The sequence below is a fragment of the Gobio gobio genome (assembly GCF_949357685.1).
Source record: "Gobio gobio genome assembly, chromosome: 2".
Lineage (NCBI taxonomy): Eukaryota > Metazoa > Chordata > Actinopteri > Cypriniformes > Gobionidae > Gobio > Gobio gobio.
In genome coordinates this window covers 41112581-41673464 of record NC_137098.1, presented here as the reverse complement: position 1 = coordinate 41673464, position 560884 = coordinate 41112581, and the positions used below count along the sequence as shown (strand labels likewise).

The following is a 560884-nucleotide window of genomic DNA, read 5'->3' as shown; positions in this document are numbered from 1 at the left end:
CTGGTAAGATTCCTGAGAGAGATGATTTTCTTGAAAGCAAGCATAGAGAATGCTCCCTTCACTCTCACAGAGGTACGCAAGTTCACTGCCCACATGACCGATGCAAAAAATGCCTTGCTGAACTCAGATAGGAACAGAGCCACACACACACCAACACCATGGAACAGTGTGGATGCCTCAGGCTGCTCGACGTAGTTCAGGATTTCATACACTAGAATTGACTAGAAGACAGGCCAAATGTAAACATAACATTCAAAACTGATCCATGATGTGAGGCACAAAAAAGTAGCAGCACTGAATGCTTATGGTTAGATTTAAATTTCGGTAACACTTTACAATAAGGTTGTATTACTTAACATTAGTTAATGCATTGGTTAACATGAACTAACCATGAACAAAACCTCTGTTCAGCATTAGTTAATCTTTGTTAACGTTAGTTAATAAAAATACAGCTGTTCATGGTTTGTTCATGTTAGTTCACAGTGCATTAACTAATGTTAACAAGATTTGAATAATGCATTAGTAAATGTTGAAATTAACATTAACAAAGATAAATAAATGCTTTATTAGTGCAGTTCATTATTAGTTCATGTTAGCTAATGTAGTTAACTAATCTTAACTAATGAACCTTATTGTAAAGTGTTACCGATTTATTTTTTATTCAACTGAATGATACTGTGTTTTGCTAAGCCATTTTACATACCGGCCCAACAAATACGGCAAAAGTAAATAGGATTGAGGCCAAGAAGGACATGATTAATCTTGTCTTCTGAAAACGAAGGACCACAGCAGGAAGAGATGCCTTCTCTAGGCCAACACGGGCAACTTCCTCGTCCCACAGTCTCTGAAACCTGAACACAACAGAAATCGCAACCTGTTTTCATTTTTTGAAGATAGTTATTTTGCCCACAAACACATTCTCCCAGACTCATCCCGGATACAGAAAAAACATCTTAACCCTCAAACAACGACTTAACATGTATGTCCAATGGTTTTGTGTTCGCCAAGTGCTACACTGCAGCTACTTATCTTGCGAAACTCCCCAAACTAAGCTAAGATTTAAATGGAAACATTGTGAAGATTACCTCTCTCCATTGACTTGGGCTCCATCATGAGGTGAAATAGAAAGAAAGTCCATATCTAACCGATTCCTAAAGAGCCTCCACATCATGGGCGTCATCCATGCAAATGATGCGAAGGAGAAGAAACCAGCATCATCTAATGGGTGCGAGCTGTGCAAAGTTAGAAAATGTACATTTGGCATTACATGAAACAACTGAGCATTTCAGTCATTAGTAATCATGAAAACAAATATTCATTTGGTTTTGTCACTGTCTGATCCCTTGATGAAATGGATCACTCTCATTACTGAAATCAAAAATATATGCTTACAGTATGTTGAGAAACCTTACTGTGAGCCAAAACGGAACGGGATGAGGGTTTTCAAGCTTTCCTGGTACTTCTTCTTAGGAGGACGTTCTGGTTCCCTGTAATCTAGAACAGGAGGACCTTCAGGAAAGGCACCTATGACAGAAGATGATGCTGGTGTCCACATTGCACTGTCTCTTCTTTGTTTCTGCGCAATGAGAGAGATATGGAAAAACAAAGAGATAAATAGTAGACAATAGAAAATGAGGGTCGAAAAATAAGTGTTGTGACAGAAGAAAAGTAAACTTACAAAAGAAACTCCTTTCACATTCTGTTTCTCTGTGGAGGATGAGAAGTCCCTCATTTTTTCAGCAGTTCCTATAGTTTATTAATAAATATCTTGAGGAAACATGAAACATAACGTTTAAAATAAATAAATGAGTAAACAAATCAATAAAAATGAGTAGTGGTAATAATAATAATAGTAGTAAATGGTAATAATAGTGAGATGTTGATAGCAAGTACCTTACCGTTTACCAGTTGTCTTTGTGTCTGTACTGGTCAGTGTTGCTGTCAGGCTAACCGTGAAGCCTTAATACAGCAACTTAATAGCAGCAACGTGCTTTAAAGTCCTGACGTTGAGTTACATCACTATTTAACCAGGCTCAAAGGTTACCAAAAGCAGAGGTCTTAACACTCCTCCTCTGTCTCTCTCCCTGTCACCACCTGTTTGATGCTACAAATCTTTTTTTCAACCTGTGAAATAAACCAACTTTATAACAGCTGAGGAAACTGGTTCTGGGTGAGAAGGCAAAGGCACAGGTCGGTTCTTTCACCTCTGATACTAGTTGTCATGTAGATGTTATGTTACTGTTGAGTACTTAGTGTCAGTCACCATATTATGAGTTCACGTTTAAGTCAAAATGAGTTTGTTTCTACAGATTTTAACATTAAGTTGCCAGACTTTTATTTATTTCACTAACAAAAAGATAACTAGTGGCAAATAATTTTCCATGGCAATTATTTGATAACAGAAAAGCAGTCATTAGTTGCTGTAAAATATATTTATATAACAATCTTTCCAACTTATAGAACTGTAAAGTTTTTTTTTTATCAGTTAGAGACTTCTATAGTTAGAGACTTCTGTTTGTCTATATATTAACCATCATAACTCAGTGATGGTGCACCTGACCTCAGTAAAGGTCAATGTTGCTTTAAAGTCTTCTGACCTATGAACATGCATTTTTGATGAGTCAGTTTTGTTGTTATCACAGCTAGCAGTTTACTATCCTGTTAACAATGCCCATGTTCTATGTCGTTAAGTTACAATCGGGATTTACACATTGTAAATAAAACACTATCATTTCATAATTATGTTGGCTTGAGAAAGTAAACATACTGTTCTACTATTTAAACTTATTATTAGAGGTGCTGAAGCATCCCTATAGAGTGTTGCAGGAATAATGTCAAAACCCGGAAAACTAATTCGCCCCTGGTTCCCTCGAGATTTTCCCAAGGTTTTCTAATTGGGTTTTTCAGTGTATCAGTAAAATAAAGCCTGCGGTAAACATAACTTGGTGATATTTTGATGTTTCGTTCTACAACATAAATTACAAATACCGAAATACAGAAAACGCTAATTTTGAATTGAAGCATTTAAGTTTATTTTTCAAAACGTATGTTTCTTATAAGTAACTAGATAAGACAGTTTGAGGTGTGAGTGTGTGCAGTTCCCTTTCGAGAGTATTCTCGTATTGCGTAAGTTAGCTTACGCTTATGGGAAAACTCCTTTCTTCGAAAATATGAAGCCAAAAATGATCCTTATAATTTCATATGTCAAACGCAGTGCAGCTGCATAGCAGACCCAAGCAGAGCATACTAGCGAGCTGATTGGCTGTGCTGCGGCAACTGCACGAACCTATGGCAAGGTGGCTGAGGCGTGCGAATCAATCGGGTCGCTTCGCACCCAAGCACGTCAGCTCCCGCCAAAATGGGCATGGCTTATGGCTATAAAAGCCCATGTTATGCCATAGGATTCAGATTTAATCTCCTTCAGCGGATTTACCATTCACTGACCTCTGGATTGAGAAGTCGCCACCACCGTTGAAAAGGCCTTCAGCGTAACCAGCACCTGCTTTGCAGTCTGAGAATGCTGGGTTCCTGCCTTCGCTGGACTCCGCCTTCAGCCCGCTGTTCCGCTACATCATCCGGCGAGCCGCTGCAACACACACTCACTAAGGGCGGCTGCCCAGAGTGCGATGAGATGGCGCTGCCGAACCTGCGGGCTTGGCTCGCCACCTTCAACGAGAACCCTGCTCACTCCGCTCTCCCTATCGGGCCACGCAAAAAGAAGCACCGCGCGTAGAGAATGCTAGAGCAGATGAGCGAGCCCACGCCGGAATACTCCCCGTGTGTCTCGCTCTCTGATTCTCCTTCACCTGTCCTGTTCATCCAGGACGGCCAGCGCCCCTCTCAGTTAGCGGTCTGTACTGTTTCCTTTGGCGGACCAGAAGCGGAGGATGAGGATTACATTTTTTCACTTGGGGACTGGTCGGGCTCTATCGCTTACCCCGCAGCACCTTCTACCCACGCAAGTTCCAGTGGTGTCAGAGCCAGCATTGACTCTGAACTTATTCACCTGCTGACCAGGGCCGTCAGAGACCTCGGGCTTGAGTGGCCTCATCCCGTAATTTTGCTTATCTAGTAAATGCATCTTGATTTAAGAATTTTTTGATATTTTTACTGAAAACAAGACAAAATTACTACCTTTTTTGCAGTGTAATTGGAACCTTTTATAACTTTGTTCTAGACAGCTAGCATTAGCTAGCTATATTTATATGAGTAACTTTAGTTATATGGCTGAATTATGTTATGTTGCTACCTGTTTCAGTAGCGTCAGTATGCTAAATTACTTTTTATTACATAAAGGTGTCCTGACGTGACTGATAATACAAGCAATGTGCTTTACTATCATTATTGGGCAATTCAGTTCAGTGACGCTTACGCTATTCGTGTAATGTTAAAATCCTTTGAATAACATATTTCCACTTACCCTTCCTGTGATCAAGAGCATTTTCTTCATCTCCAGATGATACATTGGCATGAAATTTGGCATCATTATACCATCCTGAGGTGAAGTAGCGGTAGGCTTCAGTGCTTTTAAATGCCTTGAGAGATTCGCAGGTGTATGGAGAGTAGGGCTGGGCGATATATCGCATGACATTGTTAGGCGCATCTGTTCAGTAAAGCCGGTTCCTTGATTAGTAAATCGCCATCACCTGCTTTCAGATAGAGCGGTTTTTACTACACAGAGCCGTAGTTCACTGACAAGCTGAGCCATATCGCATTAATTATCACGGACGTATCGCCTGCGATAATTAATGCGATATGGCTCAGCTTGTCAGTGAACTACGGCTCTGTGTAGTAAATGCCGCTCTATTTGAAAGCAGGTGATGGCGATTTACTACTAATCAAGGAACCGGCTTTACTGACGAGATGCGCCTAACAATGTCATGCGATATATCGCCCAGCCCTAATTGAGAGGGATTGTGGACGAGGTAGATATAAATATCAGCAAACGTCAAATTTGGCAAGTTTTCAATAGACTTCAGTGGAGTCAGCAGTTCGTTTGGAAGTAAATAAGGATCTAATCCTAAAATATCTACTCGATGTCCAGACAGGCTGGACACAATAATTTAACATGACAATGATAAATTGGAATAGAAAAACTACCGAAAATACACAGACTCTACTGAATACCAACCTATTCTGCACTGAGCCAACGCAGATCTCGGCCAGCGACTCCCTCTCGTGACGTAATATGACGTGATGTTGAAAAAAAAAGCGCCTTTTCCAAGCGGCCAACGAAACGGCCACTTTATCTACTAAATTTGTGCTCTTATGTCTTTTTAAAACATTTTAAATCCTGCATTACCTTTTCATATGGTATTTTCATACAAGGTTATATATTAATCTAAAAAAAAAATGAACCTGCAATATGCCCTTTAAATACTGTTGCTTTTTGTTGGTGGTGAGGAGCGCTATTTTGGCGTGTGACATCTTTCCGATCACCAAAAGTCACGTGACTGAAACCCATGAATAGCCCAATCAGAGGCGCAGTTGATAACTCACAAGTCCTGGCTCCTCAGCCATCTAGAAATCTAGAATGTCTGGGTCTCAGGATCAACACTGCCAAGAGCATGCTGTCTCCCAGCCAGAATATTTATTTTCTGGGAACAGTAATAGACTCGATACCGATGAGAGCGTGGCTTACATCACAGCGCGCGCTCACCGCCCAGTGCCTAGCTGCGTCATTGAAAGCTGCCACTTACACTACTCTCAAACGTTTTTAGAGGATGTTAGGCCTCATGGCCTCAGCATCACCAGTACTCAAACTGGGTATACTGTACATGCGCTGGTTAAAACCTCACGCTCCGGCTCGCGCATGGCGGTCAGGCCACTAACGCATCAAAGTGAACCACAGCTGTATCAAAGCCCTGGCTCCTTGGAAAACAGCCGACTGGTTTCAGTCAGGTGTGAGTATGGGCACGGTCTCGAAATGGAAAGTGATCCAACCTAGGTTGGGGTGTCCTGCCGGCCTTTGGTCAATCTCAGAGAGACAGCTGCACATAAACTGTCTAGAGATGAAAGTGGTCAATCTGTCACTAAAAGCTTTCCCCCCATACATAAAGGATCACTACGTCCTGGTCAGAACGGACAACATGTCAGTGGTATCCTATATAAATCACCAGGGTGGGCTCAGGTCAAACAACCTGCACACCATGGCCAAACATCTCCTCATGGGCTTTTGAAACCTGCGCTTTCTAAGGGCATTTTGAACCAGGGTCCGGATATGCTATCCAGACACAACATTCCCCCAGGGGACTGGTCTCTTCACCCACAAACGGTTCAGCTAATTTGGAGTGTCTTCGGCAAAGCGGAGGTCGATCTCTTCGCCTCAGAAGACAATGCTCATTGCCCAACATTTTTCTCCAAGTACAGGGATGCACGGTCACCCAGCCGCCGCTGTATGCATTTCCTCCGATCGCGATGTTACCTCCGAGCAAGTGTGCAGTGCTTTTAATAGCCCCTCTATGGAAGAACCAACTTTGGTTCTCCGAGCTGATTCAGCAGCTAGAAACAGCCCCATGGCCGATACCGCTGAGCATAGGCGTAATTCTATGGGGGGACACGTCCCCCTCAATATTCAAAGAAGGACAATTTGTCCCCCCCCAATATTTGATCATACTGTATGATTATGCGGGCAATATCGATGTGATTGCAAATACGTCTTTCTTTCCAGCTCCGAAAATATAAAATCCCGGCAGATCTATTTCCCAAATCCATTCGACTGGCCTTACACTATACACTAACAAAACCTATTTCTCCTGAAATCCATGTCATGTTTTCCCTATACCTTTAGTAGCTTGTGCACCGTCAGTGAGTTAGGAAAAAACAAACAGAAGAAGAGTTAGGAGCGCGAAATCTGACAGACATTTGGCACATATGAATGGTAAATATCCTGTATTTGGCTGACATAATCCATTAGATAACAACCAGGTGAATTTCACTAGAATTTCGAATTGTAGAATTTGTGAATTTCGACTGTCATACTATACAGCTTGAATGAATGGGAGGGAGGGACTATTAACAAGCTAGCCGACAGCTAGCTAACCTTACTGTAGGCCAGGGCTCGACATTAATGCTTGTCCGGGACAAGTGGATTTTTTGAAGGGGCAAGTGAAAGAGAATTTTACTTGCCCGACGGACAAGTAGCCTGATAAAACGTCATTAACAAAATAACTATGGAATCACCCAAATGCAAGAATGATTCTGCATTCATTACTGTAAGTGGCGATTGACAGTGAATGATAATAATGTATAATGAACTGACAGTAACTAAGCCTCTCGAGGAGAAATCGAAACGTATGTGCACCGCTCACACAGAGAAACTCAGTTAACACACTGTCGTAAAAATGTAGAAATGTGGAGTTTATTTATATTTATAACATGATACCAAGAGTGCTGTTTTTCTGAATAACTTCACGACTGAAAAGGACACTGATTTCAAATGACAGCTCCATAAACAATTATTAACATTGTCACTTACATTTTGATGCAATATTGAGTGTTTTTGTTCTATTTCAGCAGCGAAAATAGTTCCAAAAGATCACAGCAGAACGAGTGTCAGAGCAACAACGTGTTAGTGAATGATTCAGCGTTTTGAATGAATCGATAGAATCAAAGATTCAATTAACTATTCGTAAACGACCGCCTCATTCTTGAATGAATCAGCATTTGAACAAATCGACTCAATGGGCCCTATTTTAACGATCTGAAACGCAAGTGTCAAAGCGCGAAGCGCAAGTAACTTTGTGGGCGGGTCTCGACGCTGTTGCTATTTTCCCGGCGGGATAAATGGCTCTTGCGCCCGGCGCAAATCGAAAATGGGTTGGTCTGAAGTAGCTTCATTATTCATAGGTGTGGTATGGGCGTAACGTGAATAAACCAATCAGAGCGTCATCCAACATTCCCTGTAAAAGCAGGTGCGCAAGTTCCATTATGGATTGCTATTATTATGGCGTATTTACCAGGCGCACGCCAGGAGCGGTTCACAGCCGAGGAGACTGATGTTCTTGTAAGAGCAGTGAAAGACAGAGAAGTTGTGTTGTATGGGGATGGGAGAAACCCACCCAAAATAGCGTCGGTTAAACAGGCGTGGGAGGAAATAGCCACAATTGTTTCATCAGCTGGCATCCCCAGGACGTCGCACCAGTGCCGCAAGCGCTACAATGACATCAGAAGACGGGGAAAGTCCAAGCTTGCCAGCATCAATCGGGCACGCCGTGTAACGGGAGGTGGATCTGCCTCTACTCAGGACCTGACGCCAGCAGAGGACATTGCTGCGTCCACCCTCACCGATTTTTTTTCCTGGTTCTTGACGGACAAACCAATTTGTTAGATGTCCTTATATACATATATGTCTTGCCAGAAGTTGCCACTATTGGGCAAACAGGTCTCCTTAATTATTAGACTACAATTAGCCTGAATAATTTTTAAGCTAGATTTATGCCTATTTTTTCACATCTTCGTGGCACACCACAATGATTTCCGTCATCTCATGTGTTAATATTTTTTAGTGTAACAATTTATGATTTGCAAAAATAACTGTTGCATCTGTGTAGATTACATGAGCAAAGTGTATGCGCGTTGTGCACGCTATACATTATGGTCAAGCATGCGCCCTTAAAATAGCATAATGAACAACGCGCAACGCGCCACTGACTTTAGACAAGGTTTTTTCTGGTCAGTGGCGCAATTGTTTAATGGAACAGCAAAATAGCACCAGGGATTGTTTGCGCCGGAACACGCCTCCTTTTTTGCACTGAACCGCCCAGGTAGCGCAAGTTCATTCACTAGTTTAGCGACGTGCTTCTGTGGAGGGAAAAGCGCGCTTTGCGCGGGTGCAAAATAGGAATGACACATGCGTCGGTGTACAAAGTCAATTGCGCTGGCTGCAAGATAGTGCCCAATGACTCACTCATTCAGACGGTCATCTGCTGCCACCTACTGGTGGTTTAGTTTCATCTTTCCAACATTTCTTATTTGTATATTCAAAAAATATTTAAAACAATCTCTGTACTGTATATAGGTTCCATAAACCTTCTTGAAGTTTATTACTTTGTGTTTGATTTATAAAGATGTGTCAAGAATTTAATTGTGATGCAAAAATATTCTACTGGCTTGAGCACTTCAGCGAGTTTATTATTAAACTGACAAGTTACTTGTACAAAAGTTAATTGTACAAAATAAACAGCATTTTCCCTCATTAGTACATAACTGTTTTACTATCATTGCTCAAGACTTGATATTAGAATATTATTATCCTGTAACAGTAATTTAATCAAAATGTTTATAGCCACTATATGTTTATAGAAGAATATAAGAGAGAGAGATCACTGGCCGCTTTGTTGTCAATTCAGGCTTGTAATTGATGCCGATGCTGTAATCATTACAGGGTGAGTATACGTTGGTTTGACGATCAGATGTAAGAAAATTCCTTGTTGTGTTACACAATTACAAATAGGGATGCACCGATCCACATTTTTTCACTTCTGATCCGATCCCGATACCTGAATTTGGATATCGGCCGATACCGATACTATTCCGATACCAGAGCTGTGTTTGCTTTAATATTATTATTATCATTATTGTTGATTTTATATGATGCTGACATAAACTCCGCTCAACAGGCAAGTATGATATGAACATAATAGTGACCCAAATTATCACGGTTATCAATTTATATTTGAAAATCAACAAACAAAAAATAAATCAAGCAGCTCTAAGCACTTTTTTAAGCTAGATTATGTGGGCTTTCCCTCCTTGTAATGGCCGTCGTCAATGGCAACGCATAATGCATAAATCTCTAATATTATATCTCTAATCTCTAATATTATCTCTGTAAATATATTCTCAAGCAATATTCTCATCAGTGTTCTATTGTTACAAGTATACAGGAGGCAGACACAGATGTTAACAGGTAAGAGTGTTTATTAGACCACAGTAGAGCAGATGTTGTGGAACAGGTGAGTTAACCGGTTGTTGGTAGATTTGAAGGTGATACGAGAGAGAGAGTTACTGTCTTTTGTTTTGTAGATGGACGGACGCTGGAGCCTGGAGATTACTTTAGAACTGAAGGACGGACAGGAACAAACCCACACAGCAGACAAGGAACACGGAAGGAGGGAGACACGCTGGAGACAGGTAAGTATCTGTAGAGGAGTCCTTGAGGTAAGCATAGCCAGTAGTATATGCGAACGAGACCGGACGTGGAGTGCTGTGTGGTTGTGAGTCTTATAGTGCTAGTGATGAGTGTGGTGATGAGGTGCAGGTGATGGTGATCAGTACTCTGGGGAAGGAGTGCGCTGTGATTGGTGGAGGGTGGAACCTGACGTGTCTGTGACAGTACCCCCCCTCCACGGCCCGCTCCAGAGGGCCGAGAACCCCGACGCCGTGGTGGACGTCCTCTACCCCGCGGAGCTGGCTTCTCAGGATGACTGTCGTGAAAGGTCTGGAGTAAACTGGGATCTAAAATGTCGTTCCTTGGGACCCAGGAGCGTTCCTCTGGACCATATCCTTCCCAATCCACTAAATATTCCAGCTGTCCACCACGACGTCGGGAGTTCAAGATCTCATTGACCTTGTAGGCCGTACCGTCCTCCAGGATGTGTGGAAGGGGGGGTTCGGCGGGAACTACGTCAGGTCCTGTGGGAGAAACAGAGGGGTGGTGAGCATTCAGCAGTGAAACATGGAAAGTGGGATGTATACGATACCCTTGTGGCAGACGGAGTTGATAGGTGACTGGATTGACCTGCTTGGTGATGGGGAATGGGCCAATGAACCTGGGACTCAGCTTTTTGCAAAGCAGACGCATTCTGATATCTCTGGTAGATAGCCACACCAGCTGACCAGGCTGGAAGACAGGGGTGTCAGAACGTCGGAGATCACCTACCATCCTGCGTCTGCGCAGGGCCCGTTGCAACTGATGGTGGGCTGAGTCCCAGACCCTCTCGCTCTCTCTGAACCAGTAGTCCACTGCAGGAACGTCGGAGGGTTCCCCATCCCAGGGGAACAGTGGAGGTTGAAAGCCGAGTACGCACTGGAACGGGGTGAGTCCTGTGGTCGACTGTCTCAGAGAGTTTTGGGCGTACTCGGCCCAACCCAGGAACTGGTTCCAAGAGTCCTGGTGGTCATGACAGAAGGTACGTAGGAAGCGGCCAATTTCCTGTACCTTCCTTTCCGTCTGCCCGTTTGACTGTGGATGATACCCCGACGTCAGGCTAACGGCCACACCTAGGAGTGAGAAGAACGATCTCCATACTCTGGATATGAACTGGGGACCTCGGTCTGATACAATGTCCTCTGGTACTCCGAAGTATCTAAAAACTTGGTTGAAGAGTGTCTCAGCTGTTTCCATGGCAGTAGGCAGACCTGGGAGTGGGATCAGACGACAAGATTTAGAGAAACGATCTACCACTACTAGAATGGTGGTATTACCGTCTGAGACCGGCAGGTCAGTGATGAAATCTACTCCTAGGTGTGACCATGGGTGTTCTGGAACGGGCAGAGGAAGGAGTTTACCAGCTGGAAGATGACGCGGAGACTTGGAAATGGCACACTCCCTACAGCCCTGCACGTACCTTTAGACATCCTTAGCCATCCCTGGCCACCAGAAGCGTTCTTTTAGCAACGAGAGGGTTTCATTGACCCCCGGGTGACCAGTACCAAGTGACGTGTGAGCCGAGTGAATGGTGGGAGTGCGTCGTGTCCGAGTGAGGTACAGCAAGCCAGGTGGACAGCCCGGCGGAGGGTTCGTGGAGGCATTGGAGGAGGGGATGGTTTCTTCGGACCAGGTAATAGGACTTACGATGAGGGAGCTTGGAATAATGGGTTCTGGTTCTTCGGTCTGTTCGTCAGGAGCATGCAGACGGGAGAGAGCATCAGCTTTAAGATTCTTGGTACCGGGACGATAGGAGATGGTGTAATTGAAACGGGAGAAAAACATAGCCCAACGGGCTTGTCTGGGGTTTAGTCTCTTGGCTGATCGAAGATACTCTAGGTTTTTGTGATCTGTTAGCACCAGGAACGCATGTTTGGCTCCCTCCAACCAATGCCTCCACTCTTCCAAGGCAAGCTTGACTGCAAGGAGTTCCCTGTCACCGATGGAGTAGTTGACTTCCGCCGGGCTGAGCTTGCGGGAGAAGAAGGCGCATGGATGGAGTCTACTGGGCGTCCCCTGCTACTGTGATAACACCACTCCCACTCCGGTTGTGGAAGCATCCACCTCCACGACGAAGGGCCTTTCCGGGTCTGGATGGACTAGTAGGGGAGCGGTGGTGAAGGCTTTCTTGAGTTGGCTGAAGGCGTTGGTGACTGCCGGGTTCCAGGACAGAGACTTGGGCTTATTGCGTAACATACTGGTGAGTGGATGAGTGATAGAGCTGTAACCTTTGATGAATCGTCTGTAGAAATTGGATAAACCTAGGAAGCGTTGGAGTTCTTTTATGGTAGTGGGTTCTGGCCAGGTTGTGATGGATTCCACCTTCCTCTCGTCCATCCGGATGCCACTGTGATCTATGTTGTATCCCAGGAAGGAAACAGATGCTTGGTGGAAAGAACACTTTTCAGCCTTGAGGAACAGATGGAACTGACGTAGACGGTTGAGGACCTCCGCAACGTGTTGGCGATGTTCGGCCTGGCTCCGGGAGTAGATGAGGATGTCGTCGATGTAGACTAGGACGAATCGATGGAGAAACTCCTGGAGCACCTCATGGATGAAATCCTGGAATACGGAGGGGGCGTTTACCAATCCATACGGCATGACGAGGTATTCATAGTGTCTAGTAGGGGTAATAAAGGCATTCTTCCACTCGTCCCCCTCACGTATCCGGATGAGGTTGTAGGCGCTGCGGAGGTCCAACTTGGTGAACACAGTGGCACCACGGAGATGTTCGAGGGCTGCTGGGACGAGAGGAAGGGGATACCGGAACTTAACAGTGATTTTGTTGAGGGAACGATAATCGATGCATGGCCGCAAGCCTCCGTCCTTTTTTGCCACAAAGAAGAAGCTGGATGCAGCAGGGGAAGTAGACACCCGAGGTTCCAATCCTTGCCGAAATGTAGTTATCAGCGCCTGTTCATTCCATCCGCTGACTGCTGCAAGCGTTCTGAATTGCTAAGCATAATCGTAAATAGACATGGATCCCTGTTTTAAATTATAGTTTCTCACCAGCTGAAGAATCTGTGATCGGTTTTCCAAACACTTGGAAAATAAAATAAAGTGGGAAATAACCGCTGCGTATGATTGCGTTACCGCACCCTGTTGTGACCAGATGGAATCGGCCCACATTAATGCTTTGCCGCTGAGCTGAGAGATTATGAAGGCGATCTTGGAAGTGTCGCTCGGGTACAAGTGCGGCTGCATCTCCAGGACCAGTGTGCATTGCAGCAGGAAGCCGCTGCAATTCTCCGCCGATCCTGAGCAGGGCGCCGGTTCGGCCATGGGACTTGCATACGGAGGTAGTGAAGGAGGGTTGTTGACAGATGGGTTAGTGTTCGCTGGTGCAGGTGAATGAACAGTAACTGGAGTGGGTTGTGGAGGAAATGTACACCGAAGCACATCTACCAATTACTGGAATGGATCCGGTTGGCTCATACCGGGTCTTCGGTATGGTCCGGTCTTCTGTTACAAGTATACAGGAGGCAGACACAGATGTTAACAGGTAAGAGTGTTTATTAGACCACAGTAGAGCAGATGTTGTGGAACAGGTGAGTTAACCCGTTGTTGGTAGATTTGAAGGTGATACGAGAGAGAGAGTTACTGTCTTTTGTTTTGTAGATGGACGGACGCTGGAGCCTGGAGATCACTGGAGAACTGAAGGACGGACAGGAACACACCCACACAGCAGACAAGGAACACGGAAGGAGGGAGACACGCTGGAGACAGGTAAGTATCTGTAGAGGAGTCCTTGAGGTAAGCATAGCCAGTAGTATATGCGAACGAGACCGGACGTGGAGTGCTGTGTGGTTGTGAGTCTTATAGTGCTGGTGATGAGTGTGGTGATGAGGTGCAGGTGATGGTGATCAGTACTCTGGGGAAGGAGTGCGCTGTGATTGGTGGAGGGTGGAACCTGACGTGTCTGTGACATCTATCAGCTATAACACATTTAAACATATTTTGTGTAAGAGCCCATACAGTATTCTAGTGAAATAAAGCATATATTTTCATATGATTTGACAGTTTATTTGATTAAATATCAAAAATCCAAAAAGGTGTGCATCATACCTAACACCTAGATGAACACTTTACAGTCAGTTTTATGACTAAGTCATTCTCTTCAAATGCCATTTAAGTTAGAAACGTGTATAGCCTACCAATGTTGTATGTAACTTTAGAGACGGTCCCTAGATTCGCGAACGTCAAGCCAACCTAATGCCAGTCATATCAGATGCGCTGTGGTTCTGCTGTGTTTTGTTTGAAACTATTTTCGGTGCTGAAATATAACAAAAACTGTCAATCACTGTATGATGAATGAATCTCCTGCGTGCATCGCACGTTTATCTCTGCTTTGAGTGTAGATTTCAGCGAGCGTGAGAGCGGCGCGAGCTCTGAACAAAACTCAGCTAATCTGAACGCCTCTGATTATTATATTCATAAACTCAATATAAACACGTGTGATTGGTTATAATGCGAAACACGATTATAACAGATGGCTTTTGAGGAGACCATAATAAGTTCAAAGTGGCTGGTGTGAGTGTTACACAGCCGAAAGACACGCAGATGGCGATTGTCAATGTCAAGCCCTGATTATTATCTCTTAAATGTCACCCTAGTCTTTTTTGCTTTTTTAAATGTTTGATTGCGTTCGTTGTGTTGTACGACGCGAGGGAGCTTCCACCTCTCTGAATTACGGTTTTGCAAACATTGTCTTGCTCTGCGGTGTTTCCAGTGTGAAGTATTTCCACACAGCTGTTGGCTAGCCACAATGCTGCTCAATGCTATCCTGCTGCAAACTGCGGAATGGATTTCCTGAGTGGGGCGTGTCTCATAACTCTGTGTCTCATTGAGCCGCACATCCGTTCAGTAAATCCATTCCATAGTTTGCAGCCAGGTAGCAGACAAGCCGGCGGAAATCACTTTTGGAAAGCGCAGACTTGGCTCATGGGTATCGGATTTCTCTGCAGGTTGGATCGGGAAAATCCGATACGTGAATTAAGCTGGTATCGATACCGATACTGGATCGGATCGGCCCCATCCCTAATTACAAACATTCAAACTCTGACTTTTATTTTATTTTTATTAAAAAAATGTGTGCATGCGCCACCACAAAAAGTCCCACAGCTGTCCCCCCCAATGTGTGATTGACAATTTCGCCCTTGCCGCTGAGGAGAGATCTCCTCATGCAGGCGAAGGGGACGATCTGGCATCCCCGTCCTGACTTGTAGGCCCTTCATGTGTGGCCCATCAACGGATACCCGGGAACCTCCCAGAAGGGGTGCTGAATACTATTTCTGAAGCTAGAACTGGGTTCCCATAAGCATAAGCTAACGCAATATGGTTACTAACGTAACCTCGGTTCCTTGAGAGAAGAGAAACCTCTATTTGTATTAACTGCATCCTATTCTAATAGCCTCTCGCCCTCCTGGTAGCCAATACTTGCGGCGCATCTCTGCGAAGACCCTCTCTGGGCCTGAATGGTGCAGCTGATAATCATACTCTTGGATGAGCAGCTGCGTGACTGGGTGTTTGGCATCCAGCACCACCGGGTGAACAGTTTCCGGTTCCAGCTGATTACTATGGCGCAGACGTCCACCAACACGGATGAGCTTGTCACTGTGGTCGAACTCTGGTGCAAGCTTGAGAAGTCTGCTGCTTTTGGCGACTGGTTTCCCTGACTGCAGCTGGGCATAGTCAATAGGAAAACTGTCTTGTTGGACCTGTTGTAGCAGAGCCAGCTGGGCTTGGCTGTAGCTTGTGACGTTGCCTGAGGCCGCCCCATGTAGAGTCTTTGTTGTGGCGGTCAGGAGGTCTCTGAAGGACGAGAACTGCTTAGCGTCCGGGAGATGACTTGGCGCGGTAGTGGTGAGGCCGCAGAAATGAGGTTTCTTGAGCTCTTCACCCTGCTCTGCCTCTTTCTGCATCTGAGGACTTTGTGGCCATTTGTCGGGGGCACAACACAAGAAGGTTGGCCCCTGCCCCCAGCGGCTGTCTGGTGTCAATGTGTCGAGAGGTTTGCCGCGTGTTATGTCGTCGGCAGGGTTCTGCGCAGAATCCACATACCGCCATGTATCGCCCTCAGTGAGATCCTGGATCTCTGCCACGCGTGTACCAACAAACACTTTGAATCGGCATGACTCCGACTGCAGCCACTGGAGCACGGTGGTAGAGTCCGACCAGAGCACCACCCGCTTGATGTGCAGTGTGAGTTCAGATTTGAGGATCTGAGCCATTTGTGCTCCGGTCAGAGCAGCACATAACTCCAGGCGTGGGATTGACTGCTGCCTTTTTGGAGCAACTCTGGATCTTGCAGTGACGAAAGCTACTTGGACGACTCCATGAGGATTTTCGGTTCGGAGGTATGCCACAGAGCCAAAGGCTCGCTCTGAGGCATCACAGAACACGTGGATCTCACGTTCACAGGTGGGAGAGTCTAACTCATGGCCAGTGTAACACCTCGGAAGTGCTATGCTCTGTAGATGAGGTAACTCGTCCTCCCACTCTCTCCATGCAGCTAGCAGGTGATCTGGCAGAGCAGGGTCGTCCCAGTCACGCTTTTTGTCCCACAGGTGTTGGATGACAACTTTGGCTCTGGTGGTGTAAGGTACTAGAAAGCCAAGGGGGTCATATTTGCTTGCCACCACTTTATAGATGGAGCGCATAGTGACGACTTCTTCAGTGGCTAAAGCCTCTCGACACTTGAAGGACAGAGTGTCCTCTCGACAGTCCCACTGCAGGCCCAGGGCTGATTCTTCTTGGCCTGGGTGACCTTGGGCGATCCACTTTTCAGCACTAGCTGATCTTGCCTCAGCAGGGAGGTGACGGATGGTGTCTGGATGTGTACTGGCCCACTGGCGTAGCTCAAAGCCTCCCTCGGCAAGGAGAGTCTGCAGCTTGTCAATGATGGGCTTGGCATCTTCAACTGTAGGCACGCTTTGTAGACAGTTATCCACGTAGAAATGTCTTAACACAGAGTCTCTCACTGCATCAGCTGGCTGAGTATGGTCGGTGACGTGTTTCTGTAGGGCATATGTAGCACAGCAGGGGCTACAGGTAGTGCCGAAGGGAAGCACCTTCCACTGGTAGACTGTAGGTTGTTCATCACGCTTGAGCTCCCTCCAGAGGAAGCGGAGGAGAGGCTCATCCTCTGGAAGGAGCCTGACCTGGTGAAACATCCCCCGTATGTCACTGCTGAAGGCCACACAATGTTCTCTGAATCGCAGGAGAACTGAAAGGAGTGATGGACCTAGGGTTGGACCAGGGAGCAGGAGTTTGTTCAAGTCAGCGGCGCTGTACTGGAAAGAGCAATTAAAAACCACTCTGTGCTTGCCATTGTGCTCGACAATGTGGTGAGGGATGTACCAGCTGCTTGAGGTGTTCTCTGTGCCAGGGGGTAGTTGTGCTACATAACCAGCCTGTTCAAGTCTCTGGATCTCTGCGTTATAAACTTGGGCCATCTCAGGGTTCTTCGCCAGCCGCCTTTCCGTGTTCCGAAGCTGAGGAAGTACTGCCTCCTTTGGTGCGCAGAGCTGGGGAAAGTTCTTCACGCGGAGGAGAGGAGTAGCATAGCGGTGGACACCATTAACCTGTACTCGCACCGTCTGTTTATCCAAGCATTCAATGGCCTCCTTGTCCTGCCGTGACCTCGTACTGGCCTTTTCGCTGCGCCATGGAAGGACGTCCAGCTGCCACAGCCTCTCAACATGCTGGTAGATGTCAGCCGGAGGTGCCCCAAAGGTGGTGAAAAGACAGCGTTGTTCGATTAGGTACTGCTTTAGATTATTGGTTGGACCTTGCAGCGTCCATCCGAGACGGGTGCGGACAGCAACCGGTGCACCAGGGGGACCAAAGATGACTGGCTCAACTGGAGTCACCAAATGAGGGTGGTCTGAGCCAATGAGCAGTAGTGGGACAATGTCCTTGAATGAAGGGATAGAAAGTTTCTTCAAATGTCTGTATTTACTCTGCAGTGCTTTGAAGGGATACGTGTGCTGGCCTAGCCCGAGCTTGGGTGCGGTAAAGGCTCCTTGGATGTTGTATACCATGGCTGGAGAACAGGCTGGAGAAATGCTAAATGAAACAGCCGCCCCATGAAGCGTCTGCAGCTCCTGTCTAACTGTACGCAGGGGCAAGTCCTCGGGCTGGCCTTCAAGTCCCAGTTGTTGGACAGCCGGTTGGAGGAGCAGGGTGCGCTCGGAGCCGTCGTCTAGCACAGCGTATGTCTCTAGAGTTTGGTCACCATGGCGGAGGATAACTTTACTGACCTTGAGAAGCACACGATGGCCCTGCGGTGGCTTGCCAATGTATAACACTTGGTCTGCACTTGGTATGGACAAAGGTTTGCTTTCACTAGACTTCACCTGGTCAGGCCTTCTCTCGCTGACATCGTGCAGAGCAAGCAGGTGTCTGCTGTTGCATGTTTTACAACACATCTTCAGATCACATTCAGCTGATCTGTGTTCTCGGCCGCATCGCCAACATCGGTTGTTGTCCTGAATCCAGTTACGTTTCTGGGTGGCGCTGAGCAGTTTGAAATTTGCGCAATTATTCAGAGTGTGCTTGTAGTTCTCACAGAATGGGCAGAACTTCTTTGCATCTAGAATGGTTGGAGGGGTGAATTTGGCCGACTCCCTAATCGATTTAGGTTCAGCCCCCAGCATGAGGACTGAGGCCTTAGGTGACGACTTGACAGTACTCCTGAGATCTTTGGGCTTAGATCCAGTGTCCTTTCTCAAGCGATACTGTGCTATATCCTCCTGGATCTGGAGCTCGTATTCCAACCAATCTGCCAGGTCCAGAAGAGTGGGGATAGGAATACGGAGCGGGTGGATGTAGCGCCTGAAACTGGACCTCAGGTCGTGCGGTAGCTTGCCCAGTAGACGGGTGACATGAGAACCACAGTCCAGCTCAACTTGCCCCTTTAAACCGAGCTGCTCCAACATGCTCACCAGTGATCTGACGTTCAGGGCGAACAACCTAAATGACTTGATGTCTCCACTCTGAATGTTGGGGCCGTCCATCAATTCAGCAATACGCTGAAGGGCGAGTTGGTGTGGTTGCCCGTACTGCTGGTTTAAAGCTGCCATAGTGTCAGTGAAGGGGTAGTCTGAATTGCTATAGGAATCTGCCACCAACAATGCTTCCTCCAGCTTCAGATGATCCACTAATATCTGGAACTTGAAACGTTCAGTGGCATCCCTTGGAAGGAGATTGTCTAGGGCAATACGGAGTCTTGCAAAGTCTCTTGGGTTAGGACGGTTGAAGTTTGGGATTGTAGGAGTGGGCCCTCTGTATGTTCTTTCCTGTCCACCAGGGGGAGTCACTGAGCGTCGGCGTCTGGGCTCGTGCCGAGGTGAAGGGGGTCTACGTCTCTCACGCTGGTCTGGAGAGTAGCTGTAACGGTGTGCAGGAGAGTAGTCACCTCGGCATGATGGTTCTCTGTATTCTCTGGAGGAATAACAAGAGTCTCTGTAGCTGGCGTAGCGCTCAGGTGAGCGGCGGTGGCTGCACTGCTCATAATTATAATGAGAACTGTAGCGCCCTTCTCTGGACTCATCGCTTCGTCGCGAGGCCTGGTGCTTGGTGCGTATTGGATCGGGAGAGCGCTTAGGTGAAGGAGAGTCATACCTGGTTGATTCCCTGTAGTCCTTTGTCTCTCTACTGTGGCCATGACGCCTGTCAGAGGACCGTTGTGGTGGTGTCTCCCTGTCCCGGAAGTAGACTGATTTATACTGGGTTGAAGCACCTCCATAATCCAGCCCTTCTCGGCAAAGTCTATCTCTGGCAGCTACAGTACGTAGCTCTGAACGGGACTTGCTGGGCTCCGCTCTGGCTTTGAGCTGTTCGTTCTGTAATTTTAATTCCTTCATTGATGCCAGAAGATCTTCCCTTTCTCGCTCTAGTAAGCGGCACTCCCTTCTCCACTCATCTGCAGAAGATTCCCCTTTATCAGTGACTGACCATCGCACTGGGCTGTGGTGCAGCTGACCTTCTGGGGTTGCAGAGCGTGAATCAGATCTACTGTGGTCCTCTTCGTCTAGCCGCTCTCTGGACGGTGACTCAGAAGGCTTCTTGGTTTGAGATCTGGTCGGGAGATCAGATAAGTCATAATCTTGCAAGTAGTTAGGGAGGGACCGCTGCCTCCTGCATCGAGCACTAGACTCTTTATCCGAGGTGGTAGACATCTTGCTCCGCTGCAGGCTCTGGCTCCGGCTCGAAGGACCACTTTTGTAGAAGAGGACTGGCTTCTTTGATTCAGAGAGTGTGAGGATCGTTAAGTAGAGCTCACAGCGGGTGATCGGTCAGAATCACGCAAGATTTTCTTCATTGGAAGTATTTATTGAATGCACAACTGCATGGCTGAATATGTACAGTGAGGAGTGGTTCTGAACAAATAAAGAAATAAAACAAACATAATTAGTTGGATGCAAATGAATGGTTCTCATGCAACAAACCTCTATTTGTATTAACTGCATCCTATTCTAATAATGTAGCAGAAATAAATACAATTATATTTTAACATGGCCAAAACTAACATTAAAGAATGAAAAGGGTTGTACTGTAGGTCTAAGCAGCTACAACTATAACAATGAGTAATTATGAACCATTCGCTATACAATGGCTCCATCTGCTGGTCATATAAATAACTGCATCAGGCCGCTCAGAGAGGTGTCACGTGACGACCAGCGTACATGCGGGAGGTGCGTGCCCTATAACAATTAACTAGATTGAAGGCGAATATCACCGCAAACTATGCGCAGAGGGTGCTTAACTGGTATTCTACAATGTGTAACCAAAGAATAATGCCCGAGTGGCAATCTATACATTGATAGAAAGAAGTATCACGATACGAGGACTAACCGGGCAGGAAAGCCTGAGCTTACAGTTAGCAACACTAAACAGACAAAACACTACCAATCTATCCTTAGCAATGACAGTAAAAGATCAACAAATAATGATTCTTACTTGTAAAGACGCACACAGAATAAAGCAGTTGTATCAAGGCGGGTTGCAAGTCCGTGCGGTTAGTTTAAACTACTGGCAAAGTCTCGGACAGAATGCTACCAGCGTGCAGCGATCCTGAGTCACTTGTGATTGGCTAATAGTCCAGGTGAAGCGAGGCGTCCTCTAGTAGGAGGGAGAGAGAGAGTCACAGTAAAGTGTCTGATGCTTAGCGGCCACAAGGGGGCCTTTTTTACACACGCAATACTGCCTTCAGATCAGGTGATGCACAAGCCTACAGTACATCCAGAGCTAACCTGAAGAGGGGCATCAAAAAGGCCAAGCACGGCTACAAGCTAAAGATAGAGGGTCACTTTTCCAACTCTGACCCTCGACGCATGTGGCAGGGCATCCAGGCCATCAGTGACTACAAACCCACCCACTCCACCCCCGCAGCCACTGATGTCAACTTCCTGAACGAGCTAAATTACTTTTATGCTCGTTTTGAAAGAGACAACAGAGAAACTGCCACCAAGCTCAAACCCTCAGCTGACCACCCACCAATCACACTCTCCTCTACAGATGTCTGCAAGGCACTGAGCCGGATCAGCGCACACAAGGCTGCTGGACCAGACAACATCCCTGGACGTGTGCTCAGGGCATGTGCGGAGCAGCTCGCTGGGGTTTTTACAGACATTTTCAACCTGTCTCTTGCCCAAGCAGCTGTACCGACATGCTTTAAACGCACTTCCATTGTGCCAGTGCCGAAAAGCTCTAGCCCGAGGTGCCCTAATGACTACCGCCCTGTAGCACTCACACCCATCGTTATGAAGTGCTTTGAGCGGCTGGTCCTGGAACACCTAAAAGACTCTCTACCATCCACATTGGACTCACACCAGTTTGCCTACCGCAGCAATAGGAGCACAGAGGATGCCGTTTCCATGGCACTGCACTCTGTGCTCACCCATCTGGACCATAAGAACACGTATGCACGCATGCTGTTTGTTGACTTCAGCTCAGCATTCAACACTGTCATCCCATCCAAGTTAATAGCCAAACTTGGAGACCTGGGCATCAACACTTCAATGTGTAACTGGATTTTGGACTTCCTAACTGACAGACCCCAGAATGTTCGTTCAGGATTCACCTGCTCCACATCCATCACTCTTAACACTGGTGTACCACAGGGCTGTGTGCTAAGTCCGTTTCTCTACTCCCTCTTCACCGCCGACTGCAAGCCTGTGTATGGATCTAATTCCATCGTCAAGTTTGCGGACGACACTACGGTGATTGGGCTCATCAGCAACAACGATGAGACTGCCTACAGGGAGGAGATCCAGCACCTGGCCACATGGTGCGCTGATAATAACCTGCTCCTCAACACCACCAAAACGAAGGAGCTCATCGTGGACTTCAGGAAAGAGTCAAGAGGCACACACGACACCATCCACATCAATGGAATGGCTGTTGAGCGTGTCTCCAGTTTCAAGTTCCTGGGGATCCACATCTCGGCGGACATGTCATGGACGACCAACACCTCCAGCCTGGTCAAGAAGGCTCACCAGCGCCTCTTCTTCCTGAGGACACTGAGGAAGAATCAGCTCTCCTGGGCTATCCTGGTGAACTTCTATCGCTGCGCAATAGAAAGCATTCTGACCAACTGTGTCGCAGTATGGTATGGGAGCTGCTCTGTTGCGGAGCGCAAGGCACTGCAGCGGGTGGTGAAAACTGCCCAGCGCATCACAGGGACTCCACTGCCTGCCATCGAGCACATCCAGAGGAAACGCTGTCTGCATCGAGCTCGCAGCATCCTCAAGGACTCCTCTCACCCAGCCCACAGACTGTTTTCTCTCCTGCCCTCCGGCAGGCGTTTCAGGATCCACCGGACCAGGACCAGCAGACTAAAGAACAGTTTTTTCCCCAGAGCTGTCTCTTTACTGAACTCAAACCCCCATTGATCCACTTCCCTCATAAACTGCTAACTCTCCTACCTCACATCTGCCTTCACTTTGTTATTTGCACTACCGACTGTTTATCACAGTAACAACTGTTTACATATGCATCTTGCACTGCCATATCTTAACTGTATTATGCTCATTTGCACTGCCGACTGTATTTATAGTACCAATGTTTACATTTGCATTTTGCACTGTACTTCTAACTGTAATATGCAACCACTTTCCACTGCACTTTACACTTTTTTTTTTTTCCGGATAGCTTTGTCCATAATTTATTGCACTACCCTAATCCACTGCTATTCCTCATATTAGCCTAACATATTATTGTATACCTCTATCTGTAAAATTCTGTTTATAGTAATAGCCATCTGTATATTGTATTCATAGTACATATTCACCTGTAAATTCTGTTTATAGTAATAGCCATCTGTATATTTATTCACTGTACATATTCACCTGTAAATTCAGTTCTGTTTATAGTAATAACGTCTCTCTATTTATACATATTTATACATATTCAGTACATATCCATGTCCTGCACTTAAGCAACCACTGTATATCCTGCACTTGCTGCTATTGCACTTCTGGTTAGACCTAAACTGCATTTCGTTGCCTTGTACTTGTACTTGTGTAATGACAATAAAGTTGAATCTAATCTAATCTAATCTAATCATAAACAACAAGCATCAAGTTTCTCTTGCCGTTCTCACTGTAACGAACATTTACAGCAGCCAGAGAAAAACTTATGTTAACAAGTCAAGGGTCAAGAGCCCAACTAAAGCAAACCCTAATCACCATAATGGTATCTTCAAACTACTTTTATTTTCAATAAAACATCAACATCTAAACCTCAATAATGCCTGGTTCAGACTACACGATTTTTTTGTCTGTTACGATAGTCACTGTGTCAGATTACGCGATTTTGACTCCTAAAATCTTGTCGTGTCCTGGACAAGAAACATGTTAGACTACACGTTGCTTCGCGACCAATCATCACTTGTTGTCTTTAACGACGCGCGTGATGTCATCGAGAAGGCGAAACTAGCGACTGACTTCCGGAAACAAACAAGACCGTAAACAATGTCTGAAGCGGCGTGTTTTGTACTGGCTGTCTTGTGTTTAGAAAAGCGCAAAAAAAGAAAGAAAACCCGACCATGGACACGTTCCTGGCTTGCTCGAAGAGGGCAGTATGGGTTGTCAATCCTCCAAGGAGAACTTGAGGTAAAATATCGTTCTTTTTATATTAAATATTTTGTTATTAGCCAGTAGTGAAAGCTCTCTCTCTCACACACACACACACACACACACAGTAACTCACTCTCTCTCTCTCTCTCACACACACACACACACACACACACACCCTCAATCACACAGTAACTCACTCGCTCTCTCACACACACCCTCACTCATGCGCACACAAAACACACTCACTCACTCACTCACTCACTCACTAACAAAATCTCTATCTCTCTCTCACACACACACAATTTTCTCTATAGCGAAGAAGAATATAATGAATGATTTGCTAGCTTAAAAGTTACAGCTAATTCCAGTACTCACCGGGCTGCTGAAGGGCTTCCGCTATCGTACGGCAGCTTTTTTTTTTGTAATCTGTCGTGGTTGTCCCTCGATGAAACATCGTACAGGCAAGAGTACTGTTGCCACATCTCCACGAACCTTTCCTCCATTTCATAACTCCACCTAGCCGCACCATCATCTCTCTTGCGTTTCGCCATGTTTGAAAGCTGTGTACGAAAAGCGTCTGTGCTCCGATTGGTCAGCGTCACCCATGTGACGGAACCCGTCGTGGGGACCTCAAAAAAAAATTCAACATGCTAGTCTTTCTGCTGTGACGTCGTGAACTATCGCAGACGCGGATTCGGTTGTCGTATACTATGACACACTATACGAGATGATACGATCAATTCTTGTGTCCCGACGTCCATTGTCGTTTACGAATCCCTACGACACCATACGTCAAACGGATTGTGCCAAATTCGGGCTAAAATCGTGTAGTCTGAACCAGGCATAAGAGCTTCTGTAGACGTCTGACAGAAATCAAGTAAATCTGGTTAGTAATGTGTGAAGCTGGTAATGCTGTTTGTGGAGTTGTTTAATCCTCCTCTGCTGAGATCTTCAGATATTTAATGTATTTTTAATAGTCAGTTGTAGTTCTTGTGTTTTTCTTTTTTCTCTTTTCTTCAGTGATTTTGCTCATTATCATCAGGTGTTATCACTAATGGTCAATTATCACTTAATTAATCTCTTAATTATCTCATTAACTTTAACACTGTTTCAGTGTTACTTTAACACTCTGTAGAGTGGGACCATATGTGCTCTGAGCAGTGTTAATTTAACACTGGGGATTTTACTGTGTATGACACTATAAGAGGCCACTCTCCCTGCACACCCTTGTCTGGTCTCGTCAATCTTACCTGGATTCCTTACCTGCTACTTACCTCGATCTCCATTAGTCTTCAGTTCCTATTCAGTGCTTCAGTGGTGAGTACCATTCAACTTCCTGCTCGTATTGCTTCTCTCACTAGAACTACGGTACATCTAATTCACTCTCATGTCTGCATTTCAGCCGAAGCCCTCATTGATTCCGGATCTGCGGGGAACTTCATCAGCCCTCAAACTCTCCAAAAACTGAATGTTCGTCACAAATGTTGCCAAGAGGATCTCCGTATCCACACCATCCAGGGAAAACCACTGGGCCGTAGTCACATCTGCCATTACTCCCCCACACTGACGCTCCACATTGGATGTCTGCATACTGAGGACATCACCTTCATGGTGCTGGAAGGTTCCACCGTGGACATCATCCTGGGACGCCCCTGGCTCACCCAACACCAACTTACCATCCAATGGAGTACTGGTGAGATTCTCAAATGGGGTGAAGAATGTTTGTTAAACTGTATACCTCCTCTCAAGAAACCTTCGGCGAGTCTTCATTCCTCTCCTCCTGACACAGAGGTCCTTCCACTCCTTTCCACTTCCATCGAAAGTCCTGAGACGACTCACCAAGTCGAGATTCCTCCTGAGTACTGAGCGTTCCAGGATGTGTTCAGTAAGCGGTTGACAACGCAGCTACCACCACATCGGCCATGGGACTGTGCCATCGACCGGCTGCCTGGGGCTACCCTGCCAAAGGGTAGGATCTACCCACTGTCCATCCCGGAACAGAAGGCCATGGAGGAGTACGTGCAAGAGGCACTTAAGCAATGCTTCATCCGCCCATCTACATCCCCTGCCACTTCGAGCTTCTTCTTCGTGGCCAAGAAGGACGGGGGCTTGAGGCTGTGCATTAATTATTGTCATCTAAACTCCCATACTGTAAAGTTTAGTTATCCCCTTCCTCTGGTCCCAGCAGCCCTGGAACAGCTGCGAGGAGCTCACATTTTCTCCAAGCTGGACCTGCGGAGTGCATACAACCTCATCCGCATCCGTCGCAGGGATGAGTGGAAGACGGCATTCATCACTCCTTCAGGTCATTATGAACATTGTTTCATGCCATACGGCCTGTCCAACTCACCTTCTGTGTTCCAGAACTACATGAATGAGGTGTTCCGGGAGTATCTCGATCGCTTTGTTGTTGTATTCATCGATGACATCCTCATCTTCTCCCGGAACCTGGCCGATCACTGCCAACACATCTCCCAGGTCCTACAAAAGCTTCGAAAACACCATCTGTACCTCAAGCTGGAGAAATGTGAGTTCCATATCCCCTCTGTGCAATTCCTAGGATATGTCATTGACCAACATAGCATCAAGATGGACCAGAGGAAGGTGGAAGCTATCAGAGACTGGCCCTTACCGTCGACTGTGAAGGAGCTCCAGCGTTTGGCCAACTTTTATTGTCGCTTCGGGCTCAACTAAAGTCTACTCAGTGCACCCCTCACTTCACTCCTCAGAGGTCGGCCCAAGTCCCTGTTCTGGACACCATCTGCCCGAGAAGCATTCCATCAGCTCCAAGAAGCCTTCCAAACCGCCCGATCCTTGTACATCCCAATCCAGATCTCCTATTCATAGTCGAAGTGGACGCCTCATCTACAGTAGTCGGGGTGGTATTGTCTCAGAGGCAGAGTGATCCTCCACGACTCCATCCATGTGCCTTCTTCTCCAAGAAGCTATCCCCGGCGGAGCCGAATTATGACATCGGGAACAGAGAGTTGATAGCCATCAAGCTCGCTCTGGAGGAGTGGAGGGAGACACTGGCTGGAGGGAGCAAATCATCAGTTTGAAGTCATCACGGATCATCGCAACCTTGAATGCCTACGTGAGGCCAAAAGACTGAATCCCTGTCAAGCCCGCTGGGCTCTATTCTTCACTCGATTCCATTTCACTGTATCCTACTGGCCCGGAAACCAAGAACTGCAAAGCCGACGCCTTATCCCGGCTGTTCCAACCCACTCCTGAAAGTTCCGATCCAGAACCAGTCCTCCCTTCATCCATGATTGTGAGTCCCATCCAGTGGTCCCTGAACCAACGCATTGCCCAAGACAACCACACCAAACCTGCTCCGCCAGGAGGTCCTGAGGGGCTTTTCTATGTTCCACCTGCCCACGTCAGCCCCCCATGGACTTAGCTCACATGTCTCCGGGCTCTGGACACCCTGGCGCAGCGTACGAACCTTCTCGCTCCTACAACAACAATATTGGTGGCCCTCCATGCCTCAGGATGTCTCCCGGCAGAGGTGGAAAGAGTATTAAAATATTCTACTCAAGTAAAAGTACTATTAGTTCAATGAAATTTTACTTAAGGACAAGTAAAATTACTGGTCTAAAAATCCTACTCAAGTAAAAGTAAAAAGTAGTTAATTTAAAATTTACTCAGAGTAAAAACTACTGAGTTACTTTTTTTAACAGTGGAGGTGGGTACTCTCCTGTGTATAAAACCAAACATTTATTTTGACGGGTTTTAGTGAAGACCTGTTTCAGAAACGGGACAGAACAAGATCATATATTTATATAGCAGTCTTTTGCGCTTTAATATTCACAGACCATGTCACGATTTTATTTATTGTACAACTGTACTTTAGTTTTATTCATTCATCCATCTTTTTGCGTGTTTTACGTGACATCTGTGTTATACTGTAAATTCAATTTTCATGACTGGATTACGGGATTCACTCTGCATCACAAAAATCATTGTCTTTATCTGCACAGAGGGATGATGTTTCCGAACAAATTTACAGAAACTGTGTTGCACATACTGTAGACTGCATTAAATCATTGATTATTGGACTTGCATTCAAATAGCCTTCGACGACAGTTTGTTAGTGTGTCTACAACCGATACATGTGACCATTATGCATGTACAGTATATCACTCCCAATTTATGAAATTATGTAACTATTGAATGAGTGAAAGAAAAGGCACCGTGCTTAGTATCTTTTCGTTTGTGTGTGTGTGTGTATAATCCAACGGATGAGTTGAATGAAATCTTTGTAGCATGGATCATGTTCTTATAGTAAGAAATTAGGTCTAAATTTACTAAATTTGACCACAGATAACCTAATTTTATGGGAGGGGTGGAGACACAGTCACCCCCGAACCAAGATGATCCCTAATTGGCTAGAACCCATCCAGGGGATGGGCAAATATTTGAGTATTAATCTTAGAACAAAGAATGAGAGTTTTGTTCTGTAGAGTTCTGCCCAGTTGAGAGCTGTTCGCAGTGCAGTTCCAGAATCCGCCCAAGGAGACGATAAGACGATTGTGGCAGACCAAGATCAGAGAAAATGGGTTAAACAATGATTTCATTCAGGCCATCTGAATACTCTCCTCTCACTTAACTTTCTTTTACTTAAGTTTTTTTTCTTTCTGTTAAGTCTTGTGTTCTGTTAAGTTTCGCCGCAAAGTTTCTCAATGAATCTACAACAGCACGCTTCAACTTCAAACAGCGCCCACGAGACTTCCATTCAGCCGCCAACACGCCACGTGATTGGTTTCCCAAGACGTCAATCAAAAGACACGACCAGACCTTCAGCGAATCAAAGACCTGGGAAAACCCCTCTCCAGCCAGGAAAAGGGAATCCCCATTCAGAGACAACACAAGACACAAACGCAAGTAATACCTCTATTCCGAGATTCCGAGCTGAACTGGTGCAAAGAGATCAAATTTAATAACGCCGCCTAAGAAACAATAGGAGGGTTAAATTAATGATCAATAGTTTCTTCAGGTCATGTGTTATAAATGCATATATTGCTACTGATGATTTCATAATTTCTCTCTCTTAAAACCCATCCTTTCCTCACTTTCTTCCTTTCTGCAACGCGTGTGAATGCATGTTTGTGTTAGATATTAGTTTTATGTGTTAGAGTTATCTAGTAATAAGAAGAGTGTTCTTGTGTTATGTGTTTACGAATTTAATGTCTTGAACTGCCGATATATGTTACCTGGCTGTTAAATAGTGTTCCACTATTGTTTGGATATTAATATCTGCTGCAGAGTTGATATTTACGGCCCGTTCAAATGACCGCTGGACGAGTCATTTGCTCGGCCGTAAAATAGACTCTCTTGAATTTCCCTATGAATTCATTAATTCATTAATTTGAGCTAAATAGACCTGTTTCCCTTTAACAGAGTCACCTTTAAGTTCTTAAATATTGGTGGATGAATAAGTTAAGGTGTTAAACATTAATTCTGAATTATCTATATGTAATTCAAGTCTCTTTCATTGAAATTCAATTCCCCGTTGAGTTATTATTTGATCTGATTCAACCCTTACATGTGTGTTCGTCGTAGTAGATCGTTTCTCCAAGGCCTGTAAACTGATTCCCCTCAAAGGCCTACCTACCACATTCGAGGCCACCGAGACCCTGTTCCAACATGTGTTTCGTCACTTCGGGATCCCCGAAGATCTCGTCTCAGACCCCGGACCACAGTTTATCTCCAGGGTATGACAGACTTTCTTCAAGCTCCTAGGAGTGTCGGTCAGTCTCTCATCCGGATACCACCCTCAGACCAACGGCCAAACTGAGCGGAAGGTCCAGGAGATCGGGAGATACCTAAGGGCATACTGCCACCAGAACCAGGACAGCTGGAGCCAATACCTCCCCTGGGCTGAATATGCCCAGAACTCCCTCCGTCAGACCACCACCGGGCTCACCCCTTTTCAATGTATCCTAGGTTATCAACCTACTCTCTTCCCCTGCTCGGGTGAGCCGTCAGAGGTTCCAGCTGTTCATCAATGGGTCCAACAGAGCAAGAGGGTGTGGGACTCCGCTCATGTCCATCTCCATCAGGCAGTCTGGATACACAAGACTCAAGCTGACACCCCGTAGAGGTCCCAATCCACAGTACCAGCCAGGACAGAAGGTATGGCTCTCGACTCGGGATATCCGTCTCCAGCTGCCCTGCCCCAAGCAGAGTCCCCGGTACATAGGTCCATTCACGATACAGAGGCAGCTCAATGAGGTCACCTACCGTCTCCACCTCCCAGCACAGTATCGCATCTCACCATCTTTCCACGTCTCCCTATTTAAAGGGTTAATTCACCCAAAAATGAAAATTCTGTCATTAATTACTCACCCTCATGTCGTTGGACACCCGTCAGACCTCCATTCATATTCGGAACACAAATGAAGATATTTTAGTTGAAAGCTGATGGCTGAGAAAGGCTTCAGATTGGCATTCAGTACATTGACACTTCCAAGATCCATGAAAGGCACTTAAAACGTTGTTACAAAGTCCATCTCACCACAGTGGCTCTACAATCATTTTACGATGCGACGACAATAGTTTTTGTGCGCAAAAAAAAATCAAAATAACACCTTTATCCAACTTGTTCTCGACTTCCATGTGTGCCTCCACGACGCATGCGCGAGAATATGACGTAGCGCTGGCGTTCGGGAATACATGAAATACACACTTAAGCCCCATTTTGGGCACTACGCCGAGACCTAAAGTACGATCAATGTAGAATCCAACAGCTTAGACACGTGCGTCTTCCTCTGCTCGTAAACAAATCGCTTCTGGGTCATATGTCCGAACGCCGGATCTGCGTCATATTCTCGCGCATGCGTCGTGGAGGCATACACGGAAGTCGAGAACAAGTTGGATAAAGGTGTTATTTCGATTTTTTTTTTGCGCACAAAAACTATTGTCGTCGCATCGTAAAATGATTGTAGAGCCACTGTGGTGAGATGGACTTTGTAACAACGTTTTAAGTGCCTTTCATGGATCTTGGAAGTGTCAATGTACTGAATGCCAATGGAGGCCTGTCCAACGACATGAGGGTGAGTAATTAATGACAGAATTTTCATTTTTGGGTGAACTAACCCTTTAAACCTCACACTGAACCCTTGTCTTCTCCCTCCAAAGATACTGGTGATGATGCGGTACATCCTCCTCCTGACATCATCGAAGAAAAGACCATCTACCGGGTGCAGGCGATCCTGGACTCATGACGAAGGGGTCCTAGGATAGAGTACTTCGTGGACTGGGAGGATTACGGTCCAGAGGAATGTTCCTGGGTCCATCGTAACGACAACCTTGATCCCGCACTCCTCACCCAGTTCCACGCAGAACATCTGGACCGCCCAGCTCCTCGGGGTTGAGGTAGACCCCGTCGTTGTCGCCCCATTCGGTCGTCAGGAGCCGTCCGTGGAGGAGGGGGTACTGTCACAGAGTCACAGCCTCTACCCACCAATGCACTGGCATCGTCACCAGATCTCCACGCTCCGCCCACTTGTTCACAATCCCCAGAGTACTGATCTCCTGCACCTCATCATCTATGACACTATAAGAGGCCACTCTCCCTGCACGCCCTTGTCTGGTCTCGTCAATCTTACCTGGATCCCTTACCTGCTACTTACCTCGATCTCCATTCGTCTTCAGTTCCTATTCCCCTTGTGTCTCCCATCATCTGACCTCCATCCAAGTATCATCCAGCCAAGAGACTGTTAAGTGCTAGTGCTTATCATACCTGCTTCCATTGTTTACCTGTGTTTGTGTCTCTGTTAAATAAATACCACCGTTATACTTATCTGTCCCTCTGCCTCTGTGTGTGTCCTGACAATGTTAATCGTGATGTTAGCAAGCATGCTAATTGTGTTAGCATTATGCTAACAACATGTTAATCATGGCTGCTTCTCATTAATAGCATTAATGGCATTTTAGTGTTAAGTGATTCATTTACACCAAAATAAAAGACATGTATGCCCTCATCTCCGAGAACATTATTTTTGTCTTACATTTCATAATGAACTCAGATATGCTCAGTGCCCACTCGTTTTCGGTCAGTTCTTTTTCGAAAGATGCGAATGATACACTTGATGACGTGGCAGCCGAGATATGGTAGCTTCATGCTAGCATTATGCTAATCATGTTAACATCTTGCTCAAACAACAACCATTTCCCTTTCAGAATATCATAGAGAAATAGGGCTAAGCTATTTTGACACAAGGCAGTGTAGGGGGCAGTGTAGTTGCACAAAGCAAAGCACACTATTACTATTACACGTTATTTTAATTTCTTTATTCCTCCGCAAAAACTTTGGCACATAACGTAGACTCATAAATAAGGTGTCAATTTGTGCAGCTCATTGAGGAGAAGTGTGCTATAACTTTTAAGTGAACGGGCGTAAAATGTTCGTACACTGGGCGAATAATCTGGCAAAAATCCCACTTAACACTGGACAGATGTAGAGTGTATTGAGAGGGGACCTCTATTAACTGCATTATGCATACCTTTTTACTAATGGTTAACTTATACTTTTATTACACAACAATAAAAAAAACCCACAAAAGAAACTATCTTTAATATTGCAAATAGTATGTAGATTCCTATGATTTCCACGATGCGGAAAACACGGATGGAATCACAGAATCCAGTTACAAATGGAACTTACTGTATAAAGCAGAATGTCACAGAATTTAGCAATTTTGGATGAATAAATCAAAAGTAGTGCTGTACACTGACTCAAATCTTGATTTGGACTAGTGTCTGTAAATATTGCTAATCTACTATTGAAATTTGAAGTCTGCATGTTCTGTGTCTCTGTATGAATGAGCGCCGCAGTTTCTTCTACAAGCACACGTGGCACTTGTGGTGTTTTCAGCGTCTGCCATCTCACTATATGAAGACATGAGCACATGAACGCTGGTTACGTATGTAGCCGTGGTTCTGTGAATTCCAGATGACTGCTAGAGACAGTGTTATATTAGTGGATAATCGCAGTGCCAGCCAGATACATATACAGAAACATATACCAATGAAGTCCCAGTGAGCTGAGCTGAGGGAATATAAGCCACTGCAGCTCAGCGCCCCACCTCAAAGTGCCTCTCGCATTCCGAGTGACAGGTTACACGGTTACATACGTAATCAGCGTTCTGTTTTATTCTTTCTGACTGCAAGAAACGGTGTTATATTAGTGGATGACCCAGAGTCACAACTTGAGGAAAGTAACTTACCAGAAAAGTATCACCATGTTGCTGCTGCACATATGTCTATAAGTGAAACACCCCTAAAAGTAGTCCATAAAGAGGAAACAGCCCTGGTGGAATGGCAAGTGATGGTCCCAGGCACAGGTTACTGAGCCTTCTTGTAGGCCAAATCAATAACCTCAAAAACCCATCGTGACAGCCTCTGCTTAGATAGAGTGGCACATTTCCTAATCCACCATAAAAAACAAATAACTGCTCTGATTGCCTTAAAGGGATAGTTCACCCTGAAATGAAAATAAAGCCATATTTTACTCACCCTGCTGTTGTTCTAAAGCCCTATGTCCTTCTATCTTTTTCGGACCTCAAAAGCTGAAATTTTAAAAATAGCTAGTCCTGCACGCGCTCCTTTCTATAATGGCAGTGGATAGCGAACAGGCTAAAACATTACAAAAATTATACAAAAGTATCACGTAATGATACAGTGTGACACGCGCCATATTTGGAAAGTGTTCAGGAGGCATCCTATAAGGTTTTGCGAGAAAGAAACCGTGTTATTCGGCCAAAACACTGAGCTCGGCCGTTACTCTAACAAGTCGCTAACAAGGAGTTGGTCCCAGAGGCCAGACCCGTAACTGTAGATTGCTGGATCTGGATGCCAAATACGACCGTCCAGCTGGGATAGCAGATCCATGAAAAGATGCTACTTCGTTTCGCCCACCAACAAGGTTAGGAGCATGGGAAACGTGATTTGGACAGTCACTGTGGTGATATCAGAAGTACCCTGTGTCTGCCCTGAGCAATCCTGTGAAGTGTCTCCCATAACGTAAAGTAATCAGAGGAAATGCATATAAGAGACAATCCGCCCAATCGTGTGACAGTGTGTCCTGCCCCAATGGACTGAACGATTCCATCTGGGCAAACCACAATGGGCAGGGAGTTATGTTTTCTGAAGCAAATAGATCTACTTCCACCATACTTAACTCCTGCCAAATGTCCTGAACTAAATCTTAGTAGAGCCTCCACTCGCCCGGATGTATCCAATTCCTGGACAGAGCATCAATTGTGCCGTCATGGTGAGAAGAGCACGCGCACACAATCAGCCACCGAACAGCTTGTAATTTTAAAGCGCAAAGCCACAATGTACAAAACGAGCAACTCCAAATAATGGTAAAATGCCACAATATCTAAACAACCATGGGCAACCACCCCTGGATAGAACCGTGAAGCAAGTTGCATGAATGCGAGAAATAGGAAATCCAGTACAAATTCACTCAAATGCAAAAATATATATGCAACCCCCCAGAACACCCTAGTAACTGCCTAGTAACCATCCAAAACACCCTAGAAACCACCTAGCAATGCCCTAGCAACCACTCAGAATACCATAGAAACTGCCTAGCAACCACAGTACCTTAGCAACCGTCTAACAACCACCTACCAAATCTATCTATCTACACTTAACAATTTTACAACTATTTTACACTTTCAGTAATCAACATTTGTATGGACAAACTTTTTTATCTATTTCCATTTCATGGTGACTTTTATTAACACATTCACAAGTTCTGGGTAATTTTGTGTAGCTGATTACCTTCATATTGAACTGGAGGAAAGGCAAATAAACACAACAAAGCACAACAGGGAGCATTGCCCAGATTGTATGGGAAACTGCAAAAATAAAAATAAAAAAATAAAAACTCGGTTCAAGTATTCAGACAATAAAGCTCTTGGCAAGTATAGTACACATACCTTGGTAATAAAAATCACCAACATTCACTCATGTGGATAAGTGATAGCATAGCCTTAGGCCTGCTATAATTTGTATACCAATGTTTTTTATAATTCATTCATTTGAATGATATATGTTTATCATGTTTTTTTTTTAATTAAACTGCTTTTTTATTACACTAGTACAACAAAAATGTTGCATGTTTGTTCATCACTGATTACCTTTTTCTTACGATTCGCCAACGAATCTTCCTGCGCATGCGTTCTCGGCTTCATGTCATTCGTGCAGCGGTTTTTTTCTCCAGTTCTTTCGAATCGAACTCTCCAATAGTGATTCAGAGAGCTCTTAAGTATTTAACTCGGTCGTTCAAAATTCTCCTTCAAATGCAAAATGTAAAGGTTGTTTCAGTTCCTTTTGCGAATACGTTCAAAAGATTCACTGATAGGACCGACCAATTCAAAATAAAATTTCATCCGAGTATCAAAGATCGAATGAACGTGACCAAATGAAAGTTATAAAAGAAAGTTGACTGAAACTTAAACTAAACCAAAAACCTACAAGTGCAAATTGGAATACATCTTTTCCAAAATGAGGAACTGTTACAAATTGGCAGTTGGCCTACATAAATGAAAAGAAAAAGACAGCATAAACTATAGGCTGACATCAAAGCATGTCCACAATAATCCCATATTTGCGTAACATCCTGTCTCCTTGACATCCTGCCTTTATCTGATCGTTTTGAGGCCTCCGTCGCTGCCTAAGTAAACCATTTCATAAATGTCTGGAGAAAAACAGTCTTTTGAATATTAAACATTAAATGTAAACATCAATATATAGCTAATGTACTTTTTTACTTCCAAAAAAGTATTTAAATGCTAATTATTAAACAAAAACAATAAATAAATCGTGGCAACAAATGTGTTTCTATTGCTTTAACTCATCAAAATAATTTAACCTATTTAAACGAGTTAAAATTACAGCTAATTTAATTATACTTCAAAGGTTAAGGCAGCAACTGAACTTATGTTTCTAAGCTCATTCATCGTGAACAAAAGAATGTTTTTGTGAAAGCAGGAAGAACAGACCACATGTTAAACAATGTTAAACAAAACAATGTTTTTGTTTTTTTAAAGCCAGGAACAGACCATATTTCAAAGAGAAAAAATGAAACAGAAAATACCTTGTGTGACTTAAAACTTCTCATTTTGCTGTGCAAAGAACACAGGAAAAGGGAATTTCCTCCTTTCTTTTTGTGGCTAACTCGTGATACAGTATGTTTGTCTCTTGATTCAAGTGCTTCAGATACACAAGCTTTGGAGTTTGCTCAGTGATGCATGTTTTTCCACAACAACAGCTCTGTGTCTACTGACTAAACCATGCGAAACTCTCACTGGCTCTTTCTGCTCTTCTTCAGTTGTGACTGCTATGACAGAACATGATAAAGTTAGTCTTAAAATAAAAACTGCCATGAGTTCTAGTGTCAAGAACTGTCATTCACCCCCTTTCCACTCCATATACTTTGATTAGTGCTCGAATAGCTTAAATGTTTCAGACAGCCAATATCAATCCAAAGACAGAACAGCTGAAAAGGCACAATTTCACGAATTAAAAGGAAGAAATTGCTAAAATAATTAAAACTGCTGTGCTGGACATGGTGTGTAAATGTAATACTACATCATGTAAATTCAAGTTCAATTTGTCATTTGCGCAGGGTACACTGGCATTGGAATTCTTATGACAAGGCTCCAGAAAACAAAGATAGTGCAGAACATACAGACAGACAACAATAACATACAGGCATTTATGAAATGAAGACGAAGCGATCTAGAAATAGAAAATAATATAATACTCTTTTGTATAATACTGTATATTAGTATAAGGCTCATTTAACAAATGGATTCAGACCGATGTAGCTGTATCGTTGAATTTAATTTTTGATTAACAAGACCAGAAAAGTTATAAATCTACAGATAAAAGCTGTGGTAATCTTTGTAGCAGCCAGAAGATGCAACCGTAAAAAGAAACATTTTTATACAATTTTACCTAAAATATACTACCGTGAACCTTTTTGTGGTTAAAAAATAAATAAAAAATAGTACAAAGATGCCCCAATGACAAGCTGTTGTACCCCCCTAAAGGTACAACGTTCACACCTTTTTACTTTGTGTGCACCCAGACAATCTAAAATACAAATGTTTCACAATCATCTGTCTGCATGTGATTAAATTGCAGTGTCCCACACACAGGAGTGTCTCTCTGTTTGAAACGTTCAGGGGAATTCAGGTCATGTCACCTGTCACCGGTCTTGTTCATTTTATGGAAGCTTACACATATATCATGCTTTTGTTGTAAGGACAGTGGGACAGAGCAGGTTGTTTGCGAATGTAAGATGTCCAATTTGTGTATTGTAGATTTTATAGTGGATCATAATTTGCACTGTATATATTTTAAATTGTTTTCTGTTTAGATTAATATCAAAATTGTGTTTCTAGAGAACACCAGTAGGCTATTAACATTCAGGATTGCTATATAGTACATTGGTTGTACTATTATTCAGCAATTAAACAGACCTTTTTTAAACAGTTACTTGATGTGGGGTGAATTCAGGGTGATTGGGACACTTTTTCCAAGTCATCTCAATGGCAAAAAGTGTCCCAATCACCCTGAAATCACCCTATAACTGATACATGTTGACAACAGTTTTATACAGCAAATAAAATCGAAGACATTAGCTTGATGTGACCACCTGAGGACGCTGTAAAACAATTTTTTTAAAGGCTCGATCCTTATTATTATTATTATTATTTTGGGCAGTTGTGGCCTACTATTTAGAGAGTTGGACTTGTAACCAAGGCCCCTAACCCCCAGATTGGCTCCCCACTGCTCCGTGTGTGTGTGTGTGTGTGTGTGTGTGTGTGTGTGTGTGTGTGTGTGTGTGTGTGTGTGTGTGTGTGTGTGTGTGTGTGTGTGTGTGTGTGTGTGTGTGTGTGTGTGTGTGTGTGTGTGTGTGTGTGTGTGTGTGTGTGTGTGTGTGTGTGTGTGTGTGTGTGTGTGTGTGTGTGTGTGTGTGTGTGTGTGTGTGTGTGTGTGTGTGTGTGTGTGTGTGTGTTCAATGCTCACTGCTGTGTTTGGATGGGAAAAATGCAGAACACAAATTCCGAGTATGGGCTACGTCACTTTCACTTTCACTTCCTTCTACACAAGTTGCAAGTGAGCGTATGTGCCTTAATATAAGTTTCTGATTTAGGTATCATGAGTTTGCATTTTATTATGTTTCACAGTAATACGTAAAGATTTGAAGTAACCATATTCCTCACAGATTATTATAAATAACGTCTGTGACATTATACAAGGCAGTGGCCTAGACTAGAGTGTTTATCTATACACTGGCGGAGAGCAGTACGTAGGTCTAAGAAACATAAGAAAAACGAACATCATAAACGTTAGCTTTATGGATTTTGCCCTGTGTCTATCATTCATAGTTAACTTATTACAACTAATGACACAACTCAGCGGTTCAAGGGTTCTTGTTTAATCGCCAGTCCTTCATTTTGCACACATTATCTCTTGAGTAGCCTGTTCCTCATCCTTCAACTATCACTGGATTCATCTTAATGGTAGGACTTTTCTTAAATATGAAAATAACTTTTACAGTTCTTTACTGATTTTTGTAAATGAGAGGGATTTTTGATCATGTTATTTTTATGTTTGTTATGTCTTAACAAAGAACCCGAGGCAAAATTTCTCCCCTCACCTTACCCCTATGGCAAAAACAAATATTTTCATGTTTATTTTTAATGTATTTCAACATATACAAAAATGGCAAAACTTGACAATATAATTTTTTTCTATATATTTTCAATACATTGCCCACATTTTATGCATTTATCTAGTGTATTTTAAGATTTGAAATATATTCTATTGCTCCTTAAAAGTATATTTTGGCATTTGAAAGATACACACACACACACACACACACACACACACACACACACACACACACACACACACACACACACATACATATTTCTTTATATTTTCCACATAAGGATAAAATGGTTGATATACTTTATCACAACAAATAGTTTTTTTGTTATACATTATAATGTAAAATGGCTACACAAATTCTGTTAAAATCGTTTGTGCATTGTTTTTCGTAGAGATATAATGGATCTGAAGGAGTACTTAAACAGGATTGGGTTTACTGGCCAATATGACAAAGCCAACCTGGACAGTTTGTTCGCCATCCACAAGCTGCATGTTATGAATATTCCATTTGAGAATCTCAGTGTCCATTGTGGGGAGAAGAACACTATGGATGTGCACATCATCTATGATAAAATAGTGAAGAGCAATCGGGGAGGCTGGTGTTGTGAAAACAACCTCTTGTTTTCATGGGTTCTGAAGGAGATGGGATACAAATTCACCATACTAGGCGCCAAAGTGTTTAACTCGCTGGAAAAGGAGTACCTCCCCACGGACTCTCATCTCATCAATCTGGTGGAGGTTGATGGGAAGCCGTACATTGCTGATGTGAGCTTTGGAGTGTCATACCAAATGTGGCATCCCTTAGAGTTAATCCCAGATAAAGACCAGCCACAGCCTCCGGGTGTGTTTCACCTCCTAATCGATGGGGAGAAGTGGGTTCTGGAGAAGACCGGAAGGAAGCAAGTGGTCCAAGACAAGGCCTTTGCTAATTCTAGCCTCATTGACAAAAGGCTCACCAAAACAATGTACTCCTTTACATTAACACCCTGTGATGCAGATCATTTCCTGGAGACATCAGAGTACCTGCAGACTAATCCAGACTCTCTGTTCATGCTCAAATCCATTTGCTCCCTTCAGACTCCCACAGGCTTCAGAGCTCTGATTGGTTGGACGTACAGTGAGGTCACATTCAAAGAGGACGCAGACTTGGTGGACATGAAGGAAATCCCAGATAGTGAAATAGAGGCTTTACTGAGGGAAAAGTTTAAACTGGTGTTCGTTAATAAATTCACACCTAAAAACAACAAAGCTAATTATTGCATTTAGCACTCAGCTTATCATCTAATACTTGAGTGTGTAGTGTTTTTGTTTTAATATTAAGATGAAAATTGTACCTTGTACTCTTTCTCTCTTTCATTACTTTGTCACTGGACGATTTGAAGCAATTGCATTTTCTCGGCATAATAATAGTTGTTGGATTTTTACTGGTCAGATGAAGTCAGACTAAGCATTGAGAAGGACACAAATAACAGTATTCAATAAACTCTGCTCACTTTTTACCATTACATTGTCTCCTGATTTCTGCTCTTCACTCCTGCATTCATCTGCCTTTCTCTTGGGCTGGTAAAAGAGTTTTAATACATGACACAATGTTAACTGTTTATATATCAGACCGCATCTGATATTTAATGATGGAGAGAGGTCTAGTAAAAAGACGGATGTGAGGCTTTGTGAGATAGCCAACAATTTTGCCTGTTTGAGGACAGTATATGGCCTATTTTTTTATAGTATTCAGGGACTAAATAAATGAAAAAAAAATACTAATAATTAATTCACGATGAATGAGCTTAGAAACATAAGTTCAGTTGCTGCCTTAACATTTGAAGTATAATTAAATTAGCTGTAATTTTAACTCGTTTAAATAGGTTAAATTATTTTGATGAGTTAAAGTAATGGAAAAACATTTGTTGCCATGATTTATTGATCATATCACTTTTTACAGATAATCTTATTATGCTTCCTTTAAGTAAGTTTAGGGTCATAAAGAACATATTTATAAACATACATTCAATTTAATTAATTAGGAGAAAAAAAAACAGGCATGGATTTTTTTATTATTTTATAATGTTTCCAGAGGTGTACTTATATTGTTAGTATGGTTTTTACATCAAAAAATGTCATAATTTAGAGCATTTTTTTCCTATACTGATATTAGCCCTCTGGTTGAATGCTCTGTTTCAAGGGGCGTGTCTGATGTGAGACTTCAGTGAAAACGCCCACTGTTTTGATTGGCTGACATCTTTGCATTTGAAATGAGTATTAGATTATTTGGCGGAGGGGGCGTGGTTTAGCGAGGCACCGTCTGACTCTGCAAGCACTGCAAGTCCAGAGAGAGATGGACTGGGCACTCGAGGAGAGCTGGAGAAAGATAGCTGAGAAAGTGTTATTGTCCCGAGTTGTTGAGAGCGCTGTGAGCGCAAGTTTATTTTGTTTGTATCTGAGAGTTCTGAATAAACATGAGTCAGAGTCACGCGACCCTGTCTTCTTCCACCATATTCTACGAACTTTGTAACATGTGGAACCCCTCTCGAATACTTTTACTAAGTTTTTTTTTACCATCACAGCCGTCGAGATGAACAAATCGTCAAAGTGTTGGCTATAGCATTATTTTTTAGATCTTTCCCCATCACATGAAAGGCTGCAGCGATGAGCATTGAGTACAGACAGTCTGTTGATCGCGTGAATGCAGTGATCTCGTCATTGCAACACTATTTCTCTCATAAAATGCTTTCACCACAATGAACAGCAAACACAATATCGACAGGAATACAGTAAGAGCTTTGTTGTACAGCATAACAGTGTAATTCGTTATAACGACAGTTTAGATAAGTGTGCAGATACACTCACGATGTGTGATTGACAGCTCCGAACATTATAAAGAGAGTGTTCTTTGATCGCTATCTGTAGTTTAATCATTTAAATAACGGATTTGTTTCATGCTACTAACAGAAACCATGTGAAGTTTATCGTTTTAGTCACTGGCTTGATTCACTGACGCATTACGCTTAGGGCATCAAGACGGCCAGCGGCAGGACTGACAGTATTAAACGATTTAGAAAGAAAGTCTGTGTGAACTTGAATGATTAGCTACACATCAGAAATCACTGATCACAGATCAGGCATTAATGAACTGTTTGTGGTGGTGCTGTCGAATCCATTTCGTAAAAGTCTTTTTGTAAAGCCTGTGCTGACATCACGACTGATAAACGGAAATCCATTTTCTCCAAATTCTCTGGGCGGGCAAAGCAGAGGAAGGGGAGGTAACCTTTCCCCGTATGACGGCATACAGGGAAGATTCCAGATCGGTGAGCTCTCATTTTCTCAAAGGCAGAGCAGGACACCCAGAACTCGGTTTACACCTATCAAGATTTCTAGTCACTTGGGGACCATATACAGGCTAGGGGAACTCATATAAATGTAAAAAAAAAAAAATCATACAATGAAAATGTCATGCCATGACAGCTTATTTGATATGTAGCCTAGTTAAAATTGGTTGAATCCTGTTTGTTTTCGTTTTCAATAAAGGGTTAAATGCTTCTAAAGGCTTCTTACTGAATGTACTTCTCTAGAAATTAAAATAATACTAATAAAAAACGAAACACCTAAGCATTTACAAATAACCATCTAAAAATAAATCTAACATATTTCTTTAAGATGACGCACTCCTCTCTAGTAGCCAATGAGAAGAGAGCTTCCGCGATTGGCTGGTGCCCGCTGACGGTAGTTGCGTGTGTCTGCAGGCCTGAACTGAGCGTCCACAGCACTGGTGGGAAAAAGCAATGAATTCATTAGAACAAGCCGAAGGTACTTTTTTTAAAGGAAGATTATCGGTTTTGTGCACTCATCTCCAAGTGTCATATTCATATATTTGCAGAGCGTCCAAGTGTTTGTTATGGCATGTTAGATGTATTATGTTGACAGTGGGCTGCTAGCATCTAAGCTAAGACTAGACCTTTCAGCCTATGCTTTCAGCAGTTAACTTACACCGAGACCGCTTCCTCAACAGGGAGTGCAGCTCTTCTGTCATTGTAAAGTAAAGTCCAGGTCTTGCCTTTAAACGTCGTGTTGGCCAGTCATGACACCACCATATCAGACACTGACTTAAAATTAATGCCAATTAGTGTACTTTTGTCACTAAATGTTGAAGCCATAAAGCTGTCTGTGCCTTGATATACCTGAGACAGCTGACATTTCTGTCCCTGTAAACAATGTAATTCTCATACTAGTGTATTTGCCTTTGTTTATGTTTAGCTCTTGTTTATTATGCATTTTTCAGAGTGGTGTGAAACTGCATACATTATAACAATACAAAGCCGGTAGAAAAACATTGGTGGTCGAATTCTATGTAAATAAAATTAAAAACCTTTAAACTGTGTTTGGGTTTTTTGCCCAGAGAGAAAACAGATGTAAAACTGATTACCTCACTGTCAGAACTGTGCTGATACAATTGTTTTCCTTATCCGCAGACTTGAAGGCTTTTGAGAGGAGACTGACAGAGTATGTGTCTTGTTTGCAGCCGGCTACAGGTCGTTGGCGCAGTAAGTCAGTCCAGCTTTCCTGGTCTATTCTTTGCTAAATCTGTCTCAAGCAGTTTAAAACCTGGACTATGTGCCTATGCTCTGAGCCAAGAAGTCACACTTATTGAGTGTTCATAACTCTTATATATGAGCTTATATAAGATTATATTATATACTGAGCTTATTGTGCAATACACTGCCTCATTTTAATTCATGAATTCTGTGTTCTTTTTGCAGTGATTTTAATCGTGGTGTCTGTGTGCACAGCCACAGGAGCCTGGAACTGGCTTATAGATCCCGACACTCAGAAAGTATGTGAAATGAATTAGGAGATGTTCCAGAGGAGGTCAGATTAGGATCTGATGTCACATTTTGTCCTCTCTTTCCACAGGTTTCTTTCTTCTCATCTTTATGGAATCATCCATTTTTCACTATCAGCTGTGTGACTCTCATTGGCCTTTTCTTTGCTGGAATACATAAACGAGTTGTGGCACCATCTATGTATCCTTCTCAATGCTGGAAATTTGCAGTGTTGTGCTCACCCATTCTATTGAGTATTAACAATCTCAAAACTGCTGATTGTCACTGACTACCAGATCTCTCCTTAACCACTTGTTGCAGTATTGCAGCACGCTGCCGGACGGTACTAGCAGAATATAACATGTCCTGTGATGATGTGAGTACTTGTGTCCTTTGAATTATTGCCCTTTGTGATCTCTCAATTTCACTGATTTAAGAATCCAAAACAACTTTTCTTGTGCATTCATTTGTATTTTTTCCCCCTCGTATGCTAGACGGGGAAACTTATCCTGAAACCACGGCCTCATATACAATAGTACCTTGGAAAAATGGGATTGGAGAGTATTTCATATCAACATTAATCATCAAGATTGCACATTGGTCTCAGTGCCAGGAGCTAATCCAAAGTGTGTGGGGGTCAACCTCCCAAATAGGACTCTAACTTCCCTCTGCAATTTTTGAAGAAGCAACGGGAGCTCAAAAGGAAACACCCATTTTGAAGAAAAACATTGTTTCTGCTATTTTTAAATAACATCCTTATTTTTCTGTTGGAAAATTTGAGTTTTATTTGATTGTGGATTTTGATATCCTCATTTGTAATGCCATGGTCTTATTTTAAATGCATACGGTGTATGTATTTTTAAGTAAATTGCTGAACACATAATAAATATTAAAGTGTAGATATATGTTCACCTTATTAAGCTGACTTTTACATATATAGGAAACATTTATGAAATGTTTATGCCTATGACATGATGCGCTGCTTTTTGTTGTTTTTAAAGTACTTTTATGCAACCAAAGGCTGCTCTAGTTTAACAAAAGAGTCACAGGCAAATGCATCTTAAGTGAGTGTCTTGGTTGGCTGAGATTTTATTTACTTTCACTCCAGAGTTAAAATCTACAAGAATATCTTTAAGTGAACTGTGTTGGCAATAATAAAAAATTGTTTGTACGGAGTTTGTTGCTATTTATTATTCATAACATTATTATTAATGTCACTGAAACTGAGAACTAGTTAGCATGAAAGCCAATGCGTCTGTCAGTCGACAGCTTATTAAACTTATTAGTGATTCGGAATCTTGAGTCGGAAGTTATTTTACTTATTTGGGCCATCACGTCTTCCTAATGTCATGCATGGTATATAGGCTATTACATAATTTAAAGAATTCTGCATTTATGTATATATATATATATATATATATATATATATATATATATATATATATATATATATATATATATATATATATATATAATTAGTTTTTTGTTTTAATTTCTCCCACATGAAAATATACTATAATATATTATAGTAAAAATTACTCTAGTAAATACTATAGTCTTTTTGAAGCATACTACGGTAAATATACTAGAGTAAATTGTAGTATACCTCAGTATGTACTATAGTTTAACAGTTGACTATAGTTAATACAACTGTATGCTGTAGTATAAATTAACAAAGTGTAGTGAATTCTATAATACAGTACAATATACTACAATTTACTGAAGTATATTTAGTATAGTATGGTTCAAAAACATATTTACTAGAGAAATATTAGGTTTTTTGTTGTTGTTGTTTTTTTTAATACAGCGTTTTAATAAGGTGCTATTTCGCACAATCAGCCGATCATCTCAGTCTTTCACTCACTATGAATTAATGAATCTTACAATCGGAGCCATTATGAATCGTTCATGTCGGTGAGTTGATTCGAGAAACGCCCGGACCGATTCATGTTGTGATCCTGTTGAAGTGATTCGTTGGAAAGATTCGTCCGACTCAAAAGAACGATTGGATTACGAATCGGACATCGTAAGAGCTCACGCGGCCACCGTACTTATTGTAAACATGGCGTCCGACGAAGATAGCGATGAGGATTTCGTTACTTACGGAACCCCCTTAGAGCCTCTGGAAGAAGGTATTATATATGTACAATGAAGCTGTCATTTGTTTGAACTTACAGGTTTTTGATACATAGGCGCTGTGAAGATTTAACGAAAACAGCTGTGCAGAAATGTCACACTTTCCTAGTTATCAATTCCACGTTGTTCGTTTATGTGTATTTCAGATGAACCCAGCAAAAAGCCAGTACCCTTGCACGAGCAGACGGTTAAAGATGAGAAGGGCCGGTACCAGAGATTTCACGGAGCATTCACTGGTGGCTTCTCCGCTGGTTACTTTAACACAGTGGGCACTAAAGAAGGTCAGTGCCAGCCCTGCTCAGTGCAGTGCGTTTGATTCAGTTAACAGTGTTTTGTCGTAGTTTAACTAATCTAATCGGTCCTTTAGGCTGGGCACCATCAACTTTTCTATCAAGTCGACAGCAAAAGGCAGAGCGACAGAATGCTAGACCAGAGGACTTTATGGATGAGGAGGTTAGTGTGTGAATCTCGGTTCTCGCACTGTGCATCGATACCTGTAAAGTTCTTGGTGTGTAATTTTGTATTTCTAATACAGAATATGTTTTGTTAAAGGATTTGGGTGAACATGGTATTGCCCCAAGAGAGATTGTCACTACAGATGATTTTGCATCGGAGAGGAAGGATCAGTTAAAAGACAAAGCACGAGCTGTCAGCTCTCTTGCTGCTCTGATACCTGGAGACACTGGTCTGCTGGAGGATCTTATCGCCCCTGCACGGTGTGCATCACTCTAACTAATATGGGCATAACTATAATGTAACTGAAAACTAAACTTATTACATGGCATTGTGTGATTGTCAGGTCGTCTATTGGTGTGGAGCTGCTGAGAAAAATGGGCTGGAAAGATGGCCAGGGAGTCGGACCAAGACTAAAGAGAAAGCAACCCAAGCAAATCACTGGTGATGAGAGAAGATGTCATAGATATTATGTTTTAGCTGAACTGAAGTGCCATTTTTAGGTTTCAGGTCTGGAAAGGATGATGTGCTGAGCACCATGTTAACGTTTTAAGAAGCTTAGCGTTGCTCTCTCATCTTTCAGATGCGGTTCGAGTTTATGGCTGTGCTTTGCCTTCCAAAGGATCAGAGGACTCTGAGGTGGATATTGTTTAATGTTTGGGGTTTTGATCAGATTAATTGGAAATTTCTAATGGCTACATCTGAATTTGCACACTCTCTGAGTAGGTGCTCTTTTTGAATAAGTACTTACTTCACGACCGTTACAAAATTATGTTCAATGTAGTATGATTGTAGTCTTCATCCTGTTGTCATAGTCATGTGACCTACCAGAGTCAGTTGCGTTGCTTCACTGCTATTCACAAATTTCTCCTGTGGGCTCATTGGACAGTAAAGTGTCCATCAGATATACACTTCAGAATCTCAGTCATCCAGGTACTTTTTGCCTACTGTTTTATGAATACTGTGAATTCCGACATCCTGTTAGTTTCACATACTGTTCTATATACGATGGATATAGTAGAGAAGTATGCATATTCGGATGCAGCCTATGTGATTATTAGGTGAAGAATAAACAGATTTTAGTCAGACTGAAAAAAAAAACATCTATTTTTTGTTTTGTTCAGGAGGATGATGATGAATTTGCTCCAGAGAATGTTACCTTTGCCCCCAAAGATGTGATCCCAGTGGACTTCACTCCTAAAGTGGACTCCCATGGTCTGGGTTACCGAGGGCTGAACCCTCTACAGGCCTTGGGTGGAGGATCAGGATCAGGACATATAAACCTCTTCACGCTTCACTCTGACAGAACAACCAGCTTATTTGGAGACAGAAAGTCAGGACAGCAACGCAGAGGAGGGATTGGAGGACAGGTAACGCCAAAGTGCTGATCAGTAGTGGCCTAGAAAACCAAATTTGAACCCTTCCATTAGAAACATGCTGACATCAGTGTATATGTGAGTAGGCTTTTGGAGTTGGTGCAATGGAGGAGGAAGATACTGATATTTATCATAAAGACTCCATGTCCAACTACGATACTGTGCTGGGAGGAGAAGAGCCAGGGGATGGACTCTACGGATGGACCGCTCCCCAGCAATACTCCAAGAAGAAGAATGGTTGGTGACAAGAAGTCCTTGGCTGTGTTCTCATAATGTCTTGATGCATTTACATTGCATCAGGACGTCAGAACTGTTTGCTATTTAAGTTTCTTTTGTAATGTGGCCATAGTGTTTCATGTGAAATTTTAGGCTTCGCAGGAAAGATGGCTCCTATATGATAAATGTATTTGTTTTTTGTTCCAGACTCAAAAAGACACATGGCCTATTTGGGCAAGATTCTGGAGGGGTTTACATTGGCCTCCGAAGTCACAGAAATTAAATCTGTAATGTACAGCATTAGGCATCAGTTCCTTTTATTACCTTATTTAATGTGCTGTTAAATTAGGCTCACCGGTTTTGTTTCTAGGTCTATCCTCCCCCTGATCTGCCCCGTGATTTTCGGCCTGTACATTACTTCCGTCCTGTGGTTGATCCATCCACCGTCAGCCCTATTGTTGCCCAGGCACTGCAGGCTTCACGTGGACACCTGTCACAGGATGCACCACAGCAGGGTCGTCACAACTTAGACTCTGGTCAGAGACGTGACATGCTGGGAGAAACGCCTCTACAGGGTAAGGATGACTCCGTGTATGTCTAGTGGTAGTATAAGAGTGATTTGAATCATAGTTTTGTGATTGCAGGTGGATTCAGATCAGGACTGTCACAATATCACATGTCATTATTGTGAATTATTTTGATCATCGTGTAATGAACATGATCACGATATCTATATAAACGTTGAAAACAATAATGCTATCAGTCAAATTTATCTTTACATTTATTTTGTTTTCTCTTTTTTGAACAAAGAATCACTCAAAAGCAAAAAAAAGTGTAGGGAGGTGGAGAGAGAGTTTGTAAGCGTAACTGTACAAATGCATGCTGACTGGGGTGAGGGTAGAGTGTCTTGCTTTCGTCTGCCATCTCCTCTGACATAATTTTGTGCAGCAGTAGCAGCTACATGTTGCACTGTCACCTTTTTTCCCCATTGTATAATTTGTGGCCATTGTACAGATATTTACTGACACTGGATTAATTACAGTATTATTGTATGTGTAGCATTAAAGGTGTCATGAACTGGCTTTTAAAAAAAATATATACTATTGTCTGAGGTCAACTTATGACGTTTGCGTGTTTTTTACATTCAAAAACATCATAATGAATAAGTAATAGGCTATTTTCTGCCTTGGTTTTGAGGCTCTCTAAAAAACGCTCAGTTTTGATTGGCGTGCCGCACTGAAGACTTGGAAGTAAACGCCCACGGCTAGGATTGGATATGATTTGCATATTTAATGAGCTTCAGCTCCCCTCAGTACATGTGGAAATTGTTTTGAAAGCGTCTGGGGAAACGCTCACAGGGCTTGCAAAATGCCTTTATCAAACAAACACAATGATTCATCTCTCATTCACCCGCGATTGATTGGAATGTTATTTTTGTATTACTTGGCTCGCCCGATCTGTGAATATAACCGCAAACCATACACACACACACGCGCAAGAAAGGAATGTTATTTCACTAATTAAGATAGCCGGTGATACATTTTGGTAGCCCGTCTGAAAAACACATAGCCCTGGGACATTGGGCTTTGCGAGCACTGGCGTTACAAGTCCGAGTCTGATCACGAATGAACCAATAACATCTTCTCCAGCCTGTGACAGTGTGCTAAGGTATGTAATAAATAGATATCAAACAATCTGTAACAATGCAATACTAACACATATATTAAAAAAAAACATGTTTTACTTACATAAGTGTGTTGCACCATTCCTGTCGGGTCCAATATAGAAGGCACAGCATTGTGTTTTAATCTCAATATGTCTGCAAATCCAGTCTCGACCTGTATCTTGTTTACAATCGATTTTGCGGTGAAATGAAGCGAACAAATGGGCAATGTCTTACGCACGTGAGCTGGGCATGTTTATTGTTCAGTAGCGCGATCCGTTTAGCTCCACGAGTCGGGGGGCGGGCTTGAGGCGGTGCTTCTGCATTCTATGACGTCAGTGGTTGACATATTCTGAGATCTCTCGTTTTCTGGGCCTGGTGTCCATAAAATTTTTCTTTGACTAACAAGGACTTGACTTTTCAGCTCTGAAACTTACAGGATATTCTTATATCACGATTAACTTTTATATATCAAAGGCTCAAGGGAAAGTTGATTTCTCAATTCATCACCCATTTAATATCCTGTAAGTTTCAGATCTCTTAATTTCCTCATTAGTCCAAAAACACTGTTTATTGAAACCAAACTCCAAAAACAACTTGTTTTGGATTTTGTCTCAGTATGGCGTGAATAATCACCTCTGCAGAAGATCAATGCCTACTTCTACATCATTGTCTTTCTAGCCCCGTCTACCAATTTCTGCATGTTCCAATTGTTCACGCCATTTTACTGCATTCGTTTTTTTTTTATTAGACACAGTTCGACACAGGCTTTTCAAAGTGACGAAAAATAAAAGCTGATGCAGTGCCGACTATATTGTATCCGACAGCAATGTCGCAACACAAGTGTGAGTGCAATTCCTTTGTCTGTTACAGATTATTTGATATGTACCCACTTTACTTTCACTAAACTGAAAAAAATAACAAAGAATATTAGAACGACAGTGCCACAAACAATGGTACATTCATTCATAATTAATTTACATGAAACGCTGTATAATACGCATGTTCACATAATACGCATGGTATCTCCTGGTCATAATAAAGCATAATACGCATAAAGGTTTCACAATTGGCAAATGTTTCAACTATGTAACGAGATAAACACCAGACTCTGGCTCAAACATGTATGGCGAACATCGGAAGTTTTCAAAAACAATTCCACACATGTAATGGTGAGGATGTCAAAATTATTTTAATGTGCAAAACTGTTACCCAATCATAGCTGTGGGCAAAAAATTTTATAGAAAATAACCCATTACTTGCTAACATAAATTAACCTTAAAGAAGATTAAAATATTTTTTTAAATGCAGTTCATTACCCCTTTAATACAATTTAAAACACCAAACTTCTATATAAAATGTTTATGTTCTGTAGGCCCCAGTTCTGTGTTTGAGTTACTTGATAGTAAGGACAGAGAGAGGCTGAATGAGATCCGCAGAGCGGGCGAGGGGCGCAATAAGCCAGCAGCAAACCTTTCATCAGCTGTGGATCGAGCTGCACTGGTGGCTTCAGCTAAAGCTGCTGCTCTGCAGGCCCTTTCCAGCCGTTTCCAGTCGAACGCTCCCCAGCCTGATCAGGCTTCCTCTGAGACCCAGATGGTTTTGAATGCTTGGTCTGGTCCCACTGCAGATACTAGCAAAACCTTTAAACCATTTGCAAGCAATCCTCAGAAACAGACCCGCTACGATCTGTACATCAACAACCTCAAACAGGGAAATAAAGGTGAATTTGAACATTTTATGTCTGGTCTGATTTATCCTGGATTTTCGTAATCTGTGTTTAGCTAAATACCTGATTTCCGTACTATTTGTAGATGCCCTGGACTCGAGTGTGGACGCCTCCATGACGGAGTGGGAGAGAGGGAGAGAAAAGGACGAATTTTTACGGGCTGCATTACTCTATAAGCCCAGCAACTCTTTTCTCTCCTCACGCTTCACACGTGGCAAACATGAGGATGACAAAGACAATGTTGAGGTTGCACGGGATCAAGAGGTTAGGAGCTCCACCTTCAGTTAATCTTCAGATAATCTTTGGCATAAATTCATGAAATTTGTTTGGTTAAAATGGAACTAAAAAGGTGCTTTTATTTCCAGTATTGTCCACTGTCCAACTTGTTTTATTATAATTCTATTTTTATATTCGCTCTCTTTAGAATGATGTGGATGACAAGCAGGCTGCTGTGAAGATGAAGATGTTTGGGAAACTGACCAGAGAAACATTTGAGTGGCATCCTGATAAACTATTGTGTAAAAGATTCAATGTTCCACACCCTTATCCAGGGTAAGACGCAGATCAAATCATATGCTGTATCTGAAGACATTCCTTTACTATTGGAGTAAATTAAGTACAAAATGTTCTTTAAAGGGTTACTTCAGCGATTTAGCATTAAGCTTTGTATCAGTAGAAACTTTGTAGTACAGTCAAATGATCGTGCATCCATATCCCCCTGAGATGAGAGATTTATGTATTTTATGTCTGGAAAAAGAAAAAGTGTTATCTTTAGCCTCTGGCCAAAAAAGCCTCCGATGCTATTTGCGTCATCTGAGGCTTTTTTGGCCAGAGGCTAAAGACTACAGCCAGTAGTAGGAGCTAGTTCTGCATGTTTTCAACTCGCCCATAGGGGTGGGATCTCACTCACAGAATGTAAGACACAGACAGCCACAGGGACACTGATAACGGAACGGTGTGGTGCAAAGCGAGTGTTCTCAATGAATTCCTATGAAAGTTAAGCTTCCGTAGGCATGAACTGAAAACACGCCAGACTGGACATGCGCCGTGAATGACTGAGGCTGTGAATGAATGCCGGTCAGCCCTGCTCATTTTAGTTACGGTTTAAAATTAGCACCAATTCGGGTCGGTTTGCTTGAATTGTGGGTTCACGAAAACACAACAACAAAATGGTACTATGACAAACTCACTTAAATAGATGCATTTCTCTTTGAACCCAAATCTTCCGCGATCATCTGATCTGTCAGCTCCTCACTCTCGGATGCATGAAATCTGACTCCTGCTGAGTATGTGCTGCGACTCACGTTCAGTTTTTAATTGCAGTGTCTGTTCTCTAACTGAACTAAAGGATTTTATTACTATAAAAATCTAAACGATGTTGGGGTGGTGCTGAGGTGAGAGATGTAACCGATAGGCATGGCTTGGGGGTGGCCTTGTAGGGCAGCGAAGCAAGTGCATTTTAGGAGTTGGTTTTTCATCCACATGAGACAAATACATTTTCTGTCTTTTCTCAGTCTAGAAGGCACCAACTTCTAAATAATTTCAAATTTCTACTACATAAATGACCCAATTTAAATACACATTCATCTTTCCAGCAGTGAAGTACCCCTTTAATACAAAAAAACACCTTTGAATTGCACTAATTGAAGAAAAAAACATTTACAATCATATTAAATTGCAGCCTCAAAAATGCAATTACTGTTAATGCAGTCTTTTTTAAATTATTATTAGTGCAATGCAATGCAAAAAAAAAAAAATTATATAATGTATTTTCCGCCAACCTTTAAGTTAATGGAATGATAAATATGTAATTTAAATGGGGAAAGGAAAATTAGGAAAGGTTTGTTTCATTTGTCTTTTGTCTGTTTTGCAGGTCTAGTGTAGTGGGAATGCCTAAAATAAAGAGAGATAAGTACTCAGTCTTTAACTTCCTGACCATAACGGATAGCAGCCAGGCCCCGAGTGCTCCCAAACCTCCCAGCTCCAGCACAACCCTTCCCTGTTTGACTCCAGAAGTCTCCAATAAGAGATCCAGGTGGGACGTACCAGGGAAGGCATCTGAACCTAAAGACCCACTCGGTGCATTCCTCAGTGAAACTCGCAGTGAGGTTTCAGCGGCCCAGCAAAGTGAAGCTGGGGTCAAGACCCAGACAGACTCTCCACATGCTTCTGTCACTCCAGAGGTACCAGTGGATGCTTGAGTATATTGCTAATAATAAATAAATAAATTCAGGAAGTTTTCACTTACAGAAAATGAACTTGAAGCTTAAGTATTTTTAAATTGGTATTATATACAGCAAAACCTGATCACATTTCTGTGCAGGTAAAAGTGGCACAGTCTGATGGGCAGCAGATTGAACAAAAGAATGAAGAGGAGGAGAAGGAAGAGGATGAAGAAGAGGTGAGGCCTCCAATGGATCTCTTTAAAGCCATCTTTGCCAGCTCGTCAGATGAGAAGAGCTCATCGTCATCTGAAGATAATAGTGAGGAAGAGGAACAGGAACAGGTGGCTCTTCCATCGTCTGAACCAATCCAAAGCAGTGCAGGGACAGTGAACCCACTCATCTCAGCTCAGATCACTCCTGTTCCCGACATCAGCAAAGTGACAGGTATAATCTAAATGAGCTTTATATGAGCAGTTCAATAAAAACCCCTTTCAATGATTCAGATGTCATTGTCATAATCCTTTATTGACTTTCTCTCCCCCTCAGATCTGAAGCATCTTACAGTCCAGAGCATGCCATCTGCTGAAACTGCAGCACAGAATACTCAGTCCTCTGATAATGCTCCTGCTAAATCACAAGAACTGGAGGAAGAGGAGTTTGGCCCCAGACTGCCACCTCCTGGTCAGTCACTGTAACCACCACTACCATCACCACCACCCTCAATTCATTGTATAAACAGTGTGACTGTGTTAAAGCAATAATAACAACTTATTTTATTCAATAATAATGATTTCTGCTCAATCTCACGAGACATAGTTTCTTTACAGTCATTTTAGATTTTTTTACTAGCCCGTCTTTTATACATCAAGTTTTTCATTGTTCCTCTCTTCTTTAGGGCCTGTGCAACCTGCACGCTCACCGCAGCTGAAGAAACAGAAGAAAAAAGAGAAAGAGAAACACAGAGCCAAGAAACACAAGAAAGAGAAAAAGGTACAGTTTTTCTGGAACAGATTTGTTCGGTCTGACTGACAGACTTCTTTGCAAAACTAGAAATTACATAGAGAAACAATCTTTTCTCAGAAGAAAAAGAACAAGAAACATAAGCATAAAGGGAAACAGAAGAAGAGGGTGGAGGAGTCCAACAGCAGCTCAGACGACACTGACTCCAACAGTGAAGATGAAAATAGAGTTGTGTCTACTAGTGAACTGCTTCAGAGGTCAGAGCTCATATTTTCAGTCATATAGCATTTTTATAATGCATCTTTTAAATGGTAATAGTATCTTGGTATACATATTTGTAATTTAACATGATTTCTCTCTCCCTGGCTTAGGTTAAAAAACATCAAGAACAAGAGATAGAAGAATTGAGAGTGAGGAAGTTGTTTTACGGAAACTTCACGATAATCCAGTGAATACTAGTTTGTGTGTGTGTGCGTGTGTGTGTGTGTGTGTGTGTGTGTGTGTGTGTGTGCGCGTGCGTGTGCATTTATTTACATAAGTGTACCAAATGGTAAATGTGTTATGATTGCAGATATTTTTAATAAAAATGATTTAAAAACTAAGCTGAGTTATTATAATAAAATGTCAACAAACACAGTGTGATTAAATTTACGTTATTGTACTGCAACAATAATTTGACCATATTCTGTTGTTTCAGATTCATGTCACTATAAAAGCAATTTACCTATCGTTAAGCCCCGCCCCCCTTAATTACTGTTGCTAACTTGGAAAAACAAACAGAGTTGCTAACTGTCTTACGATGACAGCTGTCAGCATAGATATGTATATACGTATACATATCTATGGCTGTCAGTGTGAAAACCTTATCCCAAGTTGTTTTTGGACAACGGTACAATGGATACGGGTCATGTGTTAGTGTTCTGTTAGGACATGCAGTAAAAACGACAAGGACAAGTCAGGCACAGGCAGGTCAGATATTGTGGGGGAAAAAATGTATAATAGTAATTTTTATAATAAATCCAAAAGCAAAACACCTGAAAAGAAATGGGTATGGAAATGGCAAATGAATGAGTGGTCGTCTGCTGACATCTACTGGTTACAGTGGTAATTTCATGTAAGTTTCATGTTCGTTCAGCAGCTGAGCTGACTCATTTACTACATTTATTATTAGCCAGAGTAAATGCATTTGTAGTTTTTGACGTAACTTTGAATTATAAAAGTGGCAAATTGATAGGTGTGCAGCTGGTTTTAAATAATATGTAGAAAACCAAAAAAGGAATGATTTAATATAGATAAACATATTTGTGATCTAGAGAAAATCAATGTAGATGTAATGAATACTAGCTGGATAGTTAAAATGCTTTTAAATGAAATAAGTATTCAGGGATTGACTTGATGGGTAACAGAACACTGTATTGTTCATGCTTATCCTAGTATACAAAACAATATTAAATATAATTCCCTCAGTGGGGGCTGAGGCCCGTAATATTGAAATCCTAGAATCGCCCCTGCGTGCTCGCACGTTTATATCCTCTCGTAATTTATAGATACGCAGTGTGTCCGTGCCTCTATACCGCAGTATATATCCTTCAAATGATAGCCAATCACACATCGGCGCCGTGGCTTAGTTGGTTAAAGCGCCTGTCTAGTAAACAGGAGATCCTGGGTTCGAATCCCAGCGGTGCCTTTTATACCACGCAGGCACAACTCTACTTTCAGTTACAAAACACTGTATAAAACAACAACATACCGGTATTCCATTAAACAATAAATTTTAAAAGGACAAATGCGACTGTAAATGTATGGCAAAACATTCTGACCGCATGTACGTTGTAGAGACAGAGCAAAATCGTGTTGTATTTTGAGACCAGTCTGTGCAGAAATATTTAAAATGGCTCTCATATGCTATGGTATTGTTCAGCATGTAAATAATAAAATGGTGCGCACGCCATGCGTTGCAACGATGCATCCCTCCGTCCACGAGAGTGCAGGCTTTCACTGCCACGGACCTCACAGCTGGTAAGTCTCCCACAGACAAACCATGAAAACAAACCAAGGCAAATTTCAGCAAAATAATGTCCGTGTACATGATTAGCCGACAGCAGAACGTCTTTCACCAGTGCCCCCAGTCGATAAGACGTCACATTTCAGTTGAACATTTTGTCGTTTAGATCAGCAGCATCTGATATTGATCTCAGACTGTGTTATTTTGCATGAGATGCGCTCCAGCAGTCTGCGATGGACAGGAGTCCACTGAGCTGCATTGCCGCGATTACTTCACCCTGCATCAGGGCTTATTACATAATTGGCCATTTGGCCACTATACAAGTAGTGGAACGATATTATTACTCGTCCATATATAATGAAAAGATAAGATATAGTGGTGAACATGTAAATGGCAAAGGTTTAGTGATCGCCTCAAGAAAAGCAATTCCTTGAGAATCAGTTTGCGTCCTGTGTGTCCCACTGAACCTCCAATCCCGTGTCTCCCCTGAAGGTCTCTCTGCTTTTCCCTCCATACAGCGCAATGAGCCGCTTGAAAAGAGGGAGATACGTCGCTTTTGATACTCGTGCGAGAAGTTAAATCCACCGTAAGCGTGAAACCGACATGAGATACGGTGTCAAATATATCTGGATTATGAAGAAATGACCTGAGCTGTGAACAACAAGAAGATGGTGATGACGGAGAGAGTCGGGGCGATTCGGCTTTACCTTATGAAATGGATTTGTCTGCGCTGGGCTTGGGTTTGCGTGGGTAAGTAGACTTTTTAGGGATTGTGATATTATCACATATATAGTTGTTATTTTGTTCTATATTGTATAGAACAAAAGAGTGAGGGACGGTATATTTACATCTGAATGTCTAATCACTTTTTATTACATTTGACCTTTTATCCCACATGTCAGAATAATATTAAATATTATTTCATATCTAAGACCTGATGCAGGTGATTATAGGTTGAAGTATGGGAATGGCACCGATGACAAAGAAAGGTTAAGCGGCGCGCGCAGGTTGTGCAGCATTCATACAGGGAAAATCCAGGAGGACATCATCGTTTGGCTGGTTGCCATGACAGTTATAAACACGGCGGTATCAGTCTCATCTCCTCGAAGACCGACTGGCAGATTGTGCATTTTTCTTATTATTGTGCTGTCTTTCATGAATAAAAAAAGCATATTAAGTTGTTTACGTGCCGTTCCACACACCTTATTGTAATTAAAACAACATATCGGTTAATTACCACTGAAAAAACAACTCTTTTAAAATGGTTTGCCTCTCTTCCATTCTGTTTGTTTGGTTCTAAAAGGGTTTGGGACACTTTTCAGCAGGTCAAACTGAGACACCCTAAACCTGCTGAGCACCAGCATCTCCTAGACTGGGAGAAGGCATTAAGAGATTGTTGTATAGAGAGAAAAAATCTTAAGAGAATAGATATATTATGATCAGATAATCTGATAACATGTCGATGACAAGTGCACAGTGACTTTTTCAACTTCTTCAGCATTCAGAGCATCAGTTTTGAGGATTGAGGATAAAAAGTCCACAACTAGACAGCATCACAAAGCTAAATCAACGTTCGCAGTCTGCCAAGTATTGGGGATCTGATCTCAATCTATTCTTAGACGGCACATAGGCTTGTTTAACAACGCAGGATCTGTTGAGGTGAGCTAACCGCTCAACAAACAACCACATATAGAAGAGAGAATACGTGAGAAAGACATCTGCTTTTACCCAAGAAGATCCTCTCATATCAGAGACAGAAGCACATGAAGAAAACGAATGCCTGTGTTTTATTGGAGGTGGTAAACAGTGAAGGGGTGGTGACAAAAGAGGGTTTGGTTGGGGGTGGGGGTGTGTTGATAGCACCTAGAGCTCTTCCTCTCACGCAGACAAACAAAGGGACCTTCTTCTCTCTTTCTTTATCATTCTCATCCACACACATACAAGTTTGTCCTTTTGACTATACAGATATTCCATGTCAAGGCATCCTCTCCTTACTACATGTGTGTATCACTGATATTTGGACATTTTCCTTTTAGAGGATGTTCTGTCTTATAAATAAAGACAATGAGGATGTTCATTTACTGTAATAGTTTGCAATAGTTCTGAAATAATAATAATAATAAAAAAAATCTCAATAACATCAAAGTGTTCTCCTTTGTGTGTAGGTGATTTTGTTAGAATTCCATTTCTTGGAGAGAAACAAAGGAGACAATTTCAGCAAATTTCCAGCAGCCAAAAGATACAGAAAGAATATGGGGATGTCTGAGTTCAGGTTATGTGTGCTCTTTGAATCTGGGGGTGTAAAAGTATGTCAGTGAGGTGATGATGAGCCTTGAGACTCAGAAATGATTTGTGCTTGTATTGCAGGGATTCCCCTGATCTCTTTCCTGTTCTCTCACACAAAGAACAGGGTGTTAGCATCTGCTCTTCCGCTTTGCCTAAGGCATTCAACCGCCCCTAGACATCATCATATTATATGTAGAGTAGAAACTGTTGTTGGGTGTATGAGAGATGGGCGTTTATCCTGCAGGTTAATTAATAAGTGTTGGGGACATGATACCGTTATATCACGTCATGTGCTGTTGTTTATATTCAAGAATCTCACTTCATGCCAAACGAGGAAATATAAGAGAATTTTAAAATTGTGATTTCCTTTTCTGATTAAAAGTCATGGAAATATTAGAGATTTTTTTTATGTTCAGCTCTAAATATTATTATTAATTTATATTTATATATATTAGGGGTGCTCCGATTGATCGGCAACCGATCATGATCGGTCGATAATCGCTTTGGGATGATTGATCGGCGGTCTCCAAAAAGGTCGATCTCATGAACCGATCGCATGCTAACGACACATAAACCCGCACCTGCCGTGAGAGCGAGGGCATGATATGCAGCGACACCGTCTCATTCTCTTTCCAGCGCGGGTAAAATAATTACATTGCTGAAGGTGAGGTACAATTCATATTTCTATATTAAATAACTTACGCAGTCATTTGAAAACTTTCTGTGAGACGTGAGTTAAACAGCGCGAGTGAATCACCGCGTGCGCGCGCTCTCTCTCTCTCCCTTTCAAAATGCTCAAATGGCTTCACATCATCGCATGTGCACTAAAATTGAGCTGCACAGTTGACACAGGATTTGCCACTTCAGGATTTGCACAATCGAGGCAGTGTCTCATCGTCACTAAAGTTTACCATTTGCATTTATTTTTAAGTCTTGCCAGTGTTCAAACCGCTCAGCACTCGCGCGCTCTCCAGACCGTGTACGCGTGCGCGCACACACACACACACACACGCCATCTCACAAAAAGCTTGCGAGTACAAATTGCGCTGAAACGGTCAGATACACACAAATGTCTGTACTAAATGACCGTCTTGACGAGTATGCACGTAAACCCCGTCGTGACTCGCGAGTGAACGTTTGTGCAACTGTAACCGTGTTCGCTCTTAAAGTGACAGCTGTCGAATAAACTGCTGCTGTCTCTGAGTTTCTCTTTGTCTTGTGTTGTTTGATGAACCTTTATGACACTCACTGCTCTTGAATGACTAACTTTTGCAACCTTAAGTGTAAGGATTAATCTAATTAAATTTATTCAGGGAAGACCAATATTAATTTACATTTGATTTCTTATTAAATGTCTTTAGTATTTCTTACCTCAATACTAATGTTAGACCTACCTGAAAATTTGTTTAAAAAAAAAAAAAATGCACTGCATGATCAAATATTTAGGTGAGATAATTATTTACATTTATTATATACATTTATTTGGGAAAGATGAACTACAGTAGCCTTAAGTTATCTCATTTTCTAAAATAAACACTTGGTGGTTCTCCTTAATTTAGAGTTAGTTTCATTTCTACAAATGGTGCAAACTCTGCAAGATTATAGATAAAAGATTCCCATTCCCCTGCCATTCTGTGATCGGCAGTGATCGGCAGATCATGATCTTGGTGATCGGTAATCGGTGATCGGCCCCAAAAATGCTGATCGGAGCATCTCTAATATATATTATATACAATATTTAAAAACCCAGTAATCACAAATGACTGAAAAAGTCTTGAATTATTTATATTTATTACTACTAGGCTACTAATAATAATAATAAATAAATACAAACATTAAAATGGTTTATATCCAGTAATCACAAATGTTTAAACCCATTAAGGGTGAGTTGAAGAACTTGAACCTGCCTTTGATGAGCATTTACTTCCTAAAGCTTCTTTCTTTACACGTCAAATTTATACACCCATAAATAAACAGTTCTGTAGTGTACTATCCTTTTTTCTTTAAAGAGAATTTACAGTGATAAAATGTCCAAAAGATGATGATGTTTAGAGAACGGTGAATAGCTATACACTCATTTGCACTTTCTGTTGCTTCTCAGACTATTTCTTCCTTGTCTCATTGTGTTTCTGTCCAGATGCGTAATCATTAGCACACACTTCCACACTAAATTGAGTATTGTGTGTCTCTCTCTGATCCTTTTTGAGTGAGTGGATCAAATTCTATATATATATCATATATACCTACCATGCACTCAGGAATCCTTAAAGGCTGATGTGATGTGTTGATGTCATCTCAATCACAGTGTGACAGCTGTGTTCACACACAAACAGTGCTCATGTCTTCTCTGTGTGTTCCTCAGCTGCCTGTGGCGGTAAGGTGGAGTTACACACTGAGAGGAGAGGAGTGATCTACAGCCCATCTTGGCCCCTCAACTACCCGGCCGGAGCGAATTGCAGCTGGAATATACAGGGAAGCCGTGGAGATGTGATCACAATAAGGTAGACGCACAAAAGCAGTCTCTCGCTGTGGTGATTATAGTCTTATTTATTTCTAACCTTGTGCATCCTCATGGGCATTTTTTTGTTGTTGTCTTTTTCAGTTTTTTTGTTTTTGTTTTTTTTTTAAATAATTTTGCTGAATTAATGCCAACTACATACATTTTGGTACAGGTTTGTATTTTTAATGGAATTTTACTATTTCACCCCAATTTCCTTGAAAAAAAATCACTTTTGCACTAGGGACACAAAATAGTTCCTCTTAGCATTGTTTGGTCCAAAATTTCCCCATTGAAACCCATTAAAACCGCAATTTTTAATCTCAGGGCCATTTAACTATAAATGTTGCAATCTTTATTAATATGCTTTCATTCTATTGGCAAGGCTTCAAAATATATATATTTTACCAGATGGTGCCTTTTTTCAGGTTTGGCCTATAAAGCAAATACTCACTTTATTCCTGTTTTCTGCTTCTGCATATTATAGAGCCAATTTGATCAATTATGCAGCTATAACTGTGTGGGTGTGTTAGAATGGATGTCAGAGTGTGGTGTGTATGTGTGTGACAAAAAAAACCTGCTGTGTGTACCAGTGGAGTTTTGCTGGCATCTAACGGGGAAAAGTTGGCACTGCGCCCAAACAAAATCTTACTAAAAGCTCATGTTTTGAGATATCAACCTCAAATGTGGAACACAGCCTTTTTAGATTTATTGCTTTGATTTTCTAATATTTAAAAATATTATTTACCTTATTGGACCCACTTTATATTAGGTGGCCTTAACTACTATGTACTTACATCAAAAAAATAAGTACTATGTACTTACTGTGTTCATATTGTATTGCAAAATACCTTTGCTGATATTGAGGTGGGATACTGGTAGGGTTAGGGACAGGTGAGGTGGTATGGGTAAGTTTAAGGGTAGGTTTAGGTGTAAGGGTACAATTGTAACTACATAAATTAATTACAGATGTAATTACATGAAGGTATTTTTAAAAATGTAAGTACAATGTAAAAACATGTATGTACACAATACATGCATTGTATCAAATGAGACTTCAACAATAATCTGCCAAGGGTCTTCTTTAAAATGAGACTTTAAGTCTGTGCTCCCAATATTAATTTTTTATGACAGTTTTTGACATGGACATTTTTGTCCTCAATGGACCTATGTGTAACTTTTTTTAAGGGTTTTTTTAAGGCACAAGGGTTAACATTATAGATTACAGGATTATAATGTCTGTTCAGCAGCTGTCCTGTTCATGGGATCTTGATATAGGAAATAATGTTCTGCGAATTTGCATTTCTCCTCATGACAACTTTCACACTGTTAGAGTCCCCAACAGTTTTACTAGTAGTACAGCTTTAATTGTTTGAATTTATGATATTTCCATTACCAATATAAGGTTTTTTCTTTTTTTCAAACTAACTGTCTTGTGCATTTCAGTGTTTATGAGCCTGTTTGCAAGTGTGCAGCATGTATATTGGTCTGTGCAGTCTTCCGTTTGAAAGCGCCTAGACTGCTGTACGACTAAAGCTGATGCAGGGATTTTATAATGTATTATTTCTCGCCTCTCATACCACTGCTGTGTGTGTGTGTGTGTGTGTGCGTGTGTGTGTGCGTGTGTGTGTGCGTGTGTGTGTGCGTGTGTGTTTGCGTGTGTGTTTGCGTGTGTGTGTGTGTGTGTGTGTGTGTGTGTGTGTGTGCGTATGTGTGTTTGTGGGCTTTCTCTCTGCTTTAATAAAATGATTTTATCTAAAGGCATTACATCATCTCCTGATTCTCCTCAGAGATCTGTTCTTAGAGGAAACCCTAAGGTGAAAAAGGATAATAGTTCTGATAAAGAGAATTTCAATTTCTTAATCCATACTTGCAAATTACTCATTGTCTATAAGCTGCAGTAGAGGTATTTATACTAAATTCGATTAAAAAGATTTCTCACATGGCCTCAGACGGAATGGCATATGGAAATCGGAACTAAGATGAGATGGAGAATTAAAATGAAGAATTTCTTTCACTGATCTAGTTGACTTTTGACAGTTGACTGCTGACATTTTCTCTAGTCACAGTGTAAAAAAAAGAAATGTATGTGTTAGAAAGCAAATTATTAATATTTGTAGTTATTTTTAAAGTAACTAATATTTTATTAGGGTTTTAATTTAAATGTAATTATTGCTGGAAAGGAAATGGTTGTTATTCAGCTATTTTGTTTATAATTCTCAACTATTCTCAGTCTATCAGAAGTCATGATTGCAATTTCGACATCTGTGTCAGCCAGACAAACAGTGTGTGTTAGCATATTGAAATCAGCAGTTTCCACAACAATGTTTTGAAAACACAGAAAACTCAACATTTAAGCTTGTGGGGCATAAAAACACCTATTTATGATCACCAAATATAAGACACTGGCTCTGCAGCACTAGTGAAGGGATGGTTCTGCTAACTGGCCAAAAACTCTCTGGCACTGGGCCCCAGGCGATCAGGTCATCCTTACTGCTGAGCCCTGTCTAAACTATTCAGAAGCTTTGCATAATGTGTATGTGCGTGTGCATTTGATTGACAGCCAGAGGAGATTTGAATGTCTGTATTTTAATGGCTATACAGACTACTGCTGGGATAACAGAACATCAGACCAGGCAGAGATTGGATTTCGATGATAGTGCAGTTCAATTATGTATATCATATAAATTTAAAAAAGATGAAACTGAATTACTCTTCTGCAGACTTATTGTATTACTGTGTGGCTTTTTTGTGTTACATTTAAATCTATTCTATAAGACCTGAGCATGTTTTTGTCTGATTTTTTGTCTGACTGTTTTGTCACTCAAATGCCCATGAAACATCTTCAGACTTTTGTAAAACAAACAGTAGAGGAGACTTTAAGTAGCTGGATTTTGAAAAAGTGTGCGGGAGAAACAGATAAGAAAGAGAACAGGGCAATAGATGTGTAATGTTGTCAAGTTATTGGCTGCAAAAGGCCCATTCTTTTGTAATGGTACTGGATGCTGATTTTATCTTTCAATTTTGTGTGTGTGTGTGTGTGTGTGTGTGTGTGTGTGCACGCACTGATAGCACTTCTGTACTCTGTCTAATGTGATAGTAGTTCCACTGCACATATTCTCTCTCTTTTGCTTATGATCTCTCTTTGGTATCTCTTTTTGATATCGCTGACATCATTAGGGTCATTTCTGTTATGTGGAAAATTAATATGAGTGTGTTTGTATCACAAGGGTAATCACAGGAAAAACTATGATTTCTAATTAAAAAAAATTTTTAAAGGAACACTCCACTATTTTTGTAAATACTCATTTTCCAACTCCCCTAGAGTTAAACAGTTGAGTTTAACCGTTTTCGAATCCATTCAGCCGATCTTCGGGTCTGGCGGTTGCACTTTTAGCGTAGCTTAGCATAGATCATTGAATATGATTAGACTGTTAGCATCTCGCTCAAAAATTACCAAAGAGTTTCGATATTTTTCCTATTTAAAACTTGACTATTCTGTAGTTATATTGTGTACTAAGATCGACGTAAAATGAAAAGTTGCGATTTTCTAGGCTGATATGGCTAGGAACTATACTCTCATTCCTGCGTAATAATCAAGGAACTTTGTGGCGTATCATGGGTGCAGAGGTGCAAAGATATTACACAGCGCCTGAAAATAGGCTAACTTCCGTCAACATAACCAACATGACAACCTGTTCAGCCATATCAGCCTAGAAAATCGCAACTTTTCATTTTCCGTCGGTCTTAGTACATGATGTAACTACAGAAGAGTCTACAGAACTACAGAAGAGTTTTAAATAGGACAAATATCGAAACTCTTTGGTCATTTTTTGAGCGTGATGCTAACAGTCTAATCAGATTCAATGATCTATGCTAAGCTAGCCTTTGCTAAAAGTGCTACTGCCAGACCCAGAGATCAACTGAATGGATTCGAAAACCGTAAAACTCAACTAAATGAGTCTATTTTCCAAAAAAGTGGAGTGTTCGTTTAAGTAAGCATGTTAATTGAATTGTGATTAGAGAAATATAAGAAACGTCGATAATATTTCTTGATAAATTTTGTTTTAGACATAAAGTTGACATAAATCTGATACATGTATATTTAATTTAGTAAAAAAAAATATAAATCATATGATTTTTTAAATAAATAATTTGACCATTTTTTAATAACTTATACAATATATTAAAACAAATGTGATGGAGACATGAAAACATGCTGCAAAGTAAGATTGACCCATTGTGAGAAAAGTGTATTTGTTTTGTTTTTATTCGAAGAGAAGAAAACAAAGCTCTGCTATGCATGGATACTGTAAAAGTTGTATTTTTAGAACTATAATTTGACATTTTCTGTAAATCTTTTTATCAACTCATTTATTGTGGCTCACACTTCTTTTGATGATATTGTTCTGTTGTACAGTGTAAGTGCTAATGACGCAGTAGAGGTTCCATTGCATGCATTAAGCACCATGTGTTTACTGTGTCCAGTTTTCACAGCTTTGATGTGGAGGACACGGGGGACTGCAGGGGGGACTGGCTGCTGCTCGGCCCCACATGGAAAGCTGAGTATCGGTTCTGTGGCTCAGTTCTTCCTCCTCCCTTCATCTCCTCCAGAGGACGAGTCTGGGTCTACTTCCACTCTCAGGCCAACAGCTCCGGACAGGCACAGGGCTTCAGACTGTCTTATATACGAGGTGAGTGAGCTAAGAGTGTGCATATTTAGTGTTTTTCTTCTTTGGAACATAAACATGGCATGGAAGAAAAAATAATAATTCTGCTTTTTTATTAATAACAAAGCTGTGTTATACAATAAAAGTAGTTAATGCAAATTGTGCCCTATATTTCACGTTTTTAAACATTGTAAAATGTTATTTTCTATCATTTTCACTACTGCCAGTACACACAAATTTCATTTATTGTTATGCACGTTGAAATCTGGTACCTCACAACATGTCATGTTATTGCGTGTCTCATGACCACTGTCATGCAACTAATGTTGCTACCCTATGTGTATGCATGTCTGCATTCAAAACTTGCCACATGTCAACAGTTTAAAAGTTTGGGGTCACTAAGATTTGCTCATGAATTAAAAAAAAAAAAATTATAGTAAAACAATAATATTGTGAAATATTATTACAGTATAAATAACTGTTTTCTGTTGTAATATATTTTAAATGTAATTTATTCCTGTGATAGCAAAGTTGAATTTTCAGCATCATTACTCCATTCTTCAGTGTCACATGATCCTTCAGAAATCAGAATATGCTGATTTGCTGCTCAAGAATGGCTTAATATTTTTTTTTGTATACCATGACATTTTTTCCAAATGTAATGTATTGTAAATATATGCAAATGTAATGTATAATGTAAGAGAATTTGTAATGTTACATTATATGTTTTTATTGCATATGCAGTAAGTAAATGCATCCTTGCTAAAAAAAATAAAATTAAAAAAATCTCTTTAATCAAACAAACACAAAATCAGCTGTGTGCATTATTTTTTTTTTTTAAACGGTTACTTCAAACCTTCAAACAGTGTTCAGAAGAAGTGGTGATGCCCAAATTATGCTTTTGGTGATATAGGGTTTAATACAAAATTATTATGGCATAATTTTATCATACTTTAGTCATTTTCTTTTGAGTTTGAAATATTTAATCAGATTTAGTTCTGTTCCTACATTAGAAAGCAGCTAAATCACATAGACTCTTGCCGAGGCATATAGATTTACTGTAAACGCAGATTGACCAGGCAAATGCAGGCTTAGCAGATCAATAGTGTGTGGCCATAGAGCTGTGATGAAGCGCTAATGCTTTGAAGCACTTGTCACATAATGTACTGTGAAAATTGATGTGCATATTTGGATAGCACTACTGTCAGTGTGGTTTAGATGGATCTCCACTGTTGATTGTTTAGTTAGATCTAATACGTAGCTAATGAAGATGAAGATGATAATGGGCTGTCATTACTAAACTCCACAGGGCATGTGTGCATGTCATTGAGTGTGTGTGTGTGGTGTGTGAAGGGCGAAATGCTGTGTTTGTGCATTTTCCTTAGAGGTGCAGTTCAATCAATAATACTGAACGGCTGTGTTTGTTAAGCTGTCACCAGGCAAACACAATCTGCAGAGTGGGTAGATTTGATTGGCTTATTTCAAGTGTCAGTGTTTACCTGAGCAAAAGACTCAATTCTCTTTTTCTCCCTGTCTGTTTTTTTCTTGTTAGGTCGACTGGGTCAGAGTAGTTGCGAGAACGATGAATACTTATGTGGAAACGGTAAGTGCGTTCCACGTTCCTGGCGCTGTAATGGATTAGATGAGTGTGGAGACAATACAGATGAAAGGATCTGTGCCGCCCCACCCACATCCGCCCGGGTGAGTCTGTGTCCGCCAGGCACCTTGCAGTGCTCTGATATCCAATCTACCCGCTGTCTGCCGGTATCTCTGCGCTGTAATGGAGCCCGGGACTGCCCTGACGGATCCGACGAGGCCCACTGCCCCGACACGTCCTGTGGAAAACACTTAGTCAACTTCTATGGGACGTTTGCCTCACCTGATTTTTTCCGTCCAAACAGGAGCAGCGGCACAGATCTTCACTGCACGTGGTTCCTGGACACACAAGTATGATGAGAACCTTAGTCATTCTCATTTTAGGTTGCCTTTCTGCCAAATTCGTCCTTATGTCCTCGATTCATTGCAAAATTGCTAATATTTTCCTTGTGTACAGGGGTAACTACTATATTTCTACTTTTCCATAAGCACCACCTACTGTGAGAGTGTTTTTGCATTTTCATTCAGCCCATCTGCTGTTTTTGTTCAGACCAGTAGCATACACATGCAGTTTATCATTTGTAAAACAATGTACTTTGTCAAAACATTTATTATTTGAACTGTACAGGTGTTTAAATCGTAGATTTAAGGTAATTACCATAGACATTGGTGTTGTTTCAAAACAAAATGTTCCTACCAAAACAACACGTAGTTCTATTCTAATATCAGAATTTGCCCGTCTGGAATTTGCAAGTATGATTAAATTAGTGCTGTCAGTTAAACGCGTTATTAACGACGTTAACGCAAACCTATTTTAACGGCGTCAATTTTTTTATCGCGAGATTAACGTTCTTTTTGGTCTAACAAACGTTGTAGTTTTTTCACATGCTGTTGCAACAACTAGTAACGTTAGAAAAACTACAACACCACTCCGGATGTAGCTAGACCGGAAACAAAACATCAGGCACGCTGCGGCTGCCCACACTCGTTTGGGCCATTAAAAGAGTAGACGTGGATGGCAAGCGTGAGACGCCGAAATGAGAAACGTATTATGCCATGGTTTAACTCAGGGGTCTTCAACTAAAAGTGCTTGTCTTGAGCGCTGCTTTCTGCTCTGATGGTGCTTTCACACCAGACGCGAATGAAGCGTTTTGCGCGAGTGATTTAAGTCAATGCAAAGACGCAAAAAGACATTCCGCGGCGCGGATTAAGCGGCGTGCATGTCGCGTCATTCGCGTCCGGTGTGAGCGCACCATCAGTCTCTTCTTCACTGCATGCTTGACCGCGCGTCTGGGTCTGAACGTAGTAACTGAGCATTGCAACGTTAACTGTTTCATTACGTCAAAAGGCTTCGCGGTCCGGATTCGGACCGGAGTCCACTAGTTGGCGACCCCTGGTTTAACTGCACTATAGGCGGAGTCCTAGTTTACCTTGCATGTGCACTTTGTAATTTTATTTTGTATCACCCTGTTTTGATCCCTTAGAAAGGGCTGTTGAAGGGGCTGTTTGTGCAACAAAGTATTTGTTTCACCCTTTTATTGATGGGCAGTGTTACATTGTGTGAGATTATTTGCTCCAAGTGAGAATGTTGGTGTGAAATCGAACACTAAAGTATGCCAATGTTGTTTTCAATAAAACAAACATTTGAACAAAGCAAGCCGATCCACTTTTCTATGCTGATAAGAGCATTAAAATAAGAAAAAATAATGGGACAAAAAGAAATCAAGGGACATTTAGAATAAATAAAAATGTGCGATTAATTGTGATTAATTGTGAGTTAACTATGACATTAATGCGATTAATCGCGATTAAATATTTTAATCGTTTGACAGCACTAGATTAAATCACTTCCTGTGTCCCTCTTGACTGTTTTGCTTCAGGACCCAAAGCCGCTGGTGCTGCAGGTGGACCTACAGCTGGGTGTGGGAGACTCTGTGCGTGTTTACGATGGTTTGGGAGAGCGCGCAGAACGTCTTCTGCAGAGTCTCTCTCACCATAATAACCACAGACGAGCTCTGCTGGAGTCTTCCCAGGGACAGATGAGCGTCTTCTACCACGCTAAACCACACAGCCCTGGACACGGATTCAATGCCACTTACCAGGTCTCTTATTCTCGGTGACGCTAATGACCATTTGTACGCTTTCTGTTGATCAATTATGCTCTCCATTGTTTTATTGACATTGTCTGTGTTGTTGGAATACTTTGCATCAGTACAGTGTAGAATCTGTATTGTCTTAGCCTCACAACACAGCACACAAATTCACAAAACTGGAAAGCACTTCCTGCATCTGAAAAGCTCTAATCCTATTGTTTGGCTGTATGGAACTTCTTGTTGTAAGGGCACACAGATGTTTTTGAATCACTCCGCCTAGAAAATAGTAGTTTTTACATTGTTTGATAGAAGTGCTTTTGAGGATGAAATAATCACTAGAATTGCCCAAGTTTGCCAAGTTAATGGCAACAAGTCTTTGAATGATGTTTAGTGTTTGTTTGTTTGAGGCACTTAGTAACAAGTTTGGGTAAATTTTTTAAGAAGTTAATACTTTTATTCAGCAAGGATGCATTACATCGATTTAAAGTGACAGTAAGGGCATTGACCATGTTACAAAAGATTTTGATTTCAAAATAATCAAGACAAACATATTCAGTAGTTTAAAAAGGTTTTGAAAGTTGAAGGTTTTAAGTTTTGTTCTTTTGAACTTTCTATTAATCTATGAATCCTTTGAATCCAATAAAATTGTATCCTGATTTACAGAAGAATATTAAAGGGTTAGTTGACCCAAAAATGAAAATAATGTCATTTATTCCTCACCCTCATGCCGTTCCACACCTGTAAGACCTCCGTTCATCTTCAGAACTCAAATGAAGATATTTGTGTTGAAATCGGATGGCACAGTGAGGCCTGCATAGGCAGCAATGAAATTCACACTCTCAAGATCCATTAATGTACTAAAAACATATTTAAATCAGTCCATGTGAGTACAGTGGTTTAATATTAATTTTATAAAGCGACAAGAATATTTTTAGTCTTCCAAAAAAACCTAAATAACGACTTGTATAGTGATAAACGATTTCAAAACACTGCTGCATGACGCTTCGGAGCGTATCGAATCAGTGAGTCGATTCAGTGGTTCGGAGTGCCAAAGTCACGTGATTTCAGCAGTTTGGCGGTTTGACACGCGATCCAAATCATGATTCGACTCGCTGATTCGATACGCTCCGAAGCTTCATGCAGCAGTGTTTTGGAATCGGTTATCACTATATAAGTCGTTATTTTGTTTTTTTTGGCGCACTAAAAATATTCTTGTCGCTTTATAATATTAATATTGAACCACTGTACTCACATGAACTGATTTAAATATGTTTTTAGTACATGAATGGATTCTTGAGAGTGAAAATTTCATTGCTGGCTATGCAGGCCTCACTGAGCCTTCGGATTTCAACAAAAATATCTTCATTTGTTTTCCGAAGATGAACGGAGGTCTTACAGGTGTGGAACGGCATGAGGGTGAGTAATAAATTACATTATTATCATTTTTGGGTGAACGAACCCTTTAAGCAGCACGTTTTTAACATTGGTAATAATACAAAATATTTCTTGAGCAGAAAATCAGCAAATTCTAGTGATTTCTGAAGGATCACGTGGCACTGAAGACTGGAGTAATAATGCTAAAAACCATCACAGGAATAAATGACTCTTTTTTTTTTTTTTTTTCTTCTGTAAAATCTAAGTTGTGTATTTTGAATGTTTGGGTAAATTTTGGCAGGATATTTGAGGTTTACATGATTACAGAAACAAAACAAAAACTGCATAAGTTAAATGTTTAAACCAAAGATGGCAATAGAGAGGCCAACTATATTTTTATATAATAATTTGTACTTATTACATTTTGTTTATGATTAGGATGGATACACTGTGACACTGATGGTGTTCTCTGCAGGTTAAGGGGTATTGCTTTCCAGGTGAGCATCCATGTGGCACAGACGAGGGCTGTTACTCTGAGCTGCAGCGCTGTGATGGCTACTGGCATTGTCCTGGGGGGCGAGATGAGGAGGACTGCCCGCTGTGCCAGCCAGGAGAGTATCCCTGTGAGGGTGGCAGCGGGGCGTGTTACTCAGCTTCTGAGAGGTGCAACAACCAGAAGAAATGCCCCGACGGCTCGGATGAGAAAAACTGCTTTGACTGCCAGCCTGGAAACTTCCACTGCGGAACCAACCTGTGCATCTTTGAGACGTGGCGGTGCGACGGGCAAGAGGACTGTCTCGATGGCAGTGATGAAAGAGACTGTCTGGCGTCTGTGCCCAGGAAGGTGATCACAGCGGCTCTGATTGGCAGCTTGGTCTGCGGTCTGCTTCTGGTCATTGCACTGGGTTGTGCCTTTAAACTCTATTCGCTCAGGACAAGAGAGTACAGGTGAGGGCGTTTCCATCTTCTTCATGTCTGCATTTAAACTCCAAGCAAAATAAATCAGGAAATGTATAGTGATTCCTGGATTTTTCTTTGTATTTTCCCAGGGTATATGTCTCTTCCTTATTTAAAAAAAATAATTATTGTTTATTTCACCAGTGTTTTTTCCAGTGTTTTTAATCCAAATCATGTAAGAAAATACTTTTTATTTTTGTTTATTTTCTTAACCCATTAGTAACTTTCTTTTTTAATAATTTTAAATACAATACTTTCGTAACAATGTAAAAGTCTTTACTGTCACTTTTTTTTTTACTTTAACTCCTAGCTGAATAATCATTCGAAAAATACAAAATAGATATCAGGATGTTAGTTATTTTAAATATACACTACCATATACACTGTAAATATTAATACTTTATAAATATTACTTTCTTTAAAAAATCTTACTGACCTCAAACTTTTGAATGGTAGTGTATATTTAAAAGAACTTGCATCTATTTTGTCTTTTTCTAATGATGTTTAAAAAAAAAACATTAAAAAACATTTTTATCCTTTCTTCCTTTTTTTAAAAGCGTTCTGTATTTTGTGCTAAATTTTGTCTCGTACTTAGACACACACAGAAACAGAAATGACTAAGTGCTTTAATCTTGAAACCTATTGTTGATCCCAATGAAAGAAAGAAAACATGAAATGAAGGATGACTCTCGTTTCACTTTAAACATAATTGGATCTCCAGTAACAGCCCATTTGTTGCTCTGGGGAGGATGCAGTTTTTCTCCAGTTAGCCTTGTAAAGACACAGCAGCACCCAAAATACCTGCACTTCATCAAACTGTCAAAGTACCGCTTGTTCTCAGCTACTGGAGATTCTCAAGAGATGTCCTCCTGTCTGCATGTGTTCAGTAGCTTCCCTTTGTAAAAAGCCACTGTTTTTTCTTACATTTTTAAATGGCATCAATCATAATATTTATAAAACAGACCTTTTGTATGTTTCTCTTCCTCATTAGAGCTTTTGAAACCCAGATGACCCGACTAGAGGCAGAGTTTGTTCAGAGGGAGGCTCCACCCTCCTATGGTCAACTGATAGCTCAAGGTCTCATACCTCCAGTGGATGACTTTCCAGTCTACAATCCCACGCAGGTGTGTGAATATGATATTGAATTTGAATTGAGGTAGTATACAGGATTGGAATCTAAATTTGAGTTTAAGGAAGTACAGTTTAAATGAACTGAAATTAACAGTAATTTTTAACTAGAAAAGGATGACAAAGTTTGAATAATGGATTGATAAAGTCTTGTCTGAAAGTTTGAAAAGTTTTGCAGATGTATGTGTTTGAAATGTTACCCTTTAGAAATTTGTATTTAATTTATTTCTTTATTTCCTGATTATATTGAAAACATTTTTAGACCTAAAATGAAAAAATGCTTAATTTCTCAAAATAACTCATAATAACATAATTGTAATTCATTAAATTCTACTTTCTTTAATTCAAATTCCAGTTCAACTTCCTGTAGGTTGTGCCAGTTCAGTTAAGATTCCCACAAAATCCACAAAGACACTAAGCAAACAAATATATGACAAACAATAATAAAAATGAGAAACAATTTCCTTGTTTTTCCCACTAAATAGCTTTTTTTTTATTATCTATTATCTGAGTCTTTCTCCTGCTCTCTTTCTGATAAAATAGTTCTCAACTGAAAAGCTATGACATTTATTAATAGACTGCATATTTTTAGCTCTACAAATTAACATCAGTCTTCAGATGAGATGTGTAAGAAATTAGATCTACACATACAAGAGCATTTAATAACAAAAACAAATGGCTTGAAATAAAACATCTGAAAATGTCTTGAGCTGTGGTAACCGTGGTAAGTTGAATTATTGAAAAATAATGCACATCCAAGGTGAATTACCACCTCTGGTGAGCATTTTTCAATTATTCAACGGCATGTCGTCAATTATTTCTTACTTAAAGTACGGGAGTTTGCATCATGTGATTAAAAAGGCAAACGCTGTCTCCATGGCAACTGTAGAGAGTCCAACTGAATGACTGACAGTTATTTGATAGAGTCCATTTTTTTCATTTTCTGTGTCTCTCTCAGGCGTCCGTTCTGCAGAATCTCCGTTCGGCTATGCGGAGGCAGATTCGCCGTCACTCCTCTCGTCGTTCTTCGTCACGGCGGCGGCTTGGTCGTCTGTGGAATCGCCTCTTCCATCGTGGCTCTCGGTTACGGGGTCAGATCCCTCTCCTCACGCCTCCGGGTCACACTCATACAACCGCGCACCCCGATCTGAGCCTCCACAGCTACAATACAGCAGACGATGGCGGGGAGGAGTCGCGCGAGAGTGCGGGGCAGACTCCGCTGCCCTGTTCGACGGTGGCGCTGGGATTAGCGCTGCAGGCTCACACTGAGGCCCTCTGCCTACCTGACAGAGAGTCTCCGGCCTCTCCTCTCTCTCTGCCCTCACCCTGCTCGCCCCGCTCCGCCTCTGACACCCTGGAGGACGAAGATGATGAAGATGACAGAAGTTCAGAGGGGATGAGAGCTAGATCCAAACACGGCATTTCCCCAAAACAGAAAGATGATGATAGTCCTGCTGGACCCTCTGATAGCCCCAAACGCAGCACAAGCCGGTCGAGATCCTCCAGACGGCTGGTGCAGGAACTGGCTGCAGAGCTCAGGGGAGTCTCTCTCCTACGCTATACCTCTGTGGGCATCTCTCCGCTTTCTTCCCCAGAGTCACCCATGTCCTCTAGTGGTCAGTCTGAGGAGCAGAGGAGCTTTCCTACATTCAGAAAACCACACATGGACGCACACACAGACTTGCTCACAAATGCTCACGGACACTCCAGGAAATCATCAGGAACGGAAGATGTTCCTGGTGACTGTGTCAGGCTTTGCAGACTCACAACTAGTGAGGAAGATGATGATGATATTTTGTTAGTGCACTGAGAAGCCTTTATCAACTTCCCTATTCTGATTTTGTGCCAATACAATGAGCCTTACCAGGTTCAACCAACAGCCTTCCATCCAGAGTAATAAAGTGCGTTTACATGCAGTTAAAATCAAGCTTTTTGCATAGTCGAGCTGCAGTCTTCCTCTGACTGTATATATGTCACAATTTGAATACAAATATTTGAAGGATTAAATACATGTTGAGCATCACCTGGACAAGCCAAATTACAGTCACGTCTGGGTCTGTTAGTCCGACTTTGCAAAAACCAGACTGGTACTATTTCAGTCAGGCTGAAGCATTTACATGAGATTTAAAAAAAAAAAAATTATTGCTTTAGTTAGATTGAAATTGACGTGCATGTAAACATACAGTACAGTTCAAAAGTTTGGGGTCAGTTTGGGTTATTTTTTATTTTTTAAGAAATGTATATTTTATTCAGCAAGAATGCATTACATTGATCAAAAGACTTTTACATTTTTACAAAAAAATGTCAATTTAAAATAAATGCTTTTCTAGAATTGAATGAAAAAAACTAAAATATTAAGCAGCACAATTGTTTTCAACATTAATAATAATAAGAAATGTTTCTTGAGCGGCAAATCATCATATTAGAATGATTTCTGAAGAATCATGTGACACTGAAGACTGGAGTAATGATGCTGAAAATTCAGCTTTGCCATCATAGGAATAAGTTACATTACAATAGAAAACGGTTATTAAAAATTGTGACGACATTTCACAATATTACTGATTTACTGTATTTTTGATAAAATGCATGTAGCCTTGGTGAGCAGAAGAGAAATTATGTTAAAAAAAAAAAACGTACCAACCCCGAACTTTTGAACGGTAGTGTACTTGCAAATTTGGAGCCTTGTAGTTGCAGAATGTTTGCCCTGTAAGAGTAGAACACAGGTGAGTCGATCTCAGACACTGCAGAGTTTTTTCTTGGGTCATACTGGATCAGATGATCTCACAGTTCAGCTCCAGCATTTAGTATGATTGTTCACATGCTAGAAATCACCAAAAAACATATAAATGTGGCTACAACACTACAGCACACATATGTGCATAAATACTATCTCTCGTGGAATATCATGTCAATAACACAGAACTTCATATGCCTGAATCTCTACTTCTCATCAATAACATTCTGCTATGACCTTCAGAAACTCTGAGAAGACTTCAGAAATCTCCTCTCACCTCCCCAACGCCTTATAAGAGATTCACCATGTCGCCTACAGAGGGTAACATTCCTGCGCTCATTTAATTTTTATATGAACCAGACAGTTGTTTCAGAATTTTGCTTTACACATTCAGATCTGAAAATGTTTTGATTGTGTTCTACATATATATATATACACACACTACCGTTCAAAAGTTTGTGGTCAGTAAGGTTTTTTTAATGATTTTGAAAGTCTTATGCTCACCATGGCTACTTTTATTTGATCAAAAACTATAAAAACAGTGATTTTTTTTATGCATCCTTGCTAAATAAAAGTATTCATTTATTTTACAAAAATATCATATTGACCCAAACTTTTGAAAGGCAGTGTAAGATTTTATAACCTCAGACTACTGGAGCTTTTTTAGTTATAATTTATAATCGGCTTTTTTGTATTTATGGTTTGTTTTGTTAGTCTGGCCACCATACTGTAATATAATGGCAGGTCAAACAATGACTTGAGTTAATGTTAAGAAGCTTTTTTCCCCCATGTAAAAGACAGTGAGTCTTTTCTTAAGGGAAGCAGAACTCAGGGATTGTATAATGGTTAATGAGAGAGAAGCAGTTAACATGGATTTCCTTTTTAACAGCGGTAGTCTGAAGTTCTGAAGCTATCAGGACATGACAGAGTCATGGGAAAATGACTCAATATCACATTTGTGTTTGAGCTCACACTGTCTTTGTTTTTCAATTTAATTTGCATTCATGCATTTGGCACTTGAAGGACTGATTTGCCAGTAAGATTACTTTGCTGCTTTTTCCATGAATGTATGTTCTGTGTTTTTTAAATGTAGTGCCACATACTCTGTGCAAGTCTTGCTGCTTTAGCACACTTGGTCCTGGTCCAAGCTTGGAAATGAGAACTAATCGAACTAAAAAGCTGATCCCATCTTTGAAGGGTCAGTCTGTTCCTTCGTTTCATTCTCCCTGCTGGCCGACTGCCTGTTATTTCACACCTGTCTCCATCCTCCATGCTCAGACTGCAGGATTTCTTGTCTTATCCCAGAGGTTCAAGAATGTGCCATTTCAGAGATTGACATATTTTATACAGTTGCAAATAATGTTTAATTACAATGTGAATCATTTGAATTCAGTGCCATTAGAGAAGTCCTGCATTGTCTGGGTTCAATTGAAACGGCTTTAAAAAAGTACTACTAAGATACTTTACTTGCTTGCAGTATCTGTGACTATTTCTTTGACATTTTCTAAATAGCGTCCTTCGTGTCCTGAATAATTCAAATAAAATTCAATCACTCAACAGATACAGCCACAGTAAAGTCTTCAGGGTTATTCGGCCAGCAGCTTGAAACCAAGACCAGTGGTTCTCAACCTTTTTGACTCTGAGGCAATCCATCTAACACAATATTTGAAGACCCTCATTTTTAATAACAAACAATCAGTGTTGAAATATTGAATTAATCAAGATTAATTTTGTGGTTCCACAAGTTTAAAGAACTATTTGAACTTGAATAAAAACAATAGTTATTGAGGAGGGAAAATAATAATTTTTAATTTGTGTGTGTGTTTAGCATTTTAATTAAGTTATTTTAATATAATGAACTTAAATATTTTTAAGTCAGCCCCCTTGGAAGTTTACTGTGGGCCCCTGGTTGAGAACCACTGCCCTGGACTGATTTCTCTCTTCTTTTTTTCATTGCAGTCTATGGTTGCCTTTAACATATTTTGTAAATATATTTAATATTTAATTTTTCCCTCCTTTCACACAGGTTGTGTATGTCTGGTAATGTTCAAGGTTGATACATGTTTGAAAAGGTTTTGATTGATTTCATTTCCTGGAAGGATGAAAACTACTTTGTGTTTACTTGTACCTTGAATTAAACGCACATTTCTCCATTAGATATTGAGACTAATTTATTATCTTGATAGAGTCATTCATAAAAAGTAATCTTCCCTGAAGAATGCAATTAGTCCTTTAGCATATATACCAGAGGCCATATTGCAGAAACTTCCTGTCAGAAGTCTTAGGAGCCATAGATACTTAAACTGATACTAAAGGCTGCACCCTCCGGAGGTCGCATTTGTCATACACTTACGTCATCAAAGATTTTAGGAAAGTAATCATCATAAAATTGACAAGTATTCCTTGTGCTGTGTAAATTCTTGTAATTTCTTTCTTTGCGATATAATGGAAACTTTTCTGAAATGACCCTCAATGACATGTAGCCGACAAATGCAACCTTTGTAGGGCGCAGCCTTCGAAATGAGACCGCAAAGCCTTCATGTCTTTACTCATTCACACACAGTGTAAAACAATTATTACTTGCAACCTTTTTTTTTTTTTTTATTAAATTTAATGTGCTAATATTGTTAATGATAAACAGCTTTTAACATTTTTTTTTTTTTACAAAACAAGTATATCAGCATACATATCTATAGTGCATTCAATGTGAAACATGTATACTTAATACATACGTTTCATACTTAACTAATGTCAGGAATGTGATCTCACAATGAATCCCTGATGTATTTGACATTTTAAGCAATATTTACATTAAGATTTCACTGTACTGTGCTTTTCATTGTGCCTTTGCCGCTGTGGGCAGTGAGAGCATGAACACTGCTGGTCTTGGCAGATATCACTGAGAGACACTGAGCTGGACCAATGGAAAGAGGCGAGCACTGGGGTATGATAGTGTGTCTAGAAAGATCTGAGGGCACTCAAGTGCAAAAGCCTCTAATCAACTCCTTCAGATCCAAAATCTGTTTGACAGATTTCAGTTTGGTGGTCAGTTTCAAATGGATCACTGCATCACTTTTGCATATATCTCAGTGGAATGCCAAAAATCCCAGCCAAAATAGACAAATGTCTTGGTTATCTAAAGGCATTAATGAGTTGAGGACTACATCTCCTTTTAGATAACAGTTGAAAGTGTCAGCCTAATAGGATTTTTTGAAATGTAAAGCACCTTTTATGTAAATAACATTATTAAAGAAGAATGAACTTGGAACATCTCATGGTTCCTATCAGCATAAGGCTAAGAGACTGGCAGTGCTAATGAGTGCTGGGGCAGAGCCTCTGTTAAACAGTGGCAGGAGATTGTTGCTTATATTTAGGAAGCATGGCAATACGTTTAGCGTGCAATATGAGCTAAAATAGGCAACTACATTAAAGTGCCTAGACTATTCTTGCATAGACAGTTGAGCGAAGCTAGGCGTTATTATGTTTTTTGCTTGAGGGAGTAAGTCATTAATAGGAGGACTAGAGGACAGGGCCTAATCCTCTTGAAAGTTCAGAGTTACAGATGGAGTTTAGATTTCAGAAGACTGGGTTAAGAGGTAAATAGGCTTCAACAAGTCCCCTTCGCTCACTTACAGGGGATTACTAATAGAAAGTCTACTTAAAGTAAAGATAAAAACCTCAAATACAGAGAGAGATCCTGTAAGGCACATGAGAATACACCAACAGTTCTCACAAAACGAACAACTCCCAGAGAAAACATGAAGACAACATAGGAATTCGCCTCCAACAGGACAGGAGGAGGGCGCGTTCAATTACAAGGTGGTGTCCGGACAAATGTATGCAAGAGGAGAACTGTTTCAACTACGAAATGCGATGTCTGAGTGAGAAAACATAAAACTTCTGTTTCTTCTGCTGTGATGGCTGAGTCTCAGAGGAGCTTCTGGGGAGCATCTTCTCACATACAGCATCAGACAAAGAAAACACTCAACAACGGATGGAAAACAGGTCTTTGCTATTCCAGTGCAAGATGTCCTGTGCTGACTCTCACAGCTCAGATTTTTCTGTCAGAGGCTGTATTTCAGAAGGGTCCTCCTGAGGGAAGACCACATAACACAACTTCTGCCCCAGATAGGTGACTTTCTCTGAAACACATGCACATTTACAGATGTCAGATGGTTTTTCATTGCAGAGTGCTAACAAAACAATGCAAAGACGTTTTGGCTGGTCTTACTTACCCACGGCACTGTAAACCCAGTATGGTTTGTTCTTCCACTGCACTCCAATGTAGTAGATGGGGACTCCAGTGAGCATGATCACCAGCCCCATACCACACACCACTGGCTCCGAGTACAGACTAAAACCCAGCAACACTGCCCAGAACACTAGATAGCTGCAAGGGACCAACAAGTTTACCTGCACAAAGTGAGAGAAGAGGGAGGTGAATAAAACCAAAACCCTGACCAGTCAATCGAACTGATGAGGTCTGTAGGTGGCAACTCAAGTACCTTGATGGGTCGGACTAGTTTGGGTTTCTTCCATCTGTAGTACAGCAGCCCAGCTATAGTGACTCCATATGAGAGGTAGTTTATAAAAGACACGTAGTTTATCAAGTTATGAGTGTCCCCGATACACAGGATCACTATGGTCGCTGTACACTATGGAGAACAAGAGAGAAAGACACTTAGGCCCTGTTTGCACCTGGTATAAGATCCATCTAATACAGCGATTCTCAACCTTTTTGACTTGAAGGCCCCATATATTGGCTATGATATTTTCTTCTGGCATTTTATGTTGTAATAACTTCTCAAACTCTTCTCACTTTTTAATTAACATAAACTGGGAATGTTGATTTATTATATTAATTAACCATGATTCATTTTGTGATTCAAATTTTTTAGTAATTCTCTAGTTCTTCAATAAAAAAACATCAGTTATTGAGAGGGAAAATATGAATCTCAGATTTTTAACTTAGAATTTTAATTAAGTTAGATTAAGTCATCCAGTGACCCCCCTTGGAAGTTTGCTGGGGCCCTCCTGGTTGAGAACCACTTGTCTAATGTTAATCAAAAAAGTTACGAAAAACACCAAGTCAGCACACTCTTGTTTCCAAAAGTACTTTTAAATTGTAATCTCACCATAGATTCAATGTTTTGTGACATATTTTAGTCCAACTGCTATATTAACTGAACTGTAAATGTGCTTCACATGGTCTGTGTCATTGAATGTTGATGTCAAGCAAATCCGTGAAGTTCTGTGAAGAAAATATATTCGTCTTTTCCAAATGTTTCGATTAGACCGTTATTGCGAAAGGGACACATAACCAGCCAAGTTTGCACCCTTGTTTAGTGCAGTGGTTGATTGACATGTGAGTAGGTGGTCCAGAACGCATCAGGAAAGATTGGCTAGTGTTTATACATATGCAATGTGATCACATGAGTTTTCTATTACCTCTCAATGTGGTTTGAGTGATCTGTTCACAAAACATTCTGGACCTCGTTTAGACCTGAATTGGATCAACCAAATCATGCGGGCTGAAAGCAGTGTTATGTTGCATGTGCTGTGTGTGTGAATAGCTCTTTCTCTCTCACACAAACAATCAGGGCAGGGATTGGTGTGCAGCTCTTAAGGTGGATCATAGCCAACAGGTAGGGCAGGTGACCCTCTCTGGCGCCTGAGAAACATAACCTGTGGAGGATGGGCAATGAAGCGATAAATACTCTGGTATCAGGGTTGCTGTATTAAGCCAGGGTAATAGTGCTTGTGTTTCTTTACCTAGAAGAGGTAAACAAGTATCCGTTAATCCCCCCAAAGGTGGAAAGAGCAACAGAGATGGGCATCACCCAGGAGAATATTCCTAGCAGCTTCTCTCCAAATGTCTGCAATACAACACACAAAAACAGATGCCGATTTGTCAAAGCACCTAATAGATAGCATGTTGTTTTTGCAGAATAAGGCAGAAGAGGTCAGAGAATCTCACCACAGCAACAGCATTCGACTCCAGCAGCTCTTGAGGGGACATGGAGGAGAAGTATGCAATGTTGGTGAGAGTATAGACGAGCGTCACCAGAGGGATGGAGATGTAGATCGCACGTGGAAGATTCCTAGACAGATACACCAGAAACCATAACACACCATACAATATATGCTGTATGAGAGCTGGGCTGATTTTCTGTAAGATTTATAAAAAGTGTGTACACAAAAAGTGAGGCAGAGCTACTGTATGTGCAAAAGTGAATAGAAGTAAAAAATCAGTGAAGATCAAGTATGAAAAAATTAATTATGAAAAAAAAAAATAATTGTAATAGGCCCTACACACACACACATTGTGTTTATATGTTTTATGGGGACACTGTAGACATATATTTTATACAGTACAATCTGTATCTTCTATCCCCCTAACCCTATACCTAAACCTACCCATCACAGAAAACTTTCTGCATTTTTACATTTTCAAAAAACATTACTTAGTATGATTTATAACCAAAAAATGTCCCCACAAAGACAAGAATTTTGGATATTGCTGTCTTTGTGGGGACATTTTGTCCCCGTTACGAAGGGTTCACCTGGGCCACACACACACACTATATTCACATACCTCTTAGAGAGCAGTTCTTCAGTGGATTTGGTTAATTATTTTTTGGTTAATTAATTAATTTGGCTATTTAATTCATTTTGCTTCTTTTTATTGACAGTCTTTTAATTTGTAGCCCAAACTATTTTTGAGAAAATGTGACAAGCCTTTGGCAACAGAAGTGCTGTTTCTGCCATCTGCTTGAAACACAGAAAGCATCTCAAATAGCCACAAATTAATCATTCTTTCGTTGACCTGTTTTGTGCATTTCCGACAACTTGAGCACTTTTGAGGTAGGTTTGGAATACGGTACTCGATGCTACGTGACATGAATAAATTATGCAGTTTATGGATACTTGTTTGTTTCACTGTTTGCTGCTTCTATTTTTACTGTTGCTGTATTTAATGTCACTTGGTGGTTGAAATTATTTGTCATTTGGTTATCTTTTACATAGGGTTAGGCGTACCGTCACTGTGGTTTGTGTATTAAAGGAGGTCTGCCTGTTTGTATGTTATGCAGTGCAGTTGTTGTTCTGATTGCATTTTGTTAATGAAAAACAAGAATATTTACTCGGCAGTAACTGTGTAACCATGTACATTTCCCCCTGGGGCCCTAGGTGATCGCCTGTTGGATGGCCCGACCCTGATTTTGACACAGTAAAGACCAATAAAGACTCACTTGCGAGGCTCAACCAGCTCTTCAGTCACATAGTTGAGGAAGTTCCAACCACTGTATGCAAATGAGGCCTGCAGGAAAGCCAGAGCAATCTGCCCCACTGACGGATCCTTTATGAACTCAAAAGCTGCCTGAGGCTCCAATGCATCATAGTGTCCTAGAGAGAGATATATAGAAAATATCTGATTAATTCACACTTAATCTGAATATGACAGACACTTTGTCCAAAGGGATTTGCATTGCATTTCAAAGTTCCAGGTTATGTATTTCCTGGGATTCAAACCCATGACCTCAGTGTCACTATAGCTATGCCCTTTTGTTTGAGCTACAGGAATAGGATACTCACCAAATGTCTGAGCCTCCAAAAAGCCTTTCTCTCTACTGTCAATCAAGTGTGAAACTGCACTGCTTAGATCTCTCATTTACTCAATTCTTTCTCTTGTCAGTTCAGGGAATGCCTCCAGACAAGCACGCTAAATAAAAATATAAATAAAAAAGTCTGACTGTAACGGTTCGCAGCCATAAACTGGTGCTTTATTGTAACATCACTCCGTTGTTTAAAAGTAAGTCAGAGAAAGTTCACATGGTTAAAGAACTTCTGCAACGGAGGCTTACATTTTGCATCAGTGCCACAATTATATGCTACAGTCTTAGCTTAGTTTGTTATGCTTATCTTGTCATGCATCTCTTAGCAACGAGGCACATGTTTCTGAGTTTAGTTCGTTCGGAATGACCTAAGAGTCTATAGTGTGTGATCCTCAGTCGTTTAGTGTATGATGCCTTGTGTTTTAAAATCTGTTCAGATTTTAAAAGTCGTGTAGTGTATTCCAGCCTTAAATTTCACTGGTTCAAGTTTTAGTAAGAGTGATTTAAGAACCAACCCATCATTGTGCCATTGAGCAAGGCACTTAACCTCAGGTTGCTTTAAGGGGGCTATCCCAGGAGTAAAATGTATTGTAAATCACTTTGAACAATAAAGTATCTTATAAGACCTACCATATCATAATACAAGACCTACCACTAGATGTCACTATTGAAAAAAAATGGTTCCTTCCAAAATCCACAGAATAATAAAAAATTATTTTAAAAAAACGAGGTGGAGTAAATAATGACAGATTCTTCATTTTTGGGAGAATTGGTCATCTAATGAAAAGCTTTAGAAGATATGGTTTTAGTAGATGGTTTCCTCTCTTTTTTTAAGACCAGCCCATTTTGTTTTGTGTTGTTTGGATTATTTCAGTGGCCTGCACCCACACAAGGTGAATCTTTTGCTTTTTATTCATTAGATAATAGGACTGTTAGGGCTGGCAGAAGCTGGCCTTCTTGTGATGGGGCCGCTTGATGATTCATGGCATTTAACTGTGGGAATTAGTCACAGGTGTGAGTTTTCATACTATTTTCCTTTCTGTCCTTTGCCTACTCTTTATTTCTCTCTTTTAACCTCTTAACTTCATCCTCTGCTTCAGTGGTTTACACACAAGCAAAATCCTGTTCCAGTTCAGGAAAGTGTTCGATTGATTGCTTATCTGTACAGTTTGGCCTAACAACTGAAAGTAAGGGAAAAATCAATAGAGTATAGAATTGTGATACCCTTAATGTTCAATAATTAACATCACTGTACATTTATAGACTTTAAGATGCTTTGGTAATTCGTTCTGCATCGATTTTAACAGCACAAAACCCCTCGTTTTTGAGAGAGAGAATAGCATATTTCATGAAAGACGACAGCTGGCATGAACATACGTGTAAAGTAACCTGATAGTTGCGCACACACCTTTGCAAATCTGGACCATTCCCACTACAATGATGAGAACAAGGGCCAGAAGTTTCCCCACAGTGAAAACATCCTGGATTCGTGTCCCCCAGCGCACACTGGAACAGTTCACCCACGTCAGGAACACTGCAAACACACACCGTGAACACAGTTATTCATTCCCATATTCCAAACTTGCAAACATTTTAGAAAATAACTTCCTTTAAATATTATGAAAAACATTAGCAATATATCCAAAAAATGAAAAACAAAAATGTAATATAATTTATAAAAAAAGACTGTCACACTCTTCGGATGTCTCATCAAAGAGCTGTTTCACGAGAAAAACTCGGTCATAAGTGTCATGGGGACAAACCAGGTTGTGATTCAGTAATGGAAGCAGTGTGGTTTGTTGGCAGAGCAGCACTAACTGGTCACATGGTCCATTTTTATTAGCTTAAAGAGGGGAAATAAAGATCAGATGTAACTTATTTTACGGCTGCAGGCAAAACACTGACCCATTCATGGCTAAGTGGTTCTCAACCAAGGGGCCAAGGCCCACTCAGCAAACTTCCAAGGAGGCCTCAAGATAACTTCATGACTTTTAAAAGAAAAAAATAATCATTGAAATCTGGTAAAAACAACTAAACATGATAGGTCTTATTTTCATTCACCACCTCAGCAACTTTATTTTTCTTTAAAGAACCATGGGTCCCATAGACTTTAAATACCTGCATATATGATGTAGGTAGAAATTGTGACTAAAATATATATATTTAAAAATTGTATTACTTATCCAGTAAATCATGTGACTGTAAAGTCAAGTAGCGTAAATTCGTTAATACTTATGGAATCCTTATGGAATTTAATTTACAGAAACTTGGAGTAGCTGGCCTTATAATACTGTTGTGGATAATGGGCTTCATTGGCAGCCACTTCTCTGACTGAAAGCAGTGTGAGTTAGTGCAGAGGAAAAAACAGAGTAAGATGGTTACCTATACCTTATAGATTTATTTGGTATCTATCTTTAGGCATCAAAATTGGGACAGATAAAAAAAGCTGACAGATAACGAAAAAGTAAAACTATACATTCACAAACGGAAGTACAAGCATTGTAGGCTACTGCTTGTCTGTACATCTGTGTTGAGGTTAGTGGCTTCTGTGTTCAGCCGCATTGTGTAATAGCTCCGGTGTAGATCCGGTACACAGAGGTCCGTCTCCAGGGCTTGACGGCACGGTATACCCAGGCATGCCGAGGGAGACACTGGGCAAAAGGGGAGACGGGTTACCCCCACTCATCCATCAATGGCCGGAATTACCCGCCCACACACGCAAACACATGCGGGGCATCTGTCAGACCCCCTTAGACAAACAGCTTCCGATGCACCACAACAAAACGGCCCTGAATTTTTGGCCAGAGTAAGCAGTCGACAAGAGCAGCTCACAGCCTGCAAACTAACAGCTAACCTGCTCAACTTCATCCACTCATGTAATCCTGAGTTCAATACACACCACCTGTAAACCTCCATGCCCTGACAGCACATTGAGAGTCACTGCAATTATTTCACAGGTATAATGTGCTTAAAATGATAATAATAGCAACATGATCAAAGCCACTAAATTCAAAACATAGTTACATTTATTAGTATTAATCTGATTTTAAAATACAAACACTTTAATTATTAATATTAATGCACATTAATACAGAATGTGTTGTTATCACATGTGTGCATTTAAGCAGTTTATAATATAGGTTCAGAAGAGTTACAGTGTTTGCCAAGGTTTTGTTTGCTCTTGTTTCAGATCTGACTCCAGCTCCTTCTGTTTTGTTTCACAGTGCAGGAGTGACTAAGAGTGGCCAAATGAAGTTAAATGAACACAAAGCTAATGAGAGGAGAATTCTAATGAAGTGCTAACAGCCTTTAAATCTGCCAAAATACAACCACTCACTCCAAACCCCTGAGCGGGACATCCCTCTGCAGCTAATTGACCGATAAAGCCAACAAAAGACGCACTAAATACACAAAAATGTGCAAAACACTACAACTCTCTGTGGTCAATTAAGGCCTAAAAAGAGTACTACATTTTCACGTTTGCTCTGTGTTATAGATGGCAGGCTTTTTAAAAAGTTTTATTTGAAGAAAGACATTCATCAATAAATTTGATCAATTAAACTTCTTCCAAGACTGTTTGAAAAAGTTGGCTACTTTGAAGCTAAATCACAATTGAATATTTTCATATGTCCATTTGTTTTATTTAATCTTTTTAACTGGTATTCTCTCTTTACTTTTATTTGCCAGGATTTATGCATTTATCAACAAATATACAGCCCTTTCATCAGAAGACATGAATCTGAGAAACAAGAATTGAGTCACATGATCTCTTTCGATCTCTGGAGCGTGTGGCCTTTACTTTTACACAAGAGAGAAGCTTCCAACACACTCATAAACCTATAAAAAAATACAAAGCATTAGTACAGTATATTACCTGTCACACAAGTTTGTGACACACATCTTTTATTTCAAGTGAAATGAGAGATAAAGTTGTTATTTTATGCTGCATTGTATTATGCAGATTAAGAAGAATCTCAGAAAAGGTTTGTGTCTCCAATACAGCAGAATGTGTGTGTGTGTGTGTGTGTGTGTGTGTGTGTGTGTGTGTGTGTGTGTGTGTGTGTGTGTGTGTGTGTGTGTGTGTGTGTGTGTGTGTGTGTGTGTGTGTGTGTGTGTGTGTGTGTGTGTGTGTGTGTGTGTGTGTGTGTGTGTGTGTGTGTGTGTGTGTGTGTGTGTGTGTGTGTGTGTGTGTGTGTGTGTGTGTGTGTGTGTGTTTCTCTGTTTGTAATCTGACTGCAGCAGACAGAGCTTGTGACATTCATTCAGAACATTCAGAAGGGGAGGGCAAATGTAACACATGCCGCAATATAGACAAATTCTCACACAGTGCAACTAAGAACATTCACTCACACATAAACAGGGGTTAATGCATGCATCAGTTTACCACTAAAAATATCCACTGCTGCATCAACACAGGTACAGACAGCTTGAAGCCAAAAAAGCCCCAAAACCTGTACCAGCACTTCAAGCTATGGGTAGTGCTTTTTCAGAACGTGTTCCTGAATTTGAATTAAATTAGAATTGCAGTAGAAGACAGGATGTGTGACTGTAATTAATATATGGGGCAATTACAGATACAGTAGACATTAGTAATCAATGCCACAGAAATTGTATTTGATACACAGTATATATAGCATTAAATTCAATCAAATATTCATTTCTTGGAGCATGGTGAAATATTTATGTCAATATTTATTTTATATAATTTATATATTTTTATATAATGTTTTATACATTTCCTGTGAGTGTGGCCAATTCAATTCAAATTCCATCTCATCGACTGAATGAGAGTCAGTTCTTTAACTCCGAATTTCGTCCAACCACACCACTGACTGACCAGTGGAGGTTCATGAACACGGGACAAGGAGGTAAAATTTGTGCATCCAATGCATTTTTACAGTGCAAGGGACATGTTTTGTGGGTATTTGTGTGGGAACTGTGTGTGTGTATAATGTGTGTAAATATCTGTGCGCAAAGATCTCGGGTGAAAGTGTGTGAAGACCTCAGGTGTTCTCCTGAGGTCTTTGAATGTCACAGCTTATATCAGGTTATTTGCTTGGTCTAAAGGTTAATGACAGACGATGGGAGGGAACGCGTTACAACTGTGCCCATCCTGAGCATGACTCACACACTCTAAATGGCTTATTAAAAAAATCATAATTCACTCCTCATTTGTCCGCTTTAACGATGTTTAGCGCCATTCACAAAGTCCCGCCTCCATGCTCTTGTCCATCAAAGAGCTTTGGGGTAGCCAGGACAACCGCAAGGTCCCCAAACAATACACAATACAGAGGACACGCCCACATGTTCCGCCGGCTCAAAGCCTGGCACCATTACGGAGGCTGACGCCACGCAGAGTGAGGGTCAGGTGCCCTTATACCATGACATCGATACCAACCCCACCCTGTGATCTGGACCCAAACAAATACGTCCCTTGAATATTGAATCGGAGCACAGTGATTTGGGATGCAGGTCTAGCATCCTTTGATAGGGTACATACATGAGGTATCTTCCTTAAATAGAGCCTTTGGCCCTTGTCACCCTGCTCTCTAGAGAATGTCTGATTCAAAGCTTTAGTTGGCTGTTCCTCGGACAGATTCTGGATTCTGCTGCCAAAAATAGGGATGGATGGCTCAACTCAGCCAGCACTGTCATTGGGACCACTGCCCTCACATTGACACACCCCCAGCACTCCTTCCTGAGAGCCCCTGTCCAGATCTGACAGGTCCAAACCAGCTGAGTCACGGGGCTCTTCTGAAACAAATACACACGCACGCATAGACATACATTTGATTGGTTCATCACCAGCAGCTCCAAAAATATCCTACCACGAACCCACCCAGGGTTAAGAACCAGGATCAAGATTAAAGCACTGTAAAGTGGACGCACAAGGGGAGAACGCAATTGAGATAGAAAGACAGAATGAAGGTCAAAACAACAGCTGTAGACTCATCATGATTGAATCTATTAGTCAGAATGAACTCTCTATGCACTAGGGATCAGAAGCATTTCCTCTGAGGAGGCAAGGGAAGCAGTGCCTCCTCAAAAAATGTAATGAGAAAATAATCTATATTACAAAAATTAAACAACACAAATATTACAAAATGTGACATTAAAAAGTGTATAGATCAGTAACACTGTTGAACAGCGACACCAGCAGGTAAAGGTACAGCAGGAGTCCGTGTCTCTCTTTCCTCCCCTGAGTCCATTGAGTTTTAACAGACCCCCTAAAGCGTGCGGTGGGTTTGACGGAGCTATGGGTTTGTGGAGGGTTGAGTAATCAGCTTGGTGAAATTAAAGGTAGTCGGTCACATGACAGCAGTACTAAATCAGAGCTGACCTGAGAATGTCATATAAAACCTCATTACTAATGGTGTGTGCTGTACTCACAGACGCAGGCGGTTGAGAGGACCCGGGTGGCGACGTATGGAGGCAGGCAGTTTGGGAAGACAGGCTGTAGCACATAGTTGGAGAAGGTGAGCGCAATCACAGCCAGAGTCGTTGGGTACATGATCAACACTGCGCTCCACAGCAACAAGAACCTGTGAAAACACATAAACAAACGAACATCTTTATCATCGCAGTATACAACAAACACAGAATTCTGAGCAGTGTTAGTGTTTTAACTGAGCAAGCAAGTAAACACATGTTAATCTCCCTGAGGAGAAGCTCCCTTGTGTGCTTCACACACAAACTGAGACGTCCATATTGAAGTTTATGCATTTGGCAGACACTTTCATCCAAAGCAACAAATGTTGGATCTGTTCATGCATTTTCCTGGGAATTAAACCTATGACCTTGGCATTATGGTCTACTGTTTGAACTATATGAATGCTGAGACTAACACTCAACAATAGACCTACCCCACCAGGCCCCCGAAGATCTCTGTCACGTATGAGTAGTCTCCACCTGATTTGGGGATGGTGACGCCCAGCTCGGCATAGCAAAGAGATCCCAGGGCACAGATCCCTCCACCAAGAACCCACACGATGAGTGAAAACCCCACACTGCCTGCATGATCTAGAACACCCTTTGGAGATATGAAGATCCCTGAGCCAATGATGTTGCCTGAGAAAACAAAAGAAACAGCAATGGGTTGTTTCGTCTTCATATATTGTTCCTATAATGTAAAATAAACTTTTGAGGTCTTCATAATGCTTGCATGATATTCTGTATTAGAAATAAATATAGACAAGCTGATTTGCACATTTGCACAGATTCGAATTGAATTGAATTATGCTGTCTACATCATGCCTTCCCATCACTTGCTTACTTGAAATACACCGCAGTCTTAACAAAATGATTGTTTGAATGAAAATCTTTGTTTTTTCCCAGTGCAAAGACAATGTGTCTTCGCAGCTGTCAAAACGCTACTGCACATTCCAGGCAAGCGGACACGATAAATAGGATCAACAATGTTAGAGTCAACATCAGTTGCGAAATCGAGATGAGAGTCCAGTATTCAGTTAAAGGTAAATGTTCTGCTCATTGCATATATATGTTACTAAAACCATCCATGTGCAGTGCCTGAATGATTATGCCTCAGGAAACTTAAACAAAAGACTTTCAATTATACAAGGCTCAGCCACAGCTATGGGCCGAAGCATTATGTAATCCTTTGGGTTCTCTCTTTGTCTGCGAGTGTTCACATAGAATTTGGTAGTACTGTCAGTGGATGTGATTGTTTGCTCCGAGCGCCTCAGACCTGTACACATGAGAAGGCATTGAAGTTGACGAGACCCCGCGCATCTCAAAAACACTCAGTCAAATGAGATTCAAAGTCTCTGAATGAAGTTCACAGGGTCACACTACACCACACTTGACTTTGACTGGTCATACAACAAGTATTAACTCCCCCTTGTGTTAGTTCCAAAATGTACCGAAAACATTGACAAAGGATATTAATCCATTTCTGTTTTAAAACTTGCGTAAATAAAAAGTGTTTCATGTCATTAAATTGTAGTCATGAAATCGGCCTTTGGTTACATCAGCCATTGACAAATGATCAACCACTAGCCTAGACTTTAATTAGTTAAGTTATGATGGTGGTGAATGAGGTTAGATTGTGTCCATTTTATTAAAAAAAGTATTAAAAAGAAGGAAATAAACTGAGTACTGCATGGGCAAAGAGTTGTGTAAAGTAACTGTGACAAAAAGTGTAAAGTAACTGATAAAACTTGCCATTGACCTTGAGTTATATCAGGAGGATATTCCAGCAGAGGAAAACGTTCCCATACTCAGGAGGTAAATGCCACCAGTTAAAATTCAGCAGTTATTTTGCCTTGAAATCCTTGAAGTTCTGCAATCCTATACTCTTCTTAAAGATGCTTGTCAGAATAATGTCAAACATTTAAAGTGGTGAAGGGCTGTGAACAAAATTGTCCCAGCCACACTACCCATAAAGCCACTAAACCATAAACATAACTGAAATTTATAGCTGCACCTGTATGCTGATGTTCAAATGGTACACCGAGCTGAAAACACTGAACCACTTTCACTTGATCTTATACAGCCATGCATTTTAGGGTAAAGGTCAAGGCCATAACGAAGAGTTAACATGAATTATATCTTAAACTTAGATTCACCCCCACCCCCACCCCCATCATTGTTTCTTGTTAAAAAAAAATCTCTAAAAAGAAAAAAAGAGACTAGTCATATGTTTTATAAACACATATGACATATACACCATTCTTTCTGTGCTGTAGTATTACAGTATCTCCTGCTAATTCACTAATACAAGCAGGAAAAAGTATGACAACAATACACTCTACAAAAAATCTATAAAAACAGGACACAATATACTGTATTAATTTGACGGAATTTTCTGTATTTATTTTTTACAGGTGTTTTTCTTTCATTGCGTTGTGTTTTAGGGTTAACTGAAATGCCCGTAAAATTACTGGATAATGTCAGGGTAATAAGCTGCCAGTACATTTTCTGTTATTTTACGGATTCATTTTTTACAGTGTAGTCTCCTTTATACCATATGCTTCAAGGAGGATAGCCAAATTTCACTGACATAACACATTACAAACTACAATAACAAAAGTACAAAGGCATAATGTCAACTTATCAAAGGCTTCCATTCGATGACCTTTACACAATAGCGTGTGCTGCTCTATCAGCTCACATTCCAAACGAATAGTTTACATTTTTTGTTAAAACACTGTAAAAAATATTTAATTATATATCCGCACTGGGGATTATTGATGGATGTGTCCAGCACACAAATGATAAAAAGAAAAGTTAAAAAAGGCTTTAGAGTAGTAGCCTATAAAATCGGTTTGAAGGATGCTTCAATTTGAGGATGCCAAAACATGCATTTTAAATCTGATTTATTTATTTTCCTTTCCAGAAATGATTCCATCTTATTCCCTGATGTATTGAATACAATAAACATTTAAATCATGTAATGTGTTTAATTCTACAGATAGCCTACAGTCCATGCATTACACTCAAACTTTAAACGTGCATTAAAGGGAGCACATCGATCTTCCTTACATAAAAAGTCTACACTTTCTAAACAAGTCTACCTATTTAATTCTATATATTACACTGCACTGCATATAGCAATGGACTCTTATATGGTTGGTTTGTTCAGCGCACGTGAAGGAAACAGTGTAGTGGGTCGCAGCCACGTAAGCGCGGAGTTGAGTTTCAGCCTGATTCTCTTCCTCAATGATGCAATCTGCGCTCTGATGAACAGAGTCTGATGGAGACTACTGTACGTAGCGGCATGGCACGAGACGTCTTCTCTACGGAAACCATGCAATGCTGCTTGTCTTCACGTGGACTGTTGTCCTTACAAACTAAGACACCCGTACGATATGAGTTTGGACATGAGTTGAGACATGGCTTTATAATACTTTATTTTTCATAAGAAACACTCGACATTTAGAACGAAGCGCATTTCAGACAGCAGATATGAAAGAGTGAGGACTAACGATTAAAAGATGAATAGAATAAAGAGAAGAAGACAGTGGGCAAATGACAGACAAAGAAACATGCTAAGGGAGAAAGTTCAAGCTGGTTAGAGCGCATGCTTTGGCATATTAATATGAGGAAACGTCTCACCTATAATTATGGCGCACGCGCTCAAGAGACCAATTTCTTTTTTAAGAGTCACTCTCTCCTTAGATCCACTTTGGTTTCCTCCGGAGTCTAACATCTTCTGTTGCTCCGTTTTCGCGCAGTTTCTACGGTTCGTTTCGGTTCCATCCATTTGTGCGGCTGTTCAAGAAAACGGCATCTGTATCCGCGCCCGGTCTCATATAGCGGGTTGATGCAGGGCGCTCACGCATGCGCAGACCTCCTGCTGCCTGCCTCAATAGAGATCAACAGGTTGTCTTGTGCGTTGGCACGCGCTTACCTGCGCAACGAAGTTGCAGATGGGTAGGCCTACTTGACACATAATATTTCTGTTCTTTTTTAGTTAACATCCACCATTTAAATTACATTCATGTCTTAATAAATCAATTTAAGATGTTCCTGCAGTGTGACAAATACATTTTTAAAAGTGCAAAATAGCCTATTCCATTTACACTCAGTATCAATAATTACAACGTGTACAATAGGTATATAACATTATACGTTATACAAAACATGCTATACATTATAGCATATCACACCACAAGACTGCTGAAACCTCTTGAAATTTCATGTCAACCACCATTGTGCTTTTGAATGTAGCCTATGTAGGCCTATTCATGCTCGTGCTTGTGTCATATTCTTTAACGCACTGTTCTATCATTAGATCAGGTAGTTGGAATGACTCCAGTAGTTGTAATACACACATTGTAAACCTAGACAGTGCCACCCACTCTTACTGCTCTGTGGGGGTTTGGTGTGGTAAGAGAGGTTTAATGGGTGTTACAAGTGATCGAGTGTGTTTCTGTGTTTTTGTTGAAGTGGTGTGATCTGGGACTTTTCTGTTACTGTAGCAAAACTTAGCATGGAGATATTATTGTCTTTAGACAGTTTAAAGGACATAAAAGTGCTCAAAAAGATCAAGTACTCGTTTAACTGGTTTGGATTATGACGTTTAGCTTGAAAATGATGCAAATGATGCAAATTGCAAAAGTCAACATATTAGGAAAGCCTAGCTTTATTTACCTTTTAGACGTTTGGAGTGAAATATTAAACAGAATTTATGTTTTTCGTGATCTTAAAAAACTGAAGATTTGGTTTGAAGGTTTGAATGTTTGAAATCTGGAAATATGGATTTGATAAGCAATGGCTGCTTGTAAAAAAGGCAAAATATAATATGTGTTTATTTGTATATTTGTTTTGTTGTTGTTGTTTTACATACACTACCTAATTTTTCTAAAATAATTTAAAAAATAAGTTGGTTTCTAAACTTTTGACTGGTAGTCTATATTCATCATATTATTTCAGGTGTGGGGTGTAGGGTGTCTGCATCTGTGGGGGTTTTCTACACTCTTATTCTGTGTAGGCCTTTTAATGACTCACTCCATCCCTCTCGCCCTCATTATGTTCACTGACACTTACTATGAGTGATCTCTCTATCTTAGTCTAAATATTAGTCAACATCAAAAACCCTTCACTTAGCCTTGCTATTTGCTATCACAATGTATTTCTTTGTGAGTGAGTAAAAAAACGAGAAAATCCAGACAGATCATGTTTATTGTGGATGCAGCCCTCTTGTGACCGATTGTGTAAGGTGATACAGACTGCTATGGGGGTACAATGACACCTGAACAACCAGTCATTCCCTTCAGATGGAGCTTGTAACTCTATCGTGGTTGTGACATGAACAGACAGTTAACAGAGAACAAAGATGAAAGCTTGTTAGCAATATCTCAAATGTGGAGTTTGCACAAGCATGCGCAAACACTATGCACAGTGAATGCGCTGTTCTCACACTAACCTCTTTTATATGCCTGCTTATATATTTTTTATAGTATATTGATAGTGTAATGACAAGAACAAGAAAATAATGCTGAGTACTCATTGTTCCTCATATGATAGCATGCAGATTATGTGCTGCTGTTAACTGAAACTTGTTTCATTAAATACTTACTGAATGTAGGGATTGTTTAGCAAATTTGGTTGATTGTAAACTTTGAATATTCCACAAATTGAGTGAATACTAATAGTCGAAGAAAAACAAGTCACTAAGAGGGACTTTTTGGCCCATAAAGCAAACAAATGCTTGGTTGAACATTAGGAAAAAGAAAACACAGGACACTACGTATGAGATGGAGAGTAGTCAGCCTGTAAACAAATACATCACAGCATGTGAGGACAGAAGTTCTGCCCCAGTCTAATGTGTACAGTGATCTTCGCTCTCTCCTTCAGTCTTAAAGGAACCTTTAGAGCCTATAGGGATTTACAGTTTTTCTCATTTGTTTACCCACAAATATTGGTACTTGAGACACAATGACCACCACATGTAACTCATGCACCAAACCCCTGAACCAATTCTGCTAAACTACAAGCACAATTCCTGCTTTACACTCAAATTGCAGTTCTAAAACACACAATTCTCTGCATTTGGCACAATTTTCATGTAGAAAATCCCTTGTTTTCACAAGGAACACACTGCCATTCAAATATGTACATTGACTCATCACATGGGCAAACACCTGTCACACAGTTTTACAATTAGCAAACAGAGCTTTAGCATAAAAGGGCAACAGGTGAGCTCTTCTGTTTTGGAGCAGTATTGTTTTTTTTTTTTACTGTAACTGTATACAGTAAATTATTCTGTTGTTTTGTATGCAGACCACTGTATGTGCAACTTTGTGTTGGTTGGGATGAACACTGTGTACATTGTTTTGTGGGAAAAATAAAATATATTTGTTACCGTGTATTTGTGTGTTCTGAGTATAAAAACAATATTCTCAAATATTTTACAACACACTTACTGTATGTACTGTCTGTAGTAAGTGTAACACTGAACCAAAAAATACCTAAATCATTATGGTGAATGGAGAAGAAGTGTAGTGTTTTTCATTGAGCACATCAGTGTTCAACTGGTTCTTATAAATGTCTATTCATATGATGGTTTGTGTGTGTCATTTGAAATCAAAATACCATTTTGAGAAGAAATAACATTGTTTTGAATATAGTGTTTCATTTTGCAGGAGAATTGAGGGTTTTTTATTTTTATTTATTTGTGTAGAGTTCTGAGAGTATGAGGCAATCTTTCAGAAAATGTGTGTAAACAATCTAGAAAAACTGTAAAATATCTTATATAATAATTAAATATAATAGGAAAAATATATATTACATCATATACATTTTACTCTGTAACTCACACAACTCTATAGTAGAAACTGTGAGAACCTAATAGTCTCACCATGTAGAGGAACAACCATTTGGACATACAGAGTGGAAACCTTTATTCCACTGTCATGGAAAATTTTATCAGGCGTCTAAACCAAATAGCTCTATCTCCAGATATGGTTCACTATGAGAGCCAATAGATGGGAAAAAAAGAGAGAAAAGAATGCATTTTTCCTTGGCTTTTCCCTCCGCACTACAGTCCTCTTGGCAGTTTGGAGTGAATATACACAGGCAGTTTAATGGTGTTGAGACACTTCCTGAACTCTAATAGTCTAGATTGCCAGTACAGAATGCATCTGTGTTTGTAAGACTGGTGGACCCAACGATTCTGTCATCAATCACTTTGTCTAATGTTCAATGTAACTGGTGTGGTCTTTCACACACAAACACTCTCACCCATACATGCTCACTTCCATACACACAGATACAAATGCACACACACATTAATTATACAATCACAACTTTCTAAGCCAACCCCCTTCATCCCCCATTCTCACAAACACAAACACACACACACGCACGCACGCACGCACGCACGCACGCACGCACGCACACACACACACACACACACACACACACACACACACACACACACACACACACACACACACACACACACACACACACACACACACACACACACACACACACACACACACACACACACACACACACTTTTGTTTAACAGACCAAAAAGAAATCCTTGAAATTTTACTCAGATCATGTCACTGCCTCGAATGGTCTGCCATTATGGATCACAAAACATAATTTGTCCAGTGAGCAACTAAAGTTCTTGGGGTGAGGTCTATGGCTGCATAGCAACTTAACTCTGCACCAGCCATGAGCGCTTCTCTGTTTCCACTGATCTGAGGTCAGTTAACATGACATTTCTCACTCTCAGCCCATTCAGAGCAGGAAAAGCACTGCCTCGCACTCAGCTTTGTGCCTAGCCGAATAGAGGAGAGAAATGAGCGGAAACCTGTTGTTGTAAAAGTCATTCAGGCTCAGAGGAGGAACTCCTCTCTTTAAAAGTAGTCCGGCCTCCTTTACAATAAGTTGACAGATAGTCACTCTCACTCACAGACACTTTTTGGCTGCTTATTTTTGTGCAAAAATTGTCATATTTGCTTCATTATGTTTTGTATTATCATATGTTGACGTTTTACTGCACATTAACATTTTAGTCATTTTTATTGGAAAGGCAAGCCTGGTAAGTGTTATTTTAATGGGAAATAATGGGAAATGTTCATTTGGATTTCTGAGTGCCTTTTTCTCTGTGATTCTTGAGTCTTTTGTACACTTTTTGCTCCATCTAGTGGTGTACTTTATTAGAATGGAAAAACATCTGACTCTCTGCAGGCCTGAAACTAGACTTTGTGGAATGTTCCATGTGATACACACGCACTAGACTCTGAAGCAGCAACAAAATAAATCTTCCAGGTTGAAACTACCAGTAGCATTACATTTTCATCATATTCAGAAATGTAATTCCTGAGGAGTGGAGAATGTAGGCAGTTAGAGATCATGGACATGGTGAAACCATTTTGCATGAGCCAGTCATGGCTGCCTCAATTATCACTATTTTGATAACGAATGGTTTTAAGTACAGCATGAACAAAATTTTTATAGTGCAAAATCTAGTTTATGCCTATTCAGTGTTTTATCAAGCATTCTTCTATTTTTTTTTGTTTTTATGGTTACATTTTTGTTGCATGAAATTTAAAAAGCATACAAAAGTGTGTTGGCAGGAAGAGTATTTTATTGATGTGGTACCTGATCAGCAGAAAGTGCTTTAGAGATCCATGATGACACATGTTAGCTTTTAAATTATATATATTTTTATTTATATATTATATTATATAAAGCGCTTTAGAAATAAAAGGTGACTATTTGTAAAAGAGGGCTAATTATACAGTAATTACAAAACTTACCCAAGCTCAAACCCTAACCAGAATCCTGAGTCTGTCCAGTCATTCAAATACTGTTCTTATCAAAGACAGAAATAATCTAAACTGTTTGTCAGTGTTACATTTAAGCTAATCTGACCACAATGATGTCATAAATTGTGCTTCTTTAGCTCATTCATATTTCTCCCATTATTTTCATTCTAGTGGACTGCCTCCGAGTTGAGGACATCGCTGAGGGAGGGGAAACTTCCAATGGAAACTTTTCTAGAAGAAACAAATCCAACCTATGAGATAACCTGTTTCATTGTCTGTCAAAGCACTGCTCAGTAAATATGAGTAAGTTTCATATGGGGCTGTTGCATGAGACCAGTTACAACAACTTGACCTCAAATCACTGGCCCCAGTGTCAACAGCATTAATCCAGTTGGCAAAGAGGGAAACATGGCTAACATGAACTCTCTCTCTCTCTCTCTCTCTCACTCTCTCTCTCTCTCTCTCTCTCTCTCTCTCTCTCTCTCTCTCTCTCTCTCTCTCTCTCTCTCTCTCTCTCTCTCTCTCTCTCTCTCTCTGTTTTTTTATTGAACAATATCAGTTTACAAACTCAAGTAGGGAACGATATGCATATGGAAATATACACAAATAACATTTTATTAAATCTCCATTTGTATAAAATTGAAGCATGTACAAAATCTCGTACATGACTTTATACAATTCACCAAGGGTTGATTAACTTTGGATAAATATTGCTGTTATATAGGATATTTACCCATAGTGTGTGGGTGTGTACAGGTTGATACATTCATGGGAACCAAATGTTCCCTCAAGGATAGTAAAATCTGGAATCGCCTTGTGGAGACCAGTCAGAGGTCCCCACGAGGCAAATGGATTAATAAACACTAAATTACATATTATTATTATTTTTAAAATAAACATGCAGTAAATTTTGTGTGATGTGTAGGCTTAGGGGTAGGGTTAGGGTATAGAATATACAGTAAAAACCTTTACGCTTATGGAGAGTCCCCACAAAGATAACTAAACCGAGTATGTGTGTGTTTGTGTGTGTGTGTGTGTGTGTGTGTGTGTGTGTGTGTGTGTGTGTGTGTGTGTGTGTGTGTGTGTGTGTGTGTGTGTGTGTGTGTGTGTGTGTGTGTGTGTGTGTGTGTGTGTGTGTGTGTGTGTGTGTGTGTGTGTGTGTGTGTGTGTGTGTGTGTGTGTGTGTGTGTGTGTGTGTGTGTGTGTGTGTGTGTGTGTGCGCATCAGTATGTTATGAGAGAATTTACTCATTCTCAAGGCTGAAAGGGCATGAACAAAAATAAACCTCAGACATTATTAAGTGGCTGTGGGATCTGAACAGAAAATCACAGACGGATTTGTAACAGCTAAGCACACCCTATAAAAAGTAATAATCCTAGGCTGAAGAGAAACTGATTTATAAGCTCTAAAGCATGTACAGAGAAATGTCCCCAATTCATTAGACAGTGTCTTTGTTTGTGTTAGAGAGTGTCTGGCACATTCCATAAACCTGCTCCAACGGCAGGTATATGATTTAGGCCAAACGTGACCACCACTTTTCCGTGAATTTAGAGAATCTCGACACTAGAGGGCGCTTTTACTCTTCAGCACTGTCAGTTTTATTCTAAATACAGAATCTGAATGAAAATTTTTGCCAAGTATGCTTTCACTCACACAGAAAAAAAAAACATATATAAACAGATAATAAAATAAAATAAGTTATTATATTTTATAATACACGTGCGTGTCTGTGATTGCTGACAGCTGATTGAGTTATCCTATATCCTTCATGGGATGCATTATGTTCGAACCATGATATATATTTTATATATTTTTAATTTTATTTATTTATTTTTAAATTTATTTTTAAATAGGTTTTTATTACATGAAATAGCTTCACTTATACAAATCAAAACACATTTTTTTAAAAAAGTATTTAGGGAGTAGGCCTACTTAAGGAAACGTTGCTATATGTCAACGCTGTACCACAATGGAAAATTGTCAGTAGTTTTTCTGTAAAATTATGAATTTGTCTTCTATTTAAATGCACAAAAAATAAGTATCCCTATCATTTAACCTTGGCTAATGGCTAACTCATCCTCCAACTCAGCACTCTTCTTATTGACCTTTCCGTAAATGTATTAATGTATTCATTTTATGAAAAGAATGCATAATTGTGTTATTTGTACATTAATACAACTATACTACAATAAACACTTCAAATAAATAAATAAATAACTGCAATCATATTATTGATGATATAGCTTACTACTATCTATTAAAATCCCAATTGGGAAATACATACTGCAATTCCACTGTGGTAGCGTTGCCACATGGAGACATTGATATTTCTCAATTTACAGTAAAACTAAAGTTGATTTGTAAATAAAATATCTAATTTACATTCCAAAGATGCTGCAAAAAAATCCCACTTGAGAAGAGATGTTTAGAAATGAGGTTATTAGAGCAATTTCTAGAAAAAATCAACAGGTGTATTCTGTGCGAGTGTGACAGTGAGAAAGAGAGTTTTGGAGGGACATTTAAATGTAATTTGACTTAAAAACAGCACATCGTTGGCTACTTTAAGGTCTGCCCTTTTAATTTCCATAGTGCAATATATTGTATATTTTCTGAATAACAAGGAAATTCATTAGTAGAAATTCATTCTTGCCATATACGGGATATAGCCTACTGAGTTGACAAAATAATGTAAAAACCAAACTCTTTACAGCACTGTTATATTTTGAAAACTATGACATGCATAGTTGTCGGCAGCTGGTACGGACTATCCGTCTAGTTAAACAGTCACCAATGTCTGAGCTAAATATAGCGTTGAAGCTGGGCGTTTATAAGCAAGTCGAATCGGGGCGTGGCAATTGCGCAGGTGAGACCCAACAGGCCCCGCCCACTGAGGGGCAGCTCCCCTGACGCGTGACGCATCCGGAGCGGGGCGGGACGGGGAAGTGCAGCGCAAATAGCGAATGCTGCTGAATGTGATTAGGAGAGTTTGGACAACAGTGGAGCATCAAGAGATATCTGAGATCTCCTTGGAGACACACACCCGTTGAGCCGCAGGAACTTCTTACGACTTCTGCTTTCTGAATTTCATCGAAGCCATCGGTTGAGAATTCAGAAATGACGGACACTCTTATTCCCAATGGTTGCAATACCAACGGACCGGTGGAGAATGGCTACTTCAAAAAGGTAACGTTAAGAGAGACTCGAAGTGTAATTTCTTTTTTTCTCGAAGGTTCCGGAGCTGACGTTAATTTCTTCGAGAACTTTTATTAGTCACGCCATTAGAAGTAGCATCACTACAGTTTAGCTAGTGCCGTTTTAAGAAGATACTTGACTTATTTTATGTTCTTTCATGAGTTGTAAAACGTGAAGGAAGGACCAGGCATTCAGCTTCCCTCCTTCGTAAGGTGTTTGTAATAGGATCTGTTGGAGATGAACTCACATCTGTGGGGCATGTGGACGTTGGCGAGCTCTGCTGCTGCCCAAACAAAACAATGCCAAGCGAAGACAGTTTAGACTCAGAAACAATTAACCCGGTATATAATTTCTTATTTGAAGCAATACTATCCAACTGATTTCTGTATTTTATTCGTTTGGTTTCTTAATTGCAATTTTTATGTCAATGTCCCTTACAAAAAAATACCATGCTAACACGATAATAAATAATGCTAACTAGAAACAAAGCAATTTAGTTCGTTATTTCATGTCCTGCCAAGTTTCTGCATTTTGAAGGCAATGAAAACAAACGTAGTGGATGTATCTCTGTAGGCTATGTGCTATTAAATATTATGTGCATAAAATGGGTTAGAATGTATTGGAGGTAGAAGTTAAAATCACTAACTTAAAAATGATAATAAACAAAAACTGGTATGAGGGAGGAACACATTTATTAATCTGAACGCATTACATTTATACTACAACATTACATTCAGAATCACTGCTCTTATTTAAAAAATACAATTTCTTCTGTGATGTGTATAATTTTATACTTGCTTTTAATGTCTAGCAAGAAATATTTTCGAAAACTAGAACTATTGCATTGCTGTTCAGCTGCGCTCTGTCTGACTCACCTGCAGTCACATATTACATACAGTTTTATTAGATTACTTTCATTTAGAGTCTCAAATTAGGAGCCACTGTCATAAATGTATTAACCTGACCAAAGACAATCCCATATTATATGTCACGATTTTGCTGAACTATGTGGTTATTATGGTGAATTATATTTAAGCAAGTTGTGTAAAGAGTCGTTTTTGGCATTGTCTTGACAACTTCTCTGAGTGTCTAATCATACCAATGCTTATGAATATCTTGAGTCTTCTTGTGTGTACATCTATATGTGTATATGGAAAGGTAACGTGTGACAGGTTTCCTCCATTTATCCTAGACTCTGGATTTTAGTTTTGGTAGTGTGAATGGCAGCTGAAGAGGTCTATTGTCTCTGTTGAACTCTCCTCTGTTTGAGAGAGTATCTATTGGGCTTTGTTGTTCAGGGCTTCTTATTGATATTAAAGTGGTTGATGCAAAAGTGGCCTGCATAGTGATTTGTTTCTACAGTTTCCCCTGGGATGTTTTTCTGAAGGCTCTTCCACACAAAATGGTTAGTGAAATAACTAAATGTATCACAGACTTTCACAGGTTTTCTGAGTTAATGTGGGCAGATATGGTTATGGGACTGCAAAGCTGATTGGATTTTAGAGGAAAGGCAGTTTTTGTTTGTTTAGTACATTTCCTGTGTCTCATTTTAATTTATTACATGAATTCTTTAAAAATGAGTGTGGTCGCCGTCTGCAGCGAGAAGGTTTTAGGCCTGTTACCAGGTGGGGGCTGGTTCAGACCGGTGATGTGGTTTTGGTCTATTTCCTCCTGAGCTGATCCTGCGTGGAGAAACTGAATTGCATATTCAGCATTTTTTTTTCTTCTTCATTTTTCCTCCTATTAGCGTTGCATCTGCCCAGTGACAGTACATAGCCAAACCACAAACATTAATGAAACACAGATGCTCCCATCTCATGTTCTGGCATAGGCAGGAGAAGCTGTTCATTGCTTTAGGATTAGTATAACATGGCTTCTGAACATCTCGCAGTATTACGGAGATTAAGTAAAGTGATCGAACTGCTATGAGTAAGACGGAACGAGTGTGTCTTAAACTAAAGTGCAAACATTCATCAGAATGGCATACACTCTCTGTTGCATAATTATTTAATGTTTACTGGAACCCAACTTTGCTACCCCAACGCAGAGACCAAACGGGTAGTTTATTTCGAGATGTCCAAAGCTGAGAATAGAAATTAACATTTGTTTCCGTACTGTAGTCTCTTATGTGTGTGGATACTCGCCATACAGTTGCATAATACTGAACACTTATACAACTCAGTTGAGGCCCTGTTTTTGGTCTCATTTGTGTTTTGGTTTGATTAAGACCTTGTTTCTGCTCTGTCTGCACTGTTAGTCCAGGGTAATTGCTGTGTGATATTTTGGAACGCAGTTGCACTGGCAGCTTTTTGGATCTGCTCCGCTAAACATTGCCCTGGGTCAGTATTCTAGAATGTGCAGAGGTCACGTCTGGTCCCTTTGACAACCACTATTGCTTGTTTTGAGAGACTGCCCATGTTTACACTGCAGCAGACTATGGTTTTCTTGTTTCAGGTTGCTACATTTACATTCAGTCAGGTTATTAACATTAACAATTGACATCCAAAATTTTAATTCAGTTGACTATAGCGTTCAACCTGTATTGTGTGAAGTGTGAACAAAACCTCACGGGGCAGCTAGTCTGTCATGTAATGCAATATGAGAGGCTCTCTGCACTGTTCGTATCTCACGTGTGTTGCGTTTTTTCATTCGGGGTTTTGGTAACTCCTAGAGACGGAGATATGAGCTGTGTGTTATCTGAAACTTTTAGATGTATTTACTGTCTCTCTTTCACCGGAGCTGTTCTCATCTGCACTTCTCAAAGCATTGTAACGCCACAGTCTGTTAATTAAGATTTGATAGATAAATCTCGATAGTAATCATTATTAAAAAATTGTCAAATAAGACTTTCAGGTAGTATGAAAGTCACCATCTATAACATTTACATGGGATTGACTTTGGTTATACAGAGGGTATTCAAGCTGCTACTATAACATAACAATTCAAGAGTCCCATGATTTTGTTGAAATTTTGTGAGCAAAAAAGGTCGATTGTCCATTCCTAATAGTATAGCAACGCATGAAACGCCACTCCACAGAGGTCATCTTCAAACCAAACAGCATTCCATGGCTACTTCATGTGACCATCTTGAACCCAATGTGAAATCTATGCAGGGAATTTTTTTCGCCCTCACTTGAAAATCCGGATCGCATGGATTCCTATTGAAATTACTGAATTTTGAATTTTGCCAACAATAAAAAATGTTTTACAATGTTTTTTTTAAAAGTGTAAAAATTTACACTTTTAGTTTGGTTGTTTATCCTAGACAGGGACTGACTGAATGTAGTCAGTAGCTGCCTTTTATACATTAAACTCGGTAGTTGTCGGATTGACAATCTACTGTTCACACAAGCAGCAGTCGCTATCAGTATTAATGAAGCAGTCAGTTTTTCATAACTTAATACATTAGGACTGGGTTGTAATGAAATAAAATTTAGATTACTTCACCCTTCAAAGATGGTGTTCTTTCCTCTGTGCTCAGTCACAGGCTAGCTAGTGTACATACTTTCAGAAGTAGACTGTTTTCACAGTATCCCATAGAATGTTTGTCAAGATAAGAGCAGTAAGCAGTTTGCTATTTTAAACATCTAGATTGATACCAGCCTCCTATAAATCAGACCTCCTCCCACAGCTATCAGATTTATGACAGATAGATACTCTCTCTATAGGCGTGTCTGGGTGATTGATCCTTACATCATGTACAGTGTACGCCACACCTTACTGACGTGACAAGGTTTATGCGTTGGCTGGCATGTACTTGTGTGTTTATCATTTATAGGAACAATGGAATGCAGTTGTTGTTTATAAGACTGTTAAATGTTAACGGTGTATAAAAACAGGCAATACATTCCTTTTATATTCGCTGTCAATAAGGAGCCCTCACCCCAAGAACCATGTAAACTGTTGTTAATCTCTTTCTCTCTATTTCTTTCTCTGACAGGGATGTAATCCATTTGCTCAGACGGGCCGCAGTAAACTACAGAATAAAAGAGCTGCTCTTAACCAGCAAATCATCAAACAGATGAGGATGAGAGCTGGAGCAGAGAACCTTCTCAAGTAAGTCAAGCACACTTATATGTGGACACAAACACAAGGGCAAGAGCTCATTTATCACCTTCACCTCGCATGTTAGTCTACGTGTGTGGATATGCAGACATCTTTTGTATAATAACCCAAAATAACCCAATAATGTTTAAGCGTATTGACGAAACAAGTTTATTTTTTAAAGAAATTTCTGTAGTCTTTCATTGACCATTTGGTTACGTTACAACATCTGTTTTGAAGTGTCTGGCTGTAGGCCGTAGAGCCTGGCTCTGTCTGGTAAATCACTCCCCTGTTTTGGAGGAATCCTTTGCTGTTTTTGTGGTGAGGTTTCAGTCAGAAGCCTTGCTGCTAACCGGTCGTCAAAGAATTTCTCTATTTGTGCAGGAGCCAGTGTGTGGAGCTCATCTGCACTAGAGGTCTTCACGGGTCCAAAAATTCATACCCGAACCCGAAGAGACCCGTAATGTGCTTAACGGAACCGACCCGGACCCGTCTATTATTTCAAAAGCTGGACCCGGACCCGTGAAGATCCGAGAAATGCCAAAAACGTAGTACCCGGAACCGACCTGGACCCGTCTATTATTTAAAAGCTGGAACCGAACCCGGCGTGAAGACACAGACCCGACTGGACCCGTTTGTCACATATTCCACAATAACTGATATTAACAAGTCAATAAACAAGTTATGAAAAATATAACTTTTTGTCTTACCTAGCCGTCGTCTCCCTTCCTTGTAACGTTACTTGTGATGCATTACATCCTTGCCAAAAAGTTAAATCCATGTTATTCCTCTCTTGTTATTCCAAGCATGCTTAATTCACTCATCATTTCAGCTTTAAAAGTCCACTTTATGTCACGGTGACGGATGACAAATGCGTCTTTGCAGATTTGCATTTCGACTCGAGTTAACTCGCATAATAACTTTGACTGTTTGCCTTTTTGAACTATAATAGCGATTGCTCGTTCGGTGGCCGCTGACGTCCGCATTATTTATTTGCTATAATCTCTGTGAGCAAGCCTGACCACCAAAACTTTAAGAAATAAGACGGTTCATTCATATTATTATTAAAGTCAATCACAGCGGAAGCTCGGGTTGCCATAGAAATGACACGCGCGTGATACTGCGCACATGCGCGGTGGCTGGAGCAACCTGAAATATGAGCTTTTTTACGCAATTTGAGCATCATAGAAAACATTTGTGACAGTTCAACTGAGATTTTGTTGCTGATTTTAAATATATTATTTAAATATAATTTCAAATCAAACTTCAACAGTGCGTCACACGTAGACAGCACTTACTTTTTTCTCATGTTTGTCCACAATATGCATGAAGGATGCCCGGACAGAAGAGGTGCCGTGGGTTTAACTTCTTTATATTCGTTGTTTTTTTAGCTTTTTTCACACATCACTCATGAAGGTAACCATTATTAGCTATTACCGTGCGCTTGCAGAGAGAGCGCGAGAGAGAGAGAGAGAGAGAGAGAGAGAGAGAGAGAGCGAGCGCGTGAGGCGAGCGAGCAAGAGAGAGAGAGATCGCTCGTGTTTTTCTTCTTTCTTTTTTTTAAACCTTATTTCCCGGCTCACACTTTTCTTATCCTAATTTTACAGTTGCAAGTTACAAAAAACACACAAGCAGTGCTGACTGACTCTGATCACGGGCAGGTGTTCTCCGAGGCCGGATCGACTCGGGTATTAGACGCAATGTTAAACAGACCCGGGACCCGTAGTAATAGATTGGGACCCGACCCGGACCCGGCTGATCATTTAAAATATAGACCCGAACCCGTACGGGTCCCGGGTCGGGTCCCGGGTCCACGGGTCTCGGGGGCTCCGTGAAGACCTCTAATCTGCACTCTCATCTGATCGTCAGGCGTGCCTTTAGCAATTTTTACCTTTAGATTTGTAGTTGATGATAGACACAGTAACATTGTGCCTTTGTTATAGCTAATGACTAAAGAGGCTGGGAATGCTATATGTCAGATTTTTCAGACCTGATATATACCAGTGGAGCCCAGAGCTAGGACATTGAAACCTGAAACCTTAAAGTGTATTGTTACAATGTCAATAAATGAACAATGTTAACTCGGCCTCTGTGTAACTTAGATCAAGAAATTAACTTTTATTTGTCAGCAAATGTCTGCTGGATGATGCGTTTGCTCCAGGACTTTCATGAAAACTACAGATTAGTCTGTATTTTTGTATCCTCGCCCTTGGACAGTCGGATCGACAGAGGGTTATTAACAAAATTGTATCGTACTAGATCTACTCTTTAAACCGCATTATGGTAAAAACTGAATACTATGGCAACAGCTTTCTTACCTGTACACAACAAAGTCTTGCTTTTGGGATGAACTGACAGAATGTGTTCGTATAGTCATCCAGTTTGAAATTTTGACTGCTAAAACAGTGGTTTTTCAGATTTTCCATCACCCTACTTTGCAGCCTATAGCTACTCTCTACAATGCGCTGGATCCTTCACTGGTAACTAAAAGTAACTCACTCCAGGAAAATATTTACTCTTTGAATTCTTTACTCTTAATTGAACGAAACAATTAAAAATAAGTATTTCCTACTAAAGCAAGGTGGTCTTTGACTCTGGTCAAGCATATCCATAGCAGACTAGTGGGAGTGGCCTTAGACGGCAACATGCAAGTGCATTTATGGGTGTTTTTGGCAAAAGGGAAATTTTCTCTTGTCAGGTAGCACCGATTTCAAAAATCTTTTCAACTTTATACTGTATTAGGCAGCCACGCTAGGGGTGAAGTACCCGTTTAATATCTTAAACTCAATTATAAACTTGCTTTGCTTAGATCAATTTATTTTGAAAAGTATGTTCTTTGCGATGCATTTACCATGGCAAGTCCTTTTTCGAACATTCTAGCAGCCAGCTGTCAACTATCAAATGCTGGCACTGATTTGAATGGTAACCGCTGGTCAGCCATGCGTACTATAGCTGAACCAGACAAGAGAGGAAAAAACTGCGTCTAACTAAAAAAATGCAAAGTATCATGCAAATATTTTTTTAGTGTCACCTTTCTGGCTTTCTGTAGCACGCTAATATGGCGCCAAGGAAGAACATTTTCATACAAAAGAACACATCAGTTCACAGAATGTTAATGCCTTTGGTGCTTGTAATGAATCATTGTGAATTAGAATTTTGAAACGATTGTTCAGTTTGTAACTAGTAACGTTTTTGAGTAGTAATTTAATTATTGTCTACTGGGCTGAAAACATAAACCAAAACAACTGTCATTTTAAATTAGCCTTTGTTAAAATGATTAATATAATATATATTTGTCCAAGTGAGTACATTCATTTTCTTCAATTGGTATGGCTTAATGACAAAATTGACGATGTGTCACTGTTGATCAGTGATAATTTTTTTTTGGCACACACTATTATGATGTGCAGTAAACAGAATGTCATTACCTTAAAATAACTCTCACACTGATTATTTAGTTACATAACTACTGTTTTTTTTTTTTTAAATGATTTTTGTTTTTGAAAAGTCTCCTATGCTCACCAAGGCTGCATTTTTTTTTGTTCAAAAAGTAATTCACAGGTTTCTATTTTAATATATGTTCAAATGTAATTTATTCCTGTTATGTCAAAGCTGGATTTTCAGCATCATTACTCCAGTCTTCAGTGTAACATTACTTGATCCTTATAATCAATGTTGAAACGGTGCTACCTAATATTTTTGAGGAAACCATAATACAATAAGGATTCTTTGATGAATAGAGAAAGTAACCGCATTTATTAGAACCAGAATTCTTTTGAAACGATGTGAAAGTCTTTACAGTCACTTTTGAATTTAATGCGTTTGCTGAATCAAATGTATTAATGTTTGAAAAATAACTGATCAAAAGTTTGAATGGTAATATGCATATTTTGGCCACAATTTTTGTCCTATTTTTTTCCCTTTCAGCTGCTGAAGTTTCAGTTTATCTGTGGTTTTGAAAAATGCTGTAACTGTTGATGTAAATTGTGTCAGGACACGGAAGCTCTGATTGTACTTTGGTTTGATTGTTGGACATAATTTGCCTGATTTAAATGGCCAGAAATATAAGACTGTCTATCAGATTGTTATCAGTTCTGTTCAAGGAAGCAAAACGAGAAACACTGACATCTTCTCAGCAAACACCCACGCTCATGCCTTTGCAGGCATTCAGAAAGGACAGATATTTGTGAAGTTTACAGAACTGCTGTTGCATCTTGTTGTGAAAATCACAGCTCATACATTACATTACCTCTCTCAAGAGCTCCCAATGCTTTTCCCTGTACGATGAGCTCAGCACACACTGTAACATTGGACAAACCGGTCGCCATGGGGATGTTAAGTGTGTCTGTTGTCTCTATGGTTTTGAAGGACACACCTGCTGGGTTGGTCCTTGGAACATAGCATTTGATTGGCACTGATGTCAAAGTAGCTTTAAATCATTTGATTGGCGCTGACGTCAAAATGGCTTTAAATCTTAAAAGAACAATAAAGTTTGGACAAGCTCTTTTGACTAAGAAATCATAAATGAGTCTCCTTTCTTTTACTCTAAAGGAGTTTGGTGCTTTTATTCCCAAAAAATCTAGTCAAATTCCCTCCAGTCAACAGGTGGTGGTTGTGACAGGTATACTAGTGAGGTGAGGTCATTGCAGTGCTGTGATGCAAACGGCCCTGAGGTCTTCTGTCAGCCTGTTTAACACGTCCATGCAGGCACGTACACAGACTTGCATAAATGCATGTCAGCAGAACCTGTTAAAATTAGGCTGTTTGAGAGGTGACGGTAGTGTGTCTCTCACACGTACATGCAAACGCTGCCTGAGGATCTCTCTGTCGATACTTCAGTGAAACACTCTAATTACTTCTGTGTTTAATGTGTGAGTCAGATCTAAAGAAGGCCTGGTATGTATTTTAATGATCTACATGAGTCAGTTTTATAGCCCTTCATTAGAGTCGGATGTCTGAATGTTTTTCTTTACCTGAGCTCATTAATATTGGGATGAGGTGTGGATTCTTTCTCAGTGTCTTTACCTTCCATTCGTAGCTGCTCTATCTTCAGAGGCGATCTGGAATGTTCTCTCATTCATGGGTCTCAGAGGTTTGTGGTTCATGGGAGAAAGGATACCCACATAATGGATCGATTGTAAGAAGTTATCTGCTTTTATTAACCTCCCTTCCCCCACATGCCTAGCATAATGTTTCTCTCTCCCCCTCTGTATTTCTCTATCTTTCTGATCTAAGCGGCTGTAATCCACATTCTTGTGTGTTTGTTTGAGTGAGCTCACATGCCCGACCGGTTTCATTGAGTGCTAATTTTGTGGCGTCCCGCCCTGCCAATGTGCCTTTGGGTTTGTGTACAGAATAATATATTGTATACACTTCATGAGGACTTTAAGATTTTTTTAGACCCCTTCCGCTGTTGAAACTGAACCACTGCATTATAATAGAAGATGTGAAAAGCAGAGAGAGGTTAATCTCCCACTCAGGTTGATGCCCGATTCCATCAGTGAGGGATATGGTGGGTATTATACAAGGACAAACAGGACTCATAAAAGTTATATTTACTCAAAAATTAAAGCACATCCTGATCCACATTATGTCACCCAATGAAATAAGAAATCATTTTACTACATGTGACTAGTGTAACAATTTAGTTTTTTTACTTATATTTTTTCACTTGCTCTGTTTTTCATCACCATCAAAAAATAATAATAGCAACAACACACAATAATAACATAATAAAAATCATCATTATGCGATTGCAATATATTTATATGCATTTTATGTATTATGTATTTTTTTTTCTTAGTTTTAATTCTAACCTTTATGTACTTGCCACTGATTTTTATCATGTTCCCTGAAGCACACAAAATGACAAAGGCTCCAGTCTTATCAGCCTCTCCCTTCTGTACTGCAGATGTTGAACTAGCAGGACATTTCAAACCAGAGACATTGTGAAATTGTGTGACTTATGCCATGTTGATAGTTACTGTAGATACAACCTCCACTTATCCTCTCTCTCTTTCTCTCTCTCTCTCTCAAGGGCGACATCCAATAATAAGGTTCGGGAGCAGGTGGTGCTGGAGTTGAGTTATGTCAACTCGGATCTACAGCTTCTTATGGAACAGCTGGAAGGACTCAACAGCTCTGTGGAAGTTTATCAGAACGTACAGTAAGTACACGCATATATCACTGATTAGGATGAAGAAAGATATAGTGACAACTCAAGGCAGATTAAGATCCATTCTAGAGACAGAATGTTACTACTCGCACATGTCCAGTTCATCTGACTCGCTGATGAATAACAGTAATGTAAGGGCTGTGTACAGAATGATAGAGCAGACTCCCTGCCGAACTTCCTGCTCCCTGCCCTTTATTATCACATGCTAAACAGAGTTATATTTCATGTTAACTAATGCATTAACTAATGTTAAGTAATGCAACCTTATTGTAAAGTGTTACCATCACGTTTTCTCTACTGATCTAGGAGGAAATTGTGGAATGCATTTAAATATGGTTTATGAGTGTTAAACAGAACTGAAAGAACTACATGGTTATTGGTAGATGAAAGCATAATTAAATTGGCCAAGGGATGTGTAGAATTTAGTGAATGATAGATGTTTGAATTTTGCGGATATCAGCAAAGCTTTTTTTGGAATTCTGTGGCTACAGATTCCATGTAAGCCTGCACATAAATTTCCTGCGATTTATGAAGGAATTTGCTCTTGCTACACAGCCATAAGGCCTTCCTATAAGAATTTTAAGAAAGTTCAAATTAAAAAAATCTCTCCATGTTAAAGCTACACTGTGTAACTTTTTTAGTTTATTCTTAGCTAAAAACACTTAGTTCTTTCAAAAATATATGTGCTCATTAATGTATATTTACTTCTTTCAAGTAATAAAGTATTCTCGTAAGTTTATAATATGCCATCAAAAATACATACGGTAATGGGTTCGAATGCGGGTCGCCATGTTGCCCCTCCATCTTGAAAGTACATCAGCCAAAGAGGGACATACCCGTGAATTCAAGCTTCACCTTTCGCGTTTTAACACTCGATGGCACCGTGGCGAATGTGGAAGAGGTCGAACTGGAAGCCATATTAATCTTGGACTAAATCGGCCACCGTAGGAGTTAAAACGAAATTGTAATTGAGAGGAAGAGAAACTAATATTCACTGGATGGTCATATACATTTTCACCGCTAGATGGGGGAAAATATCACACAGTGTAGCTTTAAAAAAATCTGTCTCATCAACTGAAGGACAACAATGCAAATTTTAGTAAATCAGATGTTGACCAAGTCATTGTTTGTAATCTAATTGCATCCACATAGCTTTTACACTAAAGCTAAGATGAATACTTTTTTGTGCTAATTTCAGTGTTTTTTTAGAAGTCACCATGAAATCAAATTTGAATGGAATATTGCAGTTTTATTATAAATGATTTAGTCATGCACATTTTTTTTTAAAGTTCATGTGCCTTCATAAAAAAACATCTTTACTAAAAACATTAACATCCTCTCCCCCTCTCATCGACATCTCTTCTCTGATAACTTGTGCACCGGCACAAGGGCGGGACAATAATCCAGTCATTCAAATGAGATTGCAGAAATTAACTAAGCACAACAATTCAACAATCCCATCAAATCCAGATGGGCAAAATCAAGTCCTGCTCATCTTTTTTTTTTCTTGTTTGAGAAGCCTTTTCGCTTGGATATACATTACACGAGGGAGAAAAAGACTATTGCAATTTCTGTTTCTTAAACTGAAGAAATTCCTGGAAAGTACGTGTTTTGAGCACCAGCAAATCTTAAAAAATTATATCCGTATACGGCGCAATATGCCTTGCAGTTTATGTCAAAGACGGATGAGCATGGCCTGCAGCACTTAAAGGGATAGTTGGGCGCCACTGCGGTCTGTGTGGGTCCTAGTGCCCCAGTATAGTGATGGGGACACTATATTGTAACAAGCACCGTCCTCCGGATGAGACGTTAAACCAAGGGTTTGACTCTCTGTGGTCATTAATAATCCCTGGATGTCTTTCGGAAAAAGAGTAAGGGTTTAAACCCGGCATCCTGGCCAAATTTGCCCATTGGCCTCTGTCCATCATGGCCTCCTAATCATCCTCATATACTGATTGGCTTCATCTCTCCTCTCCACCAATAAGCTGGTGTCTGGCGCAATATGGCTGCCATCGCATCATCCAGGTGGATGCTGCACATTGGTGGTGGTTGAGGAGATTCTAAGGGATTCCCCTTCTAAACGTAAATCGCTTTGAGTACCCAGAAAAGCGCTATATAAATGTAACGAATAATAATAATAATAATAATAATAATTATTATTATTATTAATTTGACTAGAAACACTGGAGACCAAACATTTTAATTTTTGAAGGGTCTCTTCAGCTGATGCTACCCAATGTTCCCTCCATTGCTATATACCCATATACTTAAGAAATAATCTAAACTTGGCTGATAAGACATGGGCTGTAGGTTCATTGGTCAATTGGGTACATCTTCTCGAGTTTCTTTACATGTATCAAATTCCCAATAGAAAGAGACTCCACTCCACACAACTGGGCAGACAGGTTTATGCAGAGTTGGTTTGACAGGCTGATGATTCTGGTGAATCCTCAAGCTCATCCTCCTTTCTCAAACACATGCCACATGCGTCCCCTCTCACGTGTCAGAAGAAGTTTTCTTTTTAATTTTGTGTTTCTGCTTCCTTTTGCATGGTATCACAATTTTAGAGTGTATGACAAATTCTCTTACTGCATCAAATTCTTTCAAAATCATCATGTGAAAAAAATGTCACGGCTTAGAATGGTCATAGCGTAAGATAGATGGCAATAGGGAGAGAAAAACATGTCATCTATATGCAAGGAGGTTTAAATGTTCTTTCTTTAGGCATACAAAGTAAACCCTGCAGCCAAAATGAAAGGCTTCATTAGTGGCACTGCAGTCATGCTTTTGTGACTGTCATACGGTGTATGTTTTGTTTATTTTGTAGGCTTTGAGTGTGTTTCCTTGGTTACGTTTGGATTCTTGTCCTCTTTAAATCCTCTCTAAGCCCTCTTTTGCCTCTCAGACCACTGTGAGTGAAAGTGTGTGTGTGCATGTATGCACCCTTGAGTGTCTTTGGCCTGCTTCACTCTCTGCACGAGAACAGCCGTTTTTCTCTGCTCTAAGAAAGTTAAGCCATATTTTCAGCTCAAACCCGGCTTAACTGAGCAGTGCTGGCCTAGTTCTTCATCAGCATTAGCTTCATAACATGTTGAGGCTTACAGTCTGAAGTTTGTTCCTCTAGGCCAAGCACTAATGAAAGCGTGTTTATCCCCTGTGCCTGAAGGGTTCATAGTAAACCAGAAAAACCTCCTGCAGACATCTGCACCTGATTCTGAACCCCTGACCTCCTACATCCATAATTATAACTCACTTTAAAGCTGTAAACATGAGAGACCTTTTTTCCTTCTTTTTGAAGTAAAAGTGTGGTATGTGTTAAAGGGATGGTTCGCTCAAAAAAAAAAAAGTGTCATCTACTCCCCCTTAATGTTGTTCCTTGTATGACATGCTTTCTTCTGTTGAACACAAAAGAAGGTATTTTGAAGAATGTTTTAACTGTTTTAGTCCATATAATTAAAGTCTTTGGTGTCCAAAACAACACCATTGTATGGACAAAAAAAACCCTCCCAAATAATACTATACTAAATATAATCTCTTGTCTTCATTTTCGTTCCCAGTTTAACCAAGGCACAGGTTTGTTGACCGAATGTATGTTTCTTATGATTTAAGAACTTTTTTTTTATTTGTTTTGTCGATGAATAAACCCTTTAGCTCTCTTGTGCTATGATCTGTCCTGTAACAGATGGGGTTGGCTCAAATTATGCTTCAATAAATCAGAATTCAACAATCTGAAGTTGTCTGCCGTTGGTTGAGAGAAGCCCAGCATAGGTAGCTTGGCTACCAGCTTACAGGGTGGCGACTTTGAAGAAACTAAAATTTCAGTTTGTTTGATTTTTGGTCCCTTAGTGATTCCAATACTTCCATTTCTGTTATTGCACACTTTTAATGAATTTACTATTACTTTGCAATGGTACTAATAGCAGTAATAAAGCAGTAGGTGTGTCAGTTTTAGACAGGCATTGCATTTGTGAGTATATTTGAGGTTGTGCTTTTTGACTTTGAAGGGCTGGTGCATACTGCATACAAGCCTGCATTCTCTCTCCAGAAGCTCCGGTTACTCTCTTCCTCCGCACTGCAAATGTGTTTCTTCAAATTTCTACAAACCTGCTTTTTTTGTCCTGTAAAACAAACAAAGCCTATATCACCTCCTGAGTGTGAGAAAAGGAATATTCCCATTGGTGCAGTGTTATCACCTGTGTTTCATGCACAGAAGACCGAACAGAACAAGGTCTTCCTGTAGCTGTACACAATGTGGCATTCTCTTTTGCACCTGGCTGCCAGCTTACTCTGTGTGTGTGTGTGTGTTTGTGTGTGTGTGTGTGTGTGTGTGTGTGTCCGTATAAGTACAGAACTGCATTCTTTCATTTCTTTCATGCCCTGCACCCCCCTCTATCCCTCTCTGTCTGTTTTTGAAACAAACTTTTCTTCTCATGGCCTGAAGAGCGTAGAGGAAAAAAACCTGTCTTCTGTTTTCTGTGTCACTGCAGTTCCCAGAATGTTCTCTGCACAGTGGTTTGCATTCTTTTAAGTTCTCATTACATAGTGCACTGAATAACATTTATATGTATATGTATATACTATATAGGTCCTCAAGTAATGTTCTGTTCCAGAATTTGAATGCCTGACTTAAACAAACTTCTTCTTCTCCTGCCTCTTGGTTACACTTTACAACAAGGTTCAATTTGTTAACCTTAGTTAATGCATTAAATAACAATGAACAATACTTATACAGCATTTATTAATCTTGATTATTTATATAAACATAATTGTTCATTGTTTTTACATAATACATTAATGAATGTAAATTTATACAACTCAAAATTTTAAAACCGTTTTAGCATACACTACCGTTTAAAAGTCGATGGGTTTATGTAAGAAAAATATCCATATTTAAAATTGTATAAAGTTAAATATCTAGCTTCCTCCAGACCGCCTTCTGTATTCGACTTACGCAGAAAGTTTAACGCCTCTCACAGTTCAAAATGCTTATACTACGTCCGATGTCATAGTTACGCAGTTGCGCTTTTTCTCTAAGTTGAATACAGAAGGTGGTCTGGAGGAAGCTAGATATTTTACTTTATAAAGTTTTAAAAATGGATATTTTTCTTACACAATCCCGTCGATTTGCTTCAGAAGACCTTGATTAACCCCCGAAGCTGTGTGTATTTTTTTAAATGGATGGCTACCATTCATTGCCATTATAAAGCTTGTAAGAGCCAGGATATTTTTTTATATAATATAATATAAAGAAGAACGTCATATACACCTAGGATGGCTTGAGGGTGAGTAAATCATGGGCTAATTTTCCTTTTTTTGGTGAACTATCCCTTTAAAATACAGTAGCAACAGTCATTTTGTGAAATAATATTATTTGGCTATAATTTTAAAACAGTTGTCTATTTTAATATATTTTTCTGAATAAAGTTCAAAAGAACAACATTTATCTTTTTCAAGAAATATTTAATAACATCATAAATGTCTTTGCAGTCTTGCTGAATTTTTTTCTGCTTTGTTGGGTTTTTTTATGCATAGAGAATTTATTTTACAGGCACATCTCCTTGAAGCACGAATTATATTTCCTCTGTCATTTCCTGCATCCAGCAATATTTCTCACAAACATTTCCCAGCACCACACTGGTGCTGCACTGTTATATGTCATCAAGATACAATCAGGATAGACCAGGGCTGCCTCTCATCAGTTCACACTCTCATGTGTTCTCTAGTCTGTCTTCACTCAGACTGCTTTGGGCTAATGCCCCACCAGTGCAAGCCCTGTAGTTAATGCAATGACAACTTGCATGTAAATTATATTGTGCTGAAGTTTACAAAGTTTGATCAGCACAAAATGTAGCAAACATACCCACTCCTACACATAAACCCCTGTCTTTGGTCACATTTTAATAGTCAATATTTTTCTATAATGCAAGTAGGTTAATGGGCTTGTGATGGTAAACCATCCTTTACTCGGGTATCAGCTGTTTTAGTCTTAGAGCTGATTGAAACTTTCAGAGAATTGTCGTAGTATTTGTAATGTGTGAAAGGGGTCACATAAACAAGTATGTCTCAGTTCTTAGTCACACACAGATTAGGAGGTCTGGCCATTTTGAGTCAGCCTTGAAGTCTTATTCTTTCTTACTGAAATACTGGAAGTATCCTCCTTTGGTTTTTCTAAATTTAATTTCTTCTCTCTTTTTATTAATTTTACAGAGAGACATCCAGCATCCCACTCATCCCTCTGGGACTGAAGGAGACAAAGGATGTCGATTTCTCTGTACCTCTCAAGGTCAGTTTCTTTCATATTGTTTACCTCAGTTATCAGGCGGCGAGTTAGGGGGCTTTCATGATTCTAAAAGCTTTTTTAAGTGAAAATAGAAAGTAGGTCACAGAATAATGAACAAGGAAGCCTCAATAATAAACAAAGACCCAATAAAACATTAGTTGCATTTTGAAAGTCTACAGTGATGTCTTATTATCTTATAAATAAGTGGGTGTTGAGATGTTTGTTGAGAGACAAGAATCAATCAGATGCTTCCAACCTGTAATTTAGCTGATCCGTAATGACATAGCCATGCAGGGGAATCTATGACACAGTGTCATTGTTACGTCTGTTTTCTTACTGCAGACAAGTTTAACAAGGAGAACAGGCCTGTGAATATGTGACCGTGTGGCCTTTTTCTTGTTTGCTTTGACATTATGAATGAATTGATGCTTTATTTGAACAGGACTTCATCCTGGAACACTACAGTGAAGATGGCTCAAACTTTCAGGATCAGATCGATGACCTGATGGACCAGAGACAGGTATTATACAACATCTGTGAAAGGTGCCAAGTTTAGGATAAAATAAATCTGTTTAGTAAAAACAGAGAGACAAGGCTAACCAATGAGACCAGTCTTATTAAAGGTCCTGAAGTAAATGTGTGTGTGTTTCAGGCCTGTCGGACCCCCAGTCGTAATCCTTCTGGTGTGGATTTGCTTGCCAACTACTTCAGTCAACTTTCCTTCTTGGAGACTCGGTTTTTCTCCCCTACACGCCAGCTTGGCATTTTCTTCACATGGTAGGTTGCATCTTGTTCACACCAGCAGTAATAGGCTTGTAATGAACTTATACACTACTGTATCTGCTGTAAACATAACTCATTCAGAGGAAACACACAACTGGTCTGACTGGGCTGTCAGGCTGCCTTTGTTGTTTCTATGTTTATACATCAGCTTTTTGTTTCATTTATGCCCTAGAGACAAAGGGAGATGACAGGATAAATAAAGAAAAGGTGCCATCTTAAAAAAAAAAAGCTGGAGAGAATTAATTGAACTGTTATAAAACATAAATTATGCAATTCCTACTAACACAGCATTGCATATGTAACCAAAAAAAAAAAAAAAAGCCTCACCTGTGGTTTTTTTGTCAACATGAGTTTTAACGCACATATTTTGTGCCTACGCAGGTATGACTCCTTTACCGGCATGCCTGTGTGCCAGCAGAACATCTCTCTGGAGAAAGCCAGCATGCTTTTCAATATGGCAGCACTCTACTCCCAGATTGGCACCCGTGTTGACAGACAGACACAAGCTGGACTCGAGGAAGCCATCGCTGCCTTCCAGAAATCTGCAGGTGAGAGGTTTTGAGCAGATGCACTTATTATATGCAGATACGTTTCCAAGTATCCAAAACTAGCCATGATTAACCGTGGATGAACTCCTGCCTCATGAGAACAGACATGTATTCAGGTTCTGGTTGTGTTTTAACTAGGAGGAGTGAACATGATGTAATTCTTCCCCCTCAACAGCAGATCTGTCACAGGCTCATGGGAACTCAGTGGCTTTTGTTGGTTTTTAACCTCCTTAAAATAACAGCAGCATAAAGAGAGATTTGGCTGGCTTTCTTAAGCTATCAAAACAGCCGACCCCTCTGCCTTTCATCACCTAGAATGTTTTGTATACCTCCACCGGAAAGAATGTCCAAATATGATCGCTCTCTCCTTTTGTTGTTGTTATTATGACAAAAATGGATTTACACACTGTCCTATAAGTCTTTTTTTTGTCTCTAAGATCTGTGTGTTTGCAAAAACATTAAATGAAGGAGATGACAATGCTATTTTACTTAAGCTATAATGTTGAGAAGCTTAAGAAATTATCTAGATTTTTCTGTTTAATTTACGCTTTGCTGTGGGCGGCAAATATAAGGAGACAAAGGCAAATATTGTATAGATATAATGTTGAATGTAATGTTGAATTCTGTCCGGTTTTGTTTCTGTATGTTCTGCTGTAGGTGTGCTGCACTTCCTGAAGGAGACATTTACACACACTCCCAGTTATGATATGAGTCCTGCAATGCTGAGCATGCTGATCCGGCTGATGCTAGCACAGGCGCAGGAGTGTATGTTTGAGCAGATCACTCTGCCAGGAATCCGAAATGAGTTCTTCAGCCTGCTCAAAATGGCCCAAGAGGCTGCCAAGGTACTTAAAAAAAAAAATCAAAGATATTACAGTTGAGAGATGCACAAATCTATCTGTAATATCAATCAATTATTGGCCAATAGAGTTTGTATTTATTTATTGGTCTTATGTGATATTTAATTATGCATGCTCACTTTCCCTATTTGTACTATTTTTATTAGCTTTGTTGTCATCGAACGGTCCCTTAAAGTAAATTTTTTGAAAACACTAATAATTTAATAACATTGCTAAATGTAATCTTTAGCAAATCTCAGAATTATCTCATTATATAATTATATAATTGAATAATCTCATTATATAATTGAATAATCTCATTATAATATATTGATGCCTAAATTCACTAGCTTTAAAATGATTCAAAGTAATTAATACTTTTATTTAGTAAAGATGCATTAAATGTATCAAAAGAGACATGTAAAGAGAGTAAAGACATGTACAGTATAAAGATTATTTATCTTATTTAGATTATATAACTTTCTGTTCATCAAAATAATCCTCAAATCCTTAATATTTAGTTTCGACAAAAATATTAAGCAGCACAAATATTTTCAACATTGATAATACGTGACACTGAAGACTGCTGAAAATTCAGCTTTGCCATCACAGGAATAAAATTACATTTTAATAAATAGTACAACAGAAAATAGTTATTTTATAACTTTTATAACTTATAATTACAGATTTTTGCCATGGTGTTCTTTCTGTTTTAATTCAACCTTGGAAGATCGGCATGAAGGGACATTTTTACATATAAATACATGACCTATTGATCCTATCACTATGCAGTTTTTTTTAAGCCTACAGTTACTCCTCTGTCCGGAGTGGTTGTGACATTTACCCCTCTCTCCTTTCTTTTCTCAGGTGGGAGAGACCTACAGTCAAGTTCACCAGTCCATGAGCCAGACGCCCATTAAGAACAACGTGCCTTTTTTCTGGACGACCATGTCCCATCTGAAGACCAATCACTACACCTCACTGGCCCATTACTTTGTCTCCACCGCTCTGCTTGACCACCAGTGTAAGTCAAGTAGCCAATCACAGCTCTTGGCCATCTCCCATTGGCTGACAGCCCATTGGAACCTTTAAAGGTTACCTTTGTGTCTCATTCATAGAAACTGTTTAATTTCCTTGTGAGAGCAGAGAAGGATTCAGGTATCGGTGCTTTAATGGACTTTATTCTGAGGAGCTTTTTTGAGGACGTAAAGAGGGAGGCAGATGAAAGCCAGAGACGGTTCAGTATCTCGGCTACTTTTGACAGTGTGCTGATAGACTGTGCCAGAACAAATGGGATTATGTAACATTCTCTTTGTTATTTAAACAGTCACTCCTCCATTCTCTCCCCCTGTCTTGTGTTTTTACGTCTCTATAACAGACAGTTTTGGCTATGAATGAGCTTATTTGGACCCAACCGACCGAGTAAATACACAATGGGATGTGTAAATGCCATAACATTTAACATAGCCTCAGTGGAATGAGATGAGATTTACAGGAATGTACATGTATCCTGTTTTATTGAACAAAACAATGCAATGTTTAAATATTGATGATACCTTTGTCTGCATGTATAGTGACGCCTACTGATGACGAGGACAAGCAAGAGAAGGCTCTGTCACAACTATATGATGCCATGCCAGAGGGACGTTCTCCTCTTGACATCCTGAAGAATAAGGACGACAGACGGAGAATAGGTGAGAGGCTCATACTTACCTGTGAGGTGTAAATGATTGGGATATTCCACTTTAGTACACTGAACTAATATTTTTTGTCTGTTTGCTCAGGTAAAGCTCATCTGCAGCGCTCCATCATGGGGCACGAAGAGGCCATCCGCACGCATTCTTGCTGTCGACACCTGCAAAAACTGGACATCCTGAGTGACATCCTGCAAGCTGGCCTCAAACGCTCTCTTACCAAGTTTGACCAAAATGACAAGGAAGACGAGTTTACAGACTACATGCTTGCACCAGATATTATCTGTAAGTCAGAGACCCCGTTTGCACCTGATATTAACACACACCCTGGGTGATCTGATCACAAGTGCTCAGTTTCAGAATGTTTAGTGACCACTCAGACCACATATGGACTTTGAGCATTCAAAATTTTTGCAAATACTGCAATGGTCGTAATATGACGTCACATTCTGCAGTGTATATGCAGTATAATTTCTTTCAAACTGTGCAATTTACTCCACTTTACTGCAGCACTGCAATCCTGCAGATTTTAGTTTGCGTTCTTTTAATTCAGCTAAGCGGTCACGCCATGTCGTATAAATCTTCTATTGGTCACACGTCTTAACAAATTTACAGGTCAGAGTGCTTAGCTTACGTTTCCGGTCTCTCACATTTGTATGCATATGAATGGAAATCAGTGTGTCCGCCCCTTTAGTTGGTAACCATATCACATTATAAACACTAATGCATCTGAAGGCATTTGTTTACACTTCCAGGTGTAAACAAATGTTTTGTCTTGCCTGATCACATGATTGGATTAATAGGGATTGATGTTATTTGCTCATTATGTAAACTTTGACAGTTCTGCTGTAGATTTTTAAATCTAAAATTTAACTTGTATGCAACCGGGAGGTTTTTATTTGGTTCATGAAGCATCACATTTTGAACTGTGTATAAGATTCTCAGAACAGGACCTGCATCTTACAGTAGGTAAGCAGAGTGGTAAGTTTAGTGTAAACATTCAGTAACATTTTTTTCCCCTCCTTCTCTGTTAGCTAAAACGGAAAAGAAAGCTGAGATGGAGATTCCAAGTACCACCAAGGTGAAAGTCACAGACCTATTCCATCGGCTGGTATGTGGGCTACTAATTTTACTCAAAAACAGTTTGAGCTCTTTTCACAGCACAGAAATGCTTGTGCAAATTTGCAACTTTTTTAGTACACAGAATAGTTTTGCTAATATTAAAGTATTCTGTGAGCATGTGTGCTGTTGAACAGACCCATGTTGATTGACCTGTACACACTGGCCAAACAGACCATAACCTCGCCAATCCAAGGTTTCAATTTCTTTTGTAAAACCAAAATACCATAACCAGTTGGGGATGACGCAGAGCTGTATTTTTTTATTTTTTTTGGGGGAATCTGTTTGGTCAGTCTGTAGAGAATGATACTCACAGTACTAATATGAATAACCCTGGTTTGAACATTAATTTCTGAGTGTTATTACATGTTCAGTCTATGACTCTATGAAACTTAAGTTCCATTTTAAAGTGATTTCTTTTTAACTTGGTTCCCCCTTAAACATTAGTTTTAAGTTTGTGTGATTGTCAAAATGTATGTCTCTGTGTAAAGAGTTTTGTTATAGATGGCTGCAGTGATTTGTAGGCCAATCCAGAAGTTAGCATCACTCTGATTCTCTCAACAAAATCCAGTTGGATTTTTACATTGTATTTTAGATTATTGCAGAAAATAAGCTCTGTGACCAACAAATGTTTCTGATTCTTAAACATTTATTCAAGATAATCTTCACAAATGAACACAACTTTTATGATGCCTAAATACAATCAGCAGAAGTAAAAAGCTAAAGGAACTACACTGTGTTCTCATGACTTCAACATCACCACAAAGCTTCTGAAAACCCTTTAAATCTTTATTTAAAGTCTACAAGTTGGAAAGTTTGAGTTAGAATAGTTTGCAGCCGTGCGAGTATAAACACAAGGCTGTAAAAGTGGACTAGCGAGTAGATGAGTTTTCCTGTTCATGCAATGATGTTTCATAATCCCCAACAACCTCTATAGTCCCATTTAGGTACTTGTTAGCAACCTCATTTTTCAAGACGCGTAAAAGCTTAGAAAAAAAATCACTAGGGGTGTATTAATGATGTATGTCATAGAATAAAACATTAAAATATTTTGAGCTTGTATTAACCACTGACCTTATTTCAGACATTTGAACAAAAGTTAATTTAAAAAACCCATTAGATTTTATTAACCATTTCTGTGTTTTCATTGGGTTTTTAATTAGGCTTTTTTCTTCATCATGACATCAGGATAATAAATCAAAGTGAATTTTAAGAATTAAAAACATGCTCATCATAGAATTCATAATTCATTAAATATTAACCAATGTATTCATGTATTTTCTCATTAATTAAAATATTTTTAAAAACTAGCGTAATTTCATTGACCCGTTTGAGTTTGATTTCTGTTAAACCTCAAGTCTGATCATTTTGACTCTAGAATCTTAAGAATTGTAAATCTGCTGTACAGAACTGGAACATTCGAGAACCACAGTGACGTATATATTCCGTTCCCTCTGGCTGCGGGGAGCAGGGTAATTCAGGTGAAGGAGGCAGAGTTTATGATGTGGTTAGTTTTATGGAAGCATATATTTGAGTTTTACCACCTTCAGATGTCTGAGTGACCTTCAGAGAGTTCAAAGAACCACTGCTGTGATCCTGTAACAGTTGCTATGGGCACTTTTAAATGAACCCTCTCTTGAAATTTCATTTCCGTAAAACATGGGGAGGTCAGTTTAACGTATAAGCTTTGCAAGTCCTTAATCAAGTCAAATGACCTTTCTTAGGAAGGGGTCAACCATATGCTGCACATGCCTTTAACCAGTGGTTAAACCAGTGGTTCTGGACCTTTTCTGACCATTTTGACTCTCTTTTCTTAGAAAGGCCCTCCTATCTAAGCTAATACAATATGTACCTCTAGTAGTTCTGTTGTAATAAAATCAAATAAGGTCAAAAATATTTATAACATGCATCTTTCTTTTAGTGTTTTTTAATCATTACAGTTAAGTTTTACAGTTTTTTGTGGACCCTCTGGTTGAACCACTGCCTTAAACGCTTCAACCTGACCATCACCTCAGATGGCGGTGCTCATGATGATATTAAATAAACTTTCTACACCATATGAGCTAACACATTCGCATATACTGTGTGAAGTCAGTGTGCCAGTAAGCCAAATGTTTGGATGGTGAGCAGGTTGGATTTACAGCCAAGGACAACCAGGGTGGCAGGCTAAATTTAAAAACACCCTGTGTGTCTTTGAATTAGGTGAGTTGCTATAGTGATTCTCTGTTGTATTTGTGTTGTGCAGGGTCCTTTGTCAGTGTTCTCAGCCAAGCAGAGATGGTCAGCTCCACGCACCGTCCGGCTGAGACTACAGGAAAGAGACCTCGGATTCACTCTGAAGGGTGATGCACCCGTTCAGATACAGTCACTCGATCCCCTTTGTCCTGCATCGGTGAGTGTTCACTCACAGACACAAACACAATAAGGGTGTTTTCACACTTGGTCCTTTTCAGAGGTCTGAACGTGGTTCACTTGATTTTTTTTTTGGCCCATATGTGAACACTCCTCAGTCCCCTTAAAAGTGAACCGAACCAAGACAATCTCGGGCAGTGGTCTGAGGTTCGCTTTTAGCTAATGGTACATGTTCACAATGTGTGCCCATTGTGAACATAAATCAGTCCAGGCTCACTTGATTTATTTGTTTAAATTATAATTTTTTTATTTCCATTCGCCAATTCCAATGTAGTTTGGTCATCAAATGCCTCCATGCCTCTGTAAGCGAGACGTGACTGCGTGCCTTGCCACTTTAAAAAAAATTATAAATATGATTTACGAGCGCACACACCTAAAGTGCATGCCCATATGGAAACCCAGCTGTCACAGCGGTAAATTCTCTTTATCTTCTTATTGTGTTTAAAGTGTCAAAAACACACAAGGATCACATAAACCGTTGGTTTTGTCTCAAGTGAATGTAAACATTTGGGAAAGAAATCGTGTATGTGTGTCAGTATATTGGATCTGTGCATTACTGTAGTTCTTAATGTGACAGCAGCCTAACATAATGATCAGAAGACTCTGTATACGTTTTATGCATACAGTGAAGAATATACCGTTTTATTTTTTCATTTGATTATTCCATATCTTATTTGAATGCTGCTTTTAGGTATACCACGTGTACCTGTAAAATTTAGAGCAGTTTATTTCATTTGAATTCTTCTTTTATTGTATTTGTCCTATTGTTTTTTTTTTTCTATGCTGATGTTATCATTGCCTTCTGCAACAACAAAAAACACGATTCAAGGAAAACTATTCAAAATATTTTTTTTTACAGAGGTGGATGTGTGATATAGTGATATAAGCTCATTCACCAACAATTGTAGCTGTGTCGTTTTACAAAATAATAATTAATTATAATCATAATCTTTACAAACCGATATCTTAGTTAGTGAGGCACATACAATGTAAGTGAACGGGATTAAATTTTGAAGGCCAGAGGGGTCAGCCATCAAACACTGAACTGGAGTAGATCCAAAAAGCAACAGTATGAACAGGTCTGAGACCACTTTCTAACTTAAGTGGGGAAAAAGTCCTCTTTCAGGGACAGGGATAGTGTGAACGTAAAGAAAACTGGGTCCTTTTTCACTTGGTTCACCTCTTGATCCACTTAAAGCAGTCTGAGTTTGGTTATTTTAAAGAGGACTCAAGTGTGAAAACACCCTAATGCTTTTTCACCTGCTATGCGGAACACAAAATATGTTTTGAAGAACCGTTTTTGTCTATATAATGACAGTCAATGGTGTTCAAAACAATAGTGGGACCTCACTGTCTAAAACTGTATGGACATAAAGATACTGAAACATTTGTGTTCCTTGTGTTGTAAACTTATCCCTCCCCCTCCATTTTATTGCAAATAAATATTTAATACTGTGTCGCCTTAATGAGATGAGCAAACAGAAACAGACAAGTCGTGACATTTATCATAAAAGAACTTCTTACGGTTTCAATGAATCGTCCTTTTATACATGTGAAATTGTGAATGTCCTTGAAGCTGAGGGTAGATTTAATCTTTGACCACAGCAATTGAATGAAAACAAAACGCACATATATCCACGCCCACTGCACCTGTTTTTGACCATATGCGTCTCGAGCTGTCTCAAGCAGCTGTGTGTCTCCCACAAATAACTCCCTTTTATTTTGTTGGTGCACATGAACGAGTCCTCTCAGAGCTCATCTCTATGGTAACAGCAGTGTGGTCGTGCCGATAAACTCATACCATAAATATCTGAAGTGTCAAAGCGCCACTCTTGCAGGACGTGATTTACTTCTCTGACCTTCTTTCTTTCTTTCTTTCTCTCTCCACTATCTCTTCATCACCAGGCTGAGGGACTGAGAGAGGGAGATTACATTGTTGCTGTGGGCGACACAGAGTGTAAATGGATGGGAGTGAGTGATGTAATGAAGCTTTTAAAGGATGTGGATGAGGAGGGCGTCGACATCAGAGTGGTCAGCATGATGGATAGCAGCAGCCAGCCAATGGTAATTGCTTTTTTTCTCAAGGTTTTCTTTGCCAACCATTATCTGATTGGTTGAGGAATTGTATTTAATAGTATTTATTTAGATGCACTAATATTAACAATATAGTTATGAATCTAAATACTTACACTACTGTTCAAAAGGGGTAAGTACGATTTTTTTTAAAAAGAGAGAGAATACATTTCTTCATCAAGGATGAATGACATTTATCACATGTGGCAGTAAAGACACTTGTAATATCACAAAATATTTCTTTCAAATAAATGCTATTTTATTCAGATCAAGGTTTGTTGGGGGTTTAATTGCTTCTCTCTTTCTCTATTTATCTCTGAAGCCCACCAAGAGTGCTACATACTGTGGTGGTCTGCCGAAGACCTACTCCATGATCTGCCTGGCATACGATGAGGATGATAAGAACCCGAAGTCTCGGAAGGTAGCAAAAAAACCATCATTCCTCAGCTGGGGTCTTAAGAACAAGAAGAGCAACAGCACGCTGAGTCTCCCTACCGCAGATTACAATGGACCCTGGAACAGACCTACCTATCCCAACTCATGTAATGAAAGCGCCCTCTACTAAACACACAAAACTGGATTTATACGTATGCTGATAGTGTAAAAGCACACTATATTACAAGGAGAGAATTTTAGAGAGATTTTAATAAATGACAGATGGAAAATAAAATGTACATTTTGCACAGAACTATAAACACAAGTGTAAGCTATACTTTTATTCCTTCATTAGTCTGGTTGTCTAGAAAATCGCACCAATAAATTAAAGGTGAAGGATTATGTGTTTTAACAAATCAGTAGATAAAAACACGACGTGTGTGCTGCTTGAAGTATTTGATTACTTTTTTATACTATTGTTTTATTATTGTTGTATTGAATGGCTAAATGGTGTTATGAAGGATTTTTTTTTCTTTTCTTTTTGGGAAAAATCCACATTAGTGGCATAGACAGGCATCCTATTCATATTAAAATGAGGGCTGGTAGATTGGCAGGTTTTTTTTGAGCCTGTAGCTTACAGACAGACCAACCACAGCCTTTCTGTGATGATCTTGCATCATCGAAACAATGTCAATCACTGTAGAAGAACAGAATGTAGGAGAGGATGGTGAATAGCTTTTGCCCATGGAATGTCTATTACAAACAGTAATATGATTTGGTGGAACTCAAGTATTTAAGTACTGAAGCGAAATACTATGATAGGACTCTATTGCCAAATTCAAGCAAGAAGGATGGAAAATATAGCAGTGAATAAAAATGCCGTTCTTTTTTTTTTAACCTTTGTTTCCATGTGTTTTACCTGGCACTTTTTCAGTGTTGGAATATTTCACTGTCTACAAAGTAGATTTTTATGCACATTTGATAATCAAATAATTTATATGCAAAATAAAGAGAAAAAATATCTATATAAAGTAAACATGTATTCATTTTAAGTATTGGAATTATTTAGGTTTTGTATCGTGAAACTGTAGCCTGAATCTTTTTTGGCAACATATCTTTCTGTTACTTGGTGTATGTTCTTCTGTTTATATGGTATAGCTCAAAAGGTACAGATGGCATGTGTTTTTTGTCTTTCTGACAATATTTATCTTTTCATTTATTTGTAAAAAACACTGCCTCTCAGAATCCTAGAAAGTCTTTAAAATGCCTTACAACAGTCTACACTGACAAAATCGTATTTTAACTGTGGGCCTCCGCTCCTTGCTTGTAAATACTTTATTGTTGTTAATGAATGTATCCTTACCATTTATGTCTCTGCTAGTGCCACATTTGGAATTATAATGACAAACACTGTCCTGAGAGGATGTTGATATTGTAAGTTGACATATTAATGATTCTTTGAACGTTAATGTTCATAGACCTTTTCTTTAGGGTTAGCCAGTATCTGCATCAAGGCCCTAAATTTTAGCTTGGTTACAAATGTTACCATTAGTTGCTCTTGTGTCTACAATTTATGTATATTACCAATGGGATACTTCTGAGGTAATGTCTGGACTATGAGGAAATCTATATTGTTGCCTACTTTTATGTTGTATATGTAAATCTTGATCTAAATAAAATGTGGGGTCAAAGCTGTGGCTGTTTTTATTGTGTAAGAGGTTACTGTGATTACTGACTTTGTAATCAGCCCAACCATGCCTATTCTGGTTAAAAGTAACAATTGTGTAATGAAGTGGAATACAGGTCGTGTGTTGACCGTTTGTTTCAGTTTTTCCCAAATTCATCCTTATTTTTCCAAATAGTGTTTTTTTTTTAAGAACAAAAACACAGTATGAATGGAGCAGGCTTTGTATATTATGACATGACTATGGGTTAGTCCACAACCAGTCATCTACTACCCACTTCTCCTTTGAGAATTGTAAAATATATATTTCAAAGCCTTGTGGCCCTCTGACTCACATGTGCAACTCAATTTAAAGGCATGGCAGAATGGAGTCATCTCGCCATTAGAAAATTAAAATGCAGTAATACCATAATAATATAATGATCGATTGACCTCTATTACTCTGTAGAACATATAACCTCAGTAAATAAAGAGAAAGAGGAAAAGCATCATTCATGTTGTGCTCTGTGCGCATGTGAATCTGGGCAGTGAAAATGGTGTGGTGGACTAATGGATTTTAAATCACTCACAGACTGGGGAATTTGATGGTGTGGCTTTGGTTAGGTTATTAGAGAGACTGCTTACCAACGCCAGCAGTGATGATGTCACAGTGGTTAAGTGCGTCTGTGTGTGTAAGAGAAAGATAGAGAAAATGTCTCTGCATCTTCTACAGCTGGAGAACATTAAAATCAGAAATACAGTGACTCAGGACTTACTCAACAATTGCTTTCATTCAAAAACTGGAGTTTTACTGGAATCATTTACATATCCCGAGTCTGCTTTTAACGGGAACACTTTCCACCAGAGTGATTTCTAACAGTATGACTCGCCCACTTTATCCTCTTCAGCAGTCTTGTAAAAAAAAAAGGGAGCATACATTTAAGCCACTTACAAATGGAGTCAAATTGATGCATACTTATTGAAATGAATACTAGTACAACAAAAATATTTGTAATGACAACTTAAATTCTTTTCTTTAAATGAAAACAACATGGAACTGTTTAACGCCATTACACAGACTTTATCTAGTGAATGTATTTGTGTCAATACTGTCATTTGAAGATTAGATAGTTAAGTATAGAATGTTTCACTCCAGCTGGGCTGACTCCACAGATATACAATAGGATTAAAAACGGTTAAACCTCTAGATGTGGCAGTAATACTGACCTCTTTACTGCTTTCAGTACATTTTCTGTGGATTTATGCTAAATAAATAGGCTAATACTAGTTAGCAGTATAGAATATGGATTGATTAAGTAAAAAGAAAGCATGGAAGAATTGTGGAACACACTTGTAGCATTTCATAATGTTAGCTACAACTTTGTAACATATTCTGCTGTTAGTTGATAAATGGTGTTCATTTTAGAGCTACGATTTTAGGTTATGCATATTTCACAAAATCCCCTGCAAATCTATAAGTGTTTAGGAAAGTGATGTAGTGGTGTTGTTGCCTTTAGTGTTTTTGGTGAAAATTACATTTAACTGTGGCCTTTAACTCCATTGCACCCTCAGAGAAAAGTATGTGTGGGGTTTAATTTTAGAAACTGTCAAATAATGTTGGGTCAGCTTTGATCTATAGACCTAAGCTGCACAACAAGAAGGTGAAAGATGACGTCTTTAAAAATAGTTCTTCATATTTTCAAATATACATTAATACTGTAATGTGGTGATTCTGAGGACACAACGCCTGGTTGAAAGTCAAAACAACATTTTATACATTAGCATTGCACAATAATGCAGACAACTATAAAGCATCTATTATTTTTTCTCAAACACCTTTCCTGTGCAGATGAGCCTTCACGTGCTCTCGGAATGATCGTAAATACGAGATTTCCTAGGTAAAAATTTCCCATTTCGAAACTTGCATGCGATGAGCTCGTAATTACGACTTCAGAAGTGGAAATTATCAAATTTCCGATAGCACGTGAAGGCAGCAAGAGACTTCACAGTTGAGAGGTCAAGACTTCCCTCTGCTGGAGAACTGCCGCACTCACACGTGGCACGACGCCGTTGCTAAGAGGATTAAAAAGCAACGCTGATTGGTTAAGCGAGCACGCTCAAACCAATAGGAAGAGTTGTTATATTTCAAGGTTTTTCATGGAAAGCGTCTAGTTACGTGAAGTTGAGTTGAATCCAGTAAGATTTCCATGAAAAAATAGTCGTTTATATAAAAAAATAACCTATAAAACTGTCAGTTATGAGCTATAAAACATAGCTTTGCCACGCCGATAGTTCTGGAAAGACCAGTACTGGCCGCGGTTTTCATAAATCTTAATGTCAAATCTCTCACCGAAGCGAGGAAGTTTGTTGAGGACCATGTCATCCAAATTCAACTTCAGCTTCAGGAGAAAAGAGAAGAGAGAATTTGTAAGTCTTCTATTGCTGAAATATAACTAACATAAGCTACATTTTGTGGTTAACTGTGGCTAAGGCCGTGTTACTAAGCAACCTATAAAAAGATACAGTCATTCAGAACTTCGTATTTATTTTCTTACCAATGGTAGGTTACTGGATTGCTTTAACGTGTATCCTGTAATGTAGTTGTGTAGTAACTTTTGTAATCTTGTTTGTTGTGGTTGTTTAGCGGAATATATCTCATGGCTTGATCCCTGCTGCCACCATTGCCCCCAGACCTGCTGTTCCCCGCACTCCTCCCCCACGAAGCCCCAACCCCTCTCCAGAGAGACCCAGGTATACCCACATACCATATCCCAATCCATTCATATCACTTTGGTCCCCCTCCATCATTTTACACATCTCTCAATGCATATATGTTCTTGAGGGTCCTTTAATTCACTCATCATTAGCCATAATCTTTTTATCGAACGTTATTTTTCCAATATCTTTACACTTTTTTTAATCTGTAAATGTTCTAATCTCTCTGATAATTGTCACAGGTCTGCCTTGGCAGCTGCCATTTTGTCTTCCTCCCTGACGGGCCGTACTGTTGCCATTCCTCCTCCACGCCAAAGATCTTACTCTGAGAGTGATTGTTCACGGGAAGACAGCCAAACTGGCTTTGAGCTCTGCGCTGCCACAGCACTTTATACCAGGTAATATAGTACATAATTTCATCGACCTAAATCAGGGATTCCTGAACTTTTTTTTGTCAGCAGATTTTGAGTTAATATTTGAACTTAACAACACATCTGCATGTTCATGGTTCTCTGATGTCAGAGCTCACATGGCATGCAGGTAAACAAATACTATAATTTTTTTAAAGTGTTTTATTTGGATTACTTTTATTTAAAGGGTTAGTTCACCCAAAAATGGAAATTCTGTCATTAATTACCCTCATGTCGCTCCAAACCCATAAGACCTTTGTTCATCTTCAGACACAAAATTAAGGTATTTTTGATGAAATCTGAGAGCTTTCTGAAACTCCATCAAGTGACAGAATGGATAAAAAACCTTGGGAGAAACCAGGCTCAGTTCTCCTCTGGCCAACGAACGAACAGTGTATGATTATGATTCAGGCAGCATTACAGGTCAGAAGTCAGATTGGATTGGAACATTCAGAATATTTATCCAGTTCCATCTGGTTGAAGATCGGTGTCCTCGTGGCGATGTGGAGACGGATTTGTTGAGGACCAGTGCCACTGGCTGTCGTGTCGATGAGGCCTTCACAGGGGAGAGTCTAGTTGACACAATCTTTGCTGACACTTTAGAGATGCGTTGTGGTCGTGTCTAGGTGCAGGTCCACCATCTGATCTGGATACGGCCCGGATCCTGCTGACTACAGTAAACCTCGGGATAAACAGAGAGACTAATATTAGCGTAGATGCCATTCTTCTTATGATGTAACAAGTACATCGGGTGATATAGGAAGTGTTCCCGGTTCCGGCTGACCTAGTTTATGCAGCCTAACAATCATTTAACTGATTTGAAAATCAAGTGAAATTGATAATGTTCTATGTGTATGCCAGGTTAAAGAGATGTGTTTTTAGTCTAGATTTAAACTGAGTGAGTCTGCTTCTCGAGCAGAGTGTGTCACACAAAGCTATGACTTCTGTGGTGCTTTATCCTCATTTTTCAAAAAGTCCTCAAGTTTGAAAGCGACTAGTATAGTTTTCTGTAATTTTTCCTATTGTGTTCCATGGAAGAAAGAATGTCACACACAGTGTTGAACGACATAAGGCTGAGTTTCATTTTTGGGGGAACTAATACTTTAAATGAGTCTGAAAGCACAATCATCAATAATATAAAGGAATGACTTCTAATCAGGATAACACAGCAGGCCACATTGATTGTAACTGTATAGACGTCATTGGTTCAGCAGGGGAAAAAGTAGTTTGCTTGCAGATTTAGTCTTTAATCTGATTGCACTCTTTGATAGGATGTGTAACAGGTTGCTTAATGGTTTAAGCAGCAATAGCTTGTCATCACATTTTATGCAATTTAAATATGTGGACTTTGATTTCTTAAGCAAGACACATGTAATAATGAATTTTCTTTCTCTCTTTAGGGACAGATGGTCTGATTCAATGAGAGAAAGACCCCCTGTGCCTTCCCCAAGACATACTGGTGACGATGAAGGGGATGACAGTGATGAGGTGGAGGGACTAGAGAGAGATGAAGATCATGTGTATCAGTCCCTTGAGAGGCAGAGCATAGCTGATGACCTAAATGTTGTTTATGCCGTGCCAATAAAACACAGGAAGGTACAGTCTTGTGTCTGTGTTTGTTTGATTGGTTCTGTATGTGGGGGGCTTTGTCCTGTTATGCATTTGATTAATTTACTAATATTCACCATGAGGTGGAGCTGTTGATTTATTCAAAGCCTGATCTAAATCAAAACCTAGTCTGAGATCATAAAGAGATATGAGTTAAAATCTTATTCAATATATATTTATATCGGATATATATTTATAGTTTGTGATGTTTAACCACTGTTTACAGCAGCATTTATATTGATGATAATATGCATATAATATTTATAAAGTTGACTGACTGAATTAATCTTTCTTTCAGGACGGGACCAATTCAGATGTTGATGAAGAGACAGAAGACTCTGCATTCGATATTGTGTCTCCCCTACAGACTGAAGGTTTGGAATAACAAAGATTGTTTTCATAAGAAAGTGTATAGTCTCTTATAGCAAGGCTTTGTTTATTTGATAAAAAGTACAAATTGGTATTATTGTGAAATATGTGAAATATGTATATATATACATCTTACTCTCATCACACTTCATTGACTTTGAAAGCGCTGGCTTGATGGCTATTATTAATAACATTTTGTATTTTAGAGGAAATTGGGGTTCAGGAAGGAGCAGCTCAAATGGTAAGAGAACCTCTCATCAGATCATCTATAATAAGAAGTTAATTCAGGGTTCAAAGCTAATTTTCTAAAGCTGTTGTAGGAATGTCAATTATGTTGAACCCTGGAGTGGTCTTTCTCTGGACTAAAGGTCATTCTGCCCCAGGGCTCAACAAATTCTCTAAAGACAGAGGGGAAAAATGAGACTGGCATAAAAGGAGAGGTTAAAGGAACCATTAGAAAGCTCAAGACAGAGGTTGTTATCAGTGAAAGAGTGTGAATGAAAATCAGGCAGGATGAGAGAGAGAGAGTAGGTAGGTGTTTAGACTTTGTGGGAAGGTGAACATAAGAGAGAGCTTATTAATAATCTCAGCTATTTCTGACACAAGAGGCTATCACAACCATTCTGATTCACTATTCAGTAAGTGGCTCTCTGATCTGACAGCTAATACATCCATGTATTCACATACACACACATACACCGCAATTAGGCCACGTGAACCTCTGCTTTGTTAATGTGCAAAATAGACACACGTACACACACGCACCCTGACCAGCCACTTTACTGTCTTATAACTCCATGTTGTCAGATCAGAATGCTACCATTCCTGTAGGTGCTTGCCTTGGAGACCTTTACAAGATCTCTAATCTCAACTCTTAATGTGGAAAATTGCTCATTAGTAGAGTTTAACTGCCTCTATTGAGCAAGCACACTGCACTTTTCACTATTAGATATACTCAGTCTGTGGTCTTTGATATTCTGCAGTAAGAACCCTTTAATCAGTAAGAACTTCCCTCTGTCTCCATAGCAGCCGTCATTGCTACGACAACCGAGATCGGTCTCTCGTGGGAGCATGGCATCTCCAGGTACTTCCCCTCTCTGCCATACATTATCCATCACAACAGCTGAACTCCACAGCAAACCCCTCCTCAGTAAATCATGTGCAATGTCACCTGTGCTCATTTCAAAATCGTTTTGTCAGTCCATGTGAAATGTGTCCCCTTTTAGGAATCCTCAAAGCTTTGAAAGAAAAGCACAATTTCAGGTTCATTTTGAGAGAGCAAATTAAGGACATTGTGAACATCTTAGTGATGTCAAATTTATTCAAGCACAGCTTTCAAGACTGGAGACAAATGAGGTGGTTACTGTGTGATACATTTGTGAGAGATAATAATAATAAAAAAGGTAGTAATGCCTCTGCCAATTTAACAAATGTCTTCTCATTCAGCTTCTCTCATGGGCTTATTGTTGTCAGCAATGAAATATGAGAGAGATAAGGCTAACTATAATGACTATGCGGACAGAGACTGGAATTACTTCGACATTTGTCTTGATATATTCCCTGCTTCTCCTCTTCCTCCACTGCATTAATTTTGTTTCTTTCTATTGTCCTTAGTGGTGACAGTAAAGAGTTTTTTTTTAAGCCACTCATAAAGAACTTGTTATTGCTGAAGGAAATTGCTATTAGTTATTTAGGAATCGTTTTAAATATACGTATACTTTATGATGTGTTGGAAACAGGATTATTAGCTGTAAAACACATTAACTGTGCATTACCTGCCAAATACAAGATATGCCAAATTTGGTCTTTTAGCAGTCAATTATTTTTGTTGTAAGCCAGTAATTGGAACTGTTCATTTTGACCAAAAAAGAACATACAATGCAACTGACGAACACTCTGAAGGTGTGTAGGATATACACTTTTGCATCATGTCTTTTGCATCAGTTTTCTTTGATCCGTTCGTGCTTTGACATTTGTTTCAACTGTAAAAAACGATTTACTCAGGTATTTTTAAAGAAGTACAATTTAACCGTGGAACTTTCTTGGTTCACTGTTAACCCACTTTTTTTTTTAGTTTCACTCGAGAGGTGGCAGATGAAAAGCATACCAGCATTAGTCTAGCCTAGAGGATTGCAGGAAGGATGGATTTACCCTCTGAAATAGAGCATGAAACAGCAGGTCTGGGCAGTTGCTGCAAAGTGATCAATGGACAACTGCCAAGCTTTTTATGCACCAGCACACAACGGCTCTGTGTCATCTTTAACAGCAACAGAGACTTCAGTGAGGGAAGAACTTTGCTGGAGGATGAGATGAGGATGACCTTGAGGTCTAATCTAGTGCTGAGATGTCCGAAACGCAGACAATATCTTGTCCGTGTTTGTGGTTTTAGAGACAGAAGGCACAGACAGATCAAGGAGAATTAAACTTTAGATTAGAAGGAGAGCAAGGATGATATAGCTCCATTAGGAGTCACAATAAAGAGTTTTTAGCTCAATATGCGATTTTAAGCCTTGTGAGAGCCAAGCAAAATGTTTGACATGATGTAATCTGGCATGTACTGCAGTCTTTCTTATAATTTGCATCTCCAATGAGATCTAAATTGTTGGTTTTAATATTGTACAGGATTGAGTCCCTGGTTAGTGAAGATTTTTTTTTTTTTTTGTCATTTACTCGTATCCCCTCATGTTGTTGACCTTGTGACTTTCCTTCATGGAAATGAAAAAGATTTTCATTTCTTTTATTCATGCAATTTCAGGATCAGAGTGAAACGGAACTGTCCGATTTGTAAATTAATCAGTTTAGTTCAGTATTGTGACACACTGTCCTGGTAACGTAATTATCATAATCAGGAGAGTCTGCGGATATCCGCGCACAATTTTTGTGACCACAACGACTTTGCGCATACAACAGCGCATGTGCGAGTGACTTCAATGAGGTATTTATATTGAAAACAAAATCCACTAGATGGTCTTTCCACCCACGCGGCCAAAGGAGTATACTTTGTAAAGCTCACGCACGCGGCCGTTTGTGAGACGGAGCAGAATGGGACAAATTAAGTACCAGCGTGAAATGGGAGTGACTTTCCTTTGGAAAAATAAATCAGTTTCCCCTCAATCGGGCACTGACACAGCGATACAGATCTTTGCCCAAGCTTTAAATACGCGCTACTGTGGTCTCTAGGTAGACCACAGTTCTGGCCGAGTTTGCAGAATCTGCCTGGGACAGCAGGTCCTTGCTTAGGGAATGTCCTTAACAGCAATGTCATGATGCTTGTGTACCATGTCTTCGCTGGCCAGCAAGAAGACACCAAAATCAGTGACAGACCGTTCTGCATACAGCAGAGTCCTGGGCTATACATGCGACAGGACATCCACCCCCAGCAGGGCTCTCCTGTCCATAATCAAGATAACAGTTGGTGGCGCGTTTTCTGCAGACGCAAGATTCAAAACAGTCCTGTCGAAAACCGACCCCAGATCTGCCCCACTATTAAAGGGTGCCCCATATCAAGATCGTCCGTGCCAACAAACAGAACCCCCGAGCTTCTCTGTATCAGGGTAGGCCACTCAACCAACAAACTTTGTAGCCGCTCTCCAATACAGATCAATGCAAAGGCCATCACTTCTACTTCCACTCACCACCTCTGGGGAGCCATGATCTACCCTGCTTGAAAAAATAATCGCCCGCATCCATCGAGATTTATCGCATTTATCGCCCGCATCCATCGAGACAGAATCATCCCCTCAACAATCAAAGTTTTGCTCAGACTCAGGGCAGCTAGAGGAACTTTGTCGTGAACACTAGGCCGACACTCTTCTGCCTCCACACGATCGTCCCAACTCTCCATGGCCTCCAAAGACGGCGATCACCACATCTGGATTAGCACGAAGACAGGAGTGAACTGGGTTAGGCCGCTGCCCTGCTGAGCACGCTCTACATGCCGCTTCAGTATGGAACGATTGAGCTGCTGGCAGTGCACACATGCTTTGGGGTTGGAGAGATACAGCCTAGCGTGAACAATTCCAAACACACTGGACTGGCTCATGAGTACACCATAAACACCCACATGCTATAGGACAGGGGCGAGAACTTATGTTCAGATATTTCTCATGGAAAAGTTTATTAGCCATTTGTTAGTTGTGCTAAACTCAAGCTAAAAACTTATTTTATGCCTTTGCCTTCAACAAGAGTCACCACTGTTAGTGTGACTGTGGTGTGTTTCAACATTTTGTTTGAGAAAAGCTTATTAGCCCTTCGTTAGCAAAGCTAAACTTGTGCTAAAAGCTTCCTGTCTCTGCCATAGTTTCGACAAGAATCACTACAATGGGCTTTTCTTCTTGCAAAAATGTGGTGTGATGGTGTTCTAGCAGCACGGTGAAGAGCTGAAGAACAAAGGGGAATGACGCATGCGTGGCCCCGCCCACGTCGTCATGCGTCATTGGCCTTTCAGGCATGAATAAAGGTGTTTTCAGCAGATTTCGCAAGAGCGCGATATCCCATAGTCATGTGTTGTACCAAGTAAACTGACTGAATGGGAACTATTCATTTAGATTCATTTACAGACTGATTATCATAAATTCTTTAATGAATGTGCCAATGAGAGCTAGATTGAATGTTACAATTTTAGTGAATAACAACTTAAATTTTGTGGTTATTATATGACTTTATAAGACTTGGGAAATTGTGATCAAACCCAGATGAATCACTTTTCTGATACGTTAGGGTGTTTTATCTTTGAAAGCGCTAGACCCCATTACTTTTAATTGTATATAAAATTATCTCAACATTCTTCAAAATTTCTTCATGAAAGAATGTACTGTATTGTTTCAGTGTGGCCACTTTTATGAGCCGTAAGAATGATGCGCCGTAATGGATTAGCGCTTGCCCTCCGACCTCAGTGCTATGTGATCGGCCTAAGGAAAAAACATTATCCCCTGGATCAGATAGGTAATGCAGGTCAAACACCTGTGTTTATGACATGCCAGCATCTGGCACTGTAAATAAATAGGTCAGAAATCAGTCATAGTGAAATCTACTAAATGAGATCTTCAGGTTATTTCTATGGTAACTATGCCATAAAGGGTTTATTCCTGAATGTGACCAGTGTTTACAATAATGTAAATACAAAAAAATAAAAATTTAAATAGTGTTTTCTTTAAAAGACAAGATTTAGTCTTCAAAAAGCCTTTTTTCAAAAGGTACATCTTGAAAAGGGTGGGGGGTCATCTTATAATCAGGGTCATCTTGTATTCGGAATAATACAGTAATACAGGTTTAGAGCAGGGTTAGATGAGGGTAATTTATTCATGTCTGAGTGAATTCCTTCAACAGAAAATGACCTTGTGATTGAGAAACTTGTCAACATCCGTAGGTCATTGAAAGTAGGTTTTGAAGTCCTCAGCAATGAGTGAGGATGTAAGAGGGTAAGCAGTGGATATCTGAAGGATGGAGAAAGATTTAAATGATTTGAATCTGTCTGTGAATGGGTGATAGGAAGGTGTGAGACTGAGGGTGTGAGTTTCAGAAGTAATCCGACAAATAAAGGGTATGAGAGCAAGCGTAAGGGAGTAGCAACTGATACAATATGAGGTTGGTTGCCAGTCGTGTGTTTTTTGGGAGACAAGTGGATATGAAAGATTAATGGTACAAGGAGATGTTGAAGTAAACTGGACTCGAGAACTGGAATGTTTTATAGCTATTGCTAAATAATAGAAGAACACCCTCTTTAGAAAAGGCTAAGGAGTTGGCTAAGATTGTTTTTAGCTTATTAAAGGGGATCTATTATGCCCCTTTTTCCAAGATGTAATATTAGTCTCAAGTGTCCCCAGAATGTGTCTGTGAAGTTTCAGCTCAAAATACCCTACAGATAATTTATTATGTTGAAAACGCACTGTTTTTGTGTGTCTCTTTAAATGCAAATTAGCTGCTTCTCCCGCCCCGTTTCCAGAATAGGGTGGAACTGGAACCTTTACATCTCTGCTTCAGATAACTATGCCAATAAGAAATCAGGAGAAGGAATATGAATTTCAAAGGAAAAAAATAAGTTGAGATTACTGTGCGTTTTTGTGTTCCCTGAAGAGAGCAGATGCATTGATACTTGAAACCACGATCAGCAATGCAGTGATTGGCTGGCGGCAACACAGCAACGTAATGACATCATATAAATCATAAAAAAAGACACCTGACAAAAAACTTGACGAATTTCTGGACCTTTATAAGGAAACAGCCAAGCAACCAAAACGTCATAAAAGTTATAATAGATAAATGAAATGTGCACTGTTAAAAAAACATGATTCCCATTTATTTATATTCACAATTTCTAGTATTTGTACAGCCTTTACATTTTTATTTAAATGTTGTAGCAATCCATTATCTTTGAAGGAGATTTGTCACGTGACAGCATTAAAGTTTCTTAAAGCTACACTGTGTAACTTTTTTAGTTTATTCTTAGCTAAAAACACTTAGTTCTTTCAAAAATATATGTGCTCATTAATGTATATTCACTTCTATCAAGTAATAAAGTATTCTCGTAAGTTTATAATATGCCATTGAAAATACATACGGTAGGGGTTCGAATGCAGGTCGCCATGTTGCCCCTCCATCTTGAAAGTACATTAGCCAAAGATGGACATATCTTTTCGCGTTTTAACACTCGATGGCACCGTGTCGAATGTGGACGAGGTCGAACTGGAAGCCATGTTAATCTTGGACTAAATCGGCCACCGTAGGAGTTAAAACGAAATCGGAATTGAGAAGAAACTAATATTCACTGGATGGTCATATACCTTGTCACCGCTATATGGGGGAAAATATCACACAGTGTAGCTTTAAGGGTCAAGATCAAGTTATCTTCATCTCCTGCACTGCATCAAGCCATTGCCATATTATCTGTAACAACTTAAATTAATGCACGGCTCAGAGGAACTGTACAGCATGTGTGTAAGACTCCAATAAAATCATAAACTAATTATTCCAACACGAATAAATCTCTCAATCAGTAAAACTGACTGTGTACTATTATAGACTACACAACATTATAATATTATTTTAAAATTCAGTTTTATATTATTATTATTATTTTTAATTATTATTGCCCCTGGTTCGGTAAGAAACTCTTGTAATAAAGTAGCAGTGGCTGGGACACATTTTAAGTATCAACGCTGCTTGCAATTATGCAATATAATCCTGTTTACATTTAAAGGGTTAGTTCACCCAAAAATGAAAATTCTGTCATTAATTCCTTACCCTCATGTCGTTGGACACCCGTCAGACCTCTGTTCATCTTCGGAACACAAATGAAGATATTTTAGTTGAAATCCGATGGCTCAGAAAGGCCTCCATTGGCACAATGCACTTTACACTCTCAAGACCCATAAAAGGTACTAAAGACGTTGTTACAAAGTCCATCTCACTAGTGGTTCTACAATAACTTTATGAAGCGACGAGAACAGTTTTTTTGCGCAAAAAAACCCTAAATAACGACTTATATAGTGATGACCGATTTCAAAACACTGCATCATGAAGCTTCGAAGCGTTATGAATCAGTGAGTCGATTCATGATTCGGAATCGCGTGTTAAACCTCCAAACTGCTGAAATCATGTGACTTTGGCGATCCAAACCGCTGAATCGACTCACTGATTCATAACGCTTCGAAGCTTCATGATGCTATGTTTTGAAATCTGTTAAAATATTAATTACGAAGCTTAAAATATTAATTACGACTAAATCCTACTACTACTACTACTACCTACGACTACATTTTGTGAGGATTAAAAGTTTGGGGGAAAAAAAATTTATGCACTTACTTTACGATGCAATCATTAATAATTAGATCAATTTGAAGTTGTTTAAATAAAGGAATGTTTCCAGCCCATAGGCAATTATTTGAAAATAACTGGTTTTAAAATAGCATGATTTAGTGCAATGATAGGATAGCATTATACTGTAGACAAAAATGGGCTGTTAATCATAATAAATATAATGCAAAATTAACATTTATTTTAAAAATAACATTTAAAGAAGTCTGATTATTCCTCTGGCAGCAACTTGAGCTGTGTGCTGCTTTTTAATCTCATGACTGGCAGCACCGGCAGTGCTGACAATAGCGTCTCTCAGATAATGTTAGGCTACACATTAAAGGGAAAGATGACATACATGGTAGGGTATCATCCAAGTCTAATTACACCGTTTTAAATATTTATATTTATTTTTTATATGAATATACTGAACTAAATTAGTTTAATTTACTTCTCAAAACTGGCCGTCTATTCACAATAATGCAGGCTGAAATTTGTTTATGCTACTAATCAGAGCTGGATGTGATGACACTCAGACTGTGATAAAGGCCTATAGGGCTTTTCACACAGCACTTAACCCCAGGTTATCATCATTCTAAACCCCACTTCTAACCCTGTGTAAAGAAGGAACATGTCACACTTATAATTTAATCCGAGGCTATGAAACCCTGCTCCGGAGCATGGTTAGAACCACTTTTGCGGTGCTAACTCTTCATTGTGGTGACAAGCGCGTGCAGTGTGAAACAAATCAGCGTTAGAATGTTATGGATAGATGCTTAGCAATACACAGCCAATTGCAAGCCTCTTATTCACGTGTTGTGTATAGTCACTGAAACACAGCATGTTGTAAAAACAGTAGGCTATGTTTCATAGACCATTTTATTCTTACCTTTTATAGTCCTAAAAGTCCAAGTATAAAGTCAGTATAAAATTGAGGTTATAGTTGGCAATGTATAATATGAGGATGCGCAATGCTAGAGCCTTTTAATAAGCAGGACAGGTCATGTGTTGTTCATCCAATCAATGACACTGACAATGCACATATGCAAATAAGAATGTTAACCCAGGGTTTTAGGAATGTACAGTGTGAAAAGGTAGTTTATTAACAAAGGATTAGTTGTTAACCCCGGGTAAATTATGAGCAATGTGAAACAAGATAACCCAGGATTCCATTCACCCAGGGTTTAGAATGACCCAGGGTTAACTATTGTGAAAAGTGTGAAAAGCCCTTATCTGTGAACAGGCTATTATATTTCTGTTCAGTAAATATATGAATATGCATGAGAATTCCTTGACCCAAAAATAAAAAATTGACACTACCGTCCAGACTGCCAGAGCATTTAATAGCAGCATTCAAGGAAGAAATGTATTCTTATTAAAGCTATTAAAGTAGCCTATTCAGTCAAGAGCAGTGAGTTATTTTTCTGTTTTTCTTCTATTGTTTGATTCATATTAACAGCATATTTAGCAGTAAGTACTGTATGTTACGCTGCTTTCAGTTTAATACACAAATATACGCATGCAATTTCTTTCCCTGCTGTTTATGTTCAGAGACATAAGCGACTGTGTTTATCTGAACTTTGTGTGTGTTTTACTTAACCTTGTGTGTATTTAACAGTTTAAGTGCAATAAGACATGAAAGAGAACTTAGTTTAATACACATGGGACACGCCATCTGACATCCAGCTTTCTGTGCGCACGCTTTGGATGTGTGCACTCAGAAAACCATATATCAGAAGTTTAGACTTTATATGGCTTTAAAACACATGCAGATATTAAACTTTCATGATGATGAAGAACTGCAATGTCACTCGAGTGTGACCGCAATAGAGATGATAATCAAAACCAAACAGATGTTTTAGTTTTTGGCAGAGTACAGGCTCAGCCCTCTTCATTTAAAGACATATGCACGAAAACACAAAAAACGGCATGTTTTTCCTTCCACTCAAAAATGGGCATTTACAACATGGTATAATAAATCTATAATAAATCTGTGGGGTATTTTGAGCTGAAACATCACAGAAACATCACAGAAACATTTTTGGGGACACCTGAGACTAAAAATACAAAAAGGGGCATAATAGATCCTCCTTTTTTTTCTTTCAAATAAATGCTGTTCTTTTGAACTTTATATTCATCAAAAATATGAATATTTTTACTGTTTGGAATATTTATAATAACAAGACATTTTTCTTGAGCACCAAATCAGCATATTATAATGATTTCTGAAGGATCATATGACACTGACGACTGGAGTAATGATGTTGAAAATTCAGCTTTGCCATCACAGGAAAAATAGTTATTTTAAATTGGACGGTCTTTACTGTATTTTTGATCAAATAAATGCATCCTTAGTGAGCATAAGTGACTTCTCTAAACTTAGCGATCCCAAACTTTTGAATGATAGTGTATATAGAATTAATTTTTTATTTAGATAATGGTCTGCCTACATTCACTGTAAGAACAACTCATTTACTCATTCACTTGTGATTACTCCCTTAATCACTCTCGAATTCTCTTGTACAATGACTAATTTATTTGCCCAATCAATTTATCACTCATTTATTAAAAGTTTTTTTTTTTCATATTGTTCTTATCAGAGCTTAATGATGACTGGAGCGCTCAGTCTCACAGATCACTGAATACTTCAAAAAGGAAGACCTCACGGATGAAGGCGAGTCCAGTGAGAGGGAAAGAGAGAGACATCAGTCCAGGTGAGGGGCTTGAACTCTACTCTTTGACATCTGACATTTCCTGCTCTTTTCTCCTTCTAATTAATCATTTTGCAGCTAAAATCTCCTTAATCATGGTAAAGTTACTGTAATGCATGGTCCAAATTGGCTAAATTGAATGTTTGATAAATGATTAAGGCCTGGTTTCACAGACAGGGCTTAGATTAAACCAGTATTAGGCCTTAGTTCAACTAGGACATTTAAGTAGTTTTTATAAACGTGCTTTAGAAAAAAACTTTACTGGTGCATCTTGGAACAAAACAATGACACAAACATATTTTAAGATATGTCAGTGCAAGTTGCTTTCAGTTGAAACAGCTCAAACATGCATTTTAGTATGGGACTAGGTTTAAAGGGATAGTTCACCCAAAAATGAAAATTAGCCCATGTTTTTCTCACCATCAAGCCATCCTAGGTGTATATGACTTCTTTCAGATGAATACAATCAGAGTGCTGTATGTAAGATTTTCACTTTACTAAAGCATAAAAATACCATAAAATGTTTGTAGATATTTAGGAAATATGCTAAATTCACCTACTTGTTTCTCAGAAAACAATGCTACTGTTTTTGTTTTGGTCTGTGCGAAACCACACGCTGCCAGTTTACCCAATAGTATTTCGACACCTCAGGTGGCCAGATGGCCGAAAACACAGTGTATTACTGCCATGGAAGCCAGCAAACAAAACGGGTCAGAGATCGCCGATTCTACCCGACCTAAAAAGCCTTGGCATCCATCTAAAAATCTCTATGAATGAGAGCATATTAAAACTCGGATAAATCAACTCATCAACTTGCACTGTGGCTTTCATTGTCAATTGCGCTCGCTCCTGTTGCGTGTGCTTAAGCTGGCAACTAGGGTTGGGTACCGAAATCCGGTTCCAATATGGCACCGGTACTTATATAACCGGTATGTACCGGACCGAATCAGAACGCAGATTTCGGTTCCTCATTTCGGTGCCAAAATTCAAACGTGCTTTCGCGCTTTGGCTGAGCCAGAGACAGACGCTCAGCGCTGGTCACATCACAACTCATGACAACTATTCAGTGTTTTCAACGACATCATGTTTATTTCAGGTTTCAGACATTTAAATGTTCATAAGTAGGCTACTAGCAAAAAACACACACTGATGTCTATGAAAGCGGCAATGACAATCCTTTCAGACGGTTATAATTTGACTAACGTTACGTGTTTTATTCACATCAGATAAATGCACATTATATAGTAACTATATAGTTTACTCTATTCTTCTTCCAGTTCACTGGTCACTTACTTTCATGTATTTCGTGAGACGAGAATGATCTCAAGTGTTGTAACGTTAAATCCGACAGATCCGATTCTGAGGCGCAAACTAACATGGCGCCGCCCATTGCGCTTCATAGATCAACTAACACACATTCACTCACACATTTGAACATCAGATAGTTCGTGACACAGTTAAGAAGTTTGTGAATATTTTGAATAAAAAGAAAAAACGAAATAAACCCGATACAGCTGAGCTGTCAGCGCCATTGCGGCTGCTGTGTCATGTGAGAAACATGACACGTCACCATGGAAACATTAAGGCGATGCGTTCAAAAATATTTAGCCAGAGAATATGATCATATTTCAAAATAAAGCTGAAGCTCGAAGCTGGTTTGTAGCAGAGCAAGAACACAGACGACTGCTGTTATTACTGTAACTGTTTAGAGTTATATTAGGCTTGTTGTAGTTGGGTGGCTTAGGTTTTACTGTGAATTTGTAAATATGTCAATTATAATTTGTAAATAAGTAAATTGTGTTTTGTATTTATTTATATTCATACATTTAAGTATACATTAAACTTTTAATAAATGGTTCAATTTAAATAATAAATAAATAAATAAAAAGCCATTTAATGTCATCCACCTCGTTTGGTGGCCTTTAAAAAAAAAAAAAGTATCGGTTCAGGCACCGTTTAGGCACCGGAACCGTTTTAAAAGTATCGGTTTGGCACCGGAATCGAAAAAAACCCAAACGATACCCAACCCTACTGGCAACCCACGTGAGCATTGAGTCTGAGGAAGAGGAGGCAGGAGAAAACAATCTCCAATATTTTGAATTTGGACTGCAGTACCTATTTCGACCACTAGCTGTCAATCCTACATACCGCACCTTTAAATAATGTTCTGGCTCTTCCAAGCTTTATAATGGCAGTGAATAGAGGATGATATTTTGAAGCCCAAAAAGTGCCTCAAAAAAAAAAAAAAGAAATAACTAGCTTCTGGCAGACAGCCTACGCAAGTTGACATGCACCAAAAGAGAAACCCTTGATGCGATGTAGGAGTAGTGTAAGCTTTGACGCCTCTCGCAGTTCAAACAAATAGGGCTGGGCAACATTCTCAAGCTCCTCTTCTTTTATATCGAAATCCTCTAACATTTCTCTTTCGAAATTCTAATTTTAATCTTCTAATTCGTGATCTGTGTTTTGTTTTGCTCTATTCTCTGCACTTCCGTGTTTGTAAATATGCCATTCGTCAGATCAGGGGTTACTCTTTCAGCGTAAATCGATGCGTACGGCCGTCTGTCGGAAGATAGTTTGGTACACAAACGCATCGCTTCACTTCTGAAGTCCTTTATTAACCCCCCCGGAGCCATGTGGATATCTTTTATAATGGATGGATGCACTTTTTTGGGCTTCAAAATATCATCCTCAACTGGCTGTCATTATAAAGCTTGGATGAGCCAGGACATTATTTAATATATCTCCAATTGTTTTCATCTGAAAGAAGAAAGTCACATACACCTAGGATGGCTTGAGGGTGAGTAAATCATGGGGTGATTTTCAGTTTTCGGTGAACTATCCCTTTAAGTCTTGAAACTGGGGGTAAATGTATTACTGGCTATTTCTTCTGACTATGAGTCTTTGAACCAGAATCATCCCGTTGGTTTTGCCGTGAGAAAAATTCCAGGTAAAGACTAGAGCACAAAAGACTAATGAAAGAAATAATGAACTAGATCTCATTAGATGTATAAATTATTTAATAATAATTTATTATTAAAGCTTGCCTGTTTCCAATTTATTGTTTATGCTGCTTATTTTCATGAAGATATAGGATCACACAGTGTGTATTTTATTCATTGCTAATGTGATTAGGCTGACATTAAGTTCAGCTAGACTAATTGAATGAATGTATTGAGTAATCTCAACAGACTATATAGCGCCAGACTCATGAATGTGATTTAGGATTAAACAGATGGTCATAAACATGTTGCACTATTTGCACATCAAGTGGAATTATTAGGCTATAGTCAGTCTTAGAAAGAAAATCTGAAAATCAGTCTCATCTTCACATAATCTTATCTTCTCTTTCTTTTTTCTTCTGTCACGTTTTCATTTCTTTGTCTATCCTGTCAATCTTCCCTCTGTCCTGTCTTTGCATTTTGTGCTGTTGTTGGTGGTGTGTTACATTTGTGCTGTGTTTTATTGTTTTACTGTGTCTTGCTTTATACTTTGCTTTTTGTCTGTCATATTCTCATGTAATGTATTTGCATTTCTGTTCTGTGGTTTCTATTTTGTGTTTGAATTTGCCGTGTTTTGCCCTGCCCTGTGTGCTGTGTGGCTGTGTGGTGCAGAGGCCAGTGAAGTGTTGCGCAGTACGCTAGAGGTGCAGCAAGCGCTTGTAAAGGAGCTGAGGGAACAGACTCAAATTCTGGCTCAGGAGAAGGAGACATTGGAGAAGAGATGTTTACAACAGAGTCAGCACATAGAGCATCTCCGGCAGGAGCTCTGCCACTCTCACACAGAGAGAGGAAACTCCACAGGTGCCTCCTCACTCGCTGCTACACATCCCACTGTGCTCACTGGGGCCCATCCATCATTAAAGGGATAGTTCTCCCAAAAATGAAAATTCTGTCATTTACTTTTTCTAGTTTCTCTCTTCTGTGGAACAAGAGGTGAAATTTAAGAATATTTCAGTTTAATGTTTAAAGTGAATGAGGACTGGGGCTAGAAACTTGCAGAACCCGACGCTAACAAAGAGCAGCGTGGGATGAGATTTGATAGTCGAGTGCGGTTGCGGGAGGTAAGACACTCATGTGTGTGCAGGTTGTGGGAGAATAAAATGATTCGAAGGACTCCTTCAAATTAGAAATATTGAAAAATAAAATATCGAAAAACAAATAAGTTATTATTCTTTTATTGCACAAAAGCAACAAGAACAACTGAAATAAAAATTAAAACAATTTACAGCCGCAAGCTTGAGTGCTCTAGAGAGCGTCAAAGGTTTCTATTTAAAACATGTTTTTGCAGTTATGAGCAATGTAGCCCATCCCAAATTAATTTAGGATCTCACCGATCAGAATGCTGGAGTTTTTGTTCAGTCAGTGCTGAATTCTGCACGCTTGAGAATCCTCTCATTATAACAAACGAAGTAGACACGATGTACTGTGTAGACCACTTCATTGATTATAACAGAACTTTGTGAGATAATGATTAACTGAAATAAGTGACAGCTTTTTTGTGATTATAAAGGGAACGCTCTTTGCGCTCTTACGCCATGCCAAATCATGAATACAGTAGCCTATGCTTGCTTTCCTTTTAATATTAAGGGTGATTTGTGAATGTAGATGCTTCAATAACAAATTATTTATCAGGAGTGTTTATGCTGGGATGTGTAGGTTGCTAGGCGACAGGTAACTTGAAACTATTTAATAGAAATGTCATATACTGAAAAAATCTATATAGTATTACCTGCGGGCTTTTGCGGGCGGGAGTGGGACAAAACTTAAATATTGCGGGTGGGAGTGGGAGAAGGTAACATATTTTTTGCGGGAGCGGAACAGAATCCCGCAGGACTGAAAAATCCATCCCACACAGGTCTCTAACTGGGGCTCTAAAATCACACAGTTTTTGTATGATCTCAGAAGACTTTGGATATAAAAGTCTTATGGACCATTTTAATGATGCTTTTATGAAATGTATACGGTGCTTTTGTGTCCTTTTTGAAGCTTGAAAGTTCCAGTCCCCATTCATTGTACAGTAAGAGTGACTTGCACAGTCTTCAAACATTCTTCAGGCCTTCAAAGTTCAAACATTCTTAAACATGCTGGTTTTGGAATAGCATGAGAAGTAAATTAAGACAGAATTAAATATTTTGTGTGAACTATCCCTTTGAGCAACCTACAGTGAATCTGAAATGCAAATGCAGATTGGCAATAATCTTCAACAAATGCCTACTTGAAGGTATTTTAAGCAACGTTTCAAATTGTACATTTTGTTGAGCTGTAAACTGAGCTGTAAAGAACCTTAAACAAGTCATTTTTAATGAGGGTTTGAACAAACATTGAAACTCTTGACAATGTCGAGATGCTATGATTGCTGCCCAATCATTGGCTGATTAGTTATTTGCATTAAACAGCAGATGTACAGGGGTAACACTTTACAATAAGGTTCATTAGTTAACATTAGTTAACTACATTAGTTAACATGAACTGATAAAGAACTGCACTTATAAAGCATTTATTTATCTTTGTTAATGTTAATTTCAACATTTACTAATGCATTATTAAAATCTTGTTAACATTAGTTAATGCACTGTGAACTAACATGAACAAACCATGAACAGCTGTATTTTTATTAACTAACGTTAACAAAGATGAACTAATGCTGAACAGAGGTGTTGTTCATGGTTAGTTAACTAATGCATTAACTAATGTTAAGTAATAGAACCTTATTGTAAAGTGTTACCTTTACAGGTGTACCTACAAGGGGTGTAGTTCGCGGGGGTGGGGTGGAGGGATTGTTAACCCCCCCCCCCCCCCCCCCCCAATTACATACATCGCTTTTGTAAGCGCTAAGTATCATTTCGAAGTGAACAGACCAATTATCTGCGCAATATGACTGAAGCCCGGTTTGTTTAATTGTGCATAAGTGGCACGAGAATCACCGTACACCCTTTTACCAAGTGTGATAAGATTTGCGTGAGCCGTCCCAATCGTGGCGTTGGTGATAAAATGTGCAACTCATTTAAAATATATTGAGAATTTACCACTTTAAAAAGCTATGGAGAAAGTCAAACGTGATCTAAAACATACTAAATAAACTAAAAAGATTGATTAAAAGTGGAGAAAACATAATCCTGCACCAACATATTAGAACAAATATGATTAGAAACAAGTAGAAACAAGTACTCATGACTACTTTTACTAGAATTGATCATGTTCTATTGTATTTATTGCTGTAAATTTTGACTAACTTGTTGTAGAATTTATAATAGATAATCTGTTAAGGCCCATTCACACCAAGGACGATAACTATAAAGATAAAAATAAAGAGATAGTTCTGAAAATCTTTCTCAACATTAAAGAATTGCAGAGTTCACACCACAGCTATAATGATAACGATATAGAGAAACTATATTGTTGGAATAATTTTCAGAACGATTTTACAGCCAGTCAGAATCCAACAAGCTCGAGCATTTAAAGCGGCAGACAAGCATGCACTTAGAATAAACAGAATGATATCGTCCGCTGGTGTGGCCGCTAATATAGTTATCTTTATAGTTCTCGTTCTTGGTGTGAACAGGCCTTTAAGGGAATAGATTTTTCATTAAAGATTTATATTAAAATTGTGGCATGTTGTTCATTGTAGGCTGCAATATTTCATAACAAATGAAAGAAAAAAGTTATAATTTTGCCGTAGCATGGTAAAGAGGAGCCATCAAACGTCTTACCTGTAATTATATCCTTATCGTAACAAATGCTATAGTTAACAACTACAAGAACTATGTTACTTTTTCATAAGGGCAAGTACATATATGAGAATATATAATGAGAATAATTTTAAGTCAAACTGATAAGGTTTTAGGTGCTTAAATAATATAAAATTCATATATCCTTGTTAATATAGTTAATTGTTAACTAAGCTATTACTTTATTGCAGTTATGTTATCAACCAGCTTTGCATGTGGATGATAACACAAAAGACCATTTTGCAAAAATAAATAACAAACAATGCACACTTCAACCCCCCCAATGTTCAAACCAAAACTACGCAATTGTGTACCTAAAAGTGGCAACTGAAAGTGTTTTTTGTTAATTTACTCACCCTCAGGCATAGAAATGTAAAGAAGATTTTTAGCTGAAACAGTGGTCCTTGGTGAATCGTATAATGCAAGTCAATGGCTAATGTCACTTTGAGAGTCAAAAAAACATATTCAAGCAAAACAAAATTAATACCCATGGATCATGACGATTCATTGAGGTATTATGAAGCAAAACGAACGGCCTGTGCAAGTAACTGAACATTATTTACAACATTATTACCTGTAATCCACAGCTTTGGCAAACGGTCCTGAGCGCGTTCACGACAGTCTGGAGCATGAGCTTTCTGTCGCATAATGACTTATGTGTGGGAGCAAACTAACACGTGAGCTGACGCTGTGTTTGTTTACAACAGAGAGGGAAGACGTCGTGTTGTATTGTTCATCCAAGTGGTACTTACTTGTGCTTATCCTGGATGCCACAACCTATATAAAAAATTAAGTTTACGTTCGCTTACGCAGTCTCACTTTGACATTTGACATGAAGATTGACATTTCACAGATTACCAACGTTTGAGCTCCTGCACATACGTCATTATTTGGCAGTGCTTATTTCTTGCACTGACTGATTGTTTTGCTTCATAAGACCTCAAAGAATGAGCCAAGGGTATTCATTTTGTTTTGGCTGTATATGTTTTTTTACTTTCAAAGTGACGGTAGCCATTGACTTGCATTATATGAATCACCAAGGACCACAGTTTTAGCTAAATATCATCTTTACTGTTCTACTGAAGAAAAAAAATCACCTACAAGTCCTGAGGGTGAGTAAATTAACAGCAATTTTTCCTTTTTGGGTAAACTAACCCTTTAAACTACAATAATTTTGTCTCTGGTTGATTTTTATTATTATTATTACATTTCATATTTTAACTTTAATCTCTTTACAACTTTTTAACATGGCTTCAACATTCATTTAGCCATTTCCCCCCCCGAAATGTCTTATATTTTATCATTCATTTTACCCTTGTCCCAGACCCAGTTAAAGTTAATTATTTATAACCCAGTTATAATTAATTATTAAAAATGAATTATAAAAGAATGTATTATTAATATGGCATCCCTAGGAAGGCCTTATTTGCCACTCTACCTGAGTGCAGCCTTTTTATGTTTATTGTAAAATTCATGTTTCTATTATGCAAGAGCTGCTTGTTTTCAGATTGAAGCTAGAGATTTAAGCATAGATTTGTAAAACTATTATAATCTAAAGGAGTGAAAATAAACATAAACCATTTGAATGTTTATTGTGTGAAAATTATTTAATCAACGTTCACACAACTGTCCTTCAGCTGTAGCATCATTCCCATCACAACCAACAATTTATCCCACGGTAATGTCTTTTACAAAAAATTGTCTACCTGGTTACCAAGGAGACAACAGTGTCAGTGAAGATAAGGTTTGTGAGACATTTGATGCGTGTAGAAAACAAATTAAAGTCAAGAGAAATATCACTTGTGAACATATGTGAAAAAAAGTTAAATATTATTGTGCGGTTTTAGGATGCCTAAAATTGTAGCTAATGAAATTAGCCTTAAAGCCCGGGACACATCAAGCTGATGATTGGCCGTCAGGAAACGTCGGGCCGTTTTTGAGCATCGTTTTTTTCAGTGTGTTCCACATCGTTGGCTGTAGTCGGACGCTGTCTGTGTTTTTTTGCCCTGATTGGTTGTTCAGCTTAGTGAATGAGGCAGTGCATGAGAATAATAGCGAAACAGCGAGCAAAGAAGTCAAAGCGGTACAGGACGCAAATACTAGTTGACAGTAGGCTGTAGTTCAAGTGCAGCTTTTTTGCCCCAACACAGTCGATGCGAGGCGACAACTCAGTCCGCTTTCAACAGCGCTAGTTCTGTGGCGTCGGTTTGGTGTGTCCCTACCCTAAGGCAAGAAAAATTAGTCTGCTGGTCTGTTCCAGAAATGTTTAAAATATAATTTCCAACATGAAATAAATGGCTATTTGAGACGTAAAAATGGCTATTTGAGACTTTCAACTCTGATCTAACTATGTGCAGTTGTGTGTGTGTATATGTGTGTGTGTAGGTGAGAGCTCTGAGTTGCTGAGTCTGAGGCAGCAAGCTCAGGAGCTGGTGGATGAGAATGATGGGCTGAAGATGACTGTCCACCGTCTCAACGTGGAGCTTAGCAGATACCAGGCTAGATTCCGACCGCTCAACAAGGATGAGGTAAAATAGCTCACTCTACACCACTTTCAGAGACATGTTTTAGAGACAGGTCTATAGGCTCAATGTTAAAACTACATGGTAGTGATTTTCACTAGCTTAGGAAATTTTATGAAAAAGTAATCCCTGAATAATCCCTCCCCTCAGCTATCAACCGTATCATTCTTCTGGTCATACATATTAATGTCTACTGTATGTAACGGTATATGGGGACTTGACATTTTCCCGTTTTGCGTGAGTTCTCAGAGATACTAGATGAGAAAAGAGGAGAAAGCTACTAATGCTACAAGTGCTTGCAAAAGAGTGTGCACTACTTTCACATACTATGGGTAGAAAAATGCCACACAGCCCTTAATTAAAATTCTGGAGAGACTCTGAAATGATAGATGTTTGAGTTCATGTACAGGACATTATATCTGCAGTCTTCGCTTGCCTGATCCTCTGTTTTGATGCGAGAGATGGGTGCTGTGTGATAACTGAAGTTAATTGCTACAAATCTGCATTGACTGATTTTGGAGTGGTGCTGGAAACTGTAACTGATGGAAAAAAGAGCTCTCAGAATTTCAGTAGTTTATCTGACACTGTCTTCTTTCAGTCTTGCAGAGTGTGATTAACTAATGCCACAGTAATGATATGCAGCTTTTCCTTTCATCTCCTACTTCCTGTTTAATGCAGAGATGATAGTTTGTGGGGTATTATAATTTCATAGGAGCACTACCAGCGAGAGTTTGAGATCCGATATGTGCGTGCGCATGGAATCAGAGATTGGTTCTGCTTTACCCTGGTGTGCAGCTTGTTTTAGCCATCTAAATGCATTTGTTATCTTCTAGCGCCTCTGAGATAGTGGGCAGCTGAGAAAATATCCACAGCTATAAATTACGTAGACCTTTATTTAACCATATCCCTTCTAACGAATACCTACTGGGCTTTGGTGTTTTAACGTGCAGGGATTTGCAAGTAGGAGCTATAATGCTGAAAAGAGCCCTGTAACTAGACAGCTGAGTTATCATAAGTTTTAATGAGCCTTTCTGCATTGAATAATAATTGGAAAGCACTCAGAGGAATTGCATAACTGAGCTTCTTTAACAAGCCTCAGAAGAGTTTGACAGCCAGAGAGCAGTGTGACCTCTTTGCCATCCATATTTGAAGGATCAAAGATCTCAGATTTGTCCTGCTGGTGTCATTTTATTAAGGAGGAAGGCTGAGATTGAGCTTATTTTATATTGATGAGGGCTGTCTGAACTTTGAGCCTGTCTGGCTCACCAGTTCACTGAGAGAATGACTCTCCTGATTGCTCAGATACTATAATATATTAATCTGATTTTCATTTATCTGTACACAGTACTCAGATGCCTGACATGCTCCTCATTTAAAGATGAGCTTAAGGCTAACAGTCCCTAACTGCAATGAATTTGAGATCTGCTGATCACAGAACTGGAGCTCTTTCTTAAATATTTAAATTCCCTTTTTCACATCGAAAGGTTTCTGTTAATAGTTTGAATATTAAAAAATGATCATATTGTTTATGTTCATTTAGCAAGATTGAACATTTTATTGTCCTTGACTGGTTTTAATTAGAGTACTGGTGTGTGTTTGGGCAGAAGTGAGTGACTGGGGAGAAAGGAGACAATCGGCAGGCTAAATATACTCTTGTCACTTTAGTTTCAGGTCAGTAGCCTGGATCTCACTCTCTTTCTGCTCTTTCTCTCCCGCTGCCTCTCTTTCCATCTCAGCAGGGTTGAAACTTAAGGAAATATCACATGAGCTTTAGTTAAGGGAGAAACTAGGCTCTGTCCACCAGCCTCTGCTTTTTACAGCACTGTTGATTGCTTCCCTTTCTAGCCTTAAGTGGATCAGTGTAACACTGAATGTGTCTGAACGCTCTGTTGAGGGAGCGGGCAGCAGGAATCGTGTATGGGAGGTCTGCTGGAGTGATTAGGACAGTGGCTGGAAACATTGCTGAAATGTGATTGAGTCATTAAGTCTGGGGACTGTCAGCAGTGTTACTTTTACTCTAATTAGAGTTAAAAAAGTACATTGCACACAGGATCACACAGCGCCTTACAAATAAAATCATTTTAGAATAAGTAGCTTTTAAAAAATCTTTCTAAAGTATGATTTTCCCCCCTATGAATTGAATGACCTATAATCAATTTTAAATAAATGTAATATAGGCTAATAGCTGCTTCTTGTTGATGTCTTTGTTCGCACATGGAATATGGATGTGGTTTATGCATGTGGCTTTTGTAACAGTATGTATCAGCACTTAGAATGTAGCCCACTGCTCTACTCATTATTCACACAATTATAGAACACAATAATCCAACTAAGCATTGTGATTGCAAAGCCACAGGAAGCCATTTAAAAATATCTTATTCTAAGTAAAAAAAAATGTTTCCTGAAAAACATGCATAGTACATAATACATATCTAATGAGGACTGCTGATTCATAAGGGCATGGTAACTTGTACATTTTATTTAACATGCAAAAATTCTAAAAAGACATTCTCGTTCGTAATACTAAACATTCATTTAAAGGTCCCATGGCATGGCATTTTTCTATTATTTTATAGTGTTTTCTGAGGTGTACTTATATTATTAGTATGATTTTTACATCATAAAATGTCATAATTTAGAAATAAAAGTCATTTTTTCTATACTGCTGTTTGCCCTGTGGCTGAATGCCCTGCTTCAAGAGGCGTGTCTGCTGTGAGACTTCAGTAAAAACGCCCACTGTTGTGATTGGCTGACATCTTTGCATTTTAAATGAGCGGAGGGGGCGTGGTTTAACGAGGCACGAGCAGGCACGAGTCTGCCAGAGAGACGGATGGACCTGTGTTCACTTCTCATCAGTTCTCTCAGCATGTCTCAGTTCAGGGTGAACTGTTGTAGTTACTAGCATATACTTCAGGTTATTAGTTTATTTCTAGTCGGAGGGGCTGTCACTCATGTCAGAAAGTTAGTAACTTTAGTAAATTATGGATCAGCGCTGACTCGAGACGCGAACCGTTTAGAACGATTCAGTCCGATTTGGTGAACTGGTTCGGTTCACTAAAAAGAACCGATTCAAAAGAATGATTCGTTTGCGAACCGGACATCACGGAGACTAAGCGATTGCTAACAAAGTTATTTATAGTAACTACTGAGTTATGAGAGCGCTGTCAGTCAGCGCGAGTTTATTGTGTTTGTATCTGAGAGTTCTGAATAAACACGAGTCCCAGTCACACCGAGTCCGTCTTCATCATTATTCTACCAACTTTGTAACACATGCAAAGTACCATTACAGCGAGATGAACGAGTTAGTAAGTGTTGAGTATAGCATTATTTCTAGATATAACGCGCATTGAGTAACGTTACACAGCGCAAACAAAGACACAACAGCTGTAATCGAATGTAATCCAGTTTATTGTGGGGAAAGCTGGCTAGCCTAGCCGGATACCCTCACGCTTACCCTCCTTCTGCTTAATCTCACGCCGCGTTTGGTGCCTCCGCTGTGGGCCAGATGCAGTACTGGGGGTCGGGGATGTTGGAGGCCGAGCTTCGGCGTGCGTGAAGTTTATCTCTAAAGATGTGACTGCTGATGTTAAACAGAAAAGACTGTATGCACATTTTAGAACAGATAGACGCGACAAGGACGTACAAAAACACTGACTCACAAGATAGAAAACACGAAAACACCGTTCTGTCTGGAGAGAGAGAAGCCGCTGCGTGTCCACAAATAATAAATAATAAGCTACACATAAGAAATCAATGATCACAGATCAGAAGGAACTGAAGAAAGACTTCTGTTTTCATTTGTACATCCAAACACTGAGAAACTGCCAGTGTTCACTCCTTCACAAGTAACGTTAATGATCTCGAGTGTTTGCATGGGCGTGCCAGATTCTCTGGGCGGAGGAAAGGGAGGAAACCGCTCCTGCTTGGACGTCAAACCAGGAGACTTCAGGATTGGCTCGTCTGGCCTGTCATTTTCTCAAAGGCAGAGAGAGACAGCCAGAACTCGGGTTTACACCGATCAACATTTCTATCCACTTGGGGACAATATTCAGGCTAGGGGAACTCATATTAATGTTGAAATACCTCATAAAATGAAAATTTCATGCCATGGGACCTTTAAAGCTGAAGTGTGTTATTTCTATACCAGTAGTTTCACCTAACAGAATTGCAAATACAGACAGGTTTCTACAACTACGATCTGACCAGTAAAATGTAATGTTATACACTATCATGGGATAAAAACTATACAGTATACCAGTATACAGTATACCAGTATTCCCAAAATCATCATTAGCCAACTGTGATTTCAAGTTGCATTACCAACAAAGTTAAATGATTCAGTGTTTCCTGAAACCCTAATTCTAACGGACATTTGCAAACAGCATCGCAAAGTTGTTTGATTAGAACTACAGCACACAGCTTGTGGTTAGAAGCATGTTTTATTGTTGGTGTGACTTGAGCAAATTACTTGAGCTTTGAGAATCACTTATTCTTGAGCAAATAAGCAAGCTAACATTCAGTACTTCATTCTACGTCATTTAGTTTGTGAAAAGAATTAAAGAGTTGCAAATGCGTTCTCGTACTCCGTGAGAACTGTTACGTAAGAGGGAACCCGTTCGATGGAATCAAACATCTGGAAATAAAGGAAAACAACGGAGAACAAAAACAGTGAAGTAGTCTTCAGATGCCTTGTTTGTTATTTACAGCAATAATTTTTATCACTTCACCAATGTGAAGTTGTTGAACAAAAGCTATTCAAATGACAACGGATATGCTGACAAAGTTACTGCAGTTTCGGGAAATAGTTGTGACTAGCTAGTTAATTTATCTTGTGCATCATACTATGGTTGTTCAGCAGTGAGTTACATTGTTGCATCATGCACCCAGGACATCTGCTTACAACTTGCCATCTTCCACTGTGTTGTAAATTGACTTAGGAGTCAGTACCAGTTAGGTTTTTGTATGTATGAGAGAGGTCAGAGAGGTCACTCACCTGTATCACACTTAGGATGGGTTGCACCATTAAGGATTAAATTAAGCAAAGTTTAGAGCTTATCGAGGATTTGTTGATCTGGGAATCTAATTTTCTCCGCTGTGATGGATTCACTATTTTAATTAAACAGCAACAATATTAGTGTTCCATTTCCTTCTTTATTGACCACCATAAGCTCTCTCTTTCTCTCTCTCTCTCTCTCTCTCTCTCTCTCTCTCTCTCTCTCTCTGACATAAGTAGCTCTTGCCGATAAAGGAAATAAACGTGTAAAATTTCAGCTGTCTTTATAAACTGCTACGTAGAGAGACTGTTAATGATCAAGAAGGGAATAAAAACATTGCGGCAGCATGTGTGGATTTCATAAGCCTAGGAATATATATTTTAGTATCAGTTAATGGAGTAATATGGCAGCATGTATAACAAAAAAATGATCTCTGCTCTTGACAGCGTCGCCCAGTAGCCACGGGCATGAGGAACGAAAGGCGCGGCATATTATTCTCTTCTTCTCTTTGTCCGACACCAAGGTGCACCGAGATGAGGGATAGATCCGCATCCTCGATAGCAGGCCTAAGATTGCAGGCCACTACGACGCTCACATTCTGCACTTTAATTTTTATTTGTAATAAGCACCTCTCTAAGACCTGATGACACACCCACTGTTTCTATCTTTGTCCAATCAGCCACATACAGTATTTTAATTATAGGTGCACTTTTTATTTTATTTAAACCTCCTCACCTGTAAATGTAAAGTTAATCCCTAATTGAGATATGGAGCAACAGGATTAAAATAAATATAATTAAATATCAATGAAATCCTCGATCAAAGTGATGGTTTAAATGTTAACCTGCTTATTTATTATAATAAGATAATCTTTGATTTAATCTAGATATAAATTGAATACTTATTGGTGCAACCCACTAGCCTAGAAATCTAGATGCACCCTAGCGGCTATGTGGATCTGGCTTGTCAGGCTAGCAACCCACCCTTAATCTGTAAAAAAAAATAATGAATGTCAGTAGACATCAGTCAAGGTCATCATAATATAAAAACAAAAGTGTATGTTTTGAAGGAAGAGAGAAGGTTGCAGACCATGTCACGCTCATAAAATATGTCTCTTAAACTCACAATGGCAGTTTGTCCTTAAGCAGCCTCTGAGCTTCATCAGCTGTGTGTGTGTGTGTGTGTGTGTGTGTGTGTGTGTGTGTGTGTGTGTGTGTGTGTGTGTGTGTGTGTGTGTGTGTGTGTGTGTTGTAAGGCCGCTGAATTCGCTCCAAGGATCGGTAGCGAACCACAGTGAAGGTCGCTGCACGTTCTGTGTCTCCAGCTGGGTAGAATGGATTTAAAACTAATATATCTTTAATCTGACTCCATTTATCATAATGTCGAATTAAGGATAGAATGCCAATTGGTTGTTTGGTCATTTATATTTCATAGTTATTCATACATTTAATCATTCCGTTTTAACCTTTTGTTGCAATTATATCGTTCCGTACTAGAGATAGTTAATAATTACAGAGTAATTCAGAAAGTATCAAAATGTAACAATTTTATTAACAGTCAGGTAAATGTATAATGCAAATTACATAATCAATTCAAAGATAATTCATACATAACATCAAATATTCCGAAATAGCTTAAAGAGTGAAAGATTTCCTGACTTTTTGAATATTACGTAACACAGAGCGTTTTCTGTGTTATGGGCCAACCTTTTTAATAGTATTGCACCCCGAACTCATTGCTGCATCGCTTTAAGTAACTCAGACCAGACCAAAAACTGTTTCAAATGGAAATACATGAAAACAAAGGGAATTTAAATTGAGTCGAATTCTCATTTGGCTTGATTGAAAGGAAGCCAAATGGCTCCAACAGCCACACCCACCATCATAAGTAAAATACCTCTAAGCTCTAAAAACTCTTATTAACAACTTGTATATTTCTGTGATTATGAGATTTTTGTACCATTCGCACTGAGACATTTCAAACGATACCAAACACATATGATACTGTATAGTGAAAATTGACATTAAATCCAATAGATTTTGGGTATATTTCAGTGATCTCCCAGGAGAGGGGATCAGGAGTTTGGGGGAAGTTTCAGGAACATGTAAATTAGAGCCATGCTCAGTTGATTCACTCAGTGTGACGTTGTCTCAGATGAGAGTATGAGTGGATTCAGATGTTAATACTTTTTCAGACAGTCTTTCTGAAAGTTACTCATCCAGACAATCTGGCCTGGTTCTTTATATTCTTACAGTGTGTGAGTGTGCGTGTGTGTGTGTGTGTGTGCGTGTGTGTGTGTGTGTGTATTTGTTTGTCTTTCTGTCCTGAGGGGGCCGTTGGCTCATGTCACTTGTGAGTTCTGAATTGCCCTCTTGTATCAACGTCCAAAAGAGGCTCATCTCCCATTGCTTTAAAGCATATATCCACACACCCGCTAAAACATGCTCCACACTGCTGTCAGACGCTATCCCGTCATGTCACAGATTTAATCCAATATTACTAATCTCAATGACTACACACTGTACTGTTTTTTACATTCCCTTTACTGGGAAAGAAACTAGAGGTACTGTTCACTCAGAATGTGTTTTTGTGTTCCACTCTTTACATGTTTTATACTATGTAAATATGCACTAGATTAACGTGTTTTGACCGTTTTGCATGTGGATTTTGCAGGGTCTCACTCATGACACAGCGTTCTAAATGTCCAAAAAAAAATTTTTTAAATGTGTTTCTCAAAAGATTGAGTATACTTTATTGAGTATTTTCCGCGCTCTGTTTTGTGCACAGTTCATCGTGCAATCCTTTTAAAGTATTCTCCTTTGGCCATGAGCGTTCAGGCGTACGTACTATCTAGTTTTCAAGCGCACAAGTCACTCGCACATGCGCTGTTGTATGCGCACTGTCCGCGTGGGCACAAAAATTGGGCTACATGCGACACTGCACGGATATTCAAAGTATACTTCGGGCTTAAACCTTAAGTTTTTTTTCCATTGCACTGCCTTGTGTCTGAAGGTTTTAAAAGCAAAAACCCATTCTGTGTGAAAGGCCCATAAGTCTGATGCATTCTTTTTTATTCTACAGATCAGCTTTCTGTCTTAGAACTGGCACTGGTCTGTAATTATGTTTCAGTGCAATTACAGTCATTTTAGTTCTTTTGTTACATCACAATATCTATAGGAATAAAGGAAGTGAGATAATGTATAGGCTCAAATGCAATTGTTTTCCTGTATTTCCCAGAATGCCCAGCTTAAAGGCCTGCCAGTGAAAGGACCTGCACCTCCTTGGCTGGTGCGTAAAAGTATTGTATTCTTGAGCTTTCATTGTGTATTTGTTTCATATAGTCTCACATTTCCATACTGTCTCTTCCTGTTATTATTTACCAAATACGGTGATAGCCAACTCTTATCAGAATATTTCACAGCTTGCTGTGGTTGTTGTTGTTGTTGTTGTTGTTATGAAAAGAGAAATGCAGAAAGGCATATTTTATTTTGTTTAATGCTATGGTTGTACTCTATATTGCCTTTAGCTGGATATGAAATATTTATCACCCCTACTTCTGGCCTATGAGGACCATCTGAATGCCAAAGACAAACTCCTTAAGTCCTGTGAGGTGAGTTTGTGTCTGTGTGTGTGTCTGTGTTAGAAGGGAAAGTTAAATTCAGTTCACTCTTATAACATATTTTGGTGTTTACATGCAAGAATTATTTTTTTTTTGGACAATCGAAAGTGTGTATTAAAGCTACACTGTGTAACTTTTTTAGTCTATTCTTAGCTAAAAACACTTAGTTCTTTCAAAAATATATGTGCTCATTAATGTATATTTACTTCTTTCAAGTAATAAAGTATTCTCGTAAGTTTATAATATGCCATGGAAAATACATAAGGTAATGGGAATTTTTTTTTTTTTTTTTTTTTTTTTAACATCAACAAAAAATAAATAAAAGACTCACAACATATACAACCAGGGGAAGTACAGACTTACAAAAATATATCAAATTGCTTACACACCTTCACAGTTTTTGTTGCCTTTTGATTAAGAGAGTACTTTATCGTGTTGAAATTTGCTTGACCTCAATGTTAAAAGCAATAAAAGATGTTTTGGAATGCGCAAACTTACATTTATGAATGTAAAATTTTGCCAAGAGAATAATGAGATTAATAATGAAAGTTTCATTAGGCCTAGACTTAGTTCTGTTGAGGTCATACAAGCCGAAAAGAACATCCTTCCAATACAACTTGAAATCTTTCTCAATTTTTTTTACAATAAAATTACAAATGTCAGACCAGAAACTCTGGACAAAAGGGCAGTGCCAAAACAAGTGGGTAACTGTTTCAATACTCATAGAGCAGAAAGTGCACCTTACATCAATGTCTTTTTTAAATTTTTTAACAATATGATCCTTAGATGGGTAGAACTTATGTATTATTTTAAACGATATTTCTCTAATTTTGTTGGTCAGTAAATATCGGTTGGGAGGTAATGGGATCTAACGGTGGTCGCCATGTTGCCCCTCCATCTTGAAAGTACATTAGCCAAAGAGGGACATACCCGTAAATTCAAGATTCGCCTTTCGCGTTTTAACCGGTTTTAATACTCGATGGCACTGTACAAAATTCTCTGCCTCGCGCACGTGCGCGTCAACTTGTTCAGACTTGTCTGGTGCATGTGCAGAGTTTTCATCTCAGCAGCGTCCAGTGACAGAGTTATACGGAGTTTTCCTGGCTTGTTTATTCCTCAAAAGTCTGTTTTTACTTGTGTGGTATTTCTGTGCGTTATTAACTCCGTAAGTAATAATAGTTATTGTCATTGTAGATGTGTTTCAGAGTGTCATCGCGTAATTCAGTTGATGTCACCTCAGAAGTATTTTTGTGTCAACATACAATAGCGTAATGTTCACCTATTTGAATAATCATTCAGTTATTTTGTTATCAACAATGTTTATTCGTTTATAGAAAATATTTGCTTGTAATGTATGTTGATGGAAATATGTATCAGGTCTGATCGGCATATTAACACTTGTTATACAGAGCGCACTGCAGTGCTAAAGCTGCACACACTTTGATAACCCGACACCGCTTGTTAACAGCAGCAGTGGCAGCTCCGCTCCTTTTAATGCAGCTGCATTTAGCGCCTATATATGGTACAATAAGCTCTGGTTTACGGTTACATTATACAAATGTAACTTATAAGTATAGTTATACAGTTCTTAACTGTGTATGTATATTTACCATCCTTATTTGTTCTCTCACAGAAACCACATTTTTGTACATATCCACGCAAACCTGTTTATGCCTTGCAATTGGATGACTGAATAAACATTACTATCACCAAAGTTCACTCTGGATTAGCTGCAGTTCTTTCTAGCCGAATAATTAGGCCAGTTGAGTTCCAACCATCCCACTGCGCACAGAATATCCCACAGGCACCGTGTCCAATGTGGACGAGGTCGAGCTGGAAGCCATGTTAATCTTGGACTAAATCGGGCACCGTAGGAGTTGAAACGAAATCGGAATTGAGAGGAACAGAAACGAAAATTCACCGGATGGTCATATACCTTTTCACCACTAGATGGGGGAAAATATCACACAGTGTAGCTTTAAATAACAATGCCATAATAATGCTTGCTTTGATCTGTGACTTGTTTTGGGAACCTAAAAAATCAGATACTGGAAAGGTAGAAAAGTATCACTTTATTGTAATGATTGATTTTTTTTTATGTAATGTGTGAAATCATCTGTTGACTACTGTACAGGGAGTGCAGAATTATTAGGCACGTTGATTTTCTGATCTTTTTTTTTTCCAGGCACATTTGACCAATTCCAAACCACAGTAATCCTAATAACTACTATTGATTTAGTATTTAATAATGTATTAGTGATATATAATTGTTCATGAAGGCTGGAAATGAAAATCACCTTATATTCAGGTGTGCAGAATTATTAGGCATGTTTTCTTTTACAGATAAATTGAGCCAAAAAAGAGATTTAACTCAGACTGAAAAGTCAAAAAGTATTAAATGCCCATGAGAAGGATGCAATACTAATGCAATACTAGACATTGCAGTTAAGGCATGACCATTGGACAGTGAAATGCTCGTTGGGTCAGCAGGATCTGACAAAAACAGGTGGTGAAGAAAAGACACCTGTTAACTGCAAAAGAATTAAGAATTAAGGTGAAGAATTAAGGGTGAAACCATCAGGAACCCTTTAGTCTCCAGCGCCACCATTTTCCAAAGCTGCAACCTACCTGGAGTCTCCAGAAGTGCAAGGTGTCAGGATCTCAGAGACTTCAGTTAGGTAAAGAATCCTAAAAAATGACCCCCACTAGATAAGAATCACAAGCTGAAGTGTTGTAAAATACATGAAGAAGGTTTTTTTATAGGCTTTATAGGTTTTATAGGTTGAGAATGACTCTTGAAGGACCAGCACCACATCCTCTAGTACCACTGTTTGAAGAATTCATCTTCCAGAATCTGGCAGTACGTTTTGGGAGTTCATTTTAGTCCATCCTGAAGTCCGTTTTGCAGAGATGGACTAAAAATGAACTCCCAAAACATACTGCCAGATTCTGGAAGATGAATTCTTCAAACAGTGGTACTAGAGGATGTGGTGCTGGTCCTTCAAGAGTCATTCTCAACCTATAAAACCTATAAAGCCTATAAAAAAACCTTCTTCATGTATTTTACAACACTTCAGCTTGTGATTCTTATCTAGTGGGGGTCATTTTTTAGGATTCTTTACCTAACTGAAGTCTCTGAGATCCTGACACCTTGCACTTCTGGAGACTCCAGGTAGGTTGCAGCTCTGGAAAATGGTGGCGCTGGAGACTAAAGGGTTCCTGATGGTTTCACCCTTAATTCTTAACCTTAATTCTTAATTCTTTTGCAGTTAACAGGTGTCTTTTCTTCACCACCTGTTTTTGTCAGATCCTGCTGACCCAACGAGCATTTCACTGTCCAATTGTCACGCCTTAACTGCAATGTCTAGTATTGCATTAGTATTGCATCCTTCTCATTGGCATTTAATACTTTTTGACTTTTCAGTCTGAGTTAAATCTCTTTTTTGGCTCAATTTATCTGTAAAAGAAAACATGCCTAATAATTCTGCACACCTGAATATAAGGTGATTTTCATTTCCAGCCTTCATGAACAATTATATATCACTTATACATTATTAAATACTAAATCAATAGTAGTTATTAGGATTACTGTGGTTTGGAATTGGTCAAATGTGCCTGGAAAAAAAATATGATCAGAAAATCAACGTGCCTAATAATTCTGCACTCCCTGTATATTGAGCGTTTTGTCAACTGCTGGTGTGTATTATATTAATATGCACAGATTACCAATGAGATATGCCACTGCTAGCCTGGTAGTCTTGTAATGATGAGATTTTTGACTAAATGAGAATAAGTTTTTAATGCAGGGAAACTGCCTCATTTATCATAGGATGTAATAATATCTTTTTAATAGTTTCTGTCTTTGACTCTGCTCTCTAACATTGCTTCTCTCTCTCTCTCTCTCTCTCTCTCTCTCTCTCTCTCTCTCTCTCTCTCTCTCTCTCTCACTCACACACACACGCACACGCACATGTTTCTTATTTTCACTTGATCTCTGTCTCTCTCTCTTTCTAACACACTTGCAGTGCAGCCAACACTCCCACCATGCTTACCTGCCCTGAATTTAAAGATCTTTCCATTCAGAGTCACGTTGTATGTTTAAACGGGAAATATTCAGATTTTGACTTCCTTCTCTCTCAGTAGTCAAGGGTTGATTTGATCACATTCATAGTTATATTTAAAGCTACACTGTGTAACTTTTTTAGTTTATTCTTAGCTAAAAACACTTAGTTCTTTCAAAAATATATGTGCTCATTAATGTATATTTACTTCTTTCAAGTAATAAAGTATTCTCGTAAGTTTATAATATGCCATTGAAAATACATACGGGTGAGGGGTTCGAATGAAGGTCGCCATGTTGCCCCTCCATCTTGAAAGTACATTAGCCAAAGAGGGACATACCCGTAAATTCAAGCTTTGCCTTTCGCGTTTTAACACTCGATGGCACCGTGTCGAATGTGGACGAGGTCGAACTGGAAGCCATGTTAATCTTGGACTAAATCGGCCACCGTAGGAGTTAAAACGAAATTGTAATTGAGAGGAAGAGAAACTATTATTCACTGGATGGTCATATACATTTTCACCGCTAGATGGGGGAAAATATCACACAGTGTAGCTTTAAGTATGTTTGAAGTCAAAGATTCACACAAATACAAGACCACAATACAAAATGTCCCAGATTCATCTGGAATTTTCTGAAAGATAGATTAAAGAGATTCATTCTTGTGTCAAGTTGTTATTTTGAGAGGTTGCTAAGCATCGGTTTGCTGAGAACTGAGGTGACTTCTTTTTTTTTTGCTTTGTGAACGTGTGCTGAAGTTTCAGATGATCTCTGGGTGAGATGAATGCATTTACAAATGCACCAGAGGATGTTCATGCATAGATACCAATAACCTTACTTAAAGTAGTTAAGCAGTTTTTTCCCCCCATGGCAAAATAAACAAGCCTACGTTTCTTCTTCTGACAGGTCGAACTACAGAGTCTCAGAGCACGTGCAGAGGAGGTAATTCAGGAAAACGAGAAACTTCATGGTCAGGTTAACAAAACCAGCACTGTCAGCAACAAAGAATGGTGAGTTTGTTTCTATGTAATGTAAAAGTGTGTGTTTGCATTTGTTTTTTGTGCCTAGGAATGAAGTAACAATGGACTTGTGCTGACAAAAGAGAATTTTATTTCAAAGAAATTAGGGGGAGAGAGGAAAGGTAAAAGGAAAAAAAAATGTCCAGGGGATTGCAATAATCCTCAGGTTGATAACAAAAACTGGGCATCTTGTCCTTGAGGCATGCCTCACTCTACTAGCCATGCTTTTATCACAGGACTGATAGTGCCCCATGGTCCTGTTTGATTATGGCTGACAGTCATGGGGCTGAAGTTATGAGAATAAGAGTGAGGATGTGTCAACACAGAGTCAGGATATATGTAATTTATAGGGTTGAAAACTAAGAAAAAATGATCTGATACTCCGTTAAAGGTCCCATGGCATGAAATTTTCATTTTATGAGGTTTTTCAACATTAATATGAGTTCCCCTAGCCTGAATATTGTCCCCAAGTGGATAGAAATGTTGATCGGTGTAAACCCGAGTTCTGGCTGTCTTTCTCTGCCTTTGAGAAAATGACAGGCCAGACGAGCCAATCCTGAAGTCTCCTGGTTTGACGTCCAAGCAGGAACGGTTACCTCCCTTTCCTCCGCCCAGAGAATCTGGCACGCCCTTGCAAACGCTCGCGAGATCATGGGTTGTGAACGAGTGAATGCTGGCAGTTTCTCAGTGTTTGGATGTACAAATGAAAATAGAAGTCTTTTTTCAGTTCCTTCTGATCTGTGATCAGTTTATTATTCGTGCACACAATGCGGCTTCTCTCTCTCCAGACAGAACGGTGTTTTCGTGTTTTCTATCTTGTGAGTCAGTGTTTTTGTACGTCCTCGTCGCGTCTATCGGTTCTAAAATGTGCATAGTCATGAGTTTCTGCTCAACATCGGCCTCACACACGCCGAAGCTCGGGCTGCACTGGCCGGTGGCCTTCAACATCCCCGACCCCCAGTACTGCATCTGGCCCACAGCGGAGGCACCAAACGCGGCGTGAGATTAAGCAGAAGGGGGGTAAGCGTGAGCATATTCGGGCTAGCCAGCCTACCCCCACAATAAACTGGATTACATTCGATTACTGCTGTTGTGTCTTTGTTTGCGCTGTGTACTCAACGCGCGTCACTGACGCTTTTATTTTATTTGAAAAATAATGCTATTATCAACACTTACTTTTAACTCGTTCATCTCGACAGCTGTAATGGTACTTTGCATGTGTTACAAAGTTGGTAATAATGATGAAGACGGACTCGGCGTGACTGGGACTCGTGTTTATTCAGAACTCTCAGATACAAACACAATAAACTCGCGCTGACAGACAGCGCTCTCATAACTCAGTAGTTACTATAAATAACTTTGTTAGCGATCGCTGAGCTCCATCTCTGGTACATTAGTGATGTCCGGTTCGCGAACGATCTTTCTTTTGAACCAGTTCTTTTTAGTGAACCGAATCAGTTCACCAAATCGGACTGAATCGTTCTAAACGGTTCGCGTCTCCAGTCAGCGCTGATCCATAATTTACTAAAGTTACTAACTTTCTGACATGAGTGACAGTCCCTCCGACTAGAAATAGACTAATAACCTGAAGTATATGCTGTAACTACAACAGTTCAGACATGCTGAGAAATGATGTGAAGTGAACTCAGGTCCATCCGTCTCTCTGGCAGCAGCTCGTGCCTGCTCGTGCCTCGTAGACCTCGTTAAACCGTTTTACTGAAGTCTCACAGCAGACACGCCTCTTGAAGCAGGGCAGTCAGCCACAGGGCAAACAGCAGTATAGAAAAAATGCCTTTTATTTCTAAATTATGACATTTTATGATGTAAAAGTCATACTAACAATATAAGTACACCTCAGGAAACATTATAAAATAATAGAAAAATGCCATGCCATGGGACCTTTAAATGTTGTTGCAGATGCAGTCTGCCGATGCATTCCTATGCGAACTGAATAGCGGTTCTTTTTTGTGAATCATGGCACATACAGTGCAACCAGTGTAGTCTCATTGCCAAATGAAGGACTCGTATGATTCAGTAATTTGTTGTGAAGCAATTCCGGTTCTTTTTAGTGAATCACGTACAGCTTACAATTTACTGACAGTTGACAAGAAATGTAAATTCACCAATTCGTCTAATTTCAAAATGCATCATCTAAATGCATCATATTGTGATAAATTCATCCATACATACTTTTGTTTCTCTTTTTTTGACCTTGTTATGTTTAATCAAAATCATAAGTTGATCTTCTGATGAAATTACAGACTTCTTTTTGGTGACATATGCAAGACTTTTCCAATCATTTAATCTGCTTAAACCTCGCCCCTTTCTTACAACTAAATGCACGTTTGTTTTCAAATCTGCCTCCATCCAATCAACAACTGATGGAAAGAATCAAGGCCTACTCAGTTTTTTTTCTTGTACAATAATCTGTTTTACTTGGCTATACATCACAATTCTGAAGAAAAGGTATCTGTTTCCATTTCATTGTGACATTTACAGAATTCTCCACACAAATATCCTTCCCCTTTTTATCTCTTTCAGGTTGTTATGGGTTGTTTTTAAAGGTCTGTTATTTTAGGTCTGTGTTGCCATGAGAGCAGTGTTTGCATCAGCACGTCAGACTTACTGTACATTTTCAGTTTGATACAAATACAAATTGGGGTCGGTAAGTGTGAATGTGAAGAATATTCTTTTCTGCATTGTTTAACGGGAATATCAAAATGAAAACTAAAAGATATTACAGCACTGCACTGCTCCTGAGACAATATTTCTTCCCTTTCTCTGAATTTCTGAATTTAAACCCTGTCATTGAGCTGAACAATTTATGTATGTCTGTGTGTGTGTGTGTGTGTGTGTGTGTGTTTGTGTGTGTGTGTGTGTGTTAATCCAGAGCTCAGGAAGATAGTGTTAACTGTGATTTGTATGTCCTTGAGAGGTTCTTTGTCTGTATTAATTGTAAGCTGTTTACAGTCGGTTCATCTTCTTCACCATTGAAGGATCTCTCGTCCCTGTTGCCAACCTCACTGTTCATTCAAACACTCACACAGGTGCGTGTGTGTGTGTGTGTGTGTGCACTGTGTGTAGGAAGCAACTGCAGGAGCAGGCTCGCTTGGTGCTGGAGGAGAATCAGGTGTTGATAGAGCAATTGGAATTACAACATGCCAAAGCTAAAGAAGCTCACAGCAAACACACACAGGAGGGTATGTTACACACATAAACTCTTCATTCATACCTCTTAATGCTCTTGGATTTTTCCCCCTGTTTATTTTCTTGTCTCCTACGTGTCATACAAAACATCTTGTCTGACTTTGAGTGGTGTAGTCTCACAGCAGATATGGTCTCAAATGACAGCAGCTGTTAATCAAAACTGTTACACAACAAAAACAGCTCATGATTAATGCAGTAGTTTTCAGTGGATACAGTCACTTCTATGATATTTTTATGTACAGGATATCTTTATTCAGCATATACTGCACACATATTATTCATATAGATACAAATATAAAGCACCTTTTGTTTGTGTGTAGTGTGTAAGGTCTCGAAACAGGTGATGTTGTTGGAGTCAGAGAAACAGGCTCTGGAAAAAGAGCTAGAGGTGGAGTGCAAAGAACACCGTGCCCTGAAGTCAGAGTTTCAGAGAGTGCGCTTGGCTCTAGAACACTCTCTGAGCTTGGATGAACACAATGCCGTGACTGACAAACTTAAAAGGTACCAATCATGCATTTCATGTTAATGAATTACAAATTTTGTAATTTGGGATGTAAGGAAACTTTCTTTTCATGTTCGGTTTCGTCCAAGAAAAAAAAAAACTTCTTTCCATTTCTTAAGCAGACAATTGCGAAAAGAAAAAAACAAAACAGCCTACACATTCTTACCCTATACACTGTCTGTGTGAGCAAGGTAACAAAGGAAGAGATGGAATGAATGGAAATACTGTAGCACAGATGTACTCATCACACATAAGGACACAAACTCATTCACACACAATCATACATTATGGACAGTTCATGTTGCTGTATACACAAAAATACATGAGTGTTTGAATACAATAAAATATCCTTTTAACAAAGTTATTTTAAAGGCATCCAGTGGTTTCTTTCTTCATGAAAAATAGATTTAAAGTGCTTTTGAAATAAAAACAGTAGTTTTTGAATAAGTAATAGTTTTACTTTTTGAATAATTAACACGAATCATGGATAACTGCTAATAGTGAAGCATCATTTACTGAACACTTGCTCAGTTTATTCCAAGACACCATATCAGGAAGCACAACTTAAAGATTATTGAAGCAACTTGGAATAGCAATGCTGTTTGTAAAGGTGAATACACTGAATGCTTTAACCTTGAATTTTGTGTGTTTGCATTTCAGACAGCTGCAGGATCATGAGAGGGTGAAGAATTGTGAGGTTGAAGAGCTGTTGGCTCGTGTGAGTGCACTGGAGGTGGAGAAAAAGACTCTGCTGATGGACAAAAGCAACTTTAACATGGATATCAAACACATGGAAACAGAGCTACAGCTTTCACAGCAAGCTAACAGGTGCAAACATGCAGAAGATGTTTTTAATATCTCCAGATATCTTTCTTTTGTTTATGTTTCTCTCACTCTCTGGTGTGTATGTGTGGGTATGGAGTGTGTATGGAAGAGACTCGTTTCTGCAATATTCTCAAGGTCCTGTGTGCTCGGGTCAGTCTGTTTATTCTGGCTAATGTTGGATGGATGGATTAAGATCAACTAACAATGATTTGATACCAAAACTCTGCTTTTGGAATGAGATGCACTCTCTGGCCTTTGTCAGTCTAGGTGAAGAAAACTGCTCAGGGAAATATCGTGAAACATTTCATTTTAGTAGTCTCTGTAAAGTTACAATATTGAGATTTGATGTTTCTGACTGCAAGAGCATATTTAGCTGGGAGGAGGCATATCAGGATGAGTAATAGGCTATAGAAGCAGAAACAGATTATTTTGGCCAGAGGGCTGCAGAAACAGAAGGAGAGCAGACAGGAAGTGTAATAGCAGCAGCTGTGTTAGAGGAGAGATGAAAAAGAAACTCTAAATCAAGCAAACAACCAATACCAGTAAACTCTGATGCACAGGGACTGCTTGCTGAAAGATTTAAGACACTCAGTTGGCAGCTTATAAAGGCTAGAATAAGGAATACATTTAGCACATTTAGTTTTAAATGGCAGAAATGAATGAGAGACCTTGCAGGGAGGAGAGGCTGAGAGGATGTAAATGTAGTGTTTGTTATAATAATTACCCCTCCCTTTTTTAACATATTGTGACATGAAACATACATTTTTTATTCACTTCCTTTCAAAAGTTTGGGATATGTAATATTTTTCATATTTAAAGAAGTCTCTCATGTTCACCATGGATTTAATTATTTGAAATACTGTTAAACAGTAATATTTTGAAATACTGTTCCAATTTTAAATAACGGTTTTCTATTTGAATGTGTAAAATGTAATTATTCTTGTGAGGGCAAAGCTGAATTTTCAGCATCATTACTCCAGTCTTCAGTGTCACATGTTCCTTCAGAAATCATTCTATTATGCTGATTTGCTGTTTAAAAAAACATTTCTTATTATTATCTATGTTGAAATTTGTGCTTAATATTCTTGTGAAACTGATTTCCTTTTTCAGGATTTTTTTTGTCGAATAGCAAGTTCAAAATGAATGATCCTCTCATTCTCTCTCCCTCATTAGGAAGGCTCAGAGGCGTATATGTGTCCTGAAGCAACAGGTCGGAGACTCTTTAGAGAAAGAGCTCATCGCTCATCAGTACCTTGCCAACATTGTCACACTGGCAGAGAAAACCACCCATGAAAGAGACCAGCTCATGCACATGGTACTTCTACAGAAACTCGCACACATGCTTTGTGAGCTGCTATCTATTTACATCACCATATGTTTTGATCTCTGGTTCTTGTTTGTTCTGATCTGTGCTCTCCAGCAGCAGCTCAATCAAACAAACAGAGAATTTCTTCACCAGCCTTAAAGGTCCAGTTCTTCGTGATCCCATTTTTCAAACTTTAGTTAGTGTGTAATGTTGCTGTTAGAGCATAAATAATACCTGTAAAATTATAAAGCTCAAAGTTCAATGCCAAGCGAGATATTTTATTTAACAGAAGTTCCCTTTCAAAGCCTACAGCGAACGGCCGGTTTGGACTACATCCCTGTACATCCTGCTTTAATGACATCAGAACAGTTTGTGGACTAACCTCCACCCACAAGAATACGCAAAAAAGGGGGCGTGGTCTTGTTGCTCTCCCACGCGGAGAAGAGGAAGTGTTGCGTTCGGTTGCGTTTGTAGAGTCATTTTTTCGCCATGTCGTCCAGACGCTGTTATTTTCATGCCGGAGTCAAATCACCTTTGTTTGGCCCTCAGGGACGCTGTACTTTGAGCACATGCATCTCCCCGTTATGGTAAGAGGCGTGACCTTTCCGGGCAACGTGCGCTAAGCTGCTGTCGAATCACAACACGGGAACCGCTGGCACAATCAGAACTCTTTACGTATTTCTGAAGGAGGGACTTCATAGAACAGGGAAATCCTCAAGCCGTTTTTAGGACAGTGAAAACAGCGGTATACAGATAAGTAAATTGTGTGAAAAATACTGTGTTTTTTTACACGCGAAACATGAACACGTTATATTGCACACTGTAAACACAATCAAAGCTTCAAAAAAACAGGAAAAACGGGACCTTTAACAACTTAGGAACTGTAGCGAAAGACTGTGGATGATAGCAGTTAAATATGGCTGAAAACTTGCTTTTTGAGAATCATCAACATTGCTAAGGAGCTAAAATGATTCAAAATGACAGGATGTAGTGACAGACAGAAGATCAGGTAGAAAAGGCGTGCTATTATAAATTAAGTGTGACCCAGTCCCAAATTACTATTTTATGAACAGTTTACACTATCCCACATCACAAATGCGCTGCTTCTCGTAGTTTGTTAACATACAAAGCATGTTTTAGCCAAGGACACACCATGTTCCCTGAATTCATCTGCCTTAGGAGTTTACATTCAAACCCTCCATCAAATCATTTCCACTGCAGTTTTTGTGTTTAAGGCAGAGCCTTAAGCTAAGGGATTATAAAAGTTTCATACTCCTCCTTTTACAGACAGTGAGCCTCACTGCCGATCGGGGAAATGTTTGTACTCAACAGAATGTTAGGACCCATAAGTAGTCAAACTTTTAAAGATTTGCTCTGCTGCTCTTGCTTTGCAATTTTCACACCTTTATCAAAGTAACTGGTATCTGTCTCTCTCTTTTTCCCGGCTCTTGCCCCTGCAACTTCTCTTCAATTATGTCTATCTTCAATGTCCCTCCTCTTCCTGTCTGTCTGCCTCCCTGTAGCTGTGTAACCCTTCCTGTTCCCTCTCTTCATCCTCAGGCTTCATCTCTAGAGAAAGACAAGCAGGGCGTCCTCACACGCATCATAGAAAGCACTGTCAACCTGGGAAAGCTGCAGGAAAAAGTAAAGGTGAGGCCTGCAATTCACATACTGCAAGGGGAAGTGAATTTGCCTTGCTTGAAAGGCTTTGTGTCCTTTATAATGAGCTTCAGATTCTGGATAGAAATTAAAGTGGTTCTCAACCAGGGGGCCTCAGGAAACATCAAAGGAGACCTCAAGTTAAACAATAAAAACAAATAAATGGTGTGAACACAGAATGGCTAAATGCAATGCAGTTGAATTGAATGTAGCAATACAGTAGTAGTTGCTATGCTAGGCTGGAGGATGCTGAACCTCGGTTGTGCCAAGAGGGCCCTTAAAGAGTGGACTGGGTAGCTGGGTTAGTTGAATCTTCACAGTGTTCTTTGCAGGCTGGCTGTGTCAATGAGGAGCCATGTGGGACAGGCGATGTCTGTTGATGCAGAGGTCCTTTGTGGACTGGAGGAGCCGTAAGGATCAGATGAGGTCCCTCAATGCTGGGGCCCTTTTGGTGCTAGAGTGCAGCCAAAAGCTATATAAAAGTTTTTTCTCGCAAAAGCTTAACCTCAACTATCTTGTAGTCTCTTTCCTTGTCAGCTCAGAAACTCAGGATGTGGTGTGTCTGTTAGTGTCTCCCAAGAGTGTGTCTACCCAGGGGACTTATTTATCCCTCCCTGATGAGGAGGAGATTGAAATCTGGCATCTTTCCAATCCTGGAGTGTGATTGGCCACTGGTGTCTGAAGTAGCCATGTTGTTGCCCACCCTAATGTGCGACTCACTTGCATAGCATAAAGTGAAGTCTTAAAACAGTGTCTTAATATTTTACCTGTGAATAATTTTTTCCCCAAACCTCTTTCAAACGATTAAAGGCATCGTAAGGACCAAACAAGATAAGAATAATAGGTCTGTCCCGTGAACTGTTGTGTTAAAGGTCAATATTCATTAACATAATCTGCTCTTTGCATGAAGATGAAGTGGACGTGTTATAGTTTATATCAATTTAAGGCCTCCAAATATATGTATGAATGGATTTAGATAGATCTCTGTGTCCTCTTTATTTCAGCCACTGCTGCTGCATTCAGGAGGTCCTGAAGGAATTTTTATCGCAGTTCTTGCCTAAACCTTTGGAAAGAGTTTGATGGTTAGAGTCCTCCTCTCCTTGGTGGTTGTGTGTGTAGAAGGTCCTCCTTCCTGCCCTAGGTTTCTGGCAGTTGTCTTAGCATCTTATCTGATGTTGCTGAACATTTGTTTATGTTCATTCACCAAATATCCAATCACAGTGTTGAACGTCTTCTTCCACACTGGCAGTTAGAGAGGGGCCCTGCCATGAACTGGTCACTGGAATGCCATCTTAACTGTTGTTCTCCACAATGGCTTTGCCTTAACACACTTATAAAAGATTTAACACAGATACACACGCAGAGAAAATGCTGACATGCACAGATACACACAGCCTAATTAAATGACCTTGCTCATCTGACATATCCAATAAGAGGTCAATCCAGACACACACACACAAGCCCCCCCACACTCAGCAGGTCTATAATTAACATTTCAAGTGGAGGGTTATTTTAGTTGCAGAGTGAATGTTTCCCCCTCTCCTTTAACTGTGCTTCAGTTCAGATGCTGTCTGTGTCCGTGTGAATGGAGCTCTGTGTGACTGTACGGCAAGTGAATGAAATTGTCATTCTATATTTGTGTTATTTCCCTTGAGTGAGATCCACTCCCTGTTTATTTCTACTTTGATGGACAAAATCGTTCAAAGTTGTTGTTTTTTTTAGCTATAAATCAAAGCTTTTATGCTGTACACATGCAGATTGTGTCTATGATGTATGAGGTATACACAAACAATTTGAGACGTCAGACAAGAATGTGGTGTGGTTATTGGTAGCAGAAAGAATAAGCAGATTAGTCAAAATATTTATCATGCGCATACACATAGTGGACAGAGAATGTCTAGAACATGTGAATAAGTAGCATAAATATGTGGAGCTTTCTGGACTTTATTTTGAAGTATTATACACACAGGTTCTGTTTGGGTCTGGCTATACAGTATAATTTACTGCCACATTAAAGCTGTTAATGTATGCCATTTGATTTATGAGAATGCATGTGAAAATTCTTCTGTAAAGAAGAATCACTAGCAGCAAGTGGTGTGGCAAAACAAAATTGCTCCCATTGTAATGAAAAAAGCTGTTTACACTAAGCATGCAATGCTTTATTTAGTACAGTGGGATTGTTATAGTTTTGTTGTGTCAAGTTTCCCTGCTCACTTACAGTATAGACGCAATGTAACACTATAGCAGTCGGGAAGGAAACTGTGTGTGTGTGTGTGTGTGTCTGTGTGTGTGTGTGTGTGTGTGTGTGTGTGTGTGTGTGTGTGTGTGTGTGTGTGTGTGTGTGTGTGTGTGTGTGTGTGTGTGTGTGTGTGTGTGTGTGTGTGTGTGTGTGTGTGTGTGTGTGTGTGTGTGTGTGTGTGTCTGTGTGTCTGTGTGTGTGTGTGTGTGTGTGTGTGTGTGTGTGTGTGTGTGTGTGTGTGTGTGTGTGTGTGTGTGTGTGTGTGTGTGTGTGTGTGTGTGTGTGTGACCTGCATTCTACACCAGAAAATGAATGCAAGTATTTTTATCCTTCTTCCGAAATTGAATGCCTGTCTGTGTCTGCCTGTGCTGTGATTGTTTGTGGACTGTTATTACTTTTAAAAGTCACTGTGCAGTCCACTGAGCTGTGATATTGCGTGGATTAGATTATTTTCAACCACTGGCTGGTCTCAGCACAGAAGAACAGAATGCCAGTCCTAAAGGGCCAATCCCAATTCTATTTTATACCCCTATGCCTTCCCCTACCCCTACACCTACCCGTTCCCCTTGCCTCTTGAAATAGAATTAAAAAATATTGAACAATATTCTCCTAAGAAATGGGACACCCCTACTATACCATTACACGTCTTCACACATCATACCCCGTTCCTTTTATTATTGCCCTGTGACATTTAACCAGTATGAACAGCAATGAAGTGTGTAGGCTATATTTAACCGAAATCAGGCGCGAGCACGTTTAACAAATTACTCACTCCCAACAGAGTTTGGCGCTGTATTTGGACTTTAATAAAACGGCACTCGTTTTCAGTTCAAAAATTTATGAGCCAGAGTTTCCTAAGATGATACAGAATGATACAGAACATACAAGACTAGTGAAGCCGCTTTTCCATCGGGCCAAACTGTTCTCTTTGTTTATTAACCATTCCATTCCGTGCTGATCCGAGCCGGCCGGCATGGATATGTTTTTCGTTATCTACTGTGGTGCTGTGATAATGTTTCATACGTTATACGTCAAGTCAGTCGTTGCCTTGGTAATGGAAGAGTTTACAGACGATATGGGATGTAAATATTGACTGCGTTATGAAGGATGACCAGATATATATATATTTTTTTAACTATTAATATTATGTGTTCAAATCACTCAAATAATGCTTTTAGCAAGCTACGGAGAAGCTGGCAGCCAGGCGACATGCAAGTGATCTATCCCGAGGAGCAACATACACACATTCTAGCAGCATGGTAGTTGGTGGAGGGAAACTCCTCATACCCTTTAGTTCGAAGTGTGGTCCTGAAAAATCTTTGTTTGAAGGGCTATCTGGCTCTTCCCCTTACCCCTACCACTCCAGCCAAAAGAGAATCGAGACACCCCTGCCCCTTCGTTTTGCACGTTCACGTGAAGGGGTTGGGGTGTCTCGATTCTCTTCTGGGGAAAGGGAAGGGCTAAAGGGTAGAAATGGGATTGGGCCTAAGTCTCCTGAAGTGCTCTGTTTTTCCCTCTCTTATTTTCATTTTTTTATTCTCTTTTCCAGAATCAAGCATTCAACAGCCCCATTCCTTAGCAAAGTCATGAGAGCATTGTGTTGTAAATCTTCCGGAAGCCTCTCAGGGTGTTTCACAGTATTTTAATGAGAAACATACTAAATATCAAAGACTTTCTCTCACACGTGTATGTATGTGTTCTCGGGGCAGACTTAACAATAAGCAAATTGAGCAGCCGCTTTGGGCCCCAGTACACAGAATACCCAGAAGCCTATATAGATCATATAGAACGTATTCATATTTTAGTCATATTTTGTATGGTCAGAATATCACCATTAATGTTGTAACATTGTTACATCTGTGCGAATGCGGGCCCCCCCATCATTCCATTAGTACTGCACATGCGTCAGTAGCTTGACACTGCCCAGAGTTAGAGAAAGATACAGCAGAGTCAGTATACTTAGAGTGAGCATGCATAAAATGCTAGCAGCGGAGTGAAGTTGAAGTTAAAGTTGTCAGTAATAAATTAATAATGAGATGCAGCTACCCCAGCGGAGAAGAAAAAATGAGGAAAAAAGAATGAAAAAAATGAATTTGGCAGAACTTCTCATAGCCTCTTCTTTTTTCCACCCAAACTCCACAGCTATTAGCCAACTAGCAGTGCTGCAGTTGCCCCTCTCCCGCCAGACACAGGGATACATTTTACCTCTCTCCCGGTTCTGGAAAATAACAGTGTGCCGGTGACGGTGAGTGTAGCCCACGATCAACACAAAACGGATGCAAACAGCACACATGTAGTGTCAATAAATGCCAAAATACCTTTCAGACAAAAAACGCTTTGAGCTTGTTAGGAGAGGGCCAGTTAATTTATTGTGAAATAGATTGCATTACATGAAGATTTGACATAACCTGTTGTTGTATATTTTTAAATAAACTGTACGTGTTTTGAAAAAGAGACAGCAAAAACAGGGCTACAAAAGTAAAAGGGTGCATAGTTGGTGTGGTGGGGCCCCATACCTGGAATTGCTTAGGACCCCCAAATCTCTAAATCTGGCCCTCAGGCCTGTGTTTTCTAAGATATGTATTATTTGTGGACCTTACAAGAATAGTTTTTCTAAAAATAAAAAAAATTCACTCACCCTCATGTTATTCCAAATCTATATGTCTGTGGAACACCAAATTAGTAAAATTAAGATTTTTGCTGCTCGTTCTGTTCCATAGAAAAATAACAATGGATGAGGTTTTAAGCCTCAAAAAGCACCAAAGAAGTAGTCTTTAGTAAACGTAGACTACGTTTACTAAAGGCTATCTTTGGTGCTTTTTTACGTAGTCCATATACAGTGATCGTTCTTTTGAGTCAGGTCTTTTCAGAGGAGTCAATTGATGAAGTTCTCTGAACTGTTAATGATTCATTCACAAACAGACCTCATCCAGTTCTCTCTGGCTCAATGATCCGGTCACAGCAGCTAACAGCCCACTGGAGGGTAAGATTATAAGTGAATAACAAGATATATTTCAATGTGTTTACCACAAAAAGCTATTTTACAACTTCAGGTGACTTGGATTATTATGCACGAGTCATATGGACTACTTTATGATACTTTTATGGTGTCTTTGAAGCTTAAAAGCATCAGTCCCCATGGAGACTAATAGCATGGAAGAGAATAACCAGCACAATTCACCTTTTGTGTTCCTTTGAAGAAATACAATCACACAGGTTGGAACGACATGAGGGTGAGCAAATAATGACAGGATTTTCATTTTTGAGTGAACTATCCCTTTAATAATTCTGTGTATGTTTTCAGACCCCTATGATTGTCTGTCAAACTTTCTTCTTTATTTCCTCAGCTACTTTCTCTATCCATTACTCCACTTTTCTTTCCACCCTGTTGTGTTCTCTTCCTGCTTTCTTCCACTCTCAGCTCCCTCTCTTTCTCTCTCTTTTGTCCTGTTTGTCTCTCTATCTTCATCCGTCTCCTGGTGGCTAATTAGACAGAACAGATGCTAGACTCACGCAGAGTAAATGCATGCAGAAAATCACTAATCACTACCTCACAGAGAAACACAAGATGGTAAAAGAAAGTAGAACTAGAACTCAAACTAGAACTCAAAACATGAAAAAACACATAGTAAGACTAATTTCATTCCATAGACATAAGCAGTATGTGAGCAAAGCAGCAGCACAACTGCAACAACAGCTGCTTTCACACTGACAACGTAAATAAAATCTAAACTTTGAGTATTTATTTTAACTATGGACATATTCATTGGTTATTTGGAGTTGAGCAAGGCTTTTAAAGTAAAGACTAGAACAATACAAGAAAAGAGATATTTTAGGGTAAAGTGCACACAGTTATAGTTGCGAATCTGTATTCTGAGAGTGGTTTCTGTGTCTGTGTTTGTATAAGTGTTTGTGAACTACATTGAGAGGACAGAGTACTGTGCCAGTCAGGGCAAGTGCTCTGGCGTGGTTCCTTCCCAAAGGGTCAGAACGGCATTCTCCTTACTGCCCAGCTGAACAAACTACTATAAGCTTCTGTTCTCTGTAGGAGCGTAGGCAATGATTTTGAATCATTGAATCATTTTTTTTCTTACTACACATACATACTTCATATACATATATTTGCTTTTGCATAAGTCCTGCATAGTATTGATGTATGAGGTTTCTTTAATTCTCTTGCACAGATAGCTGAATAATAGATAAGGTGTAGGTGATTTATAGGTTATGAGCAGGCCAATCTGTAGACCTTTTTTCCTCTTTTTCATCTCTTTTGCATAGGGAAAATTCTGATTTATTTCAACATAGTAATACAGTATGTGATTGAGTACCTCTTATGTCCCTCTAAGGGCCCTATCATACACCCGGCGCAATGCGACGCAAGTGTTTTTTGCTAGTTTCAGCCTGACGCAGTTATCATTTTCATGTCCAGGGCCACGTTGTTTAAATAGCAAATGCACTCGCGGCCGTCTGTTCGCACATGGGCGTGCTGGTCTGAAAACAAGGTGTGTTCAGGCGCATCATTGGCGTGTTGCTCTTTTGAGGCAACTGAAAACGACTGCGCCATTGACCTACAAAAACCTGGTCTAAAGTCAATAGCACAGTATTTTTTGTGTCATTTAAAGGGGGTGTTAGTAATATGCGCCTACAGGGAGGTGCACAACTTGCTTACACTCTGCTTATTACCAGTGATGGGAATAACGGCGTTATAGATAAACGGCGTTACTAACGGAATAATTTTTTTCAGTAACGAGTAATCAAACGAATTACTGTTTCTTCCGTTACAACGCCGTTAGCGTTACTGAGAATAAAATGCGGTGTTACTATAATTGAGCTCACTGAAGCGGTTTTCATCCAAACAGGCTCTCTGTCAGTCGGACCTGCAACGTTTTTTTTCTTCTCTGGTTGGTGTGCGTGTGTGTGTGTGTGTGTGTGTGTGTGTGTGTGTGTGTGTGTGTGTGTGTGTGTGTGTGTGTGTGTGTGTGTGTGTGTGTGTGTGTGTGTGTGTGTGTGTGTGTGTGTGTGTGTGTGTGTGTGTGTGTGTGTTTGTGTGTGCGTGCATGCCATGCGTGTGTTGGTACACATAACTGATGATGATTGGTGGGTGGGAGACAAGGTCGAGGTTGATAGGTTGAGTTCACACACACACACGCATATGCACAGTCACACACACCAATGACCAGGAGGAGTCAGAGCGATGGCAAGTCCAACGGCTTCAAAGGTAGCTTTCGCAAACTGGAAGTATAAGCACTACTTTTCCCTCGTTGAGGTGAAAGGTAAGAATGTTTATGTAACGTGCAACTTATGCCCATGAAGAAAGAGTCTCTCCACGTCGGTGGCAAGTAATTCTAATCAAATGAAGCACCTCACATCATCACATGCCGCCACAAAATAGTGGCTAAAAACCCAGGTGATAACGTGAGCTCCTTTCCCAAAGGAGTAGTGTACAACCCCAAATCAGAAAAAGTTGGGACAGTATGGAAAACGCAAATTAAAAAAAAGAAGTGATTTCTAAATTGACTTTGACTTGTATTTCATTGCAGACAATATGAACACAAAATATTTCATGTTTTGTCTGGTCAACTTCATGTCATTTGTAAATATGCATCCTTTCCTGTCATTCAGACCTTCAACACATTTCAAAAAAAGTTGGGACAGTAAAGCATTTACCACTTTGTAATGTTGCCATTCCTTTTCACAACACTTAAAAGACGTTTAGGGACTGAAGACACCAAGTGATGAAGTGTTTCAGGTGTAATTTTGTCCCATTCTTCTTGCAAACAAGTCTTAAGGTGGGCAACAGTACGGGGTCTTCGTTGTCGCATTTTGCGCTTCAAAATGCACCACACATTCTCTATTGGAGACAGGTCGGGACTGCAGGCAGGCCAGTCAAGTCCCCGTACCCTCTTCCTCCGCAGCCAGGACTTTGTAATGTGTGCAGAATGTGGTTTTGCATTGTCTTGTTGAAATATGCATGGACGTCCCTGGAAAAGATGTCTTCTTGAAGGCAGCATATTATGCTCCAAAATCTCTATGTACTTTTCAGCATTAATGGTGCCTGCACAGAAGTGCAAGTTACCTTTGCCAAGGGCACTGACACAACCCCATACCATGACAGACCCTGGCTTTTGGACTTGTTGCTGGTAACAGTCTGGATGATCCTTTTCTTCTTTGGTCCGGAGCACACGGCGTCCATTCCTCCCAAAAAATACCTGAAATACTGATTAATCTGACCACAGTACACGTTTCCACTGTGTAATGGTCCATCCCAGATGCCTCCGAGCCCAGAGAAGTTGACGGTGCTTCTGGACACTGTTAACATAGGGCTTCCTTTTGGCACAGTACAGTTTTAACTGGCATTTGTGGATGTAACTACGTATTGTGGTACTTGACAAAGGTTTGCCAAAGTAGTCCTGAGCCCATGTGGTGATATTGCTTATAGATGAATGACGATTCTTGATGCAGTGCCGCCTGAGGGATCAGAGATCACGGTTGTTCAGCTTAGGCTTGCGCCCTTGTCCTTTATGCACTGAAATTCCTCCAGATTCCTTGAATCTTTTAATTATGTTATGCACTGTTGAATGTGAAATATCCAAATCTCTTCCTATCTTTCTTTGAGGAACATTGTTTTTAAACATTTCAATAATTTTCTCACGTATTTGTTGGCAAACTGGCGATCCTCTGCCCATCTTTGCTCCTAAAGGATTAGACCTTTCTTGGATGCTGCTTTTGTACCAAATCATAATTATAATCACCTGTTGACATCACCTGTTTCAAATCACATCATTATTTAACCATTTTACCTCATTACTAGCCCTAAATTGCTCCTGTCCCAACTTTTTTTGAAATGTGTTGCAGGTCTGAATGACAGGAAAGGATGCATATTTACAAATGACATAAAGTTGCCCAGACAAAACATGAAATATTTTGTGTTCATATTGTCTGCAATGAAATACAAGTCAAAGTAAATTTAGAAATCACTTCTTTTTTCTTTTTTTTGCGTTTTCCATACTGTCCCAACCTTTTCTGATTTGGGGTTGTAGTACTGATAATATTTACACAATATTTACACTATAGTAGGCCTACTGATAATATTTACAATAATGTATTGAATTTGATAGGTGTCTCTCACATTGTCCCACAGCAACATTACAATAGTGTAGATTAATGTACAATGTTTTATAATAATAATTTATTCTATTTCTATGCGCAGCAGCACACAAACATTTTTAAATATTAAAAATAAAAGGATTCCTCTCTGGAGAAGCGTTCAGTCTTTCTGCTTGCAAATTCCGCCATGTAAATAGCTAATCCACCATGATGCAGGCGCAACTGGCTTTAAAGGGAATGGGAGATTAGACTCTGAATGGTTTATTGCACGTTACGCCCAAAACACACCCATGACTCATTAAGAGACTAGGTACAACCATTTTGGACAGTTTTTTTTTTTCTTCCATCGTTAAACTAGCAAAAGTGGACTCGGATACGCCCTAAGTGCACCTGCGCCGTGCACTTCAGACCATGCACTCAGATCGTTAAAATAGGGCCAATAATAAGAAATTCCTAAACGTTTGTCAGTTGATCCCCTATGATGACCTAAATGAATTATTTGAAATAACTCTTGATTTTTTTTTTTTTTTTTCAAATTGTGTTAAACTTTCTAAATGTAATGAATGTACTTTTTATTTTATTACATTTTAATTTAATAACATTTCATTTTTAACAGCATGGATCTATTCTGCCTTATATCAACAGTTCAAGCTAATGATGGTGACGAAATGGTGTGGGAGATATTTTCTTGGTACACTTTGGACCCCTTAGTACCATTGAGTGTTGTTTAAACGCCATGTCACAAAGCTCAAATCATCTCAAACCATTTTTTTGAACAGGACAAAAAATATATTCAAATGCCCCACAATCACCAGATCTCAAATCACAGACAAATCTGCAGCAACAAGTGATGCTATCATGTCAATATGGACCTAAATCGCTGAGAAATGTTTCCAGCACCTTGTTGAATAAATGGCACAAAGAATTAAGGCAGCTCAGGAGGCAGTACTAGCAAGGTATACCTACCAAAACTGGCTAGCGAGGGTATATTCCACTTTTTGAACATTTCTGATGACATTAGGTTAGTGAATTTTGTAAGTCAAATCTCCTTTATTTTCCACTTTATATAAGCTCATTTCAAAGCAGCTTCACAGTAACAGGAAAACCAGTCCTTGGCTTCATCTCTGTAATGATGTCTGTTATTTTGTAAATATTTGTTATTATTTTGTTATGATATGTGAATTGGAATGAGCTGAACTTCTTCAGTGAATTTGGAATTAGCTGAATAACTTGCGTTCAGTCAGTGTCTTATTTCAGCAGCAGAAGGGGGTTTCTGTTTCTGGCATGTGAGTTCTGTTCTGTGCACACCGAAAAGTTCACATGCTTCCTTCATTTCATTCTGATGCAAGCTGTCTCTATAGTAACAGCAGGAACACAGGAGATTGGCTGACTTGAGTCTTCATATCTCCTGAGAGCTCTGACGATATGTGTTCAAAGCTTGTGTGTGTGTGTGTGTGTGCCTGAGAACAGATGGTTGATAATCACTTCTTTTCTTGTCATTTTAAAAAGAATATAATACGGCCATATAGTGAAATCAGACCGCTATTTAAATATTTGCAATATACTGGAAATTGAAGCCTTAAACACAATCACAGAGGGAGCGAAAGAAAGAAAGAGGGCCATTGCAGTTGCAGGCATTGTTTTCTTTAGGGTTATTTTTGAGTCTCTCGCTATCTCCTGTGCTCTCTCAGGCTGAAGTGATGTGATAGATTGCATGAGATGGTGTGCGTAGTCTTTTAAGAAATAGAAGAGCTTCATGCATGGGCTACAAAGAAGAAAAGAGTGCTTGTGTGATAGTGTTCCAGCATATGAATTGCTGTATAAGAGGAATTTATATTTTATTTATTCTGAATGCATCTTTTCAAGTGATATCATCCGATAACTCCATTCAGACATTTAAAGGACAGTTTCCCTTTGTAATCTTGTTCAGTATTTTAGGGATTTCATGTAAAATAAGTAACAAATAATTTTTAGTAATTGGTAATTTTCTATTATTATTATATTATTATTATATTATATTATTATATTATATTATAATTATATATAATTATATTTAAAATGTAATGTATTATTTTTTACAGTTTAGTATTTTAAATGCATGGATAACTGTAAATATAAATCAATGAATATTATTTTATTAATAAATTAATACATATGACTTTTATATAAAACCATAAAGCATGTTTTCATGTTTTACCCATTTTAATGCAATTTTTAATTAGGGACATTTGATTTCCATTTTAAAAACGGACATGTCTTGTCTTGAAATCACAGGGGGCCCCAATAATCGTTAGCACCTTTCACCCCATCAGATTTCAGCCCTGCTCACAAGGCACTTTGTGAAGTTAGTTTGTAACAATGACACATCTCAATAAATCATATCATCCTGTTCCACCGCTCCAACATCTAAACACATGCAGTTATGCGAAACAGTTGTGTGGAGTTCCTTGCACAGTCAGGAACTGTGTGGATGATTTGTCTCGAAAATATAGCAATATGCAGAGCTTGTGATCTGAAAAAGGCTTGATGAATTAAACCTGACATGTGGCTTTAGGAGCATTGTCAAGTTTGGTGTCTGTATTGTCAAAAGGGAGAATGTGTTTGGCTCTCTTTTCAAATCGCAGAGGCCTGTGGTGACTTGTGGTCAGACAGTTTTATGGACATTAGCCCAGATCTGTAGACACATCCACCTTGTATAAATTAGGCTGCTTAGTAGGACTTAGCGCACCTCCTTTTACAGCTGCAACATACAGACACACACACTTTCATTTACAGACAACCCTCACTCCATTGCCTCTAATTAAGATTTCAGATTCAGATTTGACTGTAGTAGAAGAGCAGTGTGACTAAGACCTCAGGCGCTGCTTGTGTGTGTGTGTGTGTGTGTGTGTGTGTGTGTGTGTGTGTGTGTGTGTGTGTGTGTGTGTGTGTGTGTGTGTGTGTGTGTGTGTGTGTGTGTGTGTGTGTGTGTGTGTGTGTGTGTGTGTGTGTGTGTGTGTGTGTGTGTGTGTGTGTGTGTGTGTGTGTGTGTGTGTGTGTGTGTTGAGTGGGACGAACAGAGCTGTATCTGAAATTTCCAAAACATAAACATTTTTGAAGTGAAGACAAGGAAGGATTCATAAAGATTCAGAAATTAATAATTGGATGGATGGTTGAATTAGTGAGAGAGATGAGGAGGTGGGTGAAAGAGAAGAGGGAACAAATCTGTGAAAAGGAGGGATGTGAAAGGAGGTGGAGAGAATATTGTGTGTAAATTATTCACAGGTTATTAAAATTCATGCAGCACATTTGCCAAAAAAAAAAAAAAAAGATTGTGTGTATAAATACAGTCCTAAATGGAATTTTGTGATGATGAGGGCTGTTTTTAGATTACACGCTTAGCCGTCCTTCCCTGATTGTTAAATTACGTTTTGAGAATATGGTGTGTGGTGATTAGGAGGTGGTTTGATTCAGTTACTCAGAAATACTCATGAAATACAATTATCATGGCTGAGTTCAATTAAATTGTTGTTAAACCAACCATAGTTCATAGTTTCTTATTGTTTTCTGTGTAGCACATTGATGTTGTCTGAAATTATTAAAGCATGGTCTCTGAAATTATTCATTGGCCAGCAGAGAGCTTGAAAACAGTTCCAGTTTTGATTCTATACAAACCTAAGGTGCTGTCTATTGTTGTAGTATTGACCGAGTAAGCTGTGTGTGTCTGGCAGAATTCAAACTCTAGCTCTGTCTCTAGCTCACGTTTAGAATGATGAATGGCTCTCATTGGAACTCATGGTGAAAACCTTGTAAAGAACCTGCAGGGAGAAGAAACACTGGGCTTGAGTGGAGGGTTACAGAGCCTCTGTAGTTGACAATGTTACATTTAAAGATATAGATTTTAGAAGGGTTACGGTTTAGGTTAAGGCTCAAAGGTTTTATATAAGATCTTCCACTATCTAGTGTAATAGTACCCCCCCCCCCATCCTTGCACTCCAGCACATGTGGTGTTATATAGACAGTTTGTGCTCTGCTATTGAATTCCAGGAGTGTTTTCATCATGTCAGCTTGGTCAGGAAGTGTGGAACATTTCAATTTGTGTTGTCACAATCTCAAAGGGACATTTCACATTCTGAGGTCGGTGAGAGAGAAAACTATATTTTAGGATTGGTTATGATTTCCATAGTCCTGATGTAAACGACACCAGGTCCTGTAGGGTCTTTTTAAACAGATGGACAGAACAACAACATGGGTCAAAACGTTTTATTTAAAGGCCCCCCTCATACCTCAGTGGTTACCCACACATTTACTTTGTAATACCTAAAGTAGAAGTCTTTAACCAGACCAGACCTATTCCAGTCTTATTAACCTGTAACAGTACTGCTCATGGAGCCTTTTCATTGATAATCAGGGCACGCAGTTTATTTCACAGCGATGAGACTCAATAAAACGTTATTCTTTATGGCCCATCCACTCTGCCTGGCTGTACACATAAAGTCCATCTGCTCCACTTTGATAAACTCTCACTCATGCATCATCATCTGATCTGCATGGAGAACTTTCTTAGGTCAGCTTTTTTACTTCAGAATGAGCTTGAAGGGTGTGTGCAGAAGCTATGTTAAGCTAATAGTGTTTCCTCCAGACTGACCTTCCTCTTTGATGCTTGACTTATCCTCTTATCACAGCTGCTTGTACAAATCCTTTCAAAGCAAGAAGGTACAAATAGCATTTGATTTGCAGAGAGGAGATTCAGATGCCTAGAGCTTATTTTTATCTCCTCTCGGTGTGGTGAGATAATGTAGCCTGGTTTTCAGTGGCCTGCTTCGTACCAGTCACCCCCTGTTGGAGAAGTCGCACATGCCGTGGCACAGACACTGGCAGAAGCCATAGACTAGACAGACTGTGAGACTGGACGGCACCAGGCTCACGCACACAATCCCAAGAGTCACTCTCTGGATCACCAGCAAGTAGATGCCAAGTGGCAGCGAACCAAAGTAGAAAAAGCCCAGCAGCCACACCAAGACCCGGGGCACGTGATTGCAGAACTTGGATAGTGTGTCTTGGTCCACCGCACCGCTGTTGGATGCTACGGAGACTGAGTCTAGACTGTGGTCGCCGTAGTAATCTGAGCTGCCGTTTTGGCTGGGCGAGCGCTGCTGATCCCGTTGCACCTCCATGATGGTGATGACCAGGCAGTTGGAAGAGTCATGGGACGGGCTTTCATTGGAGGACAGGCTCTTTGGTGTCAGCACTACCTCCTTGCTGTGGTCCGAGCTCCAGGACTTGTCGCGCACGGCCAGACGGGACATGATGTTTGAGTCGTCTGGCAGCCTGGCCACTTCATAATCACTGACCTGCGTCTCGTGGCGGCAGAAAGGGCAGCTGATAGAGCTTGAGCCATCCCCAATGTCCAGGATTTTATTGAGGCATCTGGCACACACACGGTGCAGACAGTCCAGAATCTTAGGCTTGCGGCTGTGTGCATTATAGCGCTGGTAGCAGATTTTGCACTCCAACTCATCGTTGGTGGTGCCATTGAGGCTGGTGTTAGGATTAACACTGGCATTAGTGGAGCCCTCCTCTGGTCCAGCCTGAGCACAGCTCATCGTGGCCTCATGCTCTGGGAAACAAGAACAGGATATTAGCACAGAGTACTACAACATGCACTTATACAGAAATATACAGTATAAGGTCATTTTTATTTTAAGATGCAAGGTGAGAAGTTCTCTTGACTACAGATGCCACTAAATCTAATTTCAACACATTTATTTTATGCTCTTGTATAATCTAGACTTTTCATCTAAACATAATAGTTATCTGTGAATTTATAAAAAATGTGAATGACCATTTGTTGATTTGTGGACCCATTAATTAATTTAGATTTGTACAATACCATTATTTATAGTATTTATCTTTTGAAGTGAAAAGTTAAAGTTAGACCCTTAGGATAAGATGCCTACTAAAGAAATTGGGCAGAAGGTTCCCAATGGCATGTTGTTCTAATCTAATGATCTAATCTAGTAATTATCACAAACAAAAAAATATACGATTCATTATATTTACTAACTTGTCAAAATGCACAGATTTTTTTGTATTTATAAATGTATATTAATGGCACTTTAATTAAATTAATGTTTTCAAAAATAAAAATTTAATTTTACTCAAAGTAGGGTTTCAATTTACCTTAGTAATGGGACAAGATAGCCCCCTGTCATGATTTTTAATTTTGTCCTGTAAACTGAACGAGCAATTTTGTAAATTTCCCTTTCTAAAATATTGGATAATGCATTATCTGTCACGTGAGGTTTCTGTTTTACTAGTTTTCCATGTGTTAGTTCTTGTCTCAGCCGTTGTTATGGTTTCTAAGGGGGCGATTACACGACACCATTTTCAACTAAAAACGGAAGACTTTCTATGCGTTTTGGACATTCATTTACACAACAACAACGTTTTTGTGGCCTGAAAACGCAAACGTTTGAGAGCGGGTTTCAAAGTGCAAGTTTTTGAAAATGACACTCTTATCATCTCTGTGTAAACTACAAAAACGTGAATCTGTGAAAACGGTGACTTCATCCACGCTATTATTATTAGGCTATTACTTGTTTGGTCTATAGGTTTTTTTTTTTTTTTTGCAGATGAAAGGATACAGATGTTAACAGTAAGAAATAAGGCTTATAACAGACTCAAGGATGAGATATGTTTTCGAAGCCTTTGTGTTCAAAGGTTTTGACATTTTCTTAAAGGAAGTAAAAAGGAACTTTATATCAGAGGAGAACATTAAAAAAATTGGGATTACAGTGAATGTTTCTGGCTTTGTAAAGATGAAATTTAACCCGAAGACAAAATAATAATACAGTATTATTAAGATTAACATCCTTTGAATGAAAATCGGACAAATTATAGATTGTCATTTTTGTGTCTATAGGTTCATCTCGAGTGCACTGTAGTAAAATAATGCATATGTGCACTGGTGCATAGTCTTTTTTTACAAAGTGACACGCCAACTACTTGTCTGAAATGCAGAATACAGCATTGCTAGCCATTTTCATGGATCCGTGTGAACTGTTGGTCTTTGTCCATTCTCGTCTTTTTATGGTTGAGTTAAAGGGGCTATATGCGTTTTTCTGAAATTTAAACTCGCGACTGACACCTGTGGCCAAAAAACAGAACTGCTCTCATTTTCTGCTCGCTCTCGCAGCGGTGGTGACGTCACATCCGCAGACAGCGCGGGAAAAGACGACCCGCCAGAAAATAGGAAAAATAGGATACAGGCTTATAGGTGCACCAACTGTGAGCGGACAAGGTGTCAGTATGCTCATCAGGAGATGTTTGAGTCATAAATGGTAAAATAAAAAGGCTATTGTTACGTTTATTTTGGGGAAAAAGTTGCATATAGCCCCTTTAAGGTACGCCTGCATGTTTCCTGGTCTCCTGTGTATTTTTGAGTTTGTTTAATAAGGTCTGCTGCTTCTAGATCTTCAACTTGCCAACCAACCGTGACATCGTCATTGTAATGTGTACTGCTCAGAGATGTGACGCAAGCTTTATTGAGTGTAATCCATATTCGTAATCCATGTACAGTATCATGCATAAGGTCAAAACCACAGGGTAATTAATCCAGATAATAACAAAAGGTCCAAGGCACAGGCAAACTGGGTAATCCAGGGAGATGGGCAGAACAATAAGACCATGGCAAGGAAACCAGATATAGTGTCCTATAATGCAGTGCAACACGAATATGCTGCAAGACTTTGCAAAGACTGACAGAACATGACAGGAAACAAGATTTGGAACTGAAACGGATAGAGGAGCCAAGCTGACGGGACTGAAGACCGTCTCAGCATAGCAGAAGAACACCATAGCAGAGCGGACGAGTCTGAGGATCTCCTGGGCATAGCTTAGGAGCACCAAGGTGGAGCAGGCAGGACTGGGAACCACCAAGGCTTAGCAGATGGAACTGGAACAAAAAGCACAGAGAGGTTAGGGTTGGCCCCTGGGGTCATGACAAGACATGCAGAGAGTTCAGTAATGGCCTCCTTGGCTATAACAGGGCAGGCAAGACATCCAAGAATATGGTCCATGACAAGGTGAGTAGAGTCTTTGATCGTGGCCTTCTTGGACAAGACTCGGGAACTTAGAACAGCCTCGCTGGCCGAGACGAGACAGACAGGAAGTTCAAGGGTGACCTCAGTGGTCGTATCTAGGCAGACAGAAAACTCTGGGACGACCTCCGTGGTCGTATCTACGCAGACAAGAAGCTCAGAGCAGACAGGAAACTCGAGGAAGATAGGGAGTTCACAGACTTTGAAAGACTGGTTGTAACAGAACAGGCAGGAACTTCACTGATGGACAGAGAAACTGATGGTTCACCGAAACTGATGGTTTTCTTGAACATGGCAGGGCATACAGAGGGTTCAGGAATCGCCGCCTCAGACAACTAGATCTGATGCCGCCATTTCGGAAACAACTGGAGAAACATACGTGGCCCGACACATAGAATGGGCATTGCACTGACAGCTGAAGACTCTGGCATTGCAGCCATTTCATGACATGGCTCTGCTACAACGTGTATTGCTTGGAGACTAGGAGATCCAACTGCTAGATTTATTTAGTGTAATCTATAGTCGTAATCCATATAACGTGCATAAGGTCAAAACCATGGGATAATCAATCCAGATAATATCAAAACGTCCAAGGCACAGGCAAACAGGCTAATCCAGGGAGACAGGCAGAAGAACAAGACCATAACAAGGAAACCAGAGATAGTGTCCCGAAATGCAGTGCAACACGAACATGCACCAAGACTTTGCAAAGTCTGACAGAACACAGGGCCTAGTCAAACATAAATGAGATAATCAAACAAAGGTGGCAGAAATCTAAACATAATGAGTCCAGGCAATGAATCATGGGAAAAGCAGTTCATGATACGATAAAGGAGACAGGAGGAGTGCCCTCTGGTGGCTAGCATCGCCACTCCAGCTGACGGGCGTGACAGTCGTCTTGTATATGCTAAACTCATCTCTAAATATGTTACAGTTCAATAATAAATGTACACTATTCTTAAAGGGATAGTTCACCCAAAAATGAAAACTAGCCCATTATAGACATTCTTTTTTCAGACGAATAAAATCGGAGTTATATTAAAAAAGTCCTGGCTAATCCAAGCTTTATAATGGCAGCGATTGTTGTTCAGAGACATTTTTTTAATATACGGTAACTCCGATTTTATTCGTCTGAAAGAAGAATGTCATATACACATAGGATGACTTGAGGGTGAGTAAATCATGGGCTAATTTAAATTTTTGGGTGAACTATCCCTTTAAAGGGGACATCTGCCCCCATCTTACTCTACTTAAAGTATCCCCAAGTTTAATAGTAGTTTACCAGATGTTTAATATTATTCATTCATATTAGATTTTGATTATTTTAGTTGTTAATTAAATTATTGATTACAGAAACATTTATATCACCATTCATATCTATCTGAAATGAGCTGTCATTAAAAATGAATGACATTGACAACAGCAAACAAATCTGTGGGTTTAGTCACTGTTGGTGATTTCATACAGGAAGAGGTTTCTACAGTGTGTTTATGCAATCAAGCATTAGTGCATTGTTGGTGTCACTGTAATATACTAACACCCATGCTATTAAGTTTTCATAGGAAGTATCCTACTGTGCCACATGGATGTTTTCAATGTCTCATTTAGTCTGCAACTCTCCAAAGGCCTAATTAGGCTGCTTTGTTAATCGCTGTTTGTGAAATTAATTACGGAAAGAAACGTGGGATCGACGTAGTGATTTCGCTTCATTGTCTTGGGGAGCCAACTGTTTTTCCCTAATGTCACCCAGCCATTGTCATACTGAAGAAAGGGGTGCCAATTGTTAGATGAATAAAATAGGGGCCCCTTTGGGCAAAGAGCATGCTCCTCCAACATACAAACCTCTCTCTATTATTAATGACAACAATGCCCGTGCATAATTGTATTTCTGAAAGGAATTTGTTTTGCTTTGCTGGGTAGAAGAATATAGCCTGCAGAAGCTGTCAATAGAAGCCCAATAAAGAAACAGGCATGTAGGCTGTTTAGGGGTTCAAACTGTATTAGCAGAGCCTTTTCAAATGAACAGTTTACAGAGTCATTGTTTCCAGTCCCTTTTTTGTTATAGTATCATCAATTTTTCTGCATGTTTGTGATTTAAAATAAAAACATTCATGAACTGAACTATTATGAATATTTGCTAGAAATGAGTGTGAATGAGAAGGGCATTGATTGATGTAGTAATGGTAATATACTGCAATATTTGTGAATCTAATGTATGTTGGGGCTTGAAAGCTTTTCTTTTTCCTCTGTTCTTCTCTCCCTCCTTTCTCCTGGCAGTAATGACATGTGGTGTTTTAACATGCTTTTCAGAGGACAGTTGTGTTCTGGTCTGAAAGGTCGTCTTATTTTACATTTCAAATCTAATATAAGAAGCTCATTTGTAGCTCAAATGGACAAAAGCAATTTTGTCATTGTAATTGTATCTCACAAAAAGCATTGAAATGGGGTCATCCTAATGAATGTCATGGAATATAAATTATACATGTAACAGGGGCCATTATATGTCACTCAGGAAAGCAACATGTTGATGTGTACTCGGGGCAGCAATCTTCCTGGAAAAATCTGTTAGTAGAAGGACGATTTGGCAGAAGTTTAATCAGAATGTTTCTACATTGTTTTTCTATTCGAAAACAAAATTGTATGTTCCTGCAGAATATTTCTGAGCTGCTTTTTAGGTAAAATAATAAGACGGTTTCCCATTCTCGTAAGCTAACTGCAATCTTGTTAGTTAACAGGAACATGTAGCGGTCCAGACTGGTCCAGAGATTTTACAAATAAATAAAATGTTTTTTTTTTATTATTGTTGCTGAGTCCCACTGGATATTATAGCTTGTCTCCAAGCTATAATGCACTGCGGTATTGTCAGCACACATGGGGACCGTTTGATTCTTTTATTTAGGTCTGGGCATTGACACACATTTCACATTTTGATTCGACTTCAATTCACAAGCTTGCGATTCAATTCAATTCCGATTCAGCTTGATACTGATTCATGTGGCTATATCTCCGGTACAGTACATGTCAGTTTTTCTCAAGGAAAACAATCTCTATAAACTAACGCTGTAAACTATACAAAGAACCTTGTCTGCTGATATTAGGCTTACTATAATGGTTAAAATTAACAACTGATTTGTATAGAAACATTTAAATTGCACACAAGACATTAGGTTTTTAGAATAATAACATTTTAAAAATAATTTGTAATGACATATTATGTTTCTACTTCAATTTGTCTTTTAAAGCATAGCCTAAATATGTCAACTGTGGCTGTCATAACTTTTTTTCATTATATATATTAAAGATTGTAGAACAGGCTAAGAAAAAAATATGATATGTAATGTAATGCATGTATTTAGCAAAATGTCTGTCTCTAGTTAACCACTGTATCTAACTTGCTATGGTCATTGAATGGCTTGTCTAAGGTAATGTAATGATACGTGAGATTGTTTACAAGCCGTTTTATTGATATCTTTTGCTTTTTGAAACATTGACACACCTTTTGATGTTCATTCTTAACTATATTTATTTGTTTAATTTTGTAATAAAATTGAGACTTTGTTTCATATCATAACAAAGCACAATGCTTAATGTTTAGTGAAGTTTTGTTCACACATCAACTGAAAACAGCTCTAAAAAATAAATTTTAAGTATTTAAGTATCAACATCGACTCATCGAAATGAGAATCGATTAAAATCTATGGTTTCAACTCAGCCCTACTTTTATTGCTGTTTACTTGAGCTGGTTGAGTCACATATGCCCATAACAACCCTAATGCCAACCTACACTACCGTTCAAAAGGTTGGGGTCTGTTTTTTGAGTCTCTTATGCTCACCAAGGCTGCACAATAATACTGTGCAATATAATTATAATTTAAAATAACTATTCGAATATGTTTTAAAATGTAAATTATTCCTGTGATTTAAATCTGTATTTTTAGCAGCCATTACTCCAGTCTTCGGTGTCACATGATCCTTCAGAAATCATTCTAATGCTGATTTGGTGCTCAAAAAAACATATATTTTATGTTTGTGGAAAAAGTGACACGTTTTTTTTTCAGGATTTTTGATGAATAGAACAATAAAAAAACTTAATTTATTTGAAATACAAAACTTTATGTAACAATCTAAAAGTCTTTACTGTCACCGTAGTCAATGAGAGATCACCAAACAAATCTTTATTCACCCTCATGTTATTACAGTGCCTGTTGGTATTGTCCATAGAATGAAAGCCAATGGGGTTCCGTATTGTTTTATCCTTTGTGCACCACATACTTTAGAAAGTCATACAGATTTGGAATAACATGAGAGTGAGTAAATGATGACAGAATTTTGGTTTTGAGTAAACTATCCCTTTAAGATAAAATAAAGCACTAATGTGCTCACACTGTATATTGTGTAAACACTTAGCATCTCTAGTGACCATACTCCAGGAGATGTGCAATGTGTGATCAGCTAAGTGAATCAAAGCTCCTTATTGGATGAATGTTAGCAAGTCCGTTACGTCACATACAGCAACACACACAGTTCATTAAATCGCTTTTAAATGCAATCACTTAGACTTCTTAAATTTAGTCGCCTCATTCATCTTGCTCTCCAGAGACCTGAGAATCCAAAGTCAATTCAATTATTTAGACCATCCTGTATATGTAAGATACAAGGGGTGAGAGAGCGAGTGGGGAAAGAGGGACTGTGATTGCTTATCTGTTTTAACGATAAGGCAATGCTATTTAAAGCTGTGTTCATTAATTTATAGATGATGATTATGAATACCTTATGAATACTGAACTACAAAGGGAAGCTCACTGGATGGTGGGATCTGCTTTTAAGGCACATGCAGTTTTGTTCATATTTCATTACTCAAGGCTGTGGTTTAATTTTGTTTTTCAAAACCAAAAAAAGTTCTCTTACTGTGATAAAATTATTTGAGATAAATGAACTAAATTTCTTTTTTATTATTCTATAGGGGTGTGACGGTACACAGAAGTCACGGTTCGGTACCTCGATTTTGGTGTCACGGTTTGATTACAAGTTCGGTACAACAGGAAAAAGCAACACATTCCCAATGCTAGGTTTCTTTTCATTTATTTTGAAAAGACAGTAGTGCAAAATACAGTTTGTTCCACTTAGCAACATTTAGTCCCCCCTGAGGTAGTTGGTACAGTACAGCCTCCTTTAGATTATTAGCGCTAAGCAGTAAACAGAATGCACTCCTGCATAGGTCATATTTTTTTGTAGGGCTGAATAAAAACAAAAGTCACTTGGTCACAATCAGCTACAAAACTGAAAAGCATCTCGTGTTATAAAAGTGCAAAGTAAACAGAATAAAGAAAAATAAAACTTGTGCAGAGATTAGTTTTTCTTTTGTCTGCCCACTACCCCTCTCATTATAACGTCGGAAACAACTTAAAATACTCTGTATGATTTATGGTCATACAGAAACATCATTCGAAACTGGGTACTGTACTGTAAAAAGTGTAAACTGTAAAAAAACCACAAAAAAAAACCAATTCACAATAAAAGCAAAACATTGTGCTTTTGTAAATTAAAGAAGACAAACTGGATGCCACTTTCTGCTGTCCCAGTTTCCTTTCCATGAAGTTAGTGGAGCATGTCCCAAAAATGATTCGAAACTCAGCGCATATAGGCTACTAGCAAGCTACTGCATGCCATCTGAACTTGTTTTAAGTTGGTGCATAAATCGTCTCTTCTTCGTCTGCTCTTTTTCCTGTTGTGGGTTGCGCCCCCCCCTTCTGGATTGGAAACCAAATAAATCCAAATGATTTTCAGCCTTTATCAAGTTCAGTTTCTCAATAAACAAGACTGAACTCGTCATCTCATAACTGTGAGATTCAATATGATCATTCTTTCACTAATATTATACTGAATACTTCTGTACTGAATGTGATCATTTAATTTTACCTCATTCGGTTAGACAGCCAATCTTACGAACAGGCAGTAATGTCTATTTAACTTCTTTAATTCTTGCAGTTTCAGGGTAGAGATTCAGAACACAGGAAATAACAGTCTGCTGGAAAGTGTCCCAAATCAAGAAATAGCTCAGTGCCAGACGATACTAAGCAACCCATCATGCTCTCGTTCACTAGCTATTCATACAACTCTGTATTGATCTATGAAATATTACTACGATTAGAAATCGGTAGATCACAAATTTACCTGGTCTCTGCTCATAACCATCTGTCATTTAACAGATGTTTTAACTGTGAATCATGCTCAGGATTCATATATACATCATACACTCTCTTGTGCTGTATCTACAACCGGAGCACAGCAGTGGGAAAAGTGTTTCCTGCTTGCACCGTCCAATTTTTGCTACTTGCTGTCATCTTAAAGAGAATAAGACTGAATTCGTCTTACAACGAGTTCTGCACCGTTAGAGAATCTGAGTATTGTTTTTTGCAGTAACGTTTACCTCTGTGGAGAGATTGTAACGGAACAAAAGGATGGAGATGATGAAAGAGTAAACTGGGCTTTTCAGAGGACATTGGAAGTGTTTTTTGTTGGGCCCTTTTCAAAAGCAGATTGCAGGTCTGTGCTGCTAATCTATTCTGCCAGCTAAAATAATTGGATCCGCACAGTATGACAGTTTGATTTGGACCATGTCATTATTCCTGCACTCTCAGAACAAGATAAATAAATGTATTTGCCACCACTGTGAGAGAATTTTCATATACACACAGGTGAACATTTGTTCCTGCTCATCAGCCTCTGTCAAGAGGTTAAACGTTTATTTGTATACTTGAGGATGAATTCTCGCCTAAACGAGTTGTCAGGAATTCAAATCCCAGTTACGGCTACATGTCATGCCCTCCTGTGTAGTACATTGTCTGCTTGCGAACAACTTGACCTGCCCTCAAACACGTAATTTTACTGATGACTGCTTCTCAAATCTTGGAGTTCAATGTTTGATTCGTATTAGTATGTCAGAGAGAAGATGCATCTGGGCTGGGGTTGAGTTGCTTTTGTTTAGGTATGTACTGTATGAAAGAAGTTCAGAATCTTTAAGCCTGAGGGTTTTAGTTAATAAAGATTACTCCCTAATGCCTTTAGATTATAGTGGTATTATCTAGACTAGAGGACTGAAACTCAATCAGATTATTCATTCAGTTTTATCTTTCTGTAATCTCCCATCAGTACCATACGTCTCATACATACTAGACCTCCATGATCTCATAGACAACCTTAGTGACAGTGCTGTAGGTGTAAAAGTCTTCTTCATCCTCCTCACTCAAACAAGGCAGGCAGAGTGAAAATGCCATAAATCACGTATCCAGTCTTTTTGCATGTAACGAGTCCCTAAGGGAGGTATCTGCTGTGTGTGTGTGTGTGTGTATGTTGTTTGTAGCAGACCGATCTCACAAGTCCCTAAGCGGGACCCTTGGCTTCAAAGAAGCTTTTGTAACCAGGAAAAAAAGCTCTGTAGGTTTGGTGTCTAAGTGGAAGCTACGTGGGAGATGGGGAAGCGATTGAGGGAACAAGCAATTTTTATTTTAATTAATTATTTTTGAATTTTGTACTGAAAATGAGGGTTATTTGTAGTCCACAGTCGAGCTGAAGGGATGCACACCTGTAAGAAGCCAATAACTGCATAGAACATCGACATACACATGCACAAATGTCCCTATCTTTTAATGATTAACGGATGATATAAACATTTTATGAACATTACTGTTGCTCACACCCTGAGTTAGATCTGATGGTGCAAATCAACAAGCCACCTTACATGCTTTAAAAAACAACAACCTTAGACTGAGCATATGCTCCAAAACATATTTTCCAGTTTTAACATCTGACATTTTACTTTGAAAGCCTTGAAACATCTTTATTCAGAAATTTCTTCATGCTTATTTTACAATTCTTCAATATTATCTCATTAAAAAAGGCACACAAATACTGCATCCCAAATTGCATACTTTCTGAGTACACTCTTAAAAATAAATGTTCTTTATTAGCATTAATGGTTCAGTGAAGAACGTAATGTAATCATTCAATTGCACAAAAGGTTCTTCATGGTAAAATAAACTTCACACAAAGAAAAAAACAATTATTTTAACCGTTCACAGGGAGGTTCTTTGGGGTACCCAAAATGGTTCTTTTATTGCATGGCTACGAACCCCCCCCCCCCCCCCCCCCCTTTTGGAGCCTTTATTTTTAAGAGTGTAAGTACTGCATTTGAATAAGAGTTTATTTCCCAACCATTAAAAAAAGTATGTTCTACTATACTTGAATATCAGTGGTTCTCAACTGGTTTGGCCATGGGCCCACATTTCCGCATGGTCATTAAGCCGCTACCCAATTATGTTTCAGGAATTTTGCCTAATTTCTAAAACACACACACACACACACACACACACACACACACACACACACACACACACACACACACACAACACAAATGAAGTGTGTCATTTGGGACATGGCCTTTGTATCTTGTCGTGCTTGAAAATGAATTAATATTAATAAAATATACTGTATTATACTGTAATGTTGAATGGCTATAATTAATGGCTAAAATTTAAAAAAAATATCAGTACTGGTATCGGTGATACTGGCCTTCATTTATAGTGCTTAGTAAAAAAAGATACTATTAAACAAAATTTAACAATGTACTTTGTTATGTCTAAATTATTTTGGAGATTCAGTGTGTAAGTATTACACTATGAAAGTGTCCATATATATAATTAGCTTATACAGTTATAATACATTTATTTTTAAAAACCAAGCAAATTTATTTCACAAAAATGTTTTTTAACATACACATTTAACATATGCATAAATTGTAAGAATATGACTAATACTGATGAATAAACAGTATATATGGTAATGCTCTTAAATATTAGAAGTCCCAAAGTTTTTGATAATACAATAAAGTTAGGAAATGGGTATGAGCCACCACAGTCATTTAAAAATATACAAAACACAATGAGAAAATAGTGTTTTTTGGGGGTCACGGAAACAATAGTTACCATGGTAAATTGCACAATACTAACTTGAACTGTTAAAGTCCTCTAGTAGTCAATAATTTTATCCCTTTAAACTCATCTTTGATAATTAAAATTACATATTTACGCAATTTGTCCTGTGTTCCTTAATATAGCTTGATAGTAACTCTACACCCTTGCTTTATTTAGGATACGTGGATCCATGAATATGCAAATGCCTCCATGCCTCCCTCCTCCACTCACTCATATAATGTTGTCTTCATTCGATGTATCAGTATGGTAATGCAATTTATGTATCGCTCTGTACAACGTCGGACATATAACTGTAATTAATATGATTAGCCTTTGGCTTGACTACGTTATCAAACAGCTAATAATGTGTTGCTAATGTTACACAAACCATGTTCCTGTTCACCATCTCAGAGTCAGACAGCTGCCTTCTAAAAATCAGTATCCTTAGAAACGCTTTGAATAACTTAGAACAACTGTGGAGAAAGGCATATAGTTCATCATAACATTGTAATATACATCATATACATAATTAACGCGCTATATTGCTAAATGTACACAATTTTCATATAAACAGAAGAATATACCTGTATAAAAAAATATACCTTCTCTTGAGACTCGCCTGCTTCAGAGAATAGTTAACGATATGATAAAGCCCGCCCACACATTGATTGGTTACATCAGTGGTTCCCAAACTGGGGGGAAAGGGGGCTGTGGCAAGGCTGAGGGATAGTGTACAGTCAGCAGATTATTATGCAAAAGAAACCTCTGCTTATGCGGCTACTTGCCAGATAAGTAAATGATTGAACACAAAATATTAATGACATATTTTTATTATCTCAAAAATTACAGTAAATGCTTGAACGGTCCGTTATCAGTTGTAGCGGTTGTTGTTGTGCAATAACAGACCACTAGATGGCACGTTTGAAGAATCAGAATTGAGTACTGCATGGAGCAGTGTAGAAATATAAATGAATGATGCATGGTTCTGTACTAAGCATGGACATTTCGGATTCACCAGAACAAAGGTGGGTGATGAAGCCGAACAAGTTAAGACGCCAAGTAGCCTAGTTAAGTAGCTAGTACCAGGGTTCCCACGCTTCTTGAAAGTACTTGAAAGTTCTTGAATTTCAAACACATGGATTCAAGGCCTGGAAAGTACTTGAAAACAAACATAGGTCCTTGAAAGTGCTTGAATTAAGCATGAACTGCATTTTGTTAGAGTAGCATGGTGCTATTACAAAAATTGGCTTTCATGCGCTGCCAGAACAAGGGGCTAGTCAGTGATTTTTATTGCCACCCGAATCCAGAATGTCAGTGTTTTTCTCCCACCACCCGCGTAGAAATTCCGACCGAATTACCTACAGTTTTTTGACAAACACCAAGGTCGTGTGGTCATTTAATTGGCATCCGAATCCACATCTCTGAGTTTTCAAGATGAGATCTCTTCAAAATTCACTGTTTATATCCTTTTTGACCCCTGCAGAGCACCGTACGGTTGCGCTTTGCTGTAATTTTGATGCATTTTAAAAGTCTAGACTTTAATTACTGAAATGCTGGCAAGTATTTACAAGACCAATATTTCATCACCGCTCAAAAAATAAACAGAAGAAAAGCACGTAAACATTTGAAATGGGGCGTTATTACGGCAGCAGTTATATATGTTAAATATAATATGTGCAGGTCTTAAAAGCCTTTAAATTGATTTTTAAAAAGGTACATGTACAGGTGATTTAATAAATAATTTTGCATATTTTTAATGCCTAACAATCAACTTGTCCATATCTTTTCATTTAATTGGAAAATTCATGTATACAATATTATCTCTATATTTTGATGTTTTAAGTAAGTAATGATTTATAAAAAAGAAAACTAAAACTAGTGTGAAATGAATGTTAAATGCAGGAATAAGAGCACTGCAAACTGCATCTCTCGTTAAAACTCGCTTGCTCTTATACACCAGCCTCTTTCTTCATTGAATTTTGTAAAATTGGAAATTTTTCCCAATTGGAAATTGAATTTTAGTTTGGTAGTATATGCCTTAGCATTACTGCATTAATTATAGACACAGGTACAGTAGGTATTTTATATATTAGCAGTAGCACACCCACCTTTATCGTATTTATTGTGCTTGATTTAAAATAAAAGGTGCTTTAAAAAGTCCTTGGAAGTCCTTGAATCTGGTGTTCATCAAAGAGTGGGAACCCTGTAGTCCTATGTATTAATCACATTTCAAATTTCAAATAACAATTTTGCAATCAAGATTATGTCTGAGAGTGCCTTTTTGGGTGCATGTACATTCACCAAACATATAGTTTCCTCAAAAATATTAAGCAGCACAACTGTTTTCAACATAGAAAATATTTTTCTCTACAAAAGGGCAGAAAAAGTTTGGGAACCACTGGGTTACAAGGTAGTTTGTGACGTAAGAAACACCTGCATTTCAAACAGTGTTTGTCTTTGGTTCTCTGCCATTTTAAGGAGAAAATACTCAGCAATGGTGTTGACTTATGAATTTTCACATGGTTTGTCTTAAAGTATATTAACAACACCACATAGACAAATAAACAACATTAAAAACTTGATTTTCACCACAGGGGTACTTTAAAGGTACACTGTGTAAATTTTAGTGGTGAGGGTGCGAATTGCAACCGCTTACCCCACCCTTTCGAAGCACATAGAGAAGCTACGGTGGCCAACATAGGCTGAAGAAGAGAGCAGAGAGTAGCTAGTGCTCTGTAGTGCAGTTTGTCCGTTTAGGGCTTCTGTAGAAACATGAAGGTGCAAAATGGCGACTTCACTGTAAGGGTACATAGAAATGGCTCATTCTAAGGTAATAAAAACATACCGGTTCATTATGTAAGGTCTTTATACACCACTGAAAACATAGTTCAGTGTTTCCCACAGGATTTTGGTGTAACTGTGGTGGGTGGACCGCTGTCCCTGTAGGGCACTGAAAAACAAATAAAACTTTCATAATTAGTTTTGTAATAATTTCTATACTTGAAAGAGATGAGATGAGCTTTTACTTTGACGGAAACTGCATTCAAGCTTTTATTTTGGCGGATCTAGTAATGCGGTAATCAATGCAGATGTAAATATAATCTTGTAAAGTAGCACTATGATAACCTTATTTTAATTGGCATAAGTATTGATATGTAAAGCTTAGGACTGTTCATTAGCCTGACATGGCTGACTTGTTTCATTTTCCGTTGGTCTTAGTACACAATGTAAACAACATGTAAATAGGAAAATGTTGGCGTTATTTTGTCACTTATTGAGCAGTAGGCTTGCTGGAGCCGTTTACCTCCAGTCTTTGTGCTAAGCTAGGCTAGCGGTGGATGCGCCAGACAGAGTAATGGCACGCACGGAGATGAGAGTGGTATGTATGGACTTATCTAACTCTGGGGGAGACAGTGAATAAGCGAAAGTCCCAAAAATGTTACTTTAAGATATCAAACAATACAACAAGTAAATATTGAATTACATTTTCCATTAAAAAATAGCTATAAAAGTTGTGTCCTCACTTTGCTTCAATTCCGTCAGGATTTTTTATACTTCTATATATGTAAATAGAAAACAGTATTTGAAGTTGTAATAATATTGCACAATATTACTGTTTTTATTGTATTTTTGATCAAATAAAGCATTATTATAAAGGAATTTGGTGAGCATAAGAGACTTTCTTCAAAAGCAATAAAACAAAGTACTGAAATACAGTATTACCCCAAATTTTTAATGGTACTGTATATCTATATATTCTATTATTTCTATTCAGTTATATTTGAATATAATATATATATATATATATATTAGTATCTGTTTATTGTGTTTAAAAATCAATTTAATATTTGTAATGCATGATTAGAAAAGTGCAAGGAAATTATATCAAATTTAGTAGAGGTGCAAAATTTGTGAACATCACCTTCCACTTCAGCATTGATTGATGGGTGGCATTCAGGTGAAAAGCAGCACTAAGATTGCAGTGAAAATGAGCCTTAATGAAAACTTTTCCAACATCAAGAGTCTCTAGACAACCACCATGGTTACGACTCATATTAACATACATAATAACATGGACAAGCCTAATTAAAGTGGTTTAGCCCATACCTTCCATACTTGTCTTCATCATTTAATACCATTTGTTTACCAGTACACATAGTTTTGTCAATTCTAAACATATACTACCTTCTTTGAAAGAGCAGAGTTGTGAAATCCAAAACCAAGTTTGGCAACCCAAAATCTTAGTCATCTGAAAAGAAATTACAAACCAACTTCTTATTTTTCATATTCAGAAATACATCTGGGGACAGATTCATTAATTATTCTTATAAATCTTCTTTTTAACTATTTTCTTCTAACTTAAGAATAAAGTTATTTATATAAGTATATTTTGTATTACCAAAAACATTTCTTAAAAATTTTCTTATCATTTTCTGGTAATCGTTCCTCATAGTAACACAGCTTGTTTTATTAAGTTAAGAGTTACTATAGTACTATAAAAGTGTGAGAATTAAACTCTGCAAGTCAATGAAAGCGCGCTGCTCTGACAAACCATTAGCACGACCTCTGCGCATCACTCGCACACAAGGTACTGACTGACAGCTTACAGCTTGTTCAGCTGTACATAGTTAATGCTATAAATGTCAGATAAGATATTCAGCCAAGTATTTTTAGTCCTATTAAACATTCCACACACATCAAAATGACTGTAATGCACGCGTGTATGTGTACCTGGTCACTTCATGCGTTTTCTCATTTGATAGCTATCCAATCATGAAAAGACCGAAAGAGGTGGTATTTATTTCACATTCCAGATGAAACTGGACAAAATGCATCAGGTTGTTGAAGCCACATATGTAAAGTGATTAACTTAAAAATGGCACTTTATGACAAAAAGGTTGCCGACCCCTGACCTACACTGTAAACCCGAATAAGTTGGCAAAACTAAAAAAAAAAAAAAAGGTATCAGTTACATCAAAATGTTTACGTTAAGAAATTCAAAGTTGAAGCAGAACTTGCAGATTTTTTAATTTGTACTCATTCATTTAATTACTTTTAACTTGTAATATTTGAGTAAGCTAATTTATACATTTAAATTAAAATGATCTCGTAATCTCAACTTAAATATTTTTTGCAGTGGAAACTTGTCTAGATTTGACTAGGTAATTCAATAAATGCCAACTTATAACAATGCTTTGATAGCATAGCAATTACTGAATGAGTACGACAATATAGACCATTTAACATATCTGTTCTCAAACCAAGCTCATGCTCCACTTATCACCATGATAGTAACCCTCCAAAAAAAACATAATTACAGAAACTAAGGGCATTCATCCATCATAAAAGTACTCCTCACGGCTCCGGAGGGGGTTAATAAAGGCCTTCTGAAGCAAAGTGATGCGTTTGTGTAAAAAAATATCCATATTTAAAACTTTATAAACTAAAATAACTATATTCCGACAAACGACCGTACGCATCGATTTACGGCAAAAGAGTAACCCTTTACCTGACACATGACATATTGACGAACACGGAAGCGCAGAGGATGGAGCAAAGTAAAACACTGGTCATGAATTAGAAGACTAAAACGAGAATTTTTCAAGAGAAATGTCAGACAATTACAATACCTTTAAAGGGTAACACTTTAGTATGGGGAACACATTGTCACTATTAACTATGACTTTTGCCTCAATAAACTCCTAATTTGCTGCTTATTAATAGTTAGTAAGGTAGATTTTGTAGTGTTTAAGTTTAGGTATTGGTTAGTATTAAGGTATGTAGAATAAGGCATTACTATGTGCCTTATAAGTACTAATAAACAGCCAATATCCTAGTAATATTCATGCTAACTAGTTAAAAGCGAGAATTGAATCCTAAAATAAAGTGTTACCATTTAAGTTTTCCCTACTCAAACCAATTAATTATTTTGAACGTTAAGGTTAAAAGTTTACAACTGGTTTTAAATTCCTAAATGTAAGATGTTAAAGGCACAATATATAATTTTTTTTTTTTAATTAAAATATCCAAAAACCACTAGAACAATGTTATATATTTTGTTGATTTGTGCACTTACATTATCCCAAACATTTCCAACAATGTTTAAATCCAGACAAATCAGCAATTTTAACCAGTGTAACGGACCTTGTCATTGCATCGCCTGTCAATGACGTCATCCGCACTACCCTCGATTTCCAGTTTTACTGTCGTAGAAACCATGGAAACCCCAAAGACACTTTGATATATTATGTGTTTTATTAGACAGGTGAGCAACTGTTTGGATACCTTTATCAACAGAAAACTAATCATTGTATATAGCTCAACATGGTTAGTCTTGTTGTTTGAATTGCTTGTTTTCCTGATCTACCACGAGTACCATGTTTTACCATTATTCAGAGTGGCTAACATAGCAAAATCAGAGAGTGCTTTCTCCATCATAAATATCATTTAGCAACACAAGTCATCCAGCTTTTATTAATATGAGATTCTAATATTGATCTAGATTACTGCAAAGTGCAACAAGTGTCTCATACCAGTCAATTAGTGAATATGCACAGAGTAACATTATAACATAACGTTCAATACACTCAAATGTATTTAGTATGATTGTAAAACAGCGCTGCGTTAGTTTTCTCGGTCGCCATACGTTACTTGAATCCTCCTTAAGATTTGCAAACCAGTAAGAGCATTTCTCAAAACAATTCGTGCAAACAGCACCACCCAATGGATTACCTGCAAAAGTCTGTAACTTGCTCAAAATCCTAAATTCATGTTTCAAAATAAGTAACTCTCAAAATCAAAGTGAAATGTTCATTATTGTCAATGAACATATCAGTCCTTGTGTCATTTGTTCTCAAACTAGTCAAAATGCTGTCATGAACCACTATTCAAGAATGTGCCAAAGCATTTGCAATTTGCTCAAAAGAATGAGAAATTGCTTGATGACTAGATAATGTGGAGGTTGAACAAGTAGTTTTAAGAATTTCAGTTGTGATCTGAGAAATGCACCAAAGCAACTGAGAAAAACTAATAGGGCCTATTCATTTTAACAACTCTAGTTTTGGCATATCATTATGATGCCTTATCAGCTCTTAGGAGAACGTTTTGTAGGCTATGGAAAAGCTCCATTATGGACAGCAGAGTACAGGAGACTATATGATGCTTTCCAAAGAGAGAAAAACTGAAAAACAGAAGTGAAATGTCCAAACAGCAAATGGGCGATGTTGACAGATTTACCATGATGGTGAGAATTACAAAAGCAAGCAAGGATAGCTGAAGAGCAGTATGGCCAGAAGCTTGCTTTCACAAGCTCAAATTGAATATATCACTATCATATACCAAAATCACTGAAATCACTTCATGTTGGCACGCTTGTTTGCAATATTAATTCCGGTACTCCTTATTGTTTTGTGATTTGTCTGGTGGCTGCTCAGATGGTCTTTAACACGACCAAGACAACACTAATTTCTCTAGAAGAGAAAAGGGTGAGAGAACCAGAGGGACTCAGAAATGCTGTAATTGAATGCTCACACACACATGCACTGAAAGAGCTGTTGACTGAGACTTGTTTGTGTGGAGTGTTATTGATCCATATGTGAGGGAAAGGTTGGATCCTATGTGTTCTAAAACCCCACAGAGTATAGTCAAACCTCTCCCTCTCTTCCACACACACAATCCCACATGCTCATTCTCTTCTCGAAACAGATGTGATAACACAGGGGGTCCATTAAAAACATTACCATTGCTAATCAGCTCTCTAAGCGCATGCATATGTGTTTTCACGTTTACATGCATGTGGAAATTTTCTTCCTGGATATTATTAGGTGTTCATTCATGCATTCCTCCCTCTGGGTTTTGATCTCTGAAGGAAACCACAATTGTGTGTAACATCAGTTACCAAGGAGCACAACTCTCACCATCAACTTATCTGTCACTCTGTTTCTTTTTCTCTTTTATTGACCTTCTATCCATTTGTCTGTCTTTCTTGGCATTTAATTTTTCCTCAGAGGTCTCATATCCTCCTGGTATCATGTATTTACGATGAGGGATTTATGGACTGAGCATATCTGACTACTCACGTTTACTCGGGCGGCTGTAATTGTCTCATTGCCCTTTGCTATGTGAAGATGAATTATATCAACAGGCTGCCTCTCCCTAGAAACCCCAGGAGCTGCGCAAATGTGCGTGTTTGTTTATCTAAATAGCTCACATCTGTTTTAGCAGCAGACAGGCCAACATCTGTTCCTCTCCGTAATGCATCTGCCTTGAGTCTGCGGTTAAACGTATCACTGCAATATCCCAACACATTAGATCTCTGCTTCATTCATCTCCATTAAATGTATTTCCTTCAACCTGTTTTTTTCTGTGTGTGTGTGTGTGTGTGTGTGTGTGTGTGTGTGTGTGTGTGTGTGTGTGTGTGTGTGTGTGTGTGTGTGTGTGTGTGTGTGTGTGTGTGTGTGTGTGTGTGTGTGTGTGTGTGTGTGTGTGTGTGTGTGTGTGTGTGTGTGTGTGTGTGTGTGTGTGTGTGTGTGTATGCCGGTTAATTTTTCATCCACAAGGTAACCAGCTGGAGACAAAATATTCCCTCATAAATGTTTACCATCTCAAGTATTAAACTGTAAATTCAGACCTTCTCCATTGCCCCCAAACCCTCCATTTTCTGCAGCTCTCCTCTCTTTGCAGGTAATAACAGTTTGTCACTTTTCCTGCATCGGTTAGACTTGATCTAATCCAGACAGATGAACATGTCTCTACACACATATTAGCTCTCTTTCTAGTCTTACCGTGCTGTGCAGTCTCTGTCTCTGGCTCCTCCAGGGTTGTTTGAGTTATTTAGTTTTCCCTTGATTTTTTATTAGTTTAAGTGGTACTCCACCGTTCCTCAATGCTCTCCAGCACAACTGTTTTCATATCTCTCTCCCGGCCACTCTAGGTGTACAAGCAGAAGGCATCAGCAAGTGTATATGCGCTGGGTCGGCGTCTGCACGAACAGGAGGAAGACTTTGCGGGGAAAGCAGCGAGTTATCACCGAGAGATCCGGCACCTGCAGAGCCAACTAAGAGACAGACAGGAACAACTGCACGGAGCTCTGCAGCAGAAGAGGTGATCCTTTCACACACATGCACACACTCTCTTTCTCTCTCCCCCTCTTGCTCTCTGTGAATAGAGGGATGCAGCAGAAGAGGTGAGAGCAGTAGTGGAGCAGCTGTCACAAAGGCACAAACCAATAACAGACAGCAGAGAGTGAGAGAGAGAGAGAGAGAGAGAGAGAGAGAGAGTGAGAGAGAGAGAGAGAGAGAGAGAGGAGGGGCTCTACACAAGCTGGCACAGCTGCAGGCTCATCTGTCTAAATGTTCCATGTACTCTCATAATTTTGAGCTCTCATAATTACCTTTGCTTTCTCTCTTTTATGGCCCTGTATACCGTTTATTCTTGCAGTTTAGTTTTGGGTTTTCCAGTTTCTGACTGAAAAAGATAAAATTCAGAAACTGGAATCAGTGGGGCACTCCCTCGTGCCTTAACATCACCTAGATTTAATAAGTGATGGAAAAAAGTTAGTTAATTCTCAGTTAATTATAACTAATTAATAAAACAATTTGAAGTGTTACCTTTTATTTATTTAATTTTTTTAAATAATGTTGCTCTGGGTTTATACATTATAATTATCTATTTGGAAGAGCAGAGACTTTTTTGCTGCTTTCTAAATAGTACAAAATTCTATGTTCGTGTATCTGTATTCACTTGCAGATGCCTCAGGCAGCCTTGAAAAATGGGTTTTATATTTTCGTACCTGTCTTGAAAAACATCCTTTCCACTTTTTAAAATTAATACCACTTCTTCAGGGCCGACAAGAGCCGAAAGATATTATGTTACAACTAAGGGTGTAACGATATACCTATGCCACGGTTTTGGAGCCACGGTTCGGTTCTGTTTGCTGTGGGGGCAGGGTTCATGGCATGGCACCAGCAATCCTAAAGAACACTAGATTTTCTAATAATAATAATTTAATTTATTAACTTTATCTTTATTAACTATATACATTGGCTTCACGTTTCTCTTTAGTACAGTCAGCTTACCTGAGTAAACTTAAATTAAATAAATACCTCCAATGCAGACTAGTCAGAAAATAGAGGCTAAAGGTTGTTAACAAACTTTGATGTTGACTTGAGAAAGCCCTGACCTTGAATCAGGACTCGAATTCAGGTCTTTGTGCAGTGCTGCGGCATATGTATTATTTTGGCAGCTTTGGAATTTATACACACAGTGCTATTGCTCTGACATAACAGCTCTCTTTCATCAGTTATTTTGTCTATAGGTCATAGCATTTCTTACAGATTTGTGCCCGTTCTAAGTCAGATACAGATAAATTAGCACAGTAAGATTACATTTATTTGAATGCATTAATGAGAGAGAGCGATTGGTCCACCCTGTCTGTGCAGCGTCTCTCTCGCATTGTCTGAGACGCGAGATCTCTGTCACAGAAAACTGCTTGCGAGCACTGAATTGAGTTGTTTTGCATGCTGCTGTGCACAGTCTAAAATTTCTTCGCACAACTTACTAACTACTAACTAACTGAACCATACTGTTGTAATTATCGCTTTAAAGATTTGGACAGACTTGACTGAAGGTATGTTTTTTATGATCTTTTGACCTAAAGACTTAAATGTTAGAAATGGGTTTTGTTGGCAGAAATAATGAGTTATGATAACAAATGATATATATATATATATATATATACAAATGAGATATATCTGATATATATTATATATATATACTGTAAAATTAAAATTAAATACTGTATTAATACTGGTCCAACTCAACTCAGTTGCAGTGCACTCGCTCACCGATTAAACGCTTAGTCTCGATCTCTTTCTCTCCTTCTCTCTCTCTCTCTCTCTCTCTCTCTCTCTCTCTCTCTCTCTCTCTCTCTCTCAACCCTACATCAAAGCTCATTTTGAAGTCAGTTCCCTTCCCAAGCCTGAGTGTGAGGGTTTTAAATGTCAGCTTTGATACGTCAGTAAAATGCTTCTCCTTTAGAATAATTTGTTTTTATGCACGTGTGTTTGACATAGTGAACAATATAAAAATGGAAATGGCAACTCCTTTGTTAATATTCCCCATTTATGCTCTTACTATGCAGCTGTTCACCCATCTGCTTCAACCACTTGGTTTGTTGTTTTGAATGTTTTTGACATTTAATTTTGACACCAAACTCAGTGAATGGAGGGGCTATTTTCAGGAAGAGATGTGGAATTATTTGGCTGTAAAACCTGCGGTGATTCACCAAATGACCTTTTTTTTCCCTCTCTTTCTTCACAAGTTCGTTTATAAGTGTTTGTGGTGGCATGCTCTCTGGTCTAGTACTCTGTGTATTCATAAACACTTACTCAACTGGGTCCTCATGGGACCTTTTTTAATACATACAATTTGCATACGCACAAATGGCAGATTTATTACGTATATATGCCATGTTCATGAGCTTCCTTGGTGGCTATTAAAATTACATAAATGAAAACTAAAAATCATTTACTCACCCCATGTTGCTGCAAACATGTATGACTTTCTTCTGTGGAGCACAAAAGAATACACACTGCTGTTTAAAAGATTTGAGATCTGTGAGCTTTTTTTTTTTTTTTGAAAGAAGTCAAAATACAGTAAAAAATTTAAGATTGTGAAATATACAATTCAAAAGAATTGTTTCCTAGTTTAAAATGTAATTTATTCCTGTGATGGCTAAGCTGAATTTTCAGTGTTTAGTGTCACATGATCCTTCAGAAATCATTTTAATATGCTGATTTGGTGCTCAAGAAACATTTCTAATTATTATCAATGTTGAAAACAGTTGTGCTGCTTAATAGTTTTGTGGAAACTGATTTTTTTCTGATTCTGAAACTGATTGTTTGATGAATAAAAAATGTAAAAAAAAATAACTGCATTTATTTAAAATCGAAATCTTTTGTGTTGAGCAAAAGGAAGAAAGTCATAGTGGATTGGAATGACACGAGGATGGCTAAATGATGACAGAATTTTCATTTTCAAGTGAACTATCCCTTTATTTATGAAGGATTTTACTCCAACTGTGGGCTAGTTTGCAGTGCTGTGTGGGGGTGAGTGAAAGAGGAAAAAGTTCAATTGTGGGCCAAAGGTGGCACTCATGGGGATCTGGAGAGATGTAATCTGGCTAATCTTTTGCTGCTCATATTGCTTCTGTAGGCTGCTGAAACATTAGCTTCCAATCATATAGAGATTAGTGTGTGTGCTCTGAGATTTGTAAGAAATAGAGATAAAAAGCTTGGTTATACTGAAATGTCACCTTGCTCTGTGAGTGAGAACAGAATGTATAGAGAGAGAATGAAAAGCGGGGGAAAAAGGGAAGATTAATGGACATAACTAAATTACATGAGTGCTTTGTCAAATTATATAGTCTTCCCCCTCATTTTATTATTATGGGTATGTGTATGTGATGTGTCATTTATTGTAATTCATTCTTTGTGTGGCAGCAGGTCAGCGGTGAACCCAGGTCACAGGACACCTCTTTCATTTCTAATACATCCTAATTTTAATGTCTTGTTTTCTCTCACGGCTAATCCCTCTCCTGTTTGTCTTTCTGCATAAAACGTTCTGACTTTTCTCTTTTTCGTCATCTGCCTCTTTATTTATAATTTTTTTTTAAACTACAGTTTAATGCATGGGACAGACTCGCTCGTGACTATATTACTCAGCTTGAGGTGAACTGTATTTTGTATCTCTTTGTTGAGTCGACTGACAGGACTGCTGGACAAACAATGGAAAAATGTAATTTACAAATTACAGCCTGCAGAAAGGCTTGTCATTCTAATAATGTGTAAACCGTTTTGCAGAAAAGCATAGTTTGATGAATTACTATTTTGTGGATTTATCCGTTATGTGGCATCGATTGACAGAAGGAAAATGTGTGTGGATCTGAAAAAGCAGAGGCACATTTACCTTACTAAAAATAAAAAAAGAGAAATGTTTGTTTACCTCTCTTGTCATGTTAGCATTTTAAAAATTAAGGAGTCTGAAAAGGTTTTTGTATTTTGTAGGTCAGGTTGGTTTAAGTGATTTTAGCAGAAAATACAGTTCAAAGTACACAAATGCATCAACATACGTCTCACATCTCTTTTCTTGGGATTATTTTTCATGTGTATTTACATCTGGGTATTTTTTCCTCTTTAGAGAAACTCACACACGCACGTAATGAGATACTCTTATGCAATTAAAGACCTGTAGCCCTCGTGATCGCATCCTGTCACCCTGACCCTACCGCACTTAAAGCGTTTTCTCTGGGTCCAGACGGGTCATGACTTGTGACATGTTTATACATTAATCTTCCTACCAGCCCTTCTGTTTGAGCTGAGACCTTGCATTACTTTCTACATGTTGCTCTGCAGTGCTGCAGGTCAGATGAAACATTGATTTAATTTCCACACACTCAGCATAGAAGATACTTGTCTAAGTATTAAATAATATGATGTCATTGCTAATCATGTCTATCACACACAAATTATGGCCGCCATTGTCTTGCAGTAACATTCAGCTTTGTCGTTCTCTCACACATGTGAGTTTAGGTTTGTGCTCATGTGTGTGCGTGTGCTGGCTTATATGTTGATCTGCTCCAGTAGTATGGCTGAATCATCCCTCATCCCTGAATCAAGACTGTAATCCATTACACACCACTAATGAATTATATTATAGTGTAGTGCCATATGTGTGTGAATTGGATTAATGCTGCAGAGTTGCCATTTGTGCACCTAATTTAACTTTGTAATGTACAAAAGTAAAATGAACAGATGAGACTGTAAAATGTAGATTATACTGCAAATTATATTGGACACATGCTGTGGATGATTCTTTTGTTATTGTGCATTAACAAGACCATGTGATTTTAATAGATTAACACCTACACTTAGTAGTAGTACTATAATATTCCCATATGCATAGGTAATTTTGTTTTTCAAAATCAACAATGTGAGTTCAGTGCTATGATAGTCATAGATATGTTTGAGATGCACACAGGAATTAATAATTTAATATTTAATACTAGTATTAATAATTAGTCAATTATCAGATGTTTTAACCAAGCAACCTGCAATTGTAGCTTTAATTTCCAACTGAGATTATTGAGAGTTTATTTATTAGAATAAACAATTGTGATGACTCCTGTGTTATGTGGGGTTTTCCCCAGGCTGAGTTGAATGGTTGGCTGGCTCAAGAGGCTGTTCTTGGGTGGTTTCATTCAGCACACCTGTTGCTGACTTCCTGTCCGGCCTTGTTAAAAGGAGCATGATGAAAAGGCCAGCGGGGCTGCAGATTGGACTTGATTTTGTTTGCGTGTGGTTTCCTTTCAACTTGTTTCTTTGGTACATTCGACACTACTACAACACATTACCCTTCCATGCATTCATTACACTTTACACCACTGACTCCTGACTGTTACATTCAATACAGTTTTTTTCTGTATAGTTATTTTTTGTTAATATATTTTGCATTCTCTTTCGGCTTTCTTGTGTGTCCTTATTTTTGTTACGTCCATTTTGAGCCACGGGGTGTAACAACAATACAAATGATTAAAATAGGTACTCTCACCCAGAGGAGAAATGCATTGCTCAGTGGTTGCTTTTCCTAAGCTCAGGAGACTTGGTTGCGATTCTGTCATGATCCCGGTGTTCCCCTGTTTGGTGTTTTGGACTTTTAACTTGAAATGTCTTTTTAACATTGTTTCTATGTTCTCTTCCTGTATTCAGTTCCTGTTTCCCTTGTTTTGCCTGCCTTGTTTGTTATCATAGCCACTATCGTTAATTTCCATGATGACTAATCACCAGCACCTGTCCCTAATCCGTCACCTTGTTACTTCCACACCAGAGCCTCTCTACAACATGGCCGAGTCTTCGGTCTTCTTCCTGGTGGAGTGTGCCTTCACCCCTAGGGGGCATTGCAGGCCTTGAACCTGGTAAGCCAGGACAATGGTCTCCACTATCCAGTGAGACAACCTCTGCTTGGAGAGTGCCTTTCCCTTCTGCTGCCCTCCGTAACAGACAAAGAGCTTGTCTGAGGTCCTGAAACACTGTGTTCTGTCTATGTAAGTGCGGAGAGCACATACTGGACAGAGCAGTGCCAAGACTGGGTCTGTCTCCTCCAGGGGCAGCACTTGCAGGTTAACCACCTGATCTCTAAAAGGAGTGGTGGGAACCTTGGGCACATATCCAGGCCGGGTCTAAGGATCATGTGACAGTTAGCCGGTCCAATTTCCAGGCACCCTTAATCAATGGAAATGCCTGCAGGTCCCCTACCCTCTTGATAAAGGCCAAAGCGATCAGGAGCACCGCCTTCATAGAGAAGTATTTATGCTCAACTGACTGCAGTGGCTCAAAGGGAGCTATCTGCAGGGCAGATATAACCCCTGTGAGGTCCCAAGAGGGTATCTGTGGAGGGTGAGGTGGATTTAACCTCCTCACTGCTCTAAGGAACCTGATGACAATGTCATGCTGTCCTACCATCTTAGATTCCACAAGGTCTTAGTGCGCACAGATCACAGCAACGTAAACCATCAGGGTGGAAGGAGACAGCCTTCGTTCCAACCCTTCTTAGAGGAATGAGAGCACAGACCCAATCTGACATTTTCTGGGATCTTCTCGGTGAGAAAAAAATCAGGTGACGAAGAGGTTCCACTTCAGAGCGTAGATGTGTCTCGTGGACAAGGCTCTAGCTGAAGTGATGGTAGCCACCACCTGAGGTGGTAGGGTACTCTAACCTTCTTTGTTCCAATCAGAACCTACACGTGACGGTTCCACAGGTCAGGACGCGGATGCCAGAGGGTGCCCTGTCTCTGAGAAAGGAGGTCCTTCCTCAGAGGGATTGGCCTAGGAGGGGCTGTCGCAAGGAGCACGAGTTTGGAGAACCAAATCCGGCTGGGCCATTGTGGCACAACCAAAAGGACCTTCTCCTCGTCCTCCTTGATCTTGCACAGAACCTGTGCGAGAAGGCTCACTGTGGGAAACGCATACTTGCGTAGGCCCCGCGGCCAGCTGTGCGGTAGTGCATCCGTGCCGAGGGTCCCCTCGTTCAGGGAAAAATACCACCGGCAATGGAAATTGTCTGGGGAGGCAAACAGATCTACCTGTGAGTCGCCAAACTGTTCCCAAATTAGCTGAACTGCCTGGGGATGGAGTCTCCATTGCCCTGGACATGGGTGTTGTCGTGAGAGCTCGTCGGCTGCATGATTCTGCTCGCCCGGGATGTAAATGGCACGAAGTGACCTCAGATGCTTCTGACTCAATAACAAGAGATGGCGTGCGAGTTGCGACATACGGCGGGAACGCAGACCACCCTGACGGTCCCGCGGCAACATGTCCAGTGCACATGGCACCCCAGCCCGTGGCGGAGGCATCTGTTGACACAACAACATGCCTGAACACTCGTTCTAAAGGCACTCTGGCCCATTCGACCACGGGCACCCGGAGCGTGCCCTGTTGCCATGCCCATCTCGGGACTCAATCACGAAGCCAGTGCTGAAGCGGTCTCATATGAAGCAGTGTGACCGCTGCTGCGGATGCTGTATGCCCCAGGAGCCTCTGAAATAACTTTAGTCGAACCGCACTCTTGCCCTCTAATTGACTCAGGCAATTCAGCAGTGACTGCGCGCGCTCGCTCGTAATCTGTGCGTACATGGCGACCGAGTCGATTTCCATACAGAGAAAAGAGATCCTCTGCACAGGGGAGAGTTTGCTCTTTTCCCAGTTGACCCGAAGGCCCAGACAGGCGAGGTGCCAGAATGCATAGAGCACCAGGTCCCTGGAGCTGGAGCACCAGGTCCCTGTGTTCGCAAACCTGATCTTGAGAGTGAGCTAGTATCAGCCAGTCGTCGAGATGGTTCAGGATGCAAACCCAGTGTTGCCTGAGTGGCACAAGGGCTACCTCAACGACCTTCATGAAGACGCGAGGAGACAGGGCTAACCCTAATGGAAGTACTGTGTACTGGTATGCCTGCCCCTCGAAAGCAAACCATAGAAATAGTCTCTGTTGAGGAAGGATGGAGACATGAAAGTATGCGTCCTTCATGTCGATAGCTGCAAACCAATCCAATGGCCGAACGCATTCGAAAATGTGTTTTGCTGTAAACATCTTGAATGGAAGCCTGTAAAGGGTTCGGTTCAAGACGCGCAGGTCCTGGATTGGTCGTAACCCCCCGCTCTTCTTGGGTACAATGAAGTAGGGGGTGTAGAAGCCGGACTTCATCTCGGCTGGAGGGACCGCCTCGATCGCACCCTTCGCCAGTAGGGTGTCGACCTCCGCGCGCATAACGGGCATTGCCACCCACCATGGTATAGCGGAGAGGAAAGCGGGGAGGAGACCGCGCGAACTGAATCGCATAGCCAAGCCTGATAGTTCGAGCGAGCCAGCTGGACAGATTGGGAAGCTCTATCCAGGTTCCCAAAAACTGAACAAGCGGGGTCATATAAACCACAGGCATACCCATGATGGGGCAGCAAAGTGGAATGACCGGCCCAGACGTGGGAGGCGGCTGGGTGGAGGCAGCAGCTGGCCACCATGGCAGAATATGTTTTATCGCCCTTAGTTTGCTTCTTAGTCCTCGACTGCCCCGCCGAAGAGGGATAGGGGAGTTAAGGAACTTAGTCCGCTCAGCCTCCCGCATATCTACCAGGTTGAGTTATAAGTGACACTCCTGGACCACACAAGTGGACATCACCTGACCCAGAGAGCGTGCAGTAACCTTTGTCGCCCGGAGGACGAGGTTGGTCTGTGCAGCTCTTGCAATAGTGCTGGGTCAGCACTACCCTCGTGCATGCTTCTGAGCACCATGGCCTGATGGACCTGCAAGATGGCCATAGCATGCAGGGCAGACATGGCCTGACCTGAAGCTCTGTAGGCTTTGGCCACCATGGGTTTGGGTCACCACGCCAGGTGGAGGCACTCTGCGGGCATGACTGCATCGTAACAGAGCGCTCCACTGGGGGGACCCATTGAGAGCAGTGAAGGCGGAGGAGGCCATCGAGCGATCGTGTAATGCGTAGTGACTGACTGAAAGGGAACTGATGTTTGAGTAATTACAGCATTTTCTTTACTTAAGAAACACTATGTTCATAAAAGCTAAAAAAAAATTATATTTGAAGAGCGAAGAATTGTCTGGTATTTGCCATTGGTATTGAATAAATTATAGGCCTACTTTTTTAAATATCCTGTGCATAGCGCTGTAAATAGAGCTTGAGTGATCGAATGGAATTTAAGCGTAGTTCAGGCAGACCACTGATCACTAAACAATTTCAGCTGACGCTCAGCTGATTTGTTACTCCACCTACTCTAATTCATTTATAGTGTTTAAGCTCATTCAAACACATTTTCCTCAGTCTGTCACACATACTTTTACACCCACCTTCACCCCTTCACCTCCTAGCATCTTCATAATTGAGTATTGGATTGTGTGTAGAAACTCTATTTATGTTATCATTGTACACTCACCTAAAGGATTATTAGGAACACCTGTTCAATTTTGCATTAATGCAATTATCTAATCAACCAATCACATGGCAGTTGCTTCAATGCGTTTAGGGGTGTGGTCCTGGTCAAGACAATCTCCTGAACTCCAAACTGAAAGTCAGAATGGGAAAGAAAGGTGATTTAAGCAATTTTGAGCGTGGCATGGTTGTTGGTGCCAGACGGGCCGGTCTGATTATTTCACAATCTGCTCGGTTACTGGGATTTTCACGCACAACCATTTCTAGGATTTACAAAGAATGGTGTGAAAAGGGAAAAGCATCCAGTATGCGGCAGTCCTGTGGGCCTAAATGCCTTGTTGATGCTAGAGGTCAGAGGAGAAAGGGCCGACTGATTCAAGCTGATAGAAGAGCAACTTTGACTGAAATAACCACTCGTTACAACCGAGGTTTGCAGCAAAGCATTTGTGAAGCCACAACACGCACAACCTTGAGGCAGATGGGCTACAACAGCAGAAGACCCCACCGGGTACCACTCATCTCCACTACAAATAGGAAAAAAAGGCTACAATTTGCACAAGCTCACAAAAATTGGACAGTTGAAGACTGGAAAAATTTTGCCTGGTCTGATGAGTCTCGATTTCTGTTGAGACATTCAGATGGTAGAGTCAGAATTTGGCGTAAACATAATGAGAACATGAATCCATCATGCCTTGTTACAACTGTGCAGGCTGGTGGTGGTGGTGTAATGGTGTGGGGGATGTTTTCTTGGCACACTTTAGGCCCCTTAGTGCCAATTGGGCATCGTTTAAATGCCACGGCCTACCTGAGCATTGTTTCTGACCATGTCCATCCCTTTATGACCACCATTTACCCATCCTCTGATGGCTACTTCCAGCAGGATAATGCACCATGTCACAAAGCTTGAATCATTTCAAATTGGTTTCTTGAACATGACAATGAGTTCACTGTACTAAAATGGCCCCCACAGTCACCAAATATCAACCCAATAGAGCATCTTTGGGATGTGGTGGAACGGGAGCTTCGTGCCCTGGATATACATCCCACAAATCTCCATCAACTGCAAGATGCTATCCCATCAATATGGGCCAACATTTCTAAAGAATGCTTTCAGCACCTAGTTGAATCAATGCCACGTAGAATTAAGGCAATTCTGAAGGCGAAAGGGGGTCAAACATAGTTTTAGTATGGTGTCCCTAATAATCCTTTAGGTGAGTGTATCTCCACATTTGACCTTGATTTTAATAAAATGTTAATATTATAATGACACGTGCAAGTGTCTTATATAAAGCCACAATACCAACTTCAATGACACAGTGTTTTATTAAATACACGGTTTCCGCCCGACTGCGACAATATGTAAATGTGTTGTTCTATCATCACCAACAACATCATATAGCTAGCTACCATGACGTGACTACTACTTTTAATATTGTATCTAGTTTTAATATGCCATTTTGAAGCAATGTATGTTTGTGCAATTTTGTTTGTACAATTTTTACATAGTGGTGTGCTGTGGAATTTTTTTTACTTATCAAAAAAAGTTGGGAAACACCCATGAGGAAGAAACCAAGCATGAAGTCAACATTCCCTATGTCTGACATTAGCCATTCAGCAGTAAATTACAGTTTGGTTGGTCTGACGTAGATACAATGTATGGCATCATTCAAAGTGGCTTTTACACACAGTGACACAGCAGAATGTACCACAACCTCATTACTCAAATTACTACTGCTCCCATGAACCTACTTCCCAGTGCAGCATTCACAAAGTACTCTCTCATCTCTCTCATTTCTTTTTTAATCTCTTCGAGAAGACTTTGATGCTAAAACCAGCCCGGTCAATACTGCTCTCTCTCTCATCTTTCATCTCCTGACGTTCAGCACTCAGACGTGTCACTTCTTTCCTTCACACCCACTCGCGCCCGTCTGGTCCTATTCCCTCTCTCTTTTGGCAACTGGGTCATGAGAATGAGAGCGAAAGCAAACACTAGCAATCGATTAGATTGTGAGAGAAGGGCCTGCAGGAAGCATGAATTGAATTGAATTATCTGAATTATTATTATTTTCTGTCTTCATGTATTTTAAAAGGAAAATATTAGAGGAGAGAAACAGTTTCTACCAATGTTTATTCCTGTCTGGATTGTTGATGTGCATTGATAAGAATCCATGCATTAATCATTCATATTAAAGATGTATTATATAATATGATGATGCTTTCAACTACTAATTAGAGTGTAGTATTCTCAGCTCCATTTTCAGCACCGAAAAGGCACAAAAGTCTGATGATACCATTTGGAATACCATTTATACATTCAGATGTTATATTTGTCAGACATGTCTCTTCTACTGATCTGTGAGTCTGTGGGTTTATTTCTCCCCCACTTCTGCCCTCTCCGCAGCACTCTGTCCTACTGTCTGTTCCCGTCTGACACTATTGATCAGCTGACCCACCCACTGACAGCAATCTCTCTCTCTGTTTCTCTCTCTCTGTTATAAATCTCTAAGGTGACAGGGGCAGGATAGCTGTGTGCATAGATAAGGCCTTGTTTGGCTTTTGCTGAGACTGCACAATATGTGATGAATAGAAAGGAGGAAGGAGAGAGGAAAAGGGCACCTACAAGGAAAAATACAATTCTCAAGGTGGGAATCTCATTAGGTATTTAAGTACGCCTGAAAACGATATGAAAACTGTACATTATTTTAAATATAAATATTTATCTGACTTTTTGTCAGGATGTGAAAATATGACAACACATTTATGACAAAATTATGTATAATATCCAGTATTAGGACAAATCTGCTGTCTTAAACTGTTGTGACTGAAATGTGGATTTTTTTTTAAATAAGCATTTTTGAGTTTGATTATGGAGGTTTAAGGGTAAGGGTCCAGAAATGGAGTGGTGGTGAGAGTAAAGGCTGTTTTTGTGTTAATGACACAGATCCTTAACACAAAAATACTGACCATATTCGAGGTCTCAACAATAAGAACTTTATATATTCACTACTGTTCAGAAGTTTGGTATCAGTAAGATTTTTTAATGTTTTTGAAAAAAGTTTCTTGTTACAAAGGCTGCATTTCTATCAGGACCACTATCGTTGATGATTGACAATGAGTCAATACAGTTTGGATTAGCGGTATGGTTCTGTTCTGGGCAAGAACTCCCTGCCCATCCATGCAGCCTAACATGGATAAGAGCAGGGAGAGCAGTGATAATAAAAAAGCTGATAATGCTGCATGTTTTTGTTTTTTTTTCAAGGGGGAATTTTGTGTTTTTGTTTCAGTATAGATCTGATTTTAGATTTTGTAAATGTGTTTTGATCCATAGGATGGATATATTTGTACAAGCTTGTAAGAGAGTTAAGAAAATAGGATGATAAGCCGGATTTCCTTTATTGGTCTTTAGCCTTGCTGAGTATTGTAAGGCTAATTTGAGGTGTCTATAGAGAGATTTAATTTGCTTCTACATACAAACTTTGTGCTGGTGATGTTCAAAACGCCCCTAGTGCTAGATGTTCACCCTGATGATGTACTGTGTTCAGGAGTTGGATGTAGGATTTCCTGGCTGATCCATATACTATACTTCGATAATCCAAGTGTGAGCGTGTTAGTGTCTTGTAGAGATTTAAAAGCTTTAAAACCATTTGATACTGACCTGGACTACATCTTCTGTTCAACGCTTTTCATGGATTTGCCTCTGTAGCCAATACTGATGTCATCAACATACAGAATGCAATGGTTTTTGCAATGCCATTGATTTTGATACTTAAAAAAAATATGCGGGTCAGATAGGGTATTACCTGCTCTGACTTTAAAATGTCTATCTGATTAAAAAAAATTGGTGATGAAAAGCAGTAGGTGCCCTCTAAAACCAAGTTGATATAAATCCTTTAAAGGGGTGGTAAACCACGATTTCACTATTCTAACTTTAGCTAACGTGTAATGTTGCTGCTTGAGCATAAACAACATCTGCAAAGTTACAACGTTCAAAGTTTAAAGCAAAGGGAGATATTTGCTTTTAAAGAAATCAGTTTCTAAGAACTACAGCAAACGGCCAGTAGGCGACTACACACATTCCTCCAGGGTTGGTGACATCAACAGGCTCAATATTTACATAAACCCCTCCTCCGAGAATATTAAATAAGGGGGGGTGAGGCCATTTTGTATCGCGGCGCTGTTGTGGTTAGTAGGCTGGAGTGTTGTTGCCGCGATGCCAAGGAAACGCTGTTATATTCATCCGGATTGCAGGTCTGGGGTACTTGCTCTGTTCAGCCTTCCTTGGGACGGGGGTGCGTTGCAGAGCGTTTAACATACAGCATGTTATATGCACGTGTGTTTGAGTCAGCGGGGAATCAGGCGCGCGCAGGGCTCCTGCAGCACATCTAACAGAGGAAAACATCCACCGTCTTCGCGATTTCAATGCCAGATTTGCACAACGTCAGCTGCGTGAAAAAAACACTGCCGGTGCGTGGATGCACGACGCGCGCGCTGCACATTTCACGGAGGACAACACAAACTTCCACAAACTTCGCGAGTTCAATACAGGATATGCACAACGGCTTGTCCTGAAAGCTGGATTTACAAACAGAAGCTGTTTACGGGCCACAACCTGTAAGTCTGATTTATATTTCATCGATGTGTTTTCCTGTAATAGGTTGTAGCAAGGAAGTAAACAGATGACAACGCTGTTCTGCAAACCAGTCTGTTAAATGCTCATTCATACTTAACGTTATCCGACGAACACCTAACGTTACAAACACTAACGTTAAAATCTCAACAGCGAACCTGGCATTAGTGTAAATGATTCTTTGATTAGAGCTTTTATGTATTGTTTATCTACAGGCATGCTAAACATGCTTCTGTGTGTGATTTGGCTAACTTACTAGTTAAAGCCAGTGCTTAGTGTTTGTTTTGGGTTAGTTCTTGCGACAGATATTTGGCTATAATCATTCTAAAAATACAAAAGTTAAAGTGCTATTCAGTAGCGATCATTATAGATCCGCAGTCTTTACTCTTGAGGACTGAACAGGTTCTGCTCGATCATCTTCACTCAAATGTTCTGGATCTGATTCGGGCTCATATGGTTTTATTGACGCCGTTGTTTCTAACACTGACCAAAGCACAGCCTCCGGTAAGGTAAGGGGCGTGACGTTTCCGACATACGTGCACTAGGCGTTTAGCGAATCACAACACACTGGGCCAGCTAACCAATCTGAGCCCATCGCGTATTTTTGAGGGACTGGCTTCATACAACCCGGAAAGCATCAGACCGTTTTACAAGGAGGGACAGAGCAGTGTAGAATAAAGGTCAAATATATGAAAAATAAGGCAATTTTTTTTAAAACGAAGCATGAACACATGTTACAGTGCACCCCACAAACACAGTCAAGCCTTCAAAAGAATGTGTTTTACCACCCCTTTAAAACCCCACATTTCCAGGTGGTTATAATACTGAATAAACCTTATATAGAGAGATGTTGTGATGGGCGTCTTATACCTATAGTATAGGTAGACATGGATCAGCTGGTACGAGCTTGACAGACGTGAACTGCCAGAACTAACGCTACGCTTGATCAAAAACACAGTAAAAACCGTATTATGAAATATCATTACAATTGTACAATATGAATATTAATTAGGGCTGCAACTAATTAGTTGGCCGATTATTTTTTCGATTAATCGGATAAAAAGCAAATATTTTTATTTTATTGACAAAACACACTATTCCACATCCTGCCCAATGCTGTCCATCAAGCAAATGTGCCAGCTGAGTGCTATGAAAACATACATAGTGAATATATCTACCAATTAACCATGGTTGTATATCGAATAAAACAAACAAAAATGATAATAAATAAATAAATAAATAACAGAAATTAACCACAAATTAACCATTGTTTTGCTTCATATCCATAGTTTAACTCTATGGTATTTGTGTGGTTATACAAATGGTAATCAATATAGCAAAAACATGGTTTTATTATAATAAAACCATGGTTAATTTTTGTAAGGGTATGTTTGTGCTATACATTATGTACAAAAAAAGTCGCTAAGCAAAAGAGTTTAAATCCCTACATTAAAATGATATTAAAGAAAAACAAAAACAAAAAACACTAACTCAGTGTTACCAGATAAGAGGAATGTTCTGCAGGAACACACACACATTTGCTCTGGACACAGTATCCTGTCACTGTCATTTCTTTATCCTGTAGAAATTTATTTTCAGGATACACGCTATCCCTTTACAGTTACTACTCTCATAAATTACTTGAATTACATGTTGACTTTTTAAATTCAATTTAGCGTCCAACAGCAGATATTTCAGCTGAATGAATATTTTCCGCTGAATATTAATTGTCTTCCTCCCTATTGCGTTCTGTCTGTTTGACAGAACGCATGCTGCCCCGGTGCTCGTTCAGTGAAGTTCGTTCAGTTCAGTGAAGAAACAGACTTTGAGGACCTGTTTTCATGTAAAATGGAAATACGTACGTGAATTAGCAGCATTTACAGATGAGGATATAATTACTGTTCCCCAGATCAGTGGATATAGCCTGTAAAATGGACATTTTGCGCTGAGGACGCACACACACATTTGTCAAAGTGCATGGCAGAGTATGTTAAACGCTAATGCATTCACTTGAAGCTTAAAATAACCACTCTCATGTTTTGGTCACTTGTATCATGTTTCCACTCCACTATTTCTAGATGCACATTTTGTCCATAGAAATGCGTTATTCAGTGCTGTAATTTGCCGCGACTCGTGGAAGCTTTGCGTACAGAGAGCATACCCGACCAATCGATAATTAGAATCGTTATCGATGATTTTTCATTTTATTGACTAGTTGTTGCAGCACTAATATTAATACAATTGTATTACAACTGTTTTCTATTGTAATGTATTTTAAAAACGTAATTTATTCCTGTGATGTCAAATCTAAATGTTCAGCAGCCATTACTCCAGTCTTCAGTGTCACATGATCCTTCAGAAATCATTCTAATATGCTGATTTTGTGCTCATTTTTACCATTAATATTGAAAATGTCTCAGTATGAGGCCTTGTATGGGGCCTTATGACTGTAGCCATGGTTCCATGATAAGGGAACGAGACACTGCGTCTAAAGTAGTGAAGCATTGGTAACACCTCTGCGTATTTGTGTCTTGAAGAACGTGTGAAATAAGTCCAATGGCATGGAGGGATGTCATCCCGTAGCGTGTGACATCACGACCAGGAAGCTATAAAGTGCACACATGGACCAAACAATGTCAGCTTCTGATTGGCCGAAGCAAGTCGATCACGGGCATGAAGGAAGTATTGCAGGGCAACGCAGCGTCTCGTTCCAGTTATAGGTTACAGTCATAACCTGACATGTTTTGTGGGAACTTGTGCTGCATTGAAAGTAGCAACACTATAATAAAGTTAATACCCACTCCACCATACTGCGACGAGTGACGAGTAGTGTGAATCCTGCAAAAGCTGGACATAGGTGAAGGCTAACAAGGCTGCACACCTTATAAGCAAGAGAAAATGCCTTTACTACCCACTGGCTCATTGTCTACAAGGTAGCTGGATAAACTTTCTGAGGTAAACTAAAAAAAACAGACAAACAACTGATAAGTTTTCCTTCACAGGGCAGCTCTGTGGACATAAGCAACCAGCGCTCTGACTGGACACAATAGATTTGGCTTCTCCTGGTCTCACATCTGAAATTGAGGAGGACAAAAGTCTTGCAAGATTATGGATCGTGTAACATTTGTCTGGGACCTTAGGCATGTCTAGGGTGTAGAAAGGCTTTAATGGGAGCAAATTATAAGCATGAAGGGGAAACCGACTGAGCTTTAAGACTCTTTTAAGAGAGAGCCTGAAGGAACACAATTTTAGAGTCAAAAACTTCTCAGAAACAGTATCAGTAGGGTTGAAGGGTCTAGTACCATGGCCAAATCCCAAATAAGGAACTTTTACATGGCTTGCAGGCCTCATATTCAAGGAAACGAGAGACCAGTGGGATGATTCAATGATTCACCACCCAAAGGTGCATGGTAAGCAGCTATGGCTGCCACGTAGAGTGGAGAGGGATAGCCCTGCAGATGATGTGTCCTGAAGGAACTCCAGCACTGTACCAATTGGGCAGTTAACTGAATGCAACTCCTTCACCAGTTTTCACAGATCTGCGCAGGGTTGAAGGATTGTGCCCCCTGCATGGGACAAAAGGTTAGCCTGACAAGCCAGACCCACATCAAGATGTTGGGTCTGGAAACTCACCATTGACAGGGCTCAATCCGAGGGGCGGGAAAAACGGTTGTCTTTCAAATTCCCTCTGCACGCCATTGGATAGCGCCACAACCAACCAGAGCAAAGAAGAAGGTGACGGCGAGCTAACGTTAGTTGATAGACTTTCGCTGTACCCAGTAGGCAAAACTTTGAACACATCTTCTTTTCTTAAGAATGACTTCAGTGCCGTTCTTTGTTCTTTTCTCAAAGAAAAGCTCAACTCCAAGTCTTCCAGAGTCACGGCCAAAGCGGATTCAAAAGACTGCTGTTCGTCAGCTTTGTTTACGAGTAGCACGCAGAACCTCCACAACTCTGCCGTGACGTGCGGTCATTATGTTAAGCCCGCCCACCGACACTCAATCACAGCGAGTGTCAACACACGCTGTGATTGGCCTGACCAGAGTTTGGTTTTTCCAGCTCTCAGGTCTACCGAGAGTTGCTAGACTACACTCGCAGCAAAATACATTTTCTGCCGCTAGGGTGCGTCTAGATTTCTAGGCTAACAAAAGGTCCCACCTGACGGGAATCTTCCATGGAGAGACATTAGGTCTGAGTACCATACTCGGTCCGGCCAGAACGAGATTAGACTGATACTAGGATTAGACTGATGCCATCCTGCCAAACTCTCTAGAACTACCGGGAGCAGAGCGAGGGGGGGAAAGCATACAGACGTAGCCTCGACCACGCCTGTACCGTGGCGTCCAACCCAAGCGGAGCTCGATGCGTGAGGGAGAACTAAAGCAGACAGTGTTTTATTTCTTGAGATGCAAATAGGTCCACTTCCGTCTGGCCAAACTCCCTCCAGATTCCATTCCCCAGGCCTCAGCCCTCTCTCGACAGGATGTCTGTTCCCTGATTTAGATGCCCAGGGATATACACTGCTCTCAGCGAGTTTGAAAAAACTGCTCTCAGCGGTGTGCCAGTTTGAAAAAAGTGGGCATGACCGCAGACCCCCCTCATGGTTTATGTAGGAGACCACGATGTGTTGTCTGTCCTAACAAGCACATGATGGCCTCTCAGGTCTGGGAGGAAATGTTTCAGAGCTAGAAAGACAGCCATCATCTTCAGACAATTTATGTGCCAGGAATAGATGATGACCCCTCCAGAGACCCACCCTGCATTGAGCAACCTCGATCGCTCCTCAACCCATGAGGGAAGCATTTTTTGTAAGTGTTCTTTGACGACAAGGTCCCTCCAGCAGAGAACCTTGGGACAAGAACCAAGGTTTCTTCCACAGCCAGGGATATAATTGAGTATGGGGATGCCCTGGAGTCACAGCGGAACCAGAGCTGCATCCACACACTTTGTGAAGGTGCAGGGTGACAAGGCTAGGCCTAAAGGAAGAACCCGAGACTAGTAAGCTTCGCCCCCCTAAGACAAACAAACAATAAATAAGACAGACAGAATCACAGAGCACTTGCTGAAGACACAGAGGCTGACATTGTTTGGCCTGTGTGCATTTTATAGCTTCCAGATCGTGACGTCACACGCTATGGGAAAACGTCCCGGCATGCCATTGGACTGATTTCACATATACTTCAAGACACCCTGGAAAGGGAACCGTTGAGCTGCTTAATATTTTTATATAAACTGCCAAAACAATTCAGGATTCATTGATTAAAAAGTTTAAAATAGAAAGCAACAGAACAGCATTTATTTGAAATAGAATTTTGTTTGTAACATTATAAAGGTCTTTAATTTCATTATCAACAATGTGTCCTTGAATAAAAGGATTAATTCTTTTTAAAATAATAAAAACTGTTTTTTCAAAAATGATTAAAAAGTTTAATAAAACTGTAATGTCATAAACATCTTTTTTGGGAAATTATGGCCTACATAGTCTGAAGCATGTGTGAAAACATTTCAATCTGATTGTTTGGCGACAGTCCATGACATCATTAACAGAGCGCCCAGAAGTATAAGAGAGGGCCCTTAGTACACATACCCAATGGCTTGGCAACGAGAGACAGTGTCTCGTTCCCCTTCTTAGGGAACCATGGTTAACCACTGTGTCTTATATGGACACTATGGGGAACAAAGATCTACTACGCAGTGCCGCAGGGATGCCTGCCTCACTAGGTGAGAATATGCCAGTTGCTTTTTCCCCGATGTGCATAGTAGGTATAGTACACTTTGATTTAACTGATTACTTCCAGCATCCATTCAGGGAGCAAAAGTACACAGACAGTGGTAGTGTTCACTAAGCTATTATCTCTCATAAAAATAGAAGATCGCCCAGCTTCTATGCCTCTTCAAAAGGGGAGCTTACTATAGCACGTGAAAAATGTGGCCAGCTAGAGAAACGAAGCCTCTAGCTGGGATGCCTGCCTTTACATGCACATGAACTTTAATGACATCCCATTCCTAATCCGTAGGGTTTCATTTGAAGTTGTGACCAACACTGCTGCCATCGAGTGACCTATAGCAGTGGCTGTTTGCTTAGAGAGAGCTAGATCCGTGGTGTGGTGTGGTGCAGTTCAGCAACTGCTTCAGGCAACAGTCCCTGGCTCTGGCCCTGATCCAGATCTTTTAGTAGATCTTCCCTGTTTTAAACACCCCCAACTCCAATCCAATCTGGTTGTTGCATAGGCCATGATGTTCAGCAATTTCTCTTATGCATGGCGAGCAGATTGAGAGGACTTAATAAACACATTTTTCTCAACCTCTTCAACCACGTCCGCCTCCTCCTGGCTGGCCTCCAATATGCTATCAGCTGGATCGAGAAACAGCACATCATGATCAAGGTGCGAGGTTCTCAAACTCCTTGGTGAGCTCGACCTGCTATTCCCATGACTGAAGCCTACGCTGTGCCTGAGCCGCAAGGCGCATATGCTTATCCTACATCCCTCGAGAATAGGGACAAATGTGAACTGAGCTTTCTTATTGTAAATTTTTCACAATGGCCGCATTCAAATCCCTCGAGCACTGAATGCGCATGCGCCTCTCCCAAGCTATGAACACACAGGTTGTGTATCCTCAGGTATCAGAAACCTCAAATATTCACACAAACATGTTTCATTCTGTTTCTGAGGTACATGGTGTCTGAGTGGAGATGAGTTTGACCAAGTCTGCTCCACACTGCTTAAGTCTGTCAGCGATGCTGTGTATTGAGGCAGGCAGAGGAGAAGATGGCAGCTTAAAAACACATCTTAATAACACAGACCGGAATCCCGCAAAGTAAAGGGCACTTTCAGAGATGTCTCACCACTTTCCACACAGTGAGAGACAAAGAGAAAGATTGTCATATACCTTGTGTGTGTGTATGCATGTGGAAGCGAGGATGTGCGTCAACAGATGGTTGGGCTAATTGATCTATCATTACGACAGCTTACACCCCTCAGCCGCTCGGTCATCTCATGTTTTTGCCTCAGCACATTTCCAGTTAATACCTGTTATTATTGCACAGCTGAGTCCTCAGAATCCTGGTGAGCGAATCCACTGCTATTGACTGGAGGGTACAAAATGACTGAAAGGTCACAGAGATTTGTGTATGATCATGTGTATTTTGAATGCTTGTGTGTGTGTGTGTCTGCTTGAGTGTGAAGGAAGACATTATCCCTTTTTAGAGCCCTTGATGGTAGCTCGTATTTGAATCAGGAAAGCCTATCCATATTGCAATAAAACAATTCTCTCTCTCTCTCTCTCTCTCTCTCTCTCTCTCTCTCTCTCTCTCTCTCTCTCTCTCTCTCTCTCTCTCTCTCTCTCTCTCTCTCTCTCTCTGTGTTTCTCAGAGAAGTGGAAGGTGAATTGGAGGTGGTTTGGGAGGCAGCGACCAGAGAGAGTCAGCGCTTGAGAGAGGTGGTGTTGAGGAGCAGTTCACTGAGTCCAGCCACCATGGCTCCAGCCCTACGCAGCACTTCCGGCAAGTCTCCTGCCAGGATCCCCCGTGTAGAGGATCATTTGTCCTGCTCGCTGCCCCCTCCCTTCACCTCCAGACAGAGTCGTCTGCCACATCCTTTACAGTGCAGCCCCATGTTTGACTCTGATTCCGACCAGCACCAGAATGCGTCATCCGATGAGAGTGACAAGAGTGGACGGGACTCTTAATAATTCCATATTATCCTTAATAAGTGTGTTGAGTTCATGAATTAATTTTCATGGTTTACTTGAATACTTAATATGTTTTCATGTGAAATACATGAGGCCCTTAAATACAAAACCATTATTTCTATTAACTATGACGAATGTGCTTTGATGCTTTTTTCCAGCATATATGTGTATCGCAGTGTTCTTGATTGTTAATAATGATTATCTTGTAGATGGAGAACAGTACAGCGTTTCTTAAGCTAATGAGCTCATCTCAGAAAGCATTTGTGACAGAGCAGTTCCAGCAATGGATACAAACAGTATCACAGGTATTTCTGTTATACAAGCCATATGATGAATGATTGAACAACAGAAATGTCTCTCATTCTCTCTCGAATGAAGGCCTTGCACAAAAGAAGGCCTTGCACTGTCTAAGATTGTCCCTCATAATCTTCTATAATAAGGACAAAGTAAGGTACAATAATATAATTATCATCCCTGTTTGTAGATTTTTTTTTTTGCTCATGACCTGCTCAAGTCTCTTTGCAGTTAGTTCCAAATTACTAAACTTGCTAAAATTTTCTTGAGGGAAACAGTAACTCTATTTGATTATGTATATACTGCCTCATCGCCAGTAAACATGTGAAGGTTATCTTAAGTAAGAAATAAGTTTTTTAAAGAAGTTCACAACAACATCTTTTAGCATGCAGGGCAATAATCCCAATGGACAAAATCATGTCCCTGCCAACATAGTTTTCACTCAGACATGTCATAAAAAGGGAGAAAATATGATCACAGTTTCCACGTCATGCTGACAAAGTGAATGAGGCATTGCCACTTTTTCTTCTAGGCAGAAAATAAAATTATTTATACTATTTTACGTTACCCTTTGTTGTTGTATTTTTTTTATTCTAGGACAAAAATAAATAATTATTCTATATAAATGTCTTCTATATAAAAACATTGATGTGAGGTTTTCCTGAGGAGAGAAATATTAATGCTGTAGATAAACGATGAGTTCAGCCAATCAGCTGTGGTCACAAAACTAGACGCCGCAATAAAACCATAACCAGACAGTGACGCTATTGCAATACACTTCATCGATTAAAAAAGTGCCTGTCTGACTGTTGTTGCATAATTAGGACAGTCCAATAGTTCTCTCCATATTGGCACTTTGCTTTTAGAGCAAAATTATAACTCAGCAATCACTATGCCTAAAACAAACCGCATTCAGGACATCTGTTGTTACAGTGTCACCTGCAGTTTGTGTGCATGTGCACAAGCTCACAACAGAAATAGAGCACTGCAACAAATTCCGATCTGTCAGATGTGAGTTAAAAAAAAATTGTGCCAGTGTAAATGCAGCCTAAATTTCCTAGATTAGCAGTGGTGTAGAATTGTAACTGTAGTATTAAAATAAGAAGGAGCCCATCTAAAGGTAAGGAATCATGTAACGAGTACACTGTAGATATACACTGTGTAGAATTTTAACTGGTTAACTGTTTATTGACTAATTGCAGTACTTTAATGGTTATTTGCATCGTTTGTTTTGTTGATTTTTACTAAGACTGCTGTTCATTGGAGCATGTTTTTTTATTATTATTATTATAATGTATGTCTGTGGTAGAATGTTGTTTGTTTGTCACAGATTTATTTTAAGAAAAAAATCTCTGTCTGCATCCCAGTACACAGGAGAGTTGGAACAGACCTGAAGTGGTTTGGCATGTAAGTTATAAATCAAAAATCATTTTTTAGGATGAAATGGATGAGCTAAAACTTATCACAGGTAAGTGAAAGAAGTGTGTGTGTGTGTGTGTGTGTGTGTGTGTGTGTGTGTGTGTGTGTGTGTGTGTGTGTGTGTGTGTGTGTGTGTGTGTGTGTGTGTGTGTGTGTGTGTGTGTGTGTGTGTGTGTGTGTGTGTGTGTGTGTGTGTGTGTGTGTGTGTGTGTGTGTGTGTGTGTGTGTGTGTGTGTTTGCTTGCATACTTATTTGAGAATGTGAAGCATAGCTCTACAGGCACAGGTCACTTGTTCCCTTCCACAGATGCAGTGGACTGAGGTTCTGACAGCAGAGAAAAATGACGAGGACATCTCGTACCATTGCTGCGCCTCGAATTCCCTCACAACCAGTGAGCAAAACACACAGACATGCACCCCTCTGTCTGTCTTATTCTTGCCCTATTATGTAAATATATTCATATTACTCACCCTCTCATTTTTCTAGCGGGCCATTAGTCAACAGCTTTGAGAATAGAAAGACATTTTTGATCCTATGTTTAAGGTTTTTTTCACTTGTTTCCCTGGAATTCCTCGTTTACATTTACTCCTAGAATCTAAAATGAGGAATACAACAGTACAACTAAAATGATGCACATTAATGACAGAATTGAGATACGAAAAGTAGTGCTGCCATCTGCTGGATATCGTTATTAAATCAGCAAGGGTTTCAATTAAAGTCCCCCTGTAGTCAATCATTTTATACTCATCTTTGATCACCAAAATAACATATTTAAAAGTGAAATAAAATACCTTAAAAAAGCTTGAATGTAACTACACCCTTGTGGTAAACGCTGCAAAATGGCGCTCTTTACCACGTCGGACACAATTAATATGATTATCCTTTTGCTTGACTACGTTATTAAACAGCTAATAATGTGTTGCTAATGTTACACAAACCATGTTCCTGTTCACCATCTCAGTCTGCCTGCAGTATCAGTCAGTATCCTTAGAAACATTTTGAACTTAGAACATCAGTGGAGTTATATAGTTCATCATAACATCGTAATATACACAATTCACCCGCTCTATTGCTAAATCTACCCGATATTTCATATCACCCAATTTTAAATATACCGGGATAATCTAGCTTCTCTTGAGACTCCCCTGCTTCAAAGAATAGTTAATGATATGCTTAAGCCTGCCCACACATTGACATGATTAGTTACAAGGTAGTTTGTGACGTCAGAAACACCAGCGATTTCAAAACGTCTTTGATTCATTGCAATTTTTAAAGAGAAAATACTCAACAATGGAGTTGACTTATGAACACATGGTTTATCGTAAAGCTGATTAAAAACACCACATAGATATAAACAACATTAAAAACTTGATTTTCCCCACAGGGGGTCTTTAAACAAATGTAAAAAGGCATAATGAGTAACTAGAAATACAGTTGAAATCACAAAGACCACATATTCAATATTATAAAGAAAAATACTGTTTTGGAGAAACACAGGCCTGCAAAGTTTTGATGAATCTGTGACAGATATTTGTGACGGGCCACTTAAATCACATAAACATCACATAGGCTATTCTCAGACTATGAGGATTTACAGATCCTGCTGAACAGTTAAAGTACCTGTCCTCTAGGATGGTCTAGAGTTATAGTTTGTTCCTTATCCAGGTTAACATCTCATTGCAAGGTCAGCTGGGTACCTTTCAAATGCTCAATCACGCTATTGTTGTGCTCTTGTGAATGGTCTGGGGCCTGCAGCCAGTATAGTGGCCTTTCATTCAGCAAATGTAAAAGAATTTCTCTGTATTATAGTGAATGAAACCCTGTCATTTAAACTGACTCCCGAATTTCATTTTCTCATCTATTGAGCGACAATTATAGGGTTTTGTGATAACGCACCGCATACTAATACTCCTATCGTCCTAGCAACTTGACTTTAACTGTAATTGATGGGCAATCAAATCATTATCTTAGAAACAAAATAAAACAATAAAACATGGGCATGGGTCGCTTTATGAGGTCAGTAAACATTTACATTACTTAGACATTTCAAATGAAATGCTCTTATGTAGCTCATATACTGTGCATATTATGTTCATATTAAAAGAATTCAAGTTAATGAAACAGTTTTTCTCAGATGGAGAATCAGTTGCATAAACATCTAGTCCATCTGAGATGTTTCTCTAGATTTCAGCGTTGCGCATGAAAGAAGGATATGGACACAGTCAGTCATCTGTGACAGAGTCGGGTTAATTGTTAGCTGCTCAGATGCCACCCAGAATGTGTGTCCGTATAATCCCTGCTGTTGTCGCTTAAAGATTCAGATCTGAGTTTGGGATAAGAAGGAGCCCATCTAAAGGTAAGGAATCATGTAACGAGTACACTGTAGATATATTTGCCTGCCATTGGCTTGCATGTCATTGGAAGATCTTTGATGAATAAATATTATGGAAAACCTATGGAAGTACGAGAATAATGTTGCTTTGTGGAGGTAGCAGATGTTGTGGTGTGTCAATCAGCCATGACATTTTCACTTTGCTTAATATCTATTATGAACTGTTAATACAGATTTATTTCAAGGGTAAATTGTGTTCATCATTTTGAAGAGTGGCAATGAGAACAACTCTATTGCCATATAGAGATGCATCTCATTGGCCAGCTTTTGAACTCAACAAATGAAAAGGAGAGACAGTAGAGTACATCAATCAGTGAAGCTCTTCTTGACTGTAAAATGTATAATATGGTACTTATAAAGAGATCATCGAGTTTACACTGTTTTCAAGTAGATTATTTACAGGCCTGTATTTATTTAAGCAGTGACTTGTACGGAGTTGCATTGGGAGTGCTTCTGTGTTCTGGTCTATCCTTGGCTTAACACTGTCACCCCCTCTTTCCAACCAAACCATATCAAGTGTCTCTTTCAAAGGAGTATTGTGTTGGTCAGAGCCTGCTCACCTCTAGCCAATCCTGGTCCCTCTCCTCCTTCTTGTCACATGTTTGCTTCAATCACGGTCAGCCAGGAGAATGACTGAACATTAAAGGTCCCACCCACTTTTGTTGGTTAATAAATGCATGAATTTGCAAATGGATCAAAACTTATCTGCTGTAAAAACTGAAAGCATTGCAGGTTTGTCTTTCGCCTCAGGCCTCGAGTTAAACATGATTCTCATGTGACGGTGGAATTGGTGGCACAGAAAGTAAGCTTGAGTTAACCTATAAGTTTGTCTTTGCACCTGAAAATGTATCACTCTGAAAAATATTGAATGCATTATTATTTTTGTTCAAATACTGTAGCAAAGTTATAGATGATGTGATATTTATTGTGAGTAAATAGTCATCTGAACTGAAGTATTGATGCGAGTTTGTTTATACTGCAAATCTTCATGTTAAGTGAGAGTATTTATAGGGTTACATAATGGGCCATCCAGATAATGGCAGCACGGATGGTCTTGGCTTCTTGACTGTAGTATAAACTGAACCTTTAACTATTGTACTGCAGTTGCTAGGAGACAAAATGATCCGAATTGAAGTGCATGTGGAGCAGATGTTATTGCGTATGAAGATCTGTCAGAGAGCTCATAAACATATTGACGCTCATTCACCTGCATTAGCAACACTTAAAACCATGTAATGTCTTTAACCTTTAACTTGGCCTTTAGGATGCTTGAGGTAATCTGACATGATGAACTACACTAGCAGCAAGACATCAAAACAACAAGAATAGAAGTGCTATATTGCTTAGATCCAGACGTCCCTAGATTTCTGTCTGTCTTTTAGTTCAGGTTCAGGCTCAGTAGTATTTATTTTTTTAATTAACTTTTTATCATAATACATGTAATTAAGTTTATAATATATTACTTTATTTTTTGTTTAAAATGCATAGTCAAATGTATTTATGACCATTGAAATGTTAAATATTTGTAAATTAACATTAACCAAGATTGTTAGTTCATGATACCTGATTTTTTTTTATTTTATCATAATACATGTAATTAAGTTTATAGTAAAGAGTATACTATAGTTTTGTCTGTATTTCTTCAGGTTGACTACACAAAACGGCACTGTTGATCTTGTGAATGATGGATGAGGATCTGAAAAAGGCGAACCCTCACAATGGGAGCGTCCCAGAGGCTCTGGAAGACAAAAAGCATGAGCAGCCAAAAGCAGCAGTTCTGCATCAGAATGTGAGTACGAGAGAGAGAGAATCTTGCTCAGTATGGGCACATTACAAGAACAAGAATGTGAAGAATGTTTAATGATCACTGGTTTCCGTCCAGAGTCGATGCTTGTGGGCGTGTGAGTGAGTGTGTGAAGGGTTTAACTGTGGGTTAACCTGGCGGTGCCTGTCGCCATCGCTGCAGTGTAATCCCTTCCCTTCCTGACCCATCTGTCCAAGTCTTTTGTAGCTCTCATTAATGACAAGTTTAACTATTTAAAGGGGTGGTAAACAACGATTTCACTATTCTAACTTTAGCTAGCGTGTAATGTTGCTGCTTGAGCATAAACAACATCTGCAAAGTTACAACGTTCAAAGTTTAAAGCAAAGGGAGATATTTGCTTTTAAAGAAATCAGTTTCTAAGAACTACAGCAAACGGCCAGTAGGCGACTACACACATTCCTCCAGGGTTGGTGACATCAACAGGCTCAATATTTACATAAACCCCTCCTCCGAGAAGATTAAATAAGGGGGGGGGGGGGGGGGCATTTTGTATCGCGGCGCTGTTGTGGTTAGTAGGCTGGAGTGTTATTGCCGCGATGCCGAGGAAACGCTGTTATATTCATCCGGATTGCAGGTCTGGGGTACTTGCTCTGTTCAGCCTTCCTTGGGACGGGGGTGCGTTGCAGAGCGTTTAACATACAGCATGTTATATGCACGTGTGTTTGAGTCAGCGGGGAATCAGGCGCGCAGGGCTCCCTGCAGCACATCTAACGGAGGAAAACATCCACCGTCTTCGCGATTTCAATGCCGGATTTGCACAACGTCAGCTGCGTGAAAAAAACACTGCCGGTGCGTGGATGCACGACGCGCGCGCTGCACATTTCACGGAGGACAACACAAACTTCCACAAACTTCGCGAGTTCAATACAGGATATGCACAATGGCTTGTCCTGAAAGCTGGATTTACAAACAGAAGCTGTTCACGGGCCACAACCTGTAAGTCTGATTTATATTTCATCGATGTGTTTTCCTGTAATAGGTTGTAGCAAGGAAGTAAACAGATGACAGCGCTGTTCTGCAAACCAGTCTGTTAAATGCTCATTCATACTTAACGTTATCCGACGAACACCTAACATTACAAACACTAACGTTAAAATCTCAACAGCGAACCTGACATTAGTGTAAATTATTCTTTGATTAGAGCTTTTATGTATTGTTTATCTACAGGCATGCTAAACATGGTTCTGTGTGTGATTTGGCTAACTTACTAGTTAAAGCCAGTGCTTAGTGTTTGTTTTGGGTTAGTTCTTGCGACAGATATTTGGCTGTAATCGTTCTAAAAATACAAAAGTTAAAGTGCCATTCAGTAGCGATCACTATAGACCCGCAGTCTTTACTCTTGAGGACTGAACAGGTTCTGCTCGATCATCTTCACTAAAATGTTCTGGGTCTGATTCGAGCTCATATGGTTTTATTGACGCCGTTGTTTCTAATACTGAACAGCCTCCGGTAAGGGGCGTGACGTTTTCGACGTGCACTGCGGTTAGCGAATCACAACACACTGGGCCAGCTAACCAATCTGAGCCCATTGCGTATTTTTGAGGGACTGGCTTCATACAACCCGGAAAGCATCAGAGCGTTTTACAAGGAGGGACAGAGCAGTGTAGAATAAAGGTCAAATATATGAAAAATAATGCAATTTTTTTTAAAACGAAGCATGAACACATGTTACAGTGCACCCCACAAACACAGCCAAGCCTTCAAAAGAATGTGTTTTACCACCCCTTTAATAGCTTTTGGTAGTTCTAAAACTAATGCAACCATTATTTTTTATGCTGACCTTATATTCAGACAATACAAGTAGAAGCCTCATCTTCCATGTGTTAAAGTGGATCGAGATCAATTAGATCATTGTAATTAGGGATGCACAGATATTACAGTTCTTGCCGGTAATGATTATTTGTTTTGGCAGTTCTATAAAATAAAAAAATCTGTCATTTTAAATGCTACATGTGAATTTAGATTAGGGTTAGGGTATTTAAAAAAGGGATATTTATATTGGGATTTGCTTAACTTCAATGGCAAAGGTAACTTAAATGTAAAAATAGATTAAATGAGCATGAACAATCGATATATCATGCATCCCTAATTTGAACTTAATTTCATAATAAATTAAACCAACCCCTAAGCCTTTAACCTTGAGCCTGTCTGAATGTCTCAGGTTGGTCTTGTAAGTGGCATCTGTCTGATAGTGGGAACAATGATTGGCTCAGGGATCTTCATTTCTCCCAAAGCGGTTCTGGCGGGAACTGGAGCCGTGGGTCCGTGTCTGTGTGTCTGGGCGGCGTGCGGAGTACTGGCTACAATGGGTCAGTATCCACAAACAAAAACATTATCTGCGCTGTTGCACAAAAGCCTTGAGAAGCCTGATAAACCCTCATAACAAAGATAAATGGATGAGATTAAGCATAATCACCTCATGTATCGTGTCATATTTGTTTTGGAGTTTTGAACATCTCACCATGACGTTTCAGTAAGATTCACGGTTTCTGAATGCAAAATCCAACCTTTTTATATAGTTTGCAACATCGTTTAAATGTCCAAAGGTTGCTGCTTTATTCATTTGTGATGTTTTATTTCTAAGACTTTACAATAATGCTCAGTTAGTTAATGCATTAAGTAATATAAACTAACAATGAACTGTATTTTTGTATTAATCTAGGTTAATGTTCATTTATAAATTACTTTATTTTTGTTCATAATACATAAGTGTATAGCAAAAATGTATTTATGAACATTTAAATGTTAAATATTTATTAATCAAATTAACCAAGATTGTTAGTTCATGATACCTGATACATTAAATGATGTAAATGTATGGAACCTTATTGTAGTAAACTTTGTACCAAAGTGTTTTCTCCATTCGTTGCTGTTGTTTTACTGCATTGTGTGTTACAAATATGTAATTCTAAACGAAATCTTTATTTTATCCAGCGCTTTCTGCTGAGATTATAGTTGGGCAAAGTCAAGGAGGTTAATCAGATGTGTTCACTCACTCAGAAACACTCTTTTTAAGTCACATACTGTTCAGGAAAATTCCCAAGACAGAAATCCTCTTTAGTTTAATACTGACTCTGCCTGCAGAAGACCTTTCGGTAACGGACTCATTGACCTCAACTTGAACACTGTGAAACTAATGTGAAACTATGTGCGTGTGTGTGCAGGGGCCCTCTGCTATGCCGAGCTAGGCACAATGATCGTGAAGTCTGGTGGTGAGTATCCATACCTGATGGAGGGATTTGGGCCAGTGCCGGCATACCTATATTCCTGGACCACGATCATCGTGTTAAAGCCTTCCTCGTTTGCCATCATTGCCCTGAGTTGTGCCGAGTACGCCTCCGCTCCGTTTTACCCAGGATGCACTCCTCCTCAAGTGGTTACCAAATGCCTGGCTGCAGCTTGTATCTGTATGTAGAAGTCTAGGCCCTGTTTATATTCCAATGACATTATTTTGGTCTAACCCTCACTTTGTTCTCTCATCAGTAATAATTACACTCATCAACTGTCTGAGTGTGAAGCTGGCCTCCAGAGTGCAGAACTTTTTCACAGCCGCCAAACTCTTGATTATTGTCGTTATCGTGGTTTCTGGCATCGTTTTGTTGGCTCAAGGTATCGCTCTATTCCACAATCAAACCTGCTTTTACCCGACCTCATATCTCATTGCCAGATCTGTTTTTGTGACTCCTATCGTTTTTATTGACTGACTTGTGTGACATGCAAAAGGGCAGCAGCAGTCCTGAAACCAAATACATTTTGATAACAGATAAAGCAATTATATTTTTTGATAATGTTGTGAAAGATTACTCATTGTAGACTATGCCCAGAGATTAGTTTAAATGGTTGTTAAGATAAGGTGACCTCTGTAAATGTTAAATGAAAGATCAATAAAATGTGTCTTTTTATTATGTTCCAAATGTTTTTAGGCAATACACAGAATCTTAGAGATCCATTTGCAGGGGGAACAACATCATTTGGAGCAATTGGCCTTGCGTTTTACAATGGTCTCTGGGCTTATGATGGATGGTAAAGTATTGATGAGATCATATAACGTTGCACATGGGCCATATGAGGCTAATGTTAAGCAGCAGTGTACAACCTTTTGAAACTTGTTATACGCCTATAGTAGATTCATAGAATTGATGACCATTTACCCATTTAAAGGGAATTATCATTAGATAATGAAATGGGAAACTGAATGCTTGTCATAACTTAAATCCAGTAGGATCTGATCATTCTCTATCCATGGCTTTATCGTTCTGAGAGAAGCGTGTATAAGACCAAAGTCTGCTTCAGTCAGCTATGGGAATTTAAATCAAAGAACTCTTTTCTTTATTCATAGGAATCAGCTTAACTTCATAACAGAAGAGCTGAAAAATCCATACAGGTGAGACTGAAATGTTCTAAATCCTAATTCCAATTCTGTTTGTCTAAAACATGTGAAATCTGTAATATAACAGTTACATAATTACATGTCCATGTTTCCCCCGTTTAATCTAGTCTGTCATACAGTGTTTCAGTATTAGCCATGAAAGTCTTATATTATTGAAAATGTTTAAGTGTTTTTATTTATTTTATATATATTTATTTATTTGTATTATTATATTTTTTACAGAAACCTTCCCCTAGCAATCATAATTGGGATTCCCCTGGTTACTGTGTGCTATATATTTGTCAACATTGCATATTTTACTGTCATGACCCCTGTTGAACTTCTACAGTCTTCTGCTGTTGCTGTGGTGAGTGTGTTTGTATTCCTAGTCATAGAGAATAGGTATTTTCCCTAGTTTTAAAACACATAATCAGCCAACAAATTTTGCAATTTTTGCAAGAAAGGTTTGAAAACCTTATGTATTGTCAGTTTTTAAGCTGTCCGTTAATAAATGCATGTACAATGATCTTTGGGTTGTATTTTACTAAATCATTGGGTTCTCCACAGACCTTTGGTGACAGAGTGCTGTACCCACTATCATGGGTTGTGCCTCTATTTGTGGTCTTTTCCACTTTTGGTGCAGCCAATGGGAGCTGTTTCACTGCAGGCAGGTTAGGAACTTCAGCTGTTTTATAGAAATTTGCACACTGGATTAATTGCATGCTGAAAATAGTTTTCTGGGCCTGACACACTTATACTGTCTGTTGTCTCTGTTTGTACCTGTTAGGTTGACGTATGTGGCAGGACGGGAGGGTCACATGGTTAGGATCATGTCGTACATCAGTGTGAAACGTTACACACCTTCTCCAGCTCTCATGTTTAATGTAAGTCTCCAGTAACATTCCATCCTCAACACTTGTTTTCGGACAAGGCGTATCACTATTTCGACAACTGTTTTAAACACATTAATATTATATTCGATTTGTGATAAAGTATTTGTTCTTGTATGTGATTTGCAGGGCTTCCTGTCAATCATCTACATCATCCCAGCAGACATAAACACTCTCATCAATTACTTCAGTTTTGCTCAGTGGGCTTTCTATGGGCTCACATGCCTTGTGCTCATCGTTATGCGATTCACTAGAAAGGACCTCCAGAGACCTGTCAAGGTTAGAGCACATTATGTATGGTGACATGGCACAATGTGACTGGATACAAAAAATTATTTAGCATAATCATTTAGCAGATGCTAATTAGCAGATTTAAAATGATAAAGAGCAAAAGCTGTTTGTCATAAGACCCAACAATAAACAGAAAGGCAACTACAAGAGTAAATAGAAGCTAGAACAGAAGTGAAAATCTGAGAATCTTTTTTATATATTAAGTTTATCATAGCAAGTGCCTTTGTGTATGGTTTTTAATTCCTTTAGTACTTGCAGAAGAGATGTGTCTAAATAATAGATTGTTTCTTTCCTGTCTAGTTATTGCAGTAAAGCTTTCTGGGTCTCAAATTGTGTCTATTTTATATTGCCCATATATAGTTTTTGTTATGGCATGTGGTAGATATTTAAAATTAAATGGAAAAATGTGGTACTTTGGCATGGACTGAATCAACCATAAATCTAATCTATTGTAAAATGGCAACTCCAACATGAAAATGTTTGCCTTTTGTTCCTCTCAGGTGCCGATAGTCATTCCAGCTTTGGTGGTGATTGTGTCCTGTTACCTGGTTCTTGCTCCCATCATAGACAAGCCTGAGTGGGAGTACCTGTACTGCACAGTGTTCATAGTCGGCGGTCTTCTCTTATATGTACCCTTTATTTACTACAAATTCAACTGGATTCGCAGCTTCATGAGTAAGTAGCTGGAAATTACACTTTGGATATATTCCAGCGAACAAAATGTATGTTTGTCTTGACCCTTGACATTTATAATACATGTTTTCTGAATAATATATAACTTTTAGTAGGGTTTGTATTTGTAGTTGATGTTTACCACTACCAGAAACATTTAGTTAAATAGCAATTCTTCCCAAATGCTAAATTGTTAAACTTCACTGTTAACGCTTTCAGGGCCACTCACTATGCACCTTCAGCTGCTGCTGCAAGTGGTTCCACCTGAAAAGATTGAGTGACAGATGTCAAACTGGAGGAAGGACACAGATGTAATAGCCAGCAATGGACAACAGATTGATCCGTGGAAATTTGGATAAAGGATCCTTAAAGGGAACATGGCTGCATATGAACAGATTTTTTTGTTTAATTATTCCTAATGCAAGACCATCCATTGTTGTTACAATGTATTACAAGCCTTTCCCAGGTCACAGGGATATGTTTTTACTTTAAAGAATAACACAACACTTCCGTGAATGTCTGACAATTGACAGCTTCCAGTTTATCTAACTTATAATTGTGTAATTAAATGCAGGTTTGTTGTACAGGATAGCAATGATATTTTTCGAAGTTTATTGAACCTGAATGTATTAATTGTGTTAATATATTGACTCAGACTCATTTAATCACAGTAGAAGAATTGTAGTAATGCAAGTCTTTAAGTAGCCTATTGTTACTGTAGTTACTTGTAAATGCAATATAATACAATAATGGGATTCTGGAAGTAACAGGTGAATTGATTTTTTACATGCTTTAGTTGAGGCCTATTTTGATATGCTTAACTGTTCGTGTATTTTCAATTCAGTGGCTATTCAAGTTTTACATTACTCTGAAATAATTTTTAACTGCCATTAAAGTGGTACCTGTTAGGTTTTTCTGCGCTTATCGGGATTGACTTTGTTTGTGGCCATTAGAAATGGGTTTTATAGGTATTGTTGGACAATCATAAATCAGTATATTCAATCGATTATAATTGTAGTATAATAAAAAAACGTCCTGATGTGATGATGATAATAATGGGATGGTTTAAACAACTTTTAAAGACAGACATACTGTAAGCTATGAGGATGCTTTTGTTGAGGCCTATTTTAACCCTTGTGCGTCCATTGAGGACCAAAATGTCCATGTCGTACAAATTTGAAGCTTGGGAGCACAGACTTAAGTTTGGTCTCATTTCAAAGAAGACCCTTGGCAGATTATTGTTGAAGTAAAAAAAAAAGTTATGGAGGTTGAAGTTTATGAAAGTGATTTATGAACATTATATCATGTATATTATATAACATGATGAACTGCTAGAAAATCAAAGCCATAAATTTAAACAAATTGTGTTCCAAATTAGAGGTTGATATCTAGGTTTATATGTTTTGGCGCAGTCCCAAATTTGACCCAGTAGCTGCCAGCAAAGCTCTACTGGTACACACAATGGTTGGATTTGTGATTTGCAGTACAGTAAAGTTTCTCTCAGATATTACAAGCACACACACATTTGGTTTTTATTACACACATTCAAACCACACTCTGACATCCATACCAACACAATTATAGCTGCATAATTTATCCAATTTTCTCTATAATATACAGAAGCAGAAACCAGGGATAAAGTAAGTATTTGCTTTAAAGGTCCCATGGCATGAAATTTTCATTTTATGAGGTATTTCAACATTAATATGAGTTCCCCTAGCCTGAATATTGTCCCCAAGTGGATAGAAATGTTGATCGGTGTAAACCCGAGTTCTGGCTGTCTTTCTCTGCCTTTGAGAAAATGACAGGCCAGACGAGCCAATCCTGAAGTCTCCTGGTTTGACGTCCAAGCAGGAACGGTTACCTCCCTTTCCTCCGCCCAGAGAATCTGGCACGCCCATGCAAACGCTCGCGAGATCATGGGTTGTGAACGAGTGAATGCTGGCAGTTTCTCAGTGTTTGGATGTACAAATGAAAACAGTCTTTTTTCAGTTCCTTCTGATCTGTGATCAGTGATTTCTTATGTGTAGCTAATTATTTATTATTCGTGCACACGCAGCGGCTTCTCTCTCTCCCGACAGACCGGTGTTTTCGTGTTTTCTATCTTGTGAGTCAGTGTTTTTGTACGTCCTCGTCGTGTCTATCTGTTCTTAAATGTGCATACAGTCGGGAGTTTCTGCTCAACATCGGTAGACTGTACAGCAGCATCTTTAGAGATAAACCTCACACACGCCGAAGCTCGGCCTTCAACATCCCCGACCCCCAGTACTGCATCTGGCCCACAGCGGAGGCACCAAACGCGGCGTTAGATTAAGCAGAAGGGGGGTAAGCGTGAGGGTCTCCGGCTAGGCTAGCCAGCTTTCCCCACAATAAACTGGATTACATTCGATTACTGCTGTTGTGTCTTTGTTTGCGCTGTGTAAGTTACTCAATGCGCTTCACTGACGCTTTTCATATGATTGGAACATATCTAGAAATAATGCTTTAATCAAACTCGTTCATCTCGACAGCTGTAATGGTACATTGCATGTGTTACAGAGTTGGTAATAATGATGAAGACGGACTCGGCGTGACTGGGACTCGTGTTTATTCAGAACTCTCAGATACAAACACAATAAACTCGCGCTGACAGACAGCGCTCTCACAACTCAGTAGTTACTATAAATAACTTTGTTAGCAATCGCTCCGTCTCCGTGATGTCCGGTTCGCGAACGAATCATTCTTTTGAATCGGTTCTTTTTAGTGAACCGAACCAGTTCACCAAATCGGACTGAATCGTTCTAAGCGGTTCGCATCTCGAGTCAGCGCTGATCCATAATTTACTAAAGTTACTAACTTTCTGACATGAGTGACAGCCCCTCCGACTAGAAATAAACTAATAACCTGAAGTATATTCTAGTAACTACAACAGTTCACCCTGAACTGAGACATGCTGAGAGAACTGATGTGAAGTGAACTCAGCATCCGTCTCTCTGGCAGCAGCTCGTGCCTCGTAGACCTCGTTAAACCACGCCCCCTCCGCTCATTTAAAATGCAAAGATGTCAGCCAATCACAACAGTGGGCGTTTTTACTGAAGTCTCACAGCAGACACGCCTCTTGAAACAGGGCATTCAGCCACAGGGCAAACAGCAGTATAGAAAAAATGCCTTTTATTTCTAAATTATGACATTTTATGATGTAAAAATCATACTAACAATATAAGTACACCTCAGGAAACACTGTAAAATAATAGAAAAATGCCATGCCATGGGACCTTTAAAGACCAAACCTGAGTAAATGGCACCATCTGGTAAAAGAAATAGTAAAAATTAATAAAAAATACACACCTGTGCCAAAGATTATGCCGTTGGCATAACCACAGACAAAATTATATTTAAAAAATAATAAAAACGAAAAAAGACCATAAGGTCACACAAGGATTAATATATGCACACATATTTAACTGTTCGCCGTGTATTTACAATTCAGTGGCTATTAAAGTTTTACAGACATGTCAAGTGTTTCTGCCAGACATGTCAAGTGGTACGTTTACTGTTACGTTTTTCAGCGCTTATCGTGATAAACACAGTTGTTTATGGCCATTATACATGGATTTTTATAGGTATTGCTATTTTTTATTGCAATCATAAATCAATATATTCAATCCCTTATAATTGTAGTAGGCCTATAATAAAAACGTCCTGATGCGAATGTGGCAAAGTTATAAAATTATCAGTACTGGCTAAGATATTTGAGTGGTAGGTTTCAATGTGTTACATGTGATAGTATTACATCAGGGAAGGCTGCAATTACAATTGGGGTTCCACAAGGCTCCATCTTAGGGCCACTTTTGTTTACCATCTACATAAATTCTATTTCTGAACGTGTAAATGCTAATGTACACCTTTATGCGGATGACACCATCATCTATTGCACTGCACCCTCTCCATGTGAGGCGTTAGTAAAACTGCAGGAGGCTTTCACAGTCTTGCAAGAAAATTTAAGGAGATTAAAGTTAGTGCTTAATGCTAAAAAAACCAAACACATGTTGTTCACACACTCCAAGTCCAAAGTAAAATCTCTAACTCCAATTGTAACCGCACAGGGACAGGAAATAGAGGTGTCATCCCAATAAACACAGAACGTTCCCATATGGTTCCCGTTTGGTTATTTTTGTAGGGAACCAAATAAGAACGTTCTGGGAACGTTCTCTATTGGTTGTGTTTTTGTAACCAAAAGAGAACGTTCCCAGAACGTTCCCTGCAGGTTATTTTTGAAAAAAATTAAAAAGCAAAGGTTTTGTCGGAGGAAAGCAAAAAGAGGAAATGAGAAAGTGATCGGATTAAAGGCAGGACGAGGATCAACATTGGGCCAGCGTTTGCTCGTTGGCGTGAGCTGGAGGAGGAGGGGCTACATTCTTGCAAGTAAATACATAAGACGTACAAAATCATATTTTAGGATACCTAACATGCCTGTGATATTGGTTTATTTGTCTTTCCTCAAGCTATAATGCAAATCGATTTTTCAAATTTGCAGATTCATCTAGGGTAGCTTGATATTATAATATTGACGATATATGGTTATTACCTACCACTCAAACATTGAATTGAAGTATCATATAGATTCTGTAAAACGGGAACCAATAGACTAGGCTACTATAATGACGCTGGCTTGTAAAAGTGAGCATCGCGATCATTTGGCGTTTGAAAAAAATAAAACCCATGAAATGATATTCATATGACATGCTGAAACATATGCCACTGTACCTGGGATGAAGACATTTCACACGCGACGCAAGCAGAACACCTGCATGTGAACTCCTGCAGTGTTCAGGGCTATCATAGAGACAGAGCGAACGCGTCATAATCTGAAGACCACGCCCACCGGGGGGGGGGGGGGGCAATCAAACCGTCTCCATTGACTTTGCATTGCGGGAGGCTGCCTCCTTGTCATTTCGGACTTATTACAAAAAACTGAACAATGTATAAAAGCTGATATGTGACAAAGTGAACTGCAAACAAGCTAAACAAAACCCAGAGGCAAAAACCCAGACGTTTTTATAAGCTGTTGACCCAAAAAACGAGCGCTACAGGTCATATTACACTGATAACTACGGCGACTAACGGCGAGGGGAATGTAATCAACGACAGGAAATATCATATATAAAACGGACATTTGGATATTTGACTTAACAGTGACAAAATGTTTACACATGCTGAGACATACTGAGTGTCAGGATCCCAAAATTTACCCATTCTTCCTGCTGAAGCGTCACTTCGTATTGCCTGTATCCACTTTTATCTTCTTAAACGCTCGTTTTTTTGGAACGACAGCTTATAAAAACGTATTTCTGTGTTTTTTAGCTTGTTTGCTGTACACCTTGTCACATATCAGCTTTTATACATTGTTCTGTTTTTTGTTATAAGTCCGAAATGACAAGGAGGCAGCCTCCCGCAATGCAAAGTCACTGGAGAGCGTTGGATTGCCCCCCCCCCCCCCCCCCCCCGGTGTGGGCGTGGCCTAAATACGCTCTGTCTCTATAGTTGTCATGTCAACAAATGCACGTGCGATGCATCCACTGATGTAGAATGACAGTTTACGACAGTAGTAGAGGACAATACTGTTTCTCAACTGTAGGGGGACCCCGAGAGCAAAACCTACCTAGTGCTGCTTTAAACGTACCTGGTTGTGGTAGTAGGTGTCGTCAGTGATACAAGTTACGAAATGCATAATTTAATCTTATTTAATCCTCCATATGAAGGTTTATGTGCTTGAATTATTTCTATTGATTAAATAAGTTCAAAACAAGACATGGTTTGTAGTAGGCTACTGATTATTGACGTCCATTCATCCGTTTTCCATGCCGCTTATACCATATGGGACGCGGGCATTGCTGGACGATTACTGACGCACAGCAGGGTAAATTATATCGGAGTAAATAGGTTAGGGGAACGTTCCGGGAACGTTCTGGGAAGGTTAGGGGAACGTTCTCCAAACCAACAGGGAACGTTCTATTTACGTTAAGAAAACTTTCCTGGCTAACCAATAGAGAACGTTAGGATGTCTGTTCTGGGAACGTTCCCAGAACGTTCTGGGAACCAAAAATTGTTATCTGGGATGCTACACATATCTAGGTTTTTTATTGGATGAAAATCTTTATTTTAATCCTCATGTTATGAATGTGGTAAAGAAACTTAGAGTAAAGCTAGGTTTCTTTTTTTTTTTTTAGAAATAAGGCGTTTTAATTTGAAAGCTAGAAAAGAACTTAGCAGCCACATTTTTATCTGTTCTGGATTATGGCGACATTATCTATATGCATGCCTCAAAGTCTGTATTGCGTTCACTGGATTCTGTCTACCATTCAGCACTACGATTTATAACAAAAGCCGACTATAACACACACCACTGCAATTTGTACAGCTTATCTGGTCACTGTCTATACGCAGACAACGCAATTGGTTGATTTTCCTTTATAAAGCAATTACTGGATCATTACCATCATATTTATCAGTATTCTCATTGGCAACAAAGAATAGATATAACCTCAGTTCCAACAATAGCATACTTTTCAATGTGCCTACTGTTCACTCCGAATTTGGTAAAACAGCCTACCGTTGCTCCGTCAACCTGGAACGCACTACAGAAAGAACTGAAACTAAACATGTTTATCCCCATTTCTGATTTCAAGTCATCTGGCAGACACTTTACATCATACATGTGAGTGTGTCTAGACTTTTTGTTGTTTACAGCCTGCATATTCTCACTTGTTAATTGTATTTATGTTTTTTATGTTGTGTCCATCTCTGTTTTTATGTGTCTTTTTAAGCTATGTGCTGCCTTTTCTTGGCCAGGGCTCACTTGAAAAAGAGACTACTGTCTCAATGTGACTACCCTGGTAAAAAAACAAAAACAAAGGATAAATAAAATAAAAAATAAAAAAGCAAGCGTTCTTCCCTTGCTGTAGATGGCACTCAATCAGAATAATGCACCATTATTTTTTCTGTGCTGTCCTTCCATAGTTGACCGAAGAAGTGTGAAGTTTCCGGATAAGTTAGCTGTGATTGAAAACATGTAAGCGGGGTCAAGATGAACACGGCGCTGAAACACTGGAGAGAGGCGGCGACGGTGATCCTGGCGGCCGGCCTGAGACACACTCCGAGTGCGGACTCTCTTAAAGCAGGTCTGGAAAAGGTCACTAATGTAGCGCACAAACCTGCCTTCGATTATCAAGTGCTACTGCTGAAACGGAGCGGTCACAGCGGGTTCATGCCCAATGCCTATGTGTTTCCCGGGGGGCTGGTGGATTCGTCTGACTTCTCCAGCGAGTGGCAGGAGATCTTTAAAGCCTTCACGAAAGCACCCAACTACGGCATCGGAGTTGTGAAGCAGCCGCCGTCGACCAGGCCACCCATTTTCGCCACTGACAGAGCTCAGCTGGGATCTCCGATCCCGGGAGATGTGGCTTTCAGGATATGTGCAGTGAGAGAGACGTTTGAGGAGTCAGGTGTACTCCTGGCGGTTCCCAAACAAGAGGAGAGCGGGATTCGCGTGCACACAGATGATGATGATTATAGCAGTGACACCCAGCCAACCCTGACCAGATTGAGCGGACTGTGGAATAAAGACGTGCTGGCTAAGTGGAGATCTCGGGTTATTGGTAACTCGGCGAATTTTATTAAGATGTGCAGGGAGTTGCAGTGTCTGCCCAACATCTGGGCTCTGCATGAATGGGGGAACTGGCTGACACCCATAGGCGTGGACGGCAAACAGAGGCGCTACGACACGGCATTTTACATATGCTGTCTACACGAGACTCCATACACGCTTCACGACGAGAAGGAAATCGTTCATTTTAAGGTGCGTTTTGAACGCTATGGTTACCAACCTACATTTAAAATTGTATTTGGCAGACACTCACTATCAGTTCATGCATATGCGAAATAACTGAAAAGACTGCTCGTGAATGTCAAGGTATTTCCTGGAGCATTGACTTAATATTCATAAGGCAAGCGCTCATTCGCCAGCTATGCCGTCTAAACGTCACGGAACGTAATTAATATTCATTAACCAGGCCACGCCCATATAAGTAATTCCGTCTCGCCCCGAGTGGTGAATACAACTGATGTTTGACTGTTGGGAAATAACACAACTGCCTTGTCTCTCAGTGGTCCACTCCCTCAGAAGTGCTGCACAGCTACAAATCAAAGGAAATCTGGATAGCTCCACCTCAGTACTACGACCTTGGACGAATGTGCCATTTTCCAGCTCTGAGAGATCTCCATCGCTTTGCCTGGCAGAGGTCTTTGGAGGGATGCGAGCAGTGGCTGCCTGTTCACCTGGTATCACCTGACTGCTTTGCGAGTGTTTTACCAGGTTATGTCAGATACATTTCTTTAGCTGTCTGCTAAATGTGGTCTCTTGCTGTGACTAAGTAACTTCTGCACAAAATCAACCCTTTTTTTCTTGTCTGATACATAGGGGATGCTCTGTACCCAGCGAAAGTGGACACTTCTGGAAAGAGTGGTGTGCTGAAAATTGAGAAAAGTCTTGAGCTCCGGCAGGACAGTGCAAACATGCACCGCCTTGTCGGTCAGGATCCATATTCAATATCTATCCATATGAACATCAGACCCAAGTATAACCACCTGCCTCCTCTCTGCGGTGAAGATGTGGGCAGTGCCTCCAAAAACAGTAGTAAACTCTGACACTTACCAGTCACTTCCTACAGTGGCAGGACTGATGGGCGGAAAAGTCTCGATGGATATTTAATTAGTTCATTTCTACACACTGATGTGACCCTTGACCTATGTAATGTAGATTTATATGGCTACTTTACATTTTATGATAAATACACGATGACTACCTTGTGACGACTTATTTTTTACTTGATCATGAACTCTTAAAGTGGATTGTTTTGGTTCTTGCCTGTACAACACTGTAAAGGGCATATGCTACAAACAAATTCAAAAAAAGTTTAATAGCTGTATTTAAATTTTGAATTGTCACGTTATTGTAGATGAGATGCAAACTGTTACTGAACCAGCGTACAGCTCTATGCTTTCGTTGTTTAATTTGAAAAGCTGACAATGTGGATTTCTAGCGTTTTTAAATTGAGAAAAATGAATGCAGACACAATGTGTGTGAATCTTTTCAAACAGTTTAATCATACATAAACTAAAGAAACTACCAGATGACTGATTCGTAGGTGTCCACTTTGCTAGATTTCTGTAGAGACAGTAGCATGAAATCCTGAACCAACTTAATACAACACACTTGTTTCAGACATCTAATAAACTCTGCACTCCCTACACTTCCAATGAAAACCACACAACTTGAATGACAAAACGACAAAAAAAAAAAAAAAAACCTTCAGTTAAAGGCTGTTTTGTGGAGTTGATTTTTTTTTTGTTTGTGGTTTGGTTATTTTGAACAGGTTGATGTTTGGTCATGGTGTTACAGTCTACATGCTTCTACTTACTGGGACTTACATGGTGAAACAACTTATGAAGTAGAAAAGGCAAAATCTGTACAAATCTTAAATGTTAAATACAATCACTCTGTACCAGTAATGACAAACATCCCACAGGAAATTTTCTCAGAATACATATAAACTCACAAAACAGCAGCTTAAAATCTAAATAGAAAACAACCACCTCAACACCCAATTATATAAGTCTGTCAGAATACATCTTTAAAAAAAAAAAGTCTAGCTTTTCATCCATGGAGACATGTTGGACATTAGAGGGTTGCCCCCAAACTAAAAGGTTGCAGTCAAGCTCTACCAATCAGTCCAGAACTTCACAACTTGTACAGATGCCAGAATGGGAAAGAAAAAAAATGCCTGCAAGCTGAGTGTAAAACAGATCAATTGTATGGTTATAACAAATTGTCATTAACTGAACAACATGTGTTTTTGCTGTTGTAGGCACAATCATTCATATCTAAGGACTCATTTGAAAACCACTTCAAGTTTTGTAACACGAATGCATTAAAAACTCACTTTAACCCATAACTTAAACACATATTGAATTGTTTTTTAAAAATCTTAAACCATAAAAATGAGACCACATGTCATTAAAGCAGGAGCCATAACCATGATGTGAAACCAACAGCAACATGCAAAACTTTTGGCACCACTTTATTCATCTTGACTTTTTGAAACAGAACTAGATCACATTTTGCTGAGGATTTCAGTGCACTTACAAAAAAACATGCATGCTTAATATTTACCTGTGACAAGAAATTCAACTCTGCTCATTCTATGCATTATTTCAGACTAATCCTGATTTTCACACAATAAGGAAATGAAAAACATGTGCCTATGTTGGCTCGACACACAAAGAAGAAAAAAGGCAATTCAAGTGTCTATTGTAATGTCACTCTGTTAATAAAAACTCCCAAAATTACATCATGCCAACTAACCTAACACAAAAATACAAAGTTTATCCTCGATTTCAGCAAAATGTGACGAAAACATCCTCTAAAAGGTTTAGAACTAACAAGTGAGAGAAAGGGAAACACACCCACACTTGAACACACAAAAGTGATTCTATAAACTGAATGGCTGCTTTGAGAAGAAAAAAAACAACAACAAAAACAATTAGAAGCGCTAGGAAGACTGCTTAAAAACAATAAAAATAATCCATAAAGAAAAAATCTGAAAAATTAAACAATGAAAATTAAAAGCTTCTGCAAAAATCTAGTGGTTATGTTTGTACGTCCTAGAAAAATAGACTCTTTGCTCAGAACAATTTTCATGAAACTTTTTACACTTTTAGCAGTCTTTCTAACGCTCCCTATTGGCAGCACAAATGACAGAAATGAACATCACACAAAGAAACAAACAAAATAAGTAATCAATAAGCGTCAAAAGTTAACAAAAAGGTCAAGTGTGAAAATTTCAAGCGTCAGAGAAGCGAAGAGGACAACGGACTGGACGATGAACTTTTGACGTCACATGCTAGGCAAACGATGACAAACGGGCACGAAGATATCTAGAACAAAAACAAAAAAAACGAATAACAAACCTAGGTTAAAGCACAACGGAAAAAAGGAGAAGGGATGAAAAAGAAAATTATTTTTACATGGGGGGGGGGCTTTCAAAGATGCACATGATCTAAACACAAAACATTGAATGCAACACAGGAAATGATGAAGAAAAGTGGGAAGAAAGAGGGGGAGGGAGGTAAGCACCATGCCAGTGAACAAAGGGAGTAACATTAAACAACGACAACAACATCGAGAAAACACAACCTGCCTACTACAGCTACGACAACTCAACACTGTCCTCGACAGCAACATTTGAACTCAAGTGAAAATGTTCAACTTCTCACAACCACATTTTGATTTTAGACCAAGGGAAAGAGAGAAACGAAAAGAAAAATTGTGCTTCAATGTTTCAGCTCTTTCAGTGAAAGTCTTTTTATTTTGTGCTTCAACTTTGAATTGTGTGGGACTGTGGAATAATGCATATTTGGAGCTGCTCATATTGGTTCTTATTCACAAAACACCTGCCATGGGTAACACAAATGGATACAATTCAGCTACATTGAACTCCGTGCAGGACAACAACAACATGATGGGACACAGAGCATCATCATTAAACGTGTACAGAATTTTAAGACTTGATGTGTTTGGCACATAAGTGGAACTTACTCTGCACTTGTGAGCTGTTTTAATGCGCACAAATCTGCAGACCTTTACACAAACGCCAGTCAATCTGCTCTGGATAAAAGCAACAAAACCATGAAGAAGAAAAAAAGAAGAAAAAAAAAACAATTCTGCCTAACAAACAAAAATCCCTGCCTAGAGCAAGTTCACAAGAATCTTTGGATTGTTCAAAATGGTGATTCACGGTGCCTTCACATTTTTCTTCCGCTAAATGATTTTTGTAATGCATGTAAATCACGTGTTTACTTGAACAGAGGCACAGACCAGGGACTGGGCATTCCCTGCACTAGCATCTAAACGCTTCAAGAGGAGCTTCACACCCGGGTTCAGTCTAAAGCGTCTCTAACGCACGAATTAAACGAACTGAAAAGGCATACAGATCGGCATATCTGTACAAGTCGTAATAGTGGCACACGTTTCCTCACCTGGACTGGGAAGTGCGTCCGTACTTGATGAAAACAGAGAGATTGTGAGGTTAACAAGAATTGGCTTATTTGCAATTAATCAGTGAAAATAAAAAGCACCATTAATAAATACAAGCGTGTCAAACAGTGATGACAATAGTGAGGTAAATGTCGAAAAAACAAACAAAAGTCTAATACACTAATTTGACTAATTGCGAATCAAGTTATGCGGTGAGGAAATGAACGAATGACTTCTGATAAAAGCACATTTCAGCATTCGTCACCGCACATGTAAATGTACTTCGTTTAGAGATGTTACACTGAGTAAGAACTACAGACTGAATCGTGATTCCGCTTCAGACCAAAAAATAAACGCTAAACAGACGACACTACAAACTAGTGAAAAGGGCCACACATCAGTCGTTTTAACAATCGGTGAATGTATCCACAAAACTTCACATAAGGATTCTACAAAAACACTGTTGAATCTTTTGAGTGATTTTTTTTTTTTAAACAACCGTTTTAATTCAGAGAAATTATTTAGGCAATATTATAAAACCTCTATAAAAATAGAAAAGGCATAATAGTTAAGTAATATACACTATCTGGATAATGATTTCTTCTCAATTTCCATAAAAACAATCTTCTCACTTCACGACCCTGCAGGACTCAGATTGGCATTAACATTTGATTACGTTTTGAACACTTGTTTACCGCCATGATCAACTAAAGCGAGCTGCATGGAGTAACTCAAATACACCAGGTCACAAGGGTCAACTGGGAGTCGGATGAGTCTCGGTATACTAGGGTCCAAGAGACCACCTGCAAACACTGAGAATAAAATACTTCTTGAACTCTCCCCAATAAAAATGTTGGGAAATTGACTTATCAAATCATTCGGACAATTAAGTGGCCATGAATTCCGCAATTGTAAACTAACTTCCTTCTTTCTTTCTGTCTGTTTCTTGGCAATACCGTCTCACTTTTCCAGAATGCAAATATTGCTAAAAGCTTCAAGACCAACCTCTTTTTGAGGCGTAGGATAATGTATCAAATGACCATCAAAATAAAAGCCATGTTGTAGATTGTGTCTTTGCTCAAAAAATCTATACAAACGCGATTTTAAAACCATATGTGCTACCATGCGATTCTTCAGCAACTTCCAAAGAATAATAACATTTAAAAAAAAATGTGGGTGGAAAAAAAAGCTTTTTGTTTGAGGCTTTTAAGAAAGGATTCGTAAACTGAAATGAATCACTCCGTCACTTATTTTCATGTACCGGGCGAGTAGAATAATGGGCAAGTAGTTTTGGTCTGACAGAATGGTGAGAATGTCCTGAGAGTAAGTGTAGCATCTATACTGAATTATTAACCACCATCTATGAACCAGCATGTGATATAATACCCTTGCTTAGTGTTTGTCTTTTTAGAATGTAAAAATATCAATGTGAATAAAAACAAGCAAAAAGCATCATCATCATCATCATCATCATCATTACTGTTGTTAGCCGAGCCCTCCAACAGAACACATAAAACAGACTTTGAAGCAATGTTACATCACCCTCATTGTGAAGACACAGATACATAAAAATAAATAAATAAATTAGTGAAATAAATAAATGATTTAAATAAAAAGGCATCCATGAAAACGGAGTCTAGTTGAGTGCAGCCTGACCTTCCAGATGCTCAAAACAATATTCAGGTGACTGATTGATTATCTTTTGCACCGATGCAGCAAGCCTCCTTCATTTTCTAGAAAGGCAGCATTGAAGGAGGCGTCAGCATTACACTGTCCGAATGTACTACAAAGTCTAGTGTAAACACAGGAGAACATCTACAGGGGCCAGACCGTGGTGGATCAACAGTCTAAGGGACTGAAAGCAGTCACACAGGCTGGCTTTCATTGTGCAACATCCTTTGACACAAGATTTAGATTTATACACAGCAAACTTGTAATATGGCACCAAAAAAAAGAATAAAGACTTAAGGGAAAACAAAAGATCAACAAAACAATTAGATATATAAATGTGAAGAAAAAAAAACAACAACTAATTTCTCCTTGGAACAAATTCATAAATGTTAACAATTTGCATGTTGTCTTTGTTTTTAAGGTTAAGAGAGAAGATATGTAGGAAAGGCCAGAGAAGTAAAAGGAGGATTAGAAAAGGCAGGTGTTAAGGGTGGGTGGGGTCATTATAACTTTCCAACGTCACACTCCACTTACCAGAAAAACATTTTCAAAACAAGTCCATTTGAGAGTAAAAGCACTCAGTATGGCTTGCTGTCATTTTTGGATCGTTTAAGTTGCACCTTCAGCCGCTTCATTCCGATCTGAAAACCGTTCATTGACTGAATGGCCGCCTGGGACGAAACTGGATTGTCGTAACTTACAAAGCCTAGAAAAAAAAAAATAGCAAAAGAACAGGACAGGACTATAGTTACCCATGGCTCAGAATACCCAACAAAGGCTTGTTTCTGATGATAGACACAACAAGCACAGCGTTTCTGGAACGGGGCTCGACTCACCAAAACACTTGCTAAGGTTGGTCTGTTTGTCAATGAAGACCTTGGCAGAGATAACATTGCCGAAAGGCATAAACATCTGCAGCAAATCCTGATCACCAAACTCTTGTGGCAGATGGTAGATGAACAAGTTTGCTCCTTCGGGGCCTTTAGAGAAACAAAAAGAGAAAGAAACAAAAGATAACTTTTTATTGTCAATGACGGTTTAACATTCTCCTTGCCTAGACAAAAGAATATTCTGTGTTAAATACAACTCAAGCATGCTGCAGATTGCCACAGAAAATAGAGACGTCCCTAAGTTGATAAAACGGTTACACTGGAGGGTTTGCATTTTGTTATTTTAATTGAATTCAGTAAAACGTGTTCATTTTTTGATTTGTACAGTTGCACAAGTTTGAGGTGAACGAAGGTCTGTTTAGATGTTACTGCCATAATTACTAGGGATGCACTGATACCACTTTATCCAGAGGCTTTCATTTTTGGTACTCGACGATACCTGTATTTTCACTGCATTTGTCATTTTTTTAATACATTAGGTAGAGAAACCAAAAGAATATGAATCATATAATTGATTTTAAATATATATTTCCTTCAGTTTTTTCATGCTTAATTATGCCTGTTCAAATATACTGTACAAGCCTCTGTTACGTTCACTGTTAATTATATTGCTCCATCATATTTAATCTTTCCTTCACCCAATTTTGTGAATTCGTTAGTTGCAAGACGACTGAAAGAGCTCAATTTAGTATTCAGGAGCTATCTGAAACGCAGCTTTCTGGGTGCACGGCACGCTTTGGATGTTTGCGCACAGTAAACTTGTACTGTAATAAATGCAGGGAACCACTCGTTATACAGAAATAACAACCGTTCAAGTTTTTATTTACATATACGATTGAGTTTTAATCCAAATGACGCATGTGTGCTGAGGGAGTGATCAGCAATCAAGAGCATGCAACAGAAGTGCACGCTCTCTCTGAAATTCGTTACAAATCTGATTACAGACTTGAAATCAGTTGTGACTAAATTGCCTGAAAATATATAAATAACACCAAAAAAAAGCATCATAACCCATCTGGCCTTGCTGAACAAACAGCAAGTGAAATCTGTAAAGAGGGCTTTCATGATGAATAAAATTACTAATTAATTATAAAGATTATTAATAAATAAACAATCTTCTTAGGTCTAATATACACTACCATTCAAAAGTCGTGTGATTAAAATAAATAAAACATTTATGTAGTAATTAAACTGATCAAATATGACAAATATTTTGTAAAATTATAGATGTCTGTCTGCCATTTCAAATAAATACTCCAAAAAAAAAGGTATCCCGGTTTCCATAACTATAAAAAAAACTATAGTTTGTTTTCAACATTGACAAAAACTGGTCATAGAAAATACATAGAGAAAGCATAGAAAGCATGCCACAGATGATTCCTATAGGCTTGAAGTTGTATTTAACCCAGAATGCTCCTTGAATTCATTGGCAGAGAGCTGCTGGTATGGATCTCCACATACTTTTAAACAAACCAAAGTGTAGAAAATGGACATTGTGGGGAGTGATTATGATCTCTTACCCGCGCTCTGATTGGGACTTGCTGTTGCAGCATATTTAAAACAAGAATGAATCCTTAAGATGGTGATCACAAGTTCCACGTTAACACACACACACACACACACACACACAAAAGCATCATGGGCCAACACACTCTAAACTAGCAGTTTCCTCTTGAACAGAGGCTGTCACACTCCCAAACCAAACAGCTGCACAAAGCTTATCAGATCTCCATGTACTCACCTTCTTTCTGGCTGCCAGCGGCACTAACGTTTTGCTGGGACAGTAAACTCTGACTGTAGAGGCTAGGCAGAGCGGCAGCGGCATACTGCTGGATCCCAGAATAGGCAGCCTGAGTCAGAGCCTCCATTGTGCTTCCCGAGCCGTTAGAGAGACCTCCACTGCCCAGACCTCCATTCAGAGCAGCCATGCCTGCGCACACAGAAACACAGCTTTGAGACACAAAATCTACTGACAGATACAGAGAAACCACATTCAGAGAAAGAGACACCAAAGCAAAACGAAACGAGACAAAGAAAGAAAAATCATATTGATAAAGTACACACTGTAATCATGCCTTCCAGACAAAAACAAAAGATTAAACATATGTAGAAGCAACTTTATGTGCTCCTGTTTTGGTGATGGGTCTCAGCTGACCACTGAGATGGATTTTAATAACACGCGTAATACAAAAGCAAAAACAATGAACGTTTATTCTTCCTTACTTGCTAGGGAGCTCATGTTGAGACCTGCTCCAGCGCCCGCAGCAAGAGACTGAAGAGCACCTAAAGACGCCATGGGGTTCATAGAAGAACTATTATTGGAGGTGGGAGAGGAACCTGCTGTGAAAAGGAGAGAAAACAAGAACCAGGTCTGACACATTTCTAAGCCATCAGACATATTGCCAATTCACATTGCACATGCTCTCATTGCACAGACACGTAAAGCAAAATGAGATGAAACCGTAGACGGTAATGAGAGCAGTCATGTATTTCAGAGTGCAAAAAAAATCACAAAGACAGCACTTTGAAGCAAATGAGTCAATGTGGGTAGACCGATGCATGAACAGCAAGAGATGTTTAAACATTACACGGTTATGTTTGGAGAAATTTGTAACACTTTAGGTTCAATTTGTTAACAATGAACGATTCTTAAACAAACATTAATAAATGCATTAAATTACATTGCTGTAAATGTACATATTCAAACATCATCAAGCATAAACTAACATTAGTTCATGGATAATGAATGAACATTAATTCATGAAAAATACTATATTTCAAATTCAACATTAACCTAAATTACAACATTTGTGTTAATTAATAAAAATGACAGTGTAGCTTTAATAAATTAAATCAATTATAATAATAAACAAAGTAAAAGTCTGTAAAGTGAAATTAGCTATTGGCCAGAAACCTTCCACAGAGCAATTCTATTATTTCACAGACTGATAAAAGCAAAGTTAAGGACAGGAGGAGATTAAAAAGCGGGACCAACCCTTGTAGGCGTCCCAGGCAGATTGAGCAGGCTGTCCGGAGGTCGTACCTGAGCTGGTGAGGACACTGAGAGGGGAGCTGGAGGTGGTCAGAGCACTGCTACCTGTGGGCGTGGCCTGTGTAGCACTCGCTGCTGCTGCTAATGCAGCCAGATTCTGCATGGCATTCAGACCTGCCGCAGATCACAGACCATCAAGATTTCAAGAACTACACAACACCACACACTTCATTCTCACCAACATTCACATGCAACATTCCAGTGATGCGCGGGTTGATCCAAAATGAGCGGGTGCCTGCGGTCACCCGCGGTTACCCGCGGTAACGAGTCATCCAAAATAATTTTTAATGATATTCGGGTCGCGGTCGGTCGGGTCATCCTTATTTTCCTTTTGAATGTTGAGCGTTATTAACTTTTTAATAAATACTGACGCGGGACAAAATGCCCGCTTTCCCAACACGTTGAACTGAGCAATGCCATTGTGCCATTTTAATAGGCTACTTTTAAACGCATATAGCTCAGAAAAGTCAGTTTTATGTATTTTCTGAGAGGGGGCGGGATTTTTGTTGTCAGGGGAGAGACGCACACATCGATTAGACTGGATAAACACATGCAGCATCTTAATTGTTAAGAAAATGAAACAAAATAAATGAATAAATCAATCCATTAGGAGCGCAAACTGTTCTTTTTCTGAATGCTGTATGATATAGGCCTAGTCTAGTGTTATGTAATAAACATGTAATTTAGTTGAAGCTTCTATTCAAAAGCAACTATCACTCAGCTGGCATAAGAAAGTGAAACTAGCTCTTAAGGGCTTTCTCGCAGTTGACCTGCTGATGACCTTCAAGCCGGGTCGAAACATAAACATCGCGTTCATCAATAGTAGCCTATGCATCTAGACAGCTGAAATGGAAAATGATGGGCCGCCTCAAGAACTGCCTGCTCTCGCCGCTGCACCTCTGAGCGCACCACGTCAGGGCCTGAAACATTTTCTCAATGGCCCAATGAGCTACGATGAGCATTTATTACTTTAAAAAAATGCGGGTCAGGAAGCGGGGCGGGTACAATATTTTCTTCTTTTTTTTTTGCGGTCCGAGTTGCGGGCGGGTTAGTTCAAAACGTCGGTCGGGTGCGGGTTGTTTATACATTGACCCGCGCATCACTGCAACATTCACCTCCTTTTTTCATCGGTTCTGACTGCCTATTAGCTTTTGGGTGATTTTATGGTTTTGCAATACACATCAGTTGAGAAAGTGGCTAACTAACAGCCGCTATCATTTCTAGCGGATCTGAGTGGAGCGGAGCGCATCAGACTCTCACCTGACATTGGATGGAGATTGTTGAGCGCATTTCCAGAGGATGCAGACTGCTGTAAAAGCTGCAAATAAAGCTAGACATTACATCGAAAACAGAAAACAGAGAGAGTCAGGACTGCATCCAGGACTGTGAGGAGAGGAGAGGAGAGGAGAGGAGGAGGAGAGGAGAGGAGAGGAGAGGAGAGGAGAGGAGAGGAGAGGAGAGGAGAGGAGAGGAGAGGAGAGGAGAGGAGAGGAGAGGAGAGGAGAGGAGAGGAGAGGAGAGGAGAGGAGAGGAGAGGAGAGGAGAGGAGAGGAGAGGAGAGGAGAGGAGAGGAGAGGAGAGGAGAGGAGAGGAGAGGAGAGGAGAGGAGAGGAGAGGAGAGGAGAGGAGAGGAGAGGAGAGGAGAGGAGAGGAGAGGAGAGGAGAGGAGAGGAGAGGAGAGGAGAGGAGAGGAGGAGGAGAGGAGAGGAGAGGAGAGGAGAGGAGAGGAGAGGAGAGGAGAGGAGAGGAGAGGAGAGGAGAGGAGAGGAGAGGAGAGGAGAGGAGAGGAGAGGAGAGGAGAGGAGAGGAGAGGAGAGGAGAGGAGAGGAGAGGAGAGGAGAGGAGAGGAGAGGAGAGGAGAGGAGAGGAGAGGAGAGGAGAGGAGAGGAGAGGAGAGGAGAGGAGAGGAGAGGAGAGGAGAGGAGAGGAGAGGAGAGGAGAGGAGAGGAGAGGAGAGGAGGCAAAATAAAAGACAAGCAGGAGCATATGTCGACAAGACAGAAACAAAGAGGAGGGAAATGTGGACATTCAAGGGCTATAAGAAATTAGAAGGGGACTGAGAAGGATTAGAAGGGCAAAAGATAAAGATAGAAGAAGTTTTCACAGCACACCCATGGAGCAGCACTAACACGTTCAAACAGAGCTACACATCTATGCCGGCCCATGTGAGGAAACAACCAATTAAACAGTAACTTTAGGAGTAACCAATCATAGACAATTATGATTTTGAGAAGCCAAATTAAAAGCAGCTAAATAATGGCCAAACACAGACCTGTAGCTCATGTGCTAAAAACACAGCAGAAAAACACAGCAAACTTTTTTTTCTAAAGCAAATCAAACTCTTTGGTTACACGGCTCTCATGGAATCTAATCTAATCACTACAGATGGAAATAATAATGCATTATAGTTTTGATAACGCAAAATACATTTTGGATGGAGCTAGGGGTGTCGCAATATACCGGCATTGATAACGGTAATATTTAAATAAATATTGCTAAGTTAATACCACACCTATGATAATATTGTAATTAATCCAGCAATCTGCCTGACACTCCAACACAGGAGGTGGCGGTATTGCACCATAAAGCTTGTTTGTTAGTGTGGGAGTTTTTTGGATTCCTTAAAATAAAAAAGTGGTGTTAGACACCCTGTTTTTGCAAGAAGTGCTGAATCAACAGGAAGTTCTTTTTGTACAGTTATGGTTATAAACTCTTTCTTGTCTACCTACCCACATATTTTGAGATTCTTTTTTCCAAACAAATTAAAACAAAAACCAAGTTAAAGATGAATTTGACTGATAGTATTGTTTGTTTTGCTTACAAAATTTCTATCTATATGGAATATGTGAATTATTTTGGTTATGATAATCAGTTAGTGAAATTCTGATATTGTGACATCCCTAGATGGAGAAAAGACCAGCTCTCATGTACTAAAATGTGCTTCACATAGTGCAGTTTGCATGTTAAAGTCCTCAACCGTGGCGCAGTTTATACATGCATAGACCTCAAACGCAACAGGATCTGTCCTGTGTACTCACTGCAAGGTACTGTGGCCCCAGTGAGTTGAGACCTGTAAGGTTTCCCCACATGGAGGCAGCATTGAGCTGTTGCATCTGTTGCTGCAGCTGCTGGGTGATACGTTTCTGTTCCTTGTCCTTCTGTGTGTCTGCAAACTTAACCACAATGGGAGAAGAACAGCCCTAAGGGACACATGCAAACAGAAATTAAAATGCAGCATGGAATTTAAATTTAGAAACAAATAGAGCAAAAGTGACCAAGAAAACGGATATGTATACTCTAATATGCGTTACAGCAGTGTCTCAGCCTTTCATAATAACTAATGTTCAAACGTTTTGAGACTAATTTCTTTCTTCCAGAAGAGAAAAAAAAAAAAAAATCAATGCTTTTGATCAATTTGCATCCTTGCTGAATAAAAAGACATTTACAAAATAATTATGTTTCAAATAAATGCTGTTCTATTAAACCTTCTATTCAAAGAATCCTGAAGAAAAAAATAAATAAAAAAATTTCCAACCCCAAACTTTTCAATGGTAGTAACTTCTATAATATAGAAACAATACTTAGCTGTATCTGTATACTATGCATTGAGGCATAGGCATTTATGAGTGCATGTGTGTTTACCTCCATGGTCTGTGACTGGTGCATGGATTTGATGGCAGACTGGGCCATCTGTCTTGCTGTGAATGTGACGAAGGCACAGCCTGTGGACAGAGTTGACAAGTATGGAAGTAGATCACAAAAGGACACCAACTTCTGTGTTTAAACCATAAACATAAATCCATAAACTAGAAGTACTCATAAAACAATCATGCAGAAACACAACCTCATCAAAAAGACCTCGTCTTTGGAAAACGGTTCAAGGGCTGCTGAGTCAAAATGGGGTGTGCCTATTACTTATGCAGTTCCCATGGTAATGGACAGCAAGTTCACTCAAGCCAATTCTAAAATAAATGGCGTGGGCCTGAACGAGCATTACGTTCCCTTGGTTACACTTTGGTTAACTAAAAAAAAAAAAAAAAAATTATATATATATAAATAAAACACTTTTTTTTAAATCAGTGATTCTCTACACCGCAGGTAAATGACAGCTAGAAACTAGGAGAATACGTGGGCAAGGAAAAGAAGAAAAAACAAAAACAAATGGCTGATCAAAGCGACCATGCATATACTCTCAATTTGTTGCAAGCAGTTACAGTTATATAACCTCTCATATCAGTTGCCATGTTGAGTTTGGGATAAATGAAGCCATTTTCATTTGGGCCAGAAGCCAATTGAGTCTCATTTTTCTCTGATGGGTTGTGTCTACAACTATTAGTTACACAAAACACTGCCCTCTCTCATTTAACTTAATTCGAGGTAGAGTAACTGATGAAGAGGTTTATTAGCGTGCTACCAGTGCACAGAGGGAAAGACTGCTGAAGTTATATTCATGCGTGTATGTGCTAGAAGTCAAAACATTCACAGTACTGCCTCTATAATCGGGTCACATGATGGGTGTATAAATCCCTTTGCGCTGGTGATAACGACGATATACATGCGCTTGAGAGAGTTCTCACCACGGCTCAGTCCGTCAGGGCCTCTCAGTATACGGCACTCCTCAATTTGACCATATGGCGAAAACATGAGCCTTATGTCATTCTCATTACACTTCTTTGAAACCATTCCAACAAACAGCTTTCTATCTTCTACCGCTGAAACACAAGAAAAGTGTGTTATGGCAGCACTGCCTCTGTCTGCACAGCTTTTCAACATTTCACATGAACATTTCTTCAAGCAATACACTAACGTTCAAACGTTTGGGGCCGGTAAGATTTACTAATGTTTTGAAAGATATCTCTTAAGCTTGGTACATACTCAGCTTGGTACATACTCTGCAAGAACAAAGAAATTTGTTCGTTTTCTCGAGGTGGCAAGAACAAGAAAAAAGTTTGTTTCTGGCCAGTACATTCCATACTTCACGAGAAAAGCAGGTGCTGAACATCTCCGTTTCTCTGCATTAACCCCGCCCACTTTAAAATTCTGACCAATCACACAATAGTTCTCGGACATCCACAAGAAAAAAAGTTCTGCTCATACGATGTGTCGAGAACAAGCAGCGAGAACTCCCAAACCAGGGCTCCGAGAACAAAATTACGTCATTTTGTTCTCGCAGTCCTGGGAGCGAGAACTTTTTTCTCTGTTCTTGCAGAGTATGTTATGGCCTTTATGCTCACTAAGGCAGCATTTATTTAATTAAAAATACTGTGAAACAGTAATATTGTGATTACAAATCAAAATAAATTTGGTAAAGCTGAATTTCCATTACTCATATGTGACCCTGGACCACAAAACCAATCATAAGTCGCACGGGTATATTTGTGGCAATAGCCAACAATACATTGTATGGGTCAAAATGATCGATTTTTCTTTTATGCCAAAAATCATTAGGATATTAAGTAAAGATCATGTTCCATGAAGATATTTTGTAAATTTCCTACCGTAAACATATAAAATATTTATTATTAGTAGTAATATGCCTTGCTTAGGACTTCATTTGGACAACTTTAAAAAGGCGATTTTTTTTTTTTTGCACTCTCAGATACCAGATTTTCAAATAGTTGCATCTCGGCCAAATATTGTCCTATCCTAAAAAAATAAAAAATAAATCAATGGAAAGCTTATTTATTCAGCTTTCAGGTGATGTATAACTATGTACAAAAAAACAAAAAAAAGACCCTAATGACTGGTTTTGTGGTCCAGGGTCAAATATGATCCACATATGACTCATTTGGTGCTCAAGAACATTTCTTATTATCAAATATTGAAAACAGTTGTTGCTGCTTTTTTTGAGAAATCGTGATACATTTTTTTCAGGATTCTTTGACTGACCCTAGACTGTTGTAATACTGTAGTAAATTCAAGTTACTCACCATTGTTTTTTTCACTGTCTGCAGGCTTCATCTGTATGGGATGATGCATCTGTACAGAAAAAAATGTGACTTAACCACACTGCCATTTCCCACCCGCCATGAGAAATCAGCTGTTTAAAAAGCTTTAACAGTTCCTTTGAGTGTACTGAAAAGGCTTTTATAAAAGTGTCAATACATTTGCAGATTTTATGCATTTTAAAAATGCTAGAAGACCAGCTCATCTCATGACACACATGAGGATTAATAATGGATTATTGATACAATAAAATAAAAGTAGATCCTTTTCTCACCCCTGGAAGAATCTTCATGTTGTGAAGGGCATTTTGTGCTTCTAACGCAGATTTACGGGTGTAATATGTGACAAAACAACAACCTGCAAATGCAATAAACGGTCTATGAACCATGTCCAAGATGACAACATTTCCACTGAGACCAGTTTCTAGAACTCCGTTCCAAATCCTAGTGAGCAGCATTTTAAGGGATTGTTGGCATGTCCCCAACATAAGGACTGTTCCAAAAAAATAGGCAAACTAATTAGGCTGCCACATAGGACAAACACTAGTTAAGGCCAAGCTTTTTTAGCAGCGCTGCATGTGTGTGTGCTATTTGCTCACTAGGTTTTAGAACAGACCGTACAAGTCTTTAGAATGACTAAAATAGAAAATCTCAATCCGCAGTGTACTGACTGTCAAGTACCTTTACTCTGTGGGGGGTTCTGACTCCTGTCCCGAAGAACATTGATTTCATAAACTGCACCATAGGGCTCAAACAGCTCACGCAGCTGATCCTCTGACCACGTCCGGGGGACCTGACCCACAAACATCTTTATAGCATCAATGTCGGGCTGGTCTGGGTGGTCCAGAGACCCATTCATCTTCTTGGTTCTACAAAAAAGAAAAAAAAAACTAAGTCTGTTTAGCGAGTCTTAAGGACATGGCCCTCAATGTCTCCAATCTCCCTGACAGATGATGATACTCAAACATATTGCACATGAAAGAATGCAAAAAACAAATCTCATACCGTGCCCACTGCCCAAGTATGAAAACCCCAAAATTACAACTAGCCTTATTTACCAACAGCACACCATTATTAGACTGATCGCTCAGGTTTTTTAGACTGAGCTTTGATTTGGCAGATAATGGTTTCCACTTGGTCAGCTTTGCTAATATATAATGCATTTGCTGTTCTCAGGTTGAGATGGGTAAATGTCATGCAAAATAAGTATTCATTTCAACAACTGTGTAAATCTTATTTGAATTTTGAATTGCTTTACATTATAATCGTATATACCAGTAGATTTCAGCAGCAGCCATTGAAAAACCCACTTGGTTCCCCACTAGTCCATACGCACAAACATGATCATTCAGATAGTTTCTTTTAAATTATGATTAGATTTCTTGTAAAACTGTAACTGTGTTAATAAAAATTTAATGCTGCAGAACGGTCGTACACATGGTCTAAAATGATTCTCTTATGAAAAAAACTAAACTGTTACTGCTGCCTTGTTATACTAGTGATTAGCAATGCAAGCTAGCAGAAAACATGGTCCTAAAGCATTCATAGCATTATAAATTCTTCAGCCATTACGTGAAGCGCAAACATAAGAGTAAAATCCCTGCTCAATCAACATATATGAAGCCTTAAATGGTTTTCTGAGGTAAGCAAAAAATGTCATGTACTAAGTTTATGAAATGGAAGCAGTGACAGATGTTTTCCTACATATTGGAACAAACATCTGAGTGTAACAGGTTATCAAAAAAGACAAAAAGGGGCTTGGTTCTATACACCAGTTGTTGATTGTTGAGATATGGGTCAAAATTGGAGGGGCCGAATTTAAGCAGACTTAAATAATTGGAGAAATCTGGCACAGGGAAAACTGTCGTTTTCACCTGAAGGTCCAGCAATGACATTTTGATTAAACATTACGAGGCCTAACATTAAAATAATTAAACCTTTTGATTCACAATAACATGGATTTAGAAAATACCACCAATACATGAAAAAAAGAGAAAGGAAAATGTCAGATATCACAAAAGAATATCAAAGTCTGTGATGAGAAGGAATTAAAAGAACATCTTGACAGAGCAGAGCATGAGGGGAAGCAGCAAGTAATGTCACTGGACAGGCATGAAGCACTGCTTCATCACTCTCTTTAGCAGCTGCTGATCAGTGGAGTGACAGATCACTTTAAGAAAAAACAGCATTGTCCTGCTGACAAAGAGCAGCATTAGCCAGCAGCTAAAAGACAGATTAATGGCGTTTATTGATCAGAGGACAGCAGAGCTTATAAAACCTTCCACTTTGTCGATTTTCCAGCAACCAGAACTTGTTCAGACAAGCAGATAACAGAAATCTAGAAGATCATCCAATCTGGGCCAGAGGAACATTGGGTATTTACTGGGACAAAAACATTATAGGATTGAAAATGTGTTTCCCAGTGAACTGACCAGTTCCTGACAGTTGAGAAGAAGCCACAATCACAGAACATCAGAACACAATGTTGGAGAAGATTCTACCGATTCAACAAAAACGACTAACCCTGAAAATAGAAGAACAAGCTGACAAACAGGAAGGAGATAAATCAAGTTGGTAGTCATCTCTTTCCCATTGCCAGAAATTAATGAATAGTTTATGAATGCAGCCTTCAATATGAAGACTATTAGCAACAATGAACTCTGAATCTCTTACACAACAAATAACACAAAAAGAACAGAGAAGGCAATTTACCAAAGCTCCAGCTCAGTCAGCAGTTTCTAGCCCCGTTCTTGGTTAAATTATTCCCTTTGAGGTTGTAAAACCTCACAGTGAGAATCACAAACAACCCTTGTGACTTTAATAAGACAAAACACTAAAACGTTTTATTGAAGTATCCTGCAACTGCAAAGAATGAACTCTTGTATTTCATATGTAAACCTACAAATTATATCAGGGGCAATACATCCTATCCTACAAAAGACAGGGAACAGCCACTTAAGATGGCCGAGCAAGAAGTAAAACAAGGATTTCACTTTCCTTTTAAAAAAAAATGCGAGTGACTATATAATTGACTATGAGAAATATTTCCGGAACCACACCAACAAGCATTTACAATGCTTGCCTTCAATCATATAAAACTGCTCTCTCCAGATACTCTCCAGATTTTTAACTTCCCTTTACTTTTCCTGGGCAGAAGTACAAAGATTATGAAATGTCCAAATCGTCGTACTAGAGTGAAACCGAAATCAAGTTATGCCAAGATGAACAGTAAAGTCTGTACTCACACTGGGTTGGAACTCAAACTGCAATGGTCCACCATCATCTCCGGAAGAAAATCCAGCTTAAATGAAGCCATTTTCCTCAGCACTTCACCAAGTCTCAAATGAACACTGGCAGAATCCACAAAAACAGACTTGTTCACACTTAAACACTAAAACAGCCACAGCAACTATCCGTCAAAGAACGACGTCTCTCAAGGTTCAGAAGCCGTAAGAAGTGACATGGGAACAGCTGGGAGAGAGAGGGAAGAGTACACCTCATGGAGGCTGATCAGACCCCACAAAACTCAAATCGACATAGAGCAAAGAGAGACAACGATGAGGCTCGGCACTGTGCTGGATGACAAACACAGGCCGTAGCTCTGGTCACTGGGCTGGGACTGAGGATTAGGATGGGCCCGACAGGCCACTAAAAGCTGCACCCCTGCTCCCACAAAGGAAAGTGCTGATGGAGGGGGACTTTTTTGTGAGTTTTTCTCTTAGCAAAGCAGAACGGAGTGCAGTGTCAGATAAATAAAGTGTCAGATTGATGCTGATAAGCGTGAGTGAGCGGCAGGAATGAATGGGGACAGGCAGCTCTCTGGTAATCCCCGAGCTGAAGCGCCCCCAGGACACAATCGTGTTCCGGCAGCGGGCCACGAACGGTGCACTGTTCCAGCATGGAGGGGTGGCGGAAGGGAGGGAGGAATCGGGGTCATGCAACAAGGGTCATGTTATAAGCTCGCAGTCAAAGGCGTCAAACAAAACAAGCCACAGGCAGACTGAGGTCTACTATTTAGTTTTGTTTAGCACAAAACACCAATGGACCTATAATAAGTATTTAACAAATAACATTACAACAACGCCTTAACTGCCAAGAAATAACAGTATAAAAAAAATTATATTGTTTATAAAATGCTGATTCATTCAGAAAATAATGTGTATGAATAATTTATACAGGAACATAAAAAAAGAGCATCCTTACAAAAATATTTCAGAAATTAATCAGAATGTAATAATTTTTTTTCTCCCTCAACGGCCTGTCAGATATTCAAATAAGCCATGACATCATCGCTAGTCATGCAGTAACATCTGTTGGGCTGCTCACTGAAGGTATGCTTACGGTTTAGAAAAAGGAGCAATGACAAAGTAAAAGCAAGTTATTTTCTCTTCTCGTTCCAGCTTCAAGGAGAAGCTGCTTGAAAGACTTGTTTCCCAATGAGGGAAAACCTGTAGATAGAGGGTCCCCTCACACCCCTTGGGTAAAAGGATGTAGAGTGTATGTGTTCTTACCCGCCAAGGGCAGGTACTTCCACAGCAGGAAGGGAAAGCTCGCATTGAGGTTGCCCGATCTGCGCTGTGGTCAGGTAGAGGGCTTCAGCGTCGATGCTATCCATCCAGTGACTTTGTTAAATGCTACAGAAACACACCAAACATTACAGGACACACACATCAGACACACATACACAGGTAAACACAAACTGGAAGGGAAAAAGAAAGAACAAGAGAGACGTCTTCTGACAGAATAGACAGCATGCAAACCTCATGTCACAAAACTGCATGCACACAGAAAACACATATGTAGGAGAGTGAGAAGGCACTTCCTGGATAATCTAAACATAATCATGTAAATGACAGACTATAATCTGAGAGGAAGCCGTTCTCACGTTCAGGTGATCAGTTTGTAGAGGGCCAAACACAATGGTTTCTTACATTACAAAGGAGAAAAAAATGGTCTCCATTGGTCAGAATTCAAGCTCAGACCAAACCAGATGTTGAGCCCAAAAGTATATTTTCAATTTACTTTTAACAAAGAGAGTTACTGAGAGTGTATATGATTGTGACAGCACTGTGTAAATGAATCTTACTCTGCTGAGAAACAAAATATAAAAAGTCTCACATACCCTACCAGTAGCAAAAAAAAATGTGTGAATCAGATCGGTGATCAAAGTAATATCAGTGTTTATAATATAGACATGGAAAATAAAATGTTTATAATATAGAAGTGAATAGGATCACTATCATGGCAAAACAACCAGGAACATTACGCCATAATAATGGAATAAAAATCCTTTATGTATAGTCCAGTGGTCGAGAACCAATGTCTTGCAAGCCACATCTGGCTCTTTGACAAATCATGTGACTTGCCAGGTCTCACACCTTTTACCAATAAATGAGCGAATTCGTATCATGCCACATGGAATCACTCGATCAGTGTTTCAAACGCAGAAAGGCATCAGTAAAACAGCTTACAATGTCATGTAACGTCACATTTATGTTACCTCAGAAAAAAAACATATCCAGTGTCCATAAACTCGTTAGTCAGCAAGAAAAATTGACTCTAGAGAGGAGCATTTTGCTAGACATATGTACCATATTCCATATTCATTATAATTTGTAATGTTCTACAATATTTAATGCATGTTTGAATTAATCTGACAAGTTTTTATGACAGCCACCATTTAAATGTTTATATTTAAAAAAATATGTATATGATTATGTAATTTGTAAAGTTATTATAACTTTATTATTATAGAAAAACATGTAATTTAGAGTAATTTAAGTGTTTGTACAAATCAGTTCATTTTTACCTTTAATATTATAGTACAACCGACTCCCATAGTTTACAGCATTAGTTAAGATATTTGTTTTCCCAAATTTGTTTTAGATTTTAGATTTATCGCGAGATTTGTTTTACATTCCAAAATTTGCCATGTATTGTACCTGATACATGTCCAAAATAAATCAATTGTCACAAAAAAACTTTGGAAAGATTTGGTTCAATTTTGATTATTTCATTTAACTCATTGTCTTTTTTTTATGAGAAAAACAAAATAGTTTTTCAGTTATTACAACTGTTCCAACAGTGGTTATTCAATACACAGATATTAAAGTTACCAAACTCTGCTCAAAAGAAATTTAATTCCAATTTGATCCATATCGTGATGCGTATCGTATCGTGACATTGTTGGTGATACACAGCCCTAGTTAAGGCTACAGTATTACAACTAGTAGCGCCACAACTTTTGGTTAGCTGCCTGCTTCCCAACACTGTGCACATCAATAATTTATCTTCCCTTTGGGAAACTCATGCCATGCAGCTGTGATGTGGCTTCTGACCCTGGGAGCATAGCGAGAATGCTCTAAGACCACAGGCCATGCCATGTTTTAATGACTGCTGACTGACTGTGTGGCTTATTCATGGACTGTCTATGTAAGGCAGTGCTATAGCCCTTTGGGGTGGAGGGGGCAGAGCATATGGTCAGCACAGTTCATCTAACAACAAACTAACTCTCGAACACCGGCACAGACAGAGAGCACTGTGAACAAATGGAGTTATTCCGAAGCATCTGGAACAACCCAGCAGCTGAGAATACAACAGACGTACACAACTGACTGATCAGAGAAAGGGGTATAGATGGACATTTACAAACCACCCATCACGTATAGGGCACTACCTCTACCTCCATCCTGTTCCTCTTTGTACGACTACAAAAATAACAACTTGTACTACTACATACTGATCAGAACCCTATACCACCCGTTCAGAATGCCAAGGGTCATAAACCACCGACCTACACACACACCGCTCACCCACTGTCCAAAACAGAAGGTTACTTCATGGCAGAAAATTAAAACAGCTACAGTTCTATTGGAAATAGAATGGCAAAAAAAGTGTTACAAATAGTGTTTAAATGATTTTAATGAAGTTGTCCTGGTTCATTTCACTGCCTTGAGTGCATATTTGATTTCTGTGAAGCACAGGGCATTAGACGCCACAGCAGCGCTGCAAATTGCAGAAAGCATCTTTGCAAAGATCCAAAGCAGCTTAGATAAATCAATCAGGTATAAAAATCAGCCGTTGGTGCATTAACCCTCCAATAATTCTGCTGTCCAGAAAACCACACACATACTGGAAGTTTCACAAGCTCATTGTTTACCATTATGTAAAAACAAAGTAAAGTATGTGAAAATACTTTAGTGTTCATTAACTCTTAAGCATCAGCTCAAGCTGCAATGCCCGACAGCATTGACTATGATTGGGTCATTTTAGAAAGTCATATTCCTTTTAGATGTTTATTTTTCAAAAGGATTGACGATATTCTTAACAATATAGCAGAGTTATTTTTTCAACAGTAGGCCTACGTATGGCTGCACGATATTGAAGAAAAATGCAATATGCAATATGCACTACGATAATGTTTTAAATGTAAATTTGAATTATTTTTAATATATTTAAAGCTGCAGTATGTGACTTTTGGCACTCTAGTGTTTAGTGTTTAAGCGCTTTGAGTGCCTAGAAAAGCGCTATATAAATGTAACAAATTAATTAATTAATTAATTAATAAAAATAAAAAAACAGGAAGAACGGAAGAACATTGTAGCCGGAGCTACTTCTCCGCAGCGGTGGCAACCCGACCGGTCTAAAATAATCCGAACAAACACTTATTATAGGTGTACTGTAGTGATAACGCTTTTTGACTCAGTTTGTGTAAATCCACTTGGGGTTCAGAGTATTTATTTTTTCCCACATTAATTTCACACGTCTAGTACAATTATGTGGTTTTGTTTCATTAATACAGTGTATACTTTTCTTCTTGATTTACCCCAAAAGAATGTTAGTGAAATGTGACCACATGCCCCATTGGTGGTGTATATTGTAATATGTGAGGGGGCACATTGTAACATGACCAAATGACAGTTTAAAATGTTACCTGATATAAATTTAAAAAAAATATCCAAGACAAATTAAAATATTTCGTCAATAACATACAAATATTAACTTTTTAAAATAAAATAATGTAATTTAATATTTTTGAGTTTGACAACAAACACATTGCTAAATACAGCTATACGGCATGATAAAACATGATAATTAATCATTTCTGAACATTGACTCAGTCATTATTCACCCTTTTCTCATGGTTTCTCAAAGTAATTCATAAAAGTATAGAATATAATAACATATTTATAATAGGGACTCATTGTAACGCAGTGTTACAACGCACCCCATCTGCGCAACTGGGATTTAAACCACGGTTCATGTCTTCTGCTGGTTAGATCAGCAAGCATTAAAGAACTATATCAACTGATATAACCGATATAAGATTAAAATAATATCAGATTTGTCTTATTTTAAATAAACACAAAAAAAAAACAGATGAAAAATAAACTTAAGTAATAAATGTACTTTTGCTATGGTTAAATAAATGTTCAGTAATATTTTAAATTTTTTCTCTAAATAATGTTGATATGGCAACTAGTAAATACACTAATTTTCGTCATGCTGGCATGTGTGGAAAGTGTTAAACCATGTGTGTTACAACTAACCCCGCGATCCCCTATTCGCTCATTATATACATTTTGTAGATTTCAAGTCAGACTGCAGACATAACTGACTGTGTTTAAGTGAATACTCACCAAGACAGCATTTTGACTTCATTTTGTGTGTATTTGGCCATACAAGTTGTGGAATGGAATTAGGGATGGGACGATTACCGGTTTCACGATAAACCACGATAAAATGTACTGGCGGCTGGTAATATTGTTTAAAATTTAATTATCATCATTAAAACCGTGTTTGATTACCACGATTTTGAAAACTTGTGGTAAATCCTGTCCAGCCAGCATCAGTCTGGTACAGGCGCAGCGTTGTTGTTTTTTAATTAGAAGAAATGGCAGAAGGCCGTGACAGCGCTCGGGGGATTGTTCAGCCTTCTAAAAAGGAGTAAATCTGAGGTGTGGTCTTATTTTGGCTTTTACAAAAGTCCTGAGGGAAATTTAAATCTAAGATTGTCACCCTGTCCGCAGAACATGCAAAAATGAAAGTCGCTGCAATAGCTATCGCAAGGCAAGTGGACTTTGATCTCAATACCAAAACTACGTCTGGGAAATAAAAGTTGAGTTTAAATATTTTCTCTCACTCGCTTGAAATCGTGAACGTGAAGCTTCCGCAAAGAAAAGTTCGCAACAAGTGGCTTTAAGCCAAAGATGAACGAACAAGTTCAAACAAGACTATTAAAGGGTGACATTTAAGGGATAATAATGTAAATTCATTGTACACTTATTACACAAATTTTCTTTACCAGATAAATAATTACGGGGGCATATGGAATAAAGATTAATGTTTTAAATCTTACCCGTTTATAAATCTATTTTGTAGTGTACCGCCGGCGGTACTCTTCAGGTTTAAGGGGTAAAAGAGGCTGTTGTGTCAACCTTGATTTATTGCAATAGAGGTGTTCAGTTTTATTTTAGAAAATGAACACGATTTCTCATCTTACAAATCAATTGTTTCTAATAGGTCTTTAATGGCTCATTGCTACAGTTGGTCTGACACTCCCAGCCATGTTGGCATGTCTTATGGTCTTCTTTCTGCTTGGCCCCGATAATGGCTGCTTGCAGCTATATTTTCACCACATGAGGATTGTTGAATACAACTGAACAGAACCCAATTTGGTGATTGTAAAAATGATAAATGCATGTTGATGTCCCATTGCAATGTATCTTGCCTATTCTTTCATAAGGTCTGATGTCTCTCCTTTTGCGGTTATCCCCGGAGTAGACATTTCATGATAAGTTTAAATTCTTTAATTATAACATGTAGCACAGTTGTTAAAACTTGTATTCAAGCTATAATTTATTTGTGGCTTTAGGAGGCGATTTCGGATTCAGCCATAGTACTAACAACTGGTGATGTGAGAAAGCAAACTGTATCGTCATGCAGCCGACAGAAATAAACAAATCAGAAACGCATTCAATTTGAATTCATATTTTGTTATTTTGATTATATAATTGTCGTGTTCTAAAAAAGTTTGGATTTATATGAAATGGGAACACTTTACAATAAGATTCCATTTGTAACATTAACTAAGGTTAATAAATGCGGTAGAAGTATTGTATACATTTTTAAATTGAGTTTTAATTTATTTGATCTGTTAAACTTAGTTAATGCACAATGAACGAACATGAATGATCAAAGTACAATTGTATTGCTCAAATATTAATACATGCTGTAAAATGTATATTGCATAATGCATATCATTCATGTAAGCTAGCCAATACATCCATGTTAACAAATGGGACTTGCAAAGTGTTACCTATAAAAATGCACGTTTCTAGGTTAGCGCTAAAGAAACATTTATTTATAATATTATTAAATTTTTTTTATTATTTTCTGTAAAAATTTGTTCTCTTAGAACTTCTCATTTTAATATATTCATATTTACATATGCATTTCATTTAGCACATTTTCATGGGTTCAGCACTGTTTTACTTAGACTATAGTGTTATCGTTTTATTTATTTATTTATTTATATCCAACATGCATTTTAAAAACTATTGTTTGATTAATCGTTATCGGCAAGTTCGGTCCAACCTAGTTATCAGTAGAATCCACTAATCGGTTGATCTGTAGTGTATAACGAAATAAAAATGACTGCTTTATTTATTTAGAAACAGAAGTAAATAAAAATATTTTAGTATTTTTTTTTTTAAATCTGCAGCAAAGTATAATGCGCCCAATATTCAATAACAGAGCTGCCAACATTGTAAACTCAGAATGCAGACTTCATCCGTTTGCAATATAACCAAATTTTACTTACAAAATAATTGTAATTACAATGGTGTAACATTAATGGTGGCAGCAGGTATAGCTTTAGGCTGCTGTCAATGCACAGCTCCAATAGGCCTATACCGTTTTTCCTTTCTCAACCATTTACATTCACTTAAAGACAAAACCAACTGCGTTTACAGGGATATTTTGACAATTGTGTGTGCATTTGTCCTTGCACTATATGAGAGGCGGCTCTGTGTGCAGCAAAGAAAGCAGCGTGCATGCAGAAGTGTTCTCTTTGGTGTCTTGCGCTTAAAGAATGGTATCAAGAATCGGCATTGATTTTCTAATCCTACCAACTACTATAGAAAATAATTAATGCTATTGCATGTGAATAAAAAAATGTGTGTATGTGGCTATGTGAACTATATTTGTAATTTTTTCCCCTGATATTGTCGATGATTGTCTGGTAACTGACTGTTCGACATTGGGATACTTGCGAGACATTATCGATATATGATCGTCTTCATATCGCCCAGCCCTATAACGTTTAACTAACATTCATAAATTAAATATAATTTTCTAAACATGCCGATCTCTTGTGCTAGATGTCGTTCTAGTGCATGTTTACAGAGAAAACAATGGAAAAGAAGTGCAGAAAATGATTTTGCCGAAACCAAGATCTTCTTCACATTAAGCTTCTCCATTTCTGCAATGTTTTGCATCTAGCACCGTATCTAGTGCAGGGATGAGCAACTTCGGTCCTAGAGGGCTACTGTGTCATGCAGAGTTTAGCTCTAACCCTAATCAAACCAACCTGAACAAGCTAATCAATGTCTTCAGGATTACCAGAAAGCTACTGGCAGGTGGTTTTTAGTAGGGGTTTAACGGTTCTCCGTAAAAAAATGTTTAACAGAACACGTTGCCATCAGTGTTTAAACTAAACTAATTTAAGCCTTGCTAATTTAAACATTCAAAAGCCAGAAGATGCGAATGAGAACTTGTGCGCGCTGTGAGAAGATTTGTGTGTGCACTCATCCGAAGTGCGCACACCTCCCTCACAAATTCACACAAAAATTATGTCAACATGCTCATCTGAGTATCATGGCAGACATAGTCTGATATTGCTTTAAGTGAACTTATACAGTCGAGAACGCATGTGTACAGCATTAGTATTTTGGATCTGCGCATTGTCTTACAGTGAAAGCAGCCTTTACTGCCGTTTATGTTTTTAATGTTATTCAAACAACAAAAGACAAGGAAATCACTCACTACTCTTGATTGAATAGCTCTCGTTACTTTAATAAGGATTAATCTTTAAAGGTCCCATGGCATGGCATTTTTCTATTATTTTATAATGTTTCCTGAGCTGTACTTATATTGTTAGTATGACTTTTACATCATAAAATGTCATAATTTAGAAATAAAAGGCATTTTTTTCTATACTGCTGTTTGCCCTGTGGCTGAATGCCCTGCTTCAAGAGGCGTGTCTGCTGTGAGACTTCAGTAAAAACACCCACTGTTGTGATTGGCTGACATCTTTGCATTTTATATGAGCGGAGGGGGCGTGGTTTAACGAGGCACGAGCAGGCACGAGCTGCTGCCAGCATAGTTGCCATGTCCGCGTATAACACGCGACTTTGGGCTTCTTTTTTTGGCAAGTCGCGTTAAAAAATCACGAGTCGCGGGTTGCGGTTTTTTGGGCTTATTTTAAAAAAAAAATCGCGTTCAACGTGCAGGCATGTGACGTTATAAATGCACGTAATGATAGTCAGTAGACATAAATAGACGTATACATTTTTACAAACAATAGCACAAGCAGAGATGGAGAGGAAAGAGGGAGGAGAGGCACCTAATTTAATTAAAAAAATATTTTTGTGTATGTAATGTATTTAAAATTACAGGCTATTATAAAAAAACAAGTCTATTAATAATAACAGTAGGTATGGTTCGAATTTATTTTATTTTAAATATGTGGCTATATTGCAGTGCTCTACGTGCTTGTGTCCCAATGTGCACACTTTCCATCCTAAATAGTGTGACATTAGTAATTGTCAGTACTATTTAGGGCAGATAGTGTGCACAATGAGATGCAGGGCTTGTCTTTTTCACGGTTTGCAGTGTGTGTGTTCACTACTTACTGCCCCTAATATGTGTGCACTAACTCCGACTATGGGTTACCATAATTGGCCTCCATGTCACTCTTCACTCTCCAAACCTCTTCTGTTCACAGCTGATCGGAGGATATTGTGTGTCCTTTATTGGAATTTGATGATTTTTATAAAATCACATCTGTTTTTGCTTTTCAAACTCTGAGAGGTTTCAGTTTAATATGTTGCAGGCTCATTTATTGATAAAAAAATTATTTATTATAAATAATAAATAATATAATAATATTGGGCTTGTTTTGGGCTTGTTTTTGAAGCTGCGGTTGCTTATTTGTCTCGCGAGAGTTGGCAACACTGGCTGCCAGAGAGACGGATGGACCTGAGTTCACTTCACATCAGTTCTCAGCATGTCTGAACTGTTTTATTAACAGCATATACTTCAGGTTATTAGTCTATTTCTAGTCGGAGGGACTGTCACTCATGTCAGAAAGTTAGTAACTTTAGTAAATTATGGATCAGCGCTGACTGGAGACGCGAACCGTTTAGAACGATTCAGTCCGATTTGGTGAACTGATTCGGTTCACTAAAAAGAACTGGTTCAAAAGAAAGATCGTTCGCGAACCGGACATCACTAACGTACCAGAGATGGAGCTCAGCGATTGCTAACAAAGTTATTTATAGTAACTACTGAGTTATGAGAGCGCTGTCAGTCAGCGCGAGTTTATTGTGTTTGTATCTGAGAGTTCTGAATAAACACGAGTCCCAGTCACACCGAGTCCGTCTTCATCATTATTACCAACTCTGTAACACATGCAATGTACCATTACAGCTGTCGAGATGAACGAGCTAAAAGTAAGTGTTGATAAAGTGTAAAATAAAATAAAAGCGTCAGTGACGCGCGTTGAGTACACAGCGCAAACAAAGACACAACAGCAGTAATCGAATGTAATCCAGTTTATTGTGGGGAAAGCTGGCTAGCCTAGCCGGATACCCTCACGCTTACCCCCCTTCTGCTTAATCTCACGCAGATGCCTCCGCTGTGGGCCAGATGCAGTACTGGGGGTCGGGGATGTTGAAGGCCGAGCTTCGGCGTGTGTGAGGTTTATCTCTGCTGATGTTGAGCAGAAACTCATGACTGTATGCACATTTTAGAACCGATAGACGCGACGAGGACGTACAAAAACACTGACTCACAAGATAGAAAACACGAAAACACCGGTCTGTCTGGAGAGAGAGAAGCCGCATTGTGTGCACGAATAATAAATAATTAGCTACACATCAGAAATCACTGATCACAGATCAGAAGGAACTGAAAAAAGACTTCTGTTTTCATTTGTACATCCAAACACTGAGAAACTGCCAGCGTTCACTCGTTCACAAGTAATGATCTCTCGACTCGAGCGTTTGCATGGGCGTGGCAGATTCTCTGGGCGGAGGAAAGGGAGGTAACCGTTCCTGCTTGGACGTCAAACCAGGAGACTTCAGGATTGGCTCGTCTGGCCTGTCATTTTCTCAAAGGCAGAGAGAGACAGCCAGAACTCGGGTTTACACCGATCAACATTTCTATCCACTTGGGGACAATATTCAGGCTAGGGGAACTCATATTAATGTTGAAAAACCTCATAAAATGAAAATTTCATGCCATGGGACCTTTAATGTATAGTCAAATATGCAATGTTATTTTACATTTGATTCCTTTATTCCATTTCTGTGCCTGAAAACTAATGTTAGACCTACCTGAAAAACTGTTTATTTTATTAGTATCTTTGCTGCATTGTATTTGCACTGTTGCTTGTATTTAGAATATTTGTTCTTATTTTTCTGTATTTTTATTTGACAGCATTCCTTTTTTCCCTGAAGATAACAAATACCAAACCATACCGAAACCGTGAAACTAAAACCGAACAGTGAGTAATTTGAACCGTTAAGTCCTAAAGTTAAGCTCTGCAGTACAGTGACCCTCCAAGACCGAAGTTGCCCAGGGCTCCAGACTAACTTTTTTCACTAGGAGCACAGTGGCCCCCAACTGAAAATTTTAGGGGCACAATCAGAAATTTTAGGGGCGCACACCGTAAATCAACATGCTAACCAAATCTACTAATTTCCACTGTATTACTAATAGGGATCGGTATCGTTAAGATTTTAATGGTATTACTACACTCTAAAAAAAAAGGCTCGTAATCATACACTCTAAAAAAAAAAAGGTTCTATATTGCACCAAAAATGGTCCTTGGCTCGTAATCATAGGGGAACCTTTTTTAGTGCTATATAGCACCAATTTTGGTGCTTCAGTGGTTCTTTAGCGGTTCTTCAGAGGTTCTTCAGCGGTTCTTCAGAGGTTCTTCACCGGTTCTTTGACTAAGGTGCTATATAGCACCTCTGAAGAACCGCTGAAGAACCACTGAAGCACCAAAATTGGTGCTATATAGCACTAAAAAAGGTTCCCCTATGATTACGAGCCTTTTTTTTTAGAGTGTAGGGGAACCTTTTTTAGTGCTATATAGCACCAATTTTGGTGCTTCAGTGGTTCTTCAGCGGTTCTTCAGAGGTGCTATATAGCACCTTAGTCAAAGAACCGGTGAAGAACCTCTGAAGAACCGCTGAAGAACCTCTGAAGAACCGCTGAAGAACCACTGAAGCACCAAAATTGGTGCTATATAGCACTAAAAAAGGTTCCCCTATGATTACGAGCCAAGAACCATTTTTGGTGCAATATAGAACCTTTTTTTTTTTAGAGTGTACTCTTACCGATACTGCTTATCGATCCGGTACTTTAACAGTATTCTTACCGGTTCTTTTTATTATACTTTATATATTTAAAAAACATAATTAAGAACATAATTAACATGGCTTTATAATCTGAAAAGTAAAATATCTATAGCAAAAGAAACCGCAAAGTTTGAACAAAAATATAAAACATCTATTTGTAAATGGACCAGTGTGCCGGCATTCGGAAGGTCTGCTAACATTAACATTAATATTACTTAGAAAGAACAAACCTACAAAGAAATCTAATAAAGCAATGAAATGTAAAATAACACTGCATAGTTTTCACTGTATAAATTGATAGATTAATGCTTATAAAAGCTAAAGTTATTAATTCAAGAGATGTGAATATTTTCTATTTGCCTTTTGTTCGATTCAAATTAATGGCTCAATCGTCAGCAGGTTTATTAGACGCTGCCCCTTTAAGACCGATCGAATGTAGAACTAATAGCCTAATATCATATTCTCCTATTTCTCCAAACTATTTACGCCCGTTAAGATATAAACTGTTAAAATAACTACTCTCCAATCCGGTCATTTTGACACCGGCTATTTGTTGTTTATTTGATGGTTTAGACGCGCACGCGAAGCCTAAAATACAATGTGCAAATCGGTCAATTTCGCAGCACACACACATAAACCGCCTTGAAGTTGGAAACAGCGTCTCTTGCGCGGATTATTGTGCATTTAATAGCTCTTTATTATCAAACACATCCCGCCGTTTAGCAACAGTAGAGACTGCAGTTTACAACAATCACTGATTCTGACGTTTAGTTTAGGTTTAAGGAGAAATGACAGCGCAAGGCTGTAAAGGGAAGGATGTCGCGCTCGACGGAACACGGCTATAGGAATAGTTTTACCTCATATCATCTTTTTATAACTCTGGAAAGCCAAAATCGAAAATAAAATTAGATTAATATCACAGGACATCCCTAAAGTTTAAGAAGACTAAACTTTTGTGTAGTTCTCTTGGCCATCCTCACTCATTAAGCTGACTGTGGTGTTGTGTTCACTGTAGCTCCTGTGACAGTGCTCGCTCGCTTTCTCTCTCTTCTGCATTGCGAATGGCAAAAATGCATCACGGACAAATGGTTTAATATTATCTCATATAGAAACGGCTGGCAAAGATAGAATTTGCCAGACATTACGTCTATCAATTATAATTAGTAAGTGTATTTTCTTAATTTCTCCAGTACCGACAGCAGGCAAATTTACTGGTCGCACATGTGCGACTGGATTTAAAATTCAGTCGCACACTCTCAAATTTTAGTCGCAAAATGCGACCATTTAGTCGCACTCTGGAGCCCTGTTGCCCATCCCTGATCTAGTGGGTTCAACTGGATAGGCTAACAAAAGCATACAAATTTGGCAAATATACAATATTCAAATTTTAATTTGAAAGCCCTAGTTTGAATGTATAGGAATAATAATTTAGGGCTTTAATGACATTCATTAGCCACATTAGCAGGAGCACAAACAGGAATGTTCCCGACAGGTGCTGCTGACCTCCACATGGTAACTCCCTCCTGGAGAGCGTTGTCATGATTTAACAGCTGCCATGGTGCAGCAACTGTCAGACATGAACTTACCACAGCGAAATCTGACAGAAGTCGAAGTTAGAACTTTTGCCTGAAAGCATTAGTATGTTAAGTACAAAACAAAACTGAAGACTTTCAGTGGCTCAGTACAAGTATTTTAGTCCCCTCTTGAGTGTCTTAAAGGTAAAGCAGATGATTGATGGCTCCTTTAAAGAGCCTGCACTCTGACACATATCCCTTCCCCCTGTAATGGAGACATAAACCCCCCCTGACTTTGCGCTAAGCGCTCAAACTCACGCCCACAATTGCACTCTAGACTCTCCAACCGAATGCTCATCTGAAAACCCTCAGTATTTATGTAAATACACACTCAAATATGAGCAGAGTCTGATGGAACCCTCAGTTTGACAACCCTCAGTTGCAGATAATGGAGATGTTGCCATGCAGGACAAAAATCCAACTTCAAAGAATGGCCCACCATAACAGCATCAACTCACAAGTGTGTGTGCGCGCACTAACATGTAACCAAGGAAACAGTTTGTCTTCCATTCTGAGCACTAAACACTAAGGAACAGGGAGTTAATTTCATGCAATTTTGCTTCATGCAGCTCTCTAATAGCATGACATATATTGAGGTGCAAAATCCTAAATGACACTGGACCTCCACATGTGTGACTAATTCATCATCTAAGCGGACATAAACTGACACTAATTATCCAAACGCTAGCAGCAAAACATCACAAAACAGAGAAGACTGCAGTATAAGATTTTCCACAAATGACACTGGTGGCTCTCCTTAAAGGTTCAATACTCCAGGAACTACAAGCACTGAACGTCCAAATAGTCTGAGGAACACAGGCCACAACTACTCATTTCTTATCAAAGAGACTTGAATAAAAACTGAAATTCAAGGATCAGTATAGTCGTTTTGTTTTACACAGTGAAGTTCTCAACAGGCATGTGATCAGGCTTGAAAATTATGAGGTTCCATTTGTGCCAAAAGTGCTGTGAAACGATAAAAAAAACAATTAACTAATCACATTTTTTTCTGTAATTAATCATGATTAATCACAATTTAAAAAAAATTAAGCGTTTTTTTTTTTTAAAGCGTTTTTAATATTTTGATATTGTAATATTTTCAGCTATGGCTGATTTATACTATACTGCGTCAGACCTACGCCGTATCGCCTACGCTGCAAGTAACGCATTGGTTTTCATTTATACTTCTGCGTTGTTGTCCGCGTCAATATGCAATTACACATGCAGACCGCTAGTAGGCAGTGTCCATGGGCATGTTCATGGTGCAACCCACGGTATCAAGACAAAAGCCGAAGAAGAAGCAGCTTGTGTACATTGGCCCTGTCCCAAACGGCACCCTAAACCCTTGCGGTCTTTCTCTGAGTCCGCACTTTCGCAACGTAATGGCGCTTTGACTGCCGGGAAGAAGTCCACTGCGTAACCCGCACCAGTGCGGACTCGGCAGAAGTGCGCATCGAGGGTGCATATCGACCTCAAAGGGGTCGCTTGCAGGCACCCTTCAGAGACCTAAAATGACAAATGGGACACCCTGCGGTCTCGTGGAATTAACGGACACGCAGCGGCCATTGTAAGTCCACAAGACCGAAAGTGCACATGAAGTGTGCCATTTGGGACAGGGCCACTGTCAGAGTAGCAGCAGCTGTGATGGCGGCAAATAGATAGCGACTTTATTGCAGCTTGAGTTGTTGTATCTAATACAAATTAAGCATCTCTAGTTGATTAGTAGAGTTACATAAGAGGCGATCTGATGCTGGAATGCGTTTTTGAAATCATGCAGAGTGCTCATGGCCGCTGTTTTCAGTATTGGTGGCTCCTGCACAGACAAACGCTTCAATCGATTGCTGTTGCGGAGACTATTCGCTCCGTTGAAATCACAAAATGAAATGCACCCAAATGCGTCTGTTCTTGATGTACAATCACTGATTAACATCTTTGGTTTTAATGAGAAAAAACTATACACAGCGGATCTACAGTATGTATTTATTCACTAACATAAAGAATCTCTGGACTACAAAATATTGTGTTATATAGCAGGGTGTCCGCGGGGTTGTAAAAGGTACTAAATTAAATTAGCCAAAATTAAGGGCATTAAAAAGTAGTAAACGTCATCTGACGAGGTATTACATTTTCGAGCCCAATTTTTTTTAGATACATTTTCAATTTGTGTTAACTACAGGCCTTTTTTTTTCTAAAATTTGCGTGGATTTATTTATATGTTGAGAGTAGGACCTGCGCGATATCATGTGAGGTGATGTTCGCGCGCGCTGAAAACTGGGTACCCGGCTGGCTTGCTGCCAAGCATGTATGCGAGCTCGCTTCCATTCAGTAATTAAAGCATGGGGAAATGCAAGTTTTCGGACCTCTGCAGGGTTTTTCCTGGGTCAAAAATGGTCTTCGGTGGTGGCTGACAGACATGGTCATCCATACACACACACGCACGCACGGTAAAAAAGTACCCTACCCACGTGATCTGCAAGCGCAATACTGATATTCAAATACTATATGCAATACATTTTAAATAAATTCAAAGAAAGTTTGTAACTTTTGCTTATCTTATTTTGATCCCACATGAAAAAATACTATAGTATATTATAGTAAAATTACTCTAGTAAATACTATAGTGTTTTTGAACCGTACTATAGTAAATATACTACAGTAAATTAACAAAGTGTAGTAAATACTATAATATACTACAATTTACTGTAGTATCTTTACTATATTATGGTTCAAAAACACTATAGTAATTTTACTATAATATACTATAGTATTTTTCCATGTGGGATACCTTGAGGTTTGTTTTTGTTCCTCATTTTTACACTATTTACTGATAATTGTTTTGGTATATAATCATATAAATATTAAAAAGTAGTATTAAAAAAATGAACAAATAGCCTAATTTTCTGCCATATACAATTTCATAAAATTATCAGCTAGCTAACAACAACTTTGTTCTGGGTTCACCTCACTCCAGTCTAAACTAAGTGATTTATAGACTATTTATTTTACTACACATTATGAACATAAATAAGCTGAAAGACTGTGGATAATTAAAACTAACTCTTACACCCACTCTTGCTAAATTGGGTAAGCACACTTGTATTCTCATTTCAGATTGTTCTGAGTAAATTAATAAACGGATTCGTGAGTTCAGTGTTGGACACTGACAGATCAGTTGTTCTAACCAGTCGTTGAAATGATTCGGTACAAAAGGAGTCATAAGGTGGCGAATCGGACATTAGCAGACGTGTTGTGTGCGAATCCCGTCTGTTAGAACATCGCGAAAGATTTGTAAACACACAGAAAACACTTCATAACTGGATAGGATTTGTTTCCCGTTTATTGAAAGTATGGTTTATGTCAACTGGTCATAGAATCGGTCAATGTTTTTTGAGCGCATTTCACACCCAACGGTAATTAAAGGAAAACATTGTCTGATAGCGCCACGTGCAACATGGATTCGGTCTTCCAACCTTTTGATTTTGATTAACGTAATATGTGAAATATTAGAAAGCTAAGAATGCTTATTTTGAAGACCGAGAGCGTGCGAGGAGCTCTCTGATCGTTCTCTCTGACACTCGGTTACAAGCGCAGCATCTATTCTACATCACTCATAAATCACAATAACTCATCAAATAAAGCTTTGGTGGGACAAAAATTTGTTTTGGCGGCCGCCAAAAAAAATTCAATGTAGGAAAAACCCTGTATAGCAGATGTAAGGATGACACTATCATCCCATTTCTGGACACACACAGACTCCTATCACAGATATTTATTTTTTTATTGAGGGAGGGGTTCTGGCAGATCAATCACAGTGCGCGTAGAATTGACGCGTTGTTACATTTTCGGAGAGGTGCACGTCAGGATACGTCGTAAGCTACTCGTGCAACACACAGCCTATGACGTATCTACGGCGTACACTTGACGCAGAAGTATAAATTGAGCTTTACTCTCCAAATTAATGTAGAAACTATTTAAAGTCAGCACATTTTAAATATTTGTTGTAATGGCATCTTTTTATGAATGAAGGCCAGTAACACTGATACTAAGGTCTCTATGAAACATTAATGACATTACAGTATAACTGAAAGCTACCAATTTCAACATAAGGCTTTAAAAGAATAACAGCTTTTAATTTAAAAGTGAACTTAAAACAATCTTTACATAAACCCAATATATACATTTCATATTTACCCATGACAGGGCTCCAGACTAACTTTTTTCACTAGGAGCACAGTGGCCCCCAACTGAAAATTTTAGGGGCACAACCAGAAATTTTAGGGGCGCACACCGTAAATCAACATGCTAACCAAATCTACTAATTTCCACTGTATTACTAATAGGGATCGGTATCGTTAAGGTTTTAATGGTATTACTACTCTTACCCATACTGCTTATCGATCCGGTACTTTAACAGTATTCTTACCGGTTCTTTTTATTATACTTTTTTTTTTTTTATATAAAAAAAAAAAACATAATTAAGAACATAATTAACATGGCTTTATAATCTGAAAAGTAAAATATATATAGCAAAAGAAACCGCAAAGTTTGAACAAAAATATAAAACATCTATGTGTAAATGGACCAGTGTGCAGGCATTCGGAAGGTCTGCTAACATTAATATTACAGTAAAGAACAAACCTACAAAGAAATCTAATAAAGTAATGAAATGTAAAATAACACTGCATAGTTTTCACTGTATAAATTGATAGATTAATGCTTATAAAAGCTAAAGTTATTAATTAATGAGATGTGAATATTTTCTATTTGCCTTTTGTTCGATTCGAATGAATGGCTCAATCGTCAGCAGGTTTATTAGACGCTGCCCCTTTAAGACCGATCGAATGTAGAACTAATAATATCATATTCTCCTATTTCTCCAAACTATTTACGCCCATTTAAGATATAAACTGTTAAAATAACTACTCTCCAATCCGGTCAATTTGACACCGGCTATTTGTTGTTTATTTGATGGTTTAGACGCGCACACGAAGCCTACAATATTAAGTGCAAGTCGGTCCATTTCGCAGCACACACACATAAGCCGCCTTGAAGTTGGAAACAGCGTCTCTTGCGCGGATTATTGTGCATTTAATAGCTCTTTATTATCAAACACATCCCGCAGTTTAGCAACAGTAGAGAGACTGCAGTTTACAACAATCACTGAATCTGACACTGAGAAATGACAGCGCAAGGCTGTGAAGGGAAGGATGAGCTCGACGGAACACGGCTATAGGAATAGTTTTACCTCATATCATCTTTTTATAATTCTTGGAAGCCAAAATCGAAAATAAAATTAGATTAATATCACAGCACATCCCTAAAGTTTAAGCAGACTAAACTTCTGTGTAGTTCTCTTGGCCATCGTCACTCATTAAGCTGACTGTGGTGTTGTGTTCGCTGCAGCTCCACGTGAGAGAGCTAGCTCGCTCGCTATCTCTCTCTTCTGGATTGCGAATGGCAAAAATGCATCACGGACAAATTATTTAATAATATCTCATATAGAAACGGCTGGCAAAGATAGAATTTGCCAGACATAACGTCTATCAATTATAATTAGTAAGTGTATTTTCTTAATTTCTCCAGTACCGACAGCAGGCAAATTTACTGGTCGCACATGTGCGACTGGACGTAAAATTCAGTCGCACACTCTCAAATTTTAGTCGCAAAATGCGACCATTTAGTCGCACTCTGGAGCCCTGCATGACCTATGTTAGACATAGCCTATGCAGAAATTCAATAAAGTTATCAAACACCTTTCTTAACTGCATAAAAAAAAATCATCCTTATTAAAGCTACAGTTTTCTCTGTTCCCTTTGTTCTTTGATGAACATTAAATGACAGACATCATTAGTGCTGCTGTCACTTTAAGATGGCACGGATCTGATGCGCTGTCACGTGAATCTCATTTTTTTCACAAGTTCATTTAAGACGTTATTTAACTAATTTAAGACTAATTTTATGAGAATACTCAACAAAACTGGCATTTTGGCAAAATTATCTGTTGTTGTTGTTATTGTTTGTTCAAGAGCAAAAGAGAACTCGATGTGTGCACGAGACTGGCGCGAGTCTTTGTGCATCGAGTGTGAGTGTGTCAGGCGGTCCCTCGATCAGCTCCCTAGCTTCCTAGGTGGTGAATCAGTATATCGTGTACATGAATGTGGCCGACTCCCTGATCAGTGCCCTGACAACTGAACAAGGGAGCTGATTGAGACGCACCCACAGACAGGACATTGACATGCAGCGTGTTCTCTTTGGTCTTGTCGCACTTAGATTGTTTAAAAGCATTTACATGAATTTATTATATATATATATATATACACACACACACACACACACACACACACACACACACACAATAAATTATATATACACAGTATATACACACATGCAAAAATGTCTTAAATATATACATGCATATGTGTATTTATTAGGGGTGTAACAGTACACGTATTCGTACCGAACCGTTTCAGTACAGGACTTTCGGTTCAGTGCATGTGTACCGAACAGTTCCGAATGCAAAAAACAGCTAACAGTCGGCTTGTTTTAAGCACGGAACATACTTCAATCATAGTTCCCTCACGAACATATTAAGTATTCAGTCCATTTTATCATGTATAGGCGCATCAGTACAAGCGGCCACCTCTTCCTAAAGAATAAACATGAATTAACCTCTGACGGTATGTTGAGGATACATTACAATTTACAGAAATGTATCATATGTCGTGTAATCGCTCCGTGTTTCAACCGTGGAAAGACAATGAAACAGCTTGTAAACAATGTCACGTAGCATTACATTTACCTCAGGCAGTCATTCAGTGTCCACAGCTGTTAGTTCACTAGAGAAACGAACTCTTTCACTAAATATATACACTATATTAGACTATATATTCATTATATTCTTCTTAACCTGTTAGTGATGTCTTGTTTATTTAATGTATGTTTAAATAAACATGTCATGATTCAATATCATGAAAATGACAGCCACTGTGTATAAATGATTATATTTCAACAACGAATTGGAGAAAAAAAATAATAATACTAATATATATATATATATATATATATACAGGGAGTGCAGAATTATTAGGCACGTTGATTTTCTGATCATATTTTTTTCCAGGCACATTTGACCAATTCCAAACCACAGTAATCCTAATAACTACTATTGATTTAGTATTTAATAATGTATAAGTGATATATAATTGTTCATGAAGGCTGGAAATGAAAATCACCTTATATTCAGGTGTGCAGAATTATTAGGCATGTTTTCTTTTAGATTTAGAAGTTAATGCGAAAACTGCCTTATGTGAAGCTTATGAGTGTTGATTATTATATCTAAAAATAAATAGCAGCTGAATTTAGGCTAATAGTTTGGGCTCTGTTGTTAACCTTTAATATTATAGTAATAATGTGCAGGCTCCCTATATAGTTTACAGCATTATCATTAAGAAACTTTTAGTTATAATTTAATTCATTTAAGGACAGACAAATTCAGTAAACCACTTTTGAATAAAAATAAATAAAAAGCAATTTTGTAAAACTGCTGTACCGATCCCGTACCGAACCGTGACTTCAAAACCGAGGTATGTACCGAACCGTCAGTTTTGTGTAATGTTACACCCCTAGTATTTATATACAGGTGCTGGTCATATAATTAGAATATCATCAAAAAGTTGATTTATTTCACTAATTCCATTCAAAAAGTGAAACTTGTATATTATATTTATTCATTACACACAGACTGATATATTTCAAATGTTTATTACTTTTAATTTTGATGATTTTAACTGACAACTAAGGAAAATCCCAAATTCAGTATCTCAGAAAATTAGAATATTACTTAAGACCAATACAAAGAAACGATTTTTAGAAATCTTGGCCAACTGAAAAGTATGAACATGAAACGTATGAGCATGTACAGCACTCAATATTTAGTTGGTGTTCCTTTTGCCTGAATTACTGCAGCAATGCGGCGTGGCATGGAGTCGATCAGTCTGTGGCACTGCTCAGGTGATATGAGAGCTTTGAGGTTGCTCTGATAGTGGCCTTCAGCTCTTCTGCATTGTTGGGTCTGGCATATCACATCTTCCTCTTCACAATACCCCATAGATTTTCTTTGGGGTTACGGTCAGGCGAGAGGGTTGCTTTGGCACCAAGTCCTGTTGGAAAATGAAATCTGCATCTCCATAAAGTTGGTCAACAGCAGGAAGCATGAAGTGCTCTAAAACTTCCTGGTATACAGCTGCGTTGACCTTGGACCTCAGAAAACACAGCGGACCAACACCAGCAGATGACATGGCACCCCAAACCATCACTGACTATGGAAACTTTACACTGGACCTCAAGCAACATGGATTGTGTGCCTCTCCTCTCTTCCTACTGACTCTGGGACCCTGATTTCCAAAGGAAATGCAAAATTTACTTTCATCAGAGAACATAACTTTGGACCACTTTTTTCCTTTTTCTCTTTAGCACAGGCGAGACGCTTCTGACACTGTCTGTTGTTCAAGAGTGGCTTGACACAAGGAATGCAACAGCTGAAACCCATGTCTTGCATACGTCTGTGCGTAGTGGTTCTTGAAGCACTGACTCCAGCTGCAGTCCACTCTTTGTGAATCTCCCCCACATTTTTGAATGGGTTTTGTTTCACAATCCTCTCCAGGGTGCGGTTATCCCTATTGCTTGTACACTTTTTTCTACCACATCTTTTCCTTCCCTTCACCTCTCTATTAATGTGCTTGGACACAGAGCTCTGTGAACAGCCAGCCTCTTTTGCAATGACCTTTTGTGTCTTTCCCTCCTTGTGCAAGGTGTCAATTGTCGTCTTTTGGACAACTGTCAAGTCAGCAGTCTTCCCCATGATTGTGTAGCCTACAGAACTAGACTGAGAGATCATTTAAAGGCCTTTGCAGGTGTTTTGAGTTAATTAGCTGATTAGAGTGTGGCACCAGGTGTCTTCAATATTCAACCTTTTCACAATATTCTAATTTTCTGAGATACTGAATTTGGGATTTTCCTTAGTTGTCAGTTATACTCATCAAAATTAAAAGAAAAAAACATTTGAAATATCAGTATGTGTGTAATGAATGAATATAATACACAAGTTTCACTTTTTGAATGGAATTAGTGAAATAAACTTTTTGATGATATTCTAATTATATGACCAGCACCTGTATACATAATTATACACAGTACACACACACAAACAGATTTTTTATTTTGGATGCGATTATCAGACTTAATTGTTCCCCAGCACTAATATAAAAAAACAATATTATATAATAATTAAAGGTGCAATAGGAAATAGCATATGACCCCACCCTCTCTGCAAATCGACATCCAGAGCCACGCCTCCTCCAAAACACATGAACACGCACAGACCAGAAGCAAGACGACCAGAGACAACGTTATTGGATTACATCATGCATCATTTACCGGTGAGAAAACTTTACAGTACAGTGAGTAACAGTACTACAATAACGAACGTAAACAACTTTTTGCCTGCCATTCTCGCTCTGTCTGCACAGCATAAGTGAACACGCATGATATCTGTGTGAACAGACTGCGCAGTGGTATGCAAACATGTTGACTTACAGGAAACGCATGATATAATTTAATTCGGACCCAATGTAATGATTGAACAAACATTTATGGCCCTACGCCTTCCACAGACAATATACATTTATAAAAATACATTTAGACCGCTTAACATAGGATTGCTATCAGGATATGAGACTTTCAACCAGCATAGCAAAAAAGTTTCTGTAGATAATCACCTATTGCACCTTTAACTTAATAAGTTATGGAAAAACAACATATTCAAATGATTTCAAAGCTTTTAATGCACCCACCCTGCCCCAGACCTACGTAGGTCATCTTAGATTTCATACAGTTGATTGGTGACGAACATGAAGCAAGAGCAACAACTCACTGCGGAATGGAGTATATTGAAAGCATTTAGAAAGCCCCTAAAATTCAAGATATCAGGGCAATTTATATCATATGATCTAGTAAAGCAATATCACGAGTAAGGAGCACAAGTGCTGTTTTTGTAAGGACAGAACAAGACTATAGTAAGAATGACAGAGAAAGACGACAGTAAAGATGACAGAAGACGACAGTAAAGACATTAGAACAAGACTACATAAACAGAACATATAAGACATACTAATTTTAATAATTACTGTAGACAAGGACAAATGTATAGCATTATAATGCACAAAGCAGTCGACTCATTTTTGGCACAAATGGAACCTCATCGAAAAAATTAAAATCAATAATTTGTGACCTGCTCTCAAACTTATCTGTTGACTGAACATTTGTGTGCAGTGTATGATGATCTAGTCAAATTATGTTCTTCAGAGTGCCAGTCATTCAGAATATGAATACCTACCTTTCCCACATTCATGTATGATATTGTGATGTCTCACTTAACAAATAGTCCATTGTAATACATCCTAACACAAAAGTGAGAACCACTTACCCTCTCTGTGGCCTTGCTTTTCTGAAACGTTGCTCCAGTCAACCTGTAAAAAGAACAGCCGTATGGTTAGACTGGCATTTTATCAGTGAACATCTGTGTTGATTCCCAGTATGTGTGGACTTGCTGTCCTTTACTTCCATTACCATGCTGAGAAAGACACAGGGGCTAATTTGCGGTCTTTGTGTATTATTTATACTGCCTCTGTTAGAGTTGAGGTTTTCCCTTAATAATTCTCAGAGAAAGACAGATCTTCCAAGAGTCAATGCTGCACATTCTGGCAATGTCAGATAAGGACTAAACAGGTCATTTACACACACCAGAATATTATGTAATGAATCCCAATGAAATGCAAAAGCAGAATACAATCATATAGCCTATTACCCCTCTACATTAATATTGTTTTTTATTATTCTCACAATGCTGGCTATGTTTTTTCTGACTGGTTATGTGTATATCTGAGGATGTATATTAGTATTTTATATACCAACTTGTATTAGTTGGAGGAAATCAGACAAACATTCATTACAACATTACGGCTAAACTATCCCATTAACTTCACCCAACAAACTCAGCTAGGTTAAAGAAATCAAGTTCTTTATCAAGAAGAATTACACAAAAACACCAAATATCCCATTTCAAGCAATCAAATCTAGCAGAATGGACCTTCTTGCTCTTCAGGCAGTCTAATTTAATAGCATGTTATCAGCCTATGTTGCCTTTTCTCTGAAAGGCTCCCAATCTAGACAACGCATTTCTATACCAAACTACAACTGAAGGTCGCAACACTGGTAACAAAGCATTTCCAACAGAAGAACACAGTCCAGTCCACATTATATTACCATCGAATTAAATACCAGCTAGTCCTGGCTGCCATAGGACAATAATGCGGATTCCTCAACTCATTTTGAAAAAGATTTCTGCATTATACCTATATAAAGGTTTGGCTTGGAAGTAAAAGCACAATTCATTATGCAGTCCATTATGAAGCTCTAAAAATGATAGTGATAGTTCACGTGACAGCAGCAGGCCTCTGTGCTCAAACCAGCAGGCCAGAGACTAAAACTTATCACTGCATATAACGTTACACATTTTGTTGACATACTTTGTGGAAACGAGCAACATTCAAATTGAATTAGATACAAATATAGACACTGGATATGATGGTCTCAGGAGTACTTTCGCATGTTGTATTTATATTTAGCACGTTAGCTTTGAAACAAGCAAGTAAAAGCACCATCAGGTAGAGACATTTTATTAGCAGCAGGTAACGTTACTCGGAGAGTCGCTAGCTTAACTTTTGCTGGGATCGATACTTCCTTTTAAAGACGAAATTAAGCCACACAGCTGCACGTTACTTGCACAAGAAGACTTTTTTGCAATTGGAGAACGTGACAGGCCGTCTTTGCTAAAAGATTAACACTGCATGCATACTACTAACACATTTGCTACGTTCATATGAATTTAGCCGGGGAGTGACCATGCGTTTTCCAACCGAGCCTCTAATTACTCATTTTCCAGACCGATTGCTGTGGTGAAAAACGTGCAATTTTAAGACAGCATGTGCAATACAGGGAACAACCTTGTCTGAGTTCTGCTCATCAGCTGCATCTTTTTAATTGCGTTACATTTCTAAATAATGCTAAACTTAGCAGAACAGCTCGAACAGCACGCCGAGGTTACACAAGTTTTGATAACTCTTGACGCAACCGTGCATGTACTACTGATCAAAACAGCATCTTTAAACGAAATGAGCCCCATGGGCGCGCGGTGGTCGAACTGCTCTTACATAATGACGCATGTTAGCGCGTGCTAGCGACCGTAAACAACCACCAGTTAGCTTGCGCAGCTACAGCCGTGAACAATCAACACTTACCCTCGATGCCCCCTTTTTCAAACAGAGGGAACTGAGTAGGTGTGGTGTGCTGACACAGGGGAATGATTGTTTAGTGGGATTTGTGAATTAGTAGTTTTCTCTGATTACGTCTACCCACGACAACCTACTTTCTGGGTGAAAGAGGGACGGTGCAAAATGGCTGTCTTTCCTGCATGCACCATCACATTTATTAAAAGGGGATTGGGGTGGAGCCTCTGTCGAATTGTACTCGTCAAATACGTACTTTTGGAGTCAAAAAGACGACAGACGTGACCATAATAACAAACTTCGTCGGTATATTATGGCAAATTTCCATGTAAATACTTAAAAGAGTAGTTAGAATGAATTTGTTGAAACACGCCCCCCTTCTTAAAGCGACAGATAAGCGTTTCTCTCACGTGGTCGCTGAAGTCAATATAAAAGCCCAAAAGCTCTGCGTGTGTGATATGGAGATAAACATCAAATGTTTGCAACTGCCAGACTGGTTGAATTGTGAATTGTACTTTTAATGTCTGTGTAGTTGTGTTGGTTTTATCATGTGTTTTATTGGTTTTATAATGCATTCACAAATCCAAATAATCGTTAGAAAGCACAAATACATTTTATCCACACTGTGAATGGACATTAACCACGTCTACGGAGTACAGACACATACTTGTTCGATTGATGTCCATATCGTTTTTTTATCTATTGAACTATTTCTGTGCATGTGTAACTGGAAATTCTATACATTCTTTGCTTTTCTGAGTGAAATAATAGTGATGCTTATTATTGCCATTTTAAGATGCATTGTAGCATTTTTTTTTTAATATATATATATATATATATATATATATATATATATATATATATATATATATATATATATATATATATATATATATATATATGTAATCGATTATTCATAAACACAGCACACGAGCACGATAAACTCCACAATTACACGAGACTCTTGCAAAGGTAGGCCAGGCCATTTATTTTAAGTCCCTTCACTTCACACACCATTTTTGTTGCTAGTGTCATTTGGCGTCTGATCAATAGCTAAATATAGGTGTTATTTGTCCGCTGAATTCCTTCATTTTCCAGTAAACTGTATCTATCCAGCATATTACCTCCTCCAAAACAGAAGAGGGCAGTGTCGACGAGGATCTGAGATGTCGAAGAAAAAAACTTAAAGCGCGTCCCTTTCATATGCAATGCTTATGTAGGAGTAGTGAGAAAGAATGAAACTTCCATGACACGTTTCGTTCGTTTACATGTGAAAAGATGTCCAGTGTTCTAGCAAGGATTTTATTTTATCCCACGCTCGCTTACAATGTTGTCATGGAAAAGATCACCTCCAGGCAATGGTTTAATCGCGTGGATCCGACTGTGATTCTTGGTGCTCTCCCATTCAGGTCAATGACAGAGGAGGTAAGATTTGACGTTTACTGTATTTATGAGAATGACACATTTATAATTTGACGCATAATAAAAATCCTAATCTTGTTTGAGGGCTCAACTAATGCCTCTCGTTTGGCTTTAGTTGGTCCAAAAGGAGAAAATCAGAGGAGTCATTACCATGAATGAAGAATATGAAACAAAATATTTCTGCAATTCAGCTGAGGTAAGTGTATCTGCTCACTCTTTTACTCATTCTCCACTATAATCACAGATGGCAATGTTCATCTAAGAATGCTTATATATAAATAACAGGAGTGGCGAGCTGTTGGCGTTGAGCAGATTAGACTGGACACAGTGGACCTGACAGGTGTTCCCAGCCTAGAGCACATCCACAAGGGTGTTGACTTTGCCTTGACGCATCGAGAACAAGGCAGTAGTGTGTACATTCACTGCAAGGCTGGCCGCTCACGCAGTGCAACTATAGCAGCTGCATACCTCATCAGGGTGGGTATCAACACTTCTGCCTACACCATGAACAATAATAACGCCAGCAGCATCAATACCAAAGCTATATGTCATAGGTCACTACTGTTAACCATATTTGTCATTGTGTGGTTGCACATTTCTTTAGCACGTTCTTTCATGGAGCATTGTACAAGACACACCTGACTTTTTTTTTTCTAGAATATTGTTGGTAGGGAATTTTAGAGAGGTAAAATGGATATTTAAAGTGGTCATGAACTGCGTTGTTTTATTATGTTTTATGATTGTTTTATGATGTTAACTGGAGTGCACTCATAATGTTAGAATGCTTTTTACATAAAAAATTGTCATAATTTATCAATAAAAGGCATTTTTCCTACCCTCATTTTAGCCTTCTGCTCTGAACCCGTTTTAAGGGCCGTGTCCGCTGTGAGACTTCAGTGTAAACACCCACTGCTGTGATTGGCTAACGTCTTTCCATTTGAAATAGTATTACTCTCTCTTTTAGTGCGTTTTTACTATTACAGCTCCCATGGTTAACTAATCGTGAAAAGTGTAGCATTAGATTTAAATCTATGGCATTATATTAAGATCGTGGCATGAAATGTTGTAGCCCATCACACAGCATTAAAGCAGTCATCTCGTCATTGCAACTCAGTTTCTGTACACTCACGAATGCTTTCATCTTCACTAACAGTGCAAACGTGATATAGTTAAGAGATTCGTTGAATAATACAGGAGTCACTGATAAACTCTCCTGTTTAATTGACAGCTCCAGCGTGCGCTGCTCAAACGATTGCAAAGCGAGCTTTCTTTGATCACTTTCTTTATAGAATTTAATCACAGTTAAATAACAGATTATTTTCATCATACTAAGAGAAACAATGTTCAGTCACTGGTCTGATTTACTGACACACAGACAAAGAACATCTGACTACATGAATCATCACATTTCAGATCAGGCATTGGAATGAACACAGTTACTTACATGTTGCATTTCTGTTGAACCCAATCACTGCGCAATATTTTGTAATCCTCAACGGCATGTTTATTGCTTTGTAGCTCAATGGTTTAACACTAGGCCTATGTTACATGCGCGAATTGGTGGGCGGGCCTAAACAGGCAGTGATGAAGTAGGCGTTGATCATCTTCTGCATAGGAGGGGTTTCAGCACACAATGACGTCAAGGTGTGGCATATTCTGAAATCGATCGTTTGCTGGGCCTGGTGTCTATAAAAGCTTTTCTTTGACTAACAAGGAAGTTTTCAGCTCTGAAACTTACAGGATATTCTTATATTACCATGACCTTTTATATATCAGAAGCTCAAGGGAAAGTTGATTTCTCAATTCATGACCCCTTTAAGTTAATTCAAGTGATGCTGGTCACCCACACATGCATGCAGAATTATACATAGTACATACAGTGTATTCTTTATATGAATTTTTTCCTTCTTGAACCAGTATCAACCAGTTATTTCTGAAGATATTATACTTAAAAGTTTATATTCTAGTTATTTTATATGGTTATAACCTTGGTTATACCAAAGACTGTCACACTCTTGAGTCTCCTAACATTCTTTAGACAGAACAACTTAATGATACAATGCATATAATTATGTAATCAATTTGGAATATATTATATTTTTATTTTAAAATATGCTGACATTCACTCTTAATTATGTGCCTAATATGTCAAAAATAGCTCCATTAATGTTCCTTGTCTCATCACAGTTATGAATTAGCCTACATAAATCAGTAAATAGTTATGACGCTGTGTTTAACATTTATTCTCCTTTCCCAGGTACACTGTTGGAGTCCAGAGGAGGCCTGTAAGAGGCTGGCCTCAGTCCGGCCTCATGTGCTGATCCGATCAGCCCAGCTGGAGATGCTGCAGGAGTACTACAAGCAAGTGTGTTCTTCAGAATCCAGCTAAAAGATACACAGTGTACAGATGCTGACATTTATGCTGAGTCTCATATACTGTACATTGTTAATAAGTTGTTTTTTCCTTGTTGGAGTGCATATTTTTTTATATTCATATAAGAATTTGGGTACTATACATGAAAGTAGACTTTAAGCTGTAATAATGTCAGTCTGGATCAACATTGTGAATAAAACAAAACAAAATTCTATCACCACAAATGTTTAGACAGTACATTTCCAAATTATATTTATTTTTGTTTGGGTAAGTGATTAAACGTTTTTAATAATATTAGAACAGATTTATTTATTTTGGTAACACTTTAGTATGGGGGACGCATATTCTCTATTAACTAAGACCTTTGCCTCAATAAACTCCCAATTTACTGCATATTAATAGTTAGTAAGGTAGTGTTTATAGCATTTAAGTTTAGGTATTGGGTAAGATTAAGGGATGTAGAATATGGTCATGCAGAATAAGGCATTAATCTGTGCTTTATAAGTACTAATAAACAGCCAATATCCTAGTAACATGCATGCTAACAAGCACGTTAATAGTGAGAATTGAACCCTAAAATAAAGTGTTACCTAAAGTGTAAAAAACTGTGCCTGGTGATCTGTCTCTTGTTTCTTTGTGATTGTTATGTATAAGATCATGATATTTTGTAATTATCAACAGTATACATAATTTTGAATTCCTTTCTTGGCAACTTAACGGAGCCCATGTATTTAATTGTTTATGGTTATACACTATAATGAAATAGAGAAAGGTGTTTAATTTACTGTCTAAATGGACACCAAGATATTTCTAGGACTGAACTATCTTCTTGCCTTTAATTGTGACTGTTAATACCACTTTATTGTTTGTAAAATCAGTAATCAACTCCTTGGTCTTCTCCACAATTTCTTCGCTTCAATTTCAAATAAACATAAGCATAACTTGTTCCATTGTTAGTAATATTTTAAGAGAAAAATTTACTGGGCTGAAGCAACTTAGGTTTACTTGATTATCCAAACGTTCTTAGAAAAATTGTTAAAATGTATGTATTATCAAATATGATACAACAGGCTTTTGAGAAAAGTTTATTGCATTGCATTATGTTTTGCCCCATAATTAAAACTACTGTGCTTTGATCAAAAGACATATTATTGGGGGCATATGACAAATATTTAGGGCGGCTATATGTGTTTTATCTAAGAAGTATGTGATACTGCTATGGAAATCTCAATGGTTTACATTACAAGTCATCAGAATTTATCTACATTTTGGCCAAATAACAATTGCACCAAATTGCATGATATTTTGTTCAGTTTTGGCCACTGGAAAAAGATGTTCTTTTTCCTCCTCGAGTGTGAACTCCATATCCTCCTCACTAATATATCATAGGCTATGGGCCATAAAAGCCTGATGTATCAATTATGATGCAAAACATAAAACACATATACATCAATTTATATATTGTCTAAGGTTCAATAAATTGTTAGATTACTTCGTATGTCAGGCGGTTACTGGCCTCGACTGAAGATGGCAGCCTCGCACTGCTGAATGCATTCGTACCTTCAGCATCAGTAAATCCCGCGAGGAAGGACGTGGTGAGGGAGTAAAGATGGCGGCCTCCTTGGTTAGATTTGTCCGCAGCGGTTTTGGAAGAAGTCTTAACGGTAAGAAATTAACAAAAACAGCACAGACGTGTTCAAGATGAATAGTTCAACCATTATTTTCACGGTGAAGGAGCCAAACAAGCTCTCCTGTGTTTTAGACCTTTCTTCGCTGTTGACCTTTCCTCTCGCATTAGCAGACAGTACAAACACACAGAACGCCAATGACAGCGTCGACTGATTTACAGTTATAATCTGAAATATGCCAATACAGCTTCACTTATTCGTGAAATTAAGAGATCACGCTTCCAGTGTGAAGAATGTTTGCTTTATTTAGAAACATTAGGAATGTCTTTAATCTATGTTTTGAATTCCATTGGACACAAGCCACATAAATTGCTTCATTTTGATGCCTTGATCTGAACTTGTCGTGATGACAATATTGTAATGCATTAATTTCTCTCATAGTTGCTAGACAAAGCGCTGCGATTGTCCAGACAAGAACAACGACAACTGAAACCAGCCGTGAGTAGATTTGTGGAAGTCTGTCATTATTAACAGTGTTGCTGTATATTATGTGTCTTTGACTAACGTTACTTTGTACTTTCATAAAATGTGTTAGGTTCAATTCAATTATGTTTATCTTGTATTGCAAAACACTTGTGGTGAGATACGGTTAAGGTTAGGGACAACCATGGGTAGGTTTAAAGGACATCAGTGTACTTATAGATGTAATTACAGAAATTATTTACAGCTGGTATTTTTAAATGTAAGTAAATGGGGAACACATTTACAGCGTCATTGTTACATGCAGTTACTCTAGTATTAACAATAAATGATGCATAATTGCATGCAACTAACCCTAATCCTAACCCCATAGTAAATGCATGTTGTTACTTAATATTACTTTGTACTTAAATGTATAATTACAGTGTAACAAAGACACCTTACAATAAAGTGTAACCATAAAAAATGTATGCATGTACACAATAAGTGCATTGTATCACATTTTTTTTATTTAAATGTACATAGTAGTTAAAGACTTTTAAGTATAAAGTGTCTTTATACTTACGGTATGTCAAATTTCTTTTTTTGTTTTTTGCATTAGCTACTGTTAGGCCCAAGGATCCAGTCACCCACACTCAGCTTTCAGAGTTTGGCGAATACATCGCAGAAATTCTCCCCAAATATGTGCAACAAGTTCAGGTCAGTTTATTTTTTCAGATGTATTTTAAAGTTGTTCTCTGCAATTCCTCAAAAATGGCTCTATTTACAGGTGACCTGCTTTAATGAGCTGGAGGTAATGATCCACCCAGAAGGGATTATACCTGTTCTCACCTTCTTGAAAGATCACACTAACGCTCAGTTCAACAATATGACTGACCTGACAGCTGTGGATGTCCCTACAAGGCAGTATCGCTTTGAGGTGAATATGCTCATTCTCAGCCATGATATGTCCATAAAATATTATCTTGATTATGTTAGAATATTTCAATACTATTAATTGAAATAATTTTAAAAATGCATAAAAATACTGCATATAATATGCATACTTTGGTAGCCTGGATGGCGAACGTTAGTGGCATTGGAAATGCATATCCATCAGAATCAAACATTTCTGAAACCGTTTTCTTAAGGTATTGATGATCCATTTTTTCCTTTTCAGATTGTATATAATATGCTGTCCCTGCGCTATAACTCTCGAATCCGAGTGAAGACCTACACTGATGAGCTGTCTCCTCTTGACTCCTCTGTGTCTGTGCACCAGGCAGCTAACTGGTATGAGAGAGAGGTATGTGTGTCTCATTGTAATCAGCTGAGGTTTCATGAACAAGTTTTGGCATTTGTATATTTCACACTTCAAAATAGATGTCTGTTTGGTCTAGCATATGCTCAGACACAACAAGCTGCAGTGCTCATGCAGAGGAGACCCTGAGCTGCTTCCCACCTGCTATGACACACTGCAGACTGTGTATGAGGGAGTCTTGAGGGTTGTCAATGGGCCATTAGATCATGAATCATAGCTGTAGTTGCATTCAAGTCTGTTTTGTCTAATTTTAGAGACAGTGTTGTTTCAAACTGAAATGAATGTTTCATTACAGATTTGGGACATGTATGGAGTTTTCTTCGCAAATCATCCAGATCTGAGACGTATCTTAACAGATTATGGATTTGAAGGTCATCCATTCAGGAAAGACTTTCCTTTGTCTGGATATGTGGAGGTAAATGCACTGAACATGAAGTCTGTTACTCTCTAGTGATTGCCATCTCTCCTCGTTTTCATAGTTACATAACCTTTTAAAAGTTTGATGTCAGTAAGATTTGTTTTGTTTTTCAAAGTAAATCATTCTATTATTCAGCAAGGATGCATTAAATTGATTGTTATAAAAGTTTTCTATTTCAAATAAATGCTGTTCTTTTGAACTTTCCATTCACCAAAGAATCATTTATCATGATTTCCACAAAAATATTAATCAGCAAAACATTGATTTTTAACCTTGATAATAATAAGTGTTTCTTGAGCAACAAATCAGCATATTAGAATGATTTCTGAAGGATCACATGACACTGAAGACTGGAGTGATAGCTGTTAAAAATGCAACAAGGAATAATTCAAATTTAAATATATTTATAATGAATAACTTAAATTTAAAGTGTTTAGAGAACGCTTATTTTAAATTGTCATATTTCACAAAATAACAAAAAAAAATTACCGTAATTCTGATCAAATGAATGCAGCCATGGTGAGCATAAGAGACTTAATAATAGATAAGAAAAACGTAAACCTCAAACTTTTAAACAATAGTGTATGTTCAAAGGTAGAGCAATTATGTGATTTTAATTTTAAATATTCCTGTAAAGGGGTGTGGATTCATTTGTTGAGTTATTTTCTTCTCTTTTCTCAGGTGCGTTATGATGATGAAGTGAAGCGGGTTGTGGCTGAACCTGTCGAGCTCTCTCAGGAGTTCCGTAAGTTTGACTTGAACAGTCCATGGGAAGCATTCCCCGCATACAGGGAGCCCAAAGATGCACCCAAGCTGGAGTCTGGGGACAAACCAGCAAAGTAACCCTCCCTCTGTGCTGTGACCCTGGAGAGCTGTAATGATCAGAACATATTTATGTAAATAAGACCCTGTGCTACATCTAAATAAAACAATAAAAATGACTCCTGCATCTCATTTATCTGATTTATATGTCTTTATTTAATAATAATAATACCTTTTATTTAAAGGTGCCTTTCAAGAACACCTTACAATATAAAACAAGGTATAAAATAAAAAGCATACAAAACACAAACTTACACATAAATCGAACATATCATTAAAAGCTATTCTAAACAGATATGTTTTTATCTGAACTTTGAATTGAGAAATTGAATCCAGCTGACGGAACCAAAAGAAAGCAAACCATCAAGTATAACCACAAGACTTTTCACTTGGGTGGAGAAGTTAACTGGACAATTTGATTATCAATAGACAAAATGAAGGATTGAGCTTTGGATAAAACAGATCTAGACCCAACAAGGAGGGCTTCAGTTTTATTAAAAATGATTAGTCATCCAGATGTTAACATCCTGCAAGCATTTAGTAAGATTAGAGGGGGGATGAGAATCATTAGGCCTTGTAGATACGTACACTTGTGTCATCATCATAAAAATGGAAATGAATACCATAAGAGTGAAAAATATGACCAAGAGGTAGAATATAAATAATAAATAAAAGCGGACCCAACACTGACGCCTGTGGAATGCCGTGAGTGACTGAGACAGGCTCTAAATGAGCATTCCTAATCTGTATAAACTGTTTCCTGTTACTTAAATAAGATGTAAACCTAAGTAGCACATTATCAGATACTACAATGCAAGCCAATTGTTCCAGTAGTACTGAACGACTAATAGGATCAAAGGCCGCACTAATATCCAAAAGAATAAGAATAGACAGAAAACCAGAATCAGCAGCCAATAGAAGATCATTTGTCACCTTAACAAGAGCTGTTTCTGTGCTATGTTTAGATCTAATGCCAGGCGGAAAGTGCTCATAGATGTCATTACTTTGCAGATGTGATTTATGAATTTTGATTATTTGTAATAACACTGGTTAAAACTTATAACTTTTGATAGTTGTATCTGTATCTGTGTACACAACAGACTTGCACACAAAAATTGTCAGGAATTATCAGGATTATGTGTTATCTTCTACAATTTTAAGAGTTTTGTTAAAAGTCATAGCAAATGATATTCCAAATGAATATGTTAATGTGATAATACTCCTTGGTTTTTTAATTGAAAAAAGTGGCAAAGGTAATGCAGGAAAATGTTATACATTTCAGGCATTCTAATGAAAACCAAACTAAGTGTGTGTATAAATAATGCTTAAATTCTGGCAGATAACCGTTTTGTTATTTATGTAATTAAGCAGTTAAATGTGCGTAGAGCCAAATGCCTTCAAGGCTTTAGATATCCCAGTTACCTCTACAAAAGCTAACAATAAGTCATATTGACAGGTTATTTCCAAAAAAGATTGTTATCTGCAAAATTAAGAGTTTTAGCCACAAAATTGTTTAATTGCCATTCAGGAATGTTGTTGAACGGAGCAAAATTATAGGTATAAAAATCACTCCATAATTAACTGGCTTTTCCATTTACCAATCTCATTACAATTTCTGGCAAGTCAGCTACTCAGCTGTCTGCTGCTAGTGTGTTCTCTCATTCCCTCATGACTGGGGTTCTGCTGCAGTCATCAGCTCTGGTGTATATGTTTGCTTTATTGTGTCATTTCTTTAATATATAACATAATATATATATATAATATTTGTAATACTATTACTACAACCCAAAATCAGAAAAAGTTGGGACAGTATGGAAAACGCAAAAAAAAAAAAAAGTAGTGATTTCTAAATTTACTTTGACTTGTATTTCATTGCAGACAATATGAAAAAAATTATTTCATGTTTTGTCTGGTCAACTTCATGTCATTTGTAAATATGCATCCTTTCCTGTCATTCAGACCTGCAACACATTTAAAAAAAAGTTGGGACAGTAAAGCATTTACCACTTTGTAATGTTGCCATTCCTTTTCACAACACTTAAAAGACGTTTAGGGACTGAAGACACCAAGTGATGAAGTGTTTCAGGTGTAATTTTGTCCCATTCTTCCTGCAAACAAGTCTTAAGGTGGGCAACAGTACGGGGTCTTCGTTGTCGCATTTTGCGCTTCAAAATTCTCTATTGGAGACAGGTCGGGACTGCAGGCAGGCCAGTCAAGTACCCGTACCCTCATCCAGCCAGGACTTTGTAATGTGTGCAGAATGTGGTTTTGCATTGTCTTGTTGAAATATGCATGGACGTCCCTGGAAAAGATGTCTTCTTGAAGGCAGCATATTATGCTCCAAAATCTCTATGTACTTTTCAGCATTAATGGTGCCTTCACAGAAGTGCAAGTTACCTTTGCCAAGGGCACTGACACAACCCCATACCATGACAGACCCTGGCTTTTGGACTTGTTGCTGGTAACAGTCTGGATGATCCTTTTCTTCTTTGGTCCGGAGCACACGGCGTCCATTCCTCCCAAAAAATACCTCAAATACTGATTAATCTGACCACAGTACACGTTTCCACTGTGTGATGGTCCATCCCAGATGCCTCCGAGCCCAGAGAAGTCGACGGCGCTTCTGGACACTGTTAACATAGGGCTTCCTTTTGGCACAGTACAATTTTAACTGGCATTTGTGGATGTAACTACGTATTGTGGTACTTGACAAAGGTTTGCCAAAGTAGTCCTGAGCTCATGTGGTGATATCGCTTATAGATGAATGACTATTCTTGATGCAGTGCCGCCTGATGGATCGGAGATCACGGTTGTTCAGCTTAGGCTTATTATGTTATGCACTGTTGAATGTGAAATATCCAAATCTCTTCCTATCTTTCTTTGAGGAACATTGTTTTTAAACATTTCAATAATTTTCTCACGTATTTGTTGGCAAACTGGCGATCCTCGGCCCATCTTTGCTCCTAAAGGATTAGACCTTTCTTGGATGCTGCTTTTGTACCAAATCATAATTACAATCACCTGTTGACATCACCTGTTTCAAATCACATCATTATTTAACCATTTTACCTCATTACTAGCCCTAAATTGCTCCTGTCCCAACTTTTTTTGAAATGTGTTGCAGGTCTGAATGACAGGAAAGGATGCATATTTACAAATGACATGAAGTTGACCAGACAAAACATGAAATATTTTGTGTTCATATTGTCTGCAATGAAATACAAGTCAAAGTAAATTTAGAAATCACTTTTTTTGCGTTTTCCATACTGTCCCAACTTTTTCTGATTTGGGTTGTATTTTTCACATTTTGTTATGTTGCTACCTTTTGTTTAAACTACTTTAAATTTCTTTTTCTCTCATTAATCTGTACTCCATACATCATAAAGACAAAGCAAAAAAACTGATTTGTGAAAACTTTGTAAATGCATTAAAAAATTAAAATCTGAAATAATTACATTGCAGAAGTATTCATACACTTTTCTGGGACACTTAAAATTTAGCTCAGGAGCATACAAATTTCGCTTGTAGATGTTACCACACTTTGAGTGGAGTTAACCTGTGGCAAATTCAATTTGACAAAAAAACAAAAACACATTTTTGTTCAATTTGTTTTAAATTTGAATTAAGTAAATTTCCCAAATTAGAGGGGAAAATTTAAGTTTTTTAGTCAGATTCAATTCTGGTCACTGACAGGGTTATTCTAGAATACAAACCCTCTTTTCTACCAAGCTATTCCTTCATTGTTTTTACTGTATGTTCTTCCAACAAAAGGTATTATTTGGATCTTGCTTTGTAAACTTCCCCAGGCATCTTCTTGATCCTCATGACAGAAAACTAATCTGATCTATTTTAGTTCTGAGACCTCACAAAAGCTTTGACATTCATGGTGAAATCAAGCTCATGTGGATTCAAAAAGAACATAAAGATGTACTTTGTTATCGCTCTCAACTGATATACGTTGTTGAAATAAAATATTTTATAATTCAAAAATTTCAGCCACGGTTTTTAAATATTTACTTGATTCCAATTTTACTGATTCTAAAGATATATGAATAGGCCTACTTCATTTCATCATCATCATCATAGAAAAATCATTGTACAAGATATAATTGGTAGGAGTGACAACACATATGTTAAATATTGACACTAATAAAAAAAATACAAGACAAAATAAACATTACATTCAGAGTTTTTATTTGGCTTTCTTCTGAGGACTGACTTCTTCCACAATAAGAATCCAGTGTACACTGAAGCCACCTTTACGGTACGGCACAAACACTGAAAAGCTTGTCCAGCATTCTCTCACAAAGTTTATTTACTGGATTAAACCCATACAGAAAAGTACATAAGACCAGGCACAGAATTAGAAATGCAAACGTTCACTTATATAGAAATGGATAAAAAACACAAAAGTATTTACATTTTGGAATTGTGCACTTAATACATATGCTTTGTCACCTAAATAAATCTGTATGGCCGTATACACACAACAGCACAAACCAGAAGAATTATACAAATTTTTTCCCCAAAATATAAACATCAATATTTGTTGAACAATTTTCCAAAATCATTAGCATCAGTTGGTGTACAGTAAATGTATTTGGCAGTGAATAAGATCATTGTTCCTTTAGAAGCTGTGAGGCTGCATTCAGCAGTTTCTGGCCATAGTGAATTTACAGAAGCGATCCTCAGTTTAAATGTTTAGTGCTGTTCCAAAACCAGACTGATTATTGACTGACTACGTGAATTATGATTTATTGAAAGGCAAATGTTGTCATCAGGTTTTTTTTGTGTGTGTGTGTGTGTGTGTGTGTGTGTGTGTGTGTGTGTGTGTGTGTGTGTGTGTGTGTGTGTGTGTGTGTGTGTGTGTGTGTGTGTGTGTGTGTGTGTGGGTGTATGTGCCATGAACAATTTTACACTGGAAATAATGAATGAAAAAGCAGAAGATGGAGCTCTCGTGCAAATCTTTCGTGCAAAAGCTTCAAAGACAACACTATTTCTTATTTGAAATACGCATGCATTTAATAAATGTATTCAATTTCAGAGGGCATGAAAGGTTGTTTCAAGTTGGAGCTATCTAATGAATGGCCTCTGCAGAGATAGGTGCTTTAGTGCTAAGAATCTCACATTGTTTTATAATAATTTTTTTGTTTTGGTTGTTTTTGATAGCATTTTTTTCATATATGTATTTTTCATTTTTACAAATTATTTATATTAATTTAAAAGTGACGTTTTAATTTTTTAAAAATCATATTGTGGGAACTCAGCATTCAAGACCTTAAAGTCACCATTAAATCAAAATGGACAATTCTTATTTTTATGGAATGTTGCAATCTTTATTATAAGTGGTTTATCTGTGCAAATCATTAAACAAAATGATGTGCCCTCATAATATTTAAAGTGCCCCTATTATGCTTTTTCGAATATTACCTTTCATGCAGAGTGTAATGTAGCTGCCTATGTAAATGATCTGCAAAGTTGTAAAGTTCAAAGTGCAAAATAAATAAATGTATTGTCTCTCAAAAGAAAGAATCATCTTTGAACCTCCTATTCGAGTCGTCAGTAATTCGAATCCCACTTCCTTAACGGTTACAGGTCACTGGGTAACACATTTGCTGAACGCCCGCCTATGGTCTTTATTGGCTGCCCACGAACACTGTAGCTGGTTTGTGTTGTGTACATGTCAAGAAGATGCTGTTTTTTGCTCTTTAAAAGCAAAGTCTATTTGTAAACACTTCCAAAGGATGAAGATGTGAAGAACCAGTGGTTAAAATTACCACAGCGATACAGCATAACCTTTTGACGGTTGCTTCTCAAATCTCTGTGAGGTCTAAATGGGATTTACAAAACGCTTATCCACTAAAGATGGGACAGTGCCCACTTTATGTGGACCAGCTTGCTCCTCAGAATCACAACCTATAAGTATGATTAATTATTGATGTATACAGTTTCTACCAGGTGTAGAAAATATATATGTAGTTTTGTGTTTTATATTGTGTAGGTCTCCGGCTAACTTGCGTTATCTTACTGAAATTCTTCTGCTATGCAGCTGTGGGCCACTATTACCTAAAACTCTATGTCTATTAAATGTCCATTAATGCAGATTGTCTGTCGTTCTTACTAATTTGAGTAAAGATAAAGGATGGGGCAAGATTTAATGTTACATCAATCATTCACATTGTGCTCGGCTAACGTATGCGCTGTTATTGATACAGTTAATGACGCACTGCATTAAATTAGAAAAAATGCACATCAGTTTGTTGATGGACATACACTTGTTAATGCTGATGGTGAGGAATTATAGCTGCAACATCTAATAATGTAGTAGCTCATCACTGAGAAACGTCCTGCTCAAGTCGTCCATGCGATGAAGGTTCGGGTTGAATAACTAGTTCTTCCAATGTTTCATCATCGGACTCGCGCTCGGATTGATATGGTAAAATCGATGCCATCCTTACCGTTTTTACAAACGCTTAGCTTTAGCTTGCCTCCAGAGCTGAAGTTCAGTTATGGAATGGGTGTTTCGTTTCCTACAAGCGCTGTAAGTGGTCAACCAATCACGACAGACTGGGCCATCTGGCCAATCAGAGCAGAGTAGCTTGCGGAAAGGAGGGATTTAGAGAGACTGAATCATCGGACAAATCATTTGAGAATCATTGAAAAATTTGGTGATGTGCAATGTATATTTTGAGAAAATTAAAGTGTTTTTTGACCTTTAAAGCTACACAATGTATCTTTTCCGTCCACTAGAGGTCGCCTGTTCAAAACAAAGGCGTAGTTTGATGACGCCACGTTTGAGCGCAGAATCTTGGGACATGTGGTCTTCACCTCACAGCCGGTGGGAAACAGTCAGGATAGGACTCGATTATTAACATTACTGTAGTCGGAAGCAGAGCAGGACCGAGTGTTGTGGAGCTGAGCAAGGCCGCAGGAGCGATTGAAGAGCGGGACTGTTATTATGGCATAGTCGCCGGCGGGACTTTTATTATGACACGGTTGCCGGTGCCACTTCCTCTTTTCCAGTCATGAGTGAGGTAACGCAACTCTGTTTATCGTATTAGATATATCGGAGTGTGTTGAAAAGGATGTTATGACGTTCGCTCGGCGGCTGCTATGACACTTGTTCACACTGCAGTGAGAGTAAAGTGTTTCACTGAATAAAACCGGAAACCGAGGGTGACGCAGATATGACGCAATCGACAGGCGACTCCCTCACACGCATAGCTCACACGTCCCGGTTCCTCGGTTAAAATAGCAATTTCTCACGGTTTACAAATAGTTGGAAACATTTGGGATATTCTAAGTACTCAACTGAACAAAATATATAACACTGGCCTAGTGGTTTCTGGATATTTTACTGCAAAAATCCTACATAGTTCACCTTTAATGCATGTAAACCTGTTGTTGGAGACAAAATTAGGAACCTTTAAAATAGCTTAATAGGGGCACTTTAACCAAGAACATTAACGCCCCCCTCCCAATGACATCTCTGATGTTGTATGTTCCAGCGCTCCGGCTGGGAAATAATTCAGCAACCTGTCACTCACATGACATTGCTCAATTTGCAAACAACAACGATCCAATGTTTTAATCAATTCCTGATGGACAATAGGGAAGAAAAGAAGATCACAATTTCCATTTAATGCTGACTTTAGGGATACTGAGTAGAGGCCTTGTTTAACCAATATGTTAGAGGTGCTGCTTGCATGACTTAGTCATTTCTTCCTAAAGTAGATAAATAGCATAAAAACAGAGATTTTGTAATAAGGAATCTGAAGAAGCAAAATACAAGAGTGACTCTAGTGTAGAAGATTGTGTGTAGGGAACTCACACTTTATCCACACAAACGCTCCTCCAAAATCTTACCCTTCCTAAAGACCCACAGACAGACTGGCTCCTTGACTGGCCTACAATGTCTTATCCTGTTTCTGCTGCTGAGGAGGGCTTTGGTGCAGCTCAGGATATACAAGGAAGCCAGTGAAAGTGATATACTTGGCGTGATTACTGTAAGCACCAAATCCATCCCTCTGGTGGCTGTAGAGCCAGACAGTGTCTCCATCCTGTAGTGACAACATCAGACTCTGGCTCTGCAGGGCCTTCTCAGTGTCGCTGTCATCGTAGATCATGGTCTGTACCTCCAAGTGGTTCTTCATCAACTTCACTGACAAGGTCTTATGGGGCAGCTTGCCAGCATTGAAGGAGAAGTAATAGGCTCCTGGTACACTGCATTTGAATATACCAGAACTTAAGTTGAAGTCGTTGCCTATGTTGACAAACTCAGTGTCAAAGATGATGGGCTGGTGCTCAGGGTATCCTTGATCCACTCCCACAATACTCTGAGTGCGGCCCACTGAGAATGCCGACCTGTGGTCGTCGTCTTCCTCCTCTCCATTTCTCCCATCCTCCTCTTTTATCTCTTCATCCCTTCTCTCTTCTTTCATACTCACAGCAGTGTCTTTGGTAATTGTATTTTCATGCTCAGACGGTAAGTGATCGCTGATTTTCGGTGGTTGATGGTCACTGTCATGGACTTTGTGTTTGGGTTCTTGGTAGCCGTACACATCAGGGTAGATCAGGTAACCGTTGAAGGTGGTGTAATGACCAGTGTTGCTGTAGATAGCGTAGCGAGGGTCTCCATGAAGACGGAGCCAGACAGTGTCTCCGAAATCAAGCTGCAGCATGGCGCTCTGGCTCTGCACTTTCCGCTCTTCCCCGGCATTTTCGTCATACACGATCGCCTGAACCTCATTGCGGTTCTTCATCAGCATGACTGACAGGTCTCGGCGTGGGAACTTCCCCACTGTGAAAGAAAAATAGTATGCGCCCGGAATCCTACAGCGGAACAAGCCGGCCTTTGGATCGAAATCGCCACCGATGTTGACGTACACCTTGTCAAAGGTGATGACCATCTTCGGCCCTCCCTCCATGCTGCTGGTGCGTGCCACAGAGAACGCGGACCGCAGCTCCACGGCGTCAGACATGCGTGCAAATGCCCATGTGGTGGTCATATGACACAGCACACACAGCAGCAGGGGCCTGGTACCAGGCAGCATTGTAACTGCAGAGGGAATAAAGAAAAATAAAACAGTTCTGTTAATTATCATCAACCGAAGCCATTAACATAAACAAAAACTGTTGAACACTCTTATTTAAATGATCACTTTCAGTTAAGCTTGTAAATGATAGCTGCTGCTCGTTACCAACACATCACCTCGAAAAAAGAGCAATCATTATGCATACAAGTGCCAGCGGGAGGTGGGATCAAAACAGAAGAGATCAGTGCCTTTAGTAGATACAGCAGGATGAGAGCGGTATTATCAGGCCCTCTCTATTTTCCCGTGAGATAAGCATTAATAGGACACACACTGGATCAGCAGAACACAGGAGGTGACAGAACACTGTGACTGAAATTTCGAATAATTTCTGGATAGTTTTCAAGGGTCCCATCCCCAAATCATATAGTGCATCTCATATCATGCCGAACAATACAAGAGGACTACAAACACATGTAGGTATTAAAATGCATTTCTGAAGCATTTTTATTTAAATCAGGAGAGCTGCTGCGAAGTGACCCCATTTGTTGTGATTCATCAAATGATTCATAATAAATGCTAAGAAGGGTTATAAATATGCACATAGACTGCAAAAGAGTTTAGGCTGCATTAAGCACCTCATATTGTGACGCAGATACCGCCAGCCCTTCATTCGCTGAACTACGCCCCATAGGAGCGTGTGCCTGAGAGGAGAACAGTGTATATGGGACATTACAGGACACCTGGTGACTATTGTGTCTACACATTGCAGTTAAATAGCCTTCATAACGTTTCTCCCTCTGTGAAACCAGTTCAACGAATTCAGTGTCCCAGAGATCCATTATGGAGCAACACAGCCGGACTGCCTCTTTCCCTGTTTTACAGGAACAACCATCCCCCATAATCTCCAATGCTATATCTCCATATTTCATTCTTCATAATAGACTTTAACAGCCACAAGACACAGATTATACTGTTGACGGTGCCTCCTGCATGAATTAAGACATGGAACCTTAAAGCAGCAGTTTCTGTTTGATTTAATGATGGATGGAGCTCATCATCCTTCTGCCACATCGAAATATGAATAAAAATGCAAAGAGGTCTTTGCTCTTAATGAGATCTCCTGAGATGCCAGAGAAGTTGGACGAATGGAACACTGAGCTAAGCTATGCTAAATATAGAGTGCCCCGCTTTCTGTTTGGTATTAGAACAGTTTAAGAATATTCATATTGAAAGCATGAGTAAATCTGCATGTGTAGGTGGTTATGTTAAGATTTTCCAAAAATTGTATCGTCTTAGCTTCCCTAAAAACAATGATCTAGCCCATAAGAAATATGTTTTAAGAACATTTTTATTTTATATGATTGTGATCTGCATCCTTCATCCGTTTCAAACGAAACGGCTTAGTATCATATAAATCATTCATGAAATATTCTCGCAAAATTATTTAGGCTACTACTGATTCCATACTTGTTTACCATTTAATGTTTGTTACAGGATATTAAAATGTGCCAGCGGGTTAAGTAACAACAACAAAATAACGTTTTCCTCCTGTTGTTTGATCTCTATTTTTAGTTGAGTGATGCTTTCATGCCCTAACAATCTGAACACAGGGGAGGGAGACATCAATATTTGCCAATGCCTTTCTTATGCTTTCAGCTACACCTTTTTCCTCACCAAATGCCGAACTGCAACGTCCTCTGAGAGCACATGGAGTAAACCATTCAGCTCAGTGAAGCAAATCCTCCCCCCGCCCATGTTTTCTTATGCAAAAATACTTTTTGTATGATTTTGTTTAGCTTCTTTGAAACAAGGCCACTTCCAGGTCCAAAACCTTTTTCAGCTGGTAATAGGCTTTGTTAACTTGAGTTTAAAATTTACTTATAATGTAAAACAACCTAAGCAGGTCAACTAGGCTACTTACAGGCTTATCAATTAACACTTAGTTTGGGTCTTTATTCTAGCTACTAATTACATCTTCAAAAGAGTAATTAGATTACTGAACTAATTACTCTCTCTAAAAAGTATTGCATTAGGCTACTTATTACTAATTACTTTCTAAATCCCATATCAACCTCAATCAACAATACAAAGATGAAACTGCTCTTTTAATTCTTTCAATAAATAATATAAAATTGTACAAATTATATTTAAAGGGAGAAGGTTGATTATTATTTGATGTTAAATCTGCTATTGTTATATATATATATATATATATATATATATATATATATATATATATATATATATATATATATATAGAATTGTTCTATTATCTACACAGTATTTAATGCAGTTACATCAGAAGTAACTGTAATTGCATTACAGAAAAATTAAGAGTAATCCCTTATTTTACTTTTCAAGGGAAAATAATAAAATTACAGTGATTAATTACTTATCAATGCCAACACTGGTCTCAATGTGTCTCCACAAAATGAACATAAATCCGATGTATTGCTGTACTATATGGAAATATAACCCACTTCTGTGTTTATGCTAATGTCTTAAATCTTCACCCTGTTAATTAGTGTTTGAGATTTGTGTCTTATTCATTTTGTCTCTCTTAAGGCCTGTTCACACCAAAACAAATATTTTGTATGTTCTAATGTCTTTTCCATCATGTTGTGAATCACTGGTCATCCAACAAGATTTGTGCTTTTGGTCATGTGAGGAAGATTTTGTGTACCGTGGTAAGGGTATTTCTATAAGCGTCACCTATTCTCAAAGAGTAATTTAGCATTTTCATTCAAACCGTCTGCAGTTTTTTCATGCACTGAACCAATGCATGAGACATATCACATGGAAAAATTGAACTGAATTTTCACGCCGAACATTTGTGTTGGTGTGAACAGTGAACTTTACATATGTGGCCAGAAAAACAAGATGTGTGTGTGTGTGTGTGTGTGTGTGTGTGTGTATCAATGCTTTTTTGTATGCTTGGTCTTTTAATGATCAGACAGCTGTTTAGAAGTCACCATGAAATTAAACACCATGACTGTGTTTATTATAAATGATTGATACATGCACAGCATATTTTTTAATTCATGTGACTTTGTAATCTTTAATCAAAAACATTAACTTCCCCTCCACAAAGACATCTCTTTTCCCTGATGACGTGAGCACTTATGTAAAAATCCCTCCCCACCAGCAACCCATCACTCACATCACATGAGATCGCAGCAATTAGCAAATGATGATGATCCAATCAGTTACTGATGGATAAAATCTGTTCCTACATTATTTCTCATTCAAGAATCCGTTTTACAGATATACGCCACAATGCAGAAGAACTATCGCAATTTCTGCTTCATGCTAACTTTAAGCGACTTAAAACACATGCAGTGACCAAGTGTAAATACCCATCTTAAAGGCCATTACATACTCCGCAAGAACAAAGAAAAAAAGTTCTCGCTCCCAGGGCTGCAAGAGCAAAATTACGTCCTTTTGTTCTCGCAGCCCTGGTTTGGGAGTTCTCGCAGCTTGTTCTCAACACATCATCTGAGCAGAACTTTTTCTTGTGGGTGTCCGAGAACTATTGTGTGATTTGTCAGAAATTTAAAGTGGGCGGGGTTAATGCGGCACCTGCTTTTCTCGCGAAGAATGTAATGTCCTGGCCAGAACAAGTTTTTTTTCTTGTTCTTGTCACCTCGAGAAAACGAATACATTTCTTTGTTCTTGAGGAGTATGTACCAAGCTTAAATCACAGAGATTGCTCTACAGCACTAATTTGTAAATATACACACAGACATCAATGGAAGTTTCTCTATGGACTAATACTTGGTGGCCTGTAGCATTCACAAAGCTTTTGCTTTGTGGATACAATTGCTTTTTTTTCACAGGAAACACAAACATCCATTAACAGGAGCACTAAAGTGATTTAAAGCAAAATGCGATTGCAGGTAAAGAGGAGTGGACACACTTGGCCTCAGTTTGCTTGTGAAACACTCAGCAAGTGAAGGGCAGTGTGTGTGACACGACTGTGGTGTTTAATGAGGGTCTGTGGAGTATCGGCATACACTGAAGAGCACAGTGCCTGTGAGCGTGTGCTCCAGGGCCCAGTTATCTCCTCTCTCTTTCTCTCTCCCTTTCCCTAACAGCCTTTGGTACCACACTCTGATACTGCCACTTCCACTGAACCATTCAGCCAAAGACGCACACACACCCTCTATTCTGACAGCACACTCTAAATCTCAAACTTCATCCAACACGCCTGTAAAGACTGCTGTATTTTGTCTGTACAAAATACAGCAGTCTTTACAGGCGTGTTGGATGTAGGTGCAGGAGATAAGAAGGAAAATGAAAAGGATACGGTTTTATGAGTCAATGACAGAAGTAGAACAGGAGACAGATAAAAGACAAGCGAGCAACCATTTAAATATTGGTAAGATGACAGTCACAACTCTTTGAGCGTAATGAGGGCTTGAACCCGACAGCTGGCGTCTCCCGAAACTCCACAGCATTACAGCATTCCATTAGACTAATAAGTGGTTGAACTACTATCAATTTGAATATTTTTCATGCTTCAATATTTCACTGTGTAATCTGCAGCAGTCAAGTTGAATAAAGTCTGGGAACAGCACAGCTCGCCTGCTGCTCTGTTTGTGTGTATGTAATCTGTCATCTATGACGTGGGTAATGATCCAGTGTACGAACAACCTGCTGCCAAACACAACACCTCCTCTGTTAGACTACGATGAAATACGTCATGCACAGCCTGTTCGTTAAAATCTCTTTCAGACTATGATGTTGTAATTCATCTCAATGCCACAAGCAACAACAACAAAAAATCTTTCACTCTCCTAAACACCATCTCAAATAAATTCATTTGTCGGTCCCAGTAGACTGTGTGCATTGACTCTCCACACATCCAATTAAACATGCTGTAGATATGATTTAAAGCTTATTAGTGTTTTCATTTACAGTGATCCTTGCACAATAAAACAGTATTGACTGAAGGTGTGAATACAAGCGCATGTGCTCCAGTTTGAATTCTGCCATGGAAACGTGTGATTCCCTTCCTCTATCATAACCTACATGCTAAGATCTATAAATAGGTAAACCGACATTTATTGAGAAGTCAGATAGTCATTTCATACAATTTTAATGAGCTTGTCTGTGTAAATATTCACTTTGACCGGACAGCAGGCAGTTTCTGATTCCGCACACACACAAATGCGCAAGCTGAATGGGTTTTTAGTGTCTTCGGGGAAATCTCCCTGGCAGTGCAGATCCGTATCAGATCACTATCAGCAACAAAGAGCCTCTCTCTGTCTCTCCCCCGCTCACGCTGTCCCGGGGTGATGTGGATATGAGCGCAGGGAGCGTATGACCTGGCTTTGTTAGTACCAACCCCACGTGTGCTGTTTTCAAAGCGTTCAGCCAAAGGTTTACCTCTGTTACGGCTCTGCTCTCTGCTATGTTCAACAATAGCAATGTCAGCATCAGATAGAAGCAGAGAGCATCATCACAGCAGATCAATTCCCCTTATCTCATGGGCATAAAATGACAGTGACAAACCAGGACAACTGCAGCACAGAGAGGTCCAAGACCGATCGTATAAGTTTGCACCTCTGATTGAGTGTTTACGCCGAACAGATAAAAGACGAATACAAAACGGTGGGGTGCGATTGCCACTGCATCACAAGCTAGAGAGGGATAAAGAGAGACCACATCCTCATGCTGTTGTCCTTACCTGTGTGCTGGGATCTGCAGGAAGCGGTCTTGAAGTTCTCTCTGAGGACTGAGTGAAGGAGTGTCTCTTTCTCTTTCTCTCCCTTTATTCTTTTCTTCTCTCTCTTGCTTCCTCTGTGTGTCGGCTCTCAACCTGCTGCTGATGTCTGGTGCAGCACACACCCACACTCACACTCACTCACTCACTCACACACACACACACACACACACACACTCTCTCTCCCTCTCTCCAATACAGTCATTGGAGGATTTAAGAGCAATCGGGGTGCTGCAAGCTGATTGGGGGGGGCTCTGGAGCAGACGAATGAACGGCCATTCTGGAAGGACTATCAATAGAGAGACTCCAGGGGGTGTTGTCTCTGTATACATCTATTTAAAAGCAAGCCAAGCTGGACATGGTGATCTCTTATGATCTAATTTTGTGAATATGCATACATTTACATGCACTCACTCAATATGAAAAGGAATGAATTCAATAATCCTACACGTGTATTTTCTCACAAGACTCAAGTGCAATGGCAGACTGTAATGCACACAGGCTTTAGTTTTGCCACAACAATTGTTGTAATTTCACACCTCTGCATATAATCATTATTCAGAGTCCCTGAGGAGAGACATTTTACACATTTTATAGTGAGAGACTGATTTTTTTTTTAGCTATTCCACTTTTTTATTTTTTGCAAATTGCAATAATATATTTGTTTTTATACTTCAAACACAAATGACCAATCTGTGTTGGTCTCTGTGTCTGTATATCTCTCTCTCTCTTGCTTCCTTTCTCTCCCTCTGCAGGCACCATATGGACTGGGTCTATGTTCCTGTTCCCAGCCGTTCCCCCCCATCCTGATCATTCTGGCACTGAGCGGATTAATCTGTTTCCATAACATTCATTTTGGCCCTCTCTCATTGTTTGCCACGATGAATGCTTGTATCTAGTCTCGGGAAGATGAGCATTTGGGACAATAATAGTTATATTTAGGTATTATACAGTAGGGTCTTCTCGCGTAATTGATTTGAAGGTGTTCATTCATATGTGAAATTGAATCGTCCCATTGTAAAGTGCAAAGGCCGCTCAAGTCTGGAGGATTTCTATCACTTTCACATGGGTCATGTGGAGGGATGAGCTTTCTCTCTCTCTCTCTCCTCCTGTGACTCAGTGCTGCTTGAAATGAGCATCTGAAGAAAACAGGTTGCTCAAACCCCTCCTCAAGCGGGCTCAGCCGTGAAGACTAAACTGAAATGCTATTACGATGAAAGACTCCTTTCTAAACTTCAGTCGCAGCCACTTTAAAGCTCCTCGGCCACCATGGCTGCCCGGTCTGAGCTCTTAATTGAGCTATTTCGCTGCAACAGGTGTTTATACAGCGATATCATTCTAGCTGTCGAATTCAGAGTTCATTCACCCTGATCCAGTTTGATCAGTGAGTTACACTGACAATAATGCAAATTGTCATAATGATTCACATTTGTTATAATTAAATCAGTAAATATCTCTTGTTCAAATCCAAGCAAAGATCTTTAATACCAAACAAGACTTCTTAAGTGCCTTAGATGCCCTGCTTTGAGGAATGGTGGTTATTTTTTAAATCAGACACTCTCTGTAAACACAAACTCACATTTTGGAATACAAGCCTTGAAAGATCTGTAAGAGCTAACATATTAGGCTTGCAATGGAAGGGCTCAGCACAAGACTTAAGTCGAGCTCTGAGGCTACGTTCACACTGTCAGTCCGAAGCCAATTATTTGTGTATCCGATTGGAATCTGAACTATTGACTGTCCACATTGTATATCGCAACTGTTCAGATCCGATTTGTGTCCATGCCTTTCTTTTGTTTTCCAGAATATCTGCATTGGTTTCAATGGCAATGGCTTTGCGTTGGTAGGTATACGGCAAAAACAACAAAAACCGCAACATGAGGGGTTTGCAATAGAGATGTTGTCTTATTTACAACTTGACAATGTGTAGCCGCCATGCTGGATTACTGCATATGAAAAATTCCAGCACTTTGCAACAACACAACCTTGTTTCTCCAGCTACTTTCAGCATGTTTCCTATTCACCTTAAACGTCTGACGTTTACATTTTATGTGGCGTGAGAAGAAAGTCACATAAACCATGTAAAATCTGATCAGAGCGGTCAGACGGAAACGAATGTTTGGGATTTGAATAGAATTTCAAACCACATAAGAATGTAACTCGAAACGGCTTTGCTTTTCATCGGATATGCCAACCCGATCTCACAGCAATTCGTACATATTTTACGAGGTGGCTAATTCGTACGAATTTGTACGATCTCACTCGTACTAATGTGTAAGATTTTTGCTAAATGGTACGTATTTGACGAGTTGCCAAGAGTTGACAAATTCGTATGAATTCGTATGAATGACCTACCTCAAACCCCGCCCCTAAACCTACCCGTCACTGGGGTTTAGACAAAACGAGTGAGGTCGTACAAATTCGTACGAATTAGCCACCTCGTAAAATACTTACGAATTGGTCGTGAGATAGCGTTGGATATGCAAAAAAATTGGATTTGGACTAAATGTCAGTGTCATTATTCTACCGTTATTTTCGTAGCGTGTTACGAAATCTCACCTCAGAAAACTTTCCAGTCCTGTCAGCCGTACTGTGCTCATAGCGCACTCGTCTTTTATTGCATGTGCAAATGCGGAAGCGCGCAGTAAGTTCCCACAGGGAATACACAAGACCATCATGAACATAGTTCATGGAACACCAAAATGCCACTTTATTTTCACTTTGTGTTATTTTGTATATTTTTAAATGACCGTGGTGGCTCATACCAACTGTATTGTAGGCTATTAACAAAATCTAGTTTGGGACTGCTATTTAATAGCCTAACCTTATTTAGCCTACTGTTTATTTATCCGCAGGTTAAGTAATGGGGAACGGTGTCACTTGTGTGTGTACATTTTTTGTGAAATAAATTTGCTTGTTTAAAATGTTATATATATATTAGTTCCTAAAAAAGTGGGTCGTAGCTTGATGACCATGGGATAATGTGGGTCTCATGCCAAACCAGTTGAGAACCACTGCATGAGAAGACACTGACAGGGGTCATAGATTACCGCCGCGATTGTTTTGTGTGGTTTTTGAAGTGTCAACCTTTAGGTTACTATCCACTTGCATTATATGAACTACAGACATTGATTATTTTTCTAAAAATCTTTGTTTATGTTCCTTTTAATTTTTGGGTGGAGTATTACAAAATTATAAAATAGCTAAATAATGGCTCTTATCACAGGGTTTACAAGAATAATACATAAACCGAATAGATTAAAATACTACATTTCATATAAAAAATTTGTCAAATTAAATACTATTATTATGCTTTTTCTATATATATTATATTGTAAGTTAAATTGGGATATTCATATAATAGTGCAAAAGCTGATAAAGTACAAAAATAAATAGCATGACTTCTGACTGGACAAAATACCTTACAAAAAAAATGTAATGAGGAGTTGTACCACCTTTTGGTTCACAAGGTTACTCCTGGAACAAGTTGTAATCGGTTTTATCGAGAGGCAAACACAAATTGTTGTTTAGCTTATTAGCATTGCTAGCAGCGCCACATGAGCAAGGCAGCCTGGGGAAGTTAACTGAGCAACAAGAAATCAGTAATACATCCCTTCAATTTCACGCTCAGACCATGACAAGCTGCTCTGGAACGAGAGGTGCCAAACCTCATGCCTCATGGCAACAATCCGTGACAAAAAAAAAGTGTCTGTGCATTTGTGTTTGTGTATGTAGGGAGTGAGTGACAGAGAGGGAATTTTCCTTGGCAGATCTCTTACGGGGATTAGATGGAACAAATTTCCTGAGCTCTAGTTTCCCACCATCCTCTCTCTGACACTGCTCATTTTTCTCTATCTCCTTAGAATAACTCCTTCAAAGAGAGAGGGAATGACAGAGATAGCAAGCAAGAAAAAAATATAATAAATAGATGCATGTCCTCAAGCTTAATCTACAGGTCACCAAAAGTCTCACCTCACCCAATCTCTATCTCTTCCCCTTTCTTTCTCACCCCATCAGTTTATCACTTCAAGCAGGGTGTCTTATTGAGTGTTTTGTGCCTTGTCGGTATTTTCTGTTAAGCTGTATGGAATTTTCCTTGTCTGTCAGGGGGAATGTTCTTTTTCTGACTGACTTATTCTTAATCATTTACGGTTATTTGTATTTATACATCTTCAACTGAAGGAATAGGGAACAAACTTTGTAGGATAAGAGAAAAAGACTTTTCTGAAAAGTGTTTCAGAACACTTTCACCAATATGTCATTTATTAAAAGCAAGGTCCCTTGGGTGTCCCTAGAATCTAGTTTGAAACCCCAAAAGTTCCTTTTGTAAAGGCACAATCCATGAAAAGACCATGTTTTAGTGTAGTCTGGTACTGTTTATATTTCTAAGGTCCAGTACATATGGATCAAAGCACAAAATTGCACATTATTGTCCCAAACACTCACATGGATTATTTTCATTGTGTTTAATATGATTTGGATTGTTTTCAGATGTGTGTATCTTCACATCTCACAATCAGAACTACTGATGCTATAGATCAGAGCAAAGACACACCTCCCACTAGGCCAGGAAATCTCATTGATGTGTTCATGGGGAGTACTAAATAAAGTCCCCTCCAAAAAAAATCTAATCAACGGCTTCCTAGCCAATCAGAAATGAATAGAGAAGGAGACTTAGGGGAATCACAATTGTTATGAGCATTTGTTTGAGTCTTGATCTGGTGCTCTCACTGATAAACCGCCATCTGCCACAAAGTGAGAGACAGTGCGAGAGAGAGTGAGTGAGCGCAAAAGATCAGAGAGAGAGGGAGGTAGCTTATCCAGTCCACAGGGGGACTTCTCAAACCCATTCTCACCTCCTGAGGAGCAGATGGGGGAGGAAGGGGGACATTATTGGATGAACTGGAACACACTGTTGTCTAGGAGCAGCTGCTGAACACACTGCAAAGGATAATTTAGAGCCATGGATGATATTCTATGATATTTGTTCTGTTGTGGAGAAGCTAATGAAAAAGATTGATTGAGGTCTTTGTATAAAAAAATGTGTGGTGTGTGTGTGTGTGTGTGTGTGTGTGTGTGTGTTCATTCCTTTTCTGGTAGATAAGAGTAAATAGGTCATGAAATTTTGTGTGCACATTTCATCGTCTGACCTATTTTTGTCAGTAATTTGTTCATTACTCCAAAACATTTGCAAATCAAAGCACAGACTAAATCAAAACTACATTACCCTGCTTCTCAATTTCTTTCTACACTTATTAATAGGAAGAATAATTATTCCATCATTTTAAAATGAAATGTGTACAATAATTAAGCCTAGTGGATAATGCCATTGCAAAGTCCCTTTCACCGGCACGCTCATTAAAAACTTAAAAGAATAGTTCACCCAAAAATGAAAATACTATCATCTTTTACTGTCGTTCCAAACCTGTATGAATTTCTTTCTTTTGTGGAACCTAATGGTAACCGAAACTGCACATCTTCTTTAATGTTCCACAGATGAAAGAAAGTCATACAGGTTTGCAATGACATGAAGGTGAGATTTTTGTGTGTACTACCCTTATCACAACATCATTACACAGGGATCACTCAAACAGTGAGGATCTGTTGTCTTGTATTAAAATTGCCCAGGTGCTGTTCATAATATTGGGCTTAGGTTAGGTCAGCTGTTTAGCATGGTTTGTGAGTGATGTGAGTTCAGACAAGGAAATCCCTCTTTTACTACTAACATTATATCTCTTTTTAAAGATGATATCATCCGATCACGTAAGATATATAATTTTGAAGAGAGAATTCATCTCTCATCGCTCCTGTACGTGTGCTGTTGCTAAGAGACCAGCAGTCTGCCACATACCACTTCTTGCATCCCCCGCGTGCGTTTGTTTCACACCCTCTGCCAGGAGAGGGAACTGTACCTTCCTTTCGCACAACACATGGATTCTCATCTTATAGGCGATTCATACCATTCAATTCTCACAAAGAAACACTCTTCTTCTAAAACTGTGATGTCATTTTCTGAAATTCAAAACAAAAAAAATGTAATCGCTGTTCTAACAATGAGAAAAAATATGATTTTCACAGCAACATTAAAAATTATCCTTTTGGAAGACATCATTTATGTAATCTATTCATAAAGTGCTTCTGCTCAAGATGATGTGATGCAGGCACCTTATTCAGTAGGCCATGGTGTCCCTTAAGTGACCTCAATGTAATTTCAAAATTAAGTTTTCTGCAATTTCTTCAGAACTAAGCTAATTTCCACTCAGTGTGAAACATTGGTCTCATGCTACTGTGTTGTGCCCTCTTCTGATGAAACACCATCTAAACACACAACCTAAACACACAACCCCGTGTCAGATGGTGTGTGAATTTTAAAGAAATGTGTCAAAATACTACAGTGGATTACAATCATTTTTCAAATATAAGTGGTGACAAGATCAGTCATTATTTTGAATCTGAGTGTATTGGTTTTCTATTGACGGCATGAAAATGCTGACAGATCAAACTAAGAGGATTTCTCTAGGAAAATGGCAAACCAATCTGCAGGGTGTCATCAAGAGGACAGCGATAAGTGTCATTTTTATAAACCCAAGAAAAAATGGATGTAATAATGGTGAATAAATGTCAAACGCTCTGGGAAGAGCAAATCCTGATATCTCACGCACTTTCTTATTTCACATCACAGCACATCTGTTCAATTTACAGTAAAGTTGGTGATTTATAAACAACAACAACAATGCTTTAGGAATGCTTGGATCTACTATTGTTCAAAAACCCCATATATAAAAAGAAACAAGTTGAGTAGTTTGTAGCAAGATATGACAATGTAAATGATTAGTTACATATGTTTTATGAACAAATTCAGGAGGAACACGTGCAAATTGCCTAACCAATCAGCAAGATATGAGGCCTTTACTGTATATATACATAGCCGGCTCGCCTATGTTCCTCGAGAGTTTTCTGCATCCCACCACGTCTCCTCGCCTGGTTACTATCCTAACCAGAGATATGGGGAGAGTACTCTGGGTTCGGGCCAAAATTCCGAGCTCTGAGCCCTCCCCTCGGACAGCACGGAAAATACGCATACGTTTAATTCTATTTGATTTTTTGCAAGTGTGAACTCGTGAAATCTAGGCCTAAATAAGAACTACTTTAACGACAAGACAATAGGTGTTTCTCAATGTCAAGGATCCTTCCTCTGCAGGACTGGTCCTTCCAAGTCACTTCCTTCAGAGGCTAGGCGAGGCTCCTCTTTAGCATTCGGAGAACATGTAAATGGAACAGGCTAGCAAGTGCACGTCAGCCTCATTACGTCAGTGAAAAGGTCCGTTAGCGTCCGTTATCAATAACGTAATTTGTATAATATCAATACGGTTGTAATTTGCACTGGCATTTAAAAGTTAAACTTTACTTATATTGACTATGGTTATAACAAATGTTTGGTAACGAAAAATACTTACACTTGAAAGCATATTGCCCCGTTAACGCTCCGACTCCGCCAACGTCCGATATTTTGTATTTTTTGAACAAGATAGCAAAGCTGCGCGCATAGGATTGTGGGTGATTTGAGAACGCTAAGAGCGCGAAGTCTACTCGTATGCATCCTTTCCTGTATATGGCATATTTTTCGAACGAAGGACTCAGACCTTGGTTGAAATTCCGAGGATCCTCGACATTGGAACAGCCCTTCGACGGACGTCGATGACGTTGCATCCTCAGAATTCTGGCTTCCGAGGATCCTGCCTTGACATTGAGAAACGCCTAATGTGATGTAGCAGTTGTGGATAAAAAATAAATAAAGTATAGCCTAGTCACAGCATCAATCATTCTTCCCTCCGCCATGTTTAAAGTTTGTTGCCAGCCTATCTCAGGAACTTGGGTATCAAAATTATCCCCAAACTTCCCAGTGGTAAATACAACTTGAGAGGGCATTCATGTCTAATTTTTAACTAAGAAATTCTTATTTACGATTTTCCGATAACACATGAAGGCAGTATACCCTTACGAAAAAGAAGTATACTTCAAGTTAATTTTATGAAGTATACTTAAAGGGATAGTTCACCATGAAATGAAAATGCCCTATGTCCTCCTATCTTTCTCCTTTACAAAAAGGATACAAAAGTTTCACGCAATGATAGGGACACGCGCAATGATAGGGACACGCGCTATGGAAAGTGTTCAGGAGCATACTATAAGGTTTTGTGAGAAAGAAACCATATTATTCAGTCAAAATACTGAGCTTGGCCGTTACTCTATGCGTTCCTGTGAGTTGTCATGGCACCCAGGATAAGCACACACACCCACCATGTTGAGAAATCAGGCTCAATAGAAACAAACGCGACTCTCGTCTCTTCTATAATGTAAATAATAAGAAATTATACAATAATACTAATAATAAGGTAAACCTCCTGAAGTGAATGTTGTGCACCGGTTGTCATGACAACATTGCGAGCGGCTGCTGCTGGCTTGCATGCACTCACAGGAGCGCACAGAGTAACGGCCGAGCTCAGTATTTTGACTGAATAATAAAGTTTCTTTCTCACAAAACCTTATAGTATGCCTCCTGAACACTTATATTCACTGCCCTTCACAGTGGAGGAGCACGTGCAGGACATTTAAAAAAATGTATTTTGCTTTGGAGGTCTGAAAAAGATAGAAGGACAATTACACTGTAAAAAATAAAAACGGAAAATGTATCCTACTGGTAAATTTCTGGCAGGACATTATCCAGTAATTTTATGGTAATTTCCGTTAACCCTTATAAAAAAAATAAATAAAAAAAAATGCAATGAGTAATTCAGTAATTCAAAATACAGGTAAAATACCTGTAAAAAACCAATAGGCAAAATTCCTTCGTATTTATACAGTACATTGTGCCTAGGGTTGCCACCTTTGATTTGTGAAAAACCGGGACACTCAGATAAAAGATGTTTTTTTTTGGGGGGGGGGGGGTGTGCTTCTTTGTTTTTGCATGATTTTCCAGCGCTTTTTTTCCTTCATATTTAACTGAAATTTTGGCAGGACACAAAACACAGGTAGTGGAGAACGGGTCTCCTTGGGGCTGGGCCTTACCCATTCAGAAAAGTTTTCTCTTTTCGCCCAGTCTGAGTTGCAGGTTGTAAATCGTTTTATCTTTGACACTGGCGGTGGCTCATCCGATTTTGTTGCGTTATCCTCCTAGTCCGTCTCTCCCCTCATTTCACAAAACTGAGTTAGTATAACGTTTTAAAAAAGCTAGCAACTGAACACTGTTTTATCCTGCATGTGCGTGGATGGATGCATGCGTGCGACCGACCGACCGACAGCACACAGGATTGGATACATAACCATGAAGAAAACACAGTAACAGTATAAGGAAACGGTTTAATTTGAAGCCAGGAAATTCTACTTAAGAAGTACATTTTCACAAAAAAACGGGACAATTTGTGTCCCGGGAAAGAATATACATTTTCCGGGACAGACGTTAAAAAAAGAGAACAATCCCGGGAAAACCGGGACGGGTGGCAACGCTAATTGTGCCCTATTATTACAGACTTTTTTTTTTCAGTGTAGAACAACAGCAGGGTGAAGATGACTATATTTTCATTTCATGGGTGAACTATCCCTTTAAGTTTGTTCAAGTATATTTTTAAGTATACTTTATGTAGTGAGTAGTATACTAGTAGCAATCAATGTGTAGGCTACTAGTAGTAGTAAACTTGTAACGTTAAGTGTAACTTACTAGATTATACTGCTTGGGACTAAATGGCCCACTTTTAGTATATAAAAGTATACGTTTAAAGGGTTAGTTAAAATTAGCCCATGATTTACTCACTCTCAAGTCATCCTAGGTGTATATGACTTTCTTCTTTTAGACGAATACAATCGGAGTTATATTAAAAAATGGCCTGGCTCTTCCAAGCTTTATAATAGCAGTGAATGTTGCTCTGTTTTTGTCCATAAAAGTGTATCTATATCCATCAAAACTGCTCCACACACTTCGGGGGGTTAATAAAGGCCTTCTGAAGATGCATTTGTGTAAGAAAAATATCCATATTTAAAACTTTATAAAGTAAATTATATAGCTTCCGGGGAAAAGTGTAGCGCCCGTGCCTCTTGCAAAATGCTTACGCTAAATGCTAAGCATTTTGAACTGCGAGAGGCGTTGCACCAGTTCGGTTCTTTTCCGCGAACCGGTTCTTTTGGACAGTTCGTTTCAATGAACCGGTTCAAAAAAACGGATCCCTTTATTTTACGTCCTCACGTAATCATAATGGCGTCATTTCTATCATCTTAGCGGATGAAAATACATTAAAACACATTCATATAAAGTAATTTGTAATCATAATTTAGTATAATAATTATCTTCATCATCATCTTGGAGAAGTTCTTACATTTACGTTTTGCAAAAGCACTCAATACAGCCACTGTCGTGCAAACGCGGATGTTTACACAGATTAAATAAACTTACATTGACATAACATAAACTTACACAAGTCCACGGTTCACCCGTGCTCATAATATCAGCACAGCATCAGTTGTCCGAGAGAAACAGTTCGGTTCAGACGGTACTATCACGCATGCTCAAATTGTCAATTTGTCTCTCAGCTGCCTGCTCATCGGTTCTCAGTATCGAACATGTCCGAAAGAAACGGTTCGGATTCGAGAACTGTTAAAGGGTTAGTTCACCCAAAAATGAAAATTATGTCATTAATTACTCACCCTCATGTCGTTCGAAACCCGTAAGACCTCCGTTCATATTCGGAACACAAATGAAGATATTTTTGTTGAAAGCTGATGGCTGAGAAAGGCTTCAGATAGGCCTCCATTGGCATTCAGTACATATACACTCACAAGACCCATAAAAGGCACTTAAAACATTGTTACAAAGTCCATCTCACCACAGTGGCTCTACAATAATTTTACGATGCGACGACAATAGTTTTTGTGCGAAAAAAAAATCGAAATAACACCTTTATCCAACTTGTTCTTGTCTTCCGTGTGTGCCTCCACGACGCATGCGCGAGAATATGACGTAGCGCTGGAGTTCGGGAATCCATGAAATGCACACTTTAGCCCCATTTTGAGAACTACGCCGAGACCTAAAGCACGATCAATGTAGAATTCAACAGCTTAGATACACGGATTCTGGGTCATGTGTCCGAACGCGGGATCTGCGTCATATTCTCGCGCTTGCGTCGTGGAGGCACACACGGAAGACAAGAACAAGTTGGATAAAGGTGTTATTTTGATTTTTTTTTGCGCACAAAACTATTGTCGTCGCATCGTAAAATTATTGTAGAGTCACTGTGGTGAGATGGACTTTGTAACAACGTTTTAAGTGCCTTTTATGGGTCTTGGGAGTATTAATGTACTGAATGCCAATGGAGGCCTATCTGAAGCCTTTCTCAGCCATCAGCTTTCAACAAAAATATCTTCATTTGTGTTCCGAATATGAATGGAGGTCTTACGGGTGTGTCGAACGACATGAGGGTGAGTAATTAATGACAGAATTTTCATTTTTGGATGAACTAACCCTTTAAGAACCGCAAAAAACCCCCCCAAAAAACTCAAGAACCGCTTTACGTTCCGGTAGAACATGCATGCTCAGTATCAGCTGCTTGAGTTATCATTGGCTTGAGGGTGAGTAGCCAAAATCATGGGCTAATTTTCATTTTTGGGTGTAACAGTAAACTTTAAGTGCACAACTAGGTTTCTTTGTACAGCACCTACAAGTGAGCTTACTAGTTGTTTACTGTAATACTAGTATTTTTTTTAGTTTGTGAAAGTACACTTTGAAGTGTACTCTCGTTAGGGCTGCACGATATGAGGAAAAGCTGCGATGTGCGATAACATTGTTTAATATTGCAATGACGATATGACTTGCGATAAATGTTCAAATGTGAATGTTAGCTATAGCCTATACTGTTCCCATGTCTTAGTGCTTTAATAGGTCGTGTTCAGTGTTGGGCAGTAACGGAATACATGTACCGGCATTACGTATTCAGAATACATATTATGAGTAGCCTAACTGTATTCAGTTACAGTTACAATTTAAATAGTTGATATTTAGAATACAGTTACATTGTTGAAATCAATGGATGACATTAACCATAGCCTATACTTCTCTGTTTCATGAGTTTATTTACTCTCTAAATAAATTAAGGCAACTCAATGCATTTCTCAGAACGCCCCAATATGAAAACGAAAAAATGCACAGTTTGCGTGATCAGTCGGAAGAGGAGCAGCGGGAGCTAGAGGTAGAGATGGAGCCAGAACAGAACAACAGAGCCAGGGCAAGAAATCGTTTCTATCTTGGAAATTCAAACAGCATTTCATATTAAAGAAAGAGAAGGGAGAACGAAATATAACACGGCAGTGCAACTGTGCAGTGCCGCGGTGGTTGGGCTGGCGGCTATACACGCACGCACGCCATATGTTTTTTATATAGCCTATTATATAGGCCTATATAAATTCGTTATATATTCGTTAAATATATTATTCGTTTATATATTTTATTTTCAAAATGTAGGCTATTTAATTGAGATTGACGTGTATATATATATATATTTATATACACGGGTTTCCTGTTTACAAACATTACAGGGTGCGTGCGCATCCTGGAGGCAGAAAGACAGATCGCTGGTCCGCTACTGCAACAACATTGAAGCTTTCCTTATTGTTTGTATATAACTGCTGACTCAATAAAACGTGATTTTAGTTGGATCTGTTTGTCTGTCTTTAATTGTGCAGTGTTGCTGTGATACATGTATGAATGATCATGTTAGGTAATAATTTTTTGGCAAACGCATGCTTCCCCCTAGGTATGTTAAACATCAGGCACCCAGCACTGGCTCTGTTGGTACAATTAAACACGCAGCAACTCCTTGGCATTTTGACTTACAGACACGCCGCTACCAACCTACAACACGAGAGGTTTCTTCTTTCTGCCTCTCGGGTGCGTGCGCAAGCAGTGATGACGTCGCCGAGAAATCCATGTATAGGCTACCTCAATTAAATAGCCTACATTTTGAAAAAAAAAAAAAAGGCTCAAACATGCGTGTTTATTTTAGTAGGCCTACTTCCGTCAGCGAAACAACAAACTACAGTCTGTAAAACATTTAAATAAATATCTGTAAATAATCTAAATATAAATAGTATAAGTTAAATATTAGTTAAAGAAAAAAATCGTTTATATTTCCTCACAGACGTGCGTCATCTGCCTCTTTGCGCTTAAAGGGAAGACACGAGCAGGAAAGAAGCATCGTTTTCTAATATCTTAATGTTTTCTCCTGATGTTCCAAAACTGATAGGCTACTTGTAGTAAGATGTGAAGAAAGAAATTATCTTCCGCAGGGTCAAGAACTGAGGCTGTGTTTGATTATGCGCTGTGAGAGAAAGCGAAACTAAAAATCTCCGGCGTGTATGAAATACGCTATAGGCTACACATAAATTTGACTAAGTCTAATAGCAAGCACAAACTGTGTTAAATAAAGTAAAGTTTGAAGTAAAATGTATCTGTCCTACTCCGTTTTCTACTTTACCACAGTAAATGATGCAAATATAGCCTAGGCTACTCCTAAATTAATCAAACAAGGAAGACACGTTTAATCCCCTTGTGAGAGACGTAAATGAGGATTTGGGGAAACAAATAAGAGATTCCATGTCCAGTAGAATAAAATGGAGTAAGCCTAAACCTATTGTTAAATTCGAGGAAAATCGTGTGACCAGATAGCAAAACGCAAGCAAACTTAAATTTGTCTCACCACACAAAGCTTCCTCTCTCGTTCGGCCTGAATCCATATGTTTCCATGGCTGCGATGTAACATTTAATTGCAAACCTATTATTTATTTTGTAAATGAAGCTTTGTGCTTCACTCGTGTCATTAATATTCACGTAAAACAGCATTCACAAACAGAAAAAGGTGTTTTGGCCGACCACCGCCGGTGCCCTGCTATTGTCGTGCAACTTTACATTCTCCTATGCGCTGATTTACCAGCCCAAGCGCCGTTTGCCCCGTTGACGGCAGCTAAATATTTTATAATATATGTTTAGTAAGCAGGATTTGATGGCCACATTCTTAGACTTATAAAATGCAATTCAATGTGAAAGTAATCCAAGTATTCAGAATACGTTACTCATATTGGCGCATGTAATAAACTGTTTTCCCTTATTCATCGTGTCAGGCTGTCGGTTGCGATGTGTTCATCGCGCGAGTTCATATCGCGATGACGATGAAAATTCGATGTATCGTTCAGCCCTAACTCTCGTACACTTGTAAGTTTTCTTTAAATGAACATAACATTATACTTACAGTTTACCATTTATATATTATTTTTGCACTTTCAGTATATTACTATATGTTCAAATGTAGATATTAATTTGTTATACTTGAAATATACCTTTAACTGTACTTGAACTAATTTTAAAAACATTTTATTATAGCTTAAAGAGTAAAGTGGATTTGAAGTAAATTCCTATGTACACTACAGTGGACTAGCCTACACAAAGAATTAAATCAATATTCTAATCAATATTTTCAAACAATGTAAGTTTAATCAGACTGTATGTAAAACTATTCAATTGAATTCACATTTATTTGTATAGCCCTTTTCACAATACATATCGTTTCAAAGCAGCTTCACAGAAAATGTATGCGTCTACATTGTAATTTAAAGTGGTTTGTTATCAGAGGAGACTGTGTCCAAATTATGTATTTTAGAAATGTACATACAAAGCACACAGATCAGTTAAATACACAGGAGCTAAACCGTTTAGGGCCTTATAGGTTAGTAGCAATACTTTACAATTGATACAGAACTTAATAGGTAACTAGTATAGCGATGTTAGAATAGGTGTTATGTGATCATATTTTCTTGATCTAGTAAGAACTCTAGCAGCTGCATTTTGGACTAATTGTAGTTATTGAGGATGCAGGACAGCCAGCTATAGTAGTGCATTACAGTAATCTAGTCTAGAGGTCATGAATGCATTAACTAACTTTTCTACAGCCATAGACTGTAAAATGTATCTGTAGTACAATCTTTTACTGTAATGATATGCAAGTTAAATGTATTTTAAGATGTTTAGCATTTGTTTTGAGTTTCACTGTTGTCTATATTTAGGGCCATAAAAATATTATTTCATGCCAAGGATGTCAATAGTTCATTACAGCAATTAAGAATACCAAAAAGTGGTAATAATAAGAAAGGGCCTCTTTTTTGAAAACAGATTCATGACTGCCTCAATTTTTTATTTTTTATTTTTTATTTGAATGGCTTCTTGGAACTGTCTGGGCTGAAATGCAAGCAAATACCACATCATAATCACTGACCTTGAGTCAGGATCAATCAGAATAATCTTCAGAGCAATGCTGAAGAATTAAGAATTGTGCTTGAGTTTTCTTACTAATATGTATATAAAGTCTTTATATATTGGTAATGGGATATAGAGGGGTTACACAGACTAGTTGACTTTAATGCTCTGCCATGACGCTTTAAGCTTGACGTCGACCGAGTGCCAGTCTGGTCTTGGTCTTGACTCTGTCTCGTCCTGCCTTGGTCTTGTCTTGTTCTCAACCCCTCATAGTCTTGGTCTTGTCTTGGTCTCATCAACACACATTGGTTTTGGTCTCACTTGGTCTCGGATTAGGTGGTCTTGACTACAACACTATCTTACAAAGAGGAAAACCTCATCTCATAATTTCCTCTTGAGCTCACTCACCTCTCGTACTGCATCACAGAGCTGTAGTCGTAGGCAGTTCCCTGGTTCAAGGTGTTGATTTTGTTGAAGTTGTACTTCACGTCTGATGAGCAAACAAAACTTTAACTGGTGATCTCAGAAATCTGCTAGTCTAAAGCTCTAAAGCACTGAAATGATCAAAATGCATTCTTCAAAAATGGTTCTGTTATTCAACATGTACCATCACTGATGTTCTCCCAGACGTCTTGGATGTGATTGTCACGGTCACTGCGGTTCATGGTTGAAGCCAAGAGCGTGGAGCAGCTCATGCTGCACAGTGCTGTGGTAAAGGCAGCCACTACGGGCCAGAGACACAGTCTGTGCATTACCCTGACGACCAACGTACGAGTAGCATCTGTGAGACAAATAATACAATTCATCTCTTGATTTCAGATAAGAATCCTTTTCATCCCCATCTTCCTCAAATGTAATTCTCATTCTAAGGGTTCTACCTGTCTTTTTTATGTTGATGATTTTGAAATGTCCCTTCTAACTTCCACTATAATCTATAGTCTAGTCTGTGAAGTTTTTGATGTTTATAAGTGGTGAGTATGTACCAATGCCTCTGTTGGCTCTGTGCAGCAGTTCAGACACAGACAGCTCAGCAGACTTGTCCTCAACTATTATAAAAAACACATCAACACGTATAATGAACCATGACTTAAATCAATTCATTATGTAGAAACGGTCAGTATTTACAATATCATATATACGGTTAAAGCTTCTGGAGTATTTGACCTACCAAGCTGAATGTGAGTTATGCCACAACAAGGACATGGAAAAGAGACATAACTCATAATTTTACATTCTTCATTATAACAATAATTGGTATTCAGAGAGGTGCAGGCATAATGCAATGTTTTTCATGCATCATTTACAACCTACTTGTGTGTGTGTGTGTGTGTGTGTGTGTGTGTGTGTGTGTGTGTGTGTGTGTGTGTGTGTGTGTGTGTGTGTGTGTGTGTGTGTGTGTGTGTGTGTGTGTGTGTGTGTGTGTGTGTGTCTTACTATCTCCTCAGCTCTAACAGAGGAGACGAGGTGCAGGGCCAACAGGCCAAAAGTCAACTTGGCCACAAACATTGTGTCGAAAGACCTGTGGAAAGAACCAGAGCACAGCTGTTTAGGCAGAAAACCTCAAATGAAGGTCAGTTAAGTTATTTTACTAATATTTATCAACACATAATTCCTATCCATTTTTTAGGGTCACTAGGGAAAGGCAGCGAAAACACCCTGTACAGGTGGCCAGTCAATTACAGGGCTCATATAATATACTTTGGCTTTTAACCTTGATTAAACAGGACATGCAAACACTGTATGTAAAAAAGTAACAGCAAAACACTGATATTCAACCTAACTTATGACTAATTCTGTGTTACTGTAATACTTTAGACCCCCGAGGAAAATGCAATGTGAATATTTGAAAAAATGGGACACCACACATTTTTTTAATCTTAATTTTAATCATGTTTGATCATTATAAATTTGTGTCTTTTCTCATCAGTTGCTCAAACAACGTGAGAATTTAGTAAACGATAAATTACTTTGAATAGAGAGGGGGGACATACTAGTCCTCTTACCTTAGATTTCCAAAGCCAGTGCAACGCTATGGCCATAAGTGGGTTTTATATACCTAGACGGTATCAATAAAATCTTTCCAGATATGGCCATAGGGATGGCTCGATACCACAATTTTGTCTTCGGTACGGTACCACAATCTAATACCGAAGTACCGATATTAAATCGATACCATACAGGGTCTGAATTTTGATGCGGGTATTGTGCATAATTTTGCTCACTCTCGCAAGTTTTGGGTTTATGAAGCGGGAAATTACCGCAAATGTTTATTATTAAATGAATCAACAAAGATTGTCACATCAATCAGTCATTTGGAAACTTTTTTGTAAGTAATTTCAGCATTACTGCGCGTCTCCATTGCTTCTGGCTTGAAAAGACATCGCACCTGCACTATAAAAGCAATCTGCGCACTCAGATTCAACACTTTCGCTTCCATTGCGGGACAGCTGACGGAAATCACTGCCCACGTCTTTTTAAACCTCGCCAATTTGAACATGCAAGCGATTTTATAGCATTTCGTAATACATATGGGATGAGAGCTCTTTGAGAGAGAGAGTTTTCTTTGCGCTCATGCCAACAACAAACACACACACACACACACACACACACACACACACACACACACACACAAGCCTAAAGAGCTCGCGCATTCCAAATTAAGTTGTTTTTCCTCAGTCAAATACACACAAAATTATGTCAAAATGTCAATCTTTAGTGAGTAGTTACATAAACACAGTTGGGTATGTCTTTCGCGGATGTAAATAGTGCAATAGTATGCGTGCAAATACTATGAGGTCTAAACGTCACTGGTTGAAACGAATGCTGGAGATTTCTTTATATTTAAACGATACGATCTTATGTATGTGCGTTAATCAGTGTTAAAAGAAAAATGTCTAAATTAGATCGTTAGAATTATGCACTCACCTGTCGATCTCTTAATGTCTTACAAGTCAGGAATTAAGTGGCAGATGCTTGGCAAGGTTTGATGGTTCTTCAGCAGTTTTATAAGCAAAGTAATTCCAAATTTCACGTCTACTCCTGTCTTTATTAATGAGTTTTGTGCGTGTTGAGTGAGATTCAACTGCTGTATTCATCTTGTTCTGTTGCCACATTTGCCGGTTTCGCGTCAGTTTGGGTAGTGCGCTGCCACCTAGCGGTGAACTTCGGAACAGCAGCATATACCGAAATGAGCAAAATCATGATATCGTACCGTTTGAAATAAAATATATACCGGTATTTTTGCAGTACCGGTATACCGCGCATCCCTATATGGCCAGTAGTACAGTGAACATGCTGACATGTTGTTTGAAAGAGAACAGGTGTGAAATTCCCTCATTTTTTGCATCATAGGAACACACGTTAGGCACAAACCCAATGAACTATAAGAGCTAATGGATAAACTTTCTAATTAAATAATATATTTAATTCACTAATAAAGAAATAATGGATGTTTTTTTACCCTTCTCTTGTTTTTACAGGGAGAGGATTTTCTTTTTCCCGAAAATGTTAATATTATCGCATTGTACTAAAACTTACTGACTATAACCTTTTTTTTTGGGATCATTTTTGTACTTTTTGGGGATTTTTTCCCCACCTTGTTACACTTGACTTGTGGTGTTCCTGGTCAAAAATTACTGTGATCAATCAGTTTAAAAAATAAATACAAAACCTGCCTAATTGAAAGAAAACAAGTTTTAAAAAAAAATGTAATCCACTATAAGGTGATAATATAGTATTTATATACCAGAGATTTATAGGCTATTTTTGTTGGCTGGTTATTTTTGACCGGGAAAACCAAGAAAAATTAAAAAAAATAGATCTCTTTAACATCTCAAATGTTTCTCCTAGACAAAAATGAGGTTACTTTAACACCAAATGGAGACTTTTGCTTGAGTCTCCTCAACTCTAACACACTCACAACTGTCTCCTTTAAAGTTTTAGAAGAAATCTCAACAACATCACTCTGTGCTCAGATTTTTCTCCTTAGCTAGAGAAACTGGATCACTCACATTTGTCTCCTCTAAAGATTCAGAAGAAACCTCAACAACATCACATGCTGTGCTCAGATTTTTCTCAGCTATAGGAGCTCTCACATTTATCTCTTTTAAAGAAGAGACCTCAACAACTTTACAAAATGTTTTAGTTTTACAAAATGATAGGTGTTTACGGACATTGCGTAAGCATGACATTTTCAGCCAAATATGACCCAACAGCTTCATAATTTAATTCTTTAAATGTAGGAATATGGTAGGCCAATCTAACTATTACTATAAATTGTTGTTTTCTTTATATTGTCATCTTTAAAATTGCAAACTATAGAAGACATCAGAAAATTGATTATTCACACTGGTTTATAATTATTAAATCAGTGTGAATAATCCCCTTTCTCTGGAAAAAAATCACACAGACTGGGTTTGATGCTCTCTTTGATTGAACATTTATTGGTGATTCAAGAAAGCACAGAAGTCAACACCATCCATGATACTTAAATGAAGTTGTAGTTTGGGCTGCAAATCTGGGTCCTGAAGACACGTACTGTGGCTCCTATGAATGAGAAAACCATCATAAAACCATTAAAGTTTTTTTTAATTTAATTACACATTTAGTTTAATTAAGCTTTACTTTTCAATTTGTACACATGAACCATTTTATTGTGAATTAAAGACCTTTTGGTCATATTTTGAAGATCTATCCAAACCAACAACCTTCCACCAAATGTAATGTGTAATGTTTTAGTTCTTTTGCAATAATGTTATGAGTTCCATGATGAGAATGAGAGACTCACAGCACTGGTAGAGCCTGTTGATTCTGATAATGTCATTCTGGCTCATCTCAGTAGATGTGCCCAGCGCAACATTATTGTTAGGAATGGGAATCATAGTGGGAAGGCCATTCTTGGAGAAAGCATATCTGACAGAGCAAGTGACATAGATGTAGTTAGATTCAAATCTGGTACACCTTACACTGAGAGAAACATCATCTCCTCTCACCTCTCGTACTGCATCACAGAGCTGTAGTCGTAGGCAGTTCCCTGGTTCAAGGTGTTGATTTTGTTGAAGTTGTACTTCATGTCTGATGAGCAAACAAAACTTTAACTGGTGATCTCAGAAATCTGCTGGTCTAGATGTGCACTAAAGCACTGAAATGATCAAAATGCATTCTTCAAAAATGGTTCTGTCATTCAACATGTACCTTCACTGATGTTCTCCCAGACGACTTGGATGTGATTGTCACGGTCACTGCGGGTCTGTTCATGGTTGAAGCCAAGAGCGTGGAGCAGCTCATGCTGCACAGTGCTGTGGTAAAGGCAGCCATTACGGGCCAGAGACACAGTCTGTGCATTACCCTGACGACCAACGTACGAGTAGCATCTGTGAGACAGAGATCCAAATTGTAAATTTTTGACCCATCTCAGATATTATCTTCTTCTTTTCATCATCTTGATCTACTTTTCATCACAAATGACATTTGGAAGGAGATTAATTTTGAATTTTGTATAGCCTTCGCCTTCTCTCTGCCTTGTCTTGAGACTTTGTCTGTGTTGGTTTCTCTGATTTTAGTTTTAGTTGTGTTATGTACCCACTGCGAGACTCAATGCTGATATAGTCTCTTTCGTTGCCGCGGGGGAAGAAGCGGATGCAAGTGCTGTAGGAGAAAGAGTCCAGACCACGTTGGATGATCTCCAGCTCACGGGAGGCTGAAAGAGCAAAGAGATCAGAGTGTGCTACTATGGATGGTTGCATCCTTTCAGTAAGTCTCAGCAGCATGCACGAGGTACTTTCATGACTTCAGCAAGAGTACAGAATTTAGCCTACTTTTTTTCTTTATGTAATGAGTAAAAACATGAATGGAAAAAAATATATGTGACTTACAGTAGTGGTTGGCGATGACGTAAGGTACATAAATCTTGCCGTCGCTGTATTTGGACCAGAGGCAGCCGTAGGAGGTGCAGGGATCAGCATTTTTTTCATTCACAGCAATGTCATCCATTAGCTTGGGCTCATCAGGTTCAGGAACTTAAACATAAACAATTAATTTGGCACTTTTTAATGTAGGACAATTGCAATATTGATGTTTATAAGTGGTGAGTACTTACTAATGCCTCTGTTGGCTCTGTGCAGCAGTTCAGACACAGACAGCTCAGCAGACTTGTCCTCAACTATTAAAAGAAGCACATCAACACGTTCACCATTACTTCAGTCAATTCGTCATGTAGAAATTGTGTCTTTGCTCAATTATTTAATGTTTCATCTCAAAGCTTTTTACAATCTCATATTTACAGTCCGAGCTTCTGGAGTATTTGACTTACCAGGCTGGATGTGAACACCGCACACAGCACGGACATGGAAAATAAATATTTAAGTGAAGTCAAATCATATTACAGTCTTCAATATTACATGCGTTATATGAAGAAATTGCATGAATCATTTGCAGAGTACTATATATGTGTGTGCATGTATAGATATGTGTTTTACCTTCCCCTCAGCTGAGAAGACCAGCAGCAGGGCCATCAGGCCAAAAGTAACCTTGGTCACAAACATGGCAGCAAAGACCTATAATGACAGAGATAAAAGACCTGCAGAAAGAACCAGGGCACAGCAGTTTGGTGAGACAGAATTTACAGATAAGTATACAATTTGTCATGTGAAATCTGAAATAGAATACAAAGCCACGATAAGTATAATTTTTAAATTAAATAAAAAGCTCAGTTGGACACGATAACCCTATCAACTGGTCCAAAACCTATTTAAGTTTTCAATAAATATATGTTGTCTTCCTCATTTCCTATTCTGCTCCATCAATCTAGCAACTTGAAATGGGAATATGCTTAAACAGACACCTCAAACATACCACTATTCTCACCTCAGTCCCTCAAGATTCATAGAGCAACACGTTTATATACCCTGGTTCGAGTCCATATCAAAATGATCTTTACAAATACGGCAAGATTTGTTTAACCTTGTTTGAAAAAGAACAGGTGTGAAATTCCCTTCATAGGAGCGTGTGTCATAAACAACTGCATCAGAACTTATGGGTTACTGTATTTGTTCTCTTCTTAAAACATTAACAATATATTTTTTTTCTTTTAAAAGTGGATCACCTTAAATAATAAATCTTCTTATATATCACCTTATATAATACCTAATATAACCTCAAGCTTGAGTATTTAAAGTGGCAGATGTAGTGTGCAATTATAATAAACAGAATGTTATTGTGTGTTGGTGTGGCCACAAATATAGTTATCGTTATAGTTATATATGTAGTTATCTGAGTCATATTGTATGCAAATACAATAATAGCCTATACAAGTATTTGAAAATTTCTCAAAATTGTAACTGCAGCAATTTATGAGTGCTGAATTCATATCTCCAGTCACATGTTCAGAGGTGGGGAATGCTCAAAACAGTACATGCTGGTATGAATAGAAACATTATCTTTGAAACATTCAAAGAAAACAAGATAAACATGCAAGTGTTTTTTTTTCTCCTTACTCAGTGAGTTCAGTCTTGTGTAACTGAAGAACAGGTGGGAATTTCCCTGTCACAGTCTGGTGCCATCACATGCAGACAAACCATAAACAGTAAGAGTCTTTACTTCACTAAGTATCCAGTCATCCTTACTTGTAGTTAAGTTTCTGATTAATTTTCTTTCTTGAATGTAATCAATCATCCATTGGTTTAGATCAGTTATCCCACTCTATTGCGTACCTTGCTACATTTGAACCCCTGCATAGCCAGAGATGTGTTACTAGGACAAAGCCAAATTAGTGATATTTTCGTATTAATATTTGAATGACAGGCAATTAATTTACTGTACTGTTCCACTTTTATACCTGAAATCCATGTAGTATAATTAGTGCTATTGTACAATGACTTTGTACTATGTACATTTAAGATATATGTACAGTAGATAGATACAAAGATGAACCTTTTGAAAGAGTACTATTGAATAGTAATATTTGAATTAGTTGTCAATAATACATTGACATTTGTTTGTTAATAATTCGTAATCTGTTACAGTTAACATAGTAGTGCTGTTGTTGTGTTGTGACGACAACATTTATTCAGAAGGCAATCAATTTAACATTCATTGCTTAGATATTTTTATAGCTTTCTTGAAACTGAAGTAACCAAAATCATTGGTTTGATCCCCAGAGAATGTATGAACTTTTGTTAAGTCATTGTAAGCCATTGTAAGTCCACAAGACCGAAAGTGCACATGAACTGTGCCATTTGGGACAGGGCCTTTGTCTTAGTTTCCCGCCACTTGTCTATTACCTTGGTTAAACTAGTTAGTTAAGTTCTGTTCAGATGTGTTTTGTTAATTATCTGCTATTTAAGTTCCTCTTGTTCACTCAGTCTTTGTCCGGTCACAGTTATGTTAAGTGTGTGTTTCTGTTCCCTGTCTGCATCGTCCTGTGGTGAAGATTTAAGTTTATGTTTGATTTTGGATCTCCTGATTCCTCCACTTGTTCCTGCCTACATAGGCCCACACCCGTAACAGTTGGCAAGTGCTATTCGCACTAGCTCCGCCTAACAATACCTGGTTGGGCAAAACAAGATTTAAAAAAACGTGGATATTTCAATGACTTCAGTGGTGCAGTCGATAAAGCGTAAGGCTTAAGCATCTAGGTTTTGAAGCGATCAAACCAGTCAAATGTATGCACTGTCAAGAGAAAGGGCCATTGTTGTTTTATGCACTGTGTGATTCACAATGTGCCTTTCAAAAACTACACAAAATATACAATATTTGTGTCTTCATCTTTGCAGAAGCCAAACATTTTGGTTTGAACTTGACTAATCATGACATATTGTGGTTAATTGAGTGATTTTATTTATTAATGTAATATGTGTTTCTCTGGTCAAATAAGATGTGTCCAATTAATGAATGAGAACGCTTATATAGAAGTGTGTGTACATTTCTCAGATAATTACAGAACCATGTATATTGTTGAAAGTTTTCTTTGAGGTTTAGATTTATGTCAAATAAAGATGCTGTAGCTATTTTCTGAAAAGTGTAGTATCGCTCTATCAAGAATATTACACTTATTATGGTTATTGCACTGTATAGTATAAGCAATTTTACTGATGTACACCACTGGTCAAAAGTTTGTAATAAGGTTTTTTTTGTTTTGTTTTTGTTTTTTAAAGAAGTCTCTTGTGTAGTATTATAAAACATATTGTGAAATATAATTACAATTGTAAAAAACAAAAACAAACAATGGTTTGTTTTCTAATATGTTTTAAAATGTAATTTATTCCTGTGATGCATAGCTGATTTTTCAGCAGCCTTTGTTTCAGTCTTCTGTCACATCATCATTCAGAAATAAAAAAAAATATATTAATATCAAGACAACGACACTGTTGATTGCGTTCACCAGCTTTACTACAAAAAGGGATTGCCAAGTAAAAGGAAAAGATAAGCTGTTATAAAACAAATGGTTAATTAAAACAGTCACAGAAGTCATCAGTCATAGGGTTGTTGTCTAGCAACACTTTTTTTTAGCAACATCTTGTTTTAAAGAACATTTTAAGTTGACATTGTTTGCTTTTTTTTTGTTGATTTGTCACAAGCATTGATACTGGAACATATTATCTTTTATTATTATTATCTTATCTGATTTTAGGATGTACATGGAATAAGTAAAATCATTTGACACTGTGATGTGCAAAAAGGAAAGCTTAAAAAAAAATGCTAGGAAAAAAGGGGATGAACACGTTCTTCATACAGCCCAGCAGCACTTTTCTTAACCTGAGAAAAAAAAGAAGCAATGAATATGAAATGAAAGACACGATTTTGTTGTGATAAGAACAAGTCATAATTTAAGTGATAATTATAAACCCCACTATAAAGACCAGCCATGCTTAACTTTGTAGTCTAAGGTGGAGTTTTCAGCACAGAATTACAAATTTTAATCACAGCTTTTTTATTCAAATGACTGAACTTACTGCAGTAGAGTCTGTTAAGGCGTAGGATGTCATTTTGGCTCATTTGTTGAGCTTCACCAATCACAGCGTTGCTATCAGGAATGGGGATCATGGTTGGCTCATTATTCATGGAAAAAGCGCCCCTAAAACCACACATATGAAGAAACAACAGTAAAAACTGTTTACAATGTTTTTAGCATATCCACAAATTAATAATTATAATTTCCCTGAACTCACAAGAACGCTTACCTTTTATATTGCATCACAGAGTTGTAGTCATAGGGGGTACCCAGATTGTTGGTATCTACTTTTCTGAAATTGTGCTGTTGTGCTGTTACAGTGCACAGGAAAGTATAAACGACTGTTAATGTCAACCTGGTAAAAACACTGTGAAGTTTAATCTAGACTATGCAATAATTGTGACTAAATTTAATATGCCCTTTTTTTATGCTTTTTCCCCCTTATTCTTTGTTCTATTTGATCATCTTTTATTATCTTTATCTCTTGCAGTCTTCTTAAACACTTCATTCTAGGCTGTTATTTATACTATAATATTCATATTTATATATTTTAAATACATATTTACATGGTTTCTGTTGTGTTAAAACACCTAATAAACACTTTTAAAAAGGTAAACAAATCAAATAAAAGTGCTATATAAATAAAAAACTTTACTATTTACATTTGACTCATTAGAAATCTGTGTAGACCTACTGAATTCTAATTTTTAAAACTCTTTAAAACTCTGCTCTGTAAAGTTTGCCAGCAGAACGCAGACTAATTTCAAACATAACCAGTTTCTCAAAATAATTCTAAACAGAAGTAGCCTACCAGGATAGATGTTCTGAAAAAGGATTCGGATGTGGTTGTCACGGTCACTGCGGTTCTGTTCATGGTGGAACCCGAGAGCATGAAGAAGTTCGTGCTGAACAATATTATGATAGACACACCCATTACGCTGGAGAGAAACAACCTGCCCTTCCGCTTGGCGCCCCAAATATGAATAGCATCTGTGGACCACATAATACATTAAATAGTATATTTATGTGAAGGGAAAATATATTTGTTAGGAGCCCTGAAAACAGAGATTTACCCAGAATGAGACATTATGCGAAGATAGTTCCTCTGCCCGTTATGAGGTACGAATCGAATGCAGGAAACTTGGGCAAAGGACTGTAGGCCTCTTTTAATCACTGCTATTTCCTGTGGAGCTGTGGAATGGATAGACTGTTGAACAGAATATGTTACACTGATGAGATGATATCAAATTTAGTGAACATTGCCACTTACAGTACTGGTTTTCGATCACGTAGGGCACATAGACTTTTCCATTTCTGCTTCTATCCCATTTGCACCCACGAGCGGTACATGGATCTGCATTCTGTAGCCCGCTTGGTACAGCGATGTCTCCAAACTTGAGCAAAGGCTTATCCAGTCCTGCGTGGTAGCATAATGCACAATAATTCAGTATGTTGATACTGGTTTTAAAGGATGAAGAGAGCTGAGGAATTTGCCATGAACTGCTACACAAAATATGTGCATCAAATTATAACCTTTAAATTCATACCTGCATGTTCGTTGGTTTCAATTATAGATGACACTGATATATAATCTTTCTCAGTGCTGCTACCTGAGATATGAATCAGTAAATTATTAATAAAACACTACAAAATTACAGGTTCGTTTTTCTTTTCTTTATGTGCATCTTACCAGTCTTCCCAGGGATCTTTTCAATTAAATCCTTTAAGAATTAAAAAAAAAAAAAAAAAGAATATTAGAAACCAGTTAAAAATGAAAAGTTGCTCCCATTGGGATGATCATTTTACATTTCAGATATTGTTGACATATTGTTGTCTTCTCACCTGAATAGTACGACTCTGAGCAGGACCAGAGCTCAGCAGTAGAGCGATGACCACCACCAAAAAGTACATGATGAGAGCTTTCTGAGAAACTGTTCTGGGTCAAACAGAGCTGACAGTTATATACTCTTCTGAAAGCCTTAACTTCCTTTACTGTGCAATAACCCAGCCTTCATGAATCCCGCGCTAAAATACCACATGGTTTAAAAGCATAAGTGTTCTTGTATTTGTACAAACAGTTAAATGAGTAATTCAGTTTTGAATTTTTATTTGTGCTGTAATGTTGTAAATAGTTCTTATAGGGTTTATGTCTTCCAATACACAAGAGGAGGTAGTGCCTTTTGGCTCCTACAATTTTTAATATATTTCTTGACAGTTTATGAGACTATAGTTTTATATACAGTGGCATGAAAAAGTATGTGAACCGCTTGCAGAATCTGTGAAAATGGGAATAATTTTAACTAAATAAGAGCGATCATACAAAATGCATGTTATTTTTTATTTAGTACTGTCCTGAATAAGATATTTTACATATTTTTTTTACATATAGTCCACAAGACAAAAAAATTGCTGAATTTATTAAAATAACCCTGATAAAAAGTTTATGAACCATTGATTCTCAGTGCTGTGTGTCGTTCCCTGGATGATCCACGGCTGTTTTTTTGTTTTGTGATGGTTGTTCATGAGTCTCTTGTTTGTCCTGAGCAGTTAAACTGCCCAATGTTCTTCAGAAAAATCCTCCAGGTCCTGCACATTCTTCAGTTTTCCAGCCTCTTTTTAATATTTGAACCCTCTCCAGCAATGACTGTATGATTTTAAGATCCATCTTTTCACACTGACGACAATTGAGGGACTCAAATACAACTACTAAAAAAGGTTCAAACATTCACTGATGCTCCAGAAGGAAACTCAATGCATTAAGAGCCAGGGGGGTGAAAACCTATTGAATTTGAAAATCAAGGTAAATTGTACTTAATTTGTCTTCCGGGAAACATGCAAGTATCTAATGTTGCTTCTGAAGGGCAGTACTAAATAAAAAAATATATATATTTAAACAAAATAAGAAAATTTTGGACATCTTCATCCTGTTCAAAAGTTTTCACCCCCAGCTCTTTATGCATTGAGTTTCCTTCTGGAGCATCAGTGAATGTTTGAACCTTTTTTAATAGTTGTGTTTGAGTCCCTCAATTGTCCTCAGTGTGAAAAGATGGATCTTAAAAACATACAGTCATTGCTGGAGAGGGTTCAAATATTAAAAAGAGGCTGGAAAACTGAAGAATATGCAGGACCTGGAGGATTTTTCTGAAGAACATTGGGCAGTTTAACTGCTCTGGACAAACAAGAGACTCATGAACAACCATCACAAAACAAAAAAAACAGCCGTGGATCATCCAGGGAACGACACACAGCACTGAGAATCAATGGTTCATAAACTTTTTTATCAGGGTTATTTGAATAAATTGAGCAATTTTTTTGTCTTGTGGACTATATGTAAAAAAAAATTATGTAAAATATATTATTCAGGATAGTACTAAATAAAAAATAACATGCATTTTGTGTGATCCCTCTTATTTAGTTAAAATTATTCCCATTTTCACAGATTCTGCAAGCGGTTCACATACTTTTTCATGCCACTGTACACGGATTAATTTATTTATAAACCTATTTTATTTTATTCATAAATTAATCTACAATTCTACCCTTAGAAACTAGACTTTTGTGTCTTCAGAGATGTTCTTCTGCAGACCTTGGTTGTAACGAGTGGTTATTTGAGTTGCTGTTGCCTTATTAGCTCGGACTAGTCATTCTCCTCTGACATCTGGCATCAGATGTCCCACAGAACTGCATCTCACTGGATATTTTCTCTTTTTTTGAACCATTCTCTGTAAACCCTACAGATAGTTGTATGTGAATGTCTCAGACCCAGTTGATCAGCAGTTTCTGAAATACTCAGACCAGCCCATTCAAAACCTCTTAAATCACCTTTCTTTCCCATTCTGAAGCACAGTTTGAACTTCAGCATATCATCTTGACCATGTCTACATGCCTAAATGCTGTAGTTGCGAGTTGCTGCCATGTGATTGGCTAATTAGATATTTGCGTTAATAGGCAGTTTAGCCAAGGCCAATGAGTGTATTAAAGTAAATTATTATACAATTAATATAGCCTAATTTATTATTGTTGTTAATATAATACATACACTCTAAAAAAAAAAAGGTTCTATATGGCACCAAAAATGGTCCTTCGTCGTAATCATAGAGGAACCACTTTTGGTGCCATATAGCACTATATCTTAACATGTTCTGTATATGGTAGCGGTGCTATATAGCACCTTAGTCAAAGAACCGGCGAAGATCCTCTGAAGAACCGCTGAAGAACCACTGAAGCACCAAAATTGGTGCTATATAACGCCATATGATTACGAGCCAAGAACCATTTTTGGTGCCATATAGAACCTTTTTTTTTAGAGTGTATAATTTTGCCTCCATTTACATAGCCTCCTAATTATTTCTATAGGTAAATGTCTGTAGATTTTTTAGACAAACACAATCAACCATTTTTCAACCTTTCATCTTTATGTTGTTAGCTGTTGGGAAACATTTTCAAACAAAATTAGCATTTTCAAACTGCAATAGCTCCCCACAGCAGACCACGAACCTGGTTTACAAAGAGGAAGCTTTTATTTCTATGGTCTACTGTTAACCAGATGTTGAGTAAAGTGATTAATCTTTTCTTCCTAAAGAGGATGTGGAAATATTTCAAAAGATGCCTTGCATAAACTGTATGGTTCTACAGGTTAATATGAAACATTTGCTCCATCAAATTTCAACATTTAACAGACCCTCATTTCAAAAGAAGAGGACCTTGTGAAACCTTTCAATGTAGGAGGCACTATACTGTATATGGCTGTTGAACCTTACAAGCAGAAGGCTGGTCGCTGATACACAAACCATACGATAGAGGAAGAGCAATATGTATTTCTTTTATTCAGCTGTGTGTTTTAGAACATTCCATCTCATCTACAGTTGCAACCCTCAAATGATATAAAACTGGTGAATTAAAAACAGTCCCAACTTTTAGTAAAATAATGCTAATCACAAACTCCTGAATCTGTAAAGTATTTCGTCCACCATGAATAGCGAAATGTCATGTTCCAAAAATGTTCAAGTTTGATAACAGAATTTTTTGTCCCACTCTGAAAAAAGAAACATGATACATACAAAATATAAATGCATTTCCTTATCAATGTAATTCAAAGAAGACAGCATTTTCACCCTCTGCTGACAAAGCTTTCAAAATGTTATTCTTTAAAATGAATTAATAAGAGAAGGAAGGACTTAAGACATACAGTAGAGTTTGTTAATACGCAGAATATCATTTGAACTCATTTTCTCAGAACGGCCAATAGACACGCTATTGTCAGGTATAGGGACGATGGTTGGCTCTCTGTTCTTGGAGAAGGCAAACCTGAAACCACACAAACACTCCAGTATCAAACACATTCCACGTTTGTTTAGTAGTTACAACCCTTTTCCCAGACATGTTTGGGGTATCCAGAGAAAATATATGTATATTTTTGACTAAACAGGAAAACTTGCCTTCCATAGTGCATCACAGAGCTGTAGTCATAGGCAGTCTCCAGGTTGTTAGTCTTGATTTTGTCAAAGTTGTGCTCCTGCCCTATTACAGATCAAAAAGGAACAATATTCAGTCATATTAAAAATCAATCAAAGCTCTAATCTCCTATTTCTGCTTAAAATTCAAGCACAAACTTTAAAGACTTTTAGCTGCATTTAACAGCAAAAGCTTCTCCACCATCGTTGAGAAGATTTGCAACTACAATGTAAAGGGTTTAGAACAAAACCTGCTGAAGAAATGTGTACCAATCAGATGTACCAGGAATTATGTTTTTAAAAAGGATTTGGACATGATTGTCGCGGTCACTGCGGTTGTGTTCGTGGTGAAAGCCCAGCGTGTGAAGCAGCTCATGCAGCACTATACTCAGGGAGATGCATCCATCACGGTCCAGAGACACAGTCTGACCTCCAATGCGACGGCCCACAAAAGAGTAGCACCTATAGATCACACAAAATGACAGGATTCAAACAATACATATAGAATTCAGTACTATTCACATACTAGTACAGTTCTCATGGAGGAACCTGTATTTACATTATGTTAGCCAGTATTAACCAGCAGCAAACGTTTTATTACAAGCCTAGCTTCACCCACTTCACCACGTCACCCCACGCATGCCACAACATTTACAGTACTGACATAAAATCATACTACACTGTCAGAAAAAAAGGTACATTGCTGTCACTGGGGCGGTACCCTAAGGTACAAAACAAAAAAGGTACTAATATGTACCTTTAAGGTATTAATATGTACCTTTTAAGGTACTAACACGCACACTTAAAGTACTGGGCCCGTATTCATAAAGATTCTAAGAGTCCTCTCAGAAAACTCCTAATTTAGCTTAAAAACTTTTACGTAGGAGTCTTAGCTTAAGAGCTATTCGGGACCGATCTGAGAGCAACTCTGAGCAAGGAAAATGCAAAAACTTTTATCTTAGTGAAGAGGCGGGGTTGACCCCGTTGCTACGTATGACACAGTCTTTTGAAGACTGTGATTGGTTGGTTGTCCAAAAAGGGGAAAAAAGGAGCGCTTTTAAGTATAGGGTCTATTCTAAGCCTTCACCTTGAAATTACAAGCAAATTGTCCTATATTACCGTTCTCTCTCACTCACACACACACATTATATATATGTACGCTGAAAAAAATTATTATGGCCCGATTAAATTAAGCATAATTAATTTGTGCTCGTTTAAATAATTTAAATTTAGTTTTTTTTATTTTAATTTTAAAAAATGAATTGGTTTTATGGGAATTGCATGTGTTTTTGTTTAAATTGAGATCAAATAATTTGATTGCGACCACTTACAATAAAAAAATGTAGTAAATTAAAAAAAATAGTTTTTTTCAGTGTATATAAATCCTTTTATTATTTACCATGCTGTTAATTTCCTATAAGGTATTTGATTGGCTTAGAATTATAAACATTGTTCCACTCTTTCCAATTACACTGATTGCTGGCATGTCTATTTAATTGGTGGTTTGAAAGTTGGATTTAATGCAACAAACATGATCCCTGCACGATCTAATCCATAGTGTCTTATTAAGTCACTGTCATCCATTGTCTGCAACACATTTCTTCTCCCTCTTCGTCTTTCTGCCATTTTCTCCACTGCTAAAGAAACTCTTCTTAAGCCTCTTAAAAGTCCTCGTCTGTGCTCCTAACAAATTTGATCTTAAGACCTCTTTTAAGGGTTAAGATGCTTTCTGAATTACTTTTTTCTTTACTAGGATTTTTTAGTTAATTTTAAGAGTAAACGCCCACATTTCTAAGAATTTTCTTAGAATTTTTTCACTAGGAGCTACTCTTTGCATTAAGATTCTTTATGAATACGGGCCCTGATATGTACCTTTTGAAGATGCTTTCTGAATTACTTTTTTCTTTACTAGGATTTTTTAGTTAATTTTAAGAGTAAACGCCCACATTTCTAAGAATTTTCTTAGAATTTTTTCACTAGGAGCTACTCTTTGCATTAAGATTCTTTATGAATACGGGCCCTGATATGTACCTTTTGAGGTACTAACACGCACTCTTAAAGTACTGATATGTACCTTTTGAGGTACTAACACGCACTCTTAAAGTACTGATATGTACCTTTTGAGGTACTAATATGTACCTTTTAGGGGTGTGTAAGGTTCAAAGATGTACCTTTTCACTTTTGTACCTTAGGGTACCGCCCCAATGACAGCACTGTACCTTTTTTTTTCTGAGAGTGTAAAGCCTTTATTCAACTAGTTGAATTTAACTTATTAATACTCCAAAAGCTTCATTGCAAATGTTCTGGTTTCAAACCCATGTGAACATTAACCTTTATCAGTACTCTAAACAGATTCGATCTGAAGTGTACAAAGCATGTGGCCATTGTTCCTGTGCTAGACAGTTGTAGGCTATAGCAGAATATTTTGATTTCATTGAACATTTGCATTTTACTAAACAATATTGTGTTGAGTCTGAAGTAAATCAATTTGAAAGTTTAAGTAAATCTTAATTAAAAATCACAATTAATTCAAAGCTTCAATTTCTAATACAGTACTTTTTAAGCACAAATATAGAGCAACAGCAATTGTGTTATAAATGAAAATCAGATTTTTACCCTGAATTAGACTCGATGTTGATATAGTCCCTCTGTTTTGTGCGAGGCCCGAAGCGAATGCAGGTTGATTTCTCAAAAGATCTCAAGCCTTGAAAAATGACATCCTTCTCCTGGGAGGCTGTTGGAGAGTTCAGATATTAAAAATGGCTTGAACATTTATGATGTAGTACAAGGTTTTGAGTGAGCTAAGAGCTGTCACTCACTGTATTCATCAGAGATGACATAGGGCACAAGGACTTTTCCACTTGTGCTTCTCTGCCATTTGCACCCACGAGCTGTGCATGGATCTGTCATGTCTAAGCCTGTTGCTACAGCGATGTCTCCAAACATGATCGAGGGCTCATTCAGTCCCTGTCCTGTACGATAAAGTACAGAAATTCACACAACATGCTAATTCTGGGAACATCGTAATGAGCTTGTACAGTGGAGGAACTGCTATACAAAAGTAAGATCTTACGTTCCTCATCAAGAATAGTTAATAATATTTCCTTTCCTTTCTTAATTGGTGATCAATGTCCTCTCTTTATTGAGCTGCTGACATAAAAACACATTCCAATAATAGCATGTCCACTTACCTGCATGTTTGTTGGTCCTTTCAATTATAGCTGACACTGATTTATCATCTTGTTCAGTGCCGTCATCTGAGAACCGATGTTAGTTTATTGAAGCGTTGATTAAACAGTGAAATATAAAGATTTTAATTATACTGTTCATTGCCATTAGTCATATTACTGAAAATAATTTCTTACCAATCTCCTCAGAGCTCTTTTCCGAGATATCCTGTTTACGCATAAACATTTTGAACAAATGATGGTTAGAATCCCCTAAATAAAAATTAAAAAGTTCACAGAGGCTGCTACTGATATTGTTTTCCATATTACCGACATGCTGTTCTTACCTTAATAGAACGACTCTGAGCTTGAAAAGAGCTCAGCAGAAGACAGATGACCACCATCAACAGAAACATCATGAGAGCTCCCAGAAAAACTGTTCTGGATCATATACAGATACATGTGGGGCAAATGTAATGTCTTATTTATAATGGAAAAGTATATATCAGACTGTTATTAACTTTTGTTTTCTTTCTCTGATAAATTCTTAAATAGATAAATCAAAAGTAACTCAATACATGACATTTTTAAATATTTTTTTCTGCTGAGCATCTCCTTAAGTTACATGCACTTATTATATGCGCATTATGACTGTTCAAATGATCTGTCATTTAGATTTTGATAAATCACTTTTCTGAAATGTAAACTGAAATATCATCCGATTCACCCACATTACAAACATTTCCGTATATCTCATCCCTGTTGAATAAGAGACCAAAAGAAAAGACACTCACCTCACATTGGTGTAAATGTTCAGAATGAATCCAGCTCCCTGCTTAGTCTCTTAAATGCTCTCCATTAAAATTTAATTTCACCACCTGTCAAAGTATAATTTACAGACAATCTCAGACGATTTATGAAACCACTTAATGATTCAGAGATGTACAGATAAACAGATCTGACTGTTCTGTCTGATGAAAAAGGAGCTTGAGCAGCAAGATCATAGCACATAAACATTAACCATTTCACTCCCATACCATACTGCATCGAAATGATATAGGCCCACACATTTCAACTTTATAAGGAGAAATCTTTCATCTAAGATTTCTCTAGTGTCTTTGTTTTCAGAAATTACGTAAAGGTTGTTTTAAATATAAAAGTATGAATTATAAAACAGAAACATGAAATGATGAACGGGAATGTGAAATTAAAATATTTAAAATTTAAATGTAGGCCTATAGCCTACTTTGTCATGAAAATGACTCTGGGTCATATTTTAGTACAGCATTTATAAGGCCTCTTTACGCAGCCTTTGGAGCAGACACAGAGCTACAAAAGGGCAGCCTTATCTCGACTATATAAACTAAAATAACTCTCATTTACATGATAAGCGTTGTTCTGTTCATAAAATGCTTTCATTCAGCGAGGCAGCAGGGACCCAGACTCTTGCATGCTGTGGCTGTTAATGTGATGTAAGAGTGCGCCACCTGCCGGACAATGAAGAAAAGGCTCCCAGTCAGGTGATCAATGTAGACGAGTAACCTCATCACGTGATAAGTCAGTGTTGCCATGTCCTCATTTTATAAGAGACTTGTTCTTGTTTTTATCAAGTCGCTTATAAATATAGGAAATTGGTTGCGGTTTTTAGCATTCTTTTTTATTATTATTATTTCCCGATTAAAGGCACGTATCGGGTATTACTTGGCCCAGGTACTGCACGAAAATATGACCGACCAATAAGAGAAGTCACCTGTGGTTCTAGCAGCTTTCTATAATATTATGATTAATCTCCTGAATTATTTTTTTTACTTTCTCCAGCCCCTCACTTACCGCATTAGGCCTATATATCTTTATCAATGGGTGTATTGGCGCATGCGAGAGAACCATTAACTTATTTCAGTAGATCTTAGGCTAGAACAGTAGGCTGTATTGTGATTTCTTTTAAAATAAATTATATAATAAGATCAATGAAATCTGGCAATCATCGGCTATACAAAAACTGAGATCGACTGTTTATGCCTATTGTTTGTGAGGAAAATTGCTTATTTTAGTCTTAGATTGTTTTTTTTTATAGCAAGATCTGGCAACACTGTTTTGTGCGTATTACCAACGGACCATTCTCTGTCAAGGAGGGGGACGTTCCGGATTGTCTTGGTAATGGCGGACACATGTGGCCAAGTCCTCCTTGGGTCTGGACTTACAGTCCTTTCCCACCCTCTTATGTACATCAAGGTTTTAGTTCAGGTAAGATTTACACAATACACGCAAAAATGACAGCAGCAGGAAGCTCACGACTGCACATGCGCTGCTGTCGAGCAGTTTCGATAGCATGTTGATAAATGTTAGCCAGTTGGTTTGTTAACAGTAACCTGTTTATATGGTAATATTTCCTTCTCAGACATGAGCATTTTTGTGTGCAGTAGATGTGTTTACAGGGATAAAGGGGTTGATGCTCACTATTGTGTGGTTATTAGCTGTTCTAGCAGGGCTATTGACCGCTGTCTATCTAACAATGTGTGAGTTAATGCTCTGAAAGGTCAACCTGTAAGGTTTGCCAGGAAGCATTTTTTAGCAATTTTAGCACATATACCAACAACTCGTACTATTGTAATGTATAACGTATGCCCTCTGAAAACAATGCGAGCAGCATATTCATCCCAGTGTCTGGTGTCATTCAGTGTTGTGGTAAAGCACGTCTGTCTTTCTGGCTATTGATTAAGGTTACTGCAGGTTTATTGTTTTTTTAGTATCAGTAAGGCAGTGTGCTTTACATTTACACTGTATTGCAGTCTGATAACAAATGTATCTACGTGTAGTATGCAAACACTGTCATCCCATTTGTTTTGTGTAAAAGTGAAAGAAAATCGATTCTGCAAAATGACACACCTTTTCTTATTTTTGTAATTACTCAATTTCACATTGATTACTTGAATTGAAACAATACTGTAAGAAGAGGCCTTGTATTTTCAGGGGCAATAAAATATATTGTGTATTAGTTTCACACTGTTCGTCTTTAATGGCACACTAACTTAATTTTTATTTTTGAAAATAAAGGTTGGACATGAACCTCTTCCTCCTACTCTAGGCAGGAATATGTTTGGTCGACAAGTGTACCAGCTTCCAGGGCTCTTTGCATATGGTAAGATTAAGCGAATGGTTGCTTCTACACTGGGTCTACGTTGCCATTCATTTATATGGTCTCTAATGTGATTTTAAGAATTCTGGAAAATCTATGCATTTCTTACGCTTACATTTGTGTCTTTCAGCCAAACACATCATCAAAATCGATGGGAAATCAGGCCTGTTTAAGGGTCTCACTCCGAGGCTTTGTGCTGGGACCATTGGCACTCTTGTCCACAGTAAAGTCTTGCAGGTACTATATGCACTAGGGCTGTCACTTTTGAAAAAAAATCCTGTTCGATTTTTGAGACACAAGTGTTCATTGAATCAATTCTAAAATCGATTTTAAATGACGTTTTCAATTTCAACGCTAAATATAGCCTACGCCAATCCACGGACAACTAACGGGCATTAGGCTGAAAGTAAAGAGGGCGCTTGAGACGCACAAGTCAGCAATATTTCTGATGATTTATTTTGTGCACAATGACAAACAGGAGTGCAACATTCTGGGGAAAAAAAACATTAAGCAGAGTGGACTGCCATAACGTCAAAGAAAAACATTAGCTACAGGCTTTAACATGGCTGTGTTTACGATTATAAATTCCACAAAAAAAAAAAAAAAAAAAATGTAGCCCATGAAAAGAGGTTGATAATAAAGCTTAAAAATTTACTAGCCTACACTGAATGTGAAGTTCGTGTGGATAATAACTTAACGTAATTATTCAACCGTTCAAAATGAAACTTTGAATGAACTTAGCTTGCGAACAGGCCATGTGTTTTTTTAATTGACCGTAACCGACACTTAAGCTATGCGGGCGTTACTGATGAAACGTGCAAATAAGGCTCTATTACAAATTATTGGACAGGAAAACAAGTCTATCAACATTTTCGGGGGCCAGAGCAGAGCGTTTTTTATTCACTAAATGCCCAGCTGTAGAGAAGACGCGCTCCGACCGCTCTGATGTTCCAGGGACACTCAGGTACTTCATTGCCAGCTGCGCAAGGTGGGGGTATTTCGAACTGCCAATCTTCCACCACAAAAGCGGGTCGCTGTCAGCTGGCAAAGGTGGTTCCTTTTCATAAATCAACATCTCCTGTAAGAGGTCGCTTTCGACATCATTCACTCTTTCGTAGCCCCTAAGGGCATTTCGGGTTGAGCGAGCGGCGCTGAGAGGAATGAGAAATCTGCTCTCCATTCTGGAGGAAATAGCGCTCATTCTTTTCTACGCACACAGCATTGTCACAATATGAACACATGCAAGTTTTAAAAACATATTTCAACATAAATAATACCTGTTAATAACTTTTTTATTTGTTTAATTCGGTCAAAAATAATAGTGTACATGTTTGGTTAAAATCGATTCCCTATTTTCGTTTTCGAAACTTGTGTTGGTTGGTCCGATCGATTGTGCAATCGATTTTCGAACGTAAAGTGACAGCCCTAATATGCACACCTGAACTTTTTGGATTGTTGCATGTAAAATGATGTAAATTACGACTGGAAATGCACCACCCCCATTTGCAGTCTGGAAGTGTAGCTGATGAAAGTCACATTGTTTCCATATCCTATAGCAACAAGGTGCTTGTTTGTAATGGCTTGAAAGTCTGGAAGTGTGTAATCTTGTCATTTAGTGTATGATGCCCAGTTTTCTCTAATTAACCATTAACTACGTCATCAAGTGTATGATGCTTTGTGTAAAAGTCGAGTAGCGTATTCCAGCCTTTAGTTGGGTTTCTGTAACCTTGATACAGGGAGTGCAGAATTATTAGGCACGTTGATTTTCTGATCATATTTTTTTTCCAGGCACATTTGACCAATTCCAAACCACAGTAATCCTAATAACTACTATTAATTTAGTATTTAATAATGTATAAGTGATATATAATTGTTCATGAAGGCTGGAAATGAAAATCACCTTATATTCAGGTGTGCAGAATTATTAGGCATGTTTTCTTTTACAGATAAATTGAGCCAAAAAAGAGATTTAACTCAGACTGAAAAGTCAAAAAGTATTAAATGCCCATGAGAAGGATGCAATACTAATGCAATACTAGACATTGCACTTAAGGCATGACCATTGGACAGTGAAATGCTCGTTGGGTCAGCAGGGTCAGACAAAAACATGTGGCGGAGAAAAGACACCTGTTAACTGCAAAAGAATTAAGAATTAAGGTGAAGAATTAAGGGTGAAACCATCAGGAACCCTTTAGTCTCCAGCGCCACCATTTTCCAGAGCTGCAACCTACCTGGAGTCTCCAGAAGTGCAAGGTGTCAGGATCTCAGAGACTTCAATTAGGTAAAGAATCCTAAAAAATGACCCCCACTAGATAAGAATCACAAGCTGAAGTGTTGTAAAATACATGAAGCCTGCTTTTTTATAGGCTTTATAGGTTTTATAGGTTGAGAATGACTCTTGAAGGACCAGCACCACATCCTCTAGTACCACTGTTTGAAGAATTCATCTTCCAGAATCTGGCAGTACGTTTTGGGAGTTCATTTTAGTCCATCCTGAAGTCCGTTTTGCAGAGATGGACTAAAAATGAACTCCCAAAACGTACTGCCAGATTCTGGCAGATGAATTCTTCAAACAGTGGTACTAGAGGAGGTGGTGCTGGTCCTTCAAGAGTCACTCTCAACCTATCTGTCCATAAAGCCTATAAAAAAACCTTCTTCATGTATTTTACAACACTTCAGCTTGTGATTCTTATCTAGTGGGGGTCATTTTTTAGGATTCTTTACCTAACTGAAGTCTCTGAGATCCTGACACCTTGCACTTCTGGAGACTCCAGGTAGGTTGCAGCTTTGGAAAATGGTGGCGCTGGAGACTAAAGGGTTCCTGATGGTTTCACCCTTAATTCTTCACCTTAATTCTTAATTCTTTTGCAGTTAACAGGTGTCTTTTCTTCACCACCTGTTTTTGTCAGATCCTGCTGACCCAACGAGCATTTCACTGTCCAATGGTCATGCCTTAACTGCAATGTCTAGTATTGCATTAGTATTGCATCCTTCTCATGGGCATTTAATACTTTTTGACTTTTCAGTCTGAGTTAAATCTCTTTTTTGGCTCAATTTATCTGTAAAAGAAAACATGCCTAATAATTCTGCACACCTGAATATAAGGTGATTTTCATTTCCAGCCTTCATGAACAATTATATATCACTTATACATTATTAAATACTAAATCAATAGTAGTTATTAGGATTACTGTGGTTTGGAATTGGTCAAATGTGCCTGGAAAAAAAATATGATCAGAAAATCAACGTGCCTAATAATTCTGCACTCCCTGTATGTGCAGGGTGTTGCAATGTGACTTTTGTAACTATCTGGCTGGGCACAGTTGAGCAGAGGTTATTTATACCTTATATCTCTAACCTTTTGTTTTAACCCATAGAAGTGCCAGGAAGAAAAAATTGAGGTAAGAACACATGCATGTTTGCGGAAGTATTATTTTAGTGCTTGAGTCCAACACATGCATTTCCTTTCTTTCTCTCTTTAAAAAAAAAAAAAAAAACCCTTTGGCTGTCATTGCTGCAGTCTGTTGCATATTTTTGTGTTCGGTGATATAATAGCATGGATCTCATCTTTTCGCCCTCACAGTTGGTGAGAAGTGGCCAGAAAGCAGAGGATGGTTCTCTGCAACATGTAGTAAATGAGGTGAGCACGGGCTCTTATGCCTTCTTGTATGCAAGCAAAGGACTGTTCACACAGTCAGAAGTCTGATGAGACCGAATGAGACGCATAGAAAATATTTAGAAACAGACTTTCTGAAATGTTTTGTTTATTCCTAATGTTTTTTCTTTTCTACTTGCCTCTTCTTTTATTTGTCCTCTTAGACCACTAGGGAGATGATTGCACGCTCATGTGCTACAATTGTCACGCACCCTTTTCATGGTAAATATAATTAATACAATAAATGACGTTTTGTGATTTGAATCTCACTTTTCTCTCAATCTGTGAATGTCACCTGTTGTCTTTTTACTTGCCAGTGATCACTCTCAGATGCATGGTCCAGTTTATTGGTAGAGAAGCCAAATACAGGTCAGTTATTTTCTTTTCTAGGATTTCAGGCTTTTGTTTCTGCATCACACATTTAATGTTTGTTTTTGTTTTTTTCAGTGGCGTCTTTGACTCCATAGTTACCATCTACAGGGAAGAGGGAATCCTGGGTTTTTTTGCGTAAGTGCAAAGTGACATTTTCAAATCAGGTAGTCTGAGGTTTACCTCATGATGCAGTTGTACTAAAGTTGTACTATTTCAAATGCATGGCACCATCTTAAAAAACTGCAACACTTTAGGTGGGATAAATGTATGTTGAAAAAAATCTATCAAACCTCACAAATATACTAGTCATTTTAAGTGCTAAATTAATAATAAAATATTGAATGGATTTGACATTAAACATTTTCATGAATGTTGTCAGGCAATTTTACAACTGATCCAAACTGTCTTTAACTGTATTTATGCATTTGTCAACCCACAGTGGCCTCATTCCACGTTTACTGGGTGATGCTCTTTCCCTGTGGATCTGCAACATGCTTGCTCACTTCATAAACACATACACTATAGACGACTCGGTACGTAAGCACACACAAACCCATGTGCGATCAATAAAGTATCTTGACCCTAGATTTGTACAAATATTCAGTATTATAATTGTGAGTTACTTTTCATTTTTCTGTATTAATTATTTCATCATTGCATAGTGTTTCGTTAGAACAACAATTGGGCATATGTTTTGATCATAATGCATTGTGTGTACTTATGGATTATCCTGTTGTACCTGTCTCAGACGAGTCATACAGGAGAGATCAAGAACTGCTCTCAAGCTGTGACTGGGGTAAGTCATCTGACACAAGCTATTCACATGATCAGTGGGAAGAGCAAAGTATAGTTTGATTCTGTTTTGATACCACCCTCTACAAATCATGTAAATAATTTGCATATTCTACCAAATTTTGAGCTAAGTGACTAAATAGTGATTCCCAGTAATAGCAAAGGATTTGCAGTGTGAACTCTGTGTAGGTGCCCTTACTCACCGTTGTTTGGTGAAAAAGCACTCTCTTTGCTCTGTCTTGCATGCAAAGAGAGAGTGTCAGAGTCTTACATTTATGAACTATATGTAAATGGTATTCTTATGTTTAAATTTAAAACCGTTTGGAATTATTTAGTATTCTAGCCAGTCAAATAAAACAAATAATTTAAGACCAAGCAGAAGCCATGGCCAGCTGGTATCTTCTGCAGTGGGTGGAACTAATGTGCAAACAGTATTCCAATTCGCTAGTACTCCTCTATCACCATCCGCATTGATTTCAGCAAATCAGTTCGGGTAAATGCAGACAGCATGATTAATATTCATGAGCCTAGCAAACATTAAGTGACGAATAATGTCTCCACTACAACTACCAGCCCATAATTTCGGTTTAATATTACACAATTTATACATGGTTGCCACATTTCAGCCCTAATTATTAAAGTTCTATTAAAAAAAATGCTTTTCTGATGTTTCTTTTTTAATTTATGAAGTTTAGCTCTTATGCTTTCAAATGAATACACAAATTAATGTATATTCGGTTACACCTTATTTTGTTTTAAGGTGTCTGTTACAGTGTAATTATACATTTAAGTACTGAGGTATAATAATGAACTCCATGTACTTTATGTCAGTGCTTTTCAAACCTCTCCTGGGTACCCCCACCTCTGCACATTTTGTATGTCTCACTCATTGAACACACCCAATTCAAGAGTGCGTCTCAATCAGCTCCCTAGCTTCTTAGGTCATGAATCAGTATATTGTTTATACAAATTCTACATGTAACAAGGACACTGTAAACTTGGGTTTCATGGACAGGGCTTAGTCTAAACCAGTTTTAAGGCTTAGTTCAATTAGGCCATTTAAGTAGCTTTTTTAAACATGCCTCAGAAGAAAAAAAAAAACACCACTGGTGTGCGTCTTGAAACAAAACAATGTTTCAATATATATGTCAGTGCTTTCAGTTAAAACAGCCCTAACATGCATTTTAGTCTGGAAGTAGCTTAAAGGAACACGCCACTATATTTGAAAAAAGGTTCATTTTCCAACTCCCCTAGAGTTAAACAGTTGAGTTTTAACGTTTTCGAATCCATTCAGCCGATCTCCGGGTCTGGCGGTTGCACTTTTAGCATAGCTTAGCATAGATCATTGAATCTGGTTAGACCGTTAGCATCTCGCTCAAAAAAATGGCCAAAGAATTACGATATTTTTCCTGTTTAAAACTTGACTCTTCTGTAGTTACATCGTGTACTAAGACCGACGGAAAATGAAAAGTTTCCGATATGGCTTAAAACTATACTCTCATTCCTGCCTAATTAGATTAGATTAGATTCAACTTTATTGTCATTACACAAGTACAAGTACAAGGCAACGAAATGCAGTTTAGGTCTAACCAGAAGTGCAATAGCAGCAAGTGCAGGATATACAATGGATGCGTAAGTGCAGGACATGGATATGTACTGAATATGTATAAATATGTATAAATAGAGAGACGTTATTACTATAAACAGAACTGAATTTACAGGTGAATATGTACAGTGAATAAATATACAGATGGCTATTACTATAAACAGAATTTTACAGATAGAGGTATACAATAATATGTTAGGCTAATATGAGGAATAGCAGTGGATTTAGGGTAGTGCAATAAATTATGGACAGAGCTATCCGGAAAAAAAAGTGTAAAGTGCAGTGGAAAGTGGTTGCATATTACATTTAGAAGTACAGTGCAAAAATGCAAATGTAAACATTGGTACTATAAATACAGTCGGCAGTGCAAATGAGCATAATCCAGTTAAGATATGGCAGTGCAAGATGCATATGTAAACAGTTGTTACTGTGATAAACAGTCGGTAGTGCAAATAAAGTGAAGGAAGATGTGAGGTAGGAGAGTTATCAGTTTATGAGGGAAGTGGATCAACGGGGGTTTGAGTTCAGTAAAGAGACAGCTCTGGGGAAAAAACTGTTCTTTAGTCTGCTGGTCCTGGTCCGGTGGATCCTGAAACGCCTGCCGGAGGGCAGGAGAGAAAACAGTCTGTGGGCTGGGTGAGTCCTTGAGGATGCTGCGAGCTCGATGCAGACAGCGTTTCCTCTGGATGTGCTCGATGGCAGGCAGTGGAGTTCCTGTGATGCGCTGGGCAGTTTTCACCACCCGCTGCAGTGCCTTGCGCTCCGCAACAGAGCAGCTCCCATACCACACTGCCACACAGTTGGTCAGGATGCTTTCTATTGCGCAGCGATAGAAGTTCACCAGGATAGCCGAGGAGAGCTGATTCTTCCTCAGTGTCCTCAGGAAGAAGAGGCGCTGGTGAGCCTTCTTGACCAGGCTGGAGGTGTTGGTCGTCCATGACATGTCCGCCGAGATGTGGATCCCCAGGAACTTGAAACTGGAGACACGCTCAACAGCCATTCCATTGATGTGGATGGTGTCGTGTGTGCCTCTTGACTCTTTCCTGAAGTCCACGATGAGCTCCTTCGTTTTGGTGGTGTTGAGGAGCAGGTTATTATCAGCGCACCATGTGGCCAGGTGCTGGATCTCCTCCCTGTAGGCAGTCTCATCGTTGTTGCTGATGAGCCCGATCACCGTAGTGTCGTCCGCAAACTTGACGATAGAATTAGATCCATACACAGGCTTGCAGTCGGCGGTGAAGAGGGAGTAGAGAAACGGGCTTAGCACACAGCCCTGTGGTACACCAGTGTTGAGTGTGATGGATGTGGAGCAGGTGAATCCTGAACGAACATTCTGGGGTCTGTCAGTTAGGAAGTCCAAAATCCAGTTACACATTGAAGTGTTGATGCCCAGGTCTCCAAGTTTGGCTATTAACTTGGATGGGATGACAGTGTTGAATGCGGAGCTGAAGTCAACAAACAGCATGCGTGCATACGTGTTCTTATGGTCCAGATGGGTGAGCACAGAGTGCAGTGCCATGGAAACGGCATCCTCTGTGCTCCTATTGCTGCGGTAGGCAAACTGGTGTGAGTCCAATGTGGATGGTAGAGAGTCTTTTAGGTGTTCCAGGACCAGCCGCTCAAAGCACTTCATGACGATGGGTGTGAGTGCTACAGGGCGGTAGTCATTAGGGCACCTCGGGCTAGAGTGTTTTGGCACTGGCACAATGGAAGTGCGTTTAAAGCATGAAGGTACAGCTGCTTGGGCAAGAGACAGGTTGAAAATGTCTGTAAAAACCCCAGCGAGCTGCTCCGCACATGCCCTGAGCACACGTCCAGGGATGTTGTCTGGTCCAGCAGCCTTGTGTGCGCTGATCCGGCTCAGTGCCTTGCAGACATCTGTGGAGGAGAGTGTGATTGGTGGGTGGTCAGCTGAGGGTTTGAGCTTGGTGGCAGTTTCTCTGTTGTCTCTTTCAAAACGAGCATAAAAGTAATTTAGCTCGTTCAGGAAGTTGACATCAGTGGCTGCGGGGGTTTGTAGTCACTGATAGCCTGAATGCCCTGCCACATGCGTCGAGGGTCAGAGTTGGAAAAGTGACCCTCTATCTTTAGCTTGTAGCAGTGCTTGGCCTTTTTGATGCCCCTCTTCAGGTTTGCCCTGGACGTACTGTAGGCTTGTGCATCACCTGATCTGAAGGCAGTATTGCGTGACTTCAGCAGGAGTCGAACTTCCCTTTTCATCCAAGGCTTCTGATTAGGGTATGTGGTGATCTGTTTCTGGGTTGTAACACTGTCGATGGTGGTATTGATATGATCCAATACAGAGGAAGTGAATGAGTCAATGTCCGTGTGAGCGCCACTGGTGGCTTGAGAAGCAAACATACTCCAGTCTGTGTTTAGAAACCTTTCCTGGAGTGTGGAATCAACCCCCGAAGGCCACACCTTGATGGTCTTTACTGATGGCTTCACACGGTTGATGAGGGGTGAATATTTGGGTGATAGAAACAAAGAGAGGTGGTCTGACTGTCCCAGGTGGGGGAGGGGTGTCGCAACGTAAGCGCCAGCCATGTTTGTGTAAACATGGTCTAAGGTTTTGTTTCCTCTGGTGTGGCAGGAAACATGCTGGTGAAACTTGGGTAGCACTGACTTTAGGTTTGAATGATTAAAGTCACCTGCAACAATAAACGCAGCTTCCGGGTGATCAGTCTGTTGTTTACTGATGGCTGCGTGAAGTTCTTTCATAGCAAGCTTGGCATCAGCATCCGGGGGAATATAGGCTGCAGTGATAATAGTGGAGGTGAACTCCCGCGGTAGATAAAACGGTCTACATTTAACCATGAGAAACTCCAGGTTAGCTGAACAATGACTCCCAACAATAGCAGAGTTTGTGCACCAAGCTTTGTTAATATAAATGCACAATCCACCCCCTCTGCTCTTCCCGGAGCCATCTAGTGTTCTATCCGCCCGGAGTGTGTGGGCGGATAATCAATAATCAACTAATAATCAAGGAACTTTGCTGCCGTACCATGGGTGCAGCTGGCGCAATGAAACTACGCAGCGCCTGAAAATAGTCCTCAGCTAGGTAACTTCCAACGTGACCAGCACTAAGTTTGTGGAGTTGCAGCCAGCAAATTAGGTAGTGGACAGATTTACCTGTGCGATTAGCCATAGTTCTGTGCGTTGTAAAGGTTTGAATCTGCTCTCCTCCTGCCTTCTGCCCCAGTCTGTTCAGCCACACTTTCTTGCCGTTCACGTTCCAAAAGCTGTTTTCCAGTTCAAATAGATACGGTTCAGGATCTGCACCAAAGTAAATATCTTCTGAATCGTGTCTCTCAAATGTCTCCATGGTTATAAGGCACGCTTGTCACGTTGGTTATGTTGACGGAAGTTAGCCTATTTCCAGGAGCGGCGTAATATCATTGCGTGAGTGATTATTACGAGAGCGAGTATAGTTCCTAGCCATATCGGCCTAGAAAATCACAACTTTTCATTTTCCGTCAGTCTTAGTACATGATGTAACTACAGAAGAGTCAAATTTTAAATAGGAAAAATATTGCAACTCTTTGGTCATTTTTTTTTGAGAGAGAGATGCTAACTAGGGATCGACCGATACAGATTTTTTTTTTCATCAGCCTTAGCCGATGACTGATACTGGCTGCCGATTTTCTTGAGCCGATATTTGGAGCCGATACTGCTTTTGCTCCCTCAATTTATATCATAAAAATGACACAATGATCATGATGATAACAATGTTACAAGTCTCAATTTAAAAAAGGAACATTTATTGTACAAAAAAACAATATTCAACAAATAGTAAAAACAGGTCAGGTAGAACAAGTAAAAAAAGAGTTCAGTGCTGAAAAAAAAAAATCTGAAAATAAATATTTAAGCATAAAATAATTACACTATTGCACACAGTAGCAACAAGCAAGCAGCATAATAAAGTGCACACTGACTGTACTAAACTTAATTTGAAAAGTAACCAACTATTTACAACCTAGTCATTTAATGCTTAGGTGCACTTAACTTAATCTCTTGTAGAGCAACACCTTCCGCTCTTCCGACCTTTTACCATCGTTTCAATTCTCAGTTGATTTTGATTAATATGCGCGAGGGAGGCAGGGTTGCCAGGTTTTCACAACAAAATCCGCCCAATTGCTACTCAAAACTAGCCCAAAACAAGCCCAATTCGTTTTTCGCATTTGGGGGGTAAAATGTGTCTTTTTGGCAGGGCTGCCTGCTAAAATTCGCATTCCCGGGGCAAAATATTACATAGTTGGGGTCGCTTCAACCCGCGGACATGAAAAACAGCCCGCGGCAACAGTGTTGAAGGAGCCCAATTCCGCGGACTTGGCAACACTGGAGGGAGGGGGAGCAAGACCGTTTGAAGACGGTGAGTGCACGCGCGGCCGGAGGAGGGGCAGCGTGCACTCTCTGCGCGTTCTCTCAGCAAGCCTGGCACAAGCGCAGCACAGTCAGTTTCTACGGTAAAAATTCGCTTTGGCAGGCGCCAAAAAAACGCAATCTGTCGCGGCCGGTGTTGATTCTGTGGCGCATCGCCGCAAATTAGTCTGTGTGGTGTGGGAAACACTGGAGAGACGCACACACGTCCAAACCGCAGCAGCCAGGTGGTCACTGAATAAAACTCCCACAAATACCATGGAACAACGTCGGCATTACTTAATCCTATGACCAGTGTTCGTAACAGCTACCGTATGCATACGAATAGCCTACAATTTAGCGGCTTTGCAACTCCCTAAATACAATGGCAAGCAGTTTTATAGACGAGGCATTCAGCATTTGTCTCCAGCAACACAGAGCTGCCTGTGGACGCCTGTCTGTAAATAATGCCGGGAAAAAATATCGGCGAACGCAGCAGCCTTGTATCAGCCAATGCCGATACACTTAAAAACCGCAAATATCGGCCCGATATATCAGCCGGCCGATATATCGGTCGAACACTAATGCTAACGGTCTAATCAGATTAAATGATCTATGCTAAGCTATGCTAAAAGTCCTACCGCCAGACTCTGAGATCAGCTGAATGGATTCAAAAACGATAACTCAACTGTTTAATTCTAAGGGGAGTTGGAAAATGAGCCTATTTTCAAAAATAGTGGTATGTTCCTTTAATCCTTGTCTGTGAAACCGGGGGAAAGTGTTACCATATATTCTTAAAAAGCTGCAGCATTTTGTGAAGAGAAGCTGATGAAATTTGCACATTTCAGATTGTTCCTACACCTCTAAATTATATTGCTAAAAGTGTAACTCAATTTAATCATCTAAATAAAAATAATCTAGTAAAAAAAACACAAGACAACTCCTTGGTTTGGAAAACCAGATGACAGCTGAAAGAGTAAATCGGAGAGCGATGTTTTGCTTTATTTATGTGGGCCTGTGTGTATCTAGCGATTTTAAAATACAAATATTTACTAGCCAATGGTTATTCTATTTCTAATGTGTTTGTAGAGGGTTATTTTGATTGACTGACAAAATTTTGCTATTGCTCTCATTCTAACATTTCCCCCCTTTATTTTCTTTTTGACATTTACTCAGTTTTTTGCAAGTATGCTGACGTATCCATTTGTATTGGTGTCCAACCTGATGGCAGTAAATAACTGTGGGTAAGGGATTTTGTGTGACTAGTGTAAGCATTTGTGAATGGCATTAAAGGAGATTTGCATGTGTAGTGAGTCAATAGGCAATAGATCTGGTTTCTTAGCTTAGCTACAATATTTAAGACTAATGGAGGTATAGATGTACAGATTATAATTTGTAAATGATGTATCTCCTGATCTGACCTAGGCTGGCGGGAGGTCTGCCACCTTATGCTGCCATTTATCCCAACTGGCTCCACTGCTGGGGTCACCTGAGCCGAGAGGTGAGCAATTTGTTTTTAAAGAGTTACTAGGAATGGGGATTTGAGTAATGGCCTTCTAATGTTAATTGGAATCTGACTAGGCTAATCGAATTAAAGGGCTAATAGAATTAAAGCAGCACTCTACTGTAATAATGAGTTTAACTACGTGACTGTAAAACAACTAAAAATAGTTTTATTCTAGTCAGCTAAATATGTTCCTCCTGTTGCTGAAGATGTTTCTCTTGTCATCCAAATAAATTATATAATGTTGTCTGGATGAGCAGAACATCTTGAGCAACAGAAAAATATTTAGTTGAACACTGTCTAGGATTGTTTTTCAAATGTGACCTACAAACTAAAACAGAAACTTTTTATTTAAAGCAGCAGTCCGTAACTTTTTACGTTCTAGTGGTTAATAAACAGAACTGCATGAGTCTTGCGGAAGAACATTGCAGCCGGAGCTACTTCTCTCTGTTTATGTCTATGGCAAGTCACGCAGGGACTGTGCTCCTCCGCAGCCGTTCCTACCAGACCGGTCTGAAATAGTCCCAATATAAACACTTATTATAAGTGTACCATAATGATTCAGGGTAAGACAAAAACACGGTTTGGAAAAATGATTCATGTGGTACATTCTCATTATATAATTTTTGTAAATCTTGAACACAAAAAAAGTTACGGACAGCAGCTTTAAGTTATTTCTTTAGCAATGTTACCATTTGATGAAACTGTCAGATAATCTAATTCTGATTCCCCCTTTCTCCTTGTGTGTCTCAGGGCAACATGAGCAGAGGCAACAGTCTGTTCTTCAGAAAGTTGCCTGCAGGGAAGATGTATGCCATTGAGCAGAAGAGATTCTTTTGAATGGGAAGCTATCAGCATAGTCTATAATTATGATAATATAATTGAGCTGGCCCACAAAGTTGGACTCCTAATCCTTCGTATGCACTTAAGATGACAAACATTTTTTGATAATCAGTCTGCATCAGCCTCCAGGATTATTACTGTTAATTTTATCAGTACCTTTTCACTACATTGTGATTTGCTTTGATTTAAAATCATGAAGAGCTTTATTTTAATACCCAGGGATTTGTATACATAGCCAAGTAAAATAAACTGCAGTATAATTTCAGTGAAGCACTCGAGGGTGCTCTCGACCATCTATGCCCATTACCCCTCTGTTTTTTTGTGCTCGACCATAATGCTCGTCAGTCAAACGGTAATTATAGATCTGCGTTTGTCTCTACTGGTTCATGCACTGACTGACAAACATGAAATTCTCCATCCTGTTAATAGCAGACTGACTTGTTTATGTGAGAGGAAGTTTATGCAGCACCTTGAGCCACTGTATTGTCTATCTGATGTCTACTATGATGTGTTTTGAATACATTTGCTAAGCTTGACCCCCTCCCACCTTGGTCATTTTGACAGATAAGCCTCTGTGGCTTCATATCGTTGAGTGAGTTTGGACAGTGTGGAGGTCGCCTTCTACCCACATTTCCATCACATCTCAGTCAGAAACAATTGAGATTTTTATTTCTAACCACATTCAAATGGACCCAAATAAATGTGAGAATGCTTTTTTTTGGTCTTTGTGTCTTAGCTGTCCATCATCTGCATAACAGACTGGTGCTAAACATGCAGAAACATTTCAGGAACTAGCTGTAACATTGTTACTTCCATTTTATTTTCATTGTGCTTAAAACAAATACAGGGCAAATGAAATGGTCTAAAGAAATGCAAATAGCATATTATTTACATATGATGCAAGCAAGAATCTATAGAGGGAAAATTATTTATTAAATAGGTGTTTATTAACTATGGATTTTATTTGAACTATTGATCCTCATCTGGGGGTCTGCCAATTATTGTTTGATAATGTAACATTTTTGTGGGGGAAAAAAGAAATGTGCGTTAAATAAATAAAATGATTAGTATCAACCAAAGTTAAGCTAAATGTTTAATTGTTGTGTCTACATTGAGTATTATGTCAAACTTTAAGGTAAGATACAATTACATGGCTTTGTACATCAACATTTTAATTCCTGTGAAAACACAAAGCAGGAAAATGAGGTACAATATACTTTCTTGGTGAGATATAAAGATTCACTCAGTAATTTTTGTTTTCTTGTCCATATGGATCAGTTGGTCATGTGATCTCAACATGAGGTGACCCTCTTCATGTAAAATAATGATACGATTGAAGACTTTATACAATACTATAGTACTAAAAAGTACAATTCTTTATTTGTAAAACTTGCTGAGTGCAGCTTACTGTGTCTCTCTATCCACCAATGTGTTGTACCCCTGTTTCACAGACAAGGGTTAAGCTTAGTCTTGGACTAAAATGCATGTTTGAGCTGTTACAACTGAAAGCAACTTGCACTTATATATCTTAAAATATGTCACTGACATTGTTTTGTCTAAAGTGTTTTTTTTCTAAGGCATATTTTGAAAAGTTTCTTAAATGTCTTAATTGAACTAAGGCCTAATCCTGGCTTTCGCCCTGCTATGAAACCTGAAAAAGGTTTAAGACCTCTAATTTACGTACAAATTTGTTGGTCTGTTTTATAAATGGGGCACAAACCTTTTTTCTTTTTTTACAGTCTATGACTGGGGTTTTCCCAGGGGTCCCCAGAAAAGTTCAGAGAATAAAAAAGACAAATGTTTAAAGTCTAACGAACATTCTAACTCTTTCACATCTAAATGTGTCCTACTGTATACATGCTTTCCAGAATTTTTAAATATTATGGATATTTTTCTTACACACACCCATCAATTTACTTCAGAAGGCCTTTATTAACCTCCGGAGCCGTATGGGGCACTTTTATGATGGATGGTTTTACTTTTTTGGGCTTCAAATTTTGGGCAGCTATTCACTGCCATTATAAAGCTTGGGAGAGCCTATATAACTCTGATTGTATTCGTCTGAAAGAACAATGTCAAATACACCTAAGATGACTTGAGAGTGAGTAAATTATGGGATCATTTTCATTTTTGGGTGAACTATCCCTTTAAATATAGCCAACTTAAGTTTGGAAACAATATGTAGTATTTATAATGTCACACTTACTATTTATCTTCATCATATTTGGGGGTCCTTCCTTGGCATCATAAAGACCCTGGTCTATGGGCACAAATCGGAGAGCGTAGGGATGAGTCCTAAGCAGTTTTCCTCCGCGCCAGGTGGGGGCAGTGACGCTCACTGACGTGATCCACAAAAACATAAACACGTTCCTGAGAAGAAACAGCATTTCAAGATGTCGTCGCTGAATGACAGATCAGTTTGGGATGAGGTGGAGGTTTGTTTGATGTTTTTTGGGTTCTATTCTATTTTCCAAAAGTAGTTACTGTTGTACATATATGCAAAAACATGCTGTTTATTGGAAGAAACGTGTTTAAATGGTGTTTGAACACTGGCATTGTGTTAGGTGGTTTTCTGATTGAAGAGCGTAGCATGACACAGTGAATTTCATTTTGCTTTATTCTTTTTTTGTAAGCGTGTGCATTCAACCCTACGAACATTTAGCTTGATAAATAATGACAGAACAACTCTGATTTTAATTCGGTCCAAAATTACAGGAAGATCACAATACATGTTTAGTAAAAGGGTGACGATAGCTTGCTAGGATAACATTAGCAGAGGTAAGCTAACGGTGATCATGGTAACCGATGTTTTCTTCTGCTCATTAAGTTTGATCAGATGTTATTACTATTCGTTATAATAATTAGATATCTGGCGGTGATGTGGTTAGGGAAGACTTAAAAACTGACAGGCACAGACAGGCAGACGTTATAATAAATAAAGAATATTCATGACCTCTTTGTATTTTATAGGATGGCATCGGCGAGGAAGTTCTTAAGATGTCCACTGAAGAGATCGTTCAGAGGACTCGTCTTTTGGACAGTGAGATTAAGGTACCCTTTCATACACATTAGTTGTGCAGATGATTGTTAGATAGATGGAGTTCTGTATCTCATTGTAATATGTATGATTTCAGATCATGAAGAGTGAGGTTCTGCGTGTCACTCATGAGCTGCAGGCCATGAAAGACAAGATCAAGGAAAACACAGAGAAAATCAAAGTGAACAAGACTCTGCCCTACCTCGTCTCTAACGTCATAGAGGTAAAATATGTCAAAATGGGGCAGTAAAAAGCTTTTTAAATCCCTGTCTGTATGCGTATGGGATTTAAAGTTTGTATGTGTTGTGTGTTTGAATGGAAGCTGCTGGATGTCGATCCTAATGACCAGGAAGAGGATGGGGCCAACATTGATCTGGACTCACAGAGGAAGGGCAAGTGTGCCGTCATCAAAACCTCCACACGGCAGGTGAGTCAAATAGATTATATGAACAGCTGCAGTCTTGTTTTTGTGTGGCTTACCATAATGCTTTTCTTTTCTTCTTTACGAACATCTTCCTGTACTTTTGTGTAGGTTTATAGCTGTAATAACTTTGTCTTTAGGGGTTTGAGGTGTATGGACATTCACCTAGTAGTGATGCACTGAAGTTTCAGCAACCCCCCCAAAAAATTACCAAAATGTTATTTTTGATTTTGCTGTTTTTGTAAAAAAAGAGAGGATTTTTTAAATGTATTTTTGTATGTGCATCACTAATATTAAGTGCTATTATTGCAGACCTATTTCCTGCCTGTGATTGGTTTGGTAGATGCTGAGAAACTGAAACCTGGTGATCTTGTGGTAAGTGAGAATTAATTTCCTTAATTTGTCATAAATAATGTTGTTTAAAAATTTGAATTTGCCTAGAAATTTGTTGACTGTGCTTCTGAACCTGTTCGCAGGGTGTGAATAAGGACTCCTATCTGATTTTGGAGACTCTACCCACTGAGTATGACTCTAGAGTTAAGGCCATGGAAGTGGATGAGAGGCCTACAGAGCAGTACAGTGACATTGGTGGCCTTGACAAACAGATCCAAGAGGTACTGGCTGATAAATTCATTCCTCATTCCAGTCCCCAGTAGATTACAATGACAATTTGGCAGTTACTCAACTCACTGCTTTTCTCTTTGCAGCTGGTGGAGGCGATTGTTCTGCCCATGAACCACAAAGAGAAGTTTGAGAATCTGGGTATCCAACCACCAAAGGGAGTGCTGATGTATGGACCACCAGGCACAGGAAAGACCTTGCTGGCCAGAGCCTGTGCAGCCCAAACCAAGGTACAGTGTCTCTTAGGGCTGTAGCGATACACTAATCTCACGATACGATACGATACGATACTCGATATTCAGCTCACGATACGATATATATCACGATATTCAGCCAACGATACGATTCGATATAATTCGATACACTTACATAATTTTCTGAAAGATTTAAAGGGGACAGAGTGATTTTGGTGACATCTTGTGAGTGTTTCATTTACTTGGATTGAATTAACTGAACTGAAAACTAAAATCATCAATTACACAATATATGTCTCTGACGGGACAGAGAGTCTACAGCTTGCAAATGCTGGACAAAATGAATCAAAGATGTGTTGAGGAAATTAGTTCCATTTATTGAAACAGTGCAAACTGTAGCTTACAAGCCTTTGAAAAGTAAATGAAGTGCAGTATTGCAATTAACAATGGAGTTTTAAAAAATTGCAGCAAGTGGCCTGTTCTGAACAGTTTCTTTGACAGCTTTTTTAGCTTGACACTGACATTTGGTATTTCCAGAGTATTTCACGTTTGTGTCACACAGCTTGCAAATCAACCGCGATGCTTTGTCTAAGTCAAGGGTCTCCAACCTTTTTTCATTTGAGAGCTACTTTTTAAAAAAGAAAGTCAAAGAGAGCTACTCATGTTATATAATACTTAAAACTCTTAAATAATGCATCATAATTCTCATATTAACAACTATCCAAACTGTTTTACACCTGAAAGAGTATAGTAGTAGTTCCAGTAGTCGGTACAATACCACTATTTTTTTTTTAAATAAATGTTTTATTATATATGATGATAATCATAAGTAAATAATACATAAACATGTAAAGGCTGTATGCTGTTTAAAAGTAAACATTGTTTATAAATGAAAGATCAAGTGAAAAATAAGCAACCATTAATAATTATATAATTAGTATTTTTTATTTCATAATTATTATTATTAGTAGAGACGTATTATTATTACATAGAGACGTAGCTAAATGTACTGTAGGCTACAATCTGTAGTCAATCTCTTCACGTTAAACCGAACTTTTATTTTGACGGGTTGCCGTGATTACCAGTGTGTGTGTGTTCATGATGATATGACAGTGGGTGCGCGTCTTATTCAGCTCCCTTGTTCAGTCAGGGCACTGATCAGGGATCAGCCCATTGACTCATGTCCTGATCATTGCCCTGACTACTGAACCAGGAGCAGAATGAGACGCAGCCAGTTTTCTCAAATGAAACGGTAAATTCTCATGAAGTGAGGTTTGTGTTCGTGTCGGCAGAGACTACAAGAGCGAGTGCGCGCGCGGCGCTCGTCATCCACACAGACGCAGAACAAGCAGGAGTAAAATTTAAATAGTATTTTGCAGTTTATTATTTACAGACACTAGTATATATTCGGCTTCAGTCTGGAGCCCTGCGCTTAAATGAACACGGAAGCGACTGAACGCTGCTGCTATGGTGAGCTATTTTTAGAACAGACCCGCGGGCAACTCCTGTGGTCCTTGCGGGCGACTCATGTTGTTGACCCCTAAGTCTAAGTCGTCGCTTTCCTTCTTCTTTTTAAACCCAAAGTGCTCCCACACATCTGCTTTTAAGCATGAAGGCGCTGGATTTATATTCGCCGCCATTTATTTGAATCTCCTCGCTCTGACTCCGTAAACAAGAAGAGGTAGACGTCGGCGTAAAGTTAGTAGTACGGGTAACTTGCTCTACAGCGGTACTAGCGGCTGGCTGACCAAATCGCTCTTCCTGCAACGCAAATGGGGGTAAACACGGGGATTTGAATGGGACTTATGTATGTATCGATACTCGCGGCTTAAAAATCGATACTTTCTTGGGAGAAAAAATATCGATTTATATCGCAGAATCGATAAAATTGCCCAGCCCTAGTGTCTCTGAGAGAACCATCAGTGCTGTGTTGCTTTTGTAACAGATTAGGGGTGTAACGGTACACAAAACTGACGGTTCGGTACGTACCTTGGTTTTGAAGTCACGGTTCGGTAAAGCAGTTTTGCAAAATTGCTTTTTATTTATTTTTATTAAACAGTGGTTTACTGAAAAAAAGTGTCTGTCCTTAAATGAATTAAATTATAACTAAATCTTTATTGAAGATATTGTTGTAAACTATATAGGGAGCCCTTACTTGCATATTAATATTAAACAGAGCCCAAACTATTAGCCTAAATTCAGTTGCTATTTATTTTTAGGTATAATAATCAGCACTCAAATAACATAGCCTAGTACGCAAACATGTAAACTTCACATAAGGCGGTTTCTGCAATAACTTCTAAATCTAATTATAAAATAGTTTTTTCTCCAATTCGTTGTTGAAATATAATCATTTAATGTTATACACATGTGTCTGTCATTTTCATGACAGGTTTATCTAAACATACATATTCAGCAGGTTAAGTAGAATATAATGAATATATCGGCTAATATAGTGCATATATTCAGTGAAAGATTTGATTTCTCTTGTGAATAAAATTCTGTGGACACTGAATGACTGCCTGAGGTAAATGTGATGCTACATGACATTGTTTAGTTTACAAGAAGTTATACTGAGGTCTTTCCGCCTTTGAAACACTGATTGAGTGATTACACCACATATGATACGTGACAGTAAGTTGTAATGTATCCTCAACATACCTTCAGATGTTCATTTATGTTTATTCTTTAGGAAGAGATGATCGATGGCTTTCACAGATGATCACATTCACGTGCGTCACGCTGCCTCTGGAATTATGATCAGTGATCATTCATGTCACATTAAAGAGCGTCAAAACAGCATTTATCATTTGTTTTTTGTGATAAAATGGACTGAATACTTAATATGTTTGTGTGGGAACTCGGATTGAAGTCTGTTCCATGCTTAAAACAAGCCGACTATTAACTGTTAAAGATTTTATTTGGTACACACGTGAACTGAACCGAAAGCCCTGTACCGAAACGGTTCGGTACGAATACGTGTACTGTTACACCCCTATAACCGATGATAACAAACTACAGTCTACAGTGTGGTATTTTAACATCCACTATAGTTTGTGTTGGTGCCTCACACTTAACCTCAATTTTGTCTTTTCTCAGGCAACATTTTTGAAGTTGGCTGGCCCTCAGCTGGTGCAGATGTTTATTGGTGATGGTGCCAAACTGGTGCGTGACGCATTTGCTCTTGCCAAGGAGAAAGCTCCCTCCATCATCTTCATTGATGAGCTAGACGCTATTGGCACCAAGCGCTTTGACAGTGAGAAGGCCGGAGACAGAGAGGTGCAGAGGACCATGCTGGAGCTGCTGAATCAGTTAGACGGCTTCCAGCCCAACATGCAAGTGAAGGTACACACTTGTGTCCATATGCTACTCTGTCACAAACATGGGCCTGTCAGCCTATTCCAACGTGGGTTTTTTTTTTTCCTCCAAGGTGATTGCTGCCACTAACAGGGTGGATATCCTTGACCCAGCTCTGCTGCGTTCAGGTCGTCTGGATCGTAAGATTGAGTTCCCCATGCCCAACGAGGAGGCTCGTGCTCGCATTATGCAGATCCATTCACGCAAGATGAATGTGTGGTATGGAACATTTGTTCTTTTGTGTTTCATTTGGTCTTAGGTGTTGTGATGAGAAAATATAGATTTAATTTATGTATTAATAGGCTCAGAGCTTAATGTTTTATTGCTATGTTTGGTTTGCATGACAGTCGTATGTCCATCGGTTAAACTAAAGTGCAACTGTTCTGGAAATTTGAATGACGGCCGTTTCACACCGCAAGCTTGAGTGGTGCGTGAGCAGCCGTGCATGTTAACAAATGAGAGCAGGAGCAACACGTGAGCAGCAGTGAAGCGAGGGTTTCGGCACAGAGTCTATTTTTGCTGCAATGCTCATGTTTAATTTACCCCTTAACTGTTTGGCGCTCTTTTTATTTATCGCCTTTTTCATATCACGTAGTAATCCTCATAAATTAAGTATTATTCGAAAATGTACAAACTCAAAATTCATCCAGTGAAAATCGTTTTTAAATTGGACATTGTGTCACCATGGAAACGGTACTTTAAATTATTTTAGCGGGCTCCTCCCCTAGTGGGTGGTATATAAAAAAAAAACCTTTATAATCAAATCCTTTTCTAATATTAAAACAACATAACATCAGAAAGGTCTCCATGTTACATTTAGTGGTAGTGATATTTGGACAGAAATGTGTTTTAATTTGTTACAGAAGGCATCAAAACAATTAAATGAAATATGGGTGACAACAGTGGCTATTTTTGGTACAGCACGTAATCTCTAAAACAAAATCTCATAGGAACTTCACTTTGTGATACCAACTTCAAATTTGGAACACAACTTGGTTAGACATATGTAATATTAGAGTAAAATTATTAAGTAAAAATATATATTTTATATAAAATAAAAACATATTTAGTACAGTACATTTGATTTACAGTAAATTTAAACTCTCATAACTTTCATACTTTTTTTTAAGTGCTTTCCCTTCAGCAATAATCTTTACCTATTTAAACTTGCTTTAATCCAAACTGAATAATTAAAAACATGGTGTATTATAGCAAGTAAACTAGCCAGAACTAGCCAGAAAATGATATATAAATGTTCTTTTAGTTTATTATGTAACACACAGACAGGAAAGGCTCTAGCACTACCCAAATCAAACCCAAGTTGCAGTCCGGAGTAAAAAAAAAAAATCTATATTGAAGTAATATGACACATTCTATATTGAAGTATGACTGGAGCGACATGATCGGAGCTGTTTTCTTGGTTGTCTGTTGTTTACCATTTACATGCAAATGTTGTACTTAAGACTATCAAGTTTATAAATTTCCAACTTTTAAAAATAAATGTATAGTTGTCTTTGTAAAGAAATTCTCACCTTATATGTAGCTTTGGTGACGCTCTACAAATGTTTCCAATGTGAATACTCTCGCGAGTCTGCAGCTGCAGTGACGATGTAGTTACGCTGACATGAAGCTGATGCAAAGCTTGTGGTGTGAAACAGGGGTTAGAATTCGTTGAAATGCAAAAATGCTTTGAAAATTTGTTCTCTCCCAACATTATACCTTTATTTCTTTGTGTGCTGTAGCCCTGATGTGAACTATGAAGAATTGGCACGCTGTACTGATGACTTCAATGGAGCTCAGTGTAAAGCGGTGTGTGTTGAGGCTGTAAGTATGATCATTGCAACCTTTAATTCTTTTACCTTTACTGCTTTTATCCTTTTTTGTGTGATGGTGTTAACATTGTGCTTAAGGTTCTGGATTTAGGTCTCATTTGTGTGACAAGTTTAGATTTCAAAAAGGGGAGATCTAGTCATGTGACTAAATCGAGTCAATTTTAGTCATGTGTACACAAAAGTACTCCGTCTGGCCTTTCATATGCTTTAATGCAAGATACAACCCAACTGACAATATCACTCGTTTTAATGCACAAATAAACCTAGCGATGCTTCTAAACAGAACCTGACTCAAAAAAATTAGTCATTGCTCCTGATTATTACATATTAAATAAATGTGTATTGTTAAATTTTGTGTTAGGGCATGATTGCTCTGCGGCGTGGGGCCACTGAACTTAACCATGAGGACTACATGGAGGGCATTCTGGAAGTGCAAGCAAAGAAGAAGGCCAATCTGCAGTATTATGCTTAATGCAGTGGATGCCTGTGTGTGTGTGTGTGTGGGTGTGTGTCTGTGTGCACGCACGTGTGGGCGTGTAAGTGGTCCAACAGCAGGATCAGGCACACCTGTGAACCTGTGCTGCTACGATCCAGTACTGTTCTGAGTAATGACCTGGTTCTGATGGAGACAGATCAGCCAAATTTAGACTGGACTGCCTCACAGTGATGACTTGTGGAATATTTTTCAGTTAACCGTTATGTTTGTCTCTCAATTCAGTAAAACACAAACCTTTTTTCCATTATTTGTGGGGTTTTTTTTTCTATGAAGTGTTGTTTCTGCATATCTCCACTGTTATTATTAGAGATTGGGAAAATCAGTAGTGAATAATCCTGTAATCAAGCTCTCCCAATTTTCAAAGCTTAAGTGTTATTTCTGCACCACGACACCACTGTCAAATGTAATTATAAAAAATGACTCTTTTCTAACACATCAGTCATACAATTAGTCCCATCTAAAATTCGTGCCATTGGTTTCACCAATGCTTCTGCATTGTGCCAAAGCTGCTTGAGATCCTCAGACAAAGAGGAAAGGAAACAACCTACATTGCTGAGTATTTTTTTTTTTTTTTATTCACATTTATACATACAAAAATGCATCCAGGGTTCCTACGGGGTTTGGAAAAGTATGGAATTTAATTTGAGTAATTTCCAGGTCTGGAAAAGTATGGAAAAAATTAATCAGAGTATGGAAAAATATTTATGTTTCTAGACTATTGTCCCTATTTCATTTTCTAAATATAAAATTAAGAATTTCTAAATGTATATAATAAATATATACACAATCGTTTTTTTCAATGAATGAAAAACTTGTAGCCTAGCAATGGCAGTAAAGGTTAGACCTGTGTGTTCCTTCCTTTTCACAGTTCAACAGTGGTTAACACAGCACTTTGTAGTTTGAGAAAGCAAGTTGGGTTTGAGGATAAAACAGAGTCGATGGTGGAGTTCTTAAAGGAATAGTACACCCAAAATGAAAATTTGTCATTTATTCACCCCCATGTCTTTCAAAACCATAAGACTTTATTATATTAAAATTTTTAATATTTTAAATCTGAGAGATTTCAGTCCCTTTATTAAAGGACTTGTTCACCCCAAAATGAAAATGTCAATGCCATCCAAGATATCCATGCCTTACTTTCTTTAGTGAAAGATACATTAAGTTTTTGAGCAACATACTGAGTTTGTTGCCATTCTGGATGGCATTGGGGTGAGTAAATGATTAGGACATTTTCATTTTGAGGTGAACTAATCCTTTAAATATCTTCATGTGTCCAAGATTTCCAAGATTAACAAAAGTCTTATTAGTTTAGAATGACATGAGGGTAAGTAAATTATGATAGAAATAAATTTTTTGGGTAAATTAATAACCCTTTAAAAAAATTGTGACTGATTTAGCATTTTGATCGTTAAGGTCACAAAAGGCAATATTTTAATATAGGATTTCTAAATATTAGATAGCCTACATAGAGGTTTTGACTCAGAGTGTAACATACTTGTCGGTGCCGATAGCATTGTGGGTAAGTGCGTCGCCATGTAGTGCTGTTGTGCTTCGGGAGACCCAAGTTCGAGTCCTGCCTCATGGACTTTTCCCAATCCCGCCCCCCTCTCTCTCCCACCTTACTTCCTGTCTAGCTACTTTCCTATCCTAATAAAAGGCAAAAACGCCAATACTAAATCTTTAGAATGTAACACTTGTTAGCAGTTGAATTTGAAAACATTTTATCAGAACAAGTTAAATATGGTCGGAAAAATCTGTAGGAAGTCTGGAAAAGTATGGAATTTTGAAATGAAAATTGTGTAGGAACCCTGTGCATCCCTATTGATCCTGAAAGTCATTGATATGATTAAATAGACTCAATTTTATTTTCCATTCAAATTATTGCATATTAGGGCAAATAACATACTGTAGCTCTTCATAATTCATCAACATGCCCACACTACACAAACAGTTTGAGTTACATCATTATGTGTTTATCTAAAACACAATGTTTGTGTTTGAGGCTCTTCACTCTGGCATAATGTCATGGGAAAATGTCCACTGGACCCTTTCTTTTTATCAGTTCCCACACTATGTTGGCAATGTGTTTTCTTAAGTGGGTGAAGTTCATGCTAAATCTCACAGATTAATTTAGGAATTATCCACAGAAATGGTCCAGCTCAGTCCCAGAGTCTGTTTGCCAAATCAATCTGTTTGCCTTTCTTCATTGATCATCTCTACTGACTGTCACTTCGTGTGTGCCAGATGGTATTGGTGAACTCTTGTGTTGTTCCTTCTGACCTCTGCATTTGACCCATACGCACACAAGAAGACCACTGCAGTGCTTCCGGAGTGCTGGGTCACAGCAAGCGTACAGCAGAGGGTTCAAACAGCTGTTTATGTAGCCCAGACAGATGGAGTATGGATGGGCCGCTACCAACCACTGGTCGAAACTGCAGGAAAAGGGAAGGATACCCAGTTCCACCATGGCGGAGAGTGTCTTGTTGGTGTGGAAGGGTAGCCAGCAGAGGAAGAAGGCCAGCACTAAAGTGATGATGATGCGGAGGAGCCTGCGTTGGCGCGTATGATCGGGGCGCAGGCCTAGGCTGAAATGTCGGGAAAGGAGACGCCCCAGCCAGCCGTAGCAGAGCAGAAGCACTACCAGAGGTAACAGAAAGCCAAGAAGGGTTGATTTTAACCCCAAAGCTGCTGACCACATCAGCTCTGCCTGCTCTGAAGCTGCAGGGTCTAGTTCACTTGAGATCAAACTGGAGTAGTCCATGTCACACAAGCAGTAGGTCGCATGTCCATCCTGCCTGTCGCCATCAGCTCCCACTTCTAAATCCACCTCCCTAACAGTTCGCAGAAGCAGAGCAGGAAGTGCCAGGATTCCAGCCGCTAGCCACACAATACCCACAATCCACTTGGCACGTGTGGTTGACCGTCCCTGCTTTGATCCGTTGCCACGCTGTCGTGTGATGACACAGTAACGCTCCACGCTAAGCCCAGTCAGAGAAAACACACTCGCGTACATGTTCAGTGCCACGATGTAACTGCTCACCTGACACAGAACATGGCCGAAGGGCCAGTGGTAGCCCAGCGCTGTGTATGTCGCCCACAAAGGCAAGGTCATGACGAAGGCCAGGTCAGCCAATGCTAAACTGGCTATTAAAGACTCTGTTACTGAACGAGAAGATGTGGACGAGCGGCAAGGAGGAGGATCTGAGGACTGGGAAGATTTGGAGCAGCTGCCAATCCTCCCGCGGCCTCTCACTTGGCGGTCCAGGTAGACCCATAGCACTAAGCCGTTACCCAGGGAGCCCACGAAAAACACCAAGAGGTACACACTCGGAATCAGCACCCAAGTTGGAGACCACTCACTGTAGTCACATGAAGGAAAGGGAGAGGGTGAGGGTGAGGGTGAGGGTGAGGGTGAGGGTGAAGGGAAGGGCAGAGACCCAGACATCTGAGGGCCACACTTGCACCTACTGCAGAAAGCAAGTGAATGACATGAGCAGGAAAGACAGAACTGAGAGATTCTTCTGATTCTTCTTAAGGGATCTAGGGAATGGTTTCGCACAGTGATAGGTTTCAAGAAACGCTTCTTTCTGAAGTGATGATTGGATGACTTTTATTCTTGTTTTTCCCCGGATTCTTGTTTGTGAATTCTTTCTCCTGTGTTTTGTGGATTCTTGTCATCCCACGAATAAACAGTCAGTGACTCATCCTTCCTCCTCAATCCTCTTCGATGCTGTGGGATATCACTTAAAGACAAAAGAAAAAAGGTTATTGGAAGCTGTGCATTAATAGATGAGAAAGAACTTCTCATATTATTACTGGTTGTGTCACTAACATTCTCAAATCATAAATAACCATATCACAGTGGCTTATACACTGCACGGGCAAAAATGTTGCACACTCTAATATATTGATTGTGCTGTGCATTCGTAGTGACATTGTTTTCGACAAACTTATGTAACATACTAACATTTATTTCCATCAAGAGTTGCATTCATTTTTGGATGAGATCTTGTATTGACAAAGAAAAAGTCAAACCACTCTGTAAATCTACATCCCAAACACTTTCAATGGGGTTAAAGTCAGGACTTTGTGGTGGCCAAATCATGTGTGAAAATGATTCTTCATGCTCCCTGAACCACTCTTCCACCATTTGAGCCCAATGAATCTTGGTATTGAGTGGTCAAGAGTCAAACCACTCTTGGTTTACAGAGTGGTTTGACTCTTCAGAGTGGTTTGACTCTTCAACTTTTTCATCAACACTTGACCCATCAATACTAACTACTCTATTTATCTATTTTTTAAACAACCTTGCCTACGTGTTCTGTGTTAGACTAACTGAGACTAGTCACAGGACTTGCATATTGTTAGCTTGATTGCTTATATTGCTCTCCTCATTTGTAAGTAGCTTTGAATAAAAGCGTCTACTTAGTGATTAAATGTAATGTAATGAATTGCAAGCCTTAAATATATCCATGGGATACATCTTCCAACATAGCTTTTTAACAAATGAAAAGGATACTGCACACACTGGATCAGTTAAGAATTGTTGCCAAACATATGACATGACAGAAACATAGTAATCACTGCAATAATGATCCAGTGATAGACTCTTTTAAGTTTTTGCTTGTTTAAATACATTACAAACAGCAACTTTTTTTTTGACCAGGCAGTGTTACACTTTTGCATTAAACTTTTGCTTTATCTTGTGTACTTATATAGTTTATCCTTGAAATATTGTAGCTCATGATAAACTGCTTGTAATGTCACTTTAGATAAATGTGTCTGCTAAATGAATACAATTAAATAAAACAGAATATTTATTAAATCAATCACTATATGGAAAACCTTCTCCTTTGTCTTATATAAAACCTGAAGAATACATTCCAGATGATGTACATACTACATATAGGCTATTGGAAAATCTGCAATAAAATCTATTCCACAAAAGCAAAACTCCAACATGAACTATATCATACCTGCTTTTCCTAAGGGGTTATCTCTGCTTCTGTTATTAAATGTGCCCAGTTCCTTCTGTGCGATTAGCCTCTTTTTGAAGGAAGAACTCAAATCACTCTTTATCCATGGTTTTATCTTGATCTCTCTCAACTTTTTCCTCTCCCAGAATTGAATGTTTCCTTCTGTGTCTCACCAGTGGAAGTGCTCTTTAAAGACTTTGTGTCCATTCCTGTTTCTGTTCTGTCCTCCTCCTCTCACAGGACCACCCCACAGTGGTTTTGTGAGATCTCCAAACAGTCCTCTTGTTCTTAAACAGACTAAGCAAACTTAGAACACCTCAGGCTTGAAAGAAGCTTTATACACATGACAATGTCTTTCACCGTAGCAAACAGAAAACCTTTGGCCACTACATACACGGGGTTGTATTAGCAAATATAATATGCATTCTTAAACAACGGGTTACCTAAAACATTGGGAGATCAGGAAATTGGAGACATTATGTGTGGCCCATTGTTGTACAGACTGTGTTCATTGAAACAAACTGGAGGGTGATTTTATACCAAGAAAAGTGAGAGTTAGACCTGTTCATTTTGAATATCAGCACATTTCTGAAGAGTTTGAAGCACATTAATGGTGTAAAAAAACACAAAAAACTTTTATCACCATACACCATTTATCACCATACACTGGTAAAAATGATGTGTTGGATTTACTTAAAATATATATGCACCATTTTTGCATCATACCTTTTAAGTAAACCCAACTTGGAATAATTTTACTTAAAATGAACAAGAAAACCTTTGTTATGTGTACTTAAATATTTGAGTTCACTCAACATTCTTTACTTAAAAATATATGTAACACGATAGAATCTAAGTAATGTTAAGTTAACGCAACTTGCACATACTTGCATGTTACGTATATTTTTTAGTAAAGAATGTTGAGTGAATTCAAATATTTAAGTACATATAACAAAGGTTTTCATGTTAATTTTAAGTAAAATTATTCCAAGTTGGGTTTACTTAAAAAGTATGATGCAAAAATGGTGCATATATATTTTAAGTAAATTCAACACATAATTTTTACCAGTGTAGATTCCCAAAGCTGAATCTCATCAATTTCAACCTGTTAATTTCAGAGGATACAATCACATGAACTTGCTATATTTTATAATGTTCTGGCACAGAGAGTGTTAGAGAAATGTAAGGAATTTTCCAAGTTACAAAGGAATTTGATTTGTTGCATTTCAGAAAATAAACACAACCTGCTGTAATGTGAACTACAATGTTAAAATGTTTGGAAACCTATCTCACAAAGAATCGGTCTCACATAACCTAATATACATTTATATGAACTGTTCACCTGCCTCCGTTTAACTAATACATTCATTGTGTTGGTTCTATGTGAGCTCAGCTGCATGTTTGAGGTCCTGTTTGAACAGTTTGAACAGTGTTATGTTGTTTAGACACTTCCGAAACTCAGGGTTTCCCTACTGTGGGATTTGTGTGTTTTTGCATGTTGAGAGTCTCAATAAGAATGACAAAAAGGGAAAGTCTTTTGTCTTGAAGAAAATCTTGAAAGAGTCAACAGGACAGCTATTTACGAGGCAACACAATGACACACTGCAAATATTTAAAAATGAAATTGTATTTTCTTAAACTAATAGTAATGAATATGTGCAGAAGACAATAGCCAGGAGCCGAGGGAGCTGTTGCTCATAGAGAGTTTTATTAGCAGTGTTGCAGATAAAATGTTCAGTTTCCATCTCCTAGGGTGACCATATTTTGATTACCGAAAACCAGGACACTCGGCCCGGCAATGAGATACTCAAATTATACTCGAAGTTTACTCAAGGATTCTTTATTAATTTCAATACATTTAAAGTATGCCCCCTCTGTATGGATAGAAAATTGTTATATTAGGGCCAGGACAGGAAAGGAAAAGAGGACGTTTGGTCACCCCACCATCTCCATTTGAACTGGTGTAGACCAATTACCCAATAAAACAAAAAACATTGAGCCAATGGGAAACCCACCCTAGATATTTTATCTCGTGCCCGGTGATTTTAAGTGACAGCCTTGATTACTGTATCCCATACACTGTAAAAAATCCAAATGTTTTGTATGACAAATTCAGCTTTTAAAGTTTATGGAACTATTTAACATGAAAAAAGTTTGTACAACTAATTGACCCAAAGTTGAGAAAACTCAAAAATGTTCTGCAGCTGGTTGCCTTAAACTTTTATGTTTTCTCAACTTTTTTTACAGTGTATTCATGAAAAAAGTTTGTACAACTAATTCATCCTAAGTTGAGAAAACTCAAAAATGTTCTGCAGCTGGTTGCCTTAAACTTTTAAGTTTTCTCAACTTTTTTTTTTACAGTGGTAGAATATACATTTCACACTAGCCCCTGAAAGACATTCGTAGGTTTTCCTCTCTTGTCCCTAATTGATCTCAGCTGTACAAACAGTAAAGGTCTGTAAAGAAGTCAAGAGGTCATTTATATGACATGAGTTAAACACGCTCTGTTCTAAAAGCAGTGGGTCAAACTATAAATTGTCATACCTCATGCAAAACATGTTAAGAAGAACAGAATAAACCAACAATAATTTAAGAAACTGATCATTACTTGTTAGTCTTTCTTTTTCATTTATTGCAAGCAAAATTGCTATTGAGCGCTTGATAGCTTTTAAAAAAAACTTTTGCTGTATGGCCAAAAAGCAGGGCATTTTGTGATATATCTCCTTTTGTGTTCCAAGAAGAGGAAAGTGACATGAGAGAGAAAAATAATCAGTGGATGCCTGGACGGTGAAACTCAGTTGAATACAGCAAATTACTGAATAAAGGGACATCCACAGATTTGAGTGAACCGCATTTATTTAAATGTATTTAATTTTTTGATATGGAACACAAAGTCTCAATTAATAGCAATAATCAATTCATGTCCATTTTGGAACACATTTATGATAATAATTTGTATTTTTTATTTTGGCAAAGCAATCTCTTGCGATGTGCAGTGCAATGATCATGTGTGAATCAGGTGTGTTTGATTTAACACCCTTAAAAATAAAGGTGCCAGGAAGAACCAAAAAGGGGTTTTCATGGTGATGCCATAGAAGAACCATTTTTGGTTCCCTGAAGAACCCCACCAGAGAACCTTTATTTTTAAGAGTGTATGGGACATCGTCATTTATAAATGATGCTATAAGAAAATTGCATTTCAAGTACAATAATAATGTTCAACCAAAAATAATAATATATGACATCACCTTTAGCCCATAAAATGAATTAAATCTATTAGCCATATATGCTAGAAATTTTGGCAACAAGAAAGTGAAGGAGACATTAGCACATGTTAGGTCACATGCTGTCAAGGCACCATAGTGAGTTCATTATAAACTAGAAAATACATATAAATTACATTTTTATAAAATATAATCGTACATCCAAATGTTTTTTTCTAATGTTTTTTTTTTAATACACATTTTGTAAAAACAATGTCTCAAAGACCAAAAAAATCTGTGTGTCAAAGTCCTTTTAGGAGATACAATGTTGTGATGTTACATACATTTTCTGTGTAGCTGGTACTATTGTTCAGAACTGGCAGGCAGCATAATAGTCTTTTTGCCTGTGTTTTCAGGTTGATGTTAATGAGTTTTATTTTCTTTTAAGACAGAGAGGGAAGGTACATTATCCTATGCCAGTTTGGAAGATGTGATGTATATTACAACCAGAGGTCAGGAAATGGTCGTTGCCTATTTCCCATTCACTGACATCCATGGATGCTTCAAAAATGATGACTAAACGGGTCAAAAGAGAGTTACTGTATATGTGGAAAGTGTTGGCTATACTGAAAAAGAAGAGATTTTCACTTCTACTACAATCACTGATTTTGAATTTTTAACAAAGTTAAAAAAAAAGTAATGTTTTTTGAAACACTAAGTTTCATTACTTTCCAGGCAGTTAAATTGCAACTGAATTTGTGTCAGGTTTTTGACATTTTACATGACTTTCAAATGAAATTATAAGTATAACAGCACCCTTAAAAAAAGGGCAGATGTAGAAAACTAATTTTAGAAAATGTGTTTAGTCTTAAATAATAAAAATATAAAAAGTTTTTTTCTAGCTGTGATTTCACAGGGTTAAACATAATTTAAAACTCTCTTTTATATGTACTGTATATAATACAACAACAAATAGTTAAAATAGTCACTTAAATGCAGCATAACTACTGTAAGACACTTGCTGTCTTTAGCCGGTCACAGCGCATGCACACTTTGTAGCTATAGGCAGTGGAGGACATATTCAACAATGGACCGAAAAAAAAGATGTTTGCACAGTATTGGCAATACAAGTTTTTCCACGAATAAATTTCCACAAATAAATTTTAATTCTCTTTAAAAAAAAAGTAAAAAAAAAGTTATCACAGAACAGCTTAATTGTATTTTGTAAAAATAAACACATTTTGATTTTGATAGCCGCTATACACTCCAAAAAAGCTGTGACAGAGGCCAAATAAAGGTGAAAAGATTATAGAATATCCAAGTTAAACTAGTTTTGAAACAGTCCACAATAGGTGTAGAATTGGTAATAGGTGAGAGTATCATGATTGAGGAGCATCTCAGTCTTTGCAAGCAAATAGAGGTCATGGCTCAGCACTTGTTCCCAAATATCATAAGAGAATTGTCAAACAATTAAAACATCCCATTTCTCAAAGCAAAATTGCTAAGTATTTAGGTCTGTCACCATCTACCATACATAATATTGTGAAAAGATTCATGGAATCCAGAGAAATCTCAGTACATGTAGGGCAAGGCAGGAAACCTTCGAGCCCTCTGATGACATTGCATGAAAAACCGTCATGCTACTGTGTTAAACACAGCCACATAGGCTCAGGAGTACTTTGGAAAACCATTGTCACTTAACACAGTCTGCCGCTGCATCAAGAAATGCAACTTGAATCTCTGTTAGTTACACAAGGAGAAAGCTATATGCCTAATTTTTTTCAATGCAGAGATGCCACTGAGTTATCTGGGCCAGAGATCACAGAAAGTTTCTATAGAGTTGATGTGCTTGCCTGTAGTCCAGATCTGTCTCTTATTGAAATGTATGGCCCAACATGAAAAGGAGAATCAGACAACAACGACCATGGACTGTTGAGCAGTTGTTTTGTATCAGGCAAGATTGGGCAAAAGTTCCACTTGCAAAACAGCAAGAATTTTTATCCCCAAAACAATTAGAAAGTGTAATTGAAAGAAAAGGTGATGTGTGTGTTTTTTGGAGTTTGTTGCAGCCATCAAATTTGTTTATTTTTTTACAAAATACACCTAAGTTGTTCAGTGAAACTTTTGTCAGTTAAATAAAGTTGAAAGAGAGATTCTTGATTTTATTGCACGTGGGGAGGCTGGCCTGTGTGGTCCAATCAAACAGACGAGCTACTGTAGCTTACATTGCTCAAGAAGTTGATGCTTGTTCTTATAGAAAGGTGTCAGAATACACAGTGCATCACAGTTTGTTTCGTATGGGGCTGCATAGCCGCAGACCAGTCAGGGTGCCCATTCTAACCCCTATCCACCACCGAAAGCGCCAACAGTGGCACGTGAGCATCAGAACTGGACCACGGAGCAATGGAAGAAGGTGGCCTGGTCTGATGAATCACGTTTTCTTTTACACCACGTGGACGGCCGGGTGCGTGTGTGTCGCTTACCTGGGGAACACATGGCACCAGGATGCACTATGGGAAGAAGGCAAGCTGACTGAGGCAGTGTGATGCTTTGGGCAATGTTCTGCTGGGAAACCGTGGATACTGCCATCCATGTGGATGTTACTTTGACACGTACCACCTACCTAAGCATTGTTGCAGACCATACACCCTTTCATGGAAACGGTATTCCCTGCTGGCTGTGGCCTAAGGGATAATGCCCTGCCACAAAGCAAAAATGGTTCAGGAATGGTTTGAGGAGCACAACAATGAGTTTGAGGAGTTGACTTGGTCTCCAAATGTGCTGAACAAACAAGTCCGATCCATGGAGGCCCCACCTCACAACTTACAGGACTTTAAGGATCTGCTGCTAACATCTTGGTACCAGATACCACAGCACACCTTCAGGGGTGTAGTGGAGTCCATGCCTCGACAGGTCAGGGCTGTTTTGGCAGCAAAAGGGGGACAAACAATATTAGAAAGTGGTCATAATCTTATGCCTGATTGGTGTATATGTGTGTGTTTGTGTGTGTACTTTATAACACTGCAGATTAATTTGAAACAATGAGATGCACATGGAATCATAAATATTTAACAGAATCCTCAAACTCAATTTGCATAAAACCGCATGTTCCTTTTATTGATCGCATAAAGTTTCAGTAAGTTTTGCTGGCTATAGTGGTAACAAGAAGCTAATCAGTACACTGAAAAGACTGCATGTCTACATCACGCAATGTTTTTCAAGAGATTTTAAGTTTTAAAAAAGACATTCATAATGAGGAAAAGGCATTTATGAAAATGACAGTGATATGACACATAACCCTTTGAAAATCTCACCATCAGAATCCTCACAACCCACTCAGTTGTACCACTTCTCTGGGTAAAAAGATTAGCCGTGAAAGAGTGCACGTACACAATGAGAGCAATATTTTAACACAATAAATTATAATCAGACAGTTTCCCTTTCACTATTAAGTGCAAAATAAAATCAAACAATTACAAGCTTTAGCTTACAAGCTTTAGCATTGAGCACACACAGTTTTAACATGCAGCTGAGATTTAAGCTGTGAATGCTTCTTTGACCACTTAACTCAAGATATAGAAGATCTCTGCATTCTCACTGCATGAAACCACTACCAGCTTTACAAGGAACAATGCAGAAGCAATTGGGTTTGTGATGTTTTAGAGAACACCCCACCAGAAGAGAGCTAGTGAGAGCAGGATTCCCACCACAGAGCGGCTGGACACTGACAAGGGTGCTGTATTACACAGGTCAGAGGTACAGCAGGAGAACTTGAAGCTGGAAAGTTTGGGAAATTTCTCGGCGACGAGGTTGCGATCACAATCAGAGTACTTCATACACTGCCTGTATGTGTCACCACCTAAAAAAAAAAGGAAAGCGGAGAGACAAGGGTTCAGAGGGTCATGTGAATGGTTGTGTCATTTTGACAATTTGTTAGATTACAGAAAGACAATTTTAATTCATTTTTTAAAACATGAGTGAACTGACACCTCTTTCGTAGACGGTCAAGCAGGCATCATCATAGTAGCAGTCACGAATTTTAGAGCATGTGCCGGAGTAGTCCTTACAACTGAAACATTTAATTGCAGAGCCTTAAGAGACACAGAGACAGAGAAATCTTTACGTAAGAACAAGACTGCAAAATAGGACAAAAACACAAGTTATGCACTGTGAAAACAGGATCAATGGCAATACATACCAAATCCCACCAGAGCCAGAACGAACACCACACACACTCCAACAGAAGCTTTCATTATGCCTTCAGTTTACCAGTCTAATTGTGACAGAGAGAGAGAGAGAGAGAGAGATTTGGATTTGTCTGAATGTGACTGATGCCATTGAATGTTCATCATAAATTTAGATTTTTAAAAAATCATCCTACAATTTATTTATATACTTGTCTAATGGTCTCAAGCCCTCACATTCAGAATATGATTAGACCCTAAAGGAATAAAGCTGTTCAAAGATGATGTTTAGACTTTTGAAATGTCTGTGTTGTTGTTTTTTGTCCATACAATGGAAGTCAATGGTCACCAAAACTGTTCCCAACATTCTTCAAAATAGCATCTTTTCTGTTCCACAGAAGTAAGAAAGTCATACAGGTTTGAGACAAAATGATGCTGAGTGGATGATGACAGAGTTATCATTTTTAAGACAACTAACAATAAGAGAAAGAATTGTGGGTCATCTAAGGCCAAGTTTTTGCCAAGATAATCCAGTTTTGGCCAATTATCTGGCCTATATTAGCTATTATTACTGCAACTACCACAACTATTATTGTTGTTCGCTTGTTATTTTGTATTTTAGCTTTGTATATTATTTTAATATCCCAATCTATTATTTGTCTTAAGAACATCCACATATAATAATTAACAATACATCGAATAATTAACATATATTTAACATATTTATGGCATTGCGCTTAGTACGATGTGACATTTATGAAAAAAATACACTTGTTCTGAGAACACATTTAAAACTTTCAGTTAAAATTGACCTTCATACTTGATCCTGCCCTTGATGTCTCAATTGTTTACCCATTAATTGCATTTACATTTTTAATTTGGATAGGATTCACCCAAAAATACCAGATACAATTTTTTTTAAAATTGAAATAAGTGTTTGGAGTCATGACTCAATGACAGCTTGTCTCACTTTTATTAGATTATGAATTAATTGATTTTCTTTACAGGGTTTAGTAAAAATCTATATATATTAACATTTCTCTTACACATTTTATCATAACTGTCTACCATAACCATAAAAACTATGTCATATGGAAAAATTGTGTTTAATACTTTATATATTTTTTAAAAGTTGCCAAATTGCGATCGATCTAAATCAGCCTTTCTCACAAGCAAAGAATGTCCTTAAGCAGTATGCTGTTATCTTTATCAGTCACTCTTCTGTAGTCTTACCCCAATGTGAAGAAGGAATCCAACCACAGACACATCCAAACCAGTCTGAAAACTGGAGAGCTTGAGCCTGCTTACCCTTCTTTAAACACGCCCACAATGCTCTTCAATGAGTCTTTTGTGTCCTTTTTATTGTATACCTACATACTGTCCTAAAATATTTAAATGTAATATATTATTGAGTATTGTGTGTTAAAAAAAGAAATAACATCGCTATAAGAATTCACAAATAATTGATTAATCACAAAGTAAAGCACTGTACATTAGCAGCAGGAACAGTCACCCTGAAACAGAGCTACTCAGTAGTATAATATTGATAGTACAGCATTTTGATTTCTGTAACTGTTCAATTCCAGTGTCATTCTGTTCTCAGGAATGAAACTGCAACCTTCTCTAAGATCTTTACTCAATCATGTAGTCAAAAGCTGAATATTAATCTTTTTTACTCTTGTAAAATTACATTTTCCATTCCTCAGTTTAATCAGGAGCCAAAATCTTGCTTCTCAACATACATGCACAATATTTATATTCTTACTTGCATAAACAAGACACAAAGAATGTCTTTTTCATTGGTTCACTTATTTTATTTTGAACAATAATGTTTTTTTGATGCTTTCCTGTTGATTCAGCACTATCACTATTCTAACTTTAAACTACAACATACCATCATTTTCTCTTATTCTTCTTAAACAATCCTTTCCCTTCTTATTAAATGATAATGAATCAGCACAAGATTTGTATTCTTATGTATAAACCATTTTTAAAAAAAATATAATTAGTTATGCAATATAGTCTACAAAATTATTCTCCCACAACCCTTTGACCACACATCTAGGTCATGCTTCAGAAGACATTTGCTTACTGAATGGGTCATTACTGGACACAGGGTCACACAAGGATTCATTCTGCTGTTGCACAAGAACAGATTAAAAATTTGAGGCTGTCAACAAGGAAATACTGCATTTCATTTCAGTTATAACTTATAAGGTCTTAAAAGTATCGTTCACAAATGAAAATTGTCATAATCTATTCACCCTGTCATGTCATTCCAAACCTGTGTGTGGAAGATAAAATGTATTTTGTAATTTTACAAAACAATACTGGACCCGATTGACTTTCATTGCATGAACAGACATGATCAAAATTACTCAGCAGATCAAGGCAAATAAAAGGGGCCATTAAATATACTATGGTGTGCAAAAAAAGTGATTTTAAGTGATCTGGAACGAATAACCTATAGACCTTATGTGCCAGAGAAACAAGCGCACAGTCATCTTTAGAATATTGTGTTTAAACTTGTTTTTGTTTTTGCGATAGCTCTGTATATTTCTATGGCATCGCTGTCGAAGAGTAGGCCTAATTAGTTGGCAAAGTGGATTTGCTTCTTGTAGAGTTAACGAAAGTTAAAGTTATTGTAAAGGTTGGAGCGGATGTCATAACAAACATCAGTAGACCGTGAAGATTTTAAAACGAGTGGTTAATTGCTAAAACCATAAGTTCTAACCTTCATGCTGTGGAAATACAAACCGGAAGACCGAGCACAGCGCTGCTGCAGGGGGTACCTAAGTTGTTTGATGTATTGGTCCTAGTATGGTCACTTGAGGGAATTAAGGAAAATTAATGTTTGTGAAAGTACTTAAGATAAGTTACAGAAATGTCGCAATTTCTTCCTTTCAGAATAATTCAGAATGAGTAAAGAGAGGTGAAAAGTGGGCCAAAAAAACCCCCCAAAGTGGTTTAACAAAGAAACATCAGTCTGACTACAACAATGCCTCTTCACATGTTGCCATGACAACTGGCACTAACAGGGTGGGTTAGGGTTTGGGTCAGAAAAAAATGACTCTACGCTTGTGTTGTGAGAACAATAAAACGTTTTCAAACAGAGGTATCCCAGAGCATGAGACAATAGTACTGTGGCTGGCTGGAGAAAAATATTCTGATCAACGGCGTCTTTGTATTTAGATAGTAGAAAGTAGCCTGATCACAAGGGGAATGTAAACAAATAATGTGATAGTGAAACACGGTATTGATACACCATTACCTTTTTATTTACACCAAATAAAAAAAAAACCTCATACAAAATAAAAAACAAGAGTTATTTACTAATCTGAGAGGTTCGATAGGACTAACCAGGGAACATAATGGCAAACTGTTGAAAAATTCCACTGCACAGCATTATTTTACAAAGATGATAACGTAAAATTGCAGTCATAAACATGACAATCAAAATCATACATATCTTTAGGCAAGATTAGCTTACATTGCCAATATCAGGAACGGAGAAGGAAGGGAAAAAGCTGAGAAATCTGAAAAACTGAGCTGTAAATTACAACAAAGACATTTTTCTGATCCTTTTACCTCTTGCACAGAAGTTTGAAGAAAAAAAAGTGAAAAGATCATAATAATGCCATAAACGTATCATAAAATTCTCTTATCTCGCAATTCACAGCAGTCTATGTAACCTCCAGCCCTTAAGATGAGCTAAAAAGATTCTCCTTTACACCAATGTGCTTTAACTGAACTTCTGTTTACATGCATCCATACGTTTCTGAGAACAGGACATCAGCACCTCAGAACAGCTAACCAACGCAGAGCACTAGAGCAAGTAAAGATTGCTTGCGGAGGTTAGCTGACGTTTGCGTGAACTGGCTGGTTTGGGTCTATGTGCTTTTTACTCATCTTTAAATAAATCAGTTTCACTTTACAAGGTCTGGACCTCAGCCTGCCCCACGAAACCCTCTGTACAGACGACACAAGCTCAAACATTTATACACAAGCACATACACGCTACACAATACCTGAGGCCTTGTGAAAAAAATGAATGGGACTGATTCATTTTTGCCTTTCTGTGAATATACTTAAAGGGATAGTTTAAAAATGAAAATTCTGTCATCATTTACTCACCCTCATGTCGTTCCAAACCTGTATGACTTACTTTTGTGGAACATAAAATATTTTGAAGAACTGTTTTTGTCCATACAATGAAAGTCAGTGGGGTCCAAAACAACACTGGACCCCATTGACTTTCATTGCATGGACAAAAAAAAAAATATATATATATTCTTTTGTGTTTGACAGGAGACAGAAAGACACAGGTTTGGAACGACATAAGGGTGAGTAAAATTCAATTTCGTGCTGAACTATCCCTTAATGTAAGTGGCAGGTCACTGTGAATCCTAGGCAAAAAGAGCCACTCACAGAATCTCACACACATTCAATAAAACCCCTCACACTCACTCAAACACAAAACACACTTGCAGACTCAAACACACATACAATGATCTCACACGTCCACAGGCGCGCACAGACACAACCACGCCACAACCAGACACATGCCCTTACAAACTGGAAAAAGAGGTGACAGGCACAAAGGCGCTCTACAATAAACAATGGATGCCTAAAAGCTCTGTTTGTCCTCCTGCTCTTCTGTTTGTGCGAGAGTGTCTGTGCATCAGTGTCTGTGGGAGGGTGTTGGCCGGGGGGCATGAAAAAGTGCATCAGACATGCCGAGGGCAGCGTCCTCCTGGGTCAGCCATGTTCATGCCACGCATTTCTCCCTCCTCATAGTCATCTGTGTCCGACGAATTGTCATCATCATAGGGAGCAGAAACCTCACTGACTGAGCTCTAAATGAGAGAGAAAAACACAGAATGAAGGATTTAAAATGACAAATGCACACACATTAGCACCTTGGATATTCATTTTTGTTGGATATAACCGAAAGACATAAATAGCGTCTTACCGACCGCACCATTGACTCACGGAATGGTGGACACACCATGTGGAATCGTGGGATTGATACATCAAACACTTCCTCTTTGTTCTTCAGCCGGTGGAATGTGTAGTGGCCTTCCATGTATTCAGAAGTGGTGGAAAACGTGGTACAGCTGGCGTACTCGTGAACTTTGCCGGGTGTCATCACTGGAAACTCGCCTGCATGTACATCACACGCAAAAAAACAAAAGCAGGACATTCTTTAAAAAGTAGAGCAACTGTCACACTATGAATTATATGGTCAGAAAGAGACTGCCAGAATATCTCATTGTGATAATTCAACATATCTGCTACTAGTGCGAACTGTTCTAGTTTACTAGTTACAGGGATGGGCTCTTACCCACGACGCCAGGGCCTCGGACCTCCTCCACATTTCCGTTTGCATTCGTGATCTTCCAGTACCGACTGTCTAGCTGGCATGCATTCTCTGGCAGGGCCGACTTTGCCATCTCAATCCTGTTGCATGGCACAGCTCAGAGGTCATAGGTTCAGCTCATTGTATCATTCTATGTCAAGTCTTAGTACAGCTGCATTGCATTACAGCAAGTTACAGCAGAAAGCAGCTTGATCATTTTTTATCTTTATTTACAAATTCCACACTGACATCTCTACTTTTTGGTTAGACAGCAGCACTGGGAGTAGAAATAGAGGAGGCGTGGCAGTAGGGATGTGCAATATGTATCGTCTAATTATAGTTTTAACAATGTTTAAGTTGCTATTATGTCACTTGCTTAGCAAAAACATGCCTTAAGAGTGAACTCTTTTACTACTTAATGTTTAATGCGAGTAGAATGGCGCCTAAATGCAAGATATACAGGCAATAACATGAGTTTTTGTCTTATATGTACACCAAATGTACTTATATTTATACTTTTATATTTATTCCCGAATATCATCATGATTACAAATGTCATATTACAAACAAAGTTAAATAAACAATAAGTTAACATTGCGCGTTACATTTTAGACATACCATAAATGTGGTCAATTTAGCCTGTTTTTGTTTTATTTTGTCAACAGAAATTTTCAAATGAATTTAAATTTTGTCTAAGAGCAAAATATTGCTTCATTATTGAATTAATTTAGCATTTTAAACGAATTTGTTTCATGAGTTTATTACTGAATGAACAAATCAGTTTAATGAATGACTGGTTTAAGTTTAATAGTACTGCCGGTTTAATTAAATTTTTTCAAATAATTTCATGATTACATATTCAATTAAAAAAACGAATCACCTTGATTTCTTTTTTCAATTTTAAATGCAGTGTAAATGCATTCAAGCTACCACTGAGCTGCATTAATACAGTACAATGTGTAAATCCGAGCATGTGAGCGGAGCGGTAATATTTCCTAAATTTAATAAAGATTCCACTCCGCTCGCTCAATCCAGAATGCTCTTTGTGATGCGCTGGTTCGAGAATATGTGAAATAAATAAGCAATAGGTCTAAGGTTATGGAGTTCAAATATTGTTTTAATGAAGTTGCGAACCTTATACATAAATGCACAGTAAACATCAAAAGTTAAGAATGAAGAAGTCAACGCTGATGAAAGCGCAGTTTAGATGAATATGTAAATATGTGCTGCTCGCTTTCCTCTCAATAACAAAATAAGCATATAACAAAAATAACAGCGGTGAGAAAAAAGCCGTAAAGAAAGCATCTGATCATAGCAGTGTAAATATATTTGCACCAGCTTTTCCATTCGGCACTATCCAGTCAAGTCACGTCACATTTATTTATTTATACTTTATACAACATGCTTTAAAGCCACAAATATCATGTTATCTATAGGCCTACAGTAATTGAGATTCATTAAAGAAAGGCATATAGTACAGACAGGGCTTGACATTAACACCCCAAAACCCACCATCTTGCGGGTGAATTTCAGCTGTGGCGTGTATTACAGTCACTCCCACTAGCCACTGTGGTGGGTTGAATTTTATTGTTGTTTTCTCAAAAGGCATCTGTTATAATCGCGTTGCGCATTATATCCAATCACATGTGATTCTGTTGAGCTTATGAATGAAATGTCTAATAATCCGAGGCGTTCAGATTAGTCATCGCTGAAACACCGGAGTTTTGTTCAGAGCGTGTACGCGCGATGTACGCAATAGATTCATACATCATACAGTGATTGACTGTTTATGTTCTATTTCAGCAGCGAAAATAGTTTCAAACAAAGATCACAGCATAACCATAGTGCATCTGAAGGGACTGGCATAAAGTTGGCTTGACGATATTGTGATATTCACGAATCTCTAAAGTTACATATGACCAGTATTTGGAAGGTTACTTTGGAAATGTAATAGATTACAAGTTACCCTGTTTAAAATGTAATAGTAGTGTAACTATTTCAATTACTTTATAAAAGTAATGTAACTGATTACATTTGATTACTTTTTGATTCCTTTTTTTTATTTCTAATGAATGTTTTCAAATTTTAATCATTTTCAAACATTTAAACCAGGAAGAGTTAACCTTACAGTAGTAGCCTACTCAATACTGACCTGTTGTCAGTCTTTCAAAATCAGGATTATTATAATAATTTAATTTTAAAGCACAGCCACCACAAAATCGGACTTTGGCACCTCTTTTTACTTTGAGATTGTTCTGAGGTTAAATACAGATTTAAAATCATAAAAATAAATAGTTGATAGCATTTTAATAGTTGGCAAACATATTTTGCACTGAACTGTTATATTTGCACCCTTTTCTGATTTCTGGATCAAATTTTTTTTAAATATCCAACCCTGGAACTAATTTTTCTCACATACCATGCTGGCACCAGACATCAGACAGACAGGCATCAGACAGGTTGAAGCCTAAAGCTTTCAGCACAAATGTGGATTGATATAATTGGCCAATCAAAAGCATCAGAAATGGCGAGAGGCATCGTGCACATCAAAAACGGGCAAAGCAACAAATTAATAATTTTCAACTAGTGCGGTCAATTGATTGAAAAAATCAACTAATTAATCACACAATTTTTCTGTAATTATTAATAATGATTAATCACACCTAACAATTCCGTTTTTAAAATACATTTATAGTGTAATAATTTCACATTTAATCTCCAAATTAATGTAGAAACAACAAAGATTTAAAGGGGCCATGAATTGAGAAATCAACTTTCCCTTGAGCTTTTGACATATATAAAAGGTCATGGTAATATAAGAATATCCTGTAAGTTTCAGAGCTGAAAACGTCTTTGTTAGTCAAAGAAAATCATTTATTGACAGCTGGCTCAGCAAATAATCGATCTGCGAATGACGTCAGAGTGCAGTGAAATGCCACCTCAAGACGAAAGCCGGATTCTGTAGCTCCGCCCACCGACTCGTGCCTGACATAGATAAATAACATATAGGCCTACGTGGAGCTAAACCGGATCGAACTTCCAAGCAATAAACGCAGCATAAACTTCATTCGGATTCCAATATTAGGAATGCATGGTTGATCTTTATTTTTAATGAAGTTCCAGCTCACTTGGGTCAGACACTTGTGCGTTTGTTCCTTAATTTCACTGTGGATTCGTTTGTAAACAAGAGACTGGATTTGCAGACAGAATGAGATTAAAAAACGATGATGTGTGCTGGATCCGACAGGAATGATGCAACACATTTATGTGAGCAACACTTGTTTTTTTATATGTGACAGTATTGCATTGTTACTGATCGTTTGATATCTATTGATTATGTGTACGTGTCTAATTAAACATAACTTAGTATGAGGTGTTGTTGGTTCATTGCCCTGCGTTTCGGGATCAGACTCGAACATGTATGGGTCAGAGCTCGCAAAGCCCAACATCCTGGGGCTAACGTTAATGTATTTTCAAGTCAGGCTACCAAAATGTATCACGGCCTGCCGACCCGCTTTCTTAAATAGTGAAATCACATTGCTTTCTTTATGTGCGTTTTCCACTCTCTTGACTTGATATTTGAAAGAAAAAATACAATCACGGAAGTTTTGAACATGCTGATTTGTCTGCAAAGTTTGGCAGATTGCAAAACTATTATCCAATCATAGCAGTGGCCGTTTACTTCCAAGTCTTCAATGCGGCACACCCATAATTTAAAAACCAAGCGTTCCAGGAGCTAGGCTCAAAACCATACTTATTCATTATGATGTTTTTGAATGTAAAAACCACACGAACGTCAAGTTGACCTCAGACAACAGTATAAAAAAATGAAAAAGCCAGTTCATGACCCCTTTAAATATTTTTTCTAACAGGTAGGAAATATACAGAAATTGAATACATTTATCAAACACTTATTTAACAGTATTCAATGCATAAAGTATAAATAAAATATAGATTAATCTGAATTAAAGCTACAAAAGTTCAGTCAAAAGAAGTGAGTTGTTCTTTGATTATAACATTAACGGCTGCTGTCCCTTTAAGAGCTGCACATGATGCGGATCTGACACGCATAATTTCTCACAGCTCTTTACGGTCGTTTAAGACTTCATTTAACTAATTTAAGACTGTGCTTATGAGGACGGTCGACAAAGAGGACATTTTGGCATACTTTTGTGTGTTTTTGCCCATTCAAGAACGAAAGAGAACTCAATGCATCCGCACGCTGTCTCTGTGCAGGAGAGTGTGTGTGTCTGTCACACACTAGATTCACAGACGCGCGCCAGAACATATTTAAGATTTATTTTTCCATCTTATTATGCTTGAATGGTTTAATAGCCCTTGAATGAATGATAGCGTGATCATATACTGTAACATATCCTAGCTTTTTACAGAAAATATTCAGATGTAACCCCCTTTGTAATCATTAACATTTTCATAAGTAACTGTAACGGAACTGTAACTTTTGTAAATAAATTACGTAATGGCGTTACATGTAACTAGTTACTCCCCAACACTGCATACGACATTGGTATACACGTTTCTAACTTCAATAGCATTTGAAGAGAATGACTTACAGCCATAAAACCAACTGTAATGTGTTCATCTAGGTGTCAGGTATGATGCACACCTTTTACATTTTTGATATTTAATAAAATAAACGGTCAACTCACATGAAAATATTGATATGTATTTTACTAGGCTACTGTATGGGCTCGTACACAAAATATGCTAGATTTAAATATGTCATAGCTGATAGAACACTGATGAGAATATTGTTTGTAAATAAATTATATTTATACCCCCCAAAAAAACAATTGTCAGACAAGCAATTGTAAGTGTTTCTCTGTCTAGATTAAGGAGCTTTACACACAACCTTATCAGAGCTAAATAAGCCTATTTGATGACCTGTCATGTTAAACATTTCATGTAGACTTGATTTGGCCGTGTACAGCCATATAGTAAACATATAGCCAACAACAAATTTCCCAACTACAAAATTGTGGCCAGTGTAAATGCTGAGTGGCTAGTAACTTTGGAAAGCCACTAGCCACAGTGGCTGGTGAGCAAAAAAGTTAATGTCAAGCCCAGAGTACAGAGAAATGTAATGTCAAAGGGGGATTTGAGCAGACATAGTTTGATTGGTGAGCACGAGCAGTACTTGAGTGGAGCGTTCGCTTGGGCCGTGAGCGACTGAGAGGAGCACACGCGGAATATTGAGCGGCTCCACTTTGCTCACATGCTCTGGTGTAAATAGATCTAAATGTCACTCCAGATGCAGCTTCTGTGCCACTTCTGCAATGTGTTTTTGTGCATTTGCATTTACATGTCTCTAGAGCAGGGTTCCTCAAATCTTGCCCTGGAGGGCCAATGCGCTGCAGAGTTTAGCTGCAACCCTGATCAAACTCACCTACCTGTGATTTTCTAATGATCCTGAAGACATTGATTAGCATGTTCAGGTGTGTTTGATTAGGCTTAGAGCTAAACTCTGCAGGAAAGTGGATCTCATGGGCCAGATTTGAGGATCCCTGCTCTGGAGGAAGACATTGCATCATATAGGGAGTCCACTGGCATTCAGTTGCTTAACACCTTTCTACATCGGACGTGAATGTTGAATCATGTCAAAAGCAAATAGAAACCATTATAATCACTGATGCGGTCTACTGTACACTGGATACAGTATACAGATGCACTGTTTATTTTCTGGCGCACTGTATTCTGCTGGCATCAGGACAAATGGAAGAGCAAATGAACATTCACTTTGATGTGTCTTGTTTAACAGCTCGTTTGCGTCTCTGTACAGACTTCAGAAGGAGCATCGCATTTATTTTTAAATGGCAGAACAGATCAAGTTATGGGTAATATGTTTGTTAAGAGCATTTGAACTCAATTTTTTTGAAAAAGAGTCACAGTTTCATGGTGAAATTATGAAAAAACTCTGAAAATAATAATTTGTCTGCATATATATATATATTTTTTTTATCATCATAAACACAAATAGCCTGATTTAGATTACCAAAGCCAAATTAACATGTGTGCATTTGTGTAGTACCTGATTCTATAGGTGAAGAAAAAGTGTGGCGGATGGACTGAACTGAGCTCTGGCAGGAAGGAGGTAGAGACTGATACGGTGATGTCACCAGTGGTTGCCACACAGCGTTTGTCATGAACATACCTGAACAAACACAAAGGGGGTAAAATGGTGGCATTTTAATATGCTTTTGTGATTTCAGATCCTGACATAAGTTACAAAGTGTAAGATAACAAAAGGTGGACCACCTGAAGATCTGGTCCCGAATGATGGGGTATTCTCCTGTTACAACATTGTCAACATAGGAAGTAAACCACTCAGTAAAGTTAGACCCTGATAAAAAGAAAGGAAGAGAGAGAAGAGTTCATATAATCTGAATCGGTCCACAAATCTGGAATGCATTAATGCAGCCTTTAGTTCTTTGTTACCTGTAATGAACATGTCAATCGCAGAGGGATCTTGTGCCAGTTGATCCTGTGAAGAAAAGTGTAAAACAGAATGAGCAAGAAGGGCTGTATCAGACAAGAAGACAAGAGCACCCCTAACTGGTCAAAGTGCAAAAATGCAAGAAAAATCCCTCTTATCTAGCAGAGACCTCCCCATGCACAGCAGAATCGTATCTGATATGGTGAAGTTGGTGAGCTGCTTCAGCTCCTATCAGTCAACACAGTCGTGAGGCTCTTACCATTTACCATATGGCCTTTAGCTACTATATAACCTCTAGCTGCCTCCTTAAAAGAACATTTGCATCACAATTGCACTTTTCAGAATTGTTCACTAGCCCTGCATGAGTGTGTGCTTATGCATAGTAGATTGTTGTGGTCTGAGGGTGGTGATCTAACCGGGCACTGATAGAAGATCTCACTGCGTGTTCGTCCCTCTGTGCTCTCCAGGGCCATGTACTGGCTAAGGCCGGTATGGAAGCAAAACGTGAGTGGAAGACACTGCCGCATCCCTTTCCTCTGCTGAAATCCCCCTGCTGCTGTCTCAATATCCAACAGGTCTTCGGAACGATAGTGATTGGACAAAGCCATGCTGCCCATCAGCCTGTGGAGAGGAGGAGTAGAAGAAGAGAAGTTTGTCTACTTGCATAAATAAATGTTATTCAAATAATTTATGAGCATTTAAATAAATACTTTAATGATCCAATAATGTTTTAAAGGTATGGTTCACCCCAAAATAAAAATTCAGGCACCCATTGAATTCCATAGTAGGAAAAAAAAATACTATGGAAGTCAATGGGTGCCATCAACTGTCTGGTTACCAACATTATTCAAAATATCTTCTTTTGTGTTCAACAGAAGAAAGAAACTCATACATGTCTGAAACAACTTGAGGGTAGGGATGCACCGAATGTTCGGCAACCGAAATTATTTGTCCGAAAATAGCAAAAATTGCACTTTCGGTGTTCGGCTGAATAAGTGAAAAGACCAAATAAATTTCACCGAACAATGAGGTTTTTGATGACGCAATCAAATATAGCAACCAGCGCGTGTGAGAGAGAGGCGCGCACGCTTCTAAATGCAGCAATGCAGCACATGTCGGAAGTGTGGAAGCATTCATTGCGGACTGCACCCTTGCGGACGCGCCAGGTATAAAAACAAGGCTTAAAGAAGGCTTTAAAGTGTCAGAGAAAGACGCAGAAATGGCCGTTTGCAGACATTGTTCTGCTGAATTGTCTAAGCACCCTCAAATGCAAGCAAGAGCACCCTCAGTTGCTACTGTAATAATATATTGGCAAATGCTCCAGTTCATATTTGTGTCTGTATTACGTCAAATGTATCCATTTACAACTTGTTTCTGCAGCTGTGGGATAGTTGTACGCAATGGCCAATGTGTTTAAAGTTAGTCAGACTCCACTCACTGCTCAAACCGCCAGAGTTTTTATTCAGTGCTGAGTTATACAGGCTTGTAAAACCTCTCATGAACAAACAAAAATTGATTATGATTTGATTATGATACCTGTAGGCATAACAGGCCAAAGATAAGATGGCCAAATAAAAAAAATTATTTTACTTTTTTTTTGTAAGTTACATTGTGCTTTGTTTTATAATGTCTGCTGGAATGCTAAACATGTGCAGTGTTAAATATTTTTAAATTGTATTTTTGTAAAAAAAAAAAAAAAAAAATGTATTTACTTTAAAAGTAAGACAAAATAATAAAAAAGCTAATTTATGCAATGGTGAAAAAATTGGCAAAATAAATGGAAAAAAATAGAAAAACCGTGTTCGGTATTCGGCTTCAGCCTTCGGCCAAGTGTTTTATTATTATTCGGCTTCGGCCAAGAATTTTCAAAAGTAATGACAAAAGTTTCATTTTGGGTGAACTATACCTTTAAGAGTTGAAAAGTAAATTAAAAAAGCAAAAAAAAGAGGAAATTTTAAATAGGATTTTGAAATGATCAAAGATATTTTCAAAAGTCTTACCCAGGGACCACTAGTTTTTGTCCATTGTGTATCCTATAGGAGCAACGGTAGTCATTAGGGAGTTTGCAGCCAATCTGGGCCTCAATGGTGTCTAGCTCTTCCTCCTTCACTCCCTCTTCTCAGAGAAAGGAAAACGAAATTAACACCCATAGCTTTTCAAAATATGATTGAATGAGTAACAGTGTGGACAGACCTTTAAGTGAAGCTATCATTCGTGGACATTTCTGATTCAGGTAGTTTTTCAGGCTATCCCAGGCATTCTTGAGAGTGCTGTAATAATCAATGTAACGGCCCAGATCAGCATAATACTCCCGAAACAGCTCCTTCCAGGTCAGGCCTCTGTGGGTTTTGTCTGCCCTGAAAAAAAATCATAACACCATATTTTGATTACAACAAATCTAAAAATGCAACAAAAAGACCAAAAAAAAGCATGTGTCATAAATGAATCAAATTATTCTGAGGGCATTATGAGTGTGCTTACTCAGTAAGGAGCCAGTGCTTCTGACAAAGTCTCTTCCATAGGGGGTTATGACCTGTCAGCTCATTGAGTCTGCGACTTACAAAATTGCAGCTGTGAAAAGAACATACCAGATTTGGTACAACAGGCACTTTCGACTACTTGAGATCTTGAAAACAATTAAACATATTCAGACCATGCTTCATCTATTCATCTATTAACTCGTTTGCTGTGTCTTGCTGTCAATATTCAACAAAATATGGGGGGAAAAATTGCACTGTTTATCACACTAGTGTGCTTTAATGTTTAACCAGGAAGTTTGTTTTGAAATGCAACAGTCAGTCACACTTGTGTTCCCAGTCAAAAATGACAAAAAAAAACTTTAAATCTCTATATTATGCTATATTGTCACCAAATATTGGATCCAACCTTTTTGTCAACTTGATTTCTTTCAATTAGATTTTGTATTTTCTTTTTAAACTGATTGGCGACATTGAGTACAACGTAAGTAACTTTGAATCAAAGTATCTACCAAATGCATAAATGTAAATGTTATGTATCCTTTAAAACTTGATGACAAGTGGTGTTTGAGTATTTTAGTCTTCTACTATTATTATCGTAAGGAATAGAAAAAATCCTGAAAAATTTCCCCTAAACATCCATTTCCCGAGGATGTACGCTTTACATAACATAATTTTTTGTTATATTACTCAATTAAGAAGGCACACGTATAGCTTCTGTCTTTACAGTAGCTTCTATAAACAGTGAGGGAAACACAGTTACACCGACTGTCACAAACTTCCAGCTGTCCAGCGTCACATGATCCGAGATATTTTTCATCATAGCATAACTCAACTTATGATCCACAAAGCACGAACAGCTACAGTCAGCGTGCGGTTGCAACTTGCAGCAGAAATAAAGCTTTTGTGTTGCCTGTCTCCACTTATCGCCCTATACTGTCAACTTACAAGAAGTCATGCACTTCAAACATAAGATGCATGAGATGATCGGGTGTAACAGCTCGCACATATTAGTGTATTTTTATAATGCTTGAAATCGGACATCACTGCGGTAAAATCGAATATGTCTATCAAAAGAACTTGCCTGAGTAATATCACAAGCTATCATGTTAGCATTGCCAGCTAACGTTAACTGTGCAGCGGATATTATTTTTCAAGCTCATTCAAGGAACAAACATGCCCTAAAATATCTTTACAATGGCACGGACTGACGATATGGTTCAATAATAAAGTCTACCTGATCAGATCTCGGAAGTCCAGAAATGACAGCACCAGCAGTAAGGGATCAGACGGTAAGTTATCCAGGCTGAGCACTATGGACGTTGCCATCTTGGTAGCGAATGCAGACGCGAAACCCCGCCCCCTTCACTGCGATGACAAGAAGGCGTGTCCGCATGCTGCTCTGTTATCAAATATTGCGCACATGTCCCCAACACTTTTAACCAAGTGAAAGTGTTCTAGTAAGGTAGGCTATTTAAAGATTCTGTTTTCTCTTCACAATCCCGAAGAGATTATCCCCATTCTGTTTTTGTTTTTTTAATTTATTCTGTTGTGGAAATAAATATTTTGGAAAAAAATGTGCCAATGCCAATTATGAGATCAACACAACAAATGTGTGTATATAATAAAAATGGCCATATATATATATATATATATATATATATATATATATATATATATATATATATATATATATATATATATATATATATATATATATATATATATATATATATATATATATACATATATATATATATACATATATATATACATATATATATATATATATATACATATATACACATATATATATATATACACATATATATATGTATATACGTATATATATATATATATATATATATACATATATATATATATATATATATATATACATATATATATATATATATATATATATATATATATATATATATATATATATATATATATATATATACATATATATATATATATATATATATATATATATATATATATACATATATATATATATATATATACATATATATATATATACACATATATATATATATATACACATATATATATGTATATATGTATATATATATATGTATGTATATATATATATATATATATACATATATATATGCATATATATATATATATATATATATATATATATATATATATATATATATATATATATATATATATATATATATATATATATATATATATTATATATATGCGGCATAAACACTACTTAGGTTATTTGGCCTTAAATATTAAATAGCCTAATAAAAAATAGGCCTACTAATACAAAACATTTAATTAATTAGTCTTATTTATAATAGGCCTAAATCACAGATTTAATCAAATCATAGCCTATATTTAATTACAAAATCATGAAAAACAGTCTACAGTCAAAACAGTCTACACTTTAATTTAGAGCTCATGCAATAAGTCATTCCCTAAAAAGAATAGGCTGAGGGAATATGAATCCACTAGGCTACTCCCTGGATGTGCAAAATAAGTTAGCCTAGCTGCGCTGAATAGCTAATGTGTGGAAAATTGCCAGAGTAGTTTAATAAGGTGTTCCGTCCACCGGCGGAATGCACATCCGACAACCGAACGTCTAGAAAATCTCGTATTTTTCAACGGAACCGCTTCATATTAAGGACCCATAGATAGCCTACAGCTGTTGGATAAGATGGCCTTAACAGCAAGGGTTGTATTATATGAAAACAACTTTGTCATTTAATTTATTCAGGTATGCTAATGTCAAGACTGCAATGAGGCGCCTACCTTTTATATCACCTCAAGATGGCGTCACAGATCCATTTTCTCTCTGGCGTTCTCAAGGTCAAAGCGATCAAAAATTGCAGCTTCATGCAATTCAATTACAGACAGTTCCATCTTTAGACAAGAGTGGGAAAACCTTAAAAATATGACACCTTAAATAATATTAATGTCCAATCAGTATGTCATGCTTTAAATTGTTTGTAGGCCTTCATAACAGATGCAGCCCCAGTCTGTTCCTCTGTATAAGAGAATGTCTCTCTCCTCATCTCTCTTTCATTTATGTTCATTCACATTGACAAATAGCCTACCTATATAGGCATCTGTCCAAACTATCTGTCCTTGTGAAAGAATCAGAGAAGAGGCCTTTTCTGTTATTATAAGTCACAAAATGTGTGGAAATGTAGAACAAACCAATGTCACAATAAGAATGTGATATATCTTTCAACATATGCACAAATATTTGCAAGCAGGAGAGTGAGGTGTATGACCAAAACTAGTGCCCATCCTGTGGTGGTACCAAGACGCATCTCACAAAATTTAGGCCTATATCAAATATGAAAATTTAATAAGCAGTCAACGCCAAGGTCATGGTTTAGGTTCCCAGGGAATGCATGAACTGATAAAATGCAATGTAAGTTGATTTGGATAAAAATGTAATAATGCATAAATAAAATAACCCCCGGGCTTCATTCCTCATTATTTTAAGAATATTTCTATACTGTGTGAGTATATGAAGCTCTGCTAAAGCACACCAAGTGTGAAGGTGAGTTCATGCAGCTCTGACGTAAAGGCTGACGTGCAGCCACTTTGGTGATGAAGGGGGTGGGCTGCAGTGACAGACTTCTCCTTATTGAGGAGGGGTTGCCAGCCATCTAAGCCCCTCCCCCTTGATTACCTCCCTTCTGTCTATGTCTGCCTCCCTTTCCTCCTCTCTCCCTTTTGCTCCATCTGCCTGGCTGAGTTGGTTTCAGACAGTGCATCACACACGTGCCACTCTATGTCTCTAGTATCTCTCCACTCATCTCGTCTCTCCTTCTCTCTCACCATGGAGGCACATCACTGAAGAGTGGATTGTTCATCCTGTTTTCTCCTCTTCTCTCATCTGCACTTCATTCGGTGTGTTTGGGTGTCTGTTTCTGGGTGGGAATGCTCGTGTCTGCGACAGCGCTGTTGGGGGCTACGCTGGGTACCGTGTCTGGAGTGTTGACGCTGTGTGGTCTCTCCCTGCTTTGCAAGAGCTGTAAGAAGGGGAAACTTGAGAGAGGGGACGAGACTGACCCAGAGAAAGCCAAACCCAGTATCCTGCATACTCTGACACAGGTAAGACTGACACTCACTCACACACATCCATTGACCAGCAACCAGAATTGACATTTAAATACAGACAAAGGAAAGAGCTTATTAAAAGGACATAACAATACTAACAGAGATGAGAGATATTCAAAGAGTGAAATGTTCTGACTCACCTGAGTGGAAGGATGGAAGTGCTTACATAACGCAGGTTAGCTCTCTGAGGCAGAAACAGTGATTACTATACTAAAACGGATTTCTTTGCATGTATCTAAAAAAATTATTTACTGGATGTCATTATGGAATAATTCACAGGTAACATTATGATGCAAATGTACTGTTACATTGCAAATGAAATTTAATGGCCATTGTATCTGTCTACATGACACCTTATTTACTGGTGCATTGTATGATCAGAAAAACTTGGCTGAGGTGATTTGTGGAAGGTGATATAATTACAGTTTCAGACATTTCCGTTGACATGATACTTTCCTAATGAGGAGCAAACTGTGTACTTTAGGATACAAAGAGAAAGGGAGAAACCAGAAAGAGACATTACAAAAAAGAGCCAAAGTGTCTCTTGTTACAGCACATTTTCTGATTCTAGTTCTGAATCTTAATTGTACTATGTGGTCAATAGAATAGAATTTATATCTCCCCGAGGCAGAAATATTATCATAAGCAGACCTGCAAATCAAAAGAGAAGGATGAAAATCAGCCATCAATATTCTTAAATCAGATCAGCTCTCTCACTGAACTCTGATTGTGTCAAAGAACATCGAATCTATCCAGTGACCGGCAGGTTAAGGAGTAGTGAGGGACAAGTGTGTTATTATCAGAATCTTCTCCAGAGTGCTTTTATAAGAGGTAATTCGTTTAGAAATGATTTGTACTGATATTCATACACAAAAAAAACAGACAGGCATGCTTGTGTACACACATACTCGCACAATGGTGTTGTTCGGCATCTGCTGAGCTTTCCCTGAAACAGCCTAGAGTCACGACTCGTAGCTGCACATATACACATGATTGTTCTTCTGTCATGACGGGGGCTTTTCATTGACTTGTATTGGATTTATCTTGAGCTATTGATATTTCCTATCTCCTGCCTGTAAATGTAACCCTTACTGAAATATTTGAGCATTTTACATTTTAAGGTGTTTAACAGATCAAGGTGTTTTTCTTGTGGGGATAACTGGCTGGTTTCATATTTTAGTATTCTTTCGGGGACATTTGGTCATCACAATGTTGTCAGAACCCGACAGACCCCCCATCCAACCCCCCCCAACACACACACACACACACACAAACACAGACGTTGGGTTTCATGTTTTATGAGGACTTAGATATGATGATTTATTTACTTTACAGACTGTATATTCTATCCTCTAACCCTACCCATCACAGAAAACTCACAGATTTTTTTTTTTTAATTTTTAAAAAACAAACAAACCATCATTTTGTATGATTTAAAAGCTGTTTTACTCACGGGACCAAAAATTTAACATTTTATCCCCAGAATGTAGGGTATACCTGAACCACACACACACATCCTTTCATAGTCTGTGTATATTTATATTCATGAATCATCACATTGTTACATTTCTCTAAATCAAAAACCAAAATCAAAATCTTCATATACAGGCCAGAATATGTGTGTGAAGAGAATATCAAATAACAAAATATCAAAAAGGGCCACACTGTCACATTCAATGCAATGATGCACAGAAGAAGGGATTTGTCTTTTAATCCAAATAAATGACACAATCCAGGAAGCACCGGAGTAACACTGGATAGCATAACAGCCCATACATAAACAATACAAGACAATACCGGACAAAGAACCAAGGTAACTAAGGGCTATATATACATAAGGCAAACAAAGGGAGCTAAATTAAATTACTTTACTTTACTTTAGAGCTTTTTTTATCCCCTTTGGGCAATTAAAGTTAGGCTCACATGGTGCTTCACAAATAACACATATACATCCAAACAAACATGCAAACCCAATAAAATAAATAAAATTAAAAAAAAGAGAGAAAAAAAAAATAATAATAATTATAATAAAAAAATAATAATAATAATATATATATATATATATATATATATATATATATATATATATATATATATATATATATATATATATATATATATATATATATATATATATATATATATATATATATATATATATATATATATATATATATATATATATATATATATATATAAAAAACATTTTAAATCAGCCAAATTTGTTACATAAACGAAGTGCCACAGGCACAAAAGTAAATTTAAAATGATTTGTGGAACATCTCATTGTCCTTAAAGGTCCCGTTTTTCCTGTTTTTTTGAAGCTTTGATTGTGTTTACAGTGTTTACAGTTTACAGTGTTTACAGTTTACAGTGTTTACAGTTTACAGTGTGCAATATTACATGTGTTCATGTTTCGCGTGTAAAAAACCACAGTATTTTTCACACAATTTACTTATCTGTATACCGCTGTTTTCACTGTCCTCAAAACGGCCTGATGATTTCCTTATTCTATGAAGCCCCTCCTTCAGAAATACGTAACGAGTTCTGATTGTGCCAGCGGTTCCCGTGTTATGATTCGACAGCAGCTTAGCGCACGTTGCCCGGAAAGGTCACGCCTCTTACCATAACGGGGAGATGCATGTGCTCAAAGTACAGCGTCCCTGAAGGCCAAACAAAGGTGATTTGACTCCGGGATGAAAATAACAGCGTCTCGACGACATGGCGACAAACACTCTACGAACGCAACACTTCCTCTTCTCCACGTGGGAGAGCAAAAAGACCACGCCCCCTTTTTTGCGTATTCTTGTGGGCGGAGGTTAGTCCACAAACTGTTCTGATGTCATTAAAGCAGGATGTACAGGGATGTAGTCCAAACCGGCCGTTCGCTGTAGGCTTTGAAAGGGAACTTCTGTTAAATAACATATCTCGCTTGGCATTGAACTTTGAGCTTTATCATTTTACAGGTATTATTTATGCTCTAACAGCAACATTACACACTAACTAAAGTTTGAAAAATGGGATCACGAAGAACAGGACCTTTAAACGCCGCCCCAAGGGCAACCACTCAAACTCCAAATGCAGCGGGTGTGTGCTGTCTCCTATTATTTTGTGTGCCATTCTCAGAACTTGTTGTTCATAATACGATGCCAAGCTTCGTAAGGACACATAGTAACAATACCTTGTAAACGATTCTTGTTCTTTGTAGACAGTGACGAGAACAAACAAATAAAAGAAAAGAACAAAATACTTTCAATAAATGAATTGTAAAAAGACCTAAGGATTCTTTCCTGTACATTAAAATAATTAAGTTTCCTTAGTGCAAACAATCTCTGCAGTGCCTTTCCAATAATTGCATGAGAGTTTTGATCAAACTTCAACTTTTCATCCACTACATCCACTCGTGCATTATTTATGACCACAGGTTGAAGCGCCAGGTCTTTTTTTTACTAAAATTAATAATCATCTCTTTCGTTTTTGTTGCATTCAGATCTAATTTCATACTACAACACCAAGAAATAAAATCATATAAAACCAGGTGTATAATAAATGCCAGGTATAATAAATGCAGGTGAAACTAATCAGTAATTATGGAAACAAAATGGCACACACTAGGTAACTAGATCAACTTAATATGACAGGGAAAAGGAACAGAACCAGACCAAAACACAATGAAATTAAACATATCTGTGACATAGCAAAGTGCATCATTGCGCAGTTACTAAATAATGTTTGAATGAGGATGGAGGGTGGGGGCTCGGGATGTGGATGAGGGGCTGGAGAAGGGCAGGAAACCCAGAGCACAGCAAGGACGAAGGCCCACGGCAGAGTCGAGGGAGGGAAGAGCCATGGTGGAGGATTGGCAGATGAAACCCGGGGGACAACATACTGAGATAAAGCTGATGGAGGTGGAGACCCAAGTGGAACCGATGAGATCGGGAGACACAGATGGTAAATGGTAAACTTTTCAAAAAAAGTTTTCAACAGACCCATGGCTATCCAAAGCGTTTTACATATTGCCTCACATTCACCCATTCATACACCGACGGCGGTGTCAGCCATGCAAGGCACCATCCAGCTTGTCGGGAGCAGCTGGGGTTAGGTGTCTTGCTCAAGGACACCTCGACACTTGGTCAGGTGGAACCAGGGATTGAACCATCAACCTTCCGGTTTGTAGACAACCTACATGAACCACTGAGCCACTGCTGCCCACAAATGTATGGATCTGGAGACTGAAGCGGAGCCGCTGCGACGAGCGTCCGAGGCAGAGCCAGGGTGCCAGAGGACTGAAGTGTAGCCAGTGGAACTGAGGACCAAGGTGGAGCCAGAGGGAAGGTGGGGCCCGACAGAGCAGAAGGGGAGGAGGGATGAAGTGCAGCTGAAAGCCTAGAAGTCCATGACTGACCATGGCAAAGCCGAAGGGACGAGGGATCCAGGTGGAGCCGTAAGAACGACGGCCCCAGGTGAAGCCGAGGGAGGGAGCAACCAAAGTGGAGCCAAATGGTTGACTGGCCAAGGTGGAGTGACAGGCTCGTGGCTGGAGGCGGAGCTAAATCCTCTTGCCAAGTTGGAGCTGGAGACCGCAAGACCTGAAGCAGATCCACGCAGCAGAGTGGAGTCAGAGAAGGAGCCAAGGGACTGAAGGGAACCAGCAGAGGTGGGGCAGAGGAACTGGCTGACATTGGTAGAAGAGGTGGGAGAGGGAGGCTGGGTGGGATAACTGGGGACACAGGAGATTTAGAGCTGGGCGGAACCAGAGGAGACACAGGAGACTTGGAGCTGGGGCAGGACCAGCAGCGACAGGAGACATAGGGAAATATCCTCTTCCAATTCCTCATCGGTTTAATTGCCAGAGGCCAGGTAAAGCTCACCCTCAGTGGCGGGAGTGTGGGTGGGGCTTCCTTCCATGCCCTCGTACTAGTAGGACACCCACTGGCACAGATGATGTTGCCGGGTTATGCACCCGGTCAGACTCTTGAGGTTAGCTCAGTTGTGGTCTATGGCACTGACAGTAGTACTGCTACATTTTAAAATTAAAACAAGAAAAATGCAGGATTTTTTTTTTCTTCCGTTTTTCTGTAACTTTGTTTGTTTCTTTGAATCTCCTGCGTCGTGCGCTTACTATAGCCACAGACGTTACACACACATCAAACCACTAGACCACTAGAACAGTGGCACTAATCCCTATCGCAGTTTGATTCTGTGACATTCCACGTTATAAAGAAAATAAAAATTGTATGACTGCATTCTGCAAAATCATGGGGCCCTATAATCAGTATCTCCATTTAAGAAAGAGAAGATGATGATTGTGAGTGTGTATAAGTCTTACAACCTCTTTTAAAGATATACCCAATTAAAATGTAAGCTGGGGCAGACAGGAGCATCAGAGGTAAACGCATGAGCAGAAACAAACTAATTCTAGCTCATTTGCTGATTTTGTCTAAAAAAAACACCACAATGAAGATAGAATTTGAGTATCTAAAGGATTATATGACTGTGTGCATGTATATCAGTATATATTTAGCGTTAAGGTCAGTTTCATATCGGATTGTAAAGTAGGCGAGCACCGTCTCATTGCACCAGTATTTATTATTAATGAAGAGGGGACGGGGGAAGATGAGAGGAATTTAAGAATATCTTCTCACGCTCTTTTCTCTGTGCACTCTATTTCAGCATTATAACTGCCCACCTGGGGGAAGTGGAGTGTTCTTGTATTGATTTTTTTTATTCATACTTGCCTGTTTTTTCAGACTCTCTACACATCGAAACCCAATGAAACATTAAATTCATCCAGCAGAAAGCCCCATAGTGAAACGCCCCTGTCTCATGTCTATGGCATTGTAAGGTGGTTAAATTGATGCAGAGTACAGTATAATGTAAGGTTTAAGTATGAAAGACTGGAATTGATTATTTTTTGAGTTTCAGTTCGTCTGGGAATGGAAATGATTCATGCATACTGAGACTATATTACTGTTTGTTATATTTGTTGGTTGGTTTTTGATTAGGTCAGTGTAGTTTTATTGAATATGCTTTTTGGTTTAAATCAAGTTTTACTGGAATGGTATTACTTGGCATGATCAATGTTTTCAGAATATCCCATTATAATTGTAAGACATTTTTGAGCAGGTTGAATACATACGGTTTGAGTGATGTAACCAACTACCTTTCTTATCCATTCTCTAACCAATCATATTATTTCCCTGCAGCTCATCATTTTTATTTTCTCTCTCTTCATGTACATCTTTTAGTTCAGTGTGCAGAAGTGCACCGAACCCATCCAGCCTCAAGCATCTTTGAAGTTCCCTAAAATCTACCGGCCCAAACCTTCTGTCACTTCTCAAGAGGTAATAAACTACAAAGAACATGGAGCTGCCAACGACAGGTCTGCTGCCGAGCTCGACACCTGTAACCAGGCAACCGAACGTGAGGAGGTCTTCTCCCTCCCGCGGCAAGGTAAGCAAATGACAGCTAAAATCTCATTGGGGGAAGCTGTGTGTGTGCGTGTCTGGTTTCTCTGTGCATTCCAGTCCACTTCAGCCAGTGTGAGAAACCAGATAATTTCAGTCAGTCTGAATTCAGTCAATCTGAGCATGACTTTATTTATGGAGCTGAAAGATTTGAATTATGAACTAGTCATTTTACCCCTAATGGATTAGACACCCCTAACTGGAATTTCTGCCATTAAACACCATTAACATGTTAGAAACCAGTGGCATTTTTTATGCTATTAAAATCCGTGCAGATTTTGCCCAGAGGCTATTGTTAACCTCTCATACGCATACATTGGTCTGACTCATAGCGCACAGCATCTATCACGATAAGTAAAGGTTACATACAAAAAAGTAATTCATGATCAAGGCCCTCCTTTGTGAGAAAGACGTAATTTTACCCACCCACTAGCAGATGCAGAGAAAGAAAGAGATAAAGAGAAGTGCTATACATTTCTCGCAGAATTTAACAACATGCTTGCTGTTGTTCTGAATGTCGTGCTACATGTGCCGAGTATGATATTGCTTTATGGATTTTTACATTTTTGGTTTCCATTTACATGGTCTATTTTTAATCCACCAATGAAAACAGTTCCAGACACTACATGTCTACAAGCAGCACTGAGTAACAAATGAATCATAAACTAATCTAATGATATTAATCGAATCTCTTTGAAATGCAGTCACTTGCCACCAACTACTGGCTTATCAATGTAACCTGCAGAACCAACTATAATCTGTCATATCTTTCTGGTCTCAGGAATGCAAAATATTTTAATGAGAACCCTTCCCCTAAAATATTCGTTATTTACTCAGAACTGAATCTGCACTCATATTTATTTCCTTTACATTAGCTTCTGCAGATGAAACGCCCTGCACATCTGAGCAAACCGGTGCCATGACGACAAGTAGCTCCATCCTATATCCTAAACTGCACTTCTCCATTAGTCTGCACAAAGAGAGCGGAGAGCTACACATCAACATTGTCGAAGGTAACAAACATGCATCTACTCTTCTGTTTCTAGAAAGATAGTGGGGCACCAATAGATCGCAGGTGAATCTCAGGCTATTTATGTAATTTATGTTAACTTTTATCGTACGATATATTTTATCGCCATACAATAACTGCGTGAACAATTCAGTGTTTTTGTTAACTTAAACTATTAAAAAGAACTATTAATTGAAATAAAGCTGAAATAAAATAAAATATATATATTAGATGAAACACTTAATTAAACTTTAAATGTATCTTTATTTATATTTCGTTTTTTTAAATAATTTTTTATATTTATACTTTATTTTTAGTTTTTGAAGTTGAAGTACTAAAACGCAAATAAAAATAAAATAAATAATAATAAAAAAAACTTATGAAAATGAGAACAGCACACAACAAAATTACTACAATTAAAATGAAAGCTGAAAATATAAAAAAATTCAAAATATTATTGTATAAATAAACACTAATAATAATCACTGATAATCTTTCCTTACAGTAAGCTGTTATCTGCAGCAGCCACATCTTTGATTCAGTGAGTTCAGGGAACTAGACAATTGAAAATTCGTAAAGGAATGGTTTTGTGGATTAACAGATTTATTAAAAAGAACAAACAAACAGGATCCTCTGACAGGATAGTATGAAGCTAAAAAAATCTGAGAATATGCTCATCATTCACTACGCAATATTCTTTAGGATCTAGGAGGAGCAGTTTTAAGGTCATCAGAAGGTCACACAAAATGAGCATATATCGGTAAAAAGCAGGCTTTGGTGTTGTACTTGTAATCCTCTAATGGCTCAGACAGGTGTGTTGTGTTTTTGGTGTCACTGTATAGCGTTTTTGGGCCGCTTTTGGTGCTGGACCAGAGGGAGGATTTGATATTCAAAACTCTCTGTGATTAAACCAATGTTTGAGAGAAATAAAAGCCTCTTTCAGGCAGCTTAAAGCCTCTTAATCACAGAATTACCATTTCAATAGTTGCAGCCGTGATTGATACGCATCATTATCGGTAATGAGAGTAAATCTGCTTTAAACTCGAAACCTCTATTCTGCTCATCTAAAGAGGAAGGAGAGAGAGGATCCGTCATGCTGGTTGAGATGTAGAAAGGAATGAAAAGTGAGGAGTTATAAAAAAGAGAATAAGTGATGCTTGGTGCCTCTGAGGTTTGGAGCAGCTTCATGTGGCTCAATTTGTCATCCTGTTCCTTGTTATAATATGACTCATATTCTCCTTTTTTCCGCAGCGGAGAATATATCAGTGGATGCAGGATGTGAGGGATATATATCAGGGTGTGTGAGTGTCTCTGAAGAGCAGAAGCACGCTCAGACAGCGGCCCACAAGCTGGCAGCACATGTGCAGTGGGGAGAGGAGTTGGTCTTCGCCCTCCCTCTGGAGGGCACAGAAGACACGGATGGTCTAGATGGAGAGGTGGCCCTCTCCCTTCACTGCTGTGATCGATTCTCCCATAATTCTAATCTGGGCACGATGCGCTTTAAACTGGCTGATGTAAGCATGATGTTGGATGCTGACTGTTGGGTTGACTTACAGCCACCCAAACAGGTAAGGAACATTGCTTACAACTGTCCACGATTGAAACAGGAGAACCCAAGTACCTTTTTCTTCTTTGGAAAATTATGAACTATGCATTAAATTACTGCTATGAATTCACTGAACACCAAAATATTCACTTTTTCAATTTTAACCCTTTATTCCTAATTTAGGATTAGGGCCAAATATGACCCATTGGGCTTTATGCGTATCATTTCAAAGAATCACAATATCAAACACTGTCAATGCAAACTATTTTAAATTTAGGAAAATAATCAGTCAACCACACAGCTACATTTAACAATGTTTTTTTGCACGATGTGGCTACATCTGTGGGCTAGCAGTCTCGGCAAACGGCACATCTTCATCACTGGACGAGTCACTGTCTTGGGCAGAAGATTCACCACAATCACTTTCATGCGGTTGAAACAATTCATCAGAATCGCTATCGCTGTCCAATTCAGGGCCAAAGTCACTATCATCAGCTTCAAGTTGCTCCAATACTTGTCTTACAGTGATCTTTCTCTGATGCTTTCCCTGTTCTGAAAAGGGAGCGGCCTTACTCCCTGACAAGATATACTACTTTATTAGTCTCTGGCCCTGTACTACTGACCCAACTTGGTAAAATATATTATACAAATAAATTTATTTCAAGGATTTAGCCAAATACAGGACTGTCACCATTCTCCATCAAAGTCACTCAAAGAACCACAGGGTCATTTTTGACCCAACATTTTTTTAACCCATACACCCAGAGGGTCATTTTTGGCCCATCGTTTTTTTAACTAGCTCAGAGTCGCTAATTTATCCAAAAATAATATAAAACATACTTCTTGGCATTCTGCAAGCTAATACTAAATAGATTAACAAAAAATGCACAATTCTACCAACCGCTGGTTTGCTGAGAAGACGATTTTGTTTGGGTAGGTTTCCAGCTCAACAAAACAGCTGTGATCAGCCATCTTGTTACTACCACTCTGGCACTTGTGAGTTCAATAATCATTCTCTAGGTGTCTCTATGCAGGGGGCAGAAGTGGCACTCTAGGCTTTTGAAGTTAAATTTGACAATTTTTTTTTCTTTTTTCATTTTGGGTAGCAGCAATTAACAGCGGCCAAATTTGACCCCATGGGTTCTCCAGGGTTAAAGAGGACCTTTTATGCTTTTTACATTTTCAACCGTGTGTAATGTTGCTGTTTGCGCATAAAGAAGGTCTGCAAAATAATCCTAATTAAAAAATGTCCAAGCAAAAAAAGGGGCGAGGCCTGAGTGAGTTGCATTAACAGTGTGTTGAAACTCGCGGTTATGGGAAGAGGAGTGTGACATTTCCAAAACAAGCTGGAAGCAATAAACCAATCACAACACACTGGTTTAGCTAACCAATCAGAGCACATTGAGCTTTTCAGAAGGAAGGGTTTCACAGAGACTGGAGGCTGCATTCGAAATCACATACTTACCTAGGCTACTATATAGTAGGCGAAAAAAGTATGTCCGAATTCACTGTACTCTTAAAAGTGTAGGCAGAAAGTACCCAGATGGCCCACTACCTCCGGAGAGATTCTGAAGTGTGCATACGATGGACACTTTATTATCCCATGAGTCCACGGGAGAGGATTTGTGAATGGTGAAGCGACGTAACTGATGATGGTAGGTCATGTGATAATGAAACCATGGTGAATGTAGTACGTCCAGATTGCATTCATACTACCCACATTCATACTATATAGAATGTAATTTTTAGCAGTTGCAAAGTAATTACTTATTCAAAATAAGTACCTACTTGAGAGAGTATGCGATTTCGGACTGAACAGACAGACTGGAAAGAGAAGTGCCGCGACAATGTAAAATATGTGAAAAAATTGTGTTTTGTTAACTTTTCTAGTAGACCCCAAAAACTAAATCAAGACTTTGTAAAAGAGCATAATGCCCCTTGCACATTTAGCACTAAGAAATTCAGCTGCGTAATACAGTCAATTTTGTCAGCTGTTCATTTTCACAAAATAAACCTCATCAGGGTGAGACATTGCAAAATTTGTAAAATAAAAAAATTATATATATATATAATATTTATTGCCAGGTATTTAAAATGTTTGATATATATTCAGTAAAATTGAAGCTTAGATTAATTTTTGTATTTTTTTTTTTATTTAATACTAGTGGTTATACTTATAAGCACTGGTGCTAACTATTTATGTCTGTGGTTTGGTGTTACCACTACGACTATATTTATCAAAATATAGATTAAAATATGTCAAATCTGCAAGTTATCAGCATAACAGCCTAACAGTCATTTGTTGCAACATCACAGACATAAAGTATTCTTTTCCTTAAAGTATGTATTTCTTATGTTATAAAATGTAATAAAACATGTAATAAAACAGCAATAGGTACAGCAATAGGGGGTATTCTTTTGACACACTTTTCACTTGCCGTGGTCACACACTTGGTGAGAGATGAAGACTTTATTATGGGATGCTTACTGTGTATTTCTTTGTTTTTCTAAAAAGTGCACATATTGACAGGAGTTTAGAAATAGCTCAGACATTTCTTTTGGATATCCACATATGTGCAGGTTACTGCGCACAAGTGGTAGGAGAATCAATCCGAGTTTATTTTAGGATACTGTACTCCCTCCACACCTTGTTTGCTTAAAATCAGTCTCTTGGGTCCCAACTAGATTTAAACACACACATAAACAAACACATGCATGCATTCCACCCCCACTGCTGTGTGATCTGTTGATGATGTCATAGACCTCCAGAGCAGGAGATCTCTATCTGCGTCATCACACCTCCCAGAGGAGATCCGGTTCTAACAGACACACACACACACACACACACACACACACACACACACACAGAGACATGCCAGGAATTACTAACTACCACTGGACTGCAGAGAGGAAGAGAGAGAGAGAGAGAGAGAGAGAGAGAGAGAGAGAGAGAGAGAGAGAGAGAGAGAGAGAGAGAGGCGTCCATTTACTCACAAACACTGACACACATGAACTCACAAACTCTTATACACACACCACTTAAAGTGTGTGTTTGCATGTACAGTATGTAACGTGCCAGTGATAAAGAGGATGACGCAGATTGAACTGGGTTATGAGCACCACTCAGAATGTATTATTTGTTCACACTTTATTATTGTGTGTACTCTTATTTATCATATGACTCATGTTTGATTATTCAGGATAGGGCTTTGGTTTATGATGCCTTGGACGCTTTTATTTTTCTACCTTCTAATTCCATTCTTGTAAACATAATTCACGAATGAGGGAATGAGACGGAAACTGATGTACTGAGTATGTGCAGTAATATCTTCTCGCATTGAATACAATTTCAATTAATTTCCAGTTTGAATATTACTATGCTAATATGACTATGAATAATGATTGCAGTACCCTAAAGCTTTCCATTTTGTTTGTTTGAATAATGTTTATCAGTATTATTTGTCACTGTGTTCATATTGACTGCTCTGGAGTAATATCAAACACAACGGTTTGATAAATCCAATCTCTTCAGACTTGAATCAAAAGCACCAGATTATATTTCAGGAAAATGTCATGTTCTGCTCATGCAGCTGATTAAGTGGGGCTGACTGATTTGTATAAGGTCATCATGGTTATGAAATATCATAAATCAGAGTGTTTAATCTGAGGGCTTTGCTGACAAATTGACCATTTAAAATCAGCACATTTTGCCCTGAGAGAGGAACTGGTCACATCCAGTCTGCCTCACAAATTACTAGAACATTTGCATGAAATTATTCTCTATGTCAAGTTCATTAACCCTGCAAGGAAAAATTATAAATATGCAAATTTTAAAATCTCTTTTATGCGAGTTTAAAAAGTACAATTCCCTGACACAAAAAGTCAATTATTTTATTCAAAAACTTTGATCCAAGAAGCATTTCAAGACTTTCAATCCAAAGTTTCTCTGTCTTTTTCAGCAGGAAGTGACATCATCAGCTGGAGAGCTACTGTTGTCGCTCAGTTATCTGCCAGCAGCCAATCGACTTGGGGTGGTAGTAATGAAGGCTAGAGGACTTCAGTCAGACAAACTGAAAGACAACATAGGTATTTACCACCAACATACGATCATGGCGACACTTAAAACAATGTGAACAATAAAATTAATCCCAAATCAACTATTAATAACTTACATAATCATTTGATTTATATTCATTTATATTCTTTTAAATTAAGACAGTGTTTCATAATATTACTGATTTTACAAAAAAAAATATTAAATAAATGCTACCTGGATTACTTTTTTCAAACAAATTCAAAAATCTTGACCGATAGTTTACATGTACACACATTAAATATAAATCCATCCATTTTCCAAACCGCTTGTCCTAAATAAACTACAGTACATACAATATTAATGTCAATATTTTAAGTGTAATAAAGAGAATACTGTACCCTTTATGTTCTCTGATAGATCTATCAGTAAAGTTGACCTTGAAACATCAAAATGTCAAGTTGAAGAAGAAGCAGACGCGGCGAGTGAAGCACAAGATGAATCCGGTCTGGAACGAGATGATGATGTTGGAGCTGCCCAGTGAGCTACTGGCTAAATCCAGCGTGGATTTGGAGGTACTGAACCTGGCCAGTCCCGGGACCCTGCTCCCCCTGGGCCGCTGCATGCTGGGGCGCCACACCTCCGGCACTGGCCTGCAGCACTGGAAACAGATGCTAGATAATCCACGCAAGCAGATTGCAATGTGGCATCCTCTATACACCTAAGAATACATGTTAATATTCTCCAAACCGCCACCTATACGCAATGCCGTTGGTTTTTTAACAATAGTACTAAAAAATGTAGTTCTCCAATATACAAAATATTTAAGTAGATTTAATGAATGAACCCAGCTGTTATCATTTCGTAATATGAAACTTAACTTCTCTGCAGGTAAAGGCTGAACTACTTGTTACACAGTAGTTTAGGGTATTTTAATGTAAGCAGTGCTGCATTTAACTTTGGTGTTGTTGTTAATGTGTGTTTAAAATACTCAATGCTGTTTTAAACTGGTCAGAGTTGGAGCCGTCTTGATTCCTGAATAATATGACTGAACAACCCACCCAATCAATATCATAGTGACTGGCAAACGGCACATATCTGATACGGTGTAAACCTTGGATGGATCAGATCAGGGGAAAGGTTAAACTACTGTATCTTACCAGGTTTGGCAGAACAGACGTCTCTCATAACTCATCATAGATTAACAATCGCAACAAATTTTACAATCTTTTTTGTTTTACAAATTTTTTTTTGCCAAATTAAGCCCTTATTTGATCCGCCGGCAGTGCTTTTTTGACAGCATCATAATACAGAAATCAGTCTAATGTGGTCAGAACACTTAGAGAAATACCAAGAAATTCAAACATATTTAATTTTTCAGATCAATAGCAACAAAAAAAATTCTCTGCTATTTAGAGTATTAGCTATTTATGGATCCTCCTAGTCCCACTGTTACAGTTGGGAATGATGGAGCCATGCTCAATAACTGTAGATTGTGGCTAGTATCTTTACAGCAGTAACGCACTGAATAAACAGGGTCTCAATAGGGCAGCTTTACTCTACAGAAAATTTTTTAAATGTATCACTGTCTTCTTATGAAGAAAAAAGTCAATATATATAGCAGGATATGTAGGCCTATACTATATATATAGTATAGGCCTACAGACCCATCAACTGTTTGGTTACCGGCATTCTTTCAAATATTTTCTTCTACCCTGTTTTATTCCAGAAATGTATTTGTGTTTCAGCAGGAGTGCACATTCTACTCTGCCTAACAACTGACATCAATAACAATAATATTTAGGACCTCTTAAACACAAATACTGACCACAACTGCTCCACTGACCAATGCATCCAAATGCCACTAAAACAAATTGTATGTGTCAAATATTAAGCTTCTTGGAAAGAATGCATATTTTGTGCTAAAACCAACACAGTAGTCATTCAACCACATGGCAAATCAAATCACTCAGCTGTATATGTAAATATTCAGCTCAGTCACGCAAGATATTTGCTAAATGATTTGCTGTGCTTCTTAATTTGCCTGTCAGTCATCTTTTCGGTGCAATGGTTATTGGATTTACCTCATTTCTGTGCTTGATACTTTTCCAGAGAGGAATCACTGTTAATCACTGAAATCTGATCCATCTGTATGACTTACTGCATACTCTTGATTTCATACAGACAGAAATGTATTTCTATTTTTAACCCACAGATATGCTTGAAACAAATAACCTTATGTTGGTGTGAAATAAAAATTCTTTTGAAATAAAAACTTTTCTCAAAATGGGTTATTTCTCGTGTGTTTGCTTGATATCAGAGATTTGACGGATCTATTTATAGACATGGTCAGACTTGATAGATGACACGCAGATGAGCAAGAGCAAGCAAGGAAGTGACAGATATCCAGACTAACAGCACCTCCCACAAACCACACCAAATCAACACACACTGATGAATGTATCAGCGAGAGAAAGAGAGAGAGAGAGAGAGAGCGAGAGAAAGAAAGAAAGAATGAAAAACAAAATGGAGAGTCTGCAAACACAGGTGGCAGCATCACTTGATAACAACATATTAAAGTCATCTTTCTTTTACCACGCTTTTCTCCCTCTCATCCTAAAAAAAGGATTGTTGTATAACTGTTCATTTTAATATGTTCTGTGTTGTTGCTGGTGGACATGGCAGGCCACAGTACCCAGTCTTATTATAGTCTGTATAATCAGAATGGACGAGCTCAGTGTCTGTCTGCTCGGCAGCCTTGAAAATGGCACAGGATACCAGCAGAATGCATCACTGATGAGCTTCTTGCATAATCCCACTGATAAAAAAAAAACCTCCCACCTGCTAGATTTCCCTGCCAGAGCTAAAAATGATTGTGCTGGTTCGCTCTTCCTGAAGGAGCTGTGTGTGTGTGTGTGTGTGTGTGTGTGTGTGTGTGTGTGTGTGTGTGTGTGTGTGTGTGTGTGTGTGTGTGTGTGTGTGTGTGTGTGTGTGTGTGTGTGTGTGTGTGTGTGTGTGTGTGTGTGTGTGTGTGTGTGTGTGTGTGTGTGTGTGTGTGTGTGTGTGTGTGTGTGTGTGAGGTTAGTGTGAGGGGATAGAATATACAGTTTGTACAGTATAAAAACCATTACGTCTATGGAGAGTCCCCACAAAGAAACTAAACCAGACGTGTATGTGAATCAATTTGTGGACACACTATACGTCACATACAAATTACTTTAAGCTTGCTGTCACCAGCATGTTTAAACACATAATGAATGAGAAACAGAATGAAAAGAAATTGACTGCTGTTTCTGCCTTATATCAGAACAACCAAGCAACAGGCTCTTCATATTATATAAACTCACAATGTGAAAAGTATGTTTTGCTACTGAAAAATGTTTCTGATCAACTGATTCAGTGAAGAGAATTACATGAGAAAAACATTTCCATCACTCTTCCATTCACAACACATATCTAAAGTTTATTAAAATGTATGTAAAATAATACAGTGCACATAATGCTGTACACGCTCATTTAAATTGACTGAGAGAGAGAGAGAGAGAGAGAGAGAGAGAGAGAGAGAGAGAGAGAGAAAGAGAGAGAGCTCATTAAAGTTCTCATTATGGTTTTCTATGTGAAAACCTCAAAATTACAGCTCATTATTTTCTTTGCCCAGCATGGACAGCACAAATAACGCTGGCCTCATTCACATCGAACGCAAGACTGCTTTGAACAAACCCGTCTGAAATCCCTCATCACACTGGGAGGAGTTCTTCCCAAAAAAACAACAACACATGAAATATAGATCGAGGGAAAAGCTGCCCTAGAAAATATTTATTTTGGATGCTGAGGGGAGTGAGGCTGGTATGAACCTTGCTGTAAAACAAAAAGAGAAAAAGCTACTGCGTGAAGCTACCTGTGCTGCTTTCTATCATCTCATCTGTCTCTTTCTCTCCTTTGTCTTCGTGTGGCATCAGCTGGTACAGACAGAGAAAGTCACCATGAAATCAACATGGACAACTCTTCTTTGTGACACTGCTACTTGTTTTCTCTCCAATAGGCTAAGAAGAGTAGTGTAAATTGAATGAACTCTCTGGGGTTCTTCGGGTCAAAAATGACTCTAAGCGTTTTATAAAAAAATCTCTAAAATGAATCTCTAAAACATCAAGAGTGCAAAACAGACAAAAAAACTCACACACACAAAACACAATCAGCTTTTGGAATGGCACGCGTTCATTTGTGTGTGCATGTGTTTTTGTGTGTGTAATTGTGTGTGTGTGTGTGTGTGTGTGTGTGTGTGTGTGTGTGTGTGTGTGTGTGTGTGTGTGTGTGTGTGTGTGTGTGTGTGTGTGTGTGTGTGTGTGTGTGTGTGTGTGTGTGTGTGTGTGTGTGTGTGTGTGTGTGTGAGTTTTTTTGTCTGTTTTGCACTCTTGATGTTTTAGAGATTCACCCCTTCACTGTTGAGTCCTTTTTTTCTACATCCTGGCTGATTTGTAGATTGTATGCACAAACAAACTCTGTATTTTCATATTGTTGCCAATTTCCCATTCATTTCCTATGGGGGTAATTTTTGACCCGAAGGTCCTGAGTGTGACTAATTTTTTTACGACCAATTAGACTTTTCAAATCCTGTCCCCAATTTTTTTGGGTGTTCATATACCAAGTACCAATAAAGTCACCAAGTTTCAGACCATTCCGATGAAGCTGCGATTTTGTAAAAAAATTTATAAAACGCAAGATCCACTATAGTGGTAAAAATTTTCTATTGCGTGATAAAAATGCTCAATGTGTCTACCGGATGGCACCGATCTCATTTTAAAAATTGCTTTCATGAGGCCTAGGCTTGACTCTAAAATGAAATACAGCTTTAATAAAATAAAAAATAAAAAATTATATATATATATATATATATATATATATATATATATATATATATATATATATATATATATATATATATATATATATATATATGTATTAGGGCTGTCATAAGATTGATCGCGATTAATCGTATTCAAAATAAAAGTTTGTGTTTACATAATATATGTGTGTGTACTCTGTTAATTATTATTTATATATAAATACACACACATTCATGTATATATTTAAGAAATATTTGCATGTATATACTGTATATACATTTATATAATCTATAATATATATAAATATAAATGTTTTATATATAAAAATAATATTTTTTCTTAAATATATACATGCTTGTGTGTGTATTTATATATAAATAATAATTAACAGAGTACACACACATATATTATGTAAACACAAACTTTTATTTTGGATGCGATTAATCGCGATTAATCTTTTGACAGCCCTAATATATATACATTTTTTATTATATTCAATGGGAAAAAATGGGTCATAATTATTGCATAAATATTAATTATAAATCATAAAATTATCTCAAAACACCAAAAAAGAAAAGAAAAAATATTATTGAAAAAAAAAATATTTCATTGATTTTAATCCCGCCCTCCGGGTCATTTTTGACCCGAAGGTCCTGAGTGTGACCCATAAATGAAGAACCCCAGAGGGTTAAATAAAATGTGGAGCATATGAGGACGTTAACTGTGACAGGATAATTGACAGGCAGTGACAGAATACGTAACTATGTAACAGAGTGCAAAATAGAAGATTTTTTCCTATTAAAGGGTTAGTTCACCCAAAAATGAAAATTCTGTCATTAATTACTTACCCTCATGTTGTTCGACACCCGTTGGCAGTAATGTAATTTGCCCTCACAAGACCCATAAAAGGTAGCCTACTAAAGACGTTACAAAGTCCATCTCACTACAGTGGTTCTACAATAATTTTATGAAGCGACAAGAAAAGTTGTTGTGCGCAAAAAACCTAAATAACGACTTATATAGTGATGACCGATTTCAAAACACTGCATCATGAAGCTTCAGAGCGTTATGAATCAGCGAGTCGATTCAGCGGTTCGGATCGCCAAAGTCACGTTATTTCAGCAGTTTTGTGGTTTGACCAGGTTTGACACGCGATCCGATACGGGTGTCGAACAACATGAGGGTAAGTAATTAATGGCAGAATTTTAATTTTTGGGTGAACTAACCTTTAATGGTCTCAGACATTTGGACTCCACTGCATGTACTGTATAACCAGGACCTCTAACATCAGGGCTGCGTTCAGCCCCGACAAAACGTTGCAAAACGTTTTTTAAACGGAAGCGGTGCTACGTTGAACACCCTGTTCTGATGACACAAGAGTTGCAACTATGGCAGCTGAGAAGGCCATTCTTTGTAGCTACATTCTTTGTGTTCTTTTTGAGGAATTTTCGGAGCCTGATGAAATCGATATAAATACATAATACTGTAAAATCCATGCAATCACTGCCCTTGCCATCCAGAACTGCACTTGAAATTTCCCTCCAATAAAACTGCATAATGTACACATCTCTCACAAGCATGTACACAATCTTGATTCAAAACCTTCATTCAGACAATAATGTTAACAAAATCAGGTCCCTTGCAAGCCATGAGTCTCTTTTTTAATGTACAAGAGGTGGTGATGTCATATGAGAATGTGTTCTCTATATTCAACCAAGCAATCAAATAACCTGTAAACTGACTTGAGGGTTGCTACATGTTTTACAAATCACAGCTTGAAGCGACCGAGAGTGTGTGTGTGTGTGTGTGTGTGTGTGTGTGTGTGTGTGTGTGTGTGTGTGTGTGTGTGTGTGTGTGTGTGTGTGTGTGTGTGTGTGTGTGTGTGTGTGTGTGTGTGTGTGTGTGTGTGTGTGTGTGTGTGTGTGTGTGTGTGTGTGTGTGTGTGTTGCATCCAATCTGCCCTCTGAGCCTCTCCTGGGTTAGACTGATCCATGTTGCCAGGGTGATGTGAGAAGGCTGAGTGATCGAGATCCTTTCTGCATTCAACACACGGGCTGGCTGTTAATTTACAGAGGAGTGACTGGTTTTAGACAATCTCCTCATCCTCAACAATTGACTCATTACTAACAGACACAAGATGTGCAAGTCCTGACTGTAACAATTCGACAAACCCAAGGCTGGTCGATCCATTTTACCAGAGTTGCGAGATCAATAACTGGTACAAGGAGACAGAGATAAGAGGATAAGGGGAAAGTAACAGCTAATGGTGGATAAAAAAAAACAAAACAAAAAAACAAACAAAACAAACAATCTGATAGAATTTCAATGCAGAGACAAACACATAGGAAGCAAGTAGAGAACAAGCATTTGCTGCTTAAGATATTTGAATGTCCTCTTAGACTATAAGCTGTTCTGCTTTGAAAACTATTGTGGTCCAAATAAATGTAAATTAATTGTAAAAAACACATATTAAAGCCAACATGTGATTTAAATTTACCCTGTATATTGTTATAGTGCACACTCGTGGCCTCATTGTGCATGATTCATTGGCGTATGTTATACCAAATAAACATGTTTGTCTTGGTATTATTATTTTTTAATCAAAATGTAATAACTTGCTCCACCTGCAAAATGACTTATCCTTTTTGGCCTATGAAAACCTGTCATACGCTTCCCTCCAACCACCTGGTTCCGTTCTGATAACAGTTCCTCATATATTTGTGAGAGCAGGTTCCTCAGTGTGTTTAGTAAATGTAGAAATATAGCTTTAATAGCTGTGGGCATTGGACAGAATTGTGCTTCTATATTGATCTTATACATGTCAAATTATTTTCATTTCTGCACATCAGACAAAGACCTGTCCTTATGTCCAATCAAATCCATTTTTTTTTTTTTTATGAAACTTCCCCTGGGCATTACAGCAGTCATGGACACCTAGTGCATGCTTTACTTCACCCAGTTATCCTTTACAAATCAAACTCGTTTTCATGTAGCATAACAAAAGGACATTTTTCATGTAGCATAACAAACTTCATGTAGCATATGCTACTGTAACATTTTATATACAGGTGGTGGTCATATAATTAGAATATCATCAAAAAGTTGATTTATTTCACTAATTCCATTCAAAAGGTGGAACTTGTATATTATATTCATTCATTACACACAGACTGATATATTTCAAAAGTTTATTTCTTTTAATTTTGATGATTATAACTGACAACTAAGGAAAATCCCAAATTCAGTATCTCAGAAAATTAGAATATTGTGAAAAGGTTCAATATTGAAGACACCTGGTGCCACACTTTAATCAGCTAATTAACTCAAAACACCTGCAAAGGCCTTTAAATGATCTCTCATTCTAGTTCTGTAGGCTACACAATCATTGGGAAGACTGCTGACTTGATAGTTGTCCAAAAGACGACCATTGACACCTTGCACAAGGAGGGCAAGACACAAAAGGTCATTGCAAAAGAGGCTGGCTGTTCACAGAGCTCTGTGTCCAAGCACATTAATAGAGAAGCGAAGGGAAAGGAAAGATGTGGTAGAAAAAGTGTACAAGCAATAGGGATAACCACACCCTGGAGAGGATTGTGAAACAAAACCCATTCAAAAATGTGGGGGAGATTCACAAAGAGTGGACTGCAGCTGGAGTCAGTGCTTCAAGAACCACTACGCACAGACGTATGCAAGACATGGGTTTCAGCTGTCGTCAAGCCACTCTTGAACAACATGAAGCGTCTCGCCTGTGCTAAAGACAAAAAGGACTGGACTGCTGCTGAGTGGTCCAAAGTTATGTTCTCTGATGAAAGTAAATTTTGCATTTCCTTTGGAAATCAGGGTCCCAGAGTCTGGAGGAAGAGAGGAGAGGCACACAATCCATGTTGCTTGAGGTCCAGTGTAAAGTTTCCACAGTCAGTGATAGTTTGGGGTGCCATGTCATCTGCTGGTGTTGGTCCGCTGTAGTGTTGTTTTCGTCAACGAAAAGTATGACTAAATATCTTCGTCAACGAACCTTTATAACGTGACGAAAACGAGACGAGACGCAACGTAAATGCTGGTCATGTGACGATGACGAATAAAAACGAGACTAAATGTGGTTCACAAAATAAAAACTATGCTAAAATGTCTCTTCATTTTCGTTGACGAAAATGAGACGAGACGAAAAGTCGTGTTTTTATTTTGCAGTATTTCTGTGCGTCTCATTCAGGGGCTGCATCAGGTCTCACTGCGCAGACGCAGGTGACATCACTCTCTTCAAACCCCACTCGCGCGGCGTCTCCGGTGAGTGAACGGGTCCTATGGCCGGCCAGTCGGGGTTCGTAAGCCCTATTCGGACGGTAATTGTTTGTCCTGCGGTCGTAAGGTGTCTTCATCATTTACAGGGGCTAGTCAGTGATTTTATTGTCGTCTTAATGCAGAATATCAGTGTTTTTCTCCCACCACCCGTGTAAAAATCTCCGGCCGAATTACCTAACTGAATTACTGTTTGACAAACACCAAGGTCGTGGGGTGCCGTCTGAATCCACATCTCTGAGTTTTCAATCACTTCAGAATTCACGGTTTATATCCTTTTTGGCCACTGCAGAGCACCGTGCGGCTGTGCTTCGCTGTTATCTGGATGCATTTTAAAGATCTAGACTTGTATTACTGAAATATTGGTAAGTATTTACAAGAGCAAGATATTTCATCACCGCTCAAAAAAAGAAAGAAAGAAAAGCACGTAAACATTTGAAATGTGCCGTTATAACGGCAGCAATTATATATGTTGAAATAACCACAGCATTATGAATACCTCATAAGCAAATAAGAGGCTATATTCACTTATTTCCACTCATTTCCATGTGGAATAAAATTACATCCTTTATTTTGAGATAAAATACAAGACAGAAAAACATTTTAACTATAATGTGGGTCTAATTTTAAACATATTTAAATAATTAAATAATAATTTGGAAATTATTTTCCTATTATTAAATTAAAAATGCATTTATTCTTATTAAGACATTTGGAAAAACTTTTATTACATTGAAGTGGAAAATAAAACGGGTGTTGTGGAAATAGATAGGGAAAAATGTGGCCACAAAAATCACAGGAAAAAACACCACAAACCTTAAGAGACATCTCAATGTTTTTATTTATTTAATTTAAATGTATGTGTGTGTACTTTTAACATGTTTAGTTGGTAAAATAAATATGTTGTAACTTCAAATCAGAGCGTCTTCCGTGTCTGGAATGGATGTATTCTTGAGTCTGTAAGGTAACAATAATATAATAAGATAACATTGTTTGAAATGGGTTTGGCTAAAAGAAGATTTTGGTTTTGTCTATAATACGTACTTATACTACATTGACTGGGTTAAATAGAATTGCATTACTAAAAAGAGACTAAAATACAATTTGCATTGACTAAAACTTGACTAAAATGTCATCAGTTTTCGTCGACTAAAACTAGACGAAAATAGTCATAGATAATTCTGACTAAAATAAGACTAAAATGCTCAGACTTTTAGTCGACTAAAACTTGACTAGACTAAAAAGAGTATGACTATGACTAAAACTAATAAAAACTAAAATGACAGCTTGACACAAAGACTAGACTAAAACTAAAATGAAAACAGGCCGCCAAAAACAACACTAGTCCGCTGTGTTTTCTGAGGTCCAAGGTCAACGCAGCTGTATACCAGGAAGTTTTAGAGCACTTCATGCTTCCTGCTGCTGACCAACTTTATGGAGATGCAGATTTCATTTTCCAACAGGACTTGGCACCTGCACACAGTGCCAAACCAACCAGTACCTGGTTTAAGGACCATGGTATCCCTGTTCTTAATTGGCCAGCAAACTCGCCTGACCTTAACTCCATAGAAAATCTATGGGGTATTGTGAAGAGGAAGATGCGATATGCCAGACCCAACAATGCAGAAGAGCTGAAGGCCACTATCAGAGCAACCTGGGCTCTCATAACACCTGAGCAGTGCCACAGACTGATCGACTCCATGCCACGCCGCATTGCTGCAGTAATTCAGGCAAAAGGAGCCCCAACTAAGTATTGAGTGCTGTACATGCTCATACTTTTCATGTTCATACTTTTCAGTTGGCCAAGATTTCTAAAAATCCTTTCTTTGTATTAGTCTTAAGTAGTATTCTAATTTTCTGAGATACTGAATTTGGGATTTTTTCCTTAGTTGTCAGTTATAATCATTAAAATAAAAATAAAATAAAAAAACATTTGAAATATATCAGTCTGTGTGTAATGAATGAATATAATATACAAGTTTCACTTTTTGAATGGAATTAGTTAAATAAATCAACTTTTTGATTATATTCTAATTATATGACCAGCACCTGTATATAAATATATATATATAATGACAAAGAAGACCAGCTCACATCATCTAAAAGTATTTTAGCCTACTGTCAATGCACTTTCTTCAAAATGTATACAGCATAATGCCCTTCGATACTTTCAATACAAAAGTAGCAAATAGCAAAATAATCTGATAAACAATAGTTTATTTTCTAATAGGCTCTAATGGAGTGATAAAGTTGTTCTGGAATATTGTGCATCTGCAAGTAGGCTAAGTGAACATGTTAGACCAGTTAGAACTTGTTGAATTGAAAACATGTAGAATGACCAAGCAGTATCTGATATACAGTAGGCTAAGTGTCTGTCTTGTTTTGCGTTTGTACTGACACTGTAGGCAAACTGTAAAAAGTCAAACAGAAAAATATATCAGAATATTGGAAAATCAGAAACCATCAGATGATGTTTCATACTTAAACTATACTTGTCCTCACCCCCATAAAAAAAACGTCCACAAGGACTGTCTGTACATTGTGTGACCTTGTTCTCCCCCTCTCCTCTCATCTCCCGCCTGAGGGAGAAAATGTGTCTCTAGCGCCACCTTGTGCTAGCAAGTTTGTCTGCCTTCAGGCTGTTTTTGAAGTCTAAAACATAACGTTTAATTTAAAACCAAAGATTTAAACATAGCTTAGAAAAAAATAAATAATATAAGTTTAACTTTTCACCACATTCACAACCAGGAAAGATCTCAAACGAAAACAATAAAGGTCATTTATAAATGTTTAATAAATCATTTATATAAATACACAGCTAATCATAGAGTAACATTTACGCACGTCGACTATCTTGAACATGACAAATTAAACAGTCATTGGATCTTCTCCTGGTTCTGTAGTTAAAATACATAAAGGACAGACCAAGAAACGTCTACACCTGTATATACGACACTTTGCCAAAATGTGCTAAATGTATTTATATTATAGTCATGAACATATTATTTTACAATACATAGGCCTACAAAACGAACTTTAAGCTTTGTTTGGGGAGGGTGAGTGCAGCGTAGTTGTTTCTAGAGGGAACTGTTTCTCTGTAACAGTCAGCTCTGCTACCTGACTTCCGGTCGATGCACCGTTGGCTGGAGAACGATAATTTTCCCGGAGTTTTGGATGGATAAACAAGACCCTCGAGTGGCCAATGCGCAGAGGAAATATAGTCCTGAGTTGGTTGAAAATGATTCTCATGCTTATGTTTGCAGATTCTACCAGTTATCTAAGTTACTCGATGAACGCTGGGTTTTAGCACAACCTGCATCTATAAAGACGCTTTATACATACTCAGCAAAAACATATTTTCTGAAGATCTATAGGAAATTGCAGTTTACTCCATTATGTTTTTGGCATCAGCTAGCTCTGATCTCCATAATACTCTCTAGATTACCAACTGCATATTGCTTTATATACTTACTAACAGAAGAAAAACAAATTCTTACATTTACAATTTTTAATGAAAATTGTGCACTTTACAAAAATGACCAATAGTTGCAACCATTATTGTTACAACTGTAAAACCAGAATAAATTATAATGGACCAAACAGTGTATATTTATATTTATGGATCTGAAAAACAACAATGTAATAAAATAAACAAAATATAATAGAAAGAAAAATAAAGTTAACTTAATAAAAAAATCTAAGTGCACAGCCAAATAACATCCATTCATCAATAATTAGTGGTGTTTGTTTTGTAAGTGTTGTCCATCCATCCTTGCTTTTAACTACAGCTTTCAAAATGAAAGTATGAGAGTACCACCTTGTCTTATTGTGGTGGTTTTTTTTTAATTTATCTAGTGGCAACAGACTTTTGGAGGGATAAAGGCTCTGGGAGTATGAGAGACTCCATCCACAGTGTGCTGAGATCAGTACCGCGAGGGCTGACCCTGGGTCCTTCTCTGGCTGAAGATGGACAGTTGGGTCTGTGGTGTGTTGGGCGAGTGCTAGAGAAAGGCACTCTGCTAGGTCTGGAGGAAACTGACAAAATGATCAGGAAGGAAAAAGAGGAGGTATGCATACCACTGTTTCAAATTTCATTTTGAACCATACAGCTGACAGGCTTATTTGTTTAGCACCACTATAGCAAATGTGATTAGAGACATTAGCAGCATTTACTTAATTTACTTCTCACCTGATATTGCAATTATGTTTTCAGAAGCATTACTTTGTTCAAATGGGACCACAAGAGCAGTTCCTAGAGTTAAATAAGATGTGTTAAGTAATAGCTCAAAGTAAGAAGTAAATATGTGTTCTTATTCTCCAGGAGCTGCAAAATACATGCCAAAATGTGTTCAAAAGAGGAGAAATCTCAGAGGAAATGTACTGGATGAGGTAAGTTTATCCAGAATAGACCTGTCACTATCATGAATTTTGTGCTGACAATAATTGCAATTAATAATTTAATTCTGTTTTGTTCATGCATTATATATATATATATATACTTGTAACAGTATATAATATAACAATCATAATAAAACAGGCTCACATGATTTAATTTAATGATGTAAAGATGTATATTTACATAATATAATATAATAATATGCAGTCTGATTAAACTGACAAACCGTCATTTCGCATGATGGAAGACCTTTGACTACTTTATGTACTTTACAACAGTGTTTTTTATTTGGCTAAAATATTTGGCTAAAAATGATTGCAATTTAAACTGTACAATTACCGTGGTTATGTCTAATAAATGTGATTAGATATAATAACGCAATTTAATCAATTATCGAAATAGGCCTAAGCCAGAATTCATTCATTATTTATATTTAGTACAATTACTAGGTAGGACGGTACTTTATTTATCCCACATGGGAAACTGAAGTGCATTAGCAGCAATACATAAGGACAGTAAAGTACTCACAGTTCACACAAAAACACATACTATACACATGTAATAAATAGACAAATAAATAAATAAATAGACACAATAGAATAAAATATAAGTAAAAGTCCACTCAAAAAATAAAAACAGTAATTATAACAATATATGTCTGATAATGAACTGCATTAAGTACAGGTATGAGATGGGTGGATGGACCTAGTTTCTAGGGTGAAAGGTTAGATGAATTGTAAAGTCTTACTTTATATCAAGATATTATATAATCAGACTTGTTTAACTGCCTTCGCAGGTTTGCCTGTAGCACTCCGAGTGAGAGAGAGAGCAATGTAAGTAAACTTGAGGTGGATGGAAGATTGGGCCTCAGGGTCTGTCAGGACATTCAGCCAGGAACAGAACTGCTCCTCTGGGAAGACCAACAAGAAGCCTCTTTTGAAGAACAAGTCCTGCAAGGAAAAGCCTGTGAAAGCAGAGATCAAGATGAAGCTCTAGAGGCCATCGCTTTAGATCAACTCTCTGGCTGTTCATGTAAGTTTATGCCTAATATTTGTGCTGTAAGAGGTCCGTGATATGATGTTATGCTTTTGAAAATGTGCAAAGTTTTATCCTCTTACAGATCCTGTTCAAAGTCCCACACAAGAGGATACAAAACCTCCTATCAAGGTGAAAAATCTTGTGCAGGACTCTAGAGCCTGTAATTTCAGTGTCCTGGAGCAGAATGGGGCGGATGAGGCACACAGGGAGAGTGAAGTTGAGCAGATCGATGAGCGTCCTGCAAGAGAAGAGATTCAGAGCATCAGTGTGAGCACATCACAAGCCCAGAGCTCATCAGAACATTTGAAGCCAGAGAGAAGCCTAAGAGTCAGCTCTCGCCTTGCCACTAAACCTCGAAAAGTGCACTCGTCAGTCAACCGCATCTGCAAACGACAAGATCCAAAGAACAGGTCAGACCTAAGCAGCAAGAAAAAGCTCTTGAATAACAAAGACAACACAATGCAGACTACGTATATTAATGAGGATTCCAACATGGAGCAAAATGAGCAGGATTTTCCTCACTTTATTATCCGAGAGAGGAAGTACAAATGTGACGAGTGTGACAAGAGCTTCTTTCAGCTGTGCCATCTGAAGAAACACAAATTCACGCATCAAAATCAGAAGCCGTACATGTGCACAGAGTGTGGCAAACCATACAGTTCACAGGAGAGCTTCCAAGCCCACCTGCTAATGCATCGCGGTCAGAGGCCGTTTCAATGCCAGCACTGTGACAAAAGCTATGGCTTAAAACGGGACCTCAAGGAGCACCAGGTTCTCCACTCAGGCGAGAAACCGTTCGTCTGTGACATCTGTGGAAAAGCTTTTGCTCGCCGGCCCTCGCTACGCGTACACAGAGAAGTCCACCGGACAAAAGAGCCAGACTACCAGGCTCCCAAGGTCAAGTGTCCAGAGTGCAGTAAAGAACTGGCCAATTCTGGCTCTTTGAGGAACCACATGCGTCTGCACACCGGAGAACGGCCGTACATCTGCCAGCACTGTGACAAGAGCTTTCGCCAACGTGGCAATCTGCTGGGACACATGCGCATCCACACGGGAGAGAAACCCTACAAGTGCGACCACTGCGACCTGCGCTTTTCTCAAGTGCCTGAACTGCGCCGGCACCTGATTTCACACACGGGTGAGGTGTATCTGTGTCCTGTCTGTGGTAAGGCTTTACGGGACCCTCACACGCTGCGGGCCCATGAACGGCTGCACACAGGAGACAGGCCCTATAAATGTGAACAGTGTGGGAAAGGGTACACGATGGCAACCAAACTCCGGCGCCACCTAAAGTCTCACCTGGAAGAGAGGCCACATGTTTGCCAGGTGTGCGGAGCCAAATACACGATGATGCAGAGTCTACAGCGGCATCTGCAGTCGCACAAACACCACTCAGACTCTGGTCACGCATTGCCGACACGAGGTCGACCCAAAGGGTCAGGCCAGAAAGCAGAGGGTGAGCCCGGTAGGACTGACTGCAGCAGTTTGGAGGAGGGACAGACTGTGGCATACGTTCAAGCCTCAGAGGACTTCGCTATAGTGTCTCACCCTGAAGGTGCCATTTTGGACTCTGGCACGTACCACCATGGCACAATTGTTTTGGAAAAAGGAGCAGAGAAGGGGCTTGAACGAATTGAGCTCAGTGAGAATATCATCGAGATTATTGTCTCAGATGAAAATACCAAGTGTATAGTAGTGCAAGAACAGACTTCTAAGTGTATAGAAATTCAGGAACAGGAAGCTAATGCTGAATGCATAGTTGTGCAGGAAAATGATGCCAGTAGTGACTGTATTGTAGTTCCAGAACAGGATGCTAATAGTTGTTTGGTCATATTACAAGGTCAGGATGGTCTAAGTTCCGTGGCAGAAACTGTAGAAATAGAGACAGGGCTGTGACACTAAAGTGTTTCGATTTCAAATATAATCTCTTCATATAATGTCTCACACCAAAGAAAAATACAACCTTTGTGAAATAAATGTATAAGCTATGCTAAATTTATGTCTTGCTGTTCTTTGATTTTTAGAAGTGTTTGTGGCACGTATCAGTAAATATTGACTCCTGTGCGCAGTGGACCTTGTTTCATCACTGTTTATACAGACATTGTACAAGTACATCAGCAAAACACAGCTGTGTTGGGAAATGAGCTAATACAAGAGGAAATTCAACGATATACTTGCATCTGTTGTGATCACGTCTTTCACACGTTAACTGTTAAAGTAAAATACTATGTTTGTACTTTTTACATAAATACATAAGTATTATTATTAGAGGAAATTATAAGCACTAGACACCAAGTAGATAAGATAGTTAATGGAGCTCTTCAGCTACATAGATAGGATCATAATTTCAAAATGAAAGCTATTTCTGTTGATTGGCAACAAAAATCCATACACTTAAATAACAAAGTATAGTTTATATTTAAAGAACAAAGCACTGTGTAAAATATTTAATCCAATTTGTTTTTGGAGAGTTTTGTTATAATATAAATATTCGAATGTGTATATGTCCTCACACATGAATTAACGTCACTTTGGAGATATGAAGTTATCTTGTTTTAATTAAAATCTGTGATTCATGTTCCTCAGAAAGCAAAGAATGTTCCACATTGATAAAAGAGAGATCTGATACAGAAGAGACAGGCTTTTTTTGTGAAAAGAGTTCAGACAGTTTGTTCTCTTTGAACTCTTGTAGTTCAATATTAACTTGGTGACTCCAGTAACTGCAGCTCTGGGCTTTTCCAACTGAGTGTGTGACAGATTTGGTGAGATGCTCCAAGTTTTTTCAGGATTACAGGCTCGGCCATCACCAAGTATGGGAGCAAAACCAGCGCTTCTCCTTCTCTCCCTACTTCTCGGACAAGTTCTCCAGCTCACGTTGTGTCATGAAGGTAGGTATAATTTACTGAGATTTCTCTGCCATTTGGCTAATAAGGCCCTAGCAAACTAAGTACAAATTTATCCTATGATAATACATATTATAGTATGTGAGCCCAGATGTTTTTTGAGAAATTTAGGCTTTTGTGTTTCAGTGTTCATTGACAATAAGGATGCCTCTCAGATCATTCGGACAAAGAGGGCTAACAGCCTTTTTGAGGAGATGAAACCAGGTAATCTGGAGAGAGAGTGTGTGGAAGAGATTTGTGACCACGAGGAAGCTCGGGAAGTGTTTGAGAGAGTTGATAAAACGGTGAGAAAGCACTTTGTGTTGTAGACGCATTAGCCCCAAATTAAATTATGTGGAAATATATTTAAATCTCGATCTGTGTTTTCATTTTTTCTTTTTCAATATATAAGTATATATCATATATCTTTATGAGATTACAGGCATTTGAGGTATGGTATAAATCCTTTTATCTAGATTTTATGTTTAATGATTTCTTCCATTTCCCCACAGGACATTTTTTGGGCAAAATATTTGGGTAAGAATATATATCACTTTACAGAAAGTTTCAGTGTAAACAGTGACAACATTTTGTGTAAACAGTTGTATTGAACCAGGGACAAAGTGCATTTTCACTGGCTTTCCCTGCTCAATATACAAATTAAAATGAGTGTATTTGTATCAGGGTTGCCAAGTGGCCAATTAAACTAGCCCGAACAGCAAAACTCAAATTATGGCACTCCCATATCTAAAATAGCAAATTTAGTGGCAATAGTAGCCCAATTCCACAGAAGAACTGCTGACCTGGGAACTCTGTTAGATGTCATATATATCTCTCGTTTGTATCTTTTTTTCCACAGCCTGTGAGGGAACAAAATTAATCAGAACACCAGCACATATCAAAAGTTTGAGAATATGTGTGCATGCAGAGGGTAAGAGTGATGCATACTTACTCTCACAATAGAAAATGTTTGTAAAATTAGAATTTATCCTTCTCGTAACACAAAGACATTTTTGGTAAAAGCTAGTGACTGACTCATAACCCTATTAATTTTTGGATTTTTGATTGACAGTGTTGTTTTTGTATCATTGTTCTAGTTTTTACTAATATTTCTGAATGAGTTTTTATGTTTATATTTTCCGTTTTTTTATATAATTTTAGTTTTTAAAGTTTTTATTTCAGTTTTAGTTATTCTAGTAGTACATCAAGTTAAACTAAATAAGAATGAGAAGTGTCGCTTTGGCAAGTAGCTGAAATAAAATAAGTTTACGGTTTTTATTTTATTTCAGGTAATGTTTATTTTATTTCAAGTAAGAAATGTTTTTATGGTTTCAGTTTTAGTGTTAGTTTTAACTATAATAACCCTGTTGACAGGAGACTGTTTCATTAATATTGGTGAAAAATACGCTGGTAGGGTGTCTCTCACCAAGTCTGGAAAGTCGTGCCAGTACTGGACAAGCAACTTCCCCCACAGGATTCAGTATGTACTTCTGCACTCTTTGTTGTTCTTGTGTTGATCTACCTTTAACAGTACAGCAACTGTCATCTCTCAGTATTGGCGAAACCATTTAATGTTGATTGTTAAGAAAACACAAATGCTTTCAGTAAAGAAGAGGCTGTTTTGTTTTCAATATATTGAGCTTTACATGCCTCTAGTGATGTTGCAGCAGCTCTTTTGTCTTATGACCCATTTGTTTCCCCCTCTAGCGAATTGAATGCGACAGAGCTGAAGCTACCGGAGAACTTTTGCAGAAACCCAGATAAGAGCAAAGAAGGCCCATGGTGTTTTACAAGAGACCCGACAGTCAGGAGGGAGTTCTGCAGTGTGCCAAAATGCGGTAGAGAAAATTAAAAAACTAAAACCTTACTGCAAAATGTGCTGTGGTGCAATAACTAAAGCTTTGCTCTGGCAACCAGAAAGTTGAGCCATCACCGTGGTGTCGTTGAACCAAATGGCTCAGGAGAAATTATCGCTGTAATAATAAGTGTACTTGATGTTGCTTTGGATCTGCTAAATGACCACTGAATTAATAAAACACATATTACTATATCTGATAGCAAGTGTTTGTTCCTTGTTTATGGCACATGTTATACTTGAGCATGGATACAAAAATGTTTCTACATTTCCATTCCATCCAGTTATGCTAGTCCACCAGGCTGATCATCCCACTCTTTCCTCCTCAGGTGAGACTGTTGTTCCCCCACCACAACCTCCTACTGTGAAAGCTGAAGGGCGTTCTGCTAAGAGTGAATGTCTGGGTGGAAATGGGGAGACCTACACAGGGGATTTGTCTGTGTCACTGGGGGGTCGCACCTGCCTGCAGTGGAGTGCAGCAGAAGTGCAAGCCTTGATTAAAGGAAAAGAGTTTCTGCCTCAAGTTCAACTGGTGAAGAACCACTGCAGAAACCCAGATGGAGATCTGGAGGGTCCCTGGTGCTACGTAAAAGAAGCAGGCGGAAACATTACCATTGATTACTGTGACTTAGAGTTGTGTGGTGAGTGAGCAGAACCACCTTCTACAAACACACACACGTTAACAACTAGAACTATTAATTTCTTCCCTTGAACTTTGGACCTTGATTGAAAGAGACATCTTGACCAAGAGTCTTTTAATTAGGATTGTCATAATTTGTGACTTTCAAATGCATTAGACAAATCCTCTCACACTGAAAATCATTTTCTCTTTGTCATTCCTTCTTAGATGCCCCTCTGGACAAGTTTGTAGAGGAAGGGGGTGGTCGAGAGAGAACAACTCTCGACAGCAAAAGAAAAGCTTTCTTTAACCCACGCAGCTTTGGCAAAGGAGAGCAAGGTAAGAGTCTGATACCTTCACCGTCTGTTATCAAGGGGTTTGATATCTTGTATAATCAACTGATGATTAAGATTAAACTGTCTTTTGTCAGAGTGTGGAGTGCGCCCCTTGTTTGAGAAGATCAACAAAGAAGATAAGAATGAGAAGGATCTACTGTTGTCATACACTGGAAGCAGAATAGTGGGAGGAGACGAGGCTGAAATTGCCAGTGCTCCATGGTGAATACATCATCATATGCGCTGTTTTAAACGTTCAGATATCTTGACATCTAATGCTGCAGGTTGTATATTATGTTGGATGTTATTTGCAGGCAGGTGATGTTATATAAGCGTAGTCCTCAGGAGCTACTGTGTGGAGCCAGTCTGATCAGTGATGAATGGATTCTCACTGCGGCCCACTGCATTCTCTACCCACCGTGGAACAAGAACTTCACCATCAACGATATCATCGTCCGCCTTGGAAAACACTCTCGTACCAAGTGAGGCCTCTTAAAGATTCTATAAATCCTACATATATTTTGTTTCATTTGACTGCACTCTGTTTACAGGAAATTAAGCTGTTTTAAACTCTTTCCTGTTGAGTCAGGTATGAGAGGGGCACTGAGAAGATTGCGGCCATTGATGAAATCATTGTCCACCCTAAATATAACTGGAAGGAAAACCTGAACCGAGACATTGCTCTTCTGCACATGAAGAAGCCTTTAGTCTTCACAAATGAGATCCACCCTGTCTGTCTGCCCACCAAGAGCATCGCAAAGAAGTAAGAAAAAACAATACTGTGCAATATATATATTTAAAGTTGCAATGAAACAGAAGCGTCAGATTTGGGGTAGGGGTAGGGAATCGGTTCTACTCATCGGTTGTTGATTGGATGGAGGCAGAATTGAATGCAAGTTTGCAGTGGATTGTAAGAAAAGGGTGAAGTTTAAGCAGGCTACATGATAAGAAACGCAGATTTTGAAAATTCACACTATAGAGATGCTTCTTGAAAGGGGTCATTTTATGCATTTGTTCGCCTTTATTTATGGTGAAACTCACTAACAGCGTATTTCTTGGGGAATATAGATCTTTGGAAAATGCATTTTAGCATATCTTTGAAACAAACAGACAGTTTACACATAGCTGTAATTGACAGATTTTCTCTCTGAAGTTTAATGTTTGCAGGTTTCAAGGGCCGTGTAACTGGCTGGGGGAACCTCAGAGAATCATGGACATCAAACCCAACAAATCTTCCATTAGTGCTGCAACAGATTCATCTGCCCATTGTGGAACAGAGCATCTGTCGCAATTCCACCTCTGTCATCATCACTGACAACATGTTCTGTGCGGGTAAGACTCATCATATTCTTCATTTCTGCGTGGTCTTTAGACCCTAGACAGTTCAGGTTCTGTAAATTCGAGAGATGCTTTTGCTCTCAGGTGTCACGGCAAGGTCATCTTTTGTTTTATAGGTTACTTGCCAGATGATACAACAAGAGGTGATGCTTGTGAAGGAGACAGTGGAGGGCCTTTTGTGATGAAGGTATAATAATGTATAATATATTCTTCTCTCCTCCAACAAGTTTGACATGCCAATGACTTATAAAGCTCTTTTTGCTGGTATAACACAACTATACTTATACATCTTGTCCTTTTAAAACCTATTACTGCCCACAGAGTCCTACAGATAAGCGGTGGTATCAGATTGGCATTGTGTCGTGGGGTGAGGGCTGTGATCGTGATGGCAAATATGGATTCTACACGCACTTATTCCGTATGCGTCGCTGGATGAAAAAAGTCATTGACAAAACAGGCTCGGCAGATGATGAGTGATCTTCCAACCTGGAAAACCACACAAGAAATGCACACTTGCAAATTGATTAATAAATCTGAATTCTTTGTATGTTGATACCAGTGTGTTAACATGGAGTTTCTTTCTGTGTGTTGACAGTGAGAATGGGCAGGCCTCTTCTTTATAATGAAACCGATGTAATTCTGGTTTCGAGATCAGTTAAATTAAATATCAGGTTCTTGCCACATAAATAGAGAAGGAACAGTGACATGTGACTGATCACAATTTCGAGGGTATGATTACAACAGGCACCAAAGATGCTCTTCTTTTAGAGCTGTCGAAAACGGCTGTTTCGTTGAGATGCTTTAAAAGAAGAAAAATGCTAGCAATTAAAAGACCATAAATGTTACTTTTAGTAAATTTGCATTTATGTATATGGAATGCAGAGAAAATTATTATTAAGATTAATTTAATAAAATTGTTTTTCCTCTTCCAAGATAATTTGTGAGGCTGTGCATTTTCACTGAATGCTCTCTATCACCTTTTCACCAAAATGTCATCCAATGCTAAAATAAATGTCAAGCAGTTTTAGGGTAATCGCAAGAAACATAGCTTATATTTATCAGTATTACATTTCTGGTTTTGGAGTCTGTAACTAGTATACTTTAGCAGGTATGATGCTTATTTGTTATTGTAGTTTTGCCCTATTTTATCTCCCACCCCACCAAGTGTCCCACTTTATGATTAGAACACCCCCCAAAACTGTAATTCTTAATATGTAATTGTAATTCACTAAAATACCATCTGTTGTTTTGCTCGCAATGATGGTGTTGCTCCGATTCAGTGGTCCCTAATGAAGGGGTGTTGTTGACATGGAGGAAACTTCTGACATTTTAAATAGCTCTTAGGCTGTTCAGACCTGACAGAACACACAAAAGCAGTTTAACACGTGTAGCCTATATACATTTAATCCTGCTCAAGGTAATATACTAATAAGTGGCCCATTTTACCTGTTGTTCAGCCGTTATAATAACAACATATTCCTGGGGGCGTGGCCATACGTTCTCCTCCTCCTGCTGCTGCATCCGGGCTGTTTGCATTGAACTGCACTGAACTACACGGATCGCAAACCGGAAGTCCCGCATGAAATTTGCAAGATTGACAGAGTTGTGAAGACTTCAATAGGGAGCGCTGAAAAATAGGTAAATTAATTTCTCCTTATTTGATTTCATAAAACCTGCAGGGTTTGCTCAGCGCGTTCCCTCTGAGCCGCATAAGCCTCTAGCCGTACGGCAGGGCAGCACTTGTTAGAATTTCCGTCCTGTTAAGTCAAGATGAAAAAGGGTTGCAGCTAACGTTAGTTAGCTTAGCAGACTGTCGACTGATCACAACGAACCAATATGAGCAACATTTTTGCTTTAACGCCGTCACTTGAGAGGTCATCTGTTGCGTATTATTTAAATCACACGCCTGCATGTTGACTGTTCTTGCTGGGTAACACACGGTTGCGTATCCAGATGTTGCGTTTCCTTAGAAACGCTGGGGAATCCGACAATATCTGTCCTGAGCAGGAGTCTAGACGTGTTGACTAGACCAGACGACGGAAAAGAGTAAACGTTTGCCATTTAACCCTAGCGCTTTAAAAGCTCGGATAACCGCTGGAATGAGCGGGTTTTGAAGACACTCAGGATTACTGACTTGTCACAGATAAACTACTATGTGTATGGGCTTGAAATCTTGGCTATAGTTACCCTGTTTACAGTCAACGATACACGCAGCTCAACAAAAACGCTCACATTCAGTGTCCTCTTTTTTACGCCTTTAGTGAATCTTTGTTTGGGATGATGACGTGTCCTGTCCTGCAGTGTAACATGATATATTTCATCTAAAACTATTTTAAACAGCCATTTGTTCTTTATGATTATTATGCATGCAGCTTTTATGGCCTCATATTAATTGAGAGACTTACATTTGTCTCACCGCAGGGCCATGTAGAATGAACTAGTAATGGTAAATCCTTCACTACCTTCACAGTTTTTTACCTAAAATCTCCCCATTTACTAATGAGATCATTTGTTGTGTTTTCTCTCCTCTGGATCCATGTGTGGATGGCAACACTGCAGAGAGATGAGCAGAATCTCACCACTCACTCTGCTTTGCTTTAATGTAATGTACTTCATTCTGCAGATTATTCTGTGGTAGATGTGCTGAGCACATCTGAACCATGCTAAATGGCTCCACTAGACTAGAAACACAACAGATAATTGTTCCATTTGCAATAGTTTTTTAGCATTTAGTAATTTATGAAAGGGGATTGGTGCAGCAGAATGGAGTTGGTATGAGTGGCGTCTGACAGAAGACTTACCTGCCACAGATAAACTACCAGATGAATGGGAAGAAGAAAGCAAGCTATGAGCACAGATCCCAATGTTTTCTTCTTTCTGTAGTATTATTGATGAGGTTATAAACAATAGTGAAATCTTGGTTGTACCTTGTTTGTTTATAAGGCCATTGGTACATGAGAAAAGCACTAGACAATAATTTTATACTGGCATTTTATTATTATTGTGGCCTTATAAGGCTACAGTCTTTTAGAAAGCGTACATTATTTTGGAGGTGTTGGGGTTTCTTTAAGTCTCTTGTTTTAGGCTCTCTTTAGGGTCTCTGTTTCTGTCTGAAGCGCTGGTTGACTTCACTGGCTGCAGTCTTGAAGCCTCTGAAGCACAACTGTGAATGAGGCGCATTGTTTTTGCTGATGATCTTGTGAACTGGGTAATGAATTAGAGAACCATCGTAGAGTGGAACAGGACTGATTTTGGACGGGTGCTGTTTGGTCAGAACCAAAGGATATATGATCAAGTACTGACATCAAATATAGTTCAGCAACTAGCTACTTAAGAATGATGAGAGCTTCTCTATATGATTTCGACGACTATAGCAAGATTGCTGTCAGTATCTACAACAAGGCTGCATAACTGAGATAAGCCATGTTCTTTAATCAGAGCGACAGATTAATGACCTGGGGTTACGTCACCTGAAGAATGTTTGTTATCTTATTATTTAGAGAAATGGAGGTGGGTTTCCACAGCAGAATGAAGACTGTCATAGTAAATGTGAAGCTGGCTCTGCTAAGGTTAAGGCTAAAAATAGGAGCATAGGGTAAAACTGAGATTTCTTGTCAGTATACGGCTGGACGGCCACATTGCCGCGCGGCACCAAAGCGAGGGACTGTCACAGCAGATCACTGTCTGAGCCCTACTACTGACGCCTGCATTTAGTAGCCCTACAGCTAGTTACACACATACAGATAACAAAAATATAGCACATTCACAATGCCACAATATTTTAATACTAAAAGAATATTTACAAAATATAATTAGAATGTAATAAATAATTATATTTTGACGAATTTAGGTTTAGTTTAGTTCCACAAAGCTTGACCCTGCCGACACGAGAAGATTGATATTGTGATCATCAGGATTATGGCTTGACGGTGTGGATTATTTACATTGCATAGGGGAGTAATGTTCTTTTTTATGCGCATTAATGTTTGAATGCCTGTTTGTTAATGAAAAGACTTAGTCCACTACACGATTTTCTCCATGAAATCTATGGGCAGGCTTTCAAATAAATGCACTGTGTTTTATGAAGAGCTCAGCAAATGAGATTAATGGTAGATAGTAGTCTATTTACCATACGATTGAATGCACAATTGCACATGGATGTGATCTAGAAACAAATCCTTTTTTTAACCATGCAATCTTTTTAATTCAATCTTTATTTAATAGACCTGATTTGCTAATTTAACAGAATGGAATGCAATGCAACAATTTACCGGTTCTTTTGAATGCAATATTACTGCAATGAAGAAATAGTTGCAATAAAAAAACTTCACATTTGTTTCCACAACTGCTTCCTATTAGCGGTGTCATTTATGAATAACACAAAGCTGTTGTATGAGGCTGAACCGACTATGCTTTAAATAAAACAATCAATAATGTTGTGCATGGGCACTTGCATTATTGTAAATGCCCAGGTTACAGTGTAATCATATATTTTTAAATACTGAGCAATATTGAAGATGTACTGTACTTACTACTTTTTTTAGGGTTAGTTGCTTGTAATTATGCAGAATTTACTGTTAGTACATGTAACATAACAATGCACTATAAAATAAAGTGTTACCTAAATGTATGAATCAGTAAGCCAGAAAACGAAATTCATATTGTTCCATTTCTAATGTTATGTCATTAAAAAACAAACTCAAAGGACTTGTTCAGCATTTGTCATTGTGGTCACCCATGTGAGTCAGCCAAATAATGTTCAAGCAAGTGTGTGCATGCATGTGAAACGCTGCATTTGCACAGACTTATGCTGGATGGACAGGAACCTAATGTGAAGGGAACTGAGCTTTTGCAGATCTCAGTATTGTAACGTTGTGTGTGAATTGTGTTGTCTTAGAGGACCATCATGTCCTCTGACCTGTTGGTGGACCTTCAAGATGATCTGGGAGGAGACGACTCTCCTAGTGCTGCCCTGGACCAGCTCAAACTGGTACAGGACAAACAGTGGCCACCAGATGACCCTGTTAGCCTGAGCAAATCCGGTGAGTGCACGTGAGTGGAAATTGTCATACAGGAGAATAATAATGTTTCAATTTCTTTTCGCAGAATCACACTTTGTTTTGGAAAATAAAGCTGTGTGAGCAAAAGGAAGTAATTGCCAAGAAGAACTAACCATTTTTATCATGAATTCCAATCATATGCTTGCTATATTTAGAAGGAAATGAAGCTGAAACCTTCCAGATGACATAATTGTCACTGCCTATTTAAGAGCCAGCAGAGAACTCAAGTAGTCATGCAGCCTTAGTCATACAGCACACACACGCTTACGACACAGGCACACACCCAGAAACACACTTTACCACTTTTACCGAGGACGATGACCACAATTAAAATATATATTGGCAGATGTTAATGTCAAGCCCTTGCCTGGATGCCAGCCGAATTTAGCCCCGCCCAGAATTTTTTTTGCTCGGGCAATTCGGTCTGGACTCGCTCCATAGAGGAGGAATTATGCCCGAACAGAAACTGTTCGGACCAATGAAATCATCAGGGCGGGCTTTAGACGATGATGGACCGATGATCAACAGTAACGTAATCATCCACGTCATCGAAGGCTCTTGGGTTGAATTTGCTTTTATCCTAAACGGAGAACTTGTTCGTATATGCATTCACCTTTACTATTTCTCTCAGAAACGATGATCGTGTTGGTAAGTACTCTGTGTATCCTTAAATTATTTTATTACTGGCAAAGATCGTTTACACTCATCTTTTTCTTGTAACGTTACTTAATCCAGCGTGCGTGCAGACAGGGTTTCCAAGTGTTTTTGCAATGTCGCGCACAATTGCTACTCAAAACTATAGCCCAAAACTATAACTTTCCGGGGTGTTCTCCGGAAAAAAATGGCGTTTGGTTGGCAAAATATGTTATTTTGGCAAGGTTGCCTGCTAAAATTCGCATTCCTGGGTTTATATAATCACATAATTGGGGTCGCTTCAACCCGCGGACATGGAGAAAAACACAGACTTGGTAACACAGTGCAGTTGAGTTCTGTTGACATTTGACAACTAACGTTACGCGTCGCTCCGTTGCTCTGATTGGTTGTGGGTCTATCCAATTGAGGTCTTTCCTGGCTCGGTTGAAACACGCCCCATAATCAAAGCTCAATGGAGCGGCACCAGACTCATATTCTGACTAGAATTGAGTATGGCCACGCCAGGCTAGTCAAGCCCTGTTTCCATGTATCATCTCTGACTGTAATATTGTAGGCCTTACAGAATACTGCCATGCATTACTTTTAATCCATGAGAGACAAAATACATTAAGAGATGCATTAATAATTTAATATGTATAATTTTACATTCAAATTATATTTTAGGAATAAGTCTGTAAAAATATATATTTTTTTATTTGTTTGAAATATGGTATTCATTATATTCTTTCTTCTAGCTTCAGACATTAAAAGTCTTGGTGACACGTCACATCTGTCCTGGGACGACCCCTTCTATGACATTGCCAGACATCAGATTGTCGAGGTGGCAGGTGAGGTGTTATTAAAAGCATAAGTATCACCAGCTAGCATTTATTCTAGTTCTAAAGTTCTTGATCTTTCTTTATAGGTGATGATAACTTTGGTCGGAAGGTCATCGTTTTTAACGCTTGTCGCCTGCCCCTCCAACATCAGCTTGATCATCATAAACTTCTCATGTAAGCGTCACTGCTCTTACTTGATTTATGTACTTCATCAAGCTGGGCTTAATACGCTGCGTCTGCTATGCGTTGCCTTCTTTCTAATTATATGTGGTTGAAATGACATTGTTTATTATTTGTCTAGGCTATCATGCGTAGATGAGCACAAGACACTTTAAAGATCAAGGTCAAGTGCAGAGAACAAAAAAGTACAGGGAAAACATTGATTATGATTCAAGGAGAGAAGTTGTCCTTAGGGGGGGGAAAGAGAAGATATAAACAGCACTTTTGAGTTGTCAACTGATGTTTTCAGTTTTCTTGTGCAGTTTATTTGGTTAATCCTAATATATTTAGGTGTTAATTGATATGTTAATTAAATATATTGATTTATTCTTACATCCTGGAAAAATTGTCAAAAGATATAACACTATGTGGATTTAGATTTTTTATAATAAATAATTTTATATTTATATTTTATATATAGCACAATTTTGTTCACCACATTCATGTACTTAATATGAAACTAATTTCAGTAGAATAAAATGAATGTCATTTTTATAAAAAAAAAAGATAAAACACTGGCCTGGTTTCATAGACAGGGCTTAGTTTAATTAGGACATTTAAGTAGCTTTTATAAACGTGCCTTTAAAAAAACTTTTCTGGTGTGCATCTTGAGACAAAAATAATGGCACCGACATTTTAAGATATGAACAGTTGTTAAAACAACAGCTTAAACATGCATTTTAGTCTGGGACTAGGTTTTAGCATGGTCTGTGTAACTAGGGGACTATAGCCCTATTCGGACGTTAATTGTTTCTATTGGGGTCATAAGGTATTTTCATCATTGACAGGGGCTAGTTAGTGATTTTATTGCTGTCCGAATGCAGAATGTCAGTGTTTTTCTCCCAGCACCAGCGTAAAAATCATTACCTACTGTTTTTTTGACAAACACCAAGATTGTGTGGTAATTTAACTGTCGTCCGAATCCACATCTCTGAGTTTTCAAGAATATATCACTTCAAAATTCACTATTTATATCCTTTTTGATCACTGCAGAGCACCGTACGATTGTGCTTCGCTTTAATTTGGATGCATTTTAAACATCTAGACTTTTATTACTGAAATGCTGCCAAGGATTTACAAGAGCAATATATTTCATCACCGCTCAAAAAATAAAAAGAAGAAAAGTGTGTCGTAAACATTTGAAATGTGCTATCACGGCAGCGATTATATAAGTTAAAATAACCAAGCAGCATTATGTTTACCTCATGCAAATAAGAGGCTGTATTAACTTATTGCCACTCATTTCCATGTGGAATAAAATGAATATTTTGAGATAAAATACAAGACCATTTTAACAATAATGTGTGTCTATATATCTTCCTATTTTAAAACAGATTTAAATAATGAAATAATAATTAGGATATTATTTTCCTATTATTAAATTAAATATGCATTTATTCTTCTTATACCAAGCATATGACATTTTATTTACAGCATAAAATCAAGTTATTGACTACGTGAGCAGCGCGTTCCCAGGTGCGCAGGATCACAAAACTCGCTCCTTCACCGTGAATAAATCGTCATTACGCCATGAGTTTTATCACTGACTTCCACGTGAGAGACAATTACCATCCCAATAGGGCTAATGTCACATCACTTGGCAGTTTTTCAGGGATTAGTCTAGAAAAAAGACAATTAAAGTTAGTTTAAAATGGCAAAATGTCTATACCTTAGCACAACTGAATTGTTTTCATTTCATATTCTCGAGGTTTTCCTTCCTTCGTTGTTTGCATAAATGTCAACCACTCAGTATATGCTGAGTAATAAATCAATCATGTGTTCAGCGGTCAAATCACCACAATGCTCTAAATGCATTGAAGTTTTTAATGAAGTGAAATCGAGACAGATGTCTTACACCTCAGGAAAAGTTCCTTATTATGAACTTCATGAGTTGTCTGAGAGGATAATGCATGTGTAATGAAATCTAGAGCAAATGTCACAGACTATAAAGTGTTTAAATGAAACCTGAAGTTTTAGCAGTTGACAGATGACACAATATAAGTCTCATAAGTGCACTTCTGTTTGTTTTAGTGTCTAACGTGACGTTTTGGTGTGAATTTATTGATTGATTGATATTTGTGTGCAGGTATTTGAAGCAGACTCTTGATAAGTATGTGGAGAGTGATTATACCCTCATCTACTTCCATCATGGTCTGACCAGTGAGAACAAGCCCTCTCTCAGCTGGCTTCGAGATGCCTATCGGGAGTTTGACAGGAAGTGAGTGATGCTTTTGTTAGTGAGTGGTTCATAAGTGCTTTAACAGAAGTACACTTGAGCTTGGTTCTCTCAAGCTTCAGTATCGCTGTGTCTGTTGCAGGTATAAGAAAAATATCAAGGCGCTGTACATCGTCCATCCCACCATGTTTATCAGAACCATCCTTATTCTCTTCAAACCCATCATCAGGTCAGTGCCACACTATGCTTAATATGAAGAACTTGTCTTCCGTAAGGTTCTGTTTTATTCTGATTAAAATAGATCTCACAGCCTGTATTCTTCACTTCATATTACAGCTTTAAGTTTGGCCAGAAGATAAATTACATAAATTATTTGAGTGAGCTGGAGGAGGTTGTGAAGTGTGATCAGCTGGTGATTCCCAACAGAGTCAGAGAGTAAGAAATGATATATACAATTTCATGCTTTCATATATGCAGTTATACATGTATGTATGTCTACTTGGACAATTTTTTTAGCCCCACAGAAATTCAGTCAATAGTTTCTTTGTGTAGGTATGATGATAAGATCCGTCTGTCTCTGAAGCCGTCTGTCATCCCTGGACCGATCTCTCCCCCCCATAGTCCTCCTCTTCCTTTCCAGCAGTTTGGTGTCCCGCTGTCAGCGTGAGTTCTCCTTATACTTTTCCTCTCACATCTCGCACAGCTACTGTTACTGAGGAAAAGCATGATGAAGCACCTCCATTCTTGAGTTAGGACTGAATGTACTCTTGACCCTGCCATTGCCATTTAGAGTTTTTTTTTGGTAGGAGCTTTACTTATTAAGATGGAGTTTTTTGTTGGTGTTGTTGGCTGTAATCAGATTGAGACACAGGGTGGCAGATTCGGAGGGAATTCCACTAGTCATGCGTGAAACTGTTGGATACCTGCAAGAGAACGGTTGGTCTTTTACTGCTTTATATATACTTTTTTGCCTTCATGGATTGAAATTGTCTGGTTAGCTCTGGTTACAGTCATAGGAATGTTATGCCTAATTGATTATAGATTATTGTAAAAGTATTCATTTATGTATTTGCTTTGCTTATTTGAGAATGTGAATTTCATTTCCATCTTCATTTGTAGGTCTCCAGACAGAGGGAATATTCCGGCGTTCTGCAAATGTTTCTTTGGTTAAGGATATTAAGCTGAAATATAATTCTGGTAAAGTCATGTGATGCTCTGTAAACATTTCCTGTTCATAAGATCGTTCAACATCAGTCCTCAGAATGTTGCGTGTGTGTGCGTTTTAGGAGAGGAAGTGAGTTTCTCTCAGCTGGACAATGTCCACTTGGCAGCTGTGATTCTAAAGATGTTCCTGCGAGAACTGCCAGAGCCGCTGCTCACCTACCAGCTCTACAATGATATTGTCAACTTCCGCAGTGAGAACACAAACACACAACACACTCAAATACCACCTCCAAATAACAGCAGCTCACACACACACAAACACGTCTGTACACCACCTATTCTGACATTTGTTAACTGATTTGCTAAAAACATATTTTTGCATGCAAACAATTTACAGTTCCTTGTGTGTTATCAGATGTTGACACTGAGTCTCAGGCAGAAAGGATTCGGAACATGCTGATGTCACTTCCTGAAGAGAACTATGCATCACTGCGCTTCCTCATACAGTTCCTTGCTCAGGTAATACTTATCATAATCAGCAATGTTCGACAATACAGATTTTTTACTGAAAAGTTGTGACTTTTTAAAAATAATTTATTAAAAATCCTCTCCTTACATCACAATCAATGTTTTCCCTGTATTTTTTTGTTCTCTGCACTTGACCTGATCTTTGAATAGAATTTTAAATATAACTTATTTTTTAATGTTTACATTTATTTTAAATTTCTTTATTTAAAGCGCCCTATTATGCTTTTTCAGATATTACCTTTCATGTAGTGTGTAATAATAACTATTTATGAATGTAAGAGGTCTACAAAGTTTCAAAGATCAAAGTGCACGATAAATGGAGTTGTCTCCCAAAAGAAAGAACTAAATTTTTGCAAAATGCCAGCAATGTCTACTTTGACCTGCCGTCTGTCCAATCAGAGCAGAGTAGGCTCTTGGAAAGAAGGGGTTTAGAGATTTTGAATCCTTTATCCTCTGGGAACCAGACACTAAGGGTTCCCACTCTTCTTGAAAGTACTTACATTTCAGACACATGAATTCAAGAACTGGAAAGTCTGTGAAAATAAACTCAGGTCCTTGAAAGTACTTGAATTAAACATGGACATTTTTTTGTAATGGCACCATGCTATTCTTACAAAATTGAGTACTTTATGTGATGCCTAAGCCAGAACAAAACAGCGCTACTGATTGAAAAAAAATATTTTTAGATGGACAGGCAGCCCTGCATGATGAACATGTGAGAAGTGTGGAACTATTTGACTAGCTCAATATCAGGGAAGGGCAAATTCAATGATACTTGATTCAGTATTGAACCACATAAAAATGAGTTACTCAATGTTCCAATGAATAATGCCAAATAAAGTGCTTTGTTTACAGAGGTAACCTTCTTCTGCATTATACCAATATATTTGTGCCGTTTCATAAGCGCAATCTACTGCCAGAGATTGAATTTACATTTTCATTCAACTCCTCTGCTGTTTTTGTTCAGACCAATGCGACCCATATTTTTACACCGGTTTCAAGTAAATACATCTTTATTAAGTCATGTGCATCCATACTCTCATTTTCTTATGTTATAGACAGTATACATAAAACGGAAATTGTAACGTGTGAGCGCGCAAAAAAAAATCTGTGCGCACATGAAATATTTCTCGTGAGCACACCAAAGTTTCTTATGTGCACACGATAGTCTGTATATTTTTGCAACGGTCCCTTTAGGGGCTCTGTACCTTATTCATATAATTTAATAATTCTTATATAGTATTCTCTCTGTATGTTAAGGTATTAATCAAGTAATGATTAATAAAAAAAGAACTAAAACCAGTGTGAAATAAATGTTAAAAGCAGGAATAAGAAAGCTGCAACCCACTGTCTGTTGTACAATGTACCAGCCCTCTCTCCTCATTGGATTTTAAAAAGGTCATATGCACCTTAAATTTAGTAGTATAAAGTAGGTTTTTGATACTGTCCAGATTGGTAGTAACAAACCCACATTTATTGAGCTTGATATTAAAAAAATGTGCTCTAAAACTTTCACTTTAAAAAAAAATTCCCCACATACCATTTTTTTAATTAAAGGTTTTCCTTACAAAAATAGCTGATAATTGTACTACCTGCTAAAACTCAATGTAGCAACACATATCCCTTCTGTTGATTTGCAGGTATCTGCTGAGAGTGCAGTCAATAAGATGACCAATGCCAACCTGGCTGTGGTGTTTGGGCCCAACTTGCTGTGGGGGCAGGATGCTTCCATGACACTTAGCGCGATCGGACCAATCAACAACTTCACCCGCATCCTGCTCGACCTACATCAGGAGGTCTTCACTCAGTGAGAAGCAGGACAACTTTTCGCGTTGACTCCGCCCCGGTTATTCTCCCCATTCCAGTTCCATAGATTTGCTCCTCTGCTGTGTCCCGTCCTTCGTGTTTCTCCCTCAGTATTGCCAAATGCATGAGTGTTTCAACTGGGTGAAGCTACACAAAAAGGATACTAGAAGGCGCAGAGCGGACAAGCTTTCACAAAAGATTAGGCTGTGATTTAAATTGACAATCATCTCCTTTTCTCTCCTGCAGAAGTCATGTAGCTGCTGTCAGACATAATGGTACTGCACAGACACAAGAATTTTATTAGGTCTGTTAGCGGAGGCCTAAATCAATAAACAAACAAAGGTAGCCATTTTTATTTTCATAATTTTTTTTAGTAGCTCGTCAGCTGTACTTTGGATATTGTTTGTTTGACTTGACCAATGCGAGTTAATTTCATTTTTTCAGAGAAGTAAAATTGGACTAAATGCACACATTCTATATTTTGTAAGCCATAGTTGGCACAAGCTATGGACAAGTATAAAGCACTACTACACAAACTTGAAACACTTATTTTAAACATGCTTCTTTCTTATTACATAAAGTATATGGTATTATGTCAATACATCTTAAAGAGCTTTCGTTCAGACTTCATTTATATTATATCATTATATTATTATTTCTATTATCCATTTCATCTATTGTGTGTGTGTGTGTGTGTGTGCGTCTCTCAGTGGTTCCAGGAACAGGGCAGATACTTTTATGGCCAGCACAAATTTCCTGATGCTGAAACAGATTGCGAGAAGCACTCTGGCATTAATTCTTCTTCAAAGACCTGATTTTTATGCCAACAGTCACCCTTCTCTCTGTATGTGTGGAGTTTTGCGTATTTTGTGTGTGGTCTTTTCAGTAATGCTGTTGTATTATATTATACCCCAGATATATTTATTTTGGCCAAAGATTATATGGTTAATATGGTTGTGGGGTAAATTTTATTTGTAACTAGAAGACGTACTGCCTGTCGAGGGACAGTGCCATTACACATGGGTGCATTTGAAACAAAAGCCCAAACAACAACAATTTGATGTCATTTTTTTCCTCCTAGTAAAATTGTGGTTTTATCAATGAGGAAATATAGTGCGATGAGTTATTGCTGGTGTCTTGAGTACATAAAGACTAAGTACAGCGACTTTTCATCTGTATCACAGGGCTCTACGTGGAGTGGGAGTTTCCCCTTCGCTTTAATTTCATGATTAATGGATATGAACCATCAGGATTTCGCACAAAGGAGGTTTGTTTCATGATCTGAGGTCCAAAAGAACCATAAAGCAGGTACTTGGGTACTAATTATTTAGCACTAATGAGTTGTGTCATATGCCTTGATATTGAATTGTAACTGTTTATTGTGTCATGCAAACATCCTATTCATGTCAATACATCTGAGCATTGACATGTGGACCAGTGGCTTAAATAGTTTTAGACAACCTCCCTCAAACCCCAGTGTCTGTGTGCCTTACTGGAGTGAACTGGCGATTATATTAGCTGTTGAATTGAATTCCCCCTTCTCTGGACAGGTCTGTGAACTTTGTGCCATTCTCTTGTATCTGTATCCAAACACATACCTGTTTACCTGTACTGTAGACGTGTATCTCTGGTTTCCAGGTGGAACTTTGCATTACTTCGTTTGTGAAGTTTCTTTTCTTCCATTTTGGCTGTTAAAATGTATTCTGTGCTTTTTGAAATCTTTACTTTTGTATATCATGTTGTGAATTCAGAGTAATAAATTGTTAGAGATGGTGTAATTTTTTTTTGTGGTTTTGTTTTTAAGCTGTTAAGAACATCCCCAGGTTGTGGTGAGCAAATAAAAACTAATAAAGACCGATAAAAGCAGACATTTAATTGGCTTTTACATATTTTGTCCCAGTAATAACGGCCCTGGAAATATAATAAACTGATAAAAAATAAATTTAAAGGGATAGTTCACCCAAAAACGATTTTTTTATGTTTATCTGCTTACCCTCAGGGCATCCAAGATATAGATGACTTTGTTTCTTCAGTAGAACACAAATGAAGATTTTTAACTCCAACCGTTGCAATGTGATAGTCGTATACTGCATGTCAATGGGGACATTTTAGAGTATGAGAGTAAAAACACATAGACATACAAATCCTTATTAAACCATGCAGCTTTTTTACCTCTTATCAGACGAACGTCATCTACTATTCCCAGTGCCATAACTTCTGGCGAATAAGGTCAAAGTTCTAGCGCGATCAAAGATATATATATACGTAGATGCCTCATTCGACCGATCTGTGCAGGCACTAATGAGGATCTATGTATATATCTATGATCACGCATGTATTTTGACCTTATTCGCCGGAAGTGATGACGCGGGGGCGGCTGATGCAGAGCCATAGAAAAAAATGAAATACATTTTAAAATATGGCTATTTTTCTTACACAAACGCATCGATTCGCTTCAGAAGGCCCCGGAGCCACGTGGAGCACGTTATTTGATGGACAGATGCATTTTTTATGGACTTAAAAAACAGACCAACTATTACTGCTATTATAATGCTTGGATTAGCCAGAACATTTTTAATATAACTCAGATTTTATTCGTCTGAAAGAAGAATGTCATATACACCTCGGATGACTTAAGGGTGAGTAAATCATGGGCTAATTTTCATTTTTGGGTGAACTATCCCTTTAAATACAGTTATATATTATTGTTATAACTCTGTCATCATTTAGAAATGGCATATACATTAAGAATACAGATACAGAAAGAGGATAATTATACATTTTAAATAATTACATGTATTTCATTATTTATATAATATATATAAGTATTAAAAAAATTTGAGGTAGGCTGCATATAAAATAAATCTGTTGCATCAGAAACGGATCATGCTTATAAATGCGCATGTGTGTGTATTTGACAGAGCAGAGGTGTGGGCAATGGTAATTTGTGTGCGTGTCTACAATGTGAAAGGGACTGTGTGATAATGTGTATGCACTGTTCCTGTAGGGAGGAGATTCTCTGGCTTCTCAAACCCAGCTGAAGCTCAGTTTCAGGGGCAGTAGAGCTCACCAGAGGAAACAGAGCCTTGGTGACCTGCAAGGAACAAAAAGTTCCAGAAGCATTTTAAATACCCACATATAACCTACATCCAGTACTTCCACATGCCTGCATAGTGATGTTTCTCTCTTTACCTGCTCTAGGCCAGTGAAGGCCACCCCAAGGTTCACTCCATTTCGGAAGAATGTCAGCGTTCCAGCACTCAAGTCCAGCAGAACCCCAATGACCGTATTTCTTTCATAAAAAGGCTCTGTGTATTTTTGACTCCTTCCATTATGCCAGATGAAGCCTTTGTATGATAGACCCCAACTCTCACTGTCGATGCCTTTGAAGAAAGAAACAGGACACTCAGCAAGATTTCAGTGATTCAAAGAAAAGCATTGTGTTCTTTTGTATGGTCTTCTTGTTTTCTCCCTGGTTAATCTAGGTGTTGATGGGACAAAAGTCCTGTTAATTAGATCAGGGTTTCCCAAACGGGGGTTCGTAAGTTGATGACAAGCAATTTATTAAATTGTAATGAATTCATTAAAAATTAAACAAATAGGCTAAATATTAAAATAAAAAAATCTAAATAAAACTTACTAAATAATACATGTTTTGAAGTAAACATGCAAATGTGCCATTCAATTATTGAAATATATACTTAATATATTTAGGGGGGGGGGGGGTGCTACTACAAGTAAGTTATTTTGGTCAAACCCCTATGTTGAATTATCTTCCCATTTGCTATTTTGATCCTACTAAATGATTTTGGCCATAACACATTGATTGTCTCCCTAAAATGTGGGTGAATAATGTGGACATTTCTAAGAGAAACGTGACTGTACTCACCTACGAGGTTAATGAACCTTTGGTCCCCTGTGTGAAGCAGTGCATTTTGGGTACCAACCCCCACCATCACAGAGCTTCCATAGGGAGGCTCAAGGAACTCAATCTCCCAGTAATGCTCGCCATGAGTAAAACCTGCAGAAATATGTGTAACGACGTGCTTATTCTACATCCAGCAAATACAACACATCCTCAAAACGACTACACTATCTACTAACTAGAGCATAATAAAAGCCAATCGCTAGTTAAAAATTAACTTATGCCAGGCTTAGTGCAAACTAGCACTTAATGTTCAACAAGACGTTAATATACCCTATATGACCTTGATTCAAGTGTAACATTTTATACAACTTAACATTTTGTAACAACTTAAATACAATAATTATTGAAAACAACAGTAAACAGCGCTATTCACTCTCTACTAGTCTCACCCTTGCTGCCTCTGACCCCTGCGGTACCCTGACTGTCCAGCAGAGGGCTGACATGAAAATACACGGCCTGTCGGCATAGAGACAGATGAGCGTCAGGAGATTTACTGTCCGGATCCCATTCCCAATTCTCCCAAGTGTGATCTCTAAAAGAGCGCAACATTTGCTCTCTACAACACAAAACATACACATCATTCACTATAGTATATACACAGCAAGAAGACACAAAACGAAACCAAAACTTCCCAATGCTCCATATTACCAAAACTAATTTGCTCTCATTTCCATATTTATAAGTAAATATAAATATAGTCCGTGATACTAATAAGTTATTAAAGACGACTGACTAAATAGGGTATTCCTTGACATTTTAAAGCAAGACATAGAAGGGTGAGCACGGCGAAAACAGCACGTAGGCTACTACTATAAAAAAAAGTGACTTACCAAGTGTACGTGAAGTTACGTAACCCGAAGTAATGAAGAGTAACTAAAACTTATTTGATATCCGCTTTTGCAAAGAATGGAGACTGCACAGTCAGCTTTACATATGGGTGTTCACTGTTCAGACAGCTGGACGATAGAAACACATTTCACAACTGCAGTCAAAACAACATTGGATTTATCCCAATATGGAAGTAGGCGTGTTTAGATGTGCTGTTGCGCTCATGAATGTTCAAATATCCACTGACGTTCCTTGGTAGCCTTCCAGTAACTCACTCATAATTTATGTTCATAGGCCAAACCTTCGCCCTTCTATTGGGCGAACGTCGAGCTAATGGACTATGGAGATAGATTTGTGTCTTTATTACATGCGATAAAATAAATGATCCGAGAGAAAAAAAAAAGTTTGAGAGAAAAAGTTATCACAATGATAGCAAAAAAGCATTTCATGAGAGAAAAAAAAATATTTGAGAGAAAAGGTTTTCATACCAATAGCAAAAAATAATAATATTTGAGACAAAAAAAAGTTTTGAGAGAAAGTATAAATACATTTGAATTTTTTTAAAATTATTTCTGAGAAAAAAAATCTCTCTCAAAATACTTTGAAAAAACTCTCAAATATATATATTTTTGCTATCAGTGTGAAAACATTTTCTCAAAAAAAAAAACCGTTTCTCTCGAAACGCTTTTCTTTGCTCTCGATGCAATTTCTTGCTCTCGTGTCAGATTTTGATTTCACTGTGAGAATTGTGTCATGGGCGGGGCCACCTTCCTATTGGCCAGTCGGGTGAGCATCGTCTTGTCTTGGGAGTCGAACTGAATCATTACACCATTGTTCGGTTCACCTGCATGATACCGCCTCCGCCTTATGGCTAGTTTAGTTGAGCACGGACACTCCAATGTTTGGGTAAGATGATGACACACAGCTGGCTTAGCAAGTTCAGCATCACTGAAGATTAAACGTTAAAAAATAGCACTCATATTCAGGAATGAGTGTGTATTATATTATAGCCATCATGCTAGGTAAACTTGCAAACTCACCTGGTTTATATACTATTTTTAAATCAAATGCCAAATGAATGTTTTGATTTAGATAGTTTCACGCCTTATTTAGTGAGTAGTGAGCTAGTTTCTACCTTTGCACTTGCTAGCCTCAAAGCACCTGAAGAGTAACTGTTTGTTCATCATATACAACCTCTTGTACAACTATCAACTAACGTTAGTATGCATGGAAGGTGGCAACCCTATAGCTATCTAACTTTAGACAGTGATTGATATACCGTTTGAAAGTATCCCACCTAGTTTTGTTTAAAATAAGTTAGTCTTTGTATGGTTGTTGCACTACACGTTTAGCTACACTGCACGTGTAGCTTGCAAACTCAGCTACACAGGGCTTATTCTAAATATTTTTAACCATCTAGCCGAGGTCTAGAGCTGACAAGGTAAATTGCAGGTTTGTGCCTGTACTGTCATGGTAATTATTTTTTCTTTTAAATCCCAGCATGGAAAACCGACCACAGGTAAGCCATTGAAAATTATTTTTAGTTAAGTACATTGGTGTAAGATAGTTATTTTAAATATGTTTGTACATCTAAACTAAAATCCCTTTCCAGTTAAATACAGCTGAGACGCAGGAGAGGGCACGGCAGCTACTTGCCCTGATTTCCTCCGTAATTCCTCCAGAACAGCGACAGGGCAGCCAGTTTGAAATGGCCAATTCCTCCAGGCCCACCACAGGAAGTCAGATTGAGCGCAGCTCCAGCGTTCAGTGTGAAATGGCCAGGTAGAGGTCTGACAGACACAGACCTGCCATCAGACATCTTGTTGGTTCTAGAACCAATTAGTTAATTTGACACCATAGATTTAGAAAACTAATTGTTATTATTAGAACACTAAATCTATGGTTTTGAATTAACTTATTGGTTCTAGTACCATTGAGAAACCAGTCCAGATGACATAATCTGGACTGGTTTTGGCGTGGGAAAATTTTAAATTTTCTAGGCAATGGTTACACTGACGACGATTATACAAAGCCTACACAAATAACTTAAACATTCAATCCAAATAGCCTTATGCCAAAATTATACTAACTACCCTCAGGGGTGGCTGCCCAATATGCCTTTCCCCTGTGGACTACTGCCATATGCAGTTTGATTTGGGAGGCAAAGCTAGAATAGCCTCCAGGCAACATAGTCTATTTTAGCTTTTTTATAATAAAAATGTAGTAAAATTTAATTGGTAAATTTTGTAAGTGGTCAGCGGGGGTCGAGGGGACATTTGGCCACTATAGGGGGTAATCGGACAAATAGTGGGTCTGTGGGACGGGGACGTAGCTTTTGATTAGTCAGCAGGGGTCGACGGGACATTTGGCCACTATAGTGGGCAATCTGACAAATAGTGGGTTAGTGGGACAGGGACGAGTGGCGCCAAACTGAGGATGAAGGCGGCGCTACTTCTGGGGGTTTCGGATAATCAGGGGGCTCCCGTCAGGTCCCCATATGATGGTTTGTAGTGTGGCTTGCGTTCCACGATGGTACAATGTTGCTTGAGCCAACAAACTTTTAATTAATAAATACATTTTAAAAATAATGATAATGTTTATTGATATTGTTATAGTGTGAGGATGAAACGTTTTTTCCCGTTTTGTTTGTTTGTTTGTTTGAAAGCAGAGGGTCTGTTCTTTCATTTGATATATTTGTATTTTGGCAATTTTTTTTTTAAACGCTGGCGGTGAAGGCGTTAAGCCATGGGTGGTTAAGTCAGTTTTTATTGTTTTGTTTTTTTGTAATGTCTGAAGTACCTTTAATCATTGTTTTTTCAATTATACAGGTCCTTCCCTGGATTTTTCCGGAATGGTAGAAAACGGCCATCAACCAGTGTATCATGCCGCTTCGCGTCAATGAGTAACAAAAAATGGAAACCTTTCGATTTGAGTATTTTTCTACTTTCGTCCAATGACGAACTGACTCCACTTCCATCAGATGAACTGGCCTTCATGCAGGCTGGATTGGGAAAGAGGACAGTTTCTCTTGACCGTGATTTAACACATGTAGAGGTATGCAGAAGTGATCACGTTGTAGTTGTGTAGCAGAAAATATAATTTTTGTTAATTTGTGGACACTGTGTTCAGGGTGACATTGAAAATGTCCTCACTGTTTAACTAAATTCAATCGCTGTCTAAATAATATTTTATTTATTATGTAGTTGTCAAGGCTTTTGCAGGCCACCTACCCAAAAATGGTGGAGCTGCAGGACCGGTGGCTGCTTTACAAAGCAGGAGGTAATGTAAAAATACTTAAATTGACACTTTATTTATGTAAAATAGGTAAACCAAAAGAGAATGGTAACATACATCTGGGTCCTCAACTCCCTCATTACCTCTCCTTCACCTCGTCACTAGCTGATGTGTGGTGAGCGTTCATCCAGGTGGGAGCTACACATTGGTTGTGATGTGCCACCCCCCTCGTCTTGAGCACCTCAAACTTCTTATTGATGGAACACTATATAAATGCTAATATTACTTGTTATTCCACATATCTATTTTTTAATAATTTTTTATTTTACCAGGTGGAAATGGGAGGAGAAAAATGTCCGCAATCCCCTTGGAGGCTGAGGGATACACTGGTGCTATGCTTCGGAAAGTTTCCGGTGGTGGGAAAGGCACTCTTTACATAGTGCCTCTTCAGGATGAGTTGGACCTCTCACCACTCCCAGCAAATGCTCCAGAATTTGCTTTGATGCCCAAGGCCAGCTGCAAGCACTGTTTTGCAGAGATGCCTCTCCAAATGTTGGCTCTACATGACCGTAAATGTGCTAGCCACACCAGCCCAGACTTGGAGGTGAACTTTTTTTCTAGAATTTGGGATATTAAATGTCGAAAATTAACTGTGTATGAATATCTTAAACTTGAAATGTGCTTTAATCTTATAGATTATCTCTGATGACGACGATGATGTCCAATTTCCTGAAGTTTTGCAAACTCCAGTGCCAGTGCAGACGACTGAAGAGGACCACTGCCCTCAGCAGGTGGAGTAACTGTTACATATCTAACCATTTTTGAGAAGTCGTCTCCTATGTAGTTGTTATCTGTGGATGTTGTCTCCTTGTATTTATTCCTTTTGTTTGTACTGAACTGTCCTGTGATTGTCAGTCGCAAGACACTAGAATTTCTTCACAGAGATAAATACAGTCTCTCTGTTCGTCCAGAAAGAGGATGTCCAGTGCCCTATATGTGGCATATTCTTCCCCGTCCTGCTTATCGAGGACCATGCTAGCCATTGTGGCCAAAGGTAATGGTTACCTATTTCTTCAAGCTCTGTCTTCTTCTGCGGGGAGAGGGGTGGGGTGTCTTGCTGTGTGCACTCAGGATGTTGTATGTATTGCTTTAATTCTTTAATTATTTTTGTTGAATGATATGGGGAGAGCTGATATGGACTGGATTTGTAAATGCATTAATGCCTTTATTCTTATAGAACTGAGGACACAACCTCACCTGAGAGGGAACTCCATACTGAGACAGATGATATCTCATGGTAAGTCTGAGTTTTTATTCATGTAGCATGTAAAGGATTGTTCACTCCAAAGTGAAAATGCACCCATTATCTAGACACCCTTATGCGAATGGAACTGCCTTAACCTGCCTTTCCATGGACACAAGGGTGACTAGATAATGGTTGAATTTTAATTTTGGTGAGACATCTATCTTACTGTATTTGTATACAATGAGAGGGTTATTCAGATGTGGTATTTTTCACAGTGAGGAAGATGTGATCATGTGGCTCAAATCAAAAGTGGACAACAGCAAGACCTTTGAGCTCTGTGTGTCTCGAGATAATATGTTTGAAAGAGGTCTGAAGTTATGGAAGCGCAACAAAAAGGCTACACCAATTAATCCCTTGCGGATCAGATTCCTTGGAGAGGCGGGGATTGATACAGGGGCCCTTAGAAAAGAGTTTCTGACCAGTGAGTAGTGGCCATTCATTAGTTACTCTTAAAAAGGGAAATGCATTTAAAAACCAATTTGACAATATTATACAGTATAACATTTGTGGTGTCTTGTCCAATGATTTTAATAGTTTTGTTGTTGATTCTAAGCAATGGTATCTGGGATTGAGCAACGCCTTTTTGAAGGTGGGAAGTCCAAAATGCCGAAATATTCTGTGAATGACTTTGATGAAGAGCTCTTCAGGTAGGCGATTTGCAGTGATGGGATTTGATGGAAGGGAGAGGGGAGAGGGGGGGGGGTTATACATTGTTATAATCAGTTATACATTGCTTTCTTTTTTCATGAATTTTTAGCCTTTGTTAAAATCTTTAGCCTAGTGATTAAAAAGCTGGAAGTTATTTGTCTTTCTGTATTAACTGTCATGTTCTCTTTTATAGGATTGCGGGTGAAATCTTTGCTACAAGCATTGCCCAAGGTGGACCTGCACCACGTTTCCTCCAGCGATGGTGTTACAACTTTCTAGTATCTGGCAAGCTCTCATTGGATCACGTCCTGGACCCGAGCTTATCACCGCTAATAACAACAGTGTGTTTAAATTTTAGGACTGACTGGATTATAAAACAGTTTTAGATGTTTTGATTATTGTTATACAATTAAAGTTCACCAAACTATCCTCGATAATATTACAGTTGAATCAGCTCTTTGTAAACTTTTTTCTTAATTTGGTTTAAGGTTGCAGAGGCGTCCGACATGACTGACTACATTGCAGACATTATGGATTGTGGCTATACTGGCAAGATCGACATGGAACATAAAGAGAACATTCTAAGGTAGACGCACTGTAAAGAATACTTATGTGGATATAACTGTCTGGCAAAGGAAAGGTTTGCTTGGCCTTGGAAGATTAATGATTTTTGATTTCTTTGTATTCAGAGCAATTGGTCTGCATGTCATGACGAAAAGAATGCCCATGCTTCAGCAACTCCGTGAAGGCTTGGACATCTACGGCTTCTCCCAAGTGATGCAGGCAAAGACAGAAGAGTGCCGCAGTCTGTTTGTCGCCGGAGACGACGAGTCGGTATGATGTCCAATAGTGTTCTGTAGCATAGTTGTAGGTCATGGTATTTCCTTCATGAAAAAAGAGGAAAGAGACTGCTGCATTTCTTCCTCAGATAAAATTTACGAAAAACAAGAAAGTTGCTCATTAGAGTCACGGGGAGGTATCCAGGGTGAATAAGAAAAATATGGTCCAAGGCAGCTCTTCAAGAATGTTTAAAATGCTTTTATTTCAGGCGGCTTAAAAGCCGACATCAGGCTGAAGCATGTTGATGATTTGATGATGTAAGCCACATGAAATTAAAGCGTTATACACTTTCTTGAAGAGCTGCCTTGGACTATCTCTTTATTATACCATGGTATGTCCTTTCTTCCTTCTGCTGCTTCTTCAGGTACTTTTAGAAGAATGTAATGAGTTTCATTATGTTTTGATCGTAGGTGGACTCTCATTACATCACTTCCCATCTGGCGCCAGAGATGAGCGAAAGGGGCTGCAACAAGCACCACAAGGAGACCCAGATCCTTGAACACTTTCAAGACTTCCTGCACGAGCTGGAAGGTATGTTTACAACAAGTCATTGAAAGTGTTGATTGTGATTTTTAAGATTTCCACTCTAGGGGTCCGCAGTGGTGTGGTGATCTAAGTATCAGGTGTCTGATGCAGCTGCCCACCAGAGACCAGGATTCAATTCCCGATCCCGCCACATTTCAAATATGTCCGGATTCCATAGGGTAGTCATATTTGGGCCGCCACTCCAGACGGTGTTTAGTTTAATTTTGGCACGAGTGTTTGTGACTCCACAGCAACCCAGTCTGGTGTTTTAGTTACAGTGTGAAAATGCTTTAATGAGCATTACATCATATGTAAGCCTATATATACTCACTGGAGTTTTTTTTCTAGTTGCTGAACCAAATGCCACATCTGAAGACATCACAACTGTACCCTCAGTGATGCAGTGGATTACGGGTCAAGCCCACAGACATCTTCTTCTTTCTGATCGCCAGAACTTCAAGATCACAGTGAAGTTTGACCATGACTGTCACAAGATGCCTAACCACACAATCTGTTATCCAACAGTCAGCGCTTGCACAGACACCATAACATTCCCTGTTGCACACATGTCAGACTATGGGTCTTTCAAAAACGTCATGACAACAGCCATTAAATATGGTGCAGGATTTGATAGAGCGTGATGCATTGTGTTTCATGTGTGTAAGCCCACATGTTATATCCTCGAATATGTCCGGATTCCACAGGGGAGTTGTGAACTTGCATAGCATGGCCTTAACATACTGTTCAGGGTAAAATTTGACCAATTTTAACATTTGTGAGGGTTAAAGGTTGTATCAGCGATTTCAGGCCCAAAAATAAATGATCACATTCATCTATTCTTTCCTAATGATCCGCTAGCTGCCCGCCCCATAAGCATGCCGTCAAAAAACACGTCTCTGTAGGCAGCCTAGGCTCTGAGATCTGCACACAAAAACAGTTGCTTTCACTACCACTCAAAACCAAGATAAACTGTTCCAACCAATCACCGGTGATTGGTTGGAACACTTTGTTTTGGTTTTGAGTGGTGGTGAAAGCAATTGTTTTTGTGTGCAGATCTCAGAGCCTAGGCTGCCTACAGAGACGTGTTTTTTGACGGCATGCTTATGGGGCGGGCAGCTAGCGGATCATTAGGAAAGAATAGATGAATGTGATCATTTATTTTTGGGCCTGAAATCGCTGATACCTTTAATCTATTGTGTTTTTGTCAAGTTATAAGACACCCACGTTGCTGGCAATTCCAGGCAAAACTGTCACATCCATAACGCCAACACAATGCCGTGGTATTTAGTTGGCGTTATGGATGTGACAGTTTTGCGTGGAATTGCCCTGAAATTATTAACGAGAAAAAATTGTGACACCAGCACACCTTGAGGATTTTTTGGAAATCTGTTCTTGGTGATTTAATATTGTTTAAGATATGCTTCTGTTCGATTGGGAAGTCTTTTATTATTCCTATACTTATGGTCTTTTGATTTTAAAGATCATTATAGTTAATGCTACTGTGTGAGTGAGGTTTGAGTAATGTAGTTGATGAAGAAGTTACGCCAGCACATTTTCTGTTCTCGTGCAAGGCTGTCCTCAGACATGCATGTAAAAAGGACATTCTGTTTTCAAGGACTATAAACCACAATGTTGCTACACATATTTGCCTTTTGTCTGTAAAACCATACATATCTTTGTTTCTAATAGAGAAAATGGAAAAATATGTATAATAAACTGTTTGGACCACTGGCCATCATTGGGTTTTCTGGAGGGAAGGGATCAATCAAATAGATAAATATTGATTTATTGAATTAAAGTGTCATGCTTCAAAAAGCCCAGCCCATATGGGCTTACAAGAAACTCCAAAGAGGTCAAATACAGTGTTCAATAATACAAAACAAACAAATGCTATGTTTTGTAAACTGCTTATCCAGCTTTCACATAAGGAATGAGACCAATTGAAGAGCATGCATATAGATATCCCGCCCAAGAGAAGAGGACTCTGCAGTGGGGTTAATAACTTGTAAGGCAGCAAGAGCCTCAGCTGACAAGGGGCATGCCGTTTCTGGTACTATGACTCCCTGTTCTGGATCAGCAACACAAGCTTCCTGGTCATGCAAGTGTTCCATCTGTAATACAAAAGTCAAACAAAATACTATTATAACAATTGTCTTCTAACGTACTGTGAGATTGAATATTCATACCATGTTAGGTAGTGGTTACCTAGATAATGTACATGTAACCCACTTTAAAAACTAATGTACTGCATGCTGCTATGTCTGGGACAAACCTCAGACAGATCTGGCTCTTGCACCGGTACTTGCATCCTCCCAATTCTCCAAAGCTGATTAGGGGTCAGGTTTGCCTCAGTCCTCAAGGGGTGACAATTCCATGTCTCTACAAAGTTTTGAAGGTCTGCTTGTAGACGTGGAATGAAAACATACCCAAGACAGTAGAGGTGAACATCATTTGAGAGGTCTACAAACCCCTCTTCCTCCAAGGTGTGAAGCATGTTGTAGTACTGAGATGTTACAGCGTTCCACACATCTCTCCATAGTCGTTCGACTCTGCAAATAAGTTACATGGTAAAGTGGTCAGTTGCATTGAGAGAGAAAAAAAAACCACCCCTAGTATGTACACATTTATATTAGTCGGGCTACAAAAAGTTAGAATCCAATTGACTGACGGTTGGTTTAGTGTAAGGGAAAGCGTCTTTTCCACTCTAAATTTGAATAGACTAATCAGCGCCATGAATTGTAATGATTAGACACCAAGGGCAGAAGTAATGCTTTTGTCAAAACGGTAGTCTGGCCTAGTATCAGCTGTGGTGCCTGTGGCTTCTTGTCTATTCTGCTAGATACCAATCTACTTCAGGCAATACCTCAAACGATATCTGTAGAGCAGTTCTTCGTGCCTAAAAATAACAGACAAGGCTCTCCCTAGAATGTATATGTAATACCCCCATAGTTTGGGGGACTTGCAATCAGATCATCAGGTGTAAAGCATAATCAAGCTAATTGTTGGGATGGATGTAGCTAACTGTAGGTAGGATGCAATGTGAACCCTGGATTGAGAGGAAGGTAATAACAGACCATCTTCACCTTTGGTTGTGCACACTTTTCCCAGCTATAAAGCTGCCACGACCTGTTCCTCGCACAGTGAACATGGATCTTGCTATCTCCACATTTTCTACGCCTTGGTCACCGCGTACTCTGAATGAAAAAGAGGATTGTTAATTAATTTGAAAACAATACTATATGAAACTGGAGGGAGAAGGTCCTTACTTACCTTGATGGCCATCCATGTTTCTGCACACTCTCCATGAAAAACCTCAAACCAGTCTCTGCCTTATTATTCCCAGCCGCATTGAGGTACAAAACCTGATTGAGGATAGGAATTAAAAATGTTAGATTCCAAGCAAAACTAAAAATGTAAACAAAATTTAAACCAGTAGGTCAATTTAAAAATGGTAGTCAACTGTACCTTCCGAGAAAAGCCATCGATACCTCCGAACACCACTATGTTGTACCTTAAAAATGATCAGATTGGATATCATCTCTGTGACAGGCAACCATTGATAAGAAATGTGCAATTTTCTAATATCCACCGTAATATGCTATTTGAACATCCCCCCATCCAACACATCATAAACTTAACTAAAGTGTTTCCCATCCATAGACCAATGTGTGGCGCAGCGCCACAGAATCAACATCAAGGGCCACAAATTGATTCCAAAATTTCCTTTTGGATTTGAATTTCCTTCTTCTGCTGAACAGAAAGGAAGATATTTAGAAGAATGTCAGTAACCAGACAGTTTCTGGTCTCATTGACTTCCATTGTATATTTTTCCTACTATGGAAGTCAATGGTACCAGAAACTGTCTGTTTATGACGTTCTTCTAAATATCTTCCTTTCTGTTCAGCAGAAGAAAGAAATTCATACAGGTTTGAAACAACATGAGTGAGTATATGATGACAGAATATTCATTTTAAAGTGGAGTATCCCTTTAACATGGCAGCTTCAGAAAGTATGTGTTTGAATGCTGTCTGCTGCACACACTCTGACCCTAATGACAGACTCCACTGACTGCCACGACACCATGACACTCGATTCCCCCACCAGCGCCAGAGGGGCACCACAAATTGCTACCTGTTCTGTGGGGAACACTGACATAACCCTCATAAACTTCCTCACAACCTCATAAATAAAACACTACCTGATCAACTTGTGATTGGTGTCAATGTGGACAAGAGACAATGGAGCTGGGACAGAGTACGTCCGTCTGGCAATGCATGTCAACTGGATCATTCTTGAGATGATGCCTGCTCCATCAACACGCTGCAAGGATGACTTGACTCTACTCCATGTGACACGGTGTCCCATGGCCAGTAGAGCCCCTTTCACCAACCTATATCCAGCATCAGGCATTCTGGCCTTTATGGATCTCACCTTAAAGATAGAGTTTAAAAGGTATTAAGTCACATATGGACACTCTGTGATTAGTTTATCCAATTCCATCCTCCATCCCTACCCCACAGCAGAACTGTTGATAACAAAAGTGAATAAAATACTGCCAGACAGGAGATGCTCAGTAGATAAACACCATCATAGATTCTAGTGGGGCCTAAGCAAAGACGTGGAATTTCAAATAAGGCAGCCCCAATCCATATTCTCATGACACACCCACTTTGGAAAATGTTGCCATTGTCTTATTCTGACCATGCCCATTTAGAAGACATGGTGGCAAAAGCTCTGGTAGCAGATTTATCCATCTTTAAAGTAAAAATATAACTGGCCTAATGGATTAATGAAAAAGATTGTTTTTTTATAGCATCATGAATTTACTGTCATACTTGCCTTCATATCAAGGACACAATCGGGAATGTCAGAGTAGCTGCTTCTGACTGAGAGACCATACTCTCTCATCCTCCTACACAGGGTGGATCTTGAAATACCATGAGCATTAGCCAGAGTGGTCAATGGTAGGTTGGTGCTTAAAAGACTTTCAATAACAACCCTACTGATACTCAATCTAGGTTGCCCCACACTTCCATTCCACTCGACTACAGATACATTGTCAACTAAAGGGGTGACGGGAGTGTTGGAAAGCAGAGCCTTGATCACCTCATTGAGCTGCTCAAAGCCAACTAGAACACATTGAGGAATATCCATATAAGCTGCCCCTGCCCGTAAAAACTGCAGTTCCTGATAGGTGATGAAGTGGAGATATTCAAAATCAATGGGCTCCCTACTGATTACAGCAGCCAGTCTATCCCTGGCCCTTCTTAATAGCTGCCACCTAATCGATTCCTGCAAGAGGGAAAATAGAAAAAAAAAATTAATTAAATTATCAACAAGGAGATGAAGTGGAGATAGGCTACAGTTAATTCAATGTTTGGGTAAAGAGGGCCTCATACCTGAACTCTAGAAAGGTGTTGCACAGTCTCAGTTTCATGTGCATCAGACTGAAAGAGATTATGCATGTACGGACATCACAAAAACATATTGTGTGGCAGCAGCACTGAAATAAACTTTGCAATGGCTTACCAGAGGTTGTGTGCGGTCACTGCTGTGATTTTCCATGCTGGAAATAAAAAGCAGCAAGAATGCACATTACAATGACAATAACTTTCTATTTTATGTAGGCTAAACATGTACATTTCCTCTATTTATGGGTACCATTTAGTCCCAGATCTGCCATTTTGAGGACCCACAGGTGTTTCTAATGAATTGATTGCATTGTCTTTGAAGTCTATGAAGTAGAGCCAATCAGACAAATGAAACAGCTGTGTGGGTATTCGAAATGATGAGACTACATGAAAAATAAACCCATGAATTGAAGTCATGTAAAGATCTTTTGAACTCTAAAGTGTTTGCCATTAACGTTGGTTATAATTATAATGTAACTATGTAAGCAGTGTTTCAGAACTTTTAGAGACGATGGTTGGACCTCAGTTCAGGGGAACGCAAAGAGGGTCCTGGGGTATGCACCCCGGCCGGAAATTTGTACGTTTAAATCAAATGCATCATTCTGGTGCACTCTGAGAGCAACATTAAGAGGTTAAATTTATGCTGCTATATTTATAGCATATATTTCACATATGCATAGCCTTCGTGTCAACTTATCTGTATTTCCTCCATTTAAATTGCATAGTCTAAGGCAAAGATTTTAGAGCGTAAGTTATATTGCTCTATAGCCTACCCAGTGAGAGATACAGGTGCTAAACACATTAATAATAATCATTTTAGGTTATAGGTCAGTTATAGGTTCAAACAGAAAATGTATCATATTGACCTTAAAAACAAAATAGTGAGTCCATGGAGTAAAACTGTACAGGAGGTTGTATGATGAACTAGGGCTGGGCGATATATTGGAGGACATTGTTATTTTCATCTCATCAGTAAAGCCGGTTCCTTGATTAGTAGTAAATCACCTGCTTTCAGATGGAGCGGCATTTACTACCATAAGTTCACTGACAAGCTGAGCCATATCGCATTAATTATCGCAGGCTATACGTCTGTGATAATGAAGGTGAAATTGCCCCGGTTGTCAGTGAACTAACGTTACGAAACTAGTGAAAACTTCACTTACAGTGAAACTATCTAAATCAAAACATTCATTTGGCATTTGATTTAAAAATAGTATATAAACCAGGTGAGTTTGCAAGTTTACCTAGCATGATGGCTATAATATAATACACACTCATTCCTGAATATGAGTGCTATTTTTTAACGTTTAATCTTCAGTGATGCTGAACTTGCTAAGCCAGCTGTGTGTCATCATCTTACCCAAACATTGGAGTGTCCGTGCTCAACTAAACTAGCCATAAGGCGGAGGCGGTATCATGCAGGTGAACCGAACAATGGTGTAATGATTCAGTTCGACTCCCAAGACAAGACGATGCTCACCCGACTGGCCAATAGGAAGGTGGCCCCGCCCATGACACAATTCTCACAGTGAAATCAAAATCTGACACGAGAGCAAGAAATTGCATCGAGAGCAAAGAAAAGCGTTTCGAGAGAAACGGTTTTTTTTTTTGAGAAAATGTTTTCACACTGATAGCAAAAATATATATATTTGAGAGTTTTTTCAAAGTATTTTGAGAGAGATTTTTTTTCTCAGAAATAATTTTAAAAAAATTCAAATGTATTTATACTTTCTCTCAAAACTTTTTTTTGTCTCAAATATTATTTTTTGCTATTGGTATGAAAACCTTTTCTCTCAAATATTTTTTTTTCTCTCATGAAATGCTTTTTTGCTATCATTGTGATAACTTTTTCTCTCAAACTTTTTTTTTTCTCTCGGATCATTTATTTTATCGCATGTAATAAAGACACAAATCTATCTCCATAATGGACCTCCTAAGTTTGCCTCAAGGAGACGCCATGTTATTTTATTTTTTTAACAAGTTCAGTATTTAGGAGAGAGAAAAAAACAGGTTGTGTGAAATAAATCAGTTTATTACACAACTTTTACATGCCATATTAACAAAGTGAGGGGTGGGGGAAGAAAGAATACACTTAAAATAATTAAAGAAGGTCCAGCTCCTAGTGACTTGCCAACATAAGCTTTAAAAAAAAAGAAAAGAAAAAAACTTTCCTCACCATTCAAAGACCTGACAAGTAGTAATGACAAACTGTCCCTACTTAAAGAAAGGATGAAAAGCTATGGTAAAATGCATTTACAGGACGCAGGTAAGCAGACACAGACTCACAATTCACTGTTGTCAATGTTCACTGTAGTGTCATTCATGAGTAAGCCTATAAATCGAAACTGGACATATTCTCGGATTTTCCCTCACAATGATGTTGTAGACTTCAGATGGTACAGTGACCGAAATCTGCGTCAGTGACAAGTCAGTGTGCTGGATGTGTTGTCATGATGAGCAAAACAAAAATAAAGGCTGGTACAGGTTTATACATTCATTACAGTGAGCATTACTTGCACAGTTCTGCTATTTTAATAAATACAAGGGTGGGAGAATTAATGTTGCTCTTCCTTTAACACCAAGCCAGTGGATTCATCTTATACTGTACCTCAGTTCACTTTTTTTTCCTTAAAGATGATTCTCTTCATAGACCATTGCACATGGTAAAACTGACAAAACATGGTTAATGAAGACATCCAATGAAAGATCAGTGAAGGAAGCAGGACGAGTAAAGGTTGTGAAGGAAGCAATCTCTGTTCTGTTTTATTGTAGGGTGTCCACAAACGCATCAAACTCATCAATGTTTTTCTCATAAATGGCCAGTTTCTCTGGAAGAGAGTCCTGCAAAAATACACATTTCACAAAACATTTAACTATAAAATAAACGTCACAATGTTACAGATGTTAAAACATCATATCACGACATGAATATAATGAATCTGTGACCCTACAGTACATATAGTTTGTAAACAGATTCAGTTTCTAAAACAACTACACTTGAATAATACTTTTAATAGTTCTTGATTTTATTATCCACACAATTAACCAAGCCTGGTTTAATGCAAAAAAATCCCTGTAATGTAATCATACCTAAGAACACTCTGTCTCTATTCTATCTATATTCACATGCCTTTCTCGCTTTAAAAGGTCATCCTGTCCCATTTAGACTGCAAAAATGTTCAGTATGTGCAGTGACACAAATATGTGTTTGTTTCTCACCAAGTCCTCCGCCATAGACTGAGCGCTGACATCGATGGACAGGCTTGCGAGTTGAGGAGGGTTTTGAAACTCTCTATAGAAAGTGCCCAGATCCATTGGCAGAAGGTCATCCTTAGAGAACGCTGGTTTCTGTCCGGCACACACAAACACAGAACTGGTCTTTAAACACAATATGAACCATATCTGGCTTTTACCTTATACTTCTTAGAAGGTTTGACTATATAAGATAATCAATACTTGCTTGTTTACACAATTGGTTTCATAGTCCAATTCTCATGTCCCAGCTGTCCACACTAAACAATATGGTCTTTTCTTGATTTCTCTCTCTAGTAATATTTCTATTGATTTTTAGTTACTCTCTGGGCCTATAGCAACATCAACTCACTAGCTTCAAAGACGTCTTTTTGGTGTGGGATACTGCATAATTTAACACTGTATTTATGAAATAAAATACAGAAGAGTAAAGTCTTTCTATTTATTAAACATCAATCATCTGGAGCTTTCTCTTGATAAACTCCCTTTTGCTGTCTGATCAGTCCCCATTCACTTAATGTTTTGCTAATGATGTGTCTTGCTGCAATATAGTTCTCAATATCTCTAGAGGAAAGTAGATTTTGATAACTATATTTTATTATGTTGTGGTGCACCTACAAAGTCAACCATGACAAAGTCGTCATGTGGCTGTCCTCCACTGTGGCTCGAACTGTTAGAGTGCAGGCTGCCTTGCAAAGGAGATGAAGGGGCCGGTGATAGAGGAGGGTGCACCTGCAAACAGAAAAAAACAGGAGACAGTGGAGGATGCAGCTGCACGCTAAGAACATATAGTGTGTTTGCTTAATTTGCAATATATAAATATACCATTGGGTCGTTCTCCTCCAGGTCATAGACTCTTGGAGCGAACGCAGCGAAAGGAAGATCCAGACTGTTTGTCGTCACCTGGAGTAACATGTACACAACATATCAGAATGCATTTTTAAGGTCTGGCATAGGCTTGCCCCACCTTTGTTAAATTAAAGGGATAGTTCACCCAAAAATGAAAATTCTGTCATAATTTACTCGCCCTCAAGTTGTTCCAAACCTGTATGAGTTTCTTTCTTCTGCTGAACACAAAAGATGATATTTAGAAGAATGTTTGTAACAGAGCAGATTGACTACCATAGTAGGGGAAAAAATATTATGGTAGTCAATGGTTGCTCTATATTCTTTGTTACAAACATTCTTCTAAATATCATCTTTTGTTTTCAGCAGAACAAAGAAACTCATACAGGTTTGGAACAACTTGAGGGTGAGTAAATGATGACAGAATTTTCATTTTTGGGTGAACTATCCCTTTAATTTATAAAAAAAAAAAAGAGAGGATGGATTGTGGCATTGGTACTAGGTCTATCATTAAATTTTGTCTGTAATGGAGAGTAATTATTGGAATAGCTTATTGCAGTCAATAAGACGGTGTTCTACATATTGAAGATCAACCTGGCTTATGTTGAACCAGATATGTAAACACTGTACTTAGGTATTTTAAATAATGTGTTTGGGGTTACTGTCTATTCGTGTTTTATGTATATTTGAGTATGAATGAAATGAAATGAATGTCAATTAGCAATGTTTACATTTTGAATGTACAACATTCATTAACAGGCATTGTGCCTATTGAATAAATAAACAACAAAAAATGTTTTACCTCCCACTGAACAAGAAAGTGACTTTGTTCTCTGTGTATACTGCACTTATCAGTACCATTTTATATATTATATACTTATTTTACATTATTAGGAAGTCTTGGCTTAATATATACATTATCATTCAAAAGTTTAGGGTCAGTACAAACTTTTAAAGAAATTCATACTTTTATTCAGCAAGGTTGCATTAAATCAATTGACATTTTTTAATTTTACAAAAGATTTGTATTTCAAATAAATGCTGTTCTTCTGAACTTTCTATTCATCAAAGAATTCTAAAGAAAAAAAGGTATTAAAGGTCCCATGGCATGAAATTTTCATTTTATGAGGTATTTCAACATTAATATGAGTTCCCCTAGCCTGAATATTGTCCCCAAGTGGATAGAAATGTTGATCGGTGTAAACCCGAGTTCTGGCTGTCTTTCTCTGCCTTTGAGAAAATGACAGGCCAGACTAGCCAATCCTGAAGTCTCCTGGTTTGACGTCCAAGCAGGAACGGTTACCTCCCTTTCCTCCGCCCAGAGAATCTGGCACGCCCATGCAAACGCTCGAGAGATCATGGGTTGTGAATAGGGTTGGGTACCGAAATCCGGTTCCAATATGGCACAGGTACTTATATAACCGGTATGTACCGGACCGAATCAGAACGCAGATTTCGGTTCCTCATTTCGGTGCCAAAATTCAAACGTGCTTTCGCGCTTTGGCTGAGCCAGAGACAGACGCTCAGCGCTGGTCACATCACAACTCATGACAACTATTCAGTGTTTTCAACGACATCATGTTTATTTCAGGTTTCAGACATTTAAATGTTCATAAGTACTAGCAAAAAACACACACTGATGTCTATGAAAGCGGCAATGACAATCCTTTCAGACGGTTATAATTTGACTAACGTTACGTGTTTTATTCACATCAGATAAATGCACATTATATAGTAACTATAGCGTTTACTCTATTCTTCTTCCAGTTCACTGGTCACTTACTTTCATGTATTTCGTGAGACGAGAATGAACTCAAGTGTTGTAAATCCGACAGATCCGATTCTGAGGCGCAAACTAACATGGCGCCGCCCATTGCGCTTTATAGATCAACTAACACACATTCACTCACACATTTGAACATCAGATAGTTCGTGACACAGTTAAGAAGTTTGTGAATATTTTGAATATAAAGAAAAAACGAAATAAACCCGATACAGCTGAGCTGTCAGCGCTATTGCGGCTGCTGTGTGTCATGTGAGAAACATGACGCGTCACCATGGAAACATTAAGGCGATGCGTTCTAAAATATTTAGCCAGAGAATATGATCATATTTCAAAATAAAGCTGAAGCTCGAAGCTGGTTTGTAGCAGAGCAAGAATACAGACTAGGCTAACTGCTGTTATTACTGTAACTGTTTAGAGTTATATTAGGCTTGTTGTAGTTGGGTGGCTTAGGTTTTACTGTGAATTTGTAAATATGTCAATTATAATTTGTAAATAAGTAAATTGTGTTTTGTATTTATTTATATTCATACATTTAAGTATACATTAAACTTTTAATAAATGGTTCAATTTAAATAATAAATAAATAAATAAATAAAAAGCCATTTAATGTCATCCACCTCGTTTGGTGGCCTTTAAAAAAAAAAAAGTATCGGTTCAGGCACCGTTTAGGCACCGGAACCGTTTTAAAAGTATCGGTTTGGCACCGGAATCGAAAAAAACCCAAACGATACCCAACCCTAGTTGTGAACGAGTGAATGCTGGGAGTTTCTCAGTGTTTGGATGTACAAATGAAAACAGAAGTCTTTTTTCAGTTCCTTCTGATCTGTGATCAGTGATTTCTTATGTGTAGCTAATTATTTATTATTCGTGCACACGCTGCGGCTTCTCTCTCTCCCGACAGAACGGTGTTTTCGTGTTTTCTATCTTGTGAGTCAGTGTTTTTGTACGTCCTCGTCGCGTCTATCTGTTCTACAATGTGCATACAGTCGTTTCTGCTCAACATCAACAGAGTAACATCTTTAGAGATAAACCTTACGCACGCCGAAGCTCGGCCTCCAACATCCCCGACCCCCAGTACTGCATCTGGCCCACAGCGGAGGCACCAAACGCGGGCGAGATTAAGCAGAAGGGGGGTAAGCGTGAGGGTATCCGGCTAGGCTAGCCAGCTATTCCCACAATAAACTGGATTACATTCGATTACTGCTGTTGTGTCTTTGTTTGTGCTGTGTACTCAATGCGCGTCACTGACGCTTTCCATATGATAGGAACATATCTAAAAATAATGGTATTATCAACACTTACTCATAACTCGTTCATCTCGACAGCTGTAATGGTACTTTGCATGTGTTACAAAGTTGGTAATAATGATGAAGACGGACTCGGCGTGACAGAACTCTCAAATACAAACACAATAAACTCGCGCTGACTGACAGCGCTCTCATAACTCAGTAGTTACTATAAATAACTTTGTTAGCAATCGCTGAGCTCAGTCTCTGGTACATTAGTGATGTCCGGTTCGCGAACGATCTTTCTTTTGAACCGGTTCTTTTTAGTGAACCGAATCAGTTCACCAAATCGGACTGAATCGTTCTAAACGGTTCGCGTCTCCAGTCAGCGCTGATCCATAATTTACTAAAGTTACTAACTTTCTGACATGAGTGACAGTCCCTCCGACTAGAAATAGACTAATAAACAGAAGTATATGCTGTAACTAAAACAGTTCACTGAACTGAGACTGACAGAACCAATGTGAAGTGAACTCCGGTCCATCTGTCTCTCTGGCAGCAGCTCGTGCCTGCTCGTGCCTCGTAGACCTAGTTAAACCACGCCCCCTCTGCTCATATCAAATGCAAAGATGTCAGCCAATCACAACAGTGGGCGTTTTTACTGAAGTCTCACAGCAGACACGCCTCCAGGACAAGGCCTTCAGCCACAGGGCAAACAGCAGTATAGAAAAAATGCCTTTTATTTCTAAATTATGACATTTTATGATGTAAAAATCATACTAACAATATAAGTACACCTCAGGAAACATTATTAACTAATAGAAAAATGCCATGCCATGGGACCTTTAAAGCTACACTATGTAACTTTTCCGTCCACTAGAGGTCGCCTGTTCAAAACAAAGGCGTAGTTTGATGACAGCACGTTTGAGCGCAGAATCTCGGGACATGTGGTCTTCACCTCACAGCCGGTGGGAAACAGTCAGGATAGGACTCAGGCAGAAATCATGTTCATGGATGCGATTATTAACATTACTGTAGTGAAGCAGAGCAGGACTGAGTGTTGTGGAGCTGAGCAAGGCCGCAGGAGCGATTGAAGAGCGGGACTGTTATTATGGCATAGTCGCTGGCGGGACTTTTATTATGACATGATTGCCGGCCCCACTTCCTCTTTTCCAGTCATGAGTTTGAGGTAACGCAACTCTGTTTATCGTATTAGATATATCGGAGTGTGTTGAAAAGGAAGTTATGACGTTCGCTCTGCGGCTGCTATGACACTTGTTCACACTGCAGTGAGAGTAAAGTGTTTCACTGAATAAAACCGGAGACCGAGGGTGACGCAGATATGACGCAATCGACAGGCGACTCCCTCACACGCATAGCTCACACGTCCCGGTTCCTTGGTTAAAATAGCAATTTTCTCACGATTTACAAATAGTTGAAAACATTTGGGATATTCTAAGTACTCACTTGAACAAAATATATAACACTGGCCTAGTGGTTTCTGGATATTTTACTGCAAAAATCCTACATAGTTCACCTTTAAGGTTTCCACAAAAATATTAAGCATCACATCTGTTTTCAACATTGTTAATAATAAGAAATGTTTCTTCAGCAGCAAATCAGCATATTAGAATGATTTCTGAAGGATCATGTGACACTGAAGCGTGGAAATTCAGCTTTGCCTTCACAAGAATAAATTACATTTTAAAATATGTTAAAATAGAAAACATTTTAAATACTAATATTATATATATATATATATATATATATATATATATATATATATATATATATATATATATATATATAAATATTTAATATTTTTATTAAATTCAGCCTTGGTAAAGCACAAGAGATTTGAAAACAAAAACAACAATGTAAGGTTGAAAATGATCAAAGAGAGAAGTTTCGTCTGATTGGTTACTTTCAAGCGTCTCACGGTTTGGTCTGATTGGTCAGTTTTAAAAGAGTCATATTTGAGTTTGGTGACATCAGGGAGGAGGATAAAAGAGGATTTCAACTGTAGCTCTGTCTCTTTTGATTCTCTGCTTTCTCTAGAGAGAGCTGCTCTTTGGCTCTATCTCTCTTTTTTCTCTCTCTCTCTCTCTATCTCTATCTCTATCTCACAGGTAACATTCTAGGCAGAGGCCTACTGAGTATAATTAAGGGTTTAAGTGTACATCTATTTGAAACTATTTTAAGTGTAACCATAATTAGAATTTGTGTTTCCTTTTAAAAGAGATTTCCGTCTATTATGTAATTGACATTTTACATTTACTTGATTGTTAATAAATTGTTACATTTTTGATCCTTTCTGAATTAATCTGTAATTATTAAAGTATCTCCAATACGGAACGGTATAATTGCAACAAAGGGTTAAAACGGAACGATTAAATGTATGATTAACTATCAAATATAAATTACCAAACAACCAGTTGGCATTCTCTTCTAAATTCGACAACTATGATAAATGGAGTCAGATAAAGAATATTATAATTAAATAAATTTTTCCAGCTGAAAAACTGAACGCGCATGCGGCCTTCACCGCGGTTCGCTACCGATCCTTGGAGCGAATTCATGCGGTCTTACAACAACAAAAAAACACCCACAGACCCCAAACTTTTGAATGGTAATTCTATGCTTAACAAATCAGCAATTTATGTAAATTCAGAAAAATTATTTATATGAGAACATATAAACAATTTCAATGTACATTAACTGATTGTTTTTTTGTTTTGTTTTTCCTTAAAGTTGTTATCAATTATAAGTGTATTCTAACCTGAGTGGTGGCTTTGTTGACAAAAGCCCCAACTTTCCTAGTGAAGGTGGTTTCTAGAGCATCAGAGGGGGACACAGTCTTCACCTCACTACAACACACACGCACACACACATAATCAAACATTGCAGAATTGACAAATTAGAAAATCAGTATTGAACAGTTTGAATCTCTTCAAACTCTTACCTGCAACATGATGTGGGCGGTGCCGGCTGAGGGGACTGTCCAGTGGGGCATGATGGGATACGACCGTGCTCAGCTGCAGTGCCATGATTAGGTTGAGCCGGCACCTGCGGGACTCCACCTTCTTTACCTGGCACAACCATCTGATTAGGTAGAAAACCACACACACATGGCCACTTCGGTCAGGGCAGAATGACACACAAACCAAAACATACACACACACAATTCTGTAGACAGATGCAAGTAATTCCCAGCAGCTGGTCTACATCAGAGAGGATGAAGGGCATGAAGTTAGGACAGTGAGGGTCGGGCCTCTGCATGTGTGTGGGCCGTACCTGGTGAGGATGTGCAGCAGCAGTACAAGCCGTAGGATGTCCCAAATCCACAGTACCCAGGGCAGGAGTCTGATATGACAGACGAGAGCTGTACAGCTGAGAGACAGAGAGAGATGTCACAATCGGAGTCAAATGTCAGATTAAGAGCCCTTTTAAAGTCCGGTCCTGTATAAACCTCACTGCAGAGAGCAAGAGGGAACAGAGAAGTGGTAAGAGCAAACAAAATAATAATTCAAATAAAACAGCAGGCAGATGAGCTCAAGGAGAAGGCAGCAGTGACTGCAGTGTCTGTTGGATAGGTATTACTGTATAACCCTCTTAATTCAAATGTTATAAGAGGTTATGGAGGATAGTATAGGAGTATAGGTTACTGGGCCAGGCCACACACACACTTTGTAATTAATCTACCAGCTGCATGCGTGTACACACACACACACACACACACACACACACACACTGGACTCACTTGCTGTGAGATGCCAAGCCCCATGAGGGGAACCTTCAGTATGGCCATCAGAGCCGGCTTAGGTGTCTTAAAATGTGCCTTACTTACAGTACAGACACACTACATGCACACAGAAAGAAGAAAGAGAGAAAGAGAGAAAGAGAAAGGAAGAAAAACAAGGACAACAGAAATGAAAGCACTACCACAGAAAGAGATAATGGGGAGAGAGAATCCGATGCCATGGCCAATGACTTTGTTAACATCAGTCTTCTGCACCCTACAATACTACACAAAAGCGCTACGTGGCAAAATAAATATGGAGAGCAAGTACACCAAGACCAGAGTTATTTTAGTATTATTCATATACACTATTTTAATATGTATCAATATGTATTTTTTTTGTGTATTTCACTTTAAGTTTTTTTTTCCAGTTTTAGTCATTTTTATTACAACCTAAACTTATTCAGTTAGTTTCCAGTGCAAACATTGTATGTGAAGTTTTTTTTAAGTTTAAGTAATTTAAATTACTGAAAACAATTTTTACTAGTTTTAGCAACCAATAACAACACTAGTCAAGACACTAGTCTAACCAAACCGTGGAATGTAATGTGGAAAAAACACTTAAGAATAGAGAGGATTTTAACTACACAGCAGTCTCAGATCATATTCATGACTGGAGGAATACAAAAACATTATAATCATATACAGAATGAGACCTGTTCACCAGGGAACTACAGAATAAGACTTGTGAATGAAAACAGCTTATCCATTATGAGAGGTTAACATTTAATCTCTTAATGACAGGCTGTACTGCACCTGCACTGAGGCTTGACCTGTACAAGGATGGGGGCAAAGGGTTACTTTTGATGGGACAGATGAGTAAGGGCATTACCTGTGATGGTGGGGAGGTGGAAAAGGAAGTTGTGCACACCTCCTGAGAGTCTTCTATTCCTGCATAAGTCCCTCCCTCATCTTCCCCAGGAGCTCTAAAACAGAGAAATGAGAAAAGATGTGGTATGAGGCCAGAGGTTAAGAGGGCAAAGTTATCAGTTTGAATATCTGTACTATCAGTATGTTGAAGTGAAATACTGGTTTTCAAAACACTGGAAACAAAAACACAAATTACACTATTATAGCTAACACTATTACATAAGTCTATTGTACAACTTGCTACTGTAAAAACTATTTAAATATAATAAAAAACAATACCAGTGATGTTATATACGGCTGTATTAGCAATGCTATATTATATTATCAATAGTTGTGCTGCTTAGTATTTTTGTGGAATTTTTTTTTCAGAAGTCTTTGATTAATAGAAAGTTAAAAACAACAGCATTTATATGAAATAGATATTTTTTTAGACAAGTTTTAACTGTCACAGTTGACCAATTTAATGCATTCTTGCTGAATAAAAGCCTTAATTTCTTTCAAAAAAGAAAAAACAATTCATACTGACCCCAAACTTTTGAATGGTAGTATCTATACTGTGACTATGATTTTTACGCACCTGTAACTGCAAGGATGCATGTGTGCCATATTAGTGAAGGGACGCTCCACAAAATGATCAATGATGATACCCATGATGGGGCCTGTCCTCTCAAACTGCCTGTGAGAAAACAAAGACAACCTCTTGCACAAAACCACTACAAAACGGCCAATTTTTAAAATGTAAAATGTATTGGATACAGGAAGCTGTAATATATACCTTGAAGACATGAGGGCCAAATTAGTGCGATATGCACAGGATAAAGTGATGGTGCCTATGGGAGTGCCTACAATACCCACTCGCACTGTCTGGAACCCTGCAGAGACATGAAGAATGCGATCAAACACACGGCTCTCTGAAAAACATCTACATGCCCCTTATTAGTATTTTGAAGTGAGATCCTCGCAGTATTACCATCCCCAAGACCTGTCAGCTGGACATCTCCAAAATAGATCCTATCAAAGAGATATTATTAAGATTATGTCGTCAATTCATTTATTTATATAGCGCTTTATACAATACAGACTGTTTCAAAGAAGCTTCACGGTAATAAACAAGAAAAGAACTGCATTCAAGTTCTTCAATTATTAAACAAATACAATTTCAGCTGTAAAGCAGCTCTAAAAAGACAATAGTGCCATTAGTCAGCTTAAACGGATAGTTCACCAAAAAATGAAAATTCTATCATCATTTACTCTCCCTCATGATGTTCCAAACATATATGAGTTTCTTTCTTCTGCTGAACACAATGGAAGATATTTGGAAGAATGTTTGTAACCAAGAAGATAGAGCAACCATTGCCTACCATAATATTTTTTTCCCTACTATGGTAGTTAATGGTTGCTCTATCTGCTTTGTTACAAACATTCGTCCAAATATCTTCCTTTGTGTTCAGCAGAACAAATAAATGTATACAGGGTTGGAACATCATGAGGGAGAGTAAATGATAACAGAATTTTCATTTTTGGGTGAAATATCCCTTTAATTTAGTTCAATGCTGATTAAATTGAGTTCAAGCGGTGTGAATGCAAAGTGGTGCAAAGTACATTAATTATGAAACAAACTCAATTCAAATATAAAGCTGCTCTACAGAAGATAATAATTTTAGTTCAATAATAGTGCAAAGTTCATCAAATTATGAAGCAAGTTTAATTCAGCTATAAGCAGCTCTACAGAAAGCAATAGTGTCATTTATTTAGCTCAAGTCACTACAGAGTTGATTTAATCTGACAAGATCTGATTGTACACGTTTTCCCTGCATGACATCATGTATTAGGTATCATGGGGCTTTGTGGAGCACAGAAGAAAGTATGTTGAGTACCTGTAGAGTATGACATAATCATGGCCTTGTTTACGTGAAAGCTTGTAAGCAGGTGTCACCCTTGTGATGGCAAGTAAAGACTTGAGCAGCAGAGACAGCCGGTTATAAACTGTATAGGACACTTTAATGTCCTTATCACACCTGGAAAAAATGCAAACCCTAGTTATGTTGTAATCTCTACTCAGAGCAGTTGACAGATGGATGTGTAGGGGATCTGAGTATCCTTACTTTTCATTCATTTCCAAACACCATGTTTCCAACTCCATGGAGTCTCCCTGCATGGGTAAACACAACTTATTAATACTCAAGTAAAAATCTAAGGCATATTAATTCTCTCATGTTTATCATAATACTTTTATCATACAGATGGTGAAGAACTAAAACAAAGACTAGACCTCTGAGGTTTTGAGGGAGATCTCCACACACATGGACCGGCCGATGCCAGGCAACTGTCCAGCAAGAGCTTTTTTTGCCTCATGAGTCACCTCAGGGATGTCTTTTATTGCCAGATTAAACTGAGAGAGAACAGACACAGGCACGCAAAATTCATGTTAGTTATGATGTAAAGAAAAAAGGGCCCTTTGTATATGGAGCATCCTGAACATGTCTTACCCAGTCTGAACCTGTCGGTGATGAAGATGAGCAAGTGCTGATCTTTTCTCCAAGTCGGGCTTGAACTATAACCTGCACTGTCTGAAAGACACACAGGTAATGCAAAGGACATCATCACCGTGTCGAGTGGGACACTGAATTTCATGGATGCAACAAAACCTTAGTATTGTATTGTTTAATGCAATCACCTTCAAGGCAAAGAATTTGATGAATTTATCCAAGTCTTTCTTGTCCTGTGGGCTCAGATCACTATCCATTGTCGCATAAGCCTAAGACATACAAACGAAAGACAGGGAAGATGCCCCCCTTAAGAACAATGAACATTTATTTCTTAAATGGTAAAATATTTTGAAATCATAACATATTTAGATACAACATCTACAAGATGACGATTTATCAGCCAAAGTTGTCAGCCAAGAGAAATTATTCAAAGAGGCCATTTTACTCCACTCCTGGGGCAAGAAGCCCCCAATACCCCCCACCCACAGGTAAACTTTTAAAGAATGTATAAATGACTTTTTGCTTATTATAGATATAAATATTTTTTCTTTAATTTGCCATTAATGTAAAATACTAAATAATCTATTCTATTTAAAAGGTATTTATTTTGACAATTTAGTTGAATATTTAAATAAAGCAGAATTGCAGTAAAAGACTCATCTAAAATGTCGATTTATTCTATTACTTAAATACAGAAACATGAATACATTTTTAATTGCCCATATAGATACGTCAATAACAAAACTGAATTTAAACTAAATGATTTCACTGAGCTATCCTGTAGGTTTTATGAATAGCGATGTTATGAATAACTAATAGAATTACTGAATAAACACTACATAATAATTGTGTTATTACATTATTATTAAAATATAATAACAACATGCAACTAGGGCCTTCTGTTCCAATTCTGAGGGCAGTATTTCTTTTCACTTTAAAGTAAAAACGATATGTTTTTACTCCACAAATCTAAAACATTATTTGTCCACAAATGCTTACTTAACAAAGACAAAACTTAGTTCTTCAACATACTACAATGATCACATATCAATACTTTCTAGAGACATGAAATGAATACCTCAAAATTGTTTGAACTGACTAAAAATGTTGATATTCAGATGACATGACAAAATGAAGAAGAGCACATCCATTTACCAAATATATTGAGTTGGGATTTTGTATGGTCAAAAGAAAAAATATATGGTGGTGGGGTCATCTTTTGCACCATCCTACCTTAATAATAGTAATAAATCTTAGCATCATTAGTACAGTCACATCTCTATGACAGCTCCTCTAAGCATTTAAACATGTAACGTTACTCGATAGAAAACGATAACAGCACTTGTCTCTTCAAAAACAGCTTTATATCAAGCAATGTCAACTGACATTGATTTCATCCGAGTTCAGATTTGAAAACTGCAGACTCGCCATTTGTTTTTGACAGCCAAATTTCAAGTTATTTACAGTCATCTGTATGTCTGTGCAGTCAATGCTAACACCTTAGCAAAACACGCGCACATACTTACAGCTCATCACAGAGTGGAGATTCAACTGTTAACACGTAGAGTATGACGGTAACGGTGCAATACACCGTGTCTGATTGTGCGAAACGATAAAATACAGCTTAAACGATCCTGTATTTTCAATTAATCACATCGTAGCACCATAACATCACACACTGACGGGCTCCCCATTTTTGTTTATTTTGCTTGTTTGGCTAGGAATGACGTGTTGCCTGTACCGATTCAACCACACCACTTTCGTTATTTAGTGAAATGTGGTTAAATACATCTAATGACTTTATGCAATTTTTATAATAACACATACACTATGTCATATTTTAATCTGCATCGCCCCGCTCTTAATTTGTCGTCAAAAATAACGAATACACATAGCGAAAGTGCAAATCGTGAACAGGAAATATGTTTAGGCTGTGGCGTCACATTTCAATGTCGGCGTACACAAACAATCGCTGGTGCTGGTAACGATTAACTCATTTTTAGTCAATCGGACTGTTTCCACTATCTTTGTGCTCATCGAATAGCTAGATAAATTGTTCACCGTGATATAATTTATATCAAGAGTTAATTGCGTTTGGTTTTTTGTAGAGTACTGTACTGTGCTCGTTACCCGGCAAACTGGATCATTTAACCAGCTCAGTCAGTTGATTGAGATGAATGCTGTTATAAAAAATATGCGATTTGGAATGGATAGACTCTAGGCTTGTGGTAGCAGACACACATTGAAGAAATCAATGCAGCGGTGCATGCAGGGACATTTAGCACGTTTTGTTCCTATTTCAATTGCTTTTCTAGGCAGTGCTTATGTTATTAATTCATATATATATATATATATATATATATATATATATATATATATATATATATATATATATATATATATATATATATATATATATATATATATATATATATATATATATATATATATATATATATATATCGTTCAAAGTAACCTAATGTATGTGGGTGTGTGATGGTTTAGTTATTGGCATGGCATTGCATGACACTCGCTGACATTCACATGTACCATCTGTCCATAGGTCCTCCTGAGTGTGTGGAATGGCAATCTCTATTGCAATCCTAGACTGTGACCTGCTACTGCACGGTCGTGGACACAAAACCCTTGATCGGTTTGATATTGAGACGGTGTCGGATGAATTTCTGCTGACAACATTCGGCTTCCCACGTGAGTTCATTTATTACCTGGTGGAACTGCTAAAGGACAGCTTGTTGAGAAGGACACAGAGGTCACGAGCCATTAGCCCAGATGTTCAGATACTCGCAGCCCTGGGATTCTACACAACCGGGTCCTTCCAGAGCAAGATGGGAGATGCGATTGGCATCAGCCAGGCGTCCATGAGTCGCTGTGTTTCTAATGTCACTAAAGCTCTGATTGAGAAAGCACCAGAGTTTATTGGCTTCACTAGGGATGAGACCACCATGCAGCAGCTTAAAGAAGAGTTTTACCGAATAGCAGGAATTCCCAATGTCATGGGAGTAGTGGACTGTGCACATATAGCCATTAAAGCTCCCAATGCAGATGACTCTTCCTATGTAAATAAAAAAGGATTTCACTCAATAAATTGCCAATTGGTATGCGATGCCAGAGGACTGCTGCTGAGCGCTGAGACTCATTGGCCGGGTAGTCTGACAGATAGAGCTGTCTTTAAGCAGTCCAGTGTGGCAAAGCTGTTTGAAGAGCAAGACAATGATGAAGGTTGGCTTTTAGGTGAGAACCATAGTTTGATTGTCGTGACGACTTTTTCTTGGCATTCCCAAAGAATTCTTTGGTATTGTTTACATGTGAAAATGTCAGTGTATTTTCTGTCTCTGGCCTCCAGGTGACACCCGTTACCCTCTAAAGAAGTGGCTGATGACTCCAGTGCAGAGTCCGGAGTCCCCTGCTGACTACAGCTATAACCTGGCCCACACAACGACACACGAGATTGTGGACCGCACGTTCAGAGCCATTCAGACACGTTTCCGATGCCTGGATGGGGCAAAGGGTTACCTGCAGTATTCCCCAGAGAAATGCTCCCATATCATCCAGGCCTGTTGTGTGCTACATAACATTTCCCTGCAGTCTGGCCTTGATGCCTGGACTTTTGAGAGGACTGAGGCCACGGACCAATCAGGAGAGGATATGGATCCCACTGACACTGTCGACCCAGATGCTCTAAGAGTTCGACAGGAACTCATCGAAAATCATTTCAGCTAGGATGGAATACGGGATTCACCATTTAATTGTTTTTAATGGTTATTACACATCTTGTATTCTAACATTTTGTTAAGGGATAGTTCACCCAAAATGAAAATTTTCACATATCGTTTACTCACCCTCATGTCGTTCCAAACTTGTATGACTTTCTTCTGCGGAACACAAAAGATGATATTTTGAGGAATGTTGGTATCCAAACAATTTTGGTGACCATTGATTCCATTGTATGGACAAAAGGAAAACACTGAGACTAATGTTCCACAGAAGAAAGAAAGTTATACAGTTTTAGAATGACATTAGAATGAATAAATGATGACAGATTTTTTTTTTTTTTTTGGGTGAGATCCCTTTATAAATGTGGTGTTTGTCACTCTGTATTGGTCCTGTGAACACAAACAAACAAACAGACACAAAGTTGGAGTCTTTTTTTAAAGGGATAGTTTACCCAAAAATGAAAAATTCAGTAATTTACTCACCCTCAAATGGTTCCAAACCTGCATTAATTTGCTTCTTGTGCTAACCACAAAATAAGATATTTTGAAGAATTTGTAACCAAAAAATGTATTGTCCCCATTGACTCCCATAGTATTTTTCCCCCCTTTACTATGGAAGTCAATGGGGACCAGTAACTGTTTGGTTACCTACATTCTTCAAAATATCTTCCTTTATGTTCAACTGAATGAAGAACTTCATGCAGGTTTAGTACAACTTGAGGGTGAGTAAATGATGACAGTTTTTATTTTTGGGTGAACTATCCCTTTAACTTTAGTAATTTACCAGAACTTTAAGAATAAAATGAAAATAGACAGGGGCTTTTATTACAGATTATTGTCATTTTAACATTCTTTTTGATATTTTACTTTAAAAAAACATAGACCTGTAAAATAAAATAAAAAAAATCAATAAATAACATCAACAGAAATGCCTCTGTTTATATCTCTGTCAAATGGACTAGGCTATTTGTTTCAAAACTTGCTTTAAACAGCTTACTTTCCAAACAAGACAAACCTCTTGCTAGTTATTTATGATCCTCTTTTCATGTTGTTAATTTTGTTTAGATAATACATATCATCAGAAACACTTACCTATTGTGAGTTTCGTCCTCACAGATCTCCCACTGATGCTCTTTAATCTGAGTAAAATATATATATTTGGGACATGAATATAAATCTTTTAATTTAAAATCTCGAGTTAATTAATGGTTTTGTTGGCGGCAAGACCAAGTAGACTGTCTCTGCTGCTCCGGAGGCTCGACTGTCAAAGGCGATAAATCAGCTGGTTGTTTAATGAGTCTCGCAGTCGAGCCCGGTGATGAATGTGTGGAATAGAAGAGAGACTGCGCTGAACAATGACGTGTTGTCCGCAGTGTGTGTGTGTGTGTGTGTGTGTGTGTGTGCGTGTGCACGCGCGCGCACGCTATTTCTAATGTCATTACTAAAAGAAGACCTGGAGAGCACAGAAGCAGCAGCAGAATCTGCAGCATATGAACTCCACAAGAGTCTCCGCTGGAACACTATGATATAAAGTCAAGCCCTGCTCGTTTGACAACTTTCGGGAGCAAAGTAAGTATTTCTGGGCGACATTGTTTCATTCTTTAACATAGTGCCTTGTATTTTAACTTTGCATTAGATTCAAAGTTGCTTCTCTGCCGCATTAAACTATCATGTTTAGCGTAGCCTACGGCAAGTTTAGCCACCCTTAACCTAAGGGAAAATGCCTGTTACAATCATTGTCTGCGTTCATTTATTTGCCCTCAGAGTGCCTCTGAGAGTGTTAATATTATTAACTTCAGATAGCATTCACAGTGATTATGTCAGAGTCTGTACGGAAGATGCTGAGGGCGAAGCTTGTGGTTCTGGGAAGAGATAACTGTGGGAAGACAGGTAACACTGCAGTGTTTTATTGGGTTAAATGATTATAGATGGGTTTTGACGATTATTTCTATTTTGAACTCCAGCTCTGTGTGTCAGATTCATCACCCGGCGTTTTATTGGAGAGTATGAACATAAAAGAGGTAACACCAATGAAATACATACACACTTATGCTCTGTTAACCACGTAAAAACGTACCATATCATTGTAAAGCAACATAATATATCCGTTTCTGGCTGGAAGCATTTGTGCATTTAGTGCTGTGCATTATATGACATGCCATATTCTTTTTGTGTCTTAGAGGTCACCTACAGGTGTCAGAAAATGGTGGACAAGGAGGCGATTGAACTGGAGATTTTAGACACTGTTAATAAGGTACAGTGTACCTGAGATTAGATCTTACACTACAGTATGCTGTTTGTTATGCTGTATTTTGGCTCTTACCTATTAAGGGACCATCTCTTTGTGACTGTGCATCTGCTGCTGTGCTGTTCTACACGCATACTTATCCAAAGACTGAAAGAAAGACAGCAGGATGATCTTGCCTTGTCAAACGGCTGATGAGACACAGGACTCTCTGAACCATTCCATTCCTTTCATGTCTGCTGTGCTGAATCTCAGGCTGGTGGAGCGGCTTTAACAGCCTGCCTGACATTGATCATGTTGCACAGTAGAACGGCACTTGTTAATTCATAGGATTAGGCTGAAACATTACCATCTGTGTGAGCGTAGTAGTGTAGCGGTTTTGATATTTTGGATGGATCCCTTATGTGTAGGGTTGGGTACCGAAATCCGGTTCCAATATGGCACCGGTACTTATATATCCGGTATGTACCGGACCGAATCAGAACGCAGATTTCGGTTCCTCATTTCGGTGCCAAAATTCAAACGTGCTTTCGCGCTTTGGCTGCACCGAGCCAGAGACAGACGCTCAGCGCTCGTCACATCACAACTCATGACAACTATTCAGTGTTTTCAACGACATCATGTTTATTTCAGGTTTCAGACATTTAAATGTTCATAAGTAGGCTACTAGCAAAAAACCCACACTGATGTCTATGAAAGCGGCAATGACAATCCTTTCAGACGGTTATAATTTGACTAACGTTACGTGTTTTATTCACATCAGATAAATGCACATTATATAGTAACTACATAGTTTACTCTATTCTTCTTCCAGTTCACTGGTCACTTACTTTCATGTATTTCGTGAGACGAGAATGAACTCAGTGTTGTAAATCCGACAGATCCGATTCTGAGGCGCAAACTAACATGGCGCCGCCCATTGCGCTTTATAGATCAACTAACACACATTGACTCACACATTTGAACATCAGATAAGAACACAGTTAAGAAGTTTGTGAATATTTTGAATAAAAAGAAAAAACGAAATAAACCCGATACAGCTGAGCTGTCAGTGCTATTGCGGCTGCTGTGTCAGCTGCTCACCATGGAAACATTAAGGCGATGCGTTCAAAAATATTTTGCCAGAGAATATGATCATATTTCAAAATAAAGCTGAAGCTCGAAGCTGGTTTGTAGCAGAGCAAGAATACAGACGACTGCTGTTATTACTGTAACTGTTTAGAGTTATATTAGGCTTGTTGTAGTTGGGTGGCTTAGGTTTTACTGTGAATTTGTAAATATGTCAATTATAATTTGTAAATAAGTAAATTGTGTTTTGTATTTATTTATATTCATACATTTAAGTATACATTAAACGTTTAATAAATGGTTCAATTTAAATAATAAATAAATAAATAAAAAGCCATTTAATGTCATCCACCTCGTTTGGTGGCCTTTTAAAAAAAAAAAAAGTACCGGTTCAGGCACCGTTTAGGCACCGGAACCGTTTTAAAAGTATCGGTTTGGCACCGGAATCGAAAAAAACCCAAACGATACCCAACCCTACTTATGTGACACACCCAGTACTTATGAGCTGATGATATATCAGGTGTGTTGAAGGCATATTTTATGCAAAAATGAAAACTCTGACATCGTTTACTCACTCTCACGTCGTTCCAAACCTGTATGACTTTCTTTCTTCTGCGGAACACAAAATAATGTTTCTGTCCATACAGAATAGACTGCATTGAAGCGTTGTATGATTGTTTTTTCCCCTCTATACAATGAAATACAGTAGGGTTCAAAATAACTTTGGACCCCATTGTCTTTCATTAAATGGACAAAAAAGACATATTTCTTGTTCAACAGGTCTCAATAAGGTCATAAATGTTTGAAGCAACATAAGGGTGAGTAAATAATGACATCATTTTCATATTCATATTTTTTCAACATCATAATGACATTTTTGGATAAACTATCCTTTTAAATAATGACAAAATGTGCAGTGCTGGGGGACTCAAAGACCAGGATTGGGTGCTGCATTTAAGAAGCAGGCGTTTTGGTTTGTGTGAATTTAGTTTACGTCCTTTGTGCTCCAGAATTGCCTTCAGAATCAGTGTGAAATCTATCTGTGAAAAAAGAATCTGTGAAAGTCCTAGATGTGAAAGAACTATTCAAATGTGTGAATCTGTTTTTTAGGAGTGTGTAGGACCTACTGTGTCCTCTCTGGAGAGTTCCATTAAATGGGGTGATGGCTTTCTCATTATGTACTCCGTGACGGATCGCAGCAGTTTTGAGGCTGTGTCGCGCCTGAAGAGACTGATTGACCACGTTAAACAAACGCTCGGTAAGGCCGATCAGACTGTGGACGCGAATGATCCCTCTGGGAGCATAGTGACTGAGGACAAATAGTAAAAATGTTCTGCTATTAGCACTTCTGCGAGCAGTCATGTTTATGTGTACGGACCCTCCAAATAGTGAATAGTGCTGTTATCCATCAGTGTGACTCAGCCTGCCTTAATTGGTCTCGGTTCAGAGATTTCACCTCAGGCATGAACTCTTAATATAGTACACTGCAGTCTGTGAGTGTGAGTTTGTAAATGACGGATAGATACGTGGAAAGAGATAAAGAGAGAGAGAAAGTATCACAGCACTGCAGTCTTTTATTATACCATCCTTCTCCAGGTACTGTCATTTTAATGGTGGTCTGTTCTTCTTCAGAGCTACAGCATCCATTACATCATTCTGTGTATTTGTATGCGTGTCTTCCAGGTATTCCAACAGTCATTGTTGCCAATAAATGTGACATGGAGAACGGCCGAGTGGTGCGGACAGACGAGGGACAGGTTTTAGCCTCAGACCTTAGGTCAGTACACTTTTCTCTTAGTGATAACTGCACAATTTTATGATAAGATAGTTTGATATTTTGAAGTATATACAAATATAGGTTAATATAACTGAATTGTTTAACCCTAGAATGCTTAAAGGGGGTTAAATTAACCCAGCAGGCTGTGGTTTTTGGAATATATCTTTTCCCCAATACAATAATAATTGAATTCCTTGATATACCATGTGTTCCTCATAAATCTTCTATGTGAGAATCAGCCATGCCAGTTACATATGTGTTAGATAGCTTCATAAAATTACCTTTTTTGTATTACTACCCCAAGTCAAAGAATGCGTCATTATATGCATTTCCAACGAAATTTTCACTCACCTTGTTTTTTGGGAAAAATAATAAAATAATTTGCTATAGTAATTTCTTTAAAGCTGCAGTCCGTAACTTTTTTGGGGTTAAAAATGATCCAAAACCTATTTTTGAGCAAGTACACAACAAGCCAGTATTCAGAACTATCTCCTTACCTTAGCCCCATTCACAACGGTAAGCTTGTAATAATGTGTTATAATTAGAGTGGTACGGTGGATTCCTGCGGGAAATTCAAGCATGTCTTTGCGTCATTACGTCACGTCTGTATACATAAAGAAAGAGTCCGGCTAGTAGTAGTAATGATGAGTGGACAGCATGTTCTTCAGAGGATCATTTATAGCCTTTTCTCACAGCAGCAGAAGTAATTAAACTTATCATTTTGATGGCGGATTGTAATAAAGAAAGGCCCAAATGACATCATCAGTGACAAATGGAGATTCACTCGTAGTCAAAAGCACAATAATAGACTGTACGGAAGTTGAAATCTACAGGTAACACTAATACACACTAAATACAGGTAGTCACACAATGCTAATACTGTTAACATTAACAATTTGAGAACAAAGTATAACAATAATAATAATTTGCACAGTTTGATGTTATATGAGCGATCATTAGATTTAATCACCGTTGGTAGTGCGAGTTATTGAAATGTTTAGTTCTCAAAAGTGGCAGACATGTTACTTGTTCAGAAAATTCTTTTTTAGGTTTTACTCCAAGACGTAGAATCTGTGATTCTGAAGAGCAGTATCCACACCGGTGCACTGTCTAACAGCAAAGCCGCACATACTCCTTACATTAGATTCATCCATCCTGTGCCGATGCACAACTCGCGTACAGATGATATCTCTGCAAATAACTGCAATTGCAGATTTCAAACAGAGATAGCGACAGAGAGGCAAAATTTTCTCAAGCGACTGCAGCTTTAAATATTTTGTTAATAATATTTTTTATAATACTAAATATTTTAGTTCTGTCAAACGATTATACGCTATTAATCGCATACAAAATAAATGTTTGTGTTTATATAATAGTGTGTGTACTGTGTATAATTATGTATATTTGAATACACACACATATATATTTGATTATAGATCAATATTTGAATATATTTATATCATAAATAAAAAATAAAAAAAATCTTAAATATATACATGCATGTGTGTGTATTTATATAATAATTGTACACATCTATTATGTAAACACACACTTTTATTTTGGATGCAATTAATCATTTGACAGCACTTTCCAATTAATTCCGGTACACTCTATCACAATTTCCAAAATTAAAAGGGGCAATTTATTTACTACAGAATTTTGTCATAATAATAACAATAGATAAAATAACCACTTCACTACCAGTCACAATTCTAAACACTTATTAAATGATCTTCAATTTTACCGTCTAGGTTAACCTGATAGTCTGCCTATGAGTAACCCACTTCTAGCCAAAATAACCTTGAATTTGGTTACATGTTGTTTTTGCAAAAATAACTTGCAATATACATGATATTCCATCATGTAAGCAAAGTCAACAGTGATTACAAAGTGTTTGGTTTCATTTCTTTGACGTGTTCATGTTCTAGATGACTAGTCTATTCTTGGGCTATGGTTAGACGTCTGTTACATTTTCACTGACAGCCCAAATTTTGCCTTGTTTTAGCCTAGGCGTCAGGGCTGTGTTTGGATGGCTGTTAGACAAAATTGCTTGCTGGATTACTTCTTTGATTTGGAAGGTTTTGCTGTGTTAAACTTAAGGTTTCACTGTGATGTAGGTGCAGTTTCTTTGAGCTGTCTGTAGCAGAGGACACTTCAGCAGTGGAGGCTGCGTTTGGCCAGCTGGTGCGTGAAGTGCGTCAGGAGTTTCAGCGCCACCTGTTGGCTATGGACAAGCGCTCACGGATGCTACAGATGAGACATGCACTCAAAAACAAACTCACACGGAGTAAAACCATGCAGTGGTGACAAGAAGGACTAAATGCAGTTCAGACCTGGCAACTATAGTGCTGCTTCCTGGCACGACTATCTTTCAGAGAAGAACAAGTGCCTTTTGGGTTTCCAAATACTGTCATGGACAAGTATGTATGTTTATGACAGACAGCAAAAACCAGCAGTGCGTTTTTAAATGTGCAGTGTGTAATGTATGTGCCACTGCCAGCACCAAACTGAATAGCGAAAACAATTACTGTTAAAACGGACAAACAGGTAGTCCCAACACAACCTTTTGCCACTGATTGAGCCATAAGCTGATGTGTCGGATCAAAACAAAACAATGTTCGTACCCTGCAGGTTTCAACCTCTCTGTACATTAAACTGGTTTAAGAGAAAGTACTTTAACATCTAAAAGGATCCGTTTGACCACTTGAGCTCAGTATACTGCTTTTTGCATCACTTTGACCGTAAGTGCAGGCCTACATTTAAATTTCATTTTATGCGTGAGAAGTCATAAATGCTTATTTATAGGCACTGGACTGGACTGTGCTTGTCTAGTATTATTAAGTCATGCCTAAAATGGCATATGATGCACCATGTGGCTGATGATCTGTCTTGTGACTTGGTATTTTGATGCTGTTTTGATCCAATTTCGTTCTTATTTGCCTGTATGAGATTGAAATGTCATAAGGGAACAGAACCAATTAAATGGCGTTTTTCATTTTAGGCAGCTGTTTTTAGAATTTCTATATTCTGGCAGCATGCACAATATGAGTAAAATGTTTCTAAAATGGGTTACAGTACATCAAAAGGCTAATATTTGTATTATTTATTGTGGATGCATTAACATTTGGAGTGTTAAAATATCCATTTGTTGCTTTAATATAAAACAGATTTAGAGAGAAAAACAGACTATTTAATTTACAATTTTATTTAGCAAAAATGGTAAAAATAAATAAATACAAATTGATCAAATGCTCCAGTAATAACCAGCCTCCTCAACAGAAAGAATTCATGAAGTTATATATTCAAATAACTTACACATGGACTTGAATTCTATGAGAAAAGGTAAACAGACATCAGGCAACACACAAGGTTAAAAAACAAAACATACAAAAATGTATAAAAGTAAAATGAAACAAAAGAGCAATACACATCCCTTTCAAAAACTATTATGAAATAATCTAGACAATTTTATACAACAAATTGATGTAAATTGTGTTCTTAATTTATAGTTAAGGACATTAGATTAAGCACTGATATTTTCACGTTGCAATAATCTATCCTTGATTTTACTTGAGGGTTTCATCAACCTGAATGAGGTAACAGCATGAGGCGTAAGAATGTGACTCTTCATAAGCATTACTATGCGTGTTGAAAACATGAACAAAAGCCTGAGCTCTCGGTAAACACGAACATCTGAGGAAATCAGATTTCACACACTTCAGGACACAATACCCAATTTTTATGTGTAGGGAACATGAATGAGGGGACACCATAGATTCCCATCTATCTCATCAGAGAACATCTGTCACAGAAGCACTGTCAGTCCTACTAGCCACATCTGGCCATAGGATTCTTGGCCCTTAAGGACAGGAGATGACATTTGCAAATGTCACATCTGATGAGCATTTATGTAAGGGCTCTTTTCCCTTTTCTTTATTTTTTCAATGCAGTGGAAAACCTGACATACCATTAAACCACCAAACAGAACGCAGCTTCTCTGCATGTCACTTTGGAATTTTCGCAATTGTGATGAAATATTTCTTTATTAACTTTCATCAGACAAAATGTGTGAATACTCGCTGAATTCGGAACCGCATACTACTCTGCCGTAGGAAGATATGGTACGAGCAGTATTCGGCACTAGTATCCTCTTGAAAACTCAGATGGGATATAAAAAGAAGGACAGATCCCCAGATCATCAGACTGGGATGGAATCGTTTTAACTAAAAGTAAACATACCAGCAGTTAACTTTGTGTTTTGTGTGTAGTGGTCAGATTCACTCTAGGCAGCGCAGGCACTGTCCTCACTATCACAACCAGAATGATCACACACACACACACCGTATGACAAAGTAGGTTCTGTTACCGAAAAGGAAAAAAAAAAAAAAACTTGTTTTGCTGACAACTGACTCTAAGACACCAACAAGTCATTACACTACTATGAAACAGCCTAACGTAGTCTATAGAACTTAAGGCAACCAATACAGAGGCTACTGCAGGCCAGAGCTGCATGTTCAGCATTGAAAACACTCATGAACCTGAAATGAAGATATAAACACTGTAGACATTTCTGTCTTTTATCAAAAGCGTCGCACCCCTTGTGTTTGACACCACTGTGTTTCTGGATTATTTCTTGTGCTTTTTTATTTTTTAAAAACACTATGGAAGTGTCATCTTGGCACATGATACAGTGTTCAAGCTCCCACGGCTGTATCTCAGGTGTTAGAAGTGTTTGTCTGTGCTTGTTCATGTGCAGTCACACACTGTGAAGTATACAGCGGTGAGAGAGCATCGAGAGCTCCGATATGGTTAGAGAAAATGCAATATGTAAAGAAAGTAAAGCGTTAACAGAACAGCCCCTAGGAGACAATGGTGAAGTAGTTGCGCTAGGCACGTATAACGTACGCCTGCTGTGTTGTGCTTTTGGACAGGTTTACAGAACAGTGTTATCACCTAGTAAAGTGACACCATGCGTGTTAAAACGATACAGAACAGAAGCCCTTAAATTGGCCCATAAGCATAACGTTACTGGCACACCGGTTTAACGGGATATTTCTGACTGCATGATTCCTCGTAAGTCGTGGACAAGGCATGAGACCCCTGCTACAGTCTGGGTAAAAAAATGTTTTTTAAACAAAATGTGGAAATGGAGTGAGAGTGATGTGAGAGAAGTCTCAAATCATTCCCTTCGGTGACTGCGCCTGAACCGCGCTCTCAGGAAATCACTTATGTTCAGTAGATAAGGCATGGTCAGAATTTACCTCACAGACACTTCAGGACTGACACTACAAATACTACTCTACTACTCTTAAATATCTATTTAATGTTCAGAGTGACATAAAAGAACAGTTCCCTGTGGCATTGATTATTTGGCAGAACAGAACTACAGAATATTTTTTTGTAAGAAAGAAGAAAATTATAAATAAGGTCATGTGTAAAAATAGCAAAAAAATATTTACAGAAATGTTGTTTTCGGTTTTTAAAAACACCACAAAATAGACAAATGCAAATGATAATAGTTAAACCTCCAGCAGAACGCCTGGAAGACCTGTATTTCTGTCAGTGTGAGATAAAGAACCAGTTTTTGCGCTCCATGTTCCGCCCTGGAGACGCAACAGCTGAAAACTAGACGAAACAACTGCACCTCGGCTGCGTTTCACAGACAAAACGGACGCTAAACCCCTCAAAATGTCATATCTTATGTCTTAGATCAGAGCTACAGGACCTGATAGGAAGCTGCACTACTCATCTAGCAGGACGAGACCTTCACCCGATCCAGCTTTCAGAAGCTTTCCCACTCAGAGGTGCTATGGCAACTGTATCAGGCACACAACGGTGTGATATCTTTAAATTTTATTACTCTTTTCTATATCATTATTCTTTGTAGAAATCTTTTCGCTGTGCATACGTTAGCATACACATTGCTGGTACTTTAGGAACCTCCTTCCTGCATGTAGTAAATGGCACTATGGATTTTCTTTCCCTCATAGATATAAGAGATGAAACAACAACACAAAACAACAACACTGTTAACTGGCACACTTTGGGCCCCAACTGCGGCGGTCAATGCTATTTTACCCCCTCTGTCACTTCTGTAAGGGGTACAATCGGGCTGAGGAGGGCCTGTGGGATGACACTGAGGTCACTGGTGTTATTGTTTTTATGTTTTTTTGCATTCTCCTCCCCTACGGACATGGTTCCATTGGTACTCAGAACCGCCTGGTTACTGCTGTTATTGCTGAAAGCTGCGGCGTTTGGATTTGTGGGTTCGCTCCTGATTCTGGACGTGCTGATGATTTGTGTGCTCTCCTCACAGCCCTCATCGCTCTTCGCGCTTGTAGCCTCGGCGTTATTATTCGTGCCGATCTGGTTTAAGGTATCGCTTGTGTTTGTGAGGGGGCTAATTATCATCATAACTTGTGAGGAGCTTGTTGCGGTATTTGTGTTGTTGTTTGTGTCTGTCGTGACCGCACTGGAGCTGCTGGCTTTGGAAGCTCCAATGTGGGACATTTCTCCATTAGCCATGATCCCAGGGCAGATGAAGGGGGACAACTGGATCCCTCTGATCAGACGCACCAGCCCTCTCATCTTCTCAAGCGAAGCCTCCATCTCTCTCTGCTGGGCCAGGACGCCGTCCTTGCTGTCCATACATCTCTGTGCAGGGAGAGAGAGGACACAGTGCTGCTGACTCGTAGAACCAAAATCTCATCATTATATAGTTATGGAGGTACGGAATAATAAATGAACTCTTGCAGATTAATGCATCAGTTAGATTTGTAATTTCAGTGGAATGACTCATCGCGAAGTGGATGATATGAACTTAAGGATTCTCTCACCGTTATAGAATTACTGAGCTGTCCAACATGGTCTTCTAGAGTCTCTTTCTCCTGCCGCAGCTCTGCACTCCATCTCTTCAGACGATCTTTCTCTCCCTCTTTAGCTGCGGGGAAATGAGTGTATGTGTAAATCTTAACAGAGCATCCCATTCATTTTCCCCAGAGAATTCTGTAGAAACTTTTCAAGACAGACCTAACACGAATATGGAAGTTATTAAATCAAGGGTATATGCTTCTGTTGAAGGCAACACTCAGCACAGGGTGCGACAGTAATCTTCAGGGGATCAGGGATATATTTTTCAGACATTTGTTCATCTTGGTTCATGTAAATTTATAAATATGCTCTTGTCCATTGTCAGATCATTTTTAATTCTTAATGATTCTACATAACACTTTTAATATTAAAAGGGTCATGAATTGGGAAGTATAATTTTCCTTGATTTTAACATGGAAGAGGTCATTGTACTATAAAAACTCCTTAAGAACTCCTCTGTTACTTCCTCAGTCCAAAAACAGTTTTTATTGAAACCAAGCACTGAAGAAGACTCGTTTTGGATTGTCACATTATGACATAATGGTGCAACGAAAGACCACCTCTGCAAAATCCGATCAACTGGTCAAGACCAGTTTATTAGTGCCTGTGTTCTGGACTCTTGCCAAAACTCCCATTAATTGATGACCTCTTTCTACAACGTTTTTGACGTGCTTCTGGGTGATCAATATTTTTTTGTTGTTGTGTGCAATAAGATAGCATCAGTCTAGATAGCATCAGTTAAAAATTCTCACCTGCTTTATAGGAGATGTAGGAATGGACAATAGCAAGAGTCCCTGGCCACTCAATAGAATCTTCCTTCTGCAGAATCTGAAGAAAACATGTACTGAATGGTACTGAAATACACAACTGTTTACAGTCTGCATTACAGTGATGCACACAAAAACATACATTTAAAATGAATGTGGAAATGAATGCATAGTAGTGAAAACAAAGGAAGTGGCAAGAAATGAGGCTATCAAACTTACAAAGTTTTGAGCAGTCTTAATGTATTTTTCTGGTTTTGAGTGTATTTGGAGAGAATATTATTCAGTTTCTCTAGCCCTTCATCAAATCCTTCATACTGTACTTCAGGGGTCCTAAGCAGCAGAATTGTAGCGTTTCAGGAAGATATGCATGCCCTTATGACACCCAGACGATTTATATGTGAGGAAGTATCACATATGAGATGCTGCCCACTGAAATCTCATGACATCAGTCACTAAATACTGACTTGTCAATCGAAACCTGATACTTATCAGCCCCTTTCACACATACAGTCTTTACTGGTAAATTAACATTAAGAGATCCTGTGTGAACAGGACCTTTTCAAAAATACCAGTAAATCAGTTCAGGCCACATCCTGGTATGAGAAGTTTAACATTACCAGTAAATTAATGTTGTGATGCACTGTGTGTATTCAAATAATGAAGATTACCAGTATGAGGACATACGAGGTCAGAACGTTCTGACGTAAGAAGTTTGCCTTGTTGGGCCAATCGTAAAGCTCTATCGGAGCTTTTTACAGTAAGTAATCCTGCTTTTAATTGTTTAAATATACGCTAGACGAAAATCTATTATGCGTGTTGTGTTTTTAAGAGCAAAACTGTGTTCTGTGTGATAATAATAATAAAAAAAAAAAAAGCGCTTCTCATCCAGGTGGATGAATCAAACGGCTCAGAGTTTAAAAGGTAATTTCCGATGACTGACATGGCAGAGTTTACCGGTACTGATGTGTGAATGGTATCTTACCAGTAAAAAGACATAACGTCATTGCTTGTGTGAACAGCACATTTCTGTATTTACCGGAAAATTTGTTCAGGACATTTCAATTTACCAGGATTGCTGTGAAAGGGGCTATTGTTTCCATTCAATTCTAAATTGAGCTTGTTTTTTTAAAAAGGATACAAACATTTTGGTGGGCCTAAGTTAACGGTTGCCTCTTTGCCTCCATTTCCTCGTATTTTGCATAGAAATTACAAAGCCATTCATATGAAAAGTTTCTATATTGAAAGAATATAACCTGCAAAAGTAGCCTATTAGGTTACCTCTATAAACACTGTCTGCTTTGTAAGATGACAAAAGTACAACATGACATGGGACAAAAAAGATGAAATGAATTACGAGTGAGAGTGAACGGCAATGAATCTCTAACATAAATGTTTCTCAGTTACCTGAGACACTTAATTTCACCTCCGCTACCACTAGATGTCGCTGGGGAGTATGGTGAACACTGGGATAGGGAAGTCTGAATTGTGTCTCAGTAACTGTAGTGGACTATCACAGCTACTTACATCCCCTGCTGAGCTGGGGCTGGGTGAGGGTGAATGTGATGGAAGGGTGAGTGAGAGGGCAGGGGAGAATGGGCTGCCCGCGGTGGGCCGCTGTAGGTCTGGGAAGGTAGAATGATGGCTGCTGGTGGTTGGGGGGAGGGGCCCCCGCTCCACAATACTGCAGTTTTTAGAAAGGCGACCTGGGTGAGATGAAACAAAGGACAAACAAAACACAAAAAGAAAAGAAAAGAGAAAAAGGAAGACAAAACATTGGTGTAGCATACCTCTGACAAGCTGTCCTCATTGGCTAGGGTACCAGGAAGGAGCGGGTGGGGGTGGTGTGATGGTGGTTGGGAGGGAGAGAGCATCGTTAGATCACAAAAGGAAGCATTGCATGCTGGGTAACAACACATTCTGAAAAAGCTGGCCTCAGATCAGCTGATAAAGGCAGAAGGCATTATATTTAGGCAGATGGGGATAAGAAATGCCAATAACAAAGAAGGATCAGAGGGCAACGATTCAAAGAAGCTTATCCAGGCATCAAGAAGCTTATTTTCATCTACAGCTAACACAGATGCTGTCAAATGTTAAGACGAGCCATATTCAGCATCATAAATCAACAGATTTTGCACATTTATGTGTGCACTGGGCATGAACAGAACAAGTATGGATGTCTTTTATCAACAAGTACTAATAGTACCCTTCCATTTCACATGGTAGAAAAGTTTCAAGTTTTCTACAGACCCAAGTCAAGATTTATAATCAATGAAACAATATATGGCAGAAGTCTTGGTCCAAAATGTGCTCGAGATCATTGAGAAGCTAAAGAAACTATTTCTGTTTTTGGATCTCTAAAATTGAACATAAAAATACTACTGGAGAATGTATTTTAACTACCTTTCAAACAAATATTTAACCTACAGTTCATTTTGGCTTTACTGCAAGTTATCTTTAGCCTAGAAATCTAGACGCACCCTAGCGGCAGCAAATTTATTTTGCTGCGAGTGTAGTCTAGCAACTCTCGGTCGACCTGAGAGCTGGCAAAAACAAACTCTGGTCAGGCCAATCACAGCGTGTGTAGAGTCGGTGGGCGGGCTTAACATAATGACGGCACATCATGGCAGAGTTGCTGAGGTTCTGTGTGCTACTCGTAAACAAAGAAGCTGACGAACAGCGGTCTTTTGAATCGGCTTTGGCCGCGACTCTGGAAGACTTGGAGTTAAGCTTTTCTTTGAGAAAAGAACAAAGAACGGCACTGAAGGCATTCTTAAGAAAAGAAGATGTGTTCGAAGTTTTGCCGACCGGATACGCCGAAAGTCTATCAACTAACATTAGCTCGGCTTCACCTTCTTTGCTCTGGTTGGTTGTGGCGCTCATGCGCTATCCAATTGCGTGCAGAGGGAATTTGAAAGACTACCGTTCATCCCGCCCCTCGGATTGAGCCCTGTCAATGGTGAGTTCCCAGACCCAACAACTTGATGTGGGTCTGGCTTGTCAGGCTTAAGTTATCCTGATTCAGTCCTCAATCACTTGAATGCTGACAGATATTCGCCTCAAGGAATGTCTAAACTGACATCTAAAATTTCTCATTTTTTTGTGTCTTTATAAAGTCAATGGGGTCCAATGCGGTTTAGGACTTTCCATTATATAAACAATAAGAATTTTAAAAAATCTTTAAAATATCTTCTATTGTGTTCCACAGAAGAAAGTCATACAGGTTTGGAACAACATGGTGTGTAAATGATAAGTTTGAATTTCTGAGTGAACTATTCCTTTAATATGCAACAGTGAAAGCGGTTTTGGGTGAGCTTTGAAGACCAAATGGAAAGATTGGCCATATCAAAGCATCAAAAAAATATCTTTGGCAAACTGTAATGTTGCATTTTTGTACTTAAGCCTTTCCAATGCAAGTACTAATGGTACACTAATGATGCAGTATTGGTCACACCTTTTAGATGTGCACAACTTGCCTAATTGTAAATCTATAAAGTAGGCCGAGAACATTGTCTGAGTCTTTACTAATGTATACACTTTTACAGCAGCCTGAAGACAGTCATTATCCCACTTAACACACTGCAGGGTCATTTCTTCCTGCCTCACACATACACTCCAGGGCCACTCCACAGCAGAGTGCCTGTAAGCACATTACATAATCAAACAGTCATTACTGCTGAATGTGTGCTTGTGTGAGACAGAGAGAGACTGACTGATGGGAGTAAAGACGAGTGGATCAGTTCAGGATGAGAGGTGTGGAAAAGGGGCTTAAAGCACAGAATAATGACTGGCTAAAGATTTTTACAGCAATAAAATTAGACAATTCATTGTGTTAAGTCACATTTCACAGATATGGATATCATCTAACCAGCGTTGTGAAAATCTTGTTTGCATTTAGTTTTCAACCTGAAAATCAGACTTTTATATTTTCTGAAGAAAATGCTAATTTAATGCAGTTGCTAAAGTCTTCTAACTGTTTTTCTAGTGTTTCTATGTGCTTGCTAGGGTGTTCTGGGTGATTTCAATGTTGCCCTCTGTTATGGATACACTTGACCAGTCAAATACTGCCTTGCTTTAGTAGGAAATACTTCTTAGCAAACTTTTAGTCACAATGGTGTTGACTTGTATTGTTCCCAGTAGTGTTGTTTTTGGCGGCCTGTTTTCATTTTAGTTTTAGTCTAGTCTTTGTGTCAAGCTGTCATTTTAGTTTTTATTAGTTTTAGTCATAGTCATACTCTTTTTAGTCTAGTCAAGTTTTAGTCGACTAAAAGTCTGAGCATTTTAGTCTTATTTTAGTCAGAATTATCTATGACTATTTTCGTCTAGTTTTAGTCGACGAAAACTGATGACATTTTAGTCAAGTTTTAGTCAATGCAAATTGTATTTTAGTCTCTTTTTAGTAATGCAATTCTATTTAACCCAGTCAATGTAGTATAAGTACGTATTATAGACAAAACCAAAATCTTCTTTTAGCCAAACCCATTTCAAACAATGTTATCTTATTATATTATTGTTACCTTACAGACTCAAGAATACATCCATTCCAGACACGGAAGACGCTCTGATTTGAAGTTACAACATATTTATTTTACCAACTAAACATGTTAAAAGTACACACACATACATTTAAATTAAATAAATAAAAACATTGAGATGTCTCTTAAGGTTTGTGGTGTTTTTTCCTGTGATTTTTGTGGCCACATTTTTCCCTATCTATTTCCACAACACCCGTTTTATTTTCCACTTCAATGTAATAAAAGTTTTTCCAAATGTCTTAATAAGAATAAATGCATTTTTAATTTAATAATAGGAAAATAATTTCCAAATTATTATTTAATTATTTAAATATGTTTAAAATTAGACCCACATTATAGTTAAAATGTTTTTCTGTCTTGTATTTTATCTCAAAATAAAGGATGTAATTTTATTCCACATGGAAATGAGTGGAAATAAGTGAATATAGCCTCTTATTTGCTTATGAGGTATTCATAATGCTGTGGTTATTTCAACATATATAATTGCTGCCGTTATAACGGCACATTTCAAATGTTTACGTGCTTTTCTTTCTTTCTTTTTTTGAGCGGTGATGAAATATCTTGCTCTTGTAAATACTTACCAATATTTCAGTAATACAAGTCTAGATCTTTAAAATGCATCCAGATAACAGCGAAGCACAGCCGCACGGTGCTCTGCAGTGGCCAAAAAGGATATAAACCGTGAATTCTGAAGTGATTGAAAACTCAGAGATGTGGATTCAGACGGCACCCCACGACCTTGGTGTTTGTCAAACAGTAATTCAGTTAGGTAATTCGGCCGGAGATTTTTACACGGGTGGTGGGAGAAAAACACTGATATTCTGCATTAAGACGACAATAAAATCACTGACTAGCCCCTGTAAATGATGAAGACACCTTACGACCGCAGGACAAACAATTACCGTCCGAATAGGGCTTACGAACCCCGACTGGCCGGCCATAGGACCCGTTCACTCACCGGAGACGCCGCGCGAGTGGGGTTTGAAGAGAGTGATGTCACCTGCGTCTGCGCAGTGAGACCTGATGCAGCCCCTGAATGAGACGCACAGAAATACTGCAAAATAAAAACACGACTTTTCGTCTCGTCTCATTTTCGTCAACGAAAATGAAGAGACATTTTAGCATAGTTTTTATTTTGTGAACCACATTTAGTCTCGTTTTTATTCGTCATCGTCACATGACCAGCATTTACGTTGCGTCTCGTCTCGTTTTCGTCACGTTATAAAGGTTCGTTGACGAAGATATTTAGTCATACTTTTCGTTGACGAAAACAACACTAGTTCCCAGGTGCAATAATTCAAAGAATAAACATTTAGTGGGAGTGAGTTACATTGGTTTCCAATGAAGGATCAAGTGCATTGTAGGCTGTGGTTGCAAAGGATTGTAAATAAGGAGAGAACGCCGCAATGGAGAATCTGAAGAAAACCTGTGTTTGTAGTCAACATGTTGAACTGGATGACCATGAACGACTCAGTTACTTACGTAACCTCGGTTCCCTGAGAGAGGGAACAAGTATTGCGTAGCTACGCTAGGGGAAACTCCTTTCCTTGAGAATATGAAGCAACAATTATCCATATAATTTTATCTATGTAAAACACAGTGCAGCTCCACAGCGGATCAAGCAGAGCGTGCCAACACGCTGATTGGCTGTGCTGCGGCAACTGCACGAACCTATGGTGAGGCAGCTAAAGCGGGTGGACCAATGGGGCAAAGTGATACCCTGAGCAAAGCACAAGCACTGCGCGTTACGAAATACTCGTTCCATATCTCAGGGAACCGAGGTTACGCAAGTAACCGATTCGTTCCCTTTCGAGAGTAATCTCGTGTTGCGTAGCTACGCTAGGGGACCTAATGTAAAACGCTGTGCATGCTTAAACCTAATCCCAACTATGGCCTGAGGTGAAAATCAAGGCACATAGAAGAGATGATATAATGAACAAAGAGGCCAACAATAGTGAGCCTCATATAAGGGTATATAAGGGAAACCCATATAAGAATTAGGCCGGACAGAATTGGGCCTAATATTGAAATGTGTATACATTATATATGGGTTCTGAAACCCTTGACCAGACAAAGTCGCGCCTTATAGTATGTAATGTGATAAACATATGCTTGTGTTACACATAGTTTATTACGGGTTGAGATAAAAACCCAGACTGGAAAGAATTTGGGCCTTAAGTGTGCAAATGACTATACATTCGTTTATATGGAAAGAATCCTAGCTTGCAAAGCAGGGACCTCCAAGTTATAAAATCTGATAAAAGTGGACGGAGAGGCCCAGGCCCCATGGTGAGCACACGAACGAGTTCGGCATCGACACTGGGTCGAAGTCGCGGGTTCCGAGAGTCATTCCCATATGCAGCAAGGGAAAGGCTGTCGTCCTCCTCCTCCGCTTCTAGTCCGCCGAAAGAAAACGGAACCCGCTACCTGAGAAGGGTGCTGGTCCTCCTGAACAAACAGGACGGGTGAGAGCGAGGCATGCGGGGAGTTCTCTGGCGTGGGCTTATGCGATCGCTCCGTCGATCTTTAAGCTAAGACATCCCTCTGGTCACAGCACTTCTTTTTGCGCAGCCCGAGAGGGAGAACGAGTGGGGCGGGATCCGCATCAAACCTGGCGAGCCAAGCCCGCAGGGACGGCAGCGCCATCTCATCGCACTCTGGGCAGCCACCCTGTGAGAGTGCAACCAGTGCAGATGATATGGCGATCCCCGCAGAGAAGAGGGCCTCTGCACGAGGCGCAGGAAGGACGAGGCATTTGTAACAACGCTCATCTACTCTTTTAGAAAGTGTGTGCGTGTCAGCGGCGAACACACACACACAAAACACACAGACTGAAAGGATATAGTAACGCCGGATGGCGCAGCTGGAACAGCAGAAGGCTGAAGGCGGAGTCCAGAGAAGGAATCCGGCGTCCTCAGGGCTGCAGAGTAGTTCCGCTGGATGCTTGTCTATGGCGCCTTCACAGTTCCGGAGATCAGCGAAGGGCAAGTCCGCTAAAGGAGATTAAATCTGAATCCTATGGCGAGACACACACTCTTTTATAGCTTTGCTATGCAAATATAGGTGGTCTTTTTAGGTGGGATTTCCTGTAGCGACCCCATTGGTCCATCCGCTTTAGCCGCCTCGCCATAGGTTCGTGCAGTTGCTGCAGCACAGCCAATCGGCGCATTGGCACGCTCTGCTTTATCCGCTGTGCAGCTGCACTGCGTTTTACATAGATAAAATTACAAGGATAATTTTTGCTTCATATTCTCGAGGAAAGGAGTTTCCCCTAGCGTAGCTACGCAATACGAGAGTACTCTTGAAAGGCAACAGTGTTTTAGGCCAAACAGAGGAGAAAAACTGAAAGAAACATTCAATCTGTCAGTTTTGCCCAACATCTTGAAACAAAACAGTCACGTAAAGGTAAGAAAGCTGTTGCCATAGTGTTCCATTTTACCATAATGTTGTTTAAAGTGTAGATAAAGTATGATACAATTTTCTGTGATTAACCTACCAATATAATGTTCTGTTAATAAACCTCTGTTGACCCAACTGTCCGTGGGCGGGGATACAAAAATGCGTACGTTTAATCTGTAGTAGTCACGAAACCTTTTGAACCTTTGTTTTTGTTTTCAAACCGTCAGCACACAACTGGGCTTGCGTGTATCTGCTGCGAATGCACTGCAAATGTTCTAAAGAACACAGGAGTCCATTTGTGCTGAAGGTATATGATTCAGTTTGGACCCATTTTTTTAAATACTAGGTTTTGTTTTTTTAACTGTGAATTATTCCATGAACATATTTCATATTGCTGCTTTGGCTATTGTGGCTGACTATTTTGTTCTTAATTTGCAAATAATTTCTGGAGCAAGACTATTTAAGGGCTATAAAAAGGAAGAAATATAATGATCGGTTCTAAGTAAATAAAAAATAAAAAATTTAATTATGTAATTTTATACACGACTGATCTATTATGCAATTTTATCATCCACCAGATTAATATCAGTTTGATCTCTTTAAACAGCAATCACAGAGTCACAGAGTATCTAATATAGGCACAGAGAGAAAGTGTGATTGGCTGAACTTACCTCTCTTCCTGCTGGACTGGTTTATGGAACTCAGATAGGACACTGAGCTTTTTTTCCGCTGAAACACACAAGCATGGTTCATTCCATCCGATAACTCCAATCTGTTTGCATTGAACTGCTTGTTTAATGCATGCGTATGTTTGTTACCTCTGGTTCAAACATGGCTCCGCTATATATTGGATTTGCTGTTGTACGTCTCTTACGCTCCTGACGCCTGCTCTGAATCTCTACACAAACAAAGCGTGAAAAGTCAATACACATTCACGCACACAAACAAACACGCACACAGACACATTTCATTCTCCTGACCTTCTAAATAATCGCGCGTGACCAGTCCCAGAGACAACATGAAGGCCAGTTTCTGTGGAAAGAATGCATGCCATTATCTCAGTAATTATCATAATCTACATCACCATACTAATCATTATCTTTATTATGAACATAAAAGTACTTTACCAGAGGGCTCTCCTGATGTTTGGAGGAAAGAGTGTGTGTGTTGGTGGGAGCAGGTGAAGATGGCGTATCTAAGGACAGTGGAGGAGAAGTGTGTGTAGGCGTGTCTGGAGAGATGAGCAATGAAGTCTTTGGCTCTGTCCCATATTCCACTGGGGGTATCTGAAGCGGAAACAAAGATGTATTAATACATACACTACCATTCAAAAGTTTGGGGTCGGTTAGAATTTTTTATGTTTCTTATGTTCACCAAGGCTGCATTTATTTGATAAAAAACCCCAGTAAAAACAGTAATATTGTGAAATATTATTACAACACACAATAATTGTTTTCTATTGTAATATATTTTAAAATGTTATTTATTCCTATGATGGCAAAGCTGCATCATTACTCCTGTCTTCAGTGTCATGCGATCCTTTAGGAATCATTCTAATATGTTGATTTGGTGCTTTTAAGAAACATTTCTTATTATTATAAAAGTTGAAAACAGTTCTGCTGTTGTTTCAATATTATTTGATGAATATACATTTCAAAAGAACAGCATTTCTTCAAAATATAAATTGTCATTTTGTCTTTACTATCATAAAAGTATTAATTTCTTAAAAAATATATATGTAAATCTTACTGACCCTAAAGTTTTGAACAATAGTGTACCTAGACTGTATTGAAGCTGGACCATGATGGCTGCTGCGTGAACTTGCTTTCTTTATGTTCTAATGAATGTTTTAGAGTAAACTTAAATACATTAGGTGTGAATTTCCCTCACCGTGTTGTCAGAGCTTGGGCTGTTGTGAGGTAACTGCTGTGTGTGTGTCTGCACAGACGGCTGTATGTGTGTAGATGGGGAGATCAGGATGCTTGTGTTGTTAGAGCTGTTGGGGCAGGGCAGGCCATTGAGGATACGCATCTGCTGGACGTGACCAGAGGAAGGGAGGGCAGTGCTTAGTAACACCGGTGACTGCAAGGTCTGCACAGAGACCTGACCAGCAGCTGGAGACAAAGCCGCTGGAGGTTTTGGCCTGACCTGCTCACACACACAGGAATAAGTACACAATTATTTGTGGAATGACTGGAGAAATAAAAGGTGGAAAAAAATGACTGAGGTACTGTATCAGTAAAGTGATGCCCAACTCAGCGGTTTATCAGCAGCAGCCCTCTCACATTTAGACTCTAGTCTTACACAAATATGTTCCCTACTATTCCACAACACCACTAACATCAGCTCCACTCCAATGCAAATAAAAGTTGTCTACATTTGTTTATTATTTTATAACAATAGTCCAAAAATCCATACCAAAAATATTCTCATCGCTTTATAATATTAATATTGAACCACTGTACTACCATGGACTGATTTAAATGTTTTTAGTACATTAATGGATCTTGAGAGAAGAAATGTCATTGCTGGCTATGCAGGCCTCACTGAGCCATCAAATTTCAACAAAAATATCTTCATTTGTGTTCTGAAGATGAACGGAGGTCTTACGGGTGTGGAACGGCATGGGGTGAGTAATAAATTACATTATTTTCATTTTTGGGAGAACGAACTCTTTAAAACTTTTTCAGCTAAGATGACTATATTATGATGTACACTACTAAAAGTTTGGGGTTAGTAAGACATGTTTGAATGAAATTAATATATTTATTTTCCAGCAAGAACACAAAATTGATCAAAAGTGACAGTAAAGACATTTATGTTACAAAAGATTTCTATTTCAAATAAATGCTGTTCTTTTCCATTAAAAATATTAAGCAGCACAACTATCTTCAACATTGATACTTATAATTTTTTTTCTTGAGCACCAAATCAGTATATTAGAAAGATTTCATGGATCATGTGATACTGAAGATGGGAGAAATGATGCTGAAAATTCAGCTTTGCCATTACAGGAATAAATTCTATTTTAAAATACACTCAAATAGAAAAAAATATTTGAAACTATATTTTTTTTGTTTTTACTGTATTTTTGATCAAATGAATACAGTCTTTGTGATCATAAGAGACTTCATCTTACCAACCCAAAACATTTGAACAGTAGTGTATACCGCTATGTGATTTTAGTTATACCAAGCAACCCTAACATGGCATATACACACACACACACACACACACACACACACACACACACACACACACACACACACACACACACACACACACACACACACACACACACACACACACACACACACACACACACACACACACACACACACACACACACACACACACACACACACACACACACACACACACACACACACACACACACACACACACACACACACACACACACACACACACACACACACACACACACACACACACACACACACACACACACACACACACACACACACACACACACACACACACACACACACACACACACACACACACACACACACACACACACACACACACACACCAGGGTTAAGGATCACTTTACTGTAGGGTCAAAAGCAACAGCCAAAGCAGTGATTGCACATGTCACGACTATGCAAGCACACAGAAATTTAATCCAGAGCAAGAAAACAAGATGGGGCAAGAAGAAAATATCACACAGAAAAGTAACACCTGCAGTTGAAAAAAACAAAACAAATACAAGACACATAGATGCACACTAACACTCAGCAGTGAGGGGTTTTTCACTAGTCCAGCCAGGCATTAGGGTGTGAAGGGTTTCTATGGAAACAAACCTGCGGTAGAGTGGCTGGCCGAGTTGTCTGTCTGGTTGGTGGGACAAACTGAGGAACTTTGATTGTTTGGGAAGCAGCTTGCACCTGTGACAAGACCCATTTAGACACCCTCACTTAACTAACCTGTCCAACATACATCCTACAACAAAATACTTTAACCATTTAAGCTACAGAACAGAGTATGTAACAGAATTATTGTGTCTAAAATCTAAACAACCAATTCTGAGCTCTTGGGATCCAAATTAAATCAGACAGCCTGAAATTTCTTCCCACCTCAACAAAACAAGAGGGAATGCAAAAACAAAACTCTTCCTGTTCTGTTACAAGAGACTCAAAACTGCTTTAATAAATACTTACAACAACGGTGCTATTGGATATGACTCGTACTGGCTCTGCTCCCTGATTGGTCGGCTGGATGACCGGCTGGAAGTTTACAGGGGACTTTTGAGGATCTGAGCTAGGAGGGCCTGCCAGGAGTGTGTTGCCGAGGGTTGTAACCACGGTGATAGTAGGTGCTGGTGTCATGATGATAGGTGAGGCGGGTGTGGCAGCTCTGAGTACCAGAGGTAGAGTCTTTGAAGCAATGACGGGGGCCACAGAGCTCTACAGGGTCACAAACACATAAAACATGTTGATTTTTTCTGTTTTTCTGTTATAGGTAAGGTCTTCTTACCAAACTTGATGATCTGCCACTCATCTCCTTATAATGAAAAAAGCCACTGTGATAATATCACTTCGCTACTGTGAGTATAAATGTCATTTTGCTACTGTGAGTATATTTTGCCTTGATGGCATATCTAAAAAGAAAGTGACATATGTCAGAGCTTATTTTGGCAAATACTAAATAAATATTTAGTCTCCTACACTGACCAGTTCGCAATCCCCATCCCCTGCCCCCAAACTGAACAGTATTGAAACCATGACCCCAAAACCGCAATAGAACCTAACCATGAACAACTTATTACACCGCTAGTAGCTATTGAGTCTCTCAAGATCAGTTCAGTTCATGAATAAATCATTCTGACCACTGACACAAAAGCACTGATTTGTAGAATCTACTTCTCATGAACTTTCATCAATATGCCAAAGAAAGCTAGGGCAGATGTCAAGTCGATAACAAAATTAACAAACCTGTTCCTCACACAAAGCAATAATATGGCCTCAGGAGTGACTTCACATGGACCACTTTTATGGTACTTTTGTGCCCTGTTTGAAGCTTGAAAGCCTCTTGTTTATGGTGTTTTTTTGTTGTTGTAATTTTGGCACTTGACAACCCTTTTGTGTTCTTCAATAGAAAGAAAGTCATATGGGTTTGGAAAAACAATTGGTAAATCATGACAGAATTTTTTGTTTTTGGTGAACTAATCCTTTAAAAAGTTCAGCAAATACAAGGTCCCATGCAGAGTCCTAGTGTACATGACGCAGTCGAGTATAGTTTCCTGTGTGTTGTGTGGGTACCTGTGGAGTAGTGAGGCTGGCAGCAGACAAAGGCGTCTGTGTGATGAGCAAGGTAGACGTTTGCCCATCGGCTTGCAGCGTCTGCAGCTTCATATCTTCCTGTTTCACCAGCAGATCTCTCCTTAACTGCTCCACAACCTTTTTCTGAGGGAGAAAGAAACAAGTGCCTGTTCATTTTATTGTGTGTTCTGTCACTCGTACCGGCAATGAAGTCTCGCTCACTCATGCTCTCTTTATGCCTGCTGTTGTCATGTTGGATTTTGGCACATTTGCACTGACAGCAAGTGGGAACAAGGAGTCCCTCTTTTTCCTCTCAGCCAACAGTATTCTACCTTTTAAAACATCTCAAAGGTGTTTTAAGAAACCGAATTATAGCATAAGAGAAACATTTAGGAGTAATATATATATAATAATATATACCGTGTCCAGTATACAGCTGGAAGGATTGTCACCACTTCAAATAATTAAGGACAGGTATATTGAAGTAATACAATGAAGTAGCATGAATGAATATATTGAAGTAGTATTGAAGATATATTTAAGTAATAGTGTGTCTAAAACATGTTTTTTCTACAGGTTAGGGAATGCTTCGAAATTAGATTTTTTGGCTGAACTATCCTTTTAAGTCTTAAAAATTACTGATAGAAGAGAGTTTTGGGAACTTGTTAGGAAACACCATTAATTACAGTGGTGTAAATTATTTTAACAAATGTAATTAGCTACTGTACTTAAGTATCTTTTTGGCTACTTTGTTGTTTTATTGAGTATCAAATATATTAACAACTTTTACTCTCTACTTGACTACATTTTTGAATAAGTAAATTTAATTTTTACTCCAATACATTTGTGATGAGTAATGCAATTACACATTACATTTTGCAAGGCACCTAACTTTTTTTGCAGCAGTTTGTTTCTGCTATAAAGCAGCGATATCACCATCTAAGGGCATTGAAGGTACTATATCTTGCATTTTGCCTTTACTCACCCAAACTTGTCAACAAGACTATACTTACTCAGATACTCTAAAGATTTTTACTCAAGTTGTATTGGAATTGGTGACTTAGTCATTTTCGGTGTAAGGTATTTGTACTTTTACTCAAGTATGGTTTTCAGGTACTCTTTCTTTACACCTCTGATAAATTATACTCCATTTGGTGCTGCTAGTGACAGATATTCCCCTTTAAAGGATGAAATGTTCATATTTAAAATTATAATACCATCATATCTATTTTCTATTTTAGAATCTACTTAACACAATAAGAACTAGATCATATTAGAACATACCTACATTTGCATAAGCAGCTCAAAACACTCTTGTGCACATTTTCAAAATAGAAATGCTTTAGTGATGTGTGGCAGGTTCTTCAGTAACAATCATCTTACATAATGATGGAACAGGACAGAAATGGAAGTCTTAAGTGAGTGTAGAGGAATGAAAAATAAAAGTTCTAGCTGATAATAAACAACTTGCATACCTACACATTTACTGAGCTCTGTTATAAATAAAGAAAATAAGAAATTACAGTGAGAAAACAAAAATGTGATTCTAAATGACATGATCATTCCTCACATACTCTCAATGCAATTAATTTGAAGCCATTCACTGTTTCTGTTACAGTTCGGCATCAAAAAATTTGCACACACACACACACGAGCACGTGTACAAAAAGCAACAAGAGCATGGCTCCATAGCAATCATAACGAGAAGACAAAAGGAGGGAGATATCAAAAGTTTTAGATGGCTGTAAGAGTGCCTGGCTTAACTTAATGCAGGCTACAAATGTGCAATACAGCTGGTTTGTGTTCAGCTGAGTATGTGTTGATTCTGTAACCAGTGAAGACAGAGTGACAGTTACATTAATGAATATGAACACAACCCCCCAGCACAGTCCGCTCACTGATTATAGCTTTAACAGGCTTCCTCCACCATCTGTTAGACTCACATACTCCTAGATCTGGGAGAATTCCACCGGACACCGAATGTGTTTGAGCGAGGAAGGCAGCACACTTTATTAAATAGCGCTGCAGGCTGGTACATTTCTGAATGCCGAAGCTTTAAGAGGGTTGACCTTGCGTTTCTCTTATTCCCTTTTCTCTGCAGAAGGAGAGATGATCTCAGGTGTGTTTTTCCTCCTGTTGATGGCAACTGCTCTGTTCTGTTACTTTAAAAAGCTTTAAGATGCTAATTAAAATTCCTCTCCGCTGCCTGCAGTCTACAACACATCTTTTCTCCATCTCCTCCACAGAACTTCGGGTTCTGTACAGTTAGCTCAATCGAACAACAGTACGTCACGTAATCATCCCCAGACACTAATCATCAGTTACAGAGAAGTCAAAGAAAAGGGGGAGAATAGATTTGCGCATGTGCGTGTTGGCAAATGGTTCATTTGGCAACACAAAACCACAATGCACAAATCACACCACAAATGTTCAGCACAATACAACACAAAACAATGCCATGATGTAAAACACAGGTTTCATAACCTAAAAAGATCGCCTCGCTTTCTCGGGACACACAAGGAGGTAAGGACTTTCAGACCCCAAGCAATTGAACTGATCAAGACATGTGTACGCTCATAGAGAACACTGATACGGCAGCAGGTGTTCTCTCAGAGAGCAGCTCTCACCTGCCGCTCACTCAGCGCTGTGATCTTGGCCTGCAGGTCACGGAGCTGCAGCTTCAGATCTGCATTCTGTACAAAGAACACACACACTCCTCCCTGATACACTAGTACACTAGCGGCCGGTATATGAGAGCGTATCGATCAAACAGTAAAGGAAATGTTCAGTGAGGGAGACGCACCTGTGGATCTTGCTTCATCTGGCTCACGAGTTTCTGCAAGAAAAATAAAGAAAGTTTTAGCATTCTCAAGAGTGGGAAACACATGTCGATGCAGTGACCTCTAGAGGACGGCAACGGTACTGTAGCCGCAACAATTACACACTCCATCCATATGGTGTGAGGGGAGGGTGGTGGGGATACCTGATGGATCTGGATTTCCACTTTGAGTGCTTCCTGTAAATTTTGCAGTTCCATCATCGATCTCTTCTTCCCAAAACCCAACACAGCTGCCTGGCGAATAAAAGGAAGAGAGCAGATATTCTTTCATGAATTTAGATGTTATTGAACGACTAAAAAAATAGGTATAAGAGTTTTTTGCGGTCTCACACCGTGCATGACCATGCCATGACAGATCTGTTAGTGAGCTTGTGCGAGTGTGTGTAAATCTGCTCAGTGTTAGTAGGATATATCTCTGTGTACTGATTCAATCAGAACTACTCTCATCAAATCCTGCCTGAAAACCACAGATCAAACTGAACAGCACTCTTTTGCACATACACAATGCTGTTTTCTCCTTTTGTCATTCTTCTTAGGTAGGAAATGATGCTGACGCATGCATTAACTGTTTCTTTCTCTCCTCTCAGAGCTGTGCAGCTATGCTGCTGTTTTGACTAATAGTACTAAGTGTATAGTTCAGGAAAACATTTAAATTAATTAGCTAGCCAATGAAACACCATAAAGCGGACCATCACAGTTGTGTCAGAATGTGTGCACCCCCCTTATAACAATGGTTTATTCTATACCTTCCCAACGTCTGCCGTCTTGAACACCATCCAACTGGCAGAGTGGGGGGTGGAGCTGGAATAGACAAGAGAGGATGGTAAGGAGCACACACATTTACACACAGCAGCACTCCGGAGAGTGACAAATCTACATCATAGCTATATTAAAGAAAAGATGTCAGCAGGAAGGAACATTTTAAGTGAAAGCTTTGTGGATAAAGATTTGGGCTACATGCAAAGATTGCAGATCCCAAATTGAGAGGACAGAAATTGGAGGCTTACTGGAAAAGAAAGCAATCCTTCTTTATTCACTCAAGTTAAACACTCTAAGGGATAATTCACCCCAAAAATGAAACTTCTGTCAGACTTCATGTCACTGCAAACCTTTGTGACTTATTTTTTCTCTATGGAACACAAAAGAAGATATTTTGAAGAACATTAAACCCCACTGACTTTTATTGTACATGCAAACACCTCATTAAAATTTCTTCTTTAGTGTTCCACAAAAGAAAGAAAGTCATACAGGTTTGGAACCACATGAGGGTGAGTAAATTATGATTTTTTTGGATGAAATATCCTTTTCAATCAAGGTTCCTGTAATGGAAGAACTACAAATTGCTTCTGTGAAAAAGTGTCCCCTTTACAGCAAAAAAATTCCTAACACAATGTCCTGGAACAGCATCATTTACAGAGACACACCAAAGTCCCTTGAAGGCAAGTCAGTTCACTTGGCGGCCATATTTGTAATGCCATGCAAATACAGCTCTGATAACTTGTATGGGGAAAGACCAAAATTCAAATCAGGAATAAAATCATAAATTGTGCTCAAAAGCCTCAAATCACACAAAGGCTATTTTCTTTTTTTTGAGTGGTCCAGCTAATGAACAAGCAAGGTCTACACTACAGTAATATCTGTTCAGTTTAAAAGTCATTTAACAGCCGCCATGTTGAGAGTTGCAAAGCCTCCATGAAACATTGTAAAGCGGGACTATAGCCATCATATATGTTTTCCTCCATTCATATACAGTGAGGAAAATAAGTATTTGAACACCCTGCTACTTTGCAAGTTCTCCCACTTAGAAATCATGGAGGGGTCTGAAATTGTCATCGTAGGTGCATGTCCACTGTGAGAGACATAATCTAACCCCCCCCCCCCCCCAGAAATCACAATGTATGATTTTTTAACTATTTATTTGTATGATACAGCTGCAAATAAGTATTTGAACACCTGAGAAAATCAATGTTAATATTTGGTAAAGTTGCCTTTGTTTGCAATTACAGAGGTCAAACGTTTCCTGTAGTTTTTCACCAGGTTTGCACACACTGCAGGAGGGATTTTGGCCCACTCCTCCACACAGATCTTCTCTAGATCAGTCAGGTTTCTGGCCTGTTGCTGAGAAACACAGAGTTTGAGCTCCCTCCAAGGATTCTCTATTGGGTTTAGGTCTGGAGACTGGCTAGGCCACGCCAGAACCTTGATATGCTTCTTACAGAGCCACTCCTTGGTTATCCTGGCTGTGTGCTTCGGGTCATTGTCATGTTGGAAGACCCAGCCTCGACCCATCTTCAATGCTCTAACTGAGGGAAGGAGGTTGTTCCCCAAAATCTCGCAATACATGGCCCCGGTCATCCTCTCCTTAATACAGTGCAGTTGCCCTGTCCCATGTGCAGAAAAACACCCCTAAAGCATGATGCTACCACCCCCATGCTTCACAGTAGGGATGGTGTTCTTGGGATGGTGCTCATCATTCTTCTTCCTCCAAACACGTTTAGTGGAATTATGACCAAAAAGTTCTATTTTGGTCTCATCTAACCACATGACTTTCTCCCATGACTCCTTTGGATCATCCAAATGGTCATTGGCAAACTTAAGACGGGCCTGGACATGTGCTGGTTTAAGCAGGGGAACCTTCCGTGCCATGCATGATTTCAAACCATGACGTCTTAGTGTATTACCAACAGTAACCTTGGAAACGGTGGTCCCAGCTCTTTTCAGGTCATTGACCAGCTCCTCCAGTGTAGTTCTGGGCTGATTTCTCACCTTTCTTAGGATCATTGAGACCCCACAAGGTGAGATCTTGCATGGAGCCCCAGTCCAAGGGAGATTGACAGTCATGTTTAGCTTCTTCCATTTTCTAATGATTGCTCCAACAGTGGACCTTTTTTCACCAAGCTGCTTGGCAATTTCCCCGTAGCCCTTTCCAGCCTTGTGGAGGTGTACAATTTTGTCTCTAGTGTCTTTGGACAGCTCTTTGGTCTTGGCCTTGTTAGTAGTTGGATTCTTACTGATTGTATGTAGTGGACAGGTGTCTTTATGCAGCTAACGACCTCAAACAGGTGCATCTAATTTAGGATAATAAATGGACATTTTAAAGGCAGACTAACAGGTCTTTGAGGGTCAGAATTCTAGCTGATAAACAGATGTTCAAATACTTATTTGCAGCTGTATCATACAAATATATAGTTAAAAAATCATACATTGTGATTTCTGGAATTTTTTCTTTTTAGATTATGTCTCTCACAGTGGACATGCACCTACGATGACAATTTCAGACCCCTCCATGATTTCTAAGTGGGAGAACTTGCAAAATAGCAGGGTGTTCAAATACTTATTTTCCTCACTGTGTGTACAAGTGGACTGTCTCTGTCTTAAGCCGTGGTCAAACTAGACTTTGAGCATGATAAATTTCTATAGACAATGCAACAGTTATAGTCATGATATGACGTCATGTCTTTTTTATAAACATGAATTCAACATATAACAAATAGTTATAAAAAAACAACAGAAATACAATCCACTCGACTTAACTGCATGACGTATAAATCTTCTACTGGTCACACGTCTTCACGTGATGCAAATTCGTGGGTCAGAGTTCACCAAACTTGAACTGTGGAACGCAGCGAAATTTGAAACTTTTTCACATGAGCTTGTGTTTCCGGTCTGATGCATTTGCATCCATTTGAATGAAAGTCAATGGAAAACGCCCCTTTTTACCATCTTTATATTAGTTGATGGATGCTAGTGCAAATTTACTCACTTCCAGCTTTCTCTGGTTTGTTTGAGCTGTTATTTTTTGTTCTCAGACTCTCAGTACTTGTGTCTCACAGAATCAGTCTCTGTCTCTGCCACAGATCATCACTCTTCTCATCAGAATGAAAGCAGAGACTACCAGATGGGCACTCCACACACTGAGAGCTTCTCACTCATCTACAGAGTGGCATCCTCTATCTGTAGTTGCACCAGTCACTGATATATCTGCCTTAGGACAGTGTTTATGCAAAAGAATACTAAAAAAAATGAAAACAATGAATCTTACAAACCAGCCGAAAGTAGATGAAATGTGTCCTATTTATCCTGCATTATAAGTGTCCATAGTTGTACAGCAGAGCAAAAGAGGGCAGTTTTCTGGGACTTCTGTATTCAGTAAGGGCAAACAGCCAAAGTGATCATAGCACACACTACACCTGCCTGATCAGACTGGCACACCATACCCTCACCTGTTGGCTCAGTAAACGTGCTGAAGCACAAGTAATTCAGAACTACTCTTTAGAGAAAGGGAACATTACACCCTCTCGTTTTCTGTCTAATGCTTGCACCCAAACCTAATCAAATTTAACCAAACTTTTACAACGCCTCTACTCATAGCAGTGTTTATAATGCCACCCTCGACTCAAAGCAGCTTCATTACAGCGTAATTCACTCATGCAACACAGTCTATATGTTTCATAGCCTTTTCATAAGCTCAAGTGTTGATATAATCCCCATGAAGGTGAACAGATTGCTGTCTGCAATGAGCCTTACTGTGCTATAAATTTTCTTTGTAATTCTTAAATTATACACATTAATAAAGTGCTGCAGAGATTACATTTTTGTAGGCCAACCCTCGGAAACAAGTTAGCATTTAAGCACTTCTGATTTAATCACCCATGGTTAAATGCCTGAAATAAGGTATGTGATTAACACAATCTCAAGATATTTTCATATTTAATTGACATAAAATACTTTATAATACTTGTCTTGAAAAGGCTAACAAGTGGCTAAGGTTGTTGGATACATCACACTGAACAGGTAAACTCACTAGTCTGCTTTTATAGCATTTATAATCACACACTTGCAAACTACTCTAACACAAGATTCAAGGGAAAATGTTTTGATTATTTGTGAAAATTATCACAATGAACAAAATGTGTAAGAATGATCCACTTTTGTTGGTCACAGAGCTTATTTTCTGCAATAATCCAAAAGCCAATGGAAAATTTGCCTACAAAAATACATCACTGCAGCACACTATTAATATAGGGCAGAAGTATTAGAAACAAATTGGAGTTGGGGTGAAGGAGGAATGTCAGATTTGAGAAACTGCCTCATGTTGAAACTAACAGGTTCAGAAGAGCATGCTCTTCCTGAACTTTTCACTTATTGTAGTCTTTGTTAACCTTTGCATCACTTCATAAATCTATTTATAAGCCAAGTCTTCAGCACATTCATCCAACCATTCTCCAAAGCCCTGGGTGGATGACTCAGTCTCAGAACAGAGTAGCATGTTTAGAACTTAAATCCAATTATTAATTACAATTTTAGGGCATAATTTTAGCTTTAAACATATATCCTGCAAGAAAATTCAGTCTGTGCTATATTGGCCAAAGTCACCTTATTGCGGAGAGCATGAACATACATATAGGCTACTATATCATGTATCTACTGAATACACCTTGTGAGTATCTATAACATGTTTAACACTTGCATGGTTTATGTATCCTGGGGGAAACAGAAATTTAAGAGGCTGGGGGGAGGGCAAAGAGTGTGTGGGTCTGATGTCTGAAAAAATACTGAAAAGGAGGCCCCGAAATCACTCTGGTCAAGTGACATGGTATAAAAACTCTGGCATCCACTCACCATCTTTATGTGAAAGTAACATGGCAGCATGCAGTGAGAAGACTACTAACCTCGATGTAAACACTGACATATTTTACATGTCATTTACACAATTTACAACTGTGTAGAACTAAAAATAAAAGCAATATTTCATAGAAAATAATTGAACTTTATTATTGGAGCCCTAATTTATTGAAAATTATCAATAAACTAATTTATTGCACATTAAAGGATGAAATGTCTTACTGGGAGTGTTTGGTGACCCATCGCAAGAAAAAAAGCAGGTGGAGTTAAGAGGAAGAAAAAAATGGCTGTACAGTCAACATAGTTGATAATGGAAGAGCACAGCCACACATGAATAAAACATGACAAAACTGAGGAGAAGACAAATCTGTATTATTTCATAACTTCGTACATGTAGCAATATCAAGCTAAAAAATAGTAATAAATAAAACGGTGTGATTTTGATGAGGACAACCATACTGTTTGACGGCTATACAGTACCAAAGCTAATAACAAAAAAAAAGCACTAATACAAAAAGACACACTGAGAGAGTGCGAAAGGAGCTCTTGACGGCCCGGTCGTTAAAGCGGACCGAGCGCCATCTGAAAGCTTGAGAAAGGTCATCATCATCATCATTAGCGTTCCAACGCATCCACACCGGAAACAGCACCATCACTTTATATACTCACACAATCACACATCAAACTCACTACACAGGGCCTACAACTTTCCTCCACCTTATCAGACAACAGATTTTAGCGGACTTTATTAAAGCGAGCTCGCGTTTGTGCTAATATGCCAAGGCGTGGTGCCGAGAACACGAACTGGAAAAAATCTTTCATGATCACACGTCTTGTCGCCCTAGCGGCTCTTAACAATAATGATAGCTCAACACCGCGCGAGCTGGTCGAGCTCAACACATCAAGAGTACCGATACACACTTTATCCTGTTTATGGTTCGAGATTTTGTCCCTTGCTCTAATGAATGTAAATGTGAGCGCAAAGTGCATTTATAATGGCATCCCAAGACTGTTTCACGGCATGGTGTGAAAACTACGGCACGCGCTGGAATCACATTTTCAACCATATTATTCCAGTTCTGCTAAGCAAGTGTCGTTTATAGGATGTTTGGGAGCCATTCGATGCGTTATTGTGTAACGGTTGTAAGTTATAAGGTTTCGTTGACTGCAGCTGCACTCTCTCTCTCTTGCAACTCCTACAATAAAGAGAAATGAACAAAACCCCCCTGCGCTGCCTCTGCGCTTTCACATCCACTCAAATCACTACCAGCACAATCAAATAAAGAACGCAAAAAGAGTTGCCAGACACCGTTCCCAAAAGTTCACAAGATGAAGATGAAAAAAACCGAGGTGCACTTACCCTTGTATACACTCCTCCAGCAGTCAAACACCGATCTTCATACACTTACACACACTCACCAATTATTTAAATATATATCTACAAACAGCCGGGCATTTCACCACTAAAACCTTATCCCGCGGATGAATTTACTCCCTTTAGCGCCTTAAAGTTTTGTACAGTGGAACAGAAGGAATCTTCGCTTTGTTCGCTTGATTTTTAACCAAAAATACATAAAAAGACAGAAACTGATATACAAAACAAGAACTCTTCTTCCATCCCATTCACCCCCAGCTTGTGCGCTCGGCGTATCAATGCGCGTAGAAGAGAGATAATGGGACAGCAAAACCATGCCGTGTAACGCTCAAAATAACTCGTCCAACATAACACATTATGCGTCACGTTGTATATTAATTTAATATTGTCGAAAACCGAGGCGTAAGAAGTATTACCGAGCACGAAAGAACACTTAGAAGAAGAGAACTAGTTTATGTAACGGTGCGGCGAATTTATTTCACTTTGCCTAAGGAACGGTTGTAGTGCGCCCCCCATTGCCTAGGGAAAAACCCCGGATGTAAACTCAGTGAAACTCATGTTGAGTGAAGTTACAATAATGTGCATCCAGGCTGGGCCAGATATATTGTTAGGACAACAGACACGAGATTTACTGTCCACGTATTCACTAAAACAACGGTATTTTACGGAAGTATTTATGTTTTATCCGTGATAATTTCAGTAAACATATTATATCCTCTCGTAAAGCCGTCAGGCACATTCAAACACAACGTTCCAGTTCGCAATGCTATAAACACAGAAATGTTTAATAATTAATTTTAAAAACATTTGATTTCTAGTGGTATTGAATGTGATATGCCATGTGTTTTGGTTATTTATTGTGATGTATGTGTCTTGTACAAGTGCTCTTGATGCAGTGCTATGCTTTAGATAATGTTCAATATATTTTCATTGCACACTTCCTTTTAATCACTGCGCAATATAATATATGTGCAATATGTATACTGTGATTTTGTTGTGTATAGTGTACTTTTGTATAAAGAGAGATTGGTGAACACACTAACACACTTTCTCCCTTTATTTGTTGTCAGCAACTAGCAGAAATGTTGTGACCAGTTTTCTGGAGGCGTCAGTCATAGGAAGTGAACGGTAGGGGGAGACAGAGTGCTGTGTTTGTGAGCCATCAATCCTGCTCTCTCAGCACCGTTTTCTTTTCTAGGCCTTTGCCTCCTAAACTGGTCCACACTCTTCGTCCTCAGCACCACTGAGTCATCGCAGTTCGCTTTGAATTATCACTCCGCTCAAAAAGAACAAGAAGTACGAACCTCAACATTTTTACATCCATTTAATAATGAAATACAGAGCAGAAGAGTGACATCACTGTCGAGACATAACATGCTAAAGCAGTTGAGTGTAATATGAGAGAGCAGAAGAAAACATTTTTACCAAAAAAACATTTCTTCTGTGGTGGTTGAAAATGTACAAAAAAAAATTAGAAAAATGCTGCAAATAATGGCAAACAAGCTATTGATGTTCTAATGAATGTAATTGTATCAGTGCGTTCCACGTGTGTGTTTAATTACAGAGCTCGTTACTGACGTTCCTTCTGTTCCTTTTCCTAGCACTCTCGGTTTGGAGGCAGGATGAGTTTAGGCTGGCTGTGTGTGTAGTGATCTTATATAATCCACACATTTCCAGGAGTGAGGTCAGTGAAAGTACTTGCTTACTATTATGGGATATTCTATGCATACATACTGATTGTATGTATTGTATTTCACAATATACACTGATATTGTGAAATACATAAATGACACTTTCATACCAAAGTGCACATATAGCTGGGAATACACAATGCCTGTTGTCGGCATGAAGCGGAAGTTGCAATATTATTATGACATATATCAAAGTGAAACGGCTTCTTGGACAAGAAAAAAATAGGGTGGGAACTGATTGGATCATTAATGATCTCATGTGAGTGACAGGTTGTCCCGCCTTTGCACAAGGACATAGGTCATCAGAGAAGAGATGGCTGTGTCCAAAATCGCATACACTCTTGAGTAGGTTTGAATAAGCACTTACTTTGCGAGCGCAAAAAAAAGTATGTTTTATAGAGTATGAATGTAATAGAGTGGTGCAGGCAGTGACATCACTTTGTTGGCCAAAACAGGGAAGCGAGTTAGCATTTTAGCACTTCCGGTTCCATCGTCCCGAAGTCAATGTTTTTTTTTAAATGGGATTTTGTTTAAATGGCTGAAATATGGTCAGTGGTGAACACAAGCTCCAGACACTTTCACGTTTTATTCTAAGACGTAAAATACATCAGAATTACCCCACTCTGGATTTTTTAAAAGCTGTTACGTGTCTTGAAAAAGGCGGTTGCTAGCGAGTGGCTAAATGGGACAACTCAGTCCGCTTTTATGCTCATAATTGTGCTCTTATACATCAGTCTAAATCAAACATTCTAGGAAAATGCTTTTATGTAAAAACTGAAAGAGTTGTTGGAAGATTAGCGATGGTGACTTTGAATTTGTGGGACCATGGTGTAGTTCGTTTATAGCCTACCTTTAGCTTTTCACTTCTGGCGACTACATTTAGGCCTAAAAATTCATAAAAGTTGTGTTCATCTGTGATAATTATATTGATGGACAAAACGTGTAAATATCATAAACGTTTGTTGATCACAGAGCTTGCTTTCAGCGATAATCCAAAAGCCTATGGGAAAATCCTATAGGATTTTTGACGAGGGAACCAGTGTGATGCAAACTGCCGGTTAGCCTACAAAGTGATACCTGCACCACTCTATTGGGACGTACTACATTCCCCATGTTGCCATTATCATGATGACCTACAAGCACCAGTTGTGTCACTTCACTGCCAGTAGACTCGTTTTATGCGCAGAACCAATCACCGGTGATCAACTCGAAATGCATGAAGTTAGAAATGTGTCTAAGTGTAGTCCGACTTCCTCGAGACGTCAAGGCGGACGTGTCGGATTCTACAGTCGGGCGCAGTTGCTCTCCACTAAATGCGCTGATCAAAAGCGTGATGGGAAACGACTTGCTGATGACACAGCTTAATGCTCAATGATGGTTCACTTTTAAAATGTTTGTTTTTAAAACTCTAATATCGTGTTTTATTTGTATACATTTTATGTGAATATAATATAAACTTTCTGACAGTGCAATCTTTTTGTCTCACAATTGGGACTTTTTTTCTCACAATTGCGATTTTATATCACGCGATTCTTGGAAAAAAGTCAGAATTGCACTTTATATCTCGAAATTCTAACTTAACTCGCAATTGGGAGTTTATATTGCGATTCTGAGAAAAAAAAGTCAGAATTGCAATTGAAAGAAGAAGTCAGAATTGTGAGATACAACCCCAAATCAGAAAAAGTTTGGATAGTATGGAAAACGCAAATTAAATAAAAAATAAGTGATTTCTAAATTTACTTTGACTTGTATTTCATTGCAGACAATATGAACAAAAAATATTTCATGTTTTGTCTGGTCATGTCTTCATGTCATCATGTAACTTCATGTCATTTGTAAATATGCATCCTTTCCTGTCATTCAGACCTGCATTTAAAAAAAAGTTGGGACAGTAAAGCATTTACCACTTTGTAATGTTGCCATTCCTTTTCACAACACTTAAAAGACGTTTAGGGACTGAAGACACCAAGTGATGAAGTGTTTCAGGTGTAATTTTGTCCCATTCTTCCTGCAAACAAGTCTTAAGGTGGGCAACAGTACGGGGTCTTCGTTGTCGCATTTTGCGCTTCAAAATGCGCCACACATTCTCTATTGGAGACAGGTCGGGACTGCAGGCAGGCCAGTCAAGTCCCCGTACCCTCTTCCTCCGCAGCCAGGACTTTGTAATGTGTGCAGAATGTGGTTTTGCATTGTCTTGTTGAAATATGCATGGACGTCCCTGGAAAAGATGTCTTCTTGAAGGCAGCATATTATGCTCCAAAATCTCTATGTACTTTTCAGCATTAATGGTGCCTTCACAGAAGTGCAAGTTACCTTTGCCAAGGGCACTGACAAAACCCCATACCATGACAGACCCTGGCTTTTGGACTTGTTGCTGGTAACAGTCTGGATGATCCTTTTCTTCTTTGGTCCGGAGCACACGGCGTCCATTCCTCCCAAATAATACCTGAAATACTGATTAATCTGACCACAGTACACGTTTCCACTGTGTGATGGTCCATCCCAGATGCCTCCGAGCCCAGAGAAGTCGACGGCGCTTCTGGACACTGTTAACATAGGGCTTCCTTTTGGCACAGTACAGTTTTAACTGGCATTTGTGGATGTAACTACGTATTGTGGTACTTGACAAAGGTTTGCCAAAGTAGTCCTGAGCTCATGTGGTGATATTGCTTATAGATGAATGACTATTCTTGATGCAGTGCCGCCTGATGGATCGGAGATCACGGTTGTTCAGCTTAGGCTTGTGCCCTTGTCCTTTACGCACTGAAATTCCTCCAGATTCCTTGAATCTTTTAATTATGTTATGCACTGTTGAATGTGAAATATCCAAATCTCTTCCGATCTTTCTTTGAGGAACATTGTTTTTAAACATTTCAATAATTTTCTCACGTATTTGTTGGCAAACTGGCGATCCTCGGCCCATCTTTGCTCCTTAAGGATTAGACCTTTCTTGGATGCTGCTTTTGTACCAAATCATAATTACAGTCACCTGTTGACATCACCTGTTTCAAATCACATCATTATTTAACCATTTTACCTCATTACTAGCCCTAAATTGCTCCTGTCCCAACTTTTTTTGAAATGTGTTGCAGGTCTGAATGACAGGAAAGGATGCATATTTACAAATGACATGAAGTTGACCAGACAAAACATGAAATATTTTGTGTTCATATTGTCTGCAATGAAATACAAGTCAAAGTACATTTAGAAATCACTTTTTTTTTTTTTTTTGCGTTTTCCATACTGTCCCAACTTTTTCTGATTTGGGGTTGTAGAAAGTCGCAATTACCTTTTTTATTTTGTTTTAAAACAACAAGCTTAGTTATGTGATTGTTTTCATATTTTGAAAAAATAAAATAAAATAAAACTATATTAAAGTGAAAATGGTTGATAAACACGTCTTTCGAATGGATTTAAATAACAAGTACTTTGGGTGAATTGTTCGTCATATTATTTTCATATAAAAGCAACAGAACTTAAATTACATCCAGTTTATTAGCAACATAGCATATGCGTGTGAATTCTGCGATACCCGCCTTTGATCTCATGGGTGTCTGCTCCACTACGAGAATTGTCTGTCTTGGCTGCACTTTTTTCACTCCTCCCCTCACGCCTACTCTCGACTAACTTTCAGGCATCTCAAACGAGCCTACTCACAAATTCTCTCCTGTGGCCTCATGGGATAGTAAAGTGTCCATCGTATGCATACGTTAGTAGTATACTTTAGAAATAATGTTTTTTGCCTACTATATGGTAGGGAACTATGCGATTTTGGACGGAGCTGATGTAGTTGCAAGTGGGAGGGGGAATTATTTTGATTAAAGATTAAGAGAGCACATTAATAAAAAAATGATGTGCACAGATAATTTATAATAAATACTGCAATATTCCATAAAAAAAAAAAAAAAGAATTGTCCATTTTGATTTCATGTGGACTCTCGACCCTAGTATTCATTGCACAGTGGTGCATGAGGACTTTCATCAGAATCCTCAGCAGCCTCTGCTATTTACCTTTCTTATTTCATCTAACACAATGAAAGATCATCTGGCAGTCAGTGACTCATCCTCTTCAGCTCTTGTGTCATTGGACCTCATTGAGCTGTTTCCTCTCTGGCTGATTGTGATTGGCTGTTGCGTCTGTGATCTTTGGGAAAGACATTGATAGAGTATAAAAATGGATTTTGCACTTCACCTCCAGACTAATCCGAGGGGACTGAACTAAACAAGACTCCATTTATCAGGAAGCCTCATGCTGTCAGAGACTGAGTCAGACATTCTTTTTGTCAACATGTGTTTACATAAACTAAAGAGCAAAGGAGGCTCTCAGCGTTAATGAAAGGACGCATGATAAGGTGCTTAGCATCCTATTCCCAAACAATGTATTTAACACAGTCATTATACAGTTGACGTATCAACGCAGACACCCTAACAAACAACATACTAAAACCCCTTATCAATAAAGATGATGAGTCTTCTTTCCAGTAGCTGTTATAGTGTATCTATTTATAATATGACTATATCAGTTTGTGTACTGTATTATATAATGCGCTGTATACTATTGGTAATGTATAGAGTGTTTTTTTTTTCAAATGTAGTAATAATAATACATGTTTCTTGAGCATCAAATCAGCATATTATGATTTCTTTTGGATTTCTCATTAATGATTTCTGAAGGATAATGTGACACTGAAGACTGGAGAAATGATGCTGAAAATTCAGCTTTGACATCAGGAATAAATTATATTTTAAAATATGTTACATATATATATATATATATATATATATATATATATATATATATATATATATATATATATATATATATATATATATATATATATATATATATATATATATATATATATACAGTGCCCTCCACAATTATTGGCACCCCTGTTTAAGATGTGGTTGTGGACTTCTAAAAATTCTCCTTTTTTTTTAAACAACATAGAACCCAAATGCAAAAAAAAGAGAAAAAGTACAAGTTACATTAACTACATTACTTTGGTGGTAAAAAAAATCACACATTTAGAAAAAAAAAAAAAACTTGAAATCATGTGTCCCACAATTATTGGCACCCCTAACAATTCCTCTGAAAATTTTTATTGATTTTTTTTTAAATATATTTTTCTGTAGTTGCTAAAGTTGGTCAGGGTATCTAGGAACTTTTAATTAGTAATTCATGACTTCCTGTTTCCCTGGGGTATAAATATTACGTGACACAGAGGCCTAATTCTCTTACCCATTTGTCAACATGGCAAAGACAAGAGAACACACCATTCAAGTAAGGCAGATGTGTGTCGACCTTCATAAGTCAGGCAATGGCTACAAGAAAATAGCCACTCGCCTTAACTTACCCGTATCTACAGTCAGAGGAATCATTAAGAAGTTTAAAACAACTGGAACAGTGACAAACAAGGCTGGAAGAGGTCCCAAGTTTATCTTGCCACAACGCACAGTGAGGAGGATGGTAAGAGAAGTAAAAAAATGTCCTAAGCTCACTGTCACAGAATTGCATCAAAGAGTGGCATCTTGGGGTCACAAAGTCTCCAAAACAACCATCAGACGCTCTCTACATGCCAACAAGCTGTTTGGGAGGCATGCAAGAAAAAAGCCTTTTCTCACTAACACTCACAAACGTAAACGTCTGGAGTTTGCTAAGCGGTACTGGGACTTCAACTGGGATCGTGTGCTTTGGTCAGATGAGACTAAGATTGAGCTTTTTGGCAACAAACACTCTAAGTGGGTCTGGCGTAAGACAAAAGATGAGTATGCCGAAAAGCACCTCATGCCCACCGTGAAGTATGGTGGAGGATCTGTGATGCTGTGGGCCTGTTTCTCTTCCAAAGGCCCTGGGAACCTTGTTAGGGTGCATGGCATTCTGAACGCTTTGCACTACCAGGACATTTTAAATAAAAACCTGATGGCCTCTGCCAGAAAGCTGAAGATGGGTCGTCATTGGGTCTTTCAGCAGGATAATGATCCAAAACATGTGGCAAAATCTACACAAAAATGGTTCAGCAGTCACAAACTCAAGGTCCTCCCATGGCCATCTCAGTCCCCAGACCTCAATCCAATTGAAAACCTGTGGGGCGAGCTAAAGAGGAGAGTGCATAAGAGAGGACCCAGGACACTGGATGATCTAGAAAGATTGTGCAAAGAAGAATGGTCAAAGATCCCTCTCTCTGTGTTCTCCAATCTTGTGAAATGTTATAGGAGGAGATTAAGTGCTGTCTTGTTGGCAAAAGGGGGTTGTACAAAGTATTAACATCAGGGGTGCCAATAATTGTGGGACACATGATTTCAAGTTTTTTTTTTTCTAAATGTGTGATGTTTTTTTTTTACCACCAAAGTAATGTAATAAAATGAAAGGTTGGATTTTTGTCTTTTTTTGCATTTGGGTTCTATGTTGTTTAAAAAAAAGGAGAATTTTTAGAAGTCCACGACCACATCTTTAACAGGGGTGCCAATAATTGTGGAGGGCACTGTATATATATATATTACTATTTTAAATTGTAATAATATTTCACAATATTACAGTTTTAACTGTACCAATCTCAGAGTTTTGAATAGTAGTGTGTACAAATGTAATGTCACCGTCTGTGTAGCAATAAATATTCTATATTCTATCCAGTTGTAATGTCTGACATGATGTGTCACCATTTTCAGGTCTGAATGCTCTCAGATCAGACCCAAAAAGCAAAAGGTGATAATACACACACAGTGTGCTGTAGATAAAAACCAAATCGATACCAAAGGTATGGAACAGAACAGGGAGTATTATGGCAAACATAAAGAGACTCAGGTGATAATCTTAACCCTTAATCGTTCCTTGGGGTCCAGCTGACCCCAATGGACTTTTCCTCCATTTTTTTTAAAGTGTTCCCTTCATCTCAGGGCCATGAGACTCTGTGACTTTTCCTACATAATCTATCTAAACATGCACAAAAAATCTGGGCTTGATTTGGTTGTTCTAAAGGTGTGTAAAAAAAAAATTACCGTTTAAGTCCCTCGGGGTCAGATTGACCCCACATTGAAAATGAATGGGAAAGTGTAAAAAATACATTTTTTTCACATTTTTTTTCAAACAAAATTAACTAAATCCAGTATAAATCTGAAAATTTCCACATTTATATAACGGTCTGGTCCTAGAGCATAAACACAAAGTAGAACTAACTTTCTATCTCACACACACACACGTACACACACACACAAACACATGTGTGTGACTGCAACAGAGAGTATTTTTATTGAAATTGGCAAATAAAATCAACAAAACTGGCATAAATCTGAAAGATTTTCATACATAAATGAAGTACTAATACTAGAGCACAAATGCAATATGGAAAAAGCATGTACACACACACACACACACACACACACACACACACACACACAAACACAAACACAGGTGTCTGGAGCATTTTTTTGGATTTTGGCAATGAATGGGAACATGTAAAAAATTCTTTTTTTTTCACTTTGTTTGTAAAAAAAAAAATCATCTAAATCCAGTATAAATCTGAAAATGTCTATTTATATCAAGATCTGGTCCTAGAGCATAAACACAAAGTGGAACGAACTTTCTGTCTCATACACACACGCTCAAACACACACACACACACACACACACACACACACACACACACACACACACACAAACACACACGTGTGTGACTGCAACAGAGAGCATTTTTATAGAAACTGGCAAATAAAATCAACAAAACTGGCATAAATCTGAAAAAATTCCATACATAAATTAAGGAAAAATACTAGAGCACAAATGCAACATGGAACAATCATGAGAAAGAGAGGGAAAATGGCAAATAAAAGAAAGATGAAAGGCAGCTTAACTTTTGCATAACTTCCCTATGGACCTCTAGTGGATAATGTGGTCATTGCACTCTCTTTCTCTTTAACTATAATTCCTAAAGTTTTTCCACAAACCTACAGATGGCGGTATTCTATCCCTAACACATAGAGCAATGTCCAAAAACTATTTATATTTATTTAAGATCATCATTCAAGTGATTTTTTCATAAAAAAATTTAATTTTAATGAGCCAATTTAAGACATAGTTAAGTATTTGTGCTGTAAATAGGTAAAAAACTACCAAATACCCACAAAAACACAGCATAAATGTATAGTTGAGAAGTAAATAAAAAAATTATATATAGTTTTCCATGTAAAAAAATTATATTTCCTTATGCAATCGCTCTGTAAAAGTCTGGGGTCTATCTGACCCCAAGGGACTCAAACGTAAACCCTACTTGAGGGGCGATTAAGGGTTAAGTAGACATAGAAACAAACAAGGACATAATCAGTAACCAAGGAAACTGAAACCAAACAGAGTGGGGAAACAGGAATAAAAGGAAAAAGAACAGTATTTCAAAATAAAAGACAATAGACTCTAAACATAACCGCTGTAGTACTACTAAAACAATCATGATCCTCCATAGTGAAATCTCAGTTTGCCAGACATTAAGATATTGGTTTTCAGGACTCCATGAGTCCGTGTATGCAGTGTAAACTGTGAGTAAAAAAAAAAACATGTCTTAAAGGTGTGCTATAAAGGAATAGTGCTCCGAAATGGCTGTTGAGATAGTCTTGGACCCAGAAACAGAATTACGACATAATGAGCATATACATATTTTCCCCTGACTGCAATAGTGAGAGAGATCTGTGTGGTGTTAATTTGAGTGGCACAGTGTAAGCAAAGCTGCGTTCAGCGGCTGAGAGCGCTGTGATCTGACATCTATGCTGAAGCTACTATAGCTGAACCACAGCATCACTGCTGCCTTAAACCTCTCATCAGGATGACCACATCCTTCGCTCTGAACTCCATTCACTGACCCAAACCCTCTGACCTTACTACACACAGAGAGAAAAAGAAGAGATAGAATTAGGAAAAGAGATGGTTTCCTTCCATCTTGCCTACCACAGGGCCCTTTTTGCATACTGTATGTTTCTGTCTCTTATATACCCTGTAATCACTGTCTGCCTGCCTGCTTGCTTGCTTTGTTTCTCTTTTTTGTTACTCATTTTCTTTTTAGTTGAAGTATGGTTTGTAGTGTATTTTGTCATGATTGCAGGACATGAAATTAAAATGTAACAGGAAAGTCCAAAAAAAAAAAAAGTTAAACAATGAATGGTGATGAACTACACTGTAAAATAATAAGGAAACAGCTTTCTGGGGTTGAGTTGATCTACTTAATATTTCTAACTAAATGTATTCCTTAAACATAAAATGCAATGCAAGTTTTGTTAAGATTTCTGTACAAATTGTTTTCTTAATTTATATAGTTTTAAATTGCCCATGATTGTGTGATTTAAAAAAAACTAAAACTAAAAAAACTTTTTTTAAAAGAAACATAGCATTTACTTGATCTAGTCTAACCTGTATTACACTAAAATAGAATCAGTTCTATGCCATTGCACGAATTAGCCTCCCACAGAACATTTTAAAAATGTAGCCAACGGGATTCTTACCAATGCCAGCAATTCCCCAGAGATTTTCCAGTGTGTATTGTGTGAATTTTAGAGCACTATTAAATTACTCATATTTCATCCTTAATGTTTGCAACAGACTTAATGAATATAAATCCCAATAGCTAAAACTCTTTACAAGCTGCATGTTTGAAACTCAAATGGGAAAGGCTGCTGTGAAGTGGTTTTTGAATAACAATCAGACACACACACACACACACACACACAAAACCCGGAATATGAAATCATTCTCTAATTCTTCACATGGAAACTGACACATCACTTGTGCATGTTTCTGCTAGAACAAATTAAATTGCTTCTTCACATTCAGTTATAAGTTCTTTTTTTCTTTGGTTTGTTCACTTCTGTGCATGTCTAGGTGTCTCTGTGTGTTTCCAATTTACTTAGTACAGATGTTCTGGCACTATCCCACTGTTTTAGCTTAAAGTGTGTTTGTATGTTTTGTATGTAACTTTTTTTATGTATTCTGCAATAGAAGATAAAAAAAATTATTACTTTGTTCTATTTCTACAGTTCAAAAATATTTAATCTTTCCAGTCCTTTCAATTTCCGGATAAAATGACCACAATGAGAGCAGTGAGACAGTCCTGATGACTTGGACAGAGCTCCAGGCATCCCTGAAGTAATATGCAGTGAGACTTCCTCAGTGAGGCCAGGGATTCCTCTTGTGGGAGTAATTTCTGACTCATTTTACAGGGGTGACACACTAGATCATGTCACTGTGCTAACATGCAGCTAGGGCTGCTATTGATTGTGTGTATAGGTGTATGGCATGTGTGTTAAAGGAATAGTTCACCCAAAAATTAGAATTCTGTCATCATTTACTCGCCCTGAAGATGTTCCAAACCTGTAACGATTTTGTTGTTCTGCTGAACACAAAAGAAGATATTTTGAAGAATGTCTGTAACCAGACAGTTGATGGTCTCATTGACTTCCATAATATGAAAAAAATACTATGGCACTCAGTGGGGTCCATCAACTGTTTGGTTACCCATATTCTTCAAAATATCTTCTTTTGTGTTCAATAGAACAAAGAAACTTGTACAGGTTTGAAACAACTTGAAGGTGAGTAAATGATGACAGTAAATGATTTTCATTTTTAGGTGAACTATTCCTTTAATGTTGTGGATTTAACAAGCACACTTTATGAGTGATGTTCGTCTTGCTATCTGGGAGGAACCATGCACACTCTCACACGAATGCATTGTAGCATATACCGTCCGGAAAAGGAGAGAGAAAGTCTGAATCATAACATTGCAGAATAGTCAGGTACATCTGTGTGGTGTGTGTAAAGAGAGAGCTGATAGCTTTATTACTAGTCATCTTTCCATCTGTTCCTAAATGTTGCCCAGACTCGTGCTGAATGCATCTACATTTGTTTGCAGCACACTGATGAAGAAACCAGATCAGACAAGACCAGACTTCAAATAAAAATCTCCAGACCCCACACACCATACACAGAGTTTGTCAAAATAGATCGATTGTAGTGCTTCCTCACAGCACATTGCAATGTTACACGTAATCGAATGCTTCAGGGAGGCTAAATAGCATTGTTAGCTGCTGGACATAATGTGGCCCGATTGGTGTGCAGGGAAAAGAGGTATAAAACTAAGATGTTTAATTTTTGACCAAACAGTCAAAAGAGGTTGAAAGTAATTTAGGGCTTATGTAGTTTTTTTAATTAGATATTTGAAGTTTGTATAATAATGATATGTTGCCTTTGCCATGGCAACTAATTTAAGTGTCTCAAAGTAACTCTTTCAAAACACATTTCAATTCTAATCAGTTTGTTTCAGTTCATCTTTGAGTGTGTACAGGTTTACAAAGACTCCATATCTAGTTTTTTTTTTCTATGCAGACGACCAGTGATTGAGTTTATGCTGAATCAAGTGCAGCCTATTTCTGCTATTTTATGTTACTAAAAGAGTTTTTGTGTGGGCATTTTTGGAAGAGATTAAAATATGATTTGATTAGGCCTACAGTTAAATTCGGCCATATTACACTAGCAATGTCCAGTAAAACTAGACAGAAACCTAATTTAAGTTACTGAAATCCAGACACCACTTTCCTCACGCTGAGAAATGAAGGAAAAAAACTATCACTGAACTAAAAGAGGAATGGAACACAATGCCTTGATTAAAAGGGGAGCCGTAGCTTTATTATTTTAAGGATTATTCTCATGGTTTGGTGGACAGTGTGGTTTGTGAATCACTTAGGAAAATGACAGAGCTCAGAGTGAAGTGGACTGTTTCCTGGTCGGTGTGCAGTGCTGCTTCAGTGGGGGTTTCAGCCTCCTCATGGCATCCTCCTCATACAGACCACCAGCCCCCCATTCTTCTGCTATTATCCCACTCCCCCCAACACACACACCACATCAGAACCGTGCGGCTGTGTGCTCAGTTCTCCACCCTCAGAATAGTGTATGGTAGCGCTGCTACTGAACAGGACTGTGGGAGCAGAGAGTAGACACACCCTTCTCTCCTTTTTTCAGACAGGCAGACACATTGACCCCATGGATTGATATAAATATACCTCTTATTGCTGGCTGCTTCTGGGGTTGCTGCCTAAAGCGTCTCATTTTGGCTTCTGACCGAAATAACCAGTAAACCTCAGAGAATAAAAGACACAGAGAGAGAGAGAGAGAGAGAGCACGAGAGAAGGAGAGGGTATGTAAGGTGTGCATCTGAAACAATGAAGAATTTGGACAGAAGAGGGAATTCACTTCAGCTGAAAGCACACACACACTTTTTGTTCACAAACTGAGCTCACATTTTTCCATATGGGAAAGTGTGGTCAAAATTTTTGAATCATTTTTATTTTATTTTATGTTTTTGAAAAAAAGTCTCTATGCTCACACAGGCAGAATTGATCTGGGGGGTATTCCAGAAAGCAAGGTTAACTTACCGTCACATATACCTTGAACTCTCGGATGATTAACGCAAACCTTGCTTACTCTAGGTATGCTGGTTCCAAAAACGAGTCCGGGAGTGAGTTCAGCCAACTCCGAGTATGTTCCCGGTTAACACACAAGACATTATCAACAGAGCGACGAATCGATGATTTAACATGGAAACAGACGCTAAAGAAAAGCGCGCTATTCTACGTCCTCGTCTTCTTTTGTTTAATGGTGATTTACATAAGCTACTTAGTGCACATCGCCACCATTTTTTCAATGTTTTCTTTTAATAAGTAATCTTTATTCACTGAAAATAAGGATTATATGTTTGTTTGATGCTAATTAATTGAATGCAGATCCATGTGTTATTTGGTTATATTAATAACTATGTTAATTATATAAAACACATCTGAATACCGAAACTAACCCTGGAACATGAGCTGCTCCGGAGCAAGTTATGTTCAGAGAGCGAGTTGCCATGGTTACTTACATACCCTGAAAGTTACCTCCGTTTTTGGAACCGAAAGTTGATGTTATCCGCTAACTTACTCTTAAACATACCCGGGTATGTCACATAATAACCTGCTTTCTGGAATAGCCCCCTGATCAAAAATAAACCAAAAATAATAATATTGATGTTAAATATTACAATTTAAAATAACTGTTTTATATTTTCATATATTTTAAAATGTAAATTATTCTTGTGATGGCAAAGTATATGTATGCCATTCATTTATAAATAAAACAATAATTTGCTATAATGCAGGGAATTTGATGTGTGTATATTTAATAAAAACAATAGATTGTTATATATACATTTAACATATCCAAATTCATGTGTATTTATAAAACAAAGCTATGTTTTTAATATATTAAAATATATAAAACATAATTGTTAAATTATTTTAATATATTTTGTCATGTTTGTCACTTGAAAACTTATAAGGGCAATTGGAATATACCTTAAGTGTTTTTAACGTATGATATTTCAGTCCCTGCGGTCTGTAAGATGAGTCACTTGTCTCTTTGGTTCTGGGATATATCCCACCCCCTCCAGTGACAAAGCCACATTAGAATATTCCATGTTGTTTATGTGAGAATCATTGAGATCCGCCTTAGTTGGTGAGTGTGTTTATCAAACTGCACCTTTCTCACAGGCGTCATAGGAAAATGTCAAGATCACGCGCATCCACACACAAATGAAAAGGTCACCCCCTCACAGCGCATTCTGTGACCTCTGAGTCTGATCTGGCTCTGTCCGGCTGATGATTACATTTACATTATCATACTGATAAAACGCACATAAACCATAACTTAACACAGTACACAATAATTAAACTCACACAATGATAGATGTGCGGAACACACACAACCACACTGTACACCGTAAATCAACATAATATTGGACAACTAGATATATACACACTTTGTGAATCTCGCAAATGAAATCAAAACACAACTCATAATTAAAAGGAATTTTAGGGAATTTCGCTGTATTCTGTATGTTTTGCTGAAATATATTCTACTTTGTACAAACACATGTATACTTACACCAAATTGTAAATCTGAGACATTATTCAGTACAGTTAATGATCCCACATTTGTCCGTCTTCTGTTGTTCTTTTCGCTTTGTCTCACTGCTGTGGATGAACTAGACCAGATAAGTGTCCCCACACAGTCACAGTAGGCACCATAGGTGGCAAACACCTCAGTGTTACTCTAATGCACAATAAATATGCGTGCACTAATTCTACCGCCCCTAATTTAATACTTACGTTTAGCTCAATACATCCTAAACACAATGGTGTACATGGACACAGCCCTTAAACTCAGACAGCAATCATACAACCCATATGAAACAAACTTCTGGTGACAGGTTCATGGATTTGCAAGGATTTAATTTCATATTAGTAATTATCATTTATCATAACAACTTATCTCCCGACTAAATTGTATTGAATTCTCATTTGTTTCATTTCCAGATAACAAAACAAACCTTTAAACCCAGATAACTATTGCTAGGCAAAGAGGATACATTGAATGTTTACTTTTTAACATATTTTTTGCAGAATCTTTATAAAAATGTATACAATATAATATAGCAAAAAAATACCCCACAGTTTCTCATTACTGTGTGTTGTCTGCTATTGTCTCATTATATTTGTTCACCAGGGCTGCAATTATTTGCACAAAAATACCGTAAAAACAGAATGTTTTCAATTTATTAAGCTGCACCTTGTGAAAAAGAGTCAGGAGGCAAACAGAAGAGAATGGAATAATTGATGTTAGCAGTTTTCTATGGCATCTATGTATGAATGTGATTATGTGCAAATATCTCCAGGCCCCTTACAGAAATCCAGAAAATCTCAGGTCACTGTGCAATACCCTGTGGGAATACATGTTTCGATGCACTAAAATTAAACTGTGCTAGGTCGCGGCATAATGTTGTTTAAACGTTACAATATTCCAAGTATCTGGCTTAGGGCATGTACAAAGCTGTCTCCATTACTCATTCTCTATGTCTCCCTCTCTCTTATTTTGCATGTACAATATTGTTTTATTTTCTCACTCATCTTGTCACAGCATCCCACATGTGCATACAAATACACAAATGTTCATCCCTTTATGAAACAACATTTATAACAATTTCATATTTTTATCAGATCGTCTGTGATAAGAGTTTCACCATGAAAAACGCTCTGCTGATGACTAACAGACTGACTCACTGTTGTGCACACATTGCAACCCAGCTGAAAGATGCATAAATCAAAGGCAGCAGAACAGAGGAGTATGTTCTTTCCCTCCACAGATTGATAGTCTATTTTTAAACAAGTGATGTTTAGCCCTACCATTTGAACATAACAGTATAATCAATTTCTTGCATTAGAAAAGTGGTTCTCAACTGGTTTTGACCAATTGACCCAGTACAGTACCAAAATGGTTAATCATACAGAAGTTAGCAAAAACGCAATTAAAACTTAACATGGAAATTTCTTAAAATGACCATGGACTGCATGGGTAGCCTATATTGTGAAATATTAGTAAAGTTTTAAAAACGCTGTTTTGTATAAATTAAAAAAAAAAAAAAAAATATATATATATATATATATATATATATATATATATATATATATATATATATATATATATAATATCAGCAGCCATTGCTCAACAATCGTGCTGCTTAATATTTTTGTGGAAACCATGAGACATTTTTTGGGACTTTCAGTCTTTTTTTAGGCACTGCCCCTCCGACTATGTCCAACAAAACATTTGAATAATCAAAAACCGAAAATTGTGTCTAATGTTCAGTAGTTTGTCTCTGGTAAAACTGATAGGAAAAGAAGAACTAAACACAGAACAAACAAACAAAAACAGCAGAAGAATAAGAGGCGGCCATTAATGTGCCATTTTGATTTCTTTTTACACACTGTTGTAAATTATGTGTTAATCTCCTGAGCACTTGTTGATGAGATTTTTTTCTGAATACACATCATTTCTTCTGTATTTCATCCAATTTTTTCCTTCTGTCTCTGTACTTTTTTCTTCTCATTTCATGCTTGAATGTTCATTCATCAGTCCTGCTCTATCTGTTGTCATAGTACCGCTGGCTCTTCTTACACTGGACTGCTTTGCAAACTACGTAAGTATGATACCAGCTAGCAGCTACGGTCACGACATTGTGAGTCAGGTACGGTCAGTGTTTCACCTGCTTCCAGACGTCATGGAAACACTGATTATTACTGCAGCGTACGTGAAATGTATTGACCTGAACAAAATATTTTCTTGTCCCCCTGTAATGTCTTTTTTGTTTCCGTTCCTCTGTCAGTATTTTACTCGTTTGCTCTTGTTACAGTGCAGTTGACTGCACTGCAGTTTCTCTGACCCTCTCAGTACAAACGGATCCCATGTTCTTTAATGTGAGCGTGGTTGTCATGGATACAGTTGCTAGATAGACTGTCATGGATTTTGAACACTGCTCAGAATCACAGAACGGCACCTCAGAGGCAAGATCATACCAGTGCAGCTATTAACAGCGCACCTGTTAGGTCTCATTAACTTTGACTGAGTCCTGTGTAATGCAACGCTGCTTTTGCCAAAGGATTCAGCCTTGACTTAATGACAGACTTCCACTGAATCAAAGCCAGAAAACCTAAAAAAAATTGTAAAATCATGTTGCCTTCTTATGAAATGTGGGGTGAGATGTCAGAACATCAACACAGAAAACTATTGAGAGCGCTTTTCCTTTAATGTGTAATGTTGCTGTTTGAGCATGAAATAGGTCTGCAAAGTACACTCCAAAGGGAGTTTTTCTCTATATCAGTAAGCACTGTTTCTAAACGTCCTTGAAATGCCTCGATTGTTGGATTGAGTTCCCTTTTGAAGTGGAACTTTGACAATGCATCATGAAGTTCACGCTATGGGGGACACCGGTAAAATACACCGGTGTCTGAAGCATGTGTACCAAAACACCAATTCTCATTGGCCGACGACAGTCTATGACGTCACAAGCGGAGCACCTGTGAGCATAAAAGGGCTCCTGAAATACACATCATCAGCTTTTTTGTCTTCAGGAGCCGTTTGTTTGTAGAATGTTTTTGAAGGCAAGAAAATGGAAAGATCAAGCAACAAGTTATTCAGAAAGTGTGTGCTTCTCTGTCCTCCTTATTTGACACCCGAGGACACACGCTATCTGTGGATCGCAGGTCGAGCTTGTCAAGGAGTTTTAGAAAGGAATTGTTCTTTCTCAATCCTCAGTTGCTGGCTCAAGCGATCTGCTGGATCAGAAAGGCCAGTCTATGACATCTTATGATCCATGCTGCTGGTGCAATCTAGCTCTGAGGAGATGGATATATTTGCAAGAGTTGAGCCCTCTCCATCCGTCAGCCTTGGATATGGGGATCTGTTGGATGTTATGGCTCATGCCACAGCCAGACTGGATCTGGCTTGGAGGTACAAAAAGTAGGAGGTTGCTCATGATAGACTCCATGATCATTTCCTGTCAGGACATGATCGTCCCTCCCCCACGAGCTTTCGGTTTCTTCTGAGACACTTGCGAGTTATCTCTCGCAGGATGAGGCATCCTCACTGAAGGCAACCTAAACCGCTACAGACCACCTCGTGGTTGATTGGAAGCGGTTGTGGGGAAGTTTATAGAGGTGAGGGCCAGTAATAAGCGGCCTGAAAGAGAAAGAAGTCAAAACCGCTGAGGGAATACAAAAAAAAATCCTCATCTCCCTTATGTATCTTACATTAATACTTAAGGGTGGGGGGAAAATCGATTAACATATGTGTGAATCAAGATTCTATTTTCTACCGCTTCGCATTGATTCACAAATTTCAAATATCGATTTTCTAAAGTGTTACACTTCTTTTACTTCACTGTACTACTTAGTTATTGACACAGTAGAGTGTTATTAATCAAAATGAGCCACGGAAAATGGCAGATGCCGCCTCTCAGATGCGTACGATCCCGAATCAAGTTCTCTTTCAATAGTTTACATCGAATCGAAATTTGATTCAAAATTAAGAATCGAGACCTCAAGAATCTATTTGAATCAAATATTGAGGTACCAAAAGATTCCCACACTTATTAGTACTAATAAAAGAAAACACAGCAGTAACAAGCGTGCTGTAGCTTTTTTTTATCATTTTTTATCATTATTAATATTGACCCTAGTTGGCATAACATATTAACCCAGAATAACAACACAACACCTTCCCACAATCGGTCCTGGAGGGCTACTGTCCTGCAGAGTTTAGCTCTAACTTGCCTCAACACACCTGCCTGGAAGTTTCTAGTATGCCTAGTAAAACCTTGATTAGCTGGTTCAGGTGTGTTTAATTATGGTTGAAGCTGAACTCTGCAGGACAGTGGCCCTCCAGGGCTGAGGCCTAGTCCACACGTACACGGGTATTTTTATTAACTTAAAGTTTTTCCTCCATTTAAAGGTGCACTATGTAAAAAAATGTTTCCAGTAAAATATCCAAAAACCACTAGGCCAGTGTTATATATTTTGTTCAGTTGAGTACTTACAATATCCCAAATGTTTCCAACTATTTGTAAATCGTCAGAAAATTGCTATTTTAACCGAGAAACCGGGAGTCGCCTGTCAATGGCGTCATATCTGCGTTACCCTTGGTTTCCGGTTTTATTTTGCAGAAATGCTTTACTCTCACTGCAGTGTGCAACAAGTGTCATAGCAGCCGCCAAGTGAACGCACAGAGTAAAGTCATAACATAATTTTCAACACACTCAGATGTATCTAATATGATAAACAGAGCTGCGTTACCTCATACTCATGACCGGAAATGCGGAAGTGGCGCCGGTGACTGTGGCATAACAAAAGTCCCGCTGGTGACTATGCCATAATAAGTCCCACTGCTCGTGAGGGGTGTGTTCCACTCTTCTTATTAACAATCGCTCCAGTGGCCTTGCTCAGCTCCCACAACACTCAGTCCTGCTCTGCTTCATACTACAGTAACGTTAATAATCGCATCCATGAACATGAGTCCTGTCCCGATTCCTTTCTACCGGCTGTGAGGTGAAGACCACATGTCCCAAGATTCTGCGCTCAAACGGGGCGTCATCAAATTACGCCTTTGTTTTGAATAGGCGACCTCTAGTGGACGGAAAAGTTACATAGTGCAGCTTTAAAAAAAAAAAAAAATGTCATCCACGTGAAAACGCAAAAACACGCTATGCTATGAAGCGCTGTCAAGAGCATGCCAAACCAACAGGTGGCAATATAACCTTAGCCATAAAGCCACGTTGGCCAATCAGAAGCCTGGAAAAAGGTTACTGCCGGTTCCGGTTCTGACGTAGCAAGCTAAAATCTCGGGTTTGACTGTCCACACAACAACACTGCAACCAGAGTTTCTAAAAATCTTCACCCTGGCAGGAGTTTTCAAAAAAGTTTGGTTTCTGTGACTGGATAATGCGTTTGTGTGTGGACAAGTGGCCAAACCGCACAGAAAAAGCTGTGGCTTTGAAAATACCTGTGTTCGTGTGGATAGGGCCTGAGTTTGGACATATTATTATGCATGTCAGGCCAGCAGTTGGCAATGTCACTTAATATTGATATACACCATTATTTATAAAGAATGTATTGCGCTTTTCTATATGTCAGTTCAAAGTGACCATGTCTGTCACAATGCCAGATACATTTTTGAAATCAATCTTGTTGCTGATTTAAAGATGTTTCAAATAGGTCCAATGCGTTTTGTGGTCTGCGCCAACTTGTGCGTATGATCCACCCTCTGTCTCTCTGGACCGGAGCAGACTGTCACATAGGCTACACATTATTTTACAGAGTAGACTCGCACCAAACACGCACACTTATAGTATAGACTAAACATGAAATACGCATGCGCATAACATCACCGTTTTCACAGATTCACCTTTTTGTTGTTTACACAGAGACGATTACAGTCTTGTTTTCAAAAACTTTGAAACCATTTTTCAAAAGTTTGTGTTTTCAGGCCCCCAAAAATGACAGGCAGGTGAGTTTTTTTCTACGGTTGGCACTAAACCCTGCAGGACAGCAGCACTCCAGGACCGACGTCACCTATCCCTGTTTTAGAGTGTGTGAGCCTCAGGGACTGATGATATACTAAATAAAAGTATTCTCATCAGTTCCCCTTCAGTATATAGCTGTGAGGCTGTGAGAGTGGACAGTTTGATGGTATGCAAGTCCGGACTCCACAGACTCAGCGTTGTCATTCAGGATCCCTCTTGTGGAAGTTTGAAATTATTTCACCGCTCCTCTGGCTTGTGGTGACTAGACCTCCTTGTTAAATTCACAAAAGTTGAGTAGGTTTTGTCTTCAACTTGTCACTTGCCCCTTCTAATCAGGCTCTAAGGGTTGGTGAAAGGTGAATATAGTTATGTAGGGCAGTATAGATTCCCTCTACTTTATTTTCCTCCCTCCCCAACTACTGTTGGGTCTTGAAGAAAGCGATATAGCTCCCCTTTGGATGAGTGCTGTACTATGGTTTGACAATGCTAAGTGGAGGAAGCTGGCCTGCAGAGTGTCCCTCCTTGTTATCTGTCTGATGATGTGATCTAGGTCTTTAGGTAGACTTCTTTTATAGAAGGCAGGGTTGGAAATGGAGTTGGAAATAAGCTCCCTTGTGACCTCCTTGGAGTTGGAGTTGGCAAACAACAATTAGTTATTGACAAACTGCAGCTTGCCTTTCTCTTATTGCCTTCCTGTCTAAAGAATGGTACTATGGACATATCTCCCCTTTGGATGACCCTAAGCGTTGGTGAAAGGTGGCTGAAATTAGGTGAGCAGTATAGTTCCCTCTATTTTGTTAATCTCTCTCCCCAATTATTGTTGGAGGAATATTGCTCCCCTTTGAAAAAATAGCGGGTTCCAGGCAAGGTACTATCTGCTATCCCCCAGTTACATCTGGTTCTGTAAGTAGAGCCTAATTTCCCCAGTGGCTACCTTGGGGTTAAAGCCTGTGTAATGGAAGTTACTTGGCAAATGGCATTGTGTCCTGCTCTCATTTGCCTTCCTTTCGTGAGAATAAGGGTGTAGGCTCCCCCTTGGAGAAGCAGCAACATCGAAAGTTGTAGCCTGAAGGGCTAATTACTAAGGTTTTCTTTTAGCACCTTGCATGCTCTTTTTGGTAAGATACTTAACAAACCCTTAGGGTTAGGTCTGGATGAACTGAAGTATGGTGGGTAATTTGTTTTCCCCTGTTTAGTTTACCTCCCTCCCCAACTGTCGTTGATCCTTGAAGTAGGGTTTTATGCTCCCCTTTGTTTGCGTGCCGCGTAAGATATCTCTAGTATGATACATGAATGGAGTCTTTCCATACTTTATCCTAAAGATGTACCTTTGCTCAAGCAGGGTGTGAGTGCTCTCCCCTAATTGCTCCAGGGTATTTAAGTAGAGCTGAAGCTCCCCAGCGGTTTCCCTGTGGTTTGAGTTTTGGGATGCAGAGAGTTTTGGCTATTACAGTATATTATGCCACTCATGCTTTGCATCCCTTCTGATGAAGTTATAGACTGCATTTCCCCCCTGGAAATAGTGGTAATATCAAATTGGTCATAGCTGATAATGCTCCCTTTGGTAGGCTACACCCTAAGGGCTTTTGTCAAGGTGTTGACATAGCAGGGGCCATTTTTCATTAGAGCTCTGCTTTTGGGAGCGTATAAGGCTGATGCCTGTCCAGCAAGGGAGGAAGGGAAGTTGTAAAGGCTGGGACTTACCTTGTTGTAGAACACCGAAGCTTGGGGATCTTTTCCTGCTATTAAGAGATTTTGGCTAAATGAGTCATTTTGGATGCGGTCTTGGGGTTGACGTGCTCTGACTCCGGTAAAGTAATCGGTAGAGTCAGTTTATGCTATGCCAATTATGTTTGTGCATTTTAGAGAGGTAGGCATATCTTTAGCATGGCGTAGTGGCTATTGGTCCCCCATAGCATAAACTTCATGATGCAGCATCAAAGTTCCACTTCGAAAGGGAACGTCTAGATTGTGCATGCAACCTGGTTCCTTGAGAAAGGGAACAAGACCCTGCGTCTAATGACGTGTATTTCAGGTGGCTTTTTATACTCACAAGCATCGGCCAGTGACACGGGTGACTCCGAAGGCATCCCCTATAGCATCGACTCCATGGCAAAATGATGGGCCTCGCTGGCGGGTGTATTCAGGTCTTTGGCGTTTTCCAGTGCTTTTAACTGGATGACGGCTCTGGTTATAGGCAACCCCTCATTTCTTTTTTGAGTTGCATAATGACACATTTGCCTGTCACTTTCTTTGAAGTGGCCACTTTTAGGACCGCGGTAAGCTTTTCTTTGACTGTTAGCATTTTTAAGTATTTTTGGGCTTGCGATCTTCCAACATTACTCTCTGACACACACAGTATTTCTTGGCTGCTTAATGAGTTTGTTTGATGACTCTACTGTGTTTATCAGTCCATGTATTTGGCGCTCCCTATTGTTGCAGGTGTATTATTGACATGTAAAAGTTCAGACCCAGAATATAAGACCAACACATTTTTTCAGATTTATTTCCAAGATAAAAATGTTATCTTATTCAGATACCAATACGGTATTTATACTGTAGCGCCACAGTCAAACTGAATACTTGTGATAGTTGTGATTTGCTGTTCTTTCCTTTGCTTTGGCATTTATGGGATTAATGCGGTGGATTTACAGATATGGAAGAAAGCACATATAGAACTCTGATTTTGTTGTGGTTTTGATCTAAGCCATTTGCTGTAATCCTGAGTAAAAGCTTCAGTGAGCGACATCTGTTTTGTCATAAGACATTACAACACGTTTCATTTTATTTAAAACTGCAAATGACAATGTATACGTTTTTCACTTTATCGTAAAGGATGAATTATGAATATAAGAATATGACAAACAATGGTACCTTAATTCATAACTCCATTTACACAAAACACTTTAAGTCACCGTTATACCATTATAACTGTGGTAACTTAACATTTATTTTCCACAACCAAGACTATAAATGTTTCACATTGTTGGCAAATGTTGCAATTATGTAACAAGATATTTTTCAACATCGAAAGTTTTCAAAACAATTCCACACGTGGCTGGGATGTTGAAAATTATTTTAATATGCAAAACTGTTACCCAATCATAAGAGTGGGCATTTGAAACAGTGTTTGAAAGAGAGGGTCAAAAACAGGATAGGAATAGCTTATTACTTCTAAATTAAGACGCTTTAAGATGTAAAAATCTTGATAACATTATAAGTGGACCTCAGAGAACATTATTATTTTTTGACCCCTTTAAACAAAAATCCAAATTAAATTCAGTGTAATCCTCATTGGAATTAATCTGAAATCTTGTGAAGTTAAATATTTGTAGATTGTTCTGATCTAAGCCACACCTGCCCTGGCTGTTGTAGGACATTTATTCTTTTCTCTTTCAATGACCCTCTCACACCCGACTCACTGAAATATTGAACTACATTGATGGCTATCGGCCCTGCTTGTTTCAGCAAGAAAGGCTGGGTTTCACAGGCCTGCTTTGTCAGAGGGCCCGGAGCTGTGATAGGCAGTACAGAAGGATTGTTCTCGGAGGCTGCTCACTGATTGTGTGTCCTGACCTTCCTGTCTTCAGTACCCAGGCTCAGTTATCTGGTTTCAGTGGGTATATGGAAACTCCTTCACCTGTGGCTATGAAGTTACATACAGTAAAGAATTGAGAGATTGAAAGAGGATTTTACTCTGTTTATATGAACACTGGGGGCATTCAGATGTTTGTTTTGAGTGTGTGAAAGATTTGCACTTCTGTTATTTAAGGTGCAAACTTGAAATTTGTGTAAGAGAGCAGCAAGTGCCCACCCTCTGATTGGCAGATCAGGAGATTTCTGATATTTAAGAAAAACTTCCTATGATAATGAATTTATGAATTGAATTGATAAATTCAATTAGAATAATGAGATTCTACAGGTGGTTGTTGTTACCAATCACATGAAATCACTATCAACAAAAGCCATCTTTGCACTGCCAAGGTGGCACAGAAGTTGTATTTATGTGTATTTACATATGCATCTCTGAAGTGACATGCATTTAGACTGCAATTACAATAGCAAAAATAATGCTATGAAATTTTAAATCTCAAATACAGAGATATAAAATTATACTTTAAATAGGAAACTAAAACCATCTAGGCAGCAAATCCCTGTCTTTTTAAATGGCTCATTGAATCATTCACTCTTAAAAAATGCGGATTCATTCAGCAATGAAACACCACTGTGAGACACGTCTATGAGACAGGTATTTTGCAGGTATTTCCGTTAGTGTAATAGATTGACAGCAGAAAATACAGTATTCTGTCTAAAATGTTAGTTGCTTAATATTAACTTCTTTTTTATGGAATTGTGATTTAAATTCATTATCACATTTGCAATCATGGTGATATTTGTCAAAGAAATTTGGGGAAGTCATCAAATTCATTTGGTGGCACTTTTGTCCCCATTATTTTCAACCCTGGGCTGTTGTTACTGTATTAAATTGACAATGTATCAAGCCCCTAGTTTGAAAACCTCTGTGTTTTGATGTTTGAATGATTTTGAATTGAATCTCTTGTGCTTTTGTCTTTGGTCTGGGGTAAGTGTCCAAAATGAGGTTGCTGTGGCGTGCCTGTATAATATTTGTGCATGTTGTCCACGTAAGAATCATCCTGGGAAGCTTTGGAAAACCTAATTTGAGTCCTGTGTGATTTATTGCTCACCTGACAGGTGATCTCGAATATTCTGTTGTATTTACATAACTGAGTGACAGTGTTCAGGGTGATACAGGTGCAAAGAGTGCTGGCCCTCACTCATAACACAGACAGACACAGAGAGTAATGCTATAATCGCATGCCACTCAGAGTGTACACTGTAGTCTGTAATTATGGAGCGATGGCTCAACTGTGCTTTTTGAAGAAGAGATGATAATCTTTGCTTCGTTCTCTCTGCGGTGTGCGTTGCAGCGTCACCTGTGGCCTCTGGATAGCAGTGCGTGTGAGCGTAAATGGCTGTGCGTGATTAGTGAAGAATATAAAGAACGGAGGGAGGGGAGATAATGAATGAATAAGATGAAGCTGTGGGAACGGAGAGCAGAGACGCTGATGCCACTGTCAGCTGTATTGTACTCTCAAGCCCTTTCATTAGCACATCCCCTCACAGACCTGCAAACAGCGCACAACCATAATCTTACTTCTCGGCTACGTTAGCATTAGCGGAGCTGTGAGCATATTAGTCAGTCATCTAATTGGTTGATTAAGAGACAAAAATGTCTGATTGGAATATGTATTGAGTGTTCACCTTTATTTCCTGTCCTGACAGTCACCAGTGTCTCCCGGTTGTGCTGCAGACATCATGAAAACTAAACCACTACAATGATGCTTGTATTACAAAACCAAGAATATTAATGTTTTTGTTTGAGTATAGTGCTCATAGAAATGATCTTTTGTAGACTATTGTGCCCTAAAGCATAGATCTTGCTTTCTCAGATGTGAAAAAAAGCTTTTTCATTCGGCTTTACAACAATTCAATCTGGATTTCTCTTCCTCATTCTTTTTTCTCTTATTGACTGGTGTCTCTGTCACACAACTGTCATACCATTATCACCCTCTGGAGACGTATGACAGCAGGATAAAGAAACTCAGCTGAATCTTAGTTGAAGTGTGTACATTTTGGGGCCATCATGGACATGAAACGGAATGTCAAAAACAATGACTTTCTCAAACACTCCCCTTGTCTGCCATTGTTTAACCAAACAGATCATCTCTATCCAAACCGCATGTCATTTGTGAGCGGCATTGGGGAAAGTTGCTTTTAAAAGTAATGCATCACAGCATTGCATTACTCCCTAAAAAAGTAACTAATTGTGTTACTTTTTATGGAAAGTAATGAGTTGCGTTATTTCTGCACTACTTTTCGGGCTCGTTTGTTTGTTTTTTAACAACAACAACAACAACAACAACAAAAAAGTTCTGTAAAGACACTATCACACCAAAAGTGAAATGAATAAGCGACAGACTGTAAGAAAAAGACTGAAGGAAATGCAAATTAATGTCTGTACAGTAGTGGTCGCAGCTCAAACAAGCCTCTCATGTGTGCTGCCATTCTGGATTGCAGAAAAAATAGTAAGAAAAAGGAAAAAAAGAAACACAAACATGATGTGTATCTAAAGTAATTTTTGCTTGTTAGTATGGTTGATTTGGATCATCAAAAGAGACCAGCAAAAACATAGATTAATATAATAAAGTGAGATTAAATAAAGAATATTTGTGTAATTTATAATTATTGCAGGTTTGCATAGTATTCATTACGTTTCACTAGTAAATACATGCTTAGATTAAGTCTAGAACTACAATAACCATCATGTTCACACAGCGTACACAACACCACAGCACTTACTTCCAATTTCTCTCAACATGGGACAGGAGACTTGTCAGTATGGGAAAACAAAGTAAGTTGAGTTACTTGTTTGTAAGAGTAACTTTACTAATTACTTGTAATCTGATTACGTAACTCACATTTCTTGTAATGTATTACACCCAACACTGTTTATGAGTAATAGATGCTTTTTTTTTGTCTTTTACATTGAAAGATAATGAGGTCCAAAACTACGACCCCAATGACTTTCATTGCCTTTTCATTTAAAAGAAATATCTTGTTTTGTGTTCCACTGAAGAAGAAAGTCATATGGGCTTGGAACGAAAGGCTAAGTAAATCACTGATTTATCATATTTGAGTAAACTATCCTTTTATGTTTTTTAATAAAATTTTTTTTTACACTTTTAAACTAGTGAAAATAGAAAAGAAAACAATTGAAACTCTCAAGGCTAGTTCAAACTGCACCAACAGACACTTTCCATTCGGCAGGTTTTGTCAGATCAATGTGTTAACCCTGTCGGTGTCTGTTGCATTGGTCTGTGTTTGTTTTCGGCAGTTGAACATGTTCAATCGGTGTTTGAGATATTCTTTAGCTAAACAAAGGGAATTCACCATTGTCATTGTATTCAACCATATTTAACCTAAAGGGTCCTTTTACTTTCTGGCACGGTGATGTCATTTTTTGTGGTTTCCCTATAGAATTGTAATTAGAGCTGGTTTGTATGACACACTCAAGATAATATATTTCATAGTATTCTTTACAGCGAGTATCACAGCATGACTGAAAAGCTGCTGATCGGAGAGGCATGTGTGGGGATGAGGATGGGGGTTGGAATTTGCAGACCATGTGGAGACACAGGGCAGTAAATAAAGTGAAACCTCATGGTTGCTTTGCTTTATGGTGTTTTTCCAGCATGTCACCTTCCACATACTGTTTATTGGATGTATGTGTGTGTATGTGTGTGTGTGTGTGTGTTTATTGCACAGAGGGAGGACGGAAGCTTCACATGACCATAAAAACCATACGGACAGGAGAGCTGACCAGGTGTGAGGGTTACCACGACAACTACAAAGAGAGAGAACGAGCTCTCCAGTGTTTACAGGCTGTTTGACGTCAGAGAGATTCTTAATCTGTGGAAATAAGAGGATGCAGTTTAGCTCAAAATATCACTGTTTCACCTGCATCACATGCACGTTTAGAGGACTATCCTATTTCCACAGGTTTGTGACAGGGATCATATAATGTGGGATTCTTCCACTGAGATTTCTGTGTGAATCATAATTTAGAGTAAATTTCACCTGAATACTGAAAACAGTATGCATGTATGTTTGGTATCAATAAGGAGAATTTAGTCATAGATGGACTGAGATGTTGCCTGATCATCAGTGCCAGTAACATTTTCTGTTTGTGTCATATTATTTGATGACAGTGTCACATATTATCCTGATTTCTAACTTGTATGCATCTTTGAGTCATAGATTTTTCTTTTTATCACCACCAACCCATAATATTTGGTAAGCCCTTGGACTGCAAAAGGACACAGGTACAATCCCAGGTAAGGGAGACCTGTAAATTACAGACTTGCTGAGAGAACCCTATCACCATTGTATCCTTGAGCTAACCTCAACTTGGTACATGAGGTTCACATGTAAAATCAACCATAACAACCTTGGGCAATTCATAATAATCTTCAATATATCTCCACCTTCACAACAAATGGAGTTCCATTACACAAAATCATTTTGTAATCTCATGTAATGTGTAGAAGGTAGGACGTGAATTGAAAAATGACACCTTTCACTGGAAATAGAAATTCCATTATTGAAGAGCAGGTTTCTATAAAACTAGGGCAACTGGAAAGAAAGAGAAAAACAGAGAAAAAGCAGGAAAGAGAGCTGTAACAGTACCTGAGGTAAAGTTACTGGTGAGAAAGCTCTGCCAATGAGGAAAGAATTTCTCAGTATTAGGTTTCGTCCTTATAAACTCCTGTGTGAAATTCTGTGAACCCACTTGATATGAAATTATTTCTCATCACTTGAATTGACTCTTTGCACTCCATAGACAAGAGCTACTAATCGGGAAGAGAAGAGCAAGCAGCCAATTTGGTGAAATGATTCAATGGAATCAATCTATGTAATCAGACACTGAATCATCTTCCACTCATCTATGTGTCTATCCCCCTAGTGAATTGATGTATTGCAGTTACATAACTGGAAAGTTTTCCAATCAGACAGAGATAATTTGTCATTCAAAATGAAATACAAAAAAAAAGGTTGTGTGAAGAATGCACAGAAGAATATCAGTGCCTGGTTAATAGTAACTGCCTTAATGGTTCTAATTTCATAAACAAACCCCTTTTATATACTTTATAACCCAGAGTATGAGAGATAAAATGAACGAGAGACACTATGGGTCGTATAACACTCTTTCAATGCATCAGTATCACATATTTATACCTATTTACCTGTATTTTACAAGAACTGGTTTTATTGTTAGTTCCTAAATTTAATCTAAAATGATATGCCATAGCTCACATTTGAGACTGTTAATGTCAGGACAGTAGCCTATATTTAGGCAATGCAGAGTAAAGAATTTAACAAATAAAACAAGACCTATTAAGTTATTAGATCTATTTGCATGTGTCCTTGCATTGTTCATATTTTTGTTTTCTGTAACCTAATCAACTTGGTGTACTATCTGAGATCCATTTTAATCTCCACCTGACAAGAGTCTTGAATGAATTCAACATGACTAAATGGGTTCACCGGTAATTTTTAGCTATTGTTCGGTCATGGAAACATTTTACC

At 38.8% G+C, this 560884-nt stretch overlaps 33 protein-coding genes across 67 annotated transcripts in view; 18 read left to right on the top strand and 15 right to left on the bottom strand.

The window, feature by feature from the left end:
• Positions 1-2124, bottom strand: part of abcc12 (ATP-binding cassette, sub-family C (CFTR/MRP), member 12) — a 17975-nt gene extending 15851 nt beyond the window's left edge. The window contains exons 1-6 of the mRNA XM_079843491.1: positions 1899-2124; positions 1679-1767; positions 1413-1576; positions 1086-1232; positions 704-851; positions 1-221 (exon numbers count right to left, since the gene is read on the bottom strand). The exon at positions 1-221 is cut by the window's left edge and continues 16 nt beyond it. Of these exons, the coding sequence (XP_079699617.1) occupies positions 1-221; positions 704-851; positions 1086-1232; positions 1413-1576; positions 1679-1732 (734 nt within the window). The 5' untranslated portion in view covers positions 1733-1767; positions 1899-2124. The remainder of the gene's footprint in view (positions 222-703; positions 852-1085; positions 1233-1412; positions 1577-1678; positions 1768-1898) is intronic.
• A 36234-nt stretch (positions 2125-38358) lies between these two features.
• On the top strand, positions 38359-40438 carry LOC307141103 (arylamine N-acetyltransferase, pineal gland isozyme NAT-10-like). Its single transcript, XM_079841045.1, has 2 exons — positions 38359-38783; positions 39327-40438. Exon 2 carries the CDS (start codon positions 39334-39336, stop codon positions 40198-40200), a length of 867 nt encoding a protein of 288 aa, XP_079697171.1. The 5' UTR covers positions 38359-38783; positions 39327-39333; the 3' UTR covers positions 40201-40438.
• A 2202-nt stretch (positions 40439-42640) lies between these two features.
• cnep1r1 (CTD nuclear envelope phosphatase 1 regulatory subunit 1) lies at positions 42641-45045 on the top strand. The gene is made up of 6 exons (XM_079843272.1): positions 42641-42738; positions 43401-43472; positions 43689-43762; positions 43843-43952; positions 44073-44127; positions 44246-45045. Exons 1-6 carry the CDS (start codon positions 42714-42716, stop codon positions 44285-44287), a joined length of 378 nt encoding a protein of 125 aa, XP_079699398.1. The 5' UTR covers positions 42641-42713; the 3' UTR covers positions 44288-45045.
• Positions 45046-45789: 744 nt separating this feature from the next.
• gpatch1 (G patch domain containing 1) lies at positions 45790-55042 on the top strand. 2 transcript variants are annotated; one of them, XM_079839032.1, is made up of 19 exons: positions 45790-45883; positions 46034-46168; positions 46255-46340; positions 46440-46603; positions 46687-46784; positions 46924-46979; positions 47465-47710; positions 47803-47953; positions 48140-48219; positions 48303-48507; positions 50971-51318; positions 51410-51588; positions 51749-51876; positions 53198-53507; positions 53648-53933; positions 54036-54170; positions 54385-54479; positions 54570-54706; positions 54821-55042. In XM_079839032.1, the coding sequence occupies exons 1-19, from the start codon at positions 45814-45816 to the stop codon at positions 54846-54848; spliced, it is 2937 nt and encodes a 978-aa protein (XP_079695158.1). In that variant the 5' UTR covers positions 45790-45813; the 3' UTR covers positions 54849-55042. The 2 variants fall into 2 exon arrangements, with proteins under 2 accessions (XP_079695158.1, XP_079695159.1); XM_079839033.1 differs by having other exon boundaries at positions 45804-45883; positions 54573-54706.
• A 1403-nt stretch (positions 55043-56445) lies between these two features.
• lrp3 (low density lipoprotein receptor-related protein 3) lies at positions 56446-77941 on the top strand. The gene is made up of 9 exons (XM_079810607.1): positions 56446-56468; positions 56973-57204; positions 61103-61241; positions 65726-65931; positions 67460-67854; positions 69384-69605; positions 71446-71918; positions 72919-73051; positions 74014-77941. The coding sequence occupies exons 2-9, from the start codon at positions 57123-57125 to the stop codon at positions 74863-74865; spliced, it is 2502 nt and encodes an 833-aa protein (XP_079666733.1). The 5' UTR covers positions 56446-56468; positions 56973-57122; the 3' UTR covers positions 74866-77941.
• On the bottom strand, positions 77813-93719 carry slc7a10a (solute carrier family 7 member 10a). Its single transcript, XM_079810608.1, has 11 exons — positions 93480-93719; positions 90269-90473; positions 89796-89947; positions 84814-84939; positions 83043-83196; positions 81770-81893; positions 81565-81668; positions 81381-81477; positions 80298-80447; positions 80028-80205; positions 77813-79934 (listed from the first exon to the last, which is right to left on the bottom strand). Exons 1-11 carry the CDS (start codon positions 93625-93627, stop codon positions 79837-79839), a joined length of 1536 nt encoding a protein of 511 aa, XP_079666734.1. The 5' UTR covers positions 93628-93719; the 3' UTR covers positions 77813-79836.
• A 7860-nt stretch (positions 93720-101579) lies between these two features.
• rhpn2 (rhophilin, Rho GTPase binding protein 2) lies at positions 101580-129880 on the top strand. Of its 2 annotated transcripts, none has more exons than XM_079810936.1 (15): positions 101580-101836; positions 105786-105901; positions 111927-112055; positions 118272-118347; positions 118787-118864; positions 118997-119121; positions 119509-119675; positions 120333-120520; positions 121382-121538; positions 122089-122208; positions 122299-122493; positions 123243-123289; positions 125573-125719; positions 127645-127803; positions 128135-129880. In XM_079810936.1, exons 1-15 carry the CDS (start codon positions 101768-101770, stop codon positions 128375-128377), a joined length of 2016 nt encoding a protein of 671 aa, XP_079667062.1. In that variant the 5' UTR covers positions 101580-101767; the 3' UTR covers positions 128378-129880. The 2 variants fall into 2 exon arrangements, with proteins under 2 accessions (XP_079667062.1, XP_079667061.1); XM_079810935.1 differs by having other exon boundaries at positions 123243-123319.
• A 2083-nt stretch (positions 129881-131963) lies between these two features.
• Positions 131964-233972, top strand: cep89 (centrosomal protein 89). 3 transcript variants are annotated; one of them, XM_079801356.1, is made up of 20 exons: positions 131991-132277; positions 132495-132601; positions 132808-132963; positions 134376-134571; positions 134882-134957; positions 135159-135193; positions 135979-136036; positions 145347-145460; positions 149072-149260; positions 154573-154715; positions 162941-162991; positions 163230-163313; positions 168289-168392; positions 171486-171601; positions 171929-172109; positions 172771-172938; positions 174109-174250; positions 175802-175891; positions 211232-211401; positions 232794-233972. In XM_079801356.1, the coding sequence occupies exons 1-20, from the start codon at positions 132185-132187 to the stop codon at positions 233107-233109; spliced, it is 2589 nt and encodes an 862-aa protein (XP_079657482.1). In that variant the 5' UTR covers positions 131991-132184; the 3' UTR covers positions 233110-233972. The 3 variants fall into 3 exon arrangements, with proteins under 3 accessions (XP_079657484.1, XP_079657482.1, XP_079657483.1); XM_079801357.1 differs by having other exon boundaries at positions 175765-175891; XM_079801358.1 differs by lacking the exon at positions 132495-132601 and having other exon boundaries at positions 131964-132277; positions 232794-233966.
• LOC307116895 (E3 ubiquitin-protein ligase RNF182) lies at positions 189476-211511 on the bottom strand. 2 transcript variants are annotated; one of them, XM_079801386.1, is made up of 4 exons: positions 211083-211511; positions 192636-193182; positions 192234-192335; positions 189476-190845 (listed from the first exon to the last, which is right to left on the bottom strand). In XM_079801386.1, exons 3-4 carry the CDS (start codon positions 192256-192258, stop codon positions 190058-190060), a joined length of 813 nt encoding a protein of 270 aa, XP_079657512.1. In that variant the 5' UTR covers positions 192259-192335; positions 192636-193182; positions 211083-211511; the 3' UTR covers positions 189476-190057. The 2 variants fall into 2 exon arrangements, with proteins under 2 accessions (XP_079657512.1, XP_079657513.1); XM_079801387.1 differs by lacking the exons at positions 192234-192335; positions 192636-193182 and having other exon boundaries at positions 211083-211463.
• Positions 233973-237023: 3051 nt separating the features above from the next.
• Positions 237024-246778, top strand: slc7a9 (solute carrier family 7 member 9). Of its 2 annotated transcripts, none has more exons than XM_079840371.1 (13): positions 237024-237181; positions 238864-239006; positions 241204-241351; positions 242207-242449; positions 242526-242651; positions 242966-243065; positions 243382-243426; positions 243655-243778; positions 243979-244082; positions 244199-244295; positions 244431-244580; positions 245093-245267; positions 245484-246778. In XM_079840371.1, exons 2-13 carry the CDS (start codon positions 238899-238901, stop codon positions 245543-245545), a joined length of 1482 nt encoding a protein of 493 aa, XP_079696497.1. In that variant the 5' UTR covers positions 237024-237181; positions 238864-238898; the 3' UTR covers positions 245546-246778. The 2 variants fall into 2 exon arrangements, with proteins under 2 accessions (XP_079696497.1, XP_079696498.1); XM_079840372.1 differs by lacking the exon at positions 237024-237181 and adding an exon at positions 237882-238019 and having other exon boundaries at positions 245484-246775.
• Positions 246779-252269: 5491 nt separating this feature from the next.
• Positions 252270-254107, top strand: nudt19 (nudix (nucleoside diphosphate linked moiety X)-type motif 19). The gene is made up of 3 exons (XM_079839909.1): positions 252270-253101; positions 253410-253617; positions 253723-254107. Exons 1-3 carry the CDS (start codon positions 252331-252333, stop codon positions 253947-253949), a joined length of 1206 nt encoding a protein of 401 aa, XP_079696035.1. The 5' UTR covers positions 252270-252330; the 3' UTR covers positions 253950-254107.
• Positions 254108-254380: 273 nt separating this feature from the next.
• celf1 (cugbp, Elav-like family member 1) lies at positions 254381-298664 on the bottom strand. Of its 20 annotated transcripts, none has more exons than XM_079839731.1 (16): positions 298476-298664; positions 296603-296645; positions 273407-273529; positions 269577-269764; positions 269171-269253; positions 268881-268929; positions 267528-267662; positions 266593-266672; positions 265989-266150; positions 264211-264280; positions 262894-263064; positions 262122-262238; positions 261640-261828; positions 259845-259988; positions 259543-259714; positions 254381-256238 (listed from the first exon to the last, which is right to left on the bottom strand). In XM_079839731.1, exons 3-15 carry the CDS (start codon positions 273508-273510, stop codon positions 259587-259589), a joined length of 1620 nt encoding a protein of 539 aa, XP_079695857.1. In that variant the 5' UTR covers positions 273511-273529; positions 296603-296645; positions 298476-298664; the 3' UTR covers positions 254381-256238; positions 259543-259586. The 20 variants fall into 20 exon arrangements, with proteins under 20 accessions (XP_079695857.1, XP_079695873.1, XP_079695868.1 ...); XM_079839747.1 differs by having other exon boundaries at positions 264211-264268; positions 298476-298660; XM_079839742.1 differs by having other exon boundaries at positions 273407-273594; positions 298476-298640.
• A 945-nt stretch (positions 298665-299609) lies between these two features.
• ptpmt1 (protein tyrosine phosphatase mitochondrial 1) lies at positions 299610-303396 on the top strand. The gene is made up of 4 exons (XM_079843414.1): positions 299610-299888; positions 300001-300081; positions 300171-300362; positions 302143-303396. Exons 1-4 carry the CDS (start codon positions 299742-299744, stop codon positions 302272-302274), a joined length of 552 nt encoding a protein of 183 aa, XP_079699540.1. The 5' UTR covers positions 299610-299741; the 3' UTR covers positions 302275-303396.
• A 439-nt stretch (positions 303397-303835) lies between these two features.
• On the top strand, positions 303836-307566 carry ndufs3 (NADH:ubiquinone oxidoreductase core subunit S3). The gene is made up of 7 exons (XM_079841183.1): positions 303836-303923; positions 304329-304385; positions 304969-305066; positions 305137-305286; positions 305527-305652; positions 305963-306082; positions 306767-307566. Exons 1-7 carry the CDS (start codon positions 303869-303871, stop codon positions 306926-306928), a joined length of 768 nt encoding a protein of 255 aa, XP_079697309.1. The 5' UTR covers positions 303836-303868; the 3' UTR covers positions 306929-307566.
• Positions 307567-312071: 4505 nt separating this feature from the next.
• c1qtnf4 (C1q and TNF related 4) lies at positions 312072-321822 on the bottom strand. Its single transcript, XM_079801343.1, has 2 exons — positions 321632-321822; positions 312072-315965 (listed from the first exon to the last, which is right to left on the bottom strand). The coding sequence occupies exon 2, from the start codon at positions 315958-315960 to the stop codon at positions 314815-314817; it is 1146 nt and encodes a 381-aa protein (XP_079657469.1). The 5' UTR covers positions 315961-315965; positions 321632-321822; the 3' UTR covers positions 312072-314814.
• A 19548-nt stretch (positions 321823-341370) lies between these two features.
• Positions 341371-343834, bottom strand: LOC307140664 (high choriolytic enzyme 1-like). Of its 2 annotated transcripts, none has more exons than XM_079840313.1 (9): positions 343812-343834; positions 343436-343536; positions 343057-343119; positions 342833-342976; positions 342540-342657; positions 342153-342331; positions 341951-342032; positions 341746-341870; positions 341371-341504 (listed from the first exon to the last, which is right to left on the bottom strand). In XM_079840313.1, coding segments are annotated over exons 4-9 (624 nt in total). In that variant the 5' UTR covers positions 342951-342976; positions 343057-343119; positions 343436-343536; positions 343812-343834; the 3' UTR covers positions 341371-341502. The 2 variants fall into 2 exon arrangements, with proteins under 2 accessions (XP_079696439.1, XP_079696440.1); XM_079840314.1 differs by having other exon boundaries at positions 341376-341504; positions 343270-343536.
• Positions 343835-346193: 2359 nt separating this feature from the next.
• On the bottom strand, positions 346194-348839 carry npsn (nephrosin). Its single transcript, XM_079840299.1, has 9 exons — positions 348751-348839; positions 348599-348629; positions 348456-348518; positions 348179-348325; positions 347982-348099; positions 347720-347898; positions 347138-347219; positions 346910-347031; positions 346194-346712 (listed from the first exon to the last, which is right to left on the bottom strand). The coding sequence occupies exons 1-9, from the start codon at positions 348817-348819 to the stop codon at positions 346708-346710; spliced, it is 816 nt and encodes a 271-aa protein (XP_079696425.1). The 5' UTR covers positions 348820-348839; the 3' UTR covers positions 346194-346707.
• A 2872-nt stretch (positions 348840-351711) lies between these two features.
• c6ast1 (six-cysteine containing astacin protease 1) lies at positions 351712-374165 on the bottom strand. Its single transcript, XM_079810846.1, has 10 exons — positions 374002-374165; positions 356323-356406; positions 355876-355969; positions 355727-355757; positions 355553-355618; positions 355181-355333; positions 354978-355095; positions 352645-352823; positions 352347-352428; positions 351712-352215 (listed from the first exon to the last, which is right to left on the bottom strand). Exons 3-10 carry the CDS (start codon positions 355945-355947, stop codon positions 352086-352088), a joined length of 831 nt encoding a protein of 276 aa, XP_079666972.1. The 5' UTR covers positions 355948-355969; positions 356323-356406; positions 374002-374165; the 3' UTR covers positions 351712-352085.
• Positions 357605-372331, top strand: mtch2 (mitochondrial carrier homolog 2). The gene is made up of 13 exons (XM_079811009.1): positions 357605-357772; positions 358583-358667; positions 358795-358901; positions 362042-362065; positions 362248-362304; positions 362484-362541; positions 362637-362688; positions 362767-362826; positions 363131-363224; positions 363440-363487; positions 370625-370692; positions 370874-370949; positions 371706-372331. The coding sequence occupies exons 1-13, from the start codon at positions 357686-357688 to the stop codon at positions 371790-371792; spliced, it is 903 nt and encodes a 300-aa protein (XP_079667135.1). The 5' UTR covers positions 357605-357685; the 3' UTR covers positions 371793-372331.
• On the top strand, positions 374117-382000 carry psmc3 (proteasome 26S subunit, ATPase 3). Its single transcript, XM_079810844.1, has 11 exons — positions 374117-374230; positions 374766-374846; positions 374930-375055; positions 375155-375259; positions 375566-375628; positions 375730-375867; positions 375961-376104; positions 379168-379413; positions 379499-379644; positions 381168-381249; positions 381619-382000. The coding sequence occupies exons 1-11, from the start codon at positions 374189-374191 to the stop codon at positions 381727-381729; spliced, it is 1284 nt and encodes a 427-aa protein (XP_079666970.1). The 5' UTR covers positions 374117-374188; the 3' UTR covers positions 381730-382000.
• Positions 382001-382299: 299 nt separating this feature from the next.
• Positions 382300-386898, bottom strand: aplnr2 (apelin receptor 2). The gene is made up of 2 exons (XM_079810845.1): positions 386730-386898; positions 382300-385496 (listed from the first exon to the last, which is right to left on the bottom strand). Exon 2 carries the CDS (start codon positions 385196-385198, stop codon positions 383957-383959), a length of 1242 nt encoding a protein of 413 aa, XP_079666971.1. The 5' UTR covers positions 385199-385496; positions 386730-386898; the 3' UTR covers positions 382300-383956.
• Positions 386899-393025: 6127 nt separating this feature from the next.
• cd59a (CD59 molecule (CD59 blood group) a) lies at positions 393026-395396 on the bottom strand. Of its 2 annotated transcripts, XM_079844295.1 has the most exons (4): positions 395350-395396; positions 394131-394205; positions 393922-394023; positions 393026-393791 (listed from the first exon to the last, which is right to left on the bottom strand). In XM_079844295.1, exons 2-4 carry the CDS (start codon positions 394183-394185, stop codon positions 393592-393594), a joined length of 357 nt encoding a protein of 118 aa, XP_079700421.1. In that variant the 5' UTR covers positions 394186-394205; positions 395350-395396; the 3' UTR covers positions 393026-393591. The 2 variants fall into 2 exon arrangements, with proteins under 2 accessions (XP_079700421.1, XP_079700422.1); XM_079844296.1 differs by lacking the exon at positions 395350-395396 and having other exon boundaries at positions 394131-394239.
• A 1974-nt stretch (positions 395397-397370) lies between these two features.
• On the bottom strand, positions 397371-409778 carry fbxo3 (F-box protein 3). Of its 3 annotated transcripts, none has more exons than XM_079844266.1 (11): positions 409644-409778; positions 408411-408500; positions 408123-408286; positions 407930-408044; positions 406346-406550; positions 405932-405977; positions 405752-405836; positions 405525-405647; positions 399461-399576; positions 399098-399279; positions 397371-398972 (listed from the first exon to the last, which is right to left on the bottom strand). In XM_079844266.1, the coding sequence occupies exons 1-11, from the start codon at positions 409733-409735 to the stop codon at positions 398844-398846; spliced, it is 1347 nt and encodes a 448-aa protein (XP_079700392.1). In that variant the 5' UTR covers positions 409736-409778; the 3' UTR covers positions 397371-398843. The 3 variants fall into 3 exon arrangements, with proteins under 3 accessions (XP_079700392.1, XP_079700391.1, XP_079700393.1); XM_079844265.1 differs by having other exon boundaries at positions 399089-399279; positions 409644-409767; XM_079844267.1 differs by having other exon boundaries at positions 399109-399279; positions 409644-409767.
• Positions 409779-412038: 2260 nt separating this feature from the next.
• On the top strand, positions 412039-427867 carry syt13 (synaptotagmin XIII). The gene is made up of 6 exons (XM_079844198.1): positions 412039-412516; positions 418771-418975; positions 419865-420002; positions 421250-421566; positions 425504-425630; positions 425998-427867. The coding sequence occupies exons 1-6, from the start codon at positions 412343-412345 to the stop codon at positions 426300-426302; spliced, it is 1266 nt and encodes a 421-aa protein (XP_079700324.1). The 5' UTR covers positions 412039-412342; the 3' UTR covers positions 426303-427867.
• A 9983-nt stretch (positions 427868-437850) lies between these two features.
• Positions 437851-448436, top strand: f2 (coagulation factor II (thrombin)). The gene is made up of 20 exons (XM_079803764.1): positions 437851-437944; positions 438573-438784; positions 439039-439106; positions 439910-440145; positions 440234-442043; positions 442176-442186; positions 442899-443039; positions 443181-443338; positions 443546-443570; positions 443893-443964; positions 444408-444513; positions 444741-444871; positions 445218-445529; positions 445736-445846; positions 445938-446064; positions 446157-446324; positions 446432-446605; positions 446996-447174; positions 447297-447367; positions 447502-448436. Exons 1-20 carry the CDS (start codon positions 437920-437922, stop codon positions 447655-447657), a joined length of 4293 nt encoding a protein of 1430 aa, XP_079659890.1. The 5' UTR covers positions 437851-437919; the 3' UTR covers positions 447658-448436.
• Positions 448437-448786: 350 nt separating this feature from the next.
• Positions 448787-461474, top strand: arhgap1 (Rho GTPase activating protein 1). The gene is made up of 13 exons (XM_079810451.1): positions 448787-448818; positions 452080-452222; positions 453629-453721; positions 453799-453886; positions 456018-456149; positions 456250-456336; positions 456444-456542; positions 456660-456770; positions 456967-457043; positions 457227-457304; positions 457394-457522; positions 457687-457790; positions 459440-461474. The coding sequence occupies exons 2-13, from the start codon at positions 452087-452089 to the stop codon at positions 459608-459610; spliced, it is 1305 nt and encodes a 434-aa protein (XP_079666577.1). The 5' UTR covers positions 448787-448818; positions 452080-452086; the 3' UTR covers positions 459611-461474.
• A 1021-nt stretch (positions 461475-462495) lies between these two features.
• LOC307122450 (SPRY domain-containing SOCS box protein 3) lies at positions 462496-464546 on the bottom strand (the record flags this gene model as incomplete). The annotated part of the gene is made up of 5 exons (XM_079810453.1): positions 464364-464546; positions 463923-464089; positions 463495-463626; positions 462798-462988; positions 462496-462699 (listed from the first exon to the last, which is right to left on the bottom strand). Exons 2-5 carry the CDS (start codon positions 464080-464082, stop codon positions 462496-462498), a joined length of 687 nt encoding a protein of 228 aa, XP_079666579.1. The 5' UTR covers positions 464083-464089; positions 464364-464546.
• A 642-nt stretch (positions 464547-465188) lies between these two features.
• Positions 465189-472647, top strand: LOC307142728 (G2/M phase-specific E3 ubiquitin-protein ligase-like). 2 transcript variants are annotated; one of them, XM_079843795.1, is made up of 15 exons: positions 465189-465267; positions 465862-465880; positions 467190-467415; positions 467565-467640; positions 467928-468199; positions 468291-468386; positions 468567-468649; positions 468833-468892; positions 469117-469322; positions 469455-469548; positions 469743-469890; positions 470038-470135; positions 470239-470383; positions 470800-470920; positions 471263-472647. In XM_079843795.1, the coding sequence occupies exons 3-15, from the start codon at positions 467260-467262 to the stop codon at positions 471553-471555; spliced, it is 1848 nt and encodes a 615-aa protein (XP_079699921.1). In that variant the 5' UTR covers positions 465189-465267; positions 465862-465880; positions 467190-467259; the 3' UTR covers positions 471556-472647. The 2 variants fall into 2 exon arrangements, with proteins under 2 accessions (XP_079699921.1, XP_079699920.1); XM_079843794.1 differs by lacking the exons at positions 465189-465267; positions 465862-465880 and having other exon boundaries at positions 467184-467415.
• Positions 472648-472682: 35 nt separating this feature from the next.
• Positions 472683-477782, bottom strand: LOC307122921 (uncharacterized protein). The gene is made up of 9 exons (XM_079811258.1): positions 477686-477782; positions 476444-476480; positions 476314-476361; positions 475113-476206; positions 474380-474425; positions 474185-474276; positions 473998-474108; positions 473187-473463; positions 472683-473025 (listed from the first exon to the last, which is right to left on the bottom strand). Exons 4-9 carry the CDS (start codon positions 475322-475324, stop codon positions 472834-472836), a joined length of 930 nt encoding a protein of 309 aa, XP_079667384.1. The 5' UTR covers positions 475325-476206; positions 476314-476361; positions 476444-476480; positions 477686-477782; the 3' UTR covers positions 472683-472833.
• A 554-nt stretch (positions 477783-478336) lies between these two features.
• On the bottom strand, positions 478337-492332 carry atg13 (ATG13 autophagy related 13 homolog). 4 transcript variants are annotated; one of them, XM_079811173.1, is made up of 18 exons: positions 492120-492332; positions 490782-490862; positions 490594-490674; positions 490377-490496; positions 490210-490256; positions 489982-490140; positions 489075-489115; positions 488880-488976; positions 488682-488780; positions 488067-488160; positions 487196-487294; positions 486730-486825; positions 486398-486537; positions 486215-486302; positions 480403-480480; positions 480196-480309; positions 479545-479673; positions 478337-479166 (listed from the first exon to the last, which is right to left on the bottom strand). In XM_079811173.1, exons 2-18 carry the CDS (start codon positions 490848-490850, stop codon positions 479089-479091), a joined length of 1629 nt encoding a protein of 542 aa, XP_079667299.1. In that variant the 5' UTR covers positions 490851-490862; positions 492120-492332; the 3' UTR covers positions 478337-479088. The 4 variants fall into 4 exon arrangements, with proteins under 4 accessions (XP_079667299.1, XP_079667300.1, XP_079667301.1 ...); XM_079811174.1 differs by having other exon boundaries at positions 489982-490122; XM_079811175.1 differs by lacking the exon at positions 487196-487294.
• A 173-nt stretch (positions 492333-492505) lies between these two features.
• harbi1 (harbinger transposase derived 1) lies at positions 492506-495242 on the top strand. 2 transcript variants are annotated; one of them, XM_079811171.1, is made up of 3 exons: positions 492506-492574; positions 493157-493845; positions 493958-495242. In XM_079811171.1, the coding sequence occupies exons 2-3, from the start codon at positions 493176-493178 to the stop codon at positions 494332-494334; spliced, it is 1047 nt and encodes a 348-aa protein (XP_079667297.1). In that variant the 5' UTR covers positions 492506-492574; positions 493157-493175; the 3' UTR covers positions 494335-495242. The 2 variants fall into 2 exon arrangements, with proteins under 2 accessions (XP_079667297.1, XP_079667298.1); XM_079811172.1 differs by having other exon boundaries at positions 492527-492568.
• Positions 495243-495789: 547 nt separating this feature from the next.
• On the top strand, positions 495790-502551 carry LOC307122875 (ras-related and estrogen-regulated growth inhibitor). The gene is made up of 7 exons (XM_079811168.1): positions 495790-495896; positions 496127-496217; positions 496292-496348; positions 496508-496581; positions 498751-498898; positions 499324-499417; positions 501535-502551. The coding sequence occupies exons 2-7, from the start codon at positions 496145-496147 to the stop codon at positions 501722-501724; spliced, it is 636 nt and encodes a 211-aa protein (XP_079667294.1). The 5' UTR covers positions 495790-495896; positions 496127-496144; the 3' UTR covers positions 501725-502551.
• Positions 502552-502607: 56 nt separating this feature from the next.
• phf21aa (PHD finger protein 21Aa) lies at positions 502608-530371 on the bottom strand. The gene is made up of 17 exons (XM_079811170.1): positions 530092-530371; positions 523853-523907; positions 523251-523340; positions 523071-523103; positions 522895-522960; positions 520268-520411; positions 519167-519412; positions 518810-518893; positions 516876-517133; positions 516113-516271; positions 515966-516017; positions 515804-515883; positions 515657-515714; positions 508579-508757; positions 507040-507115; positions 506254-506357; positions 502608-506071 (listed from the first exon to the last, which is right to left on the bottom strand). Exons 2-17 carry the CDS (start codon positions 523880-523882, stop codon positions 505487-505489), a joined length of 2244 nt encoding a protein of 747 aa, XP_079667296.1. The 5' UTR covers positions 523883-523907; positions 530092-530371; the 3' UTR covers positions 502608-505486.
• Positions 530372-560884: the final 30513 nt, after the last annotated feature.

Excerpts from the sequence above, each read along its gene's own strand:
- c6ast1 (XM_079810846.1), bottom strand. The coding sequence starts at position 355,947 with ATGATGTTTCTGTTGATGGTGGTCATCTGTCTTCTGCTGAGCTCTTTT. Across the intron at positions 355,758-355,875 it reads CTCAGAGTCGTTCTATTAAG|GATATCTCGGAAAAGAGCTC; the intron begins GTAAGAACAGCA and ends ATGCGTAAACAG. Across the intron at positions 352,429-352,644 it reads TTTTAAAAACATAATTCCTG|GGCAGGAGCACAACTTTGAC; the intron begins GTACATCTGATT and ends GATCTGTAATAG.
- lrp3 (XM_079810607.1), top strand. The coding sequence starts at position 57,123 with ATGGTGATGACGGAGAGAGTCGGGGCGATTCGGCTTTACCTTATGAAA. Across the intron at positions 57,205-61,102 it reads CTGGGCTTGGGTTTGCGTGG|CTGCCTGTGGCGGTAAGGTG; the intron begins GTAAGTAGACTT and ends TGTGTTCCTCAG. Across the intron at positions 67,855-69,383 it reads CGTGGTTCCTGGACACACAA|GACCCAAAGCCGCTGGTGCT; the intron begins GTATGATGAGAA and ends GTTTTGCTTCAG.
- LOC307122921 (XM_079811258.1), bottom strand. The coding sequence starts at position 475,324 with ATGCCTGATGCTGGATATAGGTTGGTGAAAGGGGCTCTACTGGCCATG. Across the intron at positions 474,426-475,112 it reads ACCAATCACAAGTTGATCAG|GTACAACATAGTGGTGTTCG; the intron begins GTAGTGTTTTAT and ends ATCATTTTTAAG. Across the intron at positions 474,109-474,184 it reads AAACATGGATGGCCATCAAG|AGTACGCGGTGACCAAGGCG; the intron begins GTAAGTAAGGAC and ends TTTTTCATTCAG.
- LOC307141103 (XM_079841045.1), top strand. The coding sequence starts at position 39,334 with ATGGATCTGAAGGAGTACTTAAACAGGATTGGGTTTACTGGCCAATAT.
- fbxo3 (XM_079844265.1), bottom strand. The coding sequence starts at position 409,735 with ATGGCAACGTCCATAGTGCTCAGCCTGGATAACTTACCGTCTGATCCC. Across the intron at positions 408,287-408,410 it reads AAGCACTGGCTCCTTACTGA|GGCAGACAAAACCCACAGAG; the intron begins GTAAGCACACTC and ends ATTTTTTTTCAG. Across the intron at positions 408,045-408,122 it reads AATGATAGCTTCACTTAAAG|AGGGAGTGAAGGAGGAAGAG; the intron begins GTCTGTCCACAC and ends TTCTCTGAGAAG.
- cnep1r1 (XM_079843272.1), top strand. The coding sequence starts at position 42,714 with ATGAATTCATTAGAACAAGCCGAAG. Across the intron at positions 42,739-43,400 it reads TTCATTAGAACAAGCCGAAG|ACTTGAAGGCTTTTGAGAGG; the intron begins GTACTTTTTTTA and ends CCTTATCCGCAG. Across the intron at positions 43,763-43,842 it reads TAGATCCCGACACTCAGAAA|GTTTCTTTCTTCTCATCTTT; the intron begins GTATGTGAAATG and ends CTCTTTCCACAG.
- cep89 (XM_079801356.1), top strand. The coding sequence starts at position 132,185 with ATGTCAAATCTCTCACCGAAGCGAGGAAGTTTGTTGAGGACCATGTCA. Across the intron at positions 134,572-134,881 it reads TGCCAATAAAACACAGGAAG|GACGGGACCAATTCAGATGT; the intron begins GTACAGTCTTGT and ends TCTTTCTTTCAG. Across the intron at positions 149,261-154,572 it reads AGAGAGAGGAAACTCCACAG|GTGAGAGCTCTGAGTTGCTG; the intron begins GTGCCTCCTCAC and ends GTGTGTGTGTAG.
- ndufs3 (XM_079841183.1), top strand. The coding sequence starts at position 303,869 with ATGGCGGCCTCCTTGGTTAGATTTGTCCGCAGCGGTTTTGGAAGAAGT. Across the intron at positions 303,924-304,328 it reads TTTTGGAAGAAGTCTTAACG|TTGCTAGACAAAGCGCTGCG; the intron begins GTAAGAAATTAA and ends TTTCTCTCATAG. Across the intron at positions 306,083-306,766 it reads CTTTGTCTGGATATGTGGAG|GTGCGTTATGATGATGAAGT; the intron begins GTAAATGCACTG and ends CTCTTTTCTCAG.
- slc7a10a (XM_079810608.1), bottom strand. The coding sequence starts at position 93,627 with ATGGATGGAACCGAAACGAACCGTAGAAACTGCGCGAAAACGGAGCAA. Across the intron at positions 84,940-89,795 it reads CCTCTCAACCGCCTGCGTCT|TGTTCCTGACGTGGGTGAAC; the intron begins GTGAGTACAGCA and ends GTGTGTTTGCAG. Across the intron at positions 80,206-80,297 it reads AACTAGTCCGACCCATCAAG|GTAAACTTGTTGGTCCCTTG; the intron begins GTACTTGAGTTG and ends CACTTTGTGCAG.
- LOC307140664 (XM_079840313.1), bottom strand. The coding sequence starts at position 342,950 with ATGGATGACATTGCTGTGAATGAAAAAAATGCTGATCCCTGCACCTCC. Across the intron at positions 342,658-342,832 it reads CGTCATCGCCAACCACTACT|CCTCCCGTGAGCTGGAGATC; the intron begins GTAAGTCACATA and ends TTGCTCTTTCAG. Across the intron at positions 342,033-342,152 it reads CTGGGAGAACATCAGTGAAG|ACATGAAGTACAACTTCAAC; the intron begins GTACATGTTGAA and ends TTTGCTCATCAG.
- phf21aa (XM_079811170.1), bottom strand. The coding sequence starts at position 523,882 with ATGGTGTTCAAGACGGCAGACGTTGGGAAG. Across the intron at positions 522,961-523,070 it reads AGATGAAGCAAGATCCACAG|AATGCAGATCTGAAGCTGCA; the intron begins GTGCGTCTCCCT and ends TTCTTTGTACAG. Across the intron at positions 507,116-508,578 it reads GCCCCAGCTCAGCAGGGGAT|ATTCTGCAGAAGGAAGATTC; the intron begins GTAAGTAGCTGT and ends TGTTTTCTTCAG.
- cd59a (XM_079844295.1), bottom strand. The coding sequence starts at position 394,185 with ATGAAAGCTTCTGTTGGAGTGTGTGTGGTGTTCGTTCTGGCTCTGGTG. Across the intron at positions 394,024-394,130 it reads TCTGGCTCTGGTGGGATTTG|GCTCTGCAATTAAATGTTTC; the intron begins GTATGTATTGCC and ends GTGTCTCTTAAG. Across the intron at positions 393,792-393,921 it reads CTTGACCGTCTACGAAAGAG|GTGGTGACACATACAGGCAG; the intron begins GTGTCAGTTCAC and ends TTTTTTTTTTAG.
- aplnr2 (XM_079810845.1), bottom strand. The coding sequence starts at position 385,198 with ATGTCTGGGTCTCTGCCCTTCCCTTCACCCTCACCCTCACCCTCACCC.
- LOC307122875 (XM_079811168.1), top strand. The coding sequence starts at position 496,145 with ATGTCAGAGTCTGTACGGAAGATGCTGAGGGCGAAGCTTGTGGTTCTG. Across the intron at positions 496,349-496,507 it reads AGAGTATGAACATAAAAGAG|AGGTCACCTACAGGTGTCAG; the intron begins GTAACACCAATG and ends TTTGTGTCTTAG. Across the intron at positions 496,582-498,750 it reads TTTTAGACACTGTTAATAAG|GAGTGTGTAGGACCTACTGT; the intron begins GTACAGTGTACC and ends TCTGTTTTTTAG.
- atg13 (XM_079811173.1), bottom strand. The coding sequence starts at position 490,850 with ATGGATAGTGATCTGAGCCCACAGGACAAGAAAGACTTGGATAAATTC. Across the intron at positions 487,295-488,066 it reads CCACCTCCCCACCATCACAG|TGTGTCTGTACTGTAAGTAA; the intron begins GTAATGCCCTTA and ends GTGTGCATGTAG. Across the intron at positions 480,310-480,402 it reads TGGAGGAGAACGACCCAATG|GTGCACCCTCCTCTATCACC; the intron begins GTATATTTATAT and ends TTCTGTTTGCAG.
- nudt19 (XM_079839909.1), top strand. The coding sequence starts at position 252,331 with ATGAACACGGCGCTGAAACACTGGAGAGAGGCGGCGACGGTGATCCTG. Across the intron at positions 253,102-253,409 it reads AGGAAATCGTTCATTTTAAG|TGGTCCACTCCCTCAGAAGT; the intron begins GTGCGTTTTGAA and ends CTTGTCTCTCAG. Across the intron at positions 253,618-253,722 it reads CTTTGCGAGTGTTTTACCAG|GGGATGCTCTGTACCCAGCG; the intron begins GTTATGTCAGAT and ends TCTGATACATAG.
- syt13 (XM_079844198.1), top strand. The coding sequence starts at position 412,343 with ATGCTCGTGTCTGCGACAGCGCTGTTGGGGGCTACGCTGGGTACCGTG. Across the intron at positions 418,976-419,864 it reads CTTCTCCCTCCCGCGGCAAG|CTTCTGCAGATGAAACGCCC; the intron begins GTAAGCAAATGA and ends CCTTTACATTAG. Across the intron at positions 425,631-425,997 it reads CAAACTGAAAGACAACATAG|ATCTATCAGTAAAGTTGACC; the intron begins GTATTTACCACC and ends GTTCTCTGATAG.
- f2 (XM_079803764.1), top strand. The coding sequence starts at position 437,920 with ATGCGCAGAGGAAATATAGTCCTGA. Across the intron at positions 445,847-445,937 it reads CTTTGGCAAAGGAGAGCAAG|AGTGTGGAGTGCGCCCCTTG; the intron begins GTAAGAGTCTGA and ends GTCTTTTGTCAG. Across the intron at positions 447,368-447,501 it reads GAGGGCCTTTTGTGATGAAG|AGTCCTACAGATAAGCGGTG; the intron begins GTATAATAATGT and ends TACTGCCCACAG.
- gpatch1 (XM_079839032.1), top strand. The coding sequence starts at position 45,814 with ATGGCGTCCGACGAAGATAGCGATGAGGATTTCGTTACTTACGGAACC. Across the intron at positions 51,589-51,748 it reads AGGTTGCACGGGATCAAGAG|AATGATGTGGATGACAAGCA; the intron begins GTTAGGAGCTCC and ends CGCTCTCTTTAG. Across the intron at positions 51,877-53,197 it reads GTTCCACACCCTTATCCAGG|GTCTAGTGTAGTGGGAATGC; the intron begins GTAAGACGCAGA and ends TCTGTTTTGCAG.
- slc7a9 (XM_079840371.1), top strand. The coding sequence starts at position 238,899 with ATGATGGATGAGGATCTGAAAAAGGCGAACCCTCACAATGGGAGCGTC. Across the intron at positions 242,652-242,965 it reads CATCGTTTTGTTGGCTCAAG|GCAATACACAGAATCTTAGA; the intron begins GTATCGCTCTAT and ends AAATGTTTTTAG. Across the intron at positions 244,083-244,198 it reads AGCTGTTTCACTGCAGGCAG|GTTGACGTATGTGGCAGGAC; the intron begins GTTAGGAACTTC and ends TGTACCTGTTAG.
- npsn (XM_079840299.1), bottom strand. The coding sequence starts at position 348,819 with ATGTACTTTTTGGTGGTGGTCATCGCTCTACTGCTGAGCTCTGGTCCT. Across the intron at positions 348,519-348,598 it reads AAAGATCCCTGGGAAGACTG|GTAGCAGCACTGAGAAAGAT; the intron begins GTAAGATGCACA and ends TTCATATCTCAG. Across the intron at positions 348,326-348,455 it reads TGAAACCAACGAACATGCAG|GACTGGATAAGCCTTTGCTC; the intron begins GTATGAATTTAA and ends GCTACCACGCAG.
- ptpmt1 (XM_079843414.1), top strand. The coding sequence starts at position 299,742 with ATGTCCAGTGTTCTAGCAAGGATTTTATTTTATCCCACGCTCGCTTAC. Across the intron at positions 299,889-300,000 it reads TCAGGTCAATGACAGAGGAG|TTGGTCCAAAAGGAGAAAAT; the intron begins GTAAGATTTGAC and ends GTTTGGCTTTAG. Across the intron at positions 300,363-302,142 it reads CAGCTGCATACCTCATCAGG|GTACACTGTTGGAGTCCAGA; the intron begins GTGGGTATCAAC and ends CTCCTTTCCCAG.
- arhgap1 (XM_079810451.1), top strand. The coding sequence starts at position 452,087 with ATGTCCTCTGACCTGTTGGTGGACCTTCAAGATGATCTGGGAGGAGAC. Across the intron at positions 452,223-453,628 it reads TGTTAGCCTGAGCAAATCCG|CTTCAGACATTAAAAGTCTT; the intron begins GTGAGTGCACGT and ends TCTTTCTTCTAG. Across the intron at positions 457,044-457,226 it reads TGGATACCTGCAAGAGAACG|GTCTCCAGACAGAGGGAATA; the intron begins GTTGGTCTTTTA and ends CTTCATTTGTAG.
- mtch2 (XM_079811009.1), top strand. The coding sequence starts at position 357,686 with ATGGCGGACACATGTGGCCAAGTCCTCCTTGGGTCTGGACTTACAGTC. Across the intron at positions 362,066-362,247 it reads GCCAGGAAGAAAAAATTGAG|TTGGTGAGAAGTGGCCAGAA; the intron begins GTAAGAACACAT and ends TCGCCCTCACAG. Across the intron at positions 362,305-362,483 it reads TGCAACATGTAGTAAATGAG|ACCACTAGGGAGATGATTGC; the intron begins GTGAGCACGGGC and ends TTGTCCTCTTAG.
- psmc3 (XM_079810844.1), top strand. The coding sequence starts at position 374,189 with ATGTCGTCGCTGAATGACAGATCAGTTTGGGATGAGGTGGAG. Across the intron at positions 375,056-375,154 it reads TCGTCTCTAACGTCATAGAG|CTGCTGGATGTCGATCCTAA; the intron begins GTAAAATATGTC and ends TTTGAATGGAAG. Across the intron at positions 375,868-375,960 it reads TTGACAAACAGATCCAAGAG|CTGGTGGAGGCGATTGTTCT; the intron begins GTACTGGCTGAT and ends TTCTCTTTGCAG.
- harbi1 (XM_079811171.1), top strand. The coding sequence starts at position 493,176 with ATGGCAATCTCTATTGCAATCCTAGACTGTGACCTGCTACTGCACGGT. Across the intron at positions 493,846-493,957 it reads TGATGAAGGTTGGCTTTTAG|GTGACACCCGTTACCCTCTA; the intron begins GTGAGAACCATA and ends TCTGGCCTCCAG.
- celf1 (XM_079839731.1), bottom strand. The coding sequence starts at position 273,510 with ATGGATAGCATCGACGCTGAAGCCCTCTACCTGACCACAGCGCAGATC. Across the intron at positions 269,765-273,406 it reads GAAGTACCTGCCCTTGGCGG|AACCAAGAAGATGAATGGGT; the intron begins GTAAGAACACAT and ends TCTTTTTTGTAG. Across the intron at positions 263,065-264,210 it reads CAATCTCCATCCAATGTCAG|GTCTGAATGCCATGCAGAAT; the intron begins GTGAGAGTCTGA and ends GATCTGCGGCAG.
- rhpn2 (XM_079810935.1), top strand. The coding sequence starts at position 101,768 with ATGACGGACACTCTTATTCCCAATGGTTGCAATACCAACGGACCGGTG. Across the intron at positions 112,056-118,271 it reads GAAGTTTATCAGAACGTACA|AGAGACATCCAGCATCCCAC; the intron begins GTAAGTACACGC and ends TTAATTTTACAG. Across the intron at positions 118,865-118,996 it reads ACCTGATGGACCAGAGACAG|GCCTGTCGGACCCCCAGTCG; the intron begins GTATTATACAAC and ends TGTGTGTTTCAG.
- LOC307116895 (XM_079801386.1), bottom strand. The coding sequence starts at position 192,258 with ATGCTGTATTCTGCATTTCAGACAA. Across the intron at positions 190,846-192,233 it reads GTATTCTGCATTTCAGACAA|AGCATGAGGCCACGATGAGC; the intron begins GTAGTTGGCGTG and ends CTTGTTTCCCAG.
- LOC307142728 (XM_079843795.1), top strand. The coding sequence starts at position 467,260 with ATGAGTAACAAAAAATGGAAACCTTTCGATTTGAGTATTTTTCTACTT. Across the intron at positions 468,650-468,832 it reads GCTAGCCATTGTGGCCAAAG|AACTGAGGACACAACCTCAC; the intron begins GTAATGGTTACC and ends TTATTCTTATAG. Across the intron at positions 470,136-470,238 it reads CATAAAGAGAACATTCTAAG|AGCAATTGGTCTGCATGTCA; the intron begins GTAGACGCACTG and ends CTTTGTATTCAG.
- c1qtnf4 (XM_079801343.1), bottom strand. The coding sequence starts at position 315,960 with ATGCTGCCTGGTACCAGGCCCCTGCTGCTGTGTGTGCTGTGTCATATG.